Source organism: Chelonia mydas, chromosome 7 (genome assembly GCF_015237465.2).
Source record: "Chelonia mydas isolate rCheMyd1 chromosome 7, rCheMyd1.pri.v2, whole genome shotgun sequence".
NCBI classification, from domain to species: domain Eukaryota; kingdom Metazoa; phylum Chordata; order Testudines; family Cheloniidae; genus Chelonia; species Chelonia mydas.
The window spans coordinates 29,397,352-29,956,314 of NC_057853.1; the positions used below are offsets into that span (position 1 = coordinate 29,397,352).

The 558,963-nt window shown below is 53.6% G+C and overlaps 25 protein-coding genes across 56 annotated transcripts in view; 12 read left to right on the forward strand and 13 right to left on the reverse strand.

Moving 5' to 3' along the window:
- Positions 1–7,621: 7,621 nt before the first annotated feature.
- LOC102929967 (transmembrane emp24 domain-containing protein 10) lies at positions 7,622–10,251 on the reverse strand. The gene is made up of 5 exons (XM_007056170.4): positions 9,628–10,251; positions 9,175–9,295; positions 8,751–8,824; positions 8,223–8,349; positions 7,622–8,039 (listed from the first exon to the last, which is right to left on the reverse strand). Exons 1-5 carry the CDS (start codon positions 9,829–9,831, stop codon positions 7,918–7,920), a joined length of 648 nt encoding a protein of 215 aa, XP_007056232.1. The 5' UTR covers positions 9,832–10,251; the 3' UTR covers positions 7,622–7,917.
- Positions 10,252–19,228: 8,977 nt separating this feature from the next.
- On the forward strand, positions 19,229–29,572 carry FOSL1 (FOS like 1, AP-1 transcription factor subunit). Its single transcript, XM_027818568.3, has 4 exons — positions 19,229–19,758; positions 25,804–26,046; positions 27,381–27,488; positions 27,931–29,572. The coding sequence occupies exons 1-4, from the start codon at positions 19,630–19,632 to the stop codon at positions 28,417–28,419; spliced, it is 969 nt and encodes a 322-aa protein (XP_027674369.2). The 5' UTR covers positions 19,229–19,629; the 3' UTR covers positions 28,420–29,572.
- A 12,247-nt stretch (positions 29,573–41,819) lies between these two features.
- Positions 41,820–43,987, reverse strand: CCDC85B (coiled-coil domain containing 85B). The gene has a single exon (XM_037905572.2). It carries the CDS (start codon positions 43,160–43,162, stop codon positions 42,557–42,559), a length of 606 nt encoding a protein of 201 aa, XP_037761500.1. The 5' UTR covers positions 43,163–43,987; the 3' UTR covers positions 41,820–42,556.
- Positions 43,988–46,711: 2,724 nt separating this feature from the next.
- On the forward strand, positions 46,712–52,904 carry LOC102929602 (FGF1 intracellular binding protein). 2 transcript variants are annotated; one of them, XM_007056169.4, is made up of 11 exons: positions 46,712–46,860; positions 47,345–47,524; positions 47,905–48,103; positions 48,535–48,661; positions 49,114–49,214; positions 49,848–49,981; positions 50,367–50,475; positions 50,741–50,804; positions 51,444–51,530; positions 52,161–52,258; positions 52,626–52,904. In XM_007056169.4, the coding sequence occupies exons 2-11, from the start codon at positions 47,440–47,442 to the stop codon at positions 52,693–52,695; spliced, it is 1,074 nt and encodes a 357-aa protein (XP_007056231.1). In that variant the 5' UTR covers positions 46,712–46,860; positions 47,345–47,439; the 3' UTR covers positions 52,696–52,904. The 2 variants fall into 2 exon arrangements, with proteins under 2 accessions (XP_007056231.1, XP_043407582.1); XM_043551647.1 differs by lacking the exon at positions 46,712–46,860 and having other exon boundaries at positions 47,232–47,524.
- A 3,674-nt stretch (positions 52,905–56,578) lies between these two features.
- On the forward strand, positions 56,579–67,844 carry EFEMP2 (EGF containing fibulin extracellular matrix protein 2). The gene is made up of 12 exons (XM_037904923.2): positions 56,579–56,734; positions 59,547–59,634; positions 60,437–60,485; positions 60,625–60,861; positions 61,231–61,353; positions 61,448–61,564; positions 61,752–61,871; positions 62,414–62,533; positions 63,184–63,310; positions 64,479–64,674; positions 65,775–65,949; positions 67,573–67,844. Exons 2-11 carry the CDS (start codon positions 59,551–59,553, stop codon positions 65,934–65,936), a joined length of 1,335 nt encoding a protein of 444 aa, XP_037760851.1. The 5' UTR covers positions 56,579–56,734; positions 59,547–59,550; the 3' UTR covers positions 65,937–65,949; positions 67,573–67,844.
- A 401-nt stretch (positions 67,845–68,245) lies between these two features.
- On the reverse strand, positions 68,246–77,375 carry MUS81 (MUS81 structure-specific endonuclease subunit). Of its 3 annotated transcripts, XM_007056166.4 has the most exons (16): positions 76,867–77,375; positions 76,483–76,612; positions 75,833–75,978; positions 75,445–75,531; positions 75,184–75,264; positions 74,814–74,902; positions 72,115–72,273; positions 71,619–71,753; positions 71,293–71,420; positions 70,890–71,002; positions 70,650–70,766; positions 70,252–70,347; positions 69,736–69,858; positions 69,322–69,425; positions 69,016–69,099; positions 68,246–68,643 (listed from the first exon to the last, which is right to left on the reverse strand). In XM_007056166.4, exons 1-16 carry the CDS (start codon positions 76,999–77,001, stop codon positions 68,577–68,579), a joined length of 1,794 nt encoding a protein of 597 aa, XP_007056228.2. In that variant the 5' UTR covers positions 77,002–77,375; the 3' UTR covers positions 68,246–68,576. The 3 variants fall into 3 exon arrangements, with proteins under 3 accessions (XP_007056228.2, XP_037760850.1, XP_043407583.1); XM_037904922.2 differs by lacking the exon at positions 71,619–71,753 and having other exon boundaries at positions 76,867–77,326; XM_043551648.1 differs by having other exon boundaries at positions 68,246–69,178; positions 76,867–77,325.
- Positions 77,376–83,950: 6,575 nt separating this feature from the next.
- On the forward strand, positions 83,951–91,254 carry CFL1 (cofilin 1). The gene is made up of 4 exons (XM_007056165.4): positions 83,951–84,564; positions 87,606–87,913; positions 89,288–89,364; positions 90,075–91,254. The coding sequence occupies exons 1-4, from the start codon at positions 84,562–84,564 to the stop codon at positions 90,185–90,187; spliced, it is 501 nt and encodes a 166-aa protein (XP_007056227.1). The 5' UTR covers positions 83,951–84,561; the 3' UTR covers positions 90,188–91,254.
- Positions 91,255–92,605: 1,351 nt separating this feature from the next.
- SNX32 (sorting nexin 32) lies at positions 92,606–108,064 on the reverse strand. 2 transcript variants are annotated; one of them, XM_037904119.2, is made up of 13 exons: positions 107,894–108,064; positions 107,633–107,737; positions 107,255–107,365; positions 99,470–99,591; positions 99,092–99,215; positions 98,407–98,511; positions 96,543–96,648; positions 96,059–96,134; positions 95,333–95,372; positions 94,842–94,928; positions 94,566–94,725; positions 94,333–94,418; positions 92,606–93,680 (listed from the first exon to the last, which is right to left on the reverse strand). In XM_037904119.2, exons 1-13 carry the CDS (start codon positions 107,933–107,935, stop codon positions 93,627–93,629), a joined length of 1,218 nt encoding a protein of 405 aa, XP_037760047.1. In that variant the 5' UTR covers positions 107,936–108,064; the 3' UTR covers positions 92,606–93,626. The 2 variants fall into 2 exon arrangements, with proteins under 2 accessions (XP_037760047.1, XP_043406955.1); XM_043551020.1 differs by having other exon boundaries at positions 94,333–94,725.
- Positions 108,065–112,091: 4,027 nt separating this feature from the next.
- Positions 112,092–120,018, reverse strand: DRAP1 (DR1 associated protein 1). Of its 2 annotated transcripts, XM_037905206.2 has the most exons (7): positions 119,854–120,017; positions 115,395–115,467; positions 114,837–114,930; positions 114,197–114,316; positions 113,288–113,378; positions 112,778–112,863; positions 112,092–112,331 (listed from the first exon to the last, which is right to left on the reverse strand). In XM_037905206.2, the coding sequence occupies exons 1-7, from the start codon at positions 119,893–119,895 to the stop codon at positions 112,178–112,180; spliced, it is 660 nt and encodes a 219-aa protein (XP_037761134.1). In that variant the 5' UTR covers positions 119,896–120,017; the 3' UTR covers positions 112,092–112,177. The 2 variants fall into 2 exon arrangements, with proteins under 2 accessions (XP_037761134.1, XP_037761136.1); XM_037905208.2 differs by lacking the exon at positions 114,197–114,316 and having other exon boundaries at positions 119,854–120,018.
- Positions 120,019–121,411: 1,393 nt separating this feature from the next.
- On the forward strand, positions 121,412–125,197 carry C7H11orf68 (chromosome 7 C11orf68 homolog). Of its 2 annotated transcripts, none has more exons than XM_027818582.3 (3): positions 121,412–121,593; positions 122,479–122,660; positions 122,961–125,197. In XM_027818582.3, the coding sequence occupies exon 3, from the start codon at positions 122,989–122,991 to the stop codon at positions 123,727–123,729; it is 741 nt and encodes a 246-aa protein (XP_027674383.2). In that variant the 5' UTR covers positions 121,412–121,593; positions 122,479–122,660; positions 122,961–122,988; the 3' UTR covers positions 123,730–125,197. The 2 variants fall into 2 exon arrangements, with proteins under 2 accessions (XP_027674383.2, XP_043408420.1); XM_043552485.1 differs by having other exon boundaries at positions 121,417–121,530.
- A 4,125-nt stretch (positions 125,198–129,322) lies between these two features.
- On the reverse strand, positions 129,323–150,295 carry RELA (RELA proto-oncogene, NF-kB subunit). 2 transcript variants are annotated; one of them, XM_027818571.3, is made up of 11 exons: positions 149,602–150,295; positions 137,593–137,637; positions 136,326–136,477; positions 135,546–135,694; positions 135,086–135,177; positions 133,477–133,614; positions 133,080–133,184; positions 132,427–132,639; positions 132,197–132,277; positions 131,652–131,747; positions 129,323–131,459 (listed from the first exon to the last, which is right to left on the reverse strand). In XM_027818571.3, exons 1-11 carry the CDS (start codon positions 149,606–149,608, stop codon positions 130,846–130,848), a joined length of 1,692 nt encoding a protein of 563 aa, XP_027674372.2. In that variant the 5' UTR covers positions 149,609–150,295; the 3' UTR covers positions 129,323–130,845. The 2 variants fall into 2 exon arrangements, with proteins under 2 accessions (XP_027674372.2, XP_007056224.3); XM_007056162.3 differs by having other exon boundaries at positions 131,652–131,750; positions 149,602–150,194.
- Positions 150,296–153,711: 3,416 nt separating this feature from the next.
- KAT5 (lysine acetyltransferase 5) lies at positions 153,712–166,376 on the forward strand. 2 transcript variants are annotated; one of them, XM_027818510.3, is made up of 14 exons: positions 153,712–153,865; positions 153,952–154,018; positions 157,877–157,945; positions 158,733–158,869; positions 159,296–159,475; positions 160,273–160,353; positions 160,984–161,058; positions 161,640–161,888; positions 162,436–162,525; positions 163,963–164,103; positions 164,779–164,872; positions 164,947–165,106; positions 165,415–165,496; positions 165,837–166,376. In XM_027818510.3, the coding sequence occupies exons 1-14, from the start codon at positions 153,854–153,856 to the stop codon at positions 165,969–165,971; spliced, it is 1,572 nt and encodes a 523-aa protein (XP_027674311.1). In that variant the 5' UTR covers positions 153,712–153,853; the 3' UTR covers positions 165,972–166,376. The 2 variants fall into 2 exon arrangements, with proteins under 2 accessions (XP_027674311.1, XP_007056222.1); XM_007056160.4 differs by lacking the exon at positions 159,296–159,475.
- RNASEH2C (ribonuclease H2 subunit C) lies at positions 154,624–170,409 on the reverse strand. Of its 5 annotated transcripts, none has more exons than XM_043552490.1 (5): positions 170,261–170,409; positions 169,616–169,803; positions 169,218–169,330; positions 168,764–168,883; positions 154,624–156,229 (listed from the first exon to the last, which is right to left on the reverse strand). In XM_043552490.1, exons 1-5 carry the CDS (start codon positions 170,404–170,406, stop codon positions 156,221–156,223), a joined length of 576 nt encoding a protein of 191 aa, XP_043408425.1. In that variant the 5' UTR covers positions 170,407–170,409; the 3' UTR covers positions 154,624–156,220. The 5 variants fall into 5 exon arrangements, with proteins under 5 accessions (XP_043408425.1, XP_043408421.1, XP_043408424.1 ...); XM_043552486.1 differs by having other exon boundaries at positions 154,639–155,352; XM_043552489.1 differs by lacking the exon at positions 154,624–156,229 and adding an exon at positions 161,883–163,372.
- Positions 170,410–171,042: 633 nt separating this feature from the next.
- AP5B1 (adaptor related protein complex 5 subunit beta 1) lies at positions 171,043–177,539 on the reverse strand. Of its 3 annotated transcripts, none has more exons than XM_037905286.2 (3): positions 177,379–177,539; positions 176,347–176,521; positions 171,043–174,092 (listed from the first exon to the last, which is right to left on the reverse strand). In XM_037905286.2, exons 2-3 carry the CDS (start codon positions 176,497–176,499, stop codon positions 171,492–171,494), a joined length of 2,754 nt encoding a protein of 917 aa, XP_037761214.1. In that variant the 5' UTR covers positions 176,500–176,521; positions 177,379–177,539; the 3' UTR covers positions 171,043–171,491. The 3 variants fall into 3 exon arrangements, with proteins under 3 accessions (XP_037761214.1, XP_043408418.1, XP_043408419.1); XM_043552483.1 differs by lacking the exon at positions 177,379–177,539 and adding an exon at positions 176,965–177,370; XM_043552484.1 differs by lacking the exon at positions 177,379–177,539 and adding an exon at positions 176,662–177,370.
- A 6,775-nt stretch (positions 177,540–184,314) lies between these two features.
- On the forward strand, positions 184,315–199,031 carry OVOL1 (ovo like transcriptional repressor 1). The gene is made up of 4 exons (XM_027818573.3): positions 184,315–184,957; positions 194,413–194,588; positions 195,137–195,323; positions 196,702–199,031. Exons 1-4 carry the CDS (start codon positions 184,858–184,860, stop codon positions 196,995–196,997), a joined length of 759 nt encoding a protein of 252 aa, XP_027674374.1. The 5' UTR covers positions 184,315–184,857; the 3' UTR covers positions 196,998–199,031.
- Positions 199,032–206,682: 7,651 nt separating this feature from the next.
- On the reverse strand, positions 206,683–440,429 carry PC (pyruvate carboxylase). 8 transcript variants are annotated; one of them, XM_043551374.1, is made up of 26 exons: positions 437,498–437,560; positions 428,343–428,479; positions 427,852–428,002; positions 398,379–398,488; positions 393,717–393,829; positions 382,154–382,358; positions 335,039–335,174; positions 334,373–334,557; positions 332,865–333,030; positions 332,230–332,375; positions 331,061–331,178; positions 330,590–330,741; positions 311,624–311,742; positions 286,807–286,969; positions 252,069–252,251; positions 214,400–214,544; positions 213,747–213,836; positions 212,503–212,724; positions 212,116–212,272; positions 211,588–211,828; positions 210,992–211,241; positions 210,430–210,674; positions 210,076–210,255; positions 209,617–209,868; positions 209,066–209,206; positions 206,683–208,928 (listed from the first exon to the last, which is right to left on the reverse strand). In XM_043551374.1, the coding sequence occupies exons 7-26, from the start codon at positions 335,172–335,174 to the stop codon at positions 208,680–208,682; spliced, it is 3,540 nt and encodes a 1,179-aa protein (XP_043407309.1). In that variant the 5' UTR covers positions 382,154–382,358; positions 393,717–393,829; positions 398,379–398,488; positions 427,852–428,002; positions 428,343–428,479; positions 437,498–437,560; the 3' UTR covers positions 206,683–208,679. The 8 variants fall into 8 exon arrangements, with proteins under 8 accessions (XP_043407309.1, XP_043407306.1, XP_043407305.1 ...); XM_043551371.1 differs by lacking the exons at positions 393,717–393,829; positions 427,852–428,002; positions 428,343–428,479; positions 437,498–437,560 and adding an exon at positions 440,332–440,420; XM_043551370.1 differs by lacking the exons at positions 382,154–382,358; positions 393,717–393,829; positions 428,343–428,479; positions 437,498–437,560 and adding an exon at positions 440,332–440,400.
- LRFN4 (leucine rich repeat and fibronectin type III domain containing 4) lies at positions 220,264–247,235 on the forward strand. Of its 2 annotated transcripts, XM_043551377.1 has the most exons (5): positions 220,264–221,383; positions 225,616–227,014; positions 229,405–230,113; positions 238,019–238,023; positions 247,225–247,235. In XM_043551377.1, coding segments are annotated over exons 2-5 (2,094 nt in total). In that variant the 5' UTR covers positions 220,264–221,383; positions 225,616–225,635; the 3' UTR covers positions 247,226–247,235. The 2 variants fall into 2 exon arrangements, with proteins under 2 accessions (XP_043407312.1, XP_037760603.1); XM_037904675.2 differs by lacking the exons at positions 238,019–238,023; positions 247,225–247,235 and having other exon boundaries at positions 229,405–230,575.
- Positions 440,430–444,456: 4,027 nt separating the features above from the next.
- On the forward strand, positions 444,457–450,058 carry C7H11orf86 (chromosome 7 C11orf86 homolog). The gene is made up of 2 exons (XM_027818543.3): positions 444,457–444,995; positions 448,345–450,058. The coding sequence occupies exons 1-2, from the start codon at positions 444,669–444,671 to the stop codon at positions 448,462–448,464; spliced, it is 447 nt and encodes a 148-aa protein (XP_027674344.2). The 5' UTR covers positions 444,457–444,668; the 3' UTR covers positions 448,465–450,058.
- A 2,641-nt stretch (positions 450,059–452,699) lies between these two features.
- LOC114018577 (cystatin-POGU1) lies at positions 452,700–462,284 on the reverse strand. The gene is made up of 3 exons (XM_037905103.2): positions 462,010–462,284; positions 454,967–455,092; positions 452,700–453,101 (listed from the first exon to the last, which is right to left on the reverse strand). Exons 1-3 carry the CDS (start codon positions 462,235–462,237, stop codon positions 453,012–453,014), a joined length of 444 nt encoding a protein of 147 aa, XP_037761031.1. The 5' UTR covers positions 462,238–462,284; the 3' UTR covers positions 452,700–453,011.
- A 31,999-nt stretch (positions 462,285–494,283) lies between these two features.
- Positions 494,284–496,908, forward strand: LOC102938234 (cystatin). Its single transcript, XM_007056205.4, has 3 exons — positions 494,284–494,509; positions 495,126–495,245; positions 496,461–496,908. Exons 1-3 carry the CDS (start codon positions 494,288–494,290, stop codon positions 496,545–496,547), a joined length of 429 nt encoding a protein of 142 aa, XP_007056267.4. The 5' UTR covers positions 494,284–494,287; the 3' UTR covers positions 496,548–496,908.
- Positions 496,909–504,150: 7,242 nt separating this feature from the next.
- On the forward strand, positions 504,151–507,469 carry LOC102945706 (cystatin). Its single transcript, XM_007056154.4, has 3 exons — positions 504,151–504,363; positions 505,744–505,863; positions 507,084–507,469. The coding sequence occupies exons 1-3, from the start codon at positions 504,151–504,153 to the stop codon at positions 507,168–507,170; spliced, it is 420 nt and encodes a 139-aa protein (XP_007056216.4). The 3' UTR covers positions 507,171–507,469.
- Positions 507,470–508,666: 1,197 nt separating this feature from the next.
- On the reverse strand, positions 508,667–530,197 carry CTSF (cathepsin F). The gene is made up of 14 exons (XM_037904686.2): positions 529,918–530,197; positions 524,961–525,080; positions 522,289–522,364; positions 520,031–520,131; positions 519,413–519,488; positions 519,091–519,204; positions 518,687–518,832; positions 516,961–517,057; positions 515,813–515,893; positions 514,786–514,905; positions 514,228–514,292; positions 513,606–513,696; positions 512,954–513,012; positions 508,667–512,463 (listed from the first exon to the last, which is right to left on the reverse strand). The coding sequence occupies exons 1-14, from the start codon at positions 530,164–530,166 to the stop codon at positions 512,389–512,391; spliced, it is 1,470 nt and encodes a 489-aa protein (XP_037760614.2). The 5' UTR covers positions 530,167–530,197; the 3' UTR covers positions 508,667–512,388.
- Positions 530,198–531,863: 1,666 nt separating this feature from the next.
- Positions 531,864–544,726, reverse strand: BANF1 (BAF nuclear assembly factor 1). 4 transcript variants are annotated; one of them, XM_037903779.2, is made up of 4 exons: positions 544,585–544,726; positions 542,797–542,871; positions 535,090–535,232; positions 531,864–532,605 (listed from the first exon to the last, which is right to left on the reverse strand). In XM_037903779.2, exons 3-4 carry the CDS (start codon positions 535,213–535,215, stop codon positions 532,459–532,461), a joined length of 273 nt encoding a protein of 90 aa, XP_037759707.1. In that variant the 5' UTR covers positions 535,216–535,232; positions 542,797–542,871; positions 544,585–544,726; the 3' UTR covers positions 531,864–532,458. The 4 variants fall into 4 exon arrangements, with proteins under 4 accessions (XP_037759707.1, XP_037759706.1, XP_043406727.1 ...); XM_037903778.2 differs by lacking the exon at positions 542,797–542,871; XM_043550792.1 differs by lacking the exon at positions 544,585–544,726 and having other exon boundaries at positions 542,823–542,846.
- A 60-nt stretch (positions 544,727–544,786) lies between these two features.
- EIF1AD (eukaryotic translation initiation factor 1A domain containing) lies at positions 544,787–551,598 on the forward strand. 6 transcript variants are annotated; one of them, XM_043550788.1, is made up of 8 exons: positions 544,966–545,204; positions 546,173–546,279; positions 546,411–546,418; positions 546,962–547,114; positions 548,273–548,381; positions 548,639–548,747; positions 550,415–550,465; positions 550,819–551,598. In XM_043550788.1, the coding sequence occupies exons 4-8, from the start codon at positions 547,028–547,030 to the stop codon at positions 550,985–550,987; spliced, it is 525 nt and encodes a 174-aa protein (XP_043406723.1). In that variant the 5' UTR covers positions 544,966–545,204; positions 546,173–546,279; positions 546,411–546,418; positions 546,962–547,027; the 3' UTR covers positions 550,988–551,598. The 6 variants fall into 6 exon arrangements, with proteins under 6 accessions (XP_043406724.1, XP_043406725.1, XP_043406723.1 ...); XM_043550789.1 differs by lacking the exons at positions 544,966–545,204; positions 546,411–546,418 and adding an exon at positions 544,787–544,921 and having other exon boundaries at positions 546,173–546,265; XM_043550790.1 differs by lacking the exon at positions 546,411–546,418 and having other exon boundaries at positions 544,964–545,102; positions 546,173–546,265.
- A 477-nt stretch (positions 551,599–552,075) lies between these two features.
- SART1 (spliceosome associated factor 1, recruiter of U4/U6.U5 tri-snRNP) overlaps positions 552,076–558,963 on the reverse strand; it is a 20,639-nt gene continuing 13,751 nt past the window's right edge. The window contains exons 11-20 of one of the 2 annotated variants that reach the window (XM_037903772.2): positions 558,953–558,963; positions 558,482–558,612; positions 557,087–557,257; positions 556,299–556,409; positions 555,975–556,062; positions 554,619–554,709; positions 553,902–554,037; positions 553,477–553,566; positions 552,824–552,945; positions 552,076–552,576 (exon numbers count right to left, since the gene is read on the reverse strand). The exon at positions 558,953–558,963 is cut by the window's right edge and continues 132 nt beyond it. In XM_037903772.2, the coding sequence (XP_037759700.1) occupies positions 552,558–552,576; positions 552,824–552,945; positions 553,477–553,566; positions 553,902–554,037; positions 554,619–554,709; positions 555,975–556,062; positions 556,299–556,409; positions 557,087–557,257; positions 558,482–558,612; positions 558,953–558,963 (970 nt within the window). In that variant the 3' untranslated portion in view covers positions 552,076–552,557. Of the gene's footprint in view, positions 552,577–552,823; positions 552,946–553,476; positions 553,567–553,901; positions 554,038–554,618; positions 554,710–555,974; positions 556,063–556,298; positions 556,410–557,086; positions 557,261–558,481; positions 558,613–558,952 lie in introns of both variants that reach the window. The other variant, XM_037903771.2, reaches the window with a different exon arrangement.

The following is a 558,963-nucleotide window of genomic DNA, read 5'->3' on the forward strand; positions in this document are numbered from 1 at the left end:
CCTGACACAAGCAGCCCCCGGCTAGCCCAGCCCTGGGCTCCCCCGACTCTGCCACTGCTCCCCCCCCCCATGACAATGCCTCAGCTTTAGACCTCATTTATCCCCAGGACCCCAGGCTCCCAATCTCTCCTTCTGCTCCCCACTTGGGCTCATTTAGTTGAGCAGCTGCTGTGTTTTAAGGGTCCCAGACCCAGGGCCTGTGCGGGAAGGTAGAGGGATCATTAGTGTGAAAGGTCTGAAATCTCGGTCACTTCAGGAAACATGGTGCCTGATTCACCAGTGAATGGGGAGCCCAGGGCTGGGAGAACAGGGGGCTGTGGGTCAGGATTGGGCCTGGGAGAGTGGGGGCCTGTGGGTCAGGATTGGGCCCAGGGCTGGGAGAGCAGGGGCCTGTGGGTCGGGATGGAGGTGGGTGTGTTCAGCAGTGCTGGGACAGATGTTCCCTTCATGGCCCTATTGGAGGGGGGGAGTCCTGTGTGAAATATGCCAAGGTCAGGTCTGTCCGTGCTGGAAGTGGCTTATAAAAGGGTTTCATCCAGCCCAGCTGCCCCACCCCCAGATTCCCCTACACCCTGTCCCTGGCTGCTCTCCATCCCCCAGGACACGTACCCACTGCTCCCCATGATGCCCCTGCTCACTCTTCTGCTGTGCAGGGCCATCTGGTCTAGCTGCTGCGCCCCTCCCCACATGGACCAGGACCAGGGGGCCCCATCAGATATCACCATCCTGACCCTCAACTGCAGGTGAAGGGGGATGGGAATGGCTTGGAGCTCCCAGGAGCCTGGGTTCAATTCTGGGAGCCAGGACTTCTGGGTTCTAGCCCAGCTCTGGGAGGGAAGTGAGCTCTAGTGGGTTAGAGCAGGAGGGAGCTGGGAGCCAAGACTCCTGGGTTCTAGCCCAGCTCTGGGAGGGAAGTGTTGTTAGAGCCAAGGGACTCCACTCTCAGCTGATTGTGATGAGTCTGTTTCCTGCTGCTGCAGCCCAACGTGGGTCACAATCCCTGTGAGGCAGAGCAACCTCCTCAGGGTCCCAATCCCCATCTCTGCAGGGCCCAGATCACTCAGTGCCACACTCCCTCCTCCCTTCCTGCCCCCAGAGACAGCAGTGCTCTGGTACTCCCTTCGCCCAGGGCCCAGTGCCAGGGCACCTCCTGATCAGGGAGCAGGGAGTGGTGCTGAGCTTATAGCTTTAGGGGCATTTTGGACTCAGAAAGAGCCTCTAACACTGAAGCAGGGTGGGCTGCGGGTCGGGATTGAGGGGCACCAGCAGAGCTAGTGGGGGGATCCCAAGGCTGGGATCGGGGGTGGGATTGAGGGACATCTGTTCTTGTGTTGTCTGCCCAGCTGCAGGGAGCAGGCCCAAGTGTGTGTGTGGGGGGGAATGTTGTGTTGTGTAGGGAGTTCTGGTGTGTTTGTGTTGTCACAGTTTTCTTTCCCCAGCTGGTGGGGGTATTGTGTTTTTATGTAGCAGAGATGTGCTGGGCGGGGGGTGCTGAGTAGTTGTTTTTTTATGTAGCTGTGCTGTATTGTGTTGTGTAGGGGCATTATGGTGTGTAGTTGTGTAGCAGTGTTACGTTGTCATTCTCCAGCTGCAGGGAGCAGGCCCTCACCCCATGAGGATGATGTTGTATAGCAGTACCGTGATGTTGTGTAGGGGGTTATGGTGCAGAACTGTTGTGTTGTGTATTGTAGTATGTTGTATAATAGTGTTGTGGTGTGCAGTCATGTAGCAAGGCTGTGTGGTGGTTGTGGTGTGTAGTTATGTTGCATTGTTTGTAGCCATGGTGTGTTGCACAGGATGTTTATGTTGTGTAGTAGTACTGTGGTAGGTTCTCGTGTTGTGGTGGTTTTGTTGTTTAGGGGTTGTGTAGCTGTGGTATGTTGTGTAGCAGTGTTGTGTTGTTGTGGTGTGCAGTTGTGTAGCAGTGTTGTAGTGCAGGAGATCGTGTTACGTTGCCTTGTAGTACTGTTGTGTTGTCTCAGGGGCTACACTTCTCTGGCTGCTGTGACTGGACTGAGCCCCCAAGATCCCAGGGCCTGAGAGGGAGGCAGCTGCGGCTGGCCTGGGCCAAGGCCAGCACATGGCTCCCAGCATCCCCTGTGGGTAGCATCTGAGTGACACCCTCTGCTCCCCTCTCACCTGGAACACACCCTACAGCCCCACCCTCTAGTCCCTTCCCCCTGGGGGCAGCACTGGAGTGATACCCTCCCCCCTTGATCCCCACAAGGCCCCCCCAACCACCTACTCTCACATTAATTCCCCCCTCCCCTGTACGCCTCCCAGTGACCCACTGCTTCCCCCTTTGTACCCCCATCCTTCCTTTGCCTTCCCTTTGCCCCCCTCAGGCCTGCCCCCTTCTCAGGGGTGGGAGGGCAGCACTGGAATGAGTGACACTCCCCTCTCATTGGCTGCTGCTCACCCACTCCATGGTAACCGATCAGGTGATCCCATTTGTGTGTTTGCAGAGATATCTTCCAATCAGATGCTGCTGATCCACTAGCAGGGCTGCTCCCTGATCTCACTACCTGGTAAAACCACTGGATCCTTCCCCCAACAGCCAATGAGGGCCAGGTATTCCTGGGTTCTATCCTGGCTCTGGGAGGGGAGCAGAGTGTAGCTGTTAGAGCAGGGGGCTGGGAGTCAGGACTCCTGCGTTCTATCCTGGCTCTGGGAGTGGTATCTAGTGGTTTGAGCAGGAGGACACCAGAATTCCTAGCTTTGCCCCTTGCCTTCCTGAAGGTCTTGAAGGTGCACTTGTCTATAACCTCCCCTTACATTCTCTCTGCAGATCCCAGACATCACACACCCGCCCCCCCCCCGCCCAAGTTCCACAGGGCCCAAAGGACCCCCATGTAGAGACCATCCCTCCAGTCCCTACTCCTCTCCCTCCTAGTCCTGCTGACCCCCATAGGCCCCCTGATTCCTGAAGACCCCTCTGCAGAGACCAAAAGCCCCAGTCCGTTTCCCTGTGGCTAAGAACCCCCCTCACATCCTCCCCTCTTTGCCCCCAGATCTCATCTGGCAGAGCTGGGTGCTGCACCCCAAGTCCTTCGCCTTCACTGAGTTCCTGGGCCCGAAGCCTGTAGCCTGGGCCCCCCAACCTGCCAGACAGAGATAGTCACAGAGCAGGTGGGGAAGTACCACCTTTCCTTATGCTTCCCAGCTGCCACCCTGTCACATGGCGGGTGGGGAGAAATGCCTTGATCACTGCAGGGTGTGGGGCCGTACTATCTGATCCCTGGGGGATACCTGGTACCAGCCTGATCGCAAGAGGAGGTGAGGGCCCCATCATAGCCCGATCCCTCAGAAGAGTGGGAGGGTGACCAGTACTGGCCCGAGCCCTGTGTGGGGTGCCCTGACTCGCTACAAGTCGTAGTGGTGAATTACTTAGGGAGAACCCCCCATGCTGCTAGCCCTCAGTTCTCCACCCTGCAGGGCCCTGGCTGCCTTCCTGCACAGCACAGGGCTGGAACTGCGTCTGGTCCAGCCAGATGGCACCTGCTCCTACAGCCCCCTCGAGAGCCTCAGTTTGGACCTCACCATCATCACTGTGGGGATCTTCCTGGGGGGGCAGCTGCCGCACTGACTTAAGTCACTCTCTCTCCTTTACCAGCAGCGTGCATCCCCACACTGCTCCTCCCAACTGTCCTCCAAGGTGTGGCAACACCATCCCTTGAGGGTGCAGTAGAGCAAGATGACTCTGTGGAACCTAAGATGTCCATCCCCTCCCTGCCCCACAGAGCCCCATAATCCAGCAGGCACCCCACAAATCCCCCCTACTGCAAGAGGCTGCAATACAGAGTTCCCTGCATGGCTTTGGGAGGGGTTGCATTTGAACAGTATCAGGGGAAGAAAAATAATGGAACCCTCATAAAATTACCCCTCTTTTAATATAGGTCAGTGTTGTGGCTCTGTGACAAGTGGGGACACAGATTAGCTACCATCAAAGTCCCCACTACTCTCCCATGTTGCCAGTCACTGCTCATGACTCCAAGGCCCTGATCCTGCCCTTGGGGCTGGATGCCAGTGCGGGAAGGATTCCTCCCCAGAGCTGATGGCTGGAATTAGACCTGCTGTTCTGCTTTGAGCAAGAGACCAGCTCAAGGTCAATTTCACAGCTGGGTCCATTTCTGAAGAGTTCAGAAGGGTCCATCAGATCACCTAGTCAGCTTGGGTTTGAGAAAGAGGAGGAAGTAACCAGGAGGAAAGCCATTGTACAGTTGAGTCTCACCAACAGGGAGGAAGTGGTAGCAAACCTAGAAGTGGAAGGCAGTTTCGGTTAAAGTGATCAGGAAATGCGTTCATACCGCTAAGGAAAGGAAGAGCAGAGAGCAGCAAAATAAGGAACATGGACTTCACCAAAGCAGACTTTAACAAATTCAGAGAACTGGTAGATAAGGTCCTGTGGGAAGAAAATCTACGGGATAAGAGAGTTCAGAAGATTTGGCAGTTTCTCAAGGACACAATATTAAAGGCACAACAGCAAACTATCCCAGTGTAAAGGAAAGATGAGAACAAAAGGAAAAGGCCACTACGGCTCCTTCAGGAGCTCTTTACATCACCTGAAAAATCAAAAAGGAATTCTACAAAAAGTAGAAACAGAGGTAAATGGCTACAGGGGAGTACAACAAACAGCACAAACGTGTAAAGACAAATTAAGAAAGTCAAAGGCACAAAATGAATTACAGCTGGCAAGGGACATAAAAGGCAATAAGAAGTTCCTTAAATAAATTACAAGCATGAGAAACATGAAGGAAGGTGTAGGCCCACTACTTAGCATCAGTTACTGACTCTCCTTACCTGCTATCAGGAAGGCTGACGCGTTTAATGCCTATTTTGCTTTAGTCTTCACTAAAAAGCTTAATGGTGACCAAATACTCAACACAATTAATATTAACAAAAAGGCGGAGGGCGTGCAAGCCACAATAAGGAAAGAACAGGTTGGCAGGGCCTGATGAAATTCACCCTAGGGTACTTAAGGAACTAGCTGAAACAACCTCAGAACCATTACCATTTATCTTTGAGAACTCATGGAGGAAAGGGGAAGTCCCAGAAGATTGGAGATGGAAAAACACTGTTCTCCTTTTTAAAGACAGGTACTATCTCATTTCCTTCTTTGACAGGGTTACTGGCCTAATGGAGTTGGAGGGAATCAGTAGAGGTCATATCTTGATTTTAGTTTCAGAGTAGCAGCCGTGTTAGTCTGTATTCGCAAAAAGAAAAGTACTTGTGGCACCTTAGAGACTAACAAATTTATTTGAGCATAAGCTTTCGTGAGCTGTAGCTCACTTCATCGGAAGCATGATTTTAGTAACCCTTTTGACACAGTCCCATATGACATTCTAGGGAAATGTACGGCCACTTTATAGTAATTTATTCTAGACCACAGCTGGTTGAAAGACCATACTCAAGTAGTTACCAGTGGTTCATTGTCAAACTGGGAGGTTGTATATAGGGGGATCCCACAGGGGTCAGTCCTGGGTCCAGCACTATTCAATATTTTCATCAGTTACTTAGATTGCAGACCATGTTTATAAAAATTTGCAGATGTCACCAAGGTGGGGTGGTTGCAAGTACTTTGGAGGGCAAGATGAGAATTCCAGCTTACATTGACAAATTGAACGGATCTGAAATTAGCAAGATGAAATTCTATAAAGACAAGTGCAAAGTACTGCACTCAGGCAGGAAAAAAATCAAATGTGCAACTATAAAATGGCTAGGCGCTAGTACTGCTGAAAGGATCTGGGGGCCATAGGGGATCACAAATTGAACGAGACAACAATATGATGCAGTTGCAAAGACAGGCTCACATAATTCTGGGGTGTATTAACTGGAGCATCATATGTAAGACACAGAAGGCAACTGTCCCGCTTTACTCACCACTGGTGAGGCCTCAGCTGGAGCACTGTAGAAAGATGTGGAGAAATTGGTGGGAGTCCAGAAGAGAACAACAAAAATGCTAAAAGGTTTAGAAATCCCGATCTATAAGGAAAAGTTAATAAAAACGGGGCATGTTTAGGTTTGAGAAAAGATTGAGGGGGTCGTGATAGTCTTCCAATATGGTAAGGGCTGGCACAAAGAGGTTGATGATCAATTGTTCTTCATGTCCACGGAAGGCAGGCCAAGAAGTCATGGGCTTAATCTGCAGCAAGGGAGATTTAGGTCAGATACTAGAGGATAGTTAAGCTCTGGGACAGGCTTCCAAAGGAGGTCGCAGAATTCCTGTCACTGGAGGTTTTTAAGAACAGGTTGGACAAACCTGTCAGGGGTTGTCTAGGTTTACTTGGTCCTTCCTCAGCACGGGGGCTGGACTTGATGACTGCGTGAGGTCCATGCCAACCCTATATTTCTACCCTGAACCTCCTGTCTATCATAAACCATTAAATCGCACCCAGTTCTCTGTATTGAGCCCCAGGACCTTGGTTAGACCAAATCATTTCAGTCCTCAGGGGATTAACTTGTTGCATGCCCCAGATAGAGAAGACAAGAAACTGAGGGGCCCTGTATGCCCAAGACTCCTGCGCTGGCAAGGAATTGCAGAGGTGAGCCATGCCCAGGTGATCGCAGCAGGCGACTCGCGCCTCATGCTGCAGAGGAAGGAGAAAACCGCCAAGCTCCCTACCAATCTCTGACCAGGGAGATTCCTTCCTGACTCCAAATCTGGCCATCAGCTGGACCCTGAGATGTGAACAAGACCCCCAGCCAGGTAGCTAGAGAGGAATTGCTGAACCACCTCAGAGACCGGCTCACCCCAGCTGGTGTCCTGTCTCCAGCTGTGGCCAATCCCTGATGCTTCAGAGGAAGGTGGGGAAAAAAAGCCCACAAATACCTAGAACGGTCCCCAACATTGTGGAGCTGCCCGGCCACAGCATTCAGAGCGAGAAATGCTGTTGTGTAGAGAGCAAGGACCTTGCACGCTCGGCCAGCTACAACGGTAATGGGAGCTGCATACGAATCTGAGGTAAATAGATCCGTTCCCGGAGAGCAGCACTCAAACCTGCAGCACACACACAGTGGCCACAGCAGGTCCGCTTGAGCCACATCACTTCCCTCCAGAGCAGATGGAGGGGCAGGAGTCTGGGGGAGGGAGGATTTAGGGGAAAAAAAAAAAAAAAAAAAGGAGACACAAAGACAGCAAGAAGAGTTCCAGGCAGTTTACCCCCAACAATGGGTGATTTGGATCCAGCCAAGATCAGGGTAGGTGGGGAGAAGGAACACTTCAAATCAACACTGTTAGACACAGTGGAGACTTTACGGGGGTGCCAAAAGGAACCTTGGAGGAGCCCAGATCCAGGCACAGCTGGGGGAAGGGAGGGGTTACAGACAAATAAACCCTCTGGGAATCCTATATCAGGGTCAGTAGCAGAGCCAGGAGTAGAACCAGCAGACCTGATGCTCAGTGTTGCTGCCCGTCCCCCGTGTTCTAATCTGCTAGCCTCTCCCCTCCTCAAGCCAGGGACAGATCACATCTGTCATGCCACATCCCAGCGGGCAGTGCACAGAGGGGATAGTTTTCTCCAGAGCAATCCCAGGGACATGATGGGATGGGGCTCCCAATAGAATCGGGGGTGGAAGATGCCCCCCCCCCGCTTCCTCACAAAATGACATCACAAGCCACCAGCCCAATTAACTATTTATTTTAAAATAATTACAACCCAATCCCCCTGATCACGGTGCCATCACTACTGGATCCTCTGTTAACTACAAGATCCTTAAAAATGGGAGTAGTTGGATCCCTACTGGGGGGCCAGAACCCCCTCTTCCCACCAGAATCCATTCCTGATGGGCAGAGATGTCCATTGCAGGCGCCACTTCCCACTAGAGCTGAGAGAGGCTGGATGTGGATTCTAGGGCCATCAGGAAGGGAGCCTGGCGCAGGATGGCCTGTGAGAGAGGCAGACACACCCAAGGGGCTGCTCACTCGATGAGCTTCTTGGCCTTGAAGAAGCGGCGCAGGTAACAGACTTGCCAGGTGGCCAGGCCCACCAGACACAGCATGGAAAAGATGCTGAAGTAGAGCACGCGGGTGCTGGTGGACTCTGTCGAGAGAGAGAGAGAGAGACATGGGGTGAACAGGGGACCCCAAAGCATCATCACAAGTGGCTTCCAGCCACTTCACAGGAAAGAACCCAGGCGTCCTGGCTCCCAGTCCCTTCCTCCTGTGTTCTACCCCAGCCCTGGGAGGAGGGTGGGGTCTAGTGGGTACATGGGTGCCTCCTCACCATTTGTGTCCCTCATTTCCTCCTCCCGCTGCTTCATGTAGGCAAAGTCCTTGACGATGGATTCAGAAAGGTCCTCGAGACGTCGCAGATCCACCTCTAGGGGCTTCAACTTCTCTGCCTTGGCAATCTAGGTGTGGGGACAGTAGGAATGAGATGCAGAATTCCACCCCACACTGAGACACAGCAACCTCTGGGGTAAAGCATAAGGGCTGTCTATACAGGGATCTCTTGCTCAGTGCTGAGACACAGCCATCTCTGGACTGGGCACAGGGTCTGTTCATACAGGGATCCCTCGCCCCACGCTGAGATGTGGATACCTCTGGGCTGGGGCACGGGGGGCTGTTTACACAGGAAACCCTTGGAATTCTGGCACTCAGGCTTTAGCAGAGCTGGGGATACATGCCTAGTTGGGTGGATGTTGTCAATTCTGTCCTTGGGCTGAGATTGCTGGTGCCCCACCTTCCCCATCACACACAGGACAGAGGGACAGCTGCAGAGGGTTGGGGACTCAAAGGGGGCGTTACTCACGTCTTCATAGTTCCGGGCCTCCACCCCATGTTTGACGTTGAGGCTGATCAGCTGGTCAGGAACTCGAAAACCCACTGGGGAGGGAAGGATGAAAGAAAGAAGTTATAACTGTCACAGGGGAGGGAAGAGCTGGTGCATGACCCCACTTCCCTTCCAGTCAGGGATTGAACCCTAGAATCCTGGTTCTCAGCCAATCTTACTGTAGCCACTAGATACCACTCCCCTCCCACAGCCAGGAATAGAACCCAGGAATCCTGGCCCCCAGCACCCTCCTCAATGCTAACCACTAGACCTCCCTCATGATCACAAGTTTACTGGCCGTGCTGAGTGCAGGAGACCGCAAATGAGGGTGGCAGGGAGCTGTGGGGTGGGAGGAATGCCCCCCAGGACAGAGAATCCCTGCACCAGGAGTGAGACCTCATACCCGACTGGCCGTGGCTCTCGAAGCAGATCTCGTAGATCTCATAGTCGTCTGTGGTGAAGGCGAATTTGCCCTTCTTGGCATCTTCCTTGGAGTAGAGCAGATGGCCAGAGGAGTCTGTGACCTGGGGTGGGGACAGACTGTGACCCCACAGAACTACCCATCTCCCCGGACCAGGCTCCCAATGCCCACAATGATCCTGTTCCCCAGGAGGATAGGGGTGTAGTGTGTCCCCTCCACCCAGGAGTAGGGGGTGTCCAATGGGGAGACGGGGGTCCCTGATGTCCCTCTTGGGGGAGGACATCACACAACTGCGTGGTAAGTCTTGGACCTTGGAGAAGAAAGGGGGTCCCTGGGGTGGTGCACAGCTTATGGCGAGCGTAGGGGGCAGGGCACCCGCGGGGGCACTAACCATGGGGGGGGAGGGTGCGGCGGGGAATCCCTAGGGGCTCTCACCCGCAGATCGGTCCTGGCCCCCGGCGCCCCGGCCTCCGACACCTCGTACTCCCCGGTCACCATGACGTCGCGGTGCATCTCCTCTTTCAGGCACTTGCGGGTCTGCGCCGGCAGCTGGAACGAGAGCGCCCCGCACCCGCCGGCCAGCAGCAGCGGCAGCAGCAGGGGACCCAGGAGTCCGGGGCCCGGCCGGGGCACGCGCATGGCGAGCAGCGGCGGGGAACCCCCCTGGCCTCGAGACGCCGCGTCCGGCTCCCCCAGGCAGGTGGAGTCGGTTGCGTCCGGCTCCTCTGTCACACTGCCCCTGAGCTGATTCGGTGGCGTCGGACCTGGCGCTCACCCGACGTGGCGCTCGCTCTATGGTCTGGCCCCCACCCCACAGGGGGGACAGGCCCTAGCCGTGCTTCCGCTTCCGGCTCCACCCTACTTCATCTCCGGCAGCGTGAAATAGAGTCCGGGCAGCGCGAACTTCGGACGGGGGGGGGGAGTGCGCAGGCGCAGTGTGATCTCGGCCTGTGCGGTGCCGTGCAGGAAGAAGCCGTGGTCGCTTGTAGCTGGGCAGAGTGCTGGGTGGAGGGGTGTCAGTCCAGCCCTGGCTACCCCCGAGCCTGACCTGGCAGGGGTTTGGTGGGGCTTCTCTCCTCCCCTTCCTCGGGTTGTGGGCATCGGGCTTGGGGGGGGGGGGTAGTGGATAGAAGCAGGGGGCCAGGACTCCTGGGTCCTCTCCCTAGCTGCGGGGGGAGGGGCCTGTGCCCACCAACGGGCAAGAAATGTAAAGTGTCAGTGAATCCGCTTTACAAGCGCAGCGGCGCTGGGTGGCGCCAGAGAGCAGGGTCCGGGCGGGGGCCGTACGTGCGAGGAGTCAGGGGGAGCAGCCCGGGCACCTCCGCCCCGGGGCAGCAGCCAGGAAGAGAGGCCAAAGGCTCGCTGTACGGGGCAGGGAAACCCGCTACCCCTCCCAGACCCCCCCCCCCCCGGTATCCTTTAGCACCCCAACCCCTTCCCTCACCCCCCTACGCCCTTCCCGCTCCCGAGCCTGCTCCACATCTTCCCCCCAGCCCCGCACACCCTTCTCCCATGTCTTCCCTTCCACTCCTGCTCCCCCCATCACCCCAAACATCATCTCTCTAGTCTCCTCATGCCCCTCCCTCGCCTCATTCCAACCCACCCCCCTTCCCTTCCTCCCCCAATCCCGGTCTGCCCACTGGTTGGCCAGGCAGGGAGCCCCAGGACTGCCCCCTGTGGAGCAGGGTCAGGGTATGGGGATCAGCCCCCCTAAGTGCTGACCCTGGTTAAAAGGCTGTGACGGGGTGAGGCTGAGAAGGCACTGGGTGAAAGGATGCCTAGAGTGTGGGAGTGCATGTCAAGCCTTGGCACCACTCCCCGCCTGCAGCGGGGCTGGCACTGCATAAAGGAGAGAACCTGGCATCCACTAAGCTGCCTTGGCAGCCACGAGGACATTAATGTGCCAGGGTGGGGCGGGGGCAGAGTGATCCTCTACCCCCTCCACAGGGCTCCAAGAGGTAGATAGGCGTGAGTGGGAGAGAGGGGATAGCTGGGGACCCACACACACACACACACACACACACACAGGGTTATGGCCCCCCTTGATATCAGAGCCACCTGTGAATTCAAAGGGGACTGGACTGATAAATGGGTTGGGGGGTTATGGAGAGTGAGGCAGGAAGAGAGGTCTGGGGCAGGGAGGGGCTACGGGGCCCCTAGAGCAGCCAGGGGTGTTGGGGGAGGCACAAAGCAGCTGGGAAGTTAGTGGGGATGGGAACTTCCCAGCTGGGCGACATTGGGCCTGGGCTGGAGAAAGCTGGATACAGCCCTAGGCCCAGGTCCCAGCTGGCGCCGGGTACCCCCTGAGAAGAGGAATGGTGAACCCCTGTTGCCCCTGGTGGCAGGTTCCTCCAGGGTTACCCCCGTGTAATGGGCATGGGGCTGGGAATAGCCCTGGCTCCCAGCTGCAGAGCGTTATGGGAGGTGTCAGGGGCCTCCCAGCCATTGCATCCCCGATTGGAGCCCTGGGACGGGTGAGTCTGAGCACAGAGCTCAGGGGTATTGGCAGCAAAACAAAGGAGAATAGTAGATTGGAAGACTGGCTGGTTTGGTGGGGACTGAGATACGAGGCCTCTAGGGAAGTGCAGTGGGTGGGGAAGATCCCTTGATCCTGCCCCATCTGTGGTAGATGACAGTGGGAATGGAGCAATCGCTCTACTTGCGTCAGCCCTCCCAGGTGTTGGCGTCAGAGCCAGGAGGGTGGGGATGTGGCAAGACTGCACCTGCTGGAATCACACAGCCCAGCTGAGAATGGGAACTGCCCCCTGCCTGTCCTGATCACTACAGCGCCCCCTGCTGGGTCTGGACTAGCCAGGACAGTGGTTCTCAAACTTTTGTATTGGTGACCCCTTTCACACAGCAAGCCTCTGGGTGCGAACCCCCCCCCTTTATGAATTAAAAACTCTTTTTTATATTTAACACTATTATAAATGCTGGAGTGAAGTGTGGTTTGGGGTGGAGGCTGACAGCTCGTGACTCCCCATGTAATAACCTTGTGACCCCCTGAGGGGTCACAACCCCCAGTTTGAGAACCCCTGAGCTAGGAGCTCCCTGTACAGCCAGAGTTCCCACCCTGCTCCCTATGGCACCCCCTGCTGCAGGGCTTGAGGGAACAGGCTGCTGTGGGCTCAGAACTTGAGAAAGGGAGCCGGGGATGTGGCAGAATGTACATCCACACATAGAGGGTATGTGTTGCAATTGCAGTTGTGTGTGATTATGGGAAATTGTCAATGCATGTGTGCCCCTGTGCAGCTGGCTGAGTGTGAGTGTCTGTGCAATTGTCAAGCTGTGTACATGTGTGCGTACGCAATTGGCATTGCATATGATTGTGCAAACAGGAGAGAATCCGTGCAGTCATCAGTGTGTGTAGTTGAGTGATTGTTGTGTGTAAGTGCATTCACACAGCAGGTGTGTACCATCGCATAGGTTGGTGTCTGTGCAGTCCCATAATGAGCGTGCACTGTGTGCTGGTTTGTGGCTGGCAGCCTCCCTGTTCAATGGATGCTGTTTGTCTGACATTGGGTGGGGCTATTTGGGGAGCCTCTCCCTCTGAAGTACAGGTCTCCCATCCTAGACTGACCCAGCTGGACTCTGCTTAGCATGGGGACCTGCTGCTTTGGCTGAGGCCCAGTGGCTGATGGTTGCAAGCTGGGAGCACGGGGGCGGGGGGGGGCAGGAAATGTCTCTCGGTGTTGGAGATCCCCCAACTCATGGGATTGGAATGACAGGCGCCTGGTAGAGGAACGTGCCAGAGGCCTGCAGTGATTCAGAGTGGGATGAGACTCTGGGTCCTGGGGGGAAGGAAGAGGTGAGGTCTGAGCTGTGCAGATACAGCCCAGACCTCACAGGGGCACAGTCAGTACCAACTCAGAGCTCCTGGACCTGGCATTCTCCTTGTCCTAAAATGGGACCCCCTTCCATAAATGGCCTGCTGCAACCCCCTTCCAAAGGGGAGTTGGCTGTCAGTGGACCATTCAGCCCTTGGTCTCTGTTTTGGCTGGTGTGATGCAGATGCTCCCAGGGGGGCCCCATGCTCGGGGCTCACAACTCAATCCACCAGCAGAGCTGGGAAATGGCCCGCAGTTATGAATGACCTGGGTCTGGATTGGACCTGGTGCCCCGTAGAGGCTCTGTAGCCTCTTGCCCAATCCCCTGAGCCAGCCTGGGGTCAGATCGGAGCCAGTGCTCCAGGAGGAGAAAGGCCCCTTGTCCACTCCCTCCTTTTCTCTGTGTCTCACCCAGTCTGATTTGTTCTTCAAGAATCTCCCAGCTCTGAGATGATTGAGTTGAATGCTCCCTCCTTCTCCACAAACTTGTGCTGGATCCAGGACAGGGCACTGGCTGGGCATGGTGCCAGCAACCCAGTATGCCAGCCTGGCACCATCTGCCCCAAGCCCAAGGAGGGCCCCACCCTGATGCTAAGGGGCTGCCATGCAACTGCCTGCCTGAGCTGGGAATAGAACCCAGGAGTCCTGGCTCACAGGGATCTTCTCCCTGCATTCTGTATAGCACTGCCAGTACATGAAGCCTGTAGGAACAGGGGGAAGGGCTTCAGGGGAATGGGGCTGGGGGGAGGCAAAAGTGAGGGGAAGGGGCAAAACTGCTTTTGGTGAAGGGCACAGCCCCAGAGCCTCTCTATTAGGCCAATCCAGGCAGATATTTTACTGGGATGCTGGAAGAGCTATGGGAGCGGGGGGCGGGGAGTCAGGACTCCCAGTTCTCTCCCAGCTCTGTGAGGAGTTGGGATGTGTGTAGGACACCCCCAGACTTTGGGTCCAAGATTGGGGTGAGCAGAGACCCCCCCCCAGGCCAATGGCACTTGAACCATCTCATCCTGTGAGGCCCCAGCCTGACAGTATTTGAGACTCAGAGCAGAGGGAGGCCCCTAAGCTGGGTGGGGGTGAGGAAGGAATATACCCTGGGAACCACTGCACAAAGTGGCACTGGCAACTCAGCAGCTAGGGGGAGGGTGGGGCTGAGCACATGACTGGTGATCTTCAGGTAACCCCTCCCCCAGCACTGCAGCACCCAGGGTCCCTCTGCTCTAGCATGCAAGGGGTTAACATGCCCCAGGGATAGCTGGAGCTGTTCTCAGTGTCCCAGGAGATGGTAACACTGGTACCCTGTTGTCCTTGAATTCCCCAGGGGTAGCTCTCACTCTGGACTTGCAGCCCCCCTGCTATCTCAGCCCTGGGTCCGTCCCTCCCCTCCCATCTCTCCTGCTGCCACTCAATCCAGACTCGCAGCCCCAGTTATCCCAGCCCTGGATCTGTGCTGCATTAGGCTGGGATCCAAACCTCAAGTCGACAGAGTGAGTAAAGTCAGGAGGAAAAGGAAGGTGAGTAAGTGGATGAGTATACAGAGTTCTCGGCTGTCTCCTGTTTGGGATTTGGCCCATTCTCCCATTCCCTCCATAGACACAGAGGGGCCCTACCTCATCCCTGGCAGCCACAAGCACTTGTGAGTGCCACGTGCTGATTTGGCGGGAGCCTCTGTGAAATCCCCTCCACACAGCTCCATTGCTCTCCAGGAACCCGCAGGAAACTTCAAGTGTGGAGTGAGGTGACCGGGCAGTTTGAAAGGCTGGGACACATGCAGCTCTGTTAGTGCCCCTCAATGCCAGCCCCCTGCTGTCCCAGCGCTGGGCTCCCCCCACCCCCACAGCTCTGCCTGTGCCCCTCAGTGCCAGCCTGCAGCCCCCTGCTATCCCAGCCCTTGCCTCCCTCCACCCAGCTCTGCCTGTGCCCCTCAGTGCCAGCCTACAGTCCCCTGCTATCCCAGCCCTGGCTTCCCCCCACCAGCTCTGCTAGTGCCCCTCAGTGCCAGCCTACAGCCCCCTGCTATAACAGCACTTGCCTCCCCCCACCCAGCTCTGCCTGTGCCCCTCAGTGCCAGCCTGCAGCCCCCTGCTATCCCAGCCCTTGCCTCCCCCCACCCAGTTCTGCATGTGCCCCTCAGTGCCAGCCTGCAGCCCCCTGCTATCCCAGCCCTGGCCTCCCCCCAACAGCTCTGCCTGTGCCCCTCAGTGCCAGCCTGCAGCCCCCTGCTATCCCAGCCCTGGCCTCCCCCCACCAGCTCTGCCTGTGCCCCTCAGTGCCAGCCTCCAGCCCCCTGCTATCCCAGCCCTGGCCTCCCTCCACCCAGCTCTGCCTGTGCCCCTCAGTGCCAGCCTGCAGCCCCCTGCTATCCCAGCCCTGGCCTCCCCCCACCAGCTCTGCTAGTGCCCCTCAGTGCCAGCCTGCAGCCCCTGCTATCCCAGCCCTGGCCTCCCCCCACCCAGCTCTGCCTGTGCCCCTCAGTGCCAGCCTGCAGTCCCCTGCTATCCCAGCCCTGGCCCCCCCCCCCCCAGCTCTGCCTGTGCCCCTCAGTGCCAGCCTGCAGCCCCCTGCTATCCCAGCCCTGGCCTCCCCCCACCAGCTCTGCCTGTGCCCCTCAGTGCCAGCCTGCAGCCCCCTGCTATCCCAGCCCTGGCTTCCCCCACCCAGCTCTGCTAGTGCCCCCCAGTGCCAGCCTCCAGCCCCCTGCTATCCCAGCCCTGGCCTCCCCCCACCCAGCTCTGCCTGTGCCCCTCAGTGCCAGCCTGCAGCCCCCTGCTATCCCAGCCCTTGCCTCCCCCCACCCAGCTCTGCCTGTGCCCCTCAGTGCCAGCCTGCAGCCCCCTGCTATCCCAGCCCTGGCCTCCCCCCACCAGCTCTGCCTGTGCCCCTCAGTGCCAGCCTGCAGCCCCCTGCTATCCCAGCCCTGGCCTCCCCCCACCCAGCTCTGCCTTTGCCCCTCAGTGCCAGCCTGCAGCCCCCTGCTATCCCAGCCCTGGCCTCCCCCCACCAGCTCTGCCTGTGCCCCTCAGTGCCAGCCTGCAGCCCCCTGCTATCCCAGCCCTGGCCTCCCCCCACCCAGCTCTGGCTGTGCCCCTCAGTGCCAGCCTGCAGCCCCCTGCTATCCCAGCCCTGGCTTCCCCCCACCAGCTCTGCCTGTGCCCCTCAGTGCCAGCCTGCAGCCCCCTGCTATCCCAGCCCTTGCCTCCCCCCACCCAGCTCTGCCTGTGCCCCTCAGTGCCAGCCTGCAGCCCCCTGCTATCCCAGCCCTGGCCTCCCCCCACCCAGCTCTGCCTGTGCCCCTCAGTGCCAGCCTGCAGCCCCCTGCTATCCCAGCCCTTGCCTCCCTCCACCCAGCTCTGCTAGTGCCCCTCAGTGCCAGCCTGCAACCCCCTGCTATCCCAGCCCTGGCCTCCCCCCACCCAGCTCTGCCTGTGCCCCTCAGTGCCAGCCTGCAGCCCCCTGCTATCCCAGCCCTGGCCTCCCCCCACCCAGCTCTGCCTGTGCCCCTCAGTGCCAGCCTGCAGCCCCCTGCTATCCCAGCCCTGGCCTCCCCTACCCAGCTCTGCCTGTGCCCCTCAGTGCCAGCCTGCAGCCCCCTGCTATCCCAGCCCTGGCCTCCCCCCACCCAGCTCTGCCTTTGCCCCTCAGTGCCAGCCTGCAGCCCCCTGCTATCCCAGCCCTGGCCTCCCCCCACCCAGCTCTGCCTGTGCCCCTCAGTCCCAGCCTGCAGCCCCCTGCTATCCCAGCCCTGGCCTCCCCCCACCCAGCTCTGCCTGTGCCCCTCAGTGCCAGCCTGCAGCCCCCTGCTATCCCAGCCCTGGCCTCCCCCCACCCAGCTCTGGCTGTGCCCCTCAGTGCCAGCCTGCAGCCCCCTGCTATCCCAGCCCTTGCCTCCCCCACCCAGCTCTGCCTGTGCCCCTCAGTGCCAGCCTGCAGCCTCCCAGCAACTGTCCCATGCTAGTCCCCAGAGAAATGTGGTGACTCCACTGCTCTGTGCTCAGGGTTTAATACTGGGGAGCAGGGGGGCCAGTACCCAGGGTGGAAGCCAGCCAAGTCCCCCAACCTCTCATTGCTCCCCAAGGCTGGTGGCACGGTGCCAGCTGGCTGCTCTCCCCCCCATTCCTACCAGGTTAGTCACCGGGAGCATGAGATCATCCACATTCCTGTGTCTCACATCCTGTCCCGCTCCTTGGGGAGAAGGATCGTTCACCCTCACGGGGCTCGGGGGGGGGGGGTCGGGGGGCGAAGAGGAACAGTCACTGGACCCCCCACCCTGTGGCCACCTCCCAGAAGAGCTGTTTGTTTCGAGGCTTGGGGGGAGGAGCCAGGATCACTGGGTTCTCTCCCTGGTACTTGGAGGGGGGTTCTAGTGGTTAAAACACGGGGGTCTGGGAGCCAGGACCCCTGGGTTTCATTCCCAGCTCCCCCAGTGACCTGCTGTGTGACCTTAGGGGAGTCTCTTCCTCTGTGCCCTAGTTTCTCCCCCCACACTTTGTCTATTCAGACAGTGAGCGCTTCAGGGCAGGGCCTGTCTCTCACTGTGTTTTGTGCAGTGCCTGGGGGTCCCAATCTCCCTGGGGTCTCCCTCCAACTAGTAATGAGAGAGAACGAGCGCTGTCAGGCTCCTTGTGGCTGTGGGGAGCCTGAGGGACATGCTTTCACTCTCTGCACGGAGCCCAGCCCTGTCAGTTTCACTTGCCGTCGCTTTCAGTTCCTGATTCTGAAGGTGACCAAAGGCCGCTGTGTCCGGAAATGACACCCCCGCAGCCCACTCAGAGAGAGAGGAACCACTGACCCCACTCTCCTCCCAGAGCTGTGTATGGAACCCAGGAGTCCTGACTCCCAGCCCTCTCTGCTTTAACCCACTAGACCCTTCCAGGTGTCTTGGCCCCAGCCCCCGCTCTAACCCAATCCCTCTCCCCCCCAACCCCCCCCCCACACCAAAGTTGGGGACAGAACACAGGAGTCCTGACTCCCAGCCCACCACCTTAGCAGGACACTTCCATTCTCCATGCTAGGGTATCTTCCAGCGGCTTGTTTCTTTGGGTGAGGGGTGACCTGAGGCTCTCAGCGGGGTAGGGTGGGGGAGCCAGGCTCAGCGTCTCTGTTCAAGGAGCAGGGGGGCAGGGGCTCTCTATGATACAGCAGAGGGGAGGGGGCATCCAGATTGCAGGGATCCCTTCCTGTGTTGGGTTGGGGGGTTCTTGTTCTGTTGGGGGGCTTGGGAGGATTTATGGGGCATACTATAATCTCATTGGGTCTAGCCCAGCTGCTCAGCCCCAGAAACTGGCAGTGCCAAGCATGTGCGGAGGGGCAGGGAGCTACCTATAAACTGCCCCTGCCTCCCACCTTCCCCTGTCCGGTCACAGGGACCCCTGTCCCCTGAGTCCCCACCTTCCATATGGTCACAGGGACCCTCTGCCCCCATCCCCTGTGCCACTTTCGCCTCTATCCACCCATCCCCATGCACACCCCCATCTTTCCATTCACACGCACCCTCTCTCTCCCTTCCCCCAACACACTCCTTGGTCTGTCTAGCCACCCATCCAGACACTTTCCTATCTCTGGACCAACCAGAGGCCCCTGTTGCTCACCTGTCTGTCTGTCTCTCTCTGTGTATTCCTTTACTAGCCCGCCTCGCTCCTGGAGTGTCCCGGCCTGGGCCGCCCATTGCCCGTGGGATCCTACCCAGCCCCGAATTCATTTACTGCATGAGCGCGCGGAGGAGGGGGGGGAAGGGGAAGGGGAGGGTGTCTTTGCAAATTTGACGTGTGAAAACAAAGTAGGTGGCCTGCTGTGAGTGTCTGTCTGTCTGTGTTTAGGGGTGTCCGTTGTTGTGCAGACTGTGTAAGAATGCCGGTGCGTGTAGTTTTGTGTGCAGAGCGACGCGTGCAGTTGTGCAGCGTGTGTGGTTGTGCAGCGATGGCTGTGTTGTTGCACAGCTATGTGTTGTACAGAGATGTGTGCTACGGTGGTGTACAGGGGGTGCGGCGGGGGGTGGGGGGGTCGTACAGGTATGTGTGGTGTGGCGGTACCGGGGGGTGTTGTACGGGCGTTGTGAGGTTCAGGGTGTGTGCGGGGGTGTACAGGTGTGGGTGTTGGTGTGGCGTTGTTATTGTAGTACTGGGAGGGGGGGGCGTGTTTTTATCTTGAGTCGGTTTCTCTGAAACGCATCTTGAACGAACAAAGCTTGGAAACAACACAGAAGGGAATCCTTTACTATTGCACAGCAAGCAGGAGGAAATCACACTATATTTGGATATCTACGTCACCGAGCACTGAGTCAATCCCCGGACCGTACCAAATAGATTTAGAACGCGGGGGGGAATATTGACTTTGATGGCCTTTTAGGGGCTGACCAAACTCTGATTCCGGGCAGAAGGGGGCATCTTAATTGAACAGAGCCCAGCGGAACCGGGGTGGGTTGTTGGAGAGGGGATTCCCTGCTTTCCTGATGACTTGAAAAGGGCACGGGGTGGGACTCGCCCCTCCCCTCCCCCAGCTTAAAGTGAGGCGGCCCCGAAGTTCCCATTCATAAAAAAGTAACCGGGCGGGAGGCAGTTGAGAGGCGCTCGCCGGGCTGACCTAGGCATAGCACAGCCCCAGCGGAGAGACGGACATGTTCAGGGACTACGGAGCGGGCAGAGCCGACGGCCCGGGATCCTCGTACAACCCTCGCCCTCAGCACCCTGCCCTGCGCAGCATGGGGCCGGCCGCCGCCTCAGGGACCCCGGGAGCAGCGCAACAGGTAAGGGGCGAGCGGGGCAAAGGGCCGAGAGCTCGGTCGGCCTGTCCCCACGCGCGCTCCCCTGTGTCTGCCTGTCCGCCTCGGTGCACCCCTCCCCTTCTGCCTGTCCGCCTCGGTGCACACCTCCCCTTCCGTCTGCCTGTCCGCTCCGGTGCACACCTCCCCCGCTGTCTGCCTTCCCCCCCCCCTCCCAGTGCAAACCTCCGCCTGTCTGTCTGTCCGCGCCTATGCACAACTCCTGCTTTGTCTGTCCCTCTGTCCCCATACGCAGCTCTCTGGCCATAGGTGCTGGAACTAGGGGTGCTGCCCGCACCTTCTGGCTTGAAGCAGTTTCCACCATATCCAAGCTTTACAGTTTGGTTCAAGGGCTCTCAGCTCCCCCACTGTACAAATTGTCCCAGCGCCCCTGTCCCCCACTGTGTGTCAGCCTGTCCCCATCCCCACCCCCCTGTCTAATCTATTCTCTAGCCATCCCCAGCCGTCTAGACACACCCACCCTGTCTCCACACCCCCCTTTCTTTCTCTCCAGCCTTTGCTCCTCCACACACCCAGCCACTGCCAGCCATCCCTGCCCGATCCCCTCCCGCCCTGCTCCAGCCAGCCTTTCCCCGGTCTGTTTTCTTGCCCTCTCCTTTCTCGCTCTCTTTAGTTTCTGGGGAGGGGGGCGATGACTAATACTCTGGGTTGATTCACCCCACCGCGTGGCGGCCGCTGGTTTGACCCCCCCTCCCCCTTGACGCAAGCAGGCACTCGCGTGCCGATGGCTGAGGAATGTAGGGGGTTCCCCCACCCGGCGCTCTGCAGCAGAGCTATGGGGGGGGGCTCCCCTCGTTTGCTGCTGCCTGAGCGCCCGGGTCACAGACCCTTGTATTGATCTGGCGCTATGCGGGCCTGGGGTGTCCCTGTCCCTGCCTCCCGCCCAGCCACATAGTGGCAGCTGCAGGGAGACACGCCAGAACCACCTGTACCAGTGGAGGGGGACTCCTCGCCAGGTGTCATCCTACAGGGTTTATGACACACCGATTATCCCATCCAGGAGGGGGCTGCGGAAGCAAGTGCACCAGGGTGTCTAACCTCAGCGGGTTTGTGGGTCTGACGGACACTCGGTATTTTAGCTCAGGGAAGCGGGGGGAGAGCCAGGACTCCTGGGTTCTGTGCCAGCTCTGCTCCCCTTTCACTTGGGAACCCACTTCACCTCCTGGCACCTCCGTGCCCTGCAGGACGGGTCCAGAACGTAAGCCACAGGGCTGAAAACCGGAGGTGGGGGGGGCTCAAGGCCAGTGTGTTTTGCCAGCTGTCCCCGGGCAGGGTTTAAGACTCGCCTCCCCCTCCGGGCTGCCCGCAGCCAGCGGTGGGACCCAAGCAGCCCAGTGGGGCGTGGGGGGGAGAGACAGAGACAGACCCCAGGGCTGGACACACTTCCAGCCCCTCAGCCCTCCATAGCTGGCAAATAGTGAGGCACCCGCCTCCCCCCCCCTCCAGCGGCTGGATGCGTGTTGTGCGGGGTGGGGCTGGGGCTCCAGGCTACGGCAGAAGGTGGCAACAGGACAGACCTGAAAATGGGGCGCGAATGGGGGAATTCCCTCCTCCTCCCCAGTCCTGGCTCCCGGCTGGAGCTCCGCGGTGCTGTGTCACGCCGGGTGAGTCACGGGCTGCGCTCACCCCGGCGGCCCCTCCGCTCACCGCGGCCTGGCTTCCAGGGAGCCGAGATTCCTCAGCAATTTCCTCTTGCATAAGGGCGCCGCTGCGACGGCTGCCAGCCCCACCCCAAAGCCAGCTGCCGCGCCTGCCGGGCCCCTGTCAACAGCTGCCACACAGGGGATAGAGAGACCCCAGGCATCCTGACGCCCAGCTTCCCTCCCCTTCCCCACCCCACCAGGCCCCCCTCTCCTCCCAGAGCTGCAAAGAGAACCCAGGAGTCCTGGCTCCCAGCCCCCACTGCTCTAACCCAATAGACTCCGCTCCCCTTCCAGAGCCCAGAGAGAACCCAGGGGCCCTGGCGCCCAGCCCCCACTGCTCTAACCACTAGTCCTGGGTGGGGTGGCAGCCAAGATTCAGTGCTTGGGAAGCTCTGCTCCCATGCCCAGCCCCCTTTGTGTTTTGGGGGAGGCCCCAGTCCCTGGGGCAGTATCTCCCCGAGGTGTTCTCTGTCTGACACAGAAGGCGTGGCCAGTCTCCTGCCCCAGGGCTGGGCAGCACCATTAAGCAGCACAGTGAGCTGGGGTGTGACGCCAGGGCTGGGGAGGCACCCACTAGGCCAGGCAAACTGGGTCAAGGGGTGGGGAGGACACAGGGAGGGTTATCTGGAGGCAGGATTTCTGCGCACACCCTGCTGTTCACATGCAGGAGCATGCCAGAGGATCAGGCTGACTCAACGGCCCTGGGAGCTGGAGTCACCAGTGTGTGCCCAGAGCGGCGACACGGAGCCCTCTGTGTTGTCTCCACCCACTCTGGCAGGTGCTTGGTCTCTGTGCCCCCACTGAGCCCTTGGCCTCTCTGTTGCTGAAAGGACTGGCTAGTGCCGAGGTGGGGATGGGGCCCGTGCACTATGTTGAGACCCAGCAAACTTCTTTTACATGGAGGTCACGCAATGGGCATGGGACAGAAGCAGCTGTCATGCTGTGGCTGTGGGGCCCGGATCTGAGCTGGCGTCTTCTAGAGGGGAAGACCCCATATCCCATCTCCATACCTCTGAGCCAGCCAGTCTTGCAGCATGGGGGCTGGATTGCAGCTGGCGCCTACTCAAGGGAAAGGGGCCTGTATCCCATTCTCTACCCCCTGAGCCTGCCAGTCCCTTGGTCCTGGCTCCAAGGAGGTGAATTCCTCTGCCCCGTGCCCTGGGCTCTGCCCCTAACATTCGCCAGTTCCTAAAAAGGTGATGGGGCTGGGAAGTGACTCTAAACCTTCCTGTTCTGCTCTGCCCCATTAGCTCCTCATTCATGTAATAAGTAGCCCCCATGGGCACCCCTAAATATGGGCAGGAGGCAAACAGTGGGCATGGCATGGCACTAGCAAAGTATCTGCCCCTCTGCCTATTGCACCAAACCAGCTGCTGTGCCTGCACCACTCTGTCCCCTGCTGAATGGAATCCTGACCATGTAGCTGTGTATCTTACACACTATACTGCCAATCACCAGTGGGGATTCTCCCAAAGCCTGTGAGGGCCTGTGCCTTTGGGGTGGGAGGGTAGGAGTCCCCAGCCAGTGACTGGCCACCATGCTCAGAGACAGCATGACCTGTAAAGGCCTTCAGAACAGCTTTGTATTGATTCAGGCAGGCTGGGTATGGGATGGAAGGGGCTTTGGCTGAGGGCTTTGGCCGAGGGCACTGCCAGGGTGACATAGGGCCTAATAGATAGGTGTAGTCAGGGCTCCTGGGTTCTACTCCCAGCTCTGGGAGGTGAGGCAAGTCTACTGCAGAGGGGTGCAGGGAAGAAGAGGGGACTGGGAGTTATGATCCCTGGGTTCTCTGCCAATGACTTGCTCTGTGAACCAGGGCAGATCTCTCTCTCTCTCTCTGTTGGTTGTGCCTCAGTTCCCCATCTGTAAAATGGGGCTATCAGGACTTGGATTACCCCATGACCCCCAAAGGTTTAACCCCAGTAGAAGCCTCAGCATGGATTTTGGGTTTAAAATCCCAAGGCCAGCAGGGTGGGTTATTTGACTGTTGGGAGATAGAAACCACCTACAGCATTTCCAACCTCCACACACCAGCACTGGGGTGGGAGGGTTCACGGATCCACAGGCTCAGGGCTGGGCCCCAGCTGTAAACGGTCTCTTGGAGGAACCCCTTCAGCAATGGGGCCCACTTTCCCTTCAGGGCAGGCCACACAGCCTTGCAGCCCCTGAACATGAGCCTCTGGGCTCCAGCCCTCTTGCGCCACACCGGGTGTGCTGCCCAGCCAGCCCAGCTGAGACAGACTCCTAGTCAGAAGCTTGCCCGCTCTTCAGGGACTAATGCACCTCAAGACGCATGTGCAGTGACACCAGACAGCCCTTTGCAAACAGGCGGGGCCTTGAATCACCTGCAACTCAGCACTGGAAGTCCTTAGGTTAGCACAGAGAACTGCAGGTTAAGACCGAGTGTGAAATGGAATCTCCTACAGCTGGGCTGGTGGGTTGCCCTGGCTTGGCAGGATGGACTATTTTTCCCTGACCCTTCCATCAGTCCCAGGTGCAAGCAGCCAGCCTGGTCCAGAAGCCGACTCTTTAGCTCCTGCTGGTGACCTCCCAGTTCTTTGTCTCCAGGCAGGGCCAAGCTGAGTTCACAACCTCACCTGCGGAAGCTTCCCTCTGCTGCACAATTATTGGCATGTCCATTGTCTCTCTGGACCCTGTCTTGGTCTGGGTCGGTTTCGATCAGTTCCTTAAAGACCCATTCCCTGTGGGCCAGGCAGCAAGGCCGTACCCACAGCTCCCGTCCTCACTGCCCCCAAGAGCAGATGTAACCCTTTTCCTCCACTTGGGAGCAATGCAAAGTACAGAAACTGAGGAACACAGAGGCTTCATAATAATGTTACAGAAAATCCCCACATTGTCACAGAGGGTGAAGGGTGAAATGAACTATCAGATCCAATAATGGGGGGTTGGGGGGATGGTGGAGGGGTGCTAAATATGGAACCTTCCGAGGCCTCATTGGGCGCCTGGGGACGAGTGTTGAATGACAAAGAGGAACTTTACAATTATTTAAAGTGAATTGTACTATGAATACCTGGTTCTCATGTGTATTAGGGCAGCACCTAGAGACTGTGGGCTGAGAGGGAAGGGGGATCCCATTGTCCCAGGTGCTTCATGGACACACAGTAAGAGACATGGCTGCCCCCCCAAGATCTCACAGTCTAAACAGACAAACTGGCAGCTGTGAAATCAAGACGGGATGGTTTCTAATGGGTCTGCTCTAATTCAACCAGGAATTAGTTCAGGGCCGTCCTAGGAGCTGGGCTATGCAGGAGCTCAGACTAGATGATCACAATGGTCCCTTCTGGTCATATAATCTGTGAAGGGGAAATGGAGGCATTAAGAGTCAGTGGCAGGAGCCTGGAGTCCTGAACCCCGGTGTATTATTTGACTTGCTGTCAGATCTCTGATGTCGTCTCCAGTCTCAGCCAGACACTAGCAATTTCCATTAACAAAATTGTTTTTTTCCCCCAATGTAAACCTGGACTTTCCTTGTTTATTGTTTAAAATATCAGCCCCTTCCCTCACCTCAAAGCACTTCACAAAGCCAGTCACTTTAAGGCCAGGAAACCTCTCTGATCATCTGTCTGACCTCCCACATCGCCCAGGGCAGAGTTTCACCCACCAGTCCCATCGTGCAAGGAATTCTTTCCTTTCCCTGACTTTATGGACATCAACCTGTTACATTTCCCGCCTCTCTGTGTTATCCCATTTTACTGCTAGAGAGCCTTCCCCAGGAAGAGATGCAATGACTCACCTGAGCTCCCAGGTTGTCAGTGGTTAGAGTTGGGAATTTAACCCGAGTCCTGGCTCCCAGGCCCCCCCAAAGCCACCCTGTATCCACTAGATGTCACTCCCTTCCCAGGGTCAGAAGGAGAATTCAAGTGACTTGACTCCAGCCTCCCAGCTCTAACCCACTATACCTCACTCCCCCATTAGAGCTTGGAGGAGAACCCAGGGGTCCTGATTCCCAGCCCCTTCCTCCCTGCTTCCTAGACATGCTGCCTCCATAAGGGTGTCTAAGGTCACAAGGAGACTGAATGCAGCTGGTGACCCAGGATTTGCTCCTGGAGCAATTCACTGCTGGCCCCTAAGCCAAGCCAGGGCCCCCACTGCAGGCTGGAATGCTTTGCCAATATCTGGGGCCTTGGCAATGGGGATCTTTATTTGGAAGCACCAGGTGCCCTTGTGATGCTGGCAGTGCTGCCCTCTGCCAGCTGCAGCCAGAACTGCTCCCCCAGGTCCGTGTGTCAGTCCTGCCCCCTGTACAGCCCGTAGCAATGGGGAAGCCTCTTTGATGACAACGCACCCAGCTGCCCTCCCCTAGCCTCTGGCCTCCTCTAACTGCCGCCTCCTCTTGTCTCCCCAGAAGTTCCCCCCAGGCACGAGTGCAGGGGCTGCCAGCTTCGTTCCCAGCCTCAACACCATCACCTCCAGCCAGGACCTGCAGTGGATGGTTCGGCCCACGATGCTCAACACCTGCTCCTCGCCCTCCTCCTTCACAGCTGCCCCATACCCCCGCCCCTATGCCCCCTACCCTGCTGGGGCCCGCCCAGGTGTCATCCGCACCATTGGGCCCACCCTTGGGATACGTCGGAGGCACAATGAGCATGTGAGTAAGGCAGTTATTGGAGCAGGGGTGGGGGGAGAGGGGCGAATGCCTAGCTCAGGAGGGCAGTGGGGTGTAGAGGGTTAGAGCAGGGGAGGGGAGGGAGACAGGAATCCGGGGGGGTGTGTTGCTCTGTGCCTCAGTTTCCCACTCCAAATCCCCAGGACAGTGAGAAGCTGCCCCCTGATTTGCAGTGGCTGGAGGAGGTGGGAGAGGGAAGCGTGGCTTTGCCCAGGCTGGGGGGCGGGGGGAGGCGAATCCCCTTCTACCAGGAGAACCAAGTAAGGGTGGCTGGCACTCATTCCGCCCTAGGGCTGGGCCCCTTGCCACAAACGCCACAGGGCAGTGGGGCCACCTAGTGGCTAACATCAGAACCACAGACAGGACACAGGGCGCTGTCCATCCGGAGCTCTCCAAATGCTTAGCAAGGTGGGTTCAGAGAACTATCCCCACACAGAGAGCTGGGGATAACCCCCAGGAACCCTGACTGCCAGCCCCCCTGATCTGACCACTAGACTGCACTCCCCTCCCAGAGCCCTGGCTGCCAGCCCTGCTGCTCTGACCACTAGGCCCCACTCCACTCTCAGAGGCCTGGCTGCCAGCCCCCATGGTCTGACCATTAGACCCTACTCCCCTCTCACAGACCTGGCTGCCAGCCTCCCCAGTCTGACCACTAGGCCCCACTCCCCTCCCAGAACTAGAACCCAGGAACTCTGGCTCCCAGATCCATTGCTGTAACCACTAGAGCCCATTCTGGTCTTCGAAGGGAATCACACAAGCTGGGATTTGGCTGGGGCATTTGGGTTCACACCCTGGGGGCAGGCAGGAGAGGAAATGACAGCATGCTGAATCATGGAGCCACAGGGTGACTCAGAAGGGAAGGGGCACTGGGGCCAGCAGCATACCGGGACTGTTCCCTCCACAGCCTGTGGAATCCAGGCAGCATCTGAAGCCACTGGGGCCAGAGAGGGCTGGCTCTCCCTGAGCCAGACTTTAACCCTTGCCCTGTCCCCCAAAACTACCCTTCCCCTCCCCCAATCATCCCTATATACCTCCCCCAAAGCTAATTCCCCCACCCTAACGAGAAAAGTACCCCAGTCTCATCTTAGCACTGAGTTAGGGATCCCTGTATAAGAAGCCCCCCACGCCCCACCCCAGAGGTGGCTGCATCTTTAATGCACTGTGAGGGATCCCTGTGGATATTATTGCTTGGGAGTGAAAGCCTGACAAGGACCTGGTCCTTGGCAGTTTTCCATAGACCGGCATAGAAGGGGGATAGATATGGCATCACTGTCACTCGTTTGAAAACCCCTGCCCCTCTCTTGCCCCCACTTCAGATGACCCCTGAGGAAGAGGAGCGGCGCAGGGTAAGACGGGAGAGGAACAAACTGGCTGCAGCAAAGTGCCGGAACAGGAGGAAAGAGCTAACGGACTGTCTGCAAATGGTGAACACCCCCTACTGAGTCCCCACAACACTCCCTGCAGCACAGCGCCCCCAGCACCATGCAGGGGCACTGGGGTCGGCCCTGGCTGCGAGGGGAAAGTCCCCCTACTGACTCCCCCTTCAGTTCTCATTGGAGGTTGCCCATGCAAGTTCTGACCCTGCCTGGCTCTGCAAGAGATGGAATCAAAGCCACCTGAACTGTGATGGCTGTAGGGCAAGATGTGCCCTTCCCACTCCTAGAGCTGGGGACAGAACCAGGCATCTCATCCCCTCCTGTGCTAACCCACCAGACCCCATTGCCCTCCCAGAGCTTTGGATTTTACCTACGGGTCCTGGCTTCCAGCCCCTCCCACCCCCAGTCTAATCACTAGACCCCACTTCCCTCCCCATGCCAGGGATAGAACCCAAGTGTCCTGCCTCCCCCTGACCTGTCTCTCCCCCAGGAGACGGACCAGTTGGAGGAGGAGAAGTCGGGCCTGCAGAAGGAGATTGCAGAGCTGCAAAAGCAGAAGGAGAGGTTTGAGCTGATCTTGGAGGCCCACCGGCCAGTGTGCAAAGTGCAGGATGAGTCCTCGGGAGAGGAGGAGGAGCCGGGGGGGCCTTCCGCCCCACCCCCTGTCAAGCAGGAGTCCCTGGAGCCTCCCACAGCAGTCCCACGTCGGCCCCCACCGCCGGTGCCCCCACGGATCAGCCTTCCCCCCAGCGGGGTCCTGGAGCCTGAGGCCCTGCACACCCCCACCCTGATGGTCACACCCTCGCTAACTCCCTTCACTCCCAGCCTGATCTTCAACTACCCTGCCCCAGGGGAAGGGGAGCCCCCTGCTGGCCATACCTTCCCGCCTGAGCCCTGCAGCTCTGCCCACAGGCGTGGGAGCAGCAGTGGTGACCAATCATCTGACTCCCTCAACTCCCCCACCCTGCTGGCGCTCTGACAGGCACGGCTCCCCCAGCCCTGTTCTTCCTGCTCAAGAACCAGCCTCATGACCAGGAACCTTCCATGTGGTTCCAGACAACTCTAGAACTGTTCCCTGTCATCCCAGGCCCTTCTGGAACCATCCAACTCAGCTGTGGTACCTTTGTGATCATTCTAGCACTTTTCCCCATTATCCCAACTTCCTGTTCATTCCAGACACATCTGGAATTTCCCCTTCCACTTTCAAACCTTCACTGTCATTCTAGATAATTCTAGAAGCACACACATACACAGTCCATTCCAGGCTCCCAATTATTTCACACCCATCTGGAATTTCCCCCTCAGCTCTCGAACTTTCACCGACATTCTAGAACCTTCCCTGCCATCAGTGTTTCTTGATTATTCCAGGGCTCCCTGGAATCTTTCACTCACGAGCCAGGAATCTGTCCATCCTTTTACCATCATTGCCGAAGAATGTCTTTGTGCTTCAGAACCATCCCAAACCCTCCCACAATCCCTTCCTGTCTGTTCTAGAGCAGCCCTACCCTTCCATTCCTTTTGGGATGTGGCAACCTTCCCAAAATTCCCATTGTGCTTGCTGTTTTTTTCTGGAACCTACTAGAGCTTTCCTCACCTCCTCCTGGATTGCTCTGGAATATCCCCAGCCATTCATGGTCTCATACTAGATCCTAACCAAATGTCCGAGTTCAACAGGCACTCCTTCTAGACTCTGACTGACCATTCTAGCACAGCTTGTTCGTTCTAGAACCGGTCTACCTGTTCTATGCTGCCATTGCTCATTGGAGAATACTCACAGCTGTTCCAGACCTCTCTTGCTGTTTCTAGCCCTCCATCTGACTGCTCCAGAATTCCCTCATTCTTGAACTCACCTGAACATCGCAAACTGCCCCTCCAATCATTGTCGAACCCACTCCCAGATCCAGAACAAACTCAGGTGTGCGGGATTCTACAGCACTGGCCAACCAAGACCCAGGACTGACTTTTTTGGCTCCCAAGTTCCAGAAGCTGATCCAGAACCGCAGGGCGTGCTCTGGACTGCACAGCGTTCATTGTTGGAGCTACCATTTCTATGCTATTTATTGTCACTCAAAGAGTATTTTTCTACCGATGGTGTCTTGTGTCTCGGGAGACAATTAAAAGCTACAAGTAGAGACAGCTCATGTGTGTGTTTCGGGGGTGGGGTATAGGTGTTGGCTGGTATATGACTTGAGGGTGTTGGGGGGTGTATGTGGTGTGGGGGGCATTGGGCAAATATATGAGTTGTGGGAGGGGGAGGTGGACTGTTAGGGGGATATAGAGAGTGGGGGGATATGTGAGGACATGTGAGTGGCAGGGGTTTTGCTGGGGGGTGTATGAGGTGGGGCATGTGGGTTATTGGGAATAGTGTGTATGCAGTGGGGAGTATGTGGGGTGGTGGAGGAAGTATATGGGTGTGTGAGGGCAGTGGGTTGGTTTTGTTGTCGAGGAAGTCTGTGTGTGTGTGTGTGTGTGTGTGTGTGTGTGTACGCGCACACAAACACACACACTGCCTAGCACAGCCACAACCCCATGCCCCTGGCGCCAGAGGAGTATCTTCACTAGCTGGCAGCTGTCGTGCACTGATACCCAGTCTGCAGGGGACACCCCTTTCAAATATGGCTCACTGAGGTGCCTGGCCCTGGCACACTTCCCAGCAGAACCACAGGGGCTGGGCCTGGCCACGCCATGAACCAATCCCCTTTTGCATCAGTGGCACCCATGTCCTGTGTCTCCTGTGCCCCCCGCCCCGCTGGACTCCGACACCTCCTGGAGCTGGGGACAAAGCACCTTGATCCTGGGACAAGTGCATCCACACGGAGGGAAGAGGGCGATAGGTAGCAAGTTAGAAGTGAAGCCAAGTGGCTCTTCGATCTTTGGCCCTTGGGTTACAGGCCCAGGTGTGCAGTTGGAGACGCTTGTTGTGAATGAAAAAGACTCAGCAAGGAAACATCAAACCCAACAAGCAGATCCCGGCCTCGACTGCTCTAGCTCCCCTCAGCTAATTCCCAATGAGGTAGATGCAGTATCTCAGCGGGGCGGATGCAGTCTCCCTACCCAATGGGGTGCACTATCCTAAACAGCCCAGAGGGCACCCACAAACCCAGCACACCTCTGCGATGGGCCAGCAGTAGGGAGGCCTGGGGTGGAGGGTCGAGCCTGCCCCGCACTCACCCCACAGTAGGGCCTCCAGTCCTGAAGAGCTGGGCCTGGCTTCCTGCTCTAGGTAGTGTGACCTCGGGCACAAGATCGCAGCACCACTCGGCTTTGGCCCGGCCACCCCTCCGGGAAATCAGAGTCGTGAGGCACCTGGCACAGAACGGCAGCCACCACTGTGGGGGGGTGAGTTTGGGGCAGCTGGTCCAAACTTGTATGAGGCTGTGATCTAGCCTGATTTCCAGGAGTGCCGTTGCACCCGTGGATCACGGCTAAAGTCACCCCTGGGCTCCAATCCACACAGCAGGTCATTGAACCTCCAGCCGAGGGTGCCACAAGACAGAATGGCTTTGTTTGTCTTGCATGGCGATTTAAGGTGGGAGGCCTAGCTCTGCAACAGTGTTTATCTCCCAGTGGGAGTTAAGTGCCTAAATACCAGCGGGGGCCGGATCCAGGAGGGGAGGTTTTGGCCTCCTTTTTGAAGACGTTGCTGTAGTTTATCGAACACCTGTTGTGTGTGGTCTGAGTGAGTGTGGCTGGACAATCGGCTCCTTTGCTGTCTGCCCGCTTGCCCTGAGCAGGTGTCTGAGCCGGCTCCTGTTGAGGAGCCCCCCGAGAAGCAGCTGAGTTGCCTTACCAACAACGAGCAGGAAAAGACAGGGGCTAACTGCCCTGCTTTGATCCTGACAGCCCAGGGGAGGCTTTTGAGGAAAGCAGAGGTGGGGGCCAATCAGGATGTATGAAGGGTCAGATAAAAATAGCGTTCCTGGGCTGGAGAGGAGGTAATTCACAGGGAGGGTGGTCTGGTTTGGCCTGGCCTCAATGAGTCATCCTCAGTGTTAGGGGCCAGTTAAGTTTTGTGGGGGAGCCTGAATCTTGCCTGAACCCCTGGCTGAAGATCTGAATTTTGACTTTGGGGTTTGATTCTCAGGCCTGTCCTTCCCCAGCTCTGGGGAGCAGGACTAACAACTTCTCCCTTCAGAGAGAGAGAGAGCAGCTGGGAGTTTGTTTCATCGCTGCTTGAGGCAGCCTGGGGCAATAGTGCTGTTGTTGCCGTTTTTCTCATCTCCCTCCCCTGAATCTTCACGATCGGACACAGCTATGCTGGTTAAATCAGGTGCCCTAGCTGCTGTTTGAATACACCCCTCCCCCTCTAAGCCAGGAGTACCTCACTAACCATAGCTGACCAATTCGGAGCAGGGGTTGGCATCTGCTCCCAGGGACTGATTAACTGGGCACTTTTCCCTACAAACAAACACACGCTCTCATGTTCACCCTCTGCTGGAACAAGGGAAGTGCCCCTCCTAGAAGATGACCAAAAGTGTTCAAATGTTTTCAGCTCCCTTTCTGGGGATCTTTAACTCACAGGGGGTTGGGGGAGTTAAATGAAACCCAGCAAAGGAGCAGGTGGTTGGAGCTTGGAACACAGTAAGGATCTCTTGGTCAGTAGCAAATTGGTGCAATCTTCCACCTCTTCTTCCTCTGGGGGGCCTGTCCTGGAAAGGGAATGGCAGGTGGCTTTCGCGGGGGTTGCTGGCCTGAGAGTGAGCACTTCTCTGCCTCAAGGAGTTATGGCTGAGGGCATGTCTACCCTGCAATTAAAAACCCATGGCTGGCCTGTGCCAGCTGACTGGGGCTCGGGCTAAGGGGCTGTTTAATTGCAGTGTGGACATTCGGGCTGGAGCCTGGGCTCTAGGACCCTGAGAGGTGGGACGGTCCAAGAGCTTGAGCTGTAGCCTGAGCGAGAATGTCTACAATGCAATTAAACAGCCCCTTAGCCAGAGTCAGCTGGTGCAGGCCACTCACAAGTGTCTAATTGCAGTGTAGCCAGACCCTTCTAGGGCTCAGTCTCCCCTTTACTCTGCTTCAGGGGCTGCCTCTGGAATCAGTTAGGCCATCTCTGCATTTGACCTGCAGTCCAAGTCGCCCAGTTCTCTAGGCCTTAGGTCACTCTGGAAAATCCCATTGTGAATGACTCTTTCCTTGCAAAATGCAATCTGGTAACCACCAGCAGATGCTCTTCCAAAAACATGCAAACAGCATACGTGCAGGACCCAGTCTGAAAGCAACGAGGTCAGCCATTGTCTGGGGGAACAGACAGGGAGGGCAGAGCCTGAGACTCCTCCTCCTCTCGGAAGAGTTGTTAGATAAGAAATGAAGGGTCGCTCTGAGGGCTAACCTAAGTGACAGGCTAGGGCCGTGTTCCCCAGTGACTCTTAACCTAAAGACACACACCACCTTTTACATTTCCGATCAGGGAAAGTCCACTTAATGTTGGATAATAAAAGTTTTTCCAGGACCAATGGAATATGGGTCTGTGTATCTCACTGGGCATTAACCCAGTGTAATGACAGTTGGTAAATAAAATCACGCCTCTAGCTGACAGCCATGTATTGAACATGGCTATCTGCCCCATTACTGCAGTATCTCAGCATGCCACAACCTTTCCTGTATTTATCCTCCCAATCCCCTGGAGGGCAATGTAGTTATCCACATGTTACAGATGAGGAAACTTAGGCACAGAGCCTAAGGCTAAAACTTTGCAAATCACCAAAGTGATATGCGTGCCCATCATCATGCACTGACTCACCAAGCTAGTGAGGAGGGTTTTAAATTAGGTTCAAAGGGAGCAGCGTGACCAAAGGTAAATATAAAAAAGGGCAACCTTAACTGAGAGTTAGATGTTGCAAGGGGACATGGAAAATTACAATAGGGTCATAGAAGCAACAAGAGGGAAATCAGTCAGGGAGTCTGCTTGACATCTTAGATGTCTCAACACAAATGCAAAGAGTATGGTGAAGAAACAGGAAGAACTGGAAGTACTAGTCCATAAGCTAAAGTATGATTTAATTGGCATCATAGAGACCTGGCAGGATAAGCCTCATGGAGTATTGGTATGGAGGGGTACAGCTTGTTCAGGACAGACAGGCAGGGTAAAAAGGGAGGCGGGGTTGCATTATCCATCAAGGATATATATACTTGTTCTGTGGTCCAGGAGGAGGTGGGAGACAGCCTAGTTGGGAGTCTCTGGGTCAAGATAAAAGGGATAAAAAATAGATGTGATATCATGGGAGGGGTGCTACTATAAACCACCACATCAGGGAGAGGAGACAGATGAGGCATTTGGAGAACAAATAACAGAAATATCCAAACCACAGGACCTGGTAGTAATGGGGAACTTTAACTACCCAGACATCAGCTGGAAATGTAACACTACAAAACACAAAATGTCCAGTGAATTCTTGGACTGTATTGGGACCCCCTCTTTTTTTTCCAGGAAGTGAAGGTAGTATCCAGGAGGACAGCCATTGTAGACTTGATTATGACTAGCAGGGAGGAATTGGTAGTGAATCTGGAGGTGAAAGGCAATTTGAGTGAAAGTGATCAGGAAATGAGAGAGTTCATGATTCTAAGGAAAGCTGCCGATCCTGCTTTCATGGTTCTGTGAGAGCAGCAGAATGAGGACAATGGACTTCACCAAAGCAGACTTTAACAAACTCCGAGAACTGGTAGGTAAGGTCCCATGGGGAGAAAATCTACGGGATAAAGGAGTTCAGGAGATCTGGCAGTGTCTCAAGGATACAATATTAAAGGCCAACTGCCCACAATCCCAATGCGAAGGAAAGAGAGGAAGAATACCTCTTTAATCACCTGAAAATCAAAAGGGAATCCTACAAAAAGTGGAAATGGACAAATTGCTAAGGAGGGGTACAAAAGAATAGCACAAGCACCTAGGGACACAAAGGCTAAGGCACAAAATGAGTTCCTAGCAAAGGACATAAATAGCAATAAGAAGAGGTTATTTAAATACATTAGGAGCAAAGGAAAGATGAAGGAAAGTGCAGGTCCTCTACTTAGCAGGGAAGGAGAGCTAATAACTGATGATATCAAGAAAGCTGAGGTGTTTAATGCCTATTTTGCTTGAATCTTAACTAAAAAGGTTAAAGAGTAACAGCCGTGTTAGTCTGTATTTGCAAAAAGAAAAGGAGGACTTGTGGCACCTTAGAGACTAACCAATTTATTTGAGCATAAGCTTTCATGAGCTACAGCTCACTTGCTCAAATAAATTGGTTAGTCTCTAAGGTGCCACAAGTACTCCTTTTCTTTTTAAAAAGGTTAAGGTGATCAGATGCTCAATCCAAGTAATATTAACAAGGGGGAAGGATGGGAATCTAAAATGAGGAAAGAACAGTTATGAATATTTAGATAAATTAGATGTATTCAAGTTGGCAGGGCCTGATTAAATTCATCCTAGGGTACTTAAGGAACTAGCTGAAGCAATCTCAGAACCATTAGCAATTATCTTTTGAGAACTCCTGGAGGACAGGTGAGGGTCCAGAGGACTGGAGAAGGGCAAACACAGGACCTAACTTAGAAAAGGGGAACAAAGAGGACCCAGGGAATCATAGCCAGTAAGCCTAACTTATTACCTGGAGAGATACTACAACAAATAGTTAAACAATTTATAAGCACCCAGAGGATAATAGGGTACAAAGGAATAGCCAACATAGATTTGCAAGAACAAATCATGCCAAACCAACCTAATTGCCTTCTTTGACAGGATTACTGGCCTAATGGATGGTGGGCGGGGGGGAAGCAGTAAATGTGATGTATTTTGATTTTAATAAGGCATATGACATAGTACCACGTGACATTCTCATAAGCAAACTAGGAAAATGTGGTCTAGATAAAATTACTATAAGGTGGGTGCACAACTGGTTGAAAGACTGTCCTCAAAGAGGAGTTATCAATGGTTCACTGTCCAACTGGGAAGTTGTATCTAGTGGGGTTCTGCAGGGCTCAGTCCTGGGTCCAGTAGTATTCAATATTTTCATTAATGACTTGGATAATGAAGTGCAAATTGTGCTTATAAAATCTGGGGATGACACCAAACTGGGAGGGGCTGCAAGCACTTTGGAGGACAGGCTTAGAATTCAAAACAACCTTGACAAATTGGAGAATTGGTCTGAAATCAACAAGATGAAATTTAATCAAGGCAAGTGCAAAGTCTTGCACTTAGGAAGGAAAAAATCCAAAGCACAACTACAAAATGGGGAATAACTGGCTAGGTGGTCATACTGCTGAAAATGATCTGGGGTTTATAGTTGATCATAAATTGAATGAGTCAACAACGTGATGCAGTTGCGAAAAAGGCCTGTATTTGGGGATGTTTTAACAAGAGTGTTGTATGTAAGACACAGGAAGTAATTCTCCTGCTTTACTCAGCACTGGGGAGGCCGCAGCTGGAGCACTGTTATCCAGTTCTGGGCACCAGACTTTAGGAAAGATGTGGACGAATTAACTTTAGAGAGCAATGAAAATGATAAAAGGTTTAAAAAACCTGATCTATGAGACCAGGTGCAAACAACTGGATATATTTAGTGTTGAGAACATATGACGGGGGAGGGATCTAGTAAGTCTTCCAGTATGTTAAGGGCTGTTTCAAAAAGGTTGATGATCAAATGTTCTCCATGTTCACTGGAGGCAGGACAAGGAGTAATGGCTCAATCTGCAGCAAGGGAGATTGAGGTGAGATATTAGGAAAAGCTTTCTCACTCTAAGGGCAGTTAAGCTCTGCGACAGGCTTCCAAGGGAGGTGGTGGAATCACCATCATTGGAGGTTTTTAAGACCAGGTTGGACAAACACCTGTCAGGGACGGTCTAGATTTTTATGTGGTTTCCCCACAGCACAGGAGACTGGACTTGACGTCTCAAGGTCCCTTCCAGCCAACTTTTGTGTTCACAGAGACAGGTGGTTTTGAAAATTTTGCCCTAGCCGACTTGCTCAGAATGTCTGTGGCAGAGCAGGGACTTGCAAGTCCCAAGTGAACGGCCTAGACATTGTGCCGCCCGTCCTGCCAGAGTTACGCTGGGATGTAATCAACGTATAGAGCAGGGCACAGGGGTCGGCACCAAGTTTCCAAAGCAATTGGAGTGAACCCAGATTGAGCTTCCCATGTGGCTGAGGTTTTTACTGTGCCCCCTTTTAACTTGGGGTGATATTAAACCTGCCGGTGAGGGGAGTGTGTGGCTTGCACATTGGCTTGAATAGACTTGACATTGTGTCATGGATCCACAGATCCGGTGCTCTCGTATGGCTCTGGAACAGTCTCTAGACTGGGAGGACCCCTTCAGTGCGTCCATCCCCCCTTAGAGTCATACGCTTTCCCTGGACAAGCCAGTTGGCTTCACCACCTCCTGGGACCGAACCTCAGAGCCTTCAGCACCCCGGGTCATGCCACAAGCGCCCCTCAGCGAGTCCACCTGAACTGGGCACCTGAGGGAGACTTACACACCCGAAGGGAGCAGCGAACCCCCGACTTCCTTAACCTGGAGTCCCTCAGCCAGCGCCGTCACAGCAGGAGGGTTTATTAGGTGCGTGGAACACAGCCTAGAAAGTCCTTCCTTAACACAGAGAACGGAAAGTTACAGCCAAGTCCCTCTGGGACTGTCCAGAGCCCTCTGCCCCCCCTCTTTAGTCCCAGTCACCTACACTTCCCAGTTCTTTGTCCTCGTTCCTGGCAACCATTGTCACCTGGCCCTCCTTAGTCCTTCCTCCTTCAGCTGGTCACACCTGCTGGCTTCCTAAGGAGAGGGGGGGCCATCCATGGTCGTTAGTCGCCAGGTGCCAAATGTCCAGGTAATTGCAGTGGCCATTGTCTTCTTGGATTCTCCATGGGCCCAGGTGTCAGTCGCACCTGGATGTCTGCAAAGAGTAAACATCCTTTTCCCACCACCGCTTTAACCAAGCACCACATGGGGAAACTGAGGCACACAGAATATTCATACAGAATATTAGGAAAAAAAATTCCTACTCACACATTGGTTTTGCTTGTGCTGGTGAATCCACAGGCTAAGAGAGCTGGGTTTGAACTGAGATAAGTGCAGCCACACAGGGGAATTATTTCAGTCTTTAACCCAATGGAGCTTCAGTGTTTGGATCCAGTACCAGGTACCAAATGGGCCTGGGAAGGACAGCTGTGAAGATTGTAGGACATTAAGATAAAATTGTTATGAATAGGTGTGACTCAGTTTCCCCACTTGCTGTGTATTACTACCCACTGGTTTTGAAGGGGTTAATGTTTCCTTGGGGGCAGGAGCAATAACAGGTGTGGGTTGGTGTCTCAGCCTGTCTGGGTTGATAGGAAAGCACGATCAAGAAGGGGTCCTGTATGAATAGGGGGCCTTGGAGAGATGGTAAGAAACCCAAGGACTGGGCATTAACTCTTAACGACTAGCAGCCAAGGAGGCAGAACTTGTGAATGTAGCAGGGTGGCAGCTGGGGTCAAAGGAGGTGCCAGGAGACAGCATTAAGGACTCAGCTGCTCAGGACAGAGAGACAGGGACCCAGACAGAGAGAGTCAGGGTCTAGGAGGCCTGGGGAAGTGAGACAGGTGATGGATTCTGAATTCAGTGTTGCCTTCCCTTGGTTCACCTAAGGGCCCCTCGGTGCTGGATTCCAGCTGATTAAGAAACCCCATTTCACAGCAGATCCTCCCTGGTGGCATCGCTCCATGAGCAGAAGTCTCTGTCAGGAGTCCGAACCCATCGGAACTCCCTGGGAGTGCCAGTGAGAAACAGGGAGGCTGGAGCCTGAGGGCCCAGTCCTGAAGAAGTGGAGCCCTGGGGCTCACCCTGGCAAAAAGTTGAGCCCAGGGCCTGGCATGTTAAAGGGGGAACTCCCAGAGGAGACTGTACAAAGGCTGAGGCATGGGACCCCGTTGGTCCGTATCTATTGCATACGGCAGCATCTCCCACATCCATCACCGGGGCATCCTGGCACCTCCCCGGTCGGACATTAAGCACCTAACTAAGGTCTGTCCGATGGAATTCGTTCCGGCCCTGGGGAGGGTGAGAATTGTGCGTGCTGTGAGGGGGGCCTGTAGGGAAGGCTTTTGGTCATACCAAATCCGCGCTGCCTGTGTGTTTCCAGCAGAGAATGTCGCTGGGAAACTGGCACAGGAGCTGGGATGCTCCCTGGGGGGAGGGGGGTGTTGAGCTCCCCCCCAAAGGAAGTTCCTTTTCCCACATGGACAATACTGTGCCCCCTGCACCAGAGGGATCACACTGAGCATGGGGAGGGGGGTGAGTTGTGACAGTGTGGGGTGGGGACAGGGACTCTCGGCTCCACACTAGCTGCCTCATCTACAGGCACCATTGCCAGTTCCTCCAAGCTTCTGTCCCTGGCTGGGGGAGGGGAGTGGGGTTTAGTGGTTAGAGCTGGGAGCCAGGACTCCTGGGTTCTGTCCCTGTCCATCCATATCTGTTTTGTGTCCAAGGTAGATGATGGGTCACTCAGCTCTGCTCTTCCTGAAATCTTGTCCTCCCTTGGGTTCAGTGACTGTCCTCTCCTGGTTCTCCTCCTCCTTCTCTAATCATTCCCAGGGCGTCCTTTGGAGGATCCTGCTTTCTGTGGGCATTCCACAGGCCTCTGCCCTTGGCCCCCTTCTTTTCTCCCTCTTCTTCTTAGTTCTGGGTAATCTCATCCGCAAACACAAATTCAACTACCATCTGTATGCCGCTGACTCACAGATCTGCCTCTCTGCTCCAGACCTGTCTCCTCCTGTCCATACTGAAATCCCAGCCTGCCTCTGCCATCACCTTGTGGCTCTCTGTCTGTCGGCTCAAACACAACCTGGCTAAACCAGAGCTCAGAATCTCCCCCTACCGCTATCTTCTTTCTCAGTCACTGTGGACACCACCCCATCTTGCCTGTCACTCAGGCGCCTACCCTGGGCATCATCTTCAAATCGGACCTCTCTCTAGGTGCTCACATCCAGGCTGTGGCTAAATCTCACCAGTTCTTTCTACATAACATCTCTAAAGTTTGGCTTTTCCTAGCCAAGGAGTGGTGTATTGGGCTGGAACTCAGGGCTCCTGGGTGCGACTCTTTGGTGCCTCAGTTTCCCCCCCCCCCCATGCAATGGCGACGGCACTACTGCAGGGGATACTGTAAGGATAACCTAAATGACCACAAGAGGCCTTGATGGGAGGCCTATAAACACCTTGGTAGACCTCTAGGGGTCCCTGGAAATGTCAAATGCTGACAAAAACGCAATGCCCAGTTCCATCATAGGGGGAATAAAAGTAATTAAGGGCTTGAACATTTTATTGCTTCTGTCAGCCAAATGCATTACATTCAGCAGGGCTCCTTGCACCCTGCCATTCACCCCACAGCTCTCTGGGTGCCACCTGCCCATTGTTCTCTATTTCAGGGACTCCCTCCAATCTTCCCCCCTGCCAGGGGCTCTGTCTGCCCACCAGTCTCCCACTGCCACCTAGCACTCTTCCCACACAATGCTGGGAACCCCTTTTTCCCCCCCACCAGAGGCTCTGTTCATCCCTTCTCCATTCCTCCCCATGCCACAGTCCCCCAACCTCCCCTGTGCGGGGGGCTGAAGATACCCTCTCTGGTTTTTCTGATTTTCCCCCAAAATCCACAGGGCTCTGCCCAGTGCTTAATTTGTAATGAAAGGGGCTCAAGCAATTCTTTTACATTCATACCTGATGCAGCAACCAGAGGTGCTGGGGCTATGAACTGCCAAGCCCAGAGGCCCCGGGGCTCAGCCCTGGCACAAATTAAGCACTGGTTCTGCCTGTTGTGGACATTCGGCCATTGTGGAATTGACCAGATGCAGTGTTCAAAGGTTATCATGTTATTGACACAAACATACGGTCAAGTAGGGACTTTGCATGCTCAGTCAGGCAGAGCTGGGGAGAGGAGGGTGGATATTATTTGTATCAGGGAAGTGCCCCAAGCAGGGGTTGGGGCCCCACTGTGCTGGATACAAAACAGCGTGTGTTCTTGGCCCCCATGAGTCGCATGCTGCCACTAGGGGGTGCTAAGGTCTAAGCTTGCACCCAAGCCAGGAGTCAATGCTCACCAGCATGAAAGCCCAAGGGTGGAGGAGCAGAAGCAGTGATTAGTGGATGTGCAGGTGGCTGGGGACCACATCCCTGTGTGTGGGTGTGTGTGTGTAGGGGCATGGTGCATTGCCCACCTGCCAGCCCTTGGTGTGTGTGTGTGTGTGTGTGTGTGTAGGGGCATGGTGCATTGCCCACCTGCCAGCCCTTGGTGTGTGTGTGTGTGTGTGTGTAGGGGCATGGTGCATTGCCCACCTGCTAGCCCTTGCAAAGGCCCAGTGAGGCAGCACTAACACAAACAGACAAGGCACTTCCTGCCCTCCTCCTCTGCTACACCCTGAGCAGAGCTAGCTGTGCCGGTGCCTGTTGGGAACTTGAAACTCCCCCAATCCCCTCCATGCAGCACAGCGCCCCCTAGTGTACGGTGGGGCACTGGAGTTAGCACTGACTGTGAGACCACAATGCCCTCTACTGAGCCCCCCCATTCTCTGCAGCACAGTGCCCCCTAGTGCCTTGCTGGAGCATTGGCGTCAGTACTGACTGTGAGGGGAGAGCGCCCCCTACCCCACTGCTTGCAGCCCAAGTGCTTTGTGTCTAGCTACCATGTCTCCATAGGCAAAGTTTAGGCGCGCCAAGTAGCCGCCTTTGCTTCCTACTGTGCTCCTGCCTGGTGGGTTGGGGAACAGCCTCCTCCCAGCCTGGAGGCTCCTGGGTTTTGCAGAGCTGGGGAGAGAGAGCTGGCTTGCTGCTGTCAGCTCTTACTTATCATGGCCTCCGGATCCGGACATCTGCTTCCTGGCCTGGCAGCCCTTTGTCTCTGAGATGTGGCTGGGCAGGAAGGGATGGCGGGATCCATCCCTGTTCTGAGCAAGACGCGGAGAACTAGTTACTTCATGGAGCCTGGGCTATCCAGTATCCAGCCACCTACAGCCTGTCCCCTTTGAACACAACCCCTGCTATCTGAACCCTGGACACCCCCCCACAAGCTCTGCTGGGGCCCCTTAATCCTGATTTGCAGCCCTTCTGCTGTCCCACAGCCCTGTCCATGCCCCTCAATCTTAACCCACAGCCCCCTGCTATCTCCGCGTCCAGCCTTCACTTTCCCAAGGCTCCCAACCCTGTATCCCCTGCGCGCACTGGACATTTCCTTGGGGCTGGGCCACGGGGGGGTGAATATAAGTCACCCTAGGAACATCGGGGTTAAGCTCTTCTTCCCCCCGCCCCTTTCTACAGCTGAACGGGTGTTTCACTGAAACTTTTTTCTTTACTGTTGCAAATTGGGAAATCCAACACTTGGAGCTGAACTCTAGATAGCAAGGAATTGTGAAATTCCAAAAATAGAGAAAACAGGACATCGCAAACTCAAAAAATCCTGAAATCTAAAAATGAATGGACTCTGGATATGTAGGAACTGGAAAAGTCAGAGTCCTGGAAAGGAAATTACAATAAAATCTCTCTCCCCACATCACATTGGGGCCATACCATGTAGGACCCCAAATTCTGGGCTCAGGCACTCAGAGAAGCAGGAAATCACCAATCAGGAGACACCGACTTTGCCCAAAGTAGCAATTTTAAAACATTTATTATTTTTATTTTTGGGGGGGGGAGGGTTTGCCCTAATCTCCCCCGTCGCCTGAGTCACACTGCTCTCGCTACACCGCCGGGTTGGAGTTAGCACCTGGGGGCGGGGGAGAGGTTGGTGAAGAAGCTAAGAGAGACGCTGCTTCTGGGGGGGGGGGGGGGAGTAGCACCCAAAATGCATCTTTGACCTTCCCCCCCCCCAGTTCCCAGCTCCATTCTCTACCCCCCCAAAGTCTGCACTGGGATCTTCACGGAGGTGACCTCCCCCGCCCCCCGCATCCTCTGCAGCACCCCTTCGCCAGACCCCAGGGGAGAGACCCCCACCAACAGCCTGCCTCTGCTTTCCAGTCCTTCCGATGCAGGCGGGTGGGTGAAGTCACTGGGGAGCAGCTCCCTCGAGGGGGGACTCCTGGCCCCCACCCCTCCGGCCCCTTGGGGGAGTACAGTCCTGGGGGGCAGGCCCCTGGGGAGGTCCCTAGTCCGGGTGGTCCTGGCCCCCCACCCGCTCGGGGGAGTCTCTAGTCCTCGGGCGAGCAGGCCAGGTGCAGCTGGTCCGGGCTGCCCACGCTGCCGGTGCTGGAGCTGCCGTCGCCCAGGTCCCGGGGCCCGCAGGGCAGGCTGAGCTCCGAGGAGCCCACGGGGCTGCTGTCGGCGCGGGCGGCGCACTCCTCCTCCAGCGCCAGGCAGAGCGCCTTGAGCTCCAGGTTATCGGCGGCCAAGCGCTCCTGCAGCCCCTCCAGCCCGGCCAGCTTGTGCAGGCAGGCGGCCAGCTCGTCCCGCAGCACCCGGGCCGCCTGCTGCCCGAACAGCTGCCAGTCCCGGGCCAGCCGCTTGGCCTTCAGCCGGTCGTCGTCCAGGAAGCAGCAGAGGTCGCGGAGCTCGCGGTTCTCGGCCGCCAGGCGCTCGTTCACCTGCTTCAGCTCGCGGATCTCCCGCAGATGCTCCTGCAGCTGCCGATTGACGCCCTGGATCAGCCGCCCCCGCTGCACCAGCGCCGCCAGCTTCTCCGCCTCCTCCTGCCGCAGCCGCCGCACCAGCTCCTCCTTGCTGCAGCCGCCCAGCTCCGAGTCGCTCAGCTGGGCCAGGGCCCGGCCGGCCGCCGGCTCGCCGGCCTCGCTGGCCATCGCGCTGCCGCAAGGTGGTTCCTGCTCCCCCGCCCCTTCCAGCGCCGCCACTCCGCCTCCTCCCTCCCGCAGATCAGCCCCCGGCCGGCAGCCTCCCCGGCGCAGGGCCCCGCTCCTCCGGGGCGCACGGGCCCCCCTAGCCACAGCCCTCGGTTCCTGCGGGGCGCACGGAACCCCCTCTTCTTCGGGGCCCACGGGCCCCCCTGGCCACCGACCTTGGCACCTGCGGGGCGCACGGAACCCGCCTCCTTCTTCGGGTCAGGGCGCACGGGCCCGCTACCCACCGACCTGGGCTCCTTCGGGGCGCACGGGCCCCATTGGCCCACGGAATCGCCTCTTCTGGGGCGCAGGCCCCCCAACCACGCACTTTGGCTGCTTGCAACGGCCCGATCCCTTTCTTTGTGGCCCACGAACCACCCTCGAGGGCGATTCTCGGCTTCTCGCGGGGGGGGGGGGCACGACCCCAGTCTCCAAGACGCACCGTCCCCAGCGCAGTCCGGTGTCCCCCTTCCAGCAGTGCGCGGCTCAGGAGGGTCCGGGCTGCAGGGGCTGAGCCCGACGGAGGGAGAGGAGGATGGTTCCCCCCTTCCCGGGGCGGGGGATCCCGGCCGAGGCTGCGCGCCCCTGCGGTGCTGGTCTCTGCCGGGACTCAGTGCAGCCGGCGCATCCTGCGGCGGGGACCCGCCGGGCCGGGGGGCGCGTACGGGGGCTGCGGCTCGGAGCGCTGCTGGGGAGCGGGGAGGAAGCCGTGACGCGGGAGTAACAATGCGAAAGGCACAGATGCCAGCAGCGGCACCGCATCCCCCAAGCCGGCGGGCTGGCTCCGGGGCGGGGACGGGTGGGGGGAGATGACAGGCTGGGGGAGGGGTGGCTAGAGTGGGCCGCTGGGGGTCTAGATCGAGAGCGGTGGGGGGAGCGGAGGGGGGCGGGGGCGGGACAGGTGCCTGTGATGGAGGCGGGGAACTCGGGTTTTGGGGGGAAGGGGAAGGAGGGAGGGGGGACTAGTGCATGGCATAAGAGAAGGGCTAGGGCAGGTTGGGTGGGTGAAGGGGAGGAAGGGCTGGGGGGACACATTTCAGAGGGGAGGGTGATGGGTGTGTAGGAAGGAGGTGGGGGCAGGTGTTCAGTGGAGGGGCAGGTCTCCCCCCGGGGGGGGGGGGGGGGCTGAGTGCGCTGGGAGAACAGGGCCTGTCTGTGACAAGTGTGCAGGGGTGACATTGTGGGGTTGTTATTGTAGGGTCATAAACCACTGACCTGACGCCCTCCCTGAGCTGCATCTGGTATGGCTGGGGTGGGGGGGGGGAATTGATGGAGCCCCACAGGGGAAAGTGCCCCCACCCCTTCCTTGCAACACAGCACTGCACTGGGGCCGGCAGCGGTTCCTCAGGGCCAGTACCCTCCACCAAGCCCCTGCCCCACTCCTTGGAGCACCCCTCCCACGTTCGGGCCTGGTCTGACTGCCAGGGGAGAGCACTTCCTATTGAGCCCACCCCCACCCCAGCAACTTCTCCCATTGCCCAGATGTGCCGCTCCCCCGCCCCCCCACTATTCTCAACAGGAGGGGAGGGGCTGCCAGGAATCCTGTCCCAGAGACAGGAAGGATGTTGGGCTACAATGGAAGAGGAGATATGGGGTGGGGGGGAGGAAGGAAGTGCTGTTAACCCTTAAGGCCCCAGGCAGGCCTGGGTAAGGAGATGGGTGCTAACAACTCCCCCTCCCTGACACAGGGATGCCAAAGGAAGGGGGCTGCTGTCTGGGAAGGGGCTAAGGGAAGAGGTGGAAAAGGACAGGGAGCAAAGGGGCTTTGAACCCAGGTCTCTGGGGGAGGGTGTTCTCTAGCAGGGAGGAGGTGTGGGGAAGGGTTGAATCTAGGCATCTGGGGTGCATTTTCTAGCAGGGAGGAGGATGGCGGGTGGAACCCAGGATTCTGGGGCATGATTCCTAGCAGGGAGAGGGCTGGGGGTTCGGTAGCAGGAGTGTGTGTGGGAGGGGGGACAATCTCTAGCAGGGAGTGGGGCTTGGGGACTGAACCCAGGAATCCAGAGCTTGTTCCCTAGCAGGGAGCGGACATTGGGGAGTAGCCGGGCCATGTCTGGCAGATAGATCCAGATTCCTGCAATGCCAAGGCTGGTGGGAACAAAGGGCTTTTGTGTTCCCGCTGGGACATGGGCAGTGTGTGTGGGGGAGAATAGAGGCCTGGGTGGGGGAGGGAAGGGAAGCTGGAACATGGGCACAAGGCAGGAAAGGGAGAGGTGGGATGAGAGGTTGGGAATGGGAGACCCCAGCGCACCCCACTCAGGGTTACAGATTGTCCCCTCCCGAGGAGACTTCCAACTGGGCAGGAACAGGGTTGGCCTAGGAGACCAGGAGAATCCAGCTCTGCAGAGAATGGGGGCAGTGCGGTGTTTATTAGGGGTGTTCTCCCCTCAGATTCAGTGCTGACCCCAATGCCCCAGCACAGTGCAAGGGATTCTTACATAAACAGCCCCCACGCCTCACCCCAGATGGCTGCATCTCAGCTCCCAGTGAGGGATCCCTCTAGAACAGTGGTTCCCAAACTGGGGTTCGTGAAATGTTACAGGAGATTCTTGGGGGGCAAAAATCCTAATGGCGGACAGAGCTGTCCCTAGGGACCTTGGGCAGCACGGGCCAGCAGCCCGGATCCCCTGGACTTCCAGGAGTTAAGCAGATCAAAGCGAGCATGTCTATCACACTGAGGAGATTTAAAGTTCAAGACTCTTTATAAGAAATGGAAAGGGAGGTGGATATTTTTTGCTGTTTTTAAAATTAAATAGGCAGCTAGTTTTGTTTTTAAAATGATTGTGAAGGAGTTTAAGGTTTGTTGTAACGTTGTGCGTTGTTTGCCTGGACTGCTCAAGACCTGAATGCTTGTGGAGGAGGAACTCTTTGAGTTCGCTTCTTAAATACCTTCATGCTGTTTCCCATCTGATACTCCTTGATGAAACCTAGGAGCCTTGTCTTAGAACTAACTGGCTTATGCAATGTGATACAAGCTACGTAAGTGAGATCTTGGAAGCGTGTTGCCGTTTTCAAAATGTAATATAAATACTGTCGTGATAAATAATAATTAATAATAAATCGAGTGTAATAAGCATGTCATAAAAACAAATGTTATTTTTCCAAGATCACTGCTTTTATAATTTATACTGGGGTAAAGGAGAAAATCTCTGGAAATATTCACTGCTAGGAGGGGGTTCGCGGGAGCTGACATTTTAGTGAGAGGGGTTCACGGGTTGTAGAAGTTTGGGAGCCATCGCTCTAGAAACAGAAGGAAAGCTGGCTGCAACTGAGCTGCTAAAGAGAAAGCCGGGGAGGCTGCCCCTTCACAGCCTCAGAGAGGAGAAAGCTCCCTCCCGCCCTCCCTGTAACTGCGGAGGACAAAGGAGACCCCCGGGGCACCAGATGCAGCCTGCAGAGGGGCGCATCGGGACGCTCCGCAGTTCCCCATGTCCACGTTAAGACACAGGCTGGACTAGCGGTAGATCCAGATCGGACTCTGCCCCCCATTCTCCTTCCAGAGCTAGGGACAGAACCCAGGCGTCCCAGCTCTGGGCTGCTCGCACCCAGATGGCTCCGCCCCGTACAGGGTGACGCGGGCAGCCATGCCGCTGCTGCGACCTGGAAGCAAACAGCCCGGGGGTCATATGGAAAGTGTCAATCCAGGGACAGCTCCGCAGGTTCGTCTTTGTGCTCCGGGAGTGGGGAGGGGTGGCAGCGGGGAGCCAGGACTCCTGGGTTCTGTCCCCCGCCCTGGCAGGGGAGTGGGGTCTAGTGGTTAGAGCAGAGAGGGGCTGGGTGCCGGGACTCCTGGGTTCTGTCCCAGCTCTGGGAGGGGAGTGGGGTCTAGTGATTAGAGCAGGGAGGGGCTGGGTGCCAGGACTCCTGGGTTCTGTCCCAGCTCTGGGGGGGGAGTGGGGTCTAGTGGTTAATGCAGAGTGGGGCTGGGTGCGAGGACTCTGGGGTTCCATCCCCAGCTCTAGCAGGGGAGTGGGGGTGGGAGTCAGGACTCCTGGGTTCTGTCCCAGCTCTGGGAGGGGAGTGGGGGGAGTAGAGGCAGGACTCCCTGGTTCTCAGTTACTGTATCAGGGGGTGGTCCCCATTGTGTGACTGTCCCCCTGCTCTACTAGACCCACCCCACTTTGCCCCCTTCTCTCCCCACAGGCTCCCTGTCTCTTCTCCGGAGGCCAGCAGGGGGCAGCTGGGAGTTGGGGTCCTGCTCCTGGAGCCTGGTCCAGGCTGAATTGGTGCCGTGGGCCATGACCAATGACCTGGACATCTTTGTGGGGAACACCACGCTGATCGATGAGGAGGTGTACCAGCTCTGGCTGGATGGGTACTCAGGTATGGGGATTAGGGGGCTGGATGCCAGGATTCTGCCCAAGCCTGTGGGTGGAATTAGGGTCTAAGTGGGTTAGAGCAGTGGGTGACTGGAGGTCAGGACTCCTGGGTTCTACTCCCAGGTCTAAGAGAAGAGTAACTCTGGGTGAGTGTTCCCCCCAACAACCCATCTGTGCCTCAGTTTACCCTGTTGCTCTGCTAATGCCAAGGTGGGAAATAGGATGCTTGTCCCATTGACCCCGTCCCCCGATAGCGGGTGGTGAGAGATGAGGTCTGGCCCTGCTCCCCCATACATTGATCTGGCTTCTGAGCCCGGTCCCACCTGCAGTGAGTGATGTGGTGGGGGGTTGGCCCTGCTGACCTCAGCCCCTTACTCCTCCCAGTGAGTGATGCGGTGAGCCTGCGGCTGCGCAGCGGCATCCTGGAGCAGACGGGGGCCACGGTGGATGTGCTGCAGAGCGACACCATGGATCATTACCGCACCTTCCATATGCTTGAGCGCCTGCTGCACACCCCCTCCAAGCTCATCCACCAGCTACACTTTCAGATCCCGCCATCCCGCCAGGCCATGCTCATTGAGAGGTGGGGGTATGGGGCTGGGAGAGGAGGGGGTTGGGCCCAAGGCTGGAGGGAGGCCAGACAGAGGCCAGGAGTGAAGGCAGGAGGCTGGGTGGGGAAGTGAAGGGAGCAAGGCCAGGAGGGAGGCTGGGGGTTGGGGAAGCTTGGTCCAAGGCTGCAGGGAAGGAAGGGAGGAGGAAACTGGGCCTGAGGCTGGAGGGGGAAAGCTGGGCCCAAGTGGGGGGAGGGAGGAAGCCCAGCCAATGGCCAAATGGGGGTGGGGAAGCTGGGCCAAGGTTGGGTGGTGGGTTTGTGTCTGAGGTCCCGCTGGGGGAGTCTGAGGCTCTGGGTGCACGAGGGTGTCTGAAGCACCAGTGGAGCAGAGAGAGGACAGCTGAGCTGTGTGGGGTACGGGTGTCTGAGGTGCCCTCTGTCTCCCACTCCTGTGGCGGCAGGTACTATGCCTTCGACGAGGCCTTCGTGCGTGAGGTGCTGGGCAAGAAGCTCTCCAAGGGCACGAAGAAGGACCTGGATGACGTCAGCACCAAGACAGGCATCACCCTCAAGAGCTGCCGACGCCAGGTATGGCTCAGCCCGGGGCTCCCATGAGCCTCTGGGGCAGCAGTTACCATCAGACCCAAGCTGGCAGCTCTTATGAGTCTCTCGGACAGTGGCCCCCATCAGGTCACAGGCCAGAGGTACCCATGAGCTTGTAGGGCAGCGGCTACCCTCAAAGGCCCTGAGCCGGCAGCTCCCATGAGCCTCTGGGACAGCAGCCTCTGTCAGAACATGGGCTAGGGACTCCCATGAGTCTCTGGGGCATCAGGACACAGGCTGGGAATTCCCATGAGCCTCCTACACAATGAGACCTATCTGGACCCTGGCCAGGGGATTCCCAGGAACTTCTGGGGCGGTGTCTCCCATCAGGCACCAGGGTCGGGGACTGGCTGGCTCAGGGTGGGGGTAATGGGATACGGGGCCCTTCCCCTCTAGGGCTCTGACTCTTCCCCCCCACACACTGGTGTCCTCCTCAGTTTGACAACTTCAAGCGGGTGTTTAAGGTGGTGGAGGAGATGCGGGGGTCCCTGGTGGAGAACATCCAGCAGCACTTCCTGCTTTCAGACCGTCTGGCCAGGTAACAGGTCGGGGGGTACCAGTGGGGCACACCATGATGTAGCTCTGCCCCTAGAGTGTCTCTGCTGGTTTGGCTTGACCCCTCCTACCCCACACAGAGCCCTCTGCTGGGCTAAGGGTCCCTGGAGCAGTGAGGCTGGAAATTAACATTCCCCCTAGGATGCCTGGGGCAGCTCCCCCTAAGCAATCGGCTCAGGCTCTCTGCATACTCCAGCAGAAACGATCCCATGACTTCAGGAGCTGGAACCCTGGGCTTGAGCCTGCAGCCCCTGGACCGTCAGCTGGGCCTACTCAGCACAGACCTGAGCTGCTCTAAGCCATCCTTTCAGATCTGCGTCAGTGCCTGGATGAAGTGAGCTGTAGCTCACGAAAGCTTATGCTCAAATAAATTGGTTCATCTCTAAGGTGCCACAAGTCCTCCTGTTCTTTTTGTGGATACAGACTAACACGGCTACACGGCTACTACTCTGAAACCAGTGCTGGGATGGGTGACCTCCAAGGGGAACACTAGGGGGTGCACTCCCATGGCAGTCAGTGCTGGCCCTAATGCTGTGTTCCAGAGAGTGGGGCGGGAGTTAGGGACAGAGGAATTTTCTGATTCAGTGTATGGCACCTTCCCCTACCTCACCCCCAGGGACTACGCTGCCATCGTCTTCTTCGCAAACAGCCGCTTCGAGACAGGCAAGAAGAAGCTGCAGTTCCTGACCTTTGAGGATTTCGCTTACTGCGCAGAGCAGATGATCCAGAACTGGACACTGGGAGCCGTGGGTGAGACTGGGGACCCCCTGCTTGGGCAGAGATGGGGCAAATCGTAGCCCCTAGAGAGCTGTGCCCGGACAGCTCCTGGCACAATCATTAAAAACCACCCATGGTGCTATGGGGACCTGCAATGTCAGCTTACTCCCGGGGGAGGAGCGACATCACATGTAGCTCAGCCTGGCTCTGCTGGGTTGTGCTGTGGGGAATGCACCTGCTGGACTTCCCCTAGAACTGGGAGCTGCCTACTGTGGTCCCAGACTTACTCCCGCCTCTGTGTAAACAGCCCCCATGCCCCACCCCAGAGGTGGCTGCATCTCAGTGCTGGGTTACAGATCCCTGTATAAACAGCCCCCCACCCCAAAGCCTTCTCCCATTGTCCACCTGCTCCCCCCAGACTCCAATGTGGACGACATGGACGTGGATCTGGATAAGGAATTCCTGCAGGAACTCAAGGAGCTCAAGGTGCTGATCGCTGATAAGGATCTGCTTGATCTGCATAAGAGGTACAGGCCTGATGTGGGCAGGGCTGGGAGCCAGGACTCCTGGATTCTAATCCCAGGTCTGGGAATGGAGCGGGCTCTAGTGGGTTAGAGCAGGACTCCTGGGTTCTCTTCTCCATGTGGCCTGTGTTATAGAGCTTGGAGAAGTAGCATTTTTGGGGGTGTCTGTTCTGTCCATATGTGATGCTGTTTCTTGGCCTCAGGCCTGGGGAGAGCTGGCAGCGGGCAAGCCCCTGGTGGGGGGCCTGACCTCTCTGTCCCTCTGCAGCCTGGTGTGTACGTCACTGCGTGGGAAGAGCTCGGTGTACAACGAGATGGAAGCCAACTTCAAGGTGTGTCCTGGGGCCAGGGGTGGGGGACAAGGAGGGAGTAATGGGAATGTGGAGGGCGGATTCCCTCTCCTGGTTCAAGAAGCTCCCTTCAGTGGCCAGGCCTCTGGGTGGTGCCCCCTATTGGCATCACCTATCAATGCATTTCCTCTGCGTTACCTGATCACATGGGTCCCCTGTGTGCCAGTGAAGGGCTGCAGCCCATGGCCTGGCTTGCCTGGTGCCGCAGCCTCCTGCTGTGGACCCCCTGAACCCCCCACCTCCACCTGCACCTGCCATGCCTGAGGCGCCCACCAGAGGGGGCTTCTGAGTCAGGCTGCCGGGCCGCACTAGCCTTCTGGGCTCTGAATGCCTGGGGGTGCTGGGGCCACGGACACCCTCCCCTCAGATCCATCCTCCTCTCCTTCTGGGGTGTACCCAGGAGCCAGCTCCACCCTCGGCCCCTACCCCCTCCTGGCTTGGAACTGGGAGGCAAGATTCCTGGGTTCTCTCCACTTCTCAGTCACCAACTCACTGAGCGACCCTGGTGAGTCCCTTCCCCTGTGTGTGAATTGGGGGGTGCGGGGAGCTGTTTGTAACTGCGCAGATCCCTGAGGCGTGGGAGCCCCCGTGACGCTCTGGTGACCTGTCTGGGCCCCACAGAACCTATCACGGGCACTGGTCAATATGGCCTCCAAGCTGATCCACACCAAGGACGTGCGTGACTTCTTCATCGACCTAGTGGAAAAGGTACCACCCCCCATGCACCCTGCATGTATTCACCCCCATCCTGTTCCCCCACAGGTGGTCATGGCCCCCTACACCTGGACTGACTGGTGGACATACCCCTCACCCCCATACACTGCCCCATATATACCAACCCCATCTCCTCCCCACACACACATAGACTTCTCAGATTCTCCACGGCCAGGATTTAATGTCTGTGGGTGAATTGGGGGTGGCGTGGCACTCCTGGGCGCCCCCAGGGCAGGGAGAGGCCCGCAAAGCCAGCCCCTAGAACACATGCTGCCCTGCATTCCTAGGAAGTGGGAGGGAAGAGGGATATTTGACCGTCATGGCGTGATCACCCCCCAGCTTCCACGCTGGTGGGGCAGGAAGTTAGTTAGTGCCTAGAAGGGGAGCGGGGCTGTACTGGGGACTCTGGCCCCTTGGGAACTGGGATGAGACCCATCAAATCACCCCACATGGGGAATTATAGACTTGGAGAGGCACCTAGAGGGGAAATGCACTAGGTCCCATTCCTCCCCTCCCCGAGCCAGCCAGTCCCAATTCCCAGCAAGCAGGGGATGAGGGTGAGGTTGTGGGGTGTTGCCCCCAGGACCCAGGCTGTCTCTGACTCCTTTTCCCCCTTCTCCCCAGTTCATTGAGCCCTGCAAGTCGGATAAGTGGACTTTGAACGACGTCCGACTCTTCCTGACGCAGTACACGATGTCCGCTCACACCTTGGACGCCTTCCGGTAAGTGCCGCCCGCCAGGGACTTGGGGGCCGCCACCACCAAAGTCACTGCTCACAGACTCTTCCTGTCCTAAACTCGAGGGTAGCATTGATGGCAGCTGTTAACCAGCAGCCCCACCCCAGAGCCAGCTGCATTTGAGCACCAGGTGAGGGATCCCTTTATAAACAGCTTCTGCTCCCCACTCCAGAGAAGGCTGCATCTCAGTACCAGGTGACCGAACCCCTTATCCGTAGTCTCCTACCCCACCCCAGAGCAGCTGCATCTCAGCTCCAGGCGAGGGGTTCCTGTATAAACAGCCTCCATGCCCCGCCCCAGAGGCGGATGTGTCTCGGTGCCATTGTCTGACATCCCGGTTCTTTACTCGCAGGCACCAGGCTCTCTGGGATCGGTACATGAGCACCATCAAATCCTGCCTGCTTAAGATGTACCACGACTGACAAGCAGGGGGAGCCCTGACTGCTCGAAATGCCCTGCTCTACCGCTGATCCCTCTGCCGGATCCCTCTGCCCTGGTTCTGTTTTCCTGGGAGCCCTGATGTGAAGTCATCCCCGCCACTTCCCCAGGGCTGGGCGCTGCCTCCACCCGAGATTCCCTGTCTCCATCTTTGGAGTTTTAGCTCATTTTGGAAAATAAATGGAAGAGCCAACTGTTGGATTCGAGTTTTTGTTAGGGTTAGCTCAAGGAATGGGCCGGGCCCAGTAACCTCACTGCCACCAGCCCCCGCTCGGAGCCACGGGGCCAGCCCAGTATCCCTACCACCAACACCCCGTGGATCAGAGCCAGGGCCTGGCCTGGTATCCCGACCCCCAGTCAGTGCCACAGGCCCGGCCTGGTATCCCCACCCCACCTCTGGATCGGAGCCGCGGGCCCAGCCTGGTATCCCCACCCCCAGCCCCAATCGGAGCCGCGGGCCCGGCCTGGTATCCCCACCCCCAGCCCCAATCGGAGCCGCGGGCCCGGCCTGGTATCCCCACCCCCAGCCCCAATCGGAGCCGCGGGCCCGGCCTGGTATCCCCACCCCCAGCCCCAATCGGAGCCGCGGGCCCGGCCTGGTATCCCCACCCCAGCCCCAATCGGAGCCGCGGGCCTGGCCTGGTATCCCCACCCCCGATCGGAGCCGCGGGCCCGGCCTGGTATCCCCACCCCAGCCCCAATCGGAGCCGTGGGCCCTGCCTGGTATCCCCACCCCAGCCCCGATTGGAGCCGCGGGCCCAGCCTGGTATCTCCACCCCACCCTTGGATCAGAGCCACGGGCCCAGCCTCGTATCCCCACCCCAGCCCCGATCGGAGCCGCGGGCCTGGCCTGGTATCCCCACCCCACCCTTGGATCGGAGCCACAGGCCCGGCCTGGTATCTCCACCCCACCCTTGGATTGGAGCCGCGGGCCTGGCCTGGTATCCCCACCCCCAGCCCCAATCGGAGCCGCGGGCCCGGCCTGGTATCCCCACCCCAGCCCCGATCGGAGCCGCGGGCCCAGCCTGGTATCTCCACCCCACCCTTGGATTGGAGCCGCGGGCCTGGCCTGGTATCCCCACCCCCAGCCCCGATCGGAGCCGCGGGCCCGGCCTGGTATCCCCACCGAAGCCCCGATCGGAGCCGCGGGCCCGGCCTGGTATCCCCACCCCAGCCCCGATCGGAGCCGCGGGCCCAGCCTGGTATCTCCACCCCACCCTTGGATCGGAGCCGCGGGCTCGGCCTGGTATCCCCACCCCAGCCCTGATCGGAGCCGTGGGCCCAGCCTGGTATTCCCATCCCAGCACCGATCGGAGCCACGTCCCGGCCTGGTATCCGCACCCCACCCCCGATTGGAGCCGCGGGCCCGGTGTGGTATCCCCACCCCCGGCCCCGATCGGAGCTGCGGGCCCGGCCTGGTATTCCCACCACCAACACCCTCCTGGATTGGAGCTACGGCGCCAGCCCTGGTTTCCCGTTCCCCATCCTTCGACATCCGTGGGCGGCTGTGGCGGAGCTGTTTCCAGGAGTTGCTGCCTCCCCATGGTCACAATTCAGCTCCTTCCAGGACTCATCTTCGAGGTGACCCATGCTATGCAGAAACTGCCAGGTGTGGGGGGCCTCCCTCAGATCTACGCAAGGCTTAGGGAGAAACACAGACCCTAGAGCTGAACAAACCTAATGAGATCTTGCCCCTCACACTGCTACATCCCTGCATACAGCCCGTGGGGAGCCCAGGAGTGGGCTAGCAGGGCACTGTGGACCAGGACTGAGGGGCGCTGGCAGAACTGGGGGGGGGTCTAGGGCTGGGCTAGCAAGGGGCTGTGGGCCAGGATTGAGGGGCGCTGGCGGAGGGGTCTAGAGCTGGGCTAGCAGGGGGCTATGGGCCAGGATTGAGGGGCGCTGAGAGCGTGGGGGGGAGTCTAGGGCTGGGCTAGCAGGGGGCTATGGGCCAGGATTGAGGGGCGCCGGCAGAACTGGGAGAGTGGGGCTAGGGCTGGGCTAAAGGGGGGTTATGGGCCAGGATTGAGGGCCAGAGCGGTCATTGATTCTATTTAACATAATTTACTCTAAAATTTAAATAGGAAATTAAGGGCCGAAGTCTTGAGTGAGCACCCTGGTGGCAGGGGATACATGTTGGCGGAAGTTTGTGTTGAACAGAACCCAGGAGTCCTGATTCCCATTCCCCCCTCCCCCCGCCACATGTCTCTGTTCTCCAGACGACCCTGCACAGGGGCCCAGTGCCAGCTCAGACAGAACACCGGAGCCTCCGTGCAGCTAATCCCTTCCCCAGGGGGCTGCTCTGTCTGCGCCTCCCCATTCCGGAGTGAGCCCCTGGGGGCACCATACCATAGCGCTGCGCTGCCCCGCCCCAGCTCCCAGAGAACTCCTGGGTTCTATCCCAACTCGGGGAGGGGGGTCTAGTGGTTAGAGCAGAGGGGGCTGGGAGCCAGGACTCCTAGGTTCTGTTCCCAGCTCTGGGAGGGGAGTGAGGTCTGGGGGGTTAGGGCAGGGGGAGGGCTGGGAGCCAAGACCCTCCAGAACAGGTTTGAAGTTCCATCGGGGGGAAGCCACAGTCTCGTGCCTGGGATCCACCCTGGCATGTGTGTATCCAACACCAATCCATGTATTTTCAGGCCAGAAGAGACCATGAGACTAGCTAGTCTGGGGGGCCCTGGCCAGAGAATGTCACCCATCACCCCCGGTGCTGAGCCCAGGCACGGGTGCTGGACTGAAGCATGTTCCCGAGGGTAGCCAGGCTGGAGCTGGAGCTGGAGACCCTGAGAGATGTGAATCCACCACGGCCCTTGGCTGTTTGGTCCCAGGGTTAATTAACCTCAGGGTTAAAAACAGTGCCGCATTTCTCCTTGGACTGTGTCCAGCTTTAACACTGGGGGAGGCTATCGGGGTGTCCACACCTCTGCTGGGGGAGGCTCGGGGCTCTTTCCCCCCTCCCCCCCAGGAACTTACTAGCCACTTGTGTAAGTCAGCAAAAGTCACCGCCTGGGGGCAGGACAGCACACAGAGCCTTACCCCTCTGGGGGGGCCGCTAAGTGGCCAGGGGATAAATGCACAAACACAGAACCCCCGTCCCCTGCTGAGGTGGGCCATGTGGTGGGAGGGTGTGTTTAGAGAGGGGCAAATGTGCCTCGGGATTAACCATCCCCACTCCCTGGGATGGGGTGAAGGTGGGGAGCAGGGAGATGGATGGGAAGGGGGGACAGAGGTGGAGATAAGTGGTAGGGGTTCCATGGGGGAGGGCAGAGAAGAAGGTGGGTGGGCAGAGAGGGTGCAGAGGCAGGGGTTTCCAGGGAGAGGGGTGTGTGAAGGAGTGGGGGGGGGGCAGAAGGAGGCTGGGGATGAGTGAGTGTCTGGGGGAAGTAAAAGAGAACAGTGCTGGGGCAGCGGAGTCGGGGTTGGGGGTGGAGTGGTTGTGGGTCTTGGGGGCAGGAGGGTAGAGCGGGGCTGTGGGGAGGGCAGGAGATGAGGAGGTGGAGCGGCAGGGGGTGATGGGGCTGGGGCAGGCGGTGGGGGGCAGCGGTGGAGCAGGGGGGCTGGAGCGGCTGGGGCTGCAGGGGGCAGGGGTAAAGCGGGGCTGGAGGGAGTATAGGGGTGATGGGGTGGGGGTGGAGCGGCTGCGGCAAGAGGCGGTGGGGGGCTGGGGCAGGAGGTGATGGGGCGGGGGTGGAGCGGTGGCGCAGGCGGTGATGGGGCGGGGTGGAGCAGTGGGGGGCTCGGGCAGGGGCTGCAGGGGGCGCGGTCTCGCAGCTGGCCGGCCCGGGGCGCGCGGCGCCGGCTGTAAGTGGATCCAGGTGCGGGGCGGGTCCCGCTGGCCCGGGGCCAGGAATTCGGGGCAGGGGGGCCGGGGGGAGCCAGCGCGTCTCTCCCAGAGAGCCTCGGCCGCCAGCGCCCGCTCCGTGTGCGCCCGCCCGGCCGTGGGGGATCGGGGCAGACCGTCCTGCCCGGGGGGCGCAGACCGGACCCCCCGGCCTGAGCACGGGGGCGGGGGGCCGATCCCGGACGGTAAGTGGGGCCGGAGGGGATCGAGCCGTACAGGGGTCAGTGGGGGATCCCCGGGAGCGGACCGGGCCGTGTATGGATCGAGCCCTGCGGGGTCAGCGTCGGGGGGGTCCCGGTGGCGTTATCCCTGCGCCCGAAACTTCTGGGAATCCCCCTTTGTAGCCGTGGCACCAGCCACGCGATTGGCAGTGATGGGGGGGTCCTGACGGGCTGGGATCGGTGCAGGGCCAGCGGGACCCCACCAGGTCAGACCCCTCCCCAAGGCCGAGATGAGCCATTTGTGACCCACTGACCCCAACCGGGGCGGGAGGGAGGAGTACACCTAACGGAGCCAGCTCAGAGACGGCTGGGCCAAAATATAGACTTCCCCGCCTCACCCCCTAACTGCCTGCCCCCCACCTGGCCCACCCCTATACACCCATGTTCCCCACACACACACACACACCAGGCTTCTTCCCTGAGCCCTTCCCCGCCTTGTGCTCCCCACACCATCTGCCCTCCTGCTGCTGGGATCCCTCCCCAATTCTCCTCTCCCCCCCCCAGCCCCTGCTCCCCACACCGCCTGTCTCCCCACTGCTGGGATCCTGCTTCAATTCCCCTTCCCCCCCAGACCCCCCCATCTCCCCACTGCTGGGATCCCTCCCCAATTCCCGTCCCTTCCCAGCCCCTGCTCCCCACACCGCCTGCCTCCCCACCGCTGGGATCCTGCCTCAATTCCCGTCCCCCCAGACCCCCCCACTGCTGGGATCCCTCCCCAATTCCCCTCCCCCCAACCCCTGCTCCCCACACCGCCTGCCTCCCTACTGCTGGGATTTCTCCCCAAGTCTCCCCCCCCCCCCACCAGCGCTCTCCACACTGCCTGCCTCCCCGCTGGCTGGGATCCCTCTCTGATCCGTGCCCTGGCCTACATTCCCCATAGTGCTCCCCTCGCTCACTGCCAGGATCCTGCTGTCAGGATCCCTCCCCCACCCTGCACTCCCCACACCACCTGCCTCCTCCACTGCTAGTATCCTAGCCTGCACTCCCCACATCACCCACCTCCTCCACTGCTGGGATCCCTGCCTGTGCTGCCCACACCACCCACCTCTTCCACTGCTGGGATCCCTCCCAGTAGTCACCCCAGCCTGCCTCTCCTGCTGCCGGGGTCTCTCCCTGATCCCCACCCCACCACCTGTGTCCACCTCTCTCAGAAAAGCCCCTCTGGAGACAAGTCTCAGGAGATCCTGCCCTTTGGGGGATCCCCCTCTGATGGGCTGCCCTCGCCAATGCTCCGCCTCTTGGGGAAGAGCAGCCAATCAGAGCTTGTGCAGGAGGCAGTCAGGGCTCTTCCCTCACCCACCTTCTTCCAGCAGCAGGACAGAGTTTTGGGGTAGGGGAGAGGAGAGTAGGAAGAGCCCAGCAGGGCAGCTCCAGTCTGCCCCCTCCCTTCCCTGCAATACCAGGCCTTGAGGCAACAGCTGGAGAGCATAGTCTAGGCTGGCTGTGGGTGAGGGAGATGTCATTTTGTACACTCCTCTAGGGCACACCCATGTTCCCTTACATGTGTGTTCTGGCTGGCTGGGAGAGGCCACAGGGCTCCAGGCCCCAGAGACTAATTGTAGACCCAGCCAGACATAAATATTGACAGTGCTGGGTCAGTGAGAGGGCTCCTGCCAGGCTATGCATTGGAACCATCCATCCATACTTTCTGCTGTGTACTTTGGGTGGGGGGGGTCTCCACTTTGCTTCCCCCAATCCCCTAAGGATGCCCCCTCCCCCGATCCCATTTCTGCCACCAATCCCCTGTTCCCCACCATGCTACAATGCTCCTGCCCAGCCTTGGGATGTCCCGGCTCCCCACAGCTCTGATTTGCTGATGGCTGCTCTGGGGTCCCCTCCTCCCACAAATTGGGTTGGCCAAGGGGCTTTGGATTCCAGACGGTCTGGGAGCTGGGTGGATGGCTATTCATAGCCACAGAGAGGCTATAATTAGCCTGGACTTGACCAGAGCTCCTGCCTCAGGAGAAGAGTTGATAGACGCCCTTAGCCTCTGTTTGGATAGTGCCCCTCAATCCAGACCCATAGTCCCCTGCCCTCCCAGCCCTGCCCCCCCCCCACTGCTCAGCTGATCCCCCTCAGTCCACACCTGTGGTCCCCCTGCCATCTCAGCCATTGAGGCCGAGTCTGGCAATGTTTGGCTGGATTATAATGGGGACTCAATGCTGAGACCCTCCAACTCATGACATGCCCTCACTTTGAACCCAGGTGTGAAACCTCCAAGCCATCCAGAACTCCAGGGGTCTCTGCCATTGGGGTGGGGGGGGAGGCCCAGTGGGAAGGGCAAGATACAATGTACGGGGAGGGGCTGCCATTGATGGTTGGTCCCTGCTCCTCCCCCATCACCCTCCAAATGGGGCTGGATGGACTCCAAGTGAGGACAGGAATGAGGGTGATCTGGATGCTCTGAGCCAAAGTCCCCACCAAACTCTTTGGCTTTGAATCCACTGGGCATTGGGAGACTGGGAGGAGGAGGGGACGGCGGAGGAAGCCTCACCTTGCAGGGAGGGGAATCCATATTCCATATGTTCCAGGGCACTGTGGGGTGCGCTTGGCCCCATGGCAGCTGCAGGGACAGGATCCCTGTCCCCAAGGCCCAAGGGGAATTGCCTTCATTCTCAGCAGTACAGAGGCAATGATGCATAGAGGGGATACCAGGCCACGGATCAGATCCACTTGAGAGGGGTTTCTGATTACCTGTCTGGGGGGTTGGTTCAGTCTGAGGGGCACTGGCAGGACTGTGGGTGGGTGACACTAACCCCTGCCTTACCCCTGGCAGGACCATGTGGCCCGTCTCCTGCCTGCTGCTGGCAGTGCTGGTGGGCGCGACACTGGCACAGGAGCTGGAGGAACCTGATACCTACACGGTAAGAACGTGTCAGTGCTGCCCACCCTGCACACGCCCTCTGGGGTGGAGTGTGTGGGCTGTTTATACAGGGTCCCTTGCCTGGTGCTGAGATGCAGCTGCCTCTGGGGTGGGGCACGGGGACTGTGTATGCCGGGATCCCTCAGCAAAACTCCAGGATATTGGAGGGGGTTCCATCCTTAGTGCCCCTGAGAGACCCTGGAATTACAAACTGGGCTGCACAGCCCCACTGCTCACAAAGTGAGACACTAACGCTGTCGGATTAACTAGCGGTCGCTCCCTTCGTAGCTTCTCTCAACCGAGCTCATCGCATCCACCAGGGCTCCTTGTATCCCTCTATTCCACGCCCCCTGGCTGGGTGCCACCCTCCCCTCTGTTTCAGAGGCTTCCTGCAACACCCCCCAATTTCACTCCCAACCAGAGGTGCTTTGTGCACCTGCCCCCCTTCCCCTCCCCACCATTATGATTTGCCTGGTCTGGGAGATAAATTCAATCTATGGAGAGTTTTGTGTGCGTGTGCATGCTGCCCCCTGCTGGAGAGGATGAGCCCTGCTCTGTGTCCGTCCCTGCTGCCCTGCTCCCAGGTGGGGTCTATGCAGGGCCTTTTCCCTTAGCTGCCTGCTTGCCCTGAGCTGGCCTCGGACACCTGGGTTCCTCTCCTGATCCTGCAGGGCCCATTAATGCTTTCAAGGGCAATGGGATCCTGTTGGTTCAGCCCTTTGATTTCTTCACTCCTATATTTGGGGTTTTTCCCCACTGCCTGTGGACCCCCGACTGTAACCGTCTCCCTCTCTTACCCCTAGGAATGCACAGACGGATACCAGTGGGACTCAGACACACAGCACTGCAAAGGTATGAGGCGGGACTGTGGGGAGTGGTTGAAGGTGGGGGGCTGGGAGCCAGGACTCCTGGGTTCTACCCCAGGGCTGGGAGGGGGTCCTTGGAAGGAAGGGCTTGGACTCCTGCGTTCTGACCCTGGGCCTGTCCCCAGACGTGAACGAGTGTGAGACCATCCCCGAGGCCTGCAAAGGGGAGATGAAATGCATCAATCACTATGGGGGGTACCTGTGCCTGCCGCGCTCAGCCTCCGTCATCAATGACGTGCACTCGGAGAATGCTGCGCCCCCCAGTGCCCCTCGACCCCGGCCTCCCCGACCCTCACTCACCGCCTCCCGCCACAACACCTGCCCCCAGGGCTACGAGCCTGATGGGCATGGCTCCTGCCTGGGTGAGTAAACAGGGAGTGATTGGGGGGAAGAGGGGTAAGGGGGCATGGCTGGGGGGAGGGGCCATGGTAGGGAGGAGGGGCAGGGGGCATGGCTGGGGGAGGGGCAAGGGAAATGGCTGCGGGGAGGACAGGCAGGGGGCATGGCCAGATGGAGGAGGGAGTGGTGGGAGGACAGGCAGGGGGAACAGCCACGGGTGTGTGGGGGGCACAAGGCCCACTGGGAGGGAGGCAATTGGTATCACTGGGGGTTAGGGAGCTGCTTCCCCACAGGCAGAGGCTGGTGATTCTATGGGGCTGATCCAGGACACCCCCGGCTTGGGGGGTGTCTGTCCCAGCTAACCCCGCATGTCCCGGTGCTGCCCCCTGCAGACGTGGACGAGTGCGAGTACGAGCTGCATGACTGCCAGCCCAGCCAGGAGTGCATCAACACGGCCGGCGCCTTCCACTGCAAGTGCCCTGACGGCTACCGCAAGATTGGCTCCGAGTGTGTGGGTGAGTGGGCACCGGCCACCGGGGGCGCTGTGCTGCAGAGAGCAGGGATGGGGTGGAGGACAATGAGTTTAACCCCTTCTCTCCCGTGTGGCAGACATCGACGAGTGCCGGTACCGGTACTGCCAGCATCGCTGCGTCAACTCCCCAGGCTCCTTCTCCTGCCAGTGTGAGCCAGGCTTCCAGCTGGCCAGCAACAACCGCTCCTGCGTGGGTAAGGGACTCGCCCTGCCAGAGGGACAATGGGGGCTGGGACTCAGGACTCTTGGGTTCTATTCCTGTTCCCATTTGCATCACCTGGTGGCATTTGAACACTGTTATACACCACCCTGCCCCACCCCAGAAGCAGTCGCATCCCGGTGCTGGGCGTGTTGGGATTTCACACTGCGCTTTCCTTGCAGATGTGAATGAGTGTGAGATGGGGGCACCGTGTGGGCAGCGCTGTTTCAACACCTACGGCACCTTCATCTGCCGCTGCAACCAGGGCTATGAGCTCGACCGCGACGGGTTCACCTGCAATGGTAGGTGAGCCTGGCCCCTGCCCCTAGCCCAGCCCCCAGTCCTAGCCTTTCCCTGCTTTTAGCATTCCCCAGGCCTAGCTCCTCCCATAGCTGTAGCCCCTCCCATACCCTGAGCTTCTCCCATTTCTAGCCCCATCTTGTTGTATGTCAGCTACCATCCTTTTATCTCCCTCCTGTTTTAGCCCCTCCACAATTTTAACCCTTCCCATTTCCCTTGGCCCTTCCCTGCTGACAATTCCTCCCTTCTCATCTCCAGTTCTAGCTCCTCCTATTCCATTCTGCTCCTCCCACTTTCCCATGTTCCCTCCCCATTCCCTTTAGCCCCTCCCCTTTGCTTTGCTCCACCCACTTGCCCATTCCCTTGCCTTGGGGACCTTCTTAGCTCTTCCCCCTGCTCTTTTTTCCCACCGATTGGCTATGAGGGGCAATCTCTAGTGAGGCTGATGGGCACAGACAGATCCTGTGGTTCCTGGAGTGGGGGCAGTGATGGACTAGGAGGTGAAGGGAGCCCGGCCCTCTCACGCTTTGCTTCCCCCACCCAGATATCGATGAGTGCAGCTACTCCAGCTACCTGTGCCAGTTCCAGTGCATCAATGAGCCAGGGAGATTCTCCTGCGACTGCCCCCAGGGCTACCAGCTCCTGGGCACCCGCCTCTGCCAAGGTACCAATGCTTCCCAGCACTGGGAGGGGCTTCCACCACAGAGCTACTTCCTCCCCAGGACACTCCACCCACCCCAGCTGGCCCCAGCCCTGAGCAGCCCCTGCTGCCCTAAAGAAATCCCAGAACCCTTGCAAGAGCCATTGAAAGGGGGTGGCTTAGCATAGCAGGGGGCTATAGGCTGGGATTGAGGGCCACAGCAGAGCTGTGTGAAATGCATTCTGGGATTTCCCCCTTCTCTGTGCCAGTCATCCCAGGAGAGAGGCCAAGATCTGAACAGATCCCTGTTGGGGCCCAGAGCATCCTGCCTCCAGTGGTAGGGCATCTATTGGCTAGGAGCGGGCAGGAACTCAGGACTCCTGGGTTCTATTCCAGGCTCTGCTACTCACCTTGGAAAAGTTCCTTCCTCTCCCGGTGCCTCAGTTTCCGTTCCCGCCCCATGTCTATTCAGACTGGGGGCTCTTTGGGGCAGAGATTGTCACTGTGTCTCTGTGCAGTGCCTGGCACAGTGGGAGCCCTGATCTTGACCTGTGTTGTGGCCGGCCCAGTGGGGGCCCCTGATAGTGTTGGGGTCTGTGCAGCACCTAGCACAATGGGAGCCCTGATCTTGATTGGGGTCTGACTCCAGTTACCCCAGTCTCTCCCCACCGCAGACATCAATGAGTGTGAGACAGGCGCCCACCAATGCACCGAGGCCCAGAGCTGCATCAATTTCCATGGGGGCTATCGCTGCGTGGAGAAGAACCGCTGCCTGGAGCCCTATGTGCAGGTGTCTGACAAGTGAGTCTGCATGGTGTGCTTGGTGGGGACTGGGTGGTTTCCCTTAGCTAAGCAGGGTTGTCCCTGGATGGAGACTCATAAGGAACCACCAGGCTTGCATTGTAATGAATGCTGACCCCAATGTGGCACTAGGAGGTGCCATGCTGCAGGGTCAGAGGGCTCAGTAAGGGGCTCTCTCCCCTTGCACTCAGTACTGGCCCCAGTGTTGTGCCTAGTAATGCCACATTTTCCAGTGGCTGGGGGATGTGTTTTGCCAAAATATAGGGTGACCAAAGGGGAAATATAGGAACACCCTGTTGAAAAGGGACCCTGGCGGTGCCGGGCCATTAAAGGGCCGGTCAGGGGTGCTGCAGATCTTAGGTAGGGTACTTCCTCCCTGTCCTGGCACCGCGCTGCGCCCCGGAAGCAGCCAGCAGGTCCAGCTCCCAGGCTATCGCTGTGTGGAGAAGAACCTGCCCCTACTCTGCAATGGGAACTGGCCAATGGGAGTTGTGGGGGGAGGGGGTGGCTCCTGCCCCCCTGCCTACTAGCACTGGACCTGCTGGCCGCTTCCGGGGTGCACACAACGTGGTGTCAGGACAGGCAGGCAGCCTGTCTTAGCCCCGCTGCATTGCTGGCTGGGAGCTGCCTAAGGTAAGTCCGTGCCCCAATCCCCTGCCCCAGTCCTGAGCCCCCGCCAAACCCAGAGCCCCCTTCTGCACCCAAAGCTCCCATCCTTGGTCCCACCGCAGAGCCCGCAGCCCCCTCCCACACTCTGAATCCCTCAGCCCCAGCCTGGAGCCTCTCCTGTACCCCAAACCCCTCGTCCTTGGCCCCACCCAGAGCCCGTACCCCTTGCCTCAACCCGCAGCCCCCTCCCATATTCCGAATCCCTCAGCCCCACCCTGGAGCCTCCTCCTGCACCCCAAACCCCTCATTCCCCAGCTGGAGCCCGCACCCCAAGCCCCTGCCCCAACAAAAGTGAGTGAGGGTGGGAGAGAGCGGGGAATGTAGTGAGTAGGGGCGGGGCCTCAGGGAAGGGATCGGGCTAGGGTGTTCGATTTTGTGTGATTAGAAAGTTGGCAACCCTACCGAAATACCCAATTCTAAGCAGTTGGAAAGTCAGTGAGAGACCCAGGGATGGACCCCAGATGTCCTGCCCCACACTAACTTTGTCCCTCCCTCGCAGCCGCTGTCTGTGCCCTACCACGAACCCTCTGTGCCGGGAACAGCCCTCATCCATCGTGCATCGTTACATGAGCATCACAGCTGACCGGACCGTCCCTTCTGACGTCTTCCAGATCCAGGCCACCAGTGTCTACCCTGGAGCCTACAATGCCTTCCAGATCCGCTCTGGCAACGAGCAGGGGGAGTTCTACATCCGGGTGAGTGGGGGGAGGGCAGCGGGGGGCTCTGGACAGGACAGACCACTGCAGAAGGCGGGACTTCCTCTTTTAGCCCAATTACCAATAGTGGGAGGGCTGCTACCAGAATGCAGGACTTTCTGTGTTGCTCGTAGTGCCAGGCAATGGGCATGTCCCACTCATCCAGAGACCCAATCTCCTCCGTGAGGGGGGGCATTCTGAATTGCTCATAGCACCAACCAGTGGGTGCTGCCCTGGAGGCAGGACTTCCTGCATTAGTCTAAACTCAGCCAACCAAAGAAGAAGCAGCTATTTCACTGGTGGTGGTGTGCGGGGGGGGAGTAAACGGGGAGCAGACAGAGCCCCTGGAATGAGGGGTGTGGGGGGGTGACAGGGGATCCTTGAACTAGAGAGGGTGGAGGTTGGGTGGACGGATTCCAGGAGCACCGGTGGGGGCGATGTGCTTGGGCAACAGAAGCTATGGATGCCCCCCTAGTTATTACTGGGGGTAGTAGGGGGATGGAGGAGACAGGCAGAAGGTGAGTAGGAACTTGCAAGGGAGAAGTCTGAGGAGGCAGGGGTGCAGGGTGAATCAAAGCAGCAGGAAGTGACTGCCCTGAGCCCCCTTTTCCTTTGCCTCCTTGAGCCGGAGGGGATTCCCTCCAGCCTGCATGCACTTGGAGCCACTCCACTGGACGGTGCTAGTGAGGGGCAGGGCTAGAACAGGCAGCAGGTTTTAAACAGCATTTAGATGCCTAATGCTCTTGATTTCAAGGGGAGTTAGGTGCCTAAACACCTTTTAAAAAATCTGGCCTTGTTCTGCTGCCCAAGTCGGCTGTGGCTGATCAGCTCCACAATGTCAGGGCGAGGGCCAGGTCTCCCAGGGCTGAACCCCTGTGCTTGGGGGGTGGGTCGGATCAGGAAATAAGATCAGCAGAAAACCGGGCCCCTTTGGGATGTCACTGGTGCCCCCTACAGATGGCAGCAGCTTCCCCTCTCGCCAGAGCCACACCTTGACTTGGGTCAGCAACAAAGTGGGCACTGCTTTAGTTACACTGAAATGATTTGGTTGGGTCAGCACCCCCTGGAGGTTTGCACTCACTCATCTGCTCTCTTGGCAGCAAATCAATAACATCAGCGCGATGCTGGTTCTGGCCAGGCCTGTCACAGGGCCCCGGGAATATGTGCTGGACCTGGAGATGGTGACTATGAACTCACTCATGAGCTACCGCTCCAGCTCGGTGCTGCGTCTCACCATCTTCGTGGGAGCCTATTCTTTCTAGTGCCCCAGCCTGGGTAAGACAGGGCTAGTTTGTGGAGGTGGGAATGTGTGCAGTGATGAGCTGCCAAAAACGGGTTCCCTCCTCACCCCATGAGGGAATCGTTGCCCACCCCCCACCCCCGGGACTCCTGCCCCATCCACCCCCCTCCCCTGACTGCCCCCAGAACAGGGTAGGAGGGTCTCGTGGGCCACCATGGTGGGTGCCCACCCCTAAGAGCCAGAGACAACTGCTGGGGGGCGAGGTGGGGAGTCCCAGAGGTGCTTACCTGGGGCAGCTCCCAGGAAGCATCTGGCAAGTCCCTCTGGCTCCTAGGGGCGGGGGAGCGTCTGCTACCCCACTGATCACATCAGAAGTGGTGCCTTAGGCGCTGACTCCCTGGGTGCTGAGCACCCACCGGCAGCTCCGCGCCCAGCCCCAGATCACCTCACCTCTGCGGAATGCGCTGCCCCGTTCTGCTTCTCCGCCCCCCGGCTTCCACGAATCAGCTGTTTGGCGAGAAGCCGGGGAGGGCTGAGAAGCAGGAGGTGGCTTCGCACTCAGGCCCAGGGACGCGGAGGTGAGCTGGGGCTGGGAGCGGTTCCCCTATGCGCCCCCCCACCCTCCGCCCCAGCTCACCTCTGCCTCCCTGGGCCTGAGTGTGAAGCCGCTGTCTGGGCTTCCCGTGCGAACAGCTGATTCGTAGGAAGCCTGGGGGGGCAGAGAAGCTGAGCTGGGGCCGGGGCAGGGAGCTGCTGGTGGTGCTCTGCACCTACCAAATTTTCCCCTTGGGTGCTCCAGCTACTTTTGGCCGGTTAAATTTAGAAGCCGTTTTAGAACCGGTTGTCCCTCACGGAACAACCGGTTCTAAAAGGGCTTCTAAATTTAACAGCCAGCGAACCAGCTCCAGCTCACCACTGGGTGTGTGTCTGTGTCTCCCTAAAGGGAAAAGGGGGGAGCCCCATTATCTCTGCTACCTGCCCCTTCAGACTCTCCCTGACCAACAAAGATTGTACCCAGCTCTGAGAAGCCAGGAGAACAATCCTCCGCTGGAAACCATGTCGGGCGAGTTTCTCCCAGAGAAAGTCCCGAGGGGGCTAGATCCTGGGGTCTCTGTCCCGCAGACAAAGGCCAATCGAAGCCGATGCCAGACACTCAGCCTGGAACTGCGGGGTGGATGTTTACCAGGGAGAGGGATTTGCCCTGAGAACAACTGACCTCAGGGGAGACTAGGGAAAAACTCTACTGCTCAGGGGCTTCCAATGCAGCTGGGCTGTATCCCTCTAGCTCGACCACCAGACTGGGGTTGCTGTGGGGGCATGCTCCAGCACATGAGAATGGAGCTGAGCTGAGGGCCATTTGCCCCAGTGTCCTGGCCTGTGCCAGCTGCTCTGGGGGGTGTACAACTGTGCAAGGGGGCAGATTATTCCCCATCTGCCCCCTGGAGGTTCTCTCACCCAGCTGCGTTGTGGGCTGGGCTCAATGTCTGGCTGTAAAAGCGAGGAATCCCAGTGCAGGTGGAGCCAGCCCACTCAGACCATGGAACAGCGGGGTGGGGGTGTGTGAATTGTAACACACCCTGCCTCCCCCTTTCCTTAGGGGCTGAAGCAGCAAAAAGCAGGGTCTCAGGCCCCAATGTTGCTGTTTTCTGCCCCTGCAGGCTGGCACCGGTCCAAAGGAGACAGCGCAGCCAGACCCAGCTCTGGAGAGATATCAGTGGGGTACGGGACCCCAGCTGCCACACTGGAAACTGACATGCAGCTGGGCCCAAATCTCCCATCCCTCCAGCCTGCCCTGGGCTCTGCCCCTCCCTGGCTGGAGACCCCCGAGCTGGGCTCCTGCGCAGACCAGAGGTGTGATTTTGGCCAACTGTTCCACTTTCTGGGTTGAAAAAAGGAAAATTTCAGTAAAAGCACCAAGACCAAACCCCAAATAAGACAAAGCAGGTTGAGTGGGGGGTTCTGGTTCTGCCACCAGCACCAGAGCTGATCAAGTGTGGGTGCGGGGGAAGTGGGGGATGGGTCCGGGCAGCACTAGGCACAATTGTGTGAGTGTGAAGAAGAGTGTGGCCATGTGAAGCACAGGCAGATGTGCTCAAACATTGAACAGAAGCCCTTCAATAGGGGGCACTATCCCCTCCCAGGGTGGAGCGAGGGATGGGAGCAAATGCGCAGTAGGGGGCACTCTCCCTTCACAGCCAGGACCAGAAGCTCAGCTCTGGGATGAGATAAAACTGAGCTGGAGTCCATTCCTGCTCATTAGCACCTCTTCCCATGCGATGGGGGGTGAACCCTGGCACCTGGACCCCCTTGCAGGAAGGAAAATCCCAGTAGGAACAAAGGAATAATCAAATTTATTGGAAGAAGGGAAATACAAAGATTCATTAAAACAAACACTGGGGCCGAAAGCCCTAGACAGTCCTTCTACACACACCCAGAAGCCTCCCTCCCTGCAAGGCCACCATGCCCCCTGGGCGTACACCCCACAGAGGCAGAGTCCCCACCTGACCGCTCTGCCCCAGGAGAAGGGAGCTGGCTCCCTGCCCAGCAGCACCCCTGTCAAAGGGCTACAGCACCCCTGCAGTCCCCAGCTAGAGCACTAGGCCCAGGGCGAAGCCTGAGGTGCTGGGGGCCCTGGCAACAGGACAGATGAGATTCCCCCTGTTCAGGAGAGGGGGCCAGGGCTGCAGTACAGCTGGGAGAGTGTCCTGCTCAGGGCAGGGCCCAGGTTCCTGGGGGAGGAAGCACAATGGGGAAAGGGGTGTTAGGGCTAGGGGAGGGGCACAGCAGGAGGCCCCAACTTCCGACCATCTGCTACAGCCAGAAACTGAGCACAGAGACCCTAGGAGTCCTGGCTCCCTGCCTCCCTCTAGACCCCAGGGACTAAAATAGCCCAAAAGCCAGGAGATAATTCAAAAATCCTAAATAAGCTTTTGAAGACAGAGGGAGGTTTTACTGATCCCTGGAGTGAATGAATCAGCTGGACTGAGGGGGAGCCCGGGGCTGTGGGTTGGGGATAAGGGGCACTGGCAAGGGGGACCCTAGTACCAGGCTGGCAGGGGGCGTGGGTCAAGCCTGAGGGTCCACGCGCTGCTTACTCTCACCTCTGCAGTTTGCCACACTTGATGGTGCTCAGCAGCTTGTCCCTGCTCTCAGGGTCTGGGCAGGTAGAGTAGGCGGCCAGCAGGCTGATGGGGTGGAGACAGACAGTGAGGGGGGGGCAGGGACTTGGGCTCCCAACCCCCAAGCTTTCTAGAGTAGGGGAAACTGAGGCATGGAACAAGACAGACACTCAGTCAAATAGGAAAGGAACCCAGGAGTCCTGGCTCCCAGCCCTTCCACTGCTCTCCCACCAAACCCCACTCCCCTCCCAGAGCTGGGGCCAGAACCCAGGCAGGTGGGCCCTGTACCTGGCCGGTGTGCTGTATCTCTCCAAAATGGCGGCTGCTTTCTCTCCGCTCACTCCACTGATCTGCATGAGCTGCCGAGCGAACACCTCACGCACAGTCTGGGCCTAGGGAGCCAGAGAGAAATGGGGGACAGGGGGTCAGAGCCAGGGGGAACTGCCAAGGTGTCCTCCAGTAATCCAGCCCTAGGGTAGGATCCTGGGAAAGGACAGAGCCATCCCAGCTCCTGGAGCCAACCAGTCCCCTGCCCTGGATCACAGCCAGCATCCCCGGAAGGGGAAAGGCTCCACGTCCCATTCCCTGCCCCCTAAGCCAGCCATTTCCCCTGTCCTGGGGACAGATCACAGCCAGTGCCCCCGGACCCATTCCCTGTCCTGGGGCTGGAAACAGGGTCATGGCCACTCTGCCCAGTCTCACCTTGTTCTTGACAGCTCCCTCATTGAACTCCTGGAAGGTCATTAGGATGCAGGAGTCGCTGTTGGGCTGCAGCGGGCCGCGGCCCTGAGACTCTTCCTTGGTGCAGCTCATCAGGGTCTTGTTCTGGGGAAGAAAGGGGCACCTCATAAATCCAACCAACCATCCCCTACTCCTGGCTGGCACCCCTCACTCCAGATGCACAGCCCCCTCCTAGCCCAGCCCCAGGCTCCTTCTTCCCAGCTCTGCCACCCCCTCTCACTCCTGACCCACAGCGCCCAGCCCTGGGCTCCCAAACCTCCATCTCTGCCACCCCCTCTCACTCCCAACCCACAGCCTCCAGCTAGCCCAGCCCTGGACTCCCCCTCCCCCAGATCTGCCGGTGCCTCTCACTCTTAACCCACAGCCCTGCGCTAGCCCAGCCATGTGCACCCCTCCCCCCAGCTCTGCCAGTGCCCCTCAGTCCTGACCCCCAGCCCAGCCCTGGGCTCAGCTTCCCTCCCGCAGCCCCTTGCTCACCCCATACAGGCTATTCAGACGACGTGTCATGATGGTCAGATACGCAGCTGATTCCCGCAGGTCACGGGTACGTTTGACAAAGAAGCCATCCACTACCTGGGTGTGGGGGAATAGAGCATTAGGGAGTGGGGCTAGTGGGCGGGGAAGACAGGGCATCTGGGTTCACAGCCTCCTTGAGGTTCGAAAATTTTCTGGCCTTAACCCTGTGCCATTGTTAGGGGGAGCGGACACAGAAGGGCCCCTGCATCTGGGTGCTGGGTTGGGGAATCCGTAGCTGGATGCTGGTGGTCACCTGATGCGGGGCGCTCTGTGGGAGGCTCAGGAGCTGTATGTGTATGGGAGGGGAGTGTCCTGCGGCGGGGTTGCTGTACCAGGGTCCTGGGCAGGGGTCCCCATACCTGGGTGCTGGTGGCTGCCTGCTGCAGAGTGCTCTCGGGCAGGCTCAGGTGCTGGGTTGATCCGGATTCCTCCAGCAGGTAGATGGGGTGGCGCAGGCCACAGCGACACAGACGGAACTGGGGGGATGGAGTGGGGGGTTAGCATGGGAGGGAGATCCACCCTGGCTCCCACCCCATGACTCCATCCAGACAGCCCCCAGATCCCCTCCTCAATCCCTTAGGCACCACATTCCCCCGCACCTTCTGCTCACGGAAGCGCCCGTCGATGATGCTCCCACACAGGTCAGCCATTCGCTTCCGCTCCACCACATAGTCCAGGGCCAGCTCCCGCGCTGGGGGCAGGTGCAGCTGCCCTGGGGTGAGATGGGACTCAGGAAGGGGAGAACAAGACCCCACCCCCCTGTCTATGCATGGCCAGAATGAGGCAATCTTGGTGCTGTGAGTCTCTGCCACCCCCATATTTTCTCCCACACACACTTGGAGTGGCAGCCAGGGACCCCCCTCAGTACCTCTACCCTAGGGCCAGGGTAGTGCCCCACTGGGATGTGTGGGGTGGGGCCACCCCTCAGAGCCATGGGCTCAGGCAGAACCAGTTACACTCAAGGAGCCCTCCCTCCCTCCCTGCTGGCCTGGGGGCTCCTACCTGGACGGGGCTGGACTCTCTCACGGGCGACCCACATGAAGTCTCCCACATGCAGCTTGCGCACGTCGAAGGGCACGGCGTTCCTGCGCAGCTCAGCCATCAGGTCCTGCTTCCGGGCTGCTGGGCCACTGTAGGGAGAGACGGTGTGGGACTGGGGCCTGCTCAGGAGGCCCCTGAGATGCCCCCAACCCTCCTGGACACTGAGTGACCTCCCTCCCCCAGAGCCCAGCCTGCTTGGGATCCCCATAATAAGCCTCCCTGCTCAGGATGCCCTATAACCCCCTCCCTCAGTCCCCCCAGCCAGAAGCTCGGGCCCCCCAGCGCACCCCATGGTCTCGATGAAATCCACACACAGGATGATGTCAAACTGGCCAGGTCTCAGCACGAATTCAGGGTCATGGGGCCTCTGCCCTCCAGAGCCACCCGCTGTCCCCTCCAGGGGTCCCAGGGCACTGTCAAGCCTGCAGCAAAGTGGGGCAGACAGCACAGTGAGAACACAGCCCTGGAGAGGGGCCAGGAAAGGTGGGGAAGTCCTGTCCCAGCCCCCCACAGAGAGCACAGGGGTGCGGAAAGTTGGGAGCTTCTGCTACAGTGATCAGCAAAGAATGGGTTAACATTGCCAGTGGCTGGGTCTAGAGAGACCACAATGAATGGAGCCTAACCATTAGTTCCCACTTCCCTTCCCCCTCCCTCGACTCCCACCACCTCTGCTCGAACGTGCTAGACCCCATTCCCCCCAGTACTGCAGAACTCAGGAGTTCTGCCCCCCCCCCCCCGTGACTACACCCCGGCTCACACAGGCTGTCTGGAGCTGGCACTCACAGCTGGGGCTCTGGGCGCAGTTTCTCCTGCCCAGCAGGATCCGTGGGCTCTGTGCCCTGGGGTGTCTTGGATTCTGGGGCTCGACCCTCTGAAATCAGGGCCTGCTCCACAGCCACAAGCCTCTGGGCTAGCACCAGCCCCTGCGGTGTCAGAGAGTACCTGCGGGGAGCAAAGGGCATCTGTACCCACTGAGTCCCCTCCACTGCCCCCACAGCCTGGCACCTCCCAAGTCCCCAGCCTTGCAGCACGGCACTAGCAAACCTCCAGGCAGCACAAAACCCCCTACTGAGCCCCCCACCCCACCTGCCCTGCCCCTATTAAGCCTCTGTGAGGATCTAGGGAAGGCGTGGGTACAATTTAGGCTCTCCGAGTGGGAGCAGGAACTGGCTGCCTGGCTCCTTCCCACGCGGGATGCTCCCTTTGAGGTGCAGCCTTTCACCTGCCCGACGCCTTGTTTGCCCCCACAGTGGGCGGAGAGTCTGAAGGCCGGTGGCAAAGGAGTCACAGAGCAGCATCGACATGAGGTGCTCGGCCACAGCAATGGACTCACTCTAGACCTAGACAACAGACTGGCCCCCCCAGGAGAGCTGGGGTAGCGGCAGGAGGCGGCCTGGGCAGTGAGGTTGTGGGGCCGGGCTTGCCTGGTGCGGCTGATGAGGGAGTCACCGGTCAGAGGAGGCTGGACAGTTATAAAGGGGAGGAGCTAAGCTCTTGGGAGGTTTGGGCCATTTTCGACAGAGTAGCCTTGAAGCAGGGGCCCTGCCTGAGCCCAGCTGGGTGGAGGCCTCCCAAGGGAAGGGGAGCTAGTGGCAGGCACTGCAGGCAGGAGGTCGGGCTGCAGGATCTGAGCTCTCTCTGCTGCATGTGATGAGGTAAAAGGGCAGCAGGTGAGTTTCGGGGTGGGGTCCGGGTGCAATATCTGCTTCATAGCTGCTGCAGGGCTCCTGTGGGAGCTGAGCTGGACCCAGAAAGCTCACGCCTTGGGACAGGGGCTGAGTATGGGGCAGTCTGAGGGGTCAGTGCTGTGCCCAGGGTCTAAGCTCACAGGAGGAGCTGTACCCTTAGTGTGCCAAGGGACCAAAACAGGGGTAGGGACTGGACTCTGCTCAGGCTCTGGGAGACTTAAACACCCAGGGCCCCAGAGGCTGGATTCCCCTCCCTGCAGGCTGGTGGGCAGCAAGCCTGTGCCCAGTAACATGGACTAGGGGACCAGCTTATGACACTCATCCCAGTGCAGAATAAGCTGTAAGCTTGGGCGGCAGGGGCTGTGATGTTCCATGCAGGTATCCTCCAGCAGACCAGAGTGCACCAGCCTAGCTGTCCACCAGATGGAGATGGTGGCCAACCCTCCCATTAGATGCTCTCCTTTCAGTCAAGGGGAAAATGCCCATGACCTGGAAAAGAATATATCTGACATGCTCGCCTTGGGGGGATTCAGCTGCCCAACAGTGCCTGGGCCACAGCTGTGGTGCTGGCACCCACACAGCAGGGGGCGATGGTTTCTCTGTGGATTAGGGAAAGTGTCATGCAATCACAGTGTCTGATGCTTAGCCCATGCCTTCAATGGAAGAGATTCTAGACAAGTGGGGATGCATGTTACCGTAGCACCATGGAGCTCACCAAGGGCGACTGGCAGGTACCAGGTGCCTTCACCCCTCAGCGGAGCTCTAGGATTTCCTGGTTTTACCCTCTGTCCTAAAGGGCCATCTACCATCTTTCAGCGTCTGGTAGCTCAGTTACGAATGGAGAACTTGGCCTAAGCATATATTGATGACATTTCTAGCCACATCTGGGAAGAGCATGTGGCCTAGGTTAGGGGGGTACCTGACCCCCTTAAAGGTGGAAAGTGTAGAGTGGGGATTGCTGAGGTGGCTTATCTAGGACACAAGGTGGGGAGTAGCTGTAGAAGGCCAGAATCTGCAAAGGTGGAGGCTGTTAAGGACTGGCCTGCTTCCCAAACCAAGAAACAGACCTACTCCTTCAGTGGGATGGCAGGGTATTACTGGAGATTTGTAATGCAATTAGCTCCCGAGCTGCTCCCAGCACTGAGCTGTATCGAAGGGCGAGCCAGACAAAGCGCTCTGGATGGCCCAGCGTCAAAGGGCATTCTGGGCCTTGAAAGAAACCCCCCAGCTGAAACAAAGGAACAAGCTGTCAAGGGGCTGGTTTGAAGGTTGCTGCTGTGAACAGACAGGACACCTGCATGGACAGAGTGAAGACGGAGCGCAGAGAACCAGGGTGTGGCAAAGCCGCTGCTGCTACCAACATGGACTCTAAGTGTGGCTTTTCCAGGCCGGCCTGAGGACCCTGTGACACTGGATCCCAGGTGACTAATCAATGCTCCTTCGGCCTGGCCATGCTGCCCTGCCTCACCGCAGATCCTGGTATCGCTCCCTAGGAAGGAAAAGCTGCTGCAGGAGTTTTGATTTCTGCAGCAAGCCCAGCGGAGACCCACAGTGAGTTACTAAGACTGCTCAGCAGCCCTTGGGGAAGGTGTGGGCCCGTGGGTGCTGGGGTTACCACCAGGAGACTGTGTAAAGGCCGGGCCATGTCCACAACAACTCCCAGCAGTACACTACTCCCTGATGAGCCCCCCATTCCTTACAACACGGCACCCCCTCCAAAGCCCAGCACCCCCTCATACCACGATGCCCCTAGCAAGCCCTGTATCGTGTCCCCTGCAGCACAGCACCCCCTACCTGGCTGGGACATTGGTTTTCAGCACCAGCTCTTTGCGGATCAAGGTACCCACCGATGCCCACGCCGTGTACCTATTTCCAGGGTCGCCCTGCAAGACACAGATACCCCATGTGACTCTGCTGGGTGGGACCTACCTGAGCCCCAGCAGAGCTTGGAGCAAGGGAGGAAGGCAAGGCTGGGGGAAGCAGAGGGGGTAGGGAAACTTGAGGGGGTGGGGTGATGGACTTCAGATCCCTGCGCCAGGAGCGATGGCTCCTCAAGCCATCTTCAGAACCCATCAACTCCGGAACCTCATGATGGGTGTTTGATGGTGCCCGGACTGAAAGGGGATGGCAGGCCGGGGGATTCTCCAAGGCAGCTCTCACTCACCAGGGTGAAGGATTTGTCACACAGCGGCTGAGCTGCCCGCTGCAGCTCAGGCTTCGTCAGGAACCCCCGGCTGCGTGGGCTCTGTAAGGGGGAGCAGGAGGAGTCAGCACTGGGGAAGAGAACATAGGAGGCCAGGCTCCAAACACCACTTGCAGAGCTAAGAATAGAACCCAGGAGTCCTGCCTCCCAGCCCACTGCTCTAACCATTAGACCTCACACCCCTCCCAGAGCTGGGCATGGAACCCAGGATTCCAGGCTTACCATGCTGTCCTTATAGAGGGCTAGCAGCACAGCATAGGCCCCGGAGTGTGGGGCTGGGACATACTGCCGGGGGGGACGGGCCTTCCTCTGGAAAGAAAAGTGACAATTAGCAGGATCCCCCAGCTCTGATCCCCTCGCTGCCTCTGACATCCCCCCAAGCCCCAACCTGTCCCTGCAACCCAGTGTCTCTCACACAAACCCACTCCACCCCAGAGAGGCAAGGGGACTTACCTAGCGTCTGAGAGTCAGAGCCAGGGATAGAACCCAGGAGTCCTGACTCCACACCCCTCCCTTCTCTAACCACTATACCCCATTCCCTTCCCAGAGCCAGGAAATAGAACCCAGGAGTCCTGGCTCCCAGCCCTTCTGCCAGAGGCAGTGCTCTCACCGTGGGGGGAGGCTCCAAATCCCCAAGTAAGGTCTGTGAGGCAGAGGGGTTGCTGAGGGAGCGGTGCTCTGTGCCAGGGGGATCACTTTCCTGGCCCCCCATGGAGGGGCTGGCCCTTCCCATGGCTTCAAGGGGGGCATCTGCACCTAGGGTTCAAATAGAAATAAGATAGGAGCTCCCCAAGCAGCCAGTTCCCCTGCAGAGGCTCCGATCCAGGCCCAGGGCCCCCGAGAGAGGACAGGCCCTGTCTCCCGTTCCCTGCCTCCCTCAGCCAGCCCGACCCTGACCCCCACCCTCCAGCTGGGACAGGGCCAGGAGGCACGGAGGGCTCCTTACTGGGAGCAACCTCTCACTTGCTAGGCTCGAGGACGGGCCTGATAGGAGGGAGGGGGAGACAATACCCTCCCACTCCCTAGGAGAGACCCTACAATAACAAAGCACTGTCATTTGATTTTAAATCTACCACAGTTGCTAAGGATCCCTAAACCGAGTGGAACCAACTACCCAGGAGCCCTGTACACCCCAGTGCACCTATGCCCCTGTGTGGCTGCCCACCCCCCGCTCAGCCTCCTTCAGCCTTCTCCTCACACCATGCCATCTTGGGGGACCCCTTCAGTCCTGACACCCCATCCCTGGTGCTCTTCACCTACCCTGCTCAGCACGGTGCCTCTCCAGCCGCTCGTCCAGCCTCCGGCAGATCCCGTCCCCAAAATGCTGCAGAATCGCGGCCTCACGCCCACTGTCCAGGGGCAGCGGGTACCTTCGAAGGGAGCCCAGAGCCTGAGGGGGGAAGAAACACTGACACGGGGAGCCTCCAGCCCCCACACACCCCTCCCAATGGGGTCCCAGCAATAGGAGCCAGGACTCCTGGGTTCTCGCCAAGCTCTCGCAGGGGAGTGGGGTCTAGTGGGTTAGGTCAGGGGGCTGAGGACCAGGACTCCTGGGTTCTAGTCCCAGCTCGGGAGGGGAGTGCAGTGCAGTGCTCAGAGCGGGGGGCAGGAACCGGGACTCCTGCGGGGAGGGGGCGAGCTCACCCTCTGATACACGAACTGGGTCTTCTTGCCCTTCTCAGCGGCCTCATCCCTCCACTCGGTCAGCCACTGCACGAAGAGGGGGTTAGGGCAGGCGGGCACCGGCTTCTTCCGCCCCAGCCGCCGGGGGGCCGCCATCTCCGCAGGGACCCGGGGCCTTTCCCCTCTCGGGGGCGCTGGCTCCGATCCAGCCCCAGCGGGGGGACGCGGGGATGGGGGGCGTCCTGGCTCTGCCGCCCCCGATCGGAGTCCCTCTTTAATGGTAAGGGGATGAGGCGGCGACAGCCAGCCCCCCAACAAGATGGGAGGGGTTCCCCCGGACTCCTGGGTTCCCGCTGACCCACTAGCTGCAGCATGGGGGAGACCCCCACACTCTGCTCCGCGGGGGCGGGGGGGACGGCACCGCGACCCCTGAGCCGGAAGCGATTCTACCCTTTTCCCGCCGGGGCCCCGGCTTCTCGGAGCACCGCCCGTGGCCGCTGGGAACCATAGAGAGCGGCGACGCCCGGGCTAGAGTGTGCCCGGAGGGGCTCTCCAGCGCCATCAGAAAGCCGGAAACTCCGCGATGCCCGAGCTCTGCGGGTGCCGCTCGGAACAGAAAGAGAATCGGGGGTCGAGGCCGGGAGCACTGGCAGAGCTGGGGGAGCCCAGGGCTGGGGGAGCAGGAGGCTGTGGGTCGGGGGTGAGGGGCACTGGCAGAGCTGGGGGAGCAGGGGGCTGTGGGTCGGGGGTGAGGGGCACTGGCAGAGCTGGGGGAGCCCAGGGCTGGGGGAGCAGGGGGCTGTGGGTCGGGGGTGAGGGGCACTGGCAGAGCTGGGGGAGCAGGGGGCTGGGGGTCGGGGGGGAGGGGCACTGGCAGAGCTGGGGGAGCCCAGGGCTGGGGGAGCAGGAGGCTGTGGGTCGGGGGTGAGGGGCACTGGCAGAGCTGGGGGAGCAGGGGGCTGTGGGTCGGGGGTGAGGGGCACTGGCAGAGCTGGGGGAGCCCAGGGCTGGGGGAGCAGGAGGCTGTGGGTCGGGGGTGAGGGGCACTGGCAGAGCTGGGGGAGCAGGGGGCTGTGGGTCGGGGGTGAGGGGCACTGGCAGAGCTGGGGGAGCCTAGGGCTGGGGGAGCAGGGGGCTGTGGGTCGGGGGTGAGGGGCACTGGCAGAGCTGGGGGAGCAGGGGGCTGTGGGTCGGGGGTGAGGGGCACTGGCAGAGCTGGGGGAGCCCAGGGCTGGGGGAGCAGGAGGCTGTGGGTCGGGGGTGAGGGGCACTGGCAGAGCTGGGGGAGCCGGGGGCTGTGGGTCGGGGGTGAGGGGCACTGGCAGAGCTGGGGGAGCCTAGGGCTGGGGGAGCAGGGGGCTGTGGGTCGGGGGTGAGGGGCACTGGCAGAGCTGGGGGAGCAGGGGGCTGTGGGTCGGGGGTGAGGGGCACTGGCAGAGCTGGGGGAGCCCAGGGCTGGGGGAGCAGGGGGCTGTGGGTCGGGGGTGAGGGGCACTGGCAGAGCTGGGGGAGCCCAGGGCTGGGGGAGCAGGAGGCTGTGGGTCGGGGGTGAGGGGCACTGGCAGAGCTGGGGGAGCCCAGGGCTGGGGAGGAGGGGGCTGTGGGTCGGGGTTGAGGGGCACTGGCAGAGCTGGGGGAGCCCAGGGCTGGGGGAGCAGGGGGCTGTGGGTCGGGGGTGAGGGGCACTGGCAGAGCTGGGAGAGCCCAGGGCTGGGGGAGCAGGAGGCTGTGGGTCGGGGGTGAGGGGCACTGGGAGAGCCCAGGGCTGGGGGAGCAGGGTGCTGTGGGTCAGGGGTGAGGGCCACTGGCAGAGCTGGGGGAGCCTAGGGCTGGGGGAGCAGGAGGCTGTGGGTCGGGGGTGAGGGGCACTGGCAGAGCTGGGGGAGCCCAGGGCTGGGGAGCAGGGGGCTGTGGGTCGGGGGTGAGGGGCACTGGCAGAGCTGGGGGAGCAGGGGGCTGTGGGTCGGGGGTGAGGGGCACTGGCAGAGCTGGGGGAGCAGGAGGCTGTGGGTCGGGGGTGAGGGGCACTGGCAGAACTGGGAGAGCCCAGGGCTGGGGGAGCAGGAGGCTGTGGGTCGGGGGTGAGGGGCACTGGCAGAGCTGGGAGAGCCCAGGGCTGGGGGAGCAGGGGGCTGTGGGTCGGGGGTGAGGGGCACTGGCAGAGCTGGGGGAGCCCAGGGCTGGGGAGGAGGGGGTTGTGGGTCGGGGTTGAGGGGCACTGGCAGAGCTGGGGGAGCCCAGGGCTGGGGGAGCAGGAGGCTGTGGGTCGGGGGTGAGGGGCACTGGCAGAGCTGGGGGAGCCCAGGGCTGGGGGAGCAGGGGGCTGTGGGTCGGGGGTGAGGGGCACTGGCAGAGCGGGGGGAGCCCAGGGCTGGGGGAGCAGGGGGCTGTGGGTCGGGGGTGAGGGGCACTGGCAGAGCTGGGGGAGCCCAGGGCTGGGGGAGCAGGAGGCTGTGGGTCGGGGGTGAGGGGCACTGGCAGAGCTGGGGGAGCCCAGGGCTGGGGGAGCAGGGGGCTGTGGGTCGGGGGTGAGGGGCACTGGCAGAGCTGGGAGAGCCCAGGGCTGGGGGAGCAGGAGGCTGTGGGTCGGGGGTGAGGGGCACTGGGAGAGCCCAGGGCTGGGGGAGCAGGGTGCTGTGGGTCGGGGGTGAGGGCCACTGGCAGAGCTGGGGGAGCCTAGGGCTGGGGGAGCAGGAGGCTGTGGGTTGGGGGTGAGGGGCACTGGCAGAGCTGGGGGAGCCCAGGGCTGGGGGAGCAGGGGGCTGTGGGTCGGGGGTGAGGGGCACTGGCAGAGCTGGGGGAGCCCAGGGCTGGGGAGCAGGGGGCTGTGGGTCGGGGGTGAGGGGCACTGGCAGAGCTGGGGGAGCAGGGGGCTGTGGGTCGGGGGTGAGGGGCACTGGCAGAGCTGGGGGAGCCCAGGGCTGGGGGAGCAGGGGGCTGTGGGTCGGGGGTGAGGGGCACTGGCAGAGCTGGGGGAGCAGGAGGCTGTGGGTCGGGGGTGAGGGGCACTGGCAGAACTGGGAGAGCCCAGGGCTGGGGGAGCAGGAGGCTGTGGGTCGGGGGTGAGGGGCACTGGCAGAGCTGGGAGAGCCCAGGGCTGGGGGAGCAGGGGGCTGTGGGTCGGGGGTGAGGGGCACTGGCAGAGCTGGGGGAGCCCTGGGCTGGGGAGGAGGGGGTTGTGGGTCGGGGTTGAGGGGCACTGGCAGAGCTGGGGGAGCCCAGGGCTGGGGGAGCAGGAGGCTGTGGGTCGGGGGTGAGGGGCACTGGCAGAGCTGGGGGAGCCCAGGGCTGGGGGAGCAGGAGGCTGTGGGTCGGGGGTGAGGGGCACTGGCAGAGCTGGGGGAGCCCAGGGCTGGGGGAGCAGGGGGCTGTGGGTCGGGGGTGAGGGGCACTGGCAGAGCTGGGGGAGCCCAGGGCTGGGGGAGCAGGGGGCTGTGGGTCGGGGGTGAGGGGCACTGGCAGAGCTGGGGGAGCCCAGGGCTGGGGGAGCAGGAGGCTGTGGGTCGGGGGTGAGGGGCACTGGCAGAGCTGGGGGAGCCCAGGGCTGGGGGAGCAGGGGGCTGTGGGTCGGGGGTGAGGGGCACTGGCAGAGCTGGGAGAGCCCAGGGCTGGGGGAGCAGGGGGCTGTGGGTCGGGGGTGAGGGGCACTGGCAGAGCTGGGGGAGCCCAGGGCTGGGGAGGAGGGGGTTGTGGGTCGGGGTTGAGGGGCACTGGCAGAGCTGGGGGAGCCCAGGGCTGGGGGAGCAGGAGGCTGTGGGTCGGGGGTGAGGGGCACTGGCAGAGCTGGGGGAGCCCAGGGCTGGGGGAGCAGGGGGCTGTGGGTCGGGGGTGAGGGGCACTGGCAGAGCTGGGGGAGCCCAGGGCTGGGGGAGCAGGGGGCTGTGGGTCGGGGGTGAGGGGCACTGGCAGAGCTGGGGGAGCCCAGGGCTGGGGGAGCAGGAGGCTGTGGGTCGGGGGTGAGGGGCACTGGCAGAGCTGGGGGAGCCCAGGGCTGGGGGAGCAGGGGCCTGTGGGTTGGGGGTGAGGGGGGAACTCACCATGCCCAAGGAGACCCCTCTAGCTGCCTCTCCCCTTCTTAACTCCTTCTGTCGCTCACCTTCCCCCCCAGCAGTGTAGTGGGGGCTCCGCTGATCTTGGCCACCAAGCCCGGGGGGCAGGTGCCTTGCTCAACCCCCATCCCTCCTTGGCCAAGCTACAGGGCCAGTGATTCTCAACCTTTTACAGACTACTGTAACCCTTTCACAGTCTGATTTGTCTTGCGTACCCCCAAGTTTCACCGCACTTAAAAACTACTTGCTTACAAAATCAGACATAAAAATAGAAAAGTGTCACAGCACACTATTACTGAAAAATGGCTTGCTTTCTCTTTTTTACCAGACAATTATGAAAAAATCAAATGGAATATAAATATTGTACTTTCAGTGTATAGTACAGGGGTGGCCAACCTGTGGCTCCCGGAGCCACAGGCAGCTCTTGTATAGGCACCGACTCTGGGGCTGGAGCTACAGGTTCCAACTTCCCAATGTACAGGGTTGGGGGGGGGCTCACTGCTCAACCCCTGGCTCTGCCACAGGCCCTGCCCCTGCCACAGGCCCTGCCCCCTCTCCACCCCTTCCTGCCCTCTGCCCTGAGACTGCCATGCCCTCACTCCTTCCTCTCCCCACCAGAGCCTCCTGCATGCTGCATGTCCAGAGGTGCGGGAGTCAGCGGGGCTGCCGGTGGGTGGGAGGCGCTGGGAGTAAGGGGGCGCTCATGGGGGGGTTGCTGACGTATTACTGTGGCTCTTTGGCAATGTACATTGGTAAATTCTGTCTCCTTCTCAGGTTGGCCGCCCCGGTATAGTATATAGAGCAATATATACAAGTCATTGTATGAAATTTTAGTGTGTACTGATTTCACTAGTGCTTTTTCTGTAACCTGTTGTAAAACTAGGCAAATATCTAGATGAGTTGATGTGGCCCCTGGAAGACCCCTGTGTACCCCAGGGGTACACTTACCCCTGGTTGAGAACCACTGCTATACGGCTTTTAGCCTGGCTGGGGAAGGTGTAAGGGATAGGGGAAGGGGAAACGTGTGTGACAAGAGGAATGTACATATTGATGAATAGGTTCATGCATATTCATGAGGTTGACCCAGATGGGACCTTCAGGAGAAAATGGGACAAAGTGCGGGGCCTAACCTGAGTGTCCCGCCCTGCCACGCGGCTGGCCTGAGCTGCTCACCCAAGCCCTGCCTCCCCCTTCCTGTGCACAGCCGGGGCTGGGGTCGCTGCTCGCCTGAGCCCTGGCTGCTGCCCACGCATGGCTGGGGTCGTTGCTCGCCCGAGCTCTGGCTGCCGCCACCACGTGGCTGGGGTCGCTGCTCGCCTGAGCACTGGCTGCCCCCTGCAAGTTTCTCTGCACCACACCACACCTTTTTGACAAAAATGGGCATTTGTCATTCGCTCTTGCCAACTGATGAAGTCAGCAAGAGCAAATGGGACAAATGCCCCTTTTGTCAAAAAAGTTGGGATGGCCAGGACAGGGCTTAAAAGAGGGACTGTCCTGGCCAAAACAGGACATATGGTCACCCTACTTCAAGGGGTCATGCTGAGAAAGGAGGGGAACCAACCTGCCCCCACCATGAGAGCCACTGTCTTGGCTTCAGATCATCCTTCCTCACCAGCTGTCCCCAACCCAGGTGGCTCCCCCCCCCCCCCCCACACACATACAGGTGGTTTCTCAATTTGATTGGTGAGGGGGATAATCTAGGGAGCATTTGGTTAATCCCATGGGATAGATATTCTCCTGCCTGGAGACAGTCCTGCCCCGCAGACAACCCTTGCCCAGCTCTGAGACCCAGGTGCCTCTGGGGTTGGCCACAGGGACTGTTTATACAGGGATCCCTCCCTTGGTTCTGAGTCACAGTTTCCTGTGGGGTGGTGTGAAGGGGCTGTTCATACAGGGTTCACTGGTGGGCTCAGCACTGGTTTTGGAGGAAGAACACTCCCTGCTCAGTTGTGCAGGGTGCCTGGAACAGAGGCATGGACGGGTTTGACACTGCCTGTTAACTCTGGAGCAGAACAGGGACCACTTCTATGGTGACATGTAAATTCTGCTTGGGTTTTGGCCCAAAGGATGGGAGCAGCAGCAGGATTACCCCTAAGAGATATAACCAGGGCTGCTTGTAGAGTCGGATGAACAGGGCAGTCACCTTGGCAGCCAACTTCCAGACGGTACCGTGTCCCTCCGCCTTTTCCCTCCCCCCTTCCTGCAGCCACTATCCCAGGGGAAAGCAGTTGAGGGGGTACCCAAAATGTTTTCAAGCCTGCCAGGCAAAATGCCTACGGTTGCTCCTGGGTACAGCCCAGCCAAACTGTCCCTGTGGCAGTACTGCCAACCCCAAGGGTTCAATAGTCATGAGATTGGCTACAAATAAGCAGTTTGGTGTTTTTTAGTTGCCGTCTGCTTTTTGAGCTTTCAGGGTGCCCGGGGTCGGGGGGGTCACATTTTGCAGCGTTCTCCAGGGCCAGGAGGGCTCGACAGGTATTTTTCTTTAAGAATGACGGCTGAAGGCCTCACATCGCCACTTGCCTCCAGGAGCTGAGGCATTAAGGAAAACTATCATTGCCAGGACAAAATCATGAGAGTTGGCAACACTGCGGCGGGCAAGGCTGGGTCTGGGCAGGGTCCGGGGCCAAAAGCCAGAGAACAGGGAGCGCGGCGGGCCGGAGCAAGGAAGCCGGGGCCGCTCAGGGTTCCTCCCCCTGCCCCCGTGCTAAGGGCCGGTGCGGGGAGGGCCTTCCTCGCTGCCCTAGATGTCCTTATAAGGAGTGGATGCTGCAAGAGGCGGGGCCTCTGTCTGTGCTGCTGTTCACGCCCTTATTTGGAAGCGACGCAACGAAGCAGGGAGGGAACAGAGCCCACAGCGGGAAAGGGGCGGGATCAGGGAGAGGCTCAGCCAACCAGCAGCCGGTCTTCAGATTCGGCTGCCCGAGAGCCTATTTGTCAGTCTTTTTACATTACCCCCCCCGACCTTTGCACCGCCTCCCCCACCCAACCCCCGGTCCCGCCACGCCCCAGCAACCCGATTTATTATCACAACCGTTGTTTTTCTAGGCGGGGTCCCAAGGGGGAGGCCGGACCTCGGCCCCTGGGGAAGGTCCCGATGCCAAGGCCCTTGGCCACAATCCTGGGGTCCCGGCTCCCGCACACCCCATGCGCCGCCCAGAGCCGGGGAGAGAACCCAGGCGTCCGGCCTGCATAACCGCCTGTTCCCGGCACGGCAGCGGGTCTAAGACTGGCCCCTGCCCGAGGCCCTGCAGGCGGCGTGGAGATAATTAAACGACACCGCCCACTAGTCAATGGGGCCTAGGTGACCCATGATGCACTGCAACTGCAGGACACCCCCGCTGCGGCTTCTCTCAGACTCGGCTCGCCAGCGCCGCCCTGCCCCCCCAGGACTACATCTCCCATGATCCCCCGGACTGCAGCGCGCATCCTTCTCCCGCCATTTCCCTGCGCTTTTCGGCTCCTTCCCGGCGGCGGGCACGGACTCCATTTCCCTGCGTGCCCCACGGCCCGCGCCGCCCGGAAGTGCCCCTCCCCCATAAAGCGGAAGCGGGCGGCCGGTTGGTTCGGGGCGGGGCAGAATTTGGTCTCGACACCGACCGAGTGAGAAGCTGCTGCAGAGCGAACCCCGCGTAGCCCGGACCGTGATCCCCCTGCCCGCAGCACCATGGTGAGACCCCGGCCCGCCGCCGCCATCTTGTGCCCCGCGGCCGCCATCTTGCCTTTGGGGCGCCTATGGGATCCATACGGGAGGGGGGAGCCTGGCGTACCCGCCACCTCTGTAGGGGGCGCCTGTAAGAGCTATCGGGGATCGCGCTGTAGGATCCGTAGCCGGGATCTGCTCTCGCCCCCTGCAGCATCTGTGCGGGATTTCTATGAATGGGAGCTCCACGGGGAGCCTCGTTTCCCCTATGGGATCTATAGGCGGCTGTCTGTCTGCTCTCTTCTGCGTCGGGCGGCCCGTGTAGGGTCCCTGGGACGCTCGCCCTTTCCGAGGGGTTCCCTCCTACCCCCTTGGGGTGTATCTGGAGGTGCCTCTGGAATTCATGGCGGGTGTCTGCTTCCTTTTCCCGTGTGGGATTGGGATCCCTATGCGGGGCTCTTAAAGGCTTTCTACAGGGCCTGTTGTGGCCGCTTCCCTTGTAGGTGCAGGTGTGTGGCGGGATGCAGGTGGTGCACCCCTATGGGTGAGTCCTACCTGGGGCTGGCCCCTTCTCGCAACCTCTGATGGGGTGGGGGCTAGTTTGTTCCAGAGGCTGCTATTGCCTCAGAGCATGGGGGTTGGCAAACAGCGATCCCCCAAAGCATGGGGTTTGAGGCTTGCCAGCCACCTCTAGCCCCATTTCTTCTGCCTGATGCCCTAGCTGCACTGTGATCTGTGGGATCCTGTGACCTGAGGGCTCCCCATGTCTGCAGTAGTTCTCTTTCCACCCCTAGCCTTGGGGGTGGTGGGAAGCAGGTGGCGTTTGATGTATTGGATGGGGCCAAATCACGAATGGGTGGGGCCCCTGGCTGGGGGCTGCTAGTGAGATGTGTGCTGGATACAGGAATGGCTGGGGGGATTCTCTGGCTTGTGTCCTACAGGAGACAATAATGGCCCTGTCTGACATTAAAATCTGAGTCTAAGTTGAACCCATCTTTGTGCCCACATTGTCCTAGCGCCCCCCAGATCAGTCAGTCCAGTGTGCTGTTCTCAGCTCCCCCTCCCAGTCTTAGCACCCCACTGCTCCCCTCTGATGTGCTATGATAGTGGGCGAGCATGCTGCTCTGCAAAATGTCTGACTCCGACTCCGTCTCCGTTTCTGCCTCGTGCTCCTAGCCCGGGTTCCCAGCTGGCCCTGGTGAGACCTCCTTCACTCAGGGCCAGCAAGGAGCCCTCATGGCCCTTGACAGTTCTGGACTGTCTGTAGGCTGCCTGGGAACACCCCCACCCCTCAAGAGACCACCCAGTGCCTGTGTGCCTGAGGACAAAGATGATGGGGAGAGGTGCTTGGTTTGCCTGGTGCCTGGGTTCTTAGAATTGCCTGGCTGGGGATCAGTGGTGAGCACAGCTTGGAGGGAAGGTGGGGAGACTTGGGGGTGAAGGGTATAGGGAAATCTGGGGGTGATTAGCAATGGCTGCCGGCAGTGAACTGTCTCTTTGGCAGAACCAGTAGCATTGATGAGTATTTACAGGGTTAAGGTTTTTGCCATGGGTTCAGACAGGGCTGTTGGGCTGGGGAACAAAAGCACTTTAGCCTCCTATGGGCCCACTCGATTAGGAGGCTTGGGGGCCGCTCCTGCCTGCAACAGCCTTGCTGCAGGGGTGGATGTATTGGCTGAAGTATTTAGGCCCGGGCCTGGGGATCCAAGAAGACTCTCTAGTGCTGGTCCCCGACAGGCCCCATTTTGAGCCCTGCATTGCCCCCATGCCCCTTTCATTTCCCCCTCCAGCAGTGGCCGCTGGAGCAAAGCGGCTGGTGCTTCCCCTAAAACAGCCTCCCTTCTCCATATAAGAGCATATCGCTGTGCTGCTTTGCTGGTCAGCTGCTGAAGCCACACTCCACTGAAGGGCCGCCTTGGATCTTGGCTGGACCCTTGGGATCATCTAGTGAGGGCCTGGGCTGGGTGGTTAGAACTTGGGGTTCCCCCGGTTACTCAGTTGGCCCCTCTGCTGTCAGGCAGTGGAGTGTGAAGTGCTATGGCAGGGCCCCAAATAATGAGGCTCTTGATCTGAAGGTGTCTAGTGGGGGTGGGGAGAAGGGTGGGCTCAGTAGTGTCTGGGGTGCTGTGCTCCGAACCCCAGGCCAGGAAGGAGAGTGTCAGGGAGGCTCAACAATCTGTCTCTTGGTGCAGTAAAGCAGTTGCCTTGGGGTGAGGGGGATGGAGGTTGAAGGGGCTGGAGTTAAATGGGGGATGGGAAGTAGGCATGGTCGGGGGGGGGGTGGTCTTGTGAGATGGCACAAGGTGAGTAGGGGATGGGAGGTGTAGACCCGGGGGAGGGGGGGGGGTCCTCCTGGGATGAATGGGGGTTGGCAGGGCCCTGGAGGAGCAGGGGATGTGGGAAGGGTTGTCCCTGCAGAAGGTTGGTTGCAGCAGGTCCCTTGCCCCTGGGGCTGCACAGTGGGGGAAGGACCCAGGCTGCTGGGTAGTGATGGGGAAGCGGCGTGCGCAGCCTCTTTCTGCACAGGTCACGTGCCATGCCGTTTCCTGTGTGGGGTTTCAGGTTCCCGCCGGGGGGTGCTTGTGCAAGGCACTGACGCAGCGCTTCCCATCGTGCACATCTCTGGCTGGGGCACTGGTTTGCTGCTGGCCATTGCTGGAGTGCGTCCGCTCGTGTCCTGCCTGTGTAACCAGCAACAGTGTCCACAGCTTGCCCGATCCATCCCTCTCCGTTCCAAAGCTGCAAAGCCCATGGCAGCTGCCGGGTTAAATTCTCTGGGCCCATTGGCTTGGGGCCTGGTAGAGTATGTGGCCCCCAGCACTGACATTACCTAGCCCCCAATGTCTCTTGGTGGGGGCAAAGGGTGGATCCCCCAACAATCCCCTTCTGCTTGGCTTCCCTTGCGAAGATCTGCCCCTCACGGCTAGAAAACCCAGTGTCTATTGCTCTTGGCCCTTCGGCGTTGATGCACTGGGGCTGGTACCCTAGCAATGTGCACCTCATAGCCCAGCCTTTGGGGGCTGGGGGAGCCCCTAATGCCCCCTCCTCTCCTCCCCCTCCCCCCACAGGCATCTGGCGTAGCAGTCTCTGATGGAGTGATCAAGGTCTTCAATGACATGAAGGTGCGGAAGGCCTCCACCCCGGAGGAGGTGAAGAAGCGCAAGAAGGCAGTGCTCTTCTGCCTGAGTGAGGACAAGAGGAACATCATCCTGGAGGAGGGCAAGGAGATTCTAGTGGGGGACGTGGGTGAGACAGTTGACGACCCCTATCTGCACTTTGTCAAGATGCTCCCGGAGTCAGACTGCCGCTATGCCCTCTACGATGCCACCTACGAGACCAAGGAGAGCAAGAAGGAGGATCTGGTCTTTGTCTTCTGGTAGGGCCGTGCCCCAGCCCCGTTTCCTCTAGGGTGGTACAGCCCTTTTGCCCCTGCTGGCTATGCCCACCCTCTCCACCAGCTAGGGACCCCTGCTTCTAGCAACCGGGGGAGTCACGCCCCTTGTCTTGGTCACTCCCGAGTCCAAGCCTGGGGTGCCCCTTTATCTCTGTTGGCTGGGTCCATCTGTTCAGCACACCCCTGTTTTGGCCACGCCGCTCTCCAGTATTGGGCCCTTCCCATCCTCCTCCAGTGCCATTCTACCTGCTGCATCTTCTGGTAGAACCATGCCCCTCAGGTTGGGGTGGCCCCCTGTCCCCTCCCCTTTCTGGCCCGGCCCCTCCATCCCCAAATTCCTCCTTATGGTCCTGCTTCCTGGCTCCAGCCAGGCCTCCTCCTCCAGGCCTGAGAAGCTCCCTGGTTCCCCCTCCCTGGCTGGCAGTGCCACCCCTTCCCTCTGCAGAGCTGCAGTGAAAGCTGCCTTTGTTCACCCAGTGCCAGCACCCGGCCCCTCTGCTGGGTGGAGCAAGCCCAGCAGGGAGTGCCAGCTGCTTGTTTAAAGGGCTGCTGGCTGACCAGCTGGCAGTGGGGCCCACAACACTAGGGCAGGTGGCGGGGACGGGACAGGACTAGGAATGACCCAATCAGTGCATCCTGTGCTGGCTCTGCCAGCCCCCTTAGCCCAGCTGGGACGCCCCCTCCAGGGCATACGCTGTACTCAGGGGGTTCTGAACACATTAGCTCCTTCCTGCTCTGGGGCCAGCTGGAGACTTGGAGAGGCTGCAGGGGTGGGAGGCATGAGTGGGTGCAGACAAGGGGGTGGTATTAATGGAGAGGGAATCTGAGTGGGTGCTGGGGGCAGGAGAGCTAAGACGGGCCTGGATTTGAAACTCTCTGCCCAGTGGTAGCTGCTCTTAGGCCAGTAGGACAGAGGAGACTGTCGGCACCATCTCTAAGAGCTGCTGTGCTGGCTGAAACCTACTTGGGGTGGCATTTAAAGGCCCTTATTGTGCTGGGCACAGAGCCACCCTGCCCCCTCTGCCAGGCATGGCACTGAGATCCACAGCTTCCCCTCTGCCTTACTGACCTGCCACAATTTCTCTCCTGGGCCTCCCACCTCTCTATTCTCTTCTCCCCACTCCCAGCTATTCTCTTGCTCCTTGTGCCTCCTGCTGGGAATCTGCCCCTCTGGTGCTGTTGCTAGTGTATGGCCTGGCAGGGAGGGCTCCTCCCCATGCTCCTTTCAGCCCATGCTGCTGCTCTGTCCTTTTACGCTTTCAGTCTGTGCCCAGGTGGGTGCTGTGTCTGAGGCCTGTGCCTTGCGGGAGCCTTCAGTCCCTGGTGTTGGTGTGAGTCCCTCCCCTCTCCCTGCAGGGCCCCAGACTGTGCCCCCCTCAAGAGCAAGATGATCTACGCCAGCTCCAAGGATGCTATCAAGAAGAAACTCACAGGTGAGTAGAGTCCTGCACCCCTGGCAGGCCATGTCCTGCCACCTGTGGGGGGGCCCCTACCCATGGCGGATGAGCCAGCTGGCAGCTCTGCAGTGGGATGCCGGCCCAGCTCCCAGCCCCATGGTTGTGCTTCTGGCCCCTCTCAGTGAGGTGCTGTGTGCCTTGAGCCTCGTGGTCTGCCTGTGCCTGCCAAGGCCAGTTGGAACTGCACTCTGGGGTGGCCCTTGGGAGCTAGTATCTGCGATGCCAGGACTCCTGAGTTGTATCCTAGCTCTAGGAGGGAGCGGGGGTTAGAGCCATTCAGGGGCACCCCAGGGGTCTGGATTTGCTTCCTTGCTGTGCTCTGAGGCTACCCCCCACCCTTGGATGCGGGTGTCAGTTCCCTGGTGCATGTGACCTGCTGGGAGATGCTAAATAAACAGTCTCTGATCCTGTGGCAGGATGGGCCAGTGTGGTGCAGGAGGGGCCTTGCCTGGGATGGGGTGGAACTGGAAGTTCTCAGGCCCCCAGTCAACTGGTGCCTTTGCCAAGGCTACAGCAGGGCTTCTTGGCCTGGGGATCACAACCTCACTGCCCTGCACATAGGGAGCAATAGGGAGTGGGAGGGGAGATTCTGGCTGGATCTCAGCTAGATGGGGGTTAATCTCCAACCCAAGGCTTGCCCTAACCCTCCCCATTTCTTTCTCTCTTGCCCTCCCTCCACCCCCCAGGTATCAAGCATGAGTTGCAAGCAACCTGTTACGAGGAGGTGAAGGACCGCTGCACCTTGGCCGAGAAGCTGGGCGGCAACGCCGTTGTCAGCTTGGAAGGGAAGCCCTTGTGAAACGCTCCCAGTGCCAGTTTATACCGGAGCTTCCATGTTAATCAGTCCTGTGCTACCTTTTTGGGGGGTGGGGTGGGGGGGGAGGGCTGTTGGGGGGTGGGGGGGATAATTTCTTAGATAATGTTCCGATTCTTTGCCTCCTAAGTCTCCTTCTCCAGTTTGCACGATCAGAGTCCTCAAGACACTCCACAGCCCGGCCATGACTGCTGTGCAGGGCACCTGCCAAACCCACTGCCGCCTCGGTTACCTGGAACTTCCGCCTTGGAGACCAAGGGGACCATTCCCTGGGCACTGTAGCTCCTCCTCAAGGTCCGGGGCCACTCCACCATCAGAAGGGACCATGCATTGAGCTCTCTAGCTTGGTGTCTAGAGACACCAAGAAGGGCCCATCCTTGGAGCACTGGAGCTCAGTGTGTAGGTCTTGGGACTGTTCCACCATTCATGGGGATCGTCCCCTGAGCTCTGTCTAGTTCTGGGAGCATTCCCGCATTTCCATTCCAGTAATGTCTCCTTCAAAGGTTGATCAGGGACCAACGGGCTTCATCCATTGCCCTCTCCTGACAGCCCATCTCAAATCCTCCATAGGGCTGAGGTCTTGATGGCCAGTCCGCTGCTGGCCAGGGTGTTCCCAAAAGGGGCTAGTGAGTGAGGGACCCTCCAACAACCAACCCCAGGTCTTGAGCCACTAGTAGTTTCTGGTGGAAGGTGACATCCTAGTAGCTCCTCTAACTGCATCCCTGTAGCCTCCTCTTGACTGGAATTAGAAATTTCTGGTGTGTGTAAATTTTTTTTTAAAGGGTTTTGTGTTTTGAAACAGTGAAAGATGCCGATTCTCTCTGGCCCCACCGGGAGAGCTGGGGGTGTCCCCGGAAAGCAACCCCCTGCTGCCAATGCGTCCATGACTTAGTGGCTTTGTGCTTGTCTGTAGTACTGTGTATAAATGGAATATTGTGGAGAAACTTGCAAAATTTAAGTAACTGGGGGCTGGGACACTCCCTTCCAGTGGAACTTACTAATATGGAAGCAGCACCTGTAATGACCTTCAATAAAAAAAAAAATGCTAACAAGCTACTGCCCTGCCTGGCTTTATTTGGAAGGTTTGAGGCCACCAGGGAAACTGAGGCAGGGGGACATTAGGGTGGAGAGGAGCACCCAGGAGTTCTGGCTCCTGGGAACCTGCAATCAGTGCTGAGCCTTGGGTGTGGGTGGCCATGGGAGCTGGGTGTGGCTGCTGCTTATGAGTAACAGCACCTGCCTTTCCTTGTAAAACACACAGGAGTGCAAAGGACCTGTGCAGGTCTGTGCTCAGGGCCACCTCCCTCCTGCCCTAGGCAGCTGGACTGCGTGCTCTCTCCCCCACCCCCCTAGGCCAGTGCCACACCTGTGTCTGGTCAGGCCTGGCTTGGTGCCCTAGCCCTCCTGCAGTACTTCAAAGTCCCATGCTAGGTGTGAAGGAGCAGCGGTGCTGGGACCTGCAAGTGTCTCCCTCTGTCCTGTCTCCTGTGAGAGCCTGGGGTGGGAGGGGGGTGTAATTCCCAGCTGGGATCAGCCCTTTGCTCCTTGGCCCTGCCAGCAGAGCTGCTCGGGGGCAGGGGGGGTTGGGGCTATATGAGGGGGGCAATGGTGCTGCCCACACATCTCTTGCTGCCTCCAGAAGCCACCAACAACTTCAGTGTGTGTGTGTGTGTGTGTGCAGGGGGAAGGAGGGTAGCTTTCCCCCACAGGAGCTATCAGTGTAACTGGGTAAAGCTAATCTGTTCTAATCCACCAGCCCCTGAGGTGGAGCTAGAACCCAGGAGTCCTAGCTAACAGCCTTCCCATGGTCTAAATGATGCTTGGAAGCCAAGAGAGAGTTCTCTCCCACAGGGGAGAGGGCAGGAGTGTTTGGGAGTGGGGCAGGAGCCAGGATCCCTGGGCTCTATCTCTGAGTGGGGGGTGGGTGGGGTTTTGATGGTCTCCTTTTGTGTCAGTGCTTATCCTGCCATGTACAGCCTTAGCAGGAGATGGGGCCTGGACAGGTTCCCTGCCCTCTAGGGTGTATCCCCCCCATCACAGGGGGAGCAAGGGGGGGGGGAGCTCTTCCTGGCAGCTGTGTTGGCCCTGCTGGGGGGAGGCCAAGCCTCTCCCACCCCACAGCAAGGCCTTGCCTGGGAGTTCACCCCAGCTGGGGATCCTAGGCCAGCTTCTCTGCTATGAGTGATCAGCTCAGGGTGCTGTGATCGAGCAATGCAGGAGCTGGGGCCGTGGACAAAGGGCTGGTGGGGGTCAGGGTGAGCAACGTTGGAAGCAGGGGAGTCCCAGCAGCAGCTGTGGAGGAAGCAGGGTTGGGGGAAGAGCCTTGATGCTGTGGGGGGCTGGGCCCTAGCTGAGCCTGGGCAGGCTTGGAAAATAGGGGGTTGACAATGAGGCTGCATGGGGTGGAGCTGGATACAAAATGGGCCTTTATTGGGGGTGTTTGGGGCTGGGGGGTACAGAGCTGTGGATGGACACATTGCCTGGGATGGCAGAATTGAATGATGATAGCCCCCAGACTGTGGTTTCTTGTCTTCCTACTGCAGTTTCATGCTCTCTTTCTTCCCCCTGACCAATCTCACACCCCTTCTGCCCCTCCTTCTGCCCCTCCCCCCTTCATCTGGTTGCTCAGAGATGGCACCTAGCCTGGATTCTTGTAAATGGCTAGAACAGCTCCAAATCATAGACCTGGAAGGGACCTTGGGAGGTCAGCTAGTCCAGTCACCTGCACTCAAGGCAGCCCTAAGTAGTATCTAGACAGGTGTTTGTCCAACCTGTTCTGAAAAATCCCCAATGATGGAGATTCCACAACCTCCCTAGGCAATTGATTCCAGTGTTTAACCACCCTGACAGTTAGGAAGTTTTTCCTAATGTCCAACCTAAACCTTCCTTGCTACAATTTAAGCCCATTGCTTCTTGCCCTATCCTCAGGTTAAAAAGAACAATGTTTCTCCCTCCTCCTTTTAACAACCTTTTATGTACTTGAATGCACCTTAACATCTCCCCCGCCCTCCCCCCCACGGTCTTACTGCAGTGTGGGGGGTGAGGGACAGAGGGGAAGGGGCTCACCTAAAACACAGTAAGACCTGGCTCCAAGCCCTCCTGTTCTAACTCACTGTCCTTCCAGAGTTGGGGATAGACCCCAGGAGTCCTGGCTCCCACCCTACTTCCCTCCTAAAGGAACTCCAGGCTGCAGCCATGTCTGGGAGGCCAGGGGGAGGGAGTTAATGGATGTTGTGGGGGGTTGCCCCCCTAGTCAGATGGGTCCCCCAGAGTTGGCAGAGCAGGGGGGGAGGCTGGAATGCCAGCAGGGTTGGCGAGGGGCAGGGATATGTGGGTTATGAGGCAGCAGCAGTAGCGCTGGGGAGGGTCTCTGCACCAAGGCATGGAGCAGCCCCTCCCACAGGTGCAGGGCTGGGGGGCAGCATCAGGCGTCGCCCTTCAGCACAATCAGGGTGTTCCGCAGCAGCAGGCTACTGGCCTAGAAAAGAGGGAAGGGGTTAGGGGGGGGACACCCCCACTCCCCAGCGTGATGCTCCAGGGGAAACTGGGACTCCAAGAAAACCTTAAATGACCCACCCCACACCCTTCTCACAGCTGGGGACAGAACCCAGGAGTCCTGGCTCTCAGCCTAACTGGGAGTGGCATTGCAGGGACTGAACCTGTATGCAGGACCCAAGTATGTGTCTCTGCTGCCCCCTGCAGGCCACACCTGGATATGGCAACTGAGGACAGGATCTGCACTGATGGGAGGCATGCAGGTGACTGGGTGGGGGCTCAGACAAGCCTTCAGCCCCCACCCCAGGGTGCAGAGAGCATGGCAGGGGGAACAGGTCTCCCCAGGGACTTGGGGGATGGGGAGGCAGAGCATGCACTGGGTGAGGAGGGTAAGAAAGAGATGGGAGCTTCTGGGGGGTCCCAGTTCAGGTTTGGGGGGGGAAGGCAGGTAGTTGGGGGAGGGGAGGGGAAGGATGCCCAGGGGTTCCCAGCCAGGGTTGGGGGAGTTCCTGGGGTGGGGGGAAGTGTAGTTCCTGCAGCTCCGCACTCAGGCTGGGATAGGGGGTTCCCAAGGGCTAGCGGGGAGGTGGGTTGGTCCCAGGCAGGGTTGCAGGATTTCTAGGGGTCTCTGATACCTTGGCATGTTTCAGCTCCAGCTCCGCCAGCTCGATCAGGTTCTTGCGAAATGCGGAGATTCGACGTGACTTGAAATCAGTCAGTTCTGCCCAGGGAGAGAGAGAGAGAGAGAGAACCAGGAGATCTGGATCCCAGCCCCCTGCTCTACCCCATTCGACACCCCCCCCTCCACCCCCACCCAGAGACAGGGATAGAACCCAAGAGCCCTGGCTCCTAGCCCTTCTGTATTCACCTTGCTTGGCGGAGGCTGAGAGCTGTTCAAAGCGCTGACAGCACAGCTGCTGATGGACCTCAGCTGGCTTTACCTCCTTGTTCCTCATGCGGGCTCTGTCCAGTGCCTTGTTGGCATTCTCGTAATCAGCCAGGGCCCGCAGGCGCCGATACAGCAGATCCTGGGGACACAGACAGTTATAAACCTCCATGCCCCACCCCAGAGGGGGCTGCATCTCAGGGCTGGGCAAGGGAGCCCTATATCAATGGCCCCATCACGGCCCCGGGCTGCCTGTACCTTGGCTGCCTGTGAGTCTCTCATGTAGTACTTGAGCAGGTCAGACAGTTTCAGATCCTCATCTGATGCCACACGGCCCTCCAACTTCTGGGGAGAAGAGGACAGAACGGGGGGTCAAAAGAGGGGGGATGTTAATCCCACAACTACACCTGAGCCTCTCCGCCCCATCCTTCTGAGCTAATGTCACCCCCTCAGAGGTCCCCAATACCCAGCCATAGGGGGTGCTAGTAAGTGGGGGGTGGAGGTGCAGGATGGGGGCCATGAAGGCCCTGCCTCCCCACTGTAGGGTCTGTGGGGTGGGGCTGATCCTGGTTGTGGGGTTCAGGGGAGGGCGGGGAACACCAGGAGATTGGAGGGGGTCTGGAGCATGAGGAATGGTGGCAGAGTGTGTGTGTGTGTGGGGTAGAAGCCTCAGAGCAGAGGGGGCCCATAGTAGAGTAGGGGATGGGGAGAGGCCCCTTGGGGGGAGCAGGGAGCCCTCACTCACTCACCCGCAGCCGTTCAAAGAGTTCAGCCAATTTCAGGAAGCTCCTGGGGAGCGAAAGGGAGACTCATCAGTGACATCCTGGTACTTTCCCCCCAGTAACCTGCCCATTGCACCCCCTCCCCCACACCACCATCCCCCAAGTGCCCTCACACCCTTCCCCTAAATTAGGGCCCCCGATACTGCATCCCCCCCCACCACAGAGCACCCCATCCCCCTCAGTGTCCCCTGCATCCTGCCCCCCACCAGACAGCACCCCATCCCCCTCAGTGTCCCCTGCACCCTGCCCCCCACCAGACAGCAATCCATCCCCCAGCTCTACACAAGGCTGCACCGCCAGCTCTGTCTGAGGTGCCTCCTTCCCCCCAGATCTCTACCGCCACACCAGGAAGTGCCCCCCCATCAGCGCCCAACTATCCACAGGGCCCACTCGCCACCACACCGGGCTGCCTTCCCCAACCCCAAAATGCATCCCACCTCGCCACTCTCCCCCCAGCATCTAATCCCCATTTGACACCCTAGGCTGGGAGTGGAAGTGCCCCTGATGTCCAAATGGGGTCATTGGAGTGGGGAGCAGAGTGCATTCTGGGGGGGCACACCTTATACCAGCCCCCCCAAGCTTGGTGGGGGTTATTCAAGCCGCAGTCTCAGTGCCTGTTTCCCCAACACAGCTCCCCCAGCAAGCAGTTCTGGGGGCTCATAGGGAGCCCCTTTCCTGCACCTCAATACTCACGTCTGGAGCTGTCGGACTTCCTGTGTGCCCAGGCTGCTCAGTGCCACTGAGATAGGGATATAGTCCTCTGCCAGGCCTGTATTGGGGGGCAGCCATCAGGGCAGGGGATGTACCCCATTATCTTAGAGACTCCCCCCACAAATCAGGAGTCCCTACCTCACACCCACCTCCAGGAGCCCGGTGGGGTTCCCCTCCCCAGAGCCTCCACCACCCTGCCCCTCTGACCCCTAAGGGCTCCCCCACTGCCTCCAGATGGGGGACAGCTCCTAGGCAGCTGCCACTCTCCCGGGGATCCCTTGTGCTAAGCACCCCAGGTGGTCCCCACCCACAAGTGCTCCTGACCACCAGGAACCTCCCCTCCCCAGGGGAGACACTCCTGAAAGGGGCAGTCCCAAGGGCCAGGGTGGGGCAGGAGGATGATCCTGGTACCAGAGGGGGCTGTAGGGGAGGGACGGGAGAGAGACAATCCTGCCTCCCCACGTACTCTTGTGGGAGCGCATGACGCGGTCGGCCTTGAGGCAGGTGTCGCGCACCCGGGCGTGGTACTCCAGCAGGAATGTCCGCTCGTGCTCAAAGAACTCGTCCACCTCCTGCAGGGGGTGACAGGGAGCCAGAGATCCGAGGGGTGCCCCACACACGGCCCCACCCATAACAGGGGAGGGGCATCGGCACACACCATGCAGCGCCTCACGTCCAGGGGTGGGGGGTGCCATGTGGTCCTTGCACATGGGGCGGGAGTGGGGAATCTATATGGGCTGGGCTAAGTGTTAACATGGTCACTGCTGCAGGGGGAGGAATCTGTGCGGGCTGTGCCACTCTCCACGAGTGCCGGGGGGGGGAAACAGATATGTGCATGCCATGCCACTCTCTCTGATACCGTGGGGGAGGGGGGCAGTTGCACCAGTGGTGGGGTGGGGGGTGATTTGGGCAGGCCATGTTACTCTCCGTACTGGGGCTTGGCCGGGGTGAGGGGGGTGTGTGTGACAGAGCCCCATTCGTGGTTTGCTACTCTGTCAGCCACTCCTGTCAGGCCCGACACACTCACTACACCTAACACATTGATATCATGAGATATCACTGGAAAACTAACTCCCTGCTCATTAATATTCCAGGGTGACGTAGGGCCCGGGTGCGTACAAAGAGTTGTAAGTAAGCACTTGAATGATGTTCTTCAGATGGGTTTGGCAAGCAGCGCATAAGCCCAGTCTGCCCTAGGCAAAGGAATGTGTATTTGCGTAGCTGACTAGCCCGTCAGGCAGAGACACCGAAGGAACCGCTGCCTACAAAGGTGAATAGAACCAGGTGGGGGAGAAGCCTCTTAGCTATACAGACAAGGGACCTGAACCGCAAATGATAAGCAACAATCAATTGCTTGTAGATAGTATTCCTGTATTATAAAAGTGTAACGAGGAAGGATTCAAGGGGCCAGAGCGGCAGAAATCACAGGCTGCTGGGTCCTCCAGCCGAGCGGTTGAAGTCCCCGGGAACTGAGTTTAGGTGAGGACCCTGCTCAGGCAAGGGTTGTAACTCACTGAAGTGCAGTGTCAGTCTTAGGGTATGTCTACGCTTACATTGTACAGCGCTCTACTTTGCTGGCTCGGGGGGTGAAAAATCACCCCCCCGAGTGCAGAAAGTCTGAGCACTTGAAAGCGCTAGTGTAGACAGGCTCCGAGTGCTGGAAGCCGCGCTCCCAGCTCTCGGAGCGAACCCCCTTGTGGAGCTAATCCCCAGCACTCGCACACGACCACACTCGCACTTCAGAGCGCTGCCGCGGGAGCGTTCCTATGGCTGCGCTTTGAAGTCTCCAGTGTAGACACACTCTGAGAAGCAAAGGTGTAACCATTTATCTTTACTCCTCCTTCGGGTGCCATTTAAACCTCTGCCTTTGCCTTCACTAAACGTGTTTGACTCTCCACCAGTTCGGTGCTGGGACTGCCATAAGAGCGCTTGTCAAACCCCAGTGAAATCAGTGAGCGGCCCGGGATTGTCCCTCTGAAGGAACAACGAACTTCCTTCCTTCTGTGAGTGTTTCAGGAGTGGGCTGGACAGTGCAGGACCGTTTGGGGGAAAGTCAGGATGGGCTGTTGGGGTCACTAGGCGGGGAAGCCGGGGTGTGACCTGCATGGCAGTAGCCTGGCTGTTGGAGTCAGGGCCGTGAGCCACATAGGCAGAGCACTGAGGGTACCCAGAGCTGCAGGACAGGTATTGGTCTGGATTGAACCCCAAAAATGTCACTGGGGGATCTGTGCAGGGCCCATGGATTTCTGGGAAGATGGGATCTGATGGAGGCACACACTCTGTCCCTGCTCCCCCACACCCCACACCGCATGCAGTGGGTCCTGGCTCACCTTCAGCCCCGACACCCCGGTGATGAGAGCCTCATCAGCTGACTTGACGATGTTCCGGAAGAAACCACCCAGCAGCTCCTTGCGGTTCTTGCCACGTACACTGAGCTGCAAGGAGAGAGAGTGCCAGGTGTGTGTGGGGGGGGAGGTGGGAGAGGGCCCCCCAGGACCCCCTGCACCTCACATCCCCCCAGCCCACCACAGGGGCTGCCCAGAGTCAGAGATCATAGGAGCTAGGGGGAGGGATCTGTGCAGGCCAGAGTTGGAGGAGAGAGTGGGGCAGGGCAGTGGGGAGAGAAGGAGCTGTCCCCCTCACCTCTCTGGCTCCTTCCAGGCCCTGTGCTCCTCACATTGTGGGGGGCAATCTCCCACATGGTCCCCCTTGTTGGCGGGAGGTGGTGGAGATGGGAATGGCCTCAAATTGGGTACCAGGGGCCTGTGCTAGGCAGACAAACAGCTCTGCAGAGGAGGGGGGTTTTGGCTCAGCAGTGGAGAAGGCTGGTAGTGGGGGGTAGCTCAGTGGGGAGGAGGTGGGAGGTTCACCAGGGGAGAGGAGAGCTGGGGGGTCAGGGGCAGGCTCAAGGTGTTGCAGGAGGCCAGCAGGATCAGAGGGAGCCTCGGGTGGGTGGGGGAGTTGGGAACTCAGCCAGGGGTGGGAGGCTCTTGGGAGGGGTACTTGGGGTCTCACGTCTTGGTCATATTCCAGGAAGACGTAGAAGTTGTGGTCCCGGCGTAGGACGGGATGGGCTGCCAGACGCTGCAGGAACACCTCGTGCATTGCCACCGTCTTTTTAAAGATGGCCAGGTACTCGCTGCGGGAGACAGGCGGGTGAGCATCTGCAGGGACAGTGTCCCGGTACTGACCCCCTGGACACCCCCCCACTGCCCCCGGAGCCCCCCCACAGTGCCCCCTACTAACCCCTATGTATCACCTCTCGCTGATCGCCTGTACTGCCCCCATGGCACAGCGCCCCCACTGACCCCTTATTGACCCCACAGCACAGTGCCCCCTAGTGCTACACTGGGGCATTGAGGTCAGCCCCCGCCCTCCCCTGGTGTCACTCACCCCTCCAGCTCCTGCTTCATCTTGGCGAACTCCTCCCGCGTCAGGGTGCTGTTCCCCTCCCCGAGGCGCTGCAGCTTCTCCCGTGATGCCTCGAAGTCAGGCCTGGGGGGCGCAGGGGGGATCTGGGCCGGGGGTGGTGGGGGAAGAACCAGGAGAAATATTAGCTCTGAACCCCTCCTCCAGCCTCCCAGACCTCTGTGACCCCAGGCCCCCATGGGCCCGTGATACTAGCTGTGGGGCAGGCCGGGGGTGAGGGTGGAGCTGATGGGGGCTCATGGTTGAGGCATGGGGGTGAAAGGGCAGAGATGAGGGGGCCTCACAGTTGAGGGAGGGGAGTGAAGCGGGGTCGGGGGGGCTAATGGTTGGAACAAAGGAGGCTGGGAGGTGGAGCTGGAGGGGCTGAGAAAGGATTCATGGCCAGTTGTTATGGGGCAGGGGCAAAGGGCTCAGATTACAGAATCATAGAATATCAGGGTTGGAAGGGACCTCAGGAGGTTATCTAGTCCAACCTCCTGCTCAAAGCAGGACCAATCCCCAATTTTTGCCCCAAGTCCCTAAATGGCCCCCTCAAGGATTGAACTCACAACCCTGGGTTTAGCAGGCCAATGCTCAAACCACTGAGCTATCCCTCCCCCCAGATGTCCTGTTGGGGGATGATGCCTAGGGTTAGGGCAGGGCAAGGTCAGCACGGGTGACCGAGACCGGCTTGAGCTGCCTCTCACTCTGGCTGAGTTCTCGGAAGCCCTCCGCCACATGCCCACCAATAAATCTCCGGGCATGGACGGGCTGACCGTGGAGCTCTACCACGTGTTCTGGGACATCCTCGGCCCAGACCTAGCCACCGTCTGGGCCGAGTCTTTGCAGAGCGAGGTCCTCCCTCTTTTATGCAGGCGAGCCGTGCTTGCCTTATTACCAAAGAAGGGGGACCTCTGCGATTTACAAAATTGGCGTCCCGTCTCGCTCCTCAGCATGGACTACAAGGTCGTAGCGAAAGCCATGTCGCTGCATCTAGGGTCCGTGCTAGCGGACGTGATCCACCCAGACCAGACCTACACCGTCCCGGGCCGCACCGTCTTCGACAAACTGTATCTGGTCCGGGACCTCTTGGAACTCGGGTGTAGGGACAGTCTGTCGTTCGCCCTCCTGTCCCTGGATCAGGAGAAGGCGTTCGACAGGGTGGATCACGGGTATCTCCTGAGCACTCTGCGAGCGTTTGGCTTCGGACCCCAGTTTGTGGGTTTTCTCCAGGTGCTGTATGCCTCCGCAGAGTGTCTGGTCAGGCTCAACTGGACCCTGACCGAACCGGTCAACTTCAGGCGAGGAGTACGGCAGGGGTGCCCCCTCTCGGGCCAGCTGTACGCTCTGGCGATCGAGCCCTTCCTCTGTCTCCTCCGCAGGAGGTTGACGGGGTTGGCGCTACGGGAGCCGGAGCTGCGGCTGGTCCTGTCGGCATACGCCGACGATGTGCTCCTCGTGGTCCAGGACCCGGGAGACTTGGCGCGGGTGGAGGCTTGCCAGGCCGTCTACTCGGCAGCCTCCTCCGCCCGGGTCAACTGGGTCAAGAGCTCTGGCTTGGTTGTAGGGGTCTGGCGGGAGGTGAGCTCCCTCCCACCCGCGCTTCAAGCCATCTGGTGGAGCGCGGGTCCGCTGCTCTATCTCGGTGTTTACCTTTCTGCCACGCATCCGTCTCCGCCGGAGAACTGGCAGGGTTTAGAGGACAGGGTGGTAGAGCGGCTCCGGAGATGGACAGGACTACTCCGGTGTCTCTCCCTTCGAGGGCAGGCACTGGTGCTCAATCAACTAGTCCTGTCCATGCTCTGGTACCGGCTCAACATCCTGGTCCCAGCCCCGGATTTCCTGGCCAACCTCTGGACGTTGATTCTGGATTTCTTCTGGTCAGGACTGCACTGGGTCTCTGCAGGGGTTCTCCATCTGGCCCTGGAGGAGGGAGGGCAGGGCCTGAAGTGTCTCCGCACTCAGGTCCATGTCTTCCGCCTCCAGGCCCTGCAGAGGCTCCTTTATCGTGCAGGTAGTCCGGCATGGAGCGTACTGGCGCACGCCTTCCTGCGCCGCTTCCGAGGGCCCTGATATGACCGGCAGCTCCTTTATCTCCACCCGAGGGGTCTTCCGCGAGACCTCTCCGGGCTGCCGGTCTTCTATCAGGACCTCCTCCGGACCTGGAAACTGTTCACAGCGACCAGGTCCGTGGCGGCCTCCGTGGGGAAAGATCTCCTCGCGGAGCCCCTGCTACACAACCCCCAGCTCCGTGTGCAGGTGGCGGAGTCCCCCCCGGTGCGCCAGAGGTTGGTCCTGGCAGAAGTTACCAGAGTCGGAGACGTCCTGGACTACGACCGGGGAGACTGGCTGGATCCCCTGACGCTCGCTCAGGGCATGGGGCTCTCCAGACCTCGTACTCCCCTGCGCGTACTTCAGGAGGTGAGGGCTGCTTTGCTGCCCGCTGCTCGGGTTTACCTCGACCGGGTCCTGCGAGAGGGCGCGCCCCGCCCACCCTCCACCCCAGGCCCTCCGGACCTTTTCATCGGGCCTCTGCCCTGTTGACCCATCCAACCCCCACGCCCCTTCACCGTGAGCTGGCTACACAAGCTGCAGCCGGTCCGGTTCCAGACCGTGCCAAAGAAACAGCTCTACACGCTCGTGCTCCACACCCTTCACGTCCTCACCCTCGCGTCCCGCTCTGACACGAAGTGGCAGGACCTCCTGCCACCTCTGGAGGGTGAGGAGCTCCGGTGGGCCAGCCTATATTCCACCTTAGTCCCGAGGCCCGCCGGGGATATCAGTTGGCGGCTCCTTCACGGGGCCGTGAGCACGGGCGTGTACTTGGCGCGGTTCACCCCAATCCCGGACACCTGCCCCTTTTGCGGCGTGAGGGAAACCCTGGCGCACGTCTACCTGGAGTGCGCCAGGCTGCAGACCCCTATTCCGGCTCCTCACGAATATTTTGTTAAAATTTTGGTTGCACTTTTCCCCTCACCTCCTTATCTATGCACTCCCTGTCCGTGGCCCCACTAAGTTGCAGGACCTCCTGGTCAACCTCCTCCTGGCCCTGGCTAAAGTGGCCATCTATAAAACCAGGGTGAGGAGGTTGGCCGATGGAGTCTCCTGTGACTGTGAGGCCTATTTCCAATCCTCGGTCCATTCACGCCTCCGGGCAGAATTCCTCTGGGCAGCGTCCACTGACTCCCTTGATGCCTTCGAGGAGCAGTGGGCGCTGTCTGGGGGTCTCTGCTCGGTGTCCCTGTCAGGTTCCCTTCGTTTGACCCTTTGACCGCACTCCTGTCCCTGTTGTTCATTAGTTGTCCCCTGTAATTAATTGGTTTTCCAGGTCCTGTGGACCCCCCCCTTAGGCTGGGGGGGGATCCTTTAGCAGTGGGCGGGCTTTTGTCCGCCCACTTCCTGGATCCCAATAAGGCTAGGGCAGGACTGGGAGGTCAGGGCCCTTGGGGGGTCCATTAGGGGCAGGATGTCAATGGCTAAAGGATCCCCCTCCTCTAGAAACACTCTTCCTTCTCCACCCCCGCCCCCCGCTCCCGTTACAGTGATCCTGTGTCTCCACCTATGCCCCACGCCTTTACAATTCATAGATTCACTGATCAGGAGGGCCCACTGTGATCATCCAATCCTCCTGGATAACACACAGCCCCTGAAAGCTTATGCCCAAATACATTTGTTAGTCTCTAAGGTGCCACAAGGACTCCTCGTTATTTTTGTCTTATTGCAGTTGATTTTCAGTCCAATTTGCTGGCTGAATGCGTTGAGTCGAGTTGTTTTTTCTTGTTTATGGTGTTGGGTATGTGATAGGAGAGTGACATCATCTGCGAAATCCAGGTCTTCAAGGGATCAGAAGAGTGTCCATTTAATGCCTCTTGGCATGTCTTCTGTTATACGCTGCATTACCCAGTCGATGGCAACGTTGAAGAGGATTGCAGACATGACACACCCCTGGCATACTCCTCTTTTGACTTCAAAACTGAGCTCACTGTGATAACACTGCATGTAAAGTTGAAATAGAAGCTTTTGATGATGTTGATTATACGGAGGGAATTCCACGTGCCCGCAGAATGCGCCCGAGGCTGGTCCTGTGAAGGCTATTAAAAGCCTTCTCCAACTCTATGCAATGTATGTAGAACTGCTGTTGCCATTCTAAGCACTGTTCTATTATGTTTCGTAGAGTGAAGATCTGGTCTGTGTATCCACGCCCTTTCTGAAAACCAGCTTGCTTTTTTCTGAGAACGCAATCAACTGCCTCTGATATACGCTGGACTATGATCTTACACAATACTTTGCTTGGCACAGATAAAAGTGTGATACCACGCCAGTTATTACAATCACTGAGTTTTCTTTTTTTGGTATCTTCACTATAACCCTATGGGTCCACTCCTCTGGCACTTTTTTCTCTTTCCCAGTCTGATGTAAATAGAGGGGCCAGGATAGATGCTGCTAATTTAGGATTTATCTTGAACAATTCTGCATTCAAGTTATCCTTGCCAGGAGCTTTCCCATTTTTAAAGGATTCGATGGCTTGAATGATCTCTTCCTTAGTTGGGGTGTCTGTGTTGATATCAAGATCTTCTTCTGCCTCCTGGGTGTTTGCTTCCTCTTTAGGTGGCTCCCTGTTCGGCAATTCTTTGAAATGCTCTGCCCTGTGCATTTCTTGTTCTTTTTCGGCTGTTAGTAGGTGGCCTTGTTTGTTCCTGGTGAGAGTGTTTGTTGGTGTCTGCCGTTTACCACTGATAAGCCGCGTCATTTTGTAGACGGATCCTTGTTCACCACGAGCAGCTGCATCCTCTGCTTGTGTTGCCCGATTATGAATATAAGGCCGTTTGTCTGCTCTCACAAGGTGTTTGACCTCCCGGTGTGCCTTGCTAATACTGCTTCCGGTATTTGTCCTTTAGCTTCTGGGATTCTGTGTCTAAAACTTTTTTCTTCAGGGCTCGTCTGGTTTCTATGGCATTCCATGTGCTGGGTGTAATCCTGTCCTTCCTTCTCTTCTGCCTATAGCCTAGACAGGCTTCACTGCTCTGTTTATAAATTGCTGTTACCTTGTCCCACTTCTTTTTGATCTCCTCATCTGCATTCCCCTCCTTTTCATCAAGGTCTGCAAGTGCTTGAAACGTGTTTTTTAGCTGCAGAATGAAGGCTTTCTGTATGTCAGGGGACTCTAGCTTGTCAATATCATAACGTCTATGTCCCTTGTTTGGTGGGCCCACACTGCTCAGTTTTAGCTTGACGGAAGCTGTCACAAGGTGGTGGTCGCTGCCAACATCTGCACCCCTTCTCACTTTCACATCTGTCAGTGAGAGTCGCCATTTACCACTGATCATGATATGGTCAGTCTGGTTCTTATCTCTGACACCATGTCAGCCTGTGAATTTCACCATGTTCAAATAGGGTTCCACCAATGACTAGGTCATTCATATTACAGAAATCAACAAGCCTCTCTCCATTTTCATTCATGGCGCCACACCCATGTCTTCCCATTGCTCTGTCATTGTTTGTGTTGTCCTTACCGGCCTTGGCATTCAGGTCTCCCATGACGATAGTTAGGTCGTGGCGTGGTATTCTCTCTAACTCCACCTGTAGTGTAAGATAGAATTTGTCTTTTACTTCTTCATCACTGTCATTTGTCAGAGCATAATACTGAAGCAGGGGGACATTATTATGTTTCCGTTTCGGTCTGGCTCTCATAAGTCTGCTGCTGATGGATTTCCATTCAAGCAGGGAATGCTCCACTCCCTTCTTCAAAAGGATGGCAACACCCTCATGGTGTTGTCCATCATCCCATCCAGAAAACAGCAAAGTTTCTCCTGAGGCTGTTGTTAATCTTCCTGATCCCATCCATCTGCTCTTGCTGACACCCTGGATGTGTAAGCTGTAGCGTCTCATCTCTGCTATGACCTGAGCTAGCTTCCCTGCCTTGTACATTGTCCGTACGTTCCAAAAACCAAGTTTGGTTTTTGTCTTGATGTTGAGCACTGAAGTCTTCATGCCAGTGGCTTCCTTTCGGCTTTCGCCACTGGCAGTCATACGGGTCATTGACTCCTGAAGGCCGTCACACACAGTAATGGTCGATTTCTCCGTCGCTGTTTCCTTAACATATTTTGTTTTTTACAGGACAGGGTTGTTAGCCCTGTGCCTAACCCCCAACCTGGAGGACCAGGGTGTCTATTTTGTCTGGCTCTCAGGTCCTCCACAGACCAATCTGGCATGGTTGAACCACCAGGAGCAAAAAGCCCCCGCCGACACAGACTCTGGGGATCATTAGAGCATGCAAGCTGTCCCGTCACGACAGGGCATGGACACTGGAGGACAGATGGCCAAAGTAGGAGGCGTGAAATTGAGAGATTCATCTTTAGAAGATCTTTAGCATGCTATTATTGCCTTACTTGGAGAGGTTACTGGCCAACTACAGCTAATGTTGGGAGCGCTGTGGAAAGCAACGGAATCTCTGGGACTTGGGGTCAATGGTGATCAAACCAAAGCTATGCAAGCCTCCTACAAAACAGAAACAAATGACCTGCAAATGATGTATGTGGACAGCAATGACATTGAATGGATGAATAGGTTTATCTATCTGGGTAATCACTTGACAATAAGAGGCTCTATATCAGAAGAAGTCACATGTTGGATTGGTCTTGCATCCATGGCACTTCAGTGTCTTCAAAGGCCTCTGAGCAGGGGTGCTGGAACAATCTGTGTAGTGGGGGTGCTGAGAGCCATTGAACTAAACTGTAAACCATGTATAGAATGGAAACACTTCAAGACCCCTACCACTCCTAGTTCCAGCACCTATGCCTCTGGGTCGCAGGATGTCCATGTGACAACTACGATACAAGTGTTCAATGTGGTAGTGATGACAACTCTGTCGTATGGAGCAGGAACATGGCCATGAAAAACAGCTGAGGAGAGGAAACCAAACAGTTTTCAGTGTCAAAACATCCACTGGTTTGATTTTGTCACAAACGAAGAGATTCTTAGATGACCCTGGCAAGTTGCAGTCTCACATCCGCTGAGAAGACTGCAATGGTGTGGTCACCATGTCCAGCACGGAGAAGAAGGTGTGCTTGTACAGAAGCTTTATAGACCTGAGGTCAAAGAAAGTAGAGCACGAGACCAATCACAAATGAGGTTGGAAGATGCAATTCTGAAGGATTTAAGAAGCCTAAATCCTCCCATGCTGACTCTTGCCAAAAGAAGAAGACTTGCAAGGGACTATTCAGGATGGAAGTTCATTCTATGTGCACCACAGCTACATCACAGCCATGTGAATCTGCTGCTGTTGTGAATTAGAGCAGATTAGAAAAACACCCAGTCTTGAGTGAAAAATGTCGAGTGATGGAGAATCCACCACAGCTCTTAGTAAATTGCTCCATTGGTTCGTTCCCCACATTGGTACACATTTGCATCCTATTTCCAGTCTGAAGTTGTCTGGCTTCAACTTCCAGCCCCTGGATCTTGTTAGACCTTTATTTGCAGACTAGGAGCAAGTCACCCCTTAACCCTCTCTTGGTTAAACTGAGCAGATTGAGCTCTTGGGAATCCCTCACTGTCACAGCCTGTTTTCCAGTCCTTTAACCGTTCTTGTGACTCTTCTCTGAACCCAATTTAGCAATAGCCTTCTTGAGTTGTAGACACCAGCACCTGACATGATGTTCCCCCTTATGACACCCTGCCCCATGCCCCCCCAGATGTTCTCCTTACCATGATTCCATATCCCCTCTCACCCTTTACATTATCCCCCTGGTCCCCCTCATCCCCTCCACTCACGATTATGCCAGCGTATTCATCATTTTCAGAGAAGGTGTCGTGCAGCCAAACAAAGTCCTCATGCTGCCGGACCACAGAGAGCGCTGGGCGGTTGAAGTCGGGCAGGGAGCTCTGCAACAGGGGGGCAGGGGATGACACACTCCAAACCTGGGACTCCCAGAATCCCCTTCAATAAGTGGACCTGCCAGAGACCTCCCCAAACCAGGGATCCCCCAGAGACCACCCCAAATGGAGACACCCAAGCCAAGGACCCTCAAACCTCACTAGAGACATTCCCCAGAGACCCCCCAAACATCAGAGCCCTATGGTGGGAGACCCCCCATAAGGGACCCATTCCACTCTGTCTCTCCAATCCCCTCATCCCATACTCCCCCTCACCTTGGTCTGGACAGTGAATTTCACCTTGTCCCGTTCGCTGACTGCGTCTGAGATCTCAACCTGCAAGGAGGGGTCAGTGGCGAGCTCCTCCGAGGGTGAGCAAGGCTGGGGAAGAGAAGAGGGTCAGATATGGGAGCACCCAAGGGGGGGGGATGCAGGGCGATGCCCGACCCGGGGCACCGGGCGCGGGGGGCAGCAGAATGCAGGGTACTGCCCCTCCCGGGTGGGGAATGCAGGACCCCGCCGTGGTCCCAGGCTCACCTTGCTCTCCTCCCCAGGCGGCATCTCCAGCGGCTCCTCCATGCGCCCCCAGGAAGAGAGCGGCCCAGGATGCCCTGTAGATGAACCCAGGCTCAGGCCTCATCAGCTGACTAGGAATGGGGGAGGGGGGGGCGGCGCGGGCGGAGGGTGTTGTCTCTTTAAATCGTTTGTGAGAGCTATTCCACACCCCTCCTCCCCATTGGGCACCAGGCACGGAGTCCTCGTTCCCATTCGCTGGGATTCCCACTCGTCACCCCCCAGGCGGGGGCAGTGGGGGGCGGTCATACCTTCTTAAGGTGGCGTAGGGGAGATAAGTGTGCGTGGGTTCCCTCTCTCTGGGGGGCTGGTCCCAGCTGGGGAGGGGGTGACCCCTGGCAGCTGAGGAGATGGAGGAGAGAGGCACCTTGGGACGCTGCAGGGGGAGCGGGGGGGGGTATCAGCTGGGTGTGGTGCCTCTTGGTATGGTGGGAGATTGGGGGCCCTGGAGGCTACAGGGGGATGTGGCAGTGGGGGCTAGGTGGATGGGCTCTAGCACCCACCCCTTGCTCTGGCTGAGGCAGTGGATGGAGAAATGGCTGCATTGCTTGCCCCATTGCTCCAGACCTACATCAGCAATGAGTTCTGTGGGGTCTCAGCGCCTCAACACATGGATACCACCCAAGATCCTACAGCTGTGATCAGGTTACCTTCACAGAGCTGTTACCTTCACAGTCCAAAGAACAAGGCCTCACACCCCAGCCTTAGTGAGGCAACAATCGTGCAATCATTGCACAAGTAAGGACACCCCAGGCAGAGCTGGGCATAACCCACCCACAGGCCCAGGTCTCAGTCACTTTGCCTTTCAGAGGGAATGGCCCAAACTATGTGCTTGTGTACTCCCTGCTAACACTGCGTGGAGTGTTCTCTGGTGGCAAGAGCTCATACCGGCTGCTGCCTCTGCACTTCCATTCATTGTCCTGTACCTCGATGGGCAGAACGTCATCCTTTCAAAACAGGAAATTCCCAGGTTTGCTCCCTGCCTAGGACCCAACAAGAGGGCACATCCTAAGACCATGTCTTCACGGTGATGTTACAGCAGTGTGGTTTGCTCACTCAAAATGCCGCAATGTAATTGCAGTGAATTGAAGTGCATCCACACCCCTTTGCTACAGTCCTTCTCCTTGCAGCCATACAGCTCTGAATCAGTTCAAATTCAACACACAGTATTCAAGGCAGGGAGCCCACGGTGTAACATTCCACCACTTTGCTCTTGGCCCCCTCTCCAGTTTAGCAACATCCTTCTGGAACTGTGGGCACCAGAACTGGACACAGGATTCTAGCAGCGGCAGCACCAGTGCCAAATAGAGAGGTAACAGAACCTCCCTTCTCCTACTTGAGATTCCCGTTTATGCATCCATGCATTATGAGATGCCCACCAGAAACTCCGGGAGTCAAATGAAAACTCCCATGGTTCCTCTCCTGACATCTGTTCATTTTGCCAGTGCCTTTTCTGACCTAGCATCAGCCAGCACAGACATCCCATTGCTGAGCACCAGGATCAGGACAGTCACTAGTACGAAGAAACGTAAGGGAGTGAGGTAATATCTGCAATGGGACCATCCCCTTGTCTCTCTAATATACTGGGACCAGGAGGGCTACAGCCCTGCAGACAGCTACGACGAAGGGAACATTAGCCTATTCAGTCTGAGCTCCTGTCTCTCATAGCCCAGGGCAGCCCACTACTGGGCCCAGGAACCTGTGATTGGCTCTTCAGGAAAGGTCTCCAGCCTTGATTTGAAGACATTTGGCTGGGCTCTCTCTAGCCTGTCCTCTCGCCCCCCAGAGCCAGGGGGAGGAGCCAGGGAGAGAACCCAGGAGTCCTGACACTCCCGATTCTAGCACCAGTTTCTACACAGTGGTGGGCATAGTGATAAGGTGAACTGTCTCCCCTTCTAGGGGCTGATCCTCCCAGAGAAGAACAGGAATTTGCTTGTGAAAGGAGCTTTTTCCAAGGCACTTAGAACAGGGAGCGAGACTCCCCGCACACACACCTCCAGGGATGCAGCTACCTCCCTGCTCCCCCTTGGAGAGAGACGATGGGGCACCAGCCCAGCAGGGGGACAGGGAGGCAGGTGCTGTGGAGGAGGATGCACTTGCACCAGGGGATTGGGAAGAGACTGGAGCTGCAGTGGAGGGGGGACAGTTAGATGGAAGGGGGTTAGAAGCTAGTTCCTTGATGACTTCTCTCCAGAGGGAGGGGGGAGGCACACAAGATTAGGGTGGGGTTGCAGACATGGGCACTAGGTATCCGTAAGCCTTCCACATCTGGGGACGTACAGAGGGGACTTCAGCCCAGGGTGCAGGGGATGGGAGTAATCTCAGTGTGTAGGGGCGCAGTCTGCAGGGGTAGGGGGACAAACTACCAGCTTACGTCAATGGGGAGTGGGGTGGGATCTCATCTGGCTGGAGGGTGGGAAGCCTGCCATAGCCCAGGCCAAAGCGGGGGGGTGGGGGGATGTAGCCCAGGCCGATGAGGCTGATGTTTGGGAGCAGGGATGCTGGACCAGTCCCTGCAGCTGCCAAGGAGCCCACAGCTCATTCCAAACACCCTGACAGAGCTCTCCCCTACCACACTGAATCATTACCAAAGCTGGGGATAGAACCCAGGAGTCCTGGCCAGCTCTGTTGCCCTTCTCCAATAAGAACCAGCCCATTGTAAATTTCATCCTAAACACGGACGGATTCTAGTGAAATCAGAACTTTATTGAGTCAATACAAAAAAATCAAACAAATGCGTTAAAAGTCGCAGCGTCCCAGCTCTCAAGGTGGCCGCAAGCCACGCAGCATTTAACCCCGCATCCCCGTTTCCCTCACCCCAAGATAGCTTAAAGCCCCCCTGCCCTGAAGGGGTGCCAGGACCCACCCCGCTCATGGAAACAACCCATTCCCAACAGGACAGACCGGGGTGAAAAGGGGCTGTGGGAATTCCTGCTCCTTAAGACTACGCTGCACCGGGGTGGGGTGATGGAGCCCTGGGGTTTAGCAACAATAAAAGAATGGAGATATAATCTGCTAAATATCCAGGGAGGGAAGGACTGGGAGGGAGGGAGAGGGGGAAAAAGAACCCAGGAGTCCTGGCTCCCAGCACTTCCCTGCTCTAATTATTAGATCCCACTCCCTTCCCAAGAGTCCTGGCTCCCAGTCCCACTTGGAGGGGGAACACACAAATGGCATAAAGGAATGAGAACATACAGAGCCTGGGACATTCATTTTTAAAAAGAGTGCTTAAAAGCCCCATATCTCACAGATTTCCCGCCCCCATCCCGGGGGTGAAATCGAGGCAGCCGGGCGTGTGTGGGGGATTCTGATGGGTGAAACCACAGGACCATCTTCCAGTGGCAGATACAGTTAAGCCCAGGATAGACATGCCCAGAGACAGTCCTTTCATGTGGGGAGACTCCTTCCCCCTCCCTAATTACATCCCCCTACTTCAGATTCATCCCAAACCAATCATCAGACCCAAGTGAATTTCACATGCAGTGATGGGGGGCAGGGGGAGACGCTGCTTGTGAGATTCATTGTGTCCCTCTCCCTCCTCCAATGGATGTAGGACCAGCCAGTACAAAGAGGCCACCACCCCAGGATCTGAGAGAGCAGTGCTGGGGGCAGAGAAAAGGGGGACACCGAACCAGGGCTGAGGTGGAACCGAATATTCTGTTTCTAAGAAAAATGGAGCTCAGCTGCCCACCAAGACCCATGGTTGCTGGGTGGGGGCAGAGCTGAGGGCACCACTTAAAAAAATCCTGCCCAACACCAAAGAGCCCCGTGATCTGACAGACTGACAACACTGAGGCCTGGAATGGAACTGAATGTCCTAGACAAAGCCTAGATCACACCCGTAACATCCATGTAAGCGCTAGCCCTACACTCTCTGGGAAAGACACCGCTGATCCTTGGGGCTGAGGAGAGAGAAATCAAGCCACAAGGAAAGGGCGGGGGGAGGTTTCACAAGCTGGGGTGGCTGTTTTGTCCCCATTCCCATCTCTGGAGACACCAGCAGCTAATCACTGGGTTGGCTCAGTGGTGCTCTGTCTGTTGGGGAAGGCGCCACAGAGAGGAATGAGAGCAGTGGGGAGGGATGAGGCGATCTGGGCTCTGAGAATCAGGGGTTCGAGCCCAACCCAGGGACACAATAAAAACAAACCACGTGGAGGTAAAATGCTTTTCTCTTTTTTTTAATAAATTTAAGAACCACCCCCTCCCCCCCCGAATGCAGCAACTAAAACAAACTAAAAGGAAATGGGGCTACGAGTCATAATCTTCCTCCTCCTCATCCTGTGCTGGGGCAGGGGGTGCTGGCGCAGAGGGCATCATGGCAGGCAGGGCCGGGGGAACGGAGACAGGCATGGCCATGGTGGACTGTGGGGGGCAGGTGAAGTGCAAATATGGCGCCGGAGAGCTGGAGCCAGGGAGGAGAGAAGGAAGAAGGTTACTGTGGGGGAGGGGATATCATCTACCCCGTATCCCTCACCCCAACCCTTAGCCCAATCAGATCCATGGGCCCTTCCAGTATCCCCACCCTGGATTAGACCCATAGTCCCATCCAGACTGGTAGCCACCCCCTCCATCAGTGCAACAAGCTCATCCAGCCTGGCATGCCCCTACCCCGTAACACAGTTCCCCAGAGGTCAGGCTCCATATGATCATACTTACTGCTGTTAGGTTTCTAGTTATCACTACCCTTAAGTAGCTAATGCTCTGCTCTAACCACTAGATCCCACTCCCATCCCTGAATCAGGGATAGAACCCAGAAGTCTTCCCCCCCACCCCCAGTCCAAGATCTAAGCACTAGGCAGCACTGCCCAGCCCATCAGCACTACTGAGCTGGCAGGCCCCGATTTGTACCTGGGGAAGTGGGTGGTGGGGCGGCTGGGGGGCGTGGACTGGGACGTCTCCTCCTCCCCATCGCTCTCGCTGTCCTCAGAATCCTCCTGTGGGGGCAGGGTAAGCAGGGGCTCAGCATGGAGATGGCACCATCTGAGGGACACAGTGACTGATGCTCCCCAGAGCTGGCCCCACGGGAAACTGAAGCAGAGAGAGGGGAAAAGGACGCACCCTGGTTCGGAATAGAACCCAAGAGTCCTGGCTCTCAGCACCGCCCCCTGCTGTAACCACCAGACCCTACACCCCTCCTGGGATACCCAGCCCATAGATCATACAGGGAGGCAGCCAGGAGGGGCAACCTCCAAAGACGGGGAGGGGACGGCATTCCAGACCCTTCACCATCTGTGCCCCACGGGGGACTACCCCTCTCACTCAGCTCCCCATGCACCTCAGCAAGGCTCAGCCAGAAGGGGGCACTGCTGCATGCAGGACGCAGCCTGTGGGCTGGGAGACACCTCCTGCCAGATTCACCTCCTGCTCGGAGTCCGTGCCTGACTGCTTCGGGTCCTTTCCTTTGCTGCCAGTGCCGCCGTTCTTCCGCCCACTGCCCGGCTTCCGGCCCCTACATCCGGAGAGAGACCAAGGAGTCATGGGGGCACTGCCAATGGATGGGGGCTCCAGCAGAGATTGGTGCAGAAGGAATCCCTTGACCGCATCCCAGGGTCACCCAGCCAGTCCCCGGACTCCACATCAGGGCTCCTGGCCACAAACCACCCCTATGCCTTTCAGCAAAGCTTTGGGGTTCCACCTCCCAAGCTCCCAACCCGGCCACAGCACTCCCGCTGGGACAGTCACCTATGACGTGGGCCAGTCCCCCGCGGGACGCAACGGGGAAGAGGTATTTAGGAATCGCTTTGCCACATCACTGGAGTGTAGACATCTCTGGTGTGGGGCATGGTGGCTGGGTAACAACACACAGCAACACTGCACAGGTTCAGGGTAGGAAGCAAAGAGAAGCCCCACACCCAGTTCTGATGGCAGAGCGGGGGTTTTGGGAGGCAGAATGGAATCAGCAGAATGGGAATTGAGCTACGACACCAGAGTTCATTCCCAGATTCTTAGTGAAGTGCGATAGCATCTAGAGTGACCACCACCATCTGTCCATGTCTTCCTGCAGCACAGCACCCCCTAGTACTGTGCTGGGGCCAGCAGTGACTGAAAGGGGGCACATCCGGTACTGAGTCCCACCCCGCCCCCTGCAGCACACTGGGGCATCGAGGCCAGCACTGGCTGTGAGGGGAGAGTGCTCTCTACTGAGCCCCTGCCTCATTCCCGGTGGCACACTGGGGCATCCATTGGCCAGCACTGGCTGTAAGGGAAGAGCATCCCCTACTGAGCCCCTGCCCCGCTCCCTGTAGCGCAGCGCCTCCTACTGCCCACCTCCTGGAGACCTTCTCGCCCTCAGCGTGGTTATCCTCCACATCTCCCTGCATGTCAGGCACCGAGGCTACCAGATCCTTGAGGAAGTCGAACTGCTGCTCCAGCTCTATGCACTGCTTCCTGCAGGGAGCGGAGAGCAGCTCAGACTCTGGGGGAGGGGACTGCAGCACCTCCACCCCCAGAAACCCTGGGGACCTGACCCCCAGCCCCTATTGGCTTCCTGAGGGCTACTAGAGACCCCCATGGTGTATCCATCCCAGCTGGGGATGCAGTGTTCAAAGCCCCTCCTCCCCCTCCATAACAACACAATAATCACCATTACCTCCATGAGCCTCAGCCCTGCTCGGGATTAGTGCTTCACCCCCGCCTCCCACCCAGTTGAAAAGGGGGGAAACTGAGGCATAGAGGAGGGGAAGGGACTGTCCAGAAGTGCCACAGTGGCAAAGCGGGGAACCAAACCTAGGAGTCCTGGCTCCTAGCCCCCTGCTCCAAGAAAAGTGGGAGAGGTCTTTCTGTAGCAGGGCAGGTCTGCTTGTGGAGTAGATCTGGCATTTCCTTGCTCCAGTACTGCGGGGGTTAGGTCAGAAAGTCCCCAGCTGGGCAGAAGCAGGGGGAATGCAGGTGGAAGTAGGGTACTTACAGGTGGGAGGTGGTCATGGTCTTGGCATTTCTGGATTGTGTCACCTGACAGGCCTTCCTGAGGAGCGACTCCAGGAAGAGCTCCAGCGCCCGGGCTAGGGCAAGCCAAGGGTTAAGGGAACTCAGCACTGCGATCAGAATAGAACACTGCTTGTACTAGGATCATTGTTCATGAGGATAGAACCCAAGAATCCTGGCTCCCAGCCTTCCCCCATCCTGCTCTGACCCACTAGCCCTCCTCCCCTCCCAGAGGTGGGGATAGAACCAGAAGACCTGGCTCCCAGTCCCTCTCATCCCCCCAGTCTAAGACCACCTCCCTCCCAGAGCTAGGAGAGAACCCAGGAGTTATGACTTCCAGCCTCCTCCCGCCACTAGATGAGCTACCTCTGATTCTCTGTCTAACCTGCTGTTGTAATTAGCCACCAGCCAGGGCAATGAAACCTACAGGAGATGACCCAAGCCTGGCTGGGAGGGAGATCCCTCAGGATTGGCCAGACCACAAGGCAACAATTGGGGTTTCAGGAGTGGGAGCTGGGCAACACAGCACTCCCAAGGATACATATAATGACAGGGACGGCAGCGGCCACCTTCCCAATCTCCTCATCTGTCTGCATGATCTTCTTGATCCGGGCCTGGAGTGGAGACAAGAAGAAATAGTTAATATCAGGGGTTGGGTGTCCCACCCTCCTATTAACATTCAGTGCCAGGGACATGGCTGTGTGGACCAGAGAGAGTGCCCCCTAGAGGGGAAAGGCACCATAACTCATTCCCCATTCCCCTGAACCAGCCAGTCTGCTGCCCTAACAGCAAAAGGCCCCAGATCCCATTCCATGCCCCCTGGAACCAGACAGTCCCTGACTTAGGGCTAGATTTGTACTCCCAGGCCCTCTGCTCTAACCACTCGACCCCACTCCTCTCAAGTGACTTTAGATCCCCAGACACAGGTGCCATACACCTCTCCAATTCATACATTACATTGTCACCCCTTCCCTGGGTCATCCTTCCCTGCGTCCCCAGGGAGGTGGTTGCTCCCGCGGGGGTTGACACAAGAGCAAAGCCTCCATGGGTCACTGGCTCCTCAGCCTCTGTGGTGACTAGGGGACTGTGGGTGGTTGTCAGGCAGGGACTAAGGCTGAGAACTGTCAACTTGTTCCATGCTTGCCCAACCCCCATGGGACATCACCTCTACCCAAGGGCACTGGTAGCCTCACACCAGAGCTATTCCCTGCCCCGATTATGGCTCTGTGTGCCCTTCTTGTGCCCTGTGGCTTAGCAGTGCAGCAGGACCTCCTGTTTCCCCTCACAAGATAGTGTCCAGACTCGCGATCCACCCCTCTGGATGCAGAATCAACGCCCTTTTCTCCACTGGACTGGGTTGTGTTGAAACCAAAGGATGTTTGTGTCCATGTCACAAGGCAATAATATCTCCTACACGCAGCTAAGGGGCAAACCACAAGGTGTCAGCTGTCACAACCCAGGCATAAATTGTGAGGACCAAAGCTGAGCACAAGCCATTGAAAATGACTCTGATCTGAGATTGGGAGCTTCCTTGTTGTGCTGGGCACTGACCAGACCCCATCCCGAGATTAGGGGACCCCTATTGTGCCAAGTACTGCACAGATCCTCACCTGAGACTGGGGAGCTTCATTGTGCCAGGTACCACATGGACCCTGACCCAACGCTGGGGGCCCCCATTATGCCAGGCACTGCATGGACCCTGACCCAAGTTCAGGGCCCTTGTTGCACCAAGCGCTTCACAGACACAGAGTGAGGCAGTCATTACCCTACAGAGCTCACAGTCTAAATAGAAGAAGTTTTATCCTCAGATTACAGATGGAGAAACTGAGGCACTAAGAGACATGTCTTGCCCAAAGTCACAGCCAGGCACTGAACACAGATCTCCAGCCCCATCCCGGTGCCTTAACCACAAAGTCTGAACCATAGCTTTGGGAACGATGGGGGATGGGGGCTAGATTCAGTGCTGCCAACTCTCATGATCCTACCATCAATTTCACAGTATTAATACCCAGCTTGTAGACTCAAGAGATGCAGGAAGAATCACAGGTTTTATTTAAAGCTTAACATCTTGACCCTTAAAAGCTCCTCCCCACCAGACCAAAAGGCAAATAAAATACCCCCCCGCCATTGATTTTTTTTTAAAGGCCTGATCCTGGATTTTTAATCATTTGAGGATGGCAAAGCAGATTTCAGTCATTTGGTGGGGGGGGGGAGGGGGGAAAGGTTCCCCATTTGGCATCAGGGACCCCACCCCAGGAAAGGAGGAAATGAAACTGACCGGGAAGAGAAGGTGAAACTGACCAGGATGCTTTCAGCTCCCATCCTACCCCACTGCTGAAGATGTCACAAAGATAGAAAAGGCGTGCTTTGTGGTGTGAGTAGGCCCCACTGAATCCCAGGGGAAAAGGAGGCCTATAAACAGTAAATCTATCCACTTCTTCCACAGTAGCAGCCCCCTCCTGCCATTCCAATAAGAACCTTTCGCCTTTTGACGGAGGCCCTCCGCCCTACAGTAGAGTCCCCGTGGAGGCGGGTCCGGAATTAACCCATTTTATGGAAAGGTGGGCAGAGGGAAGTGTCCCTTCCACCCTTAACAGGACAGCACAGATGGCAGTGCTGGGGCTAGAACCCAGGAGTCCTGGCTCCCATGCACCCTGCCTTCCCCCGCACACCCCTCTGGCCACGTTGTAACCCACTAGACCCCATTCCCCACCCAGAACCAGGGATAGAACCCAAGAATCCTAAGGCAGACCACAGTCCCACTGGACAGGAGAGTCTGAACGGCACACATTCCCCCTGTTGGCCCACCAGAGATGGTGTCCCAAAGGATAGGTGGGGAGAATTCATCATCCTTTGGAGGGGGGAAAGAGAGTCTCTGGGTGAGGGAGAAAGTTCATAATGGTTAGGGGGTGTTCATGAAGAGCCAGACCCCTATATGGGTTGGGGGCACTGACCAGAGAGGTCATGGGAGGAGAGATGAGACTTCATCAGGAAGGGGGTTCCCAGAGGATCCCTGAAGAGGTGGGAGATCAACATAATGAGGCCAGATCATAGGGGGAAGGGACTTCAGAGGGAAGGGGCATCCTTGTGGGGATTACCAGTGGGTGGTATGAGGTGGAATCCCAATATGGGGCAGTGGGGATCCCTGTAGGGGAAAGAGGGTAGTAGGAAAATCCTTATGGGACAGTAGGGGAGTCCTATATAGGATGCACGCAGTAAAGGGAGAAGTGGATAGTGCAAGTATGTCTCTGAGGGGGACAGGGGACCCTATAAAAGAGGAGGCAGCAGGAGCATCCCTATGGGGGCACTTTGGGGGAAGAAGACAATGTTGGACTGAGACCAGTAAAGGGAGGCAGGAGAAGGAAGAGGAAGACTGGGCCTGGGAGGTCCAGGCTTTGGGACAAAGAGGCTGGGTGCTAGGGGGATGCTAGGCTGGCCCAAGGGGTCAGGTTAGGGTGCCGGGGGGGGGGGGGGGCGCTAGGCCAGGCCGGTGGTGCCGGCTGGGGGGGGGGGGGCTGGGGTTAGGGGTGCCGGGGGGGGGGTATTAGGCCGGCCCGGGAGCTAGGGTTAGGGGTGCCCGGGGGGGGGGGGGGGGGGGGCGCTCGTAGGCCGGCCCGGGGGCTGGGGTTAGGGGTGCCCGGGGGGGGGGGGGGGGCGCTAGGCCGGCCCGGGGGCTGGGGGTAGGGGTGCCCGGGGGGGGGGGGGGGCGCTAGGCCGGCCCGGGGGCTGGGGTTAGGGGTGCCCGGGGGCGGGGGGGGGGGGGGGGGCGCTAGGCCGGCCCGGGGGCTGGGGTTAGGGGTGCCCGGGGGGGGGGGGGGCGCTAGGCCGGCCCGGGAGCTAGGGTTAGGGGTGCCCGGGGGGGGGGGGGGGGGCGCTAGGCCGGCCCCGGGAGCTAGGGTTAGGGGTGCCCGGGGGGGGGGGGGCGCTAGGCCGGCCCGGGGGCTGGGGTTAGGGGTGCCCGGGGGGGGGGCGCTAGGCCGGCCCGGGGGCTGGGGTTAGGGGTGCCCGGGGGGGGGGGCGCTAGGCCGGCCCGGGGGCTGGGGTTAGGGGTGCCCCGGGGGGGGGGGCGCTAGGCCGGCCCGGGGGCTGGGGTTAGGGGTGCCCGGGGGGGGGGGGCGCTAGGCCGGCCCGGGGGCTGGGGTTAGGGGTGCCCGGGGGGGGGGGGGGCGCTAGGCCGGCCCGGGGGCTGGGGTTAGGGGTGCCGGGGGGGGGGGGGGGCGCTAGGCCGGCCCGGGGGCTGGGGTTAGGGGTGCGGGGGGGGGGGCGCTAGGCCGGCCCGGGGGCTGGGGTTAGGGGTGCCGGGGGGGGGGGGGCGCTAGGCCGGCCCGGGGGCTGGGGTTAGGGGTGCCCGGGGGGGGGGCGCTAGGCCGGCCCGGGGGCTGGGGTTAGGGGTGCCGGGGGGGGGGGCGCTCGGCCGGCCCGGGGGCGGGGGTTAGGGGTGCCGGGGGGGGGGCGCTAGGCCGGCCCGGGGGCTGGGGTTAGGGGGTGCCCGGGGGGGGGCGCTAGGCCGGCCCGGGGGCTGGGGTTAGGGGTGCCCGGGGGGGGCGCTAGGCCGGCCCGGGGGCTGGGGTTAGGGGTGCCGGGGGGGGCGCTAGGCCGGCCCGGGGGCTGGGGTTAGGGGTGCCCGGGGGGGGCGCTAGGCCGGCCCGGGGGCTGGGGTTAGGGGTGCCCGGGGGGGGCGCTAGGCCGGCCCGGGGGCTGGGGTTAGGGGTGCCCGGGGGGGGCGCTAGGCCGGCCCGGGGGCTGGGGTTAGGGGTGCCCGGGGGGGGCGCTAGGCCGGCCCGCGGGCTGGGGTTAGGGGTGCCGGGGGGGGGCGCTAGGCCGGCCCGCGGGCTGGGGTTAGGGGTGCTGGGGCGGGGGGGGGCTAGGCCGGCCCCGGAGGCTGGGGTTCGGGGCGGGGGGGGCGCTAGGCCGGCTCGGGGGCTGGGGCGGCGGGGGGCGAGGCGCTAGGCCGGGCTGGATTTCGGGGTGCCGGCCGGGGGGCTCGGGCCCGCACTCACCGGCGGGAAGCGCGCGTTGTATTTCTTTTTCTTGCTCGGCATCGCGGGGCTCGGGCTCGGGCTCAGGCTCCAGCAGCGGCAGCAGCGACCCCCGCCCGCCCCGCTCCACCCCGCCGGCTCCCGGCGTCGCCCGCCGCCGAACCGGCCGCCAGGGTCCTAGCGCCGCCGGAACACTCCAGCGCCGGGCTGACTCCATCCATTGCCCTGCTCCCCGGACTCCTCCCTTTTCCAGCCGCCCCCCGGCGCAGGGGGGCCCCCTCGTCCCTAGCACATGTGCCACCCTGTGACTCTCCTTCGTCCCCCGTCCCCAGTCTCCCCATCCCCGCCCCCCGGCACTGGTGCCCCCACCGCATTTTCTCCGTTCTCCCGGGGCCGGGTCCTGCAATGCCACCTCCAGAGCCAGCCCTTGTCTCCTCGCCTGCCTCAGGGTCCCCCTCCCCGCAGTGCCAGGACCTGGGGGCTCAGAACTCTGCTCTCTCTACCACCCACCAGGACGGGTGTCCTCCATCTGCTATTCCGCCTCTCCTCTCTTCTCCCCCTTCCACCCCCCCCCCAAGAAAAAGCAGATCTTACAGCCCCCCCTCCATGCTGGAGACGCCTGGGGTCCCCCATCATGGAGGCCTTCCAAGAGTCGCCCAGTTCCTGAGACATGGGCTCCCTGGGATTGTTTGCTCCCCAGCAACTCCCCATCCCTGGAAGATGGAGGATCCCCACCACCAGGTTGACCCCCACCGCCAGGGATGGGGGTCTATGAAGTCCCTGTGTCTTCCCCACTCCCCTATGGAGGGTCTCAGGCAAGCTCCCTTTCCCTGAGCAGGTAGATTGGGTCTGAGGTTCTCCTTACACCGTGGAGTGCTAAGAATGGCAGAGGGACTGTGCTTTTGCACTGATGTAAGAACGGCCAAAGGCGTCTTGTCTTCCAACAGTGGCCAACACCAGGTGCCCCAGAGGGAATGTCCTTGGAGGGATAGCTCAGTGGTTTGAGCATTGGCCTGCTAAACCCAGGGTTGTAAGTTCAATCCTTGAGGGGGCCATTTAGGGATCTGGGGCAAAAATTTGAGCAGGGCGTTGGACTAGATGACATCCTGAGGTCCCTTCCAACCCGGATATTCTATGATTGGCTCTTTCCCCTGCTCTCAGCCAGGTGCCGTACTCCGCTACATGGGAGCCCTGTATAAACAGTCCCTGTGTTCCATTCCAGAGGTGGCTGCATCTCATCACCTGGTGAGGCGTCCCTGTCTCATGGCCCCAGAGGGGGGTTTAACACCCATTATTCCCACAGAACAGCGCTCAGGGTCAGACTACTGGCCCGCCACTGGCTTGGGCCCTCTGCGATGCCTTGCTTGACTTTCCGCCATAGGCCACCTCAAAACCAGCTGCAGCCCGGCCCCACGAGCCTGAGCTCGCACACAGACAGTGAAGCGCGCTGGAGTCACAGCCACAAACCGCTGGGCGGGGGGAGGGGGCTCAGGCTGGAGCGGATTGGTTGCTTTAGCCCCGCCCCCATCCACCAGCGAATCCGCTTCCGTACACTAGGTCCCGCCCCCTACCTGGTTAGCCCCCTCCCACTCCACCCTTAGTTCTACCACATCCGGGTCTTTCACTTCGTCCCTCCGGGCTCCGCGTTTCCCCATCCGGGTTAGGCCGAGGCCCCGCCCCCGTGGTCGTGAGCCCCGTGTGAGGCGGAGCGGGGGGGCTGCAGTATGGGGGCGGTCGGGAGCTGAGCGCGGGAAGGGGCCGGTGAGGCTGGGCCCTGGGCGGGCGCTTGCGGAGCTGTCTCGGGAGGGGCCCAGCGGCGCTGCGTGGGAAGGAGGGGGCGTGGCGGGCGCGCGGGAGGGGTGTCCCCTGCCGCCGTGTGCAGCCCCGGAGGGGCCCGCGGGCTTTGCTCCGCGTTCGCTCAGAGTGAAAGGGGGGCTGGGTTCTCTTCCCAGCTTCTGGGGGGGAGTGGACTCTGGTGGGCTAGAATGGGCGGGGGGAGCAGGACTCCTGGGTTTTTTTCCCAGCTTCTGGGGGGGGGGGGGAGTGGGCTCTGGTGGGCTAGAATGGGGGGGTGGAGGGTGGGGAGCAGGACTCCTGGGTTCTCTTCCCAGCTCTGCTTCAGAGCTGCTGGGTGGATGAGTCCCTTCGTCTTTCAGCCTTTCAGTTTATCCCATCTGTAATAAAGAGGTTAATGATACTAACTTCCACTGTCTCTCCCTAAGATGAGATGAGACATATCTCATTCTGTACCCCTAGCAGCATCTCCTGCGGGAAGAAGAGTCATAATCCTCAAATTGACACTGTGCTATGACAATCTAGGGATCTTCAGGGTGGGGAAGTATCACTAACTGGTACGGGACAAGCCATTTCAAGTGCTCTTGGTCTGACAAAGGAACGGATGTTGCTGGCCTGAGTACATGAAGTGTTTGTGTCGTGCCCCCTGCCTGTCCCACTGTGTTGTGTGGGGAAGGGTCCCTGTATGGAAGTGGCTGAGTGCAGCTGATCTAGGACAAGTTTAAAAGACACAGTGGGCGATCTGGAGTTTATACCCTGTTGGCATAGCTGTGTTTCTAACTGGGCTGTACAGATCATTTAGTGTGCTCTGCTCTCTGTCCTCCATGGTGAGCCATGATTTTTCTTTAATAGGAAAGTCGAAGCAGCATCTTTGTGGGGCATGTACAGCAAGCAGCCTGCCACACACATCCTCAGTTGGGTTTCCAGGTGGTCTTTACATTAGTGTTGCTCGTTCCAAGCCCTTCATTGCTCATCCTGCATTTGGATACCCATCCTGTATTGTGTTCACTTCCCCAGAAGCCCACAAATAGCAGGTAAATTATTCTGGTTCATGGATGGGAACTAATGGGGTACCTCAATCAACAGTGGGCAAGGACCCTGTGGGATGGGCTATAGGGGACAGTCCTGCTGTGGGGGGGATGGGAGCTAATGGGTGGTCTCCATCCATAGTGAGCAGACCCCTGGAGGAGATGGGGGGAAATCTCTGTTCATACTGGGCAGGGTCCTGGGGGAGGGACTCTAGGGGTTGATTCTGTCCTGGGTCCTGCTGTGGAGATTGGGCTAGATGGTGCACCATCGTGTTGCTTCCCATCTCCCTGACCCTTCCATCCTAGGTTCCACTCTTCCACAGGCCAGCGAGCGATGTCAGACCAGGATGATGGTGACATGGGGAAGGGAGGGGCCTTCTCGGCCGAGCACCTGGCCGCTGAGTCCATGGCAGCTGACATGGATCCCTGGGTGGTGTTTGATGCGCGAAAGACCCCACGGGCCGAGTTCGAGGAGTGGCTGCAGACCTACCAGCCCTCGCGAGTGTCTCGTTTTGGGGACCCCGAGCGCCGCACTGAGCCTGTGGGCTGGATTGCCATCTACGGTCCAAACTACTGTCCAGAGTCAGGTGATGTGGTGGGGCTGCAGGAGGCCTGGGAGCGGCTCCAGATCAGTGGGCGCCATGTCACCTTCGACACCATCCGTGAGCTGGCGCTCAACCACTGCGTCCTCACCGGCAAGTGGCTGATGCACCTGGATACCGGCTTCAAGGTGGACCATGCCTGGAGTGGCATCGCCCGCTCAGTGTTGGAGGGGCGCTTTGGGGTGGCCAAAGTCAGCCCCTGCTACCCCAACTCGGACCGCAAGCATGTCATCTGCATCTACACAGATGACTTCACCAACGAGGAGAAGGTGATGGATGCGGACGCTGCCATCCGGGGCACTGGCGTCAAGTGCCTGCTCTCCTACAAGCCTGATGTCTACACCTACCTAGGCATCTACCGGGACAATCGCTGGCACCTCTGCCCCACCATCTATGAGAGCAAGTTCGACCTAGAGTGCATCCCCCGCCGCTCTCGCATCATCAACAAAGTCAGCAACACTGAGGTGACTTAGACTGGGCCCCGCTCCCCATCTGGCAATTCCTCCTTTCCAGTACAGGCAGCTGGCACCAATCCCTCCCAACTGTGCTCTGAAACTAACTGCATTTTGATTGGTCTGTTTGGTGTGGCCTGCCCTTAATGTACATAGAACCTAGAGTGGATTGGAGGCCCCACACAGACTACAAATCCCAGCATGCAATGCTCCTCACTTAGTCTCCCTCTTTCAAAGGACAGGTGCTCTGCTAGTAACTGCCGCTAGCTGAGATCCTTAAGTAAGCAGGGAGGAGAATTGGCTGCTGGGAGATGGAGTCTCTGCTGGTCACACCTCTGTTAAAGATGACAGTGGACTATCTTGCAGGATTCTCAGCCACGTTTGGCACACTCATGCATGATGCAGCACTGGCCATGCCGCTAGGTGTCTCTCTACTAATGAGGTTCTCCCTGTTTCCCTGGAAAGCCACCTCTGCTCCTCTGAGCTGCAGTCACTTGGATAGAAGACTCAGGAGGTTCTTGTCATCAGCTGGCACTGTCCCTTTAAATTCCCAAAGCCCATGGGGTTTGCTGGTGCCACTCTGCATGCTTAACTCCTTCATGGTCTGTGTGCTATCATATAGCTGAGGGCTAGGGCTGTGGGTTCAACTCACCACAACCACCTTCCAGTGCCGCTTGTATGTTGAAAGCACCACGGCTCCCAGCAGCCTGTCCTTTAGGAAAGCCTTTTCCCTGAGACACAGAGCTCACTTAGTAGAGGAGGCAATCCTGAGCTCTGCTCATACAGCAGCAGCTGGGTGATGTTTCCAACAGCCTTCTCACTAACCAGTTCTCTCTCTAGCCCTTGCAGTCCCTCATTGGTGGGGAAAAAGTGGCCACATGAAAGAGGCCACAGTCAGGTCTGTGCAGGGCCTATTAAGGTGTCTGAGGGTGACAGGAGCAGGGCCATGGCTCTTGGGAAAACAGGAGGAAGTAGTAGGTGTCCCACTGCCACCCACGCTAAGTACTGTAGATCCTTCACTGAGCCTGTTCCCCATACAGCTCTCAGAACATAGTGTCTGTGCACACACATCTCTGGCTCTTCCTGCCCTGGAAAAGGGCTGTGTGTCAAGTCCCCTGAACAGCGCAGATTGTTTCTGTTAACCCCCCTTTTGGGGACATCTAACAACCAAAGGGGATATAGATACAGCACTGGAGCCCCTCTGCCTGCTTTAGGAGCCATGAATGGCTGCTGTCTCCTTGCCCAGAGGCCTGCTCTGCTGTATGCAAAGGTTGTCTTTAAAATGCCTCTCCTGGGGCCTTGAGCATGTTGAATCCTGAACCGCTCTGGTGGGGAAGGGGAAACAGGAAGGAACCTTGGGGCTCCTGGGGATGACAGTGGAGCAAGGGATTGCTGAGTGGTTTGGGTCTTTCCTGCAGGATGTTTCTCCCAGCTGTTCAATGGGTGTTTGAGCTGTAAACAGGATTAATAAAAACAATTCTCCACTGAATGGGGTTCTGTTTCTTGGGGTAAAGAGGCCACAACACCCTGGTGGGTCAGGTCCAATGCCAGCTGCGTGGCCCAAGCGCCATTAGCATCCCCCCTTCTGTGCAAAGGGAGGGGCGTGTCCTGTGTCCCTGCAAGTAGCTGCCCTCCTGCTGGGGAGGGAGAATTGGAGGAGGAGGGCCTTGCTGTGGGACATATGAAAGCTCTTCTCACACAGCCCTAGCCTCTTGCTTGATGACTGGGGTTAAGGCAGCCTGGTGCAGAGATGCCTCTGCAGGATAATGGGGGGAGAAGAATCAAATAGGGAGTGCCTGGAGGGGTGCATGTGAGGGTGTGTGTGGGAGGGGGTACTAAGTGTAATATATAGGCTGTGCATTAGCCAGCAGGTGGCACCACCAGCATCCAAAATGATGGGTTGGAAAAGGGAGGAGCATGAGCTGACACCTAGTGGCTGGGAGTTCCCTTTAGTTACAACCCTGGATGGTGTGTTTGCATCCCCAGCCCAGCAGTCCTCACTTCTGTCTCCCCAGCTACAGCTGGGCCTAGAACCCAGGAGCCTTGATTCCCAATCCCACCCCATCCTCTGAACAGGTAATGGCACCTCCAAGATGGCCCAATTAAGTACAAAAGTACCACAGCAACCGTGCTCTTTCCCCCACTCCCCCCAACCATGCCTGTTACTAACGGGCTGGGGGCTAAGTGGCATTAGGGTTGAAGCAGGGAGAGGGAACAGGGATCCCTGTAGTTTCTTGCTTGGATTTCAGCTTTAAGCTCAACACTGGGCCAAGAGCCATCTCTGAATTCTTGGGGTCTAGAAGCTGGGGAAGAGACCCCCCTGCCCCAAAACCAGACCAACCCATCATCTTCCCCCTGAGCCACCAGTGGATCCATTCCATTATGTTCCCTATAAGTCACAGTGGACCTGGGACACATTTCTGCTGCCTTGTCCTCTGCTCTTCGGCTAGTTGAGAGGAAAAAAGCTGGAGTGGTGGATTTCTACTTGATGTTTCATAGAGTTCAAGGCAAAAAGGGACCATTAGATCATCCAGGCTGATGCTCTGGACTATCACAAGCCATTCAGTTCCACCCAGTTACCCCTGTATTGACTCCAGTGACTTGAGTTAGACCAAATCATTTCAGTCCTCAGGAAACTAATCTGTTGGGGACCCTGTTCTCTGCCCAGGGCTCACAAGTCCCTTGTGATGGCAGGGAATTGACGTGAAACATGCCCAGATGATCCTAGCAGGTGACCCATGCCACAGAGGAAGGTGAAAACCCCAAAGGTCCCTGCCAATCTGACCTGGGGGAAATTCCTTCTCAGCCCTTAATCTGGTGATCCGATGGACCCTGTGCAACTGGGCCAGACCAATCTTTAAAAAAGGGAAGGAGGAGGATCCTGGGAACTACAGGCCAGTCAGCCTCACCTCAGTCCCTGGAAAAATCATGGAGCAGGTCCTCAAAGAATCAATCCTGAAGCACTTACATGAGAGGAAAGTGATCAGGAACAGTCATCATGGATTCACCAAGGGAAGGTCATGCCTGACTAATCTAATCGCTTTTTATGATGAGATTACTGGTTCTGTGGATGAAGGGAAAGCAGTGGATGTATTGTTTCTTGACTTTAGCAAAGCTTTTGACACGGTCTCCCACAGGTATTCTTGTCAGCAAGTTAAGGAAGTATGGGCTGGATGAATGCACTATAAGGTGGGTAGAAAGCTGGCTAGATTGTCGGGCTCAACGGGTAGTGATCAATGGCTCCATGTCTAGTTGGCAGCCGGTGTCAAGTGGAGTGCCCCAGGGGTCGGTCCTGGGGCCGGTTTTGTTCAATATCTTCATAAATGATCTGGAGGATGGTGTGGATTGCACTCTCAGCAAATTTGCGGATGATACTAAACTGGGAGGAGTGGTAGATACACTGGAGGGGAGGGATAGGATACAGAAGGACCTAGACAAATTGGAGGATTGGGCCAAAAGAAATCTGATGAGGTTCAATAAGGATAAGTGCAGGGTCCTGCACTTAGGATGGAAGAATCCAATGCACCGCTACAGACTAGGGACCGAATGGCTAGGCAGCAGTTCTGCGGAAAAGGACCTAGGGGTGACAGTGGACGAGAAGCTGGATATGAGTCAGCAGTGTGCCCTTTTTGCCAAGAAGGCCAATGGCATTTTGGGATGTATAAGTAGGGGCATAGCGAGCAGATCGAGGGACGTGATCGTGCCCCTCTATTCGACACTGGTGAGGCCTCATCTGGAGTACTGTGTCCAGTTTTGGGCCCCACACTACAAGAAGGATGTGGATAAATTGGAGAGAGTCCAGCGAAGGGCAACAAAAATGATTAGGGGTCTAGAGCACATGACTTATGAGGAGAGGCTGAGGGAGCTGGGATTGTTTAGTCTGCAGAAGAGAAGAATGATGGGGGATTTGATAGCTGCTTTCAACTACCTGAAAGGGGGTTCCAAAGAGGATGGCTCTAGACTGTTCTCAATGGTAGCAGATGACAGAACGAGGAGTAATGGTCTCAAGTTGCAATGGGGAAGGTTTAGATTGGATATTAGGAAAAGCTTTTTCACTAAGAGGCTGGTGAAACACTGGAATGCGTTACCTAGGGAGGTGGTAGAATCTCCTTCCTTAGAGGTTTTTAAGGTCAGGCTTGACAAAGCCCTGGCTGGGATGATTTAACTGGGAATTGGTCCTGCTTCGAGCAGGGGGTTGGACTAGATGACCTTCTGGGGTCCCTTCCAACCCTGATATTCTATGATTCTATGACCCATCAGCCAGGCAGCTAGAGGATTTGCTTTAGAATGCCAGGTTGGATGCCCTTGGAATATGGGAACTCCCACCAAATTTCACTGCAGAATTGAAGCGGGAGGAGAGATGAGCAGCGAGAACAATCTAAGGCATGGTAGGAAAACGCTCTGTGGAAGGAAGGTCAGGAGCGTTCATCTTCAAGAGGGGAGAAAAGGATATAAAATTATGGGAGAGGTGGCAGTGGGGCACTTTGGCTTGCTCTGGCTTGTGGCCCAAAGAGCTAACTGATGAACAGCAAAGCTCTAGATCTAGTTAGCCTGGGGAACTCTATCAGAGGGCTGCATTGAGGCTGCAAATTTATGACTCAATGAGCAAGTGGCCATTTATCTGGATAAGAACAGCCAGTTACTACGGGATATTAAACTGATGCTTCATCTTAAGTTGCTCTCAAAAATTAGGGGGCAGGATGAGACTTTCATAGGGACAGATTGTCACAGTTGCTACTGGCAGGTTCTTGCACCTGGTTCTGACTGCTGTCAGAGACCAGACCTAGGACTAGATGGGGCTGATCTGGCATTTCTTACAAAGGGTGGGGGTGAGTCCTGAACAAGGGGTTTTCTGATGAAGTGTTTCCACAAAACAGGAATTAAATTGGCTTAAAAGTGGAAGGGGGGAGTGTGAATGGTCAGTGTTATGACACCACATTCCTACCACACCCACCATCCCCCTCCCCCCTGGGAACAAGACCATAATTTAAAGGCTAACAATTAAGCAAATCTTTTTGTTTTAAACCATTTTCTGGCCACCTCTTAGAACAGCAAAAACAGGGTGAAGCCTCTTTGCTCCCGACAGCCCAGGGTGTATGGCCAGATTCTGACCTGTTAGCCAGATCTGGAGCGAGGACATTGACTGCAATGGGGAACATGTTGGATTCTCAGAAAGAATCTCTCTCAGAGAAAGGCCAGAGCATAAGATTTGAGGTCTAACTTCACCCACACTCCTAGGGGTGCTCTGAGTTCAGTGAGAAAGATCTGGCCCTAACTTCACCCCCACACCTGGAGTCACTCCAGTTCAAAGAGCAAGATCCAGTCCACAGTCAAGATAACAATTCTGACCTGGCCCACTCTCCCCCCTGCGTCAACTGGCTTCACTCACACACCCATGACATGCCCAGGCAGCCCCTGCAGGAGGTGCTGGAGCTACAGTAGTACCAGCTCAATTCTGGGAGCGATGCTGAGGGAATGGGAAGCAGCTGAATGCTGGCAGGGGCTGCTGATGGGGTGGTTTGCGATAGCATGGGACTTCATGACCCAGGAGGTCAAGGCCCTCCATGAACTGGTCTCAGAACAGATCTCTATTTGCCAATAAGAAGCCATGGTCTGCGCTTTGACTCAGGTTTATTAGGAACATAAGTCAGCGGAAAAACTGGGCACGGAAGCAAGTCCCTGCGCCCCAGAGATAGCAAATACATTAATAATACGTGTCACTCACGGTTAAAACCGTCCAGCTACATTTAGCCAATAGTAAGACAAACGACAGTGGAAGCCAAAATATAGGGTGAGGAACGCTATACAAACCCTGCAACGGTGAATGCAGAGAGGGGCAGGAGGCCGTGATGGGCCCAGGCGCTTTGTAGCACTGCTCTCTGGGCCTTCCTGCTGAAGGCCGGTGCCAGTGGGAGGAGTAGCTCAGAGCCTCTGATAGGTTCATAGCCTCTCTTACGACACCTAGCAGGGCCAGCTTCGTTTTACAGACCTGGAAGAGTGCTCTGTGCAACAGGGCACCTACTGCTGGCTGTTTTGGGCACTGCCCCCACCCCAACTGCAGGCCCAGCTGAGTCCTCTGAGCCATGGAGCAGGGATGGGGAGATCCAGGGGCACTAGGCATGGAGGGGCAGTGCCACCCCTTCCTACCACACGGCAAGGCACATTATAATACAAGAATTGGAGAATGCCCCGAAACAGCGTGCAGCAACAACCCTCATCCCCCTTACACAGCTTGCAGAGCTCTCAAAGCCAATGTGCAACAGGGGGAGGAGACCCCCCCAGCAAGGGGGTGCAGGGTCTCCCACAGCTCACCACAGGCCCTCTGCTGGGTGGGAGGGGTCCTGTTCACACTCCCCAGCTGCAAAGGGGTGGGGGGAGTTAATGCTGCTTCTGCTAAGGCACCTTCTGAGGGTGGGAAGGAGAATTCCCCCTCCCACAATACACCCACAACACAGAGCCGGTCTGGATGCCAGAACCCCCAGCCCTGCCTTGAGGGAACCCTTTCTGATTGGCTGCCCATCCCCAGGAGGCTGGGAATGGGGATAGGCAGCCAATCAGAGCTGCTGCAGGAGCTAAGGCACAGCTCCCCCACCCCAGCCAACAGTTTTCAGGTAAGGGAGGACGGAGCAGAAGGAACCCAGAAGCTCAGGGCAGCTTCACTCCCCTCCTCTTCCCTCCTGTGAATAATGGGTGAAGCCTGTCCCCTCCCCGTCCTGACAATGGATCAGTCCATTGTCTGCTCCTCCCCCCTCTATTCCTGTGAAAAGAGGGTCAGGCTCTTCTTTGCTCCTCCCCCTGCAACAGGGGAGGGAACTAACCCCTGGCGCTGCCCCCTCAGCCTGACAAGTGGGAGACCCCCCCCCCCGTAATGCAGGGGATGGAGTGGGGGGGATACAGAGCAGGGCTCTGGGGAGGCATGGGGTGGGCGGACAGTGAGATCGATAGCCAAATGAAGCCAGTAATACAAGGCCCAGGCAGGCCGGATGGGGGACCTGAGCTGACTGAGTCCAGGGCAGAGTCCGATCCCCCCGGTGGGAGGGGGGGGCTCTCGGTGGATGAGCAGTTACCCCCCCCGAGTCCCTTGCGCAGAGCCAGGTGGGGGGTGTCACTGTCAGTCCGTCTTTCCCAGCGTCCCCACTAAGAGGAACTGAACTGGCTGAGCAGGGCGCTGAAGTCCAGATCCCCCATGGAGGTGAGGTTCTCTTCCGGGAGGCTGCCCAGGACCCCGTTGATGAAGCTGTTGGCACCGCCAGCCCCCCCACCCCCGCCGTTGCCCTGTGGCTCCTCCCCTGTCACGCCCACCACACCACGCTGGCTGCTCATCAGGCGGGTGATCGACTCGGGATAGGTCAGGAGCATGCTGTGCCCGTCAGCACCCTCGGTGGACGACCCCTGGCTCAGCAGCTGCCGGAACTCAGTAGTGTTGATGGACTCCAGGCTGGTGTAGGTGGTGTCCTCCAGCAAGGCCCCCAGCTCCATGGCGACTGAGTCGCCCCCGCCCTCAAACGGCAGGTGGAAGAAGGGGTCAAAGTTGGGCTCGGCCTCGGGAGCAGGGGGTGGGGGCTGGGCCCGGCTTGAGATGCCCAGGCTGGAGAACTCCTCCAGGTTGACTGTACTGAAGCCCAGCTGGGGGGTGGGAGGAGGAGGAGCTCGGCTGGGCCCGGTGAAGGGTAAGGGGGGGTGCTGGGCCGTGGCCTGCGGCTTCTGGATGGTCGGCAGCTGCCCCATGGTGCCCGCCATTCCGGTGAGACCTAGAGAAGGGAGAGGTTAGTGCTGGGAGGTGGGGGGGCCAACCCCATGGGCAGGGACCCCAGTGCCTCCCCTCTAGGACAGCATGGTACAGAGAAGCATTATGGGGGATTGTGCAGTCCCCCCAAACTGGTGCCCCCTTGAGGGGAAAGGCCCATTCCCCACCCTGCGTAGTGTGGCTGGAGCCCCCTTACCACTCATACTGGGTCGGATGAGGCTGGGTTTGGGCATGGCAGCTGTGCGGGCGGGGACAGCGATCCGACGCGGGGAGCGTGACTCTGGAACCACCACTGCTGGGAGGAGAGACAGGGTCAGTGACGTGGGGGGGCAGCAGAGCAGAGGACCCCCCCACAGCAGCGAGGCCACCCTCAGTTCCCCCTCCATGTAGGAGACTAATGGGCTTCACCTCCCAACACCAGTCATACCCCCCACCTTCGTACTAGAGAGACAACCACGTTCAGTCTCCTCTCCCTCAACCCCCCTTAGCTTAGGTGCCTGAAGCCCAACTCTAAGGCCCCCCCAGCCCTGCCCCTCAAGAGCCACCCACCCTCCTGAGCTGCCCTCCCCCAAAGAGCCCCTCCTTCCCAGCCCCCTTCCCAACTAAAAGCCTCTCCCTGCCCAGCTCAGAGACCACCCCTTCCCCCCCTCCAGTAAAGAGACCCCCCACAATCTCCTCCCCATCCCCCCAGATACTCTGCCCCCCTGCCCGTTAAGAGCCATCGCCCACCCCTGGCCTCACCTGCGAAAGGCGCTTTCTGCACAAAGTTCTTGAAGGTGTCCCGCGTTCGCTTGCGCTTCTCCTCGATGCGGTGGAAGTCGCCTAGGGGAGAGCATGGCCCTTTAGCCCTGGGGGCTGATTCCGCCCTGCCCCGGTGTGGGGTCACATTCCCTACCCCTGGAGCCAGCCAGTCCCGCTGCCCTCGGGCCAGAGTGGAGCTGGCGCCTCCTCGAGGAAAGGCCCCCTGGTACCTTCATCTGGCAGGTAGCGGAACTCCATGGCCTCGCTGACCTCCTTGTCAGATGGGCGCCGGAGCTGCATCTGCACCGTCACCGGCTCCCTGAGCGCCTGGTCCTGGTAGGGTGGGGTTTTGAACACGATGGCAACCTGCCGGTGCACGTCTGCCTGCGAGAAGGAGCCCTTGGCCTCCCACGAGTCCTTGAAGAATCGGACCTCAATGTCCTCTGGGGGGGAGGCAAAGGGGGGGGGGTGAGGGGGCTGCAGGCACCAATGGGAGAGCTGGAGATAGAACCCGGGAGTCTGGGCTCCCAGCCTCCCAACCACTAGACCTTACTGCCCTCTCAGAGCTGTGGATAGACCCCAGGCCGCCCCACTCTAACCACTGGCTTCCGCATCAGAGAGCAATAGAACCAGCTGCTTGGAGGGTGGGAGTGTATGGGAGTGGGGTGGGGTTGGAGTCACCATCCCTGTGGGAGGAGCCAGGCTGGAGATCCAGCATAAAGCCAACTGTGCCCTGATGGAACAAGAGGACCTCTGTACTCACCCCCTCTGGGGAGGCCTAGCACGCCCATTCATCCCCCCACCACATGCTAGGAGCCCAAGGCCTGCACCCACACTCCCAGGGAGTAAACCCCAGCCTCACGGCTCCCCCCCAAGCACTTACCTTTCTGCACCTTGTCGCAGAGCAGGAAGATCTCGTCCCCACCCAGACAGCTCCCCGAGTTGCGATTGACCCGGCAGATCTTCAGCTCAGCCGTGTTGGGGGCTCCTGGAGAGTGGAAGGGGGAGTCAGGGACCCCAATACAAACCAACATGGGGGCACACGTGAGTCTCTTCCTCTGGACCCCGCCATATCCATGTGCTAGGGACCCCCTCCCCACTGCAACCCTCAGCCTCTCCATTCTCCTGTACCACCCCCCATTGCTGCTCCAGAGACCCCCACCAACTCCCGCAATCTCTGGGCCAAGGACCCTCCCCAAGGTACCCTCTCCCCCGCTGCTGTGCTGGTGACCCCCCCCCACCCCTGCAGCTGGGCCCGGCTCCCTCCCTCCGGGGCTCACGGTTGTCGTAGATCGGCTGTGACACCACGAGGGGCAGCGGGACGAGGTGCCCGGTGCCCACAGGGTCCTGCACCCACACCTGGAAGCAGAGCCGCACAGCGTTCAAGTCATAGTCCCCCTTCTGGTTGTCCAGGGGCACTGTGGGGGCAAGAGAGGGGCAATGAGACTCACACAGGGTGACTGAGATCCCCATCCCCACCTCCCCTCTCCCGGGACCCGTGGCTCCAACCCTGCCTGGGCAATTTCTCCCTCTCCCACACTGACTGAAGGGGCTATTACTGGCTCTGACCCCCCCTTATATCGAAGGGGCTGCGGTTGGTTCTGCCTCATCCCCAGGCAGTCCTTCCCTCCATCGAAGGGGCTGCGGTTGGTTGTGCCCCACCCCCCCAAGGCAGTCCTCCCCCCCATCGAAGGGGCTGCGGTTGGTTGTGTCCCACCCCCCCACGGCAGTCCCCCCCCATCGAAGGGGCTGCGGTTGGTTCTGCCCCACCCCCCCCAGGCAGTCCCCCCCCATCGAAGGGGCTGCGGTTGGTTGTGCCCCACCCCCAGGCAGTCCTCCCCCGCCCCCATCGAAGGGGCTGTGGTTGGTTGTGCCCCACCCCCTCACGGCAGCCCCCCCCCCATCGAAGGGGCTGCGGTTGGTTGTGCCCCACCCCCAGGCAGTCCTCGCCCGCCAATCGAAGGGGCTGCGGTTGGTTGTGCCCCACCCCCAGGCAGTCCTCCCCCCCATTGAAGGGGCTGCGGTTGGTTGTGTCCCACCCCCCCACGGCAGTCCTCCCCCTCATCGAAGGGGCTGCGGTTGGTTCTTCCCCACCCCCCCAGGCAGTCCTCCCCCCCATCGAAGGGGCCTGCGGTTGGTTCGTTCCCCACCCCCCCAGGCAGTCCTCCCCCCCATCATTAAGGGGCTGGGTTTGGTTCTTCCCCACCCCCCCCAGGCAGTCCTCCCCCCCATCAAAGGGGCTGCGGTTGGTTCTTCCCCACCCCCCCCAGGCAGTCCTCCCCCCCATCAAAGGGGCTGCGGTTGGTTCTTCCCCACCCCCCCCCAGGCAGTCCTCCCCCCATCAAAGGGGCTGCGGTGGTTCTTCCCCACCCCCCCCAGGGCAGTCCTCCCCCCCATCAAAGGGGCTGCGGTTGGTTCTTCCCCACCCCCCCCAGGCAGTTCCTCCCCCCCATCAAAGGGGCTGCGGTTGGTTCTTCCCACCCCCCCAGGCAGTCCTCCCCCCCATCAAAGGGGCTGTGGTTGGTTGTGCCCCACCCCCTCACGGCAGCCCCCCCCCCCATCGAAGGGGCTGCGGTTGGTTCTGCTCCACCCCCAGGCAGTCCTCCCCCCCATCAAAGGGGCTGTGGTTGGTTGTGCCCCACCACCCTCACGGCAGCCCCCCCCCCCCCATCGAAGGGGCTGCGGTTGGTTCTGCTCCACCCCCCAGGCAGTCCTCCCCCCCCTCGAAGGGGCTGTGGTTGGTTGTGCCCCACCCCCCCAGGCAGTCCTCCCCCCCCCATCGAAGGGGCTGCGGTTGGTTGTGTCCCACCCCCCCATGGCAGTCCTCCCCCCCCTCGAAGGGGCTGCGGTTGGTTCTGCCCCACCCCCCCCAGGCAGTCCCCCACTCACCATTGAAGGGGTTATTGTTGGTGCGGATGCGCTGTGCCACAGCCTCGTCCAGCTCCCGTTTCTTCACGCACTGGATGCCCAGGTTCTGGAAGCTGAGATGCAGGCAGGAGTTACCCACAGCCCCTCCCTGCACGGTGCCAGCCCAGCCCCGGGAAGGGTGGGGGGCAGGACCCCTGGATTCCATCCCCAGCTCTGCCCGACTTGCTGAGAGATCCTGGGTGAGGCTCCCCCCATCGCAGTGCCGCAATTTCCCACAAAGCGAATCAGCAGCAAAGCTGAAATAGAACCCAGGAGTCCTGATGCCCGGCTCCCCACCCCGCTTTAACCCACTCGACAACCACCCTTCCCCCAATTCCAAGGACAGAACCCAGGAGTCCTGACTCCAGCCCCACATCTCTACTGCACCAGACCCCCACGCTCCTACTAAAGCTGGGCATTGAACCCAGGCGTCCGGGCTCACCTGTGGATGTTGCGCTCAGGTGAAAGCTCAGCCTCATAGTAGCCGTCCTTGCAGTCCTTGCCCACCAACTCGTGGGGGTGGGGTCGGTGGGGGGTGTCCTTGGTCACAAGAGAGATACGAACCTTCCCGGGGCCTGTGTAATTATTGATCTGGGGGTGGGAGATGGGGGCAGAGGTTAGGGGCTCCAAGGATCCTCAGCAGGGCTGGAAAGGAGCCCCTCCCTCCCATTCCCCACTGGAAATCAGGCTGAGACCTTCCATACTCACCGCACGCATGAGCCATGACCCCTGCAGTTGCAGGGGTCTGGGGCCTTTGGCATCAGGCATTGTTGGGGTCCTGCTCCACATGGGAGCTCGGGAGTGTTAACACTCAGAGACCCTCCTCAAATCTCACGGGGGGGGGACTGAGTCACAGAGTGGGGGAGCAGCATACCCTGGGGTCATGCAGCAAATCAAGATAGCCAGAGAGAGAACCTAGCTCTCAGCTCACCCTCACCCCACCTACTCTGTCCCACGAGACTCCACTCCCTTCCCAGAGCTAGGGATAGAACCCAGGAGTCCTGGCTCCCAGCTCTCTGCTCTATCCTTTAGGCAGTGCTCAGTCCCCCAGGATTTCATTAGGGGGTCCAGGCCACCCACCCAGAAGTGAGGGATTGGGAATGCATAGGGGGCATGGGAGGGGGCACTGGAGGTGCAAAGACCTTGTCGGTGAGTGCAGGGAGGGGCTGATCTTGAGGTGGAGTGTGGGGAAGAGGTGCACTGGGGCGGGGCAGGGGCTGACCTTGATGGTGGGGTGGGTCTTGGTGGTGTCAGTGCTGTGCTCCCCGGGGATGCTGCCGGCCGAGCGCCCCTCACACTTGTAGCGGAAGCGCATGCCGCGCTGCTTGGGCTGTTCGATGATCTCCACGTAGGGGGTGCTGCTGGGGGTAGGGTCTGGGGGCACAGAGAGACAGACATGAGCGATGGACGGACCAACCCTCGGCATCACCCACCTGTGCCCACACCTCTGCATGGGTTTAGCCTGAGGGACATAAATCCAATGGAGGGAAACTGAGGCACATGGATTGGGTCAGTGGCCAAACTAGGGAATAAAACCCAGGAGTCCTGACTCCCAGCCCCTCCTGCCCTATCCACTAGATCCCACTCTTCTTTCAGAACGGGATAGAACCCAGGAGTCCTTCTGAACAGTCCCTATGCGCCCCTCCCTCCCCGCCTCCAAGGTGGCTGCAGCTCAGCATGGGGCAAGGGATCCCTGTATAAACAGCCCCCACATCTCAGCACAGGCCTGTCAAGTCGGGGGCAGCTACTCCCTCTTGTGGATTTCCCCTGACTGGAGCTTTAACACAACAGTGGAATGTACAGCCCCTCATGTCACACTTCGCTGGCATTAGGCCAGCAGCCCTGCAGGGAGGAGATGGAGTCCCCAGGAGATCTCCATCCAGAGCCAGGCTTGAACCTTGTCACCCAGGGCACAGCCACCGACTGCAGCTTCCGCTGCAGGAATCCACCTCACAATGTGACTAATCCAGAGTCCACGATGAGTCATCCCAACTCCCACCCTGCCAGGCTGGGGAACCCCTGACACCAGGATCCCGGAGTGCTGAGATGCAGCCGCCTCTGGGGCGGGGTAAGGAGGCTGTTTAGACATGGATCCCTCACCTGGTGCTGAGATGTAGTGTCACACTTGTGTCTCCTGCAGTGAATGGCATTTCTAGCACCACGGCGTACCCCAGAGACATGCTGCGGTACTGGGGTAGCATTTACTACTGAACCTCTGCCCCACTCACTGTAGCACAGCAGCCTCCTGCATTCTATTCCTGGCTCTGGGACGAGAGTGGGATCAAGTGGGTTAGAACAGGAGGTGCTGGGAGCCAGGACTCCTGGGTTCTGCGGGGATAATCTCTAGTGCTTGAGATGGTTTTGCAAGGGACTAATGCTTCAAAAGCCATAACAGACTTGGAGGGCAGCTGCTAGTGAAATACATTATTAACAATCATAATTTTGTTAATTACATTCAGTTTAGTTACACAAATTGAATCATGACTCACCCTGGAGGCCCCAGTCCTGCTGGAGGAAGGCAAGTGGCAGCAGTTCTGAAAGTCAAGAATGGGAGTGGTTACTGGCATGACAGAGCCAGGGTTTTAGCAACCTCCTGCAGCAGGGAGTTCCACAGGTACAGCATGCAGATAGGGCCCTGGTATTTTCCCAACTAGGAAAACAGCTTTCTTGTCATCAATCAGCTCCACCTAGTGTATATACCTGGTATTGCAACTCATCCTCTCCACTCTCACTCCCCATGCCTATTACATGCGTCTATGAGGTCCTCCGTGCTGCCCCCTGCTGCCCAGAATCCTGACTTGCCCACCGGCAACAGGGCTCATGCTTCCCCAGGGGAAAGAGTGGGGGTGAGATGCAACTGCCTCTGGGGTAGGCACAGGGCTGGCTAGCAGCTGCACAGTCATTTGGAATTAGAAATAGAAGATAATGGTGAATGGGGTTAAAACAGAAGGGAGTTATTCAGGGAGGCAGAATGGAATCCTCTGGGGTGGGAGGTGGCCTGGACATGGGGATTCACATGCCAAGTGACATTCACCTGCACTCAGGGCTATTTCACCCCTTGATGTCCAGGCAGCATGAGGATTTGGGGAAGTGGGCAGGCGGTGCAGGGGGCTCATGACGGGAGTTAAAAGCTCCTGATCTCAGATCCTGTCCCAGAGGTGGCAAAGTCCCAGCTCCCATACAGTGCTGCTCTTTCCCATAACTCACATGGGGCCTTTGCCAGCCTGGCACCACTCCCAATTGTCACAGGGCACCCAGACTGCAGGCACTGCCAGGTCAGGATGCAGCTGGCACGCCTCCAAGAGAAATAAAGAGTGCTGAAGGGAACAGGCTCTCTCCCATTGCAGTCAGGGCTGGCACAGATGCCCCCGTGCAGCACTAGGGGACACTGTGCTGATCCTGACCCATCAACCCCACTGTCCTGGGGAATTTCCAGCTCAGGCAATTCCATTGCTCTCCCTAGATGCACCGGCAGTTCCAGCTGTTCTTACTCGCCCCAGACACCCTTGTGCAGCATTGCTGTGCGGCTCTTGTACACTGCCATGCTCCACCCTACAAGTGGCTGCATTTCGTTGGAGGATGAAATGAGGCATGGTTTTTACAGCAGCTGTAGAATGGGCCGCACACTAGACACGTCATTCCTACAGGACCAGAGCGGCCTCCAACTCTGGGTAACAGCAAGCACCAGACAAACCCTGTTACAGAGAGCGTCCCCTCCCAAGCACACATCTTTCAGAAACACACCTAAGGGATCCTTGCCTGGCACTGGGATACAGCCACTTCTGGGGCGGATCGTGGGAGGTTGTTTATAAATTATACAGCACAGGGTTTTCCCACTGAACACCCCCAGGCACCTGGCTTCTGGTTGCTTCCTTTGGGAAGACAATCCCCTGCCTTCTCCCTGGTGCATGTTGTCCCAGCCAGGTGATCTGTGTGGATTTCAGGCATGGGGTGATCAGGGCCTGGCCCGTTTGTGAAGGACCCTGCCCAGCGACACACCCAAATCCTTCCAAGTGGGGAGGGAGTGGGGCACCGTCACGTAGGGCTCGTCCATGCTTCCAGCACTGCAGCATCTGCCGTCGGCATAGGTACTCAAGCTCCCCAAGAGGCAGGGGCGGTCGGTGGGAGAAGCCCTCCTGTTGACTCAGTGCTGTCTGCCCTGGGAGTTAGATCGGTTAACTGCGTCGCTCAGGGGGATGAGTTTCCCACATCCCTAAGCAATGTAGTTATACCAGCGTAAGTCGGGAGTGTTGACCCAGTGGAGATGCAGGCAGGTCAGCTCGGAGTAAGTATTAGGACTCCTGGGTTCAAGTCCCAGCTCTAGGAGGGTAATGGTGACTAGTGGTTAGAGCAGTGGACTGGGAGTTAGGATTCCTGGGTCTCATTACTGGCTCTGGGAGAGGAGCCGTGGTTTTGGGTGCCCCAACCACCTCCCAGGCAGAGCCCTGAGCCCCCAGTCCCCACAGAGCACCTCCATGGAACAAAGGCTCTAACAGGGAATTCCTGGGAAGACTGAGCTGCTGAGAACCAGAAGTGGGACTAGACCGGCGCTGCCCTGTTACGTAAAAGCAACCGAAGCTGCCCTCCAGTTCCCCACTCCTCTGCTGGGCGAAGACATCACAGCCTTGGCTGCATCTGCAGCACCGTGCACCCTAGCACCAGGCAGGGATGCTGGGGCCAGGACTGACTATGAGGGGAGAGCGCCCCCTACTGAGCTCCCCCAGCCCACTCCCTGTGGCATGGCACCCTCATCTCTGGGCTGGGGCCAGCGCAGACTGTGAGGGGAGAGCGCCCCCTACTGAGCTCCCCTGGCACACACTGAGGCCTCCAGGTCTGCAGCCTGATTCCGCCGAGCCCAGGGGCTCCCAGCTTGGCTCAGACCAGCAGTTAGTGCCCTCAGTTTCTGTTTGCAGAGCTGGGAGCTGCACCCTGGTTCCCAAGGGGCCCAGCTCACTCATTAACCAGGTGCCATTGTCCCAGCAGCACTGCTAGTGGGAGGTGATTTATGGGGCCTGTGCAGGGACCAAAGGAGGCAGCAATTTAGGAAGAGGAAGAACAACAGAATCTGTATTTCATATCAACTCAAATCCCACAGGTGGTGGGAGAGGGGAGGAGTAACCCAGGGCTGGGCTAGCAGAGGGCTGTGGGGCAGGAGGGAGGGGCTCCAACAGAGCTGTTGGGGGGGCCCAGGACTGGCCTAGCAGGGGCCTGTGGGTCAGGAGCGAGGGCACCTGAAGGGAGTTTTCTGCCTGTTTCAGCACTAAGTTTTTAAAGTGGAAATAATGAGGGATGGGGGGCAATATTCTAACCACTGCCCCATACGTATCCACTGATCCCGGGACTGCCAGCTCCGGGGATGGAGAGCCCTGGTCCCCTAGGATCCATGCCCCCTCCCAGCATGCTGCAGCTGCTGGGATGCAGAGGGAGGGACACAGGGAACACAATTCTTTTTGCTTGACGACATCTGTTCTGTGCGGGGAATCTTGTGGCCAGAGGCTGGGCTGACAGCCCGCCAGCCAGGGGAGTGGCAGGAGCCCAGCACACGGAGGACAGAGAACTGGAGCCCTGGGGGACAATCCTGCCCTGGGTGCTGGAGCGGAGGGGACAGAATGGAACTAGATGTGGACTTCTCATTTCTGTGAATTACGGGCATTACAGTCGTGCTGGGCCCCGTCACGGTGGGCGCTGCACAGACACACAGTGAGAGACAGTCCCTGCTCTGGAGATCTAACAATCCACCCAGAGAAAGGATGGGAGGGGAAACTGAAGTACAGGGGAAGGGACCTGTCCAAGGTGACACGGCTCATCAAGGTGGCAAAAAGAACCCAGGAGTCCTGTGCTCTATGCACCGACCAGGCTGGGCTGCCTCCATATGCAGGTCCATTCAAGTTTCAGGAAACATTTGGTGACTTGTCAGACTCCTGGGTTCTAGCTGCAGCTCTGGGAGGGGAGTGGGGACTATGAGTCTGGGAGGCAGCAAGGTTTTCCTCCGGTCCCCTTCCAGAGACAACCCAGCTATGCCTCCCCACTGACCCCTGGGGCCAGGACCCCCCCATCTCTCCCCAAAAGCCATCAAAGTTGGGATGCCGTCAGGAACCACCTTTGTGTCCTGCTTGTCTGCAAAGCATTGCTGCCTTCAGAGCTGGGCAGCTGGAGAGTGACGGCTGCTGACCGAGGGCTCAGCTCTGCAGGCGGCAGCGCAGAAGTAAGGGCGGCAATACCATACCAGGCCATCCTTACTTCTGCGCTGCTGCTGGCGGCGGCTCTGCCTTCAGAGCTGGGCTCCCGGCCAGCAGCCGCTGCTCTCCAGCTGCCCAGCTCTGAAGGCAGAGCTTGCGCAGAAGTGTAGCAGTGTCGCAACCCCCGCTACAATAACCTGGCAACGCCCCCAACTCCTTTTGGGTCAGGATCCCTACAATTACAACATGGTGAAATTTCAGATGTAAATAGCTGAAATCATTACATTCATGATTTTTAAAATTCTGTGACCGTGAAATTGACCAAAATGGACCGTGAATTTGGTAGGGCCCTACATGTAACATAGGCTGGCCTGGAATTAGTTCATCTGGGACAGAGCAGATCTGCTAGAAAACAATCCAATCTTGATTTACATATTGCCAGTGATGCAGAATCCACCACAACCCACGCTTGGTCCACTGGTGAATTCCCCTGACTGGTAAAAATATGTTGCCTTATTTTCAATCTGCATTCCGCAAGCTTCAGTTTCCAGTTGCTGAATCACATTACACCTCTGACTGCCGAACTGAAGAGCCCTTATGTTATCCAACTTCTGTCCCCAAGTAGGTACTTTCTGTTCCCTGTGTATACACCCGAGAGGTGCATACAGGGGAGGGTGTATGTAAAATACACACATGCAGGACAGCCACAATCCTGGCTGAGCCCAGGGACTGAACTGGGGATTTCCCGAGTTAAAAGACTGAGGCCAGATCGACACTCAAAACGTTTGCTGGTAAAAGCAATGTCACGGGTGAGATCTGTTAACATTTTATACTAGCAAAAGCTCCAATGCAGATACGGTTACAGCAGCAAACGGACTGAGAGCACTGATAATAATGATAAAAAAGTCCTTTTGTCAGTGGCTTGTTTTGCTCAGGGACCCGGTATAAGGAGCGTTTTGCCGGTATAAGCAGAGTCTCCACTAGGAAGGTTTGCGGCATGACTGTACTGGTTTGGCAATACCGACAAATCCTTTCTAGTTTAGACTAGGACAGCATCATTACAGTTTGAGCTACACAACTAGGCTGGGTAGCTGGGGGCTGTGAGACTCCCATCCTCTGTGCATTATCATAGAGGGAGGTGAATATTACATATGGACCTCGCGTTGTGGCTAGAGGGTAGAGCATGGCACTGCAGATCCGGACTCCTGGATTCTATTCCTGGCTCTGCCACCAGCCTACTGGGTGACTTAGGGTAAGTCTTCCCTCTCTGTGCCTCAGTTTCCCCATCTGTAAAATAGGGGTAATTGCATCTGCATTTCAGTGCTGGGCAAAAGGGATCTCTGCATAAACAGCCCCAGGGGCCCACACCAGAGGTGGCTGCATGAGAATGATATCATTCCCCTTTGTAGCGTGCTTTAAAATCTGATTAAAAGTACTAGATAAGAGCTAAGATTATTATACACACATGAGATTGTGTGAATCATGCACACAGGACACACACACACACACACACTGCTCTGTAGACAAACACACTCCCCTGCGCATGCATCTCGTGAAGGAGTTTATATACCCCTTAAACCAGTGATTCTCAAACTTTTGTACTGGTGACCCCTTTTATATAGCAAGCCTCTGAGTGTGACCCCCCCTTATAAATTAAAAACACTTTTTTATATATTTACCACCATTATAAATGCTGGAGGCAGACAGCTCATGACCCCCCACATAATAACCTCACGACCCCCTGAGGGGTCCCGACCCCCAGTTTGAGAACCCCTGCCTTAAACTAAATAGATTGAGCTCCTGGAGTGTCACTAAGCCATTAGTTAGCAGGCAGCTTGTGACTTGAAGCAGGAAGCTCCAAAGCACTTCCAAAAGGCTTGCTTGTTTTTTTTTTAATCTTTTCCTCAGGATAGTCTCGATTGCCCTATGAGCATCCAGGCCCTATGCAATTCCTCCTGAGCTCTCTGCCTCAATAAAATCATGTGGCAGTGAGTCCCATGGATTAATTGTTGCAGTGGGAGAGTGTTTTCCCCCACAAAAACAGTTTTAAATTTGCAGACACTCTGTTTCCAATGAACATGCTGAAATCAGACACAGATGGGCCAGATTTAAATCCTCATGGCAGCAGCTTCTAAACTGATTTTGTTTCCATGATTGCAAAAAGACAGAGACTGTCTGCATTAAGATGACTATAATCAAATCTCGTGCTTCAGGGCTTCAGCCAGTCACTTTCTGGGGTCAGGAAGGGATTTTTTCCCACAATGTACAGCTAACTAGATGCGTTTAGTTAGTTAAGACTGGGACTTTTCAGCTTGGAAAAGAGACAATTAAGGAGGGATACTATAGAGGTCTATTAAATCATGACTGGTTTGGAGAAATAAGGAAGTGTTGTTTACTTCTTCTCATAACACAAGAACTAGGGGTCACCCAATGAAATTAATAGGTAGCAGGTTTAAAACAAAGAAAAGGAAGTATTTTGTCACACAATGCACAGTTAACCTGTGGAACTCTTTGCCAGAGGATGCTGTGAACGCCAAGACTATAACAGGGTTCAAAAAAGAACTAGATAAGTTCATAGAGGATAGGTCCATCGATGGCTATTAGCAAGGATGGGCAGGGATGGTGTCCCTAGCCTCTGTTTGCCAGAAGCTGGGAATGGGCAACAGAGGATGGATCACTTGATGATTACCTGTTCTGTTCATTCCCTTTGAAGCACCTGGCATTGGCCACTGTCGGAAGACAGGATTCTGGCTAGATGGACCATTGGTCTGACCCAGTATGGCCATTCTTATGCTCTTATGTCTGGGTTGGGGATTTTTTTCTGACTTCCTCTGAAGCACCAGAGATCAGCCCAGCTGAGACACTGGATGGGGTGGGCCAGTGCTCTGAGATGGTATCAAATCCTCTCTCCAGCTGCCTGGCGGGTGGGTCTTGCCCAGATGCTCAGGGTTCAGCCCATCATCAGACTGGGGGTCGGGAAGGAATTTCCCCCAGGTCAGATTGGCAGAGACCTTGGGGTTTTCACCTCCCCCTGCAGCATGGGGCGCAGGTCACCTGCTGGGATCAGCTGGACACGGCTCATCACAGCGATTCCCTGCCAGCGCAGGGCCCTTGGGCACTGGGGGCTCCTCGGTCTTGCCTGTTCTCTGCATGGGGCTCACAACAATTTAGCCTCCTGAGGATTCAAATACATTGCGCTCAATACAAGCAGGACTGGACGAAAATGAACCCCCCGTGTTATACAGAGGGTCAGACTGGAGGATCTGATGGTCTCTTGCATCCTTAAACTCTAGGAAACCAGGGTGGACTGATTTAAAATCAAGGTGATTTAAATTACGAAGTGGGAAGCCTCAATTTCAATCATCCATTTTCATAAACCTTGTACTTCAGCAATTTTCTAAAGAAAGGTGCCCCCTCATTAAAACATGCTGAGTTACAACTAAACAGAGCTTTTACGCAAGATTTGGTACACGTTTTTGCTGCCTAAGAGAATACACTATAACAATATGCATTTATTTAAGCAATTATATAGCTTAATATTTCAGATTCTTATTAACTGAACATCTTTAGCATGTTAGAAAATGGTAAAAGACATACAGCTTATTTACTAGATCGTTAACTTTTTGCTCATTATTTGTGTCATGCCGCATTAGGATGGTGACTGGAATTTAATTAAACACACAAAACAGCATCTAAAATGCATTTTTATTAAACAAAACCTTAAATGTTTTGGATCCATAAACTTCTCTTATCAAAACAGGCTTCACATTTAAAACTAAATTAAAGAAACGGCGGGATTAACTGTAGCCAGTGAATTAAACTGATTATTTCAGGTCAGCCTGGGAAAATTTTCAAACATGCCTAAGTGAGAGAGACTGGAGTTTAAATTCCTAGTCTCGCCTAAGTCTCTTTAAAATGAAACCGGCTCCTGAATTACTTAGGCTGACGTATTGTGCCATATTTCTAAAGCCTGAACTCAAAAAGATGTTTCCCCCTGATTCTTTCTATTAAAAAACCCTTTGAGTTCAAGGCTGCCTTTCTGTATAAAGAATCTCATGGATTCAGCAAATTTTTAACAGGGAGGGGGATTAACCATTAGAACAGCTGACTCTAGGACTGGGTGGAGTGTCTATTACTTGGGGTCTTTTCATCCAGCTCACATGTCACTCTAAAACCAATGTTCTAGCTCATCCACCAGATCTGGGCTGGAGGCAGGAATGGCTCTCTGGCCTGGAAATCTACTATGATGCATGACTGACAAGAATTAAGAGGCAGCATGGTCTAGTGGATAGGGGCACTGGCCTGGGAGTCAGGACTCCTGAGTTCTATTCCCAGATCTGCGACCGAGCTGCTGCGTGACCTTGGGCAAGTCCTTTCCCCTCTTGGTGCCTCTGTCTCCCCATCCACCCTTCGTCTATTCAGACTGTGAGCTCCTCCAGAGCAGGGACTCTCTCATATTGTGTGTCTGTGCCTGGCACAACAGGATGGCCCCTCTCCCACCCCCAGCTGTGCACATGGGGGGACCCTGATCTCAGTTGGAATCTTGAGTTACAACCATAATACAAATAATATTGAATATGTGCATTAGAGCAAGGGTTCAGGCGTCTGATGGGACGAATTGATTAAAAGCAGCAGTCAAAAAGCAAACAAATCACACAGTGCCCTAAGAGTGGGATGAAGGGTCTTCCAATGCCAGTATATAAACCAATGGTGCAGTCACACACAGCACTAGGCATGCCACCTCCTACAGGGCCCAGAATCGCAGGTGGCTCCTAGTAGGCGGAGAGGCCTGGAACAGTGGAGAGCAGTGCGGGCTGCTCACCTTGGATCCGAGCGAAGGATGGTAAAGAGGAGAGATTGGGAGCATCCCTTGCTTTCTGGCAGCACTAGGACAGTCATAGATTCTAAGGCCGGAAGGCCCCCCGAGATAGGCTGACCTCCTCTCTCACACAGGCCATAGGCATGCCCTGAATCGAGTCCTGGCTGAGATCAGAAGGCAGCAAATTCAGAACTGATCAGAGGAAAGGATTTCCACGCACCTCACCGTTCACCTGCAGAACCCATTGCCACAGGCTACGACTGAGGCTGGGGGCTGAGCAGGAATCTAGAAGGGACTGGCCATTTCTCTGGTGAACAAGACTACATGGAGTTGGAAGTGCAAAGGCTGGAAAGCCAGACAGAGCTTTGGACGGGACATCAAACCTCCTGCCTCAGCGATGAAGCTGCTCTTATCCAGTCAGAGTGGGGAGGAGACTACTGAAGGGGGCCAGATTATTCTCCTCAGCTGCTCCCACAGGGGGCGTCTTGTGCCTGCCTCTGAAGCAGCTGGTTTCACAGCCTTGGTCAGAGATGGGGCTAGAAGGACTTCAGGCCTGATCCAGCCTGGCAATTAGCCTGAGTTCAAAGTCATTCACTGCAGTAACTCCCAGCCAGCTCTTTGGGGCAGGGAGTACCTTTGTTCTCTTCGTACAGCGCCGAGCACAATGGAGTCCTGCTGCGGGACTGGGGCTCCTGGTGCTACCAACACATATGAAATACACAGCAATACTAATATTCATGCTGGGTAGAATTACACACAAGCACCTTGCTGAATCAGAGCCTACGACTGGGTGTATAACAGACAGCAGAATCAGAATAACCCGTTCCATTATTATTACTCATATTACAGAAGTGTCTAGAGGCCCTGGCCAAGACTGGGAACGCTTTGTGATGCCAAGAGCCACACAGCCCCCCACCATGTCTGGTGCTGCAGAGACGCACACTGAAAGACAATCCCTACCCTGCACCAGGGCTAGTGGCTAGGGCACTGGACTGGGACTCAGGACACCTAGGTTCTATTCCCAGGTCCGCCACCAACTTTGGGCAAGTCCCTTTCCCTCTCTGTGCCTCAGTTTCCCCTCTCACCCTGTGTCTTTCAACACCCTGTCTACGCTAGGCAGGGTATACCAGCAAAGATGTCTCCACTGCATTGGCCGTGGGTTCTACACTCCTAGCCAACATAGCTGGCAAAACCTTTTACCTTAGACAAGGTCTCAATTGGAAGCTCTTTGTGCAGGGCCTGTCCCTCGCTGTGTGTCTGGGCAGTGCCCAGCACAACTGGGGGTGCTAGGTCTCAGCCAGAGGTCTGGAAAGCATCCAGTACCATCCCCTGACCTCAGTCGGGGGGATGGGGAGGGGGAAGAGAGTCTAGGTGTTACCACAATACACCTAATAAATAGGTATTAGCAGCAGGGAAAAGATGGTGTTATTTGTTTTAACCCTAAGGTCTTGTCTCAGTTGCCGCTGAGGCACACTAGCCCCAATGGTATTTGGGCTTCTGGTTCTGGTGGCAGGGTCTGGCTAGTTAAGGCACTTGGAAGTGTTAGGATTAGCTGTACCAGATCAAACCAGTGGGCTCCGTCAGCCCAGCACCCCACCTCCCTAAGGCGGCTGGGTGGGGTGGGGAGCAATTCCTTCCCAACCCCTCAACCGGAGCCCTGACACACGAGGACTGGTGACTTCTAGGGCTCGTTGTAGTTCCCCACTTCGGAGCCTACAAGGGTAGGAAAGGAGCAGAGAACTGGGGGGTGGGGATAGCCTGAATTGATGGGGGTGTGGAAAATGGAGTTTGTTATATAGATATATCCATCCTTTCTAGCTCCCTGGGTTGTGAAAAAATAGCCCTTTAAAAACAGAGCGTCACCAACATGCTCTTGCCCGCCCCCCCCGCAACAATCGCCACCTTAACTTTGAAATCTAATGAGGACTGTCCCAACACATACACATAATCAGCTGTTTCATGTTGAGCCATTCAGCCAAAATGGGTGGCTGGCTCAGTCACAAACCCTTCTCCAGAGCCTACAGGCCCAGCTGCCCAAACCTCCCCACTCCGCCACCTCCAAATTTCTAAGGAAGGCAACACCGAGGACATCTTCATGAAAAGTACATAGGCAGAAGAGAATCTTGACTGGAGTCCGTAGGTGGTACAGTTCTAGTGAGCTACAAATCTGGAGGATGCACCCAGCACATGAGCCACTCACAGGGTTAATTCAGTAGGAACCGTCAGCTTGTCGGGGCAGGGACCATCCTTCTGTTCTGGGTCTTTACAGCACCCAGCACAAGGAGTCCTAGGCCATGACTGGGGCTCCTATATGGTAGTGCAATACAAATAGATTTGCTGATTCTAAAGCCAGAAATGACCACTGTGATCATCACTCTGAACTCTGGTATAACAGGCCATATAGGTCAGCCCCGAATTAATTCCTGATTGAACTAGAGCAAATCTCTTAGAAAAAACATCCAATTTAGTTTAAAAGTTGCCTATGATGGAGAATCCACTGCAGCCCTTAGGAAGTCGTCCCAGTGTATTAATTCCCCTCGCTGTTAAAACAGAAACACTTTATTTCTAGTCTGAATTTATCTAGTTTCCAAGAACCGGAGCTTGTGAGGCCTTTGTCTGCTAGACTGAACAGCCCATTATCAAATTTCTGTTCCCCATGTAGCGCTCACAGACTGATCAAATCAGGCCTTCTCTGTGTTAGGCTAAACAGATTGAGTTCCTCAAGTCTTAAACACATAACAACAAAACACTTCCGGTTTGAAGGGATTAATTTACTCTGTCATTGTATTTCTGCCCTGGTTGGCGAGACAGAAGAGCTCTGGGTTACGGGATAATACAGAAAGTGCCACACTATATAAGAACTAGGTGTTCAAATATGATGGTTTACAGGCCCAATACATCACGTCAGAGCTGCCGTTTCCATGCTCTACAGTGTCCAGTCAACTCCAGCCCTGCCCTTCCTCCATGCCGAAGGATTCTGCTATCTGTGTTTTTCCCAATGTGTTGGCTTTTTTTATGGCACAGAAATCCCCATCTCTTCCCCCCACCCCACATTTCAGCCCCCAATTCCACTGTGCCTGCCTGACCCCCAAAGCAAACAAGGAACTCACTGCCAACCAAGGCCCCGGAAGCAGGTCTCACCAGACACCACCACAACAAAACTTTTTCAAAACAAGACGGGGACAAATGCAGCAGCTAGAGAAATAATGGGCAGCAGGGGATGGGACAAAGCGGGGGAAACCCACGTTCCTGGGGAATCCCAGCTGCTACCAAGCCCCCCATATTCAGAACCAGCACTCCAATAATGGGGGCTTCTCCCCCCCCCCCCCCCCGTCCCTATAAGCTCAGCTGCTTCCACACACCCAACTGTCTCAGCGACTCCCATTTTACACACGCCGCTCCAGAGACGGGGGTGAGGGGAGTATAGACACGCCAGAAGTAAATGGGGGTTCTGGATTTGGGGGAAAGTCCATATTGCTGCAGTGGGGGTACACACTTACCATCCATTTCTGCCAGAAGTCAGGCTACGACCCAGGCTGGGAATCAAGAAGGTACGGGGGTGGGGGCTCCCTGGTTGGAGGGAGTCAAGGAGGGGGGCTCCCAGTTTGGGAACCAGAAGAATCCAGGGGATACTAGGTTGGGGGCGGGAGGGCTCCGCAGGCTAGGGCTGGCCCCTGCGTGGGGGCTCAGGAGATGGACCCCAGTCCACAATAAGAGCGTGTGCGGGGACGGAGGTGTCCCAGTACAACAGCTGCTCCCACCCCGAGACGGGGGGATGTAGGCGCCAAGGGGGAGGATTTGACAGGGAATGGGGGGATTCTGACTCCTACGGGGGTCCCCACCCCAATCGGGAGAGGGGTGCCGCTGGGGATGCCCCTGGGAGCCCAGCTAGGGCGGGTCCACCCCTCGAGGGGCTCGAAGGCGGAAGCGGGGCTCCGGCCCCGATCGGGGGTCCGAGGCAGGGGCGGGGCCGAGGGGGCGTGGTCCAGGCGGGGGCCTCCGGCGGGATCGGGTCCAGGCGCCGCCGCTGTATCCGTTCGCAAGCTACGCCGCTCGCGGAAATGCCCGCGCCACGTGACCCGCCCCGCTGCTGGGAAAGCCCCGCCCATCATGCAAAGGAGCGGGGGATTCCACGCAGGCGCGGAAGCGACGGCTCAGGAAGAACGGCAGCGCCAGCGAGGAAGGGAGCAGGGGCGAATCCCAAACCAGAGAGGGAGGGGCCGAGAAATAGAGAGAGGCGGCAGGTACCAGGGCAAGGCGTCACAGAGCCATACGGGTGGGGTGACCGGATGTCCCGATTTAAAGCGACCGTCCCGATTTTTGGGTCCTTTTCTTATGTAGGCTCCTATTACCCCCCACCCGCTGTGCCGATTTTTCACACTTGCTGTCTGGTCACCCTACATATGGGACCCATAGGCTGGGTGTCATGTGACCATACGGACTTGCGTGTGTGTGACACTATTAGGCTATATAGGCACTAGGGTGCAGCACTCTAGGATTGGAGGGGCAATAGGATGGAGCACTATATAACAGCAGTTCTCAACTAGGGGTGTGGGGCCCCAAGCAGGTTTGAGAGGGAGGGGGGGTCTACCAAGCGGGGCCAGTGTTAGACTCACTGGAGCCCAGGGCAGAAAGCCAAAGGCCAGCGGTGCAGAGCCCAAGCCTGGGGTCCTAAGCTCTGCCACCTGGGGCAGAAGTTGAAGCCTGAGCATCTTAGCTTTGTGGGACCCGCTGTGGCATGGGGCTTTTATATGCAGAAAACCAGCTGTGGCAGCACAGGTGGGCTATGGAGGTTTTATAGCATATTTGGGGGGCAGGGGCTCAGAAAGAAAAATGTTGAGAACCCCTGTTATATGGGATCCACACATTGGGCAGAATGGGTCCATATGGGCACCAGGACAGGGTCGAGGGAGAAGCACTGCTGGGACATATAGGGACTGGGAATTTATGGGCTAGTATAAGGACCTGGCCAATGAGTGCTCTGGGGTTATTTAGAAACTACAGTGGGTCATTTTGAGGCCATATAGGGACAAGTTCATGAAACATTGGGACTAGGGTGGGGCACCCCTGGATTATACAGGGACCAGCATGGGGTGTTACAAGATTATATATGGGGCTGCACATGGACATTACAGTGCCATAAATTATGTGACAAGGCCACAAAGGAAACAGGAAGCGTAGGAGTCTTACCACAGCTGCTGTGGCATCCCCAATGGGTTTTTAGGCCAAATGCCCACAGCAGTAAATGGCCGAGTCAATGTTTGATGATCCTACAGTCTCCCCGGGGGCTTCGAACCTCAGAGGTGAACCCTCAAGGCTGTTTCTTGGCAGAGCTATTTTTCTATTCCCTGTCTCTAGGACACCATGGGCACCATTAGCAAATAAACTCACTCACACCAACCTCCCTTAAGCAGGACACAACCACATCACCTTACCTCTTCCCGCAAAAGTCTCTGAGGGAGACCACTCCTTGTTGTAAATTCCTTTGCTGGTGCACAGATCATTCTCCTAGGCCCTCACTTTGACCATGTCACCCCTCTCTCTGCTTCCCTTCTCTCCTAGATCAGTCATAAACTGCTTCTCTTCCCTTTCAAGGCCCTCCATGGCCAATCCCCACCTGACCTATAATCTCTCACAGTGGTACTGGAACAATTTGTATAGTGGAGGTGCTAAGAGCCATTGAACCAAACTGTAAACCCTGTACATAATGGAAACCACTTCAAGCCAAGGGATGCAGCAACACCCCTAGTTCTAGCCACTATGATTTCTCATTTAGTACAAAGAAGCCAATTCCCATCCCCAATCAGCCTGTGCTGCCAATATCCACTGCTCACTTGTTACATTTGTCAACAAGCTCCTTCATCCTTTTTCCCATGCTATCACTCATGTTTGTGAGGAGCTCGCTGTAAATACCCGCAGAGCCATCTCATTGTCCTCCTTCAAACTATCCTTTGTTGGGATGCCTGTCACGGAGTCACCGGGGTGAAGCTCTGGAACTACTCCCTATGATGCCTCCTCTCTCCGAGCATATTGTCACCATGGTAAAAAGCTTAGACAGCTCTGACCTGCCTGGGTCTGACCTTGGAGCATTCAGCATCCCCTTCCATACCGTGCGTTTGGCGCAACAAGTCCACCCAAGTGGGGTTCCTGGGGAAGCCAGAGGGCCCTGCACCCCAACTCTGCAGTCAGATGTGACTCTCGGCCAGCCGGTAAAACAGAAGGTTTATTAGTCGACAGGAACACAGTGTAAGACAGAATTTGTTAGCATAGATATCAGTGACTTTCAGCCAAGTCCATCTTGCGGGGGAGGGGATCCCAGAGCCAGGGCTCTAGCCCTCCCCCTGTGCCCCAAGCCAGCCACGACTGACTAGCTTCCAGTTGCCTGGCCCCTGCCCTGCCTGTTGTTCCTCCTCCGGCCTTTGTCTCACTTCCCGGGCCAAGAGTCACCTGGTCGCATCCCCCTCCTAGGTCTCAAGTTATGAAGGGGTGGCCATAGCATCCATGCAGGCAGCTGGAGAGGCCCCTGTCAAAGTCACACACCCTTATTCCCACCACCTGGACATTGGTGCAATACACAGGGAAACTGAGGCACACACAGCATTCATGCAAAACAGTAAGACTCACATAGGCTCACATACAACATAACAAGGGAAAAGCCCCACTATGTCACAATGCCTACAAAAAGCATGACGTTTAGGTTGTTGGTGTTGTGAACCCACTGCCCAGCATGCAGACCAGGATTGTCTCATTGCTCCTGTCTGGCGTATCCATCTGTCATTTCTTGATTTATAGATAGTGAGGTAGGTTCTATGTTTGTACAGCACTTTGCTGAATGGGGCCCTCATCCTGGGCATGCTGAGAGAAAAGATTGCCTCTCAACAGCCTCTCTAAGGCTGAACTCCTGATAAAAGGGTGATTAAAAGACAGACCTGGAAAGCCCCCAGAAAAGGGATTAAAGATTCCCTGGGGAAACTGAGGCAAGGCAAGTGGTGGCACAGCGAGTGCTATGGAGGCACTAGAGAGATGGGCTCTAGGCCTAGCTTCACTTTAAGTGCCCCTAGCTTCCTACCTTCCAATAGAAAGGATGCTAGTCACTCCCCTAGCTAGAGGGCTGGGAAGTGGGTGGAAATATTAGCAGCAAACAATGGAAGCCGCTTCAACTCCTGATCCCTGGCTCCCAGCCCCGGAGACGAGTCCCTGGGGCTCCAAGCCCGGTCGCTGTGGGCCCAGGCTGGCTGGCTGCTGTGCCGGGCTCGGGGGCTCCAGGGGCACGTTTCACGCGGCTCCCCCTATCCCAGGGTTGAGGGAGCGGAGCCGAAACTCGGGGACCCCTCGACACACGCTGCCGAGCCCTCAACTGGCCTCGTGCTGTGTCACATGAGACTAAACGCGCCTCAGGCCGCGTCACATGACTTCCTCCCATGCGCCCAGCTCGCTGCCCCGGTGCTGGGTCAAACCCCCGCTGCCGCCATTTACACCTCGCTCCCTAACCCCGGTTCCGCAGATTGTCTCTCCGAGCCAGGCGGGCGCCAAGAACAGCCCCGCAGTGGGGCCTGGCCGGGACCGGAAGGGGTTCCTCATGCTCCCGGAAGTAACTCTGAGCAGGGCCAAGGCGGGACCGGACGCTACCGAAGCTGATATTGAGTGGGCCGGAAGTAGCTATGACAGACCGGAAGGGCTCCTACGAGTTCCCGGAAGTGTCCCGGCGCGGGGAACGGAAGAGAAGGCCCCGCTCCCCGGCGAGCATCCAAGATGGCGGAGGTGGTGAGTGGGGTCTGGAGGGTGGGGTCCGGCAGGATAGGGGCGGATTCCTGGGAGTCCCCGCTAACCGTTTTGCATCCCGCCCGCAGGGGGAGGTGACCGAAGGCTGCCGCCTGCCCGTGTTGCGTCGCAACCAGGACAACGAAGATGAATGGCGTAAGTGAGGGGCGGGGCCAATTGGAAGGGGGTGTGGCCTAAGGGGGAGGGGTGGGGCTAGAGGGTATATGAGTAGGATGGGGGCTATCTGGAGAGGAGAGGAGGTGGAGGTGGGACATGTAGGGCTGTGGTGCTCCCTGTGGGAAGGAAGGGTCTTAAGGAGGCTATAAGGTTGGGGCCAATGAAGAGATGGGGTGGAGGGGGAGATGGGCCAATGGGGGGGCCCTATTTGCAAGAAGGGTTAAGGTTGGGATATTTATGGAAGATGGAACAGGGAGTGCAATGGGGCAGTAAGCATGTGGAGCTGGGCCCCTCTTTCTTGGAGAGCCCTTGAACCCAGACTGTGGGGGTGGTTGGTCATCTCAAGTCCTTGGCATCCTCCAGGTCTGAGTTTTAGGCTCCCTGGGCAGGGAAATGTAGGCCAGTCATTTTGGACCTACCTGCCCATCTCCTGAATAGGATATGGGGTGCCCTAAGTGTGTGTGATAACCACCTCCTCTTCAGGTTATGATCGAGGACCCCAGGGCAGCATTTGAAGGCAGGGGCTAGTCACACACTGGGCGAGAGAGACACTGGGTAATACCCAGAAAGAATAGGCGTACTTGTGGCACATTAGAGACTAACAAATTTATTAGAGCACAAGCTTTCGAGGGCTACAGCCCACTTCATCAGATGCATAGAATGGAACATATAGTAAGAAGAGAGAGATATATACACACACACATACAGATAAGTTGGAAGTAATACTCAGGGTACTGCCCCAGAATCAGAATGATCTCATGTAACTGTAGAACTGTATTGAGGACATGTGCTGCAGGGATGCGCTGGCCTCTCAGTGGTACTTGGTAATTACAAACACAGATGATTCCTTGTGCACCTTTTTCCCCAGTTGCTTGTTACCTCTCATCATATCCTTGGACTGTGAGCTCTTTCCAGCAGGGATTGTCTCTCATTTTGCAGTGCCTGGCACCGTGGGGAGAAGCCCTGATACTGATAAGGGTCTGGCTGTTGTCTGGCACAATGGGCCCCTGATCTGTAATTAATCTAGGCCCTATCATGATACAAACAGTGAATAATAAAAAAGGTGTAGATAGTAATGCCTTGTACATCCCATCCAGAGATCTCAAAGTTCCATGAAGCCTCAATCCCAGGCAGGTCACTAGTATTCTCATTTTATAGATGGAGAAATTGAGGCACAGGGAGGGAACGAAACTTGTCCATAGTCACATGTCAAATGGCAGAACTAGGAACAGAATCTTCGAGTCTTGACTCCTACTCCTCTGCTCTTTCCAGTAGGTTCAGAGATTTTTGAAGTCCATACTCCCCTCCCAGAGCTGTCAAGAGAACCAATAAGTTCCATGCCTTCAATGCTACAGTTATGGACGGCAGTACAAAGCCCCTTCTCCTCTAAAGATTACTCTTCACTCCCCTCACAGCACTAGGAATAGAGCTCAGGAGTTCTGACTCCCAGGGCACTCTTTTATTAATATATAATTAATCACACCATTTGTGTATTAATTATGATTTATAATGAATGACATAGAAACAGAAAATATTGGCTGTAGTGAAATGCTGCCAGAGTTGGGACAAAACCAAGCTCTAGCATGAAAAATGTCTTATTCCAGTGAAATCCAAACAGCATGTGTTTTTCCAGACACACTCCTGTATTAACATGATAACCTCTCATATGTCTATATTATCACCCTCCCACGTTCTGCGACAATTTATCCTGCTACATTCAATAGAATCATGTGGGGCATTGCCCTAAATATGTAACTAACTTGCAGAGGGTATTTTTATTTTATACTCTTCACAGCCTTCCCACTTAAACAATTCCACGAGCATAGGTGTAAAATCTCTTACTTCGCAATGGAATAACCTGATACACGGTGGATTCCCCCAATATTTAGAGGATGGGAGGATTCCAAAACTCCTGTTCTTTTTTTCCTGTTGACCCTGGATAGTCTCATTATCCTTATAAACCCCCAGTCTCTTTTGGGATCCTGCACTCAGCTGTGTCAAGTGTCAATGAGTTCCAGAGGCTGATGGTGTATTACATGAAAAAGAATGTCTTTTGATCAGTTTTGAAGTTTCTCTGAAATTCCCATTGCTCTTGTGCTATGAGACATGGAGAACAGAGGTTCCCATCCCCATTCTCGACCAAGTCATTCTTTTATGGAGTTTTATCATGTAACATTTTCTTCATCTCCTCTGTAAGACAAACAATCCCAGTCATTTCATCTCTCTTCCCAGGAGAGTTCCCCCCCACCCACCCCCCGCAGGTGCCTATTGCTCACCTATCTCTGAACCCCCCTCAAATTCTGCTACATCCTTGTTGAGCTGGGGTGACCAAACCTGAACGCAGTGATCATGGATTCCAAGGCCAGAGAGGACTGGCCATCCATTCTGAACACCAGCATCACCCAAGCCAGAGAATCCATCACAGCCATTCCTGCATCCAGCCCAGATCTGGTGGTCGAGCTAGAGTGCAGCTTTTAGAAAGAGATGTCTAATCTTGATTTTAAAGGCTCATTTCTAGCCTGAATATCCAGCTTCCAGCTGTTGGATCACCTTCGAACTTTATCTGCTACATTAATGAGCCCTCTGCTGTCAAAAATCTTCTCCTCATGTAGCATGGTCCAGTCACCTTTTAACTTTCTCCTGAATAAGCGACATAGATTGCACTCACTGTCAGGCAAGTCTTCCAGACCTCAAATCATTCTTTTAGCTCTCTTTCCAATTTTTCAGGTTCCTTTTTGAAGTGTGGCCATCCGAATGGGACACAGTATCCAGTAATGCTATTACCTCTGTCTATAGTCCATCGTAACTCCTGCTTGAGATACTTCTGCTTATCCATCCAAGAATTACATTCACCCTTTTAGCTACAGCATCACACTGGAAGCTCATATTCAGCTGGTTATCTACCATGAACCTATGTCCTTTTCAGAGTTGCTGCTTTCCACAGTACAGTACCCATCTTAAACAGTTGACCTGCACTCTTAGCTGTGTGACCTTGCGCCTTTTGGACCTATAGTAGTTAAAAGTAATGCCCAAGATGACTAGAACTGAAGAAATTGAATCAAACTAATATACATATTTTTCTTTTTACCCAGATTGTTCATTGTGTGCATTTGACAGCTCAATGCAGTTTCACTCTTAACACTCCATAGTCAAATTCTTCATTGCTGGAAAAAACCCTTATAAGCATCAACATGGGGTTAGGAAAAAAAACCCTTCTAAAAGTGTTTTGAAAGAAAACAATATTTGGGAGATTGCCCCTGATCCCGCAATGCCCAGCACTTTCCATTGAGTCCTCTAGCATGTTATAGAGCGCAGCGTCACAGCTGAAGTGTTTCGTGGGAAACAGTGTCACAAACTCAGATCTTATCAAAATATGGCAATTTCGAAAAATTGTCAGTCTCTGTCTAAAATATGCTGCCTTCACCACTCATTGTTGGGGTGGTATTTATATGGAGGCAGTTGGGTCTAGTGGTTAGAGCTGAGGGCTGGGAGTCAGGACTTCTCGTTTCCAGAGCCCGGATGCGGAAAGGGAGTAGAAAACTAGGGGCCAGGCCACCTGTGTTCTTTTCTCAGCTCCGGGAGGGGAGAGGGAGAAGCAGGGATGTGGGGGGGGGGAAAGAGATTTGGGCACAACCCTCCCATTGCAGCACCTAACTTCATGCAGCCTGTTGTCACTATGTTTCCCCCTGCCCATTTCTGGTGTCAAGCAGCCACTCTGTGCATTCTGTTCCTAGCGCTGGATCCCTGTGGTGTATAAACATTACAAGGGAGGGTTTCTTGCATCTCTGCTCTGAGTGGAAATTTCCTCTGAAATGCTATTTCCTTCTCCCCCTGCAGCTCTGGCTGAAATCCTCAGTGTTAAGGACATCAGTGGCCGGAAGCTTTTCTACGTGCATTACATTGACTGTGAGTAAACTGGCTGGCCCTTGGCTGATTGGGAATCAGACTAGGAAATTACTGACACAGGCTGGTCCAGAACATGAATAAAAATAGGGAGTTCCTCTGGATTCTGGGGAATTGGATACGGGGTTTTTCCCCTCTCGTGGATGTTGTCTCAAATCTGGCCTTATACTGTGGGGACTGGCTGGCTCGGAGGGGGAGTGGGACACTGGGCCTTTCCCCTCTAGGGGGTGCTGGCTCTGATCCAGCTCAAGGAACTCTGGATCCTTTGAGGTTTCCCATCAGAGTACTGTGGCAAGTGGGGTCGGGGACCCAGTAGGTGGTGCGCTTACTTCAGAAGCAGAGCTGACCCCACTGCCCAGGGGGCACTGTGCTGTTTGTCCTGTTTGGGGGGGTCCCCTGTTGCACACACACACACACAGGTGGGGGCGTTACGTATATTGGCCATAGTTATGAATGTCCCAAGTTCTTGGGCATGTTGCTTTCCCGCCTGAAGACCTTTCCCCTCTCATCATACACCTCACTCACATGAGGAAGCCAGGACTCCTGCTTCTGGAGCCGAGACTGATGGAGGTAAATGTTTTGGGTTCAACTGTCCAACTGGCCAGAGGGTGGTGCTGCTCACCAGTATGAGGCATTGCCTTCCCCTCCGCAGCTCATCCATCCCTCTCCAGCCTTGGGCAGTCTTAGCACCACTTTTCTGCCTGGGACTGGCTGTCTGCAGGGGCCTCTTTCCTCCTCTCCCATCACCCTAACAGAGAGCACCACTAACCTGGTCTCCCCACCACCGCAGTTAACAAGCGTCTGGACGAATGGGTGACCCATGACCGGCTGGACCTGAAGAAGATCCAGTTCCCCAAGAAGGAAGCCAAGACTCCCACCAAGAATGGGCTGCCTGGCTCCCGACCCAGCTCCCCAGAGCGGGAAGTGGTAAGAGGAGCTAGCCACAGGCCAGGGAGGATGCTAGTGCTGCTTTGGGGATGCTATAGGGGGCAGTCTGGGATGAGAGTGCTGGCCTGGGGATCAAGATGGTTGGAGGGTCTTGGGATTGCAGGGAGGGATGGGGAGATGTGGATGCTTACCCAGAAGAGTGTTCTCCCTGATGGCTCAGGCCGGCTCCCTCCACCTGATCCTGACTTAGGGGTTGCAAACACAGGTCTCCAAGGCAGGGATGCTAGAGTACTCCTTATCCCAAGAGCAGGGCCCACATCTCTCTGGACCCACATATTCCTCTCGCTGCCTGGCCCATGCGAGCTGGGACAATGGCGCCATGCCCCCCTCACCTGACCAGCAATGCATCCTCTCCCCCAATGGGTGTGTTGGTAACTCCCCCCCACCATCTTCATCCCTACTCAGAGGAAGACCTTGGATCTGTCTCTACAACCTGCCTCAACTCCAGCCAGCGGTAAGACCCTGCCCATCCCAGTGCAGATAACGCTCCGCTTTAACCTACCCAAGGAGAGGGAGGCTGTTCCCGGGGAGCCTGACCAACCCCTCTCCTCCAGCTCCTGTGTCCAGCCGAACCATCGGACAACGGTACGCACTGGTGCTGGGGATACCTCCCCCACCTCGTGTCCTCAGCATGGTCTGGGCATGGCCACAGGCTGGGATCGCGCAAGGTCACACAAGCTGGCCGGGGTCGGGCTGGGTCTGGACTTGCATGGGAGGCCCCCAAGGCATGGTGCTGGGGATTCATTAGGGGGCATTCTCCCCACACCCAGAGCCACACAGAGCTCACTGTCCTTCATATCATGATGCTAGTGTGGGGAGTGGGGGCTCAATAGGGGGTGCTCTTCCCTCACAGTTAGTGTGAAGCTAAAGGGTGCAGTGAGACCTCAATCAAATGATGCAGATAAGGAACCACTCTTGGTCATTAAAAATCTCTCAACCCTTCCCTCAGAGTCTTGGGGTGAACCACGGTGTCCTAGCCAAATCAGAGCTTGGATGATTACTTTCTGCCTCCCTAGAACTTCATGCAGTTTTAGCTGGAAAAGAGATTCTTATCCTCCTGCTCTACGCTGTCATGCAGCACTGTTGTGTGCTGTTAAACAGCCCTCAGATCCCACCCCAGAGCGGGAGGTCTCTCAGCGCCAGGCCAGGGATCTCTGTATAAACAGCCCTGTGCCCCACCCCAGAGGCAGCTGCAAGTCAGTGCTGGGTGAAGGATCCCCGTATAAACGGCCTAGAAAGTTTTTTTTAGATTACAAGACACTGTGATGCCCGTACATCTGCAGATGAGAAGCTGCGCCCGTGGGGAATGCTGTGCAGGGGCGGAGGACTGTGAAGCTTTGCAACATCCCATGTGGATGAACCATTTTTTGGGTCTGTTTCAGAAACGGAAGGTGGAGGTGGTTTCCCCAGCAACCCCCGTCCCTGCTTCCACAGAGACCACTCAAGCCTCTGTGTTCCCCCAGGTAAGAGCAGAGGGGTTGATAGGATGTGCAGGAGGGGGGGTATTTCCATCACAGGAAGAGCTCTGGGCACTGTCCCTTGCTCCTTCCTGCCCAGGGCTGGGTATAGGCCCAGGCACTATTACCCTGAGACCAGGGCCTGAGCTCCTGCAGTCATGTGATCAGGGCAAAATCACAGCTTCTCACTCTCATGCTTGGGGAGAAAATGTAACCCAAATGCAACCAATACAGCAATGCCTGAGTCTGCAGAGAGCTTGAGCCAATCCCTCCAAATACAGCTGCCCTGGGCAACTCCAAGGGGCATTAACTTCCAGCCCCACTGCTTAGTGGACTCAGCAAGGCGCTCTGTGGGGAGCAGAAAGGATTCAGCCCCAGTGGAGATGACACCTGCCTGCCTGCTGGGGGAAGTTCTGATGGGTCCCCATGTTCCAGCCCTGACACCTTGGCTCTAGGTGGGGCCAGGGCCTGCCTTGTGATGTCGGATTGCTTTAAAACTGCCTTGTTCCTAGCTCCATCCTGCTGGTCAGGTGACGATGGGAGGCAGAGCCCCTCCCTGTGCTGCTGCCAGGAAATGGATGCTCCCTCCTCCTGCCCATGGCCTGCACATAACACCCCTCTCACCTTCTCTTCCAGAACGGCTCAGCCAGGAGAGCCGTGGCTGCCCAGCCTGGCAGGAAGAGGAAGTCCAACTGCCTGGGCACAGATGAGGTAAACTCTGCCCTGACTTGAATGGAGGGATGGGGTGTTAGCTTCCCCCAGCCAAGGAAGCCACCAGCCATAGCCAGCAGTGGAGGAGCTCTCTCAAGTTCCCAGGGCATCGGGCAGGGATCCACTCCATGGGTGATCAATGGGGTCCCTCCAGGATTTGGAGCAGCTGCTGACCGGACCTGTATCTCCCCAGCGCTCTGCTAGCTCCTGCCCCTTTCCCTGGGGGAGATGCTGCTGGCTCAAGAAGCAGCCCTGAGCCCCAGTATGGGTGAAATCATAGCCTGCCCAAGGCAAGGGCTGCAGCACCATCAGGGTTGGTTGTGCTGGGTGGGGAGAAGTGGGGTGGGGGATCTCCCAGGCCCATTCTCTCAGACCTGGAAGCCCTGCAGGATCTGGGAGAGAAGCCAGGATTCCTTTCTGTGCCACAGCGCATATACCATCAGCAGCCAGCCTTGGGTTCTGGAGGCCCTTGGGAAGAGCACAGGAGGCCTGATTTGAGACTGAGTGGCGGGGGGGCTAGAGAGGAGGGGTTAGGAGGGCATGTCCAGCAGCTCCTGACCCTGCCTCTGTGCTGCCTGCAGGACTCCCAGGACAGCTCTGACGGCATCCCCTCGGCCCCTCGCATGACAGGAAGCCTTGTGTCGGACCGCAGCCACGACGACATCATCACACGCATGAAGAACATAGAGTGCATCGAGCTGGGCCGGCACCGCCTGAAGCCCTGGTACTTCTCACCCTACCCACAGGAGCTCACCACCCTGCCTGTGCTGTACCTCTGCGAGTTCTGCCTCAAATACGTCAAGAGCCTCAAGTGCCTGCAGAGGCACCTAGTACGTATCACCCTTCCCGTGCCCCTGCATGGCCCCCGCCAGGCACAGCCGTGACTCCATGATCCCAGGGCTTCTGTCCCTGAGTGTGTTCCCTAGCATGGCATTAGGGGCTCTGGCCTGCAGGGAGCAGGGTGGGTGACTCAGTAGGGGCAGCATTTCCCTCCAAGTTGGTGTTGACTCTGGCCCCACTTGGCACCAGGCACCTGTATAAACAGGCCCCTGTATAAACAGCCCCCTTGCCCCACCCCAGAGGAATTGCATCTCAGTGCGGGGTGAGGAGTCCCTGTAGCTGTATAATTCTCTAATCCTAGTTCTACCAGCTGGAAGGAGAGGAAGAGGCATACTCGATCTTTGGGGGGTTTACCCTTTGGCTCCAAGTAGCCTGTTAGCTGCTCCCCTGCACTCTGCTAGATGCATCCAGTTCTTTCCCTCTTCCCTTGGAACTCAGCCCCTCTGGCCCCCAGTCATTGGTGTCATTCTGCAGTCGAGCTGGCTTGTGTGCAAGCTGCAGGGTCTGACTGCTCCCATGGGATTCTCTCTCCCACAGACCAAGTGCGACCTGCGGCACCCGCCTGGGAATGAAATCTACCGCAAAGGCACCATCTCCTTCTTTGAGATCGATGGGCGCAAGAACAAGGCAAGGGGCAGGTCTGGGGCAGGAGGTCCCCTCACTAGGGCACGGCTGGGGTGGGGTGCTCTGTTCCACCTTTCACCCTTAGGAGACTGCCTGATTCCAGGGTGTGGGAACCTGGGTGTGGGACAGGGATGTCTGGCTGTGGGAATGGGTTCTAGTGGCTACAACAGAGAGGAGCTGGGAGTCAGGACTCCTGGATTCATTCCCAGCCCAACTGATGCCTCTCTCGGTAACCTCGGGGAAGTTCCTTCCCGTCTATGCCTCAGTTTCCCCTATATGGGATTCTGTCGCACCCTCCTCCTCCTCCATAGAATCTTAGAAATGTTGGGCTGGAAGAGGCCTCAAGAGGTCATCTAGCGCAGCCCCTGTGCTAAGACGGGACCAATAAACCTAGACCATCCCTGACAGGTGTTTGTCTCACAACCTTTAAAACCTCCAGTGACTGGGATTTTACAACGTCCCTTGGAAACCAATTCTAAAACTTAACTAGAAGTGTAGCATCCAAACCTGGACACAGTTCTCCAGCTGAGACCTCACCAGTGCCGAATAGAATGGGACCTCCCACATCTCACCTCCAACACTCCTGTTAATACAGCCCCAAATATTAGCCCTTTCTGCAGCTGCATCACACTGTTGACTCATATCAACCCCCGATTCTTTTCAGCAGGACTGCCTCTAAGTGCTGTACTTTGCACCTGTCTTTATTGAAATTCGTTTTGTTGATTTCAGACGAATTCTCCCAATTTATCAAGATCATTCTGAATTCGAAGCCTGTCCTCCAAAGCGCTTGCCACCTCTCCCAGCTTGGTGTCATCTGCAGATTTTATAAGCAGGGTTTCCACTCCAATATCTAAAGTCATTAATGACAATATTGAATAGTACGGGACTCAGGACTGATGCCTATGGCATCCCCCTAGCTTTGCTCTCCCAGTTTGACAGTGAACCATTGATAACTACCCCTTGAGTAAAAAGAACAGGAGGACTTGGGGCATCTTAGAGACGAACAAATTTATTTGAGCATAAGCTTTCGTGAGCTACAGCTCACTTCATCGGATGCACTTGAATACGGTCTTTTAACTAGTTGTGCGCCCACCATAAAGTAACTTTATCTAGACCAAAGCTGGTCCTTGAGATCTCCGACACAGCTCAGGAAGGCTGCAAGCTGGTCCCTGGTATCAAAAAGGTTGAGAAACACTGACTGAGACATTTCTCCAGTTTGCTTATGACAGTGTCCTGGGCAACATGCGGCTTTAATACCGTGGCCTGAGCCACTCTGATGAAGCGGGCTGAAGAAGGTCTGAGCAGATCCCCATTGGGCCAGGGGGCTGGTGACTAGAGCTGGGGCCCTCCCCAGCAGCCCCCTGAAGCGAGCTGACACACACACACATCCTGGCAGTAGAGTGGGGATGTTAATGCTTCTGGCTTCTGCCGTCCCTGCAGAGCTACTCACAGAACCTCTGCCTGCTGGCTAAGTGCTTCCTGGACCACAAGACCCTGTACTATGACACTGACCCCTTCCTCTTCTATGTCATGACGGAGTATGACTGCAAGGGCTTCCACATCGTGGGCTATTTCTCCAAGGTGAGGGGGCACTGCCCAGTGCTTCCCGGGTGGAACCCTCCATCCCTGCTCCTGTCACAGCCCTTGCTCTCCCACTGTTCTCTGGCCAGTCAGAGCGGGTCACTGTGGTATGATAGGAATCCCATGGGCTGGCCCCGCTGCCTGATGGGATCAGAACCTCCCAATGGGGGATGCCTGAAGAGTCATAGAAGTTGGGAGTATCTGAGACACTAGCCGTTGGTCAGGGAATCACTGTGCCTTGTCACAGCCACTTCCCCATTGACCGGGCTCTGTCTGTGGGCTGCTGTTCATATCTGGAATGAGGGGCCACTGTGACCATGGATGGGAATTTGTGGCTGTGGTGGAGGAGGGGACTGGTGCGGCCATGGCCATAGGTGGGGATTGAAGGCCCAGACGAATGTGGTCATGGCCCCAGTCTGTGCCAGGGGGCCACAGTGGCTGTGAGAGAATCTGTGGGAGGGTGTGTGAGCAGGAATCTCTGGCCAGGGTCAGGATTTGTGGAAGGGGGCATGAGCAGGAATTAATGTAGGGGCTGCAGTGGATGGGGTCAGAACTCATGGTACAAGGCATGGGGATCTGTGGCAGTCTTGATGGCAGAGGAGTCACTGGAACACCCAGCATCAAAGCAATCTGCAGCTACTGGCTGAGGTGTGAATCCTTTGCTGTTTGCCGTAGGAGAAGGAGTCCACGGAAGACTACAATGTGGCCTGCATCCTGACCTTGCCCCCGTACCAGAGGCGAGGCTATGGCAAGCTGCTCATCGAATTCAGTAAGTGGCACCTTCCCATCCCAGCTCCCTCCCCAGATCTCCATCTCCCTCACCCCGTCTCCTCCCCCCGCCAGGCTATGAGCTCTCCAAGGTAGAAGGGAAGACGGGGACACCAGAGAAGCCACTCTCAGACCTCGGGCTCCTCTCCTACCGCAGCTACTGGTCCCAGACCATCCTGGAGATCCTCATGAACCTGAAGTCTGAGAACGGGGAGCGCCCACAGATCACCATCAAGTGAGTGCCCTGCCCACAATCCCAAACTCCACCCTCAATCCTAGAGCAGAGGATTCTGCACCAATAATCAGTGACGGAGAACAGACCCAGCTGTCATTCAGAGTCAGAGTTAACACTTCACAGAGGGCTGCTTCAAAATCATTTCCTCGACTGTGATTCCAGGGCTGGTCGCAAACAGAATGGCCTCAGGGCACACAGGGAAAGTGCTGCTGGCTCCCGTAGCCTCTCTTCCCACCCCACCCCCCTGCGCGCCAGTGACCCCCCAGGCCACTGCCTTCCACCCTCTCATGTCTCCCATTCCCTTTCAGCGAAATCAGCGAGATCACCAGCATCAAGAAGGAGGATGTGATCTCCACACTGCAGTACCTGAACCTCATCAATTACTACAAGGTATCCACCCTGGGAGGAATGCTCTGGAAGCAGGCAGTGAGATTCCTAGCAGTACCCAAGAGGGGCAAGTGGCTTCCTTGTATATGCCACTAGCATGGAGAGATACCAAGGCATTAGGGTAGCTGAATTAAAGGGGGTTGGGAGGCAGGACTCATGGGGTCTGTCCCTGGCTCTGGGAGACAGGGGGTGCTGATTGGGCTGCCCCCTGGGACCGAAACACATCAGTGGAGACAAGCAGCTAGGTTGGCTCAGGTCCCTTCACTACTTTTCTCAGGAACCCTGACAAGACATTTCTCTTGAACCCCATCGCTGACCTGGGCCCCTGTTGTCTCCCTTAAAGGGCCAATACATCCTGACACTCTCGGAGGACATAGTGGATGGGCATGAGCGGGCGATGCTGAAGCGGATCCTGCGCATTGATTCCAAATGTCTGCACTTCACCCCCAAGGACTGGAGCAAGAGGGGCAAGTGGTGAGAGGCAGGGCCTGTCTGCCACCCACTCCCCCATGGCCCTGGCATGGGGCCTCACAGCCATCCAGCTAATGTGCAGCTCTTGGGAGCTTATCCCAGAGCCGGGACAGACTGGGCAACAGCATCTCCAAGGGTGATCGTGTGCTCTACCACAGGGCTAGGCTCCGGTCGTGGCTCGACCCCCATGGGAAGGGGCAGAGGCCCCCATGCTGCTCTCCTTGACTCAGTGCCAGGGTGAGGGCCCCATTTGTATGTAGGACTTACATCTTGCCAGGCCATCCTGTACAGTGTGGGCTATGACCGAGGAGCCCAACGACTGGGAATGGGTGGCCCTGGGACCTGGAAGCTGGCTGGCATCTGCGTTTCTGTCACTCGAACTGATTTTTTGATAAAGATCCTGGAACTAAAATGATTGATCATTTTTAATCAGCTAGAAAAGGATGAGGGGTGCTCAGGCTGCATTATCCTCCCCAGAGCTGTGCAGGACCCTGAGCAGCATCAGGCCTTGACTTCCAGGGGGCAGTCACTTCTTCCACTAGTGCCAGCAGTGGCTGCTATGTGTTACCCCAGAGCCAGCTGCTGCACTCCCTGTGCAATGAACACGCCCGAACCCTGGAAGGATGCAGGCTGGCTGAAGCTGTGGCCAAACACAAGTTTAGGATCTCAAAGCTGCTATGCTCTCCCTCTGCCCTGGTAGCACATTTCTCTCTCCCTGGGAGCAGCAATTACAGCAGGATCTGGAACCAGTGCCAGGGACTGCAATGAGCAATGGACAGGTGATGGGCTGATTGCCATTGGGCCAAGACACTTAGGGCTGAGCACTAAACTCTGCTCTCCCCCCCAGCTGTCTGGCAGACTCATGGTGCTGATCCCCATCCCACTACTTCGGACAAGCCTCTGGGCCTGACTAGCCTTGCCCCACCGTCCCGCTACAGGTCTGGCAACAGGCCCACCTGCAAACAGCAGCCACACAGCGGAGTTAGGCCTTGCTAACAGGGTGCTCCCCCCATAAAGTAACAATGCTGAATATTCCCTTGGCAAGAATGGTTCTGGGTGGGGACACGCATTGTGCCAAAACTTGTGACAGCCTGGAGAGAGAGGAAGAGAGAAGAGGCTGCAAGCACAACCCTGCTGCCCTGTACTGCCTCTAGCTGCTCAGTCCTGCCAGGGTCTTTTGAATGTGCTAGCACTCTTCCCTGCCTCATTCAGAGGGGAAAATGGAGGCACAGCAGGGACAAGGGGGAAGAGAACCAGGAGCCCTGGCTTCTGCATTAGAGTCCTTCCTGGGTAGCATGAGACATCTAGAGAGAATCATGGCCAAGTAGTTTGAAGAGTGGCTGGGAGTCAGGACACCTGGGTTCTATCCCACTCAGCTGCTGTGACTTGGGCCAGGCTTCAGCATGCCTCAGTTTTGCCCTCTGCCAGATGTTGAAGCTGCCTGTCCCAGGGACCTGAGGGATCAGTGTTTTCAGCATAAGGCCCATAGCGCTCAGCCCTCCCCTCCCCATTCTCCAGCACAGAGGGCAGCCAGCCAGCCATGGACCAGGGGAGATGTTGTCCCACCCGTTTCCAGGTGCTGGCTCAGTGAGCTCTGGAATCATGACTCGGACCAAGCAGGCATCTCTGTGAGATCCATGTATTCTTAGCATGGAGCCACCGCGCAGGGTGGTGGGGCCAAAACACTCCCCTGTGCAGACCCCAGAGGCAGCCAGTGGCTAGCAGTCCTGGGACCACTGCCTCCATTATGGGCTCACTGTTCCTTCTTCAACACTGGTGCGTGGATCTGCAATGAGAGAGGTGACCTGTCAAAAGTCACCTGCCCCCCTGCAACCATGGGCTTCCAGCCCTGAAGGGACAGAAGTGCAGAAACAGCTGCTGCTGTTAGGTGTAGCACAGTACTGCCTAGAGGCCCTGACAAAGTGGGGAGGTCCCCCATTGTACCAGGCACTACACTGCTCCCCCCAGCTGAGACTGGGGCTTCTGTTGGGCCAAGCATTTCACAAACGCCCCATGAGACTCCTTGCTTTATGAAGCGCTGTCTAAATCAACAGAGTGGAGGGGAAACTGAGGCACAGGTGGGGGCAAGGACTTGCCCAAGGGCAGAAGTTGTGAGCCCCAGTCCTGCACTGTAATTACTTTGCCTTTGCACATTCCTCTGCAAGAGGATAGTGCCCACCAGGCTGGGCAGAATACTTTGGACAGCATCTTCCATTTACCTAGTCAAGGCCCAAGAACACCCAGCCACTCCTGGCAGGCCAAGACAGCCTCACCATTCTGCCCCCTGCTAGGCCTGGAGGCATTCCCCCTACTCACAGCTGCTGGGGTACCAGGGATATATTATGGGGAAGGGGCATGCCTGGATATCCACGGAGGGTATATATCATGGGCTATAATTATTTCATCCCAGAGTATTTGACTCACTCTGAGGGAACAATCATTATGGCATTTACCAGGCCCCATTGCTGCACACCCATACACACAGCCAGCCCCCCTTCACTAGCAGTGTGTGTAGGTGAATGCAGGGGTATTATGGGATGTAATGATTGCCTCATCCCTAGCAACTCAAGGGATACTGGGTGAACCACAGAAGCAGCCTGATAATTGGATGGGACAGGGTTGAGAACATACCTGTTCATTGCTATAATGGACCAAACGCAAAGCTAGTGTAAGTCTTTGTGGGATGGGGGGGATCTAGCCCCCCTCCACCCCTTTGTAGTTGCTGCGGCAGCAACACCAGCCCCTCTTACCATTCTAGGAGGGGGGGAACAGACAGGAGAGCAGCACACCAGTACTTACAGCCTCGGCGATCCCTGGCCAGCTCAGAGCCAGGAGCAACCCATCATCCGCACTTGGAGCCCGCTCCAGGTTCCACACAGTTAGCGCCCCAAAGGTTGATTTCAGCCGCACTGTCCGCTCCTGCAGCACGGGAGGCTGAGAGTCAGGGAGGGACACAAGCAGTGGGACTAAGGGGGCCCCCAGCCAGCTCCAAACACACCTCCCTTTAGCGTGAAGGTTAACACTACACTGTTCCCCTCTCTGATGGCTTTGTCCCCAAAGGGGTAACACCACCCCTCCCACCCAGCCCCAAAGGGGGCATAATGTGTCCCCAGAAGCTACCAGTGCCCCCTCCTGCTGGATTCCAGCCCAAGGCAAGGCCAAGGGTCCAGCCCCATAGCCTTCCCCTAGGCAGCTGCTAGCATCCCAGGGCTACTTCTCCCCTATCCACCCAACACACCGCCACAGGGCTCACCTCCTCCTCTGTGCAGGGCCTTTGATCCTCCTTCAGAACCAGCCCCACATAACCTTGGGGCACCATCACCTCCTGCCCCTTGAGGCTCCTGCCACGGAAGGATACAGATTTCTCTGCGGGGAGAGAGACTGACACTGAGCTGGGGAGACAGGGGGATCTGGCCAGGGGATGCACTCGACTGAGAAATGGGCACAGCAAGCCAGGTTCCATGCAGGGGTACTGGGGTCTATGCTGACTGAGGGGAGAGCACCCGTTATGGAGCCCTCACCCCATCCCTGCAACAGCACAGCACCTCCTGAGGTCAGCACTGACTGTAAGGGGCACGACCCCCCTAGGGAGCCCTCATCCTGCTCCCTGCAGCACAGCATCCCCTGGCAAGTATGGAGGGAGTCACCAACCCTGCGAGCCCTGGCGGATGGCTGGGGTGAAGTATCTGTCCACAGGGGCGCTGCCATTGTGCTCCACCTCGCAAGGCAGCAGGTGTAGGACATCTTGGGGCGCCTCCCGCAGGGAGCTCAGGTCCAGCCGAACGGGGCTGCTGCTCTCAGACATCTTGCTCCAGAGGCAGGCACTGCTCAGCTGGGGCCTGGCGGGAGAGACAGTGAGAGGAGCCAGCACAGCTCGGACAGCGGGCAGGGGAGGGTTGCGGGGACCGTTCCTGACCAGGGCGCCTCATCCCTTGGCGAGGGGGAGGGGGGGCAGCTCCTGACCAGGGCGCCTCGTCCCTTGCGTGGGGGGGGGGGTGTTGGGGCAGCTCCTGACCAGGGCGCCTCGTCCCTTGGCGGGGGGGTTGGGGGTGGCAGCTCCTGACCAGGGCGCCTCGTCCCTTGGCGGGGGGGGGGGGGGTTGGGGCAGCTCCTGACCAGGGCGCCTCGTCCCTTGGCGGGGAGGGGGGGTGGTTCTGGGGGCCAGGGGAGGAGCCTCATCAGGAATCCGCATCCCCACGTGGGCAGGACCCTCCCCGGGACGGGGCAGGAGTGTGGGGGCGTGTCCACTTCCGCCGGCTCGCCCAGCCTAGAGCCCCGCTCACCTGCCGCCCTCACCGAGCGTCCCGCGCGCAGCCCGAGAACGGGATCACGCCGACGGGAATCCCGTCACAGCGCGCCGCACGCCTATCCCGGTGCATGCTGGGGGGTGTAGTTCTGAGGCCAGCGCATTCCGCAGGAGGTAAGCCTCCCCCGCGATGCATGATGGGAGTGGCAGTCCCGCCCCTGGTGCATGATGGGGACGGTAGTTCCCAACTTGAGCGAAACCCCTCCCTCCGATCATGCTGGCAGATGGAGAAGCAGCCTCAGGAGCGCCTCCCTCCCCCCGCTGACCCACATGCTCCCCCGGGAGAGCAGGGCCTAGCTGGCTCGGGGGCAGGGATAGGACACTGGGTTGCCCGCTGGAGGGAGCCGTGCAGGGGGGCTGCTGTACCTGGGGGGAACATCCCTAATTCAGAGCCTGCTCAGCAGTTGCCATGGGGACAGCTGATTGCATTGCGAGTTGCATTCCCAGCAAAGCAGGGTCCCCCTCCCTGCACATCCCCCCACAGGCACGACCCAGGAGAGCCAGGCTTCAGGGGGCAGGCCAGCCTGGGCACCAACTTACCTCATTTGGGGGCACCAGAGCCAGGCATGGGGCACGGAAAACCTTTTCCACCCTGGGTGACAAAACACCTAGGGCCAGTCCTTGCTCACCAACCCCTGTACCAGCAGAGCAGCCAGGGGCCGAACAGGCCTCAGAAACCAAACCCTCCTTTCAGCATCGGGCCCACAGGGCAGGCATGGAGTCCTCCAGCGTGTGAGGGGGGAAATGCATCCCAACTGTCCTTTCAGCACTATAGCTCAGCTGCTCAAAGCAGCACCAGTGTTGGAGACTCCCCATTAGCTGGGAGCAGTACAGGAGCTCGGGCACACAGCACCACCTCATTGCACTCCCACAGATGCATAGCACCACCTGCACACTCCTCCAGCTCCACCCCATTGCATCTGCCCCCAGAGCTCCCAATGCACCACCCCTGTCCCCACCCCAATGCACCCCTCCCCACATGCACTAAGTTGTTCATTTCACTGCAAATTTTACTTGCAAAAGGCATTTGTACAGAACTTCAGAAATTTACATTTCAGGCTCCCAGTCCCACTCAGATATTGGCCCCTCAAGGGACCGGAGATGTGTGCTCCTATTCCCACTCTCAAATCCGCCCCCAGGTGGCTGGAGACATGTCCCCTTTACTCCCACTCACAGAGACCCCTTGCTGGGGGATGCCCTCAATCCCTATTTCAGGCTCTGTCACTCCACCACCTTCCGCAGATAGGCACTCAGGTGGGGGAGCACCTTCCAGTTGTCAGTGCGAATGGTGACGCGCGCTGCCCCCTGGGTTGTCTGTGCCTGCAGCAGCACATGGTAGTGGGGTGGCAGGGCTATGGCAATCTTGTAGGTGCCCGGATCCTCTGCCACCAGGTAGCTGGCAAAGTGAGCCTGCACCAGGACACCCAAGGGCTGTTGGGTAGTGGGCCAGCAAAAGAGGCTCTCGGCGCAGTCACCTGACCCATCTGGGCACAGGGAGGACCAGAGGGTGTCAAAGAGGTGGCACCGGCTCTCACAGTCCCAATTCATGGGCAGTGCCAGAGGCAAGAAGATGTCCGGAAAGGCCACCTGCAGTGGTTCTAGCTGGCTGCAGTAGGTGAGGCCAGTTTGCGTGGTGTACAAGGCGCTCACTGCCAGCTTGGTGGGGTAGGGGCAGCGGGGCTGCAGGTGGAGTGTGAGGAGGGGTGACGGGTGGGTGGTGGAGAGGCAGGGCACACACACATCAGGCACTGGCTCATAGAAGTTGTCGGAGTGCTCGAAACGCAGCAAGAGGCAGAAGAGTCGCTCAGGGGAGGATCCTGTGTGGAGCAGCCGGTACGTCAGGCTGAGCCGAGCTGGAGAATGCAGCTCCAGGAGCCGTCGGCAGCAGTCCTTCACCTCCTGAGCATCAGCAGGGCACGGCTGGGAGGCTGGCGCTGGTACCAGGGTGGGCTTGGCTGGGGCCTCGCGCCGCAGCTGCAGCAGGGGTTGCGGGGCTGGATGCACGGTGAGTGCAGCCGTGAAATTCTCACTGTCTGCCATGATAGAGGAGGAGAGAGTCCGGGCTTTGAGGCGCCCACCAGGTGCCAGCACTGCCCCCAGCTTGTCCCCGGACAGGCACGACAGGAGCGTGTAGTAGAAGCGGGCCCGATCCTGCACGTCCACATCCGGGTAGCTCAGTGAGATATCTTGGAGCAGCTCGGCCAGCTGGCACCCCATGGCAGGTGGAGGCTGGTGCTGCAGCAGGTTGCGGCAGACGCTCAGCAAAGCCTGACCAATGTGCCAATCTCCCAGCTGTCCTGCACCTGCCAGCCGCACCAGGCGCTGCAGAAATCCAAGTGTGCTGCCCTGCGGGACCCCACTCTCCTTTGCCACCCGGGCCAACAGCTTGAGGTGCCAGCCCAGATCCTGATCCCAGGGTGGCAGCAGTGGCATGCCCACAGTCAGCTCCTGCAGGGCCTTGCTCAAGGATGTGGGCCAGGCTGGGTCATCCAGCACTGCCTGGGTCTCATTGAGCAGGTTGATGAGGTTGGGGGCCAGGGAGCAGCACTGGCGATACAGCCTCACCAGGGTGCCCGTCAGCTCTGCCATCAGCTGCGGCCTTGAGTCAAAGTAGCGGGCAAAGAGGTAGGCAGCTCGGAAGAAGAGCCCTGTGGCCTCACGCCCACCTTTGCCTGCCACGGTGTCTGCCAGTGCCAGGACATGCTCAAAGATATATCCAACACCCTGGTCAGCCTCAGGGCCCTGGTTTTCCAGGCACACCAGGCTCAGGAGGTTGAGGCGTGCCAGCATGGTGCCCGGGTCGTTGAAGAGGGAGGGGAAGAGGCAGGAGGCCAGGCGGGGTGTGAGCAGGACGGGCAGCCCCTCCTCAGAGCCAGAGCCCAGGGGGCGGTTCTCGGGGAAGTGCAGCAGGCAGTCAAGGTAGAAGAGTTTGAGGGGCGAGGGCAGTGAGGGATGCTGGGCCATGCCCACCAGGCGGCGCAGGAGGAAGGCCTCGTCCTCGGCCGTGAAGAGGCTGTCCGTGAAAAGCCCTTTGAGCTGTAGGCTGGCGTGCAGCAGCGCCACGTGGGCTGTGCCAAACAACCGCACCAGCTGCGCCTTGAAGATGGCAGGTGACTGGGTGCGGATCACGCACACCACGTGGGCCAGATGCCACAGAAGCTGGCTCTGGGCAGGTGGTGTCAGCAGATAGGAGCCATCCAGCAACTGGGACAGCACCGACTTCAGCTCCTTGGTCTCGGCCGGGGTGGGCAGCAGCAGCAGGCGGTCAATGGAGGCTGGAGAGACTGCCCCGGCGTTCCCCACCGCCTCCCAAGCTAGCCCCTCGTTGCCAGCCAACAATTCACTGAGGGCCCCCTCTCCCCGGCGGGCCAGCAGCAGCACGGCGTTGCGCAGGGCCAGGCTGTACAGCAGCGTATAGCCCTGGTGGACAGGCGTGAGCTCCTGCTGCTGCATGGAGTGCAGCGAGTCCAACCGCCGGGAGAACAGGCCAGGGTAGCAGCACTCCAGCTCCCTCAGACTCTCGCAGGCAGCCGCCCGCACCCCGCGGTCACCCGGCCCCTGCCGCTGGTCATTGAGGTCCGAGGCCAGGTGCAGCAGCAGAGAGAGGTAGTCACGGGAGGCCTGGGAGCCCTCCCTAAAGGCCTCAGTGGAGATCAGCACAGTCCCCACCACTACCAGCAGGTGGCGCCGCAGCCAGGACAACTTGGGTGAGTGGGGCAGCTGGGCAAAGTTAGCCAGGAGAGAGCCAGCCACCTGCTCGCCCACCTCGGGGTCTGGGCATAACAGGGTGGGGAACTCCAGCAGAAGGCTCAGCATGGAGACCTGCAACAGAGAGAGAGAGAGAGAGAGAGAGAGGAGTGCAGTCAGGGGGCTGCCACTGTGGGCTGCGATGCACAGAGGCACCACCATGAGATAGAACGAGAGAGCCACTAACGGAATCCAGGAGTCCTTGACTCTCACGCCCCTGCTCTAGTCCTTCCCAGAGCCAGGGATAGAAGCTAGGTGTCCTTGACTTTAGCAAAGCTTTTGACATGGTCTCTCACAGTATTCTTGCCAGGAAGTTAAAGTAGTATGGGCTGGATGAATGGACTATAAGGTGGATAGAAGGCTGGCTAGATTGTCAGACTCAACGGGTAGTGATCAATGGCTCCATGTCTAGTTGGCAGCCGGTATCAAGCGGAGTGCCCCAAGGGTCGGTCCTGGGGCCGGTTTTGTTCAATAGCTTCATTAATGATCTGGAGGATGGTGTGGATTGCACCTTCAGCAAGTTTGCAGATGACACTAAACTGGGAGGAGTGGTAGATACGCTGGAGGGTAGGGATAGGATACAGAGGGCCCTAGACAAATTAGAGGATTGGGCCAAAAGAAATCTGATGAGGTTCAACAAGGACAAGTGCACTTAGGACGGAAGAATCCCATGCACCGCTACAGACTAGGGACCGAATGGCTCGGCAGCAATTCTGCAGAAAAGGACCTAGGGGTTACAGTGGACGAGAAGCTGGATATGAGTCAACAGTGTGCCCTTGTTGCCAAGAAGGCCAATGGCATTTTGGGATGTATATGTAGGGACATTGCCAGCAGATCGAGGGACAAGATCGTTCCCCTCTATTCGACATTGGTGAGGCCTCATCTGGAGTACTGTGTCCAGTTTTGGGCCCCACACTACAAGAAGGATGTGGAAAAATTGGAAGAAGTCCAGCAGAGAGCAACAAAAATGATTAGGGGACTGGAACGCATGACTTATGAGGAGAGGCTGAGGGAACTGGGATTGTTTAGTCTGCGGAAGAGAAGAATGAGGGGGGATTTGATAGCTGCTTTCAACTACCTGAAAGGGGGTTCCAAAGAGGATGGATCTAGACTGTTCTCAGTGGTAGCTGATGATAGAACAAGGAGTAATGGTCTCAAGTTGCAGTGGGGGAGGTTTAGGTTGGATATTAGGAAAAACTTTTTCACTAGGAGCGTGGTGAAGCACTGGAATGCGTTACCTAGAGAGGTGGTGGAATCTCCTTCCTTAGAAGTTTTTACGGTCAGGCTTGACAAAGCCCTGGCTGGGATGATTTAGTTGGGGATTGATCCTGCTTTGAGCAGGGGGTTGGACTAGATGACCTCCTGAGGTCCCTTCCAACCCTGATATTCTATGATTCTATGACTCCCAGCCCCACTGCTCTAAATACTAAACCAGGGGTGGGCAAATTTTTCGACCCGAGGGCCACATCGGGGTTGCAAAACTGGATGGAGGGCCGGGTACGGAAGGCTGTGCCTCCCCAAACAGCCTGGCTCCCGCCCCCATCCACCCCCTCCCACTTCGCACCCCCTGACTGCCCCCCTCAGAACTCCCAACCCATCCAACCCACTCTGCTCCTTGTTCCTTGACTGCCCCCTCCCAGGACCCCTGCCCCTAACCGCCTCCCTGGGACTCCACCCCCTATCCAATCCCCACTGCTCACCGTCCCCTGACTGCCCCCCCACCCCTATCCACACCCCTGCCCCCTGACAGGCCCCCCGGGACTCCCACACTTATCCAACCCCCCTGTCCCCTGACCGCCCCCCCCAGAACCTCCACCCCATCCAACTGCCCCCTGCTCCCTGTCCCCTGACTGCCCCCCGGCACCCCCTGCCCCTTATCCAACCCCCAGGCCCTCTTACCATGCCACTCAGAGCAGCATGTCTGGCAGCTGTGCTGCTTGGCTGGAGCCAGACATGCTGCCTCGCTGCCCTGCAGGAGCGTGCAGCCCTGCCCGCATGGCAGCGTAGCTGCGGGGGAGGGGGAACAGCAGGGGAGGGGCCGGGGGCTAGCCTCCCCGGCTGGGAGCTTAAGGGCTGGGCAGGACGGTCCCACGGGCCTGATGTGGCCCATGGGCCATAGTTTGCCCACCTCTGTACTAGACCCAACTCACCTCCCAAAGCCAAAAAGACAACCCAGGAGTCCCACAAAGCTTTAACCACTAAACCCCACTCCACTCCTCTGTCAAAGCTGAAGATAAAACCCAGCAGTCCCTGTATAAACTTGCATTAGCCCATTACACCCCTCCCCGAGCCAAGAACAGAACCCAGGTGCCCTGCCAACCCCACATACCTTGGTTTGCTCACTGATCCTCTCGCTGCTCAGGTCCTGAAGCAGCTCAGCCAGGAAGGTATCATCACTCCCATGGGCCAGAAGGAAGGCGGTGGGGCCTGCTCGGAAGGATGTTATAAGCTGGGCCCAGCTCTCCGCACTCCGCACACCCATGGCAACCCCTGGGAGGGATCACCTGGGTGGGAGAGAGAAAAGCCAGTCAGAGCAAAAGAGTGTCCCACACCAGAGCCACAAGCTGCCAGTCTCACTCAAGCCCTGCCCGAGAGGCGGCAGCACTGGACAGGGATCTTTGTATAAGCAGGCCCCACACCCTACCTCAGTGGTGACCACATCTCAGTGCCAGGGGAGGGGTCCCTGTATGTTATGGGATTATTGAACTGAGCATCAGGACTGTCTCTGGGGGCCAGGCTGCTACTAACCCAGTTTAATCCTGGGGAAACTGAGGCATCAAAAAAAATGGGGCAAGTGGCAATCCCAGGAAAAGGGGAGGGGGCAGCTGGAGGGGCCCCGTGGGACACACAGATTGAGGCCAGGGACCCTTGGGGTTTCTGGGTAAGAACAAGCGGGGGCTGGGGGCGGGCAGGGTGTCCAGAAGAGTCAGAATCCTGGAGAACTGACCACTGCTGGGTGCCCGTCAGGGCTCCAGGGAATGGGGGGTCAATGGCCCAGAGCCCCAGGCAGGGGAGTGTGGGCAATGGGGGAGGGGCCCATGATGGCCCCACGCAAGGGAGTGTGGGTAACAGAGAACATGGCGGTGCTGGGTCGGGGCCCCAGGGGATTGTGGGGGATAGGGAGCGGGGCGTGTTGGGGCAATAGCCGGGGAGGGGGGATTGTGAGTAACGGGGGCGCTGGGGTGGGGGTTCCTGGCGGGCTGTGTTGGGCGCGGGGTGTCGCAGTGCGGCAGCCCCAGATGGCCCCAAGGGGGGCCAGGGACTGCCCACTCCGGGCCCAGGAGGGGACGCTCCCCCTACCCGGCCCCCTGCACGGGGGAACCCCGGGGCATCCCCCTGAGCCCCAGCCCGGCCCGCTCACCGCCCGACGCAGCAGCCGCCTCGGCCCGCCCTTCCTGCTTCCCCGCCGGCCGCTAGATGGGGCCAGAACCGCTCGGCCGGGCGGTATTCCCCGGCCTGTCCCCGCGTCACTGCCCGGCTCCGCCCCCGGGTATCCCCCTCCCCGCGTCACTGCCCGGCCCCGCCCCCGGGTACCCCCCTCCCCGCGTCACTGCCCGGCCCCTCCCCCGTGGTATCCCCCCGCCTTGCTGCCCCCCGCGTCTGTACGTCCCCCCAGTATCCCCCTCCTCGCGTCACTGCCCGGCCCCGCCCCCGGGTACCCCCCTCCCCGCGTCACTGGCCGGCCCATCCCCCGCAGTATCCCCCCGCCTTGCTGCCCCCCGCGTCTCTACGTCCCCCCAGTATCCCCCTCCTCGCGTCACTGCCCGGCCCCGCCCCCCGGTATCCCCCCGCCTTACTGCCCTCCCCGCGTCACTAAGTCCCCCCCACCCGGTATCCCCCTCTCCGCGTCACTGCCCGGCCCTCCCCTGCGGTATCCCCCCACCTTGCTGCCCCCCGCGTCTCTACGTCCCCCCAGTACCCCCCTCCTCGCGTCACTGCCCCGCCCCTCCCCCGCGGTATCCCCCGCCTTACTGCCCCTCGCGTCACTACTTCCCCCCCCACCCGGTATCCCCCTCCCCGCGTCACTGCCTGGCCCCTCCCCTGCGGTATCCTTTTGCTTTACTGCCCCCCCTCGTCACTACGTCCCCCCCATTCCCCTCCTCGCGTCACTGCCCGACCCCTCCTCCTGGGGTATCCTCCCTGCCTTACTTAGGGTGACCAGACAGCAAATGTGAAAAATCGGGAAAAGGGGTGGGGGGTAATAGGAGCCTACATAAGAAAAAGACCCCAAAATCAGGACTGTCCCTATAAAATCGGGACATCTGGTCACCCTAGCCTTACTGCCCCCCCCATTCCCCTCCTCACGTCACTAAACCCCCCCCATCCTCCTCCGCCTAGTCACTGCCGGGCCCCTCCTGCCTCGCTGCTCTGGGTATAGCCCGTCGGCCCGCAACATTGCCCGCCCCACAACCGGGGCATCGCCTCTCCTCTCTGTCGCTGCCTGCTCCGCCTCGCCCCCCCAGACCAATGGGCCCATCCAGCCAGGGATTCCTTTCACCCTCAAGGACTGTCACCCCACATCACCCCATCCGTGCAGGATCCTCCTCAGTTTCAGGGCACTGGGTGGAGGGATATCAGGGGGGTGCAAATCTAAGCTCACTGGCAGAGCTGGTGGGGAGCCCAGGGCTGGGTTAGCAGGGGGTGGGATTGAAGGGTGCTGGCAGAGCTGGTGGGGAGCCCAGGGCTGGGTTAGCAGGGGAGGGGGGTCGAGACTGAGGGGCACAGGCAGCGCTATTGGGGAGCCCAGGGCTGGGACAGCAGGGGGTGGGATTGAAGGGTGCTGGCAGAGCTGGTGGGGAGCCCAGGGCTGAGTTAGCAGGTGGTTGGGGGTGACACGCAGGGCTGGCCTGTCAGATGGATCAGGGAGGAGTGGCAGGGCTCTGTCCCCAGAGCACCTAACGGAGGAGGCGATGGCTGAGTCCTAGCTCCGTTGCCCCAGAGGTCTGGGATGAGGGGGCAGAAGCAGGTGCCGACTTGCTTCAGTTTCGTTGTGTAACCTCTGAGTAACAGTCTCATGAAGCCACCCCAACCTGAGCCGCACCACAGACCTCGGCTAACAGGTTGCAGGTACCTAGGGCTGAGCGGTGCCTCCTACCCTGCTATCGTAGTCTGGCCCCCCCAATCTCTGCTAATGCCCCTCAATCCCAACCCACAGCCTCTTGCTACCCCAGCTCTGGATCCCCCCCAGCTCTGCCAAGGCCCCAAAATCCTGACCTGCAGCCCCCTGCTATCCCTGGGACCCCTCCACCCCATGCATAGCTCTGTAGGGCCAAAGAAGACACACACAGAGGCAGATTGCGCCCCACTGAGCCGAGGGCATGACATGGGCTGGGCAGATGGGGAAAGAGGCACCGGGCAGCCCGTTGTATCGCCCGCTCTTCTTCCCACTCCTCCATCCCCGTCACTATTTCACGTCCTCGCCCTGATCCAATTCCTGCCTCTGCCTCCCCCCTCGGCCAGCAGCCATGGCACTGCTGGGTTGGAGATTCGCTCTTGGCCTGGGGCTCAGGCACTGCCAGTGATCAAGGAGCCTCCGGCAGGTCCAGATCCCCCAGCACTGGGGGTAGGGGGTGAGGAGAGGGAGTTACTTGCACGGGGAGGCTGAGATAGGTTGGAGTGTGGGCGGGCGGTGAAACTTAACTGTATGGCAGCGGGAACGGGGCCTGCCTGGGGCACAGGGAGAGGCCCCCACATGGAGCCGGGAGCTTCCTGCTCCCCTAGCCAGGCGCGGGGGCGAGAAGGGAGGAACCCAGCGGCAGAAGGAGCAGCAAGGCTGGCGTGAAGTGGGCCGGAGTCAGAAATCCTGGGTTCTGTGTATGGCTCTGGGAAGGGAGTGGGGGCTAGTGGTTAGAGCAGGGTACTTCAGCCCAGTTCCCAGACAAATTCCACCTCTGTGGTCTATAGCCTGTCTCAATAAACGCTGCAGTTTCAATCGGATACAAAATTCTTTTTCGCTTCCTGTCCAAAACTGTTATGTGATGTTACTGTGAATTGTTAAACAGCCCCGAGGTGGCTGCATCTCAGCCCTGGGCAGGGGATGAAAAGCGCTGGTGTATCTTAAACATGGATCCATCTGGAGCTATTCAGTGTCTCTGGGCAGCCTCTCAGAGACGCCATCCCCATGAGCAGATGGGGAAACTGAGGCAAGGAGCGGGAAGGATCACCAGTGAGTCAGTGGCAGAGCTAGGGACAGCCCTCCCACCCCCCTGGTTCCGGCCGCACCCCTCCCGTCCACATCCAGACTGGTTCCCCCGCGTCTGCCCCATCCCTGCCACGAGACTCATCCCCCCCTGGGGCTGAGGCTGGGACGCGTCCCAACACCAGGAAATAGCCAGGTCGAAACTCCAGCTGGGATTTTGGGAGCACCCCAGCCCAGAGAGCCTGGCTGAGAGCCAGGACACCTGGGTTCTATTTGGGAGGGGAGGGGAGCCTACTGGTTATGTGGGGGCTGGGAGTGAGAACTGAGTTGTATCTCCTACTGCCCTGATTCTTGGGCTGGCTCCGAGGAAGTGGTGGTGCCTCAGTTTCTCTGTGTGAGTGGTTTTCATGCTGCTTCACCTGTGGGTTAATTAGCCAAGTTCTTTGAAGGCATGTTATAGACCCAGGCTATGTGCTGCAGTGCCAGTGCCACGAGCCTGGGCAGTGCCCAGCCCAGCTCATCATCACCAGCCTCACAGCTTGGTGCCCACGTTTGCCAATGAAACCGCCCAGCCAGGAGAATCCCCTCAATGGAGCGAGGGGAAACTGAGGCATAGAATTCAGGGGTTCTGCCTCACAGCCCCGCCAGGAGCAAGGCTAAACCCCAGGAGGCCTCGCTCCACCCCTAACCACTAGATACGCTGTCATCCCAGAATTCCTGTTTGTTGTCTTCTCCTCCCCGAGGTTATTCACCCGGGGATTTGGTTGAACCCGTTGGGCTGGCACCACCTGCCTGGCCCTGGGTGTTTCCCACATCCCAGACATGCTGACATCCGCTTTGCCTGTGGGCTGAGGCTCAGGAGGAAGCGGGAGCCCTGCCTATGCTGGGGTGCCTGGAGATGGCATGCTAAGCAGGACTGGTTTCAGTTGGGATGGGAGGGGAGACCTGCAAGGCAGCTGCAGGGAGTGGGTAGCGGGTGCTCTCCCTTCGCAGTCACCGCTGGCCCCAATGGTCAACAGCAGTGCGAAGGGGCGCTGTGCTTCAGGGAGTGCGGTGGAGGGCTCATTGGGGTACCCTCCTCTCACAGCCGGTGATGACCCCAATGCCCCAGTGCAGCACCAGAGGGGAGCTCAGTACGGGGGGGGCGGGGGCTCTCCACTTCATGGGGTCACTGTGATTCACTGACTCCAGGGAGATGTAAAACCCTGACACTGCCCCATGTATGGCTGTGAAACCTCCTGGCACTTTCCCCACATGCTGGGGTGTGAACTCCAGTGTCCTGGCCAAACCCCTGCTCTGCTGACTTGGGTCTGCCTCTCTGCGCCCCAAGTTCAGGCGGAACCTGGACCATCTCTTCGCGCCTCCGCCCCCAGCCGCCGTTGCTGTGTGCTGTTACACTCCTCCCCGGCTCCAGTGCGTTCCACCCCAGGGCTGGCCGCATTGCAGCTGTGGGTGGGGTGATCTCTGCCCCTCTCTGGCGTGTTGTGGGACAGGACCACTACAGGAAACATTGGCAGGATAATTATATGTTTCAGGCCTCACACTTTTCCTTGGTACTAGTCCTGAGCGGGGCTGGACAGATAATTAATGGGTCCGTACCTTCCCCGCCCAGAGAAGGGGCACATATTCTGGGCCTGTTGCTCCAAGTCAGGGTGGAAGGAGGAGGGAATGGGGTCTTTCCCCTCTAGGAGGCACCAGCTCCCATCCAACCCCAAGTTGGTAAGGGAGAGGCCGTGTCCCATCCCCCACCCCTCTGAGCCAGCCAGTCCCCACCTCCTGGACCTGGATTTGAGCCAGCAGCCCTTGAAGTGCGTGTGTTCCGCTCCCAGGTTTATGTGTGTCAGGGCCTGGCTTGCGGGACTCCTGGCCCCAGGAATGTGCTGCGTGTGCCAGGAGCATCTCAGCCGACAGGTGCCAAGCCGGCTGCAATTAAGATTCTTTGGAGCTGGGCCTAGCGGGGCCCGCGGTTCTCGTCCCCACTCCCCCCGCACCCGCCCGGCGTTGGCTTCCAGCACCCGCCCGACGCTCCGGCTCTCCTGAGCAGCGGGTGAATCACAAACTGTTCCTCCCCGCTCCCTGGCGGGGGAATCTGCTGGGCCGCACGAAGCAGCCGCTCGGGGAGGCGGGGCAGAAGCTGGGGACACGTGGTTAGGAGGGGCTATATGGGATTAAGTGCTATGATGGGTGGAGCATGGCTGAAGCTCTTCACTACCTCCTGCTTCTCCCACTCTCCTCCCGGAGCTGGGAACAGAACCCAGGGGTCCTGGCTCCCAGCCCCCCTGTTCTAGCCCAATTAACCCCACTCCCTCTTAGGGCAAGGAATAGAACCCGGGGTCCCGAGCCTCAGCCCCCTCTGTTCTACCACGGGGACCCTCTCTCTTCCAGAACCAGGGATAGAGCCCGGAAGCCCTGACTCCCAGCCTTCCCTACTCTAACTCTCCCCCAAAGCCTCTCAAAATGCCACCCCAACTTCCCCCACAATCCCTTGCTTACCCCAGCCACTCACTCCAGAACATCTCATCCCCCAGTCCCATATATTCCCTCGCAAAACACTCCTCCCCTCACACCCTTCCCTCAAAACTCCCCCCAACACGTTCAGACTCAGGGCTTTGGAGACCTGGGATGTGCCTGCTTCTATTTCCATGCGGGAGGGAGAGAACTGCTGGGGTAGTGTGCGGGATCTGAACTCTCAACATCCTGCGCATTAAAATTTGCTCCATGGACCTTTGCAGATGCCCTCCCGACGCGTGTGTCTCAGTGAGGGAATTCATTCATTCTTAGTCTTGCCATGAAGGCAGGGGGCTGGCCTGGATGACCCCCCTTCCAGTCCTAAGTTTCTTTTAGGAGTCTAAAGTTTCCTGCCAAGTTACTTTTCCGGCCTGGCTAAGTGCAGCCTGGCTAACGTCCAGCCAGCGAACCCAGGCCGCCGTGCTGACATTCCCCTCCAACGCAACCTGCACCACCCCGCTGACTTGTCCCTTGAAACAGGAGCAGACGCCTCCAGATGGAGCTGAGCTGCACCCCGGAATAAACAGCGCAGCTTCTCTTTCCCACCCCTTCCCCTGGGGCTCTTGGGACTAACATCTATTGTTGGCTGCAGGAACCCATCGTGAGACATCTGAGGCCTGATTCCCAGGCCTTCAGTGCCCCACAATTGAGGGGGTGGATTTTGCACAGGGATCCGTACCACCAGCCAGGTCTCATTTTGGGGGGATTGTCGTAAGAGATGGGGACGCCAAGCCCTGTGGAGAGATCTCAGCAGCTTATTTCCATGCCTAAATGAGAGGGGAGCAACGTGGGGTTATGGGAGCTCAGCGCCGCTAGTGATCAGGTGCAAGGTGTCCCTGGTCGGGCAGCCATGAAGCCAGGCCTCCTCCTTGATTCTGCCAGCTCCTAGGCATGGGCAGAACCCTGTGCCAGCCACTGAGAGTTAGGCTTGGGGTCCTGGGGACCGCCCAGTGAGATCTGGCCTGTTAGTTGATGGAAAATCTCAGAGTGGGTCCTTGCACCTACGTGGGTGCATTAGTGCAGGTGTTTTTTGCACCAGATCACACTCATGCAAACCACCTTGGTACATGCACACTAGAGGGTCACACTAGTGCAACTCACTATGAATTCTGGTGCAGTACCTCCACCACCAGGCCAATGCAGTGTAAGTTGCTGTTCACACCAGTCCAGTGTTGTGCGCATTGGGGGTGTGTGTGTGATACACTGGGGTGGGGGCAGAGGGGAGGAGCGACACTGGTTTAAAACACCTGGAGTGTGGCCAGGTCCTTACGGCCAATCACTGACCTGAACCAAGAAAATACCTTTCCTGGTGTTAAATTCAGTGGCATCAAGGTCCAGCTGTTCGGGTCAACCTGGGTTGGACTGATCCGCACTCACGAGCACAGCGTGTTCACTGCACCTCCTCCTCTCTGCTCTGCCTCCCGCTGCACTCCCTCCAGGAGTGTGTGTTCACGCCCCTGGTCAAGCCCCCGCCCCAAGCGGCTCCCACTTCGGACACGCTGAAGCATCAAGAAAACAAAAGGGGGGGCCACCCCCAGCAGTGGGTGACACACAATCTCCTCCTGGCAGGGAACCGGTTGGGCAGGTAGCGCACAGGTGGGTGACACCGTTATTTCCAAACGCATGCGCCATCCCCACCCCCTCCTTCAAAAACAAACTCGCTAATGAGCTCAGCGCAGGTACAGTTCTTTTCCCTTCCCGATCCGATCTGTCCCTCCGGATCGGAGCCCGCAAAAGTCCTGGCTCTCCCGGCAGGGGAGCGGTTAGCGGAGAACCCGGGGAGTCTGCCTGCTCCGTAGCCCGCCCCGGTCGCTTCCCCCGCCACTTCCGCGGCTGTACCTGCTGGGAGGCTGAAATTGACCGGAGCGCAGGCTGCGCGCGAAGAACGGCGCTGGGTGAAACCGACCAGGACCCAGCGGTCCATCCCCAGGGCGCTGCGGGCCTGGCTTGTTGCAAGGTTCCATCCTAGAACGTTGAGGAAACTTTTGTTCGCTGCTCTCCTTGCAACGTCACCTGCTCCCTGGAAATCCCTCTTGCTGCTGACTTACTGTTTTATTTTATTTTATTTGAAAGGAAAAACCCCTTCCCAAGTTGCGTGAAAGTTTGTCCCTGTTTTTACGCTAAGAGGCAGAAGCCTTGTTATTTATTTATTGATCTGTTTAAGAATCCCAGGCAATTTAATTGATCTCGGAGATGCCTCGGGCTTTCTTAGTGAAAAAATCCCGTGCCTCTGTGGGCAAGAGGAACTGGAGTGAATTGCCTGATGAAGAGAGAGGAGAGATCTATGTACCAGGTGAGTCTGATTGGAGGAAGGATGCTAGATCTGTGCAGATACTTATCAGCCCCCAGCACCTGCAATCTGAGCACCTCACAACCCTCAAGGGAGACAGGACAGGGCAATCATTCCCATTGCTCAGAAAGGGAAAGTAAAGCACAGAGAGGCTAAGTGACTTGCCAAGGTCCTACGGGAGAAGGAGGGGGGGTTCTGTGGCGGAGAGGGAATTTAACTCGTCTCCCAAGTTCGAGGCAAGAACCCTAACCGCTAGACCAGCCTTCCTTGCTGGAGATTAGAGCTCTTTGAAATATTGCCATTCGTGCTTGTGGATAGCACACAACCGTGCCGGCTGCCCGAGTGGCAAGTCACCTGTTCAAAGTTCAGCACAGGAGGCTGGGGGACAGCAGCGCTGGGGAACCAGGTGAAGTGGCTTGGCCTGGTGGGAGTGGGGCTTGCCACACAAAGTAATGGCAGTGCCCTGACATACAGCTCCAGGCCGGCTGGAATGTGGGGGCCGAAGATTCGGGCTCCCTCTCTGCACGGAACAGCCCACAACGGTTTCTTGGTGCCGGGAGTCGGATTCCAGGAGGGTGACCTTTGGACCCAGCTCATTTCCTTAACTGATCTGCCGATGGCAGCCTGTGCGTGTGTCTAGGGCCTGGAGCCAGGATCCCAATAGGGACCCACGAGGGTTTCCAATCAGCATTTTCTGGGCACTGCTCATCCCCTGGGACTCTTTGCCAGACCAGCCTCCTATTTCCTCTCCTGGCCATTCAGCCGGGGGAGCCCCAGTGCGGTGGCTGCTCGGGCAGTGGGGGAAGCGCAGTTATGCAGAACTCCAGCGGCCATGCTTGGGCAGTGGCTTTTAATGTTTAAACTCCCTCTTGGGATTGGCTTGTTTGTTAGCTGAGGGGCTGGGAGGTGTGTGGGGATGCTGGCTCCCTGCTGTGAGGGGGGCAGGGCCCGGGAGTGCTGCAAACTGCCAAGTCAGGAACACCAGAACCAATTGTACTGTCACCCTTCTTGGGAAGGATCCCAGAGTCCTGACTCCATCTAACCACTGGACCCCACTCCCCTCTTTGAGCTGAGAATAGAATCCAGGGGTCTGGACTTCCAGCCCCCCTTCCTAACCCTAGACTCTACTTCCTTCACAGAGCTGGGAATGAGACTAGAAGTCAGGACTCCTGGGTTTACTCTGCTCAAGCCACTAGGAAGCCCTGCCATAGCTTTAATTCTAAGAGATGTTTTGCCAGCTATTACATTTTAAAGAGCAAGGCTGGTGCTGTGGTTAGGGCACTAGCCTAGGACTTGGGAAACCTGGGTTCAATTCCTTGCTCTGCCACAGACTTCCCCTGTGACATTGGGCAAGTCACTTAGCTTCTCTGTGCCTCTGTTTCCCCATCTGTAAAATGGGGGTGATAGCACTCAAGGGTGTGTGTGTGGGAGAGATTCTAGACAATGAGGCACCCAGGTACCTCTGTGATGGTGGGCTAGACAGGTACTGGGAGAGTGTTTTTCTTCTGGAGGCTAGTGAAATATCTTTGATCTGTGAGTGCAGGGTGCTGGGTCTGAATGCTCCAGTGAACGGAGCTTTAGAAACCAGTTTAATTGAATGGTCTCAAAATTTCATTGAATGGGTTTTTTTATTTTTTTAAAAAAGAATCCCATGCAAGCAAAGAAATCCTAGCTTGGGCCTATTCTACCTGTTCAACCTGTCTAGAATCCAGACCAACCTTAAACTCAAAGGCTGGAGAACATGAGCTCAAGCCTCTTGCTGGAAGCCAATCTGGTTTAACTTCTCAAAAAGAACCTTGAGAGGTAATTTGATGACAGTGTCTAAGAGCAAACAGTGTGCTGAAAAGTCTTTAATCTAGCTGTGAGAGGCAGAACAAGAACCAATGTGTGGGTTAAAGCCAAACACGTTCAAGTGAGAAAGGAGGCCCCAGGTTTTTAAGTGTGAGAGTGATTAACATTGGAACAAATGGCCAAGGCAAGTGGTGGCATCTCCATCTCTTGGAGAAGCCTGGATGCCTTTTGGGAACATGCTTTAGTCAAACACAAGTAACTGAGCTCAGTGCAGGGGTGACTAGATGGTCTAAAGGTCCCTTTAAATCTATGGCTGTTGGGGTAGATTAAGGGATTTGCCACATGTCTGGCAGCAGGTCAGAGCTGGGGCTAGAACCCAGTCTGGTGCCGTAAGCGCTCGACTGTAAACTTGGATGTCACTTATTTTTGGTTGAGTCCAGGTCAGATCCTTCCCCTGCTGGTGCCACCTGAGCACCCCTTTGAATTTGGGTGTCTCCCCAGATTGGTGGCAGGGAGAGCTCCCTCCAGCAGGGTGAGTCCCCCAGCTCCTCAATGGGGGGAGAGGAGACTGATCTCTATATCACTTCTGTCACTTTTGCCCCCGATGGGCAATAGGCAAGGGGCTCAAACCACTAGACCCCACTCCTCTCCCAGAGCTGGGGATAGAGGCACTGAGGGCTGCAGGAGATGATCAGAGCAAGGGGACCTGTAAATCTGATGGTGGGAGGGGAATCAGGGCTGGTGAGCAAGGACCCCCAATGAAATCAACGGGACACTGAGTACCTGGCTCATGACCCACCCTGCAGCACGCAGGGAGTGTGCATTAGCACCCCACCTGGGAGTGCCTGGCCCTGGAGTCTGTAATTAGCTGGTAATTAATACCCAGATGCTCTATGAGTAGCTGTCTGTGGATTCCAACCTGCTGATTCCTGGCAGAACCTGGCGTCCATCTGGGTCATTAACTAATCCAAAGGGCCTGATTTCAGTTAGACACCCCCTGCCCTGCCTGGTCCTCAGGGCCAATGTGAGATCTGAGGGAAAACGGAGATCCAATGAGGGGAAAGAAATTGACCCCTTCTGGCAGAGCTGGCATAGAACCCAGGAGTCCTGGGTCCCAGCTCTATCCACTTCTCCCTGGACAGATTACTAACTCACTGATTGGCTGGTCCCGATTCCCTTTAACCCTGTCTCATCCCCCTGACGGGTCAGGCTTTGCTGCCCCCTCTGATCAGATAAGCCTTTCAGCCCTACTCTGGGGTGTCCTTTCAAATTGGCACCACCCCTTGGAGCCAATGGCTTAAATATCAACCAGTGCAGTTTAGACACTTGCAGAGGGGGCTGGGCGCCAGGACTCCTGGGTCCTATCCCAGCTCTGGGAGTGGAGGGAGGGCTGAATCCTGGTCCCGCCTTTTCCTCTATGAATTCTGGCATGACTAAATCAGGCAGTGATATGATTGGGAGGCTCAAGGGAGGGCATCAGAAGTGTGGGTGCCAGTGATCCCATTAGCACAGCAGGTGTAGGGGGAAGTGCTGCTCCTGGAAGCTGTCTCCTCACGTGGGACCAGCTGATCTGATATTGGGACTAAGGACACCTGGGTTCTATTCCCAGCTCTGCCACTGACCCTGGGCAAGTGCCTTCCCCTCTCTGGGCCTTTGTTTCCCCTCCCACCCTTTGACTGTTTACACTATGAGCTCTTGGGAGCAGGGGCTGTCTCTCATTGTTTGTGGGAGAGATCAGATGGCTACCAGGGTCCCCAAGTAAGCCAGGGCCAGGGAGGCCCCTACATGTCACAGGCTCTGGGGCCGTGTGCATCCTATCTCTGACCCGGTGCTCCTGGCCCATGCTCCAATGTTGGGGGGGGGAAGGTGGATCCCAGCATCAGTTCCTGGGGAATTCCCTGGGGGACAGCAGGATTGTCTGCCCCCTGCAGCCTGTATTCCTGGCTCTCCCCTTTGTCTTAAGCCCTGGCCGCTCCATTCCAAGTCACAGCAAGGTAGGGGCTGATCCCCTCTCCTCACCCTTACCGTGTGAGCAACACTAGATCCTCACCCCTGCCCTCCTTTCTCAGGGCAAGGAACCACGAGGTAGAGATAGCACAGGAGACCCAGGAGTCCTGACTCCTAGCCCTGCCTGCTCTTACCCGCTACACAGCACTGCTCTCCCAGAGTCAATATTCTACAACCTAGGCAGTTATAAGCCTGTCAGCCTGATGTCATTCCTGGGCAAGATAAGGGAGTGATTGATGCAGGAGATAATGAATGCCAATCAACCTGGGTTTATGGCGAACCGATCCTGTCAAACTAACTTGATATCTCTTTTGGTGGGATTACAAGCTTGGTTGATAAAGGCCATAGGGGTGTTGTAATAGATGTAGATTTCAGTAAAGCATTTGTTTGGGTGTCACGTGCTATTGTGAGGTTAAAACAAACTAGAATGATACCAGATCAATATGGCCCCTGAAATGGATTGACAGTGGGTCAGCTGATAGGTCCCGAAATGTAACTAAACAGGGACTCAGCATTGAGGAGGTGTTTCTAGTGGGGTCCCACTAGGATTGGTTCTTGGTGCTGTGCTTTCTGACATTTATCAAGGACCTCAAAGAAAACAAAAAATCATTACTAATGACGCGTGCGCAGACAGACGGAGAGTGGGGAGCGGGGAATAATGAAGAGGATAAGTCACTGCTACAGAGCTATCTGGATCACTTCGTAAACAATATGCATTTCAGCTGAGCCAAATATAAACCTATACAGAGAGGAACCAAGACTGCAGCCATACTTACAGGAGAGGGGACTCTATGCTGGGGACCAGTGACTCTGAGAAAGGTTTGGGAGAGGGGTGTCCTGGTGGCTAATCAGCTGAACATGAGCTCTCAGTGCAAGGCTAATGAAACCCCTGGCTGTATAAACAAGGGAAGCTCACATAGGATTAGGGAGGTTCTGTTACCTCTGTATGTGGCACTGGTGTGACCACTGCTGGAATCCTGTGTCCCATTCTGGTGGCCACAATGCAAGAAGGATGATGATAAATTGGAGAGGGCTCAGAGAAGAGCCACCAGAATGATTAAACATTTGGAAAACATGCCTCATAGTGAGAGACTCCAGGAGCTGTCTATTTAGCTCAACACAGCAAAGGTTAAGGGATGACTTGATCCCAGTTCTATAAGTACCTACCAGGGGTGGAGAGGAGAGGAAATATTTGATAAGGGTTTCCTCAATCTAGCAATGGTCTAACAAGATCCAATGGCTGGAAACTGACGTTGGACAAATTCAGACGGGAAATAAGGAGCAAATTGGTACCCATGAGGATAATTAACCGTTGGAACAACAGACCAAAGATTCTCCATCACTGGCCATTTTTAAATCAAGACTGGCTGGCTTTCTAGAAGATCTACTCTGGTTCAGCCCGGCTTTCACACAGGTCCTAGGGCTTCCCTATGCTACACAGGAAGTCAGACTAGGTGATCCCAGCGGTTCCTTCTCGCTTTGGAATCTGTTTACGTGCACACAGGCCCTGATCCTGCAAACAGGCTCCCAAGGGAGGTTGGAGCAGCACTGTCCTCGGTGGAGGGGGGCGGGGGGGTTAAGACCAGGTTGGACAAACACCTGTCAGAGATGGTTGGGGTTTCCTTGGTCCTGCCTCAGCAGGGGCTGATGGACTAGGTGACGTCTTGAGGTCAGCCCCATATTTCTATGTCTTGCCACACATGTGCTTTGCTGTCCTCTGATGGCTATTTGGGCCCTGTTGTGCTTGGCGCTGTACAATCCTGGCCCCCAGGGGCATACATATTAGGTTGTAATTGTTCAGTGGCAGACAAAAGTTGAAGGAAGAGCTCTGGCTTTATAATTGATCCCCCTGCAAAAGTCTCCAAGAATGGCCCCCGGCTCTAGCAACTTTAGCAGAGGGGTCAGAATTTCAGGCCGTTGTGCAGCGAGCTGGTGGGGGGAAAAAACGGTTACTCACCCTTTTTGTAACTCTTGCTCTTCCAGATGTGTTGCTCATGTCTATTCCAGTTAGGTGTGTGCGAGCAATGTGTGCACGGCTGTCGGAAATTTTTCCCTAGCAGCTACCCGTCGGGCCAGCTATGGAGCCCCCTGGAGTGGCACCGGTACGGTGCTCTATATACCACCCTGCCGGCCCGGCCCCCCTTCAGTTCCTTCTTGCCGGCAATTCCGGCCCCTGGGTAGGCAGGCCGAGTCCTTTTTCAGTGCCGTTCGGAGGAGCGCTCCGCACCGAAGTGCTCGGGGCTGGGTCCTGCTGCGGCCGGAGGGCTGACTCCATGAGGAGTTGTTTCAATTGAATAGCCCTCTCTTTTCTGGTGTGAGGCTTGAAGGCCTTGCAGATCTTGCACTTGTCTGCCTGATGGGCTTCTCCCAGACACCGGAGACAGGAGTCGTGGGAGTCGCCCGTGGGCATAGGCTTGGCGCAGGAGCTCCAGGGTTTGACGCCCTGGGACGGCATGCCCCAGGGCCCCGCGGGGCACTCGGTGAAGGGGAAAATCCCCCAGCCGTTAAAGACTACAATTAACAACTAGAAGAGAACACTTAACTAACAATGGGTAACTATATACAAAGATAAGCAGAAGAGCTAGGGATTTGTGGGACACCTGCGAGCAAGAGACCACTGTTCCAACAACCGTCACTGGCGGTAAGAAGAAACTGAAGGGGGTCCGGCCGGCAGGGTGGTATATAGCAGCACCGGATCTGCTTTAATTCAGCCAGGAATTAATGCAGGGAAGCCCTATGGCCTGGGTCCTACAGGAAGTCAGACTAGATGATCACACGGGGGCCAGCTTCAGTGAATGATGCACAGGCTCCAGCCAGTACAGAAAGCAGCCATAGCTCAGGTCTGTGCTTGAGTCTCTCCTCTGGCTCCCAGCTGACTCCTGGGGTCAGTTTAAAGCCTTGATCCCTAATTTTCAAAGCAATTAGGGGATCATGCCCCAGCTGCACCAAAGCCCATATCTGATCTATAAACCGCAGTGAGCGCTGCACTCCTTGGGATGTGCAGGTCCCATCACCCAGTGTGAAGGTGAGCTAGGGACAAAGCGTTCTCGAGGGAGAGGACCCAGCCGTGCGACCGTCCTCCAGAGCCTGGAGTCTGATCAGCTCTAGGAAACGCTGCAAAGCCAACACCAGCTAAAAGGGATCTCCTGCGCCGTTGTGTCCAGGCCCTGCTATCACAGCCATCCACCCCCCTGACAGAAATGCATCCAGCTCCAGCCACAGCTGGGTTGGGCTCTCGGCGTTGGTAAATGCAAAGTAACACACACTGGAAAACATAAGCCCAACTATCCACCCAAAACGAGGGGGGTTTAAATTAGCTGCTACCGCTCAGGAAAGAGACCTTGGTGTCACTGCTGGTAGTTCCCTGAAAACATCTGCTCAAGGGACAGTGGGAGCCAAAAATGCTCCGCGAATGTTAGGACCCATTAGAAAAGGGTGAGGTAATAAGACAGAAAATATCATAATCCCACTGCAGAAAGCCCTGGGACGCCCACGCCTTGAATCCTGCATGCCGTTCTGCTCACCCCCAACTCAAAAAAGAGACGTTAGAATTGAAAAAGGAACAGAGAAGAGCAATGAAAATGATGAGGGGGATGGAGCAGCTTTCCTATGAGGAGAGATTAAAAAGCTGGTGTTTGTTCAGTTTAGAAAAGAGATAACTAAGGGAGGGATGTGAAAGAGGTCTATAAAATCCTGAATTATTTACCCCTTCCCATAACACAAGGACCAGAGGTCACCCAACAAAGTAACAGGCAGCAGGTTTGAAACAAGCACAAGGCCGTATTTCTTCACACAATGTACAGTCAACCTGTGGAACTCCTTGCCAGGGGATGTTGTGAAGGCCAAAAGTCTAACTGGGTTCAAAAAAGAATTAGGTAAGTTCCTGGAGGACTGGTCCATCAATGGCTATCAGCCAAGATGGTCAGGATGCAGCCCTATGCTCTTGGTGTTCCTAGTCTCCGACGGCCAGAAGCTGGGACTGGATGACAGGGGATGGATCACTTGAAATTGCCCTGTTCTGTTCATTCCCTCAGAAGCATCTGGAACGGGCTGCTATCAGAGACAGGATATGGGGCTAGATGGACCATTGGTCTGACCCAGTGTGGCCTTCTTGCATTATTTATTTTGCCTCCACCCTTCCTAAGGGGAGGCTGTTCCAGAACATCTCACCTCTGATGGGTAGAAACCTTCTTATCTCCAGCCTCAATTGCTTCCTGCCCAGTTTATCCCCATTTGCTCTTGTCCAACACTGTCCTTTAGCTTCAGTAGCTCTTTCCCCTCCATATTTATAGACACAACCAGATGCCAGCTCAGCCTTCACCAGGCCAGACTAAACAGGCCGAGCCTTTCAGTCTCCTCTTGTAAGATCAGTTCTCCGCTCCCCTGATAAGCCTGGGAGCCCTTCTCTGCACCGGGCCACTTTGGATCCCTTGTTCCTGAACATGGGTGACCAGAACTGCACACGGTGTTCCCGCTGAGCTCTTCCCAGTGCCTCGCCCCGGGGCATTAATGCTTCCCTATCACCCCTGGAAATCCCTCACCGGATCCAGCCTAGGCTCTTTGATGGAGCCTTTCTGCTCTCAGTGACACTCACAATTTGATCACCCCCTTCCCCATGCAGGGTTCTGACCCTGTAAAGGGAGAAGGGCCAGAGACTCCATGGAGTCCACTCAGGACCTTTGTGTTGCTATTGGTTTCATGTGGAAGGTGCCGGGATGCTATGGTGGTGGGCTGCAGGACAAAAGATTTGGAGGGGCTGGACCCTGTGGGGCAGGGGAGATACATTGAGGCTGTTCTGCAGTGGCCTTTGGGAGGGGAGAGCTGGGGTGACTGGCTAGCTGGACTAGTTCTCCCCCCACCCAGCTGGCCTAGGGGCAGGTGACACCCAGGTGGAAACACTCAATTAACCAGCTGGGCTGGGCCAGACTTTCCAATAACATCTCGGGGAACCGGTTCCAGGGGCTTGTTTACTGCAGCGCTAGGCAATGGGGTACACGGAGGTTCCCCTCTGGGGGGCACTGGCTCCAATCTGGGTGGGGAAAGGGATATGGGGGCCCTTCTCCTCTAGGGGGCGCTGGCTCTGATCCATTGCAAAGCTGGGGGACTGGCTGGCTCGTGGGGTGGGGACTGGGTATGGGTGGGGGGTTCCTCCTGTGTTGCCATGACCCTAGCCCGGCTCCCCCCTCTCTCCAGGCTGCCAAGCTGCCCCCCTCCCCAGTCCATGGCTGCTGCCTTTCGGGGGGGGGGCGAAGTGTGAACAAGCCAATGGCTGCCCCATGCGGGTGACGCCACCTGGTGCCTCTTTCACCTTGTTCCATTCTGATTGGGGGGGCCGGGGGTGGGGAGGGAAGACAGTGAACATTGGGCGTGAGGGTGGGGTGGCGAGCCTGCCGGGGGAATGGGGAATCCCCTGGAAACTCCCCACTGCTGGGGCATCACCCCCCTGTCGCATGCGGTGTGGGTCGGGTGGATGATGGGTGAGGCCTGCTGGGGGCGAGGGGGCTTGCAAGCTCATGGGGCCATGCGGAGCCCAGGTGGCTCATCTCCCATATGGCCTTGGTGGAACGGGCCTGATTCCCACCCTCCACTGCCTGTACCCCCCACCCCAGATCTTAGGGAGCAAAGCCCTCCCTATAACCCTCCCCTCTGCTTTCTCCTAGTCTGCCTGGGGGGCTGTGCCCTGGGCAAGGACTTGGAGCCCTCGGTGCCTGAAGCCACCTCGTATCCGATGCCCCTGGACCTGACCCTGCGAGATCCGAGCTACACGGCTGCCCAGCTCCCCGGGGAGGGGCCCCCAGCTGGGCAGCACAATGGGTTCCTGCGGCCCAAAATGAAGGTATGAACTGGGGGCCAGGGGAGTCAGGGGGGCTCTTCCAGGCTCAGGGTGCATAGGGCCCCCGTGTGGCCAGTCTGGGCTGTGCAGGGTTGGTTGCCCAGAGGAACCTCAGGATCTATCTGTGCCCAGAGAACCCCCTTCTCGCCCACTGCACTGTGGCTGGGTACCAGGGAGGGTCTGGGTGTCATCATGAGCACCTGGCCCGCCCGATGCCCAGCTTCCCTGCTCTCCCTGCCTGAGCTCCTTGCCCACACAGCTTTGCCAAGGCCCCTCAATCCTGACACCCAGCTCCCCTGCTGTCCCACGGTGCTGGGGGGCAGAGACTGTGGGGGGTGTTTGGGGGTCCCTGTTTGTGAGTTACCAGGGAGGTGGGGGCTGGTTTGGGGAGGGGAATGGAGCAGCGGAGGGTCTGGTGCTGTGGACGGCCTCCCCAGGGCTCCTGGGGTTGGTGGGGGTGTCCCTGGGCCTGGGGGAGGAGACAGAGCCCCGCCACTGGGCACCCCCTCCTTGGGATCCGCGGGTGACAGCTCCATCCCCGCCCCCGGCAGGTGACGCTGGGCGAGGGGCCGGGCGAGCTCTTCTCCTGCCCCGTGTGCCAGAAGGGCTTCAGCTACCAGCGCATGCTCAACCGGCACCTCAAGTGCCACAGCGAGGTCAAGCGCCACCTGTGCCCCTACTGCGGGAAGGGCTTCAACGACACCTTCGACCTCAAACGCCACGTCCGCACCCACACCGGTGAGAGCCCTGCCCCCGCCGGGGCACCTCCCCACCAGCCCCTCCCCGCGCCCACACCGGTGAGAGCCCTGCCCCCGCCGGGGCACCTCCCCACCAGCCCCGCTCCCGCGCCCACACCGGTGAGAGCCCTGGCCCCGGCGGGACACCTCCCCACCAGCCCCGCCCCCGCGCCCACACCGGTGAGAGCCCTGCCCCCGCCGGGGCACCTCCCCACCAGCCCCGCCCACACCGATGAGAGCCCTGCCCCCGCCGGGGCACCTCCCCACCAGCCCCGCCCACACCGGTGAGAGCCCTGCCCCCGCCGGGGCACCTCCCCACCAGCCCCGCCCCCGCACCCACACCGGTGAGAGCCCTGCCCCCGCCCGGACACCTCCCCCCTAGCCCCGCCCCCGCGCCCACACCGGTGAGAGCCCTGCCCCCGCCCGGACACCTCCCCCCCAGCCCTGCCCCGCGCCCACACCGGTGAAAGTCCTGCCCCCGCCGGGACACCTCCCCACCAGCCCCGCCCCCGCGCCCACACCGGTGAGAGCCCTGCCCCCGCCCGGACACCTCCCCCCCAGCCCTGCCCCGTGCCCACACCGGTGAGAGCCCTGCCCCCGCCCAGACACCTCCCCCCAGCCCTGCCCCCGCGCCCACACTGGTGAGAGCCCTGCCCCCGCCGGGACACCTCCTCACCAGCCCTGCCCCTGCGCCCACACCAGTGAGAGCCCTGCCCCCGCTGGGACACCTCCCCACCAGCCCTGCCCCTGCGCCCACACTGGTGAGAGCCCTGCCTCCCCCAGCCCCACCCCCGTGCCCGCACAGGTGAGAGCCCTGCCCCTTCTGGGACACGCCCCAGTCAGCCCCGCCCCCCACAAGTGAGAGCCCTACCCCCACTGGGACACGTCCCCACCAGCTCGGTCCCAGTGCCTGTGCAGCCTAGACCCTTTTCCCCACCAGCCCTGCCCCAGCACCCGCACAGGTGAGAGCCGGGCCCCAGCTGGGACACGCCCTCACCCCCCCCACCCAAGCTCCCACACAGGTGAGAGCCCTGCCCTTGCTGGGACACGCCCCCTCCAGCCCTGCCCCAACACCTGCACAGGTGAGCCCTGGCAACAGGCCCCACCCCTTAGCCCTCCCCGTAGGGTTCTGGGGGATTTCTTAACCCCTCTCCACCCTCTGCACTGGTGGAATGAACGGGCCCTTGGGGCTGGGATTGTGGGGTGCTGTGTCTGTCTGTGTGCACACACGAGGTGGGGTTACTGGGTTTCTGGGCAGTGGGGCTGGATCTGTGCAGGCGGGAGTCAGGGGGGCTAGGTCCCTGGGGATGAAGGGAGACACGAGGGGTGAATGTGCCCAGGGAGTGCTAACCCTTCGTGTTCCCCCCCCCCGGCTCCAGGCGTGCGCCCGTACAAGTGCAACCTGTGCGACAAGGCCTTCACGCAGCGCTGCTCGCTGGAGTCGCACCTGAAGAAGATCCATGGGGTGCAGCAACGCTACGCCTACAAGGAGCGGCGGGCCAAGCTCTACGTGTGCGAGGAGTGCGGCTGCACGGCCGACAGCCAGGAGGGCCACCTGCTCCATCTGCGGGAGCAGCACCCTGACAGCCCCCTGCTGCTCAAGGCCTCGCGCAAGACGGCTGCCTCCCTGCACAGTGCCCTCCCCACCCTGCTGCAGGGCACCCCGTGCCTGTGAGACGGCGCCCACTGCAGGGCACCCCGTGCCTGGGAGACGGCACCCCCTGCAGGGCAGCACCCCCTGCAGGGCACCCCGTGCCTGGGAGACGGCGCCCCCTGCAGGGCACCCAGGTGCCTGGGAGACAGCGCCCCCTGAGGGCTGGGCAGGGCCCTATACAGCAATGAGCCCCTGTGAGACAGTGTCCCCTGGTGGGCGCCCAACACTGGGGCAGGACCAGTGACTGAGCCCTGCTGCCTGGAGGCTGGACACCACGTGCTCCCTCCCAACAGTGGCCTGGGACGTGGGCAGCACGTGGCAAATGCTTCAAAGAAGCCCCCACCCCCTGTGGAGGAGAAGTCCTCAATGCTACGCTGCCCCCCCCACCCCCCAGGGGCAGCCAGCTATCCACAGGCCACTGACTTTGCACTGCTCCTTCCCCGAAGCTTTGGGGGAGATGCGGGCAGCTCCCTTCTGTGGGCTGCGTGGGTGCCCCACACCCTCCCTGGGCTGGCACTGCCCAGTCCCCCGGAGGCTCTGCCCACAGGCTGGGCAAACAGGATTTTTTACCATTGTGCTTTTCTGATGGGGGCTGGGCAGCAGGAGTGGGGTGAGGTGGGGTGGGGAGGAGCATTTACCCCCCCCCATCTCCATCTCAGTGCCATCCCCATCCATTCCCCCCCACATACACACTCAGGAAGAACCCAGGGGCGGCTCCATTCCCTGCCCCCATTGATCCCATCAGGACCATTCTGCCCTGGATTTCCCAGTCCCACCTTGGCCCCACACCCAGCTGTTCCTGCCTGAAGTTTGCTCTGAGGTTTGCTCCCGGGCTGCTGCTGCTTTGGGGAAGGTGTTGACATTACAAATCCCAGCTGTCCCCACCCCGGGAGTATCCGTGGCTGACAGGAGACCCGTGCTGAATGCCTGGGAAGGGGACAAGGCTCATTCAACTCCAGGGCCCCAACCCCACTTGGGAGAAATATCCATGACATTAAAATCTGGGCACCGGCTTTGACTCAGGGTAGAGATGCCTCCTCGGACGTATCTAGGAGTTGCGGGGGGATCCTCTATTTCTATAGCGCCAATTCCCCAGGCCTCTCCGTGCCACCATTCCCCTCCCCCCGCCGCCGTTGCAGAGCTGTCACTAACCTGGACAGCTGGGGGGATCATGGTGACTGGAGAATGTTGATCAGGGATGTGGGATTTATCTGAATCCCCCCGCATCCTCCGCCTTATTTGTGCTGCTCTCCTGAGGAGGGGGGCTGGGGTACAAATGCTTTAATGGGGAAGGGGGAGGCTGCGGGGAGCCCCCCACACCCACTAGGTCCCTTTCCCGCTGCCTGCTCCCCTCCAACACCTTCTTTATACACCAGAGAACACCTGGTAATTGGGGTCCCCAGGATCAGAGCAATTGCAGACCTCCACCTGCATGGCCAGCCCCAGAGCATCCACTCACCGGGGCGGGGGGGGTGGTCATAGCAGACATCCTAGGTCAGAGGAAATGGGGTAGGGCCTCACCATGGCCACACACGGGTCTGCACCCCACATATGACCAGCTTGGCTGTTACCCCCCGCCACCTACCCTCTTGTGGGCCTACCGTGATTGCAGTGGGGCAATGCCAAAGACCCAGCTTCCCCCACACATACTAACTCAAATCCCTTTAAATCTGGGAGTGGCTGCCCCTCCTCCTTGGGTAGATATTGGGGGACTGCCAATCCCCAGTGCCAAGAGGATGGGTAGAGGGATCAGTTTCCAGCTTAGCAGGGAGCTTCCGCCCAGGGCAGAGGGGACCCCGCATCCCACTAAGCTGGGCTGCTCTAACTGCGTCCATCCTGTCCCCCACCCCCTGCACATACAGAGGTGGGGCAGTGGGTCCTGGCAGGGGTGTAGTAGGAGGTGTCGGGGTGCCAGGGCCTGGATCGTGTTTACAGTTTGGCTGTGGGAAACGAGCCGGACAGTTTGTTAGTAATTGTGAGTTTGTATCTTTGTCTGTTTGTGAGTTTATTAAAATCAGGGAATTGAACCAGCTCTGAGCAGTGCTCCTCACTCCTGTCCAGCGGCCCTTGCCTACCCCAGCCTGCTGCTGTCCCAGCCCTGGAGCCCCCTTCAGCGCTCCCAGCACCACACCGCATGCCCCCTCCAGCTAAGGCTTGTCTAGCTGAATATGCAGAGTGCGGCTGCCCCCCCCCCCGCCCACTTGCCACAAATTATGTGTTCCCATAGCCAAGCCGGTGGGGGGGGAACGGGACTGGGGGGGGTACTGCCAGACCTCACAGAAAGGGGGGCAGCCAGGACCATGGCTTGGCTAGGAGACAGTAATGGCTCCAGAGCAGAGACAGCAGCTATCCCACTGGTATCCACCCCCCCGCCCCCAATTGCAATCAGACCCATGGGCCCCTCCAGCCTGGGATTGCCCCCCCTCCCTGGATCAGATGCATGAGCCCACCCAGTGGCCTCCTTCAGCCTGGCGTCCCCTCCCCCTCCAGTTGCTAATTGTCCTGCTGCCTGGTTATTCCAAGAAATACCGGGTTTTTCAGGGCCCCGACCAGGTTTGCAAGCCAAGGGCTGCGTTCTAGGACAGCGGCTGGAGCTGCGCTGCCTTCTCAGCCCTTACAGAGCTGTGGCTGCCTCAGAGTAATGCCTAGCGCCAGCCGCGCAGCCATCCCACAAGAAAGGAGGCAGCGGGCCCTGCTGGCCTGGGAAGTCTGTGTCAGGCTCTGGCAAGCAGGGGCTTTGTGCCACCCCACCCAGAACTGCCCTGAGCTCCCCCGACCCCAGTTACAAATCCCAGCTCTGTGCCCGCGTGCCCCCTGCAAAGCCTGGCTGGTGTGCAAAGAGAAGGAGCCACTGCCCGCTAGCAAGGTAAAGCGTCCTTCGCCCGCTCGGCTCTGGCACTGGCAGTATTAGCCGGCTGTTTGAGTGCAGCAGCCCCCTGTGCCCCACACACTCCTCCCTCCAGCAGTGGGGGTCTCCCGCCATGCTGATGGATATTAGAGGGGAGCGCCCATCAGCCTTAACTCTGCCCCGCTGTGGAGCGGGCAGTAGCTGCTGTGGAGTCTCGGCACACATGCCTGCTGCAGGCCCTGCGTTAGGTGAAGCTGTATTGAGCGGTGGAGGGGTTAGTGGGCCCAGCTTGGCAGTACTGTACTTGGACCGTGAGATGATCTGCGTGGGGGGGACGGGGGACTCTGCCTCCCCGTCCCCCCCGGTGTGTACGATCAAAGGCTAGAGGCTCATGTGGACTGTGCTGCGGTATGTACCTCACCCTGGCAGTGATAGGGTGAAGGGGAGCTAGTGAGGCCAATAAGCCCATCTGTGGCACCTCTCCGGGAGAAGCACCACAGAGGGGCCTGCAGGCAGCGCTTGGGTGCTGTCCCTGAAGGGAGGCCAGGGCCAAGCCCCGGGAGGCAGCGCGGTGGGCTAGAGTCAGGATGGACTCTGCAGAGCCCTGTGGCTGCGGCGGGAGGGGTGGGAGCAGTTGAGCTGGCCCGTGGGACAGGGGCAGGACGCTCTGTGTGGCCTGGCCGGATGGCCGAGTCACCACCCAGCTGGCCAAAGCCCAGAGGAGAGTGAGGCAGAGGGCCTGCGACGCTGGGTCTCCCCAGAAGGAGGCGCCCCAGGCTGGTGAGTCTGTGACAACACCCCTTGGGAGCCCCATCAGGCCTGGCTCCAGCTCTGCGTTTTGTGGGTGTCGCTAGCCAGGCCCCCGGGGATTGTCAGCAGCCAGGTGGGTGCTGGGCCTGCTCTGGGAGGCTGATGAAGGGCGAGTGGCGGTCCGGCGTTAGCAGTCGGCTGAGGGGAGAGGGGCTGGTGGGTCAGGGTCGGAAGCAGGCACGGGCTGAGTGCAGAGCCGTGGCCGGAAGCCCCCACTCGGTACAGCACAGAGGGTGGCTCTGGGTGCTGGGGCATTGCTCAGAAAGGCCCGAGTTAAGGTTGTGTGGCCGTTTCCCTGCACTCGGCATTTCCTGGCATCACTGTTCTGTGGCACTCGCCGGTCAGGAAGGGACTGAGCTGGCACCAGGCACTGCACGAAGCCAGGTCAGGGCGGGGGAATTCTGCAGTGCCCAGCAGGCACCAGCTGCTGGCTATTTTCCTCCCTAAGACTGGGCATGTGGCCCCTCCTCTCAGCCTTTGATCACCCCACCCAAGGCTGCTCCCCAGCACCCTGCACTCGCTCAGGTGGGAGTTAACCCTTGAGTTGCTTGTCGAACTCACCAGTGTCCGGCTTCCAGACAAGCAAAGGGCCAGCAGGGTGCTCAGGAGTAACGTCGGGCATAGAGACCCCCTCGTTGCCAGTTGGATGGGCTGAGCTGGGCACATCACCTAGCCCAGGGCATCGAACAGTCTGGGCATTGTGAGCTTCACTGACTCGCTACACTGGCGAAGTACCCACCGTGGCAGTCAGATCCACAGAGACCACGGAGTTATAGCGGGCAAGGTGAGGGAGCGGTGTCAGAGAACGGGGATGTGCACCCATCGACTGCCCCACCACAGCGAGGCCCTGCCCATCTCCCACCCGGTGCAGCAGGGCCCACTCTGTGGCCCGCACCCAGCCTGAGATGACAGCCCCCACGGGTGGCCTTCCAAGGCCACATGGAGTCATAGCGGTTTAGGGCCGTCGGGCTCCATTAGCGCATCAAGGCTGACCTCCTGGACGGCACAGGCCAGAGCTTGTCACCCAGTTCCCCCTGCTGGAGCCCAATCACTTGAGTTGGACTAAAGCATCTACCAGAAGGGCAGCCAGTCTGGACCTGGAGACATCAGGAGATGGAGGCACTACCCTGGCCCATAGGGGCATGTTCCGATGGTTACTCACCCTGTGCTAAGCTGGATGTGAGCTGAGTAAGTAATCTGCACGAAGGCACTTCCCCGCCTCCATGTCAGCGCAAACAGCCCATCCCGGCGCTGTTCCCCAGGGGGGCAGCAATGTGCTGAGCGATCCTCCACAAAGGCAGCTTCTCCGCTGCAGGGGCTTAGCCTGAAATCCAGCTCGCCCGCTGGCCTGTGGGCAAAGAGCTTGCTGGGTCTCCGATCCCAGCGGGACACGTGCCCATGGTATCCCTGGCACCCCCCTGCCTGGCAGCACCGACGGAGAATCTGCCTCCACAAAGCCAGAAGCCTGCGGGAGCTGCAAGGGACCCTGCCTGAGAGCTCGGGTGCCTGTGTGATCCCCGCTGTGCCCGCTGCCACCCTCGGGGCCAGCGAACTGCGCACAGGGCCTGGGGCTGGTGCCCTCTAGAGGGGACAGGCCCCCGGGTCCCAGTCCCCACCCCCCTGAGCCAACCAGGCAGTCCGCCTCGCCTTGGGGCTGGCGCAGAGGGGAAAGGGTCCAGCTCCCAACCGGAATAATTTCTGTTGCTAGTAGCAATGGGAGGCAGGAGCGCTCTACAGATGGCTGCTCCCCGGGCCTGGCAGCCTCCCTGTGCATGAGCCTGAGGGGCGCCCAGCCACCCGTGAAGAGCTGGGGGCCCCTTGAGTGGAGTTTAATTTACCAGCCCACTGGAGCAGCGGGTGAAGGGGGTGGCATTCAGAACAGTGCAAAGGGCTGGCAAGGCTCCTGGGGGGTGTGTGTGTATGGGGATGGCTGTGTATGGGAGGGAAGGGTAAGGCTTTAAATCCCGATTTGAGGCCTTCAGTAACTCAGCCAGAGCTGCTGGGCCTATTGCGGGAGTGGGACGAGGAGGTTCTGTGGCCTGTGATGTGCAGATCTGTGGCCTGCGATGGTCCCTTCTGGCCTTGAAGTCTATGAGCCTATGCTGGGTGGGGCGGAGCAGTGGTGGTGGGACGGGGCTAGGCATGTGGCTAGATGGAGGTGTGTGTATGGGGATAGAGGGGTAGATGGATGCAGATATAGATGGGGCATGTATGGGGCTAGAAAGAGAAGGATGGATGGGGATGGGGAGGTGAGCTAATCAATGAGTCAAGCACTCCCAGTGGAGGAAATGCCAGGCTAAAGGTACCCGTAACGCTGCCCCTGGCAGTCGTCCTTTCCAGGATCTCGTACCCAACCGGGTCATCACTGGGCACTGAACTAACAATCTTCACATCCACACCCAGACCGTGGCCTCTTGAGCTAAAGGACTAGCAGAAGTAGGTTGTTATCCTCTGTAAAGTGCAACTAGCCAAGGAGGGCAGCTGTCTCTCACCCACCCGCCTATTTGCTACAATCTTGGGCATTTGGACTCCCCGCTTCTATCCTCAGCTTTGGGCACGGAGGTCTAGTGGTTAGAGCAGAAGGGGGATGTGAGTCAGGGCTTTTGGGGTCTCTCCTGCTCAAGGAGGGGAGTGGAGTCTAGTGCGGGAGGGGACGGACTGCTAGTGAGGACTTGTGGGGTCTAGCAGTTACAGATCACGCAGCCAGGTGCGTGGATTGTGCACAGCTGTGGTGAATGAGGGTTTTGTGACTCAGTTTCTCTTTGACTGGGTGGTTATAGGGGTTACTTGCTTGTCCTGGCAGGGGGTAAGGGCTGGGGGTGGCTGGGGATGAATGTGCCATCCGCGCACATGAATGGAAGAGCCAAGGCTGGAGCACAAAGGCCCAGTGCCCAGCAGCCAGGCAGCGGCGCGTGGGGAAGGATCGTGGGTTGAACAGGGTGGTTGTCAAGGTTGCTCCTGGGACACCCGGTGACACTCCACCTTGCAGAGACGTGCTGAAGCTAGCGCTCCTTGAGCGTGCGTGCTGGCCGGGGTAGCACAGGCAGAAGCATGGGCTAGCAGCTCCGAGTGCAAACCCGCCCCCACCCCACATACCCAGCAAGGCTGCCCCATGCCGCCCCGTGCCGCCCTAGCTAGTCTCAGTGCACTGGCTCCATGAGTTAGATGTGGGGGGGGCAACTTACCGACCCTCCGAGCCGCGTATGACGATCGTCAGCAGTTCGAGAGCCGGGACGCGCCTGCTGGGGCTTTAGCCGGCCGAGAGCAGCCTGCCAGGGCTCCAGCCCTACTCCCGCTGAAGCTCTGAGAACCCCTCCCTGCTGGGCATAAGCCAGAGGTGATGCGGGGGGGGGAGGGGTGTGGAGTCATGTGCCACCCCCAAATTTTTGCCACAGTTTGCTGGCCACTCGGTTACATGATGCTATCGGGCCCCCTCCCTGCACGGCAGCTGCTGGAGCCACCAAGCTGGGAGCTGTGGCCATGGGGAGCGGCCACGGCAAACAGCTGGGAGTTGCAGGGAGGGGCTGCTTAGGGTAAGTGGGGGGGGATGTGACTCAAGCTGTTGTGGGGGGGGAACCTTTAAATTGTGTCCCCCACTCTCAGCAGGCACCAGTTGTCTCTGGCAGAAGCCCCCGCCCCCACCCCCACGCCACAGGGCAGAAGCCCCAAGCTTTCCTCTCCCCCCAGTCTGGTAGGCAGAGAATGGGGGTCAGAGTGGGGCACCGTGGGAGCCGCACTGTAAAATGCTGCACGCAGCTCACATGCTGCAGTTTGGCCACCCCTGAGTGAGAGCCTTAGGGAGGCCACTCGCCCGGTTTTCCCCAGACAAGATGCTTTGGGTGGGAGGGATTGTTCCCCGTCTGCTACTGGGCCAAAGCCGGCTGTGGTTTTGTCCGGCATCGGACAGGGGATGCTGTCTTACCGCTCCTCCTGCAGCGTGTCCTCCCGTGCGCGGGTCCAGGCCATTTCAGCCCCACCGGAGTGCCCCATAGTTCAGGAACGGGCATGGCCACCCAGGGCCGGCCCACAACATTTTGGCACCTGAGGCGGGGAGCTCAAATGACGCCCCCCCCAGCCCCCTCGCGTGGGCCAAAACTTTGAAACTCTGGGTCCTAGTGGTGCCCCCCACAGTCTGGCACCTGAGGCGGCCGCCTCATGGTAAGGCCAGCCCTGTGGCCACCCTAGGGAGTCGGGACGTCACCCCCAGCTCCCAGTGCAGACGTACCCAGGCGCTGGAAGCCGAGAGGGCTCCCAGCCCAGCACGGCTGGCTAAGCCTGGGCGACCCTTCAAATGTAGGTGGACAGAGCTGTGTTGCTCAGGGGTCTGCCACTTCCCCAGCCATGGGACGTAGCTCTGCCCACCGGACCCCGGTGCAGCCTCAGCTGGTCGCATGTTGGGGCCGTTGGCAGCCTGGGCTCTCACTCGAGCTTGGCCTCGCCACGCTGCCCTAAGAGCTCCCCGAGGGGCTTTGCCAAGGGACTAATATACCCCAGCTTGCTCCGAGCGGGCCGCACTGTGGCCCGGTGCGTGGCTCCCTGAAGCGTGCTGTGGCGAGCGCATGGTGTGATACGGGGGCTGGAGCCAGCAGGCCGGGGCGTGGAGCTGAAGAGCTGCGGCGCTCACCCTTGTGGGCGCCTAAGTGGTGGGCTCGGCAGAGGCATGGGGATCCCGCAGCGAGCCGGTGGAAAGGCCAGGGTAGCACGCGCCCTGTCAATCGGGGCCAGCCCTTGAGAGAGGCAGCGCTGCAGAGTGGAGTAACTGACGTGTGTGTGTGTGTGTTTAGTGGCCTCCCTCTCACTGGGGTACTGAAGTGCAGAGAACTATTCACAGCAGGGAGCAGAAAAGGGGGAGACCAGACCCATGATCTCCTAGCCCAAAGACCTTCCCCTAGGCAGGGGTGGGTCAGTCCTAGGCCTCTGTGACCGGGCTGGGAGTCCTGTGGCAGGCACAGCTGCAGAGTATTGTATTAATTCTCTTAAAGCACAGAAGGGAGCTGAAGTATTAACGACCCCGGCAGTGTAACGAGCTGGTGGGAGCGGCTCAAGGAGCTCGGGGCTGCCATGCCAGATTGCAATGTCCTTCAAAGAGAAGCGCCAACTCCTGCTCCCCAGCCAGGGGCTCCCTCCGCACTTTCACACACATCTCCCCTGGTGCTTCTGGAGTGGGGGGTAGGGGCTGTTTACACAGGGATCTCTTGCCTGGTGCCGAGACACCGCCTCCTGGGGGGCTGCTTACGCCGGGGACCTGCTGTGGAACATCCCAGCTAGTAACACCTGGGCAGCATTTCACTCAGCATCTCCGCCCAGCGCCAGGCAACTGCTCCGCTCTGGGTTCGGAGCCGTCTGCCTCGGGGCTGGGCTGAGACCTGGCACCTCATGCAGCAGCCAGGTGCCCTGGGCCTGGGGACAAGACTTAGTGCCTGTGGGTTGGTGTGCGGGTGAAGGGAGCCCCCGTCTGGTCAGTGTGAGCAGTGCCGGCTGGGGGATGCAGCCCAAAGGGGTCTGTCTGGGGGATGGTGCCCTGTATTCAAGCCCCTGCCCTCCCTAAGTCAGCCCCACCCCGGGCCCAGCTCAGAACCAGCCTCCCCCGGAGGGGAAAGTCCCCATGACTCATTCCCACCCACCCCGATTCCATGTCATCTCACCCTAGCTCGCTACGCTTCCTGAGCTGACGGCATCACGTTCTATTGGCATGGCAGCTACTTGGAAGCCACGGTTTTCCTTTCAGACGGGACGGTGTGAATTTTGAATGGGGCCAAAGTGAGAACCAGGCTGCGCCATCTGCACCCACTGTCCCTGGTAGCCCAGCCCTGGACACCCCCCGCCCCCCAGCTCTGCAGGTGCCCCTTAGCCCTGTCCAGCAACAAAAGGCTGCTGGTTGGGAGTGATGGGCTTCGGCTGAGCTGGGACTGGCGTAGCTGGGGGCACCCCACAGCCAGTGCTCCCCACAAGCAGGCAGCCACACCAGCGGCAGTCCGGAGTCTATCCAGCAGGGGGCAGGCTGCCCCCAATTCTCTGGTCTTGTCACAAACTCAGCCAGGCCAGCAGTGAGCGGTTAGTGAGATGAGTTTTATTGCCCAGCAGGGGCCGGCCCCTCAGGGACCCCGGGTCACTGAGTCCTTCCCAAAATGGCCTTGATCCTTCCAGTCCAACGGGGCGCTAACGGAATCCCACTTGGCAGCTCCTGCACCGCAGACTGTCCTCACGGATGTGAGGTTTGTTCCCGTGCCCTCAGGCAGGGGGAGGGATCTCACCCCTCTCCCCCAGCCCTGGGCAGACAACCCTGTAAACATCTGACACCCCTCCCAACCTAAAACCCAGCATGATTGCTTTGTCGCTACCCAGTGGGTGCCCCCTCTCACCACCACTCGGTGCTGTGCCCCCACAGAAGGCCCCATCCAGATCGACACGAGGATGGGGTCGCCAGGGAGCAGGGGTGGGGGCAATCCATGGCTAGTGATAGCCCTGAGTCCCCCCCTGCTCTGAAGGGGGGAGGGGCATACATATTTGGGGGCAGGGATTGGCAATTAAGACAATAGAAAAGATTCCGCATTAGACTAGCCCTGGGTTCAAGCAGCAAGAGGAGCCCCCGCAGCTGAGGGGGTCCCCTGAGGCAGCATGGCAGGGGAAAGGAGCCCCTCCCCGTCCCCCTCTCCCCCCCACAGCTGGGGGCAGGACCAGGACTCAGGTGGGGCACTGTTCTCCCCCCAAGAGAGAAAGGAGTCATGGTTGAGCTGGGGAGGGACAGCAGCTATTGGGTGGGCATAGAAAGCAGTGGCAGCCTGTGGGGAAGGTGCCCTCCAGAGTTGGGGGGGTACCTGGGCTGGAGGCGCAGGGGGCCAGCACCCCACATGGTGCAGGGGGGTTACTGGGCTGGGTGGGGCAGCGCCTCCTGGCAGTTGATGGGTATAATGCAATTGGCAGCGGAGTAAGTGGGATGGGAGGGGACAGCACCTCCCCAGCAATGCTTAGCCTCTGAGATCAGATGCCCCCTGGTGGAGACAGAGGGAATTGCACCTCTCGGCTGCATGATGCGGACACACACGTGTGACTTCTTTGTACAGTTATGAACTGACTGGCCACTTTGCATCGCTGCCCGCCGGGGGGGAAGAGCTGATTGTGTCCGTGGGTTAAGAAGCTAAGGGAAGGGGTCTGCCATGCCTGCTGCCTGGCCTGGAACCGGACCGGACTGCAATGGACACACAACTGGAAGACCCTGCATTGGCAAGGGCCTGCCCATGGGCCCACGGGCCCCTGCACGGCCAATGGCAGGACATTAACCACACGGACAGCTGAGAGCAGGGACTCCCTCCAGCACTCGGCAGGGAGGAGGAGGCCAAAGACCTGGAGCTGGAAACTAAGGGAGAACAGGCGTGAGCAGCAGGGGAAGGGAGCAAAGCTGGGTCTCCGGGCAGCAGGACATGCTGAGGTCCTGGCTCCCACCAACACGGGCTCCGGTCTGAGGACCCTGCGACTAATCAATGCTCCCTTGGCCTGGCCTTGCTGCAGATCCTCCCCGGGCACGTCGCTCCCGGAGAAGGGAGAGTCTCTACCTCAGTCTGATCACAGCAGGACTGGCTGGAGCTCACGGCGGGAGCAGGCGGTGGTGGTGCCCAAAGGCCCGGTCCTGGAGTTGCTGAGGCTGCATGGGTGCCTGGGGAAAGTGTCGGTCTGGCACACCGCCGGGGTCACTGCCAAAAGACTGGGGTAACACAGCCCTTTCAATCCATAATAGGTGCACAGACACCCCCTGGTGGAGGCAGGAGGAATTGCACCCCAGGCTGCATGATGCACAGGCTCCGCTGATGGCGGTGGAAGGAACTGTGCTTCCCCCATAAGGTGCCTGACTGAGGCTAAGCAGGACTTCGGAGGGGGTGTGGGGAAAGAAAGAAGCTGGTGCATCTCCTGCAAGCAAAGGGTTAAAAGTGGGCGGGGCACGCCCTTAAAGTGACAGCGTGCCGGCTGCATCCGACACATTGGGGGGCAGGTCTCTGTCCGGGATGGGGGAGGGGAAGCAGAATGCAGCGGGGGGAGGAGGCGGGGGCCTATTCTATTTCCAGGATGAGGTCATCCCCTTCTAGGTTCATGTCGGGTTTGACGTAGATCTTTTTGACAGTGCCGGCCATGGGGGAGTTGACCACGGTCTCCATCTTCATGGCGCTGAGCACACAGAGGGGCTGTCCCTTGTCGACCTTTGCCCCCTCCTCCACCTTGATGTCAATGACCTTGCCAGGCATGGGGGCCCCGATCTGGCCCTTGATGTCCTTCAGTGCCTTGGGGTGGAAATGCATCTCCTGGGGGGCGGGGCAGAGAGACAAGGTTAGTCAACACATCTCATGCAACAAGGCCTTAGATCGGGACAGACCCGTGTGCCCAGCTCGCAACATCAGACCCAGAGGCTCTTCCAGCCCAGTATCTATCCCCTTGGCACCTTCATGGCTTGTGTGTCCTTGACCAGGATGGAGCGCAGCTGCCCATTGAGTTCGAAGAAGACCTCACGTTGGCCAGCCCGGTTCAGGTCTCCCAGCGCGAGGGCTTTGATGTGCAGGGTCTTTCCACGTTCCAGCTCCACCTGCAGGGGGAGACCGAGAGTGGTGAGGCCCCCAGGGCTTCCTGAGTCTGCAGAGAGTTGGAATCAATCGCTCTGCGGGAGGGGCGCTGCCTTGAGTGTAACTGACACGGTGATGTTTCCTGAGTCTGCAAAGAGCCTGAGCTGATCACTCCGAGAATGGGGAGCCGCCCAACCTGGAACTCCTCCCAGTGTCCTGCTGATCCCAAAGGCCCCCCAAACATAGGGCTTGATAGTCTCCCTTAACCTATTTCCCAAAATCTCCAACCTTCCTGCCTCAAACTTCTCCTCAGGCTCCCCCGACCCCTACTCCCAGGTCCAACCAGCCCCCCCAGAGCCTTATGTCCCCCCGTACAGCCCATGGTCCAGGTCTCCCCACCCGGGTCTGGCCCCTCCCACCCTGACTCCCACACCTCAAACTCCTCGGCGATCTTGGGCCCCTCCAGGAAGAGGCGGGTGTTGAGGCACTCGACGGGGCCAAAGGTGGCCGTGAACTCCTTGAACTCGTCGAACACCTTGGGGTACATGGCGGCTGAGAGCACGTCCTCAGGGGTGATCTCCTCCTCCTGGTGCCGCGTGCGCAGCTCCTTCTCCAGCTGCTGGAAGTCCAGGGCAGGCAGCGAGGCCCCCGGGCGTCCCTCAATGCGGGGCAGGTCCTTCAGCACCTGGGAGGGAGAGCATCAGGATTCCATGTCGGGGGGCTGGAGCAATGGGAGCCCAGGGAAGGGGATACCACCCGCCTCGTGGTCCCCATGGCTCACCTTGGAGTGAAAGGACTCAGGGAAGTCCCAGCAGAGGAACCTGATCTAGCCCTGCCTCCCACATGCCCGGGATTCTCCTGCAGCCCCATCCCACCCATTGCCCAGCCCCACCTTGGAGCGGAAGGGCTCAGGGAAGCCCCCATAGGGGATCCCAATGTAGCCCTGCAGGAACTCCACCACGGAGAGCGGGAAGGAGAGCTCGTCTGCCATGGCCTCCACCTCCTGCCGTGACAGGTTGTTCTGCACCATGAACTGCGCCAGGTCCCCCACGATCTTCGATGACGGCGTCACCTGCATGGGCGGGAGACGGGTCAGTGCAGGCAGGTCCCCGTCCTGGGGCTGGTCAGAAGTGGTGCCCCCTAGAGGGGACAAAACCCATGTCCCATTCTCCACCCTCCCGAGCCAGCCAGGCCCCCTGGGCAGGATCAGAGCTGGCAGCTCTAGAGGACTGTGGAGGGCTCTGACCTTGATGAGATCCCCCAGCAGCTTGTTGGCTTCGACGAAGGCCTTCTTGACCTGCTTGAACTTGTTGCCCAGCCCCATGCTGTGGGCCTGGAAGTGCAGGTTGGTGTACTGGCCACCCGGGATCTCGTTCTCGTACACGTCGGCGTTGCCCGACTTCATGGTGGCTGTGCAGTCGAAGGCGGCGTAAAGGCCCCGCGCCATCTCCCAGTACTCGCTGTAGTCAAACACCTTCTCTATCTGGATGCCTGAGGCAGGGGAGAGGGAGGAGATGGGGCTCGTCCGGGCTACAGGGGTTGGACTTGGCCCATCCTGGTGAGTGGGACAGAGGCGGGGCTCTGGGATGATCCACCACCCTGAGATCTTGGCTCCAGAGAGTATGGGGGCAGAGCTGGGCCATGCCTCCTCCTCGCTCTTTGCCCTAGCCCATCTCATGATGTTCTTAGACTGGATCGGGACAGATGCCTTGTCTGACTCTGCGCCCTCCCTGCTCTAAGCACGAGATCCCCTTCCCCTCCCAGAGCCAGGCGTAGCGCCCGGGGGCCCTGGCTCCTGCGGCTGGTACCTGTGTCCTGGCTGGTGCCCCGGGTGCAGGCCACCAAGGCGCCCATGCTGGGCTGCGAGGTCATGCCGGACATGGCGTCCACGGCCACGTCGACGATGTCAGCGCCGGCGGCGGTGCAGGCCAGCATGGAGGCCACACCCGCCCCAGAGGTGTCGTGGGTGTGGATGTGGATGGGCACCTCGGGGAAGCGCTGGCGCAGCGCCCCCACCAGCAGCTCCGAGGCGCGCGGCTTCAGCAGCCCAGCCATGTCCTGCAAGGGAGAAGAGGGCTGAGTGTGGGGGGGCAGGAACAGGGGGAGGAGTGAACGGGGTAGGGAGCAGGGAAGGTGCAGGGGGAACCAGCTGTGGGGGGGCAGAGACGAGGGCAGGGGCTGTGGGAGCGGAGGGGGAAGGCTGGGGCAGGAGGGGATGAGGAGGCAAGTATGACAGGGCGAGCGAGCTCTGGACACCCTCCCCAGTGCCATGATGCCCCCCAAAGGGTGGCATCTCAGTCCATGATGTCCTGAGCTATGGGTCCCCCTGGGCTCTGCTCCCCAGTGCTGCCAGTGCCCCCACCCGCAGCCCCCGGCTACTCCAGTCCTGGGCTCCCCTAGGTACCTTGATGCAGAGGATGTGCGTCCCAGCTTTCACCAGCTCCTCGGCCAGCTGGACATAGTATTCCAGTGTGTATTTGGTGCGGGTGGGGTCGGCCACGTCTCCCGTGTAGGAGATTGCGGCCTCCACCACCCCTCCGGCTTGCCCCGCTGCCTCCATCCCCAGCAGCATGTTGGGCAGGTAATTGAGGGAGTCAAAGACCCGGAAGATGTCCATGCCGTTCTCCTTTGCCACTTCACAGAACCTGGGGGACCAGGATCACCCGGTGAGTCCTGGGGGAGAAGGATCCCCATGGGGACTGGGTGCCAGGCCCCCCCATGTAGAGTTATCCCTGCTGACCCACCCCTCAGGTCTGGCATCAGGGTGAGTCAGCCAGGCGACTCTGGAATCCCACCCCCTTTTCTCACTCCCTCCCCTGGGGGGTCTGAAGCCCTGACCCTCAATCCTACCCCACGGCTCTCTGCTGTCCCAGGCTTGAGCCCCCACCTCCCAGCCCGGCTGATGCCCTGTCAGCCCACCCCGCCAGCTCACTTGAAGACGGAGTTGTCAGGGTAGTTGGTGTACCCCACGGCGTTGGCCCCCCGCAGCAGCATCTGGAAGGGGATGTTGGGGATGAGCTCACGGAGCTCCTGCAGCCGCTGCCACGGGCACTCATACAGGAAGCGCATGGCAACGTCAAACGTGGCACCTGGTGGGGTGGGGCAGAGAGGTGAGTACGTGTGACCTGCCTCCACCGGTGTTACCCACAAGTTCTTCCCTCAGCCCTGCCCCTCCCCCCAATCCCATGGTGGATGTTCCCTAGAGGGGAAAGGCCTGTGTCCCATTCCCCACCCCGCCGGGACCAGCCAGCCCCCCACCCTGGGGCTGGATCAGAGCCAGCGCCCCCTAGAGCGGAAAGGCCCCATGTCCTGCTCTTACCTCCCCAGTTCTCAATGCTGAAGAGGTTGTTGAAGTTGTGAGCCACGAAGGGCGAGATCTTCTTGAGGTCATGTGTGCGGACGCGGGTGGCCAGCAGGGACTGGTGAGCGTCCCGGAAGGTCGTGTCCATGAGCAGCAGCCCTCGGTGCTGCCGCACGGCCTTGGCAAAGCCCTGGGGACCCTCCCGGAGCAGGATATCTCGGAAGCCAGTAGGGGGGTCACCTGAAAAGCAGGGGGCAGATACCATTGCTGTAGGGTTGCAGAGAGACCCCTACACGGCTCCCTGCAGCCCCCCAGGGTGTCATTACTTAGCCTGGAAGGAGTCACTTACACTCAGCACTGCTGGTGCTAGGAGGCACTGCGCTGCAAGGAGGGGGGTGGGGACGCAATAGGGGGTGCTCTCCCTTACTCACAGTCAGTGGCTGACCCTAGCATGATGCTAGAGGGCGCCAGGAGAGGGATCCCTGAATAAACAGCCCTTGCGCCCCACCCCAGAGGCGGCTGCATCTCAGTACTGGGCCAGGGATCCCTGTACATGACGTGCTCTGTGCTCTGGTAAATCTTTTCTGACTGCAACTAGCCTGGAACCAGCTCCATGAAATGGGTTGGACAGCTGAGCCGTGGGCCTGAGGTTCCCAGCACGCGTGTGACCGATGCGCAGGGCTGGCTTTAATTAGCCAGGATTGCAGCTACGTCGGGTTATTATCGCAGTTTATTTCTTTGTCAGCCGCTAATCCTCAGCCTGAACCAGGCATTAAGAGAATGAACAAAGGTGGCTTACAGCTCATTAAGGTTCTCCCGAGCAGCCTGTTAAATCCGTTTTGAGCTGACAGACCCCTAAGTGCTCCCTCCCTGGGCCAGGGAGCAGGCTGGAGCAGAATACAGCACAGCTAATGATTTGCTGGGCAGCGTGGCAAATGGGGCAGGCAGCCACCGAACTGGGAGCGCTGACTCCCAGCCCTCCCCGCGCCAACCCACTAGAACCCACTGCCCTCCGAAGGGAAGAACAGGGCCCAGAAAGGCCCTGACTCCTGGGAGCGGGGAGTGGGGGAGGAAGTGGAGTCCAGCCACAAGGGCAGAAGGGAGGGCACGTGGCACAGGGAACCCAGGCATTCTGCCCCCCCCCACTCCATCCATGGGGAATGGAGTGGGAGGGGGCCATAGTGCAGGGGAGAGGCCCTGTGGGCAGCAGACCCAGCAGGTGGGAGGTACCGGGGTGGGGGGCAGAAGAGGAGGGAACTCACCCAAAGGCACAGTGGGCACGACGGGATCAATGGGGGATGGGCGGGCCTTGACAGGGATGGGCGTGGTGGGGCCGTTGACCATCACGTGGCCTGGAGAGAGAATGTCAGAGTTAGAGAGCACAGTGCATGGAACATGGCCTGGGCCAGGTATCCCGCCCCCGCCATACCGATTGGGGATCCCGACCCATGGCCCTTATGTTACAGAACCAGCTGGTGATCCCAGCCCTGAGCCTGACGTCGCGGTACGGGATGGACATCATACCCATGGCCCTGACCTGTGGTACTGGATGGGGACTCCGCCCCCTGGGGCTGATCCCACAGTACTGGACAGACACCCCACAGATGGCCCCAACCCACAGTACCAGCTGAGGATCCTGCCTTCTGGGGGGCTCCTGCCTTCTGGGCCTACCCCACAGTACCAGTTGGGGATCCTGCCCTGGGGCCGGATCTCATGGTACCAGCTGGAGAATCCCACCCATGACTCTGACCCCACAGATCTAGCCCATGGCCCTGTGGTACCAGACGGGGACCCCATACCTTGGGCCTAACCCCACAGTACTGGAAAGGGACCCTGCTTGGGGTCCAACCCCATGGTCCTGGCTGGAGATCCCACCCATTGGCCTGAGTCTGTGGTCCCAGCTTGGGGCCTGTACCCAGATAATGTAGCAGCTTCTGGGCCCTGTTCTGGCCCGGGCGCAGATTGAAGAGCTCAGGGTTCTCGTCGATGAACTGTGTGTCCACCGTGCCCCGCAGGAACTGGTCATTGCTCAGCACATTCTGCAGGAAGGGGATGTTGGTCTGGGAACAAACAGTAACAGGCTATCAGCATGGCTCTGGCATCCCATGGGTTTAATCCTGGAGCGGGGGAGGCCCCACCCCAAGAACCCAAGGCATTAACCCTTCCCCTCCTGGCCCCAGCAAGCCCTGACCCAGAGCTGGACGCCAGGATGGAGAAGATGAGACCTAGCGCTGTCTATGCTGGGGCTTTGGTTGGCGTAACTACCTTTCCCCGGGATGTGAATTTTGTCACCCCTCCCCTCACCGAGTTAGCTAGGTAGAGCTAAATTTTAGGTGCAGACCAGGCCTGAGGCTCCGAGAGGGAGGGAGTTGCCCTGGTGGTTACTGACATAGGGATGCTGCCTGAGTCTGCAGGGAGCCTGAGCTGATTGCTCTGAGGTGGGGCAGCTGCCCCAGTGTTAGTGAGTCAGTGCCGCCTTCCTTCCCCAAGGGATTATGTCCTGGCCTGATGCCAGGGTGAGGTACACCAGGCAAGGCGCTCCAGAGGAGAAGCAACGCCTTTGTAGCTGGTTATTAAAGCCTCTTCCTCTCTTTGAATCAAATACGGAAAAGATTGTTACAAGAAGGAGGGGAAAAATTTGTTCTCCTTAACCCCTGAGGATAGGACAAGAAGCAGTGGGCTTAAATTGCAGCAAGGGCGGTGTAGGTTGGACATTAGGAAAACTTCCTGTCAGGGTGGTTAAGCACTGGAATCAGTTGCCTAGGGAGCTTGGGGAATCTCCGTCACTAGGGATTTTTCAGAGCAGGTTGGACAAACACCTGTCAGGGATGGTCTAGACAGGGGCGGCTCTGCCAATTTTGCCGCCCCAAGCAGTTGCCGCCGAAGTGCCGCCGCGGTGGGAAGAGCAGCGGAGCTGCTGCCGAATTGCTGCCGTGGGACACGGGCTGCCGCCCCATTCTGATTGCCGCCCCAAGCACCTGCTTGGAAAGCTGGTGCCTGGAGCCGGCCCTGGACCTAGTTAATACTTAGTCCTGTCTTGAGTGCAGGGGCCAGGACTAGATGACCTTTCGAGGTCCCTTTCAGTCCTACGATTCTATGATTGAATTCAGTTCTCCCTGCTCCCAGCCAATCAGCTCTCATCGCACTGCAAATACTGCTAACAAATCTAATGACAGATCGAGGCCCATCTCGTACAAGATGTGACAAAGATAGCATGGTCTGGTGGGTTAGAGCAGAGGGTGCGGAGAGTCAGGACTCCTGGGTTCTCTCCTCTGCTCTGGGAGGTGAGTGGTTAGAAATATGGGGAGGTGGAAAGAAGAGGCTGGGAACCAGGACTCCTGGTTCTATCCCTGGCCCTGGGAGAGGAGTGGCATCTAATGGTTAGATTGGGGGCGGGGGTGGTGGAAGGCAGGATGCCTGGGTTCTATTCGCAGCAGCACAGCTGTCCAGCTGCTTGTGTCCAAGGAGTGGGGAGGGGCAGCTACCAAGCTCATGCTTGTGCATTGCGGGGGAGAATGGGGACTGGCTGCTGGATGGGAAAGGCTGGAGTAAGCTGAGCCCCCCTTAGCGTTGTCAGAGCTGTCAAGAGGGATTAGACTCTGGGGAGCTGGACTGTGTCTCATGGGCTGGACGGAACAGCTGCTGCTTGGGGAAGGGCAGAGCACAGATGGGTAGTGGGGGTGCAATGGAGGATCTGGGTATTGCAGAGCGGGGGCTCAGGGGTCAGCAGCTACACTGGGATCTCCAGCCCCATAAACACTGGGGCAGGGCATGTTAGACTCCCCAGGAGCCTAGCCTTGAGTTCAAGGTGAACTCTCTTGCTCTCATAAGCACACAATCACAGCATAGGCTCGAAGTAGTAAAAGATGCAGGACTGAATCTAGCCAGCAGAGGGCAGTGCCTCTCTCACACACCCCCTTACACAGAAGGGGAAACGCAGGGTCTATCCCCAGCTCTTGGAAGGGAGGGGAGGTCTAGTGGGTTAGTGCAGGGGATACGGTTAGGGAATGGAATCAGGACACCTGGGTCTGAGTTCCCTGGCTCTGAGAGAGAAGTAGGGTCTAATGGTTGAGCGGGGGGTGGGGGTGGGAACCAGGACTCCTGGGTTCCATCCCCATCTCTGCTGCATGACCCTCAGCCTGCCTTGTCCCCTCTCTGCACCTCCATATCCCACTCTACCATGGCGACCCTGACCTGACCTACGAAAACCATGCTGAGCCCCCTGTGAGCAAACCCCTCCTCTCCCAACAACTCCGTTATTTAATGGGCTGCTGAGGTCCTGAAACAGCCCCCTCCGGCCACGGCCAGTGATCCTGGCGCCTGGCTCTGCACGCTGAGAAGCTAACGGGCTCCTGGTACCATGGCCAGGGGCAAGGCCTTCATCAGGGATAATTATCCTGCTGAGAACTGATCGCCCTCCTCAATGCCATCACCCAGGGATGGGGGGAAGGGCACTGCACCTGCCATCCTGTGCCCTCCTTTCAGTGCCCATATGCCAGCTCCTCTGCCTGCAGGGGCCGTGCCATGGCTGCAGAGATGCTGCGCGGCAGCTGGGCTCCCCCACGGCTTCCCACAGAGGGGCCTCTGCTCCTACCTTACCCACCACCTGATTCCCAGGAGACCGGTCTCCTGGGCTCTATTCCCAACTCTGTCCCGACTCACTACGTACCTGGCAGCCTTGCTGTAGTTTTTAAATGGGGAGATGGGAAAACCATGAACTCAAAAGAAACCCAAGGCAAAATAGCAGAGCTGGGAAGTTCTGCCACATACACGGAGCAGGGCTGATTCTCTCCAGCAGAGGGCAGCAGAACAGCCAGTCCACACGTCAAATAATGCCTGCTGCACTCTGAGCTGCTAGGAGGTAGGGATAGAACCCAGGAGTCCAAACTCCCAGCACCCCCTAACCTGCTAGAGACTCCCCATTTCCCTCCTAGAGCAGGGGATAGACCCCAGGAGACCTGGATTCTCAGCCCCTGCTCCCTCCCCTCCCCTCCCAGAGACGGGGCTAGAACCTGGAACGCTGCTCCCCCGCTCTAACCTCCAGACCTCATTCCCTTCTACGATTCTGGTTAATAACTTCCCCGGCCAGTCAGCTAAGGAGGTGCCAAACCCAGGACTCCTGGGTGAGATTCTGTATCCCACTAATGGCTCATTAGCAGCCCCAGAGTGGGCCGGGCTCGGCAAAGGTAATCATAGCCCTATATTAGCTTTACGGGTCCCTTCCCCAGAGCTCTTGGTGGGGGGTAGCAGGAGGCTGAGCCTCATGGAAGTTCAGGGGGGCACAGAGGGCTGAAGCTGGATTTGAAGGGCAAAAGGGACCAAAGCATTGTTGGGCATGGGGGCTGTTTATACAGGGATCTCTCCCCATTCCTGGCCCTCCCAGCCAGCCTATCCCTCCGCCCTGGGACTGCATCATAGCCAGCACCCCCTACAGGGGAAAGGCCCCATACCCCATTTCCTGACTTCCTCCCCCCTTACCCAGTCAGCCCCGCAGTGGGAGCGAAGTCTAAGCTAAGTTCCTTCCCACCCTCTACTCTTGCTGCATTTCCTCATTAATTAATTAATCAATCAGGGCGCTCAGCAGTTAATGAAGGAAGAACGTAAGCTAGGTGCAGGGAGAAGGGCCTTGGAGCAGGAGGCTCTTGGCTGAAGGAGGTTTCAGAGAGGGAGCTACGCCCTCAGTTCCCATCTAATTCCTCACTCCATGGTAGGGCTGTCCCCTTCAATCAGGTCCCCAAAGCTCTAGGAGTGAATGTCCCTCAGCGATGGGGCTCTGAGCCCTTCCCTTGCGGATATTGACTACCAGCCCCCCCCAACTCGTAACAGCACTCTCCCCTCCCAGAGCTGGGGATGGAACCCAGGGGTCCTAGCTCCCAGCCCCCCAACCATTAGACTTGACTCGACTCTCCTCCCCTCCCAGAGCTGGGGATGGAGTCCAGGGGTCCTAGCTCCTAGCCCTGCAACCATTAGACTCGACTCGACTCCCCTCCCCTCCCAGAGCTGGGGATGGAACCCAGGGGTCCTAGCTCCTAGCCCTGCAACCATTAGACTCGACTCGACTCCCCTCCCCTCCCAGAGCTGGGGCTAGAACCCAGGAATCCTAACTCTGAATCACTTCTGCTCTAACCACTAGATCCAACTCCTGTAAGTTTGAGCAAATTGCAATTCTGCTCAGTAGGGGGCAGTGGTGTGTCCCCTCTCCCACAGTATCATCTAACCCAATCTTAAACCTCTTAAACAGAAACCCCCTCATCGCCCCCCCCGCCGTAATCCCCATCACACCCAGGCCTAACCTTGCCCCTGTTCGCCTAAGTGAACATCTGTTCAGCATCTGGCAGGGAGGAGAAAGACTCAGAGCCCCAGCTGGCATTAGCCAGCACTCACTGGGGGGGCTGGCAGAGAGTGCCTTCCCCTGCACAGCTCTGCCAATGCCCCTCAGTCCTGACCTGCAATGCCCTGCCCTGGGCTCCCCCCCCCCACCCCGCTCTGCCAATGCCCCTCAGTGCTGACCCCTCACCCCCTGCCATCCCAGCCCCAAGGTCTGCAGGGGGCATGTGTGAAGTTTGTCCATAGCACAGAACTGCTGGGCTCTCTGGTCCCCAGGACACGACAGGGACCCCTGGGCTCTGCAGCTCATAAACTCCAGACTTAGAAATGTGAATTGTGACAGGAGTCAGGAAGCTACAAATCTGGAGGGAAAGCCCAGCTCCCTGTACTGGGGATCGAGGCGGCTGCAAACAGCCGGGTATTACAGGGTATTGGAAGGGGGTCAGTAAGGTCTAGTGGTTAGAGCGCAGGACAGCTAGGAATCAGGATTCCATTGCCAGTTCTGAGAGGGGAGGGGGGGTCTAGTAGTTAGAGTAGAAGGGGCTGGGAACCAGGACTCCTGGGTTCTGTTTTTGTGATTGGAAGTGTGATTCTGATTCCCTTTGTCCCTGCTCTAACCATTAGCCTCCACTCCCTATCTGCAGCTGGGACCAGGCATCAGCGCCCTCAGCCCCTCACCTGGTGAAAAGGGACCATGCACCACCATTCCCACCCCCCCAAGTCCAACTGACAACCTCCCCCACCCCATCCTGGTATATGGGGACCAGCACCAGCCTCCACTCCCCATCCCTCTCTTCCCGCAGCTCCAGCTGCCAGCCTTGCACCCCCCTCTCCCTTCTGACCCCCCTCCTGATGTACGGTGACCGTGCAACATCCCCTGCCCCCTCCCCAGTGAAAGGGGACCTTGCACCAGCCTCCCCTCCCCTTTAGCTATAGCTGCTAACCCCCTTCCCCGCCTCACCCCACTCTTGCCCTCCAGCTGCCACCTCCCCCATCCTGGTGTATGGGGCTCATGCATCAGCCAGCCCACCCCCACCTGCCCTATCCCACCAGCTCCCAGTCCCCTTTCTCCACCTGCTGATTTGATCCCCCCCCCCCCGCATCCTGCTGGAAAAGAACCGTGCACCCCCCACCAAGCCTTGCCCCCTCCCCCCTCAGCTGACAGACCCCCCCACCCCGCACGGTGCAGAGGGACCATGCACGACCCCCCCCCCCCGCCAGCCGGGAAGGGGCAGAGCTGGCGCCGTGCAGGGAGGGGAGGCCGGATCCTCCTCGCAGCCCTCCCATCCCCCACCCCGCGGCACAGCTCCGGCGCCCGGCCAGGGACCGGAGGCGCGCGCGGTTCCCACCTCCCGCCGCCGTCTGCAGGGGGGGCGGGGTGCGCGGCGCTGGGGTTTGGGGCTCGGCGCCAGGAAGCGGCGGGTCGGCGTGCGGGGGTGGGGGGCAGCCGATGCCCCTTCACCCCCAGCGGACCCGTGCGCCCCAGAACCGGCCCCAAGGCGGGGGTGGGGAGGGGATGGGCCCGGGGGAGCCCGGCCGCGGCGGGCGATAGAACCCGGGCGTGTGGCGAGTTTGGAATAGAACCCAGGAGTCCGGGAGACAGAGACGGGGTGGGGGTGGGGGTGTGCTGTCCCCTGCCTGGGACCGAGCTATAAAGGGATCGCACCCCTGAATGCTACAGCGGATGGGACCCAGGCGTCCGGGAGGCTGCGTCCCCACTGCCTGGAGATGTCAGCGGACCATATTCACAAGGACCCCCCGTGGATAGAACCCAGGCGTCCGGAGGCTCAGTGCTGGGGGTAACCATCCCCCCTTCCCGGATGTATAACTTGATTAGACAGCACGGACTGAACCCAACTCCCGGCGGATAGAACCCAGGCGTCCGGCGAGTGCCCCCAGAGTGGATCTAGCCCGCGCCCGGATACTGGATTGAAAACGGATTGGACCCCCCCCCCACGCCTTGCCGGGGGACAGAATCCAGGCGTCCGGGGAGCAGAGAGGGGGGCCTTAGGAAGTGTATGTAACCCCCTGCCTGGAGCTATAACTGGATTGGACAAAACGGATTGCACCCCAGGTGGATAGAACCCAGGCGTCCGGGGGGCAGGGGGGGTGCCCCCCAGAGTGTACATGCCCGACCCCCCTCGGATATATAACCGGATTGGACAATATCGATTGCACCCGCCACGCCGCCGGCGGAGAGAACCCAGGCGTCCGGCGCTGCGGGGGGGTGTCTGCGCTGGTGCTGCAGGGGGCTGCTAGCCGTGGAGGGCGCTCGGATCTGGCCGCACGCGCGTATCCCCGTTCATGCCACCGCAAGCCCGGCACAAGTTGAGCCGCGCCGCAGCGGAGAGGAGCAGCGAGGGGAGAGAGGGGCCTGCTGGCCCCCCGGGGCAGGGGGACGGCTGGGATGGGGGGCCCCTTCGGCCGGGGTGACTCCGGTCCCCGGGCGTGAGCAGCCCGCAAGGACGCGCGGAGGTGGCGTGGGGGGAATCGCAGTCCCGGGGATGAGCCAGGGCGCGGGTGGGGGGCCCGGAGACAGGAGACGTGGCCCCCCCTAGAGACAGAGCGCAAGGTAAAAGCATCGGCCGCTGTGCATGGGGCGACGGGGGGGGAGGCGTCTGGGGAGGGGGAACTGGATCGGAGCTTGGGGAGGGCGTGTGGGGGCCTGAAACGGGGCTGTGGATCAGGGACGTGGGGGCCAGGAGGGGAGCTGAAAGGCCTGGAGGGGTGAGTGGCTGCGGGCTGGACCGGAGGAACCTGGAGGGGCTGCAGAGGGACTGCGAGGGAGCAGGAGGGAAGCTAGGCGGAGGATAGGGGGCTGGATTGGGGCTGTGCGCGAGCTAGGAGCTGGGGGGCTGGAGGGGACGATGGGGGAGCTAGGCAGGAGCTGGGGGGCTGGACTGGGGCAGTGGGGGAGCTAGGCAGGAGCTGGGGGGCTGGAAGGGGCGATGGGGGAACAAGGCAGGAGCTGGAGGGGCTGAATGTTTCTCATTAACTGTCAAAGCACTGGTTGAAGGGCACCACAGGGTGTGTGCAGGGGAGGGGAGGAACAGTAGAGATCCACTCCCAATCTCACCCCCGCCCCCAAAACAGGGGTGCTGCTGGCCCCTCTGGCTAAGGACAGAGCCTGTGGGTGGGCTGGGTACAGGGGGGAAGAGTTTCTGAGGGGGGTGGAAGGAAGCAGTTACCTGCCAACTTCCTGTCCCCCACCACAGGCCCCATCCCAGTCAGAGGCTGCCAGGGATGGGGGCAGCTGGTTGTAGTGACCCCACCCTTCCAAAGAACGACACCCCACCCACAGCAGAGATGGGCACAGCTCCCCTCACCCACCAACAGGGGGCATCCTGCTGCCCACGCTGTGGGGGAGGGGCAGTTTGGTGCAGAGCAGTGTGTGCCTGGGGGAGACATGGACAGACACACCACTCTCCCCCAATGGCTAGCACACACACACCATTGAGCCCACGCCTACGCACATGCATAAGCACACCCAGATAAGCGTGCAGATACTCAGAAGGGTGCACCTGGCAACACGTGCAGAGCCATGAGCACACACCAAAACCCCAGCTCCTCCACACCCACAGGACCCCCAGAAATAAATAGGCACAGACAGAGCAAGTGTCTCACGCCCTCCCTCTTTCCCAGAGCCAGGAATAGAACCCAGGAGTCCTGGTTGCCAGTGCCACCCTACTCCAACCCCCTAGACTCCATCTGAAAGCCTGCTCCCTGGGTATATTTTCCCAGCCAGGCCTCCGGTCAGTCTTTGAGCCCTCTGACCTGGGAGCAGGTACAGCTCCCCACTCCTTATGTTTCTGCTGGCTCTGCCGGAGCTTATGTACCATCAAGAGAGCAAAGAAGATGACAACTGTGCCTCCCTTTGGAAGAACCATGAGGGATCTGGGGCAAATAGAATTGAGGAGCTCTGGCTCCCAGCCCTCCCTGCTCTAACCACTAGAACCTACTCCCCTCCCAGAGCTGGGAATAGTGTTTGGAGCAAAATCAGGTGAGGATTTGGGACTCTGGGTTCTATTCCCAGCTCTGCCACTGACCTTGGACAAGTCCCTTTGTCGCTCTGTGCCTCGGTTTCCCCTGAGCAAAATGGGGAGAGTAATTCTCACTCCTGCTTTGGGAATTACTCAGGGATCTGCCCGCCCAGCAAACTCTGGATTGACACCTGTGTGTGTTGATGCTTTGACACCAATAACTCTCTTCATGGGGGTGCCCCGTAGACACGCTTTTGGGTCTCTGCCACAGATTTCCCCCTAAGCCCCAATACAAACACTGCCAGAAATCTCTTTCCTGCCTTTCTTCAAATGCACTGGAAACAGGATTATGAATATGTTTATCCAGCCCTTCCCCCTGCAGCCTCCATGTTCCAGCCCAGGCCACAGGCAAGAGCGAAATTGACTAGAAATGCAAAGAGAAACTGACTAGTCTCTTTCATTGTTGGGAGCTGAGTGAAATAGAGGACTCAGGAGTCCTGACTCCCAGCTTCCTGTTCTTAGCGCTACACCACACTCCCTCCCAGAGCTGGGGAGTGAACCCAGGAGTCCTGACCCCTAGCCCCCTCCTTTCTCAGCATCTGTGGTAGGAACTCCACTTTGATTATTTGAGGGATCTGTTTCTGGGGCATATGCAGGGGGGGCATGAGGGGCGTGTGGAGTTGGCAGAAAGTGGGGGGATGGGAGGGGAGCTCAGGGAAAGGGGGAGGGGAGGGAAAATGGCTATGTCCGGTTTACCCAGTGGTTATCTGAAGCCCTGACATGACCCCTCTAAAAAGACAAGGTGGGTGAGGTAACGGCTTTTATTGTTGGGGAGAGAGAAGCTTTCAAGCTACACAGAGCTCTTCATGTCCCTCTACAGCAGCTCTGCGACTGTTCTCCCTGCACAGTGCTGTGTCCCAGACCCCCCCCAGCCACAGTTAGCCAAGCAGCCTGGAGCAACTCCATCCATGCACCAGGGCCCTGGAGAAAGATGATCCTGCCTGATTCGCTCCCCCCCCCCCCCCCCGCCAATCATATGCCCATGTCACTGGCGTTATCAGGGTGACCTGAATGCTGGCGCTTATTAAATCAATAACTTCCCTTGGCACTACCCTTCAGACAGAAAGGGATGTTGCACAGGAAATGGAGTGCTGGCGGGCTCCCAATCACCTCTGCGTTACCCCCCTACACCCCACTGCCCCTCCCAAACCTGGGATAGAACCCAGGAGTCCTGAGTCCCCCTCCCGATCTAACCACTGTATGTAGAATGTAAGTTCTTTGGGCCATGGCCTGTCAGGACTCCTGGCTTCTATCCCCAGATCAGGGAGGGGAATAGTGTCCGTCTGGTGGCTAGAGGGGGGTGGGGGGAATACTGGAAGCCAGGATTTCCGGCTCCCTTCAGGAGTAGCAGCCATATCTGCTGTCCAGAAAACCAGTTCATCCCCCTCAGCCCTCCTCTCTCTTTGCCCCTCCCAATTGCCTGGCTGTGCGGGGGCTGGGGGGGGAGTAGCTCATGAAGCAGTGTGTCCAGTGGGGAGGATGCTGGGCTCTGGGACGGATGTAGGAACCAGGCAGATCTTTAAAAATTCAGTGGCTGAACTATAAACCTGGCTGGTTCCCTGTCTGCGGCACTGGGTGATGGTGGGGGCGGCAGGATTATGCGGGGGGAAAGGTGAGTTGCACAGAGAACACAGGCCAGGGGGACTGGGGAGGGACCCTGTCAGCGAAGGAAGGAGGTGGCGTGGGCAGCACAGGCTGGAGTGGGGAATCTGGGAGGGATCCAAGCCTGGGGGAGATGGCTGGCATGGGGAGTGCAGGCTAGAGGTGGGGAAGGGATCCCAGCAGTGGGGGAGACCCCCTCCACTCCCAGAACTCAGCGCTCCTGACTCCCAGCTCCTCCAGCTCTAAGACGCCAGACCTCACTCCCCTCCGAGTGCAGAGAACAGAACTACAGGGTTCTATAGGCCACAACAGAGACCACAGGCCCTGGATTAGTTCCTAAGCACTTTCTGTGGCCCCAGCTCCTGGAGTCATGGGACTGTACTAGAACTGAAGCTTCCATTTCTCATCCTTGTGGTTGGGGAGAAAAGTTGGAAAACAAAACCCAGGTGTAGCTGTCCCAGCCATACCTGTCTGAATCTGCAGATAGCCTCAGCCGATGGCTCCAAGACAGGGGAGCGGATCTGGGCATCTCAATGGGGTGTTCCCTCCCATCCCCACTGCTCTGGGGGTCCTACCAGTCGTACCCAACCTAAGCAGCCATACCCCAGTTACTAGGGGGCCTGCTGGCAACCCATCCTCTCTGTGCAGCTGTCACTATAAATGGGGCCAGGCCACACTGCACAGGTGGGGCCACTGTTTGTAAAAGGAGCTACAGTGCAGGGTTGGGGGCCATAGGGGGTGGGGCTGCAGTGCAGGACGAGACCATGGTAGGTGGGGGTTGCGCTATAGACAGTGTTTGGAGCAGGATTATGGTGCAGGGGGTACAGTCCTGGTGAAGGGGTGTGGGTATGGTGTGGGGGTGGGGTTATACAGGAGGGGTGCGATCATGGTGTGGCAGGCAGGTATCTGATGCAGGGGTACTGCCCTGGTATCGAGCCATGATGCTGGGGCGTGGCTGTGGTATGGAGTTGGGGCTACAGTGCAGGGGTGTGGCTATGGCATGGAGGTGGGGCTCACATAGAGGGTGGGGCTATGGTATGAGGGGTGTAGCCCCATGCCCCAAGCTGCCTATACCCCCTAGACCACCTTTTCCCCATGTCCCTGCTCTTGGCTGACCTTCGCTCACTCCATTCTCTGATCCCCTCTCTCCTCTGCCTCCCAGGCACCGCCCACCCACCAACCATGGCTTGCCTGCTGCTGGTGCTGCTTCTGATGGCAGGGACCCTGGTGTCCTGGGCTGCCTCCTGCCCCTTCCACTGTGTGTGCCAGAATCTCTCCGAGTCACTAAGCACCCTCTGTGCCAACAAGGGCCTGCTCTTCATCCCAGCCAACATTGACCGGCGCACAGTGGAGCTGCGCCTGGCCGACAACTACATCCGCGTGCTGGAGCCCCAGGACTTCCTCAACATGAGCGGCCTGGTGGACTTGACCCTCTCCCGCAACACCATCGACAGCATCCGGCCCTTCGCCTTCGGTGACCTGGAGAGCCTGCGTTCCCTGCACCTGGACAGCAACCGGCTGATGGAGATCGGCGAGGAGGCCCTGCGCGGGATGCTCAACCTGCAGCACCTCATCCTCAACAACAACCAGCTGGTGAGCATCTCGGCTGCCGCCTTTGACGACTTCCTGCTGACGCTGGAGGACCTGGACCTGTCCTACAACAACTTGCGCCGCGTCCCCTGGGAGGGCATCCGAGGCATGCTCTGCCTGCACACCCTCAACCTGGACCACAACCTCATCGACTCCATCATGGAAGGCACGTTCTCCGAGCTCTACAAGCTGTCCCGCTTGGACATGACCTCCAACCGGTTGTACACCCTGCCCCCTGACCCGCTCTTCGCCCGCTCCCAGACGGGCGTCATCAGTCCCACCCCCTACACTGCCACCATCGTGCTGAGCTTCGGGGGCAACCCCCTACATTGCAACTGTGAGCTGCTGTGGCTGCGGCGGCTGGCACGGGAGGATGACATGGAGACGTGCGCCTCGCCGCCCCACGTGGCTGGCCGCTACTTCTGGTCGGTGCCCGAGGAGGAGTTCACCTGCGAGCCGCCCCTCATCACCCGCCACACGCACAAGCTGTGGGTGCTGGAGGGCCAGCGGGCCACCCTGAAGTGCCGTGCCATTGGGGACCCCGAGCCAGTGATCCACTGGGTGTCACCGGATGACAAGATCATCTCCAATTCCTCCCGGACCGTCTCCTTCCGCAATGGCACCTTAGATGTGCTGGTAACCACAGTCCGGGACGACGGCCCCTACACCTGCATCGCCATCAATGCAGCGGGTGAGTCCACAGCCCTGGTGGACCTCAAGATTATCCCTTTGCCCCATCAGGGCAATGGGAGCAGTGGCCCAGTGCCGCACCACGACCCGGGCTCCTCCGACATTGCCACCAAGACAGCGGCCAACACCACCGACTTGGGGGTGGGTGAGAGGAGTGTGGAGGTGTCCGATGTGACAGCTGACTCAGCCTTGGTGCGCTGGGCTGTAGACAAGTCGGCCCCCACTGCCTGGATGTACCAGATCCAGTACAACTGCACCGTGGATGACACTCTGATCTACAGGTAGGGGGTGCCGCAGCAAGGATGAGATTGGGGGAGTGGGTGGGGATGGATGCCATGGCACAGGAGGCTCCGGGAAGAGACACCATGCTTGGTCATGCCCCAGCCACATCACTGGACCACTGAGAGCCTTGAGTAGGGGTGTGTGGCTGCATTGCATTGCATTGCATTATTCTCCAGGGAAGGGGGTGTGCCTGGAACACACAGCACCACGGATTTTCTCTAACATGGGGAGTGGCCATAGTACACAGCACTATGGGTATTCTGCGGGAGGCATGGCTGGGCCACCCTGCGTTATGGACACGCCTGTGTGAAGCTTATGGTTAGAGCAGCCCTGGGGTTGTTCTGACTACTTCGGGGAAGCAGAGAGAGGGCTTAGCTGTGAATTAGTCTCTCTGCTCATGTGGCACTCAGCTGCCAATCCTGCCCAGGTTCTGAGTCCTGTGTCCAAGCCCAGAGGCAGCTGCCAGGAATTCCTGTACTAACAGCTCCATGCCCCAACCCAGAGGTGGCTGCATCTCAGTGCTGGGCGAGGGATCCCTGTATAAACAGCCCCCACGCCCCAACCCAGAGGAGGCTAAATCAGCACCAGGAGCTTGTTGGAGTGGCAGCGGCAAGTCCATCGGGAGCAGACGATGGGGGTCGGGGGGTGGAGAAGGCCATGCCATCCCAGTGGTTTAGGCTGAGACTATTAAAGTTCAGGCTAGAGATGCGAGTAGGGGCTAGACATGTGGGGGCGGGGGCAAGAAATGGGCAGCAATGTCAGGGGTGGGTCTAGATGCAGGGAACTTGGGTTCAGAACTGCTGGGGGTGGGGAGTGTGGTCTAGTGGTTAGGGCAGGGGACTGGGAGCTAGGACTCCTGGGTTCTACCACAGCACCCCTCTCTGTGCCTCAGTTTCACCCTCCCTCTCATTGACTATTTAGATAGTAAGCCCTTCCCCTATTTTGTATGTAGAGGTGACTCAATCCAGGTCTGAAAGCCCTTATAGTGGGAGGAGACTTTGGAGGGCAGAGGGCTTTTCAACCAGCCAACAAAGGCAGATCAAGACCCCAAGGCTGGGAACTGAAGCTTGACAAACTGAGGCTAGAAACGAGGCCACATTTGTAACAAGGAGGGGGATTAATGACTGGAACAGCTGACTCAGGGATGGGTGGATTTCCCCAGCACCTGAAGGCTTTTCCAAAGCTCCTACATGCCTTAGGAATTTAAGTCCCTGTTCAAAAGTGAGGTGGGGTCTGCACTCCAGAGGCAGTGTGGCCTGTTGGTTACAGCCCTGGACTTGGGACTCAGAACTCCTGTATTGTATTCCTGGCTTGGCCACTGACTGACCCTGGCCAATGACACCACCCCGTGCCTCAGTTTCCCCATCTGTAAAATGGGGATAGGATACTGACCACCTTTGTAAAGTGTTTGAGCTCCAGGGATGAAAAGTGCTGGATAAGAACTAGGTGTTCTTATGAATGATTCTGGGGGGCCACATCTTGAAACACCTTAAAGGGTCCTGAGTGTCGGTGGTAGATACTGAGCAATGTTTGGAAACCCTTTTGGGAGTCTCAGTGTGCACCCCCCAAATCACGAATCACTTGAGGCCTGTTGTTGAAGCTGTTTGGGTGAGGGCCCCTGACGCCCTTGCTTGGCCAGAAATGACAGAGCAGGAGAAAGAGCTGAATGCGTTGGTTGATCACATCATGAAAACCAAAGCGATCCTAGGCTGGCTCGGGATTTCAGTTGAGGTAGGGAAGCATTAATGCCCCTGGCCGAGGCACTGGGAAGAGCTCAGCGGGAACACCGTTTGCAGTTCTGGTCACCCGTGTTCTAGAAAGATGAATCAAACTGGCCCGGTGCAGAGAAGGGCTCCCAGGCTGATCAGGGCAATGGGGAGCTGATCTTACGAGAGGAGACTGAGTGAGCTGGGCCTGTTTAGCCTGGCCGGGCGAAGGCTGAGAGGGGATCTGCTCTCTGAAAACACACCAAGGGGGTAACCCCAGGGAGGGAGAAGAGCTACTGAAGCTAAAGGACAGTGTTGGCACAAGGACAAATGGGGACAAACTGGCCAGGAATCAACTGAGTCTGGTGCTGAGAAGATTTGTGACCAACAGCGAACGGAGGGTCTGGAGCAGCCTCCCAGGAGTAGCAGTGGGGGGCAAACACCCCACTCATTTGAAGATGGGGCTGGATATGTTTCTGACTGGGATTCTATGCAGGGGTTGGGTTGGCTGCGATAGCAGAGACTGGACTCAGTGACCCAGGAGGCTCCTTCTAGTCCTGGGTGTTATGAGCTGCAGATCTGGGGCTGGATGCAGGCAAGGCTGGGAGATTCCCCAGCCTGTGGGGGGTCAGCGGGGCTGCTCAGAATGGTCCTTTCTGCTCCCTAAAATCTCTCTCTTTCAGGATCATCCCGGCCAGCAGCCACCATTTCATGCTGAAGCACCTGGTCCCAGGCGTGGACTACGATCTGTGCGTCCTGGCCATCTTCGATGACTCAGCCACCTCGCTGGCTGCCACGCGCCTGCTGGGCTGTGCCCAGTTCTCCACGGAGGAGGTGTACCCGGACTGCCACTCGCTCCACGCCCACTTCCTGGGGGGCACTCTGACGGTCATTGTGGGGGGCATTATTGTGGTGACCCTGCTGGTTTTCACCGTGGTCATGATGGTGAAGTATAAGATCTGTGGCAGCGCCCACTCTGGCATGCCCAAAGTCTCCAACATGTACTCACAGACCAACGGCGGGCAGCCAGGGGTGCCCAACGGGATGCTGCCGCAGCGGGGACCTCAGCGGGAGCGGGGGCCGAAGGCGCAGCGCCGGAGGGCGAGGGGCAAGCCCACCCGGCAAGAGGCACCAGACCCCAGGACGGCAGAGGGGGTGGTGGCGGGCCAGCGTGACCAGCCAGACCTGGGGACCTCCAAGGCCAAGCGGAGCTGCTCGTTGGACATGGGGGAGATCTCCACCAGTGCCTGCTATGGTTATGCCAAGCGGCTGAGCATCATGTGGACCAAGCGCAGCCAGTCAGTGCACGGGATGCTGGCCAGCTGCGCGGCTGAGGGGGAGGGCAAGGGGGGTGCTGCTTTCGCCAGCACGGAGGAGCTGGAGGAGAGCGTGGTATGACGCAGGCGGGTGGGAGCGCACCGCACTGGAGCAGCTGGCTGAACGCCAGGGATGGGACAGCTGAGCCAGGCGAGGAGTGCCTCTGAGCTGACACGGTGACACTCCATTGGATGTGGTGACGTGGCAATGTGCAAACCACCCTGGTAACCACCTCTCTGAGCTGGTGACACTCCAGCCAACGTGGCAACCCCGATCCGACCCGGCGACACTTGGCAAAGCGGTGACCCCTGATCTGACACCACCAGGCCAGGGCCAGCACAACAGCCCCCCTCCGACACTGGATTTTCCCCAGGGAGAGTGCCCCGTTGGCCAGAGACAGAACCCCACATGGTTGGAGCTGGGTTTGGGTTTTGCCATCGGACCTGGTTTGACTTGGCACCTGAGGCTGGGAACGTCTGGAAACCCCCAGCTCTTCCTGCTTGCGCCCCCACCTTGATGCACATGGTGTGAGACACACAGATTGGAAAAGGAGAGTTGGGGGGAATTGGTGCTGGATCAGAGAAGGGGGGCCTGGACAGGCAATCAGTACCAGATCAGAGAGGGGGTGGGCTTGGATGGGGGATTGGTACTAGAACGGAGAAGGGGGGTCCTTTACAGGGAATGGGCCCCAGATCAGAGAGGGGGTGCCTGGACAAGGAGTAGGCTGTGGATGGGAGAGGGGCCCGGATGAGGGAAGGGCTCTGGATTGGAAAGGGGCCTGGATGGGGGATGGGCTCTGGATTGAAGAGGGGGATGGGCCCTGGATTGGAGAAAGGCCTGGATGGGGGATGGGCCCTGGATTGGAGAAAGGCCTGGATGGGGGATGGGCCCTGGATTGGAGAAGGGCCTGGATGGGAAATGGGCTCTGGATTGGAGAGGGGGCCCGAAGGAGCATAAAGACTGGATCGCAGAGGGTGCACCTGGATGGGGAATTGGTACTGGGTTGGGGGGCTGGATGGGAAATCAGCGCCAGACTGGACGGGGAATCGGTACCAAGGATTTTATGTTTTGGTTTTGTTTTTAAAATCATTTGCCTAAATAAATAAATAAACCAGAGTCACTGAGAGTGATGGGTTTGTGAGCACTGGCCCTCTGCCCCACTCCAGAGGCTGCTGCATCTCTGCACCAGGTGGGGGATCGCTGTATTAACAGCCTGCTGCAGCAGCTCTGCCTGTAACTAAGTGTAACTGATGCGGTGATGTGCCGGGAGCCTGAGCCCATGCCCTGAGAAGGGAGAGCTGCCCTGAGCGTGCGTGTAATGTGTTGTTGTGGGTCACCAACCCACACTGGGTGCCTGGCAAGGGCATGAGATTGTGGGAGCTGGAATGGGGGGAGGGGCTGTGGGGAGCTAAACTTTGAGAGCTGCAGCTCCAGACCTTGACATTTCTACACAACACGAATTGCCACGGCAACAACAGCCACATTAAAGAGCCTGTAGCCTTGAAAGTGAAAGATTTCCTGGGGGCCTCACAGCTGGGGATGGCAAGGTGAGAGCGTCTTGCTGCAGAAGAGATGCACCTTCCTAGAGAGATCATTAACTCCCTCCACCCCCCTTTCTCGTGAGCTCCCAAAGGTGCACGTTCACTCGGGACCATGCCCCTCCCCGCAGAGCGATCGGCGCAGGCTCTCGGCAGACTCAGGCTGGTGTCGTGGTGGTGGTTACACTCTGGGGAGCTCCCCCGCTAGGAGCAATTGGCTCAGGCTCTTGGCAGACTCAGGCTGGTGTTGTTGTGGTGATTATACCCAGGCAGTCCCCCTCTCGGAGCAGCTGGCTCAGGCTCTCAGCAGACTCAGGCAGGCACTGGTCACACCTGGGTCACCTCTTCTCCTCAACCACAATGCCTGGGAGAGGTGATCCTACCACAATCATCTGACTCCAAGAGCTCAGGCCTTGGGTCTGAGCCTGTAGCACCAGTGCAATTGCCCAGCATAGGAGGGGTGCCCGGGATGGGACACCCTCAGATGCCATAGCAGTCACCTGCACTCAGAAACCCCCCATACCCAGTGCAACCCTATCCCAGTGTACCAGGCCACTGTGTTGGCTCTCCCACCTTCCAGGTGCTCTTTGGAGCACAAGGGAAGATAAAAGCCAGGCATTGATGACAACAGGGGAGAGGAGAGCAGGATGAAATGGGCTCCGCCGGGGGTGGAATCTGACTGAGGAAGAAATTGGGAGCAGGAAGCAGAATGGAAGGGGAGCTGGGGATGAGATGGCTGGTCAGGGAAGGAGTAAAGAAATCGGGGTGGGGGAGGTATGGGTATGGATAGATGGAGGGTAGGGAGGTAGGGGGATGGATGGATAGAGGGGTGGATTGAGGGGTGTGTGGGGTACGGAGGTGGAGGGGGATGGATGGATCGAGGGGTGGTGAAAGGAGGTGGGGGGATGGATGGATTGAGGGGAGGTGGATGGATGGATGGAGGGGTAGGAGTAGGGAGGTGAAGGTGGATGGCTGGCTGGAGGGGTGTGGAAAGGAGGGAGGTGGAGGGGGATGGATGAATTGAGGGGTGAGGGATAGGGAGCTGGAGGGGTGTTGAAAGGAGGGAGGGGGATGGATGACTGGAGGGCTGTGGGGTAGGGAGATGAAGGAGGATGGCTGGCGGGAGGTGTGCTGAAAGAAGGGAGAGGGAGGGAGATGGATGGATGGATCAAGGGGTTGGGGTAGGGAGGTGAAGGAGGATGGCTGGCTGCAGGGGTGTTGAAAGGAGGGAGGTGGAGGGCGATGGATGGATCGAGGATTGGGGGGTACGGAAGGGGACGGGAACGGATGGATAGAGGGGTGAGGGATAGGGAGGAGGAGGGGAATGGCAGGCTGGAGGGGTTTTGAAAGGAGGGAGGGAGAGGATGACTGGAGGGCTGAGGGACAGGGAGGTGAAGGGGGATGGATGGCTCAAGGGCTGGGTGGGTAGGAAGGTGGAGGAGGATGGCTGGCTGGAGGGGTGTTGAAAGGGGAGAAGGGGACGGAGATGGATGGATGGAGGGATGGATTGAGGGGTGGGGGGTAGGGAGGTGAGGGGATGGACAGATTGAGGGGTTGGGATAGGGAGGTGAAGGAGGATGGCTGGCTGGAGGGGTGTGGAAAGGAGGGAGATGGAGGGAGATGGATGGATGGATCGAGGAGGGTGGGGCATAGACATGGAGGCTGTGTTTGGGGATGATTCACGGGTGTGGTGCTGACTTTCCCCAGCTGGTCTGGGGTCCTTAATGAAACCCGATTCTGTGGCCTTGGCCCGAGTGAGCTTGGCCAGGCGGGGGGAAAGGAGCTGGCAGACGGGCGGTGGTTAGATTGCAGAGCCCCAGGGCTAGGGGAGACACTCGGACTGGGCTGTCAAAGAAGGCTCAGGAACGCAGGTGCCCAGATCAGTGGGTTTGAGGTATTGAGGGTCTGCACATCCCAGCCTGAAGCTGGTGGGCAGATTCCCAAAGAGCTGGTGGGCGTCCCCTGCAGCGCTCATAGGTTTCAAGGCCAGAAGTGCCCTTTGCCCATCTCGTCTGATCTGTATAACCCAGGATCTCCTACAGCCATTCCTGCCTCCAGCCCAGATCTGCTGGTCGAGCTACAGCGCAGCTTTGAGACGCCCGATCTTGATACAGAGACTCCAGTGCGGGAGAACTCATTGCAGTGAAGGGGTCTGACTATGCACGGGAATCTAGTCTTTGTCCCAGACACCAATGATTGTGGTTTTCTCTATACAAGGGAAGACAGAGCTACAAACTCCAAGCTAGGCAAAGTGGGCTCCTGTACAATAAGATTCCAGGATTGTCACCTGTCCGAGTGTCACTCGGAGGCCCAGACTCTCTGTGGAGTCAGTGTGAAGGGATGGAGGCAGCTACAAGCATGGCTGAGAGCTCTTCTGGTTCAGAATATCACCAGGTTCAATCATCACGGGGCTTTGCAGCCTGCTACCATCCAGCTTTTAAGTTCTCAGCCATTCTGAGGTGACAAATGACACCCGTGCGGTGTAACAGCCACAGTAAGGCATGTATCCATGCCATACTAAGAGTTCTAGACCATTGTGAGATCAGAGGTAACTCAACCAATCACCACCCTTGCTCTACAGTTAATTTGCATGCAACAATTTCACTGGTTGGAGGAGGGAGATTGCACAGGTGGTGAATTACTTGGCCCAGCTACCACACCGGTGTGATGGCCTGGGCTTTCAGCTGCTAGCATCATAACAACAATCCCTAGCTCTTTTCATCCCTCGATAGCCAAGTGCTTTACAAAGGAGGTCAGAATCATGATTCCCATTGCACAGGTGGGGAAACTGAGGCACGGAGAGGGACTGTGACTTGCTCAGTGCCACCCAGTGGGCCAGTGGTTGAGCCGGGAATAGAATTCAGGTCTCCTGAGTCTCAGTCCAGTAGACTAACCACTAGGCAGTGCTGCCATCATCAGTTTGCCAGCCCCAGACGCTCCAAAGATCATCAGGTTGAGAGAAATAGCAAGATTGTCTTACCAAATATGTGACATTACTAAAAACCCATCCAGGTTCTGTTTACATTCTGGGCTTCTTAGCTTCCAGTGGGAGACGGTCCCCTAGTTATTAGCATTATGTCTGGCCTAATAATTCAGTATATACATAAATAAAATGAATTAAAAGGGACTAGAGGATGCTGATTAGCAACATGGACCCTTCCAGAAACGGAAAATTGAAACCACTCAGCCAGCAATCAAAAACCACAGTTAATTTGCCATTGTGATCATGTGTCTGTTTCAGGGCCACTTCCTGCTTTGGGACACTAGATGATTTCTAGGTCTGTTCAAGGAGCTGGGTTAATGTAGCTACCGGCTTCTATTTAACACTAGCTCTGTGCAAAATATGCCAGCAAACTTGAAAATCACATCATTGGTGAGGGTCTGTAAATGGGGAACTCTGTGAGCAAACAGCCCCACATTTGTACCACAGACTCCACCCCAGGCCCCCCGACCTGCATGGCAATTTGCAGGGGTATCAGACTTTGTGTGGAGATCTCAAGTGTTTCAAAACCCTGCCCTTTCATCAGACAGCCCCGCAAGCTGTTTTCCCACAGGGACGGGTCTCATGGCGGAGATGCTCCCTAGCCTCAGTTCCCACATTGTTCCTTTCATCCCTTCCTCCACTCCCGCTGCGCACCCTGCTACACGATCCCCTCCTTGGAGTTTGCATCCAGCCCATCCACTTCAGAGATTCACAGACGTTAAGTCCAGAAGGGCCCCTCAGACCATCTCTGCTGAACTCCTGCATGGCCCAGGCCAGAGACTGTCACCCAGTTACCCCTACATGGAGCCCCATAATTTAGGTTGGACTAAAGCATCTCCCACTTGGGGTTTGAAGCCATCAGGATGGAGAATCCACCCCTTCCCTGGGGATTTTGTTCCAATGGATCTTCACCCGCACTGTGAAACACGGGGGCATTATTCCTCAGTGGAAAGTGTCTGGCTTTATCCTCTAGCCACTGGTTCTTGTTCTGCCTCTGTCTGCCAGATTAAAGAGTGCTAAGTGTTTAGACACCATAATCAAGCCACCTCTTGAGCTTTATTACAGGAAGTTAAGTAGATTTAAGTGTAGGCCAACTCCAAGTTAGATCAGTTTAGCCATGTTGGCCGGGTGGGAAAAAACCACACCCCTGACCCACAGCGGTGGTGACAAAACCCTCAGGGCACACACAGCTAGGGCCATGGAAAAGTGCTTCAGGGATGCGGTGTTCGATGGATGCTGCGTCTGCACTAGGGGGCTCTGTCAGTATCAGTTCTGCAATGTAGACACAGCCTCAGTCTCTCATTGGCATGCTTTTTTTCCAGGCCTCGAATCATTTTTGTGGCTCTTTTCTGCCCCTTCTCCAATTCTTCAACACCCTTTCTAACACCTGGCCCCCAGAAGTGGCCGCACCATCCTAGGACGGGTCTCCCCTGTGCCATATGCAGAGGTAAAATCCCCGCCCTGCTCCTACTCCCTGTTCCTCTGTCTACTCAGCCAAGGGTGGCATGGGGAGCTCACGGTCAGTTGCTCATCCTCTATGACCCCAGAATCCTGTCCGGAGACACTGCTCTCCAGGATACAGTCCTTGTTCTATAGGCACGGCTTGCGCCCCTTCGATGTCTGGCCTTGCCTTTGGCGGCATGAAAACACATGGTGTTTGGAATGGACCCAGGAGCCCAGAGAGCCCTGGAGAACTGCCCTGTCCTCAGCATTATTTATTACGGCAATGTGCCACCCGCCAATCTGATCAGCAGCGGTTTTATGCTGACCTCCAGATCACTGATAAAGTCATTGAACAGCATGGGGCAGAGAACAGGTTCCAGCAGAATCTGGAGTCGCCGAATGCTCAGCGTCCTTACAAATCACCTCCCTTCCCAGCCCTGCAGGGATAAGCCAGATGCCAATGGATCTCTCTCAACTGAAGGCTGCGTGGAAGGGACTGATGTCCCCCTGAGACCCACTAACAGGCTGCAGCATGGATCAATAATGCATCGCCACAGCAGCATGCGGACAAGCCCCGGTTGGCACAGCAGGCCAGTCACATCAAAATCCATTCAATGCTTGATGGGGTCGGGGTCCCTGGGAGTGCAAAGTCCCTGCATGGCTGGCAGGCTCAGGGTGGGGATGGGGTGGCACAGAGGTGAACAAGGCTTTGCACATTGCGGACGTCAAGATGCCCCCACTTGTGGGAATGGCGGAGAAGGGGCATGTGCGGTGCCCAGCAAGAGGGAATGCTGGAAATGGTGCTGGATGGGGAATCCTGGATTCTATTCCCGGCTCTGGGAGGGGGGAGTGGGATCTATTGGTTAGAGCAGTGGAGGGAAGGGTTAGAGTCAGGACTCTTGGGTTCTGTTCCTGGCTATGGGAAGAAAAGGGGAACAGAGGCCTAATGGTGAGGGTGGGGGTGTTAGGAGTCAGGGCTTCTGGGTTCTATTCCTGGCAAGCAGGGGCGGGTTCAGTGCCCAGGCTTGCTGGGTGATCCTGGGCAAGTCGCTTCCCTTCTTTGGGTCTCTGTTTCCCCTCCTGCCCTTTGATTAGCCCATGGCAGCTCTTTGGGGCACCAGCGAGAGGAGCATTGTAAGTGATCACCACACACAGACCAGGGGAGGGCTCCTGGGCAATTGCATTTTAACCCACATAAGTTTGTAATGTGGGCTTGACATGCTGTCCCATCCCTGGACTCCCATCTCCCAGCTCTCCCAGTGCCCCCAATCCCAACCCACAACCTCCTGCTATCCCCGCCTGGGCTCCCTGCTCAGTCCTACCGACGCCCCTCAATCTTGACCTGCAGTCCCCTGCTGTCCCAGCCCTGGGATCCCCCCTGCAGCTCTGCTGGTGGCCCTCAGTCCTGACCCACAGCCCCCAGCTCTCTCAGCTCCACTGGAGCGGTATTCTGCTCCGTGTACACACTGGCTTTGGCTCATGCATCACTAGCACAGATCAGCAGCAGGGAACAAGGTCTCGGAGCCCCATGGGCCATGGATAAACTCAGAGGAATCGTGGCTGCGTGTGGCAGCATCTGGAGTGAACTGTGCTGGGGTCACAGGGGGAGAATTGCGCCAGGCCTCTCAATCCCAACCCACACCCCCTTGCCACTCAAGCCCTGCCCCCCTCCCCGATTTGCCGATGCCCCTCAATCTCAGCCTGCAGCCCCGTGCTATCCCAGCCTGGGCTCCCCTGGCCCCCTTCACAGCTCTGTTGGTGTCCCTCAATCCTGACCCGCAGCCCCGGGCTATTCAAGCCCGGGGCTCCCCCCACATGTTTAAAAACAGCCTCATCTGTCAAGACACTGCACAGATCCTCACCTGAGTTTCTGTCCTCAAAATACACAGCCAGCCTCCTCAGGGAGGGGGAACTTGGGAGTGGGGTCTAGGGGTTAGAACAGGGGGAGCTGTGAGCCTGGATTCCTGGGTTCTCCTCTGTGCCTCGATTTCCCCCAGGTGGTTGGTGACGTGTGAGGTGTAGTTACGATTCTCCGGGCCCTGTCTATGACTCATGACAGGCTCCTGCTGTCTGACTCCACTGGCACCAGGACAGGATAGGCGAGAGAGCCACCGGCTGAGCTTTGGGGGGTGTGAGGGGATGGGATCCCAGCCAGCCCATGGATACTGTGGGCTCAGCTGTCCCCCTCCCTTAACTGTGCAACCCCAGTGGGAGGGCCTGCAGCATGGCTCCCTCATTTTGCCCTGCCAGGCAGAGCCTGGTGAAAGCTAACCAGGGCGTTGCCGCCTCAGGGGTACTGCTGCTCCCTCTTCCACCTGTCAGCACCATGGGTGGCTCCTGTGAATGGCAGTAGTCTGCGCTGCACTCTGTGGCTCTCAGAGCTCTACTACAGAGGGGAAACTGAGGCACACAGCTGGGGTGCAACTTGACCACGATCACCCACCAGGCCAGATCTGGGGATAGAACACACGAGTCTTGACTCCCAGCACCCCACAACCCACCATCTCTAACCACGAGCCCCACTCCTCTCTCTGAGCTGGGATAGAACCCAGGAGTCCTGAATCTCAGCTCCCTCTGCTCCACGCACACTTGAGTCACTGATTTCAAGGCCAGAAAGAACCGCTCTGTGACTCTGGGAGGAGAGTGGTGGTTAGTGATTACAGCAGGGAGGCTGGAAGCCAGGACTCCTGGGTTCTACCCCCAGCTCGAAGAGGGGAGTGGTGTCTAGTGGTTAGAGTAGGATTTGAGGATTGTGATCAGCCAGCCAGCTCAACCTCTGGGATATCCCAGCCCTGAGACACCCCCAGCCATTCCCCCATGTCACTCAGTGACTTTTGCTATATCAGCTCTTTCAACTCCAAGAGCAGCATGGAGCCTCAGTTCACCTCGCGGGTGGTGGGGCTGGGAACCTCAAATCGGCCATACCTAGGAGCTGATCCCAGAATCCTTTGGGGCTGGGGGCGCCAGCCCTACCCCATTCTCCAACCCTAGCTCTACAGTGCCTTGGCTAGCTGTCCCTCCAGGCCCAATTAGCCCACTCTAATGAAGCACCCTGGCTAAGCCCTCCTCCCCATGGCATGGTTTAATGAGGTAGTCTTTGGGAAAGTCTGGGTTTTAATTAACTCTGCTGCCCAAGCCAGCCTGAGTGCATGGACAGTTCAGCCCCTCCCCCACTGCCCCTAGGGAAGAGGCTGCTGTTGGGGTCAAGGAGGGTTGGATTTCATTCACCCCCAGTTTGGGTCTGCAAGGTGGCTCCTCAGGGATAAGGGATAGATATTGAAAGGGGGAGAAAAGCTGCCTACAGTGCTTAGACAGCTGGGACAATGTGTACACCAATCACCAGATCCCACTTCCCTCCCAAAGCTGGGGACAACCCCAGGAGGCCTGACTCCCAGCCCCCCTGCTCTAACCAGTAGACCCCACTTCCTCCCACAGAGCTGGAGACAGAACCCAGGAGTCCTTGCTCACAGACATCTCCCTGCTTGCTTTAACTACTGGGCCCCCCCTCCCCTCCCCTCCCAAAACCAAGAGCAGAGCCCAGGAATCCTGATTTCCAGCCCTTCTTGCTCTAACCCCTAGACACCTCTCTCAGCACAGATATAACCCAGAAGCCCTGGCTCCCAGCCCCTTCTGGCTCAGAAGATCCCACACCCGTCCCAGAATCATAGCTAGAACTCAGGAGCCCTGACTTCCAGCCCCCCTAGCCACTAGACCACAATTCCCTCCCAGAGCTGGGGATAGAACTCGGGTTGGACACAGAAGCTGTTTACCCAAGAATCCCCAGCCCAGAGCTGAGATTCAGCCACCTCTGGGGTGGGGCATGGAGGCCGTTTATACAGGGGTCCCTTGCCTGGTGCTGAGATGCAGCTGCCTTTGGGGTGGGGTGAAAGGCTGTTTTATTGTGACACTTGTTACACTACACAATAATTTAGCCTATGAAGTGAAGCAGAGTCCTTTGTCCAGTTGAAAATGCAGAGTGGGATCTTCAGAGTGGGAATTTGGCTTGGACACCTGGGTTTGCAGTCCAAACGCTCTGAAAAATCCTAAAGGATCATTAATAACCACAACTGGGCAAAACTTTAATTTCTATTTTATCTGAAATGCAGCCCAGCGCCCCCTAGCTTTACCCTGGGGCATCAGGGTCAGCACTCACTGCAAGTAGCCCAGAGGGGAGCTGGAATGGGGTGGAACTATTTCTCACTGTGTATCTGTATGGTACCTGGCAGAACAGGAGCCCGGTCTTGGTTGGGGCCTTTAGGGGCTACTGGAATAATCATCCAAGGGGCATGCAGTCTGCCTAGTGTTCCAGGACAAGCAGATACAATCCCCAAAGTACTGGCAGGATCGAGAGTCAAGCAGACCCTTAAAATGGAAGGTGAGACATGAAGGGATTCAGAATGACGTGATCTTAAGACCCGATGCCTCAGGCATTTACTAGTGCTCCATGCTGCTGGGATTTCCACCCCCATTTGCTCCTAGCTCCAATGTTTTCCAAGTTACACTGGGCCCTGGGGTGGTCTCAAGTGGCTGAAATGTGTGTGTGTGTGTTTGCATGCATGCCTGTGCCAGGGAAAAGAGCCCAGAGGGGAGCTGGAATGGGGTGGAACTGCTTTCTCGGTGGAGGACGGGGACTGAAGCGAACATGGTAAACTCTCCTCTTCTTGTATCTCAGTTACTGCAACACCCCTGCTGTTCCCAACTTGCCTTGCTCACGTCCATTCAGCAGGTGGCTGCAATGATTATCCATCCTCCCAGCCACTTTGAGCCTGTCTCCTCTCTCTCTGCATCCCTCCACTGCTCCCCCTTCTCCATCACACCAAACGTAACCCACTCCTCTTCCCTTTCAAGGCCCTTCATGGCCAATCCCCACCCAACCCATCAGCTTTCATTCACTCCTGAGATGTCAGCTCCCACCTCCGATCAGCCCGAGATGCCAGCCTCCATCGCCCACTTGATTTACAATCAAGCCCCTTTGTGCTTTTGCCCAAGCTGCTCCGCACACTTGGGAGGAGCTGCAAACGGCCTCACTGGCCTTCTTCAAACTCTCCTGTGCCGTGAAGCCTATAAAAAATTAATGGTTAGGCTGCTGGCATGCAGAGACCACTGCCTGTCCCGCTGTCCAGTGCTGGGACATTGTTTCCTTGGGCTCCCCCATCTGTCTGATTCCACCGGTCGCCTCTTGTCTTTGCCTTAGATTGGAAGCTCATTAGGGAAGGGGCTGTCTTTCTGTTCTGTGTTTGTACAGTGCCTGGCACAAGGGGGCCCTGGTCCATGTCACGTCCACAATACAAACGATACATCGGGATCACAATAAACTCCCTATATAGGGCAATCCCAGCCAGATCTGACACGCGACTGGAATCCCCCTGCAACTGACGCTGCTGGCAGGTGCCTCAGGTGAATTATGGGCTGGAAACAGGATGTGCCAGTAACCTGTGGCTGTAATTCATAGCTGATCATGGGGCGTCAGGAACAGGGATCCCCTCTGCAGGCCATCAGTGCCATGGGTTGTATATCTACAGGGGAAGTGACTGCAGGTTGTAGGCAGCCTGACAGTAGCGGTCAGATTCGATAGCTGAGATTCCCTTATGGCTTCAGAGCGCTCCTTGGCTTTGAAGGAGAGGGGGACAGGCAGAAATAGAGGCAGAGGGTAAGAGAGCTGTGATGTTAAGTGGGGACAGGAAATGGGATACGGGGCCTTCCCCTCTAGGGGGCATTGGCTCCATTCCAACCCCAGGGCAGGGGAACTGGCTGGCTCAGGCAGCAGGGAATGGGCCTCTCCCCTCTAGAAGGTGCTCCCTGCTATCTGGATCCAGGTCAGGGGACCAGCTGGCTCAGAGTTATAGTGACTAAAAATCAATTCCATCCACTCCATATGGGTCTCAGCCCAGTTTCCCATCACTAAACCTCTCTTGTAAATGCTTGCCCTGAGCTATATCATGTTCCAGTTTCCCACCTTGCTTTGCATGGTCATCTGATTGGGGGAGGTAAAACAGGGGGCTCTTCTGAGCTTGTAGACAACATCTGGGGCTGCCATTAGTCAGGAGTGGACTCAGATCTGTGCAGTGCCTGGCATAATGGGGCTCTGATCCTTGCTTCCATCAAAACGTAGAGAAATACGAGCGATCATCTCGCATCCCCACGGCCAAGCAGCAGCAGATTTAGAGGATCTGCAGGTCAGTTTCCCATCGAAGGAGCAATCAGTGGAGTCTGGGGGAACACGGTTAGTGTTGCGAGTTTATTTCGACTATACACAGCAGTCCTGGGACAGAAGTGGTTGAACATGGCATGCACGATCCTTTCTCTCAGATATCTCTGCCCACACACCAGTGCCTGATTCCCAGGGATCGACTGAGTCTCATTAAGGGGATTCAAGCAGGGAGCAAACTCTCCACCTGCTTGCAACAGCTCCCCACAAGAAGGAACAGCACCCATCAAACTAACAACAACATAGCATTTGTTCAAAGACTGGACCCCACTGGCATGCTGGGAACTTGTGAGACAATGTGCAACAGTACCACCTGCTGACTGCCTCAGAATACTAGCTGTCGGGACTCCATCCTGCAAACTCAACAGGCTCTACGAAGGAGCACAATGAGTCAGTATGTTAAGCCCCAGTCATTGAGCAAAAGACCTGAGTTCTAGTCCTGGCTCTGCCATTGACCTTGTGCCTCCGTTTCTCCTCCTGCCCCTTGTCTGTCTAGAATGTACATTCTTGGGGGCAGGGTCTGTGACTGTCTCTCACTGTGTCAGTGCAGCATGGGGGCCTTGATCTCAGTCAGGGTCTGTGCAGCACCTGGGGCTCCTGATCTCAGTGGGAGCCTCTAGGTGCTCCCATCAACTGGTGGGAAAAATGCCCTGGTATGTTTTTATGACCACAGGAGGTCAAGGGTTGTGTGTCTGTGGTCATCTGCAATGAGCTTTTGGCCAAGTGCTGTACAGACCCCGACTGAGCTTGGGGCCCTCGCTGTGCCAGGTGCCACACAGACACATAGTGAGAGGCAATCCCTGTCCTGAATAGCTAAACAAAGTTTATGACGGGAAACTGAGGCACAGAGTGGGAAAGGGACTTACCCAAGGTCTCACAGGCCAGGCAGCACCAGGAATGGAACCTTGGAATCCCGACTCCCACTGGACCATGCTACCCACTAGACCACGGTACCTTTCACTCAACCCATCCCCAAACCTGATTCCTGTTCCCTCATGGAGGTCTAGTTCCTAAGATAGAAAGGTTCAGGAGATACAAGAAAGCCAGGTATGGGCTTTAATGAGTACAGGGAGGAGTCTGTCTCCCCTTGCTGTTCTGGGGATGGGTCCAGTTGCTGGTGCCATCCTATGTACCCACCTGGGCAAAGCAGTCACTACAGCACGGAGAGATTGCGAACTGCCTGCAAAGTGAGACAGTGATAAATCACTGAGCTCACGGGACGGGATGGCCCTGAACTAAAACATATTGGTATACGAGGAGGGGTAATTTTTAGTGCTAACAGGCCAGATGGTGCCAGCCAACCGCGCTGTGACGAAGACAGATTGGGGGATGCGCCAGCCCGTGGACTGAACAAACAATACGAATGGCATGGGCTGTCGGCGAGAGGAGAAGGGTGAGTTATGGAACAGAGGGAGGGGAGGTGTGAGCAATCTCTAGCAAGGCGGATGTGCGTGTCTTAGAGATCTCACTACTAAGCGGGGTGTGTGTCTGTGTTCTCTAGCCAGGTGTCTGTGGCAGGGGGCCGTGTGGGTGTCCTGGCCCTCGAACATACTTTTAAACCAGGCAGCGTGGGCTAGTAGATAGAGCAGCACACTGAGACTCAGGGCACCTAGGAGCTGTTCTGGGCTCTCCCACTGACCTAGGGCAAGTTTCTTTCCCTCTTGGTGCCTGTTTCCCCTCCCACCCAAATCAATCAATCAGCCAACCTATCCTAATCTATCTATCCATCGTCCTTATCCAGCCCCATCATTACAGTATCTGGGTACCTTGTAACTGCAATGTATTTATTGTCACAACACCCCTGGGAGGTTGGTATTACCCCCAGTATAAAGACTGGGAAACTGAGGCCCTGCCAGGCTTAATATGAAGTGAGCTGTAGTTCACGAAAGCTTACACTCAAATAAATTTGTTAGTCTCTAAGGTGCCACAAGTACTCCTTTTCTTTTAACCCACCCACCAATTACTAGATGACAATCCTCTCCCAGAGCTGGGAAGAGAACCCAGGAATCCTGATCCCAGGCCCCTGGTTTAGCCCACTAGACCCCAATCCCCTCACAGACCTAGGAGGAGAACCTGGGTGTGCTGCAGTCTAGCCCAGCCCGCAATCCATTAGCCAACCCTCCCTCCCAATTAAGATTGTCAAGGTGACCCAGGGCTGCTTGCTTGGGCCCTGTCCTGCCTTAAAGAGCGGGATACATGGGGTTAGGGGCTCTGAGATGCCCAAAGAAACCTGCAGCAGCCTAGTCCTCCTTCCCACAGCTGAGCTGGCAGCCGTGCCCGGCTCCCTGCGCCTCACTCTCCTGCCCTTATTGCTGTCTAGATCAATGGCAGAGGCTAGCACGCAGAGCACATTTCAGCTGACGCTCTCCTGCCCCTCCCCTCCCCCTAACTCTTTTGCCTGGAAGCCACGGGAGCTGGGCCAGGCTATTGACCCCGTGCCATTTGGGCGCCTGCCAGGGCCTGGGAAATTTGTGTCACCGCAGTGGAGGCCGTGCTCTGGAGGCACTAGGCCCAGGGGAGGAGGGGAGGGCTGTTCTGAGGAGCCCACTGCTGCCACGGCTTGTGGAGGAGGAGCGGGGAGCCGGGCAGCGGTGCCAAGTTTGCTCAGCTGTGGCCAGTAGATGGGGCAAGTTCCTTCTGGCATCTCAGACCTCTTAACCCCATGCAGGACGGGGAGGGGGGAATCCTGAGCTGGTGTCTTTAGGGAGGGGACATGGGGCTGGAAGCACAGAAGCTCTGGGTGCAGTCAGTGTAACCCCTTCCTGCCTATCCTATCCTGCCAGTGATATCGACACTGCCTGGGGGCACAGGCGGGTGCTATCAGCTTGCCAGGGAGTTGACGCAGTGTCTGGAGGAGAGTGGATCCCTCCTTTTCCAGAGCCAGGCTGCAGGTTGCCTTCTGCTAGTTACAGACTAAGCCCACTGACCCCCCAGGGGTTCAAAGGTAAGATAGATGCGCCAGGGCAGCTTGGGGGAAGTGCGGTCTAGTGGATCAGAAGTCAGGACTTGGGGGTTCTATTCCCAGCTTTGGGAAGGGAGTGGGGGCTAGTGGTTAGTGCAGAGGGAAGCCTGGGAGCCAGGGCTCCTGGATTCCATTCCCAAGTATGGGAGAGGTGTGAGCTCTCATACATTCACGCAAGGGGGCATTGTCAGGACTCCTGGGTTCTATTCTTGGAAAGGGGAGTGTGTGTGTGGGGGGGGTGTCTAATGGTTACAGCACAGGGTGGAGCACAACGGAGGTTCAGATTTCTGGGTTCCAGCCCCAGCTCTGGGAGGGGATCTAGTGGGTTAGAGTAGGGAGAACTGTCAGGACTCCTGGGTCCCATTCTTAGCTCTGGGAGGGGAGTGAAGTCTAGTGGCTCTCTCCTCCTGCAGCTGAGAACAGAACCCAGGGGGTCCTGAGCCCCAGTCCAGTCCCTATATGCTAGACCTCAATGCCTTACAGCCTGACACAGCCTAAGAAACCCAGGAGGACTCTGGGCCCTTTGCAGAGGGAAAAGGACTGTATTCCACAAAACAGAAACCAGCTGCCATTTCCTCTGGAACAGCAGGGTCAGCTGCAGGAGGTGGGGGCGGGGGGGCCTAGAACAGCACCTCTCGAGCTGTGGGGAAGGGAAAAGGCTGATTTCTCAAGGGATCGATTTTGCTAAGGATTTATCCAAAGCCGAAACAGGCGCTGAATATTCACGAGGTGTCCCCAGTCATGCTGGAATCCTAAGCAGATGCGACCAGGCAAGAGGGAGAAATTAACAAGCTGTCAGAGCGGCATGTGTAAATACAGCGCCTTGCCACAAAGCATCAACACAACCTTCCTGGCTCGGAACAGCCCCCAGAGTCCCTTGAGCAGGTCAGGCACGTGGGACAACATGATCTCTCTTACAACGATTATCCTAATAGCATCTAGAGATCCTGCCCTAGATCAGGCGCTGCATGGATCCCCACCAACATCGTGTCTCTCGTTGTACTGGGCACTGCCCAGACACGCAGCGAGAGGCAGTCTCTGCCCCAAGAGCTCACAGTCCGAACAGACAAATAGTGGGGGGGAAACTGAGGCGCAGAGGCGGAAGGGACTTGCCCAAGGTGACGCAGCAGATCAGTGGTACAGCCAGGAGGCCTGACTCCTGGCCCTTCCGAGCTTGAACCACTGGACTGCTCTCCTGGTGCTGGGAATAGAAGCCAGGAGCTCTGACTTACCGCCCTACTGCGCTAACCACCACTCCTATTCCAGTGGCAGGAATAGAACCCAGGGCTCCTGACTCCCACACTCCTGCCCTAACCTACGCTGCCTCCCCAAGTCCTCCTTCAATCCAGCTAGCCCCACGTCTGGAACATTTAGCTCCCTTTTCACTTTCCAAGCCAGCGATTTCTCTCGAGACCCCCATCCACCACTCGGGGACAGCAAAATAACCCTTTGCCAAATCCAGGCTCTTCTCTTTGATTTATCTCTGAATCATTTCCATGCAGCAAAAATCCTGTTCCATTTTCCTTTACAGGCCCCTGGAATCTCTTTCCCCCCAGCTGAGTCAAGGGCATATAATTAAGATCAAATCCCCCACTAACTGACCCCATCGCGCCTGCTGCAGTGCAATATATTCTCAGCTCATATGCAGGCAGAGAGACTTATTAAGCCAAGCTCCAATAAAAACTGAATTCCCAAAACCGAGAGAGATGGCAGTGGATCACCAAGGAGTCATTTATTTAAAGGCCCTGCTGCACGGCAAAATAAATGAACAGGAATGCAACCAAGAAGTTACAAACCTATCTGAATCCTGAATCACTGCTACAAATGCTAGATCAGATACTAGGGTGATGGGCAACAGTATAAACCCCACTAGAAATGTGTTAGTTAAGATCTTGTCTGGATCCAGTGATGATCTCACAGATCTCTGGCTTCCATTATTAGGGCACTGCCTGGCATCCTAGACGGGAGCCCCCCAGGCCTGGCATCATACACACACTGGCCCAAGAGACAGGCCCTGTCTCAGAGAGCTCACAACGAGACAAAGGGTGGGAGGGGAAAGAGGGGTGCAGGGATTTCCTCAAGGGCAGGGCCAGGGCCAGAATCCAGAGACAGAGCTGCAGGGATGCTTTCCATATCTTGACTGCACATGGAGACACATTTTCCCCTTCTCTCCTCCATTCCAGTTGCCTATCAAGGAGCAGTGCCAGTGGGCACTGGATGGCAGGGCTGACTGGGAGGGGGGCTGATTGAAGGAGGGGTGGGGCGGAGTCATGGCACAGGGGTGGGGCGGAGTCATGGCACAGGGGTGGAGTCATGGAAGGGGGCGGGTTCATGGCAAAGGGGATGTGAGGGCAGGGCTGGGGGATGGAGTCATGGCACGGGGTGGAGTCATGGAAGAAGGGCAGGGTCATGGCAAAGGGGATGAGAGGGCAGGGCTGGGGAGGGGAGTCATGGCATATTGCCTCTCCAAGACCCACTCTGAGTTGAGGCCAGCAGGGACCACCAGTCCCCTAGCCTGACCTATACATCAACCCCCCACTGCTCAGGGGTTATAAAGAGAATAAAGTCTCCGCTCCTTGGAGGAACTGATGGGGGCATGTGTGAGTAGAGGGGAGTTCAGCAGTTGTTACATCAATCCCACACAGAGGCACAGCCCATACCCCTCGTCCCCCCCGGTACCACGGCCTAGCATCAGTCTAGCCCCTTCTCCAGCACTGATCTGACGGGTTTCCTGGTGCTGGGCACAGATTTCTCTCTCCAGCAGAGCTGGCACATGGGGACGATGCTTCTCTGCCCTGGAGGGATCTTTCAGTACAAAGATCTCAATTCCCCCCCCGCCAATATGCCTGCCTGACTCATGCTTTTCTGCCAAGGCAATGGGGCACACGTGTATCATCCCTGTGAGACACCCCGCCCCCCGGCTTCCCAGGGTGATGTCTTGGGGACACTGAGTGGGCTGCTGAAGACGGCTGAGCCTGAGCTGGAGGAAGCAAGGCAGCATGGTCAAGTGGTTGGGAGTCAGGACTCCTGGGTTCTGTCCCTGGTTCTGCGAGGGGAGTGGGGTCCAGTCGGGTAGAGCCGAGGAGAAGGCTGGGCATCAGGACTCCTGAGTTCTGGCCCTGGGCCTGTGAGAGGAGTGGAGTCCAGTCGGGTAGAGCTGAGGAGAAGGCAGGGCATCAGGACGCCTGGTCTCTATTCCCAGCTCTGCTAGTGAACTTGGGCAAATCTCTTCTCCTCTGTGCGCCTGTGTAAAATGGGTATAAACCATCCTAGAGGTAATGTGGCTCAAGCGAGTGTATTGAGAGACAGCGTGGGTGAGTGGGAAGTACACTCATAACCCCCAGGTTCTATTCCTGGCTCTGCCATTGATGTGCTGTCTGGGCAAGTCCCTTTCCCGCTTTGTGCCTGTATCTCCACCTACCCCTTTGTCTGGTCAGACTGCGAGCTCTTCGGGGCAGGGACTGTCTCTCACTGTGTGTCTGTGCATTGCCTGGTGCAATGGGAGCCCTGAGCTAGGCCCGCTCCCTCCTTAAACTAGGAATAGAACCCAGGAGTCCTAGCTCCCAGTCCGCCCTGCTCTAACCCACTAGACTTCCTCTGTGAAGAACAGAAAAAGTAGGGGAGGGGAAACTGAAGCACAGCGAGTCAAAGGGACCTGCCCAGGGTCACACACTGAGTCAGTGGCAGAACTAGGAATAGAACCAGGTTCCTGCGCTAAGTCTCAGGGTTTTCCATTCCCTGTCTTGTTCTTGTGGCTCTTTCTCTGCAATGTTTGAAGTGCGCACCCGAGAGCTGGATGCAGCGTTCCAGTCACTGATGCTGCATACAGACGTGATGCCACCTCCCTGCCGATTCGCCCTAGGATTGTGTCCAACCTCAGCGCCACATCACATTGGGAGCATCACAACTGGGTCAGCTGGGTTGCACTAGGACCACTTTCTGGTTCCAGGATTCCTAGACCAGCAGGCCAGAAGGGACCACTGTGATCATTTAGTCTGATCTCCTGCCTAACACAGGCCAGACGCCTGCCCTGAATTAATTCCTGGCTGAACTAGAGCAGAGCTTTTTGAAATACAGCCCATCTTGATTTAAACAGTGCCAACGATGGCGAATCCACCCCAGCCCTTGGGAAGTTGTTCTCCTGGTTAATTTCCCTCAGTGGTGAAAATCTGGGCCTTAGTTCCAGTCTGAATTTGTCCAGCTTCAACTTCCAGCCACTGGCTCTTGTTAGACTTTCGGCTGCTAGACTGCAGAGCCCAGTATCAAATATTTGTTCCCCATGCAGACTGGGATCAAGTCACCCCTTAACCTTCTCTTTGTTAAGCCAAACAGATGGAGTCTCCCACTCTAAGGGACGTTTTCCAACCCTTTAAACATTCTCGCTCTTCTCTGACCCCTCTCTAATTTGTCAACCTCCTTGTTGAATTGTGGCCATCAGAACTGGACGCAGGATTCCAGCAGCGATTGCACCACTGCCACATACAGAGGTAAGAACACCTCCCTAATCCTATTGAGAGTCCCTACATCGATGGGTACAGTCCCCCATCCTGTAAATCCCCCCAACATGCTTCATTCACTCAAACTGACACAATCATTTTGTGCCTCTTTGATACATTGGGTTGGATTCTGCTCTCCTCCCGGCACCAATCTGGAGTGACCCACTAGTCTCTCTGCAGAGGCTATATTCCCTCCCTGGTCCCAGTTGGTATCCCCCTGCTCACCCCCACCCCCCAGCATCCCATTAGATCTCTTAGCCCCTGTGATGCACTGGGAGCTCATGTTCAGCGAGTGGTGTGCATACACCCCACAGGAGTAGATGGCTCTCCCACCAGACCCCTGCTCTGATGTAGCAGGGATCCCAAGGAGCAAAGGGGTTATTCAGAGAGCATGCGAGGGAACGGATCCTCCAGCAATGCAAAAGAGCAATCAGACTGGACATGCCCACTGAGATGGTTTGTTTGTACTCAGTTCTCCAGTCCGCCCCTCATCTTCCAGGCCTTGGGTCCAAACACCATTGAAAGAACGGGGCTGATGCCCTAAATACCCAGGACTAATGCTCTCCAGCCACAAGGGGCAGGAGACTGCAATGAGGTAACTGACCAACAGGGAGGCACCTTTATTCACCCCATAAACAGGAAGAAAGCCCCACACCAACACCTGAATAAAACCATACTAAAAGAGGGCTGATCCCCCACCATTCTGGGGTCCCAATCCTGCTCCAGAGGGTGGGGTCAGGATCCAAATACAGGATCAGGCCCAAAGGTCAGAGTTAATTCAGCCCCCTCTCCTTGGAGATGATGGAGATGGGGTGAAGGCTGCTGGCTTTTCTGTAGGTAACGCCAACCTGTTGACAGCCTAAGCTAATGAGGACATCCCCCCAGGAACACCCCCTGGCACATATAGACCCTACCACAGTAATCACAAACAAACTTCCAGGCTCTGCAGTGCTGCTCTGCCCCTCCAACCGATACCTGAGCAATGCCCCTCTCCCTCTGCACACTGAACATGAGGCCACCAGCTGGCTCTCCTGAAGGCCACCATGACCGGCACCGTATGTTACTATCCTACCAGAACCAGCAGCACTGGAACTAGCCCACACCAAGCCTGAGGGAGGGACTGTTTGACTGACAGGCAGTGCAGGGCCACCTCTGACCCTGCCACTAACATCACAGTTGATGGGTGTGGGGGGGAAGTGTGTGTGGGGGGAGAGCTTGAAAGTGCAGTGCCTCCTACTGCCACTAGGGGCTGCATTGTTTGGCAGGGTGCAGAAACTCTTGCCAGCAAATTTGGGGAACTTGTCCACCTCTACCCCCCAGAGGTTGCATTATACCCAGTGGCCACCAGGGGAGATTATGAAGCACATGGTCTGCATGCAGCAGAGGGAAGAGGCTCAGGCCAGGGAACACAGGCAGGGATGGGGCTGATTCAGCTCTGCCCCACTCTACTGCGGCATGTAATACCTCTGGCTACAACCAGGGGATGCAGGGTGTAGTACCTCTGGCTACCACTGGGGGGAGGCAGGGTGTAATACCTCCTGCCACCACTGGGGGATGCATTGCTCACTGCAGGGTGTAGTGTAGTACTTCCTGCAGAACTTGAGGCTTGATTAATCACTGCAGGGTGTATTACTTCCTGCTACCATCAGGGGTTGCATTGACCACTGCTGGGTGCAGTACCAACTGCCACCACTGGGGGATGCATTACATATAAGGACTTCAGATTTTAGGTTTAAATCAATAAAACACCCCAATACAAAAGGAAAAAAAAAAAAAAAGAGGGAGAGAAGTCAGTGTTTATCCAATAAACACTGGAAAATCACCAGAAATGGTTACTTGTATCTAAGAGCTTGTCTACACAGAGCAGTTAATGCAGACTACGGGGAGGTAATTTCTAAAAAGAACGATTGTCTCGCACATTAATTGGTCCGTGTAGACCCCGCTGGTGTGCACGAAAGGTTCCCAAGTGTGCTTTAAAGTAGTGCTGTTTGAAACAGTACTACCTTAAAGCGCACTAGGGAATATTACATGGCGATTACCCATCACTGTATATTCTACTGTAATGAGTAGTTTATACGACATACATTACTCATCACCATATATACATAGAGGAATCCCTGAACATTTTTTGGACAGCTGGATAAAATTCAAAAATTGATAAAAATAAATCCTGAAAATGAAATTAATACATCCCCAAAACGAGAAGCCCTAATTGCACACCACAGGGTGTAGTACCTCCAGCTACCACTGGGGGATGCAGGCCACACTGCAGGCTGCAGAACCCTCCCATTCGTCCCACCCCTCCACCAGACCAGAACGCTCCCTACTGCCCGCAGTCCCCGGCAGAGGCCCCTGCAAAACGCATCAGGGCTGCATCAGTCCCCGCTCAGCCTCTCCTACCTTGACGCCTCTGATGCGGAACTCGGCCAGGGCTCGGCTCATCTTGGAGGCAGCCGTGGGGTGGTCCTTCCCATGGGCAATCACCTTGACCAGCAAGGAATCATAGTGAGGGGAGATGACAGCCCCCTGGAAGGCGGAGGCGCTGTCCAGACGGATACCCATGCCCTCACCGCTTCGGAAAACCTGCACGAGGGATACAGGAGAAAAGAAGCATGAGGTTATGGCCCTGATCCTGCTCTCTTATTACGCACGCAAAGGTAGCAGCAATTCAGAGGGGGCAGTGTTGTGATGGGGTAGAACAGATCCCACTGAAATTGGGATCCCAATGCATTAGGTGCTGCCCAGACCCCGACTGAGATCAGCGTCCCCATTGTGCCAGGTGCTGCACAGACCCCTACGGAGATCAGGGCCCCCATTGTGCCAGGTGCTGCACAGACCCCGACTGAGATCAGAGCACCATTGTGCCAGGTGCTGCACAGACCCCAAGTGAGATCAGGGTCCCTGTTGTGCCAGGCACTGCACAGACCCTGACCGAGATCAGTGCCCCCATTCTGCCAGGTGCTCAGTTGGGTCCTCCAGGTGCTACAGCAATATAAACAATCAGAACAAATGATCTTTCCCTTGTCAGTGCTGCTTATTGCCTTTTTTGATGCTCAGTTTGGGCAGCGCAACCAGCTCGGTCAGTTTCAATTTGTATTTCTAGTCAGTTTCATTTTTTAGTCTGAAGCCCTGGTCTGAGGCTGAGAGGTTCAGTCTGAAAATTCCCCTGGGCAACTCCAAAGAAAACACTGTTTACAGCGGGAGAATGAAAAAAAACAAAACCCCACAGATCTATATGCACAGTGACGTTTCAATCATGCTTAGGCTCAGGGGGAAGCTAAGCCGACCTGACAGTGCCCCTTTAGACACACACAGCACAGCCACAGCATTTGCCAGCATGGATCACATCACTGGACCTCCAAACCCAGTCTCCAGAAACAGTTGCTCATGAAAGCTTATGTAGAATAGGGAAGTGCCCCCCCATCTCCCAAAGCATGTCACTTCTGGCTTGTGCCCTAGATTGGGGGAACTGGCTGCCTCAGGGGTAAGAGAGCTGGGATGCTAAATGGGGTCTGCATCAGACAGGGGTGGGGTGAGGGGGAATATGCTACGGGGCCTTTCCCTTCTAGGGGGCACTGACTCTGATCTGGCCTCAGTGTGCAGGGACTGCCTAGCTCAGGGATGTGGGGAATCGGACACTGGGTCTTTCCCCTCCAGGGGGTGCTGGCTCCAATCTGATCCCAGGGCAGGGGATTCAGGGAAGTGGGGAATTGGGATACAGGGTCTTTCCTTGTTAGCAGTGATTTTAAGAGAGGTTTGAAGGGACAATTATTAAAGCTGCAGATATTATTCCCACAAGAAATTTTCTTCTTGGGAAGCATAGCTTGGTTGAAATGGATGTTTTGCTGTAGAAAAGCTCGGGCTTGGACAACATTTTCCATCTGTCTTGACTTAATATTATAATTTGTATTGCAGTGGTGCCACAGACCAGGCCCCCAGTGTGCTGTACAACAAAGATGGTCCCTGCCCCAAGAAGCTTCCAATCTATGTAAAACAGGACTTTACTCCCCCTTTTAATTTGCCCCTCATTGGAAAAAGAAGGAAAATGATTTTTAATAAGTGTGAAGGGGGAAGGAAAAAACGAGCATTTCTCATACTGAGATTCCTGCAGAAAATCCAATTTTTTTCTTATTGAAATATTTCAGAAGGTTAGGTGTTTTCCAGGAAAATGTTTCCCACCAGTGCCCTGTTATGCCAGGTGCTGCACAGACCCTGACCAAGATCAGATCCCACATTGTGCTGGCTGCTGCCAAGACCCCGACCGAGATCAGGGCCCCATTGTGCAAGGCGCTGCACAGACCTCGACAGAGATCAGGGCCCCATTGTGCCAGGCGCTGCACAGACCCTGACCGAGATCAGGCCCCCGTTGTGCTGGGTGCTGCGCAGACCCTGCCCAAGATCAGGGCCCCTGTTGTGCACGGTGAGTTGTGGTGATGTGAGATGACTTGTTGGGTCTTTGGGATTTCTCCTACTGAAAGAAAGGGAGGGATTTTTTATAGGAACCCCTTGGATTCCAGGGCAGCATGTCTAGCAGCTGGAATAATTCATGCCCCAGCAACCTCCATCCTCTCCCTTTTGCTGCTTATGAAGCTAATATATCAGAACAATAAACAAGGACGAAGCCGGGGGGTTTGCTTACAAATGCTCCTTAATTGGGCTCCTTGTCAGAGGACGATTAAAGCTGTTTGCTTGTTTCTACAGTGGAGGAGCCTTTCCACACGTTACTGGAGGGGGACTGGCTGGGTCAGGTGTGCACAGAAAGGGATCCAAGGTCTTTCCCTGGATCCAGTCCATCCTCAGGTCTATTGTATTAATTTAGCTCCACTGTTAGCCAAAGTTCCCTCTAATTTTTGACAGGCCGTGTGCGCAAAAAATTTCTTCTGTGCAAATTGTTGTGCTTCTGTGCAAATTTTTGTGCGCGCGGTGTTTCACCATGTGCGCGGGGTTTAGGATCTGTGTGCGCGCGCACATGCGCACAGCTTAGAGGGAACAGTGCTGTTAGCAGGACTCCCAGCCCCCTCCCCGCTCTAACCGTTAGATCTCAGAGATGGGGATAGAACCCAGGAGTCCTGGAACTGCGATCCTTCCTGACCTCCCCCCCGATTCTAAGCTGAGGCAATAATCCAAGGTGAGATGCCTGCAGAGTCTGCTGGCAGCCAAGGGGTTAATGTGCAAGCCAGACTTCAGACAGGCTCCTGTCATTCCCTGCCTGTGATTGACAGCTGTCAGGTTGCCATCACAACAACCTGACATGGGATGACATAAGGTGAAAATTAAATCCGATGCAGTGCAAACGTCTAGCTCCCGGGGGCTTCTGGCTCTGACTGCAACAGCTTGTGAGAGATTTTCCCAACTCTCCCCAGTGGGCTGCAGCATGGGGCCGTGTGCAAGGCTGGCCTGAGCTCAGAGTGCCAGCTCCGATCATAGCTTCCACTGAAAAATAAAATGAGTTTCTAACCCTTTCGGTTGGGCACAAAAGCTGGAACTTGTGATTGACGCCTGCCTGAGTCTTCAGAGAGCCTGGGCCGATCGCTCCAAGCAGGAGAGCTGCCCTGGGAACAGAATGCAGGAGTCCTGACACTCTACGCCACTTGCTCTACCCACTAGACCCCACGCCACTGCCAGCGTTGGGGACAGAATCCAGGAGTCCTGGCTCCCATCCCTGCTCTAACAAAGTGAGTAAGAGACCTTTTACTGCACTGGCTAAGGGATCACTTTGGGTTCAAGTGGTTGTGGAGCTAACGGACAAGGGGTCTAGTCCCTGCTCTCTCCGTTGGTGCGTTATGGGTTCTAGGCCCCACTCTCTCTGTGCGTGGGTTGCGGGTTCTAGTCCCTGCTCTCTGTGTGTGGATCACGGGTTCTAGTGCTCTCTCCTTCTAGGCCCTGCTCCCCCGTATGTGGATCGACGATTCTAGCCCTAGTGGCATTCAAGCCCCAGCTGGCTGTGTGTTGAATAAGCAACTCACTGAGATACGGATTCTAGTTCTGGCAGGGGCCATCTGAGCTTTCTCAGTGGCTGTGAGAGGGGAACTGAGACCCACCCACAAATCCCTGCACAGCCCCTGGCATGGATTTGCCTGTCTCCTGGTCCATGTGGTGCTAGCAAGCGAGTTACAGGGAGCTCTCCTCCGTGTAGTGCATTCTGCCATGGGTGAAGGAGAAGGGCTGACATTCCTGTGTCTCTCACCTTCCCTGCAGCCTGTACATGGGGTGGGTGTGGTGTGGAGGGCTGGGGGATAAATTTACTCTGCCAGGCTCACTCCAACACACTGCTAATTATTTCTCTCAGCGAGAAAAATGAAGAGATAATTAACTTCCTCTGGTCCCCATTCAGCGGTATGAGAGGGGTCAGCGGGGCCGAGCAGTGAGAGGCAGGATGGCCTTGTGGCAGACGGTGCTGAACGGGGGATTCAGGACTCCTGGGTTCTGTCCCCCAGGTCTCAGAGGGGAGTGGGGTCTACAGCACAGGGAGGGTCCCTGTGTGTCAGCAATTCCCTCCCCCTCAATGGCACTGTCTCTGTACAGACATATTCACAGTGTCAGCGCTTATTAAAACCCACTCGCTGTGGGGAACCAGCCCTTTGATTGACACGCATGAGGGTGCATGGGAGTGGGAGCTGAGCCAAAAAGAGGGCTCCCACTCCACCCCACCCCCCATAGCCAACCCGCCCTGGCTCGCTTTCCTTCACAGCTCCCTGATGGTATCTGAGTTGAGACGCCTGCCACAGTGCTGACGCATACTGCGTGCCCGGCAGGGTCTGGCTGGGAGACGGGGGCTGTGGAATGCTCAGTAGGGGGTGCTGTGGTGCAAAGAGTGGGGCATAGTAAGGAGTGCTCACCCACTCCAGCTGGGCTGGCCCTTGGGCAAGCTAATCCCATGTGAGCAGGAGGGATTCTACCCACTGGAATTCCAGGGCCATATGTTCCCAGGGGGCCAGCTGCTGTCTCGGCCCTCACACAGCTGCCCCGGGGCTCTCTGCAGCTTGGGAGAGCTCCTGAGACTCAGAGCCATTCTCTCCCCTTACCCCAGCCTACATCCTGATGCAGTGTGCCTCCTCCCAAAGGGTCTGGGCTGCAATGCCCCTACGTGGCTTCGGACATACAGAACCGAGAGCCGCCTCTCTCTCTGCAGCCACTGCGGGAAGTCAAAGGAGAGAGACAGAGATCCAGGTTAGGACACTGGAGTAGGAGTCAGGACTCCTGGGTTCTGCCCCAGCTCTGGGAGGAAAGTGGGGTGTAGTGGTTAGAGCAGGGAGGGCTGGAACTCCAAACAATTGGGTTCTGTTCCCAGCTCTGCTGCTGACGTGCTTTGTGACCGTAGATACTTCACTTCCCCTCTCTGTGGCCTAGTCTCCCCTCCCAGCCATAGGCCTAGGCACTCAGGACAACTGGGATCCCTTCCCAGCTCCACAGCTGACTCGCCATGTGACCTTGGGTAAGTCCCTTCACCTCTCTGTGCCTGTTTCCCCTCCCCTCCCACAGTATTCACACTGTGAGCTCCTGTCTCTCACTGTGCGTCTATGCGGCGCCCAGCACAATGGGGCACTAATCTTGGCCAGGGTCTGGTAGCATCCTTTTAAGACACATGCATAACCTCAACTCTGCCCTCTGGTGCATAGGCACAATCAAGGCTAAAACTGAAGAGGGTCAGAAACCTATTCTCCAGAACTGCAGCTTCCATTCTAAAGAAGTCAGTGTTTTATCCTAAAGTTTGGGGAAAAAAGCTAGAAAATGGTACCTGACTGTATCCAATGAGGTGATGCCTGCCTGAGTCTGCAGAGAGCCTGAGCCCATCACTCCGAGAGGGGGGGAGCTGCCCTGAATGTAACTGACCCAGCGACACTGCCTGAGCCTGCAAAGAGCCTGAGCCCATTGCTCTGAGAGTGGGGAGCTGCCCTGGGTATCTCAGTAGGGTGTGAACTCCCAACCCTGTTGCTCAGGGGGTCCCTGTGAGCCTCACCCCAGTGGGGGGGAGACAGATGCACAAGGATGGCACTCAGTTCACACCCCTCCGAGGGAGCTGGGCGGGCTGGGCGCTGGGGCAGGCAAAAGCAGGGCAGGGAGGGGGCTCCTGGGTGCGAACAGAAGTTCCCGCAGTTCAGTGGGGGTGGGGGTGTGAAAGGTTACAGTGTGTTTGTGGGGTAGACAGAGGCTCTGGCTTAACCTGCTGGGAGGCTGCGGCCAGTGTAGTCTGAGGGCACTGCAGTGGGTTGCAGGATGCCTGGGTTCTATCCCTGGCTCTGCCACTGGCTTATCATTATCCAGTGTATTGGCAGGCGTTGGTCTGAGAGTGGGGAGCTCCCAGGTGTCCTGCGCCTCACATACTGGATCAGCAACACAGCCAGCAATGGAACCCAGGCATCCTGCACCCCAACATACTAGATCAGCTGCACAGCCAGGAATGGAACCCAGGCATCCTGCACCCCAATACAATAGATCAGCAGCAGTGCCAGGAATACAGCTCAGGCATCCTGGCACCCTGTCCAGAGCCCAACCCATTAGAATACACTGTCTGCCCTTCAGCGCTCCAGTGATGGTGTTTCCAAATAATGGATATTTATTAACACCCCTCCTTACCTTAACCTAGCTGTGTGTGTATGAATTACAAATGTGCCTTAATGATTAATGGTCAATTGGCCAGGAACCTTCTCTGCATAGGTTAGTTACTAGGCTATAAATACAACCGCTCCAGCTTGGGATCCATCACCTGAAACCTCAGCTAAGAGCTTGGCTTCGTCTCTTTATAAACCTGTTTTTTTAATCAAAATTAGATGCTTATAATAGCTACTATTAAAAGCCACAACCATGAGTTCATGGGGAAAATGTGCCCTGCTGCTATTAGATGTATTACAGTAGTGCTTAGAGGCCTCCACCGAGATCGGGGACCCACTGTGCTGCGCATTGCACAGATCCCAACAGAGATCAGGACCCCATTTGTGCCGGGTGTTACACAGACCCCAAGATCGGGGCCCCATTTGTGCCAGGTGCTGCACAGACCCCAACAGAGATCAGGGCCCCCTTTGTGCTGGCTCTACTTAGACCCTAACAGAGATTGGGGGGCCCTCTTGGGCTGGGTGCTGAACAGACCCTGATTGAGAGGAAGTTTTTCTAGCCTAAATCCTCCCTTGACTCAATTTTATCCCCTTACTCCCAGTTAAATCCTCTGGACCCACCATCTGTGTGTGAAAGTTGACTTTGAAGTAACTCCAGGAGAAGATCCCAAACATTCTCATACGCAGTCTGACCTTCTGCACACCACCAGCCTGAGATTCACCCTTGAGCCATTCCTGCCTCCAGCCCAGATCTGGTGGTCGAGCTAGAGTGCAGCTTTTAGACAGATGACTGGTCTTGCTTTAGAAATTCCACGTGATGGAGAATCCACCTGTCACGATGTCCCACAATGAAACACACACACCAGAAGGAGAGCCACCATGAAACACATCCGCTTCTCTCTCTAAAGCAATTTTCTTGGATTTCCCTCTGGCAGCTACTTCCTCAGGTCCCAAAAAGTGATTTCACCCCTGTCTACGCCAGCTGGGAGACCATGACTGGGATACTGCATCCCGTTCTGGTGTCAACACATTGCAGAGGGGATCTGACAAAGAGCCACTAGAATGACAAGGTCTCGAAAAAGTCTGCTGTGACTGGTACTGGAATCCTGTGTCCAGTTCTGGTGCCCCCAGTTCAAGAAGGAGGTTGATAAACTGAGAGAGGTCTGATTGAGAAGAGTCATGAGAATGCTTCCAGGACTGGTAAACATGCCTTATAGCAAGAGATTCCAGGAGCTCAATCTATTTAAGGTTGAAGCTGACTTGATCCCAGTCTGTAAGCAATGTTCCCTCTAATTTTATACATCCATGTGCAGAATGAATTTTATGATGTGCACCAATGTGGAGGTGATGTGGGGCAGGTGGGGCCGAGGGGTTTGGAGTGTGGGAGGGGGCTCAGGGCTGGGACAGAGGGTTGGGATGCGGGGAGGGGGGTGAGGACTCTGGCTGGGGGTGCAGGCTCTGGAGTGGGGCCAGGGATGAGGGGTTTGGGGTGCGGGAGGGGGCTCAGGGCTAGGGCAGAGGGTTGGGGTACAGGGAGGTGAGCGCTCTGGCTGGGGATGCGGACTCTGGGGAGGTGCTGGGGAAGAGGGGTTTGGGGTGCATGCTGCCCTGGGGCTGTGGTGGGGAGAGAGGACTCCCTCTAGCCCTCTCTCGCCGCAGCAGCCCGGGGCTGGACAAGAGCGCCTCTCCCTACCTTGGCAGCCCCGGGGCTGGGGGAGAGGTGCCTCTCCAGTCCAGACCCCTGTGGCTGCACACCTGCATGGCCCTTGGTAGCCTTAGAGGGAACTTAGACTGTAAGTACATAAATGGGGAACAGAAACGTGATAATAGAGGGCTCTTCAGTCTGGCAGCCAAAGGTCTAACAAAGTCCAGGGGCTGGAAATTGAAGCTGGACAAATTCAGACTGGAAATAAGATGTAAATTTTTACCCATGAGGGTAACTGACGATTGGAACAACTGACCAAGGACTGAGGTGGATTCTCCATCACTGGCGATTCTTAAATCAAGGTTGGATTTTTTCTAAAATATCTGCTCTAGTTCAACCAGGAATTAATCCAGGGCTGTCCTATGGGCTGTGTTATACAGGAGATCAGACTAAATGATCACTGTGGGCCCTTCTGGCCTGAGAACCTACACAAATCTGAGGGTTGGGGAGCTCGATCTGTTTGACTATTGACCTCAGCCCATAAGCACCTCTACAGGGAGATCTGGGAGAGCAGAGGGCTCTTCAGTGAGGCAGACAAAGGCAGAATGAGGCCCAACGGCTGGGAGCTGAAGCCGGACAAATTGCGACCAGGTAGAAGGTGCAGATTTTTAACAGCTGACCTAGGGACTGGTAGAGTCTCCATTACCTGGAATTTTCAAATCGAGACTTGACTTCTCTCTGTCAGACAGAGTCTAGCCCAACCACCTGATCTGGGTCGGAGGCTGTGACGGCTGGGGGAAATTCTCAGGCCTGTGTTACACAGAACATCAGACTGGGTGACAATGGTCCCTCCTAGCCTTGAAATCTATGGATTTATGGAGAGGGCAGAGAAGAGCCCCGGAAACTATCTGAGGGCTCGGAAATGTGTCGTACAGTCAGAGACTTATGGAGCTCAATCGGTTCAGCCTCTCAAAAGGATCAAGGGTGACTTGGTTCCAGTGCATAAAGGACCTTCCTGGGGAGAAAACACCAGGTACGAAAGGGCTCTTTAATTGAGCAGTCAGAGGCAGAACAAGACTCAATGGCTGGAAGTTAAAGCCAGGCACGTGCCACTGAGAAACAAGGCATCAAGCACCAGTGATGGTGATTATTGGAACAGGCTCCCAAGAGAACTGGTGGAGTCTCCATCTCTCTGCGTCTTCAAATCCAGCCTGGCTGCCTTTCTGGCATGTGCTTGAGTCAAACACAAGTGACTGGGCTCAGTCCTGGGGGTCAGGGGGACCCTCTCTGGCCTGAGCTGTACAGGAGGTCAGATTGGATGATCTTAATGGTCCCTTCTGGCCTTGGACTCTATGAACAAACTGTGCAGATTCTTCTCTGAGCTGAAGACAAAGTTGTCTTTCCCTTGTGGTGTGCTCTCAAGTGCTTACAAGGCAACTATTTTTCCTTGGCTGTCTCAAAAAATCTCAGTGATTTAAAGGAAGTTGACAAAGGGATATTATTTATGAGACTGATGAGGGGGGCAGCTAATTAAGTGAGACAGGTGGAAGGACTCATCGGCAAGGGACTCAGCTCTCTTAACCTGCTGGATAATTAACGAGCTGAGATGCTTTGGCTCTTTATATCCCAGATGGAAAAAAAGACCTGTGTTTGCTTGGACATGAGAGCTGGCTTTATGCACAGGAATAACTTACATGCAAACTGAAGGGAATGTGTTATAATAATATAACAATACCGACTTCATTGATAGCATTTTTCATTGGTAGATCTCAAAGCACTCTACTAAGGAAGTCAGGATCATTATCCCCATTTTACAGATGGGGAAACTGAAACACAGAGAGGGAAAGGAACTTGTCGCACATCAGAACAGAGCCATACATAGGACCCAGGAGTACGTTCTAACCATTAGCCCCCACTCCCTTCCCAGAGCTGTGAACTGAACCCAGGAGTCCTGACTAGTGCCGGCCAGACAACAAGAATCCGTTTTGCAAAAAAATGGTGAGGTTTTGCGGTTTGTTTCCATTCCGATGTGGAATGAAACCAAGACCCATTGAAAATGTTCATGGAAAAATGAGAGAGCCAGCAGGTGGGGAGATCCACACACAGCCCAAGTGGCTGCCGAGCTTCCGCTGTGGAGCTGGGAACTGAGCGCCCGGGAGGCAGCCATGTTCCCGGTGGGGAGCCTTGGTGCAGTTTGGAGTGGGAAGCCCCGCTAGTAACCTGGCTGGGAGCAGGGAGCCAAGATCCCAGGGGCAGCCTGGCTCTGAGCAGGGAGCCTGGGCAGCAGCCCAGCTGGAAGCAGGGACCCCGGGAGGCAGCCGGGCTCTAGCTGGAGCGTCGCACCCATCCCAGGGAGACAGTCCAAGCTGTGAGTAGCTTTCTTGTGAACTTCATGGCTCCAGCATGGAGCTGTGAAATTGACAAGAATGAGAGCCAACAGCTGATGTAAGTAACCAGCAATGTCTACTGGGACACCACCTCACCCTAACTGCACCAACACAAGCCCTATGCCTCTTGTGGAGCTGGAGTTATAATGTTGGTGTAGTAGGGCACTTACATCAGCTGGAGCAAGGCTGTAGTGTAGACACTGACATAATTAGATCGACACAAGCTGCCTTAAGTCGACCTAACTGGGTAGTGTAGGCCAGGCCTAAGACACCTGCCTGGCACAATTTTGGTTGAAAGTGACCCTGTATCATGAAAAGTTTCAGTTTTGATAAACTGGTATTTTCTGATAAAAAAATGTTTTGTGAAAAAGTTCCCAACCAGCTTCTGGCACAGTGGGAGCTCCAATCTTGGTCAGGGTCTTTGCAGCTTCTGACACAAAGGGGCCCTGATTTCAGTTGAGGTCTGTGCAGTGCTGGAAAATAGGAGCCCTCAATCTCAGCTGAGCCTTCTCTGTGCTACAATAATACATCTAATTGTTATTATTATGGTAGCTCCTAGAGTTCCCACCCAAGATAAATTCAGGCTAGAAATACGGCACAAATTTTTAACAGAGGGGGATTAACCACTGGAGCAACTGACGCAGGATCAGGATGGATTCTCCATCACTTGGAGTCTTTAAATCAAGAGCAAATGTTTCTCTAAAAGCTCTAGCTAGACCACCAGATAGCGGCTGGGGGCAAGAGTGGCTGGGGAGGGATTCTCAGGCCTGAGTTATGCAGGAGGTCAGACTGGATGATCTCACGCTCTCTTTCTGGCCTTGAAATCGCTGGATTTCTGAATGATCCCTTGGAAGAGGGTCTACTTGGATAGGCACTGGGCTATACCCGCCACACAAAGGAAATCTAAATAAGATCAAGCTTTAAAATGAAAGTTCTCCCCCAGGAGCTTGTGAACAGATCACTGAGCCCAGAATTAACTAAAGACAGATGAGTCTCATAATGAGGGGATTTCATAACAGGTTCAGGAAGCCAATATAACTGGAGTGCTGCCCTGGACAAAACATGCATGGAGCAATGCAGGGCCTTGCAAATGGGGTGGGAGGAGGAGGAGGAGGAGAGAGGAGCGGGACAGGGCAAGGGAGCAAGCATAGCCTTTTTAAAATAATGAGGAGGGTTCACATCTGGGACTCCTGGGTTCTACCCCTAGCTCTGGGAGAGGAGTGATGTTTAATGGTTAGAGAAGGAGCATGGGCTGAGAATCAGGAATCCTTGGTTCTAGCCCCAGTCCTGGGAGGCAGTGTTACCTTGTGGTCAGAGCAGGAGGAGGGGCTGGGAGTCAGGACTCCTGGCTTCTATTCCAGGCTGTGGAAAGGCAGTATGGTCCAGTGATTAGAGCCTGAGTGCCTGGAAGTCAGGACTCCTGGAGTCTATTCCCAACATTGAGAGGAAATCAAGGTCGATTTGTTAGAGCAGGGGTGACTGGGAGGCAGGTGGGTTCTAGCCTCTGCTCTGGAAAGGGAGAGAGGGCTAATGGTTCCAGTAAGCATGTGACTGGGATCCAGGAATCCTGGGTTCAGTAAAACACCAGTGCAGCAGCCAGTAGATACAGAGCCTATAGTTTGCAAAGTGCCAATTTTTTCTATTGCCAGGAGCTTGCGAGAACAGTAAGTGGGGCTGGGCTGGGGTTTCTCATCTCCATGAAACAGGCATGGCTAGAGATTGGTTCTGAGTTTACAGATCAGTGCTAATTAACCTCAATTGTGCTGAAGCAGTGGTTCCTGCCAAGAGTTATTGAGCCTCTCCCCAAATTCATCGACAAACAAATCCCCGAGGTGGGTAAAGAATGCAATTAGCAGTTCCTCTGTTGAGTCACATTGCTAGGTCACAGGACAGCTCCCAGCATTTTCCATCCAATCCTACATTCGGCACAGTTACTTCCAACAGCATTTTATTGGGGATGGAAGACAGCCCGGTCTAGTGGTTAGGGGACTACACTGGGAGTCAGGGCTCCTGGGTTCTCTTCCCCACTCTGGGAGAGGAGAGAGGTCTAGTGGCAGAGAGGACTGGAAAGCAGAACTCCTGGGTTCTGATAACCACACACAACTTCCCAATGACAGTGAAGCTGTGATTCACAACCCCGCAAAGCACAGAGGGGAATCACCCCTGGTCCTTGGCAGTATAGAGTTTATGACACACAGGTCAGCATCAGAGATTCCATTGCTCACACTAGCTGCCTTCTGTGACTTCCCCTCTCAGCTCGACAGCCTGCTGCAGGCACCTGGGCTGCTTGGCTTTCTATTAGCAAGCTAAATGAGGCAGAGAATGAAACCTAAAAGTAAGAGCTAATGGAAAACGTTAACAGCTACTATGATCACCTGTTCTGGGTCCACAAGGGATGGTGGAAGATCAGATACACATTTTTGAAACCACATTCAACCTAAACTCTCCTCCCTTTGAGTGATGCCTCAACACTCCAGTAACACACATGCTGGTCCCCCACCCTCACAGATGGCACAGTGCACACAAGCACTGTGCGACAAAGTCTAACACTTGCTCTCTGCTCTGGCAAAACTCGGGTTTAATTCCAGCTTAGCAACAAGAGCTACCTACACTGGCTGTGTTTAAACACAGGCCTAAACCATCACAGTGGTCCTTCAAATGGCCCCTTCTGGCCTTAGAGGTTAGGAATCTATTAATCTCCTCCCTGAGTAGGTGTCTATAGACAGGGACCAAATCACCCCTTAACCTTCTTGTAGAGAAACTACATAGATGAACATTGTAAAGTCCATCCTGGAAACAGACTCACTTTAAGGCTGCTCTGATCATCGAGTCTGAGCTCTTGTATAATCCAGTCCATAGAATCTCCTCCCCACTATTCCTGCATCCAGCCCAGATATAGTGATTGAGCCAGAGCACGGCTTTTAGACAGATGTCTCATCTTGATTACAAACCCCAAGTTATTCGTAGATTCTAAGGCCAGAAGGAACCATTGTGCTCATCTAGTCTGATCTCCTCTCTAACGCGGGCTACAGGACTGCCCTGAAATAATTCCTGGATGAACTAGAGCAGATCTCTTAGAAAAACATCCAACTTTGGTTTAAGAATCGCTAGTGATGGAGAATCCATCACAGCCCTTGGTCAGTTGTTCCAATGGTTAATTATCCTCATAGGTAAACATTTACAGTCTGAATTTGTCTTGCTTTAACTTCCGGCCATTGGATCTTGTTAGACCTTTGTCTGCTAGACTGAACAGCCCATTATCAAATTTCTATCCCCTATGTAGGTACTTATAGACTGGGCTCAAGTCACTCCTTAACCCTCTTTGTTAAGCAAAACAGATTGAGCTTCTGGTGTCTCTCACTACAAGGCATGTTTTCCAATCCTTTAATCATTCTTGTGTCTCTTAAAGAATGAAGAATGTGTGCCAGCATAATATCCCACTTGAAACATACCCCCCAAGGGCAAAGAATGTCTCTCAATGGTTCCCACATGCAGCCCATATCTGGTGGTTGAGCTGGAGTGTAATAATAACAATCCCTAGCTCTTATGTAGCACATTTCTTCAGTAGATCTCTATGTGCTTTGCAAAGGAAGTTGGTGGCATTATCTCCATTTCACAGATGGACAAACTGAAGCACAGGGAGGGGATTTGCCCCCAGGTCACCCAGCAGCTCAGAGATAGGAATAGAAGGCAGGTGTCCTGATTCCCAGCCCCCTCTGCTCTAACCCACTAGACCTCACTCCCTTCCCAGAGCAGAGTTTAGTAGTTACAGCGTTGGGGGGGTGGGGAGAAAGAGGGCGAGGGAGAGGACTCCTTGGTTCTATACCCAGCTCTGCCACTGACTTCCTTTATGATCTGGGGTTAGTCACTTAATTTCTCAATGCCTCAGTTTCCATTTCTGCATAGTGGGGGTAATAATAACTGAAAGGCAGTGTGGTCTAGCTAGCAGACAGTACATGGCCTCAGGACACCTGGGTTCTATTTCCACCATTGACCTGCCATAAAACCATGGGCAAGTGTGGAGATAGCAAGAGTCACTAGACAAAAGTTTCTGGCCAGGGTTACGCAGGAGATCCGGCTGGATGATCAGAATGGTCCGTTCTGACCTTGAAGTCTATTCATCTTGATTCCACCAGCTCTGATGCAGCCACTCCCCCCCAATCAGAATCACTGTCACTGACATGTCCTTTGTAAATGTCGCCCAGCTGCCTCTCACCCAGCTGTGGGAGGGGGAAAGAAGAACCAACCTGCATTTGCGTTTCCACAGCCTGACACCTCACCCCGGCACAGCACGGCCTGGAAATGTCAAGGCAGTATGGAAGGGATTGGGGCGCTGGCAGGGGAAAGCTCAACACACGTGGTGTTAGCTAAAGGGACTTTTAAGGACCTTGTTGATTCTATGTAGATTCCCCCACACATACACCTCTCTTTGCGGTATCTTTCAGGAGAATCTCCATCCACTGAGCATCTCCTACAAGCACTGAATTTCCTTTTCTAGTGGAATATATATTATCTATATTACAGTAGCGCCTGTAGGCCACAAGTGACATCAGGCCGATTTTGGTATGTGTATTATTAGTGGCATTATGGTAGCGGGTAGAGTCCCCCATTATGGTGTGTACATTCTTAAGAGCATTACGGTCGTACCTGATGCACCCCAAATGAGACCAACAATCCATTGTGGTGTGTGTATTAGTAGTATTATGGTAGCTACTAGGATGCCCGCTACTGCCCAGATACAGTCAGCTAGAGCTCTGCAGGGCAGAGACTAAATAGACAAAGGGTGGAGGAGAAACTGAGGCACAGTGAGAAAAAGGGACCTATCTGGGGTCATGCAGCAAGTCAGGGACAGAGAGATGGGGATAGAAGCCAGGAGTCCTGACTCCCCCCACTTCTGCTCTAACCACTAGAGCCCACTTCCCTCCCACAGGTGGGGATAGGACCCAGGAGCTCTGACACTCACTGCAGTGCCCTAGCCACTAGACCACACTCACATGGGCAGCTCATGCCCACTGGTGCAAATGATGTCAGGAGCTAAAGGCCAATAGAGAATCAAGCACTCTGTCTAATCCATGCTGGCGTTTCTAGCGTGCCCATCCCTGGGGGACCTGGGCTCTGCCCTTCATGGGCTCTCAGCCCCTTGGGGGTAGGAGCTTGGAAGCTCAGAGCTCACGGTGTTCAGCTCCCAGGGACAAAACAATAATCCCATGAAGATCAGGAGCAGAAGCACCAAGATTTGAGGGCGTGTTTGACCCCCAGCTTCCTGTGCTTTTCTCTCTCTCTCTCTCTCTCTCTCTCTCACACACACACACACACACACACAATCCAGCCCCCCAGCAAGGGGATGGCAGCCTCACGTGTACGATCGCAGCTAGCTTTTCGTTGTGCTTTCCACAATCAAGCCAAGGCACCACATGAGACGGGTTAATTACAGTGGCGCCTGTGTGTTCAGCACGGTCCTTGGGCCTGATGAGTTTCGATCCATCCTTGGGGAGGAGGACGAAAGACGCACAGAGAAAGGATCAGAGACACGACTGGTGCGTGAGCCCTACAAAAACAAAGTGCTGGACCTCACTTCTTTTGGAGCCCTGCTGACCCCATTCTGGGTCACCTTGTCCCTGGGCAGCAAAACGGGGGCAGGGGTGTCACTATGTTCCTGCCAGGACGCTTCGGCCTGTGGAGTGGTAAAGAGCTCCCCTCTGCCCCACCTTTGGGGGGGAAGGGAATGCCAGCAGCACTGACCACAGGGGAGGCAGGGACAAGGGCGTAATGAAGGAGGGGGCCCAGGTCTCCCACCCCCAGGCCGGCTCTGAGCAGAGACCCAGCTGCCACCGCCTCACCTCCCAGTCACGCTCAAGGCCACAGTGTGGGTTAGCCCTGAGGCCGGGGACCCGCCACCGACACAGGAAGTAACAGACTGGGGCGCCCACATCCCTGGCACCAGGGGACCCCTGCCAGACTTCCAGCAATGTGGGCTGGGCGGGGAGACCCTGGCACTTCCCTGAGCCCCTTGCCCTGGGGGAAGAGAGGGCGGGCTGCAGCCTGAATGCCAGGGCTTTCCAAGGGAAGCAGGGAGCCTGCACGGTACCTCCCTCTGTACCCTGCCTGGCCCCCGGGACCCAGGGCTGGAAGCACTGGGATGTGCTGAGCCTGGGCTCCCTTGGTATGGCAGGGCCCAGCCTAGAGAGCACTGAGGGAGGTACCATGCAGCCCTGCAGGCCCCCAGTACCTCTGCTCCCCTTGCAAAGCCCTGGCATCCAGCCCCCCTCCCACTGTTACCCCCAGGGCAGGAGGCCCAGGGAAATGCTGGGGTCTCCCCTCCCAGCCCGGAGTGCTGGAACTCCAGGAGGGGCTTCCCTGTTGGGCAGGGATACGGGTGCCCCAGCCCGGTACCTCCTGCATGAGTAGAAGGTCTCCAGCCCCAGGGCCACCTTGCGCTGCTGTCTTGGGCATGATTTGGGGGGGTGAGGTGGGGGCTCCTAGGTCTACACTCAGAGCCGACCAAGGAAGGGCAGGGGGAGGTCTGGGCCAGTCAGATGTTGTGCCATTGAGAAGTACCAGAATTCCATTCTGGATCACCAAAAAAGTGCTAGAATGCCCTCTGGAGCATCCCAGCCCTGCTCACGCTCTGGACACAACCTCCACCCCACACCCACACAATCAGAGACATAAAGCACCACACCCACAGACACACAATCAGCCCCCACCATGCACACATACAATCAGACAGCAGCAGGATCAAGGTCACATACACACTCTCTTGCTTCTGTTACCAGTTCTGGGCGGGCAGCAGTGTCTATTAGTTACAGCACGGGGAGGGGGTGCTGGGAGCCAGGACACCTGGGTTCTATCACTGGCTCTGTGATGGAAATAGTGTCTAGTAGGTAGAGCAGGGAGGGGCTGGGAACCAACGTTCCTGGGTTCTACCCCCAGTTCTGGGAGGGAAGTGGGGTCCATGGCTACAACAGAGAAGGCTGGGAATCAGAACTCCTGGGTTCTGTTCCCAGCTTCCTCTTCACTATTTTATTCATGCAGGCCTCATGAAAACTAGCTCTCTGAATGGCTTCTCTTAACAAGCTGCTCTTCTCTCAAGCACTTGCTGAAGGAAACACACACAGATTTATTTCACATTGGTAGTATGAAAGTAGCACAGAGGCTCTACCATGCTCCTGCCAGGTGGGCGCTGCACAGATCCCAACCAAGACCGGGGCCCTTGGGGTGCCAGGTGCTGCACGGACCGTGACCGAGTTCAGGGCCCGCATTGCACTGGGCGCCATACAGAGCTCAACTGAGACTGGGGCCCCCAGTGTGCCAGGCGCTGCACAGACACAGTCAGAGACAGTCCCAGCCCCAAAGACTTCACGGTCTAAATAGACAAGAGGTAAGAGGGGAGACAGGCCCACAGAGCAGAAGACACTTGCCCAGGTAACACAGCAGGCCTGGGTCCCACCAGCCTGCTCTAACCACCAGACCCCATTCCCCTCCCAGAGGAGGGGATAGAACCCAGGAGTCCTGACTGCCCCCTTCCCAGAACTTGGAACAGACTCCAGGAATCTTTACCCACCGAACAACACTGCCTCTCTCTTCCCGGGAATCGCTCCTGCCAGACTGCCGCGTCTGTATGAATTGAGGGATTTGTTTAAGCATTGACTGACATCTTTAGCAGGATGAAATGTCCCAGGTGGGGTTTTTTCTCTAATTCGGTGCTTTGATCCGCTCCGATCCACACCCCATGGAGCTGCTGTTTCCTCCGTCTGAACTTTAGCAACCCCGCTCTTTGCATGACACCTCCCCACATCCTACCTTAGCGGGTGTCTCAATCCATGGCAGAAAACAGCTTTTGACAGGTCCCTGTTTGTTAACCTTTCGACTGCGAAACCAAGTCTGGTTTTTGAGACCCAGATGCTGCTCCTTTTCAAACCAATAGATTCCTGCCACGTCTTGGAGATTACGGGGTTTCCAATCTCCCCCGGGGATGGTACAAGCCTCACATTTAGGTTTGGTTCAGAGCTAGTCTCAGTAGAAATGTAATGACCACAATATTATCCCCCATCTTGGCTGGGGTCTGTACGGCACCTGGCACAATGGGGGCCCTGAACTTGGCCAGTGTCTGTGCACCATCCAGCACAACGGGGGCCCTGATCGCAATCAAAGTCTGTGCAGTGTCTGGAACAACGGGAAAGGACAGGATGCAGTGCAGTGCAGTGTCTCAGGGAAAGGACAGGATGAAGTTTTTAGGCACGGTACATAGTTAATTTCTCAGTAATTAGGCCAGTAAACTACTCCTGGTAGTGGCAAAGCCTTCGCCATGTCCCAGAGAGGCTGGATGTGACAGGCAACTCTGACAAAATGCACAGCTCAAATCCGGAGACACTTTTCAAAGCACATTAGGAATTTTCCCCACCTCCGCAGCGGCTGATTCACACCAGAGCATGCTGGTCCGGGGAGGCTGCGTTCAATTAATTTTTTTGGAAGAGACGAGTCGCTAATCTATTCCTTTTCAAGCCCCCTAATTAGCCCTTTGATTAATTATGCATCTGTAAGCGGCTAAGGCAGCCTGCTTTTGAAGAGCCATTTCCTTGCATTTCACTATAGTTTCGGCTCGCAGAGAGTCTTACCTATTCCTGGCTCTCCGCGGGCAGTGCGGTCTGCTGCTCAGAGCAGGGGGCTGGGAGTCAGGCCTCATGGAGTCTTTCCCCAGGGCTGGGAGGCTAGTGGGTTAGAGTGGACGCAAGGAGTGCCTAGGAGTCAGGACTGCAGTGGAAGCTTCCTAAAAGTGGGGGGGGGCCACCTGAACCACGGCCCTGCTCCCATGCCGGCCCTTCCCCTGGGGTCCCTCCTCTCCCCTGTGGCCCCACTCCCACACCACCTCTTTCCCCCAAGACCCCACCCCTGCCTGCTCACCCTTACGGCCAGTAAAAAGTAGGAGGGCCATGGCCTCCTGGCCCCCCCATTCCAGCGCCCCTGCCTCAGTTTCCCCTCACATCCTTTGTCTTTTTAGTCTTTGAGCTCTTTGAAGCGGGGACGGTCTCTCCTTCTGTGTCGCTGCAGCATTCGGCACAACAAAGGGCCTGATCGCAGGCTCTGTGCAGCCCCTGGCACAACGGGGCCAGATTTCAACGAGGAAATGCACAGCCCCCAGCACAAAGGGGCAGCTGGTCCACAACTGCAGCTTCTAGGGGCTACTGCCATCCCACTAATGAATAATAATGTAATACACTTCCTTTGCAATTGCCCTTAAACGGGAGCAGCAGTGGGAGAATTGCGGGGGGAAGGGCAGGGAAGGATTTTAATAGCTGGGTCCCAGACTTTAAGTGCTTTTTACAAAGATGAGTTTCCGATCATATGTCAGCAGCAGCAAGGTATCAAAACACATTGATTCACCGCTGCAGCTGGGCCAGCTCCCAGCAGACATTAGAGGCTAATGATATTTATTCAGCCTATTATGCTCCCTGCATACCAAGGTGTGATCCCATTATCTATTAACCAGTGGGCCGGTCCTGTTCCACTATTCATACAAACAAGCCTTGATGGGGTGGAGCGACTAGTCGCTAATACATATTCATCTGGACCTGTGGATTTCCAAATCCCATTGCTCTGAGTGGGCGGAACGCTTCCAGAGCGCAGGAGAGATTGTTTATTATTGTGAGTAGGGCTCCGGACTGGGAGGCAGGACTCCTGGATTCTAGCCCTGGCTCTGGGAGGCAGCAGAGTCTAGTGGTTAGAACAGGAGGGCTGGGTTCTATTCCTGACTCTGACACTGACCTGGGGCAAGTCCCTTCTCCTGTCGTTTCCCTCTCCTGCTAGCTCTTTGGAGCAGGGACTGTCTCTCAGGTTGTTTTGGCAGCGCCTTTCCCGGTAATGCTCAGAGCTACCTCTGCGTTTGGGGTGTGTGTGTACAGCTCCTAGCACAGCCGGGCTCTCATCCCTCATCGGTGGCCCTTGCTGCTACCGTACTACCTCTAATCCCCAGGGAAGAGAAACATTTCCCACCTCTAGAACGTAGCTGACTGTGCATTCCAGCTGGGCTCCGGGCCACCCTTATTAAAGGGCCAATAACTTCTTTTATAAGGGAGCCTGGGGGTAGGGATACAACACAGCTGACTTAGGACCCCCACCCCCGTCCTTGCCAAGGCCTGTTATGTCAAGAACAATGACTGTCTCCAGCTCCCAGACCCCTCCCCCCTCACATCACTCCCTTCAGAGCTGGGGATTAAGGCCATGAGTCCCGGCTCCTTGAACCCCTACACCCCACCGCCTCCAGAGCTGGGGTCCAGCCCGCAGGTTCTAGTGTGGTAAAGTGGGGGGTGCTGGGGGGCAGGACTTCTGGGTTCTATTCCCAGCCCCAAGGCAGCTGCAAGCCAAACAATAAATGTGACGGATGTTCCTCTCTCACCTTCCTGTCTTTTGATCCTTTTGAGATGCGTTGCCATGGAAATCAGACCCCGAGGGAAGGTGGCACGGAGGGGGTCGGGGGGGGGGGCGGAGATGAGCGTGGAATGGAGAGTGCCTTGTGCCCTTACTCCTCTGCTATCCCCCTACTTCACCCCTCACTGGCCCCAGCCCCCCAATGATCTTCTGCAAGGTGACACCAGGGCAGACTGGGGGAGGGCTCTGAGTCCCGTGGCACCCTGGGTAGCCATACTTTTCCACAATACCTGTGCTCCCCGCATCCTCCTCCGGCAAACAGAATCCTCCTTTCCGCCCACTTTAAGGGTTCTTCACACTGTGCAAAAAGGCCTGAGCTTTGCTTTCAGGGTACGACTGGCTTCCCCAGAATCCCAGTCCACTCCCTGGGGTCTCCCCTGCCCTGTGTGCCAAGAATTCAGCCGTCCTCACTCCCCTGGACTGGCAAGATGCCTAGCTTGGGTCGCAAGAGTCCACTGCCTTGAGGCATCATTGACCATAGCAGAGACAGTACTCGCAATTTGGTTATAGCCCCCTGCATCTTCCCCAGCATCTCATGTTCCTGTGCGCCATCCCGCTCCATCTTTCCTCCCTACTGTTGCCAAATACCTTGAAATTACATTTCTCTCTCTCGTATTCAGCACTGCCCATGCTGCTTGCTCCCACCCCAACTAGACTGTAGCACAAATGGTACAGGCCCGTGGCTAGGCTCCCAGCATCAAGTGACTGCAGCTTCCATTAAAAAAAAAAAATAATGCAGTTTTTAGCCTTTGGGGAGAAAACCAGGAAGATGTGGCCGATGCCAACCAGAGCCTGCAGAGAGCCTCAGCTGATTGGGTCAAGGGCAGGTGTAGGAGTGGCCCTGAGTGTAACTGATGCCATGCCTGCCTGAGTCTGTAGAGAGCCTGAGCTGATTGCTCTGAGAAGGGGAGCTGCCCCAGGCATCTCAATGGGGTGATAAACTCCCACTTCTCTGAAGCACTGCCAGCCCCAGCCCAGCATGGGGCTCTGTGTATGTGGGGGCGGGGGCTGGTACTCCAACCTGCCCCAGCCCCAGAAGAAAGGAAGGATCATTATACACATTTTACAGATGAAGAAATTGCAGCACAGAGAGGGGAAATGACCTGCCCAAAGTCATTTAGGGAGCAAGTGGCAGAGCTGAGAACAGAATCCAGGTGGGCTGAGTCCCACTCTGTCATCTTAACCATAAAAATGGGATTGATTTAGAGAGCTGAAAGGATAAATTCCTCCCTTCCTCTACCTGAGGGGTTCCCAGGGTGGGAGGCCAGATCCCTGGGGGTCCGCTGTGAGTTATGCGGGGGTATGTGCCCTGAGCCAGGGCCGGAACAGCATTTTGCTGCATGGAGGGAGCCATTTTGTTCCCAAAATGGCATACTCTGCCCATTGTGACTTCATATACACTGTGGCTGAGAGGTCACGCAGGCAGGGCCATTCCCACACTGGCAGAGATGTGCCGGTAGTACTGGAAACAAAAGGGGTCTGGGACATTTCATCAGTTGCCAAAGGGGTCCTTTGTGGAAAAAAGTTTGAGACCCACTGCTCTCTCTGATCCAGGGAGCTGACAGAATTCAGATCTCAGTGCAGTAGAGCGGTTGAGCAGGGGCTTAAATACAGCAAAGGACTGCTCACCCACTTGAAGCGATGCACGTGCTCAAGCAGTTTGCAGAATCAAGGCCCAGCTGCACTGGATTTAAGCACATCCTTGAACGCTTTGCAGAATCGCACCCAAATGTGTGAAATTGACAAAAGAGAAATGGGAATCATTTAGAACCCAGATGCCGCTTTCCAACTAAGCTTCCTTGCAGGGGGAAGAAAACCCAATAGTGCTACAGCTCTGTTTATTTTAGCACAAGTGGGGCTGGCTGCCCGTTTGCGTTAAATTATTTTCACACTCTGCAGCGTGACCTTCCTCTCGTCTGTTATTTGAAAATGAATCACTGGAAATTAAATTTGCACTGATTCGGGGTTTTTTTAAGTTTCTCAAGTTGGCAAACAGCTTAAAAAACCGTTGACAGCAAAACATTCCCAGCGTGAGGGTGTCAGGAAGACATATTACAACAGCGCAGCTAGCTCTGGGATCCTGGGTCCTATGTTTTAATTCGAGGTGGGAGAAAGGTTTCCAAGGAGCAGGTTTCCACTTGAAATCAGTGCTTCACCTAAATCAAAGCAGGGCCCAGGGACACGGTGATTGAAACGTTTCCATTGAAAATGTTGTACAATAAGTTGAATCAAAATGGAGGATTTTGTTTTGGCTTTTTCATTTTGACTAATTTTTTTATAAAATTTTTCATTCATATTAATATATTAACACCACATGAATAGTTTGTGTGTGTGTGTGTGTGTATATATATATATATATATATATATGCTTTTGACCATTTATATTTACATATTATATATAATGCATACTAGAAAATGTAAATAGATATAAATGTAACCTATTAATGTGTTCTTATAAAATATGTTAATGTTATTACATGTAATATTCATATATGCTCTATTCAATGTTTTATATGACAATGTTTCAATGAGGTCCTTTTGATGTGTCCAAAATGAAAAGATTGGGGAATTTTTGTTCTGCTGTAAATTTAGAAATACAACTTTTCATCCTGATTTGGGACAAAAGGAAATGCACAGGACAGAAATTCCATTTTCCAATTCGCTGGGTCTTTATATCTCAAGAGGCAGGGTCATGCATACAGGGACAAGGAACTTCAGCCAGACTTACAGGCTGTGCCCTGGGACACATGGACTCTGGAAAGGACTCAGGGATCCTGGTGGAAACCAATTAATCATGAGCTGCTGGGGTAATGCAGGGGTGGATCAGTAGGGGGTGTCAAGCAGGAGCATGGAGATGGTGTCATCTCTGTATGTGGCACTAGTGACTGAAACACTGCGCCCAGCTCTGGGGTGCGCACTTTGAAATATCACCATGAGAACAATCCAAGGGCTGGGAACACCTGAGAGTTAGGGAACAACATTTATTTAGTTTATCCAAGAGAAGGTTAAGAGGTGACATGATTGTGATCATTACCGATGCAGGGAGGAGATTCTGGAGAGCAGACAGCCCCCTAATCTTGCAAAGGCAGAACCCGGCCCAACGGCTGGGAGCAGAAGCTGGACAAATTCAGACCAAAACCAAGTGCCAATTTTTAGCAGGGAGGGAGACTAACCATTGAACAGCTCACCCAGGGCCAGGGTGGATTTTCCATCACGGAGTTTTTCAGTGGAAATTGGACCTCTCTAAAAAGTCTAGCTCAACCACCATATCTGTGCTGGATGCAGGAATGTCTCTCGGGGGCGGCGGGGGCGGGAGGGGGGGGCAGGGAATTCTCTGGCTTGTGTGATTCACAGAATTTAAGGCCAGAAGGGACCATCAGATCATCTAATCTGAATCTCCTGTGCAGCAGAGGCCATTCCATTTGATCTAAACTCCCTTACACTGAGCCCAAAATCTTAGTCCTCAGGAGACTAACCTGTTGTGAGCCCCAGGCAGGGAACAGCAACACGAGGGGCCCCCCATTCCTGAGACCCCTGACATGGCAGGGAATTGCTGAGGTGATCCCCACAGGCGACCTGTGCCCCATGCTGCAGAGGCAGGCGAAAAACCTCTAATGTTCCTAACAATCTGACCAGGGGGAAATTTCTTCCTGACTCCCAGTCTCGTGATCAGCTGGACCCTGAGATCACGAGCAAGTCGTGCAGGAAGAGGGCAGACTGGACACGCAGAATGGTCTCTCCTGGCTTTAAAAAGAAATCAAATAAAAATCTATGGTTCTCTGAAAAAAACAAACAAACCACCAAACAAAAGCAGCAGCCTGAATGCCATAGCATCTTCCTATCCTACTCCTTTGCCTAGTGGACTAGCGCCTGCAAATGTAACCATCGGAAAAGGCACCCGAGCCAAGAGTTTGTTCTGCTGTTTAGAGACATCATTCAAAGCGCTCTCTGGCACGCTCAGCATTGTGCTGTGTCAGTTTAACAGTCCCCAGCCTCAGCACATACACCTTGCTCCGGCCACACATTTCCTTGCAAAGTCTGAAAGAAAAATCCATTTCCTTCAGAAAAATCTGAGCTTTTCACGAGTGCAGGGCAAGCAGGACGGTGATGGAGTTACCCAGCTGGAGGGAGAGGTGAGTTTGGGAGTTCCAGTGCTAGCGATCAGCAGTGCTGTGCCATAGCCCCGGCATGGATGCTGCACAGCAGTCAAATGTGTGGTTTAGATGGTGGGACTCCAAGTGACCAGCCTTTTACCTTTAGCGCTTTAAAGCCAGGAATCCCAAAGTGCTTTGCTGAGGAGATCAATGCCATTTTGCTCAGTTTTACAGAGGGGGAAACTGAGGCACATGGCGAGGCAGGGCTGTGCCAACGTTACATAGTAGAGGTGGGCAGATTTCCCAAGTCCCTGTCCAGTAGTCTGCACCATACTGCCTCTAAGACACTCACTGAGAGCTCTATTTCCCAATATGCCCCACTTCACCTCTGTGCTAAGCGCTACGCTAGCTCCCCCCGCTTCTCGGAGGAGAAAGCCTCAGCCTGCGAGTGGAGGAGCCCCCGGCAGACTGTGTATGTCTGCCGCGTTTACTCTAATAAAACGATCACACACATAACCCAGCCGCAGCCGCCAGGATTCCCGAGCAGATGCCAAATCCAGCATGGGCTCTTTAGCTAGCTCTGCACTCCAGGCTCAGGGAGCAGATGTGAACTGAAATACATCTATTGGCAGTGGCTCAGCTGCTTTCCAAGCATAATTCTGATGGTCAGGTCCATAGAGCTATAGATTTACGGCCAGAAGGGACTCTGGCTTCCTGGATAGCACAGGCCAGAGAATGTCAACCAGGTCCTCCTCTATTGAGCCAGTCACTTGTGGTTGATTAAAGCATCTTCCGGACAGGCTGGAGTTGGAGACTCAGCGAGGAGAAGAATCCCCCCCACCCCCTTTCCCAACGGAGTTTGCGCCATGGGTTAATCGCCCACACTGCTAAAACACTGTGCCCGATTTCTCCTTGGAAAGTGTCTGGCTTTAACTTCCAGACCAGGGTTCTCGTTTGGCTTCTCTCCATTAGGCTGAAGAACCCTGGGATCTTCTCCCCATGAAGGGGAGAAACGTCATCCCTTGCTCTTCTTTACAAGAAGCTGAGCAGATGGCGTCTCTCACGCTAAGGCATTTTTTCCAGCCCTCAGATCATTGTGATGGCTCTTCTTGGCCCCCCTCCAACATCCAGCTGCCCCACACACTGCTTCTCCTCTGGCCCTGAACTATAGCACAGCAGAGCCACCGTATCTGCTACGAACCAGGGCAAGACCCGTAGCTGATGGTTACATCCATAGGCATGAAGGCCATGCTGGTCATCCCAGTGTGACCTCCTGCATACCACAGGCTGGAGAACTCCCCTCGCCATTCCAGCGTCCAGCCCAAATTGGATAGTTGAGCTAGCCATTAGGTAACATTTCTGAAGTCCTCAAAAGGCACTGAGGGGCCTAACTCCCATTTAAATCAATGCGAGAGGAGCCAGGCTTTCGGGCCAGATTCACAGTGGTATTGCGGTGTCTAAAGATGCAGATAGGCAGCTAATGGCTTTCACAAAAGTGCTCAGGGGAAGTGCCTGACTCCTCTGGAGAGACAATGGAAATCATGTGCCTAACTCACTTAGTCTGTGCAGTGCCCAGCATGAAGGGGGGCCTTCCCCAGCATCTTGATTGGAGCTCGGCACAACTTTAATGTAAATTAAACAATGGATACCACAGAAAGTAGAAACGTGGAAGAATTGCTAAGGAGGTGCACAGAAGAACAGCACAAACATGTAAGGACAAAAATCAGAAAGGTTAAGGCACAAAATGAGTTATACCCAGCAAGGACATAAAAGGCTACAGGAAATGGTTCTTAAAATACATTAGGACCAAGAGAAAGATGAAGGAAAATACAGGTCCTCTTCTTAGCAGACACTCATCCCAAGTAATATTAAAAACAAGGGAGAAGGAACACAAGCCAAAACAGGGAAGGAATGGGTTAAAGAATATTTAGAAAGATTAGATGTATTCAAGTCAGCACGGCCTGTTCAAATTCATCTTAGGGTACTTCAGGAACAAGCTGAAGCAATTATCTTCAAGAACTTGGGGAGGACAGGTGAGGTCCCAGAGGACTGGGGAAGGACAAACATAGTACCTAAGTTTAAAAAGGGGAACAAAGAGGACAGAGAATAATAGACCAGTCAGCCTAACTTTGACGCCTGCAAAGATACTGGAACAGATTATTAAACAATCAATTTGTAAGTACCCAGAGGATAATGGGGTTATAAGGAATAGCCAGCACAGATTTGTCAAGAACAAATCATGCCAAACCAACCTAATTTCCTTCTTGACAGTGTTACTGGCCTAGTGGATGGGGTGGAAGCAGTAGATGCAATATATCTTGATTTTCGTAAGGCATTTGACACACTCCCAAGTGGCATTCTCATAAGCAAACTAAGGAAATGTAACCTAGATGAAATTATTATAAGGTGGGTGCACAACTGGTTGAAAGTCCTTACTCAAAGAATAGTTATCAATGGTTTGCTGTCCAACTGGGGCGGCATATCTAGTGGGATACCATAGAGGTCAGTCCTGGTTCTGTTCAATATTTTCAGTAAGGACTTGGATAATGGAGCTGGGAGAGGCTGCAAGCGCTTTGGAGGACAGGCTTAGAATTCGAAACAACTTTAACAAATTAGAGACCTGGTCTGAAATTAACAAGATGAAATTCAGTACAGACGGATGCAAAGCACTGCACTTAGGAAGGAAAAAATCAAATGCCCAACTACAAAATGGGAAATAACTGGCTAGGCAGTAATGCTGCTGAGAAGGATCCAGAGGTTATACCAGGTCACAAATTGAATATGAGTCAACAATGTGATGCAGTTGCAAAAAAGACTAATATTCTGGGGTGTATTAGCAGAAGTGTCATATGTAAGACCTGGGCCGTAACTGCCCTGCTCTGCTCGGCACTGGGGAGGTCTCAGCTGCAGTGCTGTGATCAGTTTTGGGTGCCACACTTCAGGAAAGATGTGGACAAACCGGAGAATCCAGAGGAGAGCAACAAAAATGAGAAAAGGTTTAGAAAACCCGACCTGTGAAGAAAAGAAAAAAAATGGCCCTGTTTCGTCCTGAGAAAAGACAGCTGAGTGAGTGACAGGGCGGGGAGGGAGGGCTGCTAACCCACACACACCCAGGAAGAACAGGAGGACTTGTGGCACCTTAGAGACTAACAAATTGATTTGAGCATAAGCTTTCGTGAGCATAAGCATCCGATGAAGTGAGCTGTAGCTCACAAAAGCTTATGCTCAAATCAATTTGTTAGTCTCTAAGGTGCCACAAGTCCTCCTTTTCTTTTTGCAGATACAGACTAACACGGCTACTAATCTGATACCCAGGAAGGTTTGCGAGTAAACAGAGTCATTTACCACCAATTGTCCTAGTCAAAGGGAGCCATCAAGATTCGAAACCACCATTAGTGGCCCACACTTTGCATAATTACAATAGGACCTCAGAGTTATACTTCATCTTTCTAGCTTCAGATACAAGAATGATACATGCATATAAAAAGGATGAACACACTTAATTATAAGCTTTGTAATGATACCTAACAAGAGACCTTTTGCCTAAAGCATATTCCAGTTACATCATATTCATACTCATAAGCATATTTCCATAAAACATATGGAATGCAACGTCACAATGAAGAAGAACTTTCGGACTCAAAGGGCAGCTAAGCTCTGGAATCGGCTTCTCAGGGAGGTTGGCCTCCCAGTCATTGAAGGTTTTTAAGAACAGGTTGGACAAACCCAGCAGGGATGGTCTAGGCTTACTTGGTTCTGGCTCGGTGCAGGGCCTGGACCAGATAACCTCTCCAGGCCCCTTCCAGCCCCACATGTCTGTGATTTTATAAGTGCACAGTTGCTCCTTCCAGTTTTTTTTAGGGTTACTGAAAGGACCAAAACCCTGACAGGAGTCTCTGCCATTTGAGCTGCCAGAAAGAGACCTGACAGACCTCCCCAACCTGCACCGCACTTAGAAAGCACTCTCCCTCCCAGCTTAAACAGTGTATGGGCTGGATCAGCCTGGCCAACCCACAGCCCACACCCTTCTACCACAGAGCGGAGCGGTACTCTGTGCTGTGTCAATTACCCTCTCCTTCCTCCTGCTCGCAGGCGCTGAGGAGCAGCCCAGCTGCCTTGCCCCCCTTTGGCTCTGTGCAGAAAGACAGCATTGAAGCACTGAGGTGAAGGGGAAGCCAGGCAGAATTTCAGCTCCGTAAAGCAGACATGATTGATGACTCAACTCCCCAACTGCCCCTGCAGCCAAAGGGAGCTCACAGTCGTTCTGCTTTGTGATTCTATGGGCACAAAGCGAATAAGGAGCCGGGAGGCTTGAATCCCAGCTCGGCCCTGCTCTAACCCCACTCCCTGCTCAACAGGTGAGAAGAGAACCCAGGAGTCCTGGCTCCCGGCCCAGCCCTCATCCACTGGGCCATGCTGCCTCCCACACCAAGAATCTGTGAGTCTGCTGAGCCAGCCGTGGCCACATCTGGGAAGGCTGCACTATTGTCCGGCCCTCCAGGGCTCTGATGTGTGGAGCAGCAGAGACCTCCTCAGAGAGCAGCTAGGGCTCCAGACTCAGAGATCTGCCCAGCACAATTGCACTTAGGTCAGCAGCCAGGGCTCAGCATCCCCCTCTGAGCAAAATCACCCGGCCTGCAGGAAGGAGGGGGTCACGAGTGAGTGCTGCGAGGGGTGGGAGGTAGAGTAGGGAGGGCTGAGAACAAAGTGGGGGTGGCAGGGGCTGGGATAGGACCCAGAGACTAATCACACTCACTACCCGAGTCTGCACTTCCTGCACTAACCCCTATCCCCACTCTCCTCCCACAATTGGAGAGGAACCCAGGAGTCCTAGCCGCCAGCCCTCCTGCTCTAATGCCTAGAGTATAGACCCCAGGAGGCCTGGCCCCCCGTACATCCCACCAGAGCTCTGGCAGAGAGTATAGTCTAAGGGCTACAACAAAGGGGATTTCAGCCAAAATCCTGGATTCTCTTTATGCCTTGGGGAGGGGAGTGGGGTCCCATGGCTAGAGCAGGGGGCTGAGAGTCAGGACTCCTGGCTTCTGTTCCCAGATCTGTCACTGACCTGCTGTGTGAACTGGGGCAAGTCCCTCCCCACTTGGTACCTGTGTTTCCCTCCCACCCTTTGTCCATGAGATTATAAAATCTGTGGGGGGCAGGTACAGTCCCTCGCTGTGTCTGTGAGATGTCCGCTATGTCTGTGAGACACCCGGCCCAACCGGGCCCTGCTCATGGTGGGGGCCTGCAGACTTTACTAGAATATTATTTCCTACTCCTAGTTAATAATTAAGAGACAGCTGCAGATGCATGAGTCTCCTCCTTAATCCCCAGGGCTTTTCAATCGGAGCTGGAACGGGCCGCGTGTGAGACGGAACAGAAACTGCTAGCAGATACCCAGCTGGCAGCGCTGCGCTCCGAGCCAAGGACACTGGTCAAGGCAGAGAGCTGGGTAATTTGCCGAGCCAGCCAACCTTAACAGCACAGGCCAATGAGCTCCCCTGTTGCTGCTGCGACCCAAGCCGCAGGGAGTCTAAGACAGCTGGATCACATCCCAGATCAGCTCTCATCTCCCCTTCTCGCATCACTTGACCCCAGAGAACAGAACCTCGGAGTCCTAGCTCCCAGCCATCTCGGAGCTAACCCACCAGACCGCGCTCCCCTCCGAGAGCGAGAGACGGAACCCAGGAGTCCTGCGTGGAGCACGCTGACAATGGAGACCTGTTTTGCACCCAGCAGAAGCGGGAGGGGATTTTAAATTAGCAGAAGTCACGACATTCTGGTGGGTGGCTCACGCTGCTGAAAGAAGAGATGCAGCGACATTCCAGAGCAAGATGAATCCTGGCACGGAGCGTGGTGCTGCAGAAAGCCTTCATTCCAGCAAGCCGCCAAGCAAGTGGATGAATCGGTGCTTTGTGCTTAGCCTGCCGGAGTCTGCAGAGAGCCTGAGCTGATCGCTCTGAGAGGGGTGGGGGATGTGCCCCGGGTGTAACTGATGCAGGAAAACAGTCTGAATCTGCAAAGAACCTGACAATGGAAGAAACACTGCAGCATACACTGCAACCAGTTGAGAGAGTGAGGACTGCCCAGTGGTTAGGAGCTCTAGCCTGTGTTTTGGGAGATCTTAGTTCAAGTAGTTTTTCCCACCCATGCACAGCTGGCCAGATGCATTGTGGGTTTGGGGGTGGGGGTAGGGGATTTTGCTTTTCTCTGAAGCATCAGGGATCAGCCACCCCTGGAGATGGAACACTGGGTGGGATGGGCCGGGCTCTGAGCTGGTCCACAGAATCCTCTCTCTAGCTGTCTGGTGGGTGGGTCTTGCCCAGATGCTCAGGGTTCAACTGATCATCAGACTGGGGTTCGGGAAGGAATTTCCCCCAGGTCAGATTGGCAGAGACCTTGGGGGTTTTCACCTCCCTCTGCAGCATGGGGCGCAGGTCCTCTGCTGGGATCAGCTGGGCATGGCTCACCTCAGCAATTCCCTGCCAGCACAGGGGCCTTGGAGGCCCTTTAGTCTCTCCTGTTCCCTGCCTGGGGCTCACAACCAATTAGTCTCCTGATGGCTGAAATGCTTTGGTTTAACTACTGTCTTGGGACTCAACACTGGGGGAATTGAACAGCCTGAGATAGACAAGAGATCAGACTGGGTGATCTATTGACCCCTTCTGGCCTTAAACTATGAAATTCTCTGCTCCACCACAGACCCCCTGGGACACTTTGCACCAGCCATCCAGCCTCTCTGGGCCTCAGTTTCCCCATCTGTAAAATGGGGATCATTCACCCTTCCCTATCTCCCACGGTGTGGTGGGGGTAAGTGCCTTAGAGATTGTGAGGCGCTGAGACATTATAACAGGTGTCCAAGTAAGCACTTAAGATAGGTTATAAATAAACCAGGCAACTGCTCTGTCTGGAAGACTCAGGCTCCATGATACATGGCCCCTTGTTCTAATAAGTGGCTGCATCTGAAAAGCTCTGGGAAAGCAGGAAATTGAAACCACTGGCCACAGAGCAGCTAGCTAGAATCAAAGTGGGAGGCAGCAGTGTGTCCAGAGGAGCAGCCAACCGGGCCGGCGAATGAGGCCTGGAAAGCAGTAGACGAGACAGAGTCTGGTCAGAGTGGGATCCCTGAAAGCATGGCAGGGTTGGAATTAGACAATGCCACGTTCGCCGCATGATGAATCCAACTGCAGGAGCAAAGTGGGAGGTTTAGACATACTCCGGGCTCCCACTAAGCAGGATCTTGAGTGACAGCTCATTTGGAGACCAAAATGAGGGGAGGCAGCAGACAGAGAACTGGACTCAGAGTCAGGACTCCTGGGTTCTATTCCTACTTCTGCCACCTTCGGCAGGTCCCTTCCCCTCTCTGTACCTCAGTTTCCTCTCTCCTGCTCTTCAGGGCAGGGACTCTCTCATTGTGTGTCTGTGGAGCGCCTGGCCCAAAAGGGGCCCCAAACTCAGTCGGGATCCAGACAGCACCCTGCACAACCGGAGTGCTACCATAACACAAACAATCGTAAAATGAGAGAGAATAAGCAGTATAGCTGGTTGGGAAAGAAACTGGTGTTCCCCTCAACTTTTTGTCCTGAATGAGGCCAAAAACTGAAACGTGAAGACTTTGTGGAAGTGGAATTCCACAATCGTTTGTTCTGGAAACACCAAGACATTCCCACAGCCAGAATGTTCTGGTGTTTCCAGAACAAAATATGCTGCTGGGGAGCTCGCTAGGCCCTGGCTTCCAAGCTGCCTCCGAGGCGGGCCACCAAGGGGCCAGGGGAGCCAAGAAGAAACCAGCAGATTTCTATCAAAAGTTGGCGATTTTGACACATCAGCCTTTTCATCATTGCAGCCAACTTATTGGCTGGTACAATTGTCACAGAAAACAGTGTGGGTGAGTGACCACTGGAACAAACTGTCAAGGGTTGGGGTGAATTCTCCAGCTCTCGGTGTCTCCAAATCCAGACTGGATGCCTTTCCGGAAGATGGTTTAGTCCAACACAACTGACTGGGCTCAATACAAGGGGAACTGGGTGAATTTTGCTGGTCTGGGTCCTACAGGAGGTCAGACAAGATGGCCAAGGGTGTCTCCTGGCCTTAAAATCTACAAGCAACCTGGCTGCAGGGCACTTAATTATTTGTTTTACTGTTTACCAGTCACAGATTGGTTTAAACCTTGGAGTATGAGTTTTGCCTCCAAAATTAGCTACTCCCATTAACTGCTGTAACACTGAATATTCTTGAGACGCCCAGAAATGAATTCACCCACTCTCGCAATCATGCTAAGTTCTTCATCTCATGTGGCAATGAGTCCCATACACTAATTTCAGGCTATGTGATAAAGCCATTTCCTTTGATGAGTGTCATTCACTGTTTCCTTGTTCTTGGGTTACGAGATGAGGAGGACAGAGGCTCCCGATCACTGTTCCCTCTAAGCTGTGCACGTGTGCGCACGCACACAGATCCTAAACCCCCCCCACACGGCGAAACACCACGCGCACAACAATTTGCACAGAAGAAATTTTTTGCGCACATGGCCTGTCAAAAATTAAAGGGAACGTTGCTCCCGATCACCCATTGCTCTCCCAGTCATTATTATACAGACTTTAAACACATCCCCTCTAATTCATCTCCTCTCTACAGTGAGCAAACCCCATCTAGTCAATCTTTCTTTGCAGGAGTTTTACTAGGTCTCTAATTATGCTAGTTGCCACTCTTTGAGCCCCCTGTGATTGTGCAGTATGGATCAACAGAGCGTGTACACACCCAGAGAGCCAAGCTACCCCCTTGCTGCCCCGCTCCCAAGGGAAATCCACCGACACACACACAGCCCTACCCATCCAACCCTGGGGTAAGGGCCTACGCCACTCCTACAAAACAAATTCCCGACACCCCCACCATGCCCAGCCCATCTGAATGCAAACATGTGCCCAGGCAAGGATCCTAGCCCCCCATCTTTCTACTCCCCAGCCCAGTAAAGAGAGTGGAATCGGTGGGGGCTCTCACAGCCCCTCCTCTCCTGCTGCCAGCTGGCATGGGGGTTGTATCCGTGCCAGACTCTTTTGCAGCGATCCCCAGTTGTTAGTTTGAGTGGCAAGAGCTGCCGCGTCGTTAGGAAGGGAACAGGGAGTCTGAACAGCCGAACGCCCACGCCCAGGGTTTGAATGGAGCAGCCTGTCATGCAGACGGAATACAAGTGCTTCTGTTTATCGCCAGCGCCCCAGAGAATCTAGCACAATGCCAGGGAATGCGAACAGCCAAGAAGGAAACTAGCAGGTTGATCTTCACATGCTAAAGCCTCCAACAGCCAGGGATAGAACCCAGGAATCCTGACTCTCAGCCCCCGGTCCCCTCCAACTCTAACCCACTAACTCCCACTCCCATCCCAGAGCTGGCGACAGGAGCCAGGACTCCTGGCTCCTCTCTCGAAGCACGAGATCCCATTGCTAGCTTCCATGAATCAGACACAGAGGTGGACTTTAACACATACTTGCCAGTGGATTAAACTCTGTCTCCAGACTGAGTTTCACATGCAGTACTGCGGATAACACCCCCTTCCACCTCTAACACACACACACACAGAGCCCCCCCCGCTTTCTCCTCCTCCCACATACACCCCCGTGCTGCTGGCAGCATCCGTCACTCGGGGAGAATATTTCCCCCAAAGCTTTTTTAGGAAGGAAAATGAGGTTTCCCACATACAGAGAATTCCCGTGGAAACTTTCCGCCAGCCTCGGAATTGTAGATTTTTCATTAAAAACTGAAAATTGACTGGCACGGGGCCAGATGCCTCCCAGTGTTTGGAAGTTCCTAGCTGGAAACGTTACAGTTCTGGGGAAAGCGTGCTGGATTTTCAGCAGTTTTCAGCCAGAAGTCCCCCCCATTTGGGGCCAAATTTTTTCTTTCCAAATTGTCCAGGTTTGGGCTGAAAATTTTCGTTTTTCAACATCAAGTCAAAATGTTCTCCAACCAAGAGCAGATCCGCACTCTGCCCTTCCCCAGCAGGGTCAGCCCCCGCACTGGAGCTGGGCGGTGTCCTACCTCGATGCGGCCAGTGTCGGGCTGGAAGCCGCGGGAGGGGTCCTCGGTGGTGACGCGGCACTGGATGGCACAGCCATTGATGCGTATGCTGTCCTGCCGCAGGCTCAACTCTGCCAGGCTCTTCCCCTCCGCGATGTGGATCTGGGCATGCACCAGGTCCACGCTGCCAAGAGAGCGGGAGAGGAGGGCTTGTGTTAATCATCAACTGACCACAGCAGCGCCAGTGTCCGCCAGAACCATTCTCACCAACCTAACCTCCTCTATGGAGCCCAAGTGTCCCTGATTAACCCCCAAATGGGGTCTCTGATCCCCAGAGTCTGTTACTTCATGTGGGGCCCCCATAATGTCCCACATCACCCACCATAGCCTCTCCTCCTCCAGTGTCCCCCACTGTCCTCACAGGGCTGGGGATCTGCGGGTGCATTGATTCTATCGCCCTTTGGGATCACACAGGGTTTTCTATCCACCAGAGTTTCAAAGTCATTGGCAAACACAGGCCAGGATTGGAACCCCCATTATTATACAAAAGGGGAAACTGAGGCACGGAGTGGCAAGACAGTCCCCTCCCTGCTCAGGGCCTCAGTTTCCTCTCCCATCCTTTGTTTATTGCTCTAAGGGGCAACGACTGTCTTTCACTGTGTGCCTGTGCACTGCACAGCATGACTGGGCTCCGGGTCTGTGTGGTGCCCAGCACAATGCCCCTCTCCCGTGATCTTAGGACCTCTGGATGCTACAGAAATACTACTTACAATCATGATAAGTTAAGCCTGTGTTTAAATGCTGTGTTGAACAGCAAAGGGATTACTCAAGCAGGTACTTAACTACAAGCTCTTATGGGACTGTTTTTAAAAGGCCGTTAGGAGCCTAAAACCTATTCACTTTCAATAGGATTTGGCCAAGTAACTCCCATTAAGGCCTTTGAAAGCTGCCCTCGACGTGCTTTGCTGAACCGGGGCCACAAAGCTGGGATTTTAGCCAGTGATTGTGCTTGTATGATGCACAAGCCAGGCCCAAATCCAGCTTGCAGGCCCCAGCCAGTGCATTTCTGAACACGCCTCAGTGGGAGCGCTCAGAAGACAGGGAGCTGTTTTTACATAGTCCCATAGAGCCAAGTTCAAGCATTCAAAGTCATGAGTTGGGCCTCCCTCCCCGGGTGGGGAAAGGGAGGGCGGGGGAATCACATTTGATTTAATTATCAAGAGATCTCAAAAAAAACCCACACAACAAATTTGGAGGGTTTATTTGCCTCTTGATTTTGAGCCTTTAGAAACTCACAATTGAAGGTGGGGCTAATATTCAACCTTAAAGCATTAAATATGTAGAGTCCTGCACCAATACAAAATTTATATCCGCATCCAATCTGCAAAAATGATCCGCAGATATAAAGCAGAGATCCGCGAGCGGATATCCGCGGATTTGCAGGGCTCTATAAATATGCCAAGTTTAGCTCAATGACCACTGAGGGAGAAATTTGGGGTGGCTGCAAGATCTTAAAGAGGGACAAAGGAAAACTGAAGGATCAATCATTCCTAAGAACAAGATCTACCAGCTACATTGTAGCCTCAGGACAGACAACACAACAAAGAGTACACCAAAGAAACAGAGCAGCTAACATCAAGGCATCCTCAAGTCCACGATCCTCTCTAGCTTGGCGAGTTGGGTAAAAAAAACCCCACAAACACACAGAGAGATTTCCCAGTGCATTGGCTAGTTTGAAATAACAAAATAAAAATTCAGTCCAAACTGATTGTCTGGTAAATCAAGACTGAAGAAGTTTGTTTGGGGTTGAACTAAACCTTTCACTTCAATTTTGTTGAAACAGAATGTTCTATTCAACCAAAATCATTTCCTCTCCTCCCCATCCCGCTGTTTTATTTCGATTGAACGTTTTGAAAACGTTAAAGTCAAATTAAAGGAAAATTTGAGACAAAAATCTGTTCTGAATGTAAAGAATTCCCCCTGCCCTCCCCAAAATCGGCCTTTTCAACACTTTTTTTTAATTTGGGGAATTTCTTTCCTGAAATTAACAATTCTGAAAAAAATCGACAGAAATTCATGAAATGTTTCAGTGTTATTGAACGTGCATTGTTTGCTGAAAAGCATTTCACCTGAAGAATTCCACCCAGCTCTATGAAGGCACGTGCTTAGGCCAGCTACTTCTCAGGATGGTGAGTAGATTTTAATAACCTGTTCATTGCATTAGAATTAAGGAGGGCTCCCAATATTCTGCTGAGCTCCACCTACAAAATACACTCCCCCCACTGTCAGGGCTCTGCCTACAACATAAGCTCCGGCCTGGCATGGTAAATTCTATCAAAGTTTGATTGATGAGAGGAGCGTTATCTAGATTACCATGATGCCCTGGCGCTAGGCACTGTACAAACAGAACAAAGAGATCAACCCTGCCCCTAACAGCTGACAAAGAGTGTCAGTTCTGTTGGGCTCAGCTCCTTCTGGGGTCCAAAACAGTATGGGACCATCCTGTTCACCCAATTTGACTCGGTGGAGAATCTACCCCAGTCACTCCTGCCTCCAGAGGAGATCTGGCGGGTGAGCAAGAGCTTAGCTTTTGGGTTTCAACGAGTTTTAGGCCACAAAGGACCAATAGATCATCCAATCTGACATCCTGTATAGCACAGGCAATTCTATCTCAGCCAGTTCCTTCTGAATTGAGCAGAAAGGCTTTAGTTAGACCAAAGCATTTCAAAGCCAGGCAGAGAACAGGGGAGCTGAGGGTCCTCCAATACCCGAGGCCCCTGCTCTGACAGGGAATCGCTGCGATTAGCCATGCCCAGCTGATCCCAACAGGCGCCCCGTGTCCCATGCTGCATGGGGAGGTGAAAACACCCCAAGGTCCCTGCCAACCTGACCAGGGGAAAATTCCTTCCCAGCCCTCAATCTGGTGATCAGCTGGACCCTGAGCATCTGGGCAAGATCCACCAGCCAGGCAGCTAGAGAGAACTAGCTGAACCACCTCAGCACACGGGACCTGTCTCCAGCTGTGGCCGATCCCCGATGCTTCAGAGAAACACATCCAGTCTTGATTTAAAGGCTCCACATGATGGAGAATCCACCTCATCCCTGAGTCAGCTGTTCCAATGCTGAATCCACTTTCCACTTAAAAACACCTGGCCTCACTTCTAACCTGAACGGTCCAGCTTCACTTCCCAGCCACGGGATCTCATTCTGCCTCGAAGAGCTCTCTGCTCTCCAAAAGCTGCTCCCGCAGATTAGAGACCAGGACCAAAATACCCTCCTACAACAGTTAAGAGATGGGATTGGTTTGGAACTGGACAAACAGGCTGGAAGTCAGGTGCAGATATTTAACAGGGAGGGGGATTAACCATTGAACATCTGACCCAGGGACAGAGCAGATCCTCCAGCACATGGTGTCTTCAGGTCAAGAGCATATGTCTCACTTTAGAAGGTTAGCCCTAGTTCAACAACACTGGACTGGAAGTCAGGACTCCTGGGTTCCACTCCTGGCTCTGCCACTGACCTTGGACTAATCCCTTCATCTCTCCGTGCCTCTGTTTCCCCTCCCATCCTTTGCCTATTCAGACAGTGAGCCTTGGGGGCAGGATCTGTCTCTCACCGTGTGTCTGAGCAGGGCCCAGATCTCAGCTAGGGTCTAGGCAGCCTCCAGCATGGCAGGGTCCTGGTGTGTGACCAATAACACAGAATCATAATGATAAGGACTGAGGTTTTTACAGCACCATCAAAGTGACAAGCGAGCCTTCAATGCTTAGTCAATAGGACAAACGCCTGACGAGGGCTCTAACAGACACCGGCCCCTGCAACATGCACACGTTACAGGGTGATCGATATTTTGTGATCCATGGACTCAAAGCTGGGTTATAAATTCAGCTGTTTTAAATACATCTGCCTGTAGCAGCTCAGATCTTGCCTTCACATAGATAGAGAGATTCTGAGTGGGGCCTAGTGAATAGAGCAGAGTGGGAGCGGGAGACAGAGAGTCAGGACTCCTGGGTTCTCTTCCCAGCTCTGCGATTAAGGAGATGTTTCCTGTTTCCTGCTCTAACCCACTAGACCCCACTGTCCTCCCAGAGTCAGGGCTAGAACAAAGGCGCCCAGTCTCCCAGCTCTAACCACAGGCTGGGACTGAGGCACATGGCTTTAATAACGGGGCTATTTTAAAACAGAGCCAGAAACTCCCAGAGTTTAAGGCCAGAGCGGACCATGAGAATCTAGGCTGCCCTCCTGTGTAGCACAGGCAGACTGTCACTCAGTTCCCCCTGTATTGAGCCCAGCCACTTGGGTTGCCAAAGCACCTCCCAGCAAGGCAGCCAATCTGGAGAATCCACCGCTTCCCTTGGGAGTTTGCTCCAGTGTTTAATCTCCCGCACTGCTAAAAACTGGTGCCTTATTTCTAATCTGAACGCGTCAGACGCCCTGAACTCAGGCAGAAATATTAAATGCTTTCACTCACAGGAGCGCGATCTTCATTATTAGTGTTAGAGTTGTTCCCAGAAACCCCCAACCAATCACAGCCTCGTTGTGCTTGGTGCTCCACAGACTTACAGTGAGAGACAGTCCCTGGCCCAAAGAGCTCGCAATCTAAACAAGGAGTGGGAGGGGAAACTGAGGCAGGGAGCGACAAAGGGACTTGCCCAAGTTCAGTGGCAGGGCTCTATACAGGACCACAAGTCCCAAGACCTAGCCCAAGGCCAAATCTACTATACCACACTGCGTCTGCTGAGTCAGAGTGGGTTATCCCAGCAGGCTGGGACCCCAAGGGACTGCAGGTCGGGATTGAGGGGCACCAGCAGAGCTGTAGAGGAGCCTAGGGTGGGCATAGCAAGGGGCTGTGGGTTGGGACTGAGGGGCATTGGCAGAGCTGGGGGGCGTGACCAGGTCTAGAGTTTGTATGGCAATGGCAGCTCCATGATGAAGCTTTGCCTGTTACCTGCCCCTGTCCAATCACGTCCCTCATTTTCACGGACAATGGATTCAATGCTGTTCCCCCCCCCACCCCCATGCCAAATACAGGGTGACTGACAGCACTGTTGCTGGGGTTACCACCCCAGCTGTACAGACAGACAGAGCAGCTGGGAAACTGATGCCAGGCTTTGAGCCGTGGCATGGGGAGCATGGGAGTCTGGTCTCTTTGGAGCTGGAGGCAGGTGAGCTCTGATTTAAGCAGCTCACACTCTCAGCACACAGGGGGCGCTCCATTCCCAGGGGAATCTAGAGTGACCCTAGCCCCTAATTAACAGCCCCTAAGGGTAATTGCTGACTGTAGGGGAGGGGGCAGCAGTGGATAGAAATGAGGGGACAGGGAATGTGCCAGGAAGGTGGCAAATTCAGGAACAATCAACAGGAAATGCTTAATGCTGGTGCCCCTTCATCCCAGGCTGATTGCTGGAAGCCAGAGCCTTGTCAGATTATTCCCATTTGGAGGAGAAATAGATGGTCCCAGTCGGCTATTTCTTTGGTGCCATTCTGTTCATTTACTAAGCATACAGAGAAAGTTTTGTTCCTTGAACACAGGACGAACAAAGAGCTGGCAGTTGCCTTGGTCTGAAATTCCCCCGCAAGTCTCCAGCCAGTCCTGTGCACAAGAAGCCCTGTCTCTCACTCAGGATCACTCTTGTGACTACCTTGCTCACTATTTGGCTCTCCCATCCAGATGCACACAGCTGCAACCATTCAACACTCCAGCCCCGGAACCCGCAATCAGGAAACCCCTTAGACTACACAATTTAGCTTCTGATCAACTTTGCCAGGTGGAGCACTGCCTTAGACTTCTCCAGCTCTCTCACTTCAAAAAGGAGATTAATTGCTTTTCCTTCTATTTAGCCTAAAAGGCGCTTAGCACACTTATCAGCTGTAGCCAGGTCTATAAATCAAAGGCCTCCTGGATGGCAGCTATTATCACCTTCCAGTGGAAGGACACACCACCATGGCTTGGGGAACTCATCACTACAAGATCCCACTGCTATTCACCGTGCCTCAAAATGCTAGAACGAGGGAGACCATGGCAGGGACGCTGGAACAATGTGTATAGTGGGGGAGCTGAGAGCCATTGAATCAAACTGTAACCCTGGACGGAAACCACTTCAAACCAGGGGGTGCTGCCACATACCCCGCTCCCCAAGTTCCAGCACCTCTGGACCACAGCCCACTGGGCTGATCAGCACTGTCTAATCGTGCTCCCCCACCTGGTGCTTCTTGTCTTATACTTAGCCCAGACCGTCTTTCTGTGCTGGGTCTGTACAGCACCTAGCACCATGGCTCTGTGACACGCAATACAAATAAGAAGTAATTGGTTGAGCTTACACAGAACTCGACAGGATGTCTCGGTCTGTCACTCCATAACCTGAACGCTGCCTCTAAGCCATTCCCATCCTTCAGAGAAGGCCCTAGGAGCAGTAGCCAGCACCCTCTGGATTCTGAGGTATGGGGGACACATGAAGACCCTGACAGCCCTTCAGCACAGCCCCAGGGTACAAGCCTGACTGTCCCAGAGCTCCCCTGGCCCCAGAGCCCAGCACTTCCACCTCAGCTTCCCCATCACACTCTTCAGCCTACTTCCCCTGCGGAGGTAACCTAGCCCAGCAACCGAGCTGCTCCAGGGAGTTCAGCCCCTTCCCAAGTCACCAAGTCCCTGCAGCCAGCTCTAAGACAAGAGAGCCTCCAGCCTTCCTCCTTTCAGGCAGGGCCCAGCAGCAACAGTCTGTCCTGCTGTCTAGCCACCTGGCTCCAAACAGCCCAACAACAGGGGTCAGCCCTAACCACCTATCACTGCAGCAGCCTCAGCCAGCTCCTGGCTCTCCCCCAGGCTCCTTACCCCCGAGAGAAGCAGCCCATCTGCTTTCCTCCCCAGCCAGCCCCCCAGTGCTGGGCTCTCCCTGGCTTCAGTCCAGCCCTCTGCACAGGTGTAGCGGGGCCAGGCTGGCTCACCCTTAAAGGGGCAGGCCACCCTGTTACAGCCAGCTTCAAGCACCTCTGCTGTTGTCTGTGGATCAAACAGCGGGTTGCTGGCACCAATTCATGCTTCCCAGCAGAACAATCCCCCATCTCATCTCTGCCCACCCTCCCAACAGAGTCTGGGTAACATGGTGACATCCAGAGGCATAATAATGGTGGGGAGGGGAAGACCACACAGCCCCTGGCCTGGGGGGCAGATTGGGGGGCCCTGCCATGGGGGAAGGAGGATTGCGGGCACACAGAGCCCTGGCGTGGGAGGGAAGGGGGGAATGCGGGGTGATTCCAAGCTCCTACCATGGGCGAAAATATGGGACCCTGGAATGGGAGAATGGGGGGAGGGAAGGCAGACCCCAGCCATAGGGGAGGAGAACGGGGACCTTGGAATTGGGGGAGGGGAGCCCCCACAGGGCCCCTCCCATGGGGAGAAGGTGGGAAAGGGGAGGAACGGGGGACATACAGAGCCCCTGGCAGGGGACAGATTGGAGGAAGTTGCAGGGAACGCTTGAAATAGAGGGGGCTGGGCAGATGGCACCCAGGGAGCAGTGTGAGGAATGGAGGGATGCCAGGGGCCCTGGTGAGGACAGAGCACTCGACCAACAGAAGCTACGAAGCGTGCGACCCGCTAGTAGCAATTCCCATTAGTAACGGGGACAGCAAGCGAAGCAGGAAGGCAGCACATTCCAAAGTGACCTACGGGAAACGCTTCTTACGCAGCCCACGCTTAGCCTGGAGTACACGCTCCCACTAGACCCCGCTGCTCTTCCCCCAGTCACATGATGTAAGAACAAGGGGCAGCCAGCAAAAGATGGAAAATTCAGAAGTGTGCCATGTGGGGAACTCCCTGCCACAAGACACAGTTGAGATGAAGAGCTGAGCAGGATTCCACAAGGGGACTATCCGGAGTGAAACTAGTAGGAGTTTAAAGACCCATCAGGAGCTGTGGGTTCCGTTTAACCCCCTTCTGCTCCAAAGCTTAAGGCAACTGCTTACACAGGGGTCCCTCACCCTTGAGATGCAGCCACCTCTGGGGTAGGGCACATTGACTGTTTATACAGGGAGCCTTTGCCATGCACTGAGATGCAGCTGTCTCTGGGGTGGGGCATGCGGGTTGTTTACACAAGGATCCCTCATCCGGCACTGATATGCACACTCAAATGAGACTGTACAACACTATTGTCCTCCCAACACTACCGTATGGCTTGGAACCATGACAAATGGTGAAAGTGCATGTTAGGAAGCTGAATGCATTTCACCAGCTTGGTTTGAGAAGAATATTGGGAACTGATTGGTGAGATCGTGTAACCGATGTGGAAGTGCTCGGCCACACAGTCAGCAGAGTGGGGACTCAGTAATTGGACAGAGTCGGCTATGGTGGTTTGGCCACGGACCCAGGTGGCCCTGTGGCAGAAGCACAAGGTACATCTTCGATTGGACTACAGCTATAGGAATGAGAAGGAGTGGAGGACAAGGACTGACCAGAGGCAGGATGATAGAAAAGGATGCTGCCCCTATGAAGACAACTTACGATGGAGCCAAACACCTTGGTCTGGACAGACAGCAGTGGGGAAATGGGTTGCGCCAGCAGGCACAGGAGACTCTATGGGTATGTCTACACTACAGTTCGACACCCATGACTGGCCCAGCCAGCTGACTCAGGCTCACAGGGCTCAGGCTAAGGGGCTGTTTAATTGCACTGCAGACATTCAGGCTTGGGCTAGAGCCCAGACTCTAGGACCCTGTGAAGTGGGAGAGTCCCGGCTACTGCCTAAGCCCAAACGTCTATACTGGAACTAAAGAGCCCTTTAGCCCAAGCCCAAGTCAGCTGGCATGGGCTAGCTGGGGGGTTTTAACTGCAGTGTAGACTTACCCTCAGTGTAAGTAAGATTCAGTCACTTCTGAGGTGGGGCAGGGATTCCCTTGCCCAGTATCAACTGTAGCCACTTCTGGGGTGGAGCACAGGGGCTGTTTATACAAGGACCTGGCACTGAGATGTGACCACCTCTGGGGTGGGGTAGCTGTTTATAGAAGAAATTTTGTAGGAAATTTCCCCTAGAGGGCAGTTATTCTATCGCTCCCCATTACGGGGGTCTTGCACCTTCCTCTAACAAAGCTGATGCTAGCTGCTGTTGGAGACAGGATGCCAGGCTATATGGGCCCCTGAATCACATTGCACTGATCCCCCTCCACACATAAGGGAAACTATATCTGTTGACCAGGTGGGGAAACTGAGACAAAGAAAGGCTACAGGACATGTCCAATGTCAGTAGGAGAGCTGAGAAGAGAGCACAGGAGTCTTTACTCCCCGCTCCCCCTGGTCTAACCACTAGAACTCACTCTCCTGCCAGAGGTAGGATAGAACCCAGGAGGCCTTAATCCCAGGCCTACCAGCTAGCTGTCTGTGATGGATTTCCAGCTGTGCTGGGGAAAGACAGATTGGTTTGACGGGGGCAGGGGGCTCCGGCTGAAAGGTGCTAGAGAAATCTTAGCTCCATGGAGGGAGCCAGGTCCATTGTCCTGTCACGAATAAATGTCCATCAAATAGCGTTATCTCCCAAAGACAGGCGACTGCCTCGCACAATGCCAACAACAAAGCTGCCTGGCCGCTGTAGCTGAGGTGGGGCCATCTATGGGAGCACGGAGCAGACACAAGTTAATACTGCCTCGCAATCACACAATGTACATGCCTATAACGTGTCCAGTGCAGGAAGTGGGAGGGAAAGGGGGGCAGATACCAAGCTATATGGGCCTTTTGGGCTGATCTAGGTGAGGGACATATTGGTCTGAGATGCAGATGCCTCTGGTGTAGGGCATGAGAGCTGTTTATACAGGGATCCCTCTTCTGGCACTGAGATGTAGCCACCTCTAAGGTGGAGGGGTGGGGGTGCTGATTATATAGGGACCTCTTATTATTTTGGGGAAGTTCTATGGCCTGTGTTATATAGGAGGTCAGACTATGTGATCACAATGGGCCCTTTGGGCCTTGGAATCTATGAATCCCTCACCCAGTGCTGAGATGCAGCTGCCTCTGGGGTGGGGCGGGGGGTTGTTTATACAGGGATCCCTCACCCGGTGCTGAACTGCACCTGCCTCTGAGGTGGAGTGTGGGGGCCATTTATAAAATTACAGCTGTTGCAGGAAGAGGAGGCAGGAGATGGCTGCCAACACTGGATAATTCAGCAGCCTATCTCAAAGTGCTTTACAGCTGCAATTAAGGTTCATAGCCCCCTAGGGAGGCTGGGAATAGCTGAGAGGGCCCCCCAGCAGAACACAGAGGTTAAGTGACTAGCCCAAGGTGACCTGGTAGAGCTGGAATTAAAATGAGTTAGTGCCAGCGTGCCACATCCCCCGCCTCTAGCCAGGCCCCCCTGAAGAGAGAACAGGACGGGGAAGGCCTTCACAGGAGCAACGAGGTCTGGTGGCTAGAACTTTGAAGTGGGAGCCAGGACTCCAGGGTTCTGTACCTGGCTCTGGGTGGGAAGTGGGGTCTAGTGTTTTAGAGGAGTTGGAAGCTAGGTTCTTGCCCCACCTTTGGGAGGGGAGTCAAGTCTACTGGTTGGGGGGAGCTGGGATGCAGGATGCCTGGGTTCTATCCTCACCTCAAGGGCAGTGGGGTCTAGTGCTCAGAGGCCTGGGAGTCAGGACTCCTGAGTTCTAGCCTAGGTCTGGGAGGGAAGTGGTATGCAATGGTTAGAGCAGGGTGTGCTTGAATGGCACAAAGGGGCTTTTATTTAATGGAGAAGTCCATTGTGCATGAATGCCATGTCTTCTCCCTGGGCCCTGCTCTCATCCCTTATCAATGGTTCCCTGACAAGGCTATTTAGCCTCTTCTCCTCTTGACAAATTGGTTCCGAGCCGGATTTATTTATTTTATGCAGGCCCAACAGTCCTTAGATTGCTGTTTGGGCCTTTTAATGCGGTGATTAATTGGGAAAGGTTGGAGTTTTTTATGTTCATTAAAGGTTACAGGATAAATATGCAAATATCTCAATTTGAAGAGCTAAGCGCATCATAAAAGAAGCCTGCACACTGGCTCCAGTGTGGTGATAAATCTAGCTACATATTACCAAAATAAATACAAACTAGATCTCCTATTAAAGAAGCCTGAGAGGTGGGTTGTTTGAGCACTGACAGTAGGATTCAAAAGCTCTTTACAGGGTAAATCCGCTGCCATCTAGCTTGGTTTTTATCTGCACCCGTCGCTATAGTATGGGAACCTTGCAACCACAAATGGATTTATTTGTCTTGCAGTAATGCGTAATTGAGATGGGAGGGGGGGCCTACTGTGCTGGATCAGGGCCCCAATTGTTTTGTGTCCTGCACATATTCCCGCTTGAGATCGGGGAGACCCTGCTGCTCCAGGTGCTGCACAGACACACAAGAAGAGACAGTCCCTGCCCCAAAGACCTCAAAGTCTAAACAGACAAAGGGCTGGAGGGCAAACTGAGGCATAGAAAAGAGAAGAGACTTACCCCAGGTCAGAGGCAGAACAAGGAATTAGAACCCAGGAGTCCTGACTCCCACCCCAGTGGCCTTGCCTCTAAACCAGACCTCTTGGTATAACTTCATATTGCCCCCTGAGGTGAAAGGAAATGTGATCCCCATTTTACAGATGAGGAAACCGAGGCACAGAGCAAGGAAGGTCACGCACGGGAGCCAGGAATTGACCCCAGATCTCCAGGGTCCCAGCTGGGTGCTGTAACCCCAGCCTGAAAGTCGACTTAGCAAACAGCCCAGAGTTTCTTGGGAGTCTCAGGTCTGGCCAGCCTGCCAGGTGTTTGCAATGGTAAATGTTCTGAAGTTATAAACTGGGCTGTGAACCTGTTCTGAGGATAATTATAGTGATCCAAGGAGACAATTACAATTGTTACAGCAGGAGACAGCAGGTGGCATTGTTTCTAGCAACATGGCAAGTTGTGTCAGTGAGAGAGAAGCGGGAGGTCTAGTGGATAGCGTAGGAGCAGCGGGGACTGGAGTATGATCCAAACTTGGGACAACTAGCAGAAAATCTTCCCAGCTTCCGCTCCTATCGCTTCTAGCTCTAAAAACAACTCTCGGCAACATCTCCTCCCTGCCAGAGGGCAACAGGGCCTTTAATTTGGATAAATACAAAGTTTCCGGTGTCAGATCTTGGGCCATCAAGGATACCAGAGGTGACACCGGCTAAGCCCAGACAAAAGCAACATGCGCAGCTTCGCGGTTCTGTGGCAGTCTGCAACAGACAAGAGGTTTGGAGAGAACCGAGAGCCCTGTTGGGACACTGCAAGTCAAAGGAAGAGCTGCAGTGGATGATGTGTTGTTTCAGCAAAGGACCTTGAGATTCGACACAGGCTTTAATATAGCGTTGCATGTTCATATGATAAATATTTTATACTGCACCCGCCAGAGTGACAGCAAGGCCTGCGGTAAGAGAAATCAGACAGGCTGCCAGCACGTCACACAAATCAAAAAGCGCTCTGACATTCTCATTGCTTGTTATTAGGAGTATTATGGTAGATTCTACAGACCCAAACCGGTTGGGGCCTCTGCTGTGCCGGGTGCTGCACAGACAGTGAAAGACTGCGCCAAGGAGCTTCCCGTGGAAATATGCAAAGGGGGGGGAGGGGAAACCAAGGCACAGAGAGGGGAAGGGACTTGCCCAGGGTCACCCAGCAGGTCACAATGGCAGAGCTAGGAACAGAGCCCAAGAGGTTCTGATTCCCAGTGTACTCCTTGTTCTAACCACTGAAGCCTATTCTTTCCCTGGCACTAGGAACAGACCCTAGATGTCCGGACTCCCAGGCCGCCCCTCTGACCACTACACCTGCATTTCCATCCCAGAGCTGAGGATAAAACCCAGGAGTCCTGGCTCCCAGCCCCACCCCCACCTGCTCTAACAAGCAAAGTACATTGCCTCTATTATGCAGCAAGGCACTGAACATGAACCACACGTTTAGAAAGAATCATTCTAGGGGAAGGTTGTCTATATACTTGCTTTTTGTGTATTTTTATGGTGTATTGATCTCAAGGGACAGTAATTTGCCTGGCGTGTGCCAAAGCATGCAAGCAATTATACAGCTCAGACTCCTTCTCAGCCAGCTCCCTGGAGCTGAGGTGATAGCGAGGGATCTCAGTGGAAATGCCAGCGTATATAGCTAGCTCCAGGCACTGACACACATGGGGATCATATGCAGAGTTTAGTAAATGTGCGTGCAGTGTATATTTAACAGGCATGTAACATATTATACCTGTATGCCGCATATTACACTTGCACACACTACATTAAACAGGCACCCTGCATATTACATATGCATGTAATATATTATATATTATAGTTGCATGCAGTAAATATATATAATATACTACATGCAGTATATTAAATAAGCACAAAGTATATTACATCTGCATGCAGAAAATGACCTGTGCATACAGTAAACTATCTGTGCGTGTAGTATTTGAATCTTTGCATGCAGTAAATACGTAGCTGTGTGAGGTATATTACATATACCTGCAGCATATATATGGACATGATGCATACTACATATGCATGTACTGTGTTTGCATGCAGCATGTTACATATGCATGCAGTATATTTAACAGGCACTCAAAATATGTACACAATGTATATATCTGTATGCAATATATTGCATATGCACACAGGATATTAACTATCCAAACAGTACATTATATTTTGATGCTCTATATCAGGGGTTCTCAAACTTTTGATTGGTGACCCCTTTCACACAGCAAGCCTCTGAGTGCAACCCCCCCGCCCTTATAAATTAAAAACACTTTTTTATATTTAACACTATTATAAATGCTGGAGGCGAAGTGGGGTTTAGGGTGAGGGCTGACAGCTCGCAACCCCCCACGTAATAACCTCATGATCCCCTGAGGGGTCCCGACCCCATGTTTGAGAACCCCTGTTCTATATTAAATAAGCACATAGTATACTAGATCTGAATGCTGCATATATATGAGCATGCAGTATATTGCAGTATGAATACAGTATACGTGTGTGTGTGTGTAGGTACGCAATCTATTACATATGCATACTGGATATTATATTTGCATGCAGTATATATATCTTGGCATGTGGTAAATGACCTTTGCAGGCAACATATTAGATTTGGAAACTGCATATATATGCACGCAGTATATTGCAGTGTGCACACAGTACATCTATAATGGCATGCAGTCGATTACATTTGCACGGCAGCAGCCCCATTGATTTTCAGTGACACCAGATCTGTTTGCTTCTGGATTTCCTGCCACCTCAAATTAGATTCCCCCCAAGAAATGAGGCAAAATTATCTCTGCTAATGCTGCAGCGACCCAGCCAGGTGCAAGGTGGCTGGCAGTTTTGGATGGCTGGGCCAGATAATGAACACAGTACATTCTGTGTGTCTGGCCCTGACCTCAGAACATAGCAGTTAAGCCTGAGCAACCTTTGCTGTTAAGGAGAGACCAATTCGTTTGCACCAGCACTGGAGAATTAAGAAGAGCAGATGGAAACTTTCCAAGGGCACAGCTGGGAAAGGAGAGAGAGGATCCAAGTGCACGTGCCACAAAAACAATCGCACCCAACACCTACCAGCTGCCCAGTTGTCTTCAGCAGGGGGCAGACACACCGACCCCAGCCTGATTCTCTCCAGCTGGGGGCAGCAGACCCCCCACCCCCAATGCTATCTAAGAACGTGGGAACTGTCATGCAGAATCAGACCAATGAGCCCATCTAACCTGGTATCTGACCCCCCCTTAACCAATTCCTGCTGGGTTGGATCAGATCTAGGGGGCCATCCAGCCTGGTATCCCTCCCCCCACCCCAGATCAGACCAATGTGCTGGTCTTGGGTCTTTGACAAAGGCTGTCCCCAGAAGTTTCAGAACAGTCAGAAAACCTCAGAACCTGTTGATACCAGGACCTTGACTCTGCTGGCAGCCAGCAAGGACTGGGCCTCAGACCTGAAGAGAACTGCTCTGACTTTAAGCACTGCTGCCATCTAACCAAGTCCCTGCCTGGCCCCAGTTCCTGTCATAGAATCATAGAATAGAAGGGTTGGTAGGGACCTCAGGAGGTCATCTAGTCCGACCCCCTGCTCAAAGCAGGACCAATCCCCAACTAAATCATCCCAGCCAGGGCTTTGTCAAGCCTGACCTTAACAACTTCTAAGGAAGGAGATTCCACCACGTCCCTAGGTAACGCATTCCAGTGCTTTACCACCCTCGTAGTGAAAAAGTTTTTCCTAATATCCAACCTAAACCTCCACCACTGCAACTTGAGATCATTACTCTTCGTTCTGTCATCTGCTACCACTGAGAACAGTCTAGATCCATCCTCTTTGGAACCCCCTTTCAGGTAGTTGAAAGCAGCTATCAAATCCCCCTTCATTCTTCTCTTCCGCAGACTAAACAATCCTGGTTCCCTCAGCCTCTCCTCATAAGTCATGTGTTCCAGTCCCCTAATCATTTTTCTTGCCCTCCGCTGGATGTTTTCCAGTTTTTCCACATCCTTCTTGTAGTGTGGGGCCCAAAACTGGACACAGTACTCCAGATGAAGCCTCACCAATGTCGAATAGAGGGGAACGATCTCGTCCCTCGATCTGCTGGCAATGCCCCTACATATACATCCCAAAATGCCATTGGCCTTCTTGGCAACAAGGGCACACTGTTGACTCATATCCAGCTTCTCGTCCACTGTAACCCCTAGGTCCTTTTCTGCAGAACTGCTGCCGAGCCATTCGGTCCCTAGTCTGTAGCGGTGCATGTGATTCTTCCGTCCTAAGTGCAGGACTCTGCACTTGTCCTTGTTGAACCTCATCAGATTTCTTTTGGCCCAATCCTCCAATTTGTCTAGGTCCCTTTGTATCCTATCCCTGCCCTCCAGCGTATCTACCACTCCTCCCAGTTTAGTGTCATCTGCAAACTTGCTGAGGGTGCAATTCACGCCGTCCTCCAGATCATTAATGAAGGTATTGAACAAAACCGGCCCCAGGACCAACCCTTGGGGCACTCCGCTTGATACCAGCTGCCAACTAGACATGGAGCCATTGATCACTACCCGTTGAGCCCGACAATCTAGCCAGCTTTCTATTCACCTTATAGTCCATTCATCCAGCCTATACTTCTTTAACTTGCTGGCAAGAATACTGTGGGAAACCGTGTCAAAAGCTTTGCTAAAGTCAAGGAATAACATGTCCATTGCTTTCCCCTCATCCACAGAGCCAGTTATCTCGTCATAGAAGGCAATTAGGTTAGTCAGGCATGACTTGCCCTTGGTGAATCCATGCTGACTGTTCCTGATCACTTTCCTCTCCTCTAAGTGCTTCAGAATTGATTCCTTGAGGACCTGCTCCATGATTTTTCCAGGGACCGAGGTGAGGCTGACTGGCCTGTAGTTCCCCGGACCCTCCTCCTTCCCTTTTTTAAAGATGGGCACTACATTAGCCTTTTTCCAGTCGTCCGGGACCTCCCCCAAGTGCCATGAGTTTTCAAAGATAATGGCCAATGGCTCTGCACTCACATCCGCCAACTCCTTTAGCACTCTCGGATGCAGCGCTGTCATGTGCCAACACCTTGCCATTGGGCAATGCACCAACCCTCACAATACCCTTGTGTGGTGGGGAAGCGCCATTATGCTCAGTGTACAGAGGGGGAAACAGACACAGAGACTAAGTGACTTGCCCGAGATCTGTGGCAGAGCAGGGAAGAAAGCCCAGGGGTCCTGGCTCCCAGGTCCTCTGCTCTAATCCACTCCCTGCACCTCCCTCCCAGAGCCAGCTGACTCCCAGCAATTCTTGCTCTAACCACTAGAGATCACTCCCTTCCCACAGATGGAAATAGAATCTAAGAGTCCTGACCCCCACAGCCTTCTGCTCTAACCACTAGACCCCACTTCCCTGCCAGAGCAAGCAATAGAACCTTCACCCAGGAGTGGGGTCTAATGGGTTAGAGCAGGGGGGCTGGGAGCCAGGACTCCTGGGTTCTCTCCCCAGCTCTGGGACAGGAGCAGAGTTTGGTGATTAGAGGAAGTGATGGGGTCCATGTAAAAAAATCACCAAGAAGCCCCCCAGCCACCTGAGACAGAGATAACCTTCCTGCTGCCCCCCCCACCCCGCCCCACCTCCCTCACAGACAATTGAAGCAAAGAGAAAAGCAAGGCAGGCTCCCCAGCCCATCAGCTCAGCCTGGATTCTCAGAGCAGGGGCTGCCCACGCAATTCAGGAAGAAAACCAGACTAAAAAAATAAAAGCAACAAGGATGGGAGCAGCAGTGCCCGCCACCGCACAATGGAGAGCCGGACGCATGCTCGGGTGGAGGAAGAGAGAGCTGATTTCAAGAGCATTACATGGCTATTTTTAGGCATGGCTCTACCGGCCCGTAATCCATAGTGCCAGGGTGTGGTGGCTCGGGGAGCAGGAGCAGCAATGGGGCATGACTGGGGGGTCTCTCATTATGATCTAGATCCCCTCCCCACCCCCCCAAAGGGCTAGGAGAGAAGTGGCTTGGACACAGCATTCCCATTTATCATCACGGTGTGTATTGCAGTGACATGTAGATAGATACCAGGCACTGCACAGACCCTGATCATGACTGGGGCCCACGGTAGCACAAACACCCAGTGAGAGACAGTCTCTGTCCCAATGAGGTTACAGCCGAAATAGACAACGGGTAGGCCGGGAAACTAAGTCACAGAGAAGCAAACAGACTTCCCCAAAGGCAGTGGTAGAGCCAGGAATAGAACCCAGGTTTCCTGACTCCCAGTCCACCGCTGCTCCAATCCAGTAGACCCCACTCCCCTTCCAAAGTTAGGAACAGAACCCAGGAGTCCTGACCCCCAGTCCACGCTCTTAGACGTTAGAGGCCACTGCCTGACAACCATCTCATTTAAACTGATTTCCTCCTAGTGTATACAATAGGGTTGCCAACTTTCTAGTTGCACAAAACGAACACCCTTGCCCCGCCCCTTCCATGTGGCTCCACCCCTTCCTGAGGCCCCACCCCCACTCACTCCATTCCCCCGTCCCTCTGTCACTTGCTCTCCCCCACCCTCACTCACTCACTCATTTTCACCAGGCTGGCACAGGGAGTTGAAGTGCAGGAGGGGGTGAGGGCTCCAGCTGGGAGTGCGGTTCCCAGCCAATGGGAGCTGCGGAGCCGGTGCTCAGGGTGCGGACAGCGCACAGACCCCCTGTAGCTGCCCCTATGCCTGGGAGCCAGAGGGACATGCCAGCTGCTTCCTGCAAGCCGTGCAGATCCAGCTAGGGAGCCTGCCAGCCCCGCACCAACCAGACTTTTAACGGCCCGGTCGGCGGCGCTGACTGGAGCTGCCAGGGTCTATTTTTGACCGGGTCCAGTCGAAAACCGGACCCCTGGCAACCCTAGTATACAACAGCTCCTGAGCTGAGCCATGTTACATTGACAGCCACCAAACCATGCCACAAATGCTGCAAATTAGAGCAGTTAGTGGGGGTGGTCTCTCGGTGCCAGGACTCCTGGGTTCTATCGCAGCTCTGGGAGGGAAATAGGGTCTAGTGGTCAGAATGGGGGGCTGCAAGTCCTCCAGCCCTTTACCCTTCCATGCCTCCATTTCTCTGACAGTCAAATACTTCACGGCATCACTGTGCAGGGAGGAGGCTGGCCTGGCACGGGGGGCAGGGGGTTCATGCAGCACTTCAGTCAAGTCTGCGGAGCTAAAACCTCATTCCAGCCCCGAAGTGTTAACAACTCCCCCTCGTAGCTGCTCGAGCCACCCAGGCTAAGCGATTTATATTCAGCCCAGCTCCCTGGGTTGAAACTTCAAAGGGATTCTGCTTCCCAACTCCAGCAAAGGAACGCGGACGCCTCCAACCTTCTCCTTGCCATGCCAGCGGCCCCAGGCATGGGGCAGGGCCAGACACCCCTCAGCTGGAAATGAACGACACCACCCTTCAATCCTTCCTCATTACTCTCCAGGTGGTGACCAGGAGCACCAAGTTGCTGCGTCATCTTCACGGGAGAGGCGCTGGAGGGGGCGGAGTGAGAACACTGGCTGTGAGGGCTACGCCTGGTTACCCCAGTGCCACCAGAGGGCGCTGTAGGGAGCAGACGCACTGGCTGTTGGGTAGCTCCTGCTTCCTCCAGTTCTGGTCTGTCCCAGCAGGGGGCGCTTTAGGGAGCAGGGCAGGAGCACTGGCTGTGAGGCAGCTTCTGGCTAATCCAGTCCCAGCCTCTCCCAGAAGGGGGCACTCTAGGGCCCCAGCTCAAACTAAGATCAACTTGGCAAACAGTGGAGGAAATGTCGTAGTTTGGAAACTTCCCTGACCATGATCTGCATGCCCTGTATATACCTATCTCCGGGAGACCCCTGAGGCCAGACAGCCTGGGGAGAGAAATCCCCAGAGGCCCCCAGGCAGGCACACACTGGCCCCTTTGTAGCGAAGCAGGCTGGAAGCTGTCAGCAGAACACATGGCCTAGCTAGAGCTTCCCTGAGAGCAGAGACAACTGCTTGGGGAACTGTGAAGCCAGAGGCTGCGTCCTGCTAATTAGAGCTAATTTTTCTAATTGGCTGCATATGTCCAATGCTGACGAGGATTTATGGCATTGTTAATGCCCCTGGAAACACACAGCGCCCCCCCCCCCCGCCCTTTCCCCATTCCTAATCTCCCAATTGCCAGCTAATTGATAACAACTTCACATTCATTATAGTGCCTGGCTTTGCCAAGAGACTCTCTCTCTAGACATGGCTGTGGTCCGTGCATTGTTTATACAGGATCTCTCGCCCGGGGCTGACATGCAGCCGCCTCTGCGGTGGGACACTGAGGCTGTTTATACAGAATCCCTCACCCAGGGCTGAGATGAGCTATCATTACCTCTTTGTTACAAAAGGAGATGTCGAGGCCCAGGATGGGGCAATGACTTGCACACACTCATTGGCAGTGAAGGGAGTAGAAGCCAGTCGCCCCAGAGTGGGCACAATGGTTTAGCCACTCCCGCATAGCTGCAATCCTGCCCTGCTGCCCTCTTCAGGTCTATGAGACTATAATAGGGTGATTGGCCCTTTAAAGGCCAGGGGGCTTGAGCCAGTCAGCTGTTTTATTTATCAAAATCAGACCCAGCTAAGAAGTCTCAGCATTTTCCAGCCCTCAGATCCCTCTTATGGCTCTTTCTCTGCGATGTTTCAATGGGTACACCCCAGAGCTGGATGCAGCATCCCAGTCACTGGTGCCGTGAGGTCACCTCCCTGCTCCTATTCAATGCTGCCTGCTGATCCACCCCAGGATTGCATTCAATCTCGGCTCCCCGTTCACACTGGGAGCTTACAGTCACTCGGTTTTCACCAGGATCCAACTCCTTTCTGGAGTCCCTGAGTCCCAGGGCACAGCTCCCACCCCCACCCATCTTGTAGGTGCAGCTGACATTTCTTGTCCCTGTACACACGACCTTGCCTCTGGCTGTAGGAAAATGCACCTTCTTCGAATGAGCCCAGCTTCCCAAGCGACCCCGAGTTGGAAAAAGGTTTGGAAGGTGCATTCCTGTGAGACACAGATCCATAGACTGTAAGGCCCGAAGACACCTCAGACCATCCAGTCAGACCTTCTGTCTATTACAGGCCATTCCATTTCCCCCAGCTCCCCCTGGATCAAGTCCAGTATCCCTTGTGTGTCTAAAACATGCCATCTAGTGCTGGGCACTGGCAGAGACAGGCTGCTGCACTAGCTGGATGTTGGTCCTGAGCCACTCTGAGCTACATTCGCCACCGCTAAGGAAGCCACAAATGGTCCTGGCCTCATTTGCACCCATTTTGCGGGACGAACAAAGGATGGTGCAGCAGTTCAGGTGCTAGCACGGGCCACTTGGGTTCTGTCACAAACCCTGGACCAGACACGAGGGGCAAGATTCACAGAGGTACTTCTGGGTTGCAGTGTCTAAGCCTGAGTGCTCCCATGGGGCCTGCTGCCGAGTGGAGTTCTTGGCTCCAAGTCAGATGCCCCAAGCCTTGCGTGTAAGGAAAGGATGCTCAGAAGCCAGCAAGCAGCGCAGGGAGATGGCTCAGCTAGCCAGGAGTGAAATGCAGAGGAAAAGGGCAGAGCTCGGCTTCCAGCAACTCAGTCATCTGTGAGCCCTCTCCTGGAGTTGGGTGCCTAAGACAGGCCGGCCCTTTCTCATGGAAAACCAGAGAGTCCTGCCCCTGAATAGCCAAGAGCTTGGCACTCAGGGCACTCACCAGGGCTGTGGAAAGATGTGTTCAAGGCCCTGCTTGGGCTCAGTGAGGATTTGAATCTGCATCTCCCACAGTCCAGGTACGTGCCCAGCCCACTGGGCTATTATCTTTTCTGGGCCAGACTTACACACATGCTGTCATTTGCACAAGGCCCAATCCTGAGCATGCTCAGAGCACACCTACAGAATCATGGCCCGGTGGCAAGCTAGCGGGGGAACACACAGTGTGAGAATCCTGCTTCAGGGATCCTGGGGTTTTGGCTTGTGCGAGGCTCCGAGCTGCCTGTAAGCTGTGGTGTGCCATCAGGAGTCAGTGGGTGTGTGCGTACCAACCGGCAGGGAATTGCAGGGGGCTGAACATTCTCAGTGGCACCTAAATGTTGGACTTAGGCACCTACATCCTTTTGTGGGTCTAGCCCCTAAGGAGCTTTGCGAAGCTGGCCCTTGGCTGCTCTGTGCCTCAGTTTCCCCATCTGCACAATGATGGTAATGGCCCTGCCCCACCTCCCCCTGGGGTTGTGAGGATAATGCATTAGAGAAGCGCCAGGGGTTATGTGGGGGGCAAGATAAGTATTTGAGTTAGAAGCACACATCTGATTTGCCGAGCATGCCTGGCCGAGATCACGGCAAGATGACATCTCATCCTGGTGCATGACCTCCAGGCCTTCATCAGCCCAGACAATGACCCCAGGTGGTGGGGGCTGCCATGCTAGCCAGCAGGATCAGAAAGGATCCCACTCTGGCTGCAGTCTGGGCTGTCTCTCACCCGCTCACGTCGCAAGGCCTCGTAACCAGGGGCCAGACGTCACCCTGCTGGGAGTGCTGATGAACTGAACAAGGTGACAGTGTGTTTGGGGTTTCAATAACTGTGCAGCCATTCTTTGCTCTCAGGGCTTGATAGTGGCGTCTGTCAATGGCACTTACATGGCCCCATCGCTACACTGTCTGAGTGCCTCATGAGTAGTAATGTATTATCCCCAAGACTCCTCGGGTAGGCATGGCAGAGCAGAGCAGAGATCTCTGTTGTACAATGGGTAAAAAGAGGCACCCAGAGGCTAAGTGATTTGCCCAATGTCTGTGGTGGAGCAGGAAGTGAACCCTGGTGTCTCAAGTCCTCAGCTAGTGTCCTAACCACTGGGCCATCCTTCCTCCAGTCTGTTATTATTTTATCATTCATTATTTATTTCATTATTTATGTATGGGTTTTGAGCAATTAAATGTGCAGCGCTCTGGGCCCCGATTTTGGTCAAGGGGGTCTGTACAGTACCCAGCACAATGTGGGGGGCGGAGAGGGGGATCTCAGTTGGGCCTTCGGACTGCTACCATCATCTGAATAGGCTTGAAAGGATGAGATTTTTAATCCGTAAACATCGGTTTTACTGCACACACAAACCGACACAAAAATACTTCCAAACGCAACAGTGGAAATGAACAGACCGGCAGTGTATGAAAAATGCTGCTCGGAAACTTATTCAAATTTGATTTAAGGAGATTTACTTGGTCTATGTGGACCTGCGACGTTGACCATTTGTGTTTTAACGGCTATGAAACTTTGACTTTTTGAATCTCAGCGTCTCCTGTCATTCAATAATTATTGTCTCACTCCCCCATTCTGTGACCCTCCCCATAATTTCCTGCAACTGTGAACATTTAAATCAATAAAAATGGTAAAAAGCTTTAAAATAAACATTGCTATTATCTGTCGCTATAAACAATGAAAAATTCAAATCAAATTTGGCCAAATCCTCTATATAAACAACAACACCATGCCGGGTGAATCACAATCTCAGCACATAGCACGACTCAGGCATCCAGCATTGTTTAGCCCCATGATATTTAGTACTTTCCTTAAAGCACCAGCTCCTGGAGTCATGAACTTGTGAGAAACTCAACTTTCTTTTTCTTTTCCGAAGTAATTTTCTAACCCTCGCAGTGGGGGAGAAAACCTGGAAAAGATTAACCTTAAGGGCTCCAAAACCAGAGGGAATACTAAAAAAACAAGATGCATGTCCAAAAATCTCATTATTTCCTAAGCCAATTTCCTGATTTTAAAGAACCTTCTTGCTGGTTTTTTTAAGCCAAGCTCATAATGTTTAAGCCGAGGTGGTGATTTTTAAAGCCAGCACGGTGATATTTCCGGGGGGCTCTGATTTTTTTTCTGCACTAACCTGATGATTTTCAAGACGATCTAACTTGTGAATTTGGAACACCCAAGCCTCAGATGTCGCTGGAGGCAGCTCTGCTGAAATGCCAGTCAAGCTGGGAGGAAGGATGTCCTTCTTCCCCTCCCAGGCGGCGTGTGGGGGCTCCCACTTCTCCTTTAGAGCGCGGAGTCTAAAGCTGTGTGCGTGAAAACGTGCCCCGGCTTTGGGGAGGCGAATGCTGCAAGTTCAGCCCAATGTCTTGGTCTGCATCTAACTGCAAATGTGACATCCACCTTTAACGGCCTGCTGAGCTGCCTGCTCATACAGCAGCAACCAAGATGTGGTCTCAGCGCTCCAGAAATTCAGCTCTCCGGAGCATATCACACAAGGCTACGAGCCAGGGCGCAGGGCTATTCTAGTGCATATGTTATATGCTGGTGGAATTTGGCTTGCATTAGCACTCGGAGCCCCAGTCACGGGCCAGGACCCATTGTGCCAGGTGCTGTACAAACACAGAACAGGAAGACATCCCTGCATCAAAGCAGAAGAGACAGGTTCTGGGGCATACCTGGCTGGCTGGGCCCATTAGTCTGATCTGGAACGGCAGGATGGGAGGCCGAGCTAGATGCGCCTATTGGTCTGAGATGGGGCAGCAAGCAGCGTTTGGATTCAGGGCACCCTCTTCCCTGCTCCATCCCATATGTCACACACAACTTTCCCACACTCCTCCATCCTTTCATCTCCTCTTCCCAAGGGCTGGTCCATGCCCCTCTGCATTTGCCAGGTGCCCCTTCGCCCCTCAAATCCTTCCTCCAACTACCAAGCCTCTCCACAGTCCACCTTTCTCGTCCTAGGCTTTGTGTCTACCTTATTTGCAAGGATCATCAGCTGTGTGGGGCAAGAGATGGGTCTTGGCCCTGACTGTGAGCTGCTGGGTACATAGGTTGTAGTATACAAAATATTCCTGCTGCAGAACTGAGAGAAGAGGGCCAGGGTGACCACCCCAGATTCATGCCCCAAAATCGCAGCTTTTGTTTAAAAAAAAAAAAAAGAAGAAGAAGAAGTCAGCCTGGCTTATGGTTCCAGAGAAAACTTTCAAAATGTGATAAGGGCGTAACTGATGCAGCAACACCAGCCTGAGTCCATAGAGAGCCTGAGCCGATCGTTCAGATAGGGGGGAGCTGCCCTGAGTGTCACCGATGCAGCCTGAGTCTGCAGAGAGCCTGAGATGATCGCTCCAAAAGGAGGGAACTGACGCATAATTCTCTCTGTTGGGTGTTACTTCTGAACCCTAATGATGCACACTTCAGTGTCTACCTATCTATCAGATCCCTGTGTGACTCCACTAGATATATCCCCATTTGATGATGGGTCTCCCGCTGGAGATCAATGAGTTAGCCAGTTTTTAGTCCATTTGACAGGTGTCAGACAATGCCATATACAGAGCTAATACCACTTCCCTGCTCCTACTCCATATTCCTCTGTTTAGACGGCTAAGAAGGTGCCCCACCACCACAGACTGGGGCGCGAGAGGCGTCACTTACTCTGTGATCTCTTCTGTCACCGTGTGCTCCACTTGAAGCCGGGAATTCACCTCAATGAAGTAGTGTTTGCCATGTTTATCTACCAGGAACTCCACGGTGCCAGCATTTTCATATCCTACCTGCAAGGAGATAAGGAGTTCATGAGGGTCTAAGCATTCTAACTGTGTCTCTCAGTGGCAAATATATACAGAGCTGCCACGGTCTGGGTTAGAGCACAGGACTGGGAGACAGGGCTGCTGTGTTCTATTCCTGACTTGGATCTAGTGGTTAGAGCAGAGTGACTGGAACTCTGGGCTCCAGGGATCTATCCTTGATGCTGGAAGGGGAGTGGGGTCTAGTGGTTAGAGCAGGGGGGGCTGAAAGTAAGGACTTCTGGGTTTATCCCTGGCTCTGTGTAGGGACTGGGGTCTAGTGGACAGAGGAGGGCTGGGACTCAGGAGTCCTGGGTTCTGTTTCCCTTGCTGCTGCTTCTGGTGGGGGAAGGAGACTGCCTCTGGGGATGCAGTGGCAAGGTCCTCTCGGCCAAGTGAGGTGAGGATCCCATCCCTAGGAGATGGGTGAGGGAGGGCACTGCAGTGACAAAGAAGCAGACAGGTGAGCAGCTGTCGTGGCCTCATTCCGTCCCTGGCAGTTAGCACGTGACACCTTCTCAGGGCAGCTTGGCTGACTGGCTCGCAGCCAAATCCTGGTTGAGTGCAATCAGACATCGTTATGATACGGCTCTTAATTAGATCCCAGCCCTCTCAACCAAAGCACTTGACTCCAGAAGATGCTGCACAGGGAGATTTCAGATGCCAGGAGGTAACACTTTCACTGGCCTGGGGCAGGGGTTTGGGGTGCATGAGGGGATGTGGGGTGCAGGCTCTGGGAGGGAGTTTAGGTGTGGGAGGGGGCTCAGGGCTGGGGCAGGGGGTTGGGGTGTGGGAGGGCTTCAGCCGGGTGGCGCTTACTTCAGGCGGCTCCTGGGTGGTGGCGCAGCGGGGATAAGGCAGGCTCCCTGGCCTCGCACTGCTCCTGGAAGCAGCTGGCACGTCCCTGTGGCCCCTGGGATGGGGGAGGCCAGGGGGCTCTTTGTGCTGCCCCTATGTGCTGCCCCCCACAGCTCCCACTGGCTGCAGTTCCTTTGGCTGCGGAGTCAGAGCTCAGGGGCAGAGAACGGAGACCCCCTGATCCCCACCCCAGGGGCTGCAGGGACGTGCCGGCCACTGCTGGGAGTGGTGCAGGACCAGGGCAGGCAGGGAGCCTGCCTTAGCCCCGCTGCGCTGCCAGACTTCTAGCGGCCTAAAATCTCCTGGTTTGGCTTCAGTAGCCTCCGAGAAATAGAGTCCGATTCCAGGAGACTCCCGGCGAAACCAGGAGGGTTGGCAACCCTAGCTGGAGAACTGAGGCGCAGAGAGGGGAAGGTCAGTAGCAGAGCTGGAATTAGAAGACACGTGTGTCCTAACCCCTAGCCCAGTGCTCTATCCTCTCTGCCACAGCCTTCCTGCTGAGCATCTTTCCTGCTGCCCATTGTCAATTAAGGGTATTTCTTGCACCTTCCTATGGAGCAGCGAGACTTGGTCCCTGCTGGAGAGGGGATACGGTCACAGCTGGGCCCACTGACCTGCTCGTGTGCAGGGGAACTGTGGGGGCTACCAGGCTGGATGGGTTACTGTCTGATCTGGGGCAGCAGGAGGTGCTAGATGGGCCCATTGGCCTGATCTGGGCTGGCAGTGGGGGCCGGATATTGAGTAGATGAGACCATCGCTCTGATATACACTAAGCTATCTCTGGTGAGCCAAACACTGAGCATCGGGGATGTGTGTTTGCTGCAGTGAAATCACAGGCACACAGATTCCTTCCCCCCCCCCCACCCCCCGGCCCCTGATCTCCCGCTCCTCCCTCTGATACCCCCCTGCTGGCACTCCCCGCATCCTCCTCACCCTCTGCCCAGTGGCCCACGCCTCCTCTAGGACGCAGCTTTCAAAGCCATTCCCCGCAACCCTTGTCCCCCACTGATCTGTGCCGGTTCCTGGGCCTCTCAACCTCTTCCCGGCTCAGCTTCCCTTCGCCTTATCCGATGTGACTCAAACGCGCCCTGCAGAGCGCACGTTGCTTGCATTCACGTTGGACTGAACCCAGGCTACTTGCAAGAACCGTTTCTTTCCCCGCATCTGTCCAGGGATCCCAGGTAATGAAGGATTCACGGCTGCTGCCAGGGAGAGCTCGGAATCCCTGTGGCACGACGGGGACGCAGTTACTGGTGCTTTGCAGACAGAGGGGGATGGGAGGAAAGACAATTTCTCTCTCTGTGTCGCTTTCCCCCTAGCACTGGAATCTAGTGTGACTGAGCAACTGCAGTGCTTTCTCCGCCAGCTGCTGCGTCCTCCATCCCAGCGGGCGACGTGCAGACAGAGGTACGCTCCGTTAAATCCAGGGAGGTCCGGATAAAATGTAACAGGGGGAAGTCTGGAGGATTGGCACGTGCCTAGCGGCCGCTGGCAAACCATTCAAGGGGTAGGTGCTATGCCGGGAGCCCTCTTGTGAAATGAGAGCAGGGCTCGCACCAGGAGGTCAGGAGGAGACGCTTTCCACCGCTACCCTTTGGAGGGAGATACACAGCCGTGCCTCCACGGCTCAGCCTGTGCCCAGAGGTGCTGACGATCACCCCCCTGCCTTGCACCGTTCATTACTCTGGGGGTTCCAGCCGAGGTCCTGAGCAGGATGGGGGCTGGCCAGCGAGAAGAGCTCCCGGGCCCAAAGACCCTGCAGTCTAACTAGACAAAGTGTGCGAGGGGAATCAGCTCCTCGGGGGAGGCAGGCCTCGCACTCAGGTCTCTTTCCTGCCAGCGCAGTGCTCTAGCCATTAAGCCGCAGTGGGATCAGCTAACCTGGCTATTCACTTCAGGTTACAAAGGGTTCTCCAAGAATGCTGACAAAGTTAGCAGGCCTGCCTCTCTGGAGGCACAGTTCCTTACAGGAGAGACATTAACTAGCCATAATGGAAGCAGAGCTCTCAGCCAAGGGCCCTAGGATAAGCGGGTAATTTCAGCCTGGCAATAAGCACCCCTGCAGAGACCTCATCCCTCCCCACTTCAATCAGAAATAAACAAGCCGTTCCCCAGCCACTGGAATGGAGCGAGGAACAGGCAGAGGCTGCCACTACCTATGCCACGGGAAGGGGGTCCCGAGTTCTTTGGGGCCCTCTTAGCAGTTTTACGGTAATACCTGAGATCCCCATTGTGCCAGGCGCTGCACAGACCCCAACTGAGCTTGGGGTTGCACAGACCCCAACCCAGAGCAGGGCCCCTGTTGTGCCAGGCGCTGCCCAGACACACAAGAGCATCCCTGCCCTGAAGAGTTCACAGTATGAAGAGCCAACAGCTGTTCATACTCCACTTACTCCTCTCCCTCACAAAGCTGAGGCCCCATGACAAGCGCATCTCCCCCAGCAATGGCTGGGAAGGAGGTCCCAAGCTCTGCCCTCCACATGGTTATGATTTGCAGCAGGGCAGAGGAGGTTGCAGGGGACCCAGGTGTCTGGCATAAGCTCCCCTGATCCCTGATGGACTGTTGGGTAATCCTCACACTGCAGTACCAAGAACTCCACCCCCAACAATAGGTTTAAAGGCCGAATCTCACTGAAGGGCAGCAGAGATAACCTCGTCTCAGCTGAGGTGCAGGGTGCCAGGTGGCAAGCACAGGCTGCTCCCTCATGGACAGAGCCCTGCCAAATTCACAATCCATTTTGGTTAATTTCATGGTTATAGGATTTTAAAAATAGTAAATTTCACAATTTCAGCTATTTAAATCTGAAATTTCACAGTGATCCCGCTTCTCTCCCGGAGTTGAGGATTGAACCCAGGAGTCCTGACTCCCAGCCCCTGTTTCTAACCACTAGTTTCCCCTCCCATAACAGAGGATAAAATCCAAAAGCCCTCACTCCTGTCCCCCCTGCTCCAGCCTCTAGACTCCCCTTCTCCTCCCAGCTGCAGGAGTAGAACGCAGATGTTCTGGCTCCCAGCCCCCACTCCCCACTCTAACCCGCTAGACCCCACTCCCTTCCCAGAGCAGGGGACAAAATCCAGGAGTCCTGAGCACCAGTCCAATACCCTCCCTGAATCTCTGTGTGTGTGCGAGATCCAGGTGACGCGAGGACAGAAGACGTGGCTGCTGTGTCTGTCCGTCTCTCGCAGACACACCAGCCGCTCGGGCGATGCCTGTGAGCCGGGGACATGGCACGGAACATGACTAACTGTGGCATCGCTGTGTCCCGCTGAGCAGATGCTGCGCTGCAGTGGCAAATGCTGAGACGGCGCTTGGAAAACAAGGGAGGAGTGCCCAACGTGCCAGACGGAGAGTCAGGACACCTGGATTCTGTCGCCAGCTCTGGGGGGCAAGAGGGGTCTAGTGGTAAGAGCAGGAGGCCAGGCTGGGAGTCAGGCCCCCGGGTTCTTTTTCTTCCATTCCCTGGCCTGTTGAAGACCCAGATGATGAACTACAGATACAAAACCTGCCTGGCCTCATCACAGCCCCGGGGATGACCTTGGACTAGACTGACAGGACCGGGACCTTCTCCCTGCAGCGGCACTAAGGCATCAGAGAGAGCATCTCTGATCCAACCCACGCCTGCTAATTAACCAGGGAGCCCGCAAGCTGTGGTGGCTGGGAGTTCAAGGGGAGCTGAGGGTGGGGAAAATCCTTGAACGGCGCAACCAGCGGGGGTCAGTGCAATGCCGGGAATTAAACAACAGACCGGAGAATATGGATTAACTGTGCATTTCAATCTTTGCCGGGCAGGGGGGAGTGGGCGCCAGACAGCCATAAAGAGGATAATGAAGCATGGAGCTCATTAAAGATGTTTTAACTGTTCGGCGGCTCCTGAATTTTAAGAGGCATGGACAGCAATGATATTTTTCCCACTTAACAAGGCAGCAGGGCTGGGAAGCAGGACTCCTGGGTTCTGTTCTTGGCTAGGGGAGGGGAGCGGGGCCTAGGGGGTTAGAGTGTGCAGTGTAGGAGGTCAGGACACCTGGGTTCTATTTCCGGTTCTGCTACTTACTTACTGCAAGTCCCCGTCCCTCTGTGTGCCTCAGTTTACCTTTCCACCCTTTGCTAATTTAGACTGTAAGCTCTTGGAGTCAGAGATTGTCTCTCACTGTGTCTGTGCAGCACCTGGCACAATGGGAGCCCCAATCTCAGTGAGCATCTGTGCAGTGCCTGGCCCAAAGGGGACCTCTATCTCCATCAGGGCCCCTAGGCGGTACCAGAAATCTATTATAACACTGTGAATCAGAGCTCACTCTGCTGTCTTGAGTAGGTGGGGCTTATTTAGTGGGAGGAGCATGGTCCCACGCCCCCGTGTCAGCGCAGACTGCTGGGTCAGGACACTGGTCCTTCCGCACAGTAAGCGCACACAGCGTCTGGTTTACAACCATGCTCCACAACCTGCCTCCGCCAAGCCTGAACACTGGACTCGCTTCCCCCCAGCGAGCGGTTATTTTCCAGCATGCCCGGGGGCTGTGCTGAGCTATCTGTTCTTACTGCCCTGAGCTGCCAACCCAGCTCCCACCCCCAGCGATGTAAACGCAGTGTAAAAAGAGCACCTTAATCTGCTCCCTGCTGGCGCTGGCTCACATCAGGCTGCGGAGGTTTTTCTACCCCTGCTGTGGCTGAAGTTCAGAGAGGGAGCATCTGGGGAAGGGAGAGCCCCACATGCACGTGGCTCATGCATCACAGGAGTTCCTGGCTAAGAAAGACATTGGGCTAGTGACACAGGCATTGGACTAGGAGCTGGCTTCTACTCCTGGCTCTGCCACTGATCTACTGTGTGACCTTGGGAAAGTCCCTTCCCTGCTCTGTGCCTTTGTTTCCCTCCCCCCTCTGGTCTATGGTGAGACTCCAGAGTTCTATGCCCGGTTTTGGGAAGGGAGTAGAGATTCGTAGTTACAGGAAAAGAGGCTGAGAATCAGGACTCCTGGGTTCTATGCCTGGCTCTGCGAGAGGAGTGAGACTAGAACCCAGGAGTCCTGACTCCCACCTCTGCTTCTCTAAGCACTAGACCCCACTACCCACCTACAGCTGGGAATGGAACCCAGGAATCCTGACTCCTAGCCCAGCGCTCTAACAGTGGAGACCAGCGGCATCCAACCTACTCCCCTATATATTAAACTAGCAGCAGGATTTGACATCTCCACCCCACCCCGAGACTTGAGCAACACCCCACTCGTCTGTTGATTCCTATAAAGAGATGCTCCACATGGAAATGCATCTGTGTTTCTTGCAGCTTAAATTACCTGCTAACGAACTTGAGAGGAATAATCTCTTAATTATCTATTTAAGAAAAAATGTAGTACAGGCAGCCTAATCAAATATCATTTTGATCATTAAATGAAAGCACATTACGAGGCGATTGAGTGGGTTTAAGAGCGGGATCAGCCAGGCTGGAGCTTCCTGCACATCAGCAGCTGGAGAAAAGACAGGTTAGCAACATGCATAATAGACATTAGATAAGGCTGCCAGTCAGAACGCCTGGGTCCTATCTCCTCTTCTGGGAGGGGAGAGGGGGCTAGTGGTCAGAGCAGCGGGGCAGCTAGGAGCCTGGGTTCCTGGATTCTCTGCCAACTGTGCCACCAAACTTCCTGGGTGAACTTGAACGAGCCCCTTTACCTCAGTTTCTGCTTCCAGCCTCTCTTTACACTGTGAGCTCTGTAGGACAGGGACTGTCACTCAGGGTGTGTCTGTGTGGCACCCAGCCCAGCGGGGCCCCCAATCACACTCAGGGTCTGTGTGGCACCCACCAAGACAGGGCCCCTGGTTGCAGACAGGGTCTGTGCGGCACCTGGCATGATGGGGCCCCCGATCTCAATCAGGCCCTCTGGGAGCTTCCATAACCCCACCAATACTGAATTTGCAAGAGGCGAATTTAGGCCTTTGCGATGTTGGTCCTTTCCTGCCTTAGGTGGGGGGCACATAAGGCCATGCACGACCCCCCGCAGTTTGCAGCGGCACCAGAAATGCTGGGTTGCAACCCCAGAAGCTCTTGCACCCGAGATTGCATACCCAGCTGGTGGGACAGCCATCTCTGCACTGCACATGCATGGATCAGACCCAGGTGCCTCCTGATTCAGGGAGCCTGCTCCCAGGCTCCCAAGCATCCCTATTATTTCCGGTAGAAAGGCTGGGGGAGGGATGTATCCCGCTGAGGTGATGTATATTCAAATATGCAGATTAGGGCACTGCCTTATTTGCACAGCGCACCCAGCTCTGCACCCTAACTGGGGCATGTGCTAGCCCGCAGTGAAGTGGCTGAGCAATGAAGCCAAGGAGACGTGAAAGCAGCTGGGGTTTGAAGGGGTTGTAAAGGAGATTGATCAATGGCCCCGCTCTGTGGCTGGTGTCTCATCTGCTCCCTCTGGTGTCTCTTTCCAGAGGAATCCCCCACTGAACCTGCTGCTCTGTAGATGCTGCCAGAGACACCTCAGTGTTGGGCTGGGTTGGCTCCAGATGCAAATGTAGCAATTTAGACACTGTTTCTGGCCCAGCTTTGTATTAGGTGCCCCCGAGGTCGGGGCTCCCAATCGTGCTGGGTGCTGCACAGACACGACGCAGATCATGGCGTCATTGGGCCGAGTGCCACACAGATCCCTGGCTGAGGCTGAAGGCAGGGACGTGTTATTATCCTGGTTTTTCAAATGGGGAAACAGAGCCCCAGACAAAGTGAGTGGCTCAGGGAGACCATGACAATCTCCCAAGTCTTAGGTTAGTAATCTAACCACTGGCCATGCTTCCTCTCTGGGAAAGAAGGGCCATATGAATACATAGATGCAGGCACAATGGAGACACAGTCTAGACAGGCTGAATGAACGTAGCACTCAGGACTCCTGGGTTCTATTTCCCACTCTACCATTGCCCTTGGCCATGTCCCCTCCCCTCTCTATGCCTCAATTTCCTCACCCCTTCTTAGTTAAATTAGACTGTAAGCCGTCTGGGGCAGGGACTGTATCTGTGCAGTGTTCAGCCCAATGGGGCCCCACTCCTGGTTGGGGTCTGCACAGCATCAGATGCAATGGAGGCCCTGCTCCGAGTCAGGGTCTGTACAGCAGCAGGCACCTTGAGGATCCCAATCTTGGCCAGGACAGGCAAACACAGTTGCTTTATTGAACGGGGGAGCGGATAGAAAAAAGGCTGGCTCTACAGGAGAAGGAAATTTGAAATCCTTCTCGCTGACTAGCAAGGAGGGATGAAGCTGAACTAGATGGAACTGGCTGAAAAGCTAAACATGATGAGGAATAAATAGAAGCCTGTTTTCAGAGCCCTGATCGTGAAGGAGTCTGAGAGGCAAAGGGAAATCAGGGTAAGCAGCCATTTGTCTTGGGGGCTTTAATCAAGCTGCAAAGAAGAACCTATTAGCCAGGAAAGACAGTTCTCAGCCGATTACGCCAAGCGTGTTCTGTGCCCAGGGCAATGATGCCACACAGGCCAGGGGCTGCTCAGCCCTCTGTCTGGTGTAGTTTAGAGGCCTCATCTGAGATTGTAGCTGCACTGTGCTGGGCACAGTGAAGGCCCCTGTAGCCTCCACTGGCTACACCCTGATCACCGTCCCGGTCTGTGCAGCACCCAGCACAATGGGGGCCCTGATCCTGATTCATGTCAGTGCAGTGCCCAGCCCAATGGGGCCCCAATCTCACTCAGGGTCTGTGCAGCACCTGGCACAATGAGGCCCCTGATCCCCCTCAGGATCGGTGCAGAGCCCATTATTGACAGGCATCTTTAGTGCTCTTAGTAACCTCAATCCACCTTGGAGCGTTCCAAGTGGCTCCGTTAGTTTGTTGTGGCCATAACAACTAGGAGCTCGTTTACAGAGCAGGAGCGGGAACTCATAAGTCCTGATTCCCTGCCTGTTATTTTATCCTGTCATTTGCGATTCATTGTCCCTGAAGGAAAATAACCCAGCAGGGCTTTGGATGGAGCTCAGATGCATCACTCCCAGGCAGAGATGCATGGAACCCACAGACTGTGTGCATCTGCTGGGCGAACGCTGCCCCCTAGTGCCAGGCATCCTGCCGAGCAACTGCATCTGCATTTATGAGGCAGGAGGCACCCAGATAGCTATGCCAAGAGGGAGTGGGGGCACGTGCTGGGAGGCTTGGAAGCTCCAGTGGCCCACTAGGGGCATTTGCTGCCTACTTCAATTAGACGGGAGTGGGGAGAGCGCAAACAGGAAATGACACTTGGGATCTTGATGAGATGCAGAATAACAGGGAAGAATCTGCTTTTTTATGTCTTCTAGCCACTAGACCTCGCGCCCCTCACCACCTGAGCTGGGAATAGACCCCAGCAGTCCTGACTCCCAGCCCCACTGCTCTAACCACTAGACCCCGCGCCCCTCACCACCTGAGCTGGGAATAGACCCCATGAGTCCTGACTCCCAGCCCCACTGCTCTAACCACTAGACCCCGCGCCCCTTACCACCTGAGCTGGAAATGGACCCCAGCAGTCCTGACTCCCAGCCCCACTGCTCTAACCACTAGACCCCGCGCCCCTCACCACCTGAGCTGGGAATAGACCCCACGAGTCCTGACTCCCAGCCCCACTGCTCTAACCACTAGACCTCGCGCCCCTCACCACCTGAGCTGGGAATAGACCCCACGAGTCCTGACTCCCAGCCCCACTGCTCTAACCACTAGACCCCGCGCCCCTCACCACCTGAGCTGGGAATAGACCCCAGCAGTCCTGACTCCCAGCCCCACTGCTCTAACCACTAGACCCCGCACCCCTCACCCCCTGAGCTGAGAATAGACCCCACGAGTCCTGACTCCCAGCCCCACTGCTCTAACCACTAGACCCTGCGCCCCTCACCACCTGAGCTGGGAATAGACCCCACGAGTCCTGACTCCCAGCCCCACTGCTCTAACCACTAGACCCCGTGCCCCTCACCACCTGAGCTGGGAATAGACCCCACGAGTCCTGACTCCCAGCCCCACTGCTCTAACCACTAGACCCCGCGCCCCTTACCACCTGAGCTGGAAATGGACCCCAGCAGTCCTGACTCCCAGCCCCACTGCTCTAACCACTAGACCCCGCGCCCCTCACCACCTGAGCTGGGAATAGACCCCATGAGTCCTGACTCCCAGCCCCACTGCTCTAACCACTAGACCTCGCGCCCCTCACTACCTGAGTTGGGAATAGACCCCAGCAGTCCTGACTCCCAGCCCCACTGCTCTAACCACTAGACCCCGCGCCCCTCACCACCTGAGCTGGGAATAGACCCCATGAGTCCTGACTCCCAGCCCCACTGCTCTAACCACTAGACCCCGCGCCCCTCACCACCTGAGCTGGGAATAGACCCCACGAGTCCTGACTCCCAGCCCCACTGCTCTAACCACTAGACCCCGCACCCCTCACCACCTGAGCTGGGAATAGACCCCACGAGTCCTGACTCCCAGCCCCACTGCTCTAACCACTAGACCTCGCGCCCCTCACTACCTGAGTTGGGAATAGACCCCACGAGTCCTGACTCCCAGCCCCACTGCTCTAACCACTAGACCCCGCGCCCCTCACCACCTGAGCTGAGAATAGACCCCAGCAGTCCTGACTCCCAGCCCCACTGCTCTAACCACTAGACCCCGCGCCCCTCACCCCCTGAGCTGAGAATAGACCCCACGAGTCCTGACTCCCAGCCCCACTGCTCTAACCACTAGACCCCGCGCCCCTTACCACCTGAGCTGGAAATGGACCCCAGCAGTCCTGACTCCCAGCCCCACTGCTCTAACCACTAGACCCCGCGCCCCTCACCACCTGAGCTGGGAATAGACCCCACGAGTCCTGACTCCCAGCCCCACTGCTCTAACCACTAGACCTCGCGCCCCTCACCACCTGAGCTGGGAATAGACCCCAGCAGTCCTGACTCCCAGCCCCACTGCTCTAACCACTAGACCCCGCACCCCTCACCCCCTGAGCTGAGAATAGACCCCACGAGTCCTGACTCCCAGCCCCACTGCTCTAACCACTAGACCCTGCGCCCCTCACCACCTGAGCTGGGAATAGACCCCACGAGTCCTGACTCCCAGCCCCACTGCTCTAACCACTAGACCCCGTGCCCCTCACCACCTGAGCTGGGAATAGACCCCACGAGTCCTGACTCCCAGCCCAACTGCTCTAACCACTAGACCCCGCGCCCCTAACCACCTGAGCTGGAAATGGACCCCAGCAGTCCTGACTCCCAGCCCCACTGCTCTAACCACTAGACCCCGCGCCCCTCACCACCTGAGCTGGGAATAGACCCCATGAGTCCTGACTCCCAGCCCCACTGCTCTAACCACTAGACCTCGCGCCCCTCACTACCTGAGTTGGGAATAGACCCCAGCAGTCCTGACTCCCAGCCCCACTGCTCTAACCACTAGACCCCGCGCCCCTCACCACCTGAGCTGGGAATAGACCCCATGAGTCCTGACTCCCAGCCCCACTGCTCTAACCACTAGACCCCGCGCCCCTCACCACCTGAGCTGGGAATAGACCCCACGAGTCCTGACTCCCAGCCCCACTGCTCTAACCACTAGACCCCGCACCCCTCACCACCTGAGCTGGGAATAGACCCCACGAGTCCTGACTCCCAGCCCCACTGCTCTAACCACTAGACCTCGCGCCCCTCACTACCTGAGTTGGGAATAGACCCCACGAGTCCTGACTCCCAGCCCCACTGCTCTAACCACTAGACCCCGCGCCCCTCACCCCCTGAGCTGAGAATAGACCCCACGAGTCCTGACTCCCAGCCCCACTGCTCTAACCACTAGACCCCGCGCCCCTTACCACCTGAGCTGGAAATGGACCCCAGCAGTCCTGACTCCCAGCCCCACTGCTCTAACCACTAGACCCCGCGCCCCTCACCACCTGAGCTGGGAATAGACCCCATGAGTCCTGACTCCCAGCCCCACTGCTCTAACCACTAGACCTCGCGCCCCTCACTACCTGAGTTGGGAATAGACCCCAGCAGTCCTGACTCCCAGCCCCACTGCTCTAACCACTAGACCCCGCGCCCCTCACCACCTGAGCTGGGAATAGACCCCACGAGTCCTGACTCCCAGCCCCACTGCTCTAACCACTAGACCCTGCGCCCCTCACCACCTGAGCTGGGAATAGACCCCACGAGTCCTGACTCCCAGCCCCACTGCTCTAACCACTAGACCCCGCACCCCTCACCACCTGAGCTGGGAATAGACCCCACGAGTCCTGACTCCCAGCCCCACTGCTCTAACCACTAGACCTCGCGCCCCCTCACTACCTGAGTTGGGAATAGACCCCACGAGTCCTGACTCCCAGCCCCACTGCTCTAACCACTAGACCCCGCGCCCCTCACCACCTGAGCTGAGAATAGACCCCAGCAGTCCTGACTCCCAGCCCCACTGCTCTAACCACTAGACCCCGCGCCCCTCACCCCCTGAGCTGAGAATAGACCCCACGAGTCCTGACTCCCAGCCCCACTGCTCTAACCACTAGACCCCGTGCCCCTCACCACCTGAGCTGGGAATAGACCCCACGAGTCCTGACTCCCAGCCTGCCGAACTCATGGCTTAAAGTGGATCACGGATTGGTTGCCACGAGGTTGCCAAGGAGTCTTGTGCAGGTCCAGATGCCAAGAAAGAGCAGGCGTCTGGAAGGGGAGACAATTAAACCCATCAGCAGCTCCGCCGCTGGCTTTGTCTTTTCATATTAAGAGATGGAGGTGGCACTGGTAATTTCAGGAGTGAGGCTTATACTGATGCTCCCACGGTGCATTTCACAGCTGCCTGCCTTCCAAAGTCATGTGGCAGGACTGTAAATCCCGAAGGGGACATTCTGATCAGCCACGAGAGCCCTCTCCCCTCCCAGACTTGGGAATAAGACCCAGGAGTCCTGACTCCCAGCCCCCCTGCTCTGACAATTAGACCTACTCCCCTCCCAGAGATGGGGATAGAAGCCGGAATCCTGACTCCCAGCCACCCTTGCTCTACCCACGAGATTCCATCACCCACCGGAGCTGGGATAGAAACCAGGCCTCCTGGTCCCACCCCCCTACTCTAACTACTAGACCCCATTGCCTTCCCAGAGCCAGGAACAGAAGGAGTTCTGGCTGTCCATGAATGTTTCATACTGGGGGTGTCTATTTCAACAGCTGCTGCCCCAACTTGTCACGCCATCAGCGAGTGGGAGGTGCACTGAGTTCTTAGGAAGTCTGGTAATTACTCACTTCACAGAGGAACAATGGGGACCCAGTGCAGAAGGGGAAGGGACATGCTTAGACAACAGCTGCTAATGTCACCACTCAGAGCAGGCTGTCACAACGTGCTCCGCAGCATCAGCACAAATCACTTCTCCCAGCACTGGAGCCCTGGGCTCCTTCTGACAGCTCACGTTCCCAAAAAACACAGCAGAGCTAAGGGTAGAACCCAGGAGTCCTGTCTCCTGAGCTCCACCCTCCACTCTAATCATTAGCTCCCACTCCCCTCCCAGAGATGGGAATAAAACCATCAGTCCTGACTCTCAGCCCCCCCTGCTCCAACCACTAGACCCCACTCCGCTCCCAGAGCTGGGACTAGAACCCAGGAGTTCTGACTCTCAGCCCCCCCCGCTCTAACCACTAGACCGCACTCCCCTCCCAGAGCTGGGACTAGAACCCAGGAGTCCTGAATCTCAGCCCCCCCGGCTCTCACCACTAGACCCCACTCCCCTCCCAGAGCTGGGACTAGAACCCAGGAGTCCTGACTCCCAGACTTTCTGCACACCCCTCCCCCCTAGCCAAATTCTACCAAAGCTGACCATGTGGCATATCACTAGAGGTGGCCTGGAATTTTTCGGGAACCAGAATTTCCACTTTATGGGGAATTCCACAATTTATTTGTTTGTTCTGAGGCGAATTTTCAAAATTTCCCACAGAACGAAAATCCTGGAACATTTGGACTTGAGGCCATCAAATCAATCAATTTCCAGTTTATCGTTTCATTTCATTTTTGCTCTTAGATGATATCAAAATATGAAATAGTATATATTAGGCATTATTAAATGTAATATATATCAATATATGACATAATATAAAATATAATATGCATAAATATAATTTTAAAATTAACATTAAATTAGAATTAAATCCTAAATTAAAAATTAAAATTAAAATGAATTAAATGAATTAGCAAAGTCCAAAAAACCAGGCAGTGTTGCCTAGTGGCTAAAGCACTGGCTTGGGACTCAGGACTTGTAGGTTCTATGTCCAGCTCTGCCACGGGACTGCTGAGTGACCTTGAGCAGGTCATGTCCCCTCCCTGTGCCTCAGTTTCCCCATCTGTAAAATGGATATAACACCACTGGCCTCCCTTGTAAAGTGCTTTGAGATCATGGGACTAAAAGCTGTAGTGAAGAACTGGCGGTTGTTGCTGTTAGTATAAACCAAATACACTGAAATATCAAAATGATAAAACTGAACCCAAAAGTGCTAAGATTTTGCTTGTGGCACCTTAGAGACTAACAAATTTATTTGAGCATAAGCTTTCGTGAGCTACAGCTCACTTCTCTATTACTTCGACTGTCCTCCTGCATTGCTATGAGCACCTGGCATCTCTGTTCGCCAGAGTGATTTGTCTGGATTTTGTTCAGGGTTTGTACAGAGCCTAGCATCATGGGACCTGCTCCAGGCCTGAACACTTTCCCTTTCTAGCTTTTTGACAAACGCCAGAAGATTTCAACAGAAACTGACTCAGGTGCCCACTGGACCATTAATGTTGATTTTCAATAAGTCTTGGAACAGTGGGGAAGTTCCAGAAGGCTGGAAGAAAGCTAATGTTGTGCCAATATATAAAAAGGGTAAATGGGATGACCCAGGTAATGACAGGCCTGTCAGTCTGACATCGATCCCGGGCAAGATAATGGAACGGCTGATACGGGACTTGATTAATAAAGAATTAAAGGACGGAGATGTAATTAATGCCAATCAACAGGGGTTTATCGAAAACAGATCCGTCAAATAACGATACCTTTTTATGATGAAATTACAAGTTTCCTTAATAAAGGTAAGAGTGCTGATGTAATACACTCAGACTTCTGTAAGGCATTTGACTTGGCACCACACAACACTGTGATTAAAAAACTAGGAAGATATAGCATGAACATGGCCCACAATAAATGGATTAATAGCTGGCTAACTGATTGGTCTAAAAATGTAACTGTAAACAGGGAACCGTCATCAAACAGGTGTGTTTCTAGTGAAGTCCCACAGGGATCGGTTCTTGGCCCTACGCTATTTAATTTTTTTATTGACAACCTGGAAGAAAACAAAATCATCAAACTGATCAAGTTTGCAGATGACACAAAAATGGGGAGAGGTAAATAAGAAAGAATGCAGGTCACTGATACAGAGTGATCTGGATCACTTGGTAAGCCAGGCACAAGCAAACAATATGCGTTTTAATATGGCTAAACGTTAAATGTATATATCTAGGATCAAAGAATCTAGGCCATACATACAGGATGGGGGACTCTCTCCTGGGAAGCAGTGACTCTGCAAAAGATTTGGGGGTCGTGGTGCAGAATCAGCTGAACATGAGCTCCCGGTGCAACGCTGTGGCCATAAGAGCTAGTGAGATCCTTGGATGCATAAGCAGAGCGATCTCGAGCAGGATTAGAGAAGTTATTTTGCCTCTGTATTTGGCAGTGGTGCAAGGTCTGTTGGAATCCTGTGTCCAGCTCAGGTACCCACAATTCAAGAAGGATGTGGATAAATCGGAGAGGGCTCAGAGAAGAGCCATGTGAATGATTAAAGGATTAGAGAACATGCCTCATAGTGAGAGACTCAAAGAATTCAAGCTTTTTAGCTAACAAAGAGAAGGTTGAGGGATGACTTGATCCCAGCCTGTAAGTACTTCCATGGGGAAAAGATATTAGATAATGGGTTTCTCAGTCTAGCCGCCAAAGATCTAACACAACTCAATGGCTGGAAGCTGAAGCTAGACAAATTCAGACTGGAAATAAAGTGTCAATTTTTAACAGTGAGAGTCATTAACCATTGAAAAAACTTATCAAGGGCTGGGGTGGATTTTCCATCATTGACAATTTTTTAATCAAGATCAGATGTTTTTTCAAAAAAAAGATCTGCTCTAGGAATTATTTTGGGGCAGTTCTCTGGCCTGTGTTCTCTACAAAAGGTCAGACTATGATCACAATGGCCCCCGATGGCCTTGGAATCTGTGACTTTATGAAATGTTCATTTTGGACAAAAAGGACATTTTGTGCTGAAACCATGTTGTGATTCAAAATTTCATCCTGATCTTTTATCTCTTTTGTGAAGACACCTGCCTGGGTCTGCAGGGAGCCTAAGCTGAACGTCCTGAGAAGGAGGAACTGGTCCTGGGCATCCCAAGGGGTGTTAACCCCCAAACCCACTGCTCTGGATGGGACCGATCTTAACTCCCAGTTTCCCTTGCTGCAGTCTGGATGCCACCCATTACGACTGCTAGGACAGAATCTGCGAGATACCCCTACCCCATCTCATGCTGCTGGTTGGGACGAAGACCCCAACCTCGCAGAAATCTGAATATGATTCACCACCATGAAGATGAAGCCTCAACCTGTGCCTGTCTCTTTTTAGACATAAGGCACCCTCAACCTCAACACACCCTATCCAGCTGCTGAAATCTGCCCCCTGCTCTAAACCCTAGGCTCTACTCCCCTTCCTGATCCAGGAAAAAAACCTGGGGGTCTGGGCTCCCTGCCCCCCCAGTGCTCTAACTACTAGACTCCATTCCCCTCCCAGATCTAAGGAGAGAAGCCTGGAGTTCTGACTCCCAGCCCCTTCTACTTTAACCCATTAGACCCCACTCCCTTCCTACAGCTGGGAATAGAACCCAGGAGTCCTGATGCTTGGATAAGGTTCACATTTAACATACACACACTGGGAAGTCCAATCGGTGTGCACACACACACACATAAGTTGGCACACATGCACAAAGGGAAATCCAAACTATACACACACACTCATTGTCTCCAGCAGGGGGCAACATCTCATACATGCACACACACTCAGAGCTCACTGCTCTGCTGGGGGCAGCTGACAGATTCCATTATTACCCCAGTTCCCCACTGCAGTCCGTCTGGCTCAGAACTGCAGTGATGCTTTACTAAACTGCAGAGCCGAGGAGCATCCCAGTGGGGTTCTCAGCAGACAGGGATTCAAGAGGTGTGTTCCCATACCGCAGAGCCAGTGGATTTAAGTTTCGACATTCCACCACCACCTCCTGCAGGAGGAAATCAGAGCTGTAGTGTTATTATATGTATTATGGTAGCATGTGGAGACCCCTGACATTGGGCTAGGCTAGTCCCTTCCCCACTCACTGCCTCAGTTTCCCCTCCTTATTTTACTATTTAGACTGCAAGCTCTTTGGGGCAGGAGCTGTCACTCTGTGTCTGCACAGTGCCTGGCACTAAAGGGCCCCAATGTCAGCCAGTGTTTGTGCAGCACTCAGCACAACGGTGACCCCTATCCCAGTCGGGGTCTGTGCCGTGCCTGGCACAATGGGGTCCTGATCTCAGTCAGGTCCTCTAGACGCTACCGTAATACACCTAATAATGAAAAGGATTCCTGGCCACACACCGTAGCCAGGCAGGATGCAATCAGGCTGGCAAGTTGAGCCATCAAGTCCCCACAACCAAGATCAGGTGTTCTGGGAATGAACGCCAGCCAATTAAGACATACAGTGGGCCCTGGCTCTGTCAAGATGCATCATTCTTAACGCCCATCGGATTCAGCTACTCCATCTCCAGTGCGTCTGCAAAGGACTCGGCTACTGAACGTGGGTGACAGAGATGGACAGATGGGCCCCCCTCCCACAACATGGGTTCCCGAATTCAGAGAGCTGTCAGCATGGGACGGTTCGAGAAACCGTGGTCTAATGGACAAGAGCACTGAGCTGGGGGGTCAGGGTTATTGATATTTACCATTTATATTGCAGTAGCCCTAGGGGCCCTAGTCATGAACCAAGACCCCAGTGTGCTAAATGCACAGAACAAAAAGAGGGCTTCTGCCCCCTGGGCTTCCAGCCTGAGGCTAAGGCAAGAGACAAGAGATGGATGGAGCCAGATGGGCAAGTACAAGTAAACCGTGAGACGGTCATGGGCAGCACGATGGGCAGCGGGCTCAGCACACCAACAGCTTGACCACTGGCACGTTTTTTGTCGGCATCACAGCAAAGGAGAGTTTTGAGGAGGGCTATGACGGTGGATAACGAGGTAGCTTTGCAGACTCCTGGGTTCTATTCCTGGCTCTGTGGGGGAGTGGGGTCTAATGGGTTAACGCAGAGGGAAAGCCTAGAAGTCAGCACTCCTAGGTTCTATTCCTGGTTCCGGGAGGAGAGTGGGGTCTAGTTGTCAGAGCAAGGGGGCTGGGAATCAGGACTATTCTCAGCTCTTACGGTGTCTTTGCGGGGAAACTGAGGTACAAAGTCCTGATGCCCATCCACTTTTGCTCTAACCTCCATGCCCCACTCCCCTCCCAGAGCTGAACCCAGAAGTGTTGGCTCCCAGCCCAATGTCCTAGTTACTGGATTACACCCCCCTCCCGAAGAAAGCTAATGTTTTGAGATAGAAAGGAAACAATTTTATACTTCAAAAAGGATCAGTGGTGGAACAGATGATACCAGACAGTTAACATAAGAATGACTGTACTGGGTCAGACCAAAGGTCCATCTAGCCCCGTATCCTGTCTTCCGACAGTGGCCAATGCCACGTGCCCCAGAGGGAACGAACAGAACAGGGGATCATCTCTGTCGCCCATTCCCAGCTTCTAGCACCTCGAAGGCTCCTAAGAAACAATTAAGCCACAACCACCCTTCCCCTAGTTCCCATCCACAGCCCTGTGCTATCCCAGCACTGGGCACCACACACACACAGCTCTTCCAATACCCCTCTATCCCAACCTGCAATCCCCTGCTCTCCCAGCCCCAGGATCTCCAGGGTGGCTCGTACCTGCTTGGCCAGTCTGACGGCATCATTGGTGAGTTTGGTACGGAGCTGGGAGTCGAGGTGAGCCGCCGGGGCAATCTCCACAACCTTTTGGTGCCGCCTCTGGATGGAGCAGTCCCTCTCGTAAAGGTGCACCACATTCCCATACTTGTCCCCTGCAGAGAAGGGAAAGTCAATGCTGATTCCCTTCCAGGGACTGGGTACCCTGGGTCACGTGTAGAAGAGACTCCAGGCAGGCAACACCCAGCCAGTGTCCCCGAACTGTGGTGCTGGATCAGAGCCAGCGCCCCTTAGAGGGGAAAGGCCCTGGTTTCATTCCCTGCCCCTGTGAGCCAGCCAGTCCCCCTGCCCTGGGGCTGGATCAGAGCTGGTGCCCCCTAGAGGGGAATGACGCTGTGTCTCATTCCCTGCCCCCCTAAGTCAGCCAGTTCACCCTGGGCTGGATCAGGGAAGCAGAGGGATATTAGGGCTCACCCAGAATCTGGACCTCAATGTGTCTTGGCTTCTCAATGAACTTCTCCACAAAGAGAGCCCCGTTCCCAAAAGCAGCCAGCGCCTCCGAGAATGCCCGGGTGTAATTCTCCTCCAGCTCCTGTAGGGGGCAGATTGGTGAGAGATTGACTCAGTAGTGCGGCCTAATGAACAGAGCATTTGACTAGGACTCAGGACTCCTGGGTTCTATTCTCAGCTCTGGGAGAGGACTCAGGTCTGGTGGGCTGGGCCGCTGGAGTATAAGTGGCTGGGAGTCTGGGTTCTATTCCCAGTTTTCCCACTGACTTACTGGTGATCTTTGGCAAATTATGAGGTTGGGGTTCCCATTGTCCCTTGTGTTGCACAGAGACAGTCCCTGCCCTGAAAAGTTCAGAGTCTAAAAAGACACAGGGTGAGAGGGGAAACTGCCCAAGAAGGAAAGGGACCTGCCCAAGCTCCACACCAGAGCCAGGGATAGAACCCAGGCATCCTGCCTCCCACTCCAGCACCCATGCTGCCACTATAAGGGTAAGGTCCCTTCAGTCCCTGCTACCATCCACTTTGGAGCAAAGGGTAAAATTAGGGCACCTCTCTCTCTGCTGTGCTATAGAGTGCGTCCTCCAGGCAGTGTAGAGATGTCACACTTCCTGTACACTCTTCATGCAGCCTCGGGGTTTCCTGGGGCTCGCTTCAGACTGGGAGCAGAGACAAAGCAGCCCAGCGCAGGGCTAGCACAGGCTGCAGCCTGAGAGTAGCAGGACTTTTTTGATCATATTTCTGTATATAGTTTCCATTCCCAATAAAAGGTTTGTCTCGAAACCACACTAAGATACCGCATCTGTATTTGCCACCCAGAGACCTCCAGGAGGGGAAATTAAAGAGATGTAGCTGTCCTCTGGCAAGGGGGTGCAGAGATGAGAGATGATACATGGGAGACGGTTTGGCACAGGGACACAGGAAGCCAGCACTGTGGCTGGGAGGTTTTCACATGGGACGCATAGGAGAAGGCTCTCGCACCATCAACACACCAGCCAATCAGAGTAGCTGCAACTGCACCAGCCACAGGAGCAGAAGCTGCAGATGCCACTGATGCTCTCAGCCCCAGAAGCTGAGGCCACGAAGCCACAAGGGTATTAAGGGCAGGTGTGTCTTTGCTCTGGAATCAATGGTACCTCATAGCTGCGCACGACCCTCATGCCCCGTCCACCTCCGCCATACGCAGCTTTGAAGATGATAGGGAAGCCATACTTGTTGGAGAACTCATGGGCCTCACTAAGAGATGATATTGGGGAGTCAGTGCCCGGCACCACAGGGACCCCTAGGAGAGAGCAGATACAGGCATGTCATTCCCAGCTTCGCCACTGACCTTGGGCAAATCCCATCCCCACTCAGTGCCTCAGTTTCCCCTTCCACCCTTTGTCTAATTAGAGCTTGAGCTTTTCAGGGCAGGGACTGCCTCTCGCAGTGTGTCTGTACAGCACCTGGTACAACAGAGGCCCTGCTTTCAGGTGGGGTCTACACAGTGCCCAACATGACCGGGGTCCCTATCTCAGTTGGGCAATCTAGGCACTACTGTAATAAATTTAATGAGAGTGGCTTGCCCCAGCCTACACAGTGAATCATGGGCAGAGCCATCTAAGATGCAGCACTTCCAGCAACACAGCGCCCCCTAGTGCCACTCAGGGGTCAGCCCTGCCTGCATGGAAATGTACCCCATACTGCTCTCCCCACCCCATGCCCTGCAACACAGCAGCCCCTAGTACCACACTGGGGCCAGCACTGGCTGCGAGGGGAGAGCACCCCCTACCTGAAGCAATGGCGATGGCGCGGGCTTCCACCTTGTCACCCATCTTGCGTACCACCTCTGGGCTGGGGCCGATGAAGCGTATTCCAGCATCACTGCAAGCCTGGGCGAAGTCCGAGCGCTCAGACAGGAAGCCGTAGCCGGGGTGCACAGCATCCACTTCATTCTCCTAGGGACACAGACACAGTGGGAGAGGCATTAGAAAAATGGCACATTGGCTCTTTAAAATCCACAGGCCTTCAAGTGCCCAGAAGATTAGGGAAACTGAGGCACGGAGTGGGGCCAATTGAATGTCAGAGGCAGGAATAGAACCCAGGAGTCCTGGCACCCTGCGCTGTAATCTACCAGACCCCATTCCCTTCCCAGAGTCAGGAACAGAACTCCCAGCCCAACCTCAAGCCAATCTAATGTGTAATTATTAATCATAATTAGGGCTGTCAATTAATAGCAGTTAACTCAAGCGATTAATGGAAAACAAATTAGCTACATAAAAAACAGTCACAATTAATAACAGTTTTAATCGCACTGTTAAACAATAATAGAATACCAACTGCAATTTATTATAAATATTTTTGGATGTTTTTCTATATTTTCAAACACATTGATTTCAATTACAACACAGAGTACAAAGTGTACAGCGCTCACTTTCTATTACAGCAGTGCCATGCGAACGCCTGTTCTCACTTTCTGGTGACATTGTAGATAAGAAGCGGGCAGCATTAAGTCCCGTAAATGTAAACAAACTATTTGTCTTAGTGACTGGCTGAACAGAAGTAGGACGGAGTGGATTTGTAGGCTCTAAAGTTTAACATTGTTTATATTATTAGTAATTAATCAACATACAACAATATAACAATTGTGTTATATAATAATTACATATATAGGTAAAAGAAATCTACATTGTCAGTCGCACTTTCACCATCGAGATTGCACTGCAGTACTTGTCTGAGGTGAACTGAAGTCTGTTTCTTTTGTTTATCTTTTTTACAGTGCAAATATTTGTAATCCAAACTAATAATAGAAAGTGAGCACCGTACACTGCGTATTCTGTGTTGTAACTGAAATCAATATATTTGGAAATGTAGGAAAACATCCTAACGGATTTATAAGAAATTTCAGTTGGGAGTCTATTATTGTGTAGCTGTGCGATTAAGACTACAATTAATTGTGACCCTTTTTAATCTCCCGATTAATCGCAATTAATTTTTAATAATTTGACAGCCCTAATATGATTGTTCATGGTTACACATAATATTAATTATGAATCCCATCCTCGTCGGTCCCTTTGCTTTGGGAGGGAGGGATAGCTCAGTGGTTTGAGCATTGGCCTGCTAAACCTAGGGTTGTGAGTTCAATCCTTGAGGGGGCCATTTGGGATCTGGGGCAAAAATTGGGGATTGGTCCTGCTTTGAGCAGGGGGTTGGACTAGATGACCTCCTGAGGTCCCTTCCAACCCTGATATTCTATGATTCTATGAATTGTAACCCCTGCCCCTCACGTTCCTCTCATACCTTGGCTACTTTGATGATGTCAGGAATGTGCAAATACGCCTGGACTGGGGGCAATCCCTTCCCAATGAGATAAGCCTCATCCGCCTTCTGTCTGTGCATGTGCCCTGTGTCCTGCTCGGAATAGACGGCCACCGTCCGGATCCCCAGCTCGGTGCAGGCTCGGAACACCCGGATGGCAATTTCCCCTGCAACACACACACCAAAGAGTGACCCACAGGGGTTTGTGCATGGAGGCAAAGGAGTGTAACCGGCTGCCTGAGTCTGCAGAGAGCCTGAGCCAATCATGCTGTGAGTGGGAAGCTGCCCAAGTGTGACTGGCACGTCAACGATGCCTGAGCTGATCACGCCCAGGGGGAAGCTGACCCAGGGCATCTCAATGGAGTGTTTGCTCCCAGCCCCACTGCCCTGGGCGGCCGTACCAACCCCGCCCTAAGGAAACTCAGTGTAGGGCAGGAGGGGCTCAGCTCCCTGACCCAAGGCTGCTGGCATCAGTATGGGAGGGGGGCAGCTTCCAGCCTTGGTTCTCTGGGAGGGAACATCCTCTGCCACTGTCGTGGGGTGTCATGGTCATGGGACAGGATGGGGCCTCAGCATGGCCACAGAGGAGTTGCTGGGATCCAGTGCTGGGGTAGGCTGGCAGCAACGGGGGCAGGGTGCATCTCTTACCTCTGTTGGCCACCATGACTTTCTTGATGGGCTTGTACTCCACCCGCTGGGTGCTCTGGAAGGCGGCATGGATCAGGGAGAGGCGCTTGGCACGCAGGAACCCGAGGCCCCCTCTCACGAAACACAGCTGCAGCATCTGGGGAGACACACACAGGGGGGCACGTCAGGGTGATGCAAAGGGCAGCACGTGTAGGGAACAGGCACCCCTCTGCAAAGGCTCCCAGACACCAGGGACAGGGGGGAAAGGTTTGGGAGAAGAACCCCCTGCTTCAGTGATTGGGTACGAATACACCAGAGAAAGGGCTCCCTGCAGCCAGATGCCTGACCAACCAGGGCCTCCTGCAGCCAGATCCCCACCTAACCAGAGGCAAAAGGGCTATTTGCAGCCAAGGAGGATGTCTCCCTGGGACTAGTGCCTTAGAGGTGAATGGATGTGAATTCTGCCCTAGGATGAATGAGTCTGAATTCAGAGTGACCCTCATGCTATTTCATCTTGATTATTGTTTGTGTTCCAGCAGCGCCTACAGGACCCAACTGAAATCAGGGCCTCCACTGTGCCAGGCACTGCACAACCCCGACCAAGTCTGGGACCCCGTCAGCGGCACAAACCCAGAGATCAAGGACTCCCTTGTACTGGGTACTGCACAGATCCTGACTGAGATTGGGACCCCTGTAGCGCTGGGCGAAGGGTGGCCCCTGGTATGGGAGGAGGGAGAATGGCCGGGGGGGGGGGGGCACACAGAACCCCCGGCAGATGGGAGGTGTTGCAGGGAGTGCCTGAAATAGAAGCAGATGGTTGGGTGGCACCCAGGGAGCATGGGGGAAATGGAAGGCAGCCATGCACCCGGCCAGCACAGCCTACAAAGCGCGTGACCCTTTCGTTCTCAACTCGAACAGCTGTAAAGGGCTCTTCGTGCAGCAGCCTGAGGAACCTGTCTGCAGCTAGCAAGCGCCTTGCGGTTAAACAGGGAAGTGGTAAAAAAATCACCAGGCATTTAGCAGCAGATTTATTTTTACAGCCGAGAATCAACAGTATCCCGGGCCCAAAATTAGCTTTCAGGTGTCGTCAGGCTCTGGGCTGGCTTCTCCCCCCAGTCAGGTCCTTGGAAATGAGACAAGTGGAACAAAGGAGACGCTAACACAGCAAAGGCAAAGTGGCAGCTTGGCCTGGATAATATTGTCAGGGACTGGGTGCGTGAGAGAGAACTGAGTGGAAGGGAATGGGATATGGGGCCTTTCCCCTTGAGAGGGCACCAGCTCCAATCCGGGTCCATGGCAGGGGACTGGCTGGCTATGCAGGGTCGGGAATGGAATATGGGGTCTTTCCCCCCCGGGGGTGCCATCTCTGATACAGCCCCAGGCTCAGAGGACTGGCTGGCTCAGAGGGGTGTGGACTGGGAAATAGGTCATGGGGCCTTTCCCCCTTAGGGGGCACCGGCGCTGAGCTGGTTCCAGATTGGGGGGGCTGTCTAGGGAAACTGGCTGGGTGCTGTCCCTCTGTGACCCAGGGTCCCCACTCCCTGGAAGGGGATAGGCACTGATCCCCCCTTCTCTGCAGCAACACATAGGGCAATGTGGTGCATTGTTATGAGCCTCTCCTTAGGAGGCAGGTTTTCCTGCCCTCGGATTGTTCTTGTGGCTCTTTCTCTGCAATGATTCGAAGTGCGCACCCCAGAGCTGGAAGCAGTACTGCAGTCACAGATGATGCATACAGAGGTGATGCCACTTCCCCCTCCTGCTCGACCCCCACCCCTGCTGATCCACCCCAGAATCATGTGAGATCGCAGCCCTCGCATTGCAGCAGTAGCTCACGGTCATTTGGTTTACAGAACCGAGGCCTTTGTGGAGCCCCTGAATTCCAGGGTACAGCCCCTGGCCTGTAATGCACCTGATGTGCCCTGTGCCTGGAGGTACGCCCTTGCCTCAGGCTGTATTCGAGCGCACCTTGCTCAAATGACCCTAGGTTCCCAGCGGCCAAGCTCCCTTTGTGCAACTGACCCTCTTTCTCCCTCCGCCGAGCTTTGCGCCAACTGAAAACTTTACCAGGCACAGGTAGTGACTGTGTGAGCCCCCGCATCATGCCCGGAGCTCACAGCCAGCAGGCGTCCCAACATTGCAAACCAAAACATTCAAAAATCATGAGGAGGGCCCTACCAAATCCACGGCCATGAAAAGCACGGACCGTGAAATCTGGTCTCCCCAGTGAAATCTCGTCTCTTGTGTGCTTTTACCCTATACTATACAGATTTCCTGGGGGAGACCAGCGTTTCCTAAACTGGGGGCTGCCATAAATATAAAAGGAAGGGTTTCTGTATACAGTGTTATAAAATCCCTCCTGGCCAGAGACAACATCCTGTTACCTGTAAAGGGTTAAGAAGCTCAGCTAACCTGGCTGGCACCTGACCCAAAGGACCAATAAGGGGACAAGATATTGTCAAATCTTTGGGGGGTGGGCGGAGGAGGCTTTTGTAGTGCTCTCTGTTTACGTGGTTGTTCTCTCTTGGGACTGAGAGAGGCCAGACGGAAATCAACCTTCTCCAACCCATCCTAATCCAAGTCTCCAATATTGCAGTCAGTATAGGTAAGCCAGGCAAGGCGGATTAGTTTATCCTTTGTTTTATGTGAACTTTCCCTGTGTTAAGAGGGAGGTCTATTCCTGTTTTCTGTAACTTTAAGGTTTTGCCCAGAGGGGGATCCTCTGTGTTTTGAATCTGAATACTCTGTAAAGTATTTTCCATCTGATTTTACAGAGATGATTTTTACCTTTCTTTTTTTTTAATAAAATCCTTCTCTTAAGAACCTGACTGATTTTTCCATTGTTCCAAGATCCTGGGGTTTGGGTCTTTGATGATTTTGTAACCAATTGGTTAGGATATTATCCTCAAGCCTCCCCAGGAAAGGGGTGTGTAGGGTTTGGGGGATATTTTGGGGGAAGACGTCTCCAAGTGGTCTCTTTCCCTGTTCTTTGTTTAAAACGCTTGGTGGTGGCAGCATACGGTTCAAGGCCAAGGCAAAGTTTGTACCTTGGGGAAGTTTTTAACCTAAGCTGGTAAGAATAAGCTTAGGGGGTCTTTCATGCGGGTCCCCACATCTGTACCCTAGAGTTCAGAGTGGGGAAGGAACCCTGACAGGGGTCCTGACCAAAATGGAGTTGTGGAGGTGGGGGGGGGTGTTACCAGGTTATTTTAGGGGGGTCGTGGTATTGCCACCCTTACTTCTGCGCTGCCTTCAGAGCTGGGCGGCCGGAGAATGGCGGCTGCTGACTGAGGGCCCAGCTCTGCAGGCGGCAGCGCAGAAGTAAGGGTGGTAATACCATACCAGGCCATCCTTGCTTCTGCGCTGCTGCTGGCAATGGCTCTGTCTTCAGGGCTGGGCTCCCGGCCAGCAGCCACTGCTCGCCAGCTGCCCAGCTCTGAAGGCAGAGCCACCACCAGCAGCATACAGTAAGGTTAGCAGTAATGCAAATAAGAAGTAAGGTTAGCAGTAATGCAACCCCCCCCTGCAATAACCGTGTGACCCCCCCCACAACTCCTATTTGGGTCAGGACCCCTACAATTACAACACAGTGAAATTTCAGATTTAAATTGCTGAAATAATGAAATTTACTATTTTAAAAATTGTATGACTGTGAAATTGACCAAAATGGACTGTGAATTTGGTAGGGCCCTAATCATGAGTCAGGCCCCTCAAAATCATGAGATCGTCTTAAAAAGCATGAGATTTTTTAAAAGAATAAATATCCGGTTCTTTTTATTTAGCCTTCAGGGGTCCCATTTTCAATTTTTCTCCCTAAATTGAACTGGCAGAAATTGTCTGGAAATGAAAAACTGACAGGCTCACATGCCTCCAGGATTTAAGAAAACACACCAGGAAGGTTACGGGTTGGCTTGATCACAGTCTATAAGTACCTACAGGAGGAAGAGATATTTGATAAAAGAGGGCTCTTCAGTCTAGAAAAGGTCTAACAAGATCCAGTGGCTGGAATTTGAAGCTGGACAAATTTGGACATGGAATAATAAGGTGCACTTTTTTTTTTTTTCACAGTGAGAATTAACCATAAGAACAATTTACCAGGGGATGTGGTGGATTCTCCATCACTGGCCATTTTAAAATCAGCTTGTGATGTTTTTCTAAAAGCTCTGCTCTAGTTCAAATGGGAATTAATTCAGGGCCAGGCCTATGGGCTGTTATGCAGAAAGTCTGACTAGCTGATCAGTAGTCCCTTCTGGCCTAAGAACCTCTGAAATATCACCAGACTTGTCAGTAGTGTTATAACCACCATGATCCACAGTCCATTTCAGAGTCACTGCTTTCCCCCATCCGGTAGCATTCCACCGAGCCACACAGTGGGCCAGGAGACAGCTTCATCGTGGAGCAAACTGTGATGGAAATAATTTGTTAGCAAATTGCCTAATCTCCTGGAGCCAAATAGCAAAAAGCACCCTCTTTCCTCTAATTAAGTACAAAACACAAATAAAAAGAAAAGCCCAGTATTGGTTTCCCCTGGCTTCTTTGGGAGTCAGGAGGATAGAAAGTGATTGCAAATGCCTCCCAACCTCTCTTAACGAGATTTTCACCGCTCCAGGCTTTAGGCATGCCAGGAGCAACACAGTGTACAATTCTGTCTCCCTTAGATCTGCTTTCCTACTTTGGTTTTTCTGCACAGATCCAACACTTTTTATAAACCTCACCCAGCGTACGAGAATTTCAGAAAGAGAAACGGATGTCGGGTTGGTATTTCAAGAGAGAATGGCAACTAAAAAGCCCCACAAAACACAGGCACTGTTGTGGACAACACTCAGAACTGGGAGTCAGGATGCCTGGGTTCTATTTACAGCTCAGCCACTGACCTCACAGAATCATAGCAGTGTAGGGCTTGAGAGGCCATCAAATCCAGCCCCCTGTGCTGAGGCAGGACCAGCTAAACCTCGACCCTCCCTGGCAGGTGTTTGTCCAGCTTTTCTTAAAAATCGCCAGTGATGGGGATTACACAACTCTCTTGGAAGCCTGTTCCAGAGCTTAACTGCCCTTAGAGTCAGAAAATTTTTCCTAATATCTGACCTCAACCTCCATTGCTGCAGATTAAGCCCATGACTTCTTGTCCTGCCTTCAGTGGACATGGAGAACAACTGGTCACAGTCCTCTTTATAGCAGCCCTTAACATATCTGAAGACTTTCAAATCTCTCCTCAGTCTCTTTTCTCAAGACTATATGCCCAGAGTTTGTAACCTTTCCTCATAGGTCAGGTTGTCTTCTAAACTTTTTTCCTTTTTAGTGCTCTCCCCTCGACTCTCTCGAATTTATCCACTTCTTTCCTGAAGTGTGGAGCTCAGAACTGCACACAGTACTCCAGCTGAGGCCTCCCCAGTGCTGAGCAGCGAGGGACAATTACCTTCCAGGTCTTACGTATGACACTCCTGTTAATATACCCCAGAATGATATTCGGCTTTTTCACAACACCATCACATAGTTGACTCATATTCAATTGATGATCCACTATCACCCCCAGATCCTTTGCTGCAGTATTGCTGCATAGCCAGTTATTCCCCATTTTGTAGCTGAGCATTTCATTTTTCCTTCCTAAGTGCAGGGGCTTTGCAGGTATCTTTACTGAATTTCATCCTGTTGATTTCAGAGCAATTCTCCAATTTGTTTTGAAATTTAATCCTGTCCTCCAAAGTGCTTGCACCCCCTGCCAGCTTGGTGTCATCTGCAAATTTTATAAGCATAGTCTGCACTCCAGTATCCGAGTTACCAATGAGAACATTGAATAGAACCAGACCCAGGAATAATCCCCGAGGGACCCCACTAGATATCTCCTCCCAGTTTGACAGCGACCCATTGATAACTACTCTGAGAGTATGGTCTTTCAACCAGCTGAACACCCACTTCACAGTAACTATGTCTAGCCACAGTTCCCTAGTTTGCTTATGTGACTGTAATGTGGGACTGTGCCAAAAGCCTTACTAAAATCAAAACATACCACACCTACTGCTCCCCCTCCTCCCCCGCACTAGACCAGTAAACCCATGAAAGAAGGAACTTAAGCTAGTTTGGCATGATTTGTTCTTGACAAATCCATGCTGGCTATTTCTTATCACCCAAGTCACTTTCCAGTTAGGCTGGATACTGCCTGGACCCTGGCCAAGACTGGGGAACCCCATTAAGCCTGGCACTGCACAGAGCGCAATGAGGGGCTCCGGGCGCTGCACAGACCCCTGACCGAGATCAGGGCCCCCACTGTGCTAGGTGCTGCACAGACATCAGAGGCAGTCCCTGCCTCAGAGAGCTTACAATATACATAGACAAAAGCTGGGTGACTTGCCCAAGATCAGAGCTCAGAACAGTCCTAATCCTTCCCTGCTCTAATCACTAGACCCCACTCCTCTCCCAGAGCAGGGACTAGCACCCAGGAGTCCTGGGTCCAAACCCAGTGGCCTTATCCACCAGACCTCATTGCCTCTGACTTAGCGTCTTAAGGAATGGGGATTTAGCCATGAAGCAACATGTAATTTGTTCCACGGCAGCCTGCTTCTGTCATCCATTCAGCAGGCTCACCAACTCTGGCGCCTGGCTCACGAGATCCCTGAAAGTTGGCTTCTATTTACATGTGCTTGCAACTGCAATAAAGAGCCAGACATAAGACTCTAATGGGTTTGCACCCGTCAGACTGAATTTGCCAGAAGCCCTTTTAAAGCGTGTGAAACATTGCTACTCTTGGCTCTTTCAGGCATGGGAGACAGGGCCCAAATTTCTGTGCCCAGGACGTGGTGAAGAACACACACGTTACAAGAGGTTAGCCCAATTCAGGCAGGCTTTTCACAGTGTTCGGGCATAGACATATGTGTGCAGCAGAAACCGAACTGTACTTGTTCAAAATGAGAAGTTTTGATCTTTTGATTCGAAACAACTTTTTGCTTTGAAATTTCCCTTTCATTTTTTTTAAAAGCTGGAAACAAAACATTTTGTTCAACCCAAAATGATTTTTTTTTCAACTTTTCAATTCGCCAAAAATTGCAGATAATGTTGTGCTCAGTTCAACCCAACACGATTTTCTTGATTTTTGGAATCGCTAACTAACAAAAAAAAATCTGTTATTTGACACCCTCTACTTTAACCTCATTGGAGCTTAGAAAAATGTGGGCACCAGGGATTGAAATTCATCCCAGCCCCACTGCTGAGAATACAGTGAGAGATTCATTCATTTCCAGTCCTTCCTGTTTGGATAACCTCACCCTCAAATCATGTCCTTCCACTTGCCATCTTGCTTCTCCCATGCTGCAACTCTTCTGTGATTACATCAGCCGCCACTAGGGGCATAAACCAATCATTTAGCCCATTTGAAAGCCTGGAATCCCTGCTCCCAAATGGCATCAGCCATTCATCCCTCACCTCAGAGGCTCAGCAATTTTCCCTTTCACTCTTTTTTACCGTGCACGTGTCGACTGTAAGCTCTTCAGAGCAGGACTAGTGGGCAGGGCACTACACTGGCCATCAGTACACTGGGGTTCTATTCCCAGCTCTGCCACTGACCCTGGGCATCCATGGACCTTCCCCTCTCTGGGCACCTGTTTCCCTTCCCACCCTTTGTCTATTTAGAATGTGAGCTCTTTGGGGCAGGGGCTGCCTCTCACTGTGTGTCCGAGCAGTGCCTGGCACAATGAAGGGCTCTATCTCAGTCGGGGTCTATGCAGTGCCCAGCACAACATGGGCCCCCCCGATCTTGGCTGGGATCTGTGCAGCGGCTGTTCTCAGTCAGGGCCACTAAACACTTCCATGATGACAGAAGGGTATAAGGACAGTACGAAAAAGCTCAGAGTCACCTTTACTGATGAGCAAACAGGGACCATTCAAAGTGGCTGCGATTTCCCTATAGTTCCCGAATTGAGACAGTTCACCAGAGAAATGAGGATCTATAAAACAATCGGCAAATGTTAGCAGAGCCAGTGCAACAGCACCAGGGAGGCGCTAAGACAGGTGACCCATCCTGCAAGCTTCAGAACACCCCCACACGCACCCCTCAGCCACTGGGTGCCCGTCAGGAGGCAGGCAGCTCCCTGCGTGACCAAGAGTTGCCTTCCATGGATATTTATGCATCCCCTGCTTTGCTCATTCCTTCTCAGACCAGCTACGCATGGGCAAGCAGAGCAGTGTGGATCCAGCTTCCATCAGCTGGGTCTGGCTAATGCGCTGTTGTTGGTTTCCAAAAATATGGCTTTGCGGGGGAGAGGGAAGAGGCTGCCAAGCTTTTATCGTCGAATGCCCAATTGCACATGCCTAAGTGGCAGTTTTATGGCACACAGTGGGGGGTCTATTAAGAAGCACAGCTCTGGATTGCAATGAGAAATCTCATTACTGTTTGCTAGCCGTTCTGCGCCGAATGCAAAGCAAAGTAGGGCTGTACAGATTCAGCCAGACATCTGGCTCCAGCTGAGCCAGCAAGGTGGGATGAGGATGCCCCATCCCTACCCACATAAAAGATCTGGGGCCTGGAAAACAATGCCTTCCAGTGAGAGGCTGAAGGCGCGCCAGCTGGTTAGCTTCTCCAAAAGATCAAGAGGTGACTTGATTGCAGTGTACAAGGACCTTCGTGGGAAGAAAATCCTGGGTCTTAAAGGGCTCTTTAATCTAGCGGAGAGAGGCAGACCAAGAAGAACCAATGGCTGAAAGTTAAAGCTAGACACATTCACATTAGAAATAAGGCACACATGTTTAATGCCGCAGGAGATTAACCATTGGAACAAATTCCCAAGGGCAGTGGTGGATTCTCCATCTGGCTTCACACCCAGACTGAAGCCTTTCTGGAAGATGCTTTAGTCTGGCATGAGTTAGTGGGCTCAATGCAGAGGTAAATGGGTGACATTCTCTGGCCTGCGCTATACAGGAGGTGAGAGTAGAGGATCTAATGGGCCCTTCTGGCCTTAAAAATTTATGCATCCAGTTCCCAACCGAGAAAGGTGAAAATATCATCTCTACCGATGGCATTAGTAGACTTTTAAGTAACTAAAACTGTGGTAAATTCCAAGGTGGTCTGTAGCTTTCATACTTGGTTGCAGGTCTTGGTGATCACTGTGGGAAGGCTAGGACTATACATTCACAGAGTCTGTCAGATTCTACGACCATCTGTTCTGACCACTTGTATAACACAAGCCATAGGACTTCCCTGAACTTAGAGTTTGAACGAGAGCAGATCTTTTAGAAAAACATCCCAACTTGATTTAAAAATTCCCAGTGACGGAGATTCTACCACAGCTCTTGTTAAATTATTCCTGTGGTTAATTACCCTCCTTGTTAAAAATGTGTGCCTTATTTGTAGTCTGAATTTGTCTAACTTCAACTTCCACCCTTTGACTCTTGCTAGACTTTTAGCTGCTAGATTGAAGAGCCCATTATCAAATTTTTGTTCCCTGTAGGCACTTATAGACTTAAGTCACCCTTAACCTTCTCTTGTTCAAATGAACAGACTGAACTCCTGGAGTCTCTCATCCATGTTTTCTAACCCTTTAATCATTCTCATGATTTGACCCCTCTCCAGATCATCAACATCCTTCTTGAATTGTGGACACCAGAACTAGACACAGGATTCCAGCAGCAGTCACAACAGTGCCAAATACAGAATGCTACTGCAGAGGGAAACATCACAGGGTGTTGCAAACACTTGGGATTCTGTTATAAGTATTAAAATATAGAGAGTTTGTTTTAAAGTCTCAGCTCCCAGAGTTAATGCTTCTGGGAGAATTGCAGCTTTCACGTAAAAAACAAAACAAAAAACAACCAATTTTCTAGCCCTTGGAGTTCTAGAAAAAAACTGGAAACCATTAGCCCAAAAGGTTCAAAAGCCAGAAGGCAAATCAAAAGAACCCTCCCTTTGTTATGTGAGAATCTCACGATTTTCAACCCCATCTCATGAGTTTTTGAAGGCTGATTCCTGAATTATGAACACTTTGTGTTATTGGGAGTCTGTGCAGCACCCGGAACAATGGGGCCCCAATCTCAGTAGGGGGCTCTAGATGATACTGTAATACAAATAATAGACAGATAAGCAAAAACACAAAACAAACATCATGCAGCCTAGTAACCTTCCATGTTCTATTAGGACTTTACAATCTCCTGCTTCTATGCAGAAGTAGTTGAAAAAGGGGAACATGCTTTGTGAAATATTTTGAAGCTGTTTCCAGTTTGAAACAGACTCATTTCCTGTCTTTCGATAAATCTTCCCCATATATGGTTTTTATTACAGAATCCCATGTTTTCTCCCAAAACCCCTGCATATTCGTTAAACATAAAGTGGCAATAAACTTTCACTGTGGAGGTGGAAAAAATGGCGGGGAAATTTTCCCGAGAAACGGAAAAATGCTAAGATTGGTAATTATTTTCATTTTGGCGGGGGAAAAGTTGTTTTTTAACCAAAAATAAATTATCCATGGGAAAGATTGTGATGATCACTGATTTTGTGAAAGGGGAAGAGCTGGGTAAAATCCCACAGCTCAGCAATAGCCTTTGCCCTACTTGGCCAGAGAATACAGAACAACATTTCCAAACAACATCAGCATGACCAGTTAAACAGTAGCCTCCTTTACCTATGTATTAACTTAACACACGGGGGTAGATGTGAAATAGAATGATGCAAGCTGAGATTCTACTGTGGGGATTAAAGTTTGCCCCATAGGTCTGTTGTATAGTAGACATATCACTTATTTTTGTGTGCAAACCAGAGACACTGGAAAAATGAAGTCAGATAAGCCACAAAGCATACACAGGAAATCAACAGGGCAGAGATTCAGACAACAGACGGACTATTTTGGGGTGGTAAGTAAGAGCATTGTAATATTTAGCAATTATTCACCAAAGCTGGGATCTATTTATTAATAAATGCATAGAGTTTAAGGCCAGAAGTGACAGTTAGATCACCTAGTCTGACCTCCTGTATAGCACAGAGCAAGGAATTCCACCTAGTTCCCCCTGTATTTTCCCAATCACTTGTGTTTCACGCTTTAACGTGGCTGTGTAGTCGCGGCACCAGCGCTGGGAGAGAGCTCTCCCAGCGCTGTAAAAAACCCACCTCCACGAGGAGCTGTCTACACTGCCACTTTACAGCGCTGAAACTTGCATTGCTCAGCAGTGTGTTTTTTCATAGCCCTGAGCGAGAAAGTTTCAGCACTGTAAAGTGGCAGTGTAGATAAGGCCTAAAACATCTTCCAAAAAGGCATCCATCCAGTCTGGATTTGATGACATCGAGAGAAGGCGACTCCATCACCTCCCTTGGGCATTTGTTCGAATGGTTAATTATCAATGCTGTTAAAAATTGGAGCCTTGTTTCTAATCTGAATGTGTCTGGCTTAACTTTCAGCCACAGGGTCTTGCTCTGCCTTTCTCCACTAAGTTAAAGAGCCCGTTAGAATCTGGGATTTTCTCCCCCAGAAGGTCCTTAGACACTATAAACAAATCACCTCTCAATCTTTTCAAACCCCAGACGGATGGAGGTTGTTAAGTCTCACTGCATTCAGCCCAGATCCCTCGGCAGAGCTACAGCATGTTTTTGTCCAACCCAAAATGGACTTTATCAATAGCTGAGGTTTTCAGATTCATTTTGACCTGAACTGACTTTTTTTTAAATTTTATTTTTCAGAGCTGCCAGTTAACCAAAAAATCACTTATTTGCCCAGCTTTAGTTGGAAACCTTCTTCTCATTGCCAGCCTCCGTTCATTCCTGGCCAGTTTGTTCCCATTTGTCCTTATGCTAATGTTGTCCGTTAGCTTCAATAGCTCGTCTCCCTCCCTGGGGTTAAACCCAGGGATATATTCAGCTGTGATAATCTCCACTGACCTCCTGTATAACACAGGCCATAGGATGTCCCTGAATTAATTCCAGTTGAACCAGAGCAGATCTGTGAGGAAAACATCCCATCTCAATTTTAAAATTGCCAGCGATGGAGAATCCACCACAGCCCTTGGGAAGTTGTTCCACTGGTTAATTCCCCTCACAGGTACAAATTTGCGCTTTACTTCCCGTCTGAATTTGTCTAGCTTCAACTTCCAGCCATTGGATCTTGTCAGACCTTTCAACAAAACTGCAATTTTTGATGGAAAGCTGTCCCATTGAAATATTCTCTGAATTGCACTAATGATTCAGGGCCTCAATTCAGATCAGGCTCCCATTGCACTAGGAGCTGTATAAAAATGTATGATCCCTGCCCGGGAGGGATCAATTTCATTGCTGGGGGGGGGGGGGGGCAGTTTTCAAAAGGGACCAAGGAAATAAGGGCCTAACTCCCACTGATAGTCAAGAGGAATTGGATGTGAAACTCCCTCAGGTCTCTCTGGAAACTGTACCCTAAGGATAGGGCCCTTCGTTTTCAGTTTTTATTTTATTTATTTTTTCCTGGGAATTTATCAGTATTTATTACCACAACAACAAAAACAGGTAAAAAATCAGTGCAAAAAACTATTAATAATTTTTCTGGGTAAATATCGGGCTTTATTTTGGTGGACGGAAAGACAGGAAAAAAGTATTCAATAGATTTAATACTTTGAATTCCGTTCATCAGTGTGGTTTGCTGCAGAACCAAAACAGAACTCAAAACACAATGCCACCTCGGAGTTTAAGAAAACAATAGATCTCTAATCCCCAAATAAAGCTTTACATTTGAATAACCATTTGAATAACTTTACATTTGTTTATTGTATGTATCTTCTAGACTTATACATAGACTTACTTCAACAGGCAGCTTTGCATATACACACAGACTAATGTATTATTGTAATACATAGATCTCATGCAATGTATTGTATTTTCCTAATAAAACAAGTTATTTTTTATATATTTGAATGATACATAAGTAGGATTAAATAAGGGAAAAAATGAATACTTTTGTAAAACCCAGGAATTTTTGGTAAAAATCGGTTTAAACTGAAAATGAAGGGGCTTACCTAAAGAACAGGGATCCCCATGGCGCAGATAAGGAAAGGGAAAAACAGTGAGTGATTGACACAAAGTCAGCATCTGAGCTGGGACTAGAACCCAGATGTCCTGGCCCCTCTGCTCTAACCACTCGACACCACTCCCCTCCCAGACATGGGAATAGAACCCAGGAGTCCTAACTTCCATCTCCAATCACTAGACTTCACTCCCTTCCCAGAGCCAGAGATAGAAACCAGGAGTTCTGACTCCCAGCCCTCCCCAGCTGTAACCACCAGACCACACACTGCCCTCCCTGACCTGGGAATAGAACCCAGGAGTCCTGACTCCCAGCACCCCCCTGCTCTAACCACTAGACTCCACTCCCTTCCCATCAGGGCAGGAGTACCATGCGTTCCCAGCAGGGCGAGCTGGCACAGACACCAGCCCAGGCAGCAACTCACACTGCCACACGGGTTGCAATATGCCATTTTTCCAGTGAGCTAATGAAGCGAAGGCAGAGCAGGGAGGAGGAGGAATCTCTGAACAGCTGTTCTTCCAAGTCACCTGCAGCCCCAGGGAGATGGTCTCATACTAGGGTTGCCAATTTAGGTTGGATGCATTCCTGGAGGTTTCATCACGTGACATAATCTTTAAATAAAGGTTAGTCTTTAATTCCTGGAGACTCCAGGACAATCCTGGGCGGTTGGCAACTCTACCTCACGTGGGCTGCCATACTGCACAGCCAAGCCGGTCTGCTCAGCTGCACCAATCTAATTAGAACACAGGCCATTATCCCCCATCACCCCCTTGCTGCACAGAACCAGGCCACTGATCCTTGTTATGCCTTTCTCCACTAGTAAAGAACCCTGCATGCTGAGCTTTCCCAGAGATGGCTGTCCGTCTACACACTGCCCCGCCCCCAAAGCCCAAATGAGTCCAACCCAGCATGTACCTAAGCTGAGCTCACGGTGCCGCTGGCTGATAATGTTCGGACAGAACACAGATTCAGACAGTCTAATGCTGTGGCCCTCCAGTCCGATCTGCTGTCTGACACAGACTATAAACCAGCCCTCAAACAATTCCTGGTTGAACCTGAGCAGAAAAACATCCAACCTTGATTTTAAAATGGTCAGCGATGAGAATCCACCCCAGCCCTTGGGAAGCTGTTCCCAAGGTTACTTACCCTCACTGGTTAAAATGTGCTCCTTATTTCCAGTCTGAATTTGTCTCCTATGTTCCCATTGTATTTTCCACTGAATGCATCTGATGAAGTGAGCTGTAGCTCAAGAAAGCTTATGCTCAAATAAATTTGTTAGTCTCTAAGGTGCCACAAGTACTCCTTTTCTTTCTCCTATGCTGGTGACAACTTCCAGCCATTGGATCTTGCCAGACCATTGTCTGGGACGTGGAAGAGCCTATTATCAAGTTACCAAACATTGCTCCCCGCAGCGATTCCCGGGCATTGCAGGGGCCTGCCAACAGCTTCGTCTCCTGAGGACTGAAATGCTTTGGTTTAACTGAAGTCATTGGGCTCCCATGTGAGGCCCACCCACCATCCTGGAGCGCCCCTCACAATACGATCTAGCATTACAGCAGCTCTGCCTCAGTGTCCCTTTAGTCAGCCTTTGGCCTATTCCTGCTGTAGCAGTGATTTGCTGCTGTAGATATGACTCGGCCCTCCAGCCACGCTACTAATATAAGTCCACCCCTTCTGGGGTAGCCAAATCCAGCTGTAACTGGTCAGGCCCTAAGCTGGCTACTCCCAGCTGGTCTCTTCCAAAGCCCCTGGCCTGGTTCCATCTGGGCCAGTCGCAAACTCTTTCCACACTGAACAAAACTCATTGGACTCGCACTCTTCTCTTCAGAGTAACAGGTTCCAGTGCTGCCCCAGGGGTCCCTGAGGAGAACTCAGACAAAACCAAACACTTCTGAAGCATCTTCTGCCCCCTCTGGGCTTGAACCTCATGTCCCCCTCCTAGACTTCTCTCTTCAGTACCCTGTTCCTCTTCGGCAACTGCCTCCCTGGAGCCCCTTTAGCTACAGCTCAGACCAGCTGCTTTCCTCCTCAGCCACCCCCTAACTGCTGGCCTTGTCTCTTTTTCAGTCCCAAACCCAGCATAGATGTAGCAGGGCACGACTAACTGAAGAAAGCCTGCTGGCCCTTAAAGAGTCAGCCTTCCCTTTTACAGATGTCTAGGGGTAACTGGGTGAAATTCAGGGGCCTGCGCTATATAGGAGGTCAGACTGGATGATCTAATGGGCCCTTATGGCTCTGAACTCTCTGACACTCCTGTCCAGACTAGAAGGGAGGCATTGCTAGGCTGGATCAGACCTGAGGTCCCTCTAGTCCAGTATCCCATCTCTGTCAGTGACTGGCAAGAAATCTGGAAGCAGATGGAGACAACCTGACCCCACATTAGATATCGCTCTGGTTCCTAATGATAAGAAATCACCTCAGGCCCTGAAGCTGGAGGTTTAATCTCCTAGCCAGCATTTGTGTTAGCCTCAGCTATTCCAACTCTGGATTTCTTGTTCTCCACAGAAAGGCCAATCTTACTAAATTCTTGGCCATAACACTTCCTGTGGAAAGGAGTTCCACAGGCTGTGAGTGAAAATTTATAGCTGTGGGTCAGTGTTGAGCTTGCCACTTTTTAACATCATGGAACGCCCCTTTATCCCTGTGTGGCAACACAGAAAAAACAGAAGCGCCTGATCAGAGCCAAGCAAAATTTTTTGCACTGAATTTTTTTCAGCAATAAATGTGGATTCTGCGACACTGAATTGATTTGCAACTTTGCCTTGACCTTGCCAAATTTTTCATTTCAACAACAAAAAAACCACTCCAAAAATGTTAATAAATCAAAACCTTTTATCTCCATGTTTTAAACGTTTTGATTGTTCAGGCTGATCTGACATTTTGTTTCAAAACTTCCTTTAATTTTCATTTTTTTTTAAATAAAAAAAGTTTTAAAATGATCCAAAACTGAAATTAAATGTTTTATTCGATCAACGCAATTTTTTTTTTCAAATTTTCAATGTGCTGAAAATGTTCATTTTTGTTCCAAACAGGAATACTTTTTTTTCTCTAAAATTCTGAAATTGCCAATGAACCAAAAGATCCATTTTTGGCCCAACTCTATTGCCAATCTCCCACTTCTACACTAGTCATTTTTTGTGTTCTTTTTTTCATTGGGATAAACAATGGCTATCTTTTCAATCTCTCTTCATAAAGCCTTGCTAGGCCCTTGATCATTCCTGCTGCCCTTCTTTGTACCCTCTCTAGTTCTGCAAGATCTTTTTGGAGATGACTAGTAGCTTGTTCAGTAACCAGATTAGGCCACACCCCTGATTTCTGTAATGGCATTATAACAGTCTTGGTAATATTCTCCATCCCGTTCCTTCTGCATCCTTGTTAGACCTCAGCTTTGAATGGAGCTAAGTTGCTTCCAAAAATTTAAACTTTCCTTTGCTTGTCCTTAAATTGCTTCCAGATCAGCTTGATTATTTCACTGCATAGTATGAGATAAACTAGAACTAGACAATGTGTGGATTGAGCCAGTTTCTGCTGGAAAAAACAGTTAGAGCTATTCCCATGTAAACATGGGGTAATATTTTCAAAAGCACCTAAATCAGTTAGGAGCCCACATACCATTGTGACCATCTAGTCCAGTGGTTCTCAAACTTTTGTACTGGTGACCCCTTTCAAATAGCAAGCCACTGACTGTGACCCCCCCTTATAAATTAAAAACACTTTTTTATATATTTAACACCATTATAAATGCTGGATGCAAAGCGGAGTTTGGGGTGGAGGCTGACAGCTTGCGACCCCCCCATGTAATAACCTTGTGACACCCTGAGGGGTCCCAACCCCCAGTTTGAGAACCCCTGATCTAGTCTGACCTCCCACATACCACAAGTCAGAGAATATCCCCCCAGCCATTCCTGCCTCCAGCCCAGAACTGGTGGGTGGTCAATTTATGGGCTTCTTTTTGCCCAGAAGAAGTGTTGCCAACTCTCGCAATAGCTGATGTTATTTTAAACCACAAGCACACATCCCATACTAAGAGTGCAGGATTATTATTCGTTCACATTTATATTGCAGCTAGGGATGTAAATAGTGTTTTAAAAAAGTAACCGTTTAAACGTTTACAAGTTCACAGCATAGGCGCGGGAACTAGGGGTGTGGAGGGTGCTGCAGCACCCCAATGTTTTACACGGGGTCCCAGCTGCCAGCCCCGCACACACCCGCAGCTGTGGCCCCAGCCTTGGACCCCTTACCTTTTGCTGAATACATTACCAGTAAGACTGATGCTTATCGGTTAACTGGTTAACATTTAACATCCCTAATTGCAACAACGCCTACAATACAACCAAGTCAGGGTCTGGTTGTGTTAGGCACTGTACAAACATAGGGTGAATGACAGTCTCTGTCTCAAAGAGCTAATTATTTAAACAGACAAAGGCTGAGAGGGGAAACTGAGCCAGGCAGCGAGGTAGGGACTTGCCCAAGATCACAGGGAAACCTGGGATAGAACACAGACATCCTGATTTCCAATTTAGCACTATGGCCACTAGATTCAGAACACACTGTAACTACTGGCTTATGCTACAGCCCAGACTGCTTTGTAGATGTTACAAAGAAACGCCTAGCTACAGACACTGGAGGCAAGAATTAATGGGTGGATGAGATTAAATGAGTGAGTCATCATGGAAGGTGGAAATGTGGCTACCAAAATGACCGCATGTGCACAATTCCTAGCCCATCCATAGCACTGACCACATTAACCAAAACTGTATGAAAAACTGATATTTTCCTTTCATGGAAATTTTGAAATTTTGGAATTTTGTTCTGAATCTAAACAATGTCAAAATATCAGTAATTTTCCAGAAGTTTCAAATGGGAAAAACCAACATGGAAAACCTTGATATTTTTGAACAAAGCTAAATGATTTGATGTTTTGTGCCTCATGGGAATTGTTGTTTGGGTGCCTCATGCTCCCATTAAATACAGGATGGGATCCTTGGCCAGACTACATTTACCATGATGGTCTCCCCTCTTGCTGAGCTGCCACGGTGCCTCATGGGAGTTGTAGTTTGGATGCCTCATGCTCCCATTCTTCTGTTAGCCAGGCTCACTGGTTGAACTACATCTCCCACAATCTACCATGATCTACCCTCTTGGAGTAGGGAGGTGGTGCCTCATGGGAGCCCCTAGCCGTGGTGTCTCATAAGAGATGTAGCCTGGCTGGGCAATCCAGCCCATAGAGGAGAATGGGTCATGAGGCATTTAAACTACAACTCCCATGAGGCACTGCGGTAGCATTTCCAAATTCAAATATTTCATTTTTGGGGCATTGTGGGTTTTGACAAACAGCTGAAATTTTCTTTGGTCAAAAACCCAATTTTCCATCAAAAATCATTTTGACAGAAAATGTTTGACTGGCCTATGTTTTTCACATTAGGATTTTGCCACCTGGTGAAATTCTGCACCTTTTTTCCCTACCATGGACACAAATTTAGAGGGATGGAGATAAATGAAAACTGAGCAGAACAGCAGCATTGAGCTGAGCAAAGGAACACAAATAAAAGGCAGGTAAACAGAACTTTGAGCCAAATGCTGGGCTGCTATACAATTATCAGATCAAAAGCTCCCTTTAGCTCACTAGCAGCTGGCTGAAATGCACTGACATTTCCCGTTAAGGACATTATGGGGAAACAGACTGCAGGGTAATTGGGTATGGAGTGTTAACCTCCACACACAAGCAAGAAGCAAAATTAAATTCCGCTGCAAGAGAAAGTCATTCAGAGCGAAGCATGGTGCACTAAATAGAGCACTGTGCTGTGATTTAGGAGGCCTGGGTCTACCCCTGGCTCTGCCACTGGTCTTGGGTATAATCCTTCCCCGCTCTCTATGCCTCTGTTTCCCCTCCCCTCTTTTGTCTAGCTAGATCATGAGCTTTCTACTCTCTCTCACCGCGTGTCTGTGCAACACCTGACAAAAGGGGGCCCTGGTCCCCGCTGGCTGATTGCCTGCTCTGTGCCTCTTCTTTCCATGCTGCCATTGAGTCCAGTCCATGCCCAAAATCACCAACACTACCAACCTCTGTTTAGGTGCATGTGGACAGAAATCGTTCCCACTGATGGCTCTCTGCTTCTCCAGCTACACAAGTTGCTCCAGTTTGCAATCAGTAGGCATTAAATCAGTCTGGTGGCAGCAAAGATAGGTCCCATTTCCAATTTAACTAACAGCTCATCTATGAAAAATGCAGCACCAAAAGAGATGCAGGGATTTTCAGGCCAGAAGGGACCATTACAATCAGCTGTTCTGACTTCCTGTATGACACAGGCCAGAGAATCTCACCTAGCCATTCCTGTATCAAGCCCATAAGTTCTGTTTGAGCTACAGCGTATCTTCTAGAAAGACGTCCAACCTTGATTTATAGACCCCAAGGGATGAAAAATCTATCACATCCCTGGGTCAGCTGTTCCAGTGGTTAACCTCCCTCCATGTTAAGAATTTGCACTTTATTTCCAGTCTGAATTTGTCCAGCTTCAGCATCCAACTACTGGATCTCAACCTGCCTTCTTCTGTTGGATGAAAGAGCCCTGCTCTTTGAAATCTCCTTCCCTTGCAGGTGCTTACAGACGGGGCTTGAGTCACCTCTTAACCTTCTCTTGGATAAACTAACAACATTGAGCTCCTTAAGTCTCTCACTATAAGGCAGTTTTTCCAGACCTTGGATCATTCTTGTAGCTCTTTTCTGAACCCTCTCCTATGGCTCAAAGTGCGGACACCAGAAATGGACACAGTTTTCCTGTAAAGATCTCACCACTACTACACTGGAAAACATGCCAGAGAGTGACAAACTCCAGGAGCTTGATCTATTCATCTGAGCAAACCGAAGGCTGAGGGGTGATTTGATCCCAGTCTAAAAGTACAGTACCTACATGGTGAACAGAAATTTGACAATAGGCTCTTTAGTGTAGCAGCCAAAGATCGAACTCTCAAGGGCTGGAAGCTGAAGCTAGACAAATTCAGACTGGAAATAAGGGACAAATTTTAACAGCGAGGGGAATTAACAATTTTTCAGGGGCTGTAGTGTGTTACCCATCACTGGGCATTTTTAAATCAGGACTGGATGTTTTTCTAAAAAAGATGCTCTAGGACAGGGGTCGGCAACCTTTCAGAAGTGGTGTGCCAAGTCTTCATTTATTCACTCTAATTTAGGGTTTTGCGTGCCAGTAATAAGAATCCATACAATCCATGCTGAGCTGCGCCCCCTCTTGGCCCTGCCTGCACCCCTCACTGCCCCAGGCTGGGGCCAGAGGGCCACAGCTGGGGGTGGCTGCAGAGCCCCGGGCAGAGGCCAGGAGCAGAGCCTCGGGCTGGCGGCCGGTACCCCAGGCCAGCAGCAGAGCCCCCCGGACCGGTGGCCAGGACCTGGGCCCGACAGAGGGCTGAGGGGGTCAGTGGACGGAACCCCCGCTGGCAGGGGGCTGGCAGACAGTACCCCAGGCTGGCAGCACAGCCCCTGGGACCGGTGGCCAGGAACCGGGCAGTGGGAGTGCCATTGAAAATCAGCTCACATGCCATAGGTTGCCTACCCCTGCTCTAGGAATTAGTTAGGGCAGTCCTGTGACCTGTTACACAGGCGGTCAGATTACTTGGTCACAGAGGTCCCATCTGGCCTTGGAGTCTATGAATCTATATACAGAAGTGATGCCACCATCCTATTCTGACTTAATATTCCCCTGCCTGCCCACCCCAGGTTTGTGTTATATCTCTAAGGCTTGGTCTACACCTAAAGTCTCGGCTGACCTGGCTCCGTCACTCAGGAGTGCGAAAGTGGTCCCTTCTGGCCTTAACCTCTATGAATTCTGCTGTTGACCTAGCTACCGCCTTTCTGGGAGGTGCATTTACTACCGCAAGAATCGCTTCCACTGTTGTAGCAAACATCTACACTAAGCGCTGCATGCTGCACAGTCCCTGAGATCAGGGCCCCCACTGTGCCGAGCGCTGCACAAACCCCGACCGAGATCAGGGCCCCATTGTGCCAGGCACTGCACAGACCCGAACCAAGATCAGGGCCCTTACTGCACTAGGCACTGCACAAACCCTGACCGAGATCAGGGCCCCATTGTGCCAGGCGCTGCACAGACCCCGACCGAGATCAGGGCCACATTGTGCCAGGCGCTGCACAGACCATAAGTGAGAGACAGTCCCTGCCTCGAGGAGCTCAAAGTCTAAATAGAGAAAGGGTGTGTTGTGCCTTTTTGCTCTTTAGATAACAGCAATACGAAGAAACTCGGAGCAGAGCTGGCTCCCAAATAACCAAGATTACTAACCACACATATGTCAGGTCTAGACCCAGGCACATTACTGCTCTGGTTGCCTTCAGCAGCTTTTAAACTACGTAACACAGCGAGCAGCACTAGAAGATTCACAAGCTGTTCCTATACACTACAGGGGAGGAGGTGAAACAGGCACAGAGAAAGGAAGCGATTTTCCTAAGGTCACACAACAGGTGAGGAGCAGAGCTGGAAACAGAATCTAAATGTCCAGCCCCCACCCTTCCCAAGCGAGGCATAGAACCCAGGCATCCTGATTCCCAGGCCAGTGCCCTATTCAGGGAATACAGTGCCCAACACCCAAAGCATTTATGAATCCCCACTCCTGGGAGGAGGGAAATTGGCAGAGAGAGGGGAAGGGATGTCACAGTCACACAACAGGTAAGGGGCAGATCCAGGAACAAACCCAAGGACTCCTGACCCCTAACCCTCCTGTTTTATCCCACCAGACCCCACTCCCCTTCCAGAGCTAGGAAGGGAACTCAGGAGTGTTGAGTTTTCCTCTAACCCCCAGCTCACGCTCCACCTCCCTAAACCAAGGCTAGAACCCAGGCCCCCTGGTGTCCCACCCACTGACCATATTGGTCCTGCTCCCTGCCGTGCATCCCACAGGTAGCTGTCCAATTAGCCAAGAGGCAGGGAGTCAGGGCATAGCCAGACCGCTCTTCCCCTGGATCAGGAAGGATACCTACTGTGAGATTCGCTCTGAGGAGGAAGCAATGTCAACGCAGTGCCTGCCCTGGCTGGATGTCCCTGATCTCCCGTGTCTTTATACACACGTTGTACTAGCCCCCCGGAGTGATGCCAGGCTGGTGGGCTGGAAAATCCGCCTGCACTTTGACAGCGATTGCTCAACAAATAAACACACTCGCCTGGGGGATGAGTGGGAGTCAGAGCATGGAAGGTCCAGTTCATCGCCCCCTCATGAGCCTGCCTGGAGGCCTAATGCCCCAGGGATGGGCGTTCTCGGCGGAGATGGATGCACTTAGGGAGAGGTGGTGTGGGCTAGTGGGTAGGGCAGTGGTCTGGGAGTCAGGATTCTTGGTTTCTATCCTCAGCTCTGAGTGTGAGTGGGGTCCAGTGGTTGGAGCAGGGGGTTGGGAGCCAGGATGCCTGGGTTCTAGTTCCAGTTATCGGAAGAAAGGGTTCTAAGGGCGGGGCACCTGGGTTCTTGTCTAAGTTCTGGGAGGGTTGGTGGGGTGTAGTGGGTTAGAGCAGAGGTGGGCTGCCTTGTGGTTAAGACCTCAGCCTGAGATTCAGGGGATCTTGGTTCAGATTCTGGCTCTGCCACGGACTCTCTATGGGACCTTGGGCAAGTCACTTAATCTATCCTGTGCCTCAGTGTCTATCTCCCATCCCACCACATAGTCCTTTCTTTCTCTCTTCTTTTTAGACTATAAGCTCTCCAGGGCAGCTGTCCCTCACTAAACATCTGCGCAGCACCTGCTATGATGGGAGCCCCAATTTCGGTCGGGGTCTGTGCAGCACCTGGCACAGCGGGGGCCCCGATCTCAGCTGGGGTCTTTTGATACTACTATAATACACCTAGTAATCAAGAGACTGCCTGCCATTGTCTGTCTGTACATCTCCTGGCACAGGCGTGGGCAAACTACGGCCCAGGGGCTGCATCTGGCCCGCCAGACATTTTAATCTTGCCTTCGACCTCCCTCTGGGGAGCAGGGTCGGGAGCTTGCCCCGCTCTGCGTGGCTCCCAGAAGCTGTGGCATGTCCCCCCTCTGGCTCCTATGCATAGGGGCAGATAAGGGACTCTGCACACTTGCCCTGCCCCCACAGCTCCCATCGGCCATGCCTGGCCACGCCTCCGTATAGGAGCTGGATGGGGACATGCCGCTGCTTCTGGGAGGTGCTTGAGGTAAGCACCACCCAGAGCCTGCACCCCTGACCCCCTCCTGCACCCCAAGCTCCTCCCACCCTCCAAACCCCTTGGTCCCAGCCTGGAGCACCCTCCTGCACCCCCAACCCTTCATCCCCAGCCCCACTCCAGAGCCCGCACCCCCAGCCGGAGCCCTCACCCCCTCCTGCACCCCAACCCCCAATTTCATGAGCATTCATGGCCCGCCATACAATTTCCACACCCAGATGTGGCCCTCGGACCAAAAAGTTTGCCCACCCCGTCCTAGCACCATGGAACCCCAATCCTGATTGGCATCTCTCAGCACTACCAGTTTATAAATAACAAATACCACTCATAACCTCATTGGACTGAACACACCTGCTATTGTTCTGAGCCAGCTGGCACCATCCCGGTAAGATAAATGCATTGGGAACATTTCCCTGCAAAATTAGGTGGTGACATGCAGACGGCAAGCTGAATAATCAAGCCCTCATCAAAGGGAAATATTCATCTCTTCCCTCTCATCCCATTTGTTGTATCCACTGGTCTCTAAGAGGTGCTACCCATTGGGAGGGGAGATTCCTACAGAAAGTGGCCATATGGACAGAACTTAGAACCAGTGGGAATGAGTGAATCAGGTATCGAATGCCAAGGCACGATGCTAATGTTGCACAGTTAAGACTCACACTTGGGACATGGCTGCATGAAAGCTTCCTGCAGAAAGCTCAATCCCCATGTTGTGCAGCTGCTGTTTTCCATCATATATGTTTACAACGGGAATAATAAAAGCTTCACTGGACAGTAAGGAAAGACAGGGGAATAGAGAACACTAAGAGGTCGCAGTCTTGGTCTACACACAAACTGGGACCTAACCAAAAAAAAATAAAATAAAATAAATCACATTTTAAGGCCAGCAAGAGACAGTTTGGGAGTAGACAGATTGGGACTACATATCAGTGGGGTCAAGTTGCTAGGGGCTGGCAGTCAGGACTCCTGGGTTCTGTTCCCAGCTCTGAGAAGGGAGTGGGGGGTCTAGTGGGCGGATGGGAGTCAGGGCTCCTGGGTTCTATTCCTGTGGCATTCAGCGATTGCTCAGTGCTTCAGGAGCTTGCGAGAAAACTGCTTTATTCTGTGTCTGGTTTCAGCTCGCTGTGCATAACAAGAGACTCTGTCTGGGACACTCAATCCTTAAAGGCACAGCCCTTCATACCACAATTCCCAGCTTTGGACAGGAGTAGGGTCTAGTGGTTAGAGCAGGACAGGCTAGGAGTCAAGGCTCCTGGGTTCTATTCCTGGCTCTGCTAATATGTGACCCCGGGCAAGTCCCCTCACCTCTCTGTGCCTCAGTTTCCCCTCCCACCCTTTGTCTCTTTTTATTGTAATCTGTTTGAGGCAAGGAATGTACTTGTGTGTCTGTGCAAGGGGAATCTTGGTTGGGCCTCTAAAGTGGTCAGCATTATAAGAAAAACTTGCCCCTTTAAGGTGAATCAAGTTGGGCATCAGATATTTTTATCATTTGCATTACAGTAGCAGCTACAGAGATTGGGGCCCCTATCAAACCAGGTGCTGCACCAACTCCAAGTGGCATCAGGACCCGCACTGGGCTGGGAGCTGCACAGACTCAGACCAAGATCAGGGGCCCAGGCAGGTTGGGTGCTGCACATACCCCCAAATCAAAATTGGGTGCCCAGATGTGCATAGCAGAGACATGTGGTGAGAAACAGTCCCTGCCTCAAAGAGCTCACAGTCTAACAGGCAAGGGAAGGATTGTTTGGGGAAACTGAGGTACAGAGATGGGATGGGACGTGCCCAAGGTCAGCAGTAGAGCTGGGGATAGAATCCAGGTGTCCTGACTCTCAATCCAAGGCCTTAGCCTACTAGATAACACTGCTTGTTCCAACACCCTGGGCCAGCAGTATCCAAGAGGCTCTTGCTCTGCTCTCAGCTATGGCCCTCATTAGTGGTGCAAGTAATGGCACGGGGTCTTTTTCCCACCTTAGCCCTTGGACTGGACGTGACGCACTCTATATGATTTTATAAAAATATGCTAATGAGTGTGAATATAATGTAACTGGAATATGCTTCATGCAAAAGGTCTCTTGTAAGGTATCATTACAAAGCTTACAATTTACTGAGTGTGGTCCTTCTATTTCTATAAATGTATCACTCTTGTATCTGAAACTAGAAATATGAAATATAACTCTGAGGGCCTACAGTAATTATGCAAAGTGTGGGCCATTAATGGTGGTTTGGAATCTTGATGGCTCCCATCAGCCAGGACAACTGACTGTGGGTGGCTCTGTTTGCAGGCAAGCCTTCCTGTGGGTCAGGCTGGGAGGAATGAAGGCTTGGGGTCTTACAGTGACATGTGATCATGTCACCTGAACTGGAATCCATCTTTAACCTGGTGTTTTTCCATTGAGAAGGAGGGGTGGGAACCCGGAGGGACAAAGGATTCCCACCTTATGTAAAAGATATATAAGTGGGTAGAACAGAACAAAAGGGGCAGCCATCATGAGGAATCCCCTAGCTACCACCTGAGCTGGAGCAAGGGCTATACCAGGGGAAAGGATGGTGCCCAGACTAGGAAGGCATCCAGTCTGCGGAAGAAACTTATTGAAACATCTCTAAGGATGAGGTTTTATCTCTATTCAGTTTACTAGACTTAGACTTGCATGTTTTATTTTATTTTTCTTGGTAATTCACTTTGTTCTGTCTGTTACTACCTGGAACCACTTAAATCCTACTTTCTGTATTTAATAAAATAACTTTTTACTTATTAATTAAGCCAGAGTATGTATTAATACTTGGGGGGGGGGGCAAACAGCTGTGCATTTCTATCAGTGTTATAGAGAGCGAACAATTTATGAGTTTACCCTGTATAAGATTTATACAGGGTAAAACGGATTTATTGAGGGTTTGGACCCCATTGGGAGTTGGGCATCTGAGTGTCAAGGACAGGAACACTTCTGTAAGCTGCTTTCAGTTAAGCCTACAGCTGTTAGGGGACTTGGTTCAGACCTGGGTCTGGGTTTGCAGCAGGCTAGGGGGTCTGGCTCAAACCAGGCAGGGCACTGAAGTCCTAAGCTGACAAGGCAGGAAAGCAGGAGCAGAAGTAGTCCTGGCACATCGGATGGCGGCTCCCAGGGGGTTTCTGTGATCCAATCCGTCACACTCGACACCTTTCCACCGGGATGTGAAATCCATTTTGAGTGTACAACACACCACTCGACACGCAGCTGGCAGCACGGAAACTCTACCCCTTCTCCTCCCTGCGGAGCTGCACTAGACAAGACTTGTGACCTACTTTCTCTGCAAGAACACCCGCACTGAGCGATCAAAGAGAGACAAGCCAGTGTCAGGAGAAGATCGCTTGAAACAGAGTCAAGCCGACAAACGGAGACAGCCTCAGCTTGTTAATTGCTCCCTGATCTGATCAGAAGTGGAATTATAATTAAACAGGAAGTGCAATATCCGAGGACTTGTCTTCTCACACACAAAAAACAAAAAAACAACCCACCAACCTGAAAATGGTGTGTTCTTACCATGTAGCAGCTAATACCTAGAGAAAATCCAGCATGGACAAGGTAGTTTCTAGTTTTCACACATGGTATGACTTGATTCCAATCTATAAGAACCCACATGCGGAACAGAAACGTGATAATGGGCTCTTCAATCTAGCAGACAAAGCTCTAACAAGATCCAGTGGCTGGAGTTAAAGCAAGATAAATTCAAACAGGAAATGAGGTGCCAATGTGTAACAGTGAGAGGAATAAATCACTGGAACAACTTCCGGACTCTCAGGGCACGTCTACACTACAAAATTAAGTAAGTTGGCATACAGCCACCTCAATAATTGCATTGATTTTTAATATTCACACTATGATCCTTCTGTCGGCCGTGCACGTCCTCACCTGGAGGGCTTGCACCGATTTAACTGTCAGTGTGGGGCACTGACAGCCCAGAGCCCAGCCACCCAGGGCCCCATTGTCAGCCCTGGGGGCAGGGATCCAGGCTGCCAGTCCCCAGGGCCTGACATCCAGAACAGTCAGCTCAGTGTCTACACTGACACTGCGTCGACCTAACTACATTGACCTAAGCTCTATGCCTCTCGCAGAGATGCAGTTATTAGGTCAATGTCGTGGGCGACTTACATTGGCAGGAGCAACGTTGTAGTGTACAGAGCTAGGCCGATGAAAGTTGCATTACATCAACCTAATTCTGTAGTGTAGACCAGGCCTGGGTCACTGGCAATTTTTAAATCAAGATGGATGCTTTCCTGAAATATCTGCTCTCGCTCAAACAGGAATTAATTCAGGGCAGTCTTATGGCCTGTGTTCTACAGGTCACCTAGATGATCACAATAGTCCCTGCTGGCTTTATAATCTATTAATCTACCGTAGTAGGTCAAGATCAACTTCAGCCTTCCCACAGTGATTATCACAACCTGCTACCACTTGTGAAAGCTACAACCTGCCTTGGATTGGACCACAGTTTTAATTACCACGTTGCACCCCATAATCCTTTATGGGAATATGCTTATGAATGTATACATATGACATAACTGGAATATGTTTTATGCTACATATGCCATGTAACATATCTCCGTAAAGGTTATGAGCTACTGAATCTATTCATCCTATTTGTATGCATGTATCATTTTTGTATTAGAAGTTACGAATATTGACTGTGTGCTTGTTTGATTTTAAGTAGCCTTAGTAAAGCATTTGGTCAGCTTCTTTTGAAAGGAATTTGCAAGTTAAGTGCCCAGTCAAGAAATACTTCATGGACAATGGATCTTGGAAGACTCCAATCCACATAGGGAGTCTACCTGAGGACGTTCAAGGTAGCATATGAACAATGGCTGCCACCTGTAAAATTCTGAGTCATGCATAGACATGTTACTTGCCCATGTGACTCCACAACTCCATCTTGTAGCTGGAGTTCTACACAGGGGGAGGGAGGGGGACCACCCACAAAAGAAAGTCTACTTAAGCCCCTGGAAACTCCTCCATTTTATCTTCAGCTGGCTCAAGAGATAGCCTCTCCACCCCAAAGGATACGTGAAAGAAACTGGAACAAAGGACAGTAACCACAGGGGTGTCAGTGATGGCTGGACCCAGACTAGAAGGGGACTAGTCCGTAAAAGAAGCTTACTGGAACATCTCGGAGGGTGAGATTGCATCTGTAATCACTTTCTTACTGTATTAGGTTTACACTTGCGTGTTTTATTTTATTTTGCTTGGTAATTCACTTTGTTCTGTCTGATATTACCGGGAACCACTTAAATCCTAATTTTTGAATTTAATAAAATCACTTTTTACTTATTAATTAACCCAGAGTATGTATTAATACCTGGGGGGCAAACAGCTGTGCATATCTCTCTATCAGTTTTATAGAGGGTGAACAACTTATGAGTTTACCCTGTATAAGCTTTATATAGGGTAAAACAGATTTATTTGGGATTTGGACCCCATTGGGAACTGGGCATCTGGGTGTTAGAGCCAGGAACACTTCTTAAGCTGTTTTCAGTTAAGCCTGCAGCTTTTAGGGGATGTACTTCAGACCTGGGTCTGTGTTTGTAGCACGCAAGCGTGTCTGGCTCAAACCAAGCAGGGCACTGAAGTCCTAAGCTGGCAGGGAAAACAGACTCAGAGGTAGTCAAAGCACATTAGGTGGCAGTCCCAAAGTGGGTTTCTGTGATCCAACCCGTCACAATCACATCTTAGCGAACATGGTAAGAAAACTCCTTTGTTTCTAGTTTGAATGCAGCCAATGGAGCTGATCAAAACGTTTTCTCCAGAAAGGCTTTTCCAACAGAAAGTGGGTTTTTGGTCAAAATGGAACTCTCCATAGAAGATGCCCATTGTTTATGACATTATTTGGTTCTTGGAGAAAAAAAAAATCAGTTTTCAATAGGTGAATTTTTTTTTTTCCAGTTTTTAGCTAAAAAGTTTTGGTCTTCCAATAACCAAAAGTTTCATTTTTCAATTTTTCCCAATAACCACAATATTTTGCTGTTCAGTTTCCCAATAACTAAAATGTCTGATTTCTTGGATTTCCAACATCTGAAAGATTTTGCTTTTCAGTTTTTTAGGAAGAGCTCTAATGTGGTGGGATAATTTGCCCCCATCTGCTACTGCGGGGTTCATACACCTTCCAGGGACGCATGTGCGATGCTGGCACAAATGGGCCAGTCCTCTGATATTGATGCTAACTTTCCAGATCCTCTCATCTTTTCACAGCTGTGTTCTGAGTGCATCAAGCAATAAGGGCTGCTAAGATGTGTTGTTTGTTTGGTTTTTGACCTCGCTAATATTTACCCATCCATTTATGTTTTGCTTCTGCAGCAAAAAGCACGGAGCGGGGAATATCACCCTGATCACACTGCCTGCCTAGACGCACCCTTTTGGAGTAATTTGGCTCCATCGGAGGTTTGTGTGTACTAAGTTTTTTCCACAGTGACGTGGCTACTGGTAATATTACAGTCACTTACAGGCCCCAGACCAAGATCAGGGCCCCCAGCAGACCCTGAGAGAGATTAGGGTCACCAATGTGCTGGGCACTGCCCAGACCCCAACTGAGATCAGAACCCTCACTGCACCAGGTGCTGCCCAGACCCCAACTGTGATCAGAGCCCTCACTGAGCCCATCAGTTTAGATATCACTTCTCCAGTAAGGAGTGCTGACTGGGGAAATCTCACCCTGCTCAAGTTGTCTGCGGACACTACCCCTTTGGGGTAATCTGGTTTAACTGAAAGCTTGCGTGTAGTGAAGTTTTTGCAATGCCATGGCAATTAGTTATTACGGTAGTGCCTAGTGGAAAACTACATATTTGGGGAAAGTTTCAGACAAACTGGTTCAGCCCTTTCCGAGAATGAGGTCAGGGAATATGTTGTTGTGCCCATGTTAAAAAAAAAAAAAAGTCCTGGCACATATTATCTTTGAAAAGTTCTAGTGTCTCCATGTTTTGGAGCAGGGACTTGAAATTTGGCCAGGGGCTGGCCTTGGGCTCAGGGAGGTATCTTTTGCTGTCCTCAGGAAAATCTGTCCAAATCTGGCCAAGTGATAAGCCTTTGGAAAAATCTCCTTGTGTATAATTTTCTCATGCCCCTTCTTATTTCTGTCCTTTCTAGCGATGCCCAATCTCTTCAATGTCTCCTCACAAAAGAGTTTTCTAAGCCCTTGATCAATAGGGAAAAAGCATTCTCGCCTGTTTGCTAAAAGCAAATATGGGAAACCTGCCAGCATGATCTGCTCCTAAGAGATAAAGTGGCGTTGGCTCTTCTAAAGGTTCAGGGACTCTGCAGCGTGGAGGTAACAGCAACAAGCAACAGTGGCTTTGAGATGCTAAAAATACCAGAAAGATGGCAACTCTTGTTGCATGCAGTTAGCTACTGAAAATCTCTTGGCAGATTCCAAATAATTCCATAGCCGGGGGGGTTGGGGTACTGGGCTGGGAGCCAGGACTTGTGGGTTCTGTTCCCAGCTCCAGGAAAGGAATAGGGCCTAGTGGTTAGAGCAGGGGGGGGGCTAGGAGTCAAGACTCCTGTATTCTATCCCCAGCTCAAGAGGGGAGGGAAATTTAGTGGTTAGAGCAAGGCAAGGACAGGGAGTCAGAACTCCAGGTTTCTGCCCTTGCCTCAAGGAGAGGAATCTAGTGGTTAGGGGGGTGAGGAAAGACCTGGGAGTCAGAACTGCGGATTTCTATTCCCAGCTCTGTCCCTAACCTGCAGCATGACCTCCCACTCTTTCTCTGTTTAGACTGTGAACCCTTAAGGCAGGAACTCTCTCTCTCTGTGCATCTGCTCTTCAGCAGCTGGCAGAATGGGGGCTCCAATCTCCATTGGGACCTCTAGCTGTGACCATTATACTTTAATAGACAAGGGCTTGCGGATGCCTCTGCTCCAAGCTCCTGGGCACAATGACATAACAGTGCTAGGTAGGTATTATTATTCCCAAAGAGGATGTGCCAGAGGAGTCCGGTCATCTCAGGCTCTCTGCAGATTCAGGCAGGTGATGCAGAGCTCGGGGCAGCTCCCCGCTCTCAGAGCAATCAGTTCAGGTTCTTTGCAGACTCAGGAAGGCATGGCTGTATCAGTGACACTTGGGGCAACTTTCCCAACTTGGAACAATCAGCTCTGGCTCTCTGCAGACTCGGCCAGGTGACATATACCTCGGGAACATTTTCCAGCTTTTCTCTTCCACCACAAGAGCTAAAAACTGTCCATATTTTACTGCATGGAAGCTGAGATTCTGCTGCAATAACACGACTCCAGGAGCCAGGGCCTGAGTTGGCAGCTTATAGAGCCTTTGCATCAATCCAGTCCTGCCCACCAGATCAAGATGCAAAGTGAGTCAGCAGAAGAGCTCTGCACCATCAATCAACACCTTTATAAAACCCAGCCACCCTGTCCTGAAAAGCTATGCAAATACATACTCTTACACTACAGCATGACCCTGTCAATTGGTGAGCTCAATACAGGAATAACTGGGTGAAATTTAATAGCTTGTGATAGAAAGATCAGACCAAGATAATCTAACCTAACAGCTTTAAACTTTATGAATCTCTGACAGCCACCCGCGGTCTCCTCTTTGTGGCCTGCACGCAGTTTTAGCTGCACAACCCCCCCACCTCCACCCACTCCCCAAACATAAATTAGCCAGAGTACAAGCAGATGCTCCAATTACCAATGCAAATTGCCAACCATTCCGAGCTGAAATTTACAACGACTCCGAAGACATCAGTAACCAAGGCAATAAAACCCAGGCTTTATAGTATTTTAATAATTCTTGTGCTCCCAAAAAATCACCCTCTGTTAGAAGAGGTTGCAGCTCAGATTCATGACTGACCGGCTGTGTAATACCACGCTGAGGGAGCCAGCTGGGCTTAATGGTGTAATAAGTGTGCATTTGTTGCTGCTAAAACAGCACACAATTGGGACTGTCAACAGGCCACTCATTTAAGGTGGATTTTTTCACAACTGATGTGATTTTTCAGTGTAAAATAGCGAGCCTAAAGATGATCAGGAAAAGGGGGAGCTTATTCTTCCAAACATTTGGACAGTGAAGTGTGTACAGGTATTGTGGGACAGTCTGGGGGGGACTCACTGTCACACAAGCATGGGGATGCAGCCACATGAACGTATTACAGATCTAACTCCTGTCTAGATTGGATCACAGGGACTGTCAGACTGGAGCAGAGCCAGGGTCCATCTGGCTCGGTATCCTGGCTCAGACTGCAGCTTGCACCAGATGCCTCAGAGGAAGGTGCAAGAACCCCACAACAGAATACCAGGGATAATCTGCCCCGAAAGTGGGTCGGTCTCAGCCTGGTCTCTGCTTGGCCAAGCTTGTGAAAGCCTTACACTCAATTCAATGGCATGTCTCTGTCTGTTAGTCCTTCTGTCTGTAATGTGATAACCTTTCAACACCACAGCCAATCAACTCCAAAATTTCAGGGAATGTTCCAGGCACCAGTAGCCATTATAGATTTTGGGGAAAACTGAGGACATATGAAGCCCCTACCAGCTCTTTAGCACAGCCTCAAGCACCTCTGCAATGCTCCATTGATCAAACAACTAGTTGATGGCACATTAGCACCCTCCAGCATAACACCAGCCCCTCCCACCAGTGGATCCTCCCCACAGAGTGCCTGGTGACACCCTGAATGACCCATCACCCAGACAGAAAGCAGAATGGGGGAGAATGGGCATGTGTGCACTGCCTCCGGCACAGGGTGGGAGAATGGTGGTCCCTGGTATGGAGGAACGGGGCAGACAGAACCACAGGCAAGTGGGGGTGAAATTGGGGAACTCTGTTATGGGAGGAGGGGGAAACACAGAGCCCCTGGCCTGGAGGAGGAAGGGATGATGTGGGGAAGAGGGTAATGAGGGTTCACAAAGACCCCCCCCACCATGGGGCGAGAACAGGGGACCCTGGTACGGGAAATGAAGGGCACACAGAGCCCCTTGCATGGGGAGGCAGGAGGGAGGTTGGGGGACATAGAGATGCACAGTCCCTGAAATAGAGGGGGATGTGAAGGGGTCCCCAGGGGGTAGTGAGGGGAGGGGAAAGGAGGGATGCAAGGACTGACAAGCTACAAAGCATGGGACCAGCTCGTACTTACAGGGAGGCTTATACCCTGAAGCAGGAGGTTTAAAATCCCTTCCAGAATGTGTGTTACCTTCAACTATCCCAACTCTGGCTATTCTCCTTCTCCAGATCATTGTCCAGTCTCCTTTTGACCTTGCTAAGATCTTGCCCTAATGACTTGCTGTGCCAAGGAGTTCACCAGGCTTGTTACACATTGGCGGGGGAGAGCGGGGGAGATTTCCTTCCCTCCATCTTCGAATCTGTTGCTTTTTAATTTCACCAGCTGCCCCCTTGCTCTCTCTTGTGTTACCCGACAGGAAGAACGGAGGGTCCCGCTCTCTCGTCTCTAGTCCAGTCATTATAGTATAGGCTCCTATCACGTCCCCTCTCCTCCATCTCCTTTCTAAGGCAAGCAGCCCCTGTCTCTGCAATCGCTCTCCGGATGAGCGTACGTGTCTGTGTGGTGTAAACGGGTAATGTGCACTAAGGATGTACCAAGACGCCACGTCACTGATTTCCCCTGCAGCAGAAAGTCAGTCTGCAAGGGCCCGTTGCCGGTTACTATTTGGCAACGGGGCGACAATATTTTTGTACCACACCAGCCTGACTGTGGCCTTCATGCATCAGCCTGATACAAACCTTATTTAATAACACTGCTTGAGGGGGAGTCCTCAGGCAGACAGTGCAAATGTTGATCTAAGGAGGCAGTATTGCCTAGTGGACAGGACACTGGATGGGACTCTCCCTCTGTAAACGCCTACCTGGGGAACAGAAATTTGATATTAGGCTCTGCAGTCTAGCAGCTGAAGGTCTAACAAGAGCCAACAGCTGGAAGTTGAAGCTGGATAAATTCAGACTGGAACTAAGCCCACATTATTAACAATGGGAGGAATAAACCATAAGAACAACTTCCCAAGGGCAGCACCAGCAGCAGCTATATCAAGATGGGATGTTTTTCTAAAAGATCTTCTCTAGTTCAGCCAGGAATTAATTCAGGGCAGGCCGATGGCCTGTTATACAGGAGCTCAGACTAGATGAACACAGTGTCCTTTCTGCCCTTAGACTCTATGAGACCTGGGTTCTATTCCTGGCTCTTCCACGCACCTGCTGGGTGACTTTGGGACAGTCACCTCTCCGCTGCATGCCTCAGTTTCCCCATCTGTTAAATGGGGATAACGATACCCGCTTCCTCTGTGTAGTGCTTTGAGAACAAAGGGTGAATAGCACTAAAGAAGAGCTAGGGATTATTAGTGCGTGAGAACCAGAATGCAAGACCAGTGAGAAACAACCATGAAGCACACCAGTCTGCCCACACAGAGAACTGCCTCAGAGGGGGGCCTTTAAAATCATGTCACTTTCAAGCCTGGTTAGTTTCACAGGTGGAAGCAATCTTGCTGGCTCTTGCGCTTTTACTATGACCCTCAAGGTGTCTGGTATCTTTCTTAAATCCCATGTGCCCAGAGTCCTGGGATTACAGGCAAATCTCAGTTTCAACTGAAAGTAATCAAGTTTTTATGCCTCACCCCAGCAGAGAGGCAGGAAAACGTGAGCCTTTCCAATCTTGTGATTTTTTGAGGCCAGCGTCCTGAGTTTTTTCAATGCCTGGGGCTGGCAAAACCACAGGGGGGAGTATTTTTTTAAGCATTGATTTTTAAGCAGGAAGCATTCCTCAGGAACAAGACATCTGGAAGATTTTTTCAGCCTCCATCACAACAGCTCATCATTTCAACCTCTCACATTTCTGAATGTGATTTCTGAATGTGCCAGCACACAGTGCCATCTGGAGCCCATAGTGGGTGTCTCAGGCATTGTCAGCATTGTCATCTACCTTTATGACGACAGTTTGGTGGATGCCACACTAGTGATCTGCATGGAAAGAATGAGCCATAGTGATAGCGATGGCTCCCCAGGGCTGAGCCTCAACAGCAAAAAGCTGCATAAAGGTTAGATCACACAGAATGGATGTCAGGGAAATTTCTAGCAAGGCAGGGAGAACTAGGAGAAAGTTTTCAGCAGAAACTTTTCTTCCACCGAAAAATGCACATTTGGAAACACTGGAACATTTTGCACGTTCATGGTGGTTTTCCCAAATTGTTTCAATCGGAACAAAACCCTTAAAAAAAAAAAAAAAAGAAATCCCTCAAAATCCCACGGTTTTGATTCAACAATTTCAAAAGGAAACATTTCAATTTTCCAGTTCAAAATGCCATTTTGGTTCAAAGTGTCCTTTAATTTTATTTTTTTTAAAGTTTTAAACTATTTTAAAATGCTCCAACACAAACAAAACATTTTGTTGCAAGTTAAACAAAATGGTTTGCCTGACCGAAAAGTAATTTTTCTCCACTTTTCAATTTGCTGAAAATTTTTAAAAATTTGACTTGTATCGAAAATGTTTTCCTGAATTATCACAGAGCCAAAAATCCATTATTCACCCAGCCGCAAATGCAAGGCAAGCAACCGGTGTCAGAACTCCTGATTCTCCCTTGTAATAATCCCTAGCTCTCAGAGCACTTTACAAAGGTGGTCAGTATTATTATCCTCATTTTACAGAAGGGGACACTGAGGCACAAAGAGGTGATGTGACCTGCCCAAGACCAGTAGCAGAGCCAGGAATAGAACCCACGGCATCGCATGACTCAGAGGTAGGGTTTTTAGAAAACTGCCTGCTATCGTGAGAGTTGGCAACACTGTGAGACCATAGGTTGACCAACCACTAGATCAGAGTGCAATACAGGACTGGCGGGGCAAGTGTCTTTACCGTGTGTTATACAGGAAGTCCAACAGATGATCACAAAGGACTTGGGCACTTTGCAAATGTTGTATCAGGTGAGGTATTTCTTCCAGTTGAAATAGGGAAGTATTAATGCCACTGGACAAGGCACTGCGGTAAGACCTCATCTGGATACCGTGTGCAATTCTGGCCACCCACGTTCAGGAAAGGTGAATTCAAACGGCAGAGAAGGGCTCCTAGGGTGATGGAAAGCAGATCTTACCAGAGAAAACTGAAAGAGCTGGGCTGATATGATGAGGTTGGCTGCAACACAAGGGAATTTGACATGATGATCCAGAAGGTTTCTTCCTTTGTTCCTATATGTTACCCTGTGTCTACATGAGAATGCGGCTACAACTGGTTTTTCCAGCAGAAAGTGGCCCCAGGCCCTGCACCCACTGTCTAGTGAGGATTTATTTCGTGCCATACCATGGAATCATTAAGCCTCTTTAGAAGCAACCTCACGACAAGTGAAGGAAAGCATTAAACTTTTAGAAGTAACTTAGCTCTGCTCAGGACACAGCTGCTGTCAAAAAAAGCCAGCAAGAGATTAGGATGCAGAAGGAACAGGATGGAGAATAATACAGAGAATCCAGCCTAGTCCTTTGCTATCGCAGGCAGCCCCAGCAGAGAATCCCAGTCAGAAGTGTATCCAACTCCATCTTCAGACTAGTGTTTGCCCGCACTGCTCCTATGGGGAGGCTGCCCCAAAACCTCCTGCCTCCTCCTCAGCTCCAGCCTCAATTGATTCCTGGCCAGTTTATCCTCATTTGTTCTTGTGCCAACTTTGTCCTTTAGCTTCAACAGCTCTTTTCCCTCCCTGGGATTCAGTCTCTGCTGGTAAGATCAGTTCTCCGTTCCCCTGAACAGCTGTGACACTTGTTACTCAAGGGGTACAGGGTGAATCAGTACTGTCTGCTCATAGTGCGAGCGAGCCCTGTCTGTGCCCACCAGGGCAAACTCGCCCCAAACTACTGGCTGCTGGCAACGCAAGCGCCCCCACTCCAGGCTCCGCAAGCCCCCTCTTCCCTCTGCAGGCTAGCAATTTGCACACCCCAGACCTTAGACTCCCTGAGTCCTCGGCGGCAGAGCAGAGATAAGCTGTGGCTAACTCTGTGGAGATAGTTCTCCCCAGAGCTCTGGGGCACAGGTCCCTCCAAACCTGTCTGTACACCCCCCTGCCTAACACTCAAGTGCACAGTCCCTCAACTTCTGAACCACACAGATTCGCTGCCTCCCATTCCCTAGCTTCACCTCAGTGCAACGCTCTCCATAGCTCTCAGCACTTAGGGATGTCAATGGTCAAAGCAAAGACACGTTTTATTTGACCAAGCTCAAGCCTGAAGATAAAGATCCAAACTGAAGCAAGTATAAGGATTGGAAACATGGTCACAGATCAAAGAAAAATATAAAACGCAGTCTTGAGGTTGTACTTCGTAACCAGTCTGCTTCTCTGCCAGTGGTCAGTCCATACATTCGAGAGAGCTGGGACCCACTTCCTGTGAGACATGCTGGCAGGGTATCACCTCAGTAACGGATAACATTTTGAACCCTTCTTTCTCCAATTATACAGTTCCAGACCTTTTGCCTCTTTTCATAACCAGGCCACTTGGTTAACCTCAGTTTGCCCCATTGGCCCCCTATTCAAGATCTTTTTCTTGGGCTCTTTTGTGTTTTGTAAAGGCCCAGGCCTGCACCTTATCTAGACTGCGAACACTTGGCTGGGCCAAAGACGTCCATTGTTCCGACTCTAGATTGGCTTAGGTCTGAGAACCACCCCACCCCAGGTGATCAGTTTCACCTCCAGCAGCATCAGAACATGATATTCTACATGTTACATAACTCTTAAAACATTCTCTGTACATATATCCTGCAATAACCATGACAACCAGCGAGTTGTGCGCTTTCGGCAGAGACCACACATGGCCCCCTGTGTTGAAATATCATGAAGATGGCAATCACAAGAAACACGCCCATCTGGGCACATCTAGACAAGTCCTTGGGTATAGACTCATAACTGTACCCCTGGTCTGTTGCCAACATGGGGCACCTGGGTCACATCAGCCTAGGAGCCCTTCTCGGCACCTGGGCCAGTTTGGATTCATTAGGAGAAAGGAAATGTTTCAATCATTCCCTCTTGATAATTTCGACATCATTGACAGTCCTGTGAAACATTTCGATTTTGTTGAATCAGTATTTTCCAACAGAAAAACGTTCCGCCGGGAAATTTTCAACCCACTCTCGCATTAGCAAACCTCAAGTGAGCAATCAGTAAACTCAGTAACTCGTGACTTCCTGTCCTAACCTACTCCCTGGTGCGGACGCAGTTTAAGCCATGCCTGGCATGGAGGATACAATAACATCTGCAGAATCTCTGATGGAAGACGGCAAAGTATTAATATTCAATCAAGTGCCTGAGCCGTATTTTATTCTAACCACTCCTCCCGTCATGCTGCTTTGACTGGAAGAGCTGCAGAATGAAATGAGACACGAGCTAATCAGCCATTCTGTTAGAGTAGGCGAGAGCAATTTGTACAGATAGTTCTCTGCATCGTACACATGCAGCCTTCCCCCACTCTGCCTGGGAAATAAAGTTGACATCAGATACCGTGCTGATCAGCGTAGGCCCAAGGCTCTTTGGGGAGAGAGCTGTCCTTTTGTTCTGTGTTTGTACAGCACCTAGCGCACCAGGCTCCTGGTCCATGACTATGGCTCCTAAGCACTACTCCAAGCAATAGCATTAGCAGATAAGAGACCTACAACCACACTTCTGACACGGATTTAGCTCTGCATCAGAGTTGGTCCTGGGAACTGTATTCCCAGCTACCCTAGCAAAAAAAAAAAAAAAAAAAAAGTAATGAAAAGAATTCCCCCAAACCCGAAATTCCATCCAATTTTTTCATTGATTTTTTTATTATTATTATTTAATTTTGGGCAGCTGAAACCCAAACATTGTTTTTGGCAACCAAACCAATTCGGCTAAAAGCTGGAAACATTTGGGACAAAAACATGACAATGCACACAAACAGGAATAAATCAGGGGAAGAGGGCTTTTAATCACTGTTTAAACCTGGTTAGCACCCGTTTAACTTTAGGGGGCAAAGCTCTTTGGTTACCATTCAGAACCCACTGCCTCATCAGCCGATGAACTGGGAGTTTTCTCCATCCCTGGTCTCGTTCTTCCCAGAGTCCTCCAGCAAAAACAGAAGAACAGACTTTCTAAGGTAACAAACAAGCAAAAACAAACCCTTTCAGGTTTTGCATTATATGGCATAAAAATGGCATAAAAAGCTATTTTGGCTGGTTACTGGGAATGGGCGACAGGGGATGGATCACTTGATGGTTACCTGTTCTGTTCATTCCCTCTGGGGCACCTGGCATTGGCCACTGTCACAGACAGGATACCAGGCTAGATGGACCATTGGTCTGACCCAGTGTGGCCGTTCTTATGTACAATTCTGGGGGAAAAAACAGCCTTTTTTGGGGGGTAAAATGTTATCAACAAATAAAAGTAATTTTCCATCAAAAAACAAACAAACATTTGGATGGAAAAATTTTGAGTGACTCTAGTTGGGACTCTTTGAACGTGAATGAAAGTGCTGGAGGCACAAACAGTTGTCCAGACACATTAGGGATGGACTGGGAGAACTATGGAAAGTTGAGACTTCAGCTAGCTGGGAACGTTTGCTAACCCATTTTTTCCATCAAAAAAAGCCAATTAATTGAAATCGAAACAGGGTAAAATTCAACAAATTTCCTGCCTCAAAGAATTTTGCAAAGAAGTTCTGAAATTGTTGAAGTGTGACATTTTCAAATCGGAAGGCTTAGGTTTTTCAAGTCAAAAAGGCTTTCAATTTACTAAAATTTTGAAATGAAGACACAAAATGTTAAAGAAGAAAAGATCAAAATCAGAATGAAACCTCTTGGAATTATCTGAATGGTTTAACTGACTCAAATTGATTTTTTTAATATTCGGTTTGTGAAGTTTTCAACTTTTTGTCTCAATGCAGGTTGGGAAAATAATTTCCTGGCCAGCTCCAGTTGAGATCCTACTTAAAGAAAATACAACCAAAGCAATCCCCACACCACATCCCATCCTACAACTTAGTCACGTGATCATGGTGCGTGGCACCTTCATAAAAGGATCCACCCTCCTCTTTCTTACAGCCACTGTGTCATTACTGATTTCTGAGTCAGCACCCACTGAAACTGGCTCAGAGCCGTTGTTTCAGGCTCTCTGCAAACTCAGCCGTTCTTCACAACCATAACAGCTAGAGACCAAGGCCTTGTCTGCACACATACTTTTGGCCAAGCTTGCCAAATCTAACACTCAGTTTGATGGCATTTCTTTGTCTGCCTGTAACACGATAACTGGACCACCAAATCCAATCAATCAATTCCCAATTTCTGGGACTGTGCTAGTCTAGTATGGGCACAGGAGGACCCTGGAATGCAGGCAAGGGGAAAATGGGGGTCAGACACAAATGGGGAGTACACAAAGTCCTTGACATGAGGGAAAGGAGTGGGGGTTGCAGGGATACTCTAAAAGAAAGGGGGATGGGAAGGTGGCACCCAGGGAACTTGAATGAGTGTGTGTGTTTGGGGGATGGAAACAGAGGGACTCAAGAAGCTTCTGATATGTGCAGTGAGCTCTGCTGACAGAAGCTATGAAGTGTGTTCCCCTCTACTCATATGGATATAATCCCATTGATTGCAGGGATGATTTTTTGACCGATCTAGTACAACCCCTACTGTGGATGCAGTTATACCAACGTAAAGGCACCTTGTCCCAGTACGGCTCATTCCCTTTCGTGAACAGGCAACAGCTATACTAATGTAAGGACTTTTATACCAACTCCCTGAGTCCTCAGGGGCAGAGCAGAGCACAGTCATACTGCTTTCACTAGACCCGAGTTGTTAAAGTGGTATTTGGTGCGTGTTGTCAAATGAAAACTGAGATTCATGGATTCTAAGGCCAGAAGGGCTAACTGGGATAATCTAATTGGACCTCCTACAAAACACAGGCCATAAAACAGCCCTGAATTAATTCCTGGTTGAACCAGAGCAGATCTTTCAGAAAAACATCTAATCTTGATTTTAAAATTGCCAGTGATGGAGAATCCACACCAGAGCCCTTGGGAAGCAATGGTTAATTCCCCTCGCTGGTGAACATTTATGACTTATTCACGTGTGACTTTGTCTAGCTTCAGCGACCAGCCATTGGATCCTGTTAGAACTTTGTTAATTTCTGATCCCCATCTAGGTATTTAGAGACTGTGGTCAAGTGACGTACCCCCTTACCCTTCTCTTTGCTAAGCTAAACAGATTCAGCTCCTGCTAGGGTAACCAGATGACAAGAACAAAATATCGGGACACATGGAGGGGAGCCACAGGCTCCCCCCCCCGACCAAGGCCGGCTCTACATTTTTTGCCGCTCCAAGCCAAAAAAAAAAAAAAAAAAAAGCTGGAGTGCCACCGAAGCAAAATATCAGGACAAATGTCATCCCGACCATACATCGGTCAGGACGTGGGACAAACAACTAAATATCGGGACATCTGGTCACCCTAGCTCCTGCAGTCTGACACTGTAAGGAATGTTTTCTGGAGAAAAATTGAGATGTCACCAAGCCAGAGCCTCATGCCCCTCCACACTTTGGAAAACACGCAGAGCTGATTATTTATCCATGAAATGAATGCTAGGGTACACCGACACACAGACACCCCAGTAATCAATTCTCTACTTCCCCTCATTCAGAGAGGGAACGAAGGTGAATTCTATTGAAGCATTGGCAGGTAATGCCACAAGAATCAGAGAGAAACACAAGATTAGTGGAGAACACTGAAGAGAGAGAGATTTAAAAGGTTTTAAGAGATATTTAAAGGGTAGCTGACATCCCCTTGGAAGGACTGGACCTGTGCCATTCTGCTGGGAGAAAATGCAGCACAGATTAAGATAATATTTAGCATATTATTACTTATGTGTATTATGGTAACACATAGGAGCTAGCTGAGATTGCAGTCCCTGTCATGCAAGATGCTGCACAGACCCTGACCAAGATCAGGGTCCCCAACGTGCCAGGCCCTGCACAGACCCCCCCGAACCAAGACTGGGGCCCCTGTCATGATAGGCACTGCATAGCTGCATAGTGACAGATTTACCCCCAAAGAGTTCACAGTCTAAAAGGAGGAAGGGTGACAGGGGAAACAGACATCGAGAGCGGAAGGGACTTGAGCCAGGAATAGAACCCAGGAGTCCTGAGTGGCAGTCCGTGCCTTAACCACTAGATAACACTGCCTCCCATATATCCTTGGGTGCAAACACTAGCTAACGCTAGCTTAATTGGATCAAAGCTCCTGAAAGCAAACTATCTTCTTTGAAAGGCAATCACTTCTCACAGGGTTCAATTCTTATTACTATAAGCAACTTTTACTGGTTAATACAATCACCAGGCTATTTTGCAGATTGCAAACAGGGAGCTCATTCCACAGCAGAGCAGCGAGCAACGTTTAGGGTTAAACCATGTCAAACAAACACCGCCCTGCCTTTAATTCAATCACTGAGTAATCTGATCAGAACCCCAAACCATGTGTATTAGAGGGCAGGGTCAACTTGTAAATCTCATCAATTTCAGGAGCAATGAGTTAAGACACATCAGCCCTCCACCACTTTGTGTTCTGTTTACAATTTTTTTGCTTTAAGGCTGATGATTCTCAAAAGAGCCTGAGGGATTTGGAGACTCAATCCTCATTAAAATCAAAAGCAAATCGGACAGTCCAATTATTCAGCTTTGAAAATCTAAGACGCAATATATTGTTCCTGTGTCATCGTGTGGAATACCAGCACAGGGACAATAGTGAACATGACCATCCACAAGGTGCTGCCAAAGGAAATTAAGCTCTGGCCTGGGTTCTGTCAGCCGAGGTGATCAGAATGCTCCCTTCCAGCCTTGAAATTTGTGAATCTATAATTTAGGGAAAATTACTTTCCTTCTAATCTGCTGACAACAGAAGGCAATAGATTCAGACAAGAGCGTTGTGGCTGTGTGCCCCTAAATAACTTCCACAGCTATTGTGATCGATTGCTATCACCGGAGGTTGGCACTATTAATGATACTTTAGGCTCTGACTGAGATTGGATCCCCTTTGTGCCGGCATGACACAGGCCCCAGCTGAGATCAGGGCCACGTTTTGCCAAGTGCTGCACAGACCCTGACTGAGCCTGGGCCCCATTGTGCTCCATGAGTACACAGTGAGACACAGTCTCTGCCCTCACAAGCTACCCCAGTCTCCAGAAACAAAGTGTGGGAGGAAAAACTGAGGCACAGAAAGGGGAAGGCATTTGCCCAAGCTGGCCCAAGAATCCCGTGTCTCAGGACAGACAAGAAGGGGGGTGGGGGGGGGGGGAGGGAACAGAGGCACCAAGAAAGGAAAGGACTTGCCCAGGGTCACTTTTTCCAGAAGCTGGGAATGGGCAACAGGGGATGATCTCTTGCTGATTACCTGTTCTGTTCATTCCCTTTGGGGCACCTGGCTTTGGCCACTGTCAGTAGACAGGATACTGGGCTAGATGGACCTGTGGTCTGGCTCAGTAAGGCCGTTCTTATGTAGGGTCAGTGGAGCTGGGACCAGAACCCAGGAGTCCTGAGTACACTGGATCATACTGTTTCCCAAGTTGTGTTGCTTCCCCCTAGTGGTCACCTGGTTTAAGCGCTTCATTCTCAGGGGTTGAAGAGACTTGATCACAGTCATATTAAAAAGCTAGGCACTGTGGGAGGTTCTCCCTAATATTTGCCATGAGTCACTGACGGTTCTCTAGGTTGATCATAAACAAGCCACAGAGCTATTTTACTGGGCATTCACCCATAAAGAAGCCCTGTGTCCACACACAGCAAACAGAGGCACAAGGCATGTTGTACAAACTTCACTGAAACACTTAGTTTATAGCTATCAGAAGCCAAAGTACACACAGATTTGAAAGGAAGGGATTGTGGTTAAGTGCCCGGTACGGCAGAGCCCCCAATCTTGGCCAGGGCCCAGGCAGCGCCTGGAGCAACAGGGGCCCTGGTCCATGACTAGGGTTCCTAGACTCTAGTGGAATACAAATAATTATTAGTATTTTAGAAAGCGTGCCATGGGGCCCAGTGGCCTAAGGACAGCCCTGTCTCAGATGTTTTATAAGCCCCTTGAAATAAAATCTTGTGCCCGGGCTGGATTGGTGGAGGTGGTGGGATGGGAAGGGGGTTTTACCTTTACGCTGATTCTACTGCAGCCACTAGTATGCTGCCGGACGCTGGAACAGTATTAATCTCAAACCAGCTCTGCAGCTAATTCCTTTATATTGCTGCATTAGGAGGCAGGAGACCTGCTACATTCCTGACACGCCTGTTAGGTGGCACAAATAAGAGGCTGATCATTGCACAACAGTCAATATCCCAGGCCCCACTCAAAAGGCAGCGTGGTCTAGTGGATGGGCACGGAGCTAAAAGCCTGGACACTGGGTTCTGTTCCCAGCTCTGCTACTGGCCTTGGGCAAATACCTTCAGCCTGCAGGTTGGCCCATTGTCTATTCATGTAGTGAGCTCTTCAGGCCAGAGACTGGCTCTCTCTGTGCAGCACCTGGCACAAAGTGGCCCCAGTCTTGGTTAATGGCCTCTAGGCACCAGAGGAATACAGATTAGTAACAATTCCCCCAGCAGTTCCCATGCTGTATGTACTCAAATGGGTGCCTTCAAAGATGCATTGCTAGAGCCTGCATTCCAGTCCATAGCCCCCCTCCTAACCGCGGCTGACAGCTGTGTACTCTATCAAAGACAGCCACTGGTAAACACAGCAGCTTGGGGCACACCGCATTCGCTTCAGAAACACAAGAGCAGATGTAATTGGTGGTTATTTGTATTCCAGTACTGCTAGTGGCCCTGACAGGGGCCCCCACTGTGCCGGGCGCTGCACAGACCCCGACGGAGACCAGAGTAAGCTGTCCCAGAACAAGGTATTAGGTCTCCTGCAATCTGCAAGGCCCAAACCAAAACAGAACTTGAACTCAATGGCTGCAGCATGGGTCAAAGGGCAAAGCATGAATGGTTAGTACAGAAATGTGTTTTCATCTTGTTAGGAACTAAGGTCCTGTCAAAAGAGTCCTCTGCTATCAGAAATCTCCTCCTTGCGGGGGTACTTATAGACCAGGATCAAACCACCTCTTAGCTTTGTCTTGGATAACCTAAATAGACTGTGCTCCTTTAGTCTCTGGCCTAATATTGTGCTATAGCTATGCAGGTCCATTTCCCCGTGTAGACGAGTCCTCACTTTGTTTTCCAAACCACGTATCATCCTTGTGGCTCTTCGCAGCCTCTTCAATATTCCACAAAATGTGGACCCCAGAACCAGGCACAGAACCCAGTCCTGGCCTCCCCAGTGCTGCATACCTCCTCACTTGGGATTTCAGGTTATTCTCCAAACAACAAAGCTTGGTTTGTTCAAAATGGTAGTGACTGAAAAGCACCAACCTACCACTCTCTCTCTCTCTCTCACACACACACACAGTCCTCCTTAACATCTAAGATGCTATTATCCCCATTGTACAGATAGGCAGGCAAACTGAGGCAGAGACAAGCTAAATTACTTGACCAAGGTCACACAGCAAATCTGCGGCAGAGCAGGGAACTGAACCCAGGTCAGCCAAGTCCCAGCTGCGGGACCATCCTTCCGCTTCAGAATAACATTTTCAGCTACCAAACATGAGCCAACAAGCAGAAAAACAGAGTAAAGACGGAAAGGCAGCCAAGTGGAACAGCAAGTCACTCCGTACTCCCCTCCATAGAGTTTCCCTTTAGTTAGGTTGACCTGGAGCTTCCTCTAATGACATTTTTCAATGACCTTTTCCTGCTTTCTTGAGCCCTGCTTAAAATTTGCAAATCATTCGCCCTGGAAATGGCTTTCTAGCATACACATTTCTTTAAAGGCCTTGTGCGGGCTAGGAAGAGTGCTGGGCTTCGCTAACACATGCTAGCTAAACCCCAGTTACAGCCCCTGCTAGGGAAAGAGGTTAGCACCTAGAGCGAGATTTTAGGCGACAACCCGACCAGTCACACTTGAGATAAAAGATTTTAACCTTGCATCTGCCTGAGAAGAAAGGCTGAGGTTCGGCTGGGTTTAGCTAGCATATGTTAGCAAAGCAGATCTAAACTTGATCTCTCAGCCTAGTCAAGGCAAGGCCTTGTCAATGCAAATTTACAGGCACGTTTTACATGTTGCAAAGGCCCAAGCATCTCCAAAGGAAATCAAAGCGCGCTAAGTTCCACAACGCAACACCCCGCCCGCCGGCAGATGCCTCTTACCTCTGCCAAGGCTGCAAGTTGACCCAACAGCTGAGTTGAACCCTTCTCAGTGTGAGAGAGGAAATGCAATCAGCCTGTGGCTCAGAGGTGCACAAAGGTGGTAGGCTGCATAGTGGCTAGCCTATTACCTGCCTTCTAGGTAATCCCCTCTCAATGGAGCTGCTTGGAGGCTGTTTGCAGGAATTCCAGGGCTAATGATTTGCGAGTTTTAAGCAGGGGGCTGAAGAGGCCACTGGAGCAGTAAAGGACACCCAGAGATTGCATCAGGCTAGAGGAAGCTCCAAGTCAACCTAGCTACAAGGAAACTATATGAAGGGGCGTTCCAACAAATTGTGTGAATTTAAAGCAGATTAACTATTCGGGATTAGCTCCCTGTGTGGACTGTTCTTACTCCGAATTAGTTTAAACAACTCCCAATGACTAATAATGAATCAATCGGACACAGCAGCCCCACCCTGCAGCAATGACAGCAGGAACTCTACACTGCGGCCGGCCGAGAGGAGCAGGTACAGCTCCGTGCTAGTTCTGCTCAAGATAACACACTGAAAGGAGCAGCGTGGCCACGCAGTACAAGCAGCGGCCTGGGCTAGCCACCCGAGTACAAATCACCCAACCCCTTGGGTGCCTACCTGCAGCTAACCTGAACTGCCGCCCGTGCAGCCAAGCCACGGCCATGTGGCTACTTTTAGCACAGCTAGTACTTGACTGTCTACCCACGTGGGGAAGCACACTCCCAGCCGCAGAGGACACAAACTCTCAGTGAGTCAGGGCAGACTGACATTAGTTCACTTAGTTACAAGCTAATAGTTACCTTTATCTCCCGGTGAAAGATTGTATATTTCAATCATGGCTCATTACACCTAGGAGATCATTCACTGTATTTTTCTAACATCTGCCTTTTTTTTTTTCCTCTCCTCTTCGTTTCTATTCCTCCTGCTTCTGTGAAGTCTCTCTAGAAGGATCCCTCACCCTGCCACTCGTCTCCTCTAGACCTCTCTTTCTATCCATCTTCGTTCCTAAAACAGAAAGACACAATGATTTTTTTGTAATTTCATTTAACATGTGGTTGGGGTGACCCATTTGTATTCCCTTCCCGTCTGCATTACTATAATTGATCGGGAAAAAACAATGACATTTTCCCCTCAAGGAACTTTGGACAAGAAAGTCTTTATGTAACTTCACAGATTCTAAGGCCAGAAGGAACCATTAGGCCAACCGGTCTGACCTCCTGCATACCACAGGTCATTTATTTTCACCCTGATACCCATCTATTAAGCCCAAACATTTTAGTTAGACTAGTCTCCTGAGGACTGAAATGCTTTAAAGATGGGGGGGGGATGGGGGAAATCTGGTCTACCTACACAAAGTTCCGAACCAATTCAAAATAAACATTTGGGTGTCAACTCCCATTTTTGTTTGTTTTGTTTTTTAAAAAAGACCACCACCAAATTTAGTATTGCATGTTAATGCTGAATTGTAACTTTGCCTTAATAAAAAGTTATGCAGACCAACATTTTAAGTCAAAGTGAAAGAAACCTTGTTTCTAGTCACCATTTTGATTACAGCATCATTTCATTTTTGGGGAGGTTTCAACAAAACCCAAAGCATGTTAAGTCAAAATTATTTTCTCTACTTGACATTTCAACCAGATAGTGTCACATTTTGTGTTAGGAGGATTTTTAATGGAAAAATGAAAGGACATTTTCAGTCAAAATTTGTACTATAAATCATTTTGTTTCAGCGTTGTTGCTGCTGGGTTTTGGTTTTTGGGGGTTGGTTGTTTGTTTATTGGTGATTTGGTTTCAACCATAATGACATTTTACATCAAAAAAACTTGCTTCTACTCAACATTTCGATTAACGCGTCATTTCAAGGGTCTGTTGTTATTAAAAACAAACGCACCTAAATGGAATTTAAGTCAAAACAAAATAACAATTCTCCTTTCATCTGAAGTGTAACATTTTCATTTGCTTTTAATTAACGTTTTTAAAAAACAACATGAGATTTTTAAGGCAAAACTAATGTTTTTCTTTTCAAATCTTGACTTGTTTGGTTTCCCCTGTGGGGAATTTCATTTCATTTTTCATTCAAATTGACATTTCCTGTGAAAAGTGTCCAGTTTTGATTGTTCAGCAAAAAAGCTTTCCACAGGAAAAATTCTGATTAACTCTCTTTCTTGCTCCTGGTAATGCAGCATGATTCTTTGTCTCCCTCTAGTGGCCAAAGTATGTATATAAGCTAGAGCCTCTGAGCTAATGGATCTGGTTCTTTGACTAAGTGGCTCAACAGTTTCCAGACTGCAAGTCCTTTTTTCCCATGCCAGGGGTCCATTCAGCCAGGACTCTCTCCTTTTTGAGGGCACAACCCACAGGTTTCAAATCTATACTTTAAAATCCAACTCATGCTTTAAGATCCAGTGGTCCCAGGTTCACTCAACCAGGGGCATTGTTACAATGGGTTCTTTCTTTGTTCCGTGTAACCATCACCCCCCGGACAACTGGCAGCCCCCCTTCCTATCACTTTCAGTGGGTTTGTTAGGAGTCCCTGTTTGGCCCTATAATAGGAAGTTGGTGAACTATTTTGATGCAGGAGCTAGAATAGACTCCAGCTCACCGTGCCACAGCTGAATGGTGCAGAGAAACTTCAGGGCTCAAACCAGCACAGCTGACACCAATGCATCCTTTCACGTCATTTTGAAGAGTAGATTGTCCCTTTAAATTCAGAGCAGTTGTAACTTGGGTTCCTCATGCTCCCATTCTCCTCTAGGGGCCAGGCTCCCTGGCCAGACTACCCCCGCCCGCACGATGCCCCATGGCCATGGACTCCCATGGTGTACTGCCTCCCCTCTCCAAGAGGGGGAACCATGGTACATCATGGGAGATGTAGGCTGACCAGCGTGCTCAGCCTATAGAGGAGAACTGGAACATGAGACATATGAACTACAGCTCCCATGAGGCATCATGACAATATTTCAATAGAGATTTTCAGTCTTAGAATTTTCACCAAAAAAGGGAGAATTTCCCACAGGACCCCTCTCCCACTTGCCAATTTTCTAGTCTCTTCACTGGCTCAAGGTACAGGCACGCATTAGGAGCATTGGAGCAAGCTAAGCATGGCTCTGCTGAGCTTAGAAGGGCATGGGAAAGGACCCAGTTACCCTAGTGAGTGAGTACAAGTTGCACTGCTGGATGGCTGTATTAAACGGGCAGCGCTTTCCTGCCCTGCAAACTGGGTGAGGAGTCACTAATCTACCCCTTGGCCCTGGGCACTGAAGAAAATTAAAGAGGGCTAACTTCTGACCTTTGCTGAGTGGGTCAAACACAGCGGGTGGCTTGAACCTGATCTCTCGCAGTTTGCTGTTGCCAAGATTCCCTGCTGGCCAGACTCTTTCACCAAGCTGTCGTCGTCGGCAACTGACCCAGAGCAGGGGAGAGGCAATGAGCGCGCACTACATTTTTTGCTAGCTAAAATCCTAGTATTAACATGTTTCTATCTTAGATCCTAAAAAAAGGTCCCTCAGCTAAGCCCCTTGCCCACTGTAATTGTACACATGCTCCCCCGCCCTGTGAGGCAGGGAGGTGGTGTTATCCTATTTTTACACACGGCAAAACCCAGGCACAGAAAGACTATGGGCTTGTCTAGACCACAAATGCTTTACCAGTGTCACAGAGTCACCGGGCTGTGCTCTGGAGCTACTCCATACGAAGCCAGTCGGGACTCTGGGGGAGCCTCCTCTCTCTGAGCACATTGTCACCAGGGCAAGAAGCTTCCACAGCTTCGACCTTCCTGGGTCTCATCTCGGAGCATTCAGCATCCCCTTCCTCCCAGTGTGCTTCCCGCAGCGAGTCCGCCCGGGCGGGGTTCCTGGGGAAGCCAGAGAGCCCTGCACCCCCATCCCCTACAGTCAGCAGGGACTCTCAGCCAGCATGTAGAACACAAGGGTTTATTAGCTGACAGGAATACAGCTTAGAACAGAGCGTGCTATCACAGAAATCTGTGACTTTCAGCCAAGTTCATCTTGAAGAGTCCTGGGCCAGACGGCCTGGACTCCCCCTCTTCCAGTCCCCCAAGCAGAATGCCCAACTTCCAGCGATCAGACCTCCGACACACCCCTTGCTCCTCCTCCTCCTCTTTGGCCTGCTTCCCAGGCAAAAGGTGTCACCTGGTCGCACCCCCCTCCTGGGTCTCAGGTTATGAAGGGCACTGCCACAGCATACGTGCAGTCCACTGGGCAGCCTTACCTGCTCTGAGGGCCTCAGCAAAAATCACACCCAATTCCCACCACTGAAATATTGGTGCAGTACACAGGGAAACGGAGGTACACACAGTATTAGTATAGGACAGTAAGACTCACATGCAACATAAGATGAATAAAACCCCACTTCGTCACAACCAGCATAGTTACACCAGGATCACTACGCCAGCAAAGTGGCGTCGTGGAGACGCAGCGTAAGCCAACAGGCATTCTTCTGCTCTTCTTCACCTCCCTGGATGTTATCTATGCCAACAGAAGCCCCGGAGGGTTTGCCAGCCTAGCTCTGTTGGCTAAGGGGGGCAATCTCTTCACACTCCTAGCCGACATAACTATGCCGACAAAGCTTGGTAACATAGACTAAGCCCAAGTGACTTGCCCACATACAAAAGCTGGACTTCTGCACCGGTACAGTTAAACCAGTACAATCCTCCAGCTCCAGTGTGTGGACGCAGTTTACGAATATGACAGTGCTTATAACGGTACAGCTCACGTCAGTATGGGAAGGGAAGTAAGCCACTTTATACCACTCTCTGGAGTCCACGGTTGGGGGAGGTGTTAATATTAGAAATGTAAAATGTTAAATGGTTAACCAGTCAACCGGTAAGCATTAGGCTTACCATTAACCAACCTTAACAGTTTACCCCCTGCACGCCGGCCAGAGGGACCCCAGTCCTGGCCACCCTGGGCCAGCCAACCAGAGGGGCCCCAGCCCTGGCCGCCCCGCGCCAGCTGGAGCAACCTCGGTTAACTGGCTAAACAATATAATTTTAATCGTTTAAACAGTTAACTTTTTAAACGATATGTACATCCCTAGTTAATATTGCTTTGCTTAGAGACTGACGCAGAGGTGAGCCTGCAGAATCACTAAGAGAGGTGTGAACTACCCCATTCATCTCTGGGAACCAGGTGCAACAGTCAGCGATTATAACAGCCAGTGATTATGACCATTGTGATCATCTAGTCTGACCTCTTATATAAACACAGGCCATAGGAATTCCTTGAATTCATAGCGGGTTGAACTAGAGCAGATCTTTTAGAAAAACATCCAGTCTTGATTTTAAAATTGCCAGGGATGGTGAATCCACCACAGCTCTTGGTAAGTTGTGCCATTGGTTAGTGACCCTCATTGTTATGTTTCAGAGTAACAGCCGTGTTAGTCTGCATTCGCAAAAAGAAATGGAGGACTTGTGGCACCTTAGAGACTAACCAATTTATCTGAGCACGAAAGCTCATGCTCAAATAAATTGGTTAGTCTCTAAGGTGCCACAAGTCCTCCTTTCCTTATTGTTATGCAGAGATGAGCCTGCAGAGAACCAGAGCGATAGCTTGGAGAGGTGTGAACTGGCCCATTCATCTCAGTGAAAGGTCAGCGCAGCTGCTCAGTGACCACTGGCTGTGCACGGTAAGCGCACAGTCAAACAAGCTGCTACGTTCCACCCCAGAAGCAGCTGCATGTCAGCAGCAGCTGAAGCAATGGCCATATGGCTTGTATTCCAGTTACGCATTCCCATAGTGCCCAGGGGAATTCAAGCAAGGCAAAAGGAAGTTTATGGAGCTACATAATTGTTAGTGTAATAAGAAGCTTGTAAACTCCCACTGGCCGTGTTGGACGTGCTACAGATGGAAGAAAATTAGGTGAGTAGCCTGAGCTAAGCTGTATCTACGGTTTTCTTTTCAACCTCGTTTCCTTTGTTTCTTCAAAAAACCTGTTTACTGAGCAGGTTTACGCTGCAAAAGGACGCTAAAGGGACCATTGTGCGCTGTATATTTATTGTCTTGGACTCCTGCCGATTTGCTCAGTCTGCAAATAAAAAAAGATCAGCCCCAACCGCTAGCTCTGCAAATTTAGCTCAAATGCCACACAGATTTAGCTCAAAAGCCTGCATGAAGTCCTGAGATCTAGTCCCAAGACATGAGACCTGGCTTCTGTTCCTGATTCTGTCACTGACCTTCTGTGAGAGTCTGGGCAGGTCCTTTCCCCTCACCGTGCCTTGGTTTCCCCACCATGTCTATTTAGATTATAATCCTGTTGGGGCAGGGACTGTCTCTCATGGTGCGTCTAGGCAGTGCCCAATGGGATAGGGCCCTGATCTTGATTGTGGACTTTATGTGCTACCATAGTACTAGTACTAGAAGGACATGTGTGGTCAAATAGTTAGAGCAGAGGGACAACAGGAAGTCAGGAATTTTGGGTTCTATTATCATCTCTGGGAGTGTAGTCAAAACAGAGGCTTCAAACCCAGGCTGCTAACTTCCAATCCGCTCATGTGTTTAGAAAGCATGATAAGCCCTGGATAAACACAGACTCTCTTTGTGACCATGGTCATGTCACTTTGCTCCATGCCTCGGTTTCCCCTATCTGTAAAATGGGGATGACATGGACCTACCTCACTGTAAGGGGAAGGCCACATTAATGAGTGCATCTAAAGCTTCTGATGAAACATGCCATAATCAACAAGTATAAACAATCCCTCAGGATTTGAGTTTGCTCAAGAATTAATTCGCTGTTAATACAAATGGATCTTGAAAGGAACCTTTGCCTTCTTTTCAGCCAGGAGCTGCCCTCCACTGGTGAGTGGATAGAGTTGTAGTGGGAAATTCTCCTGCCTGTACTACGCAGGATACAGGGAGAGTGGATACAGCGCCCCCATTCTGACACTGCAATCTGGCTCTCCAAAATCTTAGTTTTTATTTTTTTTAAAGCCAGACGCTAGCTGTTAGAGTAAGTGTAAGGGCTTGTGTACACACGGAGTTATCCTGGACTAGCTAACTGCAGTTAGCCCAGGCTCTTACAGTTGCCCCTAATATCCCTCTCCTCCAGACACACAACCAAAAGTTCAGTGGTGCTTTCAGCCCAGGCTAGCAGGCCTGGCTGGGTGCTGCTTCACTCAGCCTGGTGACTCACCCACTTGCAGTGAGGATACAGGCTAAATCACTCGAGTGCAGATAGTCCAATGCATTCCGACAAGTCCCCCCATCCGCTCAGAAGGACAGGCAAGTTCTCCCGCAATTCACCAGGAAAGAATTCAGAGTGGCTCCGCTCTCTCGAGCGCAAAGAAGCTTGGCATGTTCCCCCAGAGACGTGCTAGCCACACAGAAGGGGGAGTGTGGCACCAGTAAGTTAAGGACACAGAAACTCAGGAACAGCTTTGCAGCAAAGGCTGCTCACACCTGGGCGCTGATCCCTCTCGTTAACTCTGCAGTGGCAACTTGCCCTTTGTGGCTTGGAGACCACGCCAGTTAGGGGCGCTGATCCCTCTCGTTAACTCTGCAGTGGCGACTTGCCCTTTGTGGCTTGGAGACCATGCCAGTTACTGTGCCTACAGGGGTTGATAGAACACTCCTAGTGGCAGGATATCAGTCCCGTATCTTCGGGGTGGGTTATTGTTCCCCACATCAAAACAATGTAACAGAGGCAGCATGGCCCAGGAGCTAGAGCACTGGGCTGGAGAGTTGGGTTCTATTCCCAGGTCGGCCACTGACTCATTGGTGACTTTGGGCAGGTCGCGTCACTGCTGGGTGCCTCAGTTTCCCCATCTGTCAAATAGGGATAATGATACTTTTCGTAAAGTGCTTTGTTATGGAGAACACTATATACTAGCTATACATATGAGGCAGGGCAATGCCATTAGCCTCTGCTATTTTACAGGTAGGAAACTGAGGCACAGGAGGCTAAGTGATTTGCCCAAGATCACAGAGGAAGTCTGTGGGCAGAACTGGAAATTGAACCCAAGTTTCCCACCACCCAGGCAAACACCCTAGTCACTAACCCACTCTACCACTCTGCCACCTACTATCAGACAGGGCCCTGTAGCTCCTCTCCCCACAGATCCCAGGCTTCCCCCCCTAACTGAGTTGGAAGCACTCTTTTATACTCCCAGGAGCAGCCAGTCATGTGGTCCCCATCCCTGGTCTGGGCTGATGAGCTTGCCCCCCAAAAAACTATTCTTAAAGGGACCATTCCTCAGAACAGGGCTGTCTGACCCCAAAGCCACCCACCCTCCTGTTGCTCTTACAGGGGTAGACCAGCCTGTTACAGCCTCTATGGAATTCCCATTGGAATTCCCAGCTAAGCTCCTTGCTCATCTCCCAGCCCTTCTGACTTCCCCCACATGATCCACAGTCAATGGAACCTACCTCCAGGCTTTGGTTTGCCTCCCAACTGCTGGGGAGGGGAGAACCCAAGAGTCCTGATGCCTGTCCTACCCACCAGACTCCACTGCACTCCCTAGAAACAGAACCCAGGAGCCTAGACTCCAAGTTCTCTCCTCCAAACACTAATCAACCCTCCCAGAGCTGGTTAGAGAACCTAGCAGCTCTGAATCCCAGCCACACCCTCCTCCACTCTTCTCCCAGAGTCAGATAGAACCCGGGAGTCCTGACTTCCAGTCCCCCGGCTCTAACCCACTAGACCCCTCCCAGAGCCAGGGATTGAACCCAGAACTCCTGAGTCCCAGCCTGCTACTCTACTCACTGATCAATGAAGATTTGTGATGGAGGGAATGCACCTCGCTAATGCAAACATACTAGCTTTGCTTGCTGGAGAGGCAGTGCCCATACTCCTAGATTGCATTGAGCAGTCATGCATCTTAAAGTAAGCTAAGCCTATGTCCTGTGAGGTGTCATTCCATAGTCTTCTTGAAAATATGCTTTTGATATGAATATGACATAACAGAGATATACTTTATGCAAGATGGCTCATGTGAGATATCATTGGAAAGGTTATGATTTACTGAATATGATTATCCTATTTGTATGCATGTATCATTTCTGTAACTGAAATTAGGAATATTGACTATGTATCTGTATTTCAAAACGCCCTCTGCTAACACTTCAGGTACAACAATGGAAAAGCCCGACAGTGCTGATGGCCCATCAGCGATGACAATGGACTGTGAAAGAGTTTAGTCGTCCTGTGAACCCTGGGTCAGTCTGTGAAGAATGGCTACACGGGCCCTCCCACCGGATACTGGGATTTTCCACGAGAAGGGTGTGTGTGTGTGTGCGTGAGTGTGAGTCAAACTAGGAAACAAAGGACGCCCACGTTATGCAAATCCTATTTAAGGGTGGGGAGTGAGGTAATCCAGGACATCAATTCTCCCCTGCTACCCCACCCAAGATGACTGCTGGAAACAACTAAGACTGAATTGGGGGGAAGAACTGAACCTAGGGTGACCAGATGAAACGGACAAAATATCGGGACACATGCGAAAAAAAAAAAGCAGAGCGGAGTTGCAGAAGCAAAAAAAAAAAAAAAAAAACCGCTGGAGCGGCCAAAGCCGGTGCATCAGTCGGGACGCGGGCCAAAGAACTAAAAATCAGGATGTCTGGTCACCCTAACTGAACCCAGGCTGGAAGGGTGTTGGGCCTGTAAAGATTATTAGAACCACATTTAGGGGGAGAACTTGCATGTAACCAGTTTCTTTAAGCTTTATTTCTTTAAGCAGTATTAAGTTTAGTGTGCGTGCTCTGTTTTATTTTTTTTGTAATCTGCCTTGTTCTGTCTGCTACCTCCTTAACTACTTAAAATACACCTGTTACAGCGAATACATTTATTTCCGGTTTACAATATAACCCAGTTTATGTGATTTCTATCAGGGGGGAGGGGGAGAAGTTGTGCATACCCTCCTCCAAATTGAGGGAAGAGGTGAATTTCATATAATTTTGGGTTTGTACTCCAAGGGGGGGTGGACGGTGGACATCTTGGTGCTGTGGCAAGTCCCTTAAGCTGAGCCTTCTCAGAGCGGATCTCTGGCTCTCTGTGCAGCTGGGTGTGGCCCTGCCTGTGTGCTAGGCTGGAAAAGGCTGGGGAAACCTAACCCAGCAAGGACAGCTAAAAGGGGACCCAGGCCGGCAGAACAGTCTGACTCAGTGGTGTCCCAGCACACCAGGTGACACCCCCGGAGGTCCAACCTGCCATATGTCCACTGACACAAACGGGACTGTAGATCAACAGCACAACTCATTGGCCTGACACACAAATCATAACAGCAGTACCTAAAGTCTCTGCCTGAGGTCAAGGCCCCCGGTCACTCCAGGTGCATACACACCCTCACTGATATCACTCTGGGCCTTGCAGACAGAGACAGTCCCTCCCCTGAAGAGCTCACAGTTTCTGTTTATAAGAACAAGCTACATCAGTATAAGGCACCTTTATACTGGAATCACAGCATCTGCACAATGGAGGTTGGACCAACGCTGTTCAAGAGAGACAGAATCTGTGTGTACAGCCACACGTAAATGGAAGTGTCCCTGTGTGGGGCATGGGATCATTTAACTGGTTCAAATACTTCTCGCAGCTAAAGGAATCAGAGCACAAAAAACGAGGCTAAAGCCCGAATCAGTACTTTGCAACAAAGATCTCATTCTTCTAAATCTCCCAGGGCTGTGCATGGCTGCAGTATTAAAGGACTGAGCTGGAGCAGATGAAAGCAGGAGAATGTCTGAAGCTTCAGACACAAGGCATGGCCAGAACACCGTTAAATTTAAGCAGAATAAAGAACTCTGCTGTATGAACGACATAAACGGAGCCCTGCTGCTCCCAGAAATATACGCAGTCCGATTCATGCTGCTTTAGCGAGCTGCCTACCAGCTGCCTCTGATCTGCTCTTTGTTGCAGTGCCCCAGGACAGAGCTTTCTGCTGCTTCTCTTTGGGGATTTCCACATTTTTCAGAAAGCACCGAGCACTTGCTCTTGGAAAAACAGGCCCTTTTAAGGAGGCCGAGGATGAGCAAAGCCCTGAGATTGAGATACTCCAAAATCGCTAGTCATGTCTGAAAATCCTGCCCTCTCTCTCTCTCGGAGTTTAGCGGCAGCTCCCTATCAGTTCAGGTGGAAGCCTCACTGATCCCAGATCAAGGAAGTCTGTCTATTACTAGCAGTATAGCAGCACCTAGGGCCCTGACCAAGATTGGGGCCCAGTTCCTCTAACCACTAAATACCACTTCTGTTCCGAGATCTGGAAGAGAAGTGGGGTCAAGTTGTTAGATCGGGGGCTAGAAGTCAGGACTCCTGGGTTCTATTCCCAGTTCTGAGATGAGTTGCCAGAACAGAAGTGACTAGGAGTCCAAGATAATTAGGTACAAATAATAATTAGATTAAAAGCCCTTTGGGGCAGGGATCATCTTTTTGTTTTGTGTTTGATCAGCCCCTAGCACTGTGGGGGCCTGGTCTGTGACTACGGCACATAGGCACCACAGTAATACAAATAATAAATAATAATAATAGGACTCCCAGGTTCTACTTCAAAGTCTGGGGCGTTAGTGGGTTCTAGTGGTTAGAGCAGGGGACCTGAGGGTCCAGGACTCCTGGCTTCTATGCTTGACTCTAGAAATAGAGTGGGGTCTAGTGATTAGAGTTTGGGGGCTGAAAGTCAGGACTCTCACCTCTGACAATCAGAGAATTTGGACAGCAAAACCCACTGCTCTGAGAATTGAGTGTAAAGCCCTGCCCCATAATGCAAGGCATTCAGAGACCTTTGGCCAAGAGGAGCATGGGAATGTGTTAGCATGGGACAAGGCTTGCTCCTTCCTTGTGACTTTCAATCTTCCACCACCATCCACAGCAGCTCCCCTTTGTTGGGAAGCACTTCACCAATCACAGTTAATGCGTCCCCAGTCAGTCTTCAAATTAATTTCTTGAATTAATGTAAAGAGTAAATGAAATGACTGTCCCCAAGCCATCCATGTGCTGGGATTCTGGCAAGGGCTGCAGCTAAGCAGGGTTGAGCGTGGGTGGTACGTGGATGGGAGACCATGACTGCTTGTTCCTCGGGTACCGTGCTGTCCCCAGTGTCCCAGTGCAGTGCTAGAGGGCGCTGTGCAGCTGGGAGGGGCTCAGTAGGGAGCGCTCTCCCCTGAGATAGTGCTGATTCTCTGGGCTGTAGTTTTAACCCCCACCCCGGTAATTAAGCAAGATCAGCATTATAACCCTGCCCGGGGGTGACCTCGCCTTGTGTGGACACAGCTTATATCAGCAAAACTGAAATAAGGTATAGCAGCAAAAGTGCAGCAGTGCTGGTATAATTGCATCTGGGCTAGTGGCTTTTCCTGGCACAGTTCCATTGGTCACAAATCACCTCACCACACCCTCAACCATTAGGATACTGGAGGGACTCACAGGGAGGTTATGCAGGGACAAGGTGGGGGCCCCCCCATGTGTGGTTATGGGCTGTTCCAGCAGAAGTCTGTAGTGTAGAACTGGCCTACGACTACCAGTGCCTTGTCTTCACTCTGTTTTACAACAGGAAAGCGACCTTGTATTAGTCATCCCACAGTGAAACACAAATTGGGTTTGTTCGTTTGTTTTATGCAGTGAAGACAAAGTCTAAGGAGTTTAAGGACATGTCAACATTACAAACTTAAGTCGCCATATATTAGGTCGACTTACAGCCACTGCAGTAATTACTGCAGTGGTGCATGTCCACACTACTCTCCTTCTGTCGTGGGTGCAGGTCCTCACCAGGAGCCCTTCCACTGATCTAGGAGGGGCAGCGTGGGGAGCTGAGGGCCAGGTCTTTCAACTCTGCCGGCAGCTCCCTGCCAGGAGCCTGGCTGCTCCACAGGCTCCTGGCAGGCTCCCCCCATCCCTCCCCCACCGCTCCCCATTCCCCACCAGGAGCGGTGTAAAGCCGCCCTTGGCTTCTTCCCTTCCCCCCCTCCCCGATCCCCACTGGGAGCGCAGGGGAGCCGCCCAGGGCTTTTTATCCCCAGGGAGTGGAGTCCAGCTGTCCCGAATTCTTCCTCCTCCCACCTGCTCCCCACCAGTAACCAGGCAACCTTGGCAATTTCAGGGCTCACCCAGCTGTGAAATTGACACGGCTGCCTGGCTCCTGGCAGGGAGCCCGCTGCTCAGGCTTCTCACCCCAGCCTGAGCAGAGAGGAGCTGGGCTCTAGCTGCCCGCTTTCTTGTCAATTTCACAGCTCCTGCCATGAAATTGACAAGATAGCTGATGTAAGGGACACAGTGTCTACACAAACACTACACAGACACTGTCGCCCTAACTACACCGACATAAGCCCTCCTGGAGGTGGAGTTAACATGTCAGTGTAGTAGGGCGCTTACATCAGTGGGAGGAAGGCTGTAGTGTAGACCCTGACATAATTAGGTTAACATAAGCTGTCTTATGTCGACCTAATCATATAAAATAGGCCAGCCCTAAGTCTCAGCTTTGTTCCTTCCCATAGCTGAGCTGCTGGAAATCTAAAAGCTGATGAAAGCTAACTGGGCTGAAAAAGACCACAAGCGAATTTCCTTTTGATTCAACATCTGCTTCCATTGCCGGAACAAACCAAATTTCCATGAAGGCTTAAAAGTCTGGGGGATTTCCGGGGATCAGTGACTTGGAGGCCAATTAACCACTGGAGCAGCTTGCTAAGGGAGGTGGTGGAATTGTCTCACTATTTCCTTGTGCTCCCCTGTGGGTCCGTATGCATCTGCTGTCTCTTGTAAGCCCTTTGGGGCAGGGACTGTCTCTCACGGTGTCTCTGGACAGCATCCAGCACAATGGGGGCCCAAGCTTGGCCAGGGTCTGTGCAGCACCTGACACGATGGAGGCTCTCCAATCTGTTGAGTGCTGTGCAGTGCCCAGCCTGACAGCGGCCTCGATCTCACAAGAACATTGGCACGGAAGGGACCTCCTGGGTCATCAAGTCCAGGCCCCTGCTATCACAGCCAACCATGCTTCAATCAGAGTCTGTGGAGCACCCGGCATAAAGGGCCCCCCAATTCATTGGTACAGGCCTCTAAACACTACCCGGATGCAGTAATAATTGCCTTTACCTCTCTGATTCTTCAAGATTGTGTATTTTTCCCCCACTGCCTCCAGACTCCTCCCACCTTCTCCCCAAGCCCTCCTCCCAGGCTGTCACTCTATGGGCAAGCTTGCTTCAAACTGCCTAATGCAGGGCCCGATCCTGAGAGGCACTGCATGGGAAGTGATGGGAGGGGGTCTGAGGTTGTGCAGTGACTTACAGGGTTCAAGCCCAAACCTCTGAGCATTCAGCTGTATGTTAGGATTGATCCTTTTAAATGCTACTTCATTTCCAACTGCTGCAATTGAAACACCTTTTGTTGTGAGGGTTGGAAGGCTGTGTGTGGTGTGTATATGGGTGAGAGAGTGTGATTAACAGACATTCCCGTGCAGATACACTGGTTTACAGCTGCAATAGTCTTATCTTATTCAAGACAATCCACTCCTAGCCCGGTATATTTTTCCAGCCTTTGTATCTCTGATAGTCCATGGGGAGAGATACTAGCTTGGAGTGAAAACACAGGCATGAATCATACAGCTGCAGGAAATGTCAGTTTAGAGATGAGTAGCCCCCAGAGTCCATTAATTGCACGTTTGTTACACGAGCTAATTTAGGGAGGTTTCCAAATGTACTCACTACAAGGCAATGTAGGGGCAATGGGTAGCCCCTGATGCTGAGCACTACACATATACCCCTACTCTGCAACCGAGACCAGGGAGGCCCCACACCATGCTAGGCGCCACACAGACCCATCCCTCTGACCGAGAGCAGGGGGAGCCCCTCCCCATCGTGCTGGGTGCTACACAGACACATAATGAGACAGGCCTTACTTACCCCAAAGATCTTACAGTCTAAATAAAAGAGAGAGGGGAAACTGAGGCCCCAAGAGGGGTTGCCCAAGGTCAGTGGCAGACACACTGCCAGGAATAGAACCAAGGTGTCCATACGCCCAGTTCTGGGCCCTAGCTACTACATCACACAGCCACCAAGGAGGAGTTTTGAGCTCCAATTTTAGGCCGCACGTGCGTGCAAGGAAATGACAACACCACTAACCACGTTCCATAAATCTATTTTACATGGAAGTGACACTAACTTAAGCCTTGTGGAAAATGTTAACTGACTCATTCTTGGTGCCATTTAGTACGGGAATGAATGGCAAGCATCCATCTGTCACCGCTGGCACCAAACCACTAACCCCGCCCTTGGCATCTGTTTATGTGTTTAGATTCACACACGGCCTCTCCATCACTGGGCTCTCTCTAGACTTGAATGTGCAGTTGTGCTGAAGTGTGTCATGATTTACTGCCGGTTAACATGCATCACCCAGAGCCGTACAAATAAATGGAGTTTTCAATTCAGTGGTTAAACCAGAAAAAAAAAAATTAAAAATTGGTTTGGGGTTGGTCAGAAATGAAATAAAAAAAAAAAAAAAAAAAACTTTTTTGGAGAATGGAAAAAGAAGAAAAAAAAAGTTCAAAGCAAAATGTTTCGTTTAGTTTGAGGTGTTTTTTTGAAACACTTTTTTTTTTTTAAAAACAAAACTGACGAAAAAATTGAAACAGTCATTTTGAATAAAAAACCAAATCAAAACTTTTTTTTTTTTTAATATATATTTTCCAGCTGAAACAATTTGGCTCGGCACAAATTCGTGAACCATTTCAGTCAAACAACAAACCTGCATGTTTAATGGTGAAAACAAGTTTCACCTGGAAAAATTCTGTCCATCTCTATTAAACAGCACAACTGGAAATTCTAATGAGAGGACACTTCAAACGGCTTATTCCAAGGCTCCAGAGACGTCATTGTGAAGCATAATGCAGACATGTGAGAAAGGATTGTTCCCAGTCCTGGCCATGACAAACAGGACAACCCAAGATTTGTTATGAACGCCTAGAGATTGTGGCACTGGAGGTAATTCACGTTAATTAACATTTTTGCAAATGCTATCTAATAATAATACCGCCTAGCTCTTATCTAGCGCTTCTCTTCAGTAGATCTCAAAGCACTTTAGAAAGGAGGTCAATATCAATACTGGTAGCTGAAACCTCGGGCTGTCTCACAGATGTAATTCAGGAAGTCATGTGGATAAAAAAAAAAAGAAGCCAAAATGGCTGAGAACTTAAACACTGGCTGGTAACAGACCACGAATCCCAGCGGTGTTTGAACGTGGTGATATTCTGAACAAAGAGAGCTCTCAGCCAAGCTTGTAGCTACTTCCATCGCTTCACGCTGACTCAAGACATTCTAGACTTCACAGTGACACACAGAGTGACAATCCTGGAATCTTATTTTGAAGATTCCTATTTTACAGATGAGGAAACTGAGTCACTGACCAGGAAAGTGATGTACCTAAGGTCATCCAGCAGGCTAGTGGCGGAACCAGAAAAGAACCCAATTCCCAGTCCAACGCTCTATCCCCTATACTAGCCTCCACTGCCTCTGTACAGTCTACAAACTTGAAGCAGTACGGTCTAGTGGTTAAGGCACCAGACTCGTGGGATCTAGCTCTAGCTCTGCCACTGATCTACTGTGGGACCTTGGATAAGACACTTCCCCTCCTTGTGCCTCAGTTTCTCCTCCCAAGCTTTGCCTATTTAGAAAGTGATTTTGGGGGGAACTGGGACGGTCTCTTGCAGTACCCAGCATGATAGGGCCCCAGTCTTTGTTGGGACCGCGTTACCCTAAGGAGAAGGAGTTTGGTGTTATGCCAGGTACCACATAGAACCATAACAAGAGACAGCTCCTGCCCTGCAAAGCATACACTCGTAGAACCCAGGAGTCCCGAGTCCCAGTCCAGTGCTGTATCCAGTAGGTCACGTGGTTTCATTTGGTTTTGTAATTTGCCTGTCAAGGGAACTCTTTCTTTTTAAGCAACATAAAAACCAAACCAGATTATTCGGAGAAATGATTACTCTTCCCAGACGGTAGAGAGGGAATGTAACATAGGAGCAAAGCTGAGCAGCCTTAGAAGTCAAACAAACATGTCCCCGTGAAGAGAGTTTTAGTAGGAAAAGCCAAAGAGACCTACGTTCAGGGAGCCTGCACCTCACTTCTAGTGCATTGGGATCGTGGGTGAGAAACAGGGGGTGACGGTCTCTGATCCGAGCTGGGTTTCCAGGAAGGGGAAAAGGCTTTATCCTGCAGAGTACAAAAGAGGAAAGTTAAGGAAAGCAAAACAACAATAAAATGAGCCAGGGAGAGTTGTGCTGAGAATAGCAATTGGTGCAGAGTTGCAATTGCTGAGGGAATAGAAAACCTAGGGCTTCAGAACACAGGACTGGAAAAAACCCTCCCGAGTCAGTGAGTCCAGTCCCTGCTGTTGCAGGCAGCCATGTCATAGGCTCCTGGTCAGAAGCTTATCAATGTTTGCTTCTCTGCTCCTCCAGAATCTCCCTCCTCTCGTGGGTAGAAACCTCCTTCTCATTTCTAGCTAAAACTGATTCCTGGCCAGTTTATTCCCATTTGTTCTTGTGTCGATATTGTCCTTGAGCTTCAACAGCTCTTCTCTCCCCCTGGGATTTGCGCCCGGATGCATTTCTAGAGAGCAATCCGATCCCCTCTGAGCTTCAAGGGGAACAGACAGACATCAGATCAAGTCATCACACCAAGTGATTGGCTCATCTAGAGAGGATGGATGATCCAGTGGTCAGGGTGCTAGCCTGCAGCCTCAGAGCCCTACCCCACCACAGGCCCCATGTATGACATTGGGCAAGTTACTTTGGCACACACAGATCGGTATAACTATTGCAGTGAGAGAGTTTCCCCTCCGACCCTTTCTCTGCTTAGGCCTGATCTAGGCACAGATTGTGTACCAGTATAACCATTTCAATTATCGGGTCTGATTTTTTATTTTTTTTATTGATTTATATGTGGATTACAGTAGTGTCCAAGAGCCCTAATTATGGACCTCTGCACTAGGAGCTGTACAAACACAGAACAAAAAGATGGCCTCTGCCTCCAAAGAGCTTCCAATCAGAGGCTTGTGTACACAGCAAAATTGCCGGGTATTAGGGACTTCGGAATAATTTCTGCAGGAGTTATTCCACAATAGCTCCCCATGTGGATGCTCTTATTATGGAACTAGGGTGGCTTTTGCTGGTTCAGTTTAATCAACTTTAGAAACGGGTTCCAGAATAAAAGCCTCCCCCCTCAGGAGTTACTCCAGAATAGACTCAAATTATAAAGCTAGATGGGACCACTATGATCATCTAGTCCGACCTCCTGTATAACACAGGCCCCACAGGACTGCCCTGAATTAATTCCTCGTTGAACTAGCATGGACCTTTTAGAAAAAACATCCAGTCTGGATTTAAAAATTGCCAGTGATGAAGAATCTGCCCCAGCCATTGGTAAATTGCCTCAATGGTTAATAATCCTCACTGGTAAGGTTTTTTTTGCCTTATTTCCAGTCTGAATTGTCGAGCTGCAGCTTCCAACCACTGGATCTTGCTAGACCTTTTCTATTAGATTGAAGGGCCTAGCATCAGTTCTAGCATTTTAAAATGTCCCTTTTTCCAGCGTACCGCCCTGCACAGACAAACCCTGCACCGAAACAGGTGGCTATAGACAGACAAATGGCCAGCAGTTATGCCAGTATAAAGGTGCCTTACACCCGTATAGCTGATTCTCCTTCCCACATAGGAATAGCGTTACCAGTATAAGCACTTTTATCCCAGTATAACTGCATCCGCACTAGGGTTCCTTTGAGGTGCCCGGCATAACAGGGCCCCCAATATCAGTTGTAGCCTCTAACCACCACTACAATACAACTGAGCAGCACGCTGTCACATGGGAATGATGAACAAGGCCCAGGCAGCGAATATACACCATTTCAGTATTGAACAAGACAAGGCACCTGTTACAAAGCGCAATGTTCGTGGAGGGGGGGAAAGGTTGGAGTTGAAAAGTTAAAGAATCCTGACAGGAAGAGCAGGATTTAACTGAGCATCAGCTGAGGCCTTTTCTCACAGCTGTCTCATTCACAGAGCTCGGGCTGAGGTGTTTTGACAGCTAGAGACTGGATTGGCGTTAACCGCATCAGACAAGCTGGCAGTCAGATGCAACAAGAGGCAGATGCAATAATTCAAGAGACGCTCTAGTAGGCATCCTGAGTCTATGTGAAAGCAGCAAGCATCCACCGCTACTGCCCACTAGGCTAACAATCATGGGAGTAATACTGGGACTGCCAGACTGGATCAGACAAGGGATCCTTCTCATACTATTGTAGCAGCCGGCACAACAGGGGCCCTAATTTCAGTAACGGGGTCTGTGCAGTGTCTGGCAGGATGGGGGCCCCCCATCTCAGTCAGTGGATGGGGTCCATGCCAGGTGCTGCAAAATGGAGTTCTGATCTCGGTTGGGTACTGTGCAGCACAGATCTATGAGGCCAGGCATAATCCGACTGAACTACATCTTCCATGATGCACCATGGCCAGGGACTCATAAGAGACGCATCCGCCTCAAAAAGAGGGGAGAAAGTGATGCATCATGGGAGATGTAGTCTGGGCAGGGAGCACAGCCCACAAAAGAGAGTGGGCGCATAAGACCCCCCTCGCTGAACTACAACTTTCATGAGACATCGCAACACCATTTTGAATCAAAACATTTTGGGTTTAGATATTGCACTGAAAAGCAGCAATTTTCTGCACGATTAAAAGAAAACAAGCCCTATTTTCCAGTGTGTCAGCAGATGTTAATTTAATTTAATCCCAACTTTAAGTCATAGTCTGGACATGCCTCAGTGACAAAAGGCGCTCCTGTTTAGCATATTGGCTCAGCAATGCGAGGCCAAAGGGGAGCTGAATTTCTTTCTGGCTTTGTATGAGAATCATTTGCTAAATTCCAGCCGCAGAGGCAAATTCTGCCTGCCTGTGTTACAGAGGAACCTAGTTTTACTCTCTAATCGAAGCATTGGTGCATTTACCCTCAAACTAAGCACATTTACTCTGCAGTTCTGGAGAGACAAACCGACACACAGAACCCTGCAGTGCTGGTTACTTAGGGCCTTGTCTACACTGGCAAGGTTCTGCGCAGTAAAGCGGCTTTCTGCGGTGTAACTCCCGAGGTGTACACCCTGCCAAGCCACTTAGTGCACAGAAACTGCGCAGTTGCAGGGCTGTAAAAAAACCCACCGCCACGAGAGGCGTATAGCTCTCTGCACTTGGGCTACCGCACCGCAGTGCCAGTGTAGACACCCTGGTCAATTACAGCGCTGCGATTGGCCTCCGGGAGGTGTCCCACAATGCCTGTTCTCGCCTCTCTAGTCATTGGTTTGAACTCTACTGCCCTGCCCTCAGGTGACCAACCGTGAGCCCCACCCCTTAAATTCCTTGGGAATTTTGAAAGTCCCCTTCCTGTTTGCTCGGTGAGGGGTGCGGTGGTCTCACGCATCTTTCCAGGTGACCACGCCTGCTTCATGCATCAGGCGATCCCCTGCTTGGAGCAGTGCCGAGCTGCTGGAGCTCATCGGCATTTGGGGAGAGGAGGCTGTCCAGTCACTGCTGCGCTCAAGCCATAGGAATTAGGATACCTACACACATATAACACGCTTCATGACGGAAAGGGGCCATAACCAGGACACACTGCTATATAGGGTCAAAGTGAAAGAGCTGCGGAACGCCTACCACAAGGCACGGGAGGCAAACCACCGCTCCGGTGCTGCGCCCACGAGCTGTCAGTTCTACAAAGAGCAGGACGCGATACTTGGTGGCGACCCCACCTCCACTGTGAATACTTGGGTGGCTCGCGTGCCAGTCAAGAGTGGACTGAGCCAGGAGGAGGAAATCTTGGATGTGGAGGGGGAGGGGAACCCAGAGGCAGAGGACGACTTGGAGATCAGAGATGCATGCAGCCAGGAGCTCTTCTCTACGCCGGAGGAGGCTAGCCAGTCACAGCAGTGGGAGCTTGGCAAAGCGCAAATAGGAGATGTGCGTACCACCACATGCCTAGTCTGAGCAGTGGAACAGGGTGTTGATTGACTCCCTCACTTCACGGGAATCTGCCTCAGAGATCTCCATGAAACTCTCATGGAGATACTGGCAATCCGCTGCAGCAGGTTCTTTGGCAGAGCTGCTTTGGTTTCTTGCCCCATTAAGGGTAACTTTCCCATGCCACTCTGCCATCACTGGGGGGGGGATGGGGGAAGACACGACCATTGCTGCATACAGGTGAGCGGCATAAGGGCCAGGGCAGAAGCCACAGTCTTGGAGAAGACCCTCCCTTGATTCCCTGCTCACCCTCAGCAGCGAGATATCTTCCATAATGAACATAGCCTGTGGAAAATGTGGGGACAGTAATGATTATAAGGCCTTCCCCACAGTGTTGGTTCTCCCCAAGAGCCACCTGCCCAGTGTACAGTACAGTTCTGGAACACTGATTTCCCCTGCCCCTGCGGTTACTCACCATTTTGGGGGTTTTGTGGCTCATGTGTGCTTGCCTGGGGTCAGCCGGTTAGTGACAGGTATGTGAATAGTGGCTGTGTTTTAAATCACTGAATCAGTGGTCTGTGTGTTGCAAACAATACTGCTCCTGTAAAATGCTGTGTTTTGGCTTCACAGATATGACGATGGGAGCCCAGCCTCCCACTTTGTTATCACCAGCTGAACGGCTGCACAGAATTAGAAAAGCGGGCCACAAAAAACTAAAGAGGACTTTCTGCGTGATGTCATGATGCACTCCACGGCCAAGAATTGAAGGAGTGGTGGACAGCGAGAAGAGGGACCGAAAGGAGAATGTGGCACGCCAGAACAAAGCCATGGAGTGGCTCTTAGACATTATGGAGCGCCGAGCGGACATGCTCCAGGTACTACTAGCACTGCAAACCAAGCAGCTCTGCGCCCACCCTCCCCTGCAGCCACTGTCGCAAAACTCTTTCCTGTGTGTCCCCCAGGCACAGTCAACACACTCTTATCAACCTCCTGGCTCCAGTCTGTACCCACTGAATTCCACTTCTGCTCCGTCACAGTCCAGCCCTGCCGACTCCCAGTACACACTGCACTCAACACCCGTCCCTCTGCAGTTTAGCCCTGCTGAAGTACAGTACCTGTTGCACTGTACTCCAGAGGACAAGGCTGCATGTGATACCTGGACAAACACAAATCTTTAACCATCCCAGGACCCCAACTCCTCCTGGAACCCACAATGTCAAGCACGTTGCCCAGAGTCACAGTCTTTTGGAGCAGGATGCGATTGATGGCTCCGCACACTTCCATCAACACGAGTCTAACGGTCAACTTTCCCACTCCGAACTGGTTAGTGACTGATCAGTAGCAGTCTGGAGTAGCCAGCTTCCACAGTGCAATCGCCACGCGCTTCTCCAACGGCAGGACAGCTCTCATTCATGTGCCCTTGCGCCGCAGGGCTGGGGCGAGCTCATCACGCAGTCCCATGAATGTGGCTTTCCTCATCCGAGCGTTCTGCAGCCGCTGCTCATCATCCCAGACGTGCATGACGACGTGATCCTACCACTCAATGTTTGTTTCCCAAAAGTGGCGTTCAGCACCTCCGTGAATGCCACAAGCAATCTCATATCATAGCTACTACGCGTGGCGAGATCAACGTCAAACTCCTCTTGCCTTTGTAGTTTAAGGAATAATTCCACTGCCACTCGAGATGTGTTAGTGAGAGTGAGCAGCATTTTGGTCAACAGTTTGGGATCCATTCCTGCACACCGAAGAGGCAGAGTGCGCAGTACACAAACCGTTGAAAGATGGCGCCAAATGCGGACGGAAGCACCAGGATTACTGGGATGTGAAGCGATGCATCACGGGGCATTGGGACAGGACCCAGGATGCCCCGCGACCCCCTCCGCCTTCCCACAACCGTCAGCGGCAGAAGAAGAAGAGACACTCTGTGGGATAGCTGCCCAGAGGGCACCGCTCTGAATACCGATGCAAGTGCTTCAAGAGTGAACACGATATCGCACAGGCAGCTGACAGTGTAAACACACAACAGCAGTTCCCTTCAGCGCTCTCTGAGTGGCGATGTAATGCTGGTGATGTAACTCTGCCAGTGTAGACATACCCTTAGAGTCAAAGTCAACAGACCCCATCAACCCACTTTCTCTCAGCTCTAAGGAGCTTGCTGAGGAGTCTTCATTCCATGATGCTCAGTAGGATTTCTCCGTAACACCTCCATTGGCCCTAACTGCCCTCCCAGTGCTTTGACTCTTTCCACTATCTTCAAAGCACACGCACAGTCCTGCCCTTATCATGGGAGACATGCTAATTCCTTTCTCTTTTAATCTCCCCTGCATCTCGCCCTTGCAATTTCGAAACACTTCACAGCAACTCAGCGGAGCTGCTGAACAGTATTGTTACTGCAAAGGCTACTACAGCATAACCCCTTCTTGAAAACTAGACAGCCCCCGGCAACTTTCACAGCCAGCCACTCAGTGATAAACCTGGAGCAGCTGGGGAGAGCGGATCACACTAGGAACAGGACTCAGTGACCCAGGAGGTCCCTTCCAGTCCTATATACCTCCCTACCCCTCAATGGCAACACAATTCAAGTGCAAAAGACCTGTTCCAGAGGCAGATCCCCTGTTAGGCATTGTGGTCCAGTGGAAAGGGCACTAGCTTGGAAGTCAAAGAAGCCTGTACTCTCCTCTCAGCTCTCGTACTGTGCGACCAGCCAAGACCTGGTCTACCCCTAAAACAGATACTAGGCATAGCAAGATTGTTTAAGGTGCAGTTTGGTTTTCTTTTACTGACATAACTGTTGGTATAAGCCCTAGCCTAGGCACAGTTATACCAGCAAAACAATACTTTTTTCTTAGTAACAGCTGTGTCTACATTCCTAGCTCCTAAGGGACCACTATGATCATCTAGTCTGACGCTTCTACATACCACAGGAGATAGGGCTTCCCTGAATGAATTTCTGTTTGCACTAGAGCTCGACAGGCATAGCTATACTGGCAAACCATTTCTAGCATAGCCAAGGCCCAGGTCAATTCACCTTTCTGTGCCTATGTGCTCCTTCCATCTGTCTCGTCTATTCAGGCCTTGGCTACCCTAGACCACCTTTGCCGGTATAACTCTTCTAGCAAATCCTAAACAGACGCAGCTTCTGTCCGCAAAACAAAGTGGTTTTGCCAGTAGAGGTTCTACCATCCCCAAGTGAAATAAGTTATGTCAGCAAAATGACTTTTATGCCAGTATCACTGCGTATACACCAGGAATTTTGCCGGTACGAAAAGGTCAGAGAAGTCACACAACACTCTCACTATTACCCCATGTTTATCCCCCCCCCCACTCCCCACTGTTCCTCAGACGTTCTTGTCAACTGCTGGAAATGGCCCACCTTGATTATCACTACAAAAGGTTCCCCCCACCCCCCTACCCCCTGCTCTCCTGCTGGTAATAGCTCACCTTACCTGATCACTCTGGTTACAGTGTGTATGGTAACACCCATTGTTTCATGTTCTCTGTGTATATAAATCTCCCCACTGTATTTTCCACTGAAGGCATCCGATGAAGTGAGCTGTAGCTCACGAAAGCTTATGCTCAAATAAATTGGTTAGCCTCTAAGGTGCCACAAGTCCTCCTTCTCTTTTCGCGAACACTCTCACTCTCTTCCTAGAAGACATCACAGGCAATTTTTCAATCAAAACCGAATTTTTCAATTTTTTTTTCCTCTAAAATATCTGCTCTAGCTCAACCAGGAATTAATTCGGGGCTGGCCTATGGCCTGTGCTTTACGAGCAGTCAGCCTAGGGGATCACAGTGGGCCCTCTGGCCTTAGAATCTATTAATCTAGGACATTACTATATCAGCGAAAGTTTCTAGCGTAGATCTGTCCTGAGGTTTTAAGCTTCACAGATGCGCCCACACTAAGAAAAAAGAAATGCTCTGACCACATTAGCAAAAGATGCGGTGAAATCCTCATGAAAAGAAGGAAGATTGTAGCTTTCATACGTTAGTGGATCAAGGTAGATGTTAGTGGGGAGCCTAGGGTTTTGCCTCATGTTTGCCTCCACGTTAACAGGGAGGTGATTTCACTTCTGTATACGGTACTGGGGAGACTGATACTGGACTACTGCATCCAGCTCTGGTGTCCACGTTTTAGAAAGGGTTTTGAAAAATGGGAGAGGGTGCAGAGAAGAGCCATAAAAATGATCCAAGGGCTGGAAAAAATGCCTTACAGTGAGAGACATCATAGAGTTTAAGGCCAGAGGGGACCATTATATCATCTAGCCTGACCTGCTGTATATCACAGACACCTACATTTCACCCAGCTACCCCTGTTTTGAGCCCAGTGACTTAAGAAGTTCAATCTGTTCAACTTAATAAAAGAAGATCAAGAGGGGACTTGATCCCAATACATAAGAACCACTGCAGGAAGAAAATAAAAGGCTTTTCAATCTAGTGAAGAAAGGCTGAACAAGAACTATTGGCTAGAAGCTAAAGCCTGACAAATACAAAATTAGGTAGAAAACACAAATTTTTAATAACGAGGGCTATCAACCACAGGAACACACTCCCAAGGGAAGTGGTGGATTCCATATCTCTTGATGTCTGCGAATCCAGACTGGCTGCCTTTCTGGAAGATGCTTTAGTCAAACACATGTTATTGCACTCAATATAGGGATTAATGGGTGACAGTCTCCAGCCAGTGACATAAACGGAGAGCAGAGTGGATGATCCAATGGTGCCTTCTGGCCTTATAAATCTATGACCCTTTTTTCCTACTGAAGACAAGGCTTTAGTTAAGTTAGCTGGTTGTGTTCTAGCACAGGCACTAAAACTCAACCTGATGGCGTTCTCCTGCATTTGCACCTGCATCTCTTATGCCCAAGGTTAAGAACAAACATGGGCAGCCTTGGGAAAATATGTGGCATGCATCCATACTAGTCCTAGTAACTCCCTAGTCCTTACCTTGACCTGCTAACATACATGAAAACTACAAACCGTGTTAGTTAACAAGTAAGAACATACCTCTTTGCCTAGTGAACAGTCTGCAAAGTATTGAGAGAGTTCTCACAATTCACCTTGCGGGAGGTTAGAGAAAAATGTAAACCAGAATGTTTGCTTTGGCGTTCTTGAGATTGATAATCTAACCACGCGAATCATGTGAAACAAGTGGGTGGGGGAAACAAGATTGTCTTGAGCTGCCAGGGACTTGTGCAAAATCCAAAGAATTCAAAGCATTTGTAAGTAGTCCCTCCCTCCATGCATGCAAAAGTATTGTTGTCCTTTGTGGAAGGAGATGCACTTGGGGGGCGGGGGGGAAATACCTACAGACTACATTTTTGAAGTGCACAGTCAGAAACATGACAATTCGATGGGCAAATGTTTCTTTCGCAGCCACACTTAGTGTTTCTTCAAGTCCTATCTTCTGCCTGTGATCATGAAATCCAAGGCCAAAATTTTCACAGATTTTTTAAGGCCAGAAGGGCTCATCCTGAATCCCAATCATCTACTCTGACCTCCTACATAGCACGTGCCAGGGAATCTCATCCAGTAACTGCATCAAGCTCCTAAACTTCTGTTTGAGTTAAGAGTGTGAGTTCCTTGGGAAAGGGACTGCCTTTTTGTTCTGTGTTTGTACAGTGTGTACAATGGGGTTCCCTGTTCCAGGACTGAGGCTCCCAGGTGCTACTCCAATAATTAATATTAATAATAACCTTATCGAAAGATATGCAGTCTTGTTATAGACACCAAGCGACACCCCATCCCTAGGTCAGTTTTCCAAGGTTAACAACCCTCCCAGTTAAAAAACACGTGGCTAATTATCAATGTGCATTTGTCCAGCTTCAGCTTCTAACCATTCAATCTTGTTTCTGCTTTTTTCCCCTCACAGCTAAAAAGCCCTCTATTGTCACAAAGCCTTCTCCCTACACATGTCCTTTCTAGACCATGGGGAAGTCACCTCTTAGCCTTCGCTTGGATAAAATAAATAGATTGAGCTTCTTAAGTCTCTCGCTATAAAAGTAGAGCACAAATCATTTTGTAGCACATTTTCCAAAGCTGACTAGTGTGACCGAATTTTCTGTAATATTTTGTATGAACGCTGTGTGCACCTCAGTTTCCCCTATATGCTGCATTATTTGCATACCCCTGGGAAAACTAATAGAGGGTGCACCAGAGGGGGCGGAAACAGGCTGTTGACTCTCGGGCAGGGTCCCACACAGGTGTGGCTGACGCCTAGCTGCCTTGAGTTTGGGGCCCATCTCATTGGAGAGGCCATGAAGACAACAGCAAAGCCAACCCCCTAACACATTTGTTACCTAGCAACTAATATGACCATAGATGTTTCACCCTCGGCAGGAAGCCAGCTGGGTTTGATCAGCTGGACAATAAAGGACTGATTGGGGGAGGCAGGTGGGACTGGCCTGGTATCCTGGACAAATGGGGCCAGAGTGGGAGCCAAGAGGGGGATACATTGCTTAGCTAGGGCTCTGGGCTAACTCAGATGGACAATGCTGTAACTTCCTTCTCTCTATGCTAACCAAGGATTCTCTATGCTGCGTTCCAGGTGAAGGAATAAACCCTTCTGTTTTGGCAACACTGTGGGAATGTCACTGCAGATGCTGGTGGAGGTGCATTGCTCCCTCAGATTGTACAAGTCTCCCTCTGGGTTCTGCCTCAGTGGGACTCCCTGAACAGAGCTCACAGTGGGAAGCAGGAGTACTGAAGGAAGACTGATACCCCGAGGGGGTCTGGCTCACTGAAGGGGTCCCCCCAAAGGCTGTTCTAAAGCTGGGGTCATAGCAGCGAGCCTGTGGATCCATAACAACTAGTAATTTAGGGCCCGAGTTGAGACCCTTCAGAAAGTGGTAACTGTAACTGCCTGCTGTGTCCTTTCTCAAACCAGAAGACAATTTTTTTTTTTTTAAATCTCATGATTTTTAGGGTAATCATGATTTTTGGAGCCCGACTCATGATTTGTTCAATCTTTGGAGCTGGCAGTACTGAGGTCTTGGGGCTTTTCTAGATGGGAAAATTGACTGGAACAGCTATAGACCTTTAAATTCACACCATACCACCCTATCTTCTGAAATAACCTCCCCATGTAGCCCTTGTACTTGGACTCAGAGTAACAGCCGTGTTAGTCTGTATTCGTACAAAGAAAAGGAGTACTTGTGGCACCTTAGAGACTAACCAGTTTATTTGAGCATGAGCTTTCGTGAGCTACAGCTCACTTCATCGGATGCATAGCAGTATGCTATGCATCCGATGAAGTGAGCTGTAGCTCACGAAAGCTCATGCTCAAATAAACTGGTTAGTCTCTAAGGTGCCACAAGTACTCCTTTTCTTTGTACTTGGACTGTAAGCTCTCTGGGGCCAGGACTGTATTGTGTGTCCACACAGTGCCTAGCACAGTGGGACCTTGAGCCATGATTGGGGTTCCTAGGCGCTACCCCAATACAAATACGTGATAAATCATTCTGGGTAGCTGAGCATTGTGGGATAGGTACCCAGAAGTCACCGCATTTCAGGATAGCACGGAAATATGGCAAAACTTAGGCTGATTCACTCTTCGGTACTTACACAGCCCTCATTACAATAGCAGCTGAACACCTGGCAATCTTTACAGTATTTACCCTCCTGCCGCCACCACTGTAAGGTACGATTATCCACATTTTACAGACAGGGATCTGAGGCACAGAGAGGTTAAAGCCCAGATCCTCAAAGCTCTTTAGGCACCTAAATCTATCTGAGGAGCTCGATCTAAGTGACATGCCCAAGGTGGCACAGGAAGCCTGTAGCAAAGTGGGGACTTCAACCCAGGTCTCCCAACTGTGGGCTAGTATGCTAACCACTGGGCCACCCTTCCTCCATTCAGCTGGGCCAGTGCAGTTGAACCAAACTGTTTTATGCTCCAAAATGGGTCAGCTCTCCAGATCAGAGAAGGCTTAAAAAGGGAGATCGCAGCAGCAGGAAAAGCCAGTGAGGTTCGGTTTCTAAATAGAGTTTGCAATGCTAGCAGGGCTTGACTTGCAAAGAGACAGCACAGCAGCAGAAACCCCGCAGCACTGAGTCTCACAGCCCAGGTCGGCTGACTCGGGTTTGGGCTTCAGGGCTAGAAAAGTGCAGAGCCAGTAGCAGCCATGCTGTGGGCCTATTATCACAGTGTGAATGTACCCTGAGAGAGATTATAAATACACAACCCTGTGCTACCAGGATTTGCAAAAGACCTTCCATGGCCCAGAAGGAAGGCCCTGCCCGGGACCTGAGGGACTCTGGAACTGCCAGGGTCCCCACCTGGAAGATGGGTGACACCTACTAAGCCAGGCCTGCATATAAACTTTATTTTTTTCCAGTTCTGTTTTCTCCAGAAGGCTTTGGTTCTGAACAAACAGCGCTTTGCTTTGGGAAGGCTGGCTGGTCAGCCCTGTCACTGCCCCTGGGAGAACGGGACTGCAGGCGCTCAGACCTGCTGAGGTAACCACAGTGTGTTGCAATAGTCTGAGGTCCCCGGTTTGAAGGGATAGGATCTCACCCTAAGAAAGGTGACAGCTAGAGGCCTGAGGCCTAAGAGTGGTGCCTTCAAGGTGCACAGAGGTTCAGTTACCTCAGGAACTGTGACTCCTCCACTAGCCATTAACTAGGCTGCCAGACTATATCCCCTCATCCCAACCAAACCGTTACAGGCACCCTGGTAGGGCCTACTGGGGAAAAAAACCTGTTAAAAAAGTGTCAGATCTATTCAAACGCTGCAGCAAAGCTAAGACAGCTGCAGAAAGAGTCCCTAGTAAGTCATCAAGACTCATTGAAGAGAATCTGGCGTATTAAGTAGATTTGCTCCAGTGGAAAGCCAGGCTGCTTTGAATACTCCTTTTAAGCAGGGGAAAAGGAGCATCTAGTCTTGACCTTTGCTGATTAGTGCTAAGCTAATCATACAGGGCTCCTATTAAATTCCAGCTGCCAGCTCCACGCACGGACAATACAGGCCACATAGCAGCCAAAATGGGCAAGTGATTTTCAAAAATTAAATCCAGCAGAAATGGAAGGAGGTCTACAGCAGGGTAATGACCATCATTAGAAGCAGGAAATTCGAATATGAGGAGAGATTGCAAGAGATTAGGGTTTGATGTGAGAGCAGGATACAAGAGAGGTATATAAAATAATGAAGAGAGTATCTATCTAATGAACTTAGACAGTCCTCACTGAGTACCTCATGATCTTCTAATGGTGTTAGCCTCACAACACGCCTGTGAGGATAAGGGAACACTACTGGAAGGTTGCACACTTCATAGCAGGTGTTGGCCAAGTTCACTGCTCCTTGCATCCCTCCATCCTCACCTACAGCTCCCTGGGTGACACCCTCCCTTTTGTCCCCCCAGTATATGTCCTGCCCCGCACCAGGGGTTCTGTGTCTTGCCCCATTCCCTCCCATACCCGGTCTCCTCCCCTCCACCAAGGGCTCTGAGTGCCCTTCAATCCTCCATACCTGGGTGCCCTATTTCCCGTCCCATGTCAGAGGCTTTGCACCCCCCACCCCCATCAGCTTGATGGCATTTGTCTGCAAAGTGGGGAAACTGAGCACAGAAAGACTAAGAGACTTGCCCAGACAGTCACACAGGCAGGCCTTTGGCAGAGCATGGAACTGTACCCAGGTCTCCCCAAGTCATAGGCTAGTGCACTAACCATTGGACCATCCTTCCGTCCTGTAAGGGATTGTCTTTCAATGTGCCAGAACTCAGGGAAAACCAATTAAATTGGAAGAAATAACAACTAAAAACAGACCAAAACACCCCACTTATGATTTTAGCCTGTGGAAGTCACTGAGATTTATTGGCCTCAGCAACCAATTAACAGGATCCAGAAGCACATTACACAATGATGGGACTATCAAGCCACATGGCAATAAGAGGGAGAAGTTCTGCACACCCTCACCTGGAATACCAGGTTTAGCTGTGGTTTTACCACCATCTCAAAAAGCAATATTGCCATCTTAGAACTGAACACTTCAAAGGCAATTAAAGATCCCATCCAGATGTGGAAGATGCCCACTTTATTTGGGAGCTGTTTCATGAGAGGGGTGGTCCAGTGTGTCACCCTTCCTCGCTGGCTTCCCCTTCTCTTTTGTTACAAAACATAAGCTACTTGTCTTCCCTTTCAAGGCCCTTCACAGCCATTCCTCACCTATCCATCATCTCTCATTCATGATCATGCTGTCGATGCCCGCATGCCGTCAGCCCATGGTGCCAGCCTCCATTGCCCACTTGTTACTTTTGCTACAAACCCAGTCAGGTATTTTCCAGTGCTGCCCCTCCTGCTTTAGAGTGTCACTTGATGGTTACCTGTTCTGTTCATTTCCTCTGGGGAATCTGGCATTGGCCACTGTCAGAAGACAGGATACTGGGCTAGATGGACCTTTGGTCTGACCCAGTATGGCCGTTCTTATGAGGAGCTCCCTGTAAACTCCCACAAAGCCACCTCCTTAACCTCCTAAAAAAACTCTCCTTTGCCATGATGTCTACAACACACTCAACAATGGTTAGGCCAGTGGGGCACTGAGACCACTGCCTACCATGCTGATTCTTTAGACTCCCCCGTCTGTCCGTCTCCATCTGTTGTCTCTTGACTTGTACTTAGATTGGAAGCTCTTTGGGGCAGGGACCGTCTTTGCTCTGTGGTTGTACTGCACCTAGCACAGTGGGGTCCTGGTCTATGACTAGGGCTCCTAGGTGCGATGGTAATACAAATAATAATAAATGCTGATGAACATGGGAGAGACCAGAGCACAGCTGGGTAAGCTAATCAAAGCAAGTGCCCTTTATTTAAGGAAACAGGCTCCCCTAGCTCCCAGGGCTGTTACCCTCGCTGCAGATGGTTACTCTGTTCCCACCTAGACTGGTGACTTGTGTGCACTCAACAGCTCTGGGGTCATCTGAAGTTCTATTTAAATGCCGCTGGCAGATGCTCAAGAGTGACTGAAGCTGGCAGCAATTGCACAGATCCAAACACTATGGAGAAAATCCCAGGTATTAAAGGGCTCTTTTATCTAGCAGAGAGGGAGGACAAGGACCAATGGTTGGAAGTTAAAAGCCAGACACATTCAAACGAGAGACAAAGCACACAGTTTTAACAGAGCAGGGGATTAAACAGTGGAAAAGTCTCCAAAGGGAAGTGGTGGATTCTTCATCTCTTGAGGTCTTCAAGTTCAAACTAGATGTCTTTCTGGAAGATAGTTAGTCAAACATAAGCGACTGGGCTCAATACAGGATAAACTAGGTGAAATTGTCTGGCCTGTGCTATTCAGATAGGTTATTATTATTTATTATTTGTATTGCTGTTGTGCCTAGGAGTCCTAGTCATGGACAGGACCCCATTGTGCTAGGTGCTGCACAAACACAGAGCAAAAATATGATCTAATGGTCCCGTCTGGCCTTAAAGTCTATGAAGGGGCAGAAAAACGTCTAGACGACCTAAATGGAGAGAGAGAGAGCGAGACAGACCTCCCTCTGATTTGTATCTTTCTACAGCTCTTGTATCTTTAGGCTCTGTGCAACAAAGAATATGTGAGTTTTGTCATAGATGCAGTTGGATTTCAAATAACTGTGTTTACTAACTAGGCCTTTGTCATAACCATACAGCTAAGGGTAGCCTAGAATTCCTCCTTATCTGTAAGGGGTTAAGCAGCTCAAAATAACCTGGTTGGCACCTGACCAAAAGGACCAATGGGGAAAGAAGATACTTTCAAATCTTGGGCGGGGGTAGGAGGGGAGAAGGCTTTGTTTTTGTGTGTTCTCTTGGGAAGCAGAGAAGCATCAGGTCAGAAAACTCTTCCTCCTCTAAACCATCCTAAAAGTCTCTCATATTACAAAAATTGTAAGTAAAAGCCAGGCAAGGCGTGTTAGAGTATCTTTTGTTTTGCTTGTGAATTTTTCCTTTACTGGAGGGAGGTTTATTCCTGTATTTTGTAACTTTGAAACTAAGCCTAGAGGAAGTTCTGTTGTGTTTTTGAATCTTTTATTACCCTGTAAAGTTACTTTCCATCCTGATTTTACAAAGGTGATTTTTAAATAAAATCCTTCTTTTAAGAACCTGACTGATTTCTCCATTGTCCTAAGACCCAGGAGTTTGAATCTGTGATCCCTTTGTAACTAATTGGTTAGGATATTATTCTCAAGCCTCCCCAGGAAAGGAGGTGTTGTAAGGGCTTGGGGGGATATTTTGGGGGAATAGGAACTCCAAGGGGTCCTTTCCCTGATTCTTTGTTAAATCACTTGGTGGTGGCAGTGTACCCTCCAAGGGCAAAGAATTTGTGCCTTGGGGAAGTTTTAACCTAAGCTGGTAGAAATAAGCTTAGGGGGTCTTTCATGTGGGTCCCCACATCTGTGCCCTAGAGTTCAGAGTAGGGAGGAAACTTTGACAGCCTTGTACGTTTGTATATAGCTACCTTTATACACAGCTGCTGCTTTAGGTTCTGGTGGCTTCCACAACAGAGGGCAGGGATGCCAACTAAAGGGGTCCTGAACTATTTAAAGGGTGTTACTCAAATCCTAGACACTACCCCGTCCTTTTCTAACCACACCCCGGGAGGATGATCTGTCTTTGAGAAGTGCCCATGGGACACTGGATCTGCACAAAATTTTTTTATAAAACCCAATTCTGCCCGCACGCAATCCATTAAAGATCAAGCTCTAACTTGAGCCATGTAGGTCATGTGACTACAAAAGCAATCTGTTTAGCAAACAAATAAAATAAAAAAGAGCCCAAACAATCATCATGTGTTCCCTTTCAAAATCGAACCAGCCATAGGAGTTGAGACTCTGGCAACTTGGCAAGCTATCAGCTGGCACGACCCATGAGAACCAACACAGCACCTCCCTCTCTAACCTTGCACAAAACCCCGCTCAAACCAAGCACTGTGGGGTTCTGCTACAGTGTTTTGCTATCAGTGAAATCTACATCCTCATACCTAGTAGAGGCATCACTACATGGAGTGGAAGGTTTTTAGTTTTGAAAGCATCTTTATTTTGGGCGACGGGGACGCGATGGACAGAGGTTTTACTACCAAATGAGTTTTAGGTTAAAGTTGTATTTTTGTAATTAGCACGCTGGTAGCAGCTAGAGACCTGACTGAGATCAGGGCCCCCCACTGTGGTAGATTCTGTGCAGTCCCTGACTCAGATGCAGGGGAGGGGATGGGTATTCCACTGAGCACTGCTGGACACAGCAAGAGTGAGTCATTGTGTACAAATATGCACCAGTTTAAGTCAATTTAGTTAACCCTCTACATGACCCATGCAGACACTTCAAATCGATTTAGACTTGGCTTGTATTGATTTAGCTTAATTGAGAAAGGAAACAATTTTTGCTAAACATCTACATAAATCAGGTTTAAATCAAACTATGAGTTTTCTATTTGTTTACCTGCATAGGTTTTTAAAGCAATATGTATTAAACCAAAGTTACTTTATGTGATCAGGCTCCTATCTGTGTCCAAGAGAATTAAAGGCTAAGATCCAAGGCAACATGTTTCCAGTAGAGACAGGGAAATAGTAATGCCGTTGGACAAAGCACCAGGCAGACCTCATCTGGAATACTGTGTGCAGTTCTGGTCATCAAAGATGAACCCAAATTGACTGAGGTGCAGAGCAGGGCTCCTAGGCTGATTGGGGAACAGGGTGACCAGACAGCAAGTGGGGAAAATCGAGACGGGGTGGGGGGTAATAGGCGCCTATATAAGAAAAAGACCCCAAAATCGGGACTGTCCCTATAAAATCGAGACATCTGGTCACCCTATCAGGGAATGGTGCTCCCATCTTCTGAGAGGAGACTGAAGGAGCTCGGCTATTTAGCCTGAGCAGACAAAGGCTGAGGGGGTGGTGGAGATCTGGTTGCTCTCTCTAAGTATATTGGAGGGTTAACCCCAGGGTGGGAGAAGAGCCATAGAAGCAAAAGGACAATGCTGGCATGAGAACCATTGGGGATAAACTGCCCAGGAATCAATTAAGACTGAAAATGAGAAGAAGGTTTCTAGCTATCGGGAGAGGGAGGTTCTGGAACAGCCTTCCAGGAGGATGAGTGGGGGGCAAAACAACCCATCTAGCTATCAGTGAGGGTAATTAATCCGCAGAATAACAGACCAAGGGTTGTGGTGGACTCTCCATCACTGGAGATTTTTAAATCAAAATGGGATTTTTTAAACAGATCTGCTCTAGTTCAACCAGGAATCAAGTCAGGGCAGTCCCTATGGCCTGTGAAATATTTTAGGTCAGACTAGATCAGTGGTTCTCAGCCTATTTACCATTGTGGGCCGCATTCAATATTACCTGCCTGGCCCTGAGGATGTCACATGGGCCGCAGCTCTGTGCTGATTGGGCTGCAAGCGGCCCGTGGGCCATAGGTAGAGAACCACTGGACTAGATGATCACAGTAGGCCCATCTGACCTGAGCATCTATTAATCCAGGTTTAAGATTAATTTATGAATGGGATGATGGGGTTGCTTGCAATAGCAGGGAACTGGATTCAACAACCCAGGAGGTTGCTTCCAGTCCTGTGTTCCTATCTTGTTTACACACACAAGTTGTCCCACTTTAACTCTGCTGGTGCACAACCCTGTTAGTGTGGATGCAGTTATATTGCTACAGAAGTGCTTGTATGGTATAGCTATGCCTACATGGGACACAGAACAAGCTATATCAATGCCAGGCACCTTTATACTGGTTACTAAAGGCTCTTTAGCCTGGAAGAGGAAGGCAGAAAAGACAGTTCCCTTTTTTCGTAACTGGTGTTCTTCGAGATGTGTTGCTCATGTCCATTCCACGTTAGGTGTGTGTGCTCGCCACATGTACCAGTGCCAGAAGTTCTTCCCTCAGAGGTATCCATAGGAGACCAACTCTGGCACCCGCTGGAGTGGCACGTGTATGCCGTGGTTATGGGGTGCTGCTGGCTCCCCCCACCCTCAGTTCCTTCTTGCCGGAAACTCTGACCATGGGGAAGGAGGGCGGGTCATAGAACGGACATGAGCATCACAGCTCGAAGAACACCAGTTACGAAAAAAGGGAACTGTCTTTTCTTTGAGTGCTTGCTCATGTCCATTCCATTGTAGGGGACTCCCAAGCAGTAACACTGGAGGCGGGTAGGAGTTCATGGACGTGTCACTTGCAACATAGGTCTGCCAAATCCAGCATCATCTCTTGCTTGCTGAGTGATGCGTAGTGAACGTGTGTACCAAAGACTACATCACAGCCCTGCAGATGCCCTGGATAGGGACATGCCCAAGGAAGGCTGCCAAGGACGCTTGAGCCCTTCACTATAGGCAGCGGCTCGGCCCGAGCCAGCTCATAGCAGGTCCGGATGCACGTGGTGATCCAATTCGAGATCCTCTGCAAGGACACCGGGAGACCCTTCATCCTGTCTGCTGTCATGATAAATAGCTAGGTTGACCTGCAGAAGGGCTTGGTGCACTCCAGGTAGAATGCTAGGGCGTGCCGGACATCTCCTCATTGGACGAGTGCGGCTTCGGCCAGAACACCAGGAGGAAGATATCCAGGTTGACATGAAAAGGGGACAACACCTTAGGCAGGAAAGCCAGATGAGATCACAGCTGGACCTTGTCCTTTTAGAATACCGTATATGGAGGCTCTGAAGTGAGGGCCTTAAATCTCGGACATGCGCCTCGCCGAGGTAATGGCTACAAGGAAAGCAACTTTCCATGACAGATGGGAAATGGAACAACAAGCCATAGGCTCAAAGGGCAGGCCCATGAGGCTAAAGAGGACCAGGTTGAGGTCCCATTGTGGAACCGGGTCCCGGACCGGCAGGAAGAGCCTTTCAAGGCCTTTTAGGAACTGGACAGACATCTCATGCGAGAACATCAATTTGCCCTGGACACGCGGGTGGAAGGCCGATATGGCTGCCAAGTGTACCTTGATGGAAGAAAGTGCGAGACCGTGGTGCTTTAGATGGAGCAGGTAATCCAGGATGGACTGCAGAGACAACCAGGTCGGGGAGATGCTACACTGACACCCAGCAGGAGAAACGCTTCCACTTTTCCAGGTAAGTCGCTCCGATGACACTTTCTGTTCTGTCTGGTGGCAAACAGGTCAACTCGGGGAGCCCCCCATTTCTGGAAGAGCGCCCGGACAACCGCCGAGTGGAGCAACCACTCATGGGGAGAGAAAAAGGACCTGCTGAGGCGATCAGCCAGCATGTTCCAGATGCCGGGGAGATGCGAAGCTTCCAGGTGGATCACATGCTGGATGCAAAAGTCCCACAGGCAAAGTGCTTCCTGACAGAACACCGATGAGCATGCTCTCCCTTGCCTGTTGACAAAGAACAATCGAGGCCATGTTGTCCGTCAACACCTGCACTACTCAACTGGACAACTGTCACAGGAAGTCACCACAGGCTAGGCAGATGGCTCTGAGCTCCCTGATATTTATATGTAACGCCAGCTCCTCTGGAAACCACGTTGCCTGGGTCCACAGCACACCGAGATCTGTTCCCTAACCGAGGTCTGAGGCATCCGATATCAGGGAGACCATGGACCGTGGACTCTCAAATGGCACTCCTTCCAGCACCACCCTTGGGTCAGTCCACCACTGCAGACAGGTAAGTACCTTCGGTGGGATCGTGATGACCTTGTCCAGGTGATCCTCAGGAATAGACTGTCATAATCCACAACTGAAGAGGCTGCATTCTGAGTCTTGCATGGCGAACGATGTAAGTGCACGCTGCCACATGCCCCAATAGTCTGAGGCACACCCGGGACGTAGTGTGCAGAGATGCTGGCAATGAGATCCGACATTGTCCTGAATCTGTTCTGCAGCAGAAAAGCCCTGGCCCAAGTAGAATAGAATACTTCGATAATCCCGGTCCAAAGGATAGAGTTAAACAAGCAAAAAAATCAATGTTAATCAACAGGCCAAGGGCTTGCAGCACGGTGATACTGCGCTGGACCTAAGTCCTGGAGCGGCCCTTGATGAGCCAGTCGTTGAGGTACGGGTCAATCTGGATACCCCAACGTCTGAGGTAAGCCGCCATCACCAACATGCACTAGATGAACACCCTCGGGGCTGTTGCAAGGCTGAAAGGCAGCACTGCAAATTGGTAGTGAGCGATCCTCACCGTGAAGCACAGAAAACGTCTGTCTGTGGAATATTGATATACGAAAGTAAGCATCCTTTAAAATCGAGGGCAGCGTATCAGTCTCCCAGATGGGGGGAAGGGTTGATGGAGGCCAGGGAGACCATGCAAAACTTCAACTTCTTGAGACATCTGTTGAGGCCTTGCAGGTCTAAGATGGGCTGCAGACCCCCCTTGGCCTTTGGGATTAAAAAATACAGGGAGTAAAACCCTTTGCCCCTTAAATGCAGCAGGACTTCTTCCACGGCTCCCACCTGCAGAAGACCCTGCACCTCCTGTGCTAGCAGATGCTCATGAGAAGGGTCCCTGAAGAGGGACGGTGACGGGGAGGTGGGAGACAGAAATAAACGGGGAGGGTATCTCCCCCTGCTACTGTGCTGAGAAACCACCGGTCCAATGTTATAGAGGCCCAGGCAGGGAGGAAGGGGGACAGGCGGTTGGAAAATAAACGGGGGAGCAGAATCCAGGATCCAGGCTGGAAGGTCACCCTCGAGTGCACCATCAAAACGCCTACTTACCACTCTGTTGGCTATAGGTGGAGCTTGAATGAGAAGAGGATGCTGGCTGGTGGCCTTGCCGGTGCTTTTAGGCCTTGCCCTTCTTACAGTAAGGCTCCAACCGAGATTGACTTCCAAACCTCTGGGTCTGTTGTGGCTTGAATCGTTTCCTTGCCGGCCCTGGGGTGTACAGGCTCAGAGTACGCAGGGTTGTCCTGGAGTCTTTCAGACCATGCAGTTTTGTGTCTTTGCTCAGAGAACAGCACCAGGCCATCAAACGGAAGGACTTGGATGGACTGCTGAACCTCCATTGTAAAGCCCTACAACCGTAACCAGGACGCCCGCCTCATGGAGATGGCCGAGGCCATGGTTCGGGCTGTGGAGTCTGCTGCATCTGAGGCTGCATGGAGGGCTGCCCTTGCCACCACTTTGTCTTCCTCAGAAATAGCCAGGAATTCCTTCCTGGGTTCCTCGGGCAGCGAGTCCAAGAACTTGGTCAGGGACTACCAAAAGTTAAAATCATAGCAGCCAAGTAAGACCTGGTGGTTGATCACTCGCAGTTGGAGGCTAGAAGTTGAATAAACTTTTCTTCCAAAGAGATCAAGCCTCTTTGTTTTTGGGTTTCGCACCTGGTTGGTCCTGTCTGTCATGCTCATGGACTGCGGACACAACCAGAGAGCTTGGGGCAGGATGTGTGTACAAATAGCCACCCCCCTTACCAGGGACACAGTATTTACGCACTGCCCGCTTGGAAATGGGGGGCAGTGACAAAGGCATCTGCCACAGAGTATTAGTAATTTTTGCCACTCCGTCATGCACGTGCAATGCCACCCTGGCAGGGGCCACTGAACTTAGCACGTCGAAGAGGGAGTCTGAGGGCTCCACCAACTCCTCGGCTTAAAGCCCCAGGTTTGAGGTGACCCTCTTTAAGAGCTCTTGATGAGCCTTGGTATCATCCTGAGGGACTGGGGGAGAGAGTCCCGCAATCGCCTCCTCAGGCGAGGATGAAGAGACAGTGGGCACCAGCGGTTCTGCCACCTCCATCGCCTCCTGTATGGACACCTCTGCCACAGCCAGGTGACTCTGAGGGGTCTGCTTTAGGGTCACATCTGTGTCAGGGGGCGGGTGAAGACTGTCGCTGACCGCTTGTCCGATGCCCGAGAACGACCTATGCTCCCGTGAGGGCTGTGAAAACCCCCAGGGATTCCTGAAGTGCCAGGGGGCAGGCCACTGGCCCTGAGTCCATGCTGCACTGGGAGGTGCTGTGGAGAATGCCGGTGCCTCTGATAGGCATAGATTTTCTGCAACAGTCACAGGGTGGCCCTGACCCACTTGTAGGGACTCCTCTTCGCTGCTGAAGCCCAAGGAGGAAGGTCCGCGTCCGGGGGACCAGGATGGTGCCAAGGCCGTCTGTCTACCCTGGGCCCATCGATGCCAACTCGAACTCCGCTGAGGATTTGCACCAGGGCAGTGACCCTCGGCGCCGTGATCCTGCCACCTGGTGGTGGCATTCAGCAGATCATCAACGATAACCCAGCAATCTACACCTGACGCTTAGCGAGTGGTCCATCGAGCGGGAACGGAGAGAGTAGGCCACTGTACTGGGGATCATCGGCGCACCCGCAGTGAACCATACCTGCGTTCCAGTGACTGGTAACAGAGTTCCCTGGACCGGTGGGTCGAACCGCTGGAGCAGTGCCACGCACTGGGAGAGCGGCTCGGACGTTCCCGGCACCAGGGCAGTGGGACCCCTGCGGGTCTGCACCATTCCACTGGTGATCGTCTCCTCAAGCCCCAGGAGTGCTGCTCGGAGCCCGGGGACCAGCGCCAGGGACTCTGATGGGTGGGCCGCCCCATGTCTGGGGCATGGTGGCTCTGCACAGGCGAGCGCTGGCAGGGCACTCCCTGTGGTGAGGAGCAGTGCCACACTGATGGGGACCGTTGGAAGGGTCCCAAGGCAGGTTTTCCCCAGGAGTGGCTGGTGTGGGCAGCACCGGTAGGGACAAAATGTCCTTTGTGGCCTGAAAGGCCTCCAGTGTGCACAGCATCGCCAGGTGCCGAATGCCTCTGTTGCTTCCCAAGGTGGCAGGTGAGCCCTGGAATGGGCTAGCCCGCTCAGCGGGAGCTGCGGCCTGACCTCCATCTGAGGTGAAGAGCTGCCCTTCGCAGGTCTTTGCTTTCCTCCGGCCCTCCCCTCCCAGCCTTTCTTTGCTTTCTAGCCGGTACCAGGAGGAGGATCAACACCAGTCCACAGTCAGCACTGGCGGCGCACTCCGCACCGAAGCCACGGTGCCGGGAGCGGAATCCGATCTGGACGGCTCTGGGGCCGGTGTAAGTGCGGACTCCATAAGGAGTGCTCAGAGGGGAACATACCGCTCCTTTTTGGTCCGAGGTTTAAAACTTTTACAAGTCTGACACTTGTCACTAACGTGGGTTTCCCCCAAGCATCTCAAACAGCTACTGCGGTGGTCACTGACTGGCATAGGTTTTCTATGTGCAACAGTCACATGGTTTGAAGCACAGGGACCAGGACATGCCCCATCAGGGACTACAAACTAACACTAAACTACACTAAGGGAACTAATCTAAACTATATACAACAAAGTTTGCAACGAGCAGTTGAGAGGAGAAAGCTTGCCAAGAAAAGGAGACATTCCAGCACCGTCACTGGTGGTAAGAAGGAACAGAGGGTGGGGGGGGCCAGCAGTGCCCCTTATACCGTGGCATATGCACACCACTCCACAGGGCACCAGAGCCGGTTTCCTATGGATACCGCTGAGGGGAAAACTTCTGGCACCGGTGCATGTGGCAAACACACACACCTACTATGGAATGGACATAAGCAAGCACTCACAGAAGAACAAGAACCAACAGCTGGAAGTAAAAGCCAGAAAAACTCAAATTAGAAAGGCGGCACGGATTTAACACTGCAGGTGATTACCGTTGGAACAAACTCCCAAGGGAAGGGTTGGTTTCTCCATTTCATTAGGTCTTCAAATCAAGATCTGGCTGCCTTTCTGCAGCAAAGTGCTGGGCTCAGTGCAGGGGTAGCTGGGTGATATTCTCTGGCCTGTGCTATCCTAGATGCTCTAATGGTCCCCTCTGTTCTTAAAAATCCTATGACTCTATATTGGTTTAAAAATAGATGTAGGTTGACTTAGGCTCTTTGTGCCTCATCTTCCCATCTGTAAAATGGGAATAATTCCCTCGCACATGGAGTGTTGTGAGGATAAATATAATAAAAGTTGTGAGGCACACAGTAGCGGGGGGCTCTATAAAGTAAAACGGGTATAAGTTTCCATACTAGCCTAAACAGTTTTCAATGGCAATACCCTCTGGGTACCTCACTCACAATGCTCAGCTCCCCAGAATCATCACCAGTAGTTTGCACTGGGATAGTAAATAGGGGTCTTAAACATGGACCACCACCCCACTTTGCTAGGTACTGCTCAAACATAGAATTCAAAGATAGTCCCTGTCCCACAGGGGCAAGGCCTCATGGGATCTTTGTGGAGAAAAATCCACATGATGAGGCTGCCAAAGAGACACTGAAATATCCTCCAGGTACATATACCTACTTGGGATTTCTGATGCCCAATTCCTATTAATTTTAAACGGGAACTGGGTTTCCAAATTCCTCTGGCAGCTTTTGAAGAGATCAGCCCTGTGTGTGTTAAGATGGAATTCAAGGCCTGGAGCAATTGCTAATCACGGTGAGAAAGAAAGAGGAACTAAGTGCATGTAGCTTAACTAAACGATGACTAATGGGGATATAGCCACCTATTTTTGAAGCACGTTAACCCTGAAGGAAGAGAAGGATTTGGGTGCAGTGCAAGAATCAGTGGTGAAATTCTCTGGTCTATGAGATGCAATCTAGAGCAGTGTTTCCTCAGCCTTTTCATTTTGATGGCCTTATTCCAAGTCAAAACTTTACCTTCATCGTAAGCATATTGATGATAACCCTGAACATACTGGGGTGTGTGTTTCAAGAGGTTTCATAGAGTTTAAGGTCAGAAGGGACCATTAAAATCTATTCTGACCTCTAGGGCACAGGCCAGTACATTTCACCCACATACACCTATATTAAGCCCAAAGACTAAAGTGAGGTTACATTAAAGTATTTCAGCCCTCAGGAGGCTAAACTGCTGTGAGCCCCAAGCAGGGAACAGGAGAGACCATCAATGCCCGAAGCCCCTGCGCTGGCAGGGAATTGCTGAGATGAGCCATGCCCAGGGGATCCCGGCAGGCCACCTGCGCCCCATGCTGCACAGGAGGGAGAAAACCCCCAAGGTCGAGCAGTGAAGTAAGCCATCTCAGCTTAGTTTGCCGTGATTACTGCACTTACCCCCAGGGCTTTTGCTGGCATAGGAATGTTGCCCAAACCCAAAAAGCACAAGCCAATCTCCCCCGCAAGAGGCACAGCTATGCTAGAACTCTCTTGTGCGGGCCTCCTCTAGTACTCGCTTAACAGCTGACCTTGAAGGATCAGAAACACACCATGCCAGAACGACTACAGCTATCTCGCTCTCCTGGGGGAAAGCCCAGACCTGTTTGGAAAGGAAGGGTCAGACTGGAAGAACCAGACTGAGAGGCAGCGGATCTGGGCTTTCCTTGGAGAATATAAACTAGTTCTGTTCCTGTAACTTAAGACAGGCCTTCCCTACGTACTTCTGCCAATGGTCAAGGGAGCGGTCTGACTGAGTAGTGCCACCGAAAGCCTGTAGCCTAGAATAAGGTAGAGTGTGAGCTTAAACCACAACAGCTATTCCAAAATAGCCCCCGTGCGGACACTTACTCTGAACAGACATTCCTTTTTCCTGTTTAGCTGACTCCAAATTCAAAGTGGATTACACAAGAAGGGACCTCCTAGATTATCACATCCAGTCCCTGCTATCGCAGCCAACTCCCGCTTAGGATCCTGGCAGAAACGTATCCAGCTCCATCTTCAAACTAACTGGGGTGTTTGTTCTCAACTGCTGCTATGGGGAGGCTGTTCCAGAACCTCCCTCCTCTGATGGCTAAAACCTTCCTTAACGGCCTCAGCTGATTCCTGACCAATTTAGCCGCACTGGTTCTTGTGGCGACATTGTCCTTTAGCTTCAATAGCTCTTCTCCCTCCCTGGAGTTCTCCCCCCATGTATTTAGAGAAGGAGCAACCAGATCCACTCTCAGCCTTCACCTGACCAGGTTAAACAAGCCTGGCTCTTTCAGTCTCCTCTAACAAGATCAGCTCTCCATTCCCCTGATCAGCTGAAGAACTGCTCTCTGCCCCTAGTCCGCTACACTAAACCAGAGAAAGGCACTCTTCAATCAGCAGCCCTAGCGGAAGCTATTCTGCAACAGTCAATTTCCCTGAATAGATCTAAATGCTGACGCTATGGCAGCATTGCCAACCCCCGTGATTTTATCAAGAGTCTCGCAATATTTGCCATTTTTCATAAAGCCTCAGGCTCCCGGCGTCACATGATGGGGTTAGTTAGAATGTCAACTTTTTTTTTTTTTTTAAATGAAAAGAGAAGATACCACCCTTCACAGTTCCAAGGGAAAAAACTTGAAACCGTGACACAGCTGCCCCCTAAAGACTCAGAAACCAGAGGACAAAGACCCCAACGTTTGTTAAAATCTCCTGATTTTTAAGCCAGTCTCACACTATGGTCGTGCTCAAGCGCTGATTTTTTGAACACATTGGTAGAGCCCTGCGGGGATACAAAATTTGTACCTGCATCTGATCCGCAAACATGGTCCACGGATAGCAGATTTGCAGGGCTCTACACACCGGCAATATTGAGGTCCTCACTGGAGACCTGCTGAATATTCATTGCGTTGCCAGATTGCCTGTGTAAATCTGCAATAAATTTTCAAGCCCTTGACCTCTTACCAGTACAGTGTCTCAAGTCTTGGTGGCTTGATAAACAGCCCTCCCTCCCAATCACAGGGTCCTTCCTTTACACTGCCAAGTAGCGTACGCTGTTCTCCATGCTCAGTCATGCAGGCAACCCAATTAGTAACCAAAAAATGGCCAGCTATTCAAAGAAAGGAGAGTTCTAAAATGAAACAGATCTCAGCTTGTCTGGGACGGCAGATAACCTGAGCCAAACTGCTCAGGGTCGGGGGGGCGGGGAACTGCCCCTTGTGTAACCAACGCAGCAACACCTGCACAGAGCCTGAGCCAATCGCTCCAGGGGGGAGCGAGGGAGCTGCCCCTTGCGTAACAGACATAGCTATCTACCTAAGGAACTTACACAGCCCTCATTACTCTAGTATCTGAGCACCTGAAAGTCTTTAATGCATTTATCCTCGCCGCCCGTGAGATAGAGCAGCGCTGTTATCCCCATTTTACAGATGGGGAAACTGAGGCATAGAGCGGCTAAGTGACTTGTCCCACGTCACAAAGGAGGTCTGTGGTGGAGCAGAAACCTGAATCTGGATCTCCCAAGTCAGAAGTTAGTGCCCTAACCACTGGGCCACCCTTCCTCCCTTGGAGGACTGCCCCTTTGGACCTGAGCAGCTGCCAAGGACTTGAGTGCTGAGATCAGAGGGCTCCATGGCTTGGATCTTTGAACACAACGCAAGGGTGGCTACATCGTGGAACTGTGGGCAGCATTTATCGAGTGGTTAGAGCAAGGGACCGGGTTCTCCTCTTGGTTCTGAGCGGGGAATCTCAACCTTTCAGTGAGGGCAAGCCCCTAGGGAAGCCATTCATAAAAACAAAGATCATTAAGATCCTTCATTCGCACACACCACAGCTGAAGGCCATGTTTCCGTGCAAGGACCCACTTCACCAGCCTTGCTGCAAGGGGTGCATTTCAGGGTTACTCATCAGCTACGGTTCTCGCAAGGACATGAATCAAGACGGTGTCAGCGGCAAGATCAAAAACATTCTCTGCCATCGCACGTGGAACAAGATGTTCCTACTGGTGTGAAAGCTAAAAGCAGTGTCTCCATGCTGGGGAGAGTGGGGGCACTGAATTAAACAAGACGGGGCAAGACAGAACAGTGTAGGAAGGTGCAGGACTCAAAATCACATGAGTAGAGCACTGGGCAGCTTTATGGAAGAGGCCCATCTCAGATGTCCGCTGTAGCCAGTTGGACTGCCATTCTCGTTCTGATGGAAAAGCGTTAAGCAAATAGGAAGGCTAGGGCAGCATTTCCTGAAGGAGATCACACTCTGGATTTCTCCACTCTCCCCGGAAACTCTTTCCCCAGCCAGATCCCCTGGGATCCTTGGTCACCACATCTCCCGCAGCTGGGTCATAACAAAGGAGAGTGGCTGTCTTGGCAGTTAAATAAATTCATAGATTTTTAAGGCCAAAAGGGACCATTAGACAATGTAATCTAGTCTGACCTCCTATACAGCACAAGACCCAGTTACCCTGTATGGAGCCCAATATCTTGTGTTTCTCTAAAGCACCTTCCTGAAAAGCATCCAGTCTGGATTTGCAGATACCAAGAGACGGAGAATCCATCCCTTCCCTTGGGAGTTTGTTCCAATGGAAAGTCACCTGCACTGTTACAAAAAAATAGCTTATTTTTCTTTTGACTGAATCTGGCTTTGACTTTCATCATTATTATTATTATTGTTGTTTTTATTACCATTGTGCCAGTCATGAACCAGGACCCCATTGTGCTAAGTGCTGGCCAAACACAGATTTATTGGTTCCTGTTCTGCCTTTCTCTGCTAGGTTATGGAGTCCTTTACTACACAGTATTTTCTCTCTGTGAAGGTACTTAAGCACCATAATCAAGTCACCCCTTGATCATCTTTTTGAGAAGCTAAATAGACTGAGCTCCCTGAGTCTCTCACCGCAAGGCATTTTTTCCAGCCCTCAAATCAGCTTTGTTGCTCTTCTATGCACCCTGCATGGAGCTCTCTTCAAGGTTCATATTAGTTTCACTTTCTCCAAATTAAATGTGCTCAGTTTACAAGATGGTTTGGATTTTTTTGAACGGCAAACTCACCCCAGGATCTGAGTCACTCACACATCCTGCCCAGGAAGAGAGAAATTGAGCAGCCCGGACTCTGCCCTCAGCGACCTCCTTCACATTGCCTGCACACCATACCCTTGGCAATACAGAGGGAGGGAATTTGGCTCAGCAAGCGGTTGCAGACCTGTTGAGCAAGAAGGGTGCTATTTAAATAGTTATTTTCCAAAGCAGCACCATATTTTTCATGCAGTCGGCAACAACCAAATCCAGCGCTCTTGGAAGGAGAAAATGAATTGCCTTAACAGAGTGGCTGGTGCTACCACCATGTGGAATCCCTCTTGCAATCAGAGATTAGACTTGCCTACCAGCCATAATAATCTCTTTGCTGAGGACTGCGTGCTCAGAGCTGCCTTGCTCGATTGATGCCTTGATCCTGGTTTTGTAAGTGGAGAGAGTAAGTTGAAGCCCGCATCTTCCACAGAGGCTGGCAGAGCTCAAGCTACAGGTGAAACAGATGTGCTTACCCTCTCCAAATAGGCTGAGATCCTCCACGAATAATGCTTTCTACCATCTCCAGTTAGCTAGGAGACTCCATCCCATCCTGGACTCAGTTATTCCCCCCTTTGTCACTTCTCAGTTGGACTCCAGCAACGCAACACACCTAGGCACGAAACCTTCAGAGCTTAGGAAACTTCAAGTACAGAAAACTGCCACAGCACATTTCGCCAGCCATTCAGGCTACCACACGCACATCAGCCCCGTCCTCCACACCTTACACTGGCCTCCTGCAGAATTTCTAACCAAGAGCAAAGTCTCAGTCTTTATCTGCAAGGCACTCCGTTGTCCAGGCCCAAGGTATTTAAAGGAGCCGCGATGAAGACCACAGTTAACAACTCTGCTCCTCTGGCACAAAGGAGCTCTCTACAAGAAGGGTAAAGCTCGCCCGTGCAGGAGACAGAGCTCAGAGACAGGTCTGATGCTGTGGAATGAACTTCTCCAGGACTAAGGACCATTACAAACCTCCCCACCTTCCATTCCAACAGCCAGGAACAGTTCTTTGACTTTGCCTTCTCTAACAAACATGTATATTTAAAAAATCCAAGACCCCTCACCTACCAAAACAAGACATTCCTCTGAACCATGCTTCTTCCCCTGGGAGAAAGGAAGAGAGAACAAACACCTGACAGGGGTGTAGCTGCAGTCACTGTAGCTCTGCTGGAAGGCACTCACATACTACAGCAATAGTGGGGTATAAGAAACTGGACAGAACTGATTAGAGCTGATCAAATTGTCGCTGAATGATTGAGAAAACAGTGGCAATAAGCGTTTGCCCTTCGGAACATAGGAATCACTTGGTCTGACTGAAGGTCCATGTTGTCCAGCCTCCTGTGTCTAACAGCGGCCAGCACCACATGTGTGGGAGGAACCCCACGCTTACAGGATAAACCGCCCAAGGAAAAAAGTTTCCTCTTTACTTCTGAAAATTAGAGATCAGCTTACGGCCTGAAGCATGAGGTTTTATCTCATTTCAGCATTTATTGAAACAACTCTGGACATTTTTGTTATATTCAGACTAGAAATAAGGCACAGATTTTTATCACGGAGGGGGATTAATCATTGGAACAGCTGACCCAGGGATGGGGTGGATTCTCCATCACTTGGAGTCTATAGTTCAAGACTGCACATCTCACTAAAAAGATCCACTCTGGCTCAACCACCAAGCTGGGATGGAGGCAGAAGTGGCTGGGGGGGGGGGGGGGCATTCTCAGGCCTGTGTTACGCAGGAAGTCAGACTGGATGGCCAGAATGGTCCCTTCAAAATCCAGGAGAGCTTGACTTTTTACACTACCAGCCCTAGCACTGCACTGAAGCTAGTGGTTGCATTTAATATTGCCTTTACCCAATACAGACAAAGACCATGAGACACTCGGGTCCCTTTGTAATGTTATGTTAGGAGACAGAGCCAGTTACATAGTACAAATTACAAACAGATGCACCAATATTAACATTTGTATTGTAGTAGTATCTGGAAACCAGCTGAGCTGGGGCCCCCACTGGGTGTGCACAGTCCCCAACCTAGATCAGGGCCCCTCACCCCCCGGGTGCTGGGTGTCACGCTGACCCTGACAAAGACTGGGGGGGCTCTCCATCATGCTAGACACCACACAGAGCCCCACAATCTGAGATTGGGGGCTTTCCATCATAGATTCATAGATCATCTTGGACACTTGACAGACCCCAATGGAAACTGAGGGGGAACCCATCATGCCGGGGGCAACATAGATGCTTTGGAGTTCAGGGGAATCCTCCACTGTGCAATGTGCCACACAGATCCCCCTGGCTGAAACTGGGATGGGGGGCCCATTGTTCTGGGCAGAACCCAAACACATGGTAAAAGACAGTACCTGCTCCTAAGACTTAAAAGATGAAGGAGAAGATGGAAGCACAGTGGTAAGGGTGCTAGTGAGAGACTTAGGAGACCTAGGTTCAATTCCCTGCTCCACCAGAGATCTTGAGCATGTCTCTTATTCTCTCTGTGCCTCAATTTGCCCATCTGTAAAATGGGGATAACAGCTCCGCTCTACCTTACGGGGCATAATTATTAGTTAAACTGGAGAAGACGGGGATTAATACGAGAATCGAAAGATGGATAAGGAACTGGTTGAAGGGGAGACTACAACAGGTCATAGTGAAAGGTGAACTGTTAGGTTAGAGGGAGGTTACTAGTGGAGTTCCTCAGGGATTGATCTTGGGACCAATCTTAATTCATATTTTCATGAATGACCTTGGCATAAAAAATGGACGTGCGCTAATAAAATTTGCGGATGACAAAGTTGGGAGGTGTTGCCAATACAGAGGAGGACCAGAATACCATACAAGAAGATTTGGATGACCTTGAAAATTGGAGTAATAGAAATGCAATGAATTTGAATAGTGCAAGGTCATGCACTTAGGGTAGGGGTGGGCAAACTATCGCCGGCGGGCCGGATCCAGCCAGTCAGGGCTTTGGATCCAGCCTGTGGGATTGCCACCCCCATGGTGCCGGGGGCCCCACACCACTCCCAGAAGCAGCCGGCACCACGTCCCTGCAGCCCCGGGGTGGCGGGGGAGGCAAAGGTCTCCGGGCACTGCCCTCGCCTGAAGGCACCGTCCCCCACAACCCCCACTGGCCGGGAATGGGGAACCGCGGCCAGTGGGAGCTTTGGGGGAGGTACCCACGAGCGAGGGCAGCGCGCTGAGCCCTCTACCCCCCCTCCCCCAGGGGCTGCAGGAACGTGGTGCTAGCCGCTTCCAGGAGCGACACATGGCCCGGTCAGGCAGGGAGCCTGCCTGAGCTCCGCTGCGCACTGCTGCCGTCCTGGAGCCCACACCCCAAACCCCTCCTGCACCCTGCCCCCCAGTTCCCTGCCCTGAGCCCCCGCCGCACCCCTCTTGCCCCCCAACCCCCTGCCCTGAGCCCCCTGCTGCACCCCACACCTCTTCCCACACCCCAACCCCTGCCCCAGCTCTAAATTCGTGGCCCTGCATGCTATTTCGCCACCCAGATGTGGCCCTTGGGCCAAAAACTTTGCTCACCCCTGACTTAGGGCTTAACAACAAGAATTTTTGCTATAAGCTGGGGACGTATCAGTTGGAAGCAACAGAGGAGGAAAAAGAGCTGAATATATTGGTCAATCAAAGCATGACTACAAGCCATCAGTGTGATGCAGCTGCGAAAAAGGCTAATGCAATCCTAGGATGCGTAAGGCAAGGTATTCCCAGTTGAGATAGGGAAGTGTTAGTGCCATTATACAAGGCACTGCTGAGACCATGTTTAAGAACAATGAATTCAAACTGGAACAGGTGCAGAGAAGGGCTACTAGGAAGATCAGAGGAATGGAGAACCTACCTTACAAGAGGAGAGGTAAGGAACTTGATTTGTTAAGTTTAACCAAATGAAGGCTGAGGGGAGATATGATTGCTCTCTATAAATACATCAGAGGGATAAACACCAGGGAGGGAGAGGAGTTATTTAAGGGCCAATGATGGCATACACAAAAAGGATATAAAAAGGCCACTGATAAGTTTGAGCTAGAAATTAGACCAGGTTTCTAACCGTCAGAGGAGTAAAGTTCTGGAATAGCCTTCCAAGAGGAGTAGCGGGGGCAAAAAAATTAAACTCGTTTCCAATACTGAGCTTGATAAGTTTATGGAGAGGATGGTACAATGAGACTGCCTACAATGGCATGTGGCTCTTCGGAGATTGCTTTTAGCAAATATCTCCAACCGCCAGAGATGGGACACTAGATGGGGAGGGCTCTGAGTTACTACAGAGAATTTTTTCCCAGGTGTCTGGCTGAAGGGTCTCAACCACATATTCAGGGCCTAACCGATCACCATATTTGGGGTCAGGAAGGAATTTTCCCCCAGGTCAGATTGGCAGAGACCCTGGGTGGTTTTCACCTTCCTCTGCAGGATGGGGCATGGGTCACTTGCTGGTTTGAACTAGAGTAAATGGTGAATTCTCTGTAACTTGAAGTCTTTAAACCATGATTTGAGGACTTCGGTAACTCAGCCAGAAGTCAGGAGTCTATTACAGGCGTGGGTGGCCTGTGACGTGCAAGGGATCGGACTAGATGATCATGATGGTCCTTGCTGGCCTTAAAGTCTCTGCGTCTATAAACATGTTCAAGGGGAGCGGGAGGTTTCCCAGGCACTACAGCAATACATGGGCCAGGTAAATAGAGAAGTGGATGAGACAAACTGGCAGACAGGATAACTGGCAGATACTACAGTGACGAGGGGGTGGTCATATCTGAAAGACAGACAGACTTCTTAAGCAGTCAGGAGCTGCGACTGCAACACCCAGCATGAGTGGGCTTGCAATCACAACACAGCGACTGCAACAACGCTCAGCCAGAGGAACACAAAAGCAGCCTTTGCAGATGGAGTCCCTTCCATTTTTGTTTACTGCACATTGTTACTGGGTTGTACAGCTCGCAGTTGTGCTGGTGTGTGACCCTCTGACCCCCTTCGCCACTGAGCGGCGAGCTTAATTCTGAAAGCCAGCTGTGTTTTGCACCACACATTATCTCATCCTCCACCCCTTCTCACACAAGGAAGGATGCAGCAGAAGCAGCCCGATGCCAACATGGAGGAGGAATCCTCGCACCTGTCCCCCGTGGAGGAATCCAAGGCAAGAAGGCTCAGCGGATCAGCGACAGCTTGCAGCACAGCAGAAGTTACTTGTGATTGCAAAGTGTTCCCCCCATATGAGAGAGTGCACATGGGGACTGCACGTTTGCCTGCAGAATGCTCCATTCTCCCTCCCTCCACACACACACTCTTGTATATGTGCCTGCAAAGTACTTCCCCCTACACGTGTGTGCAAAGCACTCCCCCTGCACTCTCATGTGAGCACCTGCAAACTGCTCCCCTATGCACACACCTGTGCCTGCAATAAGGTGACCAGATAGCAAGTATGAAAAATCGGGACAGGGGGTGGATGTAATAGACACCTATATAAAACAAAGCCCTGAATATCAGGACTATCCCTATAAAATTGGGACATCTAGTCATCCTAGCCTGCAAAGCACTCCCCCTATTTGTGTGCGCGCACACACACCTGCACACTGCTCCTCACTGCATACGTATTCTCATGTGTGTGCCTGCAAAGTATTCCCCCTATAGATATCCATCTGGCATGTGCAAATTGCTCCCCCGTACACACTTGTCTGCAAACTGCTCCCCCCTATAAATATCTTCCACGATCCACTTAAAATCCTCCCTTCCACAGTGCCAGGTGCAAGGGGCTGTATTAGCAGATTCCGAAATCAGCTGATTGTTATGATCCTGGCTCAGAATTGCTCTGGCTTCACCCTGGAAGTCAAAGATGGGAGATTAACTGCCTCTCTACCCACTCCAGTGCAGAGCGACTGATGACAGAAACCCCCAAGTTATCCTAAGGAAAAAAAGAGGGGAATTTCATAGGGGGGCTACAAGGTTGTTGTCCAGTGGCTCAGGATGACATTTGGCCACCACATGGAAGACACAAATATAGAAGCAAACTTAGCATGGGAGAACGTTGCTGAGGCAACGGCCTTGGTCCCCCAGGGGATGGTGCTGCATTCTGCCCCACTCTCCAAGATCCAAAACACACATGCTGGCTGGCACTCCAGATGCCGGCACTGATACCAGTGCACTCCACTATCAGGCAGCACAACCTCTGCAGGCACCAGGTAGGATTACTGGCTATCTAGAAGAGTTCAAATTACACCTGATGAGTAATCCTCCTATGGCTCTCTGTGCCTGGATCTCAAAGCACTCTACAGACATGAAGGAAGCCGCAAAGTCTCTGGGTGAGATTGGCCTTATCCCATATTTTTATAGATGAGGAAACTAAGGCACAGGCTGGCCATGCCCACGGTCACACAGCAAGTCGGTGGCACACATGGGAACAGAACACAGGAGTCCCACTTGATCCCCACTCCCCTCAAGGATGTGGGAACAAAAACCAGGCTTCCTGACTCCTTATTCTGCCCATTCTCTCCTCTAACTACTAGACCTACCTCCTCCTTCCAGAGCTGGGAACAGAACCCAGGAGTCCTGAGGGCCCCAGCACTGGTCACAGTGCCAACACCTAGATGTCCTCAGAGATTAAATCACTACCATTTCTCCCAACTACTACTACCCTGGTAAATCATTTATTAGCATGATCCTTTAATAGCCACACTCGAGGGCTTACACACCCTGCTGCCCCACAATCATTAACTGATCAATGTTTATATAATTAGCTAATTAGGCTTTGATTGAAAAAAAAAAAAAAAAACTTTCATCGGACACCTCCCGAAGACAAACTACATTGTATTGCAAGCCAGTAAAGGGAGAGGGACATTTTATTTCATACCAGGCACAGCCGCTATACACTGCTCTACAGTGATCCCTGCAGCCAGGATAAGCTGTCCTGATCCTGAAGCCAGGGAAATTGCAGACACATTATGCCTTAAAGGAAACTCCATTATGGGTTTGACACAGAATCTACCAGGTCAGATTCTTTGCCCTGGGTTATACAGAGCTGGTGGGATAATAGGATTATTTTCCACTGAACATTTGGATCCCTCCCACACACACTGAAATTTAGATACCAAAAAATATCAGCCAAAACCAGAAATAATTTAATTTGAAAGTCACATAATGGTGCCTCATGCTCCCATTCTCCTCTATAGGCCAGCCTCCCTGATCAGAGTATGCCTCCCCTCTTGCAGAAGGTATGTGGTACACAGATCATAGTAATGCCTGGCCACAGTGCATCCTGGGAGATGTAGTTCAGTTGCCTCATGCTCCCCTTCCCCTCTCTTGGCCGAGTTTCTTGGTCAGACTACATCTCCCGTGATGCAGCACAATGTCTCTTCTTGAAAAGGGGAGGCAGTGTATCATGGGAGCCCACAACCAGTCAGGGAGCCTAGCAAACAGAGAATGGGGACATGAGGCAACCAAACTACAATTCCCATGAAACACTGCAGCTGCACTTCCAAATCAAAACATTTTAGTTTTGGGGCATTTGGCTTTGTGACCAAAAAAAAAAAAAATATATATCAGTGTTCCATGGGAAGCAGACAATTTTAAACAAAAATTATGTCTAGCCAAAAACTCACTTCTCCATTAATAAAAAGAAAAGTTTTGACAACAAAATTTCAGCCAGCCCTAGTGTTCTGCAGGAGGCCAGACTAGATGATCAGAATGGTCCCTTCTAGCCGTAACAACTATGAAGCCCACTATGGAAATAAAATCTGTTCTCTCTTTACAATCCAGCCTGAAAGGATCTTTTTGCAAACACTTTTTCTGCTTAAAATATCAGATCTTAAAACACAACTTCTGTTTTGCCAGAGGTCATTTTGGAAGATGAAGGAGGTCTCTTTGGAAGACCATGCAGGGTGGGAGCTCTCTCAGTCCTTATCTGAGGGACTGAGTTGACTGAATGAAAATTAACTTAGTTAAAAAAAAAAAAAAAAAAAAAAAAAGGTCTTAATCCAGGAGCAAAAGAGAGTACAGATCCTCATTTCCCTCTTAAGTAGGAGTGGGCCTAGAGGAAACAGCCGTGTGGTCTAGTGAGTAAAGCACTGGACTGGGATTCAGGATTCTGTTCCCAGCTCTGCCACTGGCCTGTTGGGTGACTGTGGGCAAGTCACTTCCCTTTCCCGTGCCTCAGTTTCCCCATTTGTAAAATGGGGCTAGAGCTACTGACCTCCTTTGTGAGCTACTTTGATGTCTACTGATGAAAAGTGCTATAGAAAAGCTGGGTATAATTATTATCATCAATTACCCTCAAATTGTTATATATATATGTGTCTGAGCATTAAGAACTGCACTACTCTTGCAGCCTGGGGGCACTGTCTGTGAGGATAACACATGACGGATGAACTAAAGTCAAACATGCCCCTGTAGATTTGAAGTCTGCAGCAGCTGGCTGTGCCCCCAGCCCTGTTCCATTCAGAGCCCGAATCCCTGACACAGCAAGATTGAGGTTAGAAAGCCGCTGTCAGTTTCAGAGGCAAGGAAGCAGCTGGGAAACGGTCCGGGAGGAAAGGCAGCATGGTGCAAGTCAGCACTGCAAGGAGCAGAAAGTTCCTGGGGAAGATACAAAGCTCTCAGCTAGGCAGGGTGGGACCTGGGCACACACAGCGATGAGAGGCAGGCAGGACAATCCGTGTCCTGGGCTGAAAAGGAGCCCCACATTTCGGCACAAGAGAGGCAATGGGGAAGCTGTATTGTGAGGAGAGCTCTTCCCACCATGCCATCCAATTCTGAGCTCATGGGGGAGCAGCATGATCTGGGGATGGGGGGGTGTATGCTAGATTGGAACTAAGGAGACCTAGACTCTTTTCCCAGCTCTGCCACTGACCTGCTGTGTGACCCCAGGCAAGTTTCTCTCCTACCCTTTGTCTATTTAGACCGTGAGCATCTCTTCAGGGCAGAGACTGTCTTTCGCTATGTGCTGGTGGGGTGCCTGGCCTGATGGAGGGCCATGCAGCACCCGGTCCAACAGGACCCCCATCTTGGCTGAGGGGTCTGTGCAACGCCCAGCACAATAGGACCCTCCACGGATCTTGTCTGGGACCTTCAGTTGCTGCCCTTATACTAATTAGTAACAACATGTTACAGCAGGAAGATCAGTAAGAACATGCTCCAGCGACTTCAACACGCGGGAGCAATGCTCCATTCACACAGCGCTAAGCTGCCAACTTCAGAGCTAAACACAGAGACCTTGCCCCATGAGCTAAATCTCCATCACGGGGGGCAGATCCAGTCTTCCCCACATCCGCTCAGACGGCTGCGTCCTCTCCAGTTAGAGACCACTGTGAGAACCAGGCCCACAAGCCCACCCAGCTGATGGCCATCATGAGCCCCACTACAAACCATGCCCTCCTGTCTCAATAGACGGATCAGTTTTCCCACTGTAGTGGTACATCTTTTCCCCTCATCCCATTATGTACCTCCCCATTTGCTGCTACCCAAATCAGACCCTGAGCTCCAATCACAGAGCGGAAAGCCAGACACATCATGCCCCTACACACAGAAGTTAGCACAGAAAACAGGGCCCTAGAGATGACGCCCTCCCAATACATACCAGCACTAGGCTCCCTTACAAACCTGAAGGCCACTTCCAGACCCTACCTCCCTTCCCATTACAGACCAGTACCTGAAAGAGGACACAACCAGTATGATCAATGGTCTCAACCATTCTGAGTGGTCCATGGGATCAGAGAAGGGGTCCCGTTGGGGAGAATGGTCTGTATCATGGGGGTTGTGAGGAGAGACCAATCCAAGGCTGCCAGGCAGCACATCACAAGAGATCTTTCAAGATGTCCATGTCTGCAATCGAAACAGATGAATGGTGTGGCACCAGCAACCCTGGAGTGATAATTACCGGGCAATGAATCTTCACTAACTTGAGAGTTATGGCTGAGATCGCATCACACGTGTACAAAGACAGCCCTAAAGGGCTACACACTCAGGAATGCGGCAGGTGAAAGCTTTGTTGGTATTAACCTTAACTCTGCCCACTCTGTATCCCCAAGCCCTCACAAAGATGTCCTAAAAGAAAACCATGCCTGCTTGTCTAGTCGGGTATGCCAATGGGTATGGGATGATATAACCCACACACCCTCTTCCCGAGGCAGAGTCCTGTACTGGTATACCCTTATTATTATTATATTAAGCCTTCAAGCTTACAGCAATACAGACGAATCAACCCCGCCCCTGCACTACAAACTGTGCCACCCCAATAGAGACTAGTGCAGGTCCTATACACTACACACCACAGCCCCATTTTCCCAACACAGGGCATTACCCAAATACCAGAGACTTGTCCATCCTTCCCAATATAGCCCAGTCTGTCCCCTCTCATTACAACAGCAGAAGACCCACACCCAGTCCATATTGAGGAATACAGACTGGTCCATATTGAGGCAACAAGACCTACGGATGACTCCATATTATGAGGACACAGAGTACTCAATCCAGAGAGATGGAATTGCTCCGCGGTGTCAGAAGGCCAAGGACAGGTCTACACCAAGAGATCGATACTAGTCCATATTAAGGGGTAGAGAATCTAAGTCTGGGTCCCTATCACAGAGTTACAGACCAATCTCAATTGGGGAAGGGAACCTGGGCCACAAACTTCTGTATTTTCTAGGTGAAGTGTAATTTATGAGAGCGGGAACTAAGCCAATTCCCACCAGAGGTTGCTCTAGTCCCTACTGGAAGATAGAAACAAGTTCATAATGTGAGGGAAAGGCGATACAGACCAAACTCCCACAATGCTCCTTGCCACACAGTGCCCCAAAGGGCATTAGGGCGGTCAGGTCCAAAGCCTATGGGAGGAGAAGAGAGAAAGGTTTGTATTGGGCATCTGGGACTGGTCCATATGGGCCATGCAGCAAAGTCCCTACTCGGGGGCAAAGGGTGCCCTAAGATGGTTCCCTGAGAAGGAAATTTAGGCATTGGAGTGGTCTGTATTAGGGAGACCCCACAGTGGGTAGAAAGGAGGTGGGTTTGTATGGGACAGCTGGAACTGGTCCAGATAGAGCAATACAGCACTGGGGATACACAGGAAAGCCCAAATCAGTCCCCTGAAGATGTCAGGGCCCCTAATATGGACTAGTCTGAGGAGACACAGCTCACTTCCTGACATAGACTGGTCCATATGGCATGATACAGGCTAGTCCCCAAAAGAAGCATGGACTAGTCTGAAAGCCTGGCATTCCATAGGAAGCCCAACTCAGCCCCTGCCAGGGACTGTCCCATATAGGACAATACAATCCAGTCCACATATGAGTGTGAAGGCCTCAGACTGGTTTGTAATGGGGGGAGGAGCAGATCCATAAGGGTGGTAATCCAGGCCAGTCCCCAAGAAAGGTCCATATCAGCAAAGCGTTGCAGTTCAGTCACTGGTACACATGTGGCAATTCAGCCCAGTCCATACAAGGATGACAAGGGAATCTGGTCAATAAGGAGAAGGGACTAGTCCATATGGAGCCATACAACCTAGTACATGCTAGGGATGGTGGAGCCCAGCCCAGTCCTTGACAGGTGTGGTCCATACAGGTGATACAGCCTGGTTAAGAAGACTGGACCAAACAAGGAGGAGGGAGAGTCCAGCACTGGTGCATATGAGGGGATACAGCCTAATCCATATGGGGAAGGGAGGGAGGAACTGGTCCATAACATGCAATAAAGCCCAGTCTATACAGGATGGGGAGCAATTGGAATATACAGTGAGGAGAGGCCTAGCCCTGGTCAATATGGGACCGTACAACTTGGTCCATGGGGAAGGAGCAAGAGAGGTTCATATGGGAGGGAGCCCAGTCCTGGTCAATACAGGGGATGGAGAGCGTTCATCCCTGCTCTATGCAGGAGGGGAGGAGGGGCTGGTCCAAATTCTGGAGGTGCAGCCCTGATCCATACAAGACAATAAAGCCCAGTCCATAGGGGAAGGAAATAGTCCATATACAGGGATAGTCCATACGGAGAGAGAAAAGGCTGATTGATATGCAAGGGGAGGGGGGTGTCCAGCCCTGGTCCCTACAGGGGGCAGGAACTAGTCCATACAAGGGAGGGGGGCACAAGCCATTGTCTATGAAGTGGGAGGGGCTCGTCCATGAGGGGGTGGGGGTCGGTCCAGCCCTGGTCCATGCAGAGCGGAGGGGTTGATCCATATGGGGGAGGGGGTGTCCAGCCCTGGTCTATGAAGTGGGAGGGGCTGGTCCATATGCGAGGGGGTGAGGTCCAGCCCTGGTACGTGGAGGGCGGAAGGGCTGGTCCATATGGGTGAGGGGGTGTCCAGCCCTGGTCTATGAAGTGGGAGGGGCTAGTCCATATGGGGGGGGAGGTCCAGCCCTGGTCCGTGGAGGGCGGAGGCGCTGGTCCATACGGGGGAGAGGGGGTCCAGCCCTGGCCGATGCGGGGGGAGGGGCTGGTCCATATGGGGGTGCCGGGGCCCCAGCCCGCCCTGTCCCAGCGGGTCCTTCTTACCATACGGCGCGTCAGCCACTTGCTCCCCAGCTGTCAGATACCAGCCACCGCAACTTCCTCAGACGCCTCCGCCCCCTCTCAGCCTACCCCGCCCACCTGGCTTCTCATTGGCTGTTCCATTACGAAGCCACCTCCCATTGGTCGCTTTTGCCACACCCCCATCTTCCCTCGGTCGCGCCCCCAGAGCCCGATCTGTGGCCGAGCGGACCTGTCACTCACCGGTTCAAGCCTGGCGCCAACCCGCCCCCCAGTGACTTGAACACCTCTCTATTGGCCGCCTCTGCGATCCGATGCCTGGCATTGGCCAGCATCTCTCATTCCTTTTTTCTATTGGACAATGTAAATGTCAATCGGCGTCCCAGAGCCCCGCCCAAAGGGGGGACGTGGCTGCACCATAGTGAACCCGCCTCCACCTAAGAACGGCCATTGGCCGTCCAACTAAGACCTCTCCTGCCGCAATTGGTTGGCGGAAAGAAGGGGCGGGCCCCAACGTAGTGGGCGGAGCCGAGTCATTCATTCCGCCAGCCAAGCCGGGAGCACGTGACCGTAACACGGGCCCCTCAGCTGGGGAGGTGAGGCGCGTGCTGAACGAGTGTGGGGACAGTGCTTGGGCGCTGTGGGCGTGCAGGGCGGCGGCTGCAGGGGACCCTGCTCGAGGCTGCACGCTGGCTGGCGTGCCCCTTAGGGGCGGGGAGGGACAATCCCCCTCCCCAGGGTCGCTAACAGCCAAACAGCGAGCGGCGTCAGGCTGCAACAGGCGGAGGGGGGAGGACTGTGCCCCCAGCACCGCCCCCCTGACATACCCTGGGCTGCCCTCTCGGGCTTCCCACCTTCCACGTTGCAAGGCCGCTGCGCCAGGGCCCCATCATCACCGCAGGACTCCGGCGCTCTGGGGACGGGGAAGTGGCTCCTGCGAGGCAGGCAAAAGAACCCAAGGTGACCTGCCTAATATAATCAGGGCAGGGGAGAGCTCTCTGACTCTGATCCTGGGGGAATCCACCTTCACTGTGCCTAGCCTAGGGCTTATAATGCATGGGGACTTGTTCTGATTCCATCCACCCGCATTTCTCTGTCCCAGCTCACCCCATGCCACCCTTGCACTCTCCCTCTCACACATACGTGTCCTTAGGATCAAGGCCCTGCTGGTGAGCCCTTCTGCTGCAAGGTGACTGGGAGATGACAAAGGGATGGCATTATTGGTAGCTGCTCCTCCACACATCATAGACCTGGAGTGGGTGATGGAAATGAACCAGCACGTGGAAAAGAGAAAGGAGATGTTGAGGGGATCATCCCAGGCAGCAGTCCCTGCTGGGAGCGCTGCAGCAGTGCAAATAGATGCATCATCTCTGTGCCCATTTTCTGCAGCACTGCAGTTTGTGCTTTTACAGCTCCTCCCTGAAAGGTGTTAGCATGGCACAGTCCTCTCTCCTTAGGCAGGTTGAGCTCAAGATGGCTTGCAAAGCTAATGGGGGTAAAGGCCTACAGAAAACCCTGCTGCTGCAGGAAACAGAGGATAAGGGCTCAGCAAGGGATGCTCACCCTTGTAAATCAGTGCTGTCCCCAGAATGGTGCTCAGCAGGGGGCACACTCCCCTCACAGTCAGTGCGGCCACCCGTGCCCCAGTGCAGCAGTAGAGGGTGCTATGCACTTTATAGTACTGCCTTTTGGAGAGGGACGTATAGCCAAGCTCTTCCCCTTACAACAAAGCTCCACTGAGGGTCTCTTTCTGGACTGTAGCCCCAGAGGTCACTGCAATTAAACACCAGAAAGAGAAGCTCTGATCTCCCCAGCACCCTCTGCGGGGCAGGGCTCCCTTTCCACGCATTTGCTGCTCCCCTTTTCAGCACCATCAGAAATCTGATTCTCCATGGAGTATTTACAAATACTCAGGAGTCACACACAAGAAGCAGCAGCATGGGGACACGGCTGCATCAACTCGCTTGGGGGGGGGGGCGGGGCGGCGGGAGTTGCTTTCCCAGTGGGACCATTTATTCAGGACTCAAGATGTTATTCCACTGTATGAGTTATAGATGTGAACAAGAGAGACTGCTTTCCATTGCTGCTGCACCAATGATGCAAGCACTGGAGCAGATTTAATCCTTAGTAAGTACTGTATTTATATTACAGCATCATAACAGGCACTGTACAGACAGGCCTAGCTCAGATCAGGTCCCATATTGCACAGACCCCAGCTGAGATCAAGGCCCCTGTTGATCAGGCACTGCACAGACCCTACCTGCCACGAGGGCCCCTGTTATGTTGGGAGCTGCACGAATCTCAGCCAGGATCAGGGGCCCTATCGTACCAGGCGCTGCACAGACACACAGTCCCTGCCTCACAGAGCTCAGTCTAAATAGGCAAAGGGTGGGAGGAGAAACAGGTGCAGAGTAGGGAAGGGTCTTACTCATGGTCACCCAGCAGGTCAGTGGTGGGAATAGAACCCATGTGTCCTGAGTCCTAGCCATTGGGCCAACTGTGCTGCTGCTGTCCCTGAGAGCCAAGGTGCAGGAAGCAAGGGTAGCAGCTTCTTGATCTCTCCTGCCGTGCTGCTTTTTTTAAGCAACGTGTCGATGGCGGGGGGGGCGGTTAGCTCAGTGGTTTGAGCATTGGCTTGCTAAACCCAGGGTTGTGAGTTCAATCTTTGAGGGGGCCATTTAGGGTTCTGGGGCAAAAATTGGGGATTGGTCCTGCTTTGAGCAGGGGGTTGGACTAAATGACCTCCTGAGGTCCCTTCCAACCCTGATATTCTATGATGTTAAAACAGCTCTGGGCATGTGCCCATAGACTCTGATGTGTGTTGGGGGAGGGATGCCGCAGGGGCTTACCAGGGTCTTGCCAGTCATGTACCTGGGAGCTGCTGGACTGGGAGATGGGATCGACTGGGGTATGAGAGCAATAGGATATGGGGAGCAGCTGGGATCTTAGTGCAGTGGAAGCCCAGGGCCTGGCCAGCAGATAGAGAGGGAAGTGGTTTGGGCGGGTGGGAGCAGGCTCATGCTCCATTTTCCACAGGCACCCTGTGACGGGCTAGTCCCCATGGCCCATGAGCACACAGTCAGCTGGGTCTGTGTCAAAGGACCAGCCCCACCCCCATCCCACACAGTCACCAGGTCCCCCTTCTCTCCCCCCCTCGCCAGCCTCTCATGGGCTAGACTCACAGTCAGTGTCACAACCAGCTTCCTTCAGGCACCCAGCTCCCCCAGCCCCAGCCTGGAGTTGCCCTGGTGCCCATTTCTCCCTGCGCCAGGAGCATCCCTTTCTGTCTAGTTCCCTTCCCAGGGGTGCAGCAGCATCCCGCAGGGCTCTAATACTTACCCTCTGAAATGCTGACCTCCCACCTCACCCTTCCCTCAGAAGGGACTGGGAGAAATTGGGATTTGAGAGCAGCGGAGATAGGAGCAGCTAGGAAACCAGGGCTAAGAGATGTTGGGACTGGGAGAGACAGGGGTCTCCAGTTACACAGCCCGCTAGATGCCCCTTACTCTGCAGCTTCAGTTTCCCCCTTTTGCTTCATGTCCCTCCCTCAGGAGCAGTCAGCCCCAGCGACAGCTGCTCTGAGCCTCCCTGCACCAATCTGGGAGGTTAGGGGCCTGATGCCTGAAAATTTTGAAGGGAGGTTTGGATCTGGACTCCAGTTTTCTTCCCAGCCCAAACAGGGTCTGATTATGGCACCTTGAAAGCACTTACCCAGCGCTTTCAAAGCACTTTACTGAGGCCGTCAGTGTAATTACCCCTATGTGACAGATGAGGAAGCCAAGGCACAAAGAAGGAACATGACTTGCCTAAGGTCACTGGGGTGGCACCAAGGAGCCCCAGTCAGATGCCAGGACCCCATGTGCCAGGCACTGCCCAGAGATTACCAGACCAGCCAGCTGCAGCAATAAGGCATCAGGATCCAGGCCGGGGGCTCTACGCTGCTAACACTGTTCCTGCTCTCTGCCCATTAGACCTTCATTGGCTGCTGCTACAGCAGCAACATTTGACCTCACGGGGCAAAGTGGAGGGACTTTTGATGAGTAGCAGCACCTACCTTTGACCCCATGGGCTGAGATTTGCAGGGGGGAGAGAACTTTGTGATAAGGCAGCCAGAGCAGGGACCTTTGGCCCCGTGGGACTGGAGGGGGAAGGGGAATTTCCGTAAGAGGCCTGATTGGATGGGGTGGCACCCACAGGGGTGAATCAGCAACGGGTGAATCAGCCAGAGCAAAAAAGGGAAGCTAGAGCCACTTGCCCTTGGGGATCTGGCCAGGACAGGAGAAGCATCTGGCCTCTGCGGGTCAGCAGAGACAGGATCAGACTCGGTGCCAGCTCCGGATCAGACCACTCCCACTCCAGAGATGGCCCATGGCAGGAGCTTCCGGAGAGCGTACTCCCTCCGTACCCCCAAATCCCCCAGCCTCCTGGATTCCACCTACGGCCGGCTGGAGGACACCACCCTGCCCCACGTTTGGGGGGACAAGACAGAGAGCTCGGACAAGTCTAAGCAGAAGGGAAAGGGGAGAGCTGTGAGCCTGAGGGGGTGGAAGAGTGGGGTGGAAGAGCCCCCAGCTGAGAGGACCCTCACCCCAGGGGAGATGCCGTACTCACTAAGCCCCGATGATGGGGAGCTGCTGATCGGAGAGGCTCAGAGCAAGGGCTCTCACAGGATGAAGCAGTGCAAGAAGGTAAAAGCTTGGAAACCCAGGAGGGTGACATGGGTTGGGTTTGGGGGTACACTGATGGGAGCACCCAGTGTTTTCCTGGCCTTCCCACCAACCCCATCCCAGCCTAGATTTTTCCCAGCATTCCCTCTGATGCCCCTCCTTCCAATCTCCTCCAGTGGTAGCATTTTCTGCCCCTTCCTTACACCCTTCCACACCTGACCCAGTTACCCCCTGTACCCATCTCCAGTCCTAACCCATCTTCCTCCCCTCTGATCCTGTGATGTCATTACCCCCTCTGCCTTTACCAACCCCCAGCTCCACTCTCATCTAGCAGTGGTATTTTCTACCCCTCACCTCAAGGGGTGCTAATTTTTTTACTGCCCTCTCATGGTTGGTGGCAGAGGAATCTGCAGGCCCCCACCCCCTGGAAGGCTGTTAATGGTTTATGCTAGGGTTCGGTTTCTAAAGAGTTAATACATGACAGCTGATGATGCAAGTGTGTAAAAAGCATGAGGTTATAAACCCTGCCAGAAGAGGGCATTATACATTGTTATAAGCCTTTTGATCTGTCAGGCTCTACCCATTTATTTAGACCTCTGTTAACCCTTTATCCATGGAGGGGAAAGGTGCTCTGGGTGTTAGCCAGCAACTCAGACTGGGTTAAATTCCCTGGTCCACCACCCAACTTAGACAAGTTTTAGTTATACAGTTGGGGAAACTGAGTCAGAGGCTGACGACAGTAGCCTTGCACTGCCTTGCTAGCACTGTTGTGAAGATAACTAAGGGTTGAGAGACCCTCAGGTAATGGTGGTGTGAGATGGTCTCCCCCAACTCTGGGTCCAGATCAGAGCCAGCACCCCCTGGAGGGGAAGGTCTATTCCTCTCCTTCCTCGCAGCCAGCCTGCCTGTTTCCCTCCCTGGTTGCCCCCACAAGCCAGACAGTGGTGGGGTGCTGTTAAGCCTTTGGAAATGGGGAGAATTTATCCCACTTCAGGGGCTGGGGGGGAAGGAGGAAAGAAAAATAGCCTTCTAAGCAGGACTGGGTGGGAAATGGTTGTCCCATCCTATGACAATTTGAGATTTCAAAAGCTCTTCCCCCCCCCCGCCCCCAAACCCACACCAGAAAGTTGGTGAACCCAACTGAAAACAATTTTGAGTCCGATCCATTGAAACAAAACATTTCACTATTAAAGTCTAAACGAAGTTAAATGTCAAAGAAAAAATGGCTTCAAACCAAAATATCAGAAGTTTGTTGAACAAATATCAAGACAGGACATTCCAGGCCCCTCCGCCCCCAATGTTTTATCAAGTCAGGAAATTAATCAGACCGACCCTTTTCACAAACAGGTTTGATTTAAACTAATCAGCATTTTTGGGTCAAGAATGTTTTGTTGACTAGCTCCCAGGCATCTGTAACAGAACCGCCCCTTAGCAAAGGGCAGCCCTCTATAGTTCAAGTTGAGACTTGCTTTCTGCTTAACATGTGGTTTTTGTAAGTTCTCTAAAATCCATCAGCTGACTCAAATGGTCTTGAAAAAATGGCCATGCCTCATGGGGGCCTTGGCTAGAATTAGCACTACAGCTATGGGTTCTTTGAACAGGGATTTTCAAGATAGAGCCCCCTAAGATATCACATGGTGCATAAGCCTTCTGGTTCTTATGAGGGAGTGTTTTGATCACAATAGTGCCTAGAAATCCCCTCCCTATTTCTCACACACTCCTCACTAGCTGTATTGGGGTAGCACCTCCAGACCAGGGTCCCATTGGCCCTAGATGCCGTACTAAACTAGAACCAAGCAGTAGTCGCTGCCCTGAGGTGCTTAAACCTCTTGGAGGTTTAATACCTTAGTTATCTCAAAGCCTCAGGGAACAGGGGCCTGGTGAAATGGGTGAGCCAGGCCCATCAGCCTCAAGATGGCCAGTAGCCTAGGGATCAGCCACTGCTCACGGGACATTTGGGATTATAACAGGGCAGAAAGCTCAGAGGTGTAACCCAACTCCTGACTAGGCTGAGAACCCCCTAGAGGGGAAAAGGCCACAGCCCCTTCACTGTGCCTCAGACCCAAACCTGCTCCCCCTTCGGGCACATAAAAGGTTGAGACCTCCTCACAGCTGGGTCCTGCCAATCACGCCACAGATGCTTGCAGTGACAAGCCACCCTTGCTGAGGGCTCCGTTAGGTACATACAAGCTCTAGACCCACCCCACCATAGTCTTAAATATAGGTCCAGATGTCACTGTTTATAGGTTTTCCCAGGACTCTTGTCCTTCACCATCCAGCCCAATCCTTATCCCATCTCACAGATTCCCCAGGGTTCCCCCAAAAATGAAGCTTAAACAGCCTTCCCAATTGTGGGGTTTCTCATCAGTCCCAGGTATTTAGCATCCACCCCACTGGGCTCCTATCTGTAACTCCACCTTGGGCTTCCCCAGGATCCTGTCCCTTAGCTCAGGGGCCTCCAGGGCCAATCCCCTGAGCCTTTCATTGCTCAATAGCACTTCTCCGCTGCCAGCAATCACCCAGCAGTTTGCCCCTGCTTCCCCCATCTAGGAGTTCGCACAACCCCACCCCTAAGATAGGCCTGCAGAGAGCATTTTATTAGAAGCTTCCAACCCCTCCTCAGCTGGGACTGATCACTAACTGAGCTGGCCCCAGGTGGAATTAGGTGAGCTGCTAAACTGTCCCTGCTGGGAAGCATCTAATTAGTCACAGGTTTCAGAGTAACAGCCATGTTAGTCTGTATTCGTAAAAAGAAAAGGAGTACTTGTGGCACCTTAGAGACTAACCAGTTTATTTGAGCATGAGCTTTCGTGAGCTACAGCTCACTTCATCTATGCATCCGATGAAGTGAGCTGTAGCTCACGAAAGCTCATGCTCAAATAAACTGGTTAGTCTCTAAGGTGCCACAAGTACTCCTTTTCTTTTTAATTAGTCACAGGGGCCTGTACTCATTCCCTCTTAAGGGGCCTAGCACCCGGTGACAGGCTGGATTGGAGCCTTTCCCTAGAGGGGAAGGTCCTGTATCCGACCCCCTGCCCCAGCCAGTTCCCCTGCCCTGAGGGGAGCCAGATGAGAGTCAGATGGGAGCCAGCGTCCCCATTCCCAACACCCTGAGGCAGCCAGTCCCCTGGCTTGATGGGTACCGATTCACCCAGCCTGTCTCAACAGAAGCAGTTCTCAGCTCAGCCGGGGGAATCTCAGCTGTGACTTTGTCCCCAGCTTCCGGCGGGCAGCCCCTAGGCCAGCCCCACTTGATACCTTTTGTCATGGCCTTTGCCTCTGCCTTGGGGCCGTGGAGGAGGCAAATCATGGAGAGGTCCCATCAGAGCACACCCTTCCTTGGCCTTTCACCCCGTTCTCTACCCTCCAGCAGGTGGACCGAGCCCTCCGCAGAGGCTGGGAGACCTTCGTGGCTAACCTGTACAGCGTGACGCTGAGCCGCCCAGCTCCCCCCTCCGAGGCCACCCCGTCACCAGTGAGAACATGTTGAGGAACCAGAAGAAGAGACAATGACTCTGGGCAGCTGGGCCAGTCCCAGAGACATGAACTTCCTAGAGCAGCATCAGCCACTGATCTGCATATTGGCTGCACTGGGCACGGGGTGCTTTTTTATAACAACTAGAGATGGGCCTGGGCCACCCATCCAGATCCAGATCAGTCGATCTGTGTCCCCCCCACTGATCCATCATCCATCCATCCCCGTATACACCTCTCTGTCTGCCCTCATATACACTTAGCTATCCATCCATCCATCCCCACAGACACCCCCGCCTATCCCCATATACACCTCTCTGTCTGCCCTTATATACACTTAGCTATCCATCCATCCACCCCCACAGACACCTCTCTGTCTTCCCTTATATACACTTAGCTAGCTATCCATCCATCCCCACAGACACCCCTCTATCTATCCCCACATACACCTATCCAGTCATCCATCCCCACAGACACCCAGCTGTCTATCCCCATATACACCTGTCTAGCCGTCCATCCCCATAGACATGTCTGTCTATCCCCATATACAACCTATCTATCCCCCTATACACCTATCCATCCCCATAGACACCCGTTTGCCTATCCCCACACACGTCTGTCTATCCATCCATCCCCATACACCTCTATCTATCTGTACCCATATATCTCTCTATCTGCCTGCACATGCATCCTCCTCCCTACCTTCGTACGCACCTATCTCTCTAGGTTTCTCTCCCATGGGCCAGGCTGGCTAGGGTCCAAGTTCCCAGTCCCCTCGCTGGTAACCTGGGAACAGCAATCTCAGCTCCAACTATGTTTCTCCCACTAGGCCCCCATCCAAACCCGCAACCGTCAGTGCCACTCCCCAGCCCTTTCTGGTGCTCACCTAGCCGGAGCTGTAATGCCCGGGCAGTGTTTCCCTGCATGTCAGCAACCATGGGGGAGGGGGTGTACAGCCCACACTGTAAATAGTCTCCGAATCACAGGGTCTCCCCTTATTATCTCCACCCCACATTAACCTGCCCTAACACAGCAATCCAACCTGGCAGGCCCCGCCACAGGAGCATGGCACTAAGGGACTCAGACTATCTCCTGCATGGAGGGGAAGGAAACAGTGATTTTTCAAGAGGGTTGATTTTTCACTGGGCAGAGCCACCAGGACTCCTTAGTGGGCCCCCTTCCCAGTGCCAGGCCCAGAGAGGCCCTGCCCAGTGCAGACAAGGCAAAGGGTGCTTGATGGCAGGCAAAGTAGTGATTCTGTCCGGCCACCCCAGGCCCAGGCCCACACACTTGGGGGTCAAGTGCTCTCGCTAGCAGGGGGGATACAAGTTGCCCCCTGGCAGCTCTTCAGTAACGGGGACCGAACCAGTGCCCTCTGGATCTAAATGAATGAGCCTCTCCTGCCTGAGCTAAAAGCCAGGGCTCTGCCAGGCTCCTCAACCTGTGTATATGGCCCAGCCACCACTAGAGGGGGACAAAGCACCACACTGAGTATCCCAGGGGTCTGTGGCCCTGGTGGAATGAAGGGTTGCCATGTTTTCAGCATTGTATGAACGGTCCTTGTAACCTGATGTGCTGCACGCCCTGCGCTAGTAAACCCTGAAACCCCACCACGGCACCTGAGCCTGCTTTCATTGCCACCCCAGATGTGGCCCCTTCTGCCATGAACTAGGTTAGAGGGATGGGGCAGCGGGGCTGAGGTGGCACTGGGCCATCACCACTGTCCAACTGAGATCCCACACACACTGAGCCAGGGGCCCAAAGAAGGCAGAACGCTCCTCAGCCCAGGCCACGTGACCGGGAGCCAGGACTCCTGGGTTCTCTGCTTGGATCTAGGAGAGAAGTGGTGTCCAATGGTTAGAGCAGGGAAGCTGAGAGTCAGAACTCTCATGTTTTATTTCAGAGTAGGAGGTGGTGGTGGGGGTCAAGTGGATACAAGCAGGAATTGGGGGTCAGGACACCTGGGTTCCATCCCTGGGATTAGCAAAGGAGTGGGGTCTGGTGGTTAGAATGGGGAAGCTGGGAGTTGGGACTCCTGGGTTAGGTTCCTGAATCTGAGAGAGGATGGGCTCTAGTGGTTAGAAAAAAAGAATTGGAAGGCAGGACTCCCAGCTTTCCTTCCCCTGTTTGCCCCCCCATTAATGATATGCACCATTGCTGTGAAGTCCGCAGGTGGGAAAGTGCACTGTGTTATATAACTGAGAGCAAGTTGTAAGTAACACAACTCCCACAGAGCCAAAGTCCACCACTCAGGGCTGTCAGCCCAAGGGTGGCGAGCTCTGAAAAGGCGCTAACACAGCAGGAGCGTTGCACCATGGAAATCTTCCCCAAGCCACACTGGGAGCTGTTTGCCTTGTACCAGCCAGGCCCCTGGGGGTGAGGGAAAAAGCCAGAGTCTCCAACCATCACCCGCTGCTACAAATTATACACGTATTGTTTCCTCTTTGGCTTGAGCAGTTCACAAACAATCAGAGCTTTGTAGAAGAAATGCGAGATACGAGTCAGGTCTATTCTGGGGGTAGTTTTGTTTATACATTTTAAAAAATGGACCCAGAGTGCTGCTGTTGCTCTTGACACAGTACAAGCCCCCAACAGATGAGGACAAATAAGAGAGTTTTTGTTTTGCTGGAAAGTCTTTATTTAAAAGCAAACCACATCCACAGGACCACTAGGTCTACTCCCAGCACTGCAGGCTGGAACCTGCTGCTTTACTTGAGGACATCACAACAGAGTTGGGGGGAAACTCCCCCACCCAGGAGCTAAAGCAAGAAGGGAGGGAGGGGTGGAGCACAGTTCCATCCCAGAATACTCTGGGTAACCCCATTAACTCTATCACGACCACTTTATTACAGCTAGGGCTCATCATTTTATTTTTAGCGTGCACAACGTGCCAGACCTAGCTACATATCCACTGCAGCTCGGGGGGGGGGGGGGGGGCGGGATGTTGCACCAGCTTGTCACTCACAGAACACAGTGAGTACGGGTAGTGGGCTCACATGCTATTTAAATGGATACCACCCTATTCCTATACACAGGTCACATCTGAGGTGCAGTGGGATATGAATTTTCTCTGCAACTGAGGGAGACCCTGCAGATTTTAAAGTAACCCAAAGTGGCCAGTAGATGACGCTTGAGCTCATTTTATTTCTGCTCTTTAGCCAAGTCTCTGGCTGTGTTATGGATTGTAAGGGCAGAAAGGACCATTATTAGCATTTGGGGGGCGACAGCAACCACCAGCCCCAGGCACGGGCCAGGACCCTGTCCACTAGGCCCTATACAGACACAGAACAAAGCTGGGGCCTGCCCCAAAGAGCTTCTAGTCTAATCCAGCCTCCTGCAGAACAGTTCAGAGCATCCCCCGAGCCATTCCTGCACCTAGCCCAGAATGGTTCTTGGAGTCAGAGCACACTTAGCCCTTGGCCAATATTCAGGGTCCTGCCTCTGCTCCTCCCACTTCAGCCTGAACCCCATCCCCTCCCCCTGAGCCAGCTACTCCCCCACCTTTGGGCCACATCAGAGAGAGTGCCTCTAGGAGGGAAAGGGCCCTCATGTTCCAGTCCCCACCCCACTGAACCAGCCTGGCCCTCCACCCTGGGGCCCAGATGTAAAGGTCCGTCCAGCTCCAAGCAGTTTGGCTCAGTCTGAGTCAGGTTGCCGTTCAGGTCAGGCCAGCACTATCTCTACCTTGGGAAGCAGGCATTTCTTTATCACAACTCAAGATGGATCCAGCTCATGCTGTCTGTCCACCAGACCCACAAAGCTGCCTGTTGCCACATGTCTAAAAGCCCAGTGGGCTGAACAGACCTTATTCATCTTCCCCATAGTGCAAGGTAGCTGGGATCAGAACTCCTGGCTTAGCCCTGTTCTCAGATAGCCTGAGAACAGATGTAAAGCCTAGCTCTGTATAGACCCCTGCTCTGACTGCTGTAACTCAGAAGACTGTGGGCACTCCTGGGGGACTTGAGATATTTAAAGGGATACTGCCCTTTTCCTGGATACATCAGGAACTGAGTACAGAAGAATTAGGTGGATTTGCTATTACTTAAGAGTCTTTAAATCAAGACTGGATACCTGTCTGAAATAAAAGTTATGCTCTAGCTCAACTGCCAGATATGGGCTGGATGAGATTCCATGGTCTGCATCTCACAGGTCAGCAAAGAGGAGCACAATTGCCTCGAAATCTATGAAGTATTCAACAACAGGAAAGAGAAATGGAGGAACTGAGGGGAAGAAAAACACCAGCCATTGAACCATGGTGAATCACTTTTATTCCCTACATCATATGGGATGCCAAATCTTAGCTATGACAGAAAGCATCCAAGGGCTTCAGTCTGGTCGTTAAGCAAGGCCTAACAATCAGACACTACAGAAGAAGACGGCTCAGCCATTTCCAGTCCTGCCCTGATTGGGGGAGAGGAGGAGATCTAAGATCCTGATCTTCCTCCACCTGGTGGGGAATATGGGGATTAGAGAGAAGAGGCAGCAACAGAAGGAGGGCTGGCGTGACCCCCAGGCAGCATCGATCAATGGCAAATCAGTTCACTGTCGTCAGATGGATGGGTTTTAGGAGTGAGACACAGAGCAGTTCGCAGATAATAACTCTGTCTGGTTGCGCCAGGGACGGGACCAGACCTGGAACTCACAGAGCAGTTTCTGCAGGGGGGGAAAAACGTCCCACAATTAGATAGTCATGAAACACAGTATGGCTGCTGTAATACCAGGCTGAACTAGCTTATGTCCAGGTACACTGCAGCGCAAGAATCAGGCCCAAGGTTTTAGGGACAGTGAAAGCACCCACTCACGCAGCACTGGTATGAAACTTCTGTGTAGTTTATTGATGGGAACTAATAATTTATCAGTGTGATCCCAAACCAGCACCCATGCAAAGCTTCAGATAATCCCAACACTAACAGCGAGTCAATTTATGCCCCATACACCCAGTCTGTTAAAAAAGTGTCTTTTGTTTCCTAGTTTACTTTCTCCAAAGGGCACCATCGGGTTAAAAGGTTAGGGGCTTCTTTATTTAGGATTCCTTACCCGAGTCACTACTGATAGGGTAGGGTGTAAATAGGCTTCCCTTCCACAGAAGATTTCTACTTTTGGGCAAAACTATCCAACCCCCAAAAATCTTTCAGTCAAAAACAGCTATTTGGATTTCAATATGGCGCTGTGGTGCTTCGCAAGAGTTGTAATTCGAGTGCCTCACCTCCCATTCCCCTGATAGTTTGCACTCTCTGGCCAGACTCCATCTCTCAAGATTCACCTCTTAGCCAGTCTGTGGCGGTGAGATGCAGGCTGGACAGGGAGCCTGGCTTACAGAGCATAATAGGAGCCCCAAGTCCCCAAACGACAACACCTATGAAGTGCTATGGTGCCATTCTGCATGGATATATTTCAGTTTATGGCTGAAATATTGATATTTTCTGTGGCAAGAGGGCACTTTTTGCACACACGCCAAAGTTTAGTTGGGATTTTGCCAAAACTAAATTTTTCATTGAACAATTTCAGTGGAAAACTTTTGACCAGCCCATTATGGACATCTTAGACCACAGAGCTACAATCTTCCAGAGAGCCTAAGGAAAATCTGATGTCTCGTTATCCTAACTGAACACTCCCTTTTACTATTACCATTCCTCTCAGCAGGGATGGTGAAAAGAAACTACAATTGTCAGTTTCACTTCTGTTTACATTCTGGGGAAAGTCAATTTCACACACTGGTTACATTCAGTGCCAGTGTTTGGATTGCTAGGGGCTTGTTTTAAATTAGAAACATTTTCATTATTTTAAATTACTATGAAGCTTTGAGACACTGTTAACACAAAACTTATGATGTATCCACTTGAAGACTGAGATACTGCTTAAGCTTATTTATATTACACTAGCACCCATAAACCTTACCTGTGATCATGGCCCCACTGTGCCAGGTTCTGACAATCCCTACTCCACAGAACTTGCAATCCAAATAGATGAAGGGTGGGCAGGGGAAACTGAGGCACGGTGAAGTGGGAGGGACTTGCCCGAGGTAAGAGGTGTTGTGCAGCACCCTGTACTCTAAATTGTCCAAAGTAACCCAAGTCCACCTAAAAGGTGTTGCTTTCCAGATGTTTCAAGATACTGTCCCTCCTGCTTGGGAGAAGCTCCCCGTACACATCTGCAAAGCTATCGCATTATCCTCCTTCAAATACTTCCTTAAAGTTCTCTTCTACCATGATGCCTACAAAAACAAATTCAACAGCCAGACTGCTGGTGTGCTGAGGCCACTGTCCAATTGTGGCTCCCCGGTCTGTCTGCCATCTTTTGTCTTATACCTAGATTGGAAGCTCTCTGGGGCTCTTTTTTTTGTTCTGTTTGTACAGCACTGAGCACAATGGGGTCCTGGCCCGTGACTGGAACTTGTAGGTGCTGTGGTTCTACAAATAAGTTCCGTGCCAGGCAGGGATCCCTGACCTCACAAGACAGAACTGAGCCCACACAAAGTTGACACCTCAACTAGACGCTATGCAGTTTTCTCTGCTCACCTGTTGCTCTGATGCTGGCGGCAAGGGGCATGTGCTGACATCCCCGTTTCCGAGGCCTGCCCCATTTTTCCGGCACTGTGTTGTCACCAGCTGAACGGTCAGGTAGTATTTCATGCCAGCCACCACCTGGAACAAGAGCAGAGTGAGAAAGGTTCTGGACATTTCCCACTTCTGATCAATAGCGGGAAATTGAGGAATCAAGAGTTTCAGCTCCACAAACTGCAATTGTTCTGTTTGCAGAGAGTAGTGCTTGAGGGGCCCCCCCAATCTCAGTTGTGGCCTCCATCATGTCAACAACTGCACAGACAGCCTCTCTCCCCCACCACTCCCCAGACCGAGATCAGGGCCTACATTTGTGCCAGGCGCTGTGCAGAAACCACCCCTGGACTGAGGACAGGACTCCATTTTTCCCAGGCACTGCACAGATTCCTCCCCCTGCCCTCCCATAAAAATCTATACAGCCCCCACGCCAGGCGCTGTGGCTGTTCCAAAGCTCACTGAAATCAATGGAAGACTGTCCCAGACCTGTAGAACTTGGACAATAGACAAAGAGTGGGAGAGGAAACTACAACACAGAGCGGGAAAGGGACTTGCCTAAGATCAGTAACAGAGCCAGGAATAAAACCCAGGTCTCTTGAGTCCCATTCCAGTGCACTCAACCATTACTGTGTTGGATCATATTAAAGAAGTTCTGTATTAAAATCACAAATGAGTTTGATTCCCCATAGTTTAAATTCCAGGGTATTACTAATTAAGAGGTCTCTTGGTTTTTGGTACTGTTTCTCTCCCTCTATGTGTGAAACTTGCAAGCTGCTAATTGTGTTAGTACATTCTAAGACAGAGTCTGTTCTCAAAGCAATTCACAGAGCGAGAGAGACTCAAAGCAATACTCTAACAACAGAAACAGCACCCAGAGACTCCCCGCCCTTTTGTTGTATTAACAATTGTGATTAAAATAGAGATAGAGGATGTATGTGGATGGATGCTTGCTGTGGATAATAACTAAATGATCAGGGAGGTGCCAGCCTAAGAATCCAGTGTCCATCGGCTGAAGAAGGCGTGAAGTGGAAATAACCAGAGGACCCCCGGAGGGCAGACTGGAATCCACCCAACAGCCTCAAGAATGGGAGAACCAAAGAACAAGATAACATCTTGGAGCCGTCAGGAATGTGCTATCTGCTGATTGATTCAGCAACAGCATGATGAAGCAATTCCCATAGACTGGCATAGGAAGAAATTCCTATACAAATAGACTCTAAAAAGTGAGAACTTTGGGGTCTGATTCTGCAAACCAACTTCCAGGAGCATCAGATGAGCATCTGACAAGGCCCTGCTCCCTCCTCATGTCCAGGCCACCTGGCCAGTGGCTTGGCATGAGCAACTCTAAGGCTGGTAACTATAACAACAACTTTGCAGAACCTGTGTGTGTGTGTATGAATGAATGTGTGAATAAAGATGAGATTGAATGGAATGTTACAGCTGTAACTAACTGCTTACTATGATTCTTTCTGTATTCACAATAAATGTGGTATTTTGCCTTTTTCCCTTTAATAAGATCCTGCTGGTTTTTATTTTATTGGTACAACTGTATTTAGAGCACTATTTGTTCTTCAGAGTAGGCTGAAAAATAAAAAGCCACCCCCAGGAACAGCAGCGGTGCGGCCCTGAGCGGCCCCCAGGAGCAGCAGCGGCCACTGGAGCACCCCACTTCCCCAGCACCTAAGATTTAGTTAGGGGTATTTTTAGTAAAAGACTTTTTGGTTATTGCCAGTGACCTGTACTTGACTTTTAGTAAAAATACCCGTGCCTAAATCATAGCCATAACCGTGGCATCTCTTGGTCTGTTTAAGAAGCTAATCACATTGAGCTCATTAAGTCTCTCACCATCAGGCATTTTTTTCCAGCCCTCTGATCATTTCTCTGGCTCTTCTCTGCACCCTCTCCAATTTTTCAATGTCCTTTTGAAAATGTGGCCCTCAGAACTGGACTCAGTGTTCCAGTATCGCTCCCTCCAATGCTATATGCAGAAGTAAAATCCCCTCCCTGCTCCTACTCCCCTGTTTACACAGGCAAGGATCACACTGGGAGCTCATGCTGTGCTGCTTGTCCACTGTGACCCCGAAATCCTGCTCAGGGTCACTGCTTTCCAGGACACAGTCCCCTAGTCCATAGGGGCAGCCTGCATTTCTTGTTCCTAGATGTATAACTTTGCATTTGGCTACATTACAATACATTGTGTTGGAACAGGCCTGGCTCCCCAAGCGATACAGATCGCTCTGTAGGACTGCCCTGTCTTCAGCACTAGGTGCCACTCCACTAATCCTACCTCATCTTCTGTGGATGGATGGAAGGAAGATATGGATTGTGATGGCCAGGTCCATCTGGCACCAGTGACAATAAAGAGCTGGAGCTTTAAAAAGAGGAGTCCAAGAAATGTGGCCCAGGGGACAGATCACTGGGCTGGAAATCAGATCACTGGGTTCTAGTCCCCACTCTGCCACTGACCCTGGGCAAGTTCCTTCCCTTCTTCGCACCCCCACTTCCTCTCCCACCCTTTGCCTACTTCGGTTAGAAGTTCTTCAGGGCAGGGGCTGTCTCTCACTCTGTCTGTGCAGCGTGTGGCACAACCAGGGCCCACAAACTCAGCACAGAGGGGGCTGTCTTGGCCAAGGCTTCTAGGTGTTACCATAATAACTGCCTACTTAGCCCAGATCTCCCCTAGAAAGAACCTGGTGATATCAAGACAGTCCCAGATCAGTTCAATCATCATGGCATAGGTTAGACTTTCCATAGACAAGTGAGCATTAAGACATAGAATAGGTGGACATGGTGGGAAGGGAGGGTGTAACTAGGAAATAAAACCAGGAGGATACAAGAGGCATGATGCAAGCAGCAACCTGTTGTTCCAGCTTATGTCCCTATTATAGCTCTTCCCTTCCAGTGGAGCAGGTAGATGCTAGGGAGCCCAACCACAAGTGGGTGGTTTACACCCACTTGCCAATATGCAGCATGCACCTGTATTTATGCCACCTGTTTGTATGGCCCCAAACTCCACCTCATGCCTCTGCACACGTTCCACCAATATGGGGAAGCTTAGCACCAAAACTGACTGTTCACTCCGTAGGGAATTTCTCAAACTGGTGGAGCAGGGAACCCTAGACGTTAATGCCAGAAGGGACCATCCCGATCATCTCTGACCTTCTGTATATCACAGGCCTGAGCGTTTCCCCCAGCCATTTCTGCACCCTTTGGTTGAGCGGTAGCGTGTCTTGTAGGAAGACATCCCATCTTGGTTTAAAGGCTCCAAGGGATGGAGAATCCACCCCATCCCTCTGTCAGCTGGTCCAATGGTTAATCTCCCTCCCTGTTAAAAATGTGCACCTTATTTCTAGTCTGAGTTTGTCCAGCTTCAGATCCCAGCTGTTGAGGCTCATTTTGCCTCTGTCCGCTGGGTTAAAAGGTCCGCTATCAGCGATCTCCTCCCCATGGCAGTACTTGCAGACCATGATCAAATCACCTATTCAACTTCTCCTAGAGAAACTAAATACTGGGTTTTCCAGCCCTCAAATCACTTTTGTGGCTCTTCTCTGAGTTCTCTCCAATCATCGATACCCTTTCAAAGGGTAGACACCAGAACCAGACAGTACCCGGTAGTGGTCTCACTGACACCATAGCAGGGTGGATAAAAATCAATGATTAAAAAACAAAAACTTAAAAAAAAAATTGGATTGTTTTGATAAAATGCTTTGAGAGAAAAAACCTATCTAAAGATAATTTAAATTAAGATCCATGATGAGATGTCTTTGAGCTATAATGTAAATAGGGATTATAAATTCTATAGTATGAGACAATATATTCATGTAATGTTTAGGAAAAGTTTTGTAAATGAGTTCCAACAGTTCATGGATTAGGGACCCAATCTTATGGGGTTCCAGGGGCTTCTGTATAGATTTAGGTTAATCTTTCTACCTACCCAATGGGACTCAGTATCTTCTAGACTGAGCACTATCAGAGATGCTTAGTTTTGCAGTTCTCAAACCATGGATTTGTGTCTCCAGAAGTAACATGCTTGTTAACAGCAAAAAATAAATATATAGAGGTGAGAAACAACAGACCTCAACTCTATTGTCCTTCAGCAAATTTGTGTACAGAGTCAATCCCTTACCTCTCTCTAAAAGTGCAAAGTTTCAAAAAGTTCAGTGAATAGAAGATTGTTGGGGGCGGAATAGATCTGGACAAGAAAAAGAAGTCTGGAGATAAATGTGAGAAGCGAGCAACATACGGCTTTTTGTTAAAATAGTATGTTTACTGTTGAAGAAAAAAAATCCAGAATACTTAACATTGTTGTTTTAGTTAAACAAAACAATTTAAATGTCTGTCTGGTGATGTTCTCCTCCTAATCCAGCATGGCAAGAAAATCCTCCAAATATTAAGGATTCTCCAGTTCAACAGGTTATAGTTCACCTCCTAATGACTTCATAAATATCTGCTTCAATTACCTTTGGTAAATGAAATAACCAAACAATTATTCATTTTCTGATATAGCTGTAAAACTAATCTGAAAAGTTTTCAAAATAAATCACTGTTTAAAAATGTATAGTGTGTACCTTCTAAAAATGAAAGCTACATCTCCGAGTTGTGAAGAATATATATTAAGGTTATAACCACCAACAAGAATGCACTTTTATTAATTTAAGTCTTCCTGACTAGTGATTTAAATCACGATTTAAATCAAATCCCCCCTGCACCGTAGACAGAGGTAATAGCATTACCCTACTCCTGCTTGCTTATTCCTCTGCTTTGATGTCCAAGGGTCACATTAGCCCTGTTAGCCTCAGCATCGCACTGGGAGCTCATGTTCCTACACACCTCATAAGTCCTTTTCAGTGTCACTGTGTTCCAGGAATCAAGACCCTCAATTGTTCTTGTAGCTCTTCACGGAGCCCTCCCCAGTTCCTCCTCTCACCCCTCCAAGAAACCAACGGTCGTTGAATCAGACCAGCAGGTCCACAGTCACAGGCTAATGAGACATGGCGAAGAAAGCACAGAGATGCTCCCAATGAGAACCTGGGCTTTTGTCCCCATACTGCAAGTCTTAGCACAGAGCAAGCCTTGGACAAAAGGCATCACAGAAGCCCAAAGTAACCATTATCAAAGGCTGGTTCTTCAGAGCCTTATGCGCTGGAGAGCTGTAAACAACATTCCGTGGGGAGCAATATTCTATTGTGAGGTCACATCTGCCCAGTACGGGATGGCTACAACCCATCTCAGTGAAAACCAGCTTCCAAGAGCAAGAGGGCACAGGTTCAGCGTACACAAGTTCACAAAAAGAGACAGAGGACCGGCATTGTTCACGCTAGACCGGAGAAGAAAAAGAGGAGATAGGATGGAAGGATACAACCATGACGACTGAGAGAGAAGGCAGATGGGGAACTTCCCACCCCTACAAGCCCTCCCGCCAATCTTGGTCGGGAACCAGTATAGTACCCGACATGACGGGGGGCCTCCCCTCAATCTCAGCTGAGATTTCTAGGCACTAGTGTAACACCAATAACAACTGTCTGACTTTTCCTTCTAGGGAGATCAGGGCTCACAATGAGATCAGACAGTCCTAGACCAGATCCATCATCATACATGCCTTCTTCCTCCAGTACAGTTAGATTTTCATATACACAACCAAGAGTTGACATACTATGAGCTAATCCAGAGTGGGCAGAGGCAGAGGGAAGAGAGTGCATGGGACCCTGACCATCAGATCCCAGCCAGGGTCCCGCACAGCACCCAGCTTGACAGGAGCCCCCCCTCACCCCTGATCCCAGACGGGGTCTTGCACAGCATCAGCAGGAGAGCACACACACACACACACACTATATCCCAGACAGGGTCCCACTCAGCACCCAGCAAATGGGGAGCCCCCACAAAACCCCTGTTGCATTGGGTGCTTTCAGCAGTGGTGGAAGAGAACGAGTGGCAATGGGAGTGAGCCTGCATGGCCAGGTGACTAGGAGAGAAGCAGGGCAGGGTGTGGGTCTGGGCAAACAAGGTGCTTGGTAACGCCCTTGCTGCAAAGCAGCATTCTTGCTGTTTGGATACAGCAATAATAGCCCTATCAGCCAATACTCACTTCTCCCGCCCTCCTGTCCCGTGTTACACCCTAAGCATAGAAGGCGAGTATGTCTGCAGCCAGGAGGCCTGGAGACAATTATTTTATTTTAGATGAGAGCTGAGGTTCGGGCACACAGGGTGCATGGATGCCAACCAATGCCCTTCCTCACGACCCTCTGCATGGGGATCCCGACAGTCCCACGCTGGTACTCACACCGGTAAGGGTCTCTCCACAGCCACGAGGGTTAGAGATGTAATTCAATGGGAGCGGAGATTGTGGGCTCAGATACAGGGTCACACGTGTACAAAATAGTGGCACAGGAAAGTGGGTGCCACCATGCTCTGCCCCATAGGCATCCTGTCTGCTTATGCTCCTCTTTGCCAGGTTTTCTCCACAGCCCGTGGGCTACAGCTGGGTTTTGTTACAGGAAGCTGAGACACTGGGGCTCAGAGAGAGGAAGACTTGCAGGGTCCAGGGCTCCCCCAGTGGTTACCCAGACTGGCAAGACACTGGGCTGTCACTGAAGAAGTTAGCACGAATCCTTGGTCGCCGCCCCATGGATCAGCAGCGTGTGTGCCGGCAAAAGTTGCTCTCACAGGACACCTCCCTGCAACCTGCCACCCCATAACCAGCATCCTTGTCCCTTACCTGGCCACAGGGGCCTCCCAGCCCCCCACACCTCTGCCCGCCCATCAGGCCCAGTCCCTGAATCCCACCGGGCTGTGGGGCTTCCCCTGCTCCTCCAGGGCCCAGTCCCTGCCCCCTGCCTATACCCAGCTCCGTCCCCCGCCCCCTGTCAGATCCAGGGCTCCCCGAGGGGACCCAAACCCCACCCCGAATCCACCCCTGCCTCAGCTCCAACCCGGACACCCGCACCCCCGGCTGCGGCGCTGCCCGCAGCGAGCTCCAGCTCCAGCTCCGGCCCGGCCCTCCTGACCTGGCTGCGAGCCCGCAGCACCCGCTCCGCCCGGGAGTAGTGCAGGCTGTTGCTGGCCCGGTTATAGGCCTCCACCGCGAACCGCACGGCCGCCTGCACCCCGGGATCCGAGACCGGCACCTCCTGCAGCCCCCCGACCAGACGCTCCCCGCGCAGCCCCAGCCCCAGCCCCGCCAGGAGCAGCAGCCACAGCGCAGCCAGGCACACGCTCGCTCCGGCGCTCGACATTGCTGCGAATGAGAGGCCTAGGCGCCGCCCCAAAGAGAGCCCCGCTAGCCCCGCCTCTCCATCTAGCCCCGCCTCTCCTTTAGCCCCGCCCCTGCTGGCCCCGCCCGCGGGGAGCCCCACCTGCCCTGATTCCTTCCCTCCTATCTGCCCCTAGCACTTGGCAGAAGTGCCCCATACACTTGTGGGTACTGCCTCCCACCCCCAGTGTCCTCCTTCAGCCTCGTCCTCACACCTCCCCCTTGCTGCGACACCTACAGCATCCTTGGGCGACCAGCGCTGGAGTTATGGGGGGAAAGCAGAGGGGGCCCTTAATGAATGTGGGCAGGGCTGGAGGCAGCAAGGAGCCAGGACACCCCTTAGCTGGGTGCTCAGCTGGTATCCTCCTGGCTTCTGAGCTCAGCTGCAGCAAGACTGGCTCCTTCCCTCTGCTCTTACCCCTCCCCCCCAGCCATCTGCCCATCTTGACCCCGACCGGTTACCCCAGCTCCTCCCTTCTGCCCTTAGCCATCCCACCTTCAGAATATTACACAAGAACAAAATCTGAGGACTGGAGTAATAGAAATGGGAATTTCCACGTAAGCTCGTCAGTTGGAAACAATAGAGGACATCACAGGATAAGTGTATGATGATGCGTATTTGTCGATCACAGGATAACTGCGAGTCACCAATGTGATGCAGCCATGAAAAAAAGGCAAATGCAGTCCTAGAGTGTATTAGGCAAGAGCTTTCCAGTGGCAAAAGGGAAGTTTTAATGCCATTGGACCAGGCACTGGGAAGACCTCATCTGGAATACTGCATGTAGCTCTGGTCACCTATGGCCAAGAAAAAGGAATCCAAACTGGCCCAGCTGCAGAGAAAGGCTCCTAGGCTGATCAGAGGAATGGAGAACTGATCTTACAAGAGGAGACTAAAAAGCTGGGTTTGTTTAGCCTAGAAAGGCTTTGTGAGTTCTGTCAGTTAACCAGTTCTTAATCCATTTCATGTGTGCTTTATTGATACTGTATATTGCTAATGTTTTAATCAGACTGTCATGGTATAAAGTCAAACACCTTACACGAGTCTAAGTACATTCCATCTACTCCATTACCTCTATCAACCAAACTTACAATCTCCTCAACGAATGAAATCAGCTCTGATGAGACAGATTTCCAACAGATAGCCCTTCGGCCAGGTGTCACCATCCAAAAGGGCTGGGCTCAATTATCCAGGGCTTCCTTCTGAAAGCTTGAACAACATTGGCTCAAGCCTTCACCCAGAAACCCAGGAAAGTTACCACCCTTGGGCACCCTTATACCTCCCCCATATAAGCACCAAGTGTAGGGTTTAAAACACAAAGATTAAAGGCTTTATTGGGAGTGGGGGGACACACAAGAAACTTGGAAAGCCAGCAGTTAGTGAATCAACACCATCTGTTAGGTAAGACTCCCCACCTTTAGGTGCCTTAACTTCAGTCCTCTCACCGTTGTGAGTGGTTAATGAGGTAAAGCCGTCTATGTCTAGCATTAGTTGTTTCCCTTGTCCGCTGCTCCCCATGGTTGTCCAGAGTTGGCACAGACCAAGCTTCAGGCAGGTCTATCTCCGGCCCTCAAAGGAAAGGATGTCTGGGATGCACCAGTGATTATTACAGCTTGGGCTAAGCTGGGGTGGAAGGCATCCCAGACATGCAAATAAGGCCCATTCGGTCATTCCCCCTCTCTGACCAACAGATGGCAGCAGAGAACCATGAGATTTCTACCCATCTGCAATTCTCAGGCAGCTGTGTCTGGTCCACTCTTCTCCCTGTTCACCACATCGGGGATCAATAGAAATAAGAGAAATGCTGAACTGGAAGGGCCCTCATTAGGCCATCCAGTCCTGTCCCTTGCACTGAGGCAGGACTAAGTATTATCTACCCCATCCCTGACAGGTGTTTATATAGCCTGTTCTTAAAAACCTCCAGTGATGGAGATTCCACACCCTCCCTAGGTAATTTGTTCCAGTGCTTAACTGTAGGAGTAGTTAAGCACTTTCCTAATATCTAACCTAAATCTCCCTTGCTGCAATTTAACCCCATCACTCTTTGTCCTGTCCTCAGTGGATAAGGAGAACAGTCTTGTCACCCTCCTCTTTATAACAACCTTGTACATACTATCATGTCCCCCCTCAGTCTTCTCTTCTCTAGGCTAAACAAACTCAATTTTTTCAATCTTTCCTCATAGGTCATGTACTCTAGATCCCTAATCATTTTTGTTGCTCTCCTCTGGACTTTCTCCAATTTGTCCACATTTTTTCTAAAGTGCGGTAGAACTGGGCACAATACTCCTGCTGAGGCCTTATCAGTGCTGAGTAGAGCGGAAGAATTACTTCTCCTATCTTGCTTACAACACCCCTGCTAATACATGCTACAGTGATGTTTGCTTTCTTTTGCAACAATATTACATTGTTGACTCATATTTAGTTTGTGATTCATTATAACCGCAGATCCTTTTCTGCAGTGCTCCTTCCTAGCCAGTCATTTCCCCATTTTTTATTTGTGCAATTCATTATTCCTTCCTAAGAGTAGTACTTTGCATTTGTTCATATTGAATTTCATCCTATTTATTTCAGACCATTTCTCCACTTTGTCAAGTTCATTTTGAAATTCTAATTTTGTTCTCCAAAGCACTTACAACCAGCGTTCCCTGTAATTTTTCCCACCCATGTGTGGAATGAATTTTGTTATATGCACCAGTACAGTGCCGGACAGGCTGGGGCTGCAGGATAGGCACCCCTCCCCAAGCCACCGCAGGTCCAGGCCGGGGCTGGGTTCAGGGAGGGGAGCTCCAGCTGCAACAGGTACGGGCCGGGACGTCCGGGTTCAGGCTGGGTATGGGCCGGGATACCCAGGTTTGGGCTGGGTCACCCTGGCTGTGGCTGGGTTTGGGCCGGGCTGCCGTGGCTGGGTCTAGGTCGGGCCATTCGGGCCCCGCTGCCCCAGCTGTGGCTGGGTTTGGGCTGGGCTGCCCGGATTTGGGATCAGGCCAGGCCTCCTCAACTCGGTCCTGACCGGGCCACCTGGGTTTGGGCCAGGCTGCCCCGGCTACAGCTGGGGCCAGACCAGGCCGCCCTGTCCGCAGCTGGGGCCTCACCATGCCACACCGGCTAGGTTCAGGCCAGGGTAGGGGAGCCCTGGCCGCAACAGCTCCGGGCTGTGGAATAGTTGGGGCCAGGGAGCTGCCCCGGCTGTGGCAGGTTAGGGGCTGGGCTAGGTTGGGGCTGGGGCAGGGGTGCTCCTCCCCCAGCCGCAGCAGGTTCCCAGGCGGGTTCCCTGAGCACCTGCACAGTGCTAAATAGGGCGCTACGCAGCCGCGCAGCTTACAGGAAATTTAGCTTTCAACCCCTCCCAGCATGCTATCATCCGCAAACTCTACAAGTGCACTCTCTATGCCATTACCTAATTTATCAGTTAAGATATTAAATGGAATTGGACCTAGGGCAGATATTAAATGGAATTGGACCTAGGGACCCCACTTGCTATACACGTCCAGCTTGATTGTGAACCATTGCGTATGAGAAGGCCATGTGAGACAGTATCAAAAGTCTTACTGAGAAATGTAACATAAGAATGGCCAAACTGGGTCAGATCAGTGGTCCATCTAGCCCAGTATCCTGTCTTCTGACAGTGGCCAATGCCAGATGCTTCAGGGGAATGAACAGAAGAGGGCAATCATCATGTGAGCCATCTGTTGTCATCCACTCCCAGCTTCTGGCAATCAGAGGCTTAGCTATCTTGGCTAATAGCCCTTGATTGACCTATCCTCCATGAACTTATCTAATTATTTTTTGAGACCAGTTATACTTTTGGCCTTCACAACATCCACTGGTAAGGAGTTCCACAGGTTGACTGTTCATCTTGTGAAGAAGTACTTCCTTTTGTTTGTTTTAAACCTGCTGCCTATTAATTTCATTTGGTAACCCCTGGTTCTTATGTTATGTGAAGGCTTAAATAATACTTACTTATTCACTTTCTCCAATCATTCATGATTTTCTAGACCTCTACCGTGTCCCCCCTTAGTCGTCTCTTTTTCAAGATGAAAAGTCCCAGTCTTTTTGGTCTCTCCTTGTATGGAAGCTCTTCCATACTCCCAGTCTTTTTTGTTGCCCTTTTCTGTACCTTTTCCAATCTAATCTATCTTTTTTGAGATGGGGTGACCAGAACTGGATGAAGTATTCAAGATGTAGGCATACCATGGATTTATATAGGTGCATTATGATATTTACTGTCTTTCATCTATCCCTTTCCTTATGGTTCCTAACATTCTGTTTGCTGTTTTGACTGATGCTGCACTTCGAGCAGATGTTTTCAGAGAACTTTCCACAACGACTCCAAGTTCTTGCTCTTTCCTTTCTTTATTTAGAGCCCATCATTTTGTATGTTGAGTTGGGATTATGTTTTCCAGTGTATATTACTTTGCATTTATCAACATTGAATTTCATCTGCCATTTTGTTGCCCAGTCACCCAGTTTCATGAGATCCCTTTGTAACTCTTTGCAGTCTGAGCTTTGGACTTAACTACCTTGAGTAGTTTTGTATCATCTGCAAACTTTGCCGCCTCACTGTTTACCCTTTTTTCCAGATCATTTATGAATATGTGGACTAGGACTGGTCCCAGAACAGACCCCTGGGACACCGGTATTTATCTCTCTCCACTGTGAAAACAGACCATTGAGTCCTACCCTTTGTCTCCTGTCTTGTAACCAGTTACTGATTCATGAGAGGACCTTCCCTCTTATCCCCTGACTCCTTAGTTTGGTGTGGGACCTGTCAAAGGCTTTCTGTCAGTCCAAGTACACACAACAACAACAGGATCACCCTTGTTGACCTTGTATCCTGCTACTGAAGTTAGAATATCAGGATTGGAAGGGACCTCAGGAGGTCATCTAGTCCAACCCCCTGCTCATAGCAGGACCAATCCCCAATTTTTGGCCCAATCCCTAAATGGCCCTCTCAAGGATTGAACTCACAACCCTGGGTTTAGCAGGCCAATGCTCAAACCACTGAGCTATCCCTCCACCTCCCCAATGAGTTAAAGGCTAACTCACCTTTAATTGCCAGGATCACCTCTGGAGCCTTGTTTTAAAAATTGGCATTACATTACCTATCCTCCAGTCATCTAGTTCAGAGTCTGATTTAAGTGATAGGTTAAATATCAGTTACTAGTTCTACAATTTCATATTTGAGTTCCTTGAGAACTCTTGGGTGAATACCAGCTGGTCCTGGTGACTTATTTGCTGTTCAATTTATTTGTTTGTTGCTGTTAGGCCTTAAAATTTGTTACTGTACTAAAGTCAAGAAATATCACATCTACTGCTTCCCCCCATCCAAAAGGCTTACTACCCTGGCAAAGAAGGATATTAGGTTGGTTTGACATGATTTGTTCTTGACAAATCCATGTTGACTATTGCTTATCACCTTATTATTTTCTAGGCACTTATAAATTGATTATTTGATTATTTGCTCCATTATCTTTCTGGATATCAAAGTTAAGATGATTGGTCTATAATTCCCTGGGTTGTCCTTATTCCCCTTTTTATAGATAGGTACTATATTTGCCCCTTTCCAGTCCTCTGGGATCTCTCCTGTAGTGGGTCCTTCTCCTGTAGAGCTTCAGGCCACAGGGCTTATACATAAAACCATGTTGACTGGCACTAATTATCCTTCAGTTAAATCCCATTTCAGCTTTTCCATTATTTTGCCCTAGACGGATGTCTGGCTAACCAGCCTACAGTTACCCAGGTCATCCAGCTTGCCCTTTTTAAATATTGGCATAACATTAGACTCATTCAGTCTTCTGGAATGTAATTGGTATTCCCAGATTTATCAAAAATGGACATCAGTGGGGGCACTCCTCGGCCAACTATTTTAGGACTCTTGGGTGCAAATTATCTGGGCTTGCAGATTTTAAAAATGTTTATCCATAGTAGTTGTTGTCTAACATCCTCCTCAGTTACTAATCGACTTGTAAGTACTTCATCATCCTCATATGATATAAGCACATCATCCTGCTTCTTCTCAAATAAAGAATAAATAATTTATTGAACATTTCTGCCTTTTCTGCATCATTATTAGCAGTTTTACCATCTTCTTCTCACAATGAGTTGACACCATTCTTAGGATTTCATTTATTCCTAACATACTTTAAAAACTCCTTCTTATTGCCCTTAGCCCAGCCAACCACGGATTTTCCCTGATGTCTTTAGTTTGCCTTGTACATTTTCTGCACTTTATAACTTCTAATTTAGATCCATTTCTATCTATTGCCCCCCTTTTCCATTTGTTACATATTGCTTTTTTCGTTCTAATTGTTGCCTTCGCTTTGCACTGAGCCAGGGAGGACTTCTAGCTAAAACTGTCCTCATTCCTCTGGCTTTTTGGTCAACTAATAAACGCCTCTTAAAATCTCCCAATTTCCATTCACATTTTTTCTGTCTAAATTTCTCCCCCCACCCAGTCAATTTTGCTCACAATTTTCTTCACCTTTGGGGAAATTAGCCCTTTTGGAGCCCCAAGTGTAGGGACTGTCTTCTGTTAGCCCATATTGAATGTAAGCGGGTCATGATCACTGGTCCCTTGTCAACCAGCAACTTCTCATCCAGTGATTCATTCCTCTCTAGTCATCATGGTGAGGTTCAAAATAGAGTTACTACATGTTGGGTGTGACACCATTTGTGCTCGAAACTCATCCTGTACAATGTTTAGAAATGCTCATGATGCTTCACTACTTGTTGCTTAAGGCCCTCCAGCAGATGGCTCCCAAATTCAAGTCCCACACAGCAACAATTTTTCTTTCCACACATTATAGACAGGTGCTTAAGGAGCATCTCAACCTGCTCGCTGGTTGGATTCGGTGGTTTGTAATAGACCCCGTCCACATCCCTGCCTGTACTTTGCTGATCCAGGTGCATTCCTGTGGGTGGGGCTCCATCCCTCTATTTTCCACCCTCCTCCCCTGCCTTGGCCTGGCCATTCTAGCCCATGGTGTTGCCTGCTGCAGGGGCATGTCTCTGTTTGCACTGCCTGCTCCTCCTAGGGGTTCCCCTCACTCTGGGGGCAGGGAGGTTGGGCTGCAGGGTCATCATTTGCATGCAGAAAAACAGGGCCGGATTATGACATTCTGTCTGAGGCCCTAAGCTATGTCAAGTGTAAGAGGCCCCATACCATAAAAAAATGACTGTATTATTTTGCACAGAAAGGACATTAAATATATCAACTAAGGGTTACAGTGGACGAGAAGCTGGATATGAGTCAACAGTGTGCCCTTGTTGCCAGGAGGGCCAATGGCATTTTGGGATGTATAAGTAGGGGCATTGCCAGCAGATCGAGGGACGTGATCGTTCCCCTCTATTCGGCATTGGTGAGGCCTCATCTGGAGTACTGTGTCGAGTTTTGGGTCCCACACTACAAGAAGGATGTGGAAAAATTGGAAAACGTCCAGCAGAAGGCAACAAAAATGATTAGGGGACTGGAACACATGACTTATGAGGAGAGGCTGAGGGAACTGGGATTGTTTAGTCTGCAGAAGAGAAGAATGAGGGGGGATTTGATAGCTGCTTTCAACCACCTGACAGGGGGTTCCAAAGAGGATGGATCTAGACTGTTCTCAGTGGTAACAGATGACAGAAGGAGGAGTAATGGTCCCAAGTTGCAGTGGGGGAGGTTTAGGTTGGATATTAGGAAAAACTTTTTCACTAGGAGGGTGGTGAAGCACTGGAATGCGTTACCTAGGGAGGTGGTGGAATCTCCTTCCTTAGAAGTTTTTAAGGTCAGGCTTGACAAAGCCCTGGCTGGGATGATTTAGTTGTGGATTGGCCCTGCTTTGAGCAGGGGTTGGACTAGATGACCTCCTGAGGTCCCTTCCAACCCTGATATTCTATGATTCTATGAACACGACAGCTTTATATTTGCATATGTACAAAGGCGAAGTTATAAAAATAGAATGTCTTGCAATATGCCTGTTTGTATTATAAAATAGTTTCAAATTAACATATTTTCATCTATGATTTCTCAATTAGTAGATATGAAAACTTTACATCTACAGCAATACAAAAGCAGTTACTCTTACACAGACCAGCTCACTTAATGGAAGCAGTGCAACCTGCAGTATTCTGTTTGCACATCACATTCGTTTTAACACTGTCATTTAAAAATTTTCTTTCATGATTTTTGGAGAGCAAAGTCATTGATGATGTCCTCAAATGATAAGCTGCGGAGTTTGTCACTTTCGATGCACAGAATGCTTAGGGCAGATCGCTTTCTTGCAGCATTGTTGTCCACAGTTCATTCTTGATAGATTTCAGTTGCAAAAATGACCATTCTCCTGAGCAGTTTGGCAGTTGCCCCCCATCTCATATGCTCCCCATCTCATATGCTCCACTTTTTGTCTCTGACTTTGCAGGAGATAGTATAAAATCACATCCAACGCTCTATGTCCTGACACAACGTTGATCCCCCACAATGTTTCTGAAATGAAGCCCTGGGCAGGGGGTGCCACTGTCAGATCCAGAGTTCCAGGAGGCGGCGCATTTCACTGTGCAGATCTACAGCAGCTGTATCTACTACGGCTTGGGAGGGCGGGTGCTGGGGGCGCAGTGGGGGAGCTGGGAGGAAGGGGGTGCTGCTCCAGGTGAGGGATAGCAGCAGGCGCTGTGGTGGGCGGATGATGGGATGTTCTGGGGAAAAGGATGCTAATCCAGGTGAGGGAGAGGAGCAGACACTAGGGGGCATGGCTGCAGGTGGGGGGTGCTAATCTAGGTGGGGGATGGGAGCAGGGGCTATGGGGGGCAGGAGAGGGGGTGTTGAGGCGTATAACTGCAGATCAGAGGGAGAGAAGCTTGGGGGCAATGGGTGGCCTCGTAGGACTACATGGAGAACAGTCACAGTGTTCCCTAGCTGAGCATGAACAAGCATTTGTGTTCATAAAAAGAAAAGGAGTACTTGTGGCACCTTAGAGACTAACCAGTTTATTTGAGCATGAGCTTTCGTGAGCTACAGCTCACTTCATCGGATGCAGCAGTTTCCACAATATGCTATGCATCCGATGAAGTGAGCTGTAGCTCACGAAAGCTCATGCTCAAATAAACTGGTTAGTCTCTAAGGTGCCACAAGTACTCCTTTTCTTTTTACGAATACAGACTAACACGGCTGTTACTCTGAAACCTGTCATTTGTGTTCAGACCCTCCTGGCAGCCTGGCCAACTGCCTGTGGCTGCAGGAGTTTGTGTCTTTAGCGGGGTGGGGATGTAAACAGCAGGATGCTATTTGCTCATGATAAAAATCCCCAGGAAGCCATAAACAATTTTACAGCCCAGCAGCTGCAGTGATCACAGCTGGGGTTTTCATAGAGAACAAGGCCTCAGAGTCAGTGGGTAGGAGACTGCACTAAGACACTAGACACCTGGGCTCTATTCCTGGCTCTGCCACTGCCTTTGGGGAAGGCCCTTCCCCTCTCTGTGCCTCAATGTTGATAAACGCAAAGTAATGCACATTGGAAAACATAATCTGAACTATACAGATAAAACGGTGGGGTCTAAATTTTCTCTTACCACTCAAGAAAGATCTTGGAGTCATTGTGGAGAGTTCTGTGAAAACATCCACTCAATGTGCAGCAGCCGTCAAAAAAGCAAACAGAATGTTGGGAATCATTAAGAAAGGGATAGATAACAAGAGAGAAATTATCATATTGCTTCTATATAAATCCATGGTACGCCCACATCTTGAATACTGCTTCCAGATATGGTCGTCCCATCTCAAAAAAGATATATTGGAATTGGAAAAGGTTCAGAAAAGGGCAACAAAAATATTAGGGGTATGGAACGGCTTCCTTATGAAGAGAGATTAATAAGACTGGGACTTTTCAGCTTGGAAAAGAGATGACTAAGGGGGGATATGATTGAGGTCTACGAAATCATGACTGGTGTGGAGAAAGTGAATAGGGAAGTGTTATTTACTCCTCATAACACAAGAACCAGGGGTCACCAAATGAAATTAATAGGCAGCAAGTTTAAAACAAACAAAAGGAAGTATTTTTTCACACAATGCACAGTCAACCTGTGGAACTCCTTGCCAGAGGATGTTGTGAAGGCCAAAACTGTAACAGTGTTCAAAAAAGAAGGAGATAAATTCATGGAGGATAGGTCCATCAATGGCTATTAGCCAGGATAGGCAAGGATGGTATCCCTAGCCTCTGTTTGCCAGAAGCTGGGAATGGGCGACAGGGGATGGATCACTTGCTGATTACCTGTTCTGTTCATTCCCTCTGGGCCACCTGGCATTGGCCACTGTCGGAAGACAGGATACTGGGCTAGATGGACTTTTCGTCTGACCCAGTGTGGCCGTTTTTATGTTCTTATTGTGATGGGCTGGACCCCCTGGGATGCCACCTGGTGTGCTGGGACGCCACTGAGTCAGACTGTTCTGTCGGCCTGGGCCCTCTTTTAGCTGTCCTTGCTGGGCTAGGCTCCCCAGCCTTTTCCAGCCTAGCACACAGGCAGGGCCACACCCAGGTGCACAGACAGCCAGAGATCCACTCTGGGAAGACTCACCTTAAGGGACTTGCCACAGCAACCAGATGTCCACCCCCCCTTGGAGTATAAACCCAAAATTATATGAAATTCATCTGTTCCCTCAATGCGGAGGAGGGTATGCACAACTTCTCACCCTTTGAGGTAGAAATCACATAAACTGGATTATATTGTAAACCACAAATATATTTATTAACTATAACAGGTGTATTTTAAGTAGTTAAGGAGGTAGCAGACAGAACAAGGCAGATTACTAAGAAAATAAAACAGAGCACGCACACTAAGCTTAATACACTAAAGAAACTGGTTATATGTAAGTTCTCACCCTAAATGGGGTTCTAATAATCTTCTTCACAGGCCAGATGCCCTTCCAGCCTGGGTCCTGTTCTTCCCCCCAGTTCAGTCTTAGTTGTTCCCAGCAGTCATACTGGATGGGGTAGCAGGGGAGAACTGACAACCTGGATTACCTAACTCCCCACCCTTAAATAGGATTTGCATAAGGCGGGAGTCCTTTGTTTCCTAGTTTGACACACACACACCCTCCCCAGCTTCTCGTGGAAAAGTATAGAATTCAAGATGGGTTCCAGTATCAGATGACATGGTCACATGCCTCTGGAGGGCCCCTGTAGCCATTCTTCACAGGCTGACCCACAGTTCACAGGAAGACTAAGCTTTTTTACAGTCCATTTTCTCTTGCTGATGGGCCATCAGCACTGTCAAGTTTTTTGATTGTTGTACCTGACATGTTAGCAGGGGGCATCACCCAAAGTAACATAGTTGAAATACAGATACATAGTCAATATTCCTGATTTCAGAAACAGAAATGACACATGCATACAAATAGGAAAATCATATTCAGTAAATCATAACCTTTCCAATGATACCTTACAAGGTCCATCTTGCTTAAAGTACATCATAGTTATATCGTATTCATATCATAAGCATTTCTTCACAAAGAATATGGAATGACACATCACACTTATGTTCTTAATTTCCTCATCTGCAAAATTGACAGGTAGGGCATCACAGACTTAAATCTGGTCTCCCCTGTGAAATCTGACTATTGTAGGGGGGGGAAAGGGGGTCACTGTATTGCCACCCTTAGTTCTGCGCTGCTGCTGACCGCAGCGCTGCCTTCAGAGCTGGGCATCCAGCCAGTCGCTGCCGCTCTCTGGCTACCCAGTTCTGAAGACTATGCAAAAGTAAGGGTGGCAATACTATAACCCCCCCACACACACACACACACACAAAATAAACTTTGGATCCCTTTTTGGGTTGGGACCCCCAGTTTGAGAAATGCTGACTTAAGGGCTTTACATGTTTAAATATGTATTTATGCTTTGTGACAGTGACATTCAAGATATAAATATCTGAAACCATGAAATTCAAGATTTTAAAAATGCTCTGATTGAAATTTACCAAAATGGACCGTGAATTTGGTAGGGTCCTATTGATAGGACATTGCAGGACTGCCTCTCCCTATGGTTCCATGCAGCATTTAGCATGATCAAAGCCCCCACTGGGCTAGGCACTTCATAGACCCCCCCATTGTTGCAGACGCCGCACAGACACACAGTAAGAGGCAGTCCCTTTGTCACTCTAACTAGCCAGAGGAAGGATCATTCCTCCAGTTTTACAGAAGGAGAAACTGAGGCATGGTGCAATGCAATGACTTGCCCAAGGAGTCAGTAGCAGAGGTAGGAATTGAAGCCAGATCTCCTGGGTCCCAACCCAGTGTATTATTCCTCCTCACCTCCCTCCTCAGACATGGCTGGGCCCCTGTAGTGTAGACAAGCCCTTAGTCTCTCTGTAAAATGGGGCTAATCGTACTGTCCTATCATATAGGGCAGATGTGAGATAAACAAATACATGAAACGTTGGGACATAGATGTACCTGAGATTGAACCCCCTTATCTCTTCAGGTGATTTTATTACCCACACACACACAGCATCTCACCACTGCATATAGCAATTAATTTAGCCTCACATCACACACACACACACCAGCCTCACAGAAAATTACTTCCTGACTCAATTACAGGTTGGGGTTCGTGGCCCAAAGCCATCAGCTTTAGATCCATTCCTCTTGTAAATACTTTAATTATACTAGAACTCACATGTTCTTGTTAGGCACAGAAATGTCCAATCCCCTTTTGAATCCAAGTTCTTGGCCTTGATATCTTGTAGCTGTGAGTTCCACAGGGCAATAGCACATGGGGAAAGTATTTCTCCTGGAGCAGTGGATTCAAGATGGCCTGGTGGCATAAAGGAATCGCTCCTGCTTCTGATGGTAGCACTCATTGGTTCAAATTGGGGTGGGGGGAGTGAAAATTGCTATACCTTTATGTAACCCTTCTTCCATGTGGTATTGGCAGTAACAAGGGCCAGGTTCAACATTTAGGGGTTCCTTGTAAAATCACAAAACAGAACTGGCTCAAGCCCCCACCCAGAAATCTGGGAAAACGGAAAAACCACCCTGAGCACTTCTAATAGGCAATACTCCCCCACTCGCAGGCACTGAGTCTGTGTTTAACAAAAGAAAACTTGTATTAAAAGGAGAGGAAATGTAGCATTAATTCAGAAAACGCTGAAGCTATTCAAAAGTATGCAAGTAAGTAAACACACACCCCACAGCATATTGGGTGGTGGTGATTTGCCTCAGTTTCTTACCTAGCAGTATAAAAATCCAGCATCGCTTCTTCCTCTATTGCTGCCTCTGCTCATTGCAGCCTTAAGCTACAACACTGTGTTGCAAAGTTCTATCATTTGGTCTGGCTCTTGGTGATGATTTCAATCAGCAGTGGGAACCTATCACTGCTACGTCTTCTGTATAGCTTTATCAACACAACACCTTCCTCGTCCTTTCTCATCCTCTCAGGGAGCTCAGCTCTAAGGACCTGTGAGAAGAAACATTTCTTCACAACTATCTCTGACTTTTACTTAGATTTGTCATAACTACCCCTCCCCCCCCCCGCTTAACAAGTGAGCTTCACGTTAGGGTGACCCCTTTCAATTAGGGTCTATTAAGTACAATTCTGCTGATATTTGGTCATGCAATAAGGATAACAACATTTCATTACCCACACTGTATCCAAGACTAAAGAGAATTTTAACCCAAAACTGATCACTCTGGCAAAGCAGGTCTGTCTGCTGATCACCTAGGCAAAGTAGGTGTGTCTATGCAAATACAGTCTGCCCACTGAGGTCTTCTCCCGCCCCCCGCCCCCCCGCCCCCATTCATCAATAGCCGATAGGGGAGAGCTCCTTCAGACCCTTACATCTGGAATTGGGCTCTTCAATCTAGCAGACAAACGTCTAATAAGATCTAATGGCTGGAAGTTGAAGCTAGACACATTCAGACTGGAAATAAGGTGCAAATTCTTAACTGTGAGGGTAATTAACCACTGGAACAGCTTCCCAAGGACTGGGGTGGATTCTCCATCACTGGCAAATTGTAAATGAAGATGGGATCATTCTCTAAGAGATCTGCTCTGGTTCCACCAGGAATTAATTCAGGGCCATCTTATGGCCTGTGCTATCAGGAGGTCAGACTAGATGATCACAGTGGGCCCTTCTGGCCTCGCAGCCTATACGTCTGTAAAAGTGGGTACAGAAATGAATCATGGAACTAAATGCGGGGAGTTTGCCTGAAGTCTTGAAAAGAGTCTAAGGAATGAAATGCCCTCAATTCACCTAGCTTTCTCCTTATCTCTGAAAAGTCCGCTTTAAAGTCCTAAGCAGCTCTTATTTGTTTGAGGCGGGGGAGTCTGCGGCACAAGACAGAAATAGTGTAGAACCCAGATCAAGGCACATCAAACCCTACAGCATCGCTCTGAGCTCTTTCCAGAACTGCTCTTTCCTAAGCCCAGCCTGCCACCCGCCTCCTTCAGGCGCACAGATCCAGGACGTTCTATGGCAAAGAGAACGGCGTTGGGCCTTTTTTGGTTACAAGTACCTGCAAAATTTTGCCCCAAGAAAACTACTGAGGGGAGAATCCAACTTTGCCCCGCCCCAATTCCCCCACTAACCTCCTCGCTCCTAAGCTCGCAACAGCATCTTCCAAAAGCAAAGTGCTTAACAAACCTTAGCCCATTGCTCCTCACGGGCCCGGGAGGTTGGCCCTGATGAGCTGAGCTTTCCACCTACCTGCACATACAGCTTCCTTGCTGTGGTCTACTGGAGATAATTAACTGATCTTGTAAGTGGGGGCTCAGTCCCATGAAGGATCAGAGCCCCAGACTCCTTTCTGTGCCATTTCAGCCCTTGAGCCTCGATCTGTTAATAATTAACCCCTGAGCATCCACAGCGGAAAAAACAAACTGCAGCTTTTCTTTATTCCTTAGGAGAGATCTGGTCTGGTGTGGATGCTGCATTATTGGTACCAGTGTTGGATCATATTAAAGAAGTTCTGTATTAAAATCACAAATGAGTTTGATTCCCCATAATTTAAATTCCAGAGTATTACTAATTAAGAGGTCTCTTGGATTTTGGTACTGTTTCTCTCCCTCTATGTGTGAAACTTGCAAGCTGCTAATTGTGTTAGTACATTCTAAGACTGAATCTGTTCTCAAAGCTATTCACACAGAGAGAGACTCAAAGCAATACTCTAACAACAGAAACAGCACCCAGAGACTCCCCGCCCTTTTGTTGTATTAATAATTGTGATTAAAATAGAGATAGAGGATGTATGTGGATGGATGCGTGGTGTGGATAATAACTGAATGATCAGGGAGGTGCCAGCCTAAGAATCCAATGTCCATCGGCTGAAGAAGGCATCAAGTGGAAATAGCCAGAGGACCCCTGGAGGGCACACTGGAATCCACCCAACAGCCTCAAGAATGGGAGAACCAAAGAACAAGATAACATCTAGCAGCACGGAGCCGTCAGGAATGTGCCATCTGCTGATTGATTCAGCAACAGCATGATGAAGCAATTCCCATAGACTGGCATAGGAAGAAATTCCTATCAAAATAGACTCTAAAAAGTGAGAACTTTGGGGTCTGATTCTGCAAACCAACTTCCAGGAGCATCAGATGAGCATCTGACAAGGCCCTGCTCCCTCCTCATGTCCAGGCCACCTGGCCAGTGGCTTGGCATGAGCAACTCTAAGGCTGGTAACTATGATAACAACCTTGCAGAACCTGTGTGTGTGTGTGTATGAATGAATGTGTGAATAAATATGAGATTGAATGGTATGTTATAGCTATAACTAACAGCTTACTATGATTCTTTCTGTATTCACAATAAATGTCGTATTTTGCCTTTTTCCCTTTAATAAGATCCTGCTGGTTTTTATTTTATTGGTACAACATTTTGGTGGAGAAATGCAAAAGGGGGAATATTGGTAAAAAAACTCAGTTATTGTAAATATTGGTGTGCACACCACCAGCTCTAGTGAGCTAGGCATTTCTATTAGGTTAACCAGACCTGCTGGCCTCCGACAAGGTAGCAGGGGACCTGCTGGCCTCCGAGAAGGTAGCAGGAAAAACAGATTAAACCAGACCTGCTGGCCTCCGAGAAGGTAGCAGGGGACCTGCTGGCCTCCGAGAAGGTAGCAGGAAAAACAGATTAAACCAGACCTGCTGGCCTCCGAGAAGGTAGCAGGGGACCTGCTGGCCTCCGAGAAGGTAGCAGGGGACCTGCTGGCCTCCGAGAAGGTAGCAGGGGACCTGCTGGCCTCCGAGAAGGTAGCAGGGAAAACAGATTAAACCAGACCTGCTGGCCTCCGAGAAGGTAGCAGGGGACCTGCTGGCCTCCGAGAAGGTAGCAGGGAAAACAGATTAAACTAGACCTGCTGGCCTCCGGGAAGGTAGCAGGGGACCTGCTGGCCTCCGAGAAGGTAGCAGGGAAGAACAGGTTAACCGGACCTGCTGGCCTCCGAGAAGGTAGCAGGGAGAAATAGGTTAACCAGACCTGCTGGCCTCCGAGAAGGTAGCAGGGGAAAAAAGCATAGATTAAGCTAGGATTTCAGAATCTAGGCTGTGTCACTTGCTAAGTAATACCAGCAGTGACAAAGAGATTGAAATATCCATGTTAAGATGTTTAAAAGAAAACAGGGTAAGCCAGTACCAGAGGGAGGAATGGAGTCAGAAGGAACTCCAACCTCACCTTTTGTTAAAGAAATTACACCTTTTAAACAAATCCTTCAAAAATTTGGGCACAGTCCTTGGACTAAACAAGCCCTAGCTGATGTCTGCACTATTTCGGACCTAGAGGATAGATTGGCTCAGTATATCCTCATATACAAACCTTCTAGTGCTGCCAAAAGAGATGCAGCAGCAATTTGGTTGTTGTGGGAGGCATGTAAGGATTCTTCCCTTTGCTTGTCTTCATGTAAAGAGGAAAAGGCACAAACGGAAAAGGGAGCAGACAATTGGAAGGTGCTGGCTACAAATACCCAAAGCCAGCTGAAAATAGTGACAGAGGCACTCCAGGAATACAAAAAGAGTGAAAAAGTTAACTCTGCAGAGGCTGGAGGGAGGGAGGTAAAGGGGGAGAAGGTCCTATGTACGGCACCCCCAGGCATAATTACAAAGAGAAAAGAGAGTAAAAAAAAAGTTAACTCTGCAGAGGCTGGAGGGAATTAAACAGTTAAACTTTGTGAAAATGTTAAAAAGGAAAAAAGTGTTAGAGAAAGAGCATTCTTGGTTTCTTTGCAGCCATTCTGAAAGAAAAATGGGCCCTTTTCCAAAGGAATGTCTGTAAATTAGCCAGGCAAAAATAAACTATCTGATTAAAATCATTTGACTGGACAATTTAGTCAAATTTGCTAAAAGAACATAAGAGGGTTCTATTAGAACTTAACTACCTCAAATGTATAAAGGGAATGTAAGATGTAAAAAAACCAGAGCAGTGTGGAAGGGATGTTAAGGAAAAGAAAATGTGTATGTATCTATCTGTGTGTGTGTAAATAGGTAAAGTTCTAAGGACCAGTTGGTTTTGTTTTTGTTTTAAATAATGCCACTAAAAATCCATTTGACTCTTTAATTCAAAGTTGCAAAACTGACAGACCTTTTTGCTAGACACAGGTAATTAGTGTTGTTTGGCTTTGGGATTTGGCATTTAACCCTTAAAAGGTAACTCAATGCTTTACAAAATTTAAAATGTTTTTAAGTTGTGGCTGCAGCAGGGCAGTCAAAATCAGGAGAATATAAAAAAAAAAAAATTCTGGATTCTTTTTGTTTGTTTGTTTTTGTAACAAAATAGCAGATGAGAGTTGTAGTAAAAAAAAAAAAATAAAAAAAGACAGTGCCTCTCTGAAGCAACAGCAGGGGTGAGGTGCACAAAACAAAAAGAAGCAATGTTAGAAACACTGAGTCTTAAAATGGCTCTGAGTAATCAGACTGTCACTTTGATAAAGGTACATGAAACCTCTGTAAGCAAAAAAAGAAATAGTGACACCTTATGTAAAAATGGATCTGGATAATATTATAGAAGTTAAACTATGGAAGGAATGTACATTTGCCCCAGAACATGTGCAGGGTATATTGTAGAAGGTGCAAAAGAAATGCAAAAATACCATACTACTTAATTAAAATGCTATTAGGGCTCCAAAGGGAGCCACAATAGGTTGGGTTTTCTTTTTCAGATTGCTGTGTGTTTTGGAAGCAGAAGTTAAAAGTAATCAAATCTCTGATGAAAGTTGATTGTGTCCCTTTTAAGATAAGAGTCTCTGAGCTGCTGATGGCTTTAAATCCAAAAGCAGGAAGCGTCTGTGAAAATGCAAATTACCTAAATGATAAAGGAAGGAAAGAATTAGCAGCACAAAGGAGTTGCAGATAAAGGACAAACCTAGTCAGCAAACAAATTGTCTAAATAAAAGGCATGGTATAACAAGATAATTTTAATAAATTTAATGATAATAAGTACCCCTGTAACAAGGTATAGTGTGTATGATTTTTGGAAAAACCCTTTAAGGTTGTATGGTAATGATGCTTCTCAGCTATTACCTATAAATAAACTTAAAGCTTAACACAGCAGGAAAAACATTATAAATTTGGTCTGCTGTATAAGAAGGAAAACTGAGGTACCCCACCTCAGGGATTTAATGACTAAACAGTGGGATAATTTCCCCATAACCCTTAAAAGATAAAAGCCATTGAAACCTGGCCTACCTATAGAACAAAAACAGGAAAATGTGGGGGCAATTCCTCTGTTTTGCCTGCAATCAGCAAGGGTATTTGTAAAAGAAATATTTTAAGCAATAATCTGCCACCCCAAAAGGGGTAGAAACATGTTCTTTTTGTCTTTCAGAAAATCAGGAAAAGCTGATGCCAGCTGAAGAGCAACCCAATACTATGAATCTACTAGAAACTGTGTTTTGTGTTCTATGTGTTGTCTTGTGTTTTGTCTTGTTGCTAGCACTTAAAAAAAAAAATACTGCAGACCTGCAGGTACTTAAAAATAAATTAAGCTCTCTGTCCCAGCTACAGGACAGCCTGATACAAAAACAAGTACATGCCAATGTAGACTTGGTCCAAATTGGTTTGGGTAGCCTAAAAGCTCGATGGAATCTTTGGCAATGGCTTAATACTACCACATGGCTTATGCATAAGAAAAAAAAATTTAGAAATAGGAAACTACACAGCCATAGCTATGGGATGCACTGAAATGCAGATACTTGCCCTAGCTACTTTGGAACACAAAATGTTCTGGGTCACATTGGGAAATATTAAGGGTTTCATGCATTTGTTAAAACAAAGAAAGAGATCATTGTTTGACACTTATCAATATGAATGCATGCAATACGTTTCCAGTATTATAAAATCAGACTTGTTAATGGGAGAAATGGTTGTCAAAATTGCACGCCAACAGTCCCTGGAGGCAAAGGTATTGAAGGTTAACCCACTCCCCATATTACACATGGGATCCTTCTGGCTACCCTGGACCTCAAGCCAGTGGGCTGGGGAGGGAGGGAAGCTATTGGACACTAGAGGTTCTACCGAATGGACTCCTCAAAAGTGGGTGTGCCTCACCTTGCCTGTTGCCCCAGAACCTTGTAGTAAAGATACATCACTAGGATCATGTATGTGGCATGAATTGGAATCACAAACTCAAATTGCCTCGCAGTACTTTCTTTTGAATAGGCTACACAGATAGTGACACTGACGATTATAAATCTTAGTGTCAAAAGGGGGATTATGCTGGATCATATTAAAGAAGTTCTGTATTAAAATCACAAATGAGTTTGATTCCCCATAGTTTAAATTCCAGGGTATTACTAATTAAGAGGTCTCTTGGATTTTGGTACTGTTTCTCTCCCTCTATGTGTGAAACTTGCAAGCTACTAATTGTGTTAGTACATTCTAAGACTGAATCTGTTCTCAAAGCAATTCACACAGAGAGAGACTCAAAGCAATACTCTGTAACAACAGAAACAGCACCCAGAGGCTCCCCGCCCTTTTGTTGTATTAACAATTGTGATTAAAATAGAGATAGAGGATGTATGTGGATGGATGCTTGGTGTGGATAATAACTGAATGATCAGGGAGGTGCCAGCCTAAGAATCCAGTGTCCATGGGCTGAAGAAGGCGTCAAGTGGAAATAGCCAGAGGACCCCTGGAGGGCACACTGGAATCCACCCAACAGCCTCAAGAATGGGAGAACCAAAGAACAAGATAACATCTAGCAGCACGGAGCCATCAGGAATATGCCATCTGCTGATTGATTCAGCAACAGCATGATGAAGCAATTCCCATAGACTGGCATAGGAAGAAATTCCTATAAAAATAGACTCTAAAAAGTGAGAACTTTGGGGTCTGATTCCGCAAACCAACTTCCAGGAGCATCAGATGAGCATCTGACAAGGCCCTGCTCCCTCCTCATGTCCAGGCCACCTGGCCAGTGGCTTGGCATGAGCAACTCTAAGGCTGGTAACTATGATAACAACCTTGCAGAACCTGTGTGTGTGTGTTTGTAGGAATGAATGTGTGAATAAATATGAGATTGAATGGTATGTTATAGCTATAACTAACTGCTTACTATGATTCTTTCTGTATTCACAATAAATGTGGTATTTTGCCTTTTTCCCTTTAATAAGATCCTGCTAGTTTTTATTTTATTGGTATAACACCAGTAAAAATAGTCCTCTAACGCCAGTGCCCCTGTCCCCGTGACAGTGACCGCTCTGGTCCCAGGTTGAACTCTGCTGCCCAGGAGCAGAGGCGAAAGTAAGCCAGTCCGGTCCGGCGTTCGGGTAAGAGCAGGTCCTCCTGGCAACAGCAGGAGCCCCTGGCCCTTTAAATCACCAGTTGAGCCGCTCTCCCGCCTTGCTCAGGACCCCAGCCGCCCCCTGAGTACTGGTAAGTCCCTTAAGTTACTTGCATCCCTGCCCAGGAGTCCCATTGACTGGAAGCCCCCTCCCATTCTAATGTCCCCCGTGTGTTCATGAAACGCTGCTCTTCCTGCAAGGTCACCTGGCAGAACCTGTGTGTGTGTGTGTGTATGAATGAATGTGTGAATAAATATGAAATTGAATGGAATGTTATAGCTATAACTAACTGCTTACTATGATTCTTTCTGTATTCACAATAAATGTAGTATTTTGCCTTTTCCCCTTTAATAAGATCCTGCTGGTTTTTATTTTATTGGCATAACATTTTGGTGGAGAATTGCGAAAGGGGGAATATTGGTAAAAAACCTCAGTTATTGTAAATATTCGTGTGCACACCGCAAGCTCTGTTGAGCTAGGCATTTCTATTAGGTTAACCAGACCTCCTGGCCTCCGGGAAGGTAGCAGGGGACCTGCTGGCCTCCGGGAAGGTAGCAGGGGACCTCCTGGCCTCCGAGAAGGTAGCAGGGAGAAACAGGTCAACCAGACCTGTTGGCCTCTGGGAAGGTAGCAGGGAAAAGTGTATAAGTCAAGCTAAGGGTACTAAAAGGGTACTTAGCAGGGAGAAACAGGTTAACCGGACCTGGTGGCCTCTGAGAAGGTAGCAGGGAGAAATAGGTTAACCAGACCTGCTGGCCTCCGAGAAGGTAGCAGGGGAAAAATGCATAGATTAAGCTAGGATTTCAGAATCTAGGCTGTGTCACTTGCTAAGTAATACCAGCAGTGACAAAGAGATTGAAATATCCATGTTAAGATGTTTAAAAGAAAACAGGGTAAGCCAGTACCAGAGGGAGGAATGGAGTCAGAAGGAACTCCAACCTCACCTTTTGTTAAAGAAATTACACCTTTTAAACAAATCCTTCAAAAATTTGGGCACAGTCCTTGGACTAAACAAGCCCTAGCTGATGTCTGCACTATTTCGGACCTAGAGGATAGATTGGCTCAGTATATCCTCATATACAAACCTTCTAGTGCTGCCAAAAGAGATGCAGCAGCAATTTGGTTGTTGTGGGAGGCATGTAAGGAATCTTCCCTCCGCTTGTCTTCATGTAAAGAGGAAAAGGCACAAACGGAAAAGGGAGCAGACAATTGGAAGGTGCTGGCTACAAATACCCAAAGCCAGCTGAAAATAGTGACAGAGGCACTCCAGGAATACAAAAAGAGTGAAAAGGTTAACTCTGCAGAGGCTGGAGGGAGGGAGGTAAAGGGGGAGAAGGTCCTATGTACGGCACCCCCAGGCATAATTACAAAGAGAAAAGAGAGTAAAAAAAAAGTTAACTCTGCAGAGGCTGGAGGGAATTAAACAGTTAAACTTTGTGAAAATGTTAAAAAGGAAAAGTGTTAGAGAAAGAGCATTCTTGGTTTCTTTGCAGCCATTCTGAAAGAAAAATGGGCCCTTTTCCAAAGGAATGTCTGTAAATTAGCCAGGCAAAAATAAACTAACTGATTAAAATCATTTGACTGGACAATTTAGTCAAATTTGTTAAAAGAACATAAGGGGGTTCTATAGGAACTTAACTGCCTCAAATGTATAAAGGGAATGTAAGATGTAAAAAACAGAGCAGTGTGGAAGGGATGTTAAGGAAAAGAAAATGTGTATGTATCTATCTGTGTGTGTGTAAATATGTAAATTTCTAAGGACCAATTGGTTTTGTTTTTGTTTTAAATAATGCCACTAAAAATCCATTTGACTCTCTAATTCAAAGTTGCAAAACTGACAGACCTTTTTGCTAGACACAGGTAATTACTGTTGTTTGGCTTTGGGATTTGGCATTTAGCCCTTAAAAGGTAACTCAGTACTTTACAAAATTTAAAATGTTTTTAAGTTGTGCTGCAGCAGGGCAGTCAAAATCAGGAAAAAAAAAATTCTGGATTCTTTTTGTTTGTTTGTTTTTGTAACAAAATAGCAGATGAGAGCTGTAGAAAAAGAAATAAGAAATTAAAAAAGACAGTGCCCCTCTGAAGCAACAGCAGGGGTGAGGTACACAAAACAAAAAGAAGCAATGTTAGAAACACTGAGTCTTAAAATGGCTCTGCGTAATCGGACTGTCACTCTGATAAAGGTACATGAAAACTCTGTAAGCAAAAAATAAAAAGAGAGAAAGAAATAGTTACACCTTATGTAAAAATGGATCTGGATAATGTTATAGAAGTTAAACTATGGAAGGAATGTGCATTTGCCCCAGAACATGTGCAGGGTATATTGTAGAAGGGGCAAAAGAAATGCAAACATACCATGCTACTTAATTAAAATTCTATTAGGGCTCCAAAGGGAGCCACAATGGGTTGGGTTTTCTTTTTCAGATTGCTGTGTGTTTTGGAAGCAGAAGTTAAAAGTAATCAAATCTCTGGTGAAAGTTGATTGTGTCCCTTTTAAGATAGAGTCTCTGAGCTGCTGATGGCTTTAAATCCAAAAGCAGGAAGCGTCTGTGAAAATGCAAATTACCTAAATGATAAAGGAAGGAAAGAACTAGCAGCACAAAGGAGTTGCAGATAAAGGACACACCTGGTCAGCAAACAAATGGTCTAACTAAAAGGCATGGGATAACAAGAGAATTTTAATAAATTTAATGATAATAAGTACCCCTGTAACAATGTATAGTGTGTATGATTTTTGGAAAAATCCTTTAAGGTCATATGGTAATGATGCTTCTCAGTTATTACCTGTAAATAAACTTAAACCTTAACACAGCAGGAAACTATTATAACCAAGTTATAAACTTGGTCTGCTGTATAAGAAGGAAAACTGAGGTACCCCACCTCATGGATTTATTGACTAAACAGTGGGATAATTTCCCCATAACCCTTAAAAGACAGAAGCCATTGAAACCTGGCCTGCCTATAGAACAAAAACAGGAAAATATGGGGGTAATTCCTCTGTTTTGTCTGCAATCAGCAAGGGTACTTGTAAAAAATATTTTAAGCAATAATCTGCTACCTCAAAAAGGGGTAGAAACATGTTCTTTTTGTCTTTCAGAAAATCAGGAAAAGCTGATGCCAGCTGAAGAGCAACCCAATACCATGAATCTACTGTCACAATAGAAATTGTGTTTTGTGTTCTATGTTTTGTCTTGTCTTGTTGCTAGCACTGTTGTGTGTTTAAAAAAAAAAAATACTGCAGACCTGCAGGTACTTAAAAATAAATTAAGCTCTCTGTCCCAGCTACAGGACAGCCTGATACAAAAACAAGTACATGCCAATGTAGACTTGGTCCAAATTGGTCTGGGTAACCTAAAAACCAGATGGAATCTTTGGCAATGACTTAATACCACCACATGGCTTATGCATAAGAAAAAAAAAAATTTAGAAATAGGAAACTACACAGCCATAGCTATGGGATGCACTGAAATGCAGATACTTGCCCTAGCTACTTTGGAACACAAAATGTTCTGGGTCACATTGGGAAATATTAAGGGTTTCATGCATTTGTTAAAACAAAGAAAGAGATCATTGTTTGACACTTATCAATATGAATGGATGCAATACATTTCCAGTATTGTAAAACCAGACTTGTTAATGGGAGAAATTGTTGTCAAAATTGCACACCAACAGTCCCTGGAGGCAAAGGTACTGAAGGTTAACCCACTCCCCATATTACACATGGGATCCTTCTGGCTACCCTGGACCTCAAGCCAGTGGGCTGCGGAGGGAGGGAAGCTATTGGACCCTAGAGGTTCTACCGAATGGACTCCTCAAAAGTGGGTGTGCCTCACCTTGCCTGTTGCCCCAGAACCTTGTAGTAAAGATACATCACTAGGATCATGTATGTGGGATGAATTGGAATCACAAACTCAAATTGCCTCACAGTACCTTCTCTTGAATAGGCTACACAGAAAGTGACACTGACGATTATAAATCTTAATGTCAAAAGGGGGATTATGCTGGATCATATTAAAGAAGTTCTGTATTAAAATCACAAATGAGTTTGATTCCCCATAGTTTAAATTCCAGGGTATTACTAATTAAGAGGTCTGTTGGTTTTTGGTACTGTTTCTCTCCCTCTATGTGTGAAACTTGCAAGCTGCTAATTGCGTTAGTACATTCTAAGATAGAGTCTGTTCTCAAAGCAATTCTTTGTAATAACAACTACTCACACAGAGAGAGACTCAAAGCAATACTCTGTAACAACAGAAACAGCACCCAGAGACTCCCCGCCCTTTTGTTGTATTCATCTTGCTTTGGTAACAATTGTGATTAAAATAGAGATAGAGGATGTATGTGGATGGATGCTTGGTGTGGATAATAACTGAATTATCAGGGAGGTGCCAGCCTAAGAATCCAGTGTCCATCGGCCAAAGAAGGCGTCAAGTGGAAATAACCAGAGGACCCCCGGAGGGCAGCCTGGAATCCACCCAACAGCCTCAAGGATGGGAGAACCAAAGAACAAGATAACATCTGGCAGCACGGAGCTGTCAGGAATGTGCTATCTGCTGATTGATTCAGCAACAGCATGATGAAGCAATTCCCATAGACTGGCATAGGAAGAAATTCCTATAAAAATGGACTCTAGAAAGTGAGAACTTTGGGGTCTGATTCTGCAAACCAACTTCCAGGAGCATCAGATGTGCATCTGACAAGGCCCTGCTCCCTCCTCATGTCCAGGCCACCTGGCCTGTGGCTTGGCATGAGCAAGGCTGGTAACTATGATAACAACAAAAAGAAAAGGAGTACTTGTGGCACCTTAGAGACTAACCAATTTATTTAGTCTCTAAGGTGCCACAAGTACTCCTTTTCTTTTTGAGAATACAGATTAATACGGCTGTTACTCTGAAACCTATGATAACAACATTGCAGAACCTGTGTGTGTGTGTGTTTGTATGAATGATTGTGTGAATAAATATGAGATTGAATGGAATGTTATAGCTATAACTAACTGCTTACTATGATTCTTTCTATATTCACAAGAAATGTGGTATTTTGCCTTTTCCCCTTTAATAAGATCCTGCTGGTTTTTATTTTTTTGGTATAACAGCCCAGCCCTCAGGCCTGGCTCTTCGCTAAACACCAGCTAAGCCTCGTGCTGCTGCCTGGCCCAGGAAAGAGGATCTGGATCTCCTTCGCCTGTGGGAAGAAGGGGCCCTGTGGGCCCAGCTGCGGAATAATGGCACAGAGATGTTGACGTGGACGGTGCAGAGGGCTCGCAGCTGTTGGGGCACGACCAGGCAGAGCAGTGAGGCCGGGGGAAGGGGCACAGCTCTGTTTCTCACCATAGTTCTGCCCGTGGGGCCAAGTCGGTTTCCCACCGTCTGAGACGTGCCTCTTGAGGAGCTACGCAGCCGGCAGATCTTTGCAATGACACAGGACAGCCTTTTCCAAACAAGCCACCACTGATTAGTCACCTGAGCTCAGATCCTCAGTCCCAGTAGGAGTTAGGTACCTAAACCCCTTTGGGGATCTGGGCCCTGGAATTCAGTATCCTCAGCTTGCCTACCTGTCCCTGCCGGCAGCCTCACCTGCCTCTCTCACTCAAGGCGGGTTTGAAATCTCCCTCTGCGCTGGGCCGTGGCAAATGTACCCCAATCTGCTCACACCACCAGCCTGTTTCAAGGTCCCGTCAGGCTATTTTCCCATGTTCTGCCTCCCTTGGTTGGCAGCCTTTAACAGTTCATGCCCGGCCTGGATCCTCTGTTGGATCTGTCTGGTAACTTCCTTCACATCAAGGGTTAATTGGAGAGGGCTCAGAGAAGAGCCATGAGAAGGATTATAAGGCAGATTTTTTCCGTGAGAGACTCCAGGATGGCAATCTGTTTAGCTTAGCCAAGAGAAGGTGAAGAGGGACTTGACCCTAGACTAGAAGGACCTAGAGAAATATGATAATAAAGGTCTCCTCAATCTAGCTGACAAAGATCTAACAAGATCCAATGGCCGGAAGCTGAAGCGAGACAAATTCAGACTGTGAATCAGGTGCACATTTGAACCAATGAGAGCAATTAACCAATGAGAACAACTGACCAAGGCCTGTGGAGGAGTCTCCATTGCTGGCAATGGTTAAATCAAGACTGGAAGTTTTACTGAAAGATCCACTAGTTCTGACAGGAATTAATTGGGGGAAATTTTGTGGCCTGCGGTATACAGAAGGTCAGGCTAGAGTCACTGGATGATCACAATGGTGCTTTCTGGCCTTGAAATCTATGAATCATGTTGACAGTCCTCGATAGTCCATTCATACCAGACAATACACCAGCTGCCTACGTGACTCCTTCCCAGTGCCCTGATCCAGGAGAGAAATTAACCCCTGGTGATATACTGTACCTCAGAACAACACCCTGGACCCCATATTCACCACTTGTATATAGTTATGATCTATTCTGTACAAAGTATGCCTTGTGAGGTACCATTTGAAAAGCCGTAATGTGTTGATCATTACTGTCCTGTTGAAATGTGTCTCTCATCTTTATATACAGAGTTATGCGATTTTGCTATGTTTGTTACTGACACATGTTGTGCATCTGGGAAATGCCCACAGACTAGTGGCAACAAAGGGGTGACCAACACCCAGCCAGGTGTTAAGCGACTATCACCAGCAGGGAAGTTGTAAACAAGAGATTTACAATTCACAAGAAAGACAGTCCCTTCAGCTCATACACCATGAGGCTGGCTGACCCCATGACACAGCTAAGATTATTCCAGCGCCTGGAGAAGGGTATAAATGAGGAACAATGCCATCATCACCTCGCCTGCCTCTCCCCTCTCCTCGCTACACAAGGAAATAAGACAAACTTCATTGGGGGGACTTTAGGAGTGGCTGGTCCTAACTAGAAGGCATCCTAGTTAGCATGAACGGCTGGGAAGTTTTGGGTGAGAGAAATCCTTTTACTTTTAGAATTATAAGCTTGGTAAAGTTTGGGATTTAGCTTGCGGTTTTGCCATTTTATTTCCTTTTGTAACCAATTCTGATAATCTATGCCAATACCACTTAAGCTCTTAAAATCTAGCTTTCTGTAGTTAATAAATCTGTTTTCCATTTAATCCAAACCAATGTGGTTTTGGCTGGCGTGTTTGGGGAATCTACTCAGTTTAGAAAGGCTGGTGCATATCCATTTCCCTTTGATGGAACGGTGAACTAATTTATGAACAGCACAAACAAGTACATTTCTGGGGTGCAAGGCTGGGATATACGGGTGTCGCCCTATATGTAATTCAAGGGTGGGTGGGCATAGCACTCTGGTCTATGAACATAAGAACATAAGAGTGGCCACACTGGGTCAGACCAAAGGTCCATCTAGCCCAAGGCTGGGGGTCCATTTTTCATAGCTCACCGGTCCCCAAAATTCTTTCATGTGGCCTAGTTAGATGAGGCTGGGCAGAGCCTCAAGGGCAACAATGGCAAAGGGGATGTGTGTCAGGGCTGCTGGGGTGTGTGTGTGGACTGTCAGGATAAGTGGGGGCTGGTGAAGGACTGTTGAGATATGAGGTTTCAATGAAGCCACACAAATGAGGGTCATTCTTGTCAGTTGCCGGCTTGTGCAGATCAAGGAGTGACTGGTTCACATTCTTTTCCAGGTGCAAGGCACACTCCTTATATGGGGATGGGGGGCAATTGAGGACTCTGTGTGGGGTGGGGAGAGAGGGGCATTTGGGGGTCTGTGTGGGGTGGGGAGAGGGGCAATTGTGGGTCTGTGTGGGGTGGGGCAAGAGGGACACTTGGTGGTCAGTGTGGGGCAGGGATGTTTTGAGGAAGGGCTGGGGGTCCATTTTTCATAGCTCAGCGGTCCCCAAAATTCTTTCATGTGGCCTAATTAGATGACGCTGGGCAGAGCCTCAAGGGCAACAGTGGCAAAGGGATCAGTTGGTGTCACCCTAAGCCACCCCAAGCAAATCCCCCTTCCCTTTGCCCCCCGTGTACACAAGCAGAGGTGGCTTTATTACGTGGCACTGGGTCCTGTGTGTCAGACTGAGCCCCTCACGCCGGAGGGCAGCACTGGGAGAGGATTTAAATCTAATAGAAACGTTTTCCTTTCTCCTCCAGCAGCACTTTCCCAAGCAGCTCTCCCAGCCTAGCCCAGCTCTTCGTGTAGTGAATCGGAGGATAACTAAGAGGCTCGGAGGGGTAGAGGAGGGAGTTTCATGCCTGGAGCTGGGAGACTGAGTCAGGAGCTGACTGGGGAGAGGGTGTGGAAAATAGCCAGTCATGAGAGAGTTGATGGCATTTCACTGTTGGCTTGTGCCACAGTAACTTTGGGGTGCCACATCCACTCAATTCCCAAATTTCAGGGAACGTTCCAGGCACCTGTGATGCAGCGGGAACACATTGGTACAATGTCACCTTTCAGTGTGAGATTATGACCCCTCTGTGCCAGGCTGCAAACCATTTCAAAGGGGCAGCGTTTTGCCCTCTCTCTGCTCTGTTTGCCGCCAGGACAGGTGGCGATTCGAACAGCTGGTGGCAAACGAACAACAATAGAGGGCAGGTGACTAAGTTCCAGCCTGGAAATCCAGTCACTCCGGGCAAAAGACTGGTCCCTCCCAGGAGAACTGGTTTAGCAGGGGGAGGTCACCTTGGCGACAAAAGTCACCTGGCAGAAGTTTGTTCTCATGTGGGGAAGCTGGCCAAGGGGCACACCTGACTCAAGGGGCTGAAGGTCTTAGAAGGGCAGAAGCTAGTCGGCTCTGCTCTTGGATCCAGCAAGGAGCGATCACCCAGCATGCAGCAGCCTCATGGGGCAGGGAGGGGCCATGTCTGCTTTCCTGAGCCCAGCTGGCCCCCCCAGGACCCTGGACAGCCCAAGGGATGCAGACTCCAGTCCAGGGCACAACCTGGAATGAGGCGGACACTGAGGCAGGGACATGCCTCTAGTGTTTATTGCTTTACATGATTAAATGTAAAAGAGCAGAGAGGTGTTCGACTGTACAATTAATGGCCTCCCTGTTCCTCAGTGTAGTGTTTATTGCTTTACATGATTAAATATAAAAGAGCAGAGAGGTGTTCGACTGTACAATTAATGGCCTCCCTGTTCCTCAGTGAGTTCATTAGGACGAGGTGAGCCTGAGTTGCCTCATTCCCCCTTGTGTGAGCCACTGAACCCTGGAGAGGGCCAGCTCCCCTCTGGCAGGCGTATTTCAATCCTGGGGAGTCTGAAGGGTCAGTGCTGTGCCCACAAGGCCCGGGAGGCTGGACAGCGGGTTCCAGCACTTGGAGGGGGTGCCAGTCAAAAGGTCTGCGCCCTGCAAATGGCCCAGGGACCCCAGGATCGGGGCAGTGGCAGGACTCCATTCAGGCTCCAGAAGTTTAACACCCCTCCAGGGGATCCAGAGCACAGAAGCTCAGGTTCCCCTCACAGCCATCCTAGAGGGTGCCCAGGAAGAGGAACTGGCTAGGATCTGTGATAGCATCATTAGCCAGAGTCCTAAGGATTTGGGGGGCAACTGGAAGCGGGAGACACACCCAGCCCCTGCCCTCTGTTTAGCACAGCCACAAGCCAAACTGTGGACAGCACATGCTGCACAGGGATTGGTTCCTGCAAAGTAACCAAGGCAATCCAAAAATGGGTGATGCAATGTATAGTAAATGCAATGAAATGTGTTATGTAGATGAAGGGAGATGGCTTCTATGTACCTTTGGAGCTGTGATGTACCCTGCAGCCATTCCCTGTGTTTCAGGCTGATCAACTCACCGTAGTATTGCCCAGTGCCAAATAAAGATACCTGAGTGACAAAGGCTGATGCTAAACTGATTTCTTGAGAAAGGGCCAGGTGGAAAAAAGGTTTTGAAAGGAATCCCAATACGTGGGGGGGCTTCCTGTCAGGGGCGGGGACAACTCCAGGTGTACAACTCGGGGGGAGGGTTTGGCATACTCCTGGGTACAATCTGGACTGTTGAATTGCTGTGCCCCTGAATTCTCCAGCTCAGAGAGTCTTTTACACCGCTGTGCTATGCAAACAGCACGCCACTCCAGGCGCAAGCTACACACAGCCACCAGCATGCAAAGACATACCCAACTGAGTTGAATGAATGCTCTCTCAGCTGAGAATCTATCTTAGAGAAAGATAGATTTTAAGCGGTAGGCATAAAGATCAGAATTGGTTGTATAAGAAATAAAAGTAAATGCGCATTCTAAATCCTAAACTTTATCAAGTACGATTTGCAACAAACAGCTTTTCTCACTCTCCCGCATGTTGAAGGCAGTTTTATAGTTCTTTGAACTGGGGATATTAGGCCCAGGTTGGGAAGAATCCAGCCTGTGTGCTAAGTCTTTCAAGCGTCTCATTGCCATCGGTCAAGATGGGGGAAGACAGGTGCTTAGGGGTCCATTCCACCCCCGATTTATATCCTGACCATTTTTACCAGAAAAGTCCTTGCTGAGTCCCGGAGCCAGGCAGCCCCAGGGATGTATGTGCTGGAGCAAGTGTCTTTCAGGTGAATCGTAAATCGCTTGTTTACAGCTCCCCAGCTGGTGAATGGCTGGTGATAGTCGCTTCACACCTGGCTGGGTGTTGGTCACCCCTTTGTAGCCACTGTGGGTGTTCCCCAGACTTAGGTGTTTCAGTAACAAACATAGAGCCAAATTTCATAACGCCACATACACCACACATTTTAACAGGACAAGATTTAGCAGACCAGTGCTTTTCAAATGATACCTCACAAACCATACTTTGTATCAGATAATCTCATTAAGATTTGTCATAAGTTTGTAGAAGTGGCAACCACAATAGTGTAGACTGTCACAGATGGGTTTCCCAGTCATCAAGAAGGCCTTTTCTTTGGGGTAGGGTACTCCACAATGGGCAGGGCTCCATCCGTCAGCAACAGGGCTCCCTGTTAGGGGATGTTTCTCCATCTGCTGTGGGTGGGGCTCTCTACTGCGGGCAGGGCTCTCCTAGAACTGGCCACATGCATTTAGACCAATGGGCCCATCTAGCCTGGCATCGTATCTATGACAGTGACCATTGCCATTTGCTTCAGAGGAAGGTGCAAGAAATGCCCCATCTAATGCAGAATGCTGGGATGACCTGCCCCCTAAAGGCCCTTTTCCCCTGGCCATTAGTGGCTGGATCGAACCCTGAGGGTTTATTTTCCATCTATACTTGGGTCTTATCTAATGTAGGATGGAATTTTTCTACCCCATGGGGGTGCAGCCATCAGGAGCACGGCTCCTCCCCATGTGGGTGGGGCCATCCCAGGGTATGGGGCCCCGTGCCTATATCTTAGCACTCCTTCCCCAGCTCTGGCCATTCTCAGCCATGGCATTCCCTGCAGCAGTGGCAGGTCCCTGGCTGTGCTTCCTGCTCCTCCTGGGGGTTCCCCGCACTCTGGGGCACCCTATTACTGGGGGGCTGCAGAATGTGTCGGTGACAGACCCAGAAGTCCAGAAGGCTGCACAAGTAGCCGTAAAGACCTTCAACGACCGCACTGATTGCATGTACTACAGCCAGGTGCGGCAGGTGCTGAGCACCCAGACACAGGTGAGTGGATGCAGTGTTACAGGGGGCAGGTGACGGGGGTAAGGGTGTGGGTGCAACCCCAAGTGAGGGGTCTGGTGGAGCTGGGATCCAGGTGGGCAGAGTTGCAGTAAGGCTGCAGAGTGCAGGTGGAAGGGCTGGTAGGGCTTGGATCTGGGGGAAGGGGATGTATAGTTTGGACCTGCAGTGAGGATGGGCAATGAGGCTGACACCTAGGTGTCCCGCTGCCCCAGCACCACTGAAAATCCAGCCCAACGCTTTCCCAGCTGAGCCCCCCAGCAGGAGGCCCTTTGGCTAACATTGCCCTTTCCCCTCACTCCCTGCTCCTTGCTCTGTGACACGAGGATGGGCGTTAATGCCCCCTGGGGCACTTGGAGCAAATCCCCTAATGCCTGCAAAGGGCTTTGAACCCAGATCATAGCCCGGGTGGGACAGACTGACCCCCCTCCTCTCCCGCCGCAACTGCCCTAGCTTGGACACGGCCTAAGGGGCAGCGTGTGGCAATGGGGAGGTTCAGAGCTCAGCCCCACGTGTTTCCTGGTATTCAGGGGCGGGGAGCAGGGCTGGGGTCGTTGTGCTGGGACTCATTGCCAGGCCGGGCTCCTCAATCTCCCTGCAGGTCGTGTCTGGGTTCATGCTACATCTGACCATGGAGCTGGTGGGGACACTGTGCAGGAAAAGCCAGGGTGGACCCGTGGATCCCAGCAAGTGCCCGCTGCCGCCCCCGCCCGAACAGAAGGTGAGAGGACGGGACTGGACCTATTCGGGGTTTGGCTCCTGGGTTTGAGGCACCATTTTGGTTTGCCAAGAATTGATTTTCTGAGACGATTATTTAAAGCCGCGTCCCCACCAGTGAGATCGGGACGGGGAGTCCCCTCATGCCAGGCACTGGGTAGAGCCCAGCTGAGGGACACTCCCTATGACAAAGCCCTTCCCATCTAACTGGACAAGCGGTGGGAGGGGGAAGAGGGGCCCAGACCAGGGTGGGGCTCACACTCACTGTTGCTCTGGCTGCGGGCTCCGCTCTCTGCAGGGTGCTGCCTTTGAGAACAACAGAGCAAAGGGAAACGTTTCCATTGGGGCTAAACCCTGTAAAACCATAAAGTCATCATCATCCACTCCTAAATAGCGGGGCCCAGCCCTGCCCCAATTCCACACTGCGGTGGGGACGGGAGGCAGCTCAGCCAGAATCTATTGCGAGCCTGGATTGCAACCAACCAACCTCTGCTGGCCTTGGAGAAGGCGCAGAAGGGGGTGGGGGATTTGCTTGATGTGGTGCAGAGGGAGGTAGCCGGGAGCCCTTTGCTGTTCTTGCCCTTGCTGCTTTCCCAGCCCAATCCACCTCCAACAGTAGCCAGCTCTTTGTGTATCAAACTGGAGGGGAAATAGCAGGAGTTGCTGGGCACAGAATGGGAGGGAGTTAAAACCTGGCATTGCCTGAGCTGGGAGCTGATCCTGGGGTAGGGGCCAGGAACTGCTGGGCATGGCAGAGTCACAAGGATGAGGAGTGGGGAGGTCACTTATCTGAGGCCCAGGGAAGCTGGGTTTTATTCCCTGCTCTGCCAGACTCCCCGTGTAAGCCTGAGCCAGTCACTTCCTCTCTCTGTGCCTCGGTTTCCCCATCTATAGACTGGGGCTAGTAGCACTGCCCTGCCGCCCGGGGTGGGTGTGAGGATAAACACATGAAATACAGGGGTGTAGACGTACCGGACACTGAGCTCTGTTAGCTCTGTATTTTGATGCCCCACACATCCATAGCATCTCCCCACTGCACACACAGCAATGACTTTAGCTTCACACCCCCTTCCTTTTTACGAGTGGGGAAACTGAGGCACAGAGCTACATGACTTGCCCACAGTTATGGTGTGAGGCTGGGGGGAAGAGGACAGCTGGGTTTTACTGGGCACCCCTCTGAGAGTCATCCCCATTCTAATGTGCTTCATTCCACCCCTAGATAGTGCGCTGTGAGTTCCAGATCTGGTCTCAGCCCTGGATCGGTAGGACAGAGATAGACTTTCGCTGCAATTCGGGCTGTCACTGAGCCCTGTCCTTGCTAATGTCAAGATGTCTGTGAACACAACATCGGCTCCACCAACAAAGCTTCACAGGAGACAGACCGGCTCCCTCTTGCACTTCTTTTCTCTACTCTCAGCTCCACCTTATTCCCAGCACATGGCAGGAGATCAGTGTCTTGAATCCAAACTGGGGCTAGAAACCAATCAATTCCTCTGCTTCCCCACCAATTTCTAATCCCTGTTTAATGGCAAAACTGAAGCCTCTGGGCTCTTTCCGTTACTGCTGGGTCTTGGACCTGCTTCACTAGCAGCAATAAACCACTTTACTGCAGCATCTCACCGTGGTCGGCTCAATGGCTGGTTATTTTTCATTGCTCCATCCACCTTCTACCCTCCCCCCACACACTTATGTCCAAATTCGCAGCACGATTTGCATGGCTCCAAAAAACCCTCCCTCCCTCCTTCCCCTCCCCCACAGGCCTTGTCCTTCAATGTCTCCTGTAAGGTTCTGGGCACTTCACACACTCACACAGGGGCCAAGGCTAGAAGCCAGTCACCGAACATTTCCCCCCAACCCCCCGGGATCTGGCATTTGCAAGCACGACATGCCCAGTCCATGCGCCCACTCGTGTCATTTTGCCCTGCTGTTACCCAACTGATGGGGCTCGACTTGTGTGAGCCCCTAGTGCAGCTGCACCAATGGGCACGTGCTGGTGTGATCGTCCCCAGTAAGTCACTGGAGTCAATCACTCTAGGGCAAGGCATTTACGTTGAGGTTTGCGCCTAGTAGCCTGTCACCAATAGTTGAGCTGCAGCAGTGATGGGATAATTTAGAGCAGTGTTTCCCAACTTGGGACCTCGCTTGTGCAGGGAAAGCCCCTGGCGGCTGGGCCAGTTTGTTTACCTGCTGTGTTGGCAGGTTCAGCCGATCGTGGCTCCCACTGGCCGCAGTTCGCTGTTCTTGGCCAATGGGGACTGTGAGACGTGGCACGGGCCTAGGAACGTGCCGGCCGCCCTTACCGCAGCCCCCACTGGCCTGCAGCGGTGAACCGCGGCCAGTGGGAGCTGTAATCGGCCGAACTCGCCGACGCAGCGTGTAAACAAACTGGCCCAGCCTCCCAGGGGCTTTCCCTGCACAAGCAGAATCCCAAGATTGGGAACCACTGATTTAGAGGCTGGGGGTTCATGGCCCAAAGCCGTCAGCTTGAGATCCAACCCACTTCAAAATGTGTTAAATCTACTGGAACTCGCATGTTCTTGTTACCCACAGAACCATCCACTCCCTTTCTGAATCCCATTACTTGGCCTTAGGATCTTGTAGCCATGAGTTCCCAAGGATAATGGCATGTGGGGAAAGTATTTCTCCTGGCCCCGTAGATTAAGGATAGTTTAGTGGCTTCCAGTACTACCACGGATGGTTTCAAATCCCTCTGCACTGGTGGGAGCGGGAGTGAAAACTGCTGTACCTTTAAAAGCTTCAAGGGCTGGAAGTTGAACCTAGACACAAAACAGACTGGAAATATTTGTTAGTAGTGGGGGGAAATTAACCATTGGAACAACCTCCCAGGGGGTGGGGTAGATTCTCTGGCCATTGTTAAATCAGGCTTGGATTTTTGTCTGAAGTACGTGCTGTAGTTCAACCAGGAATCACTTCAGGGCAGGCCTAGGGCCTGTGACACAGGAGGTCAGACTGGGTGATCACAGTGGGCCCTGCTGGCCTCACAGTCTGCTCTATAAAAGCAGGCAGAGAAATAGGTCTTGGAACTGATGGGGTGAGCATAGCTGAGGAGTCTAAGGGAGGGCGGTGCCTTCAATTTCACATCACTTCCTCCTTACCCATGGAAAGTCCACTTTAAAGCTGCAAAGCAGCACCCCCTTGTTTGGGGGCGGGTCTGCGGCCCCAGACAGAAAATGCAGCTCAGGCACTGGGTTCGTCATTTATTATTAGTGTAGAACCCAGATCAAGGCACATCAAACCCTACAGCATCGCTCTGAGCTCCTGCTACAACCGCTCTGTGGCAAGCCCGGCCTGCCCTCCCTCTCCTGATGGCAAAATGAAACCACCCCCAATGAGGGGCGGTAGCTTCATGGCCGGGAGAGCATCTCCCGCGGACGAAGCGCTGTCGACTCTGGCGCTTTTCGTCATTACAACTTTTGTCGTTCAGGGGTGTGTGTTTTTCACACCCCTGAATTACAGAACTTTTAACAAGTGCCAATGTTGACAAAAGCCTAAGTCACTTCTGCGTAACCCTTCTGCCAGGTGGAGCCAGCAGCAACCAGGGCTGGGTTCAATATCTAGGGGTTCCTTTCCATCAATACAACACAGAACCAGATCGAGCCCCTACCCAGTAACCTGGGATAATGACACACCACCCTGGGCACCTCGGAGAGGCAAAACTTCCCCTCTCACAAGCACAGAGTCTGAGTTGTTACAAATTACACCTGAGAGGACACGCACACAACTGCTGCGAATTACACCTGGTAGGACACGCACACCAATGCTGCGAATTATACCTGATAGGACACGCACAGTTCGAATCTAGGCTGAGGCACATAAACAAAGTCCGCAACTGCAGAGTTCCCAAAAGACACTAAGTTTATTACGCTCGAGCGTGGTGCCCCCCTGCTAGCCAGGAGGGGACCCTGAATACAGATTATACAAAGGTTATATACTTTTTAGCAAAGCATGTTGCCCTCGTGCATCGGAAACCTTAGCCAATAAACAAACCCTTGTCTTATCTACCACCTATCCCTGCTTGGTGCATTCCTCGTGCTATACCAGTATGTTAATTACACAGCATGGTCCTAAAGCCATGCATCAGTAACCTTTATTATCAGGATGGGAGGCCTCACATCAAGGCCAAGAGACAGGGAGTTAGAGACTGACAAAAACCAGATACTGGGTGTCAAGGCAGGCTGGAGACAAGGAGGAGGATTTTCACAGGGATTCAGTATCTAAGGATCACTCCTCCTGGTGTATGATGTGCTGGCATTTAAACAATGGTGGGCCCCAAACCAAAATGGAGTCACGTGCTAACTTTTCCTTAACAGAGTATAGAAAAGAAACTTTTAATAAAAGGAGGGAAGTAACTCGGTATTAATTTGGGAAAACACCACAAACAGTGTTCATAAACATAAACCATGAGTAAAAGACCCACCCCCAACTAGGGTGGGCAGCATCCTTTTCCCCTCAGGGTCTTAAGTAAAGCAACCCAAACATCCTTTTAACCTACCTGACGCTTCTCTGCACCCCCTCACATTTGCTGTCCTTAGTCAGTGCAGACCCAGAGTTCAGAGGTGCATCTGCAGAGTTCATCTCCCACCCTGGGTGGAAGGGGGCAAGGAGGCACCTTACTTGCTCCACTGCTTGGGCACTTGCTCACTGCAGCTCTCCGCCAGCTCTCCCACTGGCCGCTCACTGCGTCCTCTGGCCACCCCACCAGTCACTGCTCCTCACCGCCGGGTTGCCCTGCCAGCCACGGTTCCTCTCCGCTGTCCATCCCACCAGCCATAGTTCCTCAGTACATCATCAGCCGCTCGTTCACCAGCTGTCAGTCACCTTCTGCTGCCACATGCCTCTTTGCTGTAACCTTTTTACATCAGTCTCTTTGTAATTTTCAGCTCTTTGCAGGCTAGGCAGAAATACCGACCACAACTGATAGTCCGACCACAATAGTCGGACCACAACTGATTTCAGCCCTGATAGAGCATTTAAAATAACAAAGAGGCTCCTAATGAAGCCTATTTAGTTCTTTCTTTGAACAGTAGGGGGAAGGACCCTTGGGGACCATCTACACTACCTGCTAAGATATCTCTCCTCACCCCCCTTATGTTCACGGGGCCCTGGTATTCGAGCCCCTGGCTTAATGAGGTTCTTTCAGCTGAGGGTGACCCCCTCATTTGGGACAGGTTAAGCAGTCCTGCTTTCCTGTATTCATACAATTATGCCAACAACATTGGTAACAACATTTCACTACCCCTGCATTCAGCACTAAAGTGATTTGTAAGCCAACACCAGCCAAAGTTGATTATTTTGAGCAACGCCGCTCTATCTGCTGGATATCTAAGCAGAGTAGGTGTGTTCATGTAAATACAGTTTGCTCTGGAAGTCTCTCCCTCTCCCAGCTAGCTGTCAGGGAAGAATTCATTTAGAACCTGCTTACATTGAATTTCCCTAAACTGATCCAAATAGAACTCAAGGCAATGTAAGGTTACAATTGAAATTCAGTTAGTAAATCAGTTATTCAATTTCTCTAGCTCACCAATCACTACAATGAGTCATTATGTCCATGTAGAACGTAACCACAAGAATTACTTCAGCACTTCCCAGGAAACCTAAGGGAGAACAGGAACGCCTTTCTGTGAATCTACTCAACTGGGCTAAGAGTCTGCTAAACACTAAAGCCAACTCTTGCCTTTGTCTTAAGAAAGTGTAACTCCAAGGGCAGGGCTACACTGAAAGCCCTGCATTGGCGCATCTGCACAGATGTAGTTGTAGCACTTTAGTGAAGTCGCTGTATGCCTAAGGCCTGGTCCACTCTAAAAAGGTAGGTCAACCCAGGGTGAGAAATCCACACCCCTGAGCAGCATAGTGAAGCCAACCTAACCCCCAGTTTAGACCGCCCTAAATCAACAGGAGAATTCTTCCATCCACCTAGCTACTGCCTCTCAGGGAGCTGGATTACCGATGCCAATGGGAGAACCCTTCCCATCGGCACAGGAAGTGTCTACACTGAAGCACCGCAGTGGCATAGCTATGCTGCTGTTGTGTTTTAAGTGTAGACATAGCCTTAGTTCTGGTCTATACTGCAGACCTAACTACTGAAAAATCCACACTCCTGAGTGACGTAGTTACACCAACCTAACCCCCGTGTAGACAGCATTATGTCTGCAAGAGAGCTTCTCCCATCAACACAGGCACTGCCTCTCGGGGAGGTGATTAACAAAGCCAATGGGAAAGCTCTCTCTGGTCAGCGTAGGAGCGTCTTCATTATAATGCTACAGTGGAGCAGCTGCATCGGTGCAATTGCGCCGATCAGCATTTTAAGTGCAGAACGCCCCTAAGTTGTAGCTTCAGGCTGCGGTTAGCTGAGGGTCAGATTTCTTCACATCTTCTCTGAATGGTTGGTCCAGGGAAGGACTTCAGGTGCAACTGGCGTGAGAGAATCCCCCCTTTCCTTCCACAAGGTTGACATCTTTTGTGGGTGTCTCTGTCCCCTTGCTCCACCTTTGGGACCACCCTGGTCCAGTTAGAGATTCAATGTTGCCAATTCATGATTTTGCCATGAGTCTCATGATAATTATTGTTTTCCTTAAAGCCCCAGCTCCTGGAGTCAAGTGGCGATGTGATGACTTCACCTTCCTTCTTAAAGAAAAATAAGTTTCTAGCCCTCGTGGCTGTATCAAAAGCTTCAAAATGTGCCCCCCATGCACCTGAAAACAGAAGGCAAATAAAAAGAACCCCACATAGATTGGCTTTAAAATCATGAGATCATATAAAAACAATCTCGTGATTTTTGGTGAGCCTGGCTCATGAGTTTTGAACATTTGGGGCTGGCAATGCTGGAGATTCTAGCATGTTGACTCGAGCTCATCCGCACCAACAAGTTGGTATTTCCATCGGAGGTCTTAGTAGAAGATTCCAGCCTGAAGGGGTCATTTTGTGCAAAACCCTTTGGTGATCACACAGAGATATTGTCTTTGTAAGCAGGACATGTGAGCAGTTCACATGAGGAGGAGTTGGTAACACACTTCTGCTTAAGCCAGACATAAGTGTCTTAATGCTCTGCATGTACTGAATGCCCATCAGTATTACACGATGGGTCATTTCGGCACATCCTCATGACACTGAGTTACTGACACTGTGTACGTGAAAAGGTGGGGACAGTGACCTCAGCCTAATAACCTTTTGTCATGCAGCCCAAAAAGCTGCTTCAAGCATTTCTCAGTAACGCCAACATGGACATTTGGCCAACCACAGTTACTCAGGCCGCAATTCAACTATGGCCTGTACAGCACAGACCCTTCAGTCTGCTCTGTCCCAGGACCCAACCTGAGGTGGGAGCCTCCTGGTTACCATTTAGCTCTCTCAGGAGGCCTGGGGCAGCTGTTTAACACGCGCACGCTTTGCCCAGCCTCTCACCCCGTGGCTCTCGTCTGCTTAACAAACAGAGCACAAAGAGCCCAGACCCAACAGGACACAACAAACCTCCTAGCCCCAAAATGCTGTGCGAGCCCCCACTGGGGGCCTTGGGAGATCATCTGTGTCCACGCAGGCAGGTGGAGTCTCCTGCCTCATGCAGCCCTACATTCAGGGCTGCTTCTCCTCATGGAGGCTTCTTCCCCAGCGTGCCTCCCTTGGCCAGTCTGACCCTCCCATTCCTTCCCCCTGACAGGCATCCTGTGGGTCACACCTCAACTTCCCCATGTGACTCTTTCTACATACCCCCTCACAACACCTGGCTTCCTTTGCTCTCTGGTTTGGTAACAACTCACGGCCCCTAAACCCCCTCCCCTCAGAGACGATGGGTACAAGCAGTTTCCCCTAGGATGCCCACTCATTAGCATAACTATTCTGTGATCAAAGCTAAGAACTCTCCATTGTCCGCAGCGTGGGCAAGACCTGCTCTCTCTCCGGATGGGAGGGCATCGCATCGGGACCGGCGTTCATGGTACAGCAGTTTTCATAAGAGCCATTCCATAATATGAACCAGAATTCATAAGCTGTACAGACAGATCCCCCAAATCCTCACGGGGAACGGGGCAAAATTGGGCATGAACAAACCTGACCACAAGTAAGGGAGGTTAGGCCTGACCAGTCATTAAAAAGAAAGTGAAGGAGGGGGTACAGCTTAGGGACATAACATGTGCTCTGGGACACCACCACCTTTCAGTGGGGACAGCACCATGCCAGGGGAGCCCAGGTGGATTCTGTCTGACCCTCACCTCTCTGACTCCGATCGGGACACAGGCCCTATGGCCAAGCGTGCAGATCGAGGAGAACGTAACAGAGGCCACGGCAGACAACACTGAATGAGAGTCACTGGCGACCAGTCTCTTTGCACCCGTCCCTCCCTTGTCCATAAATACTATGGGTTTGGGACAAGCAAAAAGATCAGTTGGTGCCCATTGCCCAACTACTAGCCAACCAACGCGGGAATGGAGCTGAGGCCTGGCCTTTTTCTCTGAGGCAGGGCCCCCTCCAAGGGGCAGGGCTCCATCTGTCAGCTAGCGGGGCTCCCTGTTATGGGATGTTTCTCCATGTGCCGTGGGTGGGGCTCTCTACTGCAGGCAGGGCTCTCCTAAGACTGGCCACTCTCATTTAGACCAATGGGCCCATGTAACCTGGCATCGCGTCTATGACAGTGGCCATTGCCAGTTGCTTCAGAGGAAGGTGCCAGAAATGCCCCACGTAAGGGGGAATTCTGGGATGACCTGCCCCATAAAGGTCCCTTTCCCCTGGCCCTTAGTGGCTGAATCAAGCCCTGGGGGTTTATTTCCCATCTATACTTGGGTCTTATGTAATGTAGGGTGGAATTTTTCTACCCCATGTGGGTGGGGCCATCCCAGGGGGTGGGGCTCCTTGCCTATATCTTAGCACCCCATCCCCAGCTCTGGTCATTCTCAGCCATGGCACTCCCTGCAGCTCCCTGGTTGTGCTTCCTGCTCCTCCTGGGGGTTCCCCTCACTCTGGGGACCCCTATTGCTGGGGGGCTGCAGAATGTGCCGGTGTCAGACCCAGAAGTCCAGCAGGCGGCTCACGCAGCTGAACAGACCTACAACCAGCGCAGTAAGAGCCCCTACTACAGCCAGGGGCTGCAGGTGCTGAGCGCCCAGAGACAGGTGAGTGGATGCAGGTGTTACAGGGAGCAAGTGAGGGGGGGTAAAGGTGTAGGTGCCGTGGGTGCAACCCCAGATGAGGGGTCTGGTGGAGCTGGGATCCAGGGCTCAGAGCTGGGGTGGGTAAGGCTGCAGAGTGTGGGAGGAAGGGATCTTGGGACCCGGGGGGAAGGGCAGGGGGAAGGAGATGTATAGTTTGGACCTGCAGTGAGGATGGGCAATGAGGCTGGCACCTAGGTGTCCTGCTGCCCCAACACCACTGAAAACCCAGCCCAAGGATTTCCCAGCTGAGCCGCCCAGTGGGAGGCCCTTTGGCTAACTTTGCCCTCTCCCCTCACTCCCTGCTCCTTGCTCTGTGACATGGGAATGGGCATTAATGCCCCCTGGGGCACTTGGAGCAAATCCCCTAATGCCTGCAAAGGGCTTTGAACCCAGATGACAGTGGGATGGAAGAATCCAATGCACCGCTACAGACTAGGGACCAAATGGCTAGGCAGCAGTTCTGCGGAAAAGGACCTAGGGGTGACAGTGGACGAGAAGCTGGATATGAGTCAGCAGTGTGCCCTTGTTGCCAAGAAGGCCAATGGCATTTTGGGATGTATAAATAGGGGCATAGCGAGCAGATCGAGGGACGTGATCGTTCCCCTCTATTCGACACTGGTGAGGCCTCATCTGGAGTACTGTGTCCAGTTTTGGGCCCCACACTACAAGAAGGATGTGGATAAATTGGAGAGAGTCCAGCGAAGGGCAACAAAAATGATTAGGGGTCTAGAGCACATGACTTATGAGGAGAGGCTGAGGGAGCTGGGATTGTTTAGTCTGCAGAAGAGAAGAATGAGGGGGGATTTGATAGCTGCTTTCAACTACCTGAAAGGGGGTTCCAAAGAGGATGGCTCTAGACTGTTCTCAATGGTAGCAGATGACAGAACGAGGAGTAATGGTCTCAAGTTGCAATGGGGGAGGTTTAGATTGGATATTAGGAAAAACTTTTTCACTAAGAGGGTGGTGAAACACTGGAATGCGTTACCTAGGGAGGTGGTAGAATCTCCTTCCTTAGAGGTTTTTAAGGTCAGGCTTGACAAAGCCCTGGCTGGGATGATTTAACTGGGAATTGGTCCTGCTTCGAGCAGGGGGTTGGACTAGATGACCTTCTGGGGTCCCTTCCAACCCTGATATTCTATGATTCTATGATCATAGCCTGGGTGGGACAGACTGACCCCTCCACAACTGCCCTTGCTTGGACATGGCCTAAGGAGCAGCGTGTGACAATGGGGAGGTTCAGTGCTCAGCCCCTTGTGTTTCCTGGTATTCGGGGCGGGGAGCAGGGCTGGGGGCGTTGTGCTGGGACTCATTGCCAGGCCGGGCTCCTCAATCTCCCTGCAGGTCGTGTCTGGGCTCATGCTACATCTGACCATGGAGCTGGTGGAGACACTGTGCAGGAAAAGCCAGGGTGGACCCGTGGATCCCAGCAAGTGCCTCCTGCCGCCCCCACCCCAACAGAAGGTGAGAGGACGGGACTGGACCTATTCGGGGTTCGGCCCCTGGGTTTGAGGCACCAGTTTGGTTTGCCAAGAATTGATTTTCTGAGACAATTATTTAAAGCCGCATCCCCACCAGTGAGATCGGGATGGGGAGTCCCCTCATGCCAGGCACTGGGTAGAGCCCAGCTGAGGGACACTCCCTATGACAAAGCCCTTCCCATCTAACTGGACAAGCGGTGGGAGGGGGAAGAGGGGTCCAGACCAGGGTGGGGCTCACACTCACTGTTGCTCTGGCTGAGGGCTCCGGGGTCCGCTCTGCAGGGTGCTGCTTTTGAGAACAACAGAGCAAAGGGAAACCTTTCCATTGCGGCTAAACCATGTAAAACCGTATCATCATCATCATCCGCTCCTAAATAGCGGGGCCCAGCCCTGCCCCAATTCCACACTGCGGTGGGGATGGGAGGCAGCTCAGCCAGAATCTATTGCGAGCCTGGATTGCAACCAACCAACCTCTGCTGGCCTTGGAGAAGGCGCAGAAGGGGGTGGGGGATTTGCTTGATGTGGTGCAGAGGGAGGTAGCCGGGAGCCCTTTGCTGTTCTTGCCCTTGCTGCTTTCCCAGCCCAATCCACCTCCAATAGTAGCCGGCTCTTTGTGTATCAAACTGGAGGGGAAATAGCAGGAGTTGCTGGGCACAGAATGGGAGGGAGGTTAAAACCTGGCATTGCCTGAGCTGGGAGCTGATCCTGGGTAGGGGCCAGGAACTGCTGGGCATGGCAGAGTCACAAGGATGGGGAGTGGGGAGGTCACTTATCTGAGGCCCAGGGAAGCTGGGTTTTATTCCCTGCTCTGCCAGACTCCCTGTGTGAGCCTGAGCCAGTCGCTTCCTCTCTCTGTGCCTTGGGTTCCCCATCTGTAGACTGGGGCTAGTAGCACTGCCCTGCCGCCCGGGGTGGGTGTGAGGATAAACACATGAAATACAGGGGTGTAGACGTACGGGACACCGAGCTCTGTTAGCTCTGTATTTTGATGCCCCACACATCCATAGCATCTCCCCACTGCACACACGGCAATGACTTTAGCTTCACACCCCCTTCCTTTTTACGAGTGGGGAAACTGAGGCACAGAGCTACATGACTTGCCCACAGTTATGGTGTGAGGCTGGGGGGAGGAGGACAGCTGGGTTTTACTGGGCACCCCTCTGAGAGTCACCCCCATTCTAATGTGCTTCATTCCACCCCTAGAAAGTGCGCTGTGAGTTCCAGATCTGGTCTCAGCCCTGGCTCAAGAGGACACAGATAGGTCAGCAATGCAACTCGGTCAGTCACTGAGCCCTGCTCTAGCTCACGCCAAGATGACCATGAGCCAAAACGTCTGCTCCACCATCAAAGCTTCGCAGGACACAGACCGGCTCCCTCTCGCACTTCTTTTCTTTATTCCCCCAGCCTTATTCCCAGCACGTGGCGGAGATCAGTGTCTTGAATCCAAACTGGGATCAGAAGAAATCAACCAATTCCTCTGCTTCCCCACTGACTTCTAATCCGTTTAATGACATAACTGAAGCCTCTGAGCTCTTTCCGTTATTGCTGGGTCTTGGACCTGGTTCACTAGCAGCAATAAACCACTTTACTGCAGCATCTCACCGTGGTCGGCTCAGTGGCTGGTTATTTTTTATTGCTCCATCTGCCTCTTACCCTCCCCCCACGCACTTATGTCCAAATTCCCAGCACTATTTGCATGGCTCTAAAAAACCCCTCCCCTCCCCTCCCCACACACACACTCAGGACACACGCTTGTCCTTCAGTGTCTCCTGTGATGCTCTGGGCACTTCACACACTCACAGTACATGGCGGGGGGGGCAAGGCTAGAAACCAGTCACCGAACATTTCCCCCCAAACCATCCTGGGATCTGGCATTTGCAAGCATCACATACCCAGGCCGTGCGCCCACTCATGTCAATTTGCCCTGCTGTTACTCCACTGATGGGGCTCGACTGATGTGAGCCCCTGGTCCAGGCCTGCTGCAGCAGCACCAATGGGCACGCGCTGGTGTGAACATCCCCAGTAACTCCCTGGAGTCAATCACTCTAGGGCAAGGCATTTACGTTGAGGTTTGCACCCAGTAGCCTGTCACCAATAGTTGAGCTGCAGCAGTGATGGGATAATTTAGAGGCTGGTGGTTCATGGCCCAAAGCCGTCAGCTTGAGATCCAACCCACTTCGAAATGTGTTACATCTACTGGAACTCGCATGTTCGAGTTACCCACAGAACCGTCCACTCCCTTTCTGAATCCCATTACTTGGCCTTGGTATCTTGTAACCATGAGTTCCCAAGGATAATGGCATGTGGGGAAAGTATTTCTCCTGGCCCCGTAGATTAAGGATAGTTTAGTGGCTTCCAATACTACCACGGATGGGTTCAAATCCCTCTGCACTGGTGGGAGTGGGAGTGAAAACTGCTGTACCTTTAAAAGCTTCAAGGGCTGGAAGCTGAACTAGACACAAAACAGACTGGAAATAATTGTTAGTAGTGGGGGGAATTAACCACTGGAACAACCTCCCAGGGCATGGGGTAGATTCTCTGGCCATTTTTAAATCAAGCTTGGATTTTTGTCTGAAGTACGTGCTATAGTTCAACCAGGAATCACTTCAGGGCAGGCCTAGGGTCAGACTGGGTGATCACAGTGGTCTAAGGGAGGGAGGTGCCCTCAATTTCACTTCACTTCCACCTTGCCCATGGTAAGTCCACTTAGGGGTGCTGCTTTGCAACTTTACTGTTTTGGGGGGGAGGGGGTCCTGCGGCCCCAGACAGAAAATGCAGCTCAGGCACTGGGTTCATCATTTATTATTAGTGTACAACGCAGATCAAGGAACATCAAACCCTACAGCATCGCTCTGAGCTCCTGCTACAACTGCTCTGTGGCAGGCCCAGCCTGCCCTCCCTCTCCTCCAGGTGCACAGATCGGGCACAGAGAACAGCCCTTCGCATTTTTCTGTTACAAAACATGCAGAATTTTTCTCCGTGCAAACAACAAGGGGGAAAATCCAGCTTTGCCACCAAAAAGCCTCTCACGCACCCCCTCCTTGCTCCTCCGCTTGTAACAGCATAGAACAGCCCTTCGCATTTTTCTGTTACAAACCATGCAGAATTTTTCTCCGTGCAAACGACAAGGGGGAAAATCCAGCTTTGCCACCAAAAAGCCTCTCACAGACCCCCTCCTTGCTCCTCCGCTTGTAACAGCATCCTCCAAAAGCAAAGTGCTTAACAAACCGCAGCCCGTTGTTCCTCCCACGTCTGGGAGGTAGGCCATGGTGCGCTGAACTTTCGTCCTACCTGCACATTTAGCTTCCTTGCTGTGGTCTATCTGGGACAAGTGCCCGTGCTTTTAAGCAGGGGTTCAGTCCCACAAAGGATCAGAACTCCAGCCCCCTTTCTGTGCCATTTCAGTCCGTGAGCCAGAAACCCCGATCAGCTAATTCAGTCCTGAGTTTCCAGAATGGAGGGGGAAAAAACCCAACAACCTGCAGGCTTTTCTTTATTGCTTAGGAGAGATCTGGGCTGGTGACGATGTGACATATGGCACTAAAACCCCAGTCACTCAGTAACACACCGGGAGGACTAGATCCTTCCCGGGCAGGCATAAAGCAGAATCACAAAAGGCTACTGCCCCCTTGCCTTGTGCAAATCCACTTTCAAAGTGCGTTTGACCATGGAGCCCCCGTAGGGGAAATACTGCAGCGAGCCTCTAGCAGCGTTCGTTCAGAGCCCCCAACCTGTGCTACGTGCGGCTCTGCGAAACGGAAAGAATCAAATGTAATGGAACGGTTTTAGCAGCGAGATCACAGCTAGGCCTATTCGACCATATCCTACTGTGGACTTACACCAGTGCTTGGGGGATGGGGCAGGAGATATAGGGAGCCACAGAGCTTCCCCCCCCATCTTCCCCAACTTTGATCACCTACTCTGACAATAACACTTTGCCTGAACAAAGGGCTTCCTATATGAATTTGCACCCCGGGGAGGGGGTATAGCCCATGTTTGCTGTATAGATAAGGGGAAGGGACTTGCACACAGACCACGCAGATTGGCAGCAGCAGAGCTGGCAGCAGAAGCCAGGAGGCCTAGTGTAGACTGCACCTGCCCACCCCCTGCATGGGAAGGGACAAGGCTGCAGTGGAGGCAGCATATAGGCTGGGCAAAAATTGTCTGACCCAGCTGGTTTTCCTGCAGGAAATTAAGTTTTCACCGAAAGGAATATTTCGTGAAAACGATCTGGTTTTGGTGGGAAAAAAAAATCTAGATTGTTTTTGTTTCTGTGTCAAAAAAACCAAACACCCGGCAATCAAAATAGTTTGGCAATTAAATATTCCAGTTCCCACAGGCTACCACAATGCCACAGTGGAGTGCAGTTCAGATGCTTTGTGTCCCTATTCCCCCTTACGGACTGTGCTCCCCAGACTACATCTCCCATGACACACCACCTTTGCCTCCCCAAAAGGGGAGAGCACAGTGTACCATGGGAGGTTAGCCTGAGTAAGGATCCCAGCTGCAGAGGAGAATGGGCACAAGAAGCACCTAAACTACAACTCCCATGAGGCACTGGGGTTAGCCAGCAAGAGGGGAGACTACAATGCATCATGGGAGATGCAGTCTGACCAAGGAGCCCAGCTTGGCACCTTTTCAGAATCAATTTTTTTTTTTTTTGCACTCTTGAAAAAAAATTAAAAAATCACATCTTTCCACTGAAAAAAAATCAAATATTTTCTGACCAGCTCCAGGCAGGATATTAACGCTCCTGTCTGGGAGTCTGGGAAAGCCAGTTTGGCATTAAAGGAAAGCTGGATTCTCTTCGCTCAGAGCCAAATTGCAACACCAGAGTGGCTGAAAAAGGTGCCCCAAGTCCTCCTGTTCTTTTTGCGGATACAGACTAACACGGCTGCTACTCTGAAACCTGAAAAATACAGCACGTGTGTGACGTGGGTGGACTACAACTCCCAGCATGCAGTGCTCCGAGCTCCCTTCCCCCACCCTCCCAGAGAACTGCTGCCTCCAAGAGAGATTTCTTGGCTGGCCAGCCCTGCTCACATGCAAGCTGGTGCCAGGACTGAGCTCTGGAATTTAAGGGAGCTTTTCTTCCGCTCTGCCTGTAAGGGGAGCCCAGAGGGAGGACTGCCCACCTGGCAGTGAAAGGAGAGCCAGGGGAGGAAATCTCAGCTAAACAGTAGCTGGCTGTACCCAGGGCCGGATTTAGGGGCAGCCTTGGTCTAGGGCCGAACCTGGCTGTATCCTGCAGTCTAGTCTCCCCTCCTGCAAAGCAGCCTCCATTTCCCTGAGAGCCAGGAGAATTTGGGGCACCGCAATTAATGTTTTCCAAAAGCCACAGCTGGGTGGGAGTGTGACTCAAGGGCCTGTCCTTTGTCAACCCAGGCTCCTTCAAGGTCCCACCCCCAAAATTGAAGCTTTTGAAACCCCTGCCCCAAGACATGAGACAGGAGCAAAAATGGTTTTGGCGGGGAGGGGTGCAGAATCTACAGACTGGTCAGTTTCATGGGCTTAATGCCCCATCTTTAGCATAATCCTTAGTGTTTCCCTGTAATAGACCCAGCCAGGCAGGCTAGAAAAATGGAAACCAGCAGGCCCAGCTCCTGTTCCAGAGAGAAGCAGCAGCTCCAGCTAGGGGCAGTGTATCAGAATTAGGGCGAGGAATGGCATATGGAAATTAGGGTTTCCAGCTTTTCAAAGTGCCTCCCCGCCCTCCCTCGATGGGAACAGGCACAGCTTGCAGGGACTGTGCTGAATTCACCAATGAAAGCAAACCGGGGGGGGGGAACATTTCTCTGCCAGGAGAGAGCGAGCTGCCTCCAGAGCGTGGGTTGAAAAGCAGCCCTCGCGCTGGGAGCCAAGACCCCTGGTTCCAGCTCAGTGGGGCAGTGGGAGGAACACGAGATGAGTGGCACACCATTCCAGGATATTGCACAAACCCATGGCTGGAGGAGGCCCAAGGGACTGTAGCATAGATTGGGCAGCAGCTCCAGTGCCACCAGAATCCCACTCTAGGTGGCCTTTCACTCCACAAAGTCTGTCCCACTGACCTCAGCTGGCAGGGGGGAGGGAAAAGCCAGGAGCCTCAGCAGTGGGAGAGCTTGCAAAGATGCAGCCCTGGGAGATGGCCCATAAGGACAAATTCTGCAGTGGAAATCCTAGCCCAGCTCTTTCTGGGTGGCATTCTCCAGGGCAGAGGGCTCCCTTCTGGGCTCAAGATGCATGCATGAGCGCCCCCTGGTGGCATGGCACAGCCTCCCCCATCCTGCTGATCAGCCGGCCCCAAGTCAAGTCTCTCCCCGGCCCCTTTGCGCTTCCACACTGTGGCATCTCCCCCAGCTTAGCCAGGGCCCTTCCCCCTTCTCAAGTCCCTCTCCTATGCTCTAGGGAAGCTAGCAGGCCCTAGCACGGCTGGTGCTGGGGGCTGGGGCAGTGACTGGGGGCAGGGTAGTGAGACACAGAGGAGGGGATTCCACAGGGAGGTGGGGTGGGGGAGGTCCTGCAGTGTCTAGTCCACCACAGCTGAGCTGCACATGGTGTTCATCCCGCAGGCTCTGCTGCCCCGATACAGGTAGTAGTAGCCCTGGAAAAGGAAAAAAAGAGGGGTTGGTGGGTTCCCATCAGCCAACAAGCCACTACTCCAGGCCTAATTCACCCAGCACCTGCTCATTGTGGCTTAGCTTTGTGCACCTCCCTGTGGCAAGACTGGGAGGTGCAGGCTGGGAATCCCAGGAGAACCACAAGGACTGGTCTGTGTCCAGCAGCCCTGAGGAAGATCCCCTTTTCTACCCACTGCTGCCCAGCCCTGGCTCTCTGCTGCCAAGGATGATACTGGGGAACTAGGCCAGGCTGGAAACGTGGGAGTAAACAGAGGGAGGGCAGCATGAGCTGCTCCTGGGAGGATGCCTAGCCTCCCCTCCCTGGAGATGGGGCTGGGGGAAGGATGGGAAAGCCAGGCAGCCAGCGTAAGGGAGAGGGATTGGGAGAAGAGGAACAAAGCCAGGTGGCCCGAGCAGTCTCTATCCCAGCCCACACCCACAGCATGGGCACCAGCTGCTTCTTACTGGACTCACCTGCTCGCCCCAGTTCTTGCCCCAGCTGTTTTTGATGGCCCAGAAGGGGGTGCGGTCACCTGGAAGGTAGAAAGGTCCATCATGAAGGCTAAGTTTGAGGAGAGGGGGCTGGACAGTTCCTGATACATGGCTGGGGCAGAGCCCAGGCTGCCAGGGGGTGTTGCAGCATTAGCCAGCACTGTCTGAGCCCCTGATGTCAGCTTCCACTTTTATAGCAAGGGGGATTCTGTAGATTATAGAAACTGGTCCTAGTAGTACCCAGACTCTTGGGTTCTAGCCCCACCGCTGGGAGGGGAGTAGGGTCTAGTGGTTAGAGCACAGCTGGGTGCCAGGACACCAGGGTTGCTCTCTGATTCTGCCAGACTCACTATGCCTTTGAGCTAGCCACCTCCCCTCTCTGTGCCTCTGGTCAGTACAAATCCATGAGAGAGAGCTGGGAGCAGCAGGGACTTGGCTCAACAGTGACACATGCTGGTGGCAATGAGAACTACCTGCTCTAGGCTGGACAGTACGGAGGAAGGGCCAGCAAGGCCAGTCCTGGAGGGAAACAGGATGTGCTCAAGGTGGCTCATTAGGTTTAAGGGAGCCTAGGGAATTGACGTCCCCGAGGCGTGGGGGGCCCTCCTGTGGATTCCAGACTAGCGTCACTTACGTGTCCCATACCCCACCAGCAGCACCGCGTGGTCAATCATCCAGGGGTTGCAAAGGAGCCTGAAGGGGTGGGAGACCCCTCTCCTGTAGAACTGAAGGGGAGTGAGATGAGGAACATAACATTAGCGAGCTAACTGCACAGATCCCTACAATGCCACCGAGATGCAGCTGCCCTTAGGGTGGAGCACAGGGCTTTTTAATACAGGGATCCCTTGCCCAGTGCTGACCACCTCTGGGATGCGGAGTGCCCCTTACTGAGCCCTTGCCCTGTAAAACAGCTCCACCTAGTGCCAAGCCCAGGTATTGGGGCAGTACTGACTGCAAAGGGAGAGACCCGCCCGCTGAATGCTCACTCTCTGGCATCCCACTGGATCCAATACCACCTGACTTCAGCTAGAACTCAGGTCCCAGGTTTTAACCCCTCATTCTGAGAGCCCCAGGGCCAGGGTAGGACATGTCAGCAGCCTCAGGGCCTTCACACAGCTCTTTATCGGAGGCACATGCTGCATCCCCGCCCGCCCGCACCAGGCTGTAACAAACCAGCGAGTCTGAACTCCACTGCAATCCCACCCAGTCTATAAGTATGTGGGAGCAGGTGGCTCTGCCCCGAAGCATCTGCTCACCTGCATAGCGAAAGCATTGAGTGCAATGGAGATGGGTCCATTCTTTGCCAGCCACGCCGCAATCTCTGGAACAGACAGGACGGGTGAGTTTGGGCTGTGACAGGGGTGCTGGGTCTATCGCAGAGCTGGCTGGGAAGGGGGCAGAGAGCCACAATCCGCCAGGCATCAGCAGCCTCCAAGGGGTCTCGGCCTCACATGGCTCAGGAGGTTCCCTGTGCTCCTTGCAGCCAGGTTTCTCTGGGCCTCTGGCACACGCAGGCTGCGTGACTCTGGACAACGCCCTTCCCCGCTCTGTGCCTGCCTTTCCCCTCCCACACTCTTTAGGGCAGGGACTGTCTGTGCAGCGCCTGGCATGACATGGGGGAAGATCTCGCCTGGGAGTTCTGGGCAGCTCCTGAAACAAGAGAGGGTCCCAATCTACCCTAACATACAAAGCTGTGTGGAAGGGCAGGTCTTTTCCACAGGCAGCTCCGAGTCTCCCTCCCTCCCCATACCAGGCCCCAGTGACTGGAGTTAGGAGGAGGCAGAGCAGAGGCAGTAGGAGGAACCCAGACTCACCAGTCTCGTCGCGGGAGATCTCCACAGAGCTGTTGATGTAGACGGCCACCTTGGTGGCGGAGAAGCTGCAGCTCTGCTTGTGGCCCTCGTAGCTATAGTCACCCTCTGTCTCCAGGCCACCTGGAAGGAGCGATCCCCGGGAAGGGAGGGTTAATAATGCCAGGGGCTAAGAGACAGATCCTGCCGCAGGGAACTCGCCTGGGGCTTGTACAACACTACAGGGATCTGGAAAAGCTCTGTGATGCCCCTCAATCCCGACCCGCAGCCCTCTCCAACCCCAGCCCTAGGCTCCCCATCACCCCCACCCACAGCCCAGCCAATGCCCCTCAATCCCGACCCGCAGCCCCCTGCTACCGCAGCCCCAGGTTTCCCCCGCATACAGCCCAGCCAATGCCCCTCAGTCCCAACCCGCAGCCCCCTGCTACCACAGCCCCAGGTTTCCCCCGCATACAGCCCAGCCAATGCCCCTCAGTCCCAACCCGCAGCCCCCTGCTACCGCAGCCTCAGGTTTCCCCCACATACAGCCCAGCCAATGCCCCTCAGTCCCAACCCGCAGCCCCCTGCTACCACAGCCCCAGGTTTCCCCCGCATACAGCCCTGCCAATGCCCCTCAGTCCCAACCCGCAGCCCCCTGGTACAACAGCCCCAGGTTTCCCCCGCATACAGCCCAGCCAATGCCCCTCAATCCCGACCCACAGCCCCAGGTTTCCCCCGCATACAGCCCTGCCAATGCCCCTCAGTCCCAACCCGCAGCCCCCTGCTACCACAGCCCCAGGTTTCCCCCGCATACAGCCCAGCCAATGCCCCTCAGTCCCAACCCGCAGCCCCCTGCTACCGCAGCCCCAGGTTTCCCCCGCATACAGCCCAGCCAATGCCCCTCAGTTCCATCCCTGCTATTCTATTTTACCTCAGCTAGTAACAACTGCTCATCTTCCTTAACTGCCCAACCCCTGAGCTTCTTCTATTTGCCCCAGTCAGGATGAGGCCTTGACCTCCCTGCATTGGGCCTGGATGGTCCTGAGCTCACCTAGCCGCTCAATGGCCTCATACGCATTGGAAGGCAGTCCCCCTCCGCAGGCATGGTCCAGTCCATCGCAGTCCACCAGCTCTGCAGGGAGAGAGACCGGCCTCTTACCAACCCGAGGCTCTCAGGTTCCCATCCCCCCAGGGAACAGCCTCCCAGCTGGGATGTTTGTGGCCAGCTGGAGCGACTCCCGAGGCTCCGTTAGGGTCTCCCAAAGCTTTGCTGGCCTCAAAGCTGTCCCCACCCCCTGTTGGCTCCTCCATATCTCTTTCCACCACAGGTGTTCAGCAGGTAGCGTGGGACACTGGACTAGGGAGTCGGGACACCTGGGTTCTATTCCCAGCCCTGCCACTGACCTGCGGCAAGCTCCTTCCCCCCTCTGTGCACATTTTCGCCCTCACCCTGGTCTAGTTAGAATGGAAGCTCTGCAGGGCAGGGACTGTCTCACTGTGTGTCTGTCCAGCACCGGGGGCACGGAGCGACCTCAGTCAGGGTCTTGTGTAGAGCTCAACATGACAGGGTCCCCCGCTTTTGACTGGGACTGCCTGGTCAGGTTTGCTGACAGTGCTGAAATCACAGAGGAAGCTGCAAACACCTCTGGGGAGATCAGGGCACTGAAGGGGGATTAGCTCCCACCTCCTGACCCCCACCCCCAATAAGGAGTGGGAGGAGGAACCCAGCAACCAACCCCCCTTCTCCTCAAAGCAAGTTTGGGTTCTTCACTCTGGTGCAGGGATTGACTCTTAACAGGAATTTCCGAAGAGCCATCGTCTCCGGGAAACCAGCTAGGTCCAGAAAGCCTGGGAATTGGTCAGGCTCTCTGGGGCACCAGCCATGCGATGCGCTCCCTCTCCTGGCTAAACAGCCCAGGACTCAGGGAGCTCCCCATGTGGCAAGACTGGGCAGTGCAGGCTGGGAGAGCCACAGGGCCCTGGATAAGGGATCCGCCTTATATGTGTCACAGCCCAGCTCTGGCTCCTACGCCACAAGTTTCAGAGTAGCAGCCGTGTTAGTCTGTATTCGCAAAAAGAAAAGGAGTACTTGTGGCACCTTAGAGACTAACCAATTGAGCATACGCTCAAATAAATTGGTTAGTCTCTAAGGTGCCACAAGTACTCCTTTTCTTTACACGACAAGTGCCAGCCACATACCCTGCTCCGAGAGTGAGACGAGAGACCCCCGGCGCAGGAACCACTGTCCTTCCACGTTGCCGGTGACAGAGAAAGCCCAGCAGGAGCCACACATACCCTGGAAACACAAGGCCAGACAGATGATGGCCCACGAGTGACACGTCAATGTCCCAAACCCTCAGACCCTCCCAAACCCCATCAGGAAATGGTGTGGGAATGCTGACTGCAGGGAAACCCCCAGCTACTCCAGTCATAGAATCATAGAATATCAGGGTTGGAAGGGACCTCAGGAGGTCCCCAACGCCCTGCTCAAAGCAGGACCAATCCCCAACTAAATCATCCCAGCCAGGGCTTTGTCAAGCCTGACCTTAAAAATATCTAAGGAAGGAGATTCCACCACCTCCCTAGGTAACGCATTCCCCCAGTGTTTCACCACCCTCCTAGTGAAAATTTTTCCTAATATCCAACCTAAACCTCCCCCACTGCAACTTGAAACCATTACTCCTTGTCCTGTCATCAGCTACCACTGAGAACAGTCTAGATCCATCCTCTTTGGAACCCCCTTTCAGGTAGTTGAAAGCAGCTATCAAATCCCCCCTCATTCTTCTCTTCTGCAGAGTAAACAATCCCAGTTCCCTCAGCCTCTCCTCATAAGTCATGTGTTCCAGACCCCTAATCATTTTTGTTGCCCTCCGCTGGACTCCTTCCAATTTTTCCATATCCTTCTTGTAGTGTGGGGCCCAAAACTGGACACAGTACTCCAGATGAGGCCTCATCAATGTCGAATAGAGGGGAACGATCACGTCTCTCGATCTGCTGGCAATGCCCCTACATATAGATCCCAAAATGCCATTGGCCTTCTTGGCAACAAGGGCACACCGTTGACTCATCCAGCTTCTCGTCCACTGTAACCCCTAGGTCCTTTTCTGCTGAACTGCTGCCGAGCCATTCGGTCCCTAGTCTGTAGCAGTGCATTGGATTCTTCCGTCCTAAGTGCAGGACTCTGCACTTGTCCTTGTTGAACCTCATCAGATTTCTTTTGGCCCAATCCTCTAATTTGTCTAGGGCCCTCTGTATCCTATCCCTACCCTCCAGCGTATCTACCACTCCTCCCAGTTTAGTGTCATCTGCAAACTTGCTGAGGGTGCAATCCACACCATCCTCCAGATCATTAATGAAGATATTGAACAAAACCGGCCCCAGGACCGACCCTTGGGGCACTCCGCTTGATACCGGCTGCCGACTAGACATGGAGCCATTGATCACTACCCACTGAGTCTGACAATCTAGCCAACTTTCTATCCACCTTATAGTCCATTCATCCAGCCCATACTTCTTTAACTTGCTGGCAAGAATACTGTGGGAGACCGTGTCAAAAGCTTTGCTAAAGTCAAGGAACAACCCGTCCACCGCTTTCCCCTCATCCACAGAGCCTGGCCTCTCGCAGCAGAGGACGCTGCCTGTGCTCTTTGGGATGAGACAGAGACAGCTATATTAGCACTGGTGACATGACATCCCTGGAAGGGTCGCACGCAGGGATCAAACCCACAACCTCTGAATCTACCTCCCTGAGCCTCGACAGCTTGTTCTAAACCAGGTACATTAGCTCAGAGGCATTAGCCGCCTCAGCCGCTATACCTGGTCTAGCCACTAGCGGGAGACAGAGTGCCACAGCAGGTTATGTTGGCCTAAGCTCTGCAGCTGCGGCTGTCAGGGGAGGCGGGTTAATGTAGCCATGGAAACCCACCTGGTCCTTGACGTCAGTGACGGCCCCACGCTCCCGCCAGTCCCATTCGGCAGGAGGCGGGTCGCTGGGGATGGCAGCCGGTTTCATGGGCCGGGCCGGGAGTTTAGCCAGCAGCGGATTCAGGTACAGGGAGCGAAATTCCTCCTCTGAAATGAGACAGAGGGCAGCTCTGGAGAAACGCCCAGGACTCAGGAGACACAGGAAGCCCAGGGTACTTGCCTATGATCTCCCCTGGCAGGGGGCGCTGCAAAGAGTGGGGCAAGAGGGCTGGCTGTGGGGAGAGCTCCCAGCTACTCCAGCCCTGGCCCCAGGCGTAGAGAGCGGGGAGCTCCTAGCCCTTCCCTGTAGGGTGTGCTGCCAGGGCTCCATGGGCATACTGAGTGCAAAGCCATCACCCCTCTCACCCGTCAGGTCGCTGAACTTGGTGACTCCGTACTCGGCCGTGCCCTGGTCCAGCTCCTGGATCGTCCGAGCCTTTTCCAGGTTCCCCGCAAAGATCTGCAAACGCCTCTCGGTTTCTAAACAGGGCAACAGACCCAGGGAGTCAGAGTCATTGTGAGACAGGGAGTGTGTCCAAGATACAGGGGGCTCCCTGCAGTGTTGCAGGAGCCAGTGCAAAGGATTCTAAGGTGGGAAGAGCTGAAAGGGTGACGGGAGCTGGCTCGCAGGATTCTGGAAAGGTGGTGGGATGGGGGCCCAAGAGATATGCCAGCACCTGGGGCTCACCTCTTTCATCCTTGTAGCTCTTCTTGTAGGTGGTCAGGAAGTCTTTGAACAGTGAGATCAGCTGGACGGATGCATTCTAGGGACACGGAAGCAAGCGACTTAGAGACCTGGAAGGCTGGAGGCGGTATCTCAGTGGCTGATGCTGGAAGATGTGCCATCTGCCAAGGCCAGGTGAGTGCCTGGCTGTAGGGAGTGCTATAGACCCATTCTCAGTCTCCTTCTGCAGCAGGTCTGTCTCTGGAGTATTGCAGGAGGTCAGCCTTAGGGCTGGTAACCAGAGGAGGTGCCATGCTGAGGCACAGCGTAGGGGCAGGGTGGCAAGGGGGTGGAGCCAGAGGCCAGGGCAGTGGCATGGGGGAAGGTACGAAGCAGCATATCACGGGAGGGGACTGGAGAAATGCAACCCAGAGGAGTACCCCCGCCCCAGGTGACATACCCCCCTAATCCAGGCCACACCCCCTGCCCTACCCTGGGAGCAAGAGGCCTCATGTGTCCTAGTTCCAGCCCAACACACTCTCTCCACATGAGTTACCATCACTAGAACAGAGACTGGGGCCCCTCAAGGGACAGGACAAACTGGGCTAGAGAGGAGGAGGAGTGAGGCAGCCAGCCACCCACCTGGGAAAGGGCCTCCAAGCGAACTGGCTCTTCTGGTGTCTTTGCACGAGTCGGCTCCTCTGGCTCCAGGAGGGCTGCACTTTGGACCTTCTCTGATGGCTCTAAACACAAGAGGAGGCAGTAGCGAGTGCTGCAGGTAGCCCCGACGCAGTTACTGTATAGCTCTCATACGCCTCGGGAGAATGAGGGCCAGTGCCCATCTTCTTCACGCCCAACAGCAGGGGTGGCCAACCTGGGGCTCCGGAGCCACGTGCGGCTCTTCAGAAGTTAATATGTGGCTCCTTGTCTAGGCATCAACTCCGGGGCTGGAGCTACAGACGCCAATTTTCCAATGTGCCGGGGGGTGCTCACTGCTCAACCCCTGGCTCTGCCACAGGCCCTGCCCCCACTCCACCCCTTTCCGCCCCCTCCCCTGGGCCTGCCATGCCCTTGCTCCTTCCCCCTCCCCCCCCAGAGCCTCCTGCATGCCACAAAACAGCTGATTGGGAGGTGTGGGGAGGGAGGGAGGGGGAGGCGCTGATCAGCAGGGCAGCCGGTGGGTGAGAGGCGCTGGGAGCGGAGCAGCCGATGCGGGGCTGCTGACATATTACTGTGGCTCTTTGGCAATGTACATTGGTAAATTCTGGCTCCTTCTCAGGCTCAGGTTGGCCACCCCTGCCCAACAGCCTCTATTGCTTGTGCTAAAGGAGACCTCCCTTGGCTAGCAAGAGTAGCAGGTCCCTTATCCTGTTGGTAGCCACTGGAGGGCACATTCACTGTTCTAGATTCCCAGATCGGAAGGCCAGATGGGACCATTGTGGTCATCCACTCTGACCTCCTGCATAGCCTAGGCCAGAGGACCTCCGACGGCCCTTCCTGCCTGCAGCCCATACCTGGTGGCTGAGCTAGAGCATAGATTTAGAGATGCACCCAATCCCTAACAACTCGCAGGGACAGGTTGGATTCTTCATCACTTGGACAGTTGTTCCAATAGTTAAACCCCACCCTGTTAAAAATATGTACCTCGTTGCTAGCCTGAACTTGTCCAGCTTCAGTTCTCAGCCTTTGGGTCTCAATCTGCCTCTCTCTGCTGAACTGATGAGCCCTCTGCTCTCCAAACTCTCCTCCCTGGGGACACGCTTACAGCCTGAGTTCAACTCACATCTTCCTCTTTAAGGCTCTAAGAAGCTCAGTCTATGCACAAAACTTGTATTGCTTTAACTATACCAGTCTAGTTAATGTGGTACAACCCTCTCCATGTGCATGCAGTTATACTGGGATAGATGTGCTTATGTCAGTACAGCTATTCCAGTACAGGAAGGGGAATAAGCTATTCTGGTAAAAGCTCCTTTACCCCAGGAAACGGCATCCACACTAGGGCTGGGTAGATATCACTAGGTTAGTGAAACATTGTCTATGTTATACAGAACCACTAACTGGCACAGCTATACCAGGACAAAACGGGAGTCTACAGCAGGCCTTAGTCTCTAACTCCAGGCAGGTTTTCCAGAACTGGAATCATTCAAGCCAGAAGCTGGACAAATTCAGACTGGAAATGGGAATCACATTTTTACCCATGAGGGGAATTAGTCATCAGAACAACAGACCAAGGGCTGGGGTAGATCCTCCACCACTAGGAATGTTTAAATCAAGATGGGATGTTATTCTAAAAGCTCTGCTCTAGTTCAGCCAGGAATTAATTCAGGGCTGGCCTATGGCCTGTGTTATGCAGGAGGTCGGACTAGATGCCCACAGTGGTTCCTTCTGGCCTTAGAACGGATGAATATTGTGGCTCTTCTCTGAACCCTTTCCAAAGCTGTCACCATCTTTTTCACAGTTCGTCAGCCAATCTGGATGCAGTGTCCCAGGAGTGGTCTCACCAATGCAGGGATCGCTGATATGCAGCCACTTCTGGGATGAGACAAGGCAGCTCTGCAACAGTGCACAGCAATGCTACGGAGCAGGTGAGGTGGGGAGGACAGGACAGCTGATGGAATCCACAAGGGGGACTTTAGGTCAACAGAGTGGAAGCACCCGAGCTGGAGTCTGGCCAGGAGATTGGATTAACAGCCAGCTATTTGGGAAAGTGCCAAAGGACTCTTTAATGGCCAGAAGTGGATTAAAGCTTTCATAACCAGCTCCTTCCACACCGGAAATACACGGCAAGTGGCCGTGTGCAGGTGGTGGAGGGGTGTGGCTTTGATTCCAGACTTAATGCTCTTGTTTACATTCTAGTCAGGATCCTTTAAAGGGATGACACCCATGCAGACCCGCCATACCAGCTGGACGACATTCCTGCTTCACCAGCCTCTTCCTGTTCATCCATGGCTGACTCCAGACCTCAAAGTGACAAGACTTCCAGGAGACAGAGAGAAAAACAGGCCTTGCCTCAGAATTTCATAAATGAACAGTACAGAAACCTGCCCGGAGGCAGCAGGGATGAGTGGACTGGCAGGGAGTGGTGATGGTGGTGGTGGATTCTGTTCCTGACTCTGGGAGGACGGTGGAGTCTGCTGGGTTAGAACAGAAGGGCCGGGAGAGTCAGGACTCCTGGGTTCTACTCTTACTTCTGCTCCTAACATGTGATGCTGGGGAAGCCCCTCAGCTGTACTCTGTAAAATGGTGCCAGTGTTTCCCTAACTCTTGGATGGGGTGCATGTGTCTTAACTTATTTGTAAAATGCTCTGAGACTCTCAGCTGAAAGGATGCCAGAGAAGAGCAGAATCACTTCTCACTCCACAGCCCTCTCCTTCCAGCCAACAGGCTGCACCCGAGTTACTCAGCTGATCCTCCACTAATGAAAGCTATGAAAAGATCCTCTAGTTACAGCGTGTTTGGGTTAATGCCAAGTCACAAGACAACGAATGAGAGGATTCAGCAGACAGAGGCCTGGCCATGGGACAATGACTGGAGAGTCTGACACAGGACAAACACAGACCAGCAGGTTGCTTACAATGTAACCGGACTCCTGGGTTCTGTGTTAGTAACGTCCCTGTTTAGTTTCAGAGCCATCTCCCAGAGCCTCAGCTCCACTGCCTGCTTGTGATACCCCATTTTAATACTTGAAGAAACTGGCGCTGGTTTGCATGTACATACACATGTGCCCTTGCTTCTGATTTCAACCAGTAGAAGACAATCAGCTGTGTGTCTTAGCCCCCATTCTGTAAACACCAGGAGCAATTCTCCTGGAGATCAAGCAGTAGTGATGCTGCTTCTGAAATAGGAAGATCCAGCTCTATCCTGCCACTGCTACGAAGCCCCCCCAGTTTCTCCAGTTCTCCCACTCTGACCCGAAGGAATGTGTTTGCCTGTAAGAGTGGCATGTGCACAGGACATGGGGGAGGGCACCCACAGAGTTCTGCCCCCATCATGCTTTGGGAACAACATCCCTTTCTAGAATCCCAGTCAGGAATCGGAAAAGTCCAATCCCTAAACACCACCCCACATCCCAGATGAGACTTCCCAAAGTGTCCACTCACTGGGATCGTAACTGTCTGCCTTCTCTTAAAACAGAGCCTCAAAGACTACAGATCCCAGGATGCCAAGCTCAACAATAAGTGCCCTCCACTTGAATCAAGATGAAGCAAGGTATGCTGGGAGCTGCAGTACCATTAGCCATACCATCATACCTGTTCCATTTAATGCAAATTAAGTGTATCCTTTGGGTTCCTACCCAGTTGGAGATGTGACCCTCCTGGAGTTACAGGGGGAAGGAGAAAGGCAGTGATTCATAATATCTCTGCCCAGATTCTGCTCTCTGTGATATCAGTAAAAAGAAAATGAGTACTTGTGGCACCTTAGAGACTAACCAATTTATTTGAGCATAAGCTTTCGTGATGCATCTGATGAAGTGAGCTGTAGCTCATGAAAGCTTATGCTCAAATAAATTGGTTAGTCTCTAAGGTGCCACAAGCACTCATTTTCTTTTTGCGAATACAGACTAACACGGCTGCTACTCTGAAACCTGTGATTTCAGTGCAAATCCACAATCACCCCATGAAAATCAGTGAGCTGAATCCACACTTAACCTGGTGCACAGAGATCAGAATCTGGCCGAATCCCACAGAGGTCAGTGATGTGACATTAGAGTCACACCAGTTTAATTGACCTATTAAGAGTGGGAGGATCTGATTAAGTGGACCCTGTGATGAAACAGGATTTTTCTGTAACATATTTATGGCCCCTATGTGTGCCTCAGTTTCCTCTACATTTTGTATGGCTGCCCAGTGGGGGGTGGAAAAGGACTGTCTGTCTAAGCCTGAATGGGTCATTAAAAAGGACTGGCCGAGGATGACCCTGTATCAATTGAGAATCCGAGAAGCCAGTGGCAAATCCAGTCACCAGGACACTGACACCTAATAACCAATGACCCAAAGGGAGATGGATTTCCTCACCTCTCAGCAGGGAAGCTGAGCAAGATCGCCCCAGCTCCAGAACAAAGGACTGGGAAGGGGGGGGGGGATAGGACCTGGCTTCTGGATGGAGTCTGGGCTCTCACCTTGGAGCTAATCAAGGACATCGACAGAGAGAGAGAGAGACAGCCTGAACCTGGAGTTCGCTACAGCTTGCTGGGCTCTGTGCTGGCCAGAATGGACCGGGACTAGGCTTTGACCTTCATTTCTCTGTGCTAACCTATGGACGACCTACGTGGTGTTCCAGCTGACTAATAAACCCGACTGTTTTGACAACACTGTTTGAGTGTCGCTGCAAAGGCTGGGTGAGGTACATTAACAAGTCTCTACCAGGAGTCTCTCTCAGCCGGACTCACTGAAGAGAGATTACAGCAGGAAGCAGGAGTGCTGGAGGCAGTGAGACACCCCCCCCCAGTTGGGGATCTGGTACACTGAGGTGGTTCCTCCAAGAGGCTGTGCCAAAGCTGGGGGTGTAGCGCCAAGCGGGTGGAGCTGTGACAGACCCAAAACAAAACCACAACCCAGCACCTGGTCCTTACTATTTGCTCCGGCTCCGCTGAATTTTCACAGATGGTGGCATCCTGGTTCGTGAATCCATACTGGCTGCATGGTGACTTCAGCAGGGTCACATCCAGATAGTACTTGATCCCATTCACCACCTGCAAGCAGAGCACAGTTCTCAGGTAGGCAGAGCATGGCACCATCTGCTCCATTACTGCAGACCCCAGCCTAGAACTTAGCATGCAGTGACAATAAATGGGGAACTGGTGAAAGACAGAACACCAGGGTTTGCCTGTGTCCAGCAGCCTTGATAAAGATTCCCCTCTATATTCATTACAGCCAAGTTCTGGCTCATCTCTACAGCAAGGGATGCTACAGGAATCTTGTTGGGACAAACTTGGGTTCAGATTTCATAGCTTATTTATTATACAGGTGAATATAAAGCATTTTCATCATTTTGCAAAGCCAGACCGGGACCATTAGATCATCTACTCTGAACTCCTGTATAGCACAATTCAGAGAATATCACACAGTCACCCCTGTGTTAAGCCCAATAACTTGTGTTCAGCTAAAGCACCTTCCAGAAAGGCAGCCAGGTCTGGACTCTCAGACATCAAGAGATGGGGAATCCACCACTTCCCTTGAGAGTTTGTTCCGAGGGTTAATCCCTAATTGGTAAAAATTTTATCTTATTTTTAATTGCAGTGTGTCTGGTTTTAACTTCCAGCCACTGGTTTTTGTTCTGCCTTTCTCCACTAAAGAGCCCTTTAGTACCTAGGATTTTCTCCCTGTGAAGGTACTTTCACACCAGGATCAAGTCACCTTTTTGATCAATTTGAGAAGCTAAACGGGCGGCACTCTTTAAGTTTCTCACTGTCAGGCATTTTTTTCCCAGCCCTCTTCTCTACATCCCCTCAATTTTTCAACATTCTTTCTAAAATGTGGCCCCCACAATTGGACAAATTACTCCCGTACTGGTCTCATCAATGCTACATACAGAGGTAACATGCAATCAGAAAGTAATCTACCAGAAGCAGTTCTTTATAAAACTAAAGATCTCCCAGCACTGGTCTGAAGTTTGAGGGTAGACCTGTGCTAAATTTGCAGATTTTAAGCCAGGAGGGGACCACTATGATCAGGCAGGAGCCTGACACAGGACAGAGAATTTCACCCAGCAATTCCTGCATCCAGCCCAATAACGTGTGGTTGAATTGGAATGTAATTTTTAGACAGACCTCCAATATGCTAGCCAAACTTGAAAAGTGAAATTGACTAGAAACAAGAGTGAAACTGCCTGGTCTATTCCTCATTGTTCCCAGCAGGAACACAAAGGCGTAAGTAAAATGGAATGTACCAACACAGTAGGGATGTAAAGACGGGAACTGGGTTATCTCCAGAAGATAGTCCTTTACTGGCCTAGCTGCGACTGACAGGGGCACATGACGGTCCATCAGCAAGTTCTAAGGGTGTGTCAGCACTGCAGCTGGGAGGTGTAATTCCCAGTGGGGGGAGGTGTATGTGCCCTAGCATGCTAAAAGTGGCTAGCCACCAGAGTGCAATCCCATCTGAGATCCTAGGAACGTACCCAAGTTGCTAGTCCAAGCCATCGCTTGAGTACATACCTAGGATCTCCAACAGGATTGGATTTGGGCGGCTAGCCCAAACCACAGCCTGCGCCCCCTGGCACGCTGCTATTTATGGCACGCTCGCTCAGTCAGAGCTAGCCTCTGCACGTCTGCCTGGGCTGGGAGTTACACCTCCCCCTGCAGTGCAGACATACCCAAATAGGGTTTCCTCATCTTTCAAGTCTCCTGTAAGCTTAGAATGCTTTGCCCTATTTTGGGTTCCGATAACTGGTTTATTTGTAATGTGCAAAGGGTGTGGATAAATTACTGCATCTTCTTATTTACCAGCATCTGGAAGGGGTAATCACGTACTCTTCTACAGGACTTCTTAAGTAGAAAGATGCAACATATTGTTAATTACGTTAGTTAATTCCTGCTGGTTACAAATCCAGACTAGCGGGTCTGACTCCTCAGTCACACCACTCTGGCACTGCAAAGGGATCTTACAGTTAGTATTTGTATTAGTGGAGCTCCTAGGAGCCCTGGCATAGAAGTAAACTGCCCCTTGAGAATATCTCCCGCACCAGTCAGGGTAGAGCTGGAGTGAGGGCTCCGCACTGACTCTGCTCCCAGCCCCCAGAGCAGAGGATGCGGTTGGAGCTCTCTGCACACTAGCTACTGTCACAGGGGGCCACAGGGGGCCATGGGAAGCAAAGCATATGTTATACCTAGTGCCAGACAGGCTCCTGCACCGCCCCAGGATGCTATGCCCTCTCTGCCCTGGAATGGGATGCCTCTGGCGCTGAGGGACCTAGAATGGAGTGCAAGATTGCAGGGGATGTGGGGGGTGTCTCCCCAGGGCTATCCTGAAAGAGAACCTTGCACCAGACTGGATCAGACCCAAAGTCTGTCTAGTTAAAATCCTGTTTCTGACAGTGGCCAGTGCCACATGCCTCAGAGGAAGGCACAAGAGCCCCACAGTATGAAGATATGGGATAACGTCCCCTCACTCCATTAGCTCTCACCCTGGTCTCTAACAGAGATCGGCTTAAGCCCTGAAGCACAGGGTTTTATATCCCTTCCAAAATTATCATTATGTAGGACAACTGAATATTCCTGATACCCATATAAATGGCCAATCCCTTTCTGAATCTTGCTAAGTTCTTGACATCAATGACTTCCTGAGGCAAGTAGTTCCAAAGGGTCATGACAGGGTGTGTGAAACATGTATTTTCTTTTATCAGCTTTTAAGTCAATAGAAACGTGGGACTGGAAGGGACCTCCTGGGTTATCAAGTCCAGTCCCCACTATCGCAGGCAACGCCCCATCATAGAATCCAGTCCAAAACTTATCCAGCACCATCCTCAAACTAGCTGGGTTGTTTGCCCTGCACTGCTCCTATGGGGAGGTATTCCAGACCCTCCCTCCTCTGATGGGCACAAACCTTCTTCTCATTTCCAGCCTCAGTTGATTCCTGGCCAGTTTATCCCAATTTGTTCTTCTGCCAACATTGTCCTTTAGCTTCAATAGCTCTTCTCCCTCTGTGGAGTTTCCCCCACTGTATCTAGACAGAGCAACCAGATCCCCTGTCAGCCTTTGCCTGGCCAGGCTAAACTAATCCAAGCTCTTTCAGTCTCCACTCATAAAATCAGCTTTCCATGCCCCTGATCATGAGCCTGGGAACTCTTCTCTGTACCAGGCCAATCTGAATTCATCTTTGTTGAACATGAGTGACCAGAACAAAATGGAACAAGGCATTCCAGATGACGCCTTGCCAGTGTCTTGTACAATGGCATTCATACTTTCCTATCTCAACTGAAAAGACTGCCTGATGCATCAGATTAGTTCTCCCTCCATTAGAGTATCTGGGTTTCAGATTAATTTTCCTCTCACATGTTAGCTGCAGATCTCCATGAAAAAGTTCATTTTTCTAACATGAATTAGTGTTTTGTATTATTTCTGTTCTCAACAGTATTTCCAGCTGATCCCACTATTAGAATCTTCTGCAAATTTCGTTCATGTGCTATTTCTCCTGAATCATCAAGTTAAATAGAGCCATGCCCTATGGTACTAATTAGGCACCTCCCCAACTCCAACACCTTCCTGTTTATCTCTTTAGTCTCTTAGAGAATGTCTAGCACACATGACTGTGCTCTGATCCCAGCCAAATTGAATTAATTTTTCAATTAGGATGTTGCGAGAGACTGCAGCAAGTGTTTTTGTAACATTCCAACCTACGGCAGGATTCTCCATGTGTCCATTTCTTTAGCTATGGAAACAACCACATTTATCTGGGCAGGATGATTCTTTATATACCTTTTGCTCACAAATCTGTTACTCTCTCTACAGAGTTCTAATTGTTTCCTTCCCGTTACTGTACTAAGAAGGAAAGTCAGATTCACAGGGTGGTAACTGCCCTTAGAAACACACATAAGTAATCATACAAATTAGTAATTCCTCCCAATCCACATAACCCAGTTTATGGCCCCAGTTCACATAATCTAGTCCACAGCCCCTTATCTATTCCATATAACCCAATTTCCATCTCCCACAGTCCTTTTGCCCTGTATGCCTGTCTATAACCTCTAACTCAGTCCATATAACTCAAACGACACTGCCAGTACCTTTACTGTATATTCTAGTCTTTATCCCCAGGCTATACCCTCTTATAGCCCAAGCTATACCCCACCATATCAACTACAACCCCAAGGACCCATATATCTCAGGGCTTGTCTACATTTAAAACATGACAGCAGCACAGATGCGCCACTGTGGCGCTTCAGTGTAGACGCTACCTACGCCGATGGGGTTCTCCCGTTGGTGTATGTAATCCACCTCCCCAAGAAGCGATAGTTAGGTTGATGGAAGAATTCTTCTGTCGACCTAGCGCGGTCTACACAGAGACTTAGGGCATGGATTTGTCACACCCCTGACCCACGTAGTTAAGATGACCTAATTTTCTAGCACAGACCAGGCCCAGGTATGAGTTGGCAATCCCTATTCCTTTCGTCATTGCCAAATCCTCTAACCCAGTCCATGCCCCCCAGCCCCTTTGCCCTGTATCCCCGTCCATGTAACCCAATATACCCCTTTGCCCTGTATGATCAATGTGTATACCCTCAAGTCTACAACTCAAGCCAGAGCCTTTAGCCATTTAACACACACTGTGACCCCCACCGCAGTCCATATAACCCAGGCCAAACCCCACTAGTCCTTGTACACAATACTCCAACCCATATGTCCCAGCCTTTCCCTCCGCACCCCACCGCCATATCAGATCCCTCCCCAGCCTGGCTCTCATCGCCCGGTGCGTGACTGCAAACACGGACCACAGTCCGTTCTCCCCATCCCCAGCCAGGCTGCCGGATACCCCCGGTCCGGCCCGGCACACGCACCGCGTTCCACCCCGCCCCGCACCCCGGCCCCGCACCTGGGCCTGCGCCCGCCGGATGGCCCCCAGCCGGGCCGGCCCCCCGCGCTGCTCCGCTGCCAGGCTGTAGCTCTCCAGGGCGAAGCGAGCCGCCTCCAGGGCCGCAGGGTCCAGGGCAGCCTCCAGTTCCCGCAGCGCCCCGGCTCCCGGCGCCGCCCCCAGCGCCGCGGGCAGCAGCAGCCCGACCAGCCCCAGCGGCAGCAGCATCCCGGCCGCGGAATGAGCGCCGCCTCCGCGTGGGGCCCACATATGGGCTGCGGGGCGGAGCGTCCGCTGCCATAGAGACGGGCCCGCCCCCTCTAGGCAGCCAGGAGGACTCCACTGTGGGGGACTGAGCCCCACCCATCCATTCCCTTCATGCGCTGCTGTCCCCCACCCTACGTGGATCCCCTCGGGGCTCTATACTCCAGGGGCCCTAAGCATCCTACCTACACCCCTAGAGGCTGCTTCCTTCTAGGGACCAGAATGAGCCCCACTTCCGCTATGTGTCATGAGCCCTACATGGCTACAGCTAGCTGAGATTCCCTCTCAGTGCTTGATTACAGTCCCCTGCTTCAAAAAAAAAAAAAAAAACCTAAACATGCTTACTTTTTTTAACCTTTCCTCATAGGTTTTCTAAGCCTTGGGCCTCTCTCTCCAGTTTGTCCACATCTTTCCTAAGATTCCTCAGTGCTAAGTAGAGCAGGACAATTACCTCCCATATTTTACTTACATTACTCCTGCTAACACACCCCAGAATATTAAGACTTTTTTGCTGCTTAATCACATTGTTGACTCATGTCCAATTTGTAATCCACTCATCTCTAGATCCTTTTCAGCAGTACAACCACCTAGCCGGTTCTTCCCCATCGTGCATTGGTTCATTTGGTTTTGACTTTCTAAGCACACTTTGCACTTGTCTTTACTTTTGTCTTGATTTCAGACAAATTCTTTGTCAAGGTAGTTTTAAGTTCTAATCCTGTCTCCTACATGAGCTGTCTGAACTACCTTAGGTACCAGGGCCCACCCTCACCATCTGAGGATTAAGCACCTGCAGAGCAGAAGTGATGATGTTGGCCAGAGCTTCTGCCAGTCTTCCCAATACAATAGGTGGCTCTTGGCTGCCAAGACACTTTCCTGTGATAAGATTTTTCTGCCCCACGGAATCTGGAATGTGCATTCCCAGTGTAATATTCAGCCATAGGGAGATGTGACAGCTCCAAGCTGGCTTAGATGACAGTGAAAGGTGACTCCTTCCAGTACTACTTTGGCTTTTACCATTGCTACCACCAGATGAAGTGTGGCAAGTTACTGGTTCACAGCCTGCCCCCCTCAAAAATGGGACAAGCCTTCTGTGATGGGGTATATAAACCCCACTGTCACAGCCACTAAGGGGTTAAGGGGCAGAATAGCTATCTCCCCATCTCCAGCTAAGTGGGTGACCAGCAACATTTGGATATGGGCTGCATCCCAGGCCGGGAGCATATCTGTCTGAGAGGCTGAGGACTACCTTGCGTCAGGCAGCAAACTGGGAGGAAGTTGCCCAAGATGCTGGACCAGAAACCCCAAGGACTAGGGTAACACTGCCAGCCAGAACAGGTATCCCTTCTCTTGCACTCCACAAGCTGGAGGAAGACCTGACTCCCTAGGGTCCTGCTACCAGGCGACATAAGGATTTAAGGAGAGTTGGAGCTGAACTGAAAGGCTAGAAACACAATGTCTTAAACGGCCAGTACCTCTAAAAAACTCAGGAAAATGTAAATGGGACAGAGGTCCTTCACAGGCTCAGACTAGATTTTCAACACCAGCTCCCAGCAGCCTGTTCTCCAGCCCAGATCTAAGCCTCTAAGAGAATGTGCCCCACCTTCATAGTGCTATGCCCTTCTGCAACGAACACCCCATCTACATGTGCTCCACCACCTCCCAGATCCCCTAGTAAACAAGTTAAACGAAGAGCAGCTCCGGAATATTAACACAGCTGATTTTTATTGTTTTAAAAAAATGTTACAATGTTTTCTTCCACTGTTACTTTTCCAAAGAAAGCCAAGTGGCATAAAACAATCTGGAGGGTCCTCAAATAACTGCTCCAGAAATAAGCCAGAATAAGCTTAAAACCACAACTTTTTTTTAAACTAACAGTGAGCAAGCCGCATATCAATAAGAGTTCGAATTAAGACAATGAAAACGCTCCCCTTTACAAGCATGTGGATTATTAAGGCTTTAGGAGTTAGCTGGTCTGAAACAGTGAGGAACCCTGTATCTATAAAATCCAAAACAAAGATCTAACAAAGGTGTAGAATAGAACATTACCCTCTTTCCCCAAAAGAAATCTGGTTAGTTACACTAACAGCAGGTTCCAGGGACAATTCATTTTCTTTCTGGCTAGAAATGAGAGCCATGTAAATAGACATTCTAAATGCCACAGGGTTTCCATAAATTATTAATTCCATTCTGCCCTTTGATTTGGGTACAAAGTGGAAAGGTTGGGAAGATTTTTTTTTCCCTGCTAACTATGAAAGCCATAATAGTGACTGCTGGTGCGGAGGCAACAATAGCCCACATTCACAAGAAGGCGTCGCACCACTCCCGCAGGCAGCCAGAACAGTCTCTGGATTGCTTGGCGTTGGCTCCACACGTGTCTTTCAGCCATTCCCGGAAGAGTTCTTCATCTTTCTTCAGAACCAGGAACTGTCCAAGTACCACATATGCCTGAGCACAGAAAGGAAAGGGTATCACAACTGATAGTTAAGATACACACAAAACCCGCTGCTAAATGGAGGAGGAGAGGAGAGGACAGCCCCAGGTTGCCCACGGATTGGTTTCTAAAGGGTGAGTGATAGCGGAACAGCTTTTACACTGTCCCATAGAGCAACCTCAATACTAACAACTTGCAGCTGAGCACCTCACAGATCAATGGGCTTTAACCTCGCAGGAAAGTGAATGATGGGAGCATGATCCCTGTTTTACAGACACGGAACTGAGGCACAGGGTGAGTTAAGGCCTTGTCTAAACTTAAGATTTGGCAACAAAGCTAACAGCAAACCCTCCCAGGATAAGCTGCGTATTGGCAGAACAGTCCTCTTGCAGGTGTAACAGCCTCAATACTTTTCCAACCTAGCTGTCAGAAAAAAAGTCACACCCCTCTCTGACATAGCTAGGCCAATGAAGCTTAAGTGTGGATTTGCCCAAGGTCACACAGGAAGTCTGTGGCTCAGGTGGAGTTGAACCCAGGCCTGAGTTCCAGGCCACTGCACTCTGGTGTTAGCTGTGAACATCTAGAGCCATTATTCAGGGTGACCTCTAGGGGGCATATTTAGCAAGGTAGAAATAAAAGTCTTGCATTCACCCAAACCACAGCAGTTGGGATCTCTGATCTCTGCAACTCAAGGTGACAGTGCATGAAAGGATTTCCTTCCACATACAAGGGATTCCACACCACAGGGCAGCTGGATATTTTAAAACAAGGGGTCTGGAGAATTGATTGCCTGGAGCTTTTGTATTTATGACAATTACGAGGCATATCAATTCCGATGAAAGGGGAATTAAGGGCTTTAGAACCTCTGAAGAGATCACAGGGATTAGGCTATGGTCAGGCTTGCTCTTCCAAATCTGAGTGCCTGGGCAATCCTGTAAGCATGTGACAGTGATCTTTTAAGGAAGATGCTGGTTAAGGCAGATTGTCACTTGTCCCATTTCTTACCTTGTTACTACAGCAGGGCTTGCCCAATATGGTTTTTGGCCCTACCTCAGTTTCCCCTTCTCTAGTTCATCAGATCTCAGACAGCAGATGTTTTCTCACTAATCCTTTCCTTTTCAGGAGTCTGGTTTATTAATGTAGAGTTCAAACAACAGATCCTCTCCCCCACCAAGCCTTCCTAGTTGGCTCACACCCTTGATGCAGAGGTTCTTAGTCCAGGGGTGGGCAAACTTTTTGGCCCAAGGGCCACATCTGGATGGGGAAACTGCATGCAGGGCCATGAATGTAGGGCTGGGGCAGGGGGTTGGGGTGTGGGAAGGGGTGCGCTGTGCAGAAAGGGGCTCAGGGCAAGGGGTTGGGGCAGAGGAGGAGTGCGGGGTGTACGAGGGGGCTCAGGGAAGGGGGTTGGGGTGCAGGAGTGGGTGCATAGTGCAGGAGGGGGCTCAGGGCAGGGGTGCAGGAAGGGTGTGAGGTGCAGCAGGGGGCTCTGGGCAGGGAGTTGGTGCAGGAGGGGTGCAGGCGCCAACCTGGCACCGCTTACCTGGAGCGGCTCCGGGGTGGGAGCAGCACACACCAGGACCAGGGCAGGCTCCCTGCCTGCCTGCCCTGGCCCCGCACCACTCCGGGAAGCAGCCCGCACCACATCCCTGCGGCCCCTGGGGGAGAGAGGGGCAGAGGGCTGAGCACACTGCCCTTACTTGTGGGTACCTCCCCCGAAGCTCCCATTGGCCACGGTTCCCCATTCCCGGCCAGTGGGAGCTTCAGGGGAGGTACCCACAGGCAAGGGCAGCGTTCTTAGCCCTCTGCCCCCCGTCCCTCAGGGGCCGCAGGGACATGGTGCCGGCCACTTCCCAGAGCGGTGCGGAGTCTGCAGCGCCATAGGGGTGGCAATCCCGCGGGCCGGATCCAAAGCTCTGAGGGGCCGTAGCTTGCCCACCCCCATCTTAGTCCCATCCCTGCTGTGGTTTTTCTAGCAGCCTCTTCTCCCTCCCATCTACCCCAGGCCCACCTACGACCTTTGGAGAACAGCCTAGGCCTCCTCCTTGGCTGTTCTGCCTGCTCTTTAACGGAGCACTCACTCCCACATCTGCTCTCCCTGAATTCAGGCTGCCTTCCTACCCATTCTCAACAAGTCTGGTTCTAAGTCCCATGCTCCCCCAGCATGTAACTATCCCTTCTCTCCACTAGGGGAGCTGGGCTACAACTAGAAGAGCCATAATCCCCTTAAAGGGCCAGCTCCCCTTGTGACAGGAACATCACAGGGAGAAGGTGCCCTGTGTTGGCACGTGATTTAAGAGGAACTTTTGTTCCTTGGAGTTATCCAAGATGCTCCAAAATTGCTAGTGGGTCAATTTCAAGCCCCAATTTCCCACATGGTTTCACTCAAGCCACTGACCCAGCCAGAGCTGATTTTTCTGAACTCCACCCCGCTAAAGATACAGAGAGCTGTGCCAAAAAAAAAAAAAAAAGAAAAAAAAAAAAAAGTCTCCAGAGACCTTGTCAAAGCCTTTGTCCGCCAGCTTCTTTCCAAGAACATCCCCAATTCCGGCCAGAGTTCCCACGGGCTTCTCCCCCATGGGCTCAGCCACAAAGTCCCGGTGCTTCTGGGAGGTGGACGACATACTGGCTGGTGCTTGATCTAAAAGAAGAGAAAGACAGAGGTCAGTATACACTGTAATAAGAGGCATGCGCCACAGAGCCCTGAATCCTGCTGCACCAGAGATCAAAGTTAGCTGCACCCACTCCGTCAGGATTTGGGGACTTGAATATGTATGAACTATATTTTGGTGCAAAATGAAAGATCTTATCCACTCTAAGTTTTAAGTGAGGACAGAAACAAGTGCTGGTACTTACTATTTACAAGACCCTACTAATCATAGTAAGATTCCAGCGGTTCCGTTGTGGACAGATGCCCACAAAAGTCCTTTATAGTTGTGATCTCAGATTCTAACAGGTCTTCCACAGATCAGAGAGACCACAATTCGGATTCATTAACAGCCATCAGCCAAACCTCTGAGAACACCGCTCAGGCACACAGATCACTTTCAGACTAGCTATAAACTGCATGGCTAGTGCCCAACGCTATATATAGAAGAGGGGACGTATATACCAGTTCTATATATATCTCCTCTGTCATGCAGGCCAGTCTGAATGTAACTGAGGGAAGTGATTGGGCTCAATACAGAGGTAATTAGGTGAAATTCTATGGCTGGCATTATGCAGGAGGTCAGAATGGACGTAATGGTCCCTTTTAGCCTTAAAAAAAATACTAAGGAAGATTGGAATATGGGCCAAGAATGGTCTGTGTACAGAGCCTGCCACAGCAGCACCTTTGATCACTATTGCGATATAAAAACATTATTTAGTTGTAGGAAGCCTAACACCTTTATCATAGCTCTCAGCTGCAATAATGAGACAGAATGAAGTATTTCAATTTTATCTTTAGTTTCCCAGGGTAGTTGTAGCAATTGTAAATTACTTACTTAAAATAAACAAGCCCTGAATCACAGGAGCAGGGGAGAGAAATCTGTTTCATAAAGTGTGGAATTTTATTTTTCCGGGAAGAAGCTAATAAAAATAGCTTCCAAGATACCTGACGGCTAGTGTCAAATTTTACCCAGGATTCTTACATTAATATTTGAACTAGTCACCCACAGTGTTAGCTCACTTAATTGTCTGTTTACACGGGTAAACAAGATAACTGCAAACTAATGAGAACAAATGAAGCCACTGGAAATGGACTCATCTACCAAGAGGCCAGGAGCAGAACACATGGTGCTACCACATAGCTAAGGCAGTAATAAAGAGCTTCTGGTACACGGTCAACAAAAGTAGTCAACAGTACAAAAAATGGTTATTTGTACTTAAAGCTGTTCCCCGCTTTATATTTTCTGTCCACAGGAGAGGGAATTCCCAGATCAGGAATTAACCAACTTCCTAGTCTTGTAACTCAAGTCTATCCCACTCTGATCTGACAGGAGGAGAGAATGGTAGCCTTGGACTTTACACAGAGCAAAGATTTTTCTTGAGGCATGTTTCCTAGTCAACTTCCCTATCCACACCTCACAAGCAGAGGGAGGACTGGACACATTATGGTTTTAGTTAGAAGCTTTAAGGGATGGGAAGGAAGACTGATGTCCCAGGACCAACTCCTCCACCCAGGAGTCTCAGCCCACTTCTCCGCTGACTGTCTTCCAGGGCTCTTGCCCCAAGCAACAAAACCTATCCAACACCTGAGTGCTTCCAGTCCTGTCCCCATGCATTTGTCCCAACCCCAAGGCTCCTGAGATCACCTCTCCCCACTTCCAACAACCCCCCAAATTCTCCAGCATCATTCCCCTTCCAGATTTCCCACCCACTAGCTCCCAACCTCCTTCAGCAGACCCCTCCAACCTCCCACGCAGATACCCCAACTTCTCCATAACCTACTCCTGCAAAGCCACTCCACTGTTCCTGTCACAATACTAAGCCCCATCCAGATACCGTCAGCCTCATTCTCCTCCTCAGCCTTCCCTAGAGACCCCCTGTGATGGAGTGGGAATTTTTCATAACATTTTGTGTGAATATTGTGTGTACCTCAGTTTTCCTATGTGGTGCCTGGTTAACTAGGTGGGGGGAAAGGGTCGTTTGCTCTTTGCAGATGCCTAGAGATACAGGTATGACTGAGGCCTGGCTGTCTGGGGCCAGTGGGGCCCCATGCCCATGGAGAGCCCCAACAGACAATGGCCATTACAACTGCCCCGCCATTTGGCACCTAGCAACTCATGAAGGGGTCCCACTCTCTGCAGGAAACCAGCCAGTTGTGAGCAGCTGGAGAACAAAGGCCTGAGGACGAGACCAGATGACAAAGTTTGCCCAGGAACAAGAACAAAAGACGGAGAGGGGCCTTTGGGGTTTGTTAAGCATGGGCTCCTAGAAGCAAGCTCTTGACTTCTGGCCTGGGTCTCAAGGGGGGTCAGAGAGAGCTCTGGGCTCTGGACTGACCCAGATGGACTTTGCTGTAACTTTCTATTCTCAGTGCTAACAGAGGACTTTCTAAGCTATGTTCCAGACATCTAATAGAATCATAGGACTGGAAGGGACCTCGAGAGGTCATCGAATCCAGTCCCCTGCACTCAAGGCAGGACTAAGTGTTATCTAGACCACCTCTGACAGGTGTCTGTGTAACCTGCTCTTAAAAATCTCCAATGATGGAGATTCCAAAACCTCACCTCCCTAGGCAATTGATTCCAGGGTTTAACCACCTTGACAGTTAGGAATTTTTTTCCTAATGTCCAACCTAAACCACCCTTGCTGCAATTTAAGTCCATTGCTTCTTGTCCTATCCTCAGGGGTTAAGGAGAACAAATTTTCTCCCTCCTTTTAACAACCTTTTATGTACTTGAAAATTGTCATTATTTCCCCTCTCAGACTTCTCTTCTCCAGACTAAACAAACCCAATTTTTTCAATCTTCCCTCATAGGTCATGTTTTCTAGACCTTGAATCATTTTTGTTGCTCTTCTCTGGACTTTCTCCAATTTGTCCATATCTTTCCTGAAATGTGGTGCCCAGAACTGAATACAATACTCAGTGCGGAGTAGAGCAGAAGAATTAGTTTTCATGTCTTGCTTACAACACTACTGCTATTACATCCCAAAATGATGTTTGCTTTTTTTGGAACAGTGTTACAACCATTGACTCATATTTAGCTTGTGATCCACTATGACCCCCCGATGCCTTTCTGCAGAACTCCTCCCCAGTCATTTTCCATTTTGTATGCATGCAACTGATTGTTCCTTCCTAAGTGGAGTATTTTATATTAGTCATTATTGAATTACATCCTATTTACTTCAGACCATTTCTCCAGTTTGTTGAGATCATTTTGAATTTTAATTCTAACCTCCAAAGCACTTGGAGCCCCTCCCAACTTAGTACGGTCCGCAAACTTTATAAGTGTACTCTGCGCCATTATCTAAATCTCCGATGAAGATATTGAACAGAACTGAATCCAGAACTGATCCCTGTGGGACCCCACTTGATACGCACTTCCAGTTTGACTGTGAACCACTGATAACTGGGGCTGTTGATTAATCACAGTTAACTCGTGTGATTAACTCAAAAAAATTAATCGCAATTAATCGCCATTTTAATCACACTGTTAAATAACATAGCAAGTGAAATTAAATATTTTTCGATGTTTTTCTAGATTTTCAAATACATTGATTTCAATTACAACACAGAATACAAAGTGTACAGTGCTCACTTTATATTATTTTTCATTACAACTATTTGCACTGTAAAAATATAAAGAAATAGTATTTTTCTATTCACCTCATACAAGTACTGTAGAGCAATCTCTGTCATGAAAGCGCAACTTACAAATGTAGTTTTTTGTTACATAACTGCACTCAAAAACAAAACGTAAAACTTTAGCGCCTACAAGTCCACTCAGCCCTACTTCTTGTTCAGCCAATCACTAAGACAATCAAGTTTGTTTACATTTACGGGAGATAATGCTGCCCATTTCTTATTTACAATGTCACCAGAAAGTGAGAACAGGCGTTCGCATGGGACTTTTGTAGCCAGCATTGCAAGGTATTTACATGTCAGATATGCTAAACATTTGTATGTTCCTTCATGCTTCGGCCACCATTCCAGAGGACATGCTTCCATGCTGATGACGCTCATTAAAAAAAATCAGGTGTTAATTAAATTTGTGACTGAACTCCTTGAAGGAGAATTGTATATCTCCGGCTCTGTTTTACCCACATTCTGCCATATATTTCATGTTATAGTAGTCTCAGAAGATGACTCAGCACACATTCATTTTAAGAACACTTTCGCTGCAGATTTGACAATACGCAAAGAAGGTACCAATGTGAGATTTCTAAAGATAGCTACAGCAGTCGACCCAAGGTTTAAGAATCTGAAGTGCCCTCCAAAATCTGAGAGGTATGAGGTGTGGAGAATGCTTTCAAGAAGTCTTAAAAGAGCAACTCTCTGATGCGGAAATTACAGAACCCAAACTACCAAAAAAGAAAATCAACCTTCTGCTGGTGGCAACTAACTCAGATGAAGAAAATGAACATGGGTCAGTCTGTACTGCTTTGGATTGCTATAGAGCAGAACCCATCATCAGCATGGACTCATGTCCTCTGTAATGGCAGTTGAAGCATGAAGGGACAGATGAATCTTTAACACATCTGGTACATAAATATCGTGCGACACTGGCTACAACAGTGCTGTGCAAATGCCTGTTCTCATTTTCAGGTGACATTGTGAACAAGAAGTGGGCAGCATTATCTCCTGCAAATGTAAACAAACTTGTTTGTTTGAGTGATTGCCCAAACAAGAAGAAATAAGACTGAGTGGACTTATAGGCTCTAAAGTTTGACATTGTTTTATTTTTGAATGCAGGGGTTTTTTGTACATAATTTGACATTTGGAAGTTAAACTTTCATAATAAAGAGATTGCACTACAGTACTTGTATGAGGTGAATTGAAAAATACTATTTGTTTTTTACAGTGGAAATATTTGTAATCAAAAATATAAAGTGAGCACTGTACACTTTATATTGTGTTGTAATTGAAATCAATACATTTGAAAAGGTAGAAAACATACAAAAATATTTAATAAATGGTTTTCTATTATTAAGCGCAATTAATTTGTTTAAGCACTTGACAGCCCTACTGATAGCTACTCTGGGAACAGTTTTCCAACCAGTTATGTACCCACTTTATAGTAGCTCCATGTAGGTTGTATTTCCCTAGTCTATTTATGAGAAGGTCACGCGAGACAGCATGAAAAGCCTTACTAAAAGTCAAGGCATACCACATCTACGACTTCCCCTCTATCCACAAGGCTTGTTACCCTGTCAAAGAAAGATATTAGGTTGGTTTGACTCAATATGTTCTTGACAAATCCATTCTGACCACTAATCATCATCATCTAGGTCAGGCATGGGCAAACTTTTTGGCCTGAGGGCCACATCAGGGAATAGAAATTGTACGGCAGGCCATGAATGCTCACAAAATTGGAGTTGGGGTGCGGGAGGGGGTGAGGGCGCCGGCTCGGGGTGCGGGCTCTGGGGTGGGGCTGGGGATGAGAAGTTTGAGATGTAGGAGGGTGCTCCGGGCTGGGATTGAGGGGTCTGGAAGGCAGGAGGGAGATCAGGGCTGGGGCAGGGGGTTGGGCAGAGGAAGAGGGTTGGGGTGCAGGCTCCGGGTGGCACTTACCTCAAGCAGCTCCAGGAAACAGTGGCATGTTCCCGCTCCAGCTCCTATGCTAGGCGCAGCCAGGCAGCCCTACACATGGCCCTGCCCGCAGGCACCGACCCCAGAAAGTTCCCATTGGGTGAGGTTTTCGGCCAATGGGAGCTGCAGGGGCGGCGCTTGGGGTGGGGGCAGCATGCAGAGCGGAGGCCCCTGGCTGCCCCTACACATAGGAGGGGCCATGCCGCTGCTTCCGGGAGTCGCGTGGCATGGCCCCAACCCTGCTCCAAGGCTGGAGAACCGGAGGGGGCCATGCTGCTGCTTCCAGGAGCACATGGAGCAGCCCCCGACCCTGCTCCCTGACTAGAGCACCAGAGTGGGGAAAGCAAGAGACCCTGCTCCCGAGCGGGAGCTCGAGGGCTGGATCTGGCACGCGGGCCATAGTTAGCCCACCCCTGACCTAAGTGTTTGCACAATGATTGCTTAATTATTTGCTCCATTATCTTTCTGGGTACTGAAATTAAGCTGACTGGTCTGTAATTCCCTGGGTTGTCCTTATTTCCCTTTTTATAGATAGGCAAATGTAGTGTCATTTTCCAGTCCTCTGGAATCTCTCCGGTCTTCCATGACTTTTTGAAGATAATCACTCATGGCTCAGATATCTCCTCAGTCAGCTCCTTGAGTATTCTAATAAATCCTTCTGTTTTAACACTGGCTGAGTCACTCCAAAGTCAGAAAGTCAGGGCTGCATTGCTCCCTTTGGGTGTGTAAGTCTTCCCCAGATGTCCAATTTGAGTGGACTCACTGAGGGAAGCTCACAGAGTTAGCAGGGATACTAAAGACTCTGAGGTTCAGTCCCAGGAGGCAATGAAGCCACAGGGCTTACCCCAGCAAGAGAGCATGACCCTAAAGGGGTCAACACACTAAAGGGGTCATTCCAGTGACTATTCCAAGGCTGTAAAGAGCACTGGACCTGTCGATCTGTGACAGTCCCACCAAAGGCCCCTGAATTCCCCGCTTTCTGCAGAGCGCCCAACCTCAGAGATAACTCCCTCCCTTCCACATGCACTCTCCACCCCATCCTTGCCTCCAAATACCAACAAGCCCCTTGCTCCGATTCTGTACCCCCTGCCTCCCAAAAGACACCTTTTCTCCAGACACCCTAAGCTCTTTTAGAGATCCTGCTCTTGGCCTATCCTCACCAGATGCATCCTCCCCTACACACACCTTCACCCTTCCTTCACCAGAAAGACCCCTTCCCTCCCTTCTCCAGACACCCTCAGCCCCACCTCTCTCCCCCCAGATCCACCCCTCAGATCCTCTCTCCACCCATTCAGAAACACCTTCCATTGTTCGCTCCCATCCCAATCCTGCCAATAGCCAGACACTTTCAGCCCCAACAGATACCACCCATCACTAGACACTCCCAGCCTTCACAGACACACCCACTATACCCCAACCCCTCTCTCACCACCAGAGATCCTCCTCTCCCTAACTCACCACACCTGCTCAACAACCTGAGCACTGTCCTCTACAAAAAAAAAAACCCCATAATTTCAGACACCTGCACTCTACCCCTCCCTATCCACTAGGCTACATTGTGGGGAAGAGCACTAAACTAGACTCAAAAGACTTGGGTTCTGTCAAGATTCCTTCCCCACTTTTAACTCTAGGTACAGATGTGGGGACCTGCATGAAAAACCCCCTAAGCTTATTTTTACCAGCTTAGGTTAAAACTTCCCCAAGGTACAAACTATTTTACCTTTTGTCCTGGACTTTATTGCTGCCACCACCAAGCGCCTAACAAATATAACCGGGAAAGAGCCCACTTGGAAACGTCTTTCCCCCCAAAATCCCCCCAAAGCCCTACACCCCCTTTCCTGGGGAAAGCTTGATAAAAATCATCACCAATTTGCATAGGTGAACACAGACCCAAACCCTTGGATCTTAAGAACAATGAAAAGCAATCAGGTTCTTAAAAGAAGAATTTTAATTGAAGAAAAAGAATCACCTCTGTAAAATCAGGATGGTAAATACCTTACTGGGTAATCAGATTCAAAACATTGAGAATCCCTCTAGGCAAAACCTTAAATTACAAAAAGACACAAAAACAGGAATATGCATTCCATTCAGCACAACTTATTTTATCAGCCATTTAAACAAACCAGAATCTAACGCATATCTAACTAGATTGCTTATTAACCCTTTACAGGAGTTCTGACCTGCATTCCTGCTCTGATCCCAGCAAAAGCAACACAGACAGAACCCTTTGTTTCCCCCACCTCCAGCTTTGAAAGTATCTGGTCTCCCCATTGGTCATTTTGGTCAGGTGCCAGTGAGGTTGTCTTAGCTTCTTAACCCTTTACAGGTGAAAGGGTTTTTCCTCTGGCCAGGAGGGATTTAAAGGTGTTTACCCTTCCCTTTATATTTATGACAGGTTCTATTCCCAGCTCAGCTACTGACCCAGGGCCTCACTTCAACTCTGTGCCTCAGTTTCCACATCTGTAAAATGGAGGATGATACTGACCCTCCTTTACAAATCTCTTGAGATCTATTAACGATAAGAGCTAAGTAAGGATTATCATTAGCACTAACTCAACCCTCCCCCAGATACCATCAGCCCAGCCACCCCCACAGAGCTCCCAAGCCTCACCCTCTATAGCAGTGGTCGCCAACCGGTAGATCGCGATTGACTCTGCCAGTCGATTGCCATATCCAGCTGCTAAAAATTTGGGGGCGCAGTGGGGCTAAGACAAGCACCCTACCTGCCCCAGCCCCGCACCACTCCCAGAAGTGGCTGACAGGTCCCTGCGGGGGCAGGGTGGGGTCAGGGGGTCTCTGCACACTACTCCTGCCTGCAAGCACCGCCCCTGCAGCTCCCATTAGCCGGGAATGGGGAACTGCAGCCAATGGGAGCTGCGGGGGCAGTGCCTGCAGAGATGGGCAGCACACAGAGCCACTAGCCGTGCCCCCCATCCAGGGGCCACTGTGCAGGGACATGCCGACAGCTTCCAGGAGGGGAGCCTGCCTTAGCCCTACCGCCTGAGGTACGTGCCATCCAGCAGGAGCTGCACCCCAGCCCACTCCTGGAGCCAGCACCCCCATACTCCCTCCAGCACCCCAACCCCCTGCCCCAGCCCTGAAACCCCTCATGGAGCCAGTACCCCAAACCTCTCCTGCACCCCTCACCCCCTCCCAGAGCTCACACCCCTCACCCCCTCCTGCACCCCAACCCCCTGACCCAGACTCAGCCCAGAGCCCCCTCCCACACTGCAAACCCCTCGGCCCCAGCCCAGAGCCCGCACCCCCTCCCCCTGCCCCAGCACAGTGAAAGCAAGTGAGGGTGTGGGGGGAGCGAGCAACAGAAGGAGGGGGGATGGAGTGAGCGGGGTGGGGCCTTAGGGAAAGAGCGGGGTAGATCACAGGCTGCACTAAATTCAAGAAGCCATCTTGTACTTAAAAAGGTTGGAAGCCACTGCTCTATAGAGACCACCCTTCCCTTCCCCTCCCCTCTGGATAAGGCCAGCCCCACCAATCCTTACAGAGAACCGCCCCCCTCCCCCAGCCCCAAACACTCCAACCTCACCCCTCTTCTCCCTAACTCACTCACCCACCCACACAGAGACACCCAGCCCCACCCTATACCCCGCGCCTCAGCACCAGCCTCCCCGCCCGCCCCCGCGCCCATCCCTCCCTCAGCTCCTCCTTCCCCGGCGCCCTCAGGCTCCTTCACAGACACAGCCCCGCCCCGCCGCCTTCACCCTGCCCGAGGCCCCCGCCCGGCGCCGCAACGACTCACCGGCTCTACTCGCTGCTGCACCGCCTCAGCCGCCGCCGCTCCCGCCCAACCGGCCACCTGCCGCGCCTGCGCACACACCACTTCCTCTTCCAGGCCACGCCGGGCCGCGCGCCTCTTCGCGCCCCATATAACCATCGAGAGTAGGCGGCGCTCTATAATGCCCGACAGCCCTCCCAGTGGCGATCCATCCACATTTTTAACCATAGAGTACAGAGTCTCTCTCGGCTACATCCGCTCTATGAGTCCTGACAGCCCTGGCGCCCTCGCAGGAACTCTCCAGCCACACTTGGAACCACAGAGTTCAGAATCGCCACTCTAGCCAGTTGAAAACTCGATGGTACCCCAGCAGTAACCAATGGGCGGGGGCCAGCCTCTGACGCCGCCTGTTGTCGCTGGGGATGGCCCGTAGCAACCCTTCCATCCCATAATAACGCCCCCGGGCTGCCCCGAGGACGGCGCTGGGGCCCGGGAGGGGACCAGGGGATACCAGGGCAGGGCGCAGAGGCGCCCGGAAGCGGGTCAGGAGCCGGAAGCGAGCGGCACCCCCGGAAGTGGGGTGGGGAAGGGCTCGGGAGGCGGAAGCGGTTGACGCGACTCGGTTCCCCCCCATGTGGAGAGAGGTAGGGCGGGAGGCTCCAGGGGGGCGGCGGCAGAGGCGCTCACACCAGTCCAGCCCCCGCGGGTGTTTGGGGAACAGGAAACCTCCCCGCCCCCAAGGGGTGGTCTGGGTCATAAACCCCGCGCAGGGGAAGGAGCTCCCCCGCACCCACCCCCGTGACATGCAATAGCCCTAGAGGGGACCCGGCCCTCGCATCTCGGGGGCGGGGGGGGGGGTGGAGAATCAGCTGGGACTAATCTCTGCGATGGGGGCAAGGGTAGGGCTCCTGGGTTCCATCCCAGCGGGGGGCGGGTTGAATGCTTAGGGCAAGGCTGGAATGAATCTCAGCACGGACTGATAATGCAGGAATTATCCCCATCTTTTTAGGTGAGGGAAACTGAGTCACAGAGGTGACTCATTCACTCAACCCCACTCATCTGTTTCTGACTGCAAGGAAACAATAACAAGGTTATGGCACAAACTGTCTGGATCAACCTCTTCTTGGTTTCCATGGTCTCTGTGGGGTCTTTGCTTCATTCTCTGATGTGGATGAGATTTTTATCTGGGAAGCTGATTCAGCCCTGAAGAATTAACCTCATTCCTGCAATCATCAGCAGAATTGCTGGCAATCTTTCCATGGCCCAGTGGGACGGTGTACTTAATTGGCACTCAAGATGCCTGGGATCTATTCCCTGTTATGCTCCGTCTCTGCCTCAGTTTCACCTTCCGCTGTTTGCCTGTGTTGTCCCTTCCCCTTCCTGTGCCTCAGTTCCCTATTGATGATCCTGACCTCCTTGTGGTAAAGCACTTTGAGATTCATGGCTAAACTGTTCTCAGTAGAATTATTACAGCACTACGGGAGACAACGTGTGGAGCCTGGCCTGGAATTTTCCAGTAGAGTGGAGGAATCTTGGAGCTGCCTCATTCCCTGAGTGAGGGAGTCTCCCTCCATTTCCATGAACCACAGAGTTGTCTTTGTTCCTCTTCCAGTGTGTCCAGTGCTGGTGGATGCCTCGAGGACTGAATTCAGCGCTGGATCCTCTACTATCAGAGACGGACAGCCTTTCTTTATCCCCCAAACAGGTACCTTGCAGGTAGTGGTGCTGCTGGCTTCCTGGGAGAGCAGACAATCTCTGCCCGATTCTAGGGGGAGTAGAGAAGGTAGATGGGGCACCTCTAGTAACCTTTTCTGATAACCTAGGATCAAAGGGACATCCTTGATGGATAGGCAGTGTGGTCTAATGGGCAAGGCGATAGCAAGGGACCCAGGGCTGCCTGGGTTCTGTTCTGCCCCCTCCATGACCCTTCTCACTGTGCTTCATTTTCTCCTGCCCTTTGTCTATTTAGACCGCAAGCTCTTCAGGGCAGGGACTGTCTCTCACTGTGTGTCTCTACAGTGCCTGACACAATGGGGCCCTGATCTCAGTTAAGAGGCTGGCAGGCACTCTGTGCCTACGTGGTACTGGGTGCTGTACAGATCCTGATGCCATCATGCCAGGTGGTACACAGACACTTAGTGAGAAGCAGCCCCTGCCCAGAGAGCTTGTACCCTATCTAGACAAAGGGTCTGGGTTGCGGGAGAGAGAGGGGAAACTGAGGCACTGAGTGGCAAAGGGACTTGCCCAAAGTCAGCAGCAGAGCTTGCAATAGAACCCAGATTTCCTGGCTCCCAGTCCTGTGCCCTTCTCACTGGGGGACTCGTTGCCTTTAGAAGCTTATTTGATCTTGGGAAGATGCAACAAGGCTCTTCTCCCTTTACTGTTCCTTCTCTCCTTATAGCCTTCCAGCCATTCAGCACTTCACACACCCTGCAGGGATCCTGTCCCCGAGGGCTAACGCACCAGGATGTCCCAAGCAACCAAACGCAAGCATGTGGTGAAAGAGGTGTTGGAGGAGTACGTGGTGCCGTCTCCTCAACAGCAGATTGTCCGGGTGAGAGAGGGAGCAACGCTGCTTAGCTGGGCTCCACTGGGACCTTGAGGGTTTTCACTTTCCTTTGCATCATGGGGTGTGGGTTGCTTGCGGGGAGCATCTGGGCATGTCTCATCTCAGCACTTCCCTGCCCTTAATCATATCCCTTAAACACTGGTGAGCTTCATGCTTCAGAGGAAGGCAAGAAAACCCCCAAATACATCTGTCTAATTGTGCATTGGGGAAGAAAATCCCTTCCTGCTCCCTGCAGTCCAATCCCATGCTTCAGGCAGTCATTGTCTTGCTGTGAGTGTTATGGGCAAGGCAGAGTGTAAGCCATTTAAAAGCCCTATGTGGGCAGTAGATTTCAAGGCCAAAATTGGAGCCTGATCATCTAGTCTGAACTCCTGCATAAGTCAGGCTATGGAATACCCACCTCAGCCATTCCTGCATCCAGCCCAGCTCTGGTGGTTGAACTAGAGTGTCACTGTGAGTGTTAAGGAAAAGTTAGCACATGTGACTCCATTTTGGTTTGGGGCCCACCATTGTTTAAATGCCAGCACATCATACACTAGGAGGAGTGATCCTTAGATACTGAATCCCTGTGAAAATCCTCCTCCTTGTCTCCAGCCTGCCTTAACTCCCAGTATCTGGTTTTTGTTAGTCTCTAACTCCCTGTCTCTTGGCCTTGATGTGAGGCCTCCCATCCTGATAATAAAAGTTACTGACGCATGGCTTTAGGACCATGCTGTGTAATTAACATACTGGTATAGCACGAGGAATGCACCAAGCAGGGATAGGTGGTAGATAAGACAAGGGTTTGTTTATTGGCTAAGGTTTCGGATGCACGAGGGCAACATGCTTTGCTAAAAAGTATATAACCTTTGTATAATCTGTATTCAGGGTCCCCTCCTCGCTAGCAGGGGGGCACCACGCTCGAGCGTAATAAACTTAGTGTCTTTTGGGAACTCTGCAGTTGTGGACTTTGTTTCTGTGCGTCAGCCTAGATTCAAACTGTGCATGTCCTATCAGGTATAATTCGCAGCATTTGTGTGCGTGTCCTACCAGGTGTAATTCGTAACAGTGAGACAGGCCCTGATCTGTAGGTGCTAAATGCTGGAGAATCCACTCCCTTGGGAAGCAGCTCCTGTGGTTAATCCCCCTTGTTCCTTCCACCAGGTCCTGGGGACCCCAGGAAACAACCTCCATGACGTGGAAACAGCTGAGGGAACCAGATTCTTAGTGAGCATGCCCACAAAATTCCGCAAGAACATCTGGATCAAACGAGGTGAGTACAGTGCAGCTGGGTTCATGGCACCCCTTGAGAGGAAAGGCCCCATATCCCACCTCCCCTGGGCACAGATTGGAATTATCACCCCAAGAGAGGAAGCAGCTCTGTGTCCCATTCCCTGCTCACCTGTCCCCCCATCACCCCACTCTGGGGCTAGATGGGAGCTGGCACCCCCCAGAGAGGAAAGGCCCTGTATCCCATTCCCCATCTCCTAAACCAGCCAAACTCCCCCCGCTGTCCCTCTACCATTGCAGGTGACTTTCTGCTGGTGGACCCTATCGAAGAGGGCGAGAAGGTGAAGGCTGAGATCAACTTTGTGTTGTACAAGGACCATGTGCAGTACCTAAAGAAAGAAGGGCTCTGGTAGGAGTTGGAGGCGGGGGAGGGTGCATGCTTGTGTGATGAGCCATGAGCTCCCAGACACCCTGCTCTTGCCCCTCTGTCACCAAGGTGATGGAGAAAAGAGTTATCCCAAGCTGAGGGATTGGCCCAGGCCTGAGTGTGCCTACTGAGGCTGAGATTTCATCAACTCGGCCCTTCTGCTCTTTACATCCCTCCCTGAGCCTTGCTGCTTCCCCCCAGCAGTGCCCATGTGTCACTTGCCCTGCTGGGATTGTGGCCTGGGCTGTCATGAGCAAGACCCATCTTGTAGGAAGAGGAGCCTGCAGGACATCTTCCCCCGTCTGAAGCAAGTGGGCCAGTGTTAGAGAATTTACAAAACCCTCAGCCTCCCTGGCATAGACGTACTCATGACACTCGGCATGGAATCCCAGCACCTCTAGCCCCGTTTTAGAGATGAGGAGACTGAGGCACAAGATGCACAAAGCAACACGCCCAAAGGCAGTGGCAGAACCAGGAACTGAACCCTGCTCTGCCCCATGCTTGGCTAGTGCTCCAGGTCACCCTAATGGAGAATCCACCCCAGTCCTGGATAAGCTGTCCCAAGGCCTAGTTTCTCTCACTGCTCAATTTGGGTGTCAGTTCTCAGCCTAGGGCTGAGGGTTGATTCCTACCACTCATGAGCTGTAGGAATAGAAGCAGAGCAGTTAGCTTAGGGGGCTTATCTCCATGGGCACTGGGTACAGATGGGTGGGGGAGTAGTTCTCCAGCAGGGGACTCATTGCTTTGGTGGCAGAGAGCACATTTATAATCAGTTTGGGGCTGGTGTGACTGTTGCTGGGATCCCAGGGTGTTGTCTCAAGAAGAACACTGATAAATTTGAGAGGGGTCAGAGAAGAGCCACAAGAATATAAGGATTGGTGACAGACTCCACAGAGCTCAACCTTAGTTTAAGGGGTGAGTTGAGCAGTCTATATGTACCTGCATGGGGAACAGAAATTTGACAGCTTGCTCTACAATCTCGCAGACAAACATTAACTTCAATTTCCAGCCACTGGCTCTTGTACAGACACATTCAGATTGGAAAGAAGAGTGTTCATTGGAACAACTGACCAAAGGCTGTGGTGGATTCACCAGTGCTAGCAACTTTTAAATCCAGCTCAGACGTGATTTGGAAAGACTTGATGTAGTTTGAACAGAAATTAATTCAGGGCAGTCCTAGAGCCTGTTATACAGGAGTCAGATTAGATGATCCCTTTTCTGGCCACCTGATCTTAATATGAGGGAGGTAGGGATAGAGTTTCTAAAAAAAAAAAAAAAAAAAAAACCACACTTTTGAAAACTAACTTGGCCAAAAAACAAAATCTCAGATTCTGGTTTAACTGGCAAACTGGGAAAAACTTTGTCAAATGAGGTTTTTCCACAAGTTTGGATTTTGTAGCAAAGTAGTTTGTTTGTTGATTGTGTTGGTGGGAAAACAGGTCTGTGCTGGGGTTATTTCTGGCCCCTTTTGTACAGCAGGGACTGTGTTGGCTGAAGCAGTCCCCTGCCATGGGCAGGGGCTAAAGTGGAGAGGAAATTCCCTCCCATTCCCTGCAGCCCTCCCAAGAGGGGAAAAGCCCAGCATCCTGTTCCAAGCCATTGTCTCAAAGCCAGGGCTGCTCTGTCATCTCATGCCTTTTTCCCCACAGGCCTGAGGCCTTCTCTGACACTGCAGAAAGTCAGCCCAGCTCTGAGGCCAGGTGAGTGTGAAAGGAGGGGGACTGCTTCTCAACTGTCCAGGAATAAATTAAACCTCAAATTATGTTTCAGCCCCTCAGAGGGAGATTCTGGCGAAGTCTCCCCAGGGGATGGGGGCAAACAGCCCAATGAGTTTACAGAGGGAGCTGGATAAGGGTCTGACTGGGATTCTACGACAGGGTGGCTGCAATAGCAGTGTTGGGGCTCACTGGTCCAGAAGGTCCCTTCCAGTCCTAGGTAACCCAGGTCTCCAGTCTTAGGCTAGTGCCCCGATCAGTAGGCAGCTGCCCCAAGGAGGAAGCCAGGTGATGGCTAGGGCCACAGGCCTAGAACTGACAGCCACCCCTTTCTGCAACAGGGAAGGAGAGCAAACGGCTGCCCGCTCCTCTGGGGAAGAGGACTCGGACGACGACAGTGACCTGTTTGTGAACACGAACAGACTGCACTACAGCTGCACAGAGAGCGAGGACGACAGTGAGGAGGAGGCAGCAGTGGCCAGCGACCAGGATGAGGAAGAAAAATAGTGACCCAGGGCAGGAAACCCAATCTTCTAGCCTCCTACACACCTCAGCATGAGGAGCCTGATGCAGCAGGAAGGAGACTGCCTTCTGGGGCTGAACTCACACCCACCAGCCTGGTGAATGCTCCAGCTGGCTTGGAACTGCATCAGTGCTGCCCTCTGCTGGGGACACATTTCTTCCCTCCATCACCTCTGCTGTCTGAGCCATGAGTTGCTGCAGCATCCGGCTCACCAGAGACGAAGGTGCTGGGCCTGTTGTGCCCAATGCATGGTTATTTCACTCTTCACCCAGCCCACTCCGGGGGAAGAGTGGCAGTGCTCTTTGGGGCAAAGGGAAATGGGGTTCTAGGTAGCAGCGCTGCTTGAAGCTGTAGAGAGGGGGCTGGGGAGGAGTAAAGTTATAGAGTTATAGCAGCTGGGAGGCCTCGTCTAAGATGGAGCAGCCCAGCTTCAGCATCCCTTATCAGCCCCTTTTAAATGGTGGATGGGACTGTGCCCTCTGCTCTAACGCAGGCTCCTTGGGCAAAGCACTGGGTGCTATGTGTCCTAGACACTATTGCTGTGTAATAAGCAGTCTCCCCTCTGCCTTATTCAATAAAGATTTTCCCACAGGCACCCAGGTGGGTTGATTTGAAACTGCACAAGACAAGAATGAGAGCCTGGTCCCAAGCCAGCTCTGGCTGTAGCGGGCCAGCTGGTATGCAGGGGCAGGTTCTGGGCTATGGGGAGGGCAGGTTGAGCTCACTACTACCCACACTGATCTGTGCAGAGGGAGGATACAGGCCAGCTACCAGCCCATGGCTGCTCCTCCAGCTCTCTCCTGGGTCAGGACATGGATAGGCCACAGCCAAGACACTCCTCCCCCCCACTGCAGTGCTGGTGAGCAGTACAGCACAGTCACCCTGTCCAATAGAACCAGATGCTCTGCAGAGACAGGTCAGGCCTCCCTGGGACTAGGAAGTTGATCTGGGTAGTACTTGGGAGCTTCAGTCATGGGGCAGGGCTCTGTGGTGCTAGGTGCTGTACAAACACAGCAAGAGCCAGGTCCAGTCCCCCAGGCTTACAGACCCACACCCTAGAACAGGCCCCAGCTCCCAGACAGGAATTGGTGCTTTTAATGAGTGATTTGGTTTGACATCAATACAAAAACAAGGTTTTGGTGTCAAGAGTCACAGTTTCTTAACTATATACACAGCCCTGCCCCTGCCTGTGGGGGCGAGGGCAGGTCAGCCTGTCTTGCATCCAAGACATCAAGAGTTGAAGGGAGAGTTTAACAAACTGCACCCCAGCATCTTACTTAAGCACAGGCAGGAGTCCCTCTGTGGCATGGGGCAGAGTGACACCACCCCAGCAGATGCTGAGAGGTGGAAGCCACTAGAGGGAAGCACTACCACAGGAAGTCCTCCCCCTTTGACTTCACAACTTGTAGGTATATGGTGAGGGTGGAGCAGGACTGGACCATTGCCCCCAGGAGAGTAGAGACTCTCCACCATCAGAACCCAGGATGCACATGGTCAGATCAGATAGGAAGTGACAGGCAGGCAGCATCTGCTTCCAGGATGAGTGCTGGCAGCTCACTTGGTGATGGTGTTTCTGTTGAAGCAATGAGAGAGGGGACATGAGTGAAGGACCAGGACCACTCAGGCCAGGGGGAAGAGGTCATCACTAACAGGGATTACAGCTACAAAAGAGGCCACGCACTCCTATATTAGCCCCACTAGACTTGGGAGAACCATGTCCTATGCTCCCCTCCAGACCACCTGCCCCAGGCCCTGGCTTCCCAGCACTAGGGAGGTCAGACAGACCAACCCTATGATGGCTGAGAGGACAGGGTACTTACGCGTTCATGCTCTTGCCACTGCCGCTCAGCACAATGTAGGGGGTCTTCTGGGCCTTCTGCTTCTCCTGCAGCAGTGCTACCGTGCCCAGGGGTGTGTCGCTGGAGCTCATCTTCTTCAGCAGCTGAGAGGGGGAGAGCCTGAGTCAATACAGCCCCTTGCAGACTTTCACCAACTCAACTGTGACCCCAGGCTAACAGCCCAGCCCACCTGCACCCAGGGATCCACACCCAGTGCTGAGACACAGCCACCACGGAGGTGTAGGGTCTGTTATCAGTCCATCACACAGCAAAGGAAGAACTCCCCTATTCCAGTTTAAACAGCAGGGGGGAGTAGAGGAGATGGTTAACCTGAAGAGTGGTTTGGCCAGGACCCCAGGCTTAACAGCCAGACTCTGAGGCCAGAGCACAACCACTGATGACTGCAAATAATCAGCACAGCACCCCTTAGTGCCACACAGGCACAGGAGCCAACACCAACCACAATGGGAGAGCACCCACCCTATGCTGCTCCTGTGTCCCCCTGGGCTCTCCTCAGGTTTCCCATCCATGCCTGACTGCTTGCCCAACAGGATGAAGCTGGACCTGCCCCCACCCCTCTTTCAGCATCCTACAGGCTCTGCCCATGGGGAACTCCAGCCCTGTCACCCACTCACCGCCTCCTCGTCCAGCTTCTTCATCCTCCTCTCTGTCTTCATCTTCCCGGAGCCCTTCCCATGGAAGCGGTGAGAGAGCTGCCGGAACGCCTGGGGACAAAGTGCACACAGTGGGGGTCAGCACTGATTGTCACACAGCCCCACCTAGGAGCCTCCTGCCACCCGCTCCACACAGCACCAGGGCTGGGAAACCCCCAACGCCCTTCCCCATCTGTCTGTGGCAGTAGGGAGAGCAAGGGATCCCCGCCACAGAACTCCCCCTTCACTATCACAGCTCCCAGCCAACCCTCTCCCACCCCCCCCTGAGAAAAAACCTCTTTTCACCATCACAGCCGCTTCCCACAGGGGAAGTGGAAGGAAAAGACATGGCTGCATCAGCACTGCCCACCCCCTACCCCGGGCGCCCCCATGTCCCTTCCCACTACCTCCTTTGGGGTGAGCTTGCGACCCGTCTCATCCACATATTCAATCTTGACGTCAGGCTTGTAGCCATCCTTTTCCTTGAAGTCCTGGGTGAAGCCCCGGTACTCCTCCCGCCGGCTGTACTTGTCATCAATGGCCCTGCGGGAGCCCAACCCAGAAGGTTAGTTCAGTGGCGGGGCGGGGGCGGGTGACTGCTCTCCATGCAGTCACTGCTGATCCCAATGTGGTGCTAGAGGGCGCTCTCCCCTTGCAGTCAGTGCTTGCCCCAGCATAGCACTAGGGAGTTTCTGTCTTGAATGAGATGCGAAACCAGGGCTTTTAGCCCTCTGGCCACTCGGGCCTTTCAGTGGCATGAGACCTGGGCCCAGGTCTACAATAAAGGTTATGGGTGTTACTGGGAGTGCATGACCAGTGTCCACATCACCCAAACCACCAGCATGCCTCCTTGCTGCCAGTCTCCACTGTGTGACCATGGGCATCCTTCTGGGGTTAGGGGAACCAGCCATGGGGCAGGACACTGTCAACACCTATTCTGGCAACAGATCTTATGGCACCCACTCCATGCCCCTCTTGTGGTGGCAAGTGCTACAGCCATGGCTAGCACTGTGGGGCTTTAACTCAGGCAAGAGGACCAGGTGCCGAGACCCAGAGGTGGCAGATCCGATTTCAGCTACTGATGATCTACCCCGGGGCTTCGCCTGCCCCACAAGGCCACTTACATCTTATCCTCAATGCAGTACACGGCTGAGGGTAGCGACTTGTTGGGCGCCTTCACCCTGGCCACCTTCTGCACTGTTGTCTCCAGCAGGCCTGCAGTGAGCAGAAGAGGCATGGATCAGGCCCTGCCCAGGGGCAGTGAGTGCTCTGGGAAGCTTCCACCTCACCATAAACACCAGCCCCAGAGATCTCAGAGCTGCTGGATCACACAGGGAGAAAGGGCTTTCAGGGGCAGCATGGCCTAGTGGGCAGGGCAGTAGACTGGGACTCAGGACTCCTAGGCTCTATTCCTAGCTCTGACACACCTTGGGCACATCAGTTCCCCTCTCAGGGGCTCTGTCCCCCTCGGTGACGAAATGGGACTGTTCTTAATGTTTCCTCTGAATAGTGTGGGTGTGCCTCAGTTTCCCCTGTGCAGTTCTTAAGTATCTAGGTGGTGGGATAGGGGTGTATGATCATGGCAGAGCCCTAGAGGGCAGGTATGTGCAGGGGTCTGGACACAGAGAATGGCCAACACCCTGTTTCCTGGCAACTGATGGCCTGGGCCCTTCCCCCCTGCAAGGTGAGAGCTAAAGGGTTGGAGAACAAAGGAATCAGGTGACCTCCTGGCCCGGGAAAGGGACAAAGCCCAGAGGAGGGGGGGGCTGGAGATAGTTTCAGTTTGGGGCTGGCTGGGGATATGGAGTGAAGTGCCAGACCTCGTTGTCTGGCTCACTGCCCCCCAGAATGGACCCAGCTGAGGGGTCCTGTTCTCTGCACCTACAAGCTCTGTTTTAGACCATGTTCCTGTCGTCTCATAAACCTTCTGTTTTACTGGCTGGCTAAGAGTCACGTCTGACTGCGAAGTTAGGGTGCAGGACCCTCTGGCTTCCCCAGGACCCCGCCTGGGTGGACTCGCGGTGGGAAGCGTGCAGAGGTGCAGAGGATGCTGAATGCTCCAAGGTCAGACCCAGGAAGGTGGAAGTTGTGTGAGCTGTGTGTCCTGAAGACAGTCTGCTCACAGAAAGGACACTGGTTTCACAGAGTCCTGACTGGTTTCGTAGGGAGCAGTTCCAGAGCATCGCCCGGGGACTCCGTGACACCCTCCCACCCTTTGTTTAGGCTGAGCTCTCCAGGTCGGGGACCGCCTCACTGACTGTGCAGCGCCCAGCATGACAGGGACTGCGATCTCTGTAGATCTTGCCTTACTACAATTTAAACAAAGTTCACTCCCGTCACTAAGTACCAGGGAGGGTTTTCAGAGAGGAGTTGGGCCCTGCTGTGAACAGGGAGCAGTCATCTGTATGGAGCACAGCAGGCAAGCATGGGAACCCCAGAGGATTCTGGGACAGGGGGCTCATCCTGAGCTCCCCACTTACCTTTGTTCTGGCAAAGCAAGAGGGCAGCAGCTAGGCCCCGGTTCACTATGGGCTCCTCATCCAGGATGGTGGTGGAGGATGCTGAGAACTGCAAAGGGGGAAAGACAGGGTTCAGGGCTTTGGACTCATCTGTTTAAGAGTCCCCTGCTATGCCAGCCCCGGGCTCCCCTCCCACAGCTCTGCCTGTGCCCCTCAATCCTGACTGACAGCCCCGCAGGGTTCACTGTGTTCACTGGAGGGAGGGGGGAGGGCGCGTGTCAGGGAAGCTATGAATGCAGTGACACCTGTCACCGCCCACACACCCCTTCCCCAAATTGTACTCACATCCTGCTGCTGTTTCTCCTCATCTAGGTTGACCGTGCTCCAGCCGATGTTCTCTTCACCATCAGAGTCTGAGCCTCCGTTTCCTGACCTCTCATCATCCCTTTCAAAGTCCTGAAAGCAGAAGAGAGGCCACCCGGGGCATCAGCATGGGGGTCCCCAGCTGGGTGCTTAGTGGGGCTGGGATCACTGCAGAACATGTGCCACAACATGCAATGCAGCTCCATGCTCCCAGCTAGGGCTGGCCAAAGAGCCCCAAAACAGAAGCACGTCTGCCACCGCGGTGCCTCCTGGGAGCGGTAGTTTGGTTGTTTCACATGCCCATTTTCCTTTATAGGTCAGACTCCATATGCCAGGATGCTCCATGGCCAAAAACTCCCACGATGTAGTGCTGTTCTGCACCAGAGGAAAGACCCTGGTGTAGAATGGGAACTTCAGTCCGTCCAGAAAGCCCAGCCCATAAAGGAAAATGGGAGCATGATGTACCTGGATCACAACCCCCATAAGGCACCATGGCAACATATCTGAATCAGCCCCCAACCCATTACTATCCCCGCCCTGGGCTCTCCCCGAACCCATGCAATTGTGCTGGTGTCGATCAGTCTCAACTCACAGCTGGCTACTATCACCGTCCTGGGCTCTTCTCCCCTGCCCCACTCTGGCGGTGTCCCATAATTTTGACCCACAGCCCTCTGCTCCCGCTAGTTCTGCTGATGCCCCTCTGTCTGGGGCAGGTTCCTTTCATCCCAGCCCACTCTGGGGCAAGGGGAGGAATCCCCAGGAAGCCGCACCATGAGCTCCTCCTGGTCCTCGCGGTTGCCGGCCAGCCCGTAAGTGGGGATCTCGCCCAGTGTGCGGCAGAACTCCGAGGTGGCATTGAAGACTATCGCTCCTTTCTTCTCTAGCTCCTCGTCGTCCTCCCGGCTACGGCGCGTCTCCAGTTTCTTGACGATCTCAGTGACCTGCTTCAGGAGCAAGAAGGCTGGGTTAGACAGCCAGCTGGGTGCTAATGAGGCTGGGGGCTCGCGCACTGAACCAAGGATCACTAGGAGCCCCCAGAGTCAGGGCAGCCCCAGCAGGGCAGCTGGACCTGTGTTCAGGGGAAGGGAGTGACTGGGCACCACATGCTCCGTTCTGGGATGGCGGGTTCAGTCAAGGAGCATGGAGGCCAAATGCATCCATCCATAGAACAGGGTCACCCCAGAATCCTCTCCCTGGCTCTAGGAGGGAAGTGGGGTCTAGGGGTTTGTAGGGAGCCAGGGTGGCTTCCCTCCGAACCAGAGGGTAAAGAGCCACCCTCTCAGCCTGAGTGGGCGAGGCCAGACCAAGCTTATGCCAATCCCGGGAAGGGGAGGGGTGGGACAGGAAGTACAAAGGGCAGGGCCCTTTGCCCAGTGAGGAGAGCACCAGGGAGGGACGGAGACACAGGCTGCTGGCTGCTCCCTCGCGATCCTGCTGCCGACCCAGGGGAGGCCCTGGGCCAGGAGGAACCTGAACGGGAGGAAGGCCCATGGCGACCAGGACTGCCAGCTGCTGAGTACTCAGAGGACCTGGAGGGGCCTGGCTGTAGCCCGGGCCAGCTGAGTCCGACACAGAGGGGGAGCTGGAGCTGCCAGCAGCGGAATACCCGGACGAGCTGGAGGGACCGGAGAGACCGGGGAGGAAGTAGCCCAGGGGCAGAACTGCACCGTGGGGTGGGTGTGTTTGGTCAGCGGGCGCAGATGGCCCCCTGCTGACTGAGTGGCGGGACCTTCGGCCCCTGCCACTGTCAGGGCCCTGGGCTAGAACGCAGTGGAGCTGGGTGGGCCTGCGTTCCCCTACCCCGACCAACCTGCCTGAGGGGCGCACCGCAGACTCAGGCCGGCGCTCCTTTCCCGCTAATTCCCCAGTGCCCAAAAGGTGTGACTAGGGCCCGCCAGGGGGACCATAGCCCTCCATAGCCTCCTAGGGGCTCGGAGGACCAATTGAAACCTGTCACAGGGTTAATGATTCCTAGGTTCCCATCACAGCTCTGGGAGGGGAGTAGTCTCCAGTCGGGGGGCCCACATTAGGAGCCAGGATTCCTGGGCTCTCTCTCTCTGATTCCATTCTATTCCATATGGTTATGACAGTAGCACTCAAACGGCCTCCCAGACCATCATCAAAGCCCCCCACACTGATTCCACCTGTGGATCAGGCCTCCTCACCTTCTCCCCACTCTCCTTCAGTTGCTGCATCTGCCGGAGCTTACGGCCCTTCTCCAGCTGCTTCTGCAGCTCCTGCTCCGCCTCGTCCTCCTCCAGGGCAACTGGGGATTTGGGCACTTTCTCAGCCTCCTCTGCAGGGAAAGAAACATGGGGGCATGGAGTCAGCAACAGCAATGAGAATCCCAAGGGGCCTTTGCTTCAGCAGGGCGGGGTCCTGCAGGGAGCATCAGGCCAGACACTGGAGGCTGCTGGGTAAGAACCAGGCTCCCAGGGCCCCTGACACACTAACCCAGTGCTTCTCAACTTTGATACCAGAGACTGGCTTTGCTACCTTCCTAAACTGTCAGGGAGATCTCAGGGACTGGCATCAGTCCACAGACCAGTTGAGAAAAACTCCTCTAACCCACTAGACCCCACTCTCCTCCTAGAGCAGGGGAAAGAACCCTGGAGTCCTGGGTCCCAGCCCCTCACCATCGCTGCTG

Bases quoted from the DNA above. Each gene is read 5' to 3' on its own strand.
- KAT5 (XM_027818510.3), top strand. The intron at 161,889-162,435 runs GTACGTATCACC...TCTCTCCCACAG, and splicing joins AGTGCCTGCAGAGGCACCTA to ACCAAGTGCGACCTGCGGCA. The intron at 164,104-164,778 runs GTGAGGGGGCAC...TGTTTGCCGTAG, and splicing joins TCGTGGGCTATTTCTCCAAG to GAGAAGGAGTCCACGGAAGA.
- CFL1 (XM_007056165.4), top strand. The intron at 87,914-89,287 runs GTAGGGCCGTGC...CTCTCCCTGCAG, and splicing joins GATCTGGTCTTTGTCTTCTG to GGCCCCAGACTGTGCCCCCC. The intron at 89,365-90,074 runs GTGAGTAGAGTC...TCCACCCCCCAG, and splicing joins TATCAAGAAGAAACTCACAG to GTATCAAGCATGAGTTGCAA.
- OVOL1 (XM_027818573.3), top strand. From the start codon at position 184,858: ATGCCTCGGGCTTTCTTAGTGAAAAAATCCCGTGCCTCTGTGGGCAAG. The intron at 194,589-195,136 runs GTATGAACTGGG...CGCCCCCGGCAG, and splicing joins TCCTGCGGCCCAAAATGAAG to GTGACGCTGGGCGAGGGGCC. The intron at 195,324-196,701 runs GTGAGAGCCCTG...CCCCGGCTCCAG, and splicing joins CCACGTCCGCACCCACACCG to GCGTGCGCCCGTACAAGTGC.
- LOC102938234 (XM_007056205.4), top strand. From the start codon at position 494,288: ATGGCATTCCCTGCAGCAGTGGCAGGTCCCTGGCTGTGCTTCCTGCTC. The intron at 494,510-495,125 runs GTGAGTGGATGC...ATCTCCCTGCAG, and splicing joins TGCTGAGCACCCAGACACAG to GTCGTGTCTGGGTTCATGCT. The intron at 495,246-496,460 runs GTGAGAGGACGG...TTCCACCCCTAG, and splicing joins CGCCCCCGCCCGAACAGAAG to ATAGTGCGCTGTGAGTTCCA.
- EFEMP2 (XM_037904923.2), top strand. From the start codon at position 59,551: ATGTGGCCCGTCTCCTGCCTGCTGCTGGCAGTGCTGGTGGGCGCGACA. The intron at 60,862-61,230 runs GTGAGTAAACAG...TGCCCCCTGCAG, and splicing joins TGGGCATGGCTCCTGCCTGG to ACGTGGACGAGTGCGAGTAC. The intron at 64,675-65,774 runs GTGAGTGGGGGG...CTCTCTTGGCAG, and splicing joins AGGGGGAGTTCTACATCCGG to CAAATCAATAACATCAGCGC.
- CTSF (XM_037904686.2), bottom strand. From the start codon at position 530,166: ATGTGGGCCCCACGCGGAGGCGGCGCTCATTCCGCGGCCGGGATGCTG. The intron at 525,081-529,917 runs GTGCGGGGCCGG...CTCTGCTTGCAG, and splicing joins TCCGGCGGGCGCAGGCCCAG to GTGGTGAATGGGATCAAGTA. The intron at 512,464-512,953 runs GTGAGTCCAGTA...TTCCTTTTCCAG, and splicing joins GCAAGAACTGGGGCGAGCAG to GGCTACTACTACCTGTATCG.
- PC (XM_043551372.1), bottom strand. From the start codon at position 335,174: ATGCTGCAGCTGTGTTTCGTGAGAGGGGGCCTCGGGTTCCTGCGTGCC. The intron at 210,256-210,429 runs GTCAGAGCCCTC...CCGCCCATGCAG, and splicing joins TGCTGGGGGATCTCATCAAG to GTGACGCCGTCATCGAAGAT. The intron at 209,869-210,075 runs GTGGGGCTGGGC...TCTCCCTCCCAG, and splicing joins CTGAGCCCTTCCGCTCCAAG to GTGCTGAAGGACCTGCCCCG.
- DRAP1 (XM_037905206.2), bottom strand. From the start codon at position 119,895: ATGCCGAGCAAGAAAAAGAAATACAACGCGCGCTTCCCGCCG. The intron at 114,317-114,836 runs GTAAGTACCCTA...CGCTCCCTGCAG, and splicing joins ACCATGACCACCTCCCACCT to GAAGCAGTGCATAGAGCTGG. The intron at 112,332-112,777 runs GTACAAATCGGG...CCCTGGCTCCAG, and splicing joins CCCACCACCCACTTCCCCAG to CTCTCCGGCGCCATATTTGC.
- LRFN4 (XM_043551377.1), top strand. From the start codon at position 225,636: ATGGCTTGCCTGCTGCTGGTGCTGCTTCTGATGGCAGGGACCCTGGTG. The intron at 227,015-229,404 runs GTAGGGGGTGCC...TCTCTCTTTCAG, and splicing joins GATGACACTCTGATCTACAG to GATCATCCCGGCCAGCAGCC.
- C7H11orf68 (XM_027818582.3), top strand. From the start codon at position 122,989: ATGTCAGACCAGGATGATGGTGACATGGGGAAGGGAGGGGCCTTCTCG.
- AP5B1 (XM_037905286.2), bottom strand. From the start codon at position 176,499: ATGGGTGTGCGGAGTGCGGAGAGCTGGGCCCAGCTTATAACATCCTTC. The intron at 174,093-176,346 runs GTATGTGGGGTT...TCTCTGTTGCAG, and splicing joins GGATCAGTGAGCAAACCAAG to GTCTCCATGCTGAGCCTTCT.
- RNASEH2C (XM_043552486.1), bottom strand. From the start codon at position 170,406: ATGCATCGCGGGGGAGGCTTACCTCCTGCGGAATGCGCTGGCCTCAGA. The intron at 169,331-169,615 runs GTTGGTGACTCC...CTCTCCCCGCAG, and splicing joins CATCCGCCAGGGCTCGCAGG to AGAAATCTGTATCCTTCCGT. The intron at 168,884-169,217 runs GTGAGCCCTGTG...CCCGTGCTGCAG, and splicing joins GGCCCTGCACAGAGGAGGAG to GAGCGGACAGTGCGGCTGAA.
- FOSL1 (XM_027818568.3), top strand. From the start codon at position 19,630: ATGTTCAGGGACTACGGAGCGGGCAGAGCCGACGGCCCGGGATCCTCG. The intron at 19,759-25,803 runs GTAAGGGGCGAG...TTGTCTCCCCAG, and splicing joins CCCCGGGAGCAGCGCAACAG to AAGTTCCCCCCAGGCACGAG. The intron at 27,489-27,930 runs GTGAACACCCCC...TCTCTCCCCCAG, and splicing joins TAACGGACTGTCTGCAAATG to GAGACGGACCAGTTGGAGGA.
- MUS81 (XM_007056166.4), bottom strand. From the start codon at position 77,001: ATGGCGGCCCCCCGGCGGCTGGGGCGGAAGAAGCCGGTGCCCGCCTGC. The intron at 74,903-75,183 runs GTGAGTGAGAGC...TGTGTCTTGCAG, and splicing joins GTGACAAATCCTTCACCCTG to GGCGACCCTGGAAATAGGTA. The intron at 71,421-71,618 runs GTGCGCTGGGGG...CTCTCCCTACAG, and splicing joins GATTTCATCGAGACCATGGG to TGGCCCAGCAGCCCGGAAGC.
- CCDC85B (XM_037905572.2), bottom strand. From the start codon at position 43,162: ATGGCCAGCGAGGCCGGCGAGCCGGCGGCCGGCCGGGCCCTGGCCCAG.
- LOC102945706 (XM_007056154.4), top strand. From the start codon at position 504,151: ATGGCACTCCCTGCAGCTCCCTGGTTGTGCTTCCTGCTCCTCCTGGGG. The intron at 504,364-505,743 runs GTGAGTGGATGC...ATCTCCCTGCAG, and splicing joins TGCTGAGCGCCCAGAGACAG to GTCGTGTCTGGGCTCATGCT. The intron at 505,864-507,083 runs GTGAGAGGACGG...TTCCACCCCTAG, and splicing joins CGCCCCCACCCCAACAGAAG to AAAGTGCGCTGTGAGTTCCA.
- RELA (XM_007056162.3), bottom strand. The intron at 135,695-136,325 runs GTCAGCCCCTGC...TCCCACCCCCAG, and splicing joins AGACCCACCCCACCATCAAG to ATCAATAATTACACAGGCCC. The intron at 132,278-132,426 runs GTACCAGGGGGC...GCTCTCCCCTAG, and splicing joins CCGCTACCTGCCAGATGAAG to GCGACTTCCACCGCATCGAG.
- BANF1 (XM_037903778.2), bottom strand. From the start codon at position 535,215: ATGTCGTCCACCTCCCAGAAGCACCGGGACTTTGTGGCTGAGCCCATG. The intron at 532,606-535,089 runs GTCTCTGGAGAC...TTCTGTGCTCAG, and splicing joins CGGACAAAGGCTTTGACAAG to GCATATGTGGTACTTGGACA.
- LOC114018577 (XM_037905103.2), bottom strand. From the start codon at position 462,237: ATGTCGAGCGCCGGAGCGAGCGTGTGCCTGGCTGCGCTGTGGCTGCTG. The intron at 455,093-462,009 runs GTCAGGAGGGCC...CTCTTGTTCCAG, and splicing joins TGCTGCGGGCTCGCAGCCAG to GTGGTGGCTGGCATGAAATA. The intron at 453,102-454,966 runs GTGAGCAGAGAA...CCCCCCCTGCAG, and splicing joins CGCCAGCATCAGAGCAACAG to AAACTGCTCTGTGAGTTCCA.
- EIF1AD (XM_043550789.1), top strand. From the start codon at position 547,028: ATGTCCCAAGCAACCAAACGCAAGCATGTGGTGAAAGAGGTGTTGGAG. The intron at 547,115-548,272 runs GTGAGAGAGGGA...TCCTTCCACCAG, and splicing joins CTCAACAGCAGATTGTCCGG to GTCCTGGGGACCCCAGGAAA. The intron at 548,382-548,638 runs GTGAGTACAGTG...CTACCATTGCAG, and splicing joins GAACATCTGGATCAAACGAG to GTGACTTTCTGCTGGTGGAC.
- SNX32 (XM_043551020.1), bottom strand. From the start codon at position 107,935: ATGGAGGAGCCGCTGGAGATGCCGCCTGGGGAGGAGAGCAAG. The intron at 99,592-107,254 runs GTGAGTGGAGGG...CCCCCGGCCCAG, and splicing joins ATGAATACGCTGGCATAATC to ATCCCCCCTGCGCCCCCCAG. The intron at 98,512-99,091 runs GTGAGACCCCAA...CTCTCCTTGCAG, and splicing joins TCCTGGAATATGACCAAGAC to CTCAGTGTACGTGGCAAGAA.
- LOC102929967 (XM_007056170.4), bottom strand. From the start codon at position 9,831: ATGCGCGTGCCCCGGCCGGGCCCCGGACTCCTGGGTCCCCTGCTGCTG. The intron at 9,296-9,627 runs GTGAGAGCCCCT...TCCCCACCCCAG, and splicing joins GGGCCAGGACCGATCTGCGG to GTCACAGACTCCTCTGGCCA. The intron at 8,825-9,174 runs GTATGAGGTCTC...TTCCCTCCCCAG, and splicing joins CGAGAGCCACGGCCAGTCGG to TGGGTTTTCGAGTTCCTGAC.
- C7H11orf86 (XM_027818543.3), top strand. From the start codon at position 444,669: ATGGCCCATGGCAGGAGCTTCCGGAGAGCGTACTCCCTCCGTACCCCC. The intron at 444,996-448,344 runs GTAAAAGCTTGG...TCTACCCTCCAG, and splicing joins GGATGAAGCAGTGCAAGAAG to CAGGTGGACCGAGCCCTCCG.
- LOC102929602 (XM_007056169.4), top strand. From the start codon at position 47,440: ATGACCAATGACCTGGACATCTTTGTGGGGAACACCACGCTGATCGAT. The intron at 48,662-49,113 runs GTATGGCTCAGC...TGTCCTCCTCAG, and splicing joins TCAAGAGCTGCCGACGCCAG to TTTGACAACTTCAAGCGGGT. The intron at 52,259-52,625 runs GTAAGTGCCGCC...CTTTACTCGCAG, and splicing joins CACACCTTGGACGCCTTCCG to GCACCAGGCTCTCTGGGATC.